The following is a 568,359-nucleotide window of genomic DNA, read 5'->3' as shown; positions in this document are numbered from 1 at the left end:
ATACTTAAAAAAAAAAAAAAAGTCAATTGAGTGTATGAATGTAAGTCTATTTCTGGGCTCTCTCTTCTGTTCCATTGATCTACTTGTCTGTCTCGATGCCAATACCACACTATGTTGATTATTAATATCAGGCAGTGTAAGTCTTCTAGTTTTGTTGTTCTTTTTCAAGACTGGTTTTTCTAGGTCCTATGCATTTCCATATAAATTTCCACGTCAGTTTATCAACTTATATTAAAAAGTCTGCTGAGATTAAGATTGCAATGGTGTTGAATCTATCGATTAAGGTATTGACATTCTAACAATATTGAGTCTTTCAATCTATGAACATGGTACATCTCTATTAAGTTCTTTAATTTTTCTCATCAATTTTGTAGTTGTCAGAGTTGAGGTTTTTTTCACATCTTTTGTTATATTTATTCCTAAGTATTATTATTATATGTTATTATAAATGGAAGTGCATTTTTAAAAAATTTCATCTTCCAATTGTTTGATGCTAGTATATAGAAATAAAATAGATTTTTAAAAAGAGAATCACACTCATACACTCAATTGACTTCTGACAAAGGCACCAATACAATTCAGTATGTATAGGGTGGGGGGAGTCTTTTCAACAAATGTTGCTGGAACCACTAAATATTTATATGGAAAAATAATGAACCTTGACCTCTACCTCATACCATACAACAAAAATTAACTGAAGATACAGCACAGATCTAAATATAAAAGCCTAAGCTAACAGGAAGACACAGGAGAACATCTTTGTCACTTTGGGGTAGGCAAGGATTTCTTAGACATATCACAGAAAGCAATAACCAAAAGAAAATCAATGAACTAGATTGCATCAAAATCTGAAACTTCTGCTCATCAAAAGACACAATTAAGAAAATGAATAGGCAAGCCACAGACTGGGAGAAAATATCCACAAAACATTGATCTGACAAAGAATCTGTATCCAGAATAGCTAAATAATTTTTACTACTTAATCCTAAAAAGACAAACTAATTTTAAAAATGAGCAAGCCCAATTTTTAAAAATAGGCAAATAGTTGAACAGATATGCACAAAGGAAAATGTATGAATGGTCAATTATCACAAGAAAAAGTGCTCAACATCATGTCTTCAGGGAAACATTAATTAAAATCACAATGAATCACTACTGACTAGAATGGCTAAAATTAAAGACTTACACCATCAAATGTTGACAAGACTGTAGTTTGACAGTTTATTTTACAGCAGTACGCTTACCTTTTGACCCAGCAAATCCACTCCTAAATAAACCCCAAAAACTCCTTGCCATCAAGTCAATTCTGACTCATAGTGACCCTATAGGACAGAGTAGAAATGCCCCATAAGGCTTCCAAGGCTGTAATCTTTAAGGAAGCAGACTGCTGAATCTTTTTTCTGTGCTGCTGGGTTGGAAATAGCCGACCTTTTGGCTAGTAGCTGAGTGCTTAATCACTGTGCCACCAGGGCTCCTTCACTCCTAAATACTCATCTAAAAAAAAAATTGTACACGAATGTTCATAGCAGCTTTATTCACAATAGCCAAAAAACAAAAAACAGGAAATAACTCAAATGTTTATTAGTGGGAGAACAGATTTAAAAAAAAAAATTCTATTTTCATATAATAAAATACTACTTGGCAACAAAATGAAATTTATATAGGCAACAACACAGATGCATCTCACAGACATGCTGAGTGAAAGAAACCTTGCACAGAACTTATACTATATAATTTTACAATATATGGAGTTTTAGAACAGGCAAAACTAATTTATGATGAAAAAATTATGTGGGGAATTGACTAGGAAGGGACACAAGGGAACTTTCTGAGATGGTACTTGCTCTATATATAGAAGTGTTGTTTAAGCGGGTGTAACCATTTGTTAAAATTCTAGCTAAGATATGTGTATTTCAACATACATAACTTTTATCAAAAAACTGTAAAAAATAAATGCAACCATGTTTTAGAAAATTAAGCATTTCTGTTCAATGAATAACACTACAGACAGCATTGATAGACAGGTGGTAGATAAGATGGTATCTGCAGTGTCAAATTTGAATAAGAATGTCTATTGTAATGATAAAGCAGATAAGGGATTATGTTAATGTGAGTAGAAATTAAGGTTTTCAGCATACAAAAAAAGATTCAAGTAAAATTTTTTTTAAATAAGACTGTACAATTTTAAATTTAGACTGGAAATATCCATGAGTACTCATAAATTTTTTCCCTCTTTCTAAAAATATTCATTTCCTGATTCTGACCATTGAAAAGGCCTAGAAGCTATGCCAATCAAATAGCAATAAGCACTCCTAGCCCCCAGATGTAGTCTTTAAATGCCAATACTCACTGGAATGAATGAAAGCTCTTTGGAGAAATGGCTGTTCAAAGGTCTAGGGCAGGAAAGGTACCTGATGAGCCTGGGACATCTTGTGTCTGAAAACAAGAGAAGCACCCAAAGACTGATGGGGTTGTGCCAAAAGGATGTAGAGACCAAGGTCCCTGGGTGACCCAAACATTTTCCACTCAGCTGGTAAGTAAAAGGTTAGTGGTTTGAATGCACCCAGCAGCATTTTTGAAGAAATAAGCCTAGAGATCTGCTTCCATAAAGATTACAGCCAAGAAAACCCTATGGAGCAGTTCTACTCTGTTACAGATGGAGTCTCTCCAAAGTCACAAACCAACAGCAAAAACAAGGTCAACAACGAAAGGATGCAGAAACCAATTTGAAAAAGCTCTGCTTTCCACATCAAAAACAATAATGGATCGGTGGTTACTCACATCAAAAAAAGAGACAATGAAACATGGAGGTGCCTCCTTACGGAAGTACACAAGACCGCATTTGATATATTCTTGCCAAAATACATTGTACCTGAATCTAATCAAGTTTCTAAATCTAACTACCAATTCACAAGAAAACCAGAGGAACAGGTTAAATGCCATCATGAGATGAAATAATCAAAATCTAGACTGTGGCGATTTCTATAGGTCAAATAACTTTTTTTTTAACCAAAAAAATTGCAAGAAAAAAAGGTGGGGTTTGGAGGGAACCTACAGATTAAAGGAGACTGCAAAGCCCTGTCTGTCAACTATTGCAGTGCATGGACCTACATTTGGATCCTGATTCTCGCAACTTTTTAAAAAGTGTATCAGAAAATTGAGAACGTTTGAATGCCAACTATATTTGATTATTTTGAGGTATTATTAATTTTTTAGATGTAATAATGGTAATAAAAAGTCCTTATCTTTTAGAGATGCATACTGAAATATTTACAGATGAATTGGTATGCTACCTGGTTTTGCTGCAAAATTATCTCGGCTGCCGGGGGAGAGTCGCTAAGGAAATAAATAAGCCTAGATTAGTCATAAGTTGATAATTATTGAAACTGAGTGATTAGTACATGGAAAGTCATTATATTATTTTCTCTACTTTTGTATGTTTAAAATTTTTTATAATAGAGAACAAATATCACTGCAAATGATTAAAAGGCATTGAATATATAAAAACTGCAAGTTCATAACAATAATTTAAAAAAGAGAGTAAAACAAAACAAAACCATTGAATACCATTAGAAGTTGCTAGAACACCAACTTACTACTCTGAAAATCATAAATAAGGAGGAGAATTAAGCATTCATCCTGCCATTCTTTATTTCAGGGTAGCCAAAATGGTCCTACAAGATGTGAAAATGTTTTTCTACATAGAATTACATAATAAATGAAGGAATGATAGCATTAGAAAATCACCATTTTGTGATTCCTAATGAAATAACCACTTCAGCAAATGGTCATCAATGGATGGTAAAACAATTTGGTGGAAGGCTGACAGGGAACTTTATGATGCAAGAATCAGGCTGTCACCACAGGAAGGAGCCTGAGACCCAAAGTGGGCAGCAGAGGAGAGCTGGTCAACCAGGAACACACATGCTGGATTGTTGAGTAAGTAAAAATAAATCTTTATTGTGTTAAATCACTGCAATATGGGGGCAACTCATTACAGAAGTTAGCTTACTGTAAAAGTATACCATTTATATTTATTAAAACATGTAAGTACATAAATAAAACCCACAACAATATAGTATATATTTTTTCAAGGATACATACATACCCAAAAACATACCAAACCCATTAGAGTCTACACCCATGTCAGTCAGGGAGAAGAATAAGAATAGGGATCAGAGATCAAAAGAAGAAAATAAAACAAGAAAGATCTAGTAGCAACTGTCAGGAGTTTACCACCCTTTCCAGAAACAGCCTAGGCTAGTTGCTGAGTGTACTCATCTTTGCCTTAGGAGCAGGAGCACAGAATGTTTCTAGAAAGGAGAGAGCATTGAGGACAGAGCCTTTTGGAATCTCCTATCATGGTCACAGAAAGGGCCCAGGCCTGAAGGGGGTCCTAGCAATAACTAAGAATTTCTCCCACATCTGACCTTTACCCTTGGCTCTCCCTGGTGGTTGACAGTGCAAGAAGCACTCACTCATTTACAAGCATGGGGCCTGAACCTGGCCACCTCCCTCTTGGTAGCACCCTTCACTCCAGGCTAAGAGGGGCTGGACAAGCATAGAGGCTCATTCTGGGCCTGAGTGAATCCTCCATCCCTGCCTATAGTAGGCTAAACAATGTCTCCCCTTCCCCAAAGATGTCCATCTCCATAAAAATAAAACCTGTAAATATATTAACTTATATGGCAAAAGGACTGCAGACATGATTAAATTAAGGATCTCAAGATAGGGGGTTATTTTGGATTATCCCAGAGGGTTCAATGTAATCAAAAAAGCCCTTATAAAATAGAGTTAAACAAAGATAGAAGCAGCAGTCAGGAGAGAATTGTTGAGCTGATGAATGTTCTGTTGTGTATATTTTTACTGCAATAGAAAAAGAAAGGAGAGAAGATGCTACACTTCAGGTTGGAAGATAGAGGAAGGGGCTATGAACCAAGAAATGCAAGTGGCTTCTACAAACTGGAAAAGGCAAGGGAATGGATTCCTACCTAGAGCCTCCAAAGAAATGCAGGCCTGCATTTAATTTTAGCCATGAAATTTATTTTGGATTTTTGACCTCCAAACTGTAAGAAAACATATTTGTGCTGTTTTAAGTCACTAAGTTTGTGGTAATTTTTATAGCAGCAATAGGAGATTAATATACTACCTTCGGTGTATGAGTAGGGGCGGGGGTGGGGATACGTAATCAGAAAAGGTTTCCTGTAAGCCTGGGCAGTGAAACTGACCTAGGTTCATATTTCAGATCATTTATTACCTATGTGACCTTGAACAAATTAACCTCTCTGAATCTCAAAAACAATGCATCGTTAACAATTGTTAACACTGTTCATACACTGTCCACAGGGCTGGAGAATTAAATAGGATATTTTAATTTGTAAATGATTCATTTACTTTTTTTTAATGTCACATCTCTTTGTGGGTTTACACACACGCATTCATTCCTTCATTCATTCAACAGGCATCACTGGCACCATGCATACAGTGAGTTTGTACTCCACTACAATCGACCGGCATTTCTTACCTAAACTGCGACTGAGCTCCCAGGTGGTCCAGTGCCCAATCTCACCACCCCCATCCCAAATTCAGGCCCTTACACCTGCCCACTCACATGGTCATTTGTTGTTTTTTTTTTGATGGACCCAGCCTGGGCAGCATCACCCCTTTACCCTCCCCGGTATAGTTTCTGCAGCTGCCATGACGAGTCTCATCTCTGCCTTTAGCCTGAGCCCTGACAAAATCCTCTCCTTGAAAGGGCAAGATGCTCCCTCTGATCATACTTTCAACACAGCCTTTTCATCTCATTCTCTCTGCATCTCTCTCCCTTTTCCTACCTTCTCCTTTTAGCTCTCAAACAGCTCCTCCCTCTAACTCGAGAAAGGCTAAGCCAAGAGGAGAGCTGAGCCCTAGCCAGCCAGTCCAGAAGCAGGTAAGAAGAACCAAGGATTCAGGTTCACTGGGCTTCTCTGATACTGAAATGGAGTCTAAGGGGTTAAGATAGGATACCCAGACCGACCTAGAGTTCCCAGACAGTCCCAGTCACCCCACCTCTCCAGCTCAACACCCTCAGGTGCCTATCCAATTGAACTGTCACCCCTGACCTGTGGAGCTCCCCAACTCCAGTGGACCCATCTGGATTTCCTAATCCCATAGCTCCCAGCCTCCAGTCTAACCTCCAGATCTCCTTGGGAACGGAAATGCTGAGCTCTGCCCCCACCAGGTCTGGGTCTACTAGCCTGCCTCTCCCTTTCCAGGGAAAATGGTTGGTCCGGGGTTGATCTTCCTTGTCGCTGTCTGTGTATCATTTACCCAGTTGAGGCCCAAAGTGCTCTTTCCTCAGAACCTGAAGACTGAACTACCTCTCTAGGGGAGAATGAGAACCTGAACAATTAAGTGAGAAAATTGGTTTGAGTCCCTTTGTGCTGTTTTGGGGGGAAGTCTGGCTAAGTGGATGGAGCCATGGGTGGGCAGGCAGGCAGGCAGGAGATCTGGGTTCTCTAACCTGGGCATTACCACAGATTTATAACAGATAACCCTGAGCAAGTTTCTGGCCTGTCTGGGCACTGCAATCTGCTTCTGTAAAGACTGCAGCCTAGGAAACCCCATAGGGCAGTTCTACTCTGTCCTATAGGGTCGCTGAGTCAGAATCAACTCAATGGCACACACTATCCCTGGCAATGGTGCATAGTGGCCACAAGAGGGCGGGCATCTTCTTCAGCGTAAAGGTTTGTAGACTAAATAAACAACAACAAAAAAGCCCCAAACTCCTAGCCATTGAGTCAAATTCAGGGCTCCAATAAACAAGTGAGCCTCAAAAAGAAACACTGAGGCTTCCAAGTGGACGGGAACACTGCGAATTGGCAACTGAGTAGGGATTGGAACAGGGTATTCAAATTCCCAGCCCAAGGAGAGTTGAGGAGCCCCAGGACCAGGAGGAGTATGGTAAGGAGAGGGCTGGTGGGCAACAGAGACTGAGAATATACTTCGGAAATATTGGACACTTTGAGAAGAGAGGAGTGGGGCAGGGTCTTTAGGGGAGGGCCACAACTGAAAGTATTGCCCCGTAAGTTCTGGGGTAGGGCTTGTAAAACAAGACTTTTGGGGAGGTGAAGATAATCGACCAGGCTTCCTTCCCTTCCCCAGCATAGAATGAAAAGTGGAGAAATTGCAGGAGTTATTACAGGATTTGGGGAAGACTCCTCCTGGGTTGGGTTCCTCCATCTCAGAGCCCCGGAGGCACAGTGAATAACGAAGGACCACCTGGCATCCTTTTCCCTCCTTTTTACCTTCCAGTAATTTAGGTTCAGGGCCTAGGAAAAATAAGAACCACCAAATGGGGCAATTATCTGGACTTCAGAGGGTTAATTCTCAAGAATTCATTCTGACATCAGCCATAGCCCTTGTCCCCTACCCTCCATCTCTGGGCTTGTCCCCTTACTGGGCCCCAAGTTGGCAGCTTCCCTGAATTCCTTCTTTGGTGTAATTCACTAGGGCCTTGGGACCCAAGCCCAGAGCCAGTCCCCTGCTCCCTTCCTCGGGTCCCAGGAGTCTAGGGCTTACTTTCTAAGGGAGGAAAGAGGCCTTTCTCTCACTCCCTCCCCCCTCCCAGGATGTGGGCTCTGGGACCAAAGAACCTCTGTCTTTCCCTGCCACACCCCCATTGTTGCCCAGACAAGGGGATTCCTTGTGTCCCAGCCTCCCAAAGGCATCCTTGTGAAGGAAGAACTGGTGGAAGGCATGGGGTAGGGTGGGGAAAGGAGAATCACAGGGTCAGAGAGGAAAACACCTCTCCCCACCCAAAATTCTAATATACTCCACCAGACCTGAGAGCTCAAGCCTCTTCGTCCCTCTGGCTCCCATCAGCAATGCGGAGAGATGGCTGGGGGCTCATCTGCATATAAAGAGCCTGAAGTCCGAAGAGGACACTGACTGAGAAGGTGTGGCAACCGCAGGCTGAACCTGCTGGCAGGCAGATTTGGAGCCAGAATACAAGAATGGGGGAAATCCAGGGCTTGGGTAAGACAGGGAACTGTGGCAGGGGTGGACCTAACGGACTTTATTTAATAGCAGTAGGTAGAGGCCCCTGCCAAATTCCCTCCCTAAAAGCGCAGGTATAGGCGTACTGGCACCAAAGACAGGGAAGCAGCTACAGAGGGAAGGAAATCGTCTAGGATAAAAGGAGAACACCCTGTTCAAGAAGAACCTTTCTAAAAACAAGCACAAACATCTGACAGAAAGTAAGAAAATTTCCTGCCAGAAGGGCTAATGTGTTCCTACTCACAAAAAGTAATGGTATGGACAATAAATGATACAGTATCACTTAGCAGCAGGGGCTCAGACACCTCTTTACTGACCTATCACCAACCAAGGACTGGTACAGTGGAAGCGTTAATTCCTCCTGGCAGGAAATGACATCACTCAACAGACAGGAAGGGTGGTTCTATTCACTCCAAAGGCTTTTGGGAGAGCCAGTCCATGTAGGTTTGGCCCTGAGTGTCCATGTCTTTCCTCAATTCTCCCCCTTGAGTAGGAATGGGGCCAACGGTCCTAGACGTTGGGTGAGGTAATCTCACCTGTCTCTTTACCAGCGATCCCCTAGGGGTCCTAAATCCCTCAAATCCTTACCTAGTGGGTGGGTGGGGATACCATCACACCAGAAGCCACAGGCCGAGCTTCTAGATTCAGTATCTCTATGGAAGTAATCGTTGGGACTCAATAATTGAGGGGTAAAGGCCAGAGAGACTCTCCAGGAACCAAAGGGATGGTGAGGCCAGGTTTCCATGGTAACCATGGAGTGCTGATTTCAATGCAGCCTCTTACTAGTCTCAGATTGAGAAAGAGTTTTAAGGGAGACCAGGACCTAGAGATAAGAGAAGCCAAAGGAAACATTTACAAGAAGGTCACATCATCCTGGCACTGTCCCCAGTACCAGTGGGCCTCAAAGCCCAGCTTGGCACTCTCATCCTCTGGTGGCTCAGGCAGTCTGCCTTGGAGTCCCTCCCCCGGGAACTTCCACCCAGTTGTCAATCCCTCTAGTCTGGCGGCTGTCAGGTCCATCTCAGTCCTGACCCTCTCCCGACCTGGTATAACCCTTGCCCAGTCCATCTCTGGCCGGGGAGCCCCTGGGGGGGCCTGTTCATCCAGCTCGTTGGGGGCCACAGTGTCCAGGAAGCTGCCAACAGAGACACTGTCCAGGCGGTCAGTGGAGCCATTGTCTGGTAGGCTGTCCCAGCTGCCCCGTCTGGAGCGGCCTGGGCTCCCACCTGTCAGGCTATATTGGCTGCTGGTAAGGCTGCTGCAGTGGCTGGTCAACGTCCCACGCTCCTCCAACAGCCAGCGTACTGCTTCGATGCCCTCATTCAAGGTCACCAGCTGCTGCAGGATCTTCACATCGATGGCTCGCAGGTAAGCCTAGGGGAGTGGGAGAAAGGGTTAGCCTAGGTTCTGGGCCATGGGTTTCCCTAATATTTCCAGATGCCACTACCTTGTGGCCCATCCAGCTATGCTTCACTTCGAAGAAGCATGGAAATAGAATGGTTTGGAGTGTGGGCTTTAGAAGCAGTGACTAGCGTTTAAAATCCCAGCTCTACGTATGACTGCAACTTTTTTAACTTCTTTGAGCCTCACTTTACTAAATCACTCATCTCACAGGGTGGGTATGAGGTTTTGAGATGATGTCTATTAAGTACTCAGCATAGTGCCTGCTAGAGTAAGGTCTCAGTAAACGTTAAGTATTAAACTCTGGTCCCACTGAGCTTTGAACTTCATATTTACAGTACTAACTATTGAATCAGGTGTCCAGATTCACCAGTAAGACAGCCAAAGCATAGCCTGATTTGGGGCCAGGTGTTAATTGGGCAGTAGACTCTGACAAAAGGAGGCAAGAGCTGGGAGGGAGCTGACCTGGGCCCCCAGCCACTTCAGGGTGTTGGTATCAGGTGCTAAGGGAAAAAAGGGCTAGCCAGAACTCAGGAGGGTCAGAATACCACTGGGTGGGGACTCAGGGTTCTCTCTACTACATTTGACAGAAAGTCTCCCTGTCTGTACTGGGAGTAAGTTTTATTTACTGCGTAATCTCTAGGGTCCTGTACAAACTAAGACTCACTGAGTTACCTTCCCCACGCACAAGTCTGAACCTGTCCCTTCCCTGCTTAAGAGGCTTTACCGGCTTTGTACTGCTCTTAGAGAATAAAATCTAAACACTTTAGTAGCTGGCATTTAAAAGCCTGTCATAAATACAGCTCTTGCCCATTTCTCTAGCTTCACCTCTAGTATATTTCCTTGTGAGCCCAAGGTCCTGCCACACATCATTTTTTTAAATTGTTTTAATTTTAATAAAAGTAATAGATGCACCTAGATGAAAGAGGCAAACAGTTCTACAAGGTTTATTATGAAATGTAACCATTCCACCATCGAAGTCCTAAATCCCACTTCCCAGAGACAACTATTTTAATTTTTAGCTGTTTCTTTCAATATTTACATCCTACTCTCTAAATGAAATGTTTATATTGCTACTTCTTGATTTTTCAGCTTTAGAAGTTTTCTATTAACTTCCCACACTACAGAAGGTTAAAGGTGTAACTCTTTTATCCCAAACCCAACTATCTTGCCACACAGATATTCTTCCCGTTTTCCCATACTCTCAATATATCCAATAAAGCTATTCAGTGTTTATTAGTATTGGAGAATGCTATTTACAGCTAAGCCCGATTACTATGATTACTTTTCTTGCTTGTAAGTTTTTGTTTCCCTCAGGGTTTTTTTTTGTTTGTTTGTTTGTTTAGTTTGCTACATACTTATCAGTAACTAACCCCCCCATACTCTCACTCAATTGTCTAAATTTCCCTCTCAATGCTTTAGAAGTCATCCATTCAAAGTCGTCTATTCCATCTTCTTAGAGACATCTCTTTGGTAGCCTTCTGATCTGCTCCCATGTGTCCCTCTGCACAGTTGTCCTCTGGGGACCTCCCTTCATCATCATCTTGGGGATTCACTGTGCCTCTCTCCTAAGCTGGATCCTGTTTCCTGGATCTCATGTCTTTCTCTTTCTTGATTTATTTCTCCAGTAACTTCCTGAGAAAGTCTGTATAGGACATAAATTTGTTAAGTCCTTGCATGTTTTCAAACGTTATTCTATCCTCACACAGTTGATATTTTGGCTGGGTTTGGAATTCTAGGTTGAATATAAATTTTTTTCTCAAAATTTAAGATATCATTCCATTGTCTTTTAATTTCCAGTGTTGTACTTTTTAAAGTTTGACGCCATTCTCATTCCCGAACCTTTGTATGTGATTATTTTTCCTCTCCTTCCGGAAATTTTTAGGTTCTTCTCTTTGTTCCCAGTGTTCTAAAACTTCACAGTAATTTGCCATGGTGTGGGTCTATTTTCGTCCATTTAGTTGGCTACTCGACGGACTCTTTTAATCTGGAAACTCATGCCCTTCAGTTCTGGAAGATTTTCTTTAATTATTTGATGATTATTTTTCCTCCAATGTTTTTCTATTCTTTCTGGAAATCCTATTATTTGAATCAAGGGGCTCCTGGACTGATCCTTTTTTTTTTTTCTCTTCCATCTTTTTCTACATTTGCTCTAGATTCTGCAAGATTTTTTCAACGTGATCAGTCCTTCTACTGAGTTTTTCATTTTTTTTTCATGTTTTTATTTCAAGAGTTATTTCTAGTTCTCTGAATGTTTCCTTTTTTTAATAGCTTCCCGTTTTCATTCAGGGCTACAATATCATCTCTTACCTCTTTAAGGACATGATTAATGATTTTTATAAGTTCTCAGCTCCCTATATTATCTCCATGTCATTCAAGTTGCTTTATTCTGTTTGTTTAGGTCTATATCCTTCACGTTAGAGGCTCTCATCAGATGTCTTATAATCTTTAGCATCTGTTAACACTTCAGAGGGAAAAAAAAATTTTTTTTTTTTTTTTTTTCTCTGAAGTGTTAACAGATGGGCTCTAAAAAGCCGATCGGAAACTGTAAGCTTCACTACAGGGTGATTGGGCTGGGCTGTTTGATTTAAGGCCTGAGGTCAGTATCTTTTGTTTTTTCTCTTGAGCTCATCATATTCCCCAGAGAAGAATCCTGCACCCTCCACTATGGTGGGTATAATATAAGCAAGGCTGCCAATATTCTGAGAGCAAAGTAGGGGAGAAGGCGGGGAGGGGTGTTTTCTATATTTGGTACATTTTTATCTAATCCCCCTTACTCTCAGCTGTGCTTGGTGTCTCCCAATCCAGGAGTTGCTGACACCTGGTTACACAGTTAGGGACGGGAACTGAAGAGATGATTCTTAAACAGACTTTCAACCAACTGCTTTATTTTCAGCCCCACTCTTCCCCCCAGTTCCAGAAATACCTGGTGCTTCCAATTCCTAAAACCTTTGAGGGTTTATGTAGTAAAAAATGGGTTGCTTTTCAACTTTCCCCACTGCTGGTTTGGGATTCAGCTCTTTGTGGATTTACTACGTTAGTTACCACTCTTCCTACTGCTTTTCAGCTTCCAAAATCTTGTTCCTATCATCTTCTCTTTGCTTTGTCATCATGGTGTTACACCTTTTAACATAATCATTTACTTGCTTTTTGGTGAAGTTTTAAGAGAGAATGGAGGTAAATGCATGTGTTCAATCTGATGTCTTGAGATGGAATTCCCATTGACTTTATTCATTCTTCAAGGCCCAGTTCGAATGCCACCTCCTCTAGGAACTCTTCCCTGCCCTTCTTCAAGATAGAATTAATCCATTCAGTCATGAAACAGACATTTATTAAGGGTTTCCTATAGGCCTGGCATCGTTTTAAATGAAGGAAGAAAAGACACCATTTCTAGCCCTCAGAGAGTTCACAGTCTAGTGGGTAAGATAAGACAATGGAGAAGGCACTCAAAATTCAATGTGACAACTGCTAGTGGAAAAAATGGCTGCAGAGACGGCTATGGGTACATATAGGTCCATAACCCAGCCAGACAAAGTCAGATAAGGCTTCCTAGGATAAAGGACATGAGCTGAGACTTGGAGGTTAAGTAAGACTTAGGCAAAGAAGTAACAAGAGATATTTCAACTAGAGCAAACACCATGTGCCCCCCTCCAATTCAAAGTGGACTTTCCAGAGCAAAAACCCAATCATGTCACTCTTTCAGAAGGCCCTCCTTGGGTTCCAATAGCACTTACCATCCTGTACTAGAGTTATTAGTCTGTCTTTCTCACTCTCGAAATCAGACTGGGTAAGTTTCCTGAGGACAAGTCCTGCCCAATTCATTTTTGGTGCTAAGTCTAGGTTTGCACAGGTCAGACACAGGGATTCCTCGACTGTGACAGCATTACTCCCCCAGGATACAAGAAAACAAGGCCTTCTTACCAGAAAAAGAAACATACTCATTCACACCATCTCTTTAGAAACAGAGAAGGGGATAAACAGCTCAAAAGATGTGCAGCCTCAGAGGCCACCCCAACTTGATTCTTTTCCACGGGGGATTCAGGTTTCTTCTCTGAATCACCCTACCCCCTCCCCTCAACATGTACACATTAGACTCTCTACTCAGCCCTGGGATAACGGGGTATGGCTACCTCATTGCTCCATCCAAATCAGACTCTAGGGTAAAAGCCTGGAGATCCCACTCCCAGCATCCTGGTTGTGGACTGAGATTCTCAGATTATTGTTACTAGAAGGGCCTTTAGAGAGTATCTAGTTCCAAAATCCCACCCCCTATTCCCAGAGGCAGAAAACTGAGGCTGGAAGAAGAAAGACAGGGTCCTGCTCAAGACCACAAAAGAATTCAGGAGCAGAGCCAGATCTCAAACCCATGTCTTCACCTTCCTGGCCTAAAAGCTTTTCCTCAAGCTGCTCTGTGGGGGTGGGTTGTCCTGGAAACAGTTCTTTGGGTGGGAGGACCAAGGGGATGTTGCCATTGTTTCTCCTTCCCACATAACCCAGACTTCAGCTGGTTCTCTCAACCCTTGAATAGAGATGGGAGGCATGAGGGAAAAGGCAGAGCTGACCTTGGCCTCAAAGGCAGGCCTGCTCCTCCCTGTAAGGACAGCTGGGAAGGGGTCAGTTGAAGGACAGTCCTTACAGGACTTGGACCAGTCCTGCCACCAGTGGCTCCAAGGGAAATCCCTCTGCCCCACCCCTTGTCCTCCCTGAGCCCAAGCCAGTGGTCACGGCAGAGTGCATGAAGGGATCAATGACACCCTGGCCTGAGGAGGGAGAAAGGATTGGGGTAGGGATTTGTGGGTGTCTATAAGGAGCCTCTCCCTGTTCTGGCCCTCAGAAGACTCCCTCCCTCCAGCCTCTGGCCAGGCAAAGTTAAGAATACAGAGAGACAAATCAAAAGTTAAATGTACCTCCTTTCAAGTTCATGGACAGTAGTCTCCAATACAGGCAGAAAAGAGTGATTAGGCATGGCTCCCCTGCTGACTTCCTGCCTGAGCTCAGGCAAGCTGCTTAATATCTCCAAGAGAGTTTCCATAGCTGTGTGACAGGGAAAATGATGACTACCTTTCTCACTTCAATGACAATGTGTTTAAAGCGTGTGACACAAGGCAGGTCTCAATGTTAAGATGTAAAGTGTAGTCAGACCACCTGGGTTCAAATCTTGGCTCTGTTGTTTACTTTTTGTATGACCTTGGGCAGTTATTTCACCTCTCGGTGCCTCAGATTCTTCATCCATAAAATATCGCTTATGTAATAGGAATGCTGTGGGGATTAAGATAATATCTCGTAAAGTATTGCATGATTCCTGGCACATGCACTCACTGAAAGTTAACTTTTATTTGTAGGATAAGGCAAAGCCAGCCCTCCCCAACCCCCAGCCACCCTGCGCCTCAGGTTAGCACAGTCAACCTTCAAGGCCAAGTGCACCCTTGGCATTCAAGTCCTTCCCCCAGGGAGCCTTTCCTGACTGCTCCGCCCACAAGGCTCTCCTATCCTCTCAGGAGGTAAGAACCCTAACTGGTCTGGGAGCCCTGTGATCTCCTCCCTCCATCCCTCACAGCACAGCCTGGCACACAGTGGGGCTCCAGGAAGACTTTTTAGCTGACACACTCACTGTGGGCTCCTGGTTCTGGGCCAGGGACTGGCCAGCAATTTCTCAGATCCCTAAAACTAGTTGCAAAGTGATGGCAGGTGTAAATCACCACCTGCTCAGGAACCAGGACCCTGGGGAGTCTGTGAGGAGTGGGGGGAAGCGGGTAGCTGCCCTTTTGGCTCTGAATCTAGAGCAGCAGCACCAGGGATGAGGGAGGGTGCCTGTTTCCTCATCTTCTCCCCAGGGAGACACAGATGGGATCCAAGTATCCAGTGTACCTTGGGGTAGGAGACTGAGTCAGAGGTGAGGGAACAGACACTGATGGTGCTCCTACTCTGTGTCTGTCATGGTTCTAGGAACTTTCAAATATTTCAAGCGGGAAAGGGGGAAGTGGGGACATTGGGCAAAGGGAGGGAGAATGTTTTTAGTGCTCCTGGTCCAGGCAGTTTTCAGCAGATATGCCCTCACCCAGATCTCTTCGGTGCTGAATCCTGTCCTCAATACTGGAGCCTCAGATGAACCAAACCCCTTCCCAGTCCTCAAGAAGCTCCCAGTTTGGAGAGGGAGAAAAAAAACTGGATGTCCTATAAAGGGGGCTGGGGTGGAAACAGGTGGTCCCTGTGTGGATTTGTGCTCTCGTAGGTTCTCAGTGGAAACCCTGGTGGGTAGTGGTTAAGTGCTACGGCCGTAAACCAAGAGGTCCGCAGTTCGAATCCACCAGGCGCTCTTTGGAAACTCTATCGGTCAGTTCTACTCTGTCCTAGAGTCACTATGAGTCACTGTGACAGTGGGTTTTTGTTTTTTAGGTTCTCAGTAGCTTCTCAGACTTCATTTTCCCACTCCCATTTATTTGACAGGATAACTTCCTAGAGTCTGTGCCTCCCACCCCAAGTCCTCAGGACCCATTAACACCCCACTTACCCTTGCGGGGGCAATTAATGGAGATCAATCCACCTCTGCCTCAGGGTTTGTGAAAAGACTTGGGTGGGGTCCTGAGGGGTAGGTGAGGGGTTTTAACTCGCTCCTCTCCAGCCCAACTCTGGGGACATCAATCAGTCCTTTCCGGCCCTACACAGGACACTCCGACCCCCTGGCCCGTGGAGCCGACACTCACCAGCTCTATCCTCAGCGCCATGATCTTGTCCCCCAGGCCATGGCCCGTGCTAGCTGCCCCCGGGAGCAGCAGGGCGCCAGGGGTCCCTGGCTCCCATTCGCCTCGCAGCCCGCGTAGCAGCCCTTCAGGGGTCTTCCTGCCCACCTTGCCCTCCACGTCTCGCAGGTCAGGCGTCTGGGACTCCGCGGCCCCCTCCATCCGGACCCAAGCCTGAGCAGTGCTGGAGACCGGACGCCGGGGTCTTGTTCCCAAGGGACCGCCAGTCTCCCGTGCCTATGCGGAGCCGACCGGGTGGGTCCCCGCCCGCGCGGCGCGGGGGGCGGGAGGAAGGTGCCGTAACACTCAGAAAAGCTGCGCAAATCTATGTATATATTCGAGTGCTGCGCACACAACCTCTAGCCCTGGAATGTGTCGAGCTGGCCGATACTGGATTTGTACCTGAAAGGGTACCTAGGAGAACTCCACGTCTTCTCCCTACTCGGGCACTGAATCCAGCCAGGGACACAGCAGGCGCGCAATAAATGCGTGCTGAATCAAGGCTAAGCATTCTCAGTCGGGGATGTGGAAGGTTAAAGGACAGCGGTAGCAGAGGGCTGCAGAGGATTTTGGAAGGCTTCCTGGAGCAGAGGAGCTGGGTCTAAAACTGTCTAGATTTAGCTAGTCACTGGAACACACACTCCAATACTAGCCCCGTGGCTAGAACTCAAGAGAGAAGGAGCAGAAATGAAAGCCCTCCCGGCCAGTGAGGAAGCAAACAGTGCTGAAGCTGGAGAGGTCCACATGGGCCAAATTATGCTGGCTCTTGTAAATCCGTCTTCTTAAATTTGATTGTGCATATGAATCTTCTATGAATCTTGTTCTGTAAGTGGTGAGGCCTGAGATTTTGTATTTCTAACCAGCTCTCAGGTGTTGGCCATGCCACTGGTTCACAGACCACACTTTGAGTAGCAAGGTTATGTTTTATTCTATGGGCAATGAAGAGCCACTAAAAACTTTTTTTTTTTTAATTTGGCTTGGTTTTTTAGTTTAAACCAAGAAATTCCAGTCTATGGTTATAAAAGGATTTACAATGAAAATATTACTCCTGCTTTCCTTTCCCACCTCTAGTCCAATACCCCATAGGCAACCACTTTCAGTTGTTGTTGTTTTTCTTTTCCTGGTGTTTAACCCATAATTCTAAACAGTAGGCTTATACTATTACTATTTGATTTTAAACATTGTCTACTGACTTCCTATTATAAATATGGATATAACTTATACTCTCTATTTCCCTTCCTCCAATGGTCCTATATACTTCTATCACTATTTTTAGTTCATCTAATGGTTACCTTTGTGATTTTAAGTAACACTGTTCTTTAGACAGTGTCTCTTCATCCATGGAAGGGCTTTAAGTCAAAGATTGACAAAAAACATTTGTAGTTTTGAAAGCTTACTCTGGATTTCATAAGGAAAAAGGATTGAAGGGGTAAAAATCTGGTGTCCAGGAGGCCAGTTAAAAGATGAGAAACTGAAACGGCCTGGACTAGCAGACTGGTTGTGAGATTGGAAAGAATCAGACCAGAACGGGGCTCTTTAGGATGTAAGATTGACAGGACTTGGTGACTGGTTACATTCATTTATTTACGGTGGCATTCAATAAATATTAGTTATGTAGGAGAGGTCAGCACAACTAGACTAAACCAAAAGCAAAGAGGTTTCCTGAATATAACTGAACACTTCAAAAGGGCAGAGTAGCAGGGACAGGGCCCTGGGGACCATGTTTTCGGGGGACATCTAGGTTAATTGGCATAATAAAATGTATCAAGAAAATGTTCTGCATCCCACTTTGGTAAGGGGCCTCTAGGGCGTTAAACGCTAGCAAGCGGCCATCTAAGATGCACCAATTGGTCTCAACCTACCTGGAGCAAAGGAGAATGAAGAACACTGAAGACACAAGGTAAAAATAAGCCAAAGAGACGGAAAGGGCCACATAAACCAGAGACTACATCAGCCTGAGACCAGAAGAATTAAATGGTACCCAGCTACAACCAATGACTGCCCTGACAGGGAACACAACAGGGAATCCCTGGGGGAGCAGGAGAACAGTGGATGCTGACCTCAAATTCTTGTAAAAAGACCAGACTTAACGGTCTGGCTGAAATTAAAGGGACCCCAGAGGTCATGGTCCCCAGACCTTCTGTGTGCCCCAAACTGGAACCATTCCCAAAGCCAACTCTTCAGACAGGGATAAACCAAAACCCAGTGCCGTCGAGTCAATTCTGACTCATAGCGACCCTATAGGACAGAGTAGAACTGCCCCATAGAGCTTCCAAGGAGCATCTGGCGGATTAGAACTGCCGACCCTTTGGTTAGCAGCCATAGCACTTAACCACTATGCCACCAGGGTTTCCTCAGACAGGGATAGGACTGGACCATAAGACAGAAAATGATACTGGTGAGGAATGAGCTTCTTGGCTCAAGTAGACACATGAGACTATGTGGGCAGCTTCTGTCTGCAGGGAAGAAAAGAAGGCAGAGGGGGACAGGATCAGGTTGAATGGACACAGGAAATACAGGGTGGAGAGGAGGAGTGTGGTGTCTCATTAGGGGGAGAGCAGTTGGGAGTATATAGCAAGGTGGTTTACAAGTTTTTGTATGAGAGACTGACTTGATTTGTAAACTTTCACTTAAAGCAAAATAAAAAAAAATTAATTAAATAAATATTTGTTAAAAGAACAAATAAGTTATTTCAACAAATATTATGGAGAACCTACAATGTGCTAAGAGGCCTGGTGGTGCAACAGTTAAATGCTTGGCTGCTAACCAAAAGGTTGGCAGCTCCAACCCACCTAATGGCTCCTCAGGAAAAAGGCCTGGCAGATCTGCTCCTGGAAAAATTTTTGTGTGCCAAGAAAAGTGGGATACAGACCTCAAATTCTAGTAAAAAGACCAGACATAATGGTCTGACTGAGACTGGAGGGACCCCAGAGGTCATGGATACCAGACTCTCTGTTAGCCCAAAACTAAAACCATTCCCGTAGCCAACTCTTCAGACAAAGATTAGACTGGACTATTTTTTTTTTTTTTTTATAAGACATAAAATGACACTGGTAGGGATTGTGCTTCTTAGCTCAAGTAGACACATGAGACTATGTGGGCAGTTCCTGTCTTGAGGCGAGATGAGAAGGCGGGGGGACATGACTGGGTTGGATGAACATGGGAAATACAGGGTGGAGAGAAGGAGTGTGCTGTCGTATTGTAGGGAGAGCAAGTAGGGTCATATAACAACGTGTGTATAAGTTTTTGTATGAGAAACTGACTTGGATTATAAACTTTCACTTAAAATGCAATTAAAAAAAATTATTGTATGCCATGCAGTCAATCCTGACTCACAGTGGCCTTATAGGACTGAGCAGAACTGCCCCATAGGGTTTCCCAGGCTATAAATCTTAGTGGGAGCAAATCGCCAGGTCTTTTCTCCTGTGGAGTCTTTGGTGGGTTCAAACTGCTGACATTTCAGTTGGCAGCCAAGCACTTAACCACCGTGCCACCAGGGTTCCTTCCGTAAAGACACAGCTTAGAAAATCCTATGGGGCAGTTCTGCTCTGTCACATGGGGTCACTATGAGTCCAAAATCGACTCGATGGCACCTAACAACATATTCTCTACACTATACCCTGCAACAACACTATGTGCTAACCATTGTGTGTAGTGTAGAGAATATGTTATTGTGTGCTGCTCAGTTGATTTTCACTCAGAGCGACTCTGGGACAGAGTAGAGCTGCCCCCATAGGGTTTCCTAGGCTGTGAATATTTATCGGAGCAGATGGCCAGGTATTTTCTCTGAGCTGTTGTTGGGTTTGAACCGCTGACCTTTTGGTTAGAGCTGAGCACTTTAACCATTGTGCCACCAGAGCCCCCTGTGAAGAATATAGTGGTGAGCAAACAGACCTGGCCTGGGGACTGGACAGAGAAGGAGGAACCAAGGCTAACGCCCAGCTGTTTGGCCTGATATGATTCAACAAGGAAGGAAACCTAAGAAGAGGTCTGGGAGTGGGAGGAGATGATTTCAGCCAGAGTCATGAATTGGAGGGGCCTGTGGAAATGTCCTTGGGAGCTCTGGTGGTGTAATGGTTAAGAGCTACAGCTGTTAACTGAAAGGTCAGCAGTTAGAATCCACCAGCCGCTCCTTGTAAACCATATGGGGCAGTTCTACTCTGACCTATAGGGTCGTTATGAGTCAGAATCGACTAAATGGCAACGGATTTGGTTTTTTTTTTTTTGGTGGGGATGCCTGGAGTCCCTGGGTGGTACAGTTGGCTAAGTGCCCCACTCTGAAAGGCTGGTGGTTTGAACCCACCTGGAGGATCTCAGAAGAAAAGCCTGGTGATCTGCTTTTGAAAGGTTGCAGCCTTTAAAACCCTACAGAGCAGTTCTCTGCACACATGGGGTTGCCATAAATTGAATTCAACTCAACGTAACTGTTTTTTTTTTTTTTTTTGTCCAAGATGTCCAGCAGTTAGTTGACACGTGGGTTGGCCTGGAGCTCAGGAGAGAGGTTAGGGCTGCAGTTATGAGTTTACAAGTCTAGGTGGTAATAGAGGTCATGAAAGTGGGTGAGATCGTCCATGGAGAATTTGTGAAAAGAGGGTTAGGTAGAAACCCAAAGACATCTTTTAAATATGTTAGTAAAAAGTGTTGGGTTTTCTTCTGCTCTAATATACGCTTATTAGAAAAAATCCACCGAATGCCTCAATTCCTAAAATAAGTTAACATTTTGCGGGATACCATCCCACCATTTAAGAAGCCAGTAGAATATGAAGAACTTAAAAATATTATCACTGGTCTTCTGGCTTCCTCTAATGTCTCCTTTCAATCCATTAAAATAAAAATCAGGTTATATCACTCCCCTGCTTACAATTGTTCCGTGACCACCCATTAACTTCAAATAAAAACTTGTAAGAAATGCAAACTCCCACCCTAGCCTAGACTATTGAATCAAAACTTCTAAGGATTAAGCCCAGGAATCTATTTTAACAAGCTCCCCAGGTGATTCTGCTGCAAGTTAAAGTTTGAGAACCGCTGTACTAGTCTAAGTGCTTTGCATGTGTTTTCTCCTTTAACCTTAGCAACAACTCTCTAAGTATTACTATTGCCGGTATTGTGCTCTAGTTAAGAGTAGAATCTGGAGCTAGGCCGCCTGGGTTGAGTCCTAGCTCTTCCAACTTTGTGACATTGGGCTTAATTTTCTTTACCTATAAGATTTTTTTTTTTATATAAGATTGGGAATAATAACCAAAAAACCAAACCCGTTGCCGTCCAGTCGATTCCAATTCATAGTGACCCTATAGGGCAGTATAGAATTGCCCCGTAGGGTTTCCAAGGAGTGGCTGGTGGATTCGAAATGCCAACCTTTTGGTTAGCAGATGTAGCTCTTAGCCACTGCCCTACCTGGGTTCTAACGGGCTGTCGTGGGATTAAACGAATTACCCTAAGTAAAGCGTTTATACCAGTGATTGGGATATAGTAAGCGACATATAGGTGGAGCCCTGGTATGGCAGTGGTTAAGAGCTATGGCTGCTAACCAAGAGGTCCGCAGTTCGAATCTACCAGTTGCTCCTTGGAAACCTTAGGGGGTAGTTCTACTCTGTCCTATAGGCTTACTATGAGTCGGAACTGACACGTCGGCGAGGTTTTTTTTTTTTTTTTTAAGCATCATATAAGTGTGTCCCCGTTTAACAGAGAAGGGAACCTAGCCTGAGAGGTGAAGTGACTTGTCCAGGGTCAAGGTGTGTGATGGGAACCAGGTTTTTAACCCAGGCCCCTTCACCTCCAAAGGCTATGCATACCCTAGGCTACGGTGCAGCTTTCCGTAGGGCAGGCCCGCCGGGGTGAAGAGCTAGCTCCGAGGCCTGGAGCCCCTCTGAGCCTCCCCTGTGGTCTGGCGCGAGGCGCTAGGATTCTGCCTTGAACTGGGTTTGCCATCCGGCGGGTCTGGGGGCGCAGGTTGCCCTCCTCCAGGAGCCCACCCGCCAAGGGCGGTGCTGGCACAAAGCTGCTGACTGTCTGACTAGGACTGGCTGATCGGAGACCACCCACCGCCGCCTCCGGCTCCCTAAGCACCGCCCACCGCCCTCTCACCCCGCGGCGGCGGCGGCGGCGGCGGAAGCGGAGGGCCGGGCCGGGCCGGGACGGGGCCGCGAGCGGCATGGAGGAGGCGGAGGTCGCGTCGCGCCGGGCCGAGCGGTGCGGGCCCCAGTGGGTCCCGCGCGGGGCTCGGGCCCCTTGAGCCGTGAGTGCCTCCGGGCAGATCTCGGGGAGGGGCGGCGCGGACGCGGCAGGTCTCGAATCCTGGGCGGAGAAGAGGAGGCCATATACGAGGGGACGAGGGCGGAGGGGGTGAAGGATTGGGGTAGGCGCTGCCCTTTGCCCACCTCAGGACTGGGAAGGCATGGGGGCTTGGAACTTTTCAGGCCTGATGAACCTTGAGAGCCTATTATTTGGCCTCCACCTCTAGCACCCTGGGCACCCCTGACTCAGATAGTTCTCTCAGCCTCAGTGGAGTTTCCAGGTGCTCTGACCCCTCCTAAGATTTTTCTGCTAGGCCCAGAAAAGTTGAGCCGCTTTCCCCAGGTCACACAGCACGGATGCCTGCTGGGAAGAGTTCCTGGGAGGCCCTCTCTCATCAGTCCAGAAGGCATTAGGCTTTGGGAGCAGCACCTTACCCCATGTGATACTCTGGTCCCCAGGTTCCTGAAGGCATGGGCTGGCCAGGACAGCGGTGACCCCCCTAACCCAGCATGGACGACTGGAAGTCCAGTCCCCTCATCAAGCCCTTTGGGGCTCGGAAGAAGCGGAGCTGGTATCTTACCTGGAAGTATAAACTGACCAACCAGCGGGCCCTTCGGAGGTTCTGTCAGGTATAGGGATGTCCCAGGACCTCTCGGGGGCTCCCGTCCAGCTTTTCCCCAGCCTAGATTATGGGCACTGGGACCCACTTTGGCTGCCCCCAGGCTGGAAAGGGGAAACCTGTATGTGTCAAGTCCGCATCAGGTAGTGATTTAGGCCCAGAATTCAGCTTTGGAATCAGAACCCAAGTCTAAACTCTTAGGCTTCTGATAGAAGTCCGAAATCTGATCAGGCAAGTTTTGCCCAGAGACATACACCTGTGAGACAGTTCGGGCTGGGATCCAGGTGTTCCCATCCTCAGCTTGATTCTCTTGAAACTGGTGCCATCTCTTGGAACTAACTGTGGAGGGGACCAAGGAAACGAAGGCTTCAAACAGAAGGGAAGAGTGCAGGAGCTCTGAGCAGTGAGGGCCCTGGTGGAGGGGGAAAGGTTAGGGGAGGTTACCATGAAACTGGGCCGCAGTCTGGGGAGGAGAGCTGTGTAGACAGAGGGAAGAGAGACAGGCTCCAGGTTCTCTGTGTGTCCTCAGTGCAGCCAGGGCCCTCCTTTCAGGAAGACCCTCTATTATCTGGAGGGGGTGCCCCTCTTTAGTCGTTCCTACCCCTCCCCTCAGACAGGAGCGGTGCTGTTCCTGCTGGTGACTGTTATTGTCAACATTAAATTGATCCTGGACACTCGTCGAGCAATCAACGAGGCCAATGAAGACCCAGAGCCGGAGCAAGACTATGGTGGGGCCAGGCTGAGGGTGGGATGGGGGTGGGGAGTCCCCTGGAATCTCACAACTGGAGTGGCAGGCAGATCCCAAGAGGGGTGATTCTACTGTGGGGACTATCTCCATGACCTGTTGTACCCCCACAGATGATGCCCTGGGCCGCCTGGAGCCACCACGGCGCAGAGGTAGTGGCCCCCAGCGGGTCCTCGATGTGGAGGTGTACTCGAGCCGCAGCAAAGTGTATGTGGCAGTGGATGGTACCACGGTGAGTGGGCCAGGGTCTGGTGTCCCGTCACTCCTGCTCAGGCCATGGCACGTTGACTCTGGAGTCCACTGCCTAAGTGGGAACTGCAACTCTGCCATCTTCTAGCTGTGTGACTTTGGAGGCCTCAGTTCTTCATCAGTAGACTGAGACTAATGATTTTCACTTGCCAGAATTAAATGAAAAGTATGTACAGTATCTTATATGTAGTGGTATCTCAAAAGTGATAATTAGTAGATTTTTAATTCATTGATTTACTTCATAATCATTCCCTGGTTGGTTATAACCACTGCCTTTTTTGGACTCATACGTGTACTGGGCACTGGGGACCTGGAGGTAATGGAACCTGGCCCTACTTCAAAGTCTGATAGGGGAATGTGATAACTCCAGGATGAGGCATAGACAGCCTAGGGCCCTAAGAGCCGTGGAAGTTCTGGAGGGGAAGGTTGTTGAAAGATGGGATCTCTTCTGATGGGAGTACTGTGGAGGTTTCCTGGAAGATTGGAGGCCTCCTGGAAGAAGTGGCCTTCAAGCTGGGTTGGGAGAGAACTGTATGAGCAGAAGTAGAGGTAGGAGGGAAAGTTTCATGCAGCTGAAGATTTAAGTGCCCAAAAGACAGAGACCATCAATGCTAGAGTGAAGAGTTGGGTTTCTTCTCTGTCACCCTGCAGGTGCTGGAGGATGAAGCCCGGGAACAGGGCCGGGGCATCCATGTCATCGTCCTCAACCAGGCCACGGTGAGATTCTAGGATGGGGAACTCTTGCTCTTCTTGCCGGTGACACCAGCTCACAAGACTTATGTCCCCTGTCAGGGCCACGTGATGGCAAAGCGTGTGTTTGACACGTACTCTCCTCATGAGGATGAAGCCATGGTACTGTTCCTCAACATGGTGGCACCCGGTCGAGTGCTCATCTGCACTGTCAAGGTCAGTGACTCTGTCCTGGCATTGCCCCCATTGCCCCCATCTCCAGCCCTGCTCAAGGCCTTGGTTTCTGTGCCCCTGATATAGCATAGGAGCCCTGGTGGTGCAGTGGTTAAGAGCTCAGCTGCCAACCAAAAGGTCGGCAGTTCAGATCCTCTAGCCACTCCTTGGAAACCCTATTGGGAAGTTCTACCCTGTCCTATAGTGTCACTATGATTCGGAATCAACTTGATGGCAACAGGTTTTATATGGCATAGTGAGAGAAAGGTGTGGCAGTCTGCTTTTTTAAAGATTACAGCCTTGAAAGCCCCACAGGGCAGTTCTGCTCTGTTCAGTAGAGTTGCTATGAGTCAGCATCGACTGGATGGCAGTGGGTTTGATTTTTGGGTTTAATGGCATAGTGGAAAGATCCTTTGGAGGATGGTGACTCAGGTTCCAATCTTAACCTTGTCATTTTTATTAATTCTACTAAGAGTTATGGAGTACTTATGTGCCAGACACTTTTGGGTGCTAAGGATGTAAATGGCAAACAAGACAGAGTCTCTGCCTTCATGGAGCTTACATTCCAGCACAGGGAGATAGACAAAAAAGCAACCAAATAAAAGTATAATGTCAGGAAATGCTAACTTATATGAGGAAGAAAATAATAAAGGAAGGGGGAGACAAGCAAGAAAGATGCTGATTTAGAAAGGGTAGTCCTCTGTAAGGGCACATGAACAGAAAGCTAGAGGAAGGAAGATGATGGGAAGAACATTCTAGATAGAAAGAATGGCAAGTACGAAGACTGTGTAAGAAGTTGCTTGGCGTGCTTGCAGAACAACAAGGGTTTCAGTGGAGCTGGAGCAGAATAAGGGAGGGAAAGAGAAGAGTGGTAGGAAAAGAGAGCAGAGATACAGCAGGGGACAGAAGTGCAGATCCTGTGGGATCATAGTAAGGATTTATTAACTGGGCGACCTTGGTTGACTCTTTGAGTCCAAGCTTTTAGTTTTCTCATCTATGAAATGATAGTAACCACAGAGGGTTGTTAAGATAATTCAATGAGTTAATTTAGGTAGAGGGTTTTACAGTGTCCGAAGCACATTTGGTGCTCTGTGAGGCCACGTCTCCTGGAACCATGCCACCTGGGCTGACCATCTTCTCTGGTCCCCCAGGATGAAGGCTCCTTTCACCTCAAGGACACAGCCAAGGCTCTGCTGAGGAGTCTGGGCAGCCAGGCTGGCCCTGCCCTGGGTTGGAGGGACACCTGGGCCTTCGTGGGACGAAAAGGAGGTGCCAACACCACAAACCATCCATCCTGTAGTATCAAGAGCCTGAGAGGAACAGGACTTCAGGAAATGGGATGGGGTGGTGGGCAAGTAGGAGGCAGTGCTGGGAGGAATGAACATGGGCAGGGAGATGGGCAGAAGCCCCTACACTGGAGCTTGAGCCCTCATTGCCCCTCATTCCTGCCTCCTGCCAGGTCCTGTCCTCGGGGAGAAACATTCTAAGTCGCCTGCCCTTTCATCCTGGGGGGACCCAGTCCTCCTGAAGACAGATGTACCGCTAAGCTCAGCCGAAGGTGGGGTTAGTGGGGAACAGGCTGTGGGGCAGTACCTGGGCTGGTGGTTGGCACATAGGCAAAAACTTGCTTTGACTTTCTGGGAGGCCTTGGCCAGGTCTTGTCCTCTTTATGGGACTTCATTTCCTTGACTGTGTGCCCTGGGTCTTCCAAAACCGCTTTGTCCCCATCCTGTTGTCCACATTCCTTCCTCAGAGGCAGAGTGCCACTGGGCAGACACGGAGCTGAACCGTCGCCGCAGGCACTTCTGCAGCAAAGTTGAGGGCTATGGGAGTGTGTGTAGCTGCAAGGACCCCACACCCATTGAGTTCAGCCCTGACCCGGTAAGCAAGGCCTTAGACAGCAAGGCTTGGACTTCTTCCCAGCTTGGCAAGGGGCCCGAGGAAAGATCCAGGTTCAGCTTTCTCTACCCTGGCCTGGGAGGGAACCAGGATGAGGGGATTTGTGTTGAGCCCTGGAAGACAAAAGGAGCATCCTGGTTGAGGGTGGGGGGTGGTGAAGGGTTAGATGTGTGAACAAAAGTTCAGGGTTTGGTGCTGGGCTGAGTGTGTAGAGAGGCTAGGCCAGGTAAGACCCTCCACTCCTTCCCTATCTACCCTGGAGTTTAGGGACAGAAACACCTCTAATTGCCCCCCTTCAGAGAACTATTCCCTAGGTGGGGTTCCCAGTTTGGGAAAGAATGAGTCAAGAGCTGAAAGCTATTTCTCCCTCAGCTCCCAAACAACAAGGTCCTCAATGTACCTGTGGCTGTCATTGCAGGAAACCGGCCCAATTACCTATACAGGTGAGCCTGGGGGTGGACTGTTCCCCCCACTGAATAGGAAAGTGTTTAACAGGTGGGAACTCCGGGCTCATCTACCTACAGGAGAAGCTCTTGGGGTGGATGGAAAGGTATCACATGCTAGGTTCATTTACCTATGTGGGTTAACATGGGGGAGTTTGGGCCCATCTGTATGTTCGGGGAGCCCTGAGTAGGTGGAACAGGGAGGCCCTAACCTGTTCTTGGGCTCCCTAGAATGCTGCGTTCTCTGCTTTCGGCCCAGGGAGTATCTCCCCAGATGATAACAGTTTTCATCGATGGTTACTATGAGGTGAGCTGGGGCTTGTGGGGGCCCAGACCTACAGGGCTGGGGGTGCTAAGCAGCAGTTAACCTCTGAGAACTGGCAAGGGAGACAGCCCAGGCAGTGGCTCTGAGATGTGAAAGGCTTGCATGTCGGAGCCGGCAGAGGGGAGGGTAGCCTCATGTGGTGACCTATGACCATGCCCCCCAGGAACCGATGGATGTGGTGGCACTGTTTGGTCTGAGGGGCATCCAGCATACTCCCATCAGCATCAAGAATGCCCGTGTGTCTCAGGTACTGCTAGGCAAGGATGGGAGGGGCAGATGCCTGGCCCCGCCCTCCACCCCAAAGCTCATGTGCTCTATTTCTGCTCCCTACCCAGCACTACAAGGCCAGTCTCACTGCTACTTTCAATCTGTTTCCGGTGAGTCATAAGGACAGAACTCTTGAGCCTGGGGAGGGCAGATGTGGGTACAAGATCTGGTCCTACTATGTAGCAAACTCTTCCTCTCTCTGGACCTCATCTCCTGATCAGGAAAACAAGGGCAATGCTGCCTGAGAAGTGGGATAGGATGGAGGAGACCAGGGCCTGGGAGAGGGGCCTTTGGGATGACGTTGTCCACCCCCCACCCCCCACAGGAGGCCAAGTTTGCTGTGGTTCTGGAAGAGGACCTGGACATCGCTGTGGATTTTTTCAGGTAAGGGAGATGCCCCTTCACTATGGCTCCTGTAAGCTGCATAGGACCTTTGGCTTGGCTGGGTCTCCAGGGAAGAAAACAGAGAGGTGTTTTGGAGAGCTTTCTGGTGGAAGTGAGCACAAAAGTGGTGGGAAAGCCCGGGCAAAGGGGCAGAGGTAGGATGGCAAGTGTTAGGACTGGAGCAGAGGGTGAAGGGAGACAATGGGGATTTGGGGGAAGGAGGCATGACTCCTGAGTCCCAGCTTTAGCTCTCCTGGCATCACTGTGTAACTTGGTTAGCCTTGCCTCTCTCAGCTTCTTGAGCCAATCTATCCATCTTCTGGAGGAGGATGATAGCCTGTACTGCATCTCAGCCTGGAATGACCAGGTAGGCTGGGTGGCCAGTGGTCAGCTGGGGAGTTTGTAGATGCCCCGAGCTAATACCTCCCACCATGGCCTCCTGTCCCCAGGGGTATGAACACACGGCTGAAGACCCAGCACTACTGTACCGCGTGGAGACCATGCCTGGACTTGGCTGGGTTCTCAGAAAGTCCTTGTACAAGGAGGAGCTGGAGCCCAAGTGGCCCACGCCAGAAAAGGTACCATGGCAGGGTAGGGTGAGTGGGCCGGGTGGCCTCCCAGCCTTAAACCTTTTAACCGTCGTAGTCTTCTATGCCTTCCAGCTCTGGGACTGGGACATGTGGATGCGAATGCCTGAACAACGCCGGGGCCGAGAGTGCATCATCCCTGACATTTCCCGATCCTACCACTTTGGCATTGTCGGCCTCAACATGAACGGCTACTTCCATGTGAGCTGGAGGCAGGGCTGTTGGGGAGGGGAGCTCAGTATGGTATTGTGGTCAAAAGCATAGACTCTGGAGCAATCCCAGCTCTGCCACTTAGTAGCCATGTAACCGTGGAGAAATTACTTATTCTCTTTTTTGCCTAAGTTTCTGTATCTGTAAAATGAAGATGAAAATAGTACCTACCTCATAAGGTTGTGAAGTTGTGAGGATTGAATAAGTGAATTGGAAGCATTATATAAGGGTTAGCTGGTATTATTTTTCTTATTACTATTCTTAGCACTGGACGGTGGGTGTGGGGGGGGTATTTCTGCTGCCAAGCACTCCTCCATCCCTGAAAGCTCTGCCCTCTCACTGCCTGTCCTTGTAAGTGCTGGGTCCTAAGCCTCAGCTTGAGATGAACAGGGAGACTCCCATGCCCCCGTGCCCCACTCGGCTGTGTCCAGAGGGCCAGCTCCCCAGTTTTAGCAATGGAGACCTGGAAACCACCTAACCCAAAGGAATGGACAGCATCCAGCTTGGAATCTCCTAGAAACCAAAAGAGTCTTCAGAGGCCAGCTAATGCAAGACCCCTACTCATCTTCCAGAGAGAGAGACATTTGCCTGAGACCATCTCACTGAGTCACAGCAGTTTCCTCTCTTACAGCCCACCCTGTCCCTTTGCCCACCGTCCCCTGCAGGGCCTTTTACTGGCTTCTGCGGCTATAGCAGCAGGCTCAGGGAGGACCACTGGAGCAGGACTAGCTCAGAGGTCAGTACGAGCTGCATATGTGGGCATGAGCTCTCTGGCAATGGTGGAACTCAAATCAAGGCTGGTAAGAGTCTGCCGAATATGCTGCAAAGAGGATGAGGAAAACAGGAATTAGAGGGACCTTTACAGGTCCAGGAGTTGGTCTGCTGGCCTTGTGGACATGCGGTGAGTGATTGGGTAGGTGTAGGCTGGATGGTGCGAAGCTCTAATTTTCACTCTTATGTCCACTCTAGGAAGCATACTTCAAGAAGCACAGGTTCAACACGGTTCCAGGTGTCCAGCTTAGAAATGTGGACAGGTGGGGCCTGGGGGTAGGGTAAGGGGAAAGACATCTCTGAGCCCTAATGGATCAGTCCCTGACAGTCCTTTCCAGCCCTGGGGCCTGCCCAATTCCCATGTGGCCCTTTGCCCTGCCCACTACTGCCCCTGGGATTGTAGTAAGGGGCTGTCCCCTCCCCTGACCCACTTCCACTTCCCTTTCAGTCTGAAGAAAGAAGCTTATGAAGTGGAAATTCATAGGCTGCTCAGGTATGGCCTAGGGCAGTTGGGGTGTTTGGCAGGGAATGGGGAAGAGATATTGGGGGTTTTAGCCCCATAATTTTTAGGGCCCAGTACAAAATGAAAATGCAGGCTCTCTTGAATTTCAAGATGGCAGCAGCCAAGCATTAAACCAAGCACAGGGTCCATCTGAGCATGGGGCCCTGTACGGCATGCCCATGAAGCGGGCCTTGTCTTGACCTAACTCCCCTACCCTGTCCCCCCGTCCACTGCAGTGGGGCCAAGATCCTGGACCACAGCAAGAATCCTTGTGAAGACTCTTTTCTGCCAGACACAGAGGGCCACACCTATGTGGCCTTTATCCAAATGGAGAGAGACGATGACTTCACCACCTGGACCCAGCTTGCCAAGGTGCCCCAACACAGCCCACCCAGGAACACCCCTCTCCCCCTACACACACTGCCCCAAGATACAGGGAGCCTTTGTTCTGGAATCTTCTACCTCAGACCTTCTTTTCATACCCTCAGAACCCCCTTCCAACTCTCTTGTGTAAATCCCTATTCCAGAAGATGCTATCTCTTACAAATTGAGGAGGCTCCTGAGGAGGGGTAGGTAGGGGCTGGGCCAAAGAGTCTTCAGTGCTCCCTCCCCACAGCCCTCTGACCTGTACCTTCTTTCACCCCTAGTGCCTCCGTATCTGGGACCTGGACGTGCGTGGCAACCACCGGGGCCTATGGAGGTTGTTTCGGAAGAAGAACCACTTTCTGGTGGTGGGAGTCCCAGCCTCCCCCTACTCGTGAGTGACTCTTCCCTGCCCTGTGGAATAGGGACTTAGTGGGGACATAGCTAATGACCTTTTCCCTAATACATTCTCATATTATTTTCCCAGGGTGAAGAAGCCACCATCAGTCACCCCAATTTTCCTGGAGCCACCCCCAAAGGAGGAGGGGGCCCCAGGAGCTGCAGAGCAGACATGAGACCTCCTCCAAGACCCTGCAGGGCTGGGTACTGTGTACCCCCAGGCAGGCTAGCCCTTCACCCCATCCTGTAGGATTCTGTAGGTGCTGGCAGGGGCTGGGGCTGGTTTGTTTTTAACATGTGACTTAATTACTAACTCCAAGGGGAAAGTTTCCCTGCTCCAATATCTCTCTTCCTGAGTTGAAGGTCTATTTATTTACTTCCTTATTGGGGAAGGGCAGAATGGTACCTGGGAATCATTAGGATCCCTGGGCAGCTGATCTGCCTCCTCCCAGGCCTGGCTCAGAATTTAACCTATTTATTGAGTCCCACAGAAGCTGAGGGCCTTGGAAACAGGCCAAAGCCTGGGGGGGCCTTGATTTCTTTCTGGGCTGGGGTGCTGCCCTGAGGGTGGGGCTGGCTCTTACTCAGGAAACTGCTGTGCCCACCCCATGGACAAGCCCAGCTGGGGCCCACATCTGACAAAGACTTACTTGGAGACCCTCAGACACTGGACCAGGCCTCTTCTTGGCCTCCTTTTGTCCAGGTTTCCAAAGCTGAATAATGTGGTCATTGATTAAAAAAGGAGAAAACCTCTGGGGATGTGTCTTGTGAGTGTGTGTGTGTGTGTGTGTGTGTGTGTGTGTGTGTTTAAGAGAGAGAAAGAAAATAGCCACGATAGATGGTGAGTTTTCCTTACTTCCACAGGGTTTGTCTTCCATTTGAGGCCATTTGACCACCAGGGGATGCCCAAGCTGCGCCCTAGGACAGCCTGGACCTAGCCCTGCCCCATTTGGGGCTGAGCTTGGAGCAGCCATCCCATGCCCTTTCCCCAGTCTTTAACCCCCTAGGCTGGCTCCCGCCTAACTTGGCCAGGCACCTGCCCCCAGGATGGAGCAGGAGAGAGTAAAAAGGGATACTTGGTGGTCGAGGGAGAGGATGGGACAGCAGGTGAGGATATTGGGGGTGAGAAGGAAGTAGGTGAGACAAGGGCGGGGCTATTGGTGGGGACATAAGAGCTTAGAAAGATGTCTGTGGCCCTTAAAAACCAGTTGCTATCGAGTCAATTCTGACTCATAGTGACCCTTTAGGACAGAGTAGAATTGTCCCAGAGGGTTTCAAAGGCTGTGATCTTTACGGAGCTAACTGTTACGTATTTCTCCCATGGAGTGGCTGGTGGGTTCGAACCACTGACCTTTCAGTTAGCAGCCTAGTACTTCAACCACTGTGCCACCAAGGCCCCTTTCTGTGGCCCATAAAAGGCACTTTAAATGCAGAATTCCACGTCTGGGTATTTTTCTGGAGATAAGGGTGATAAGTTGTCATCAGATTCTCACCAGGCCAGTGACCCAGAGAAGTTAGGAAGATCTGAGTTAGATAGTAACAAAAGTACCAGAAAATGGATGAGATTGTCCACAGGGAGTGGGTGAGGTAGCCTAAGGCAAGGGGGGGATGACATTTTAAGGACCTGTGAAGGACTTAGGATGGGGAGGGAGAGTATAGACCACCTCTTAAGAAGGGGTCTGCTGAGCCCTGGCGGCTGGACCTGCTGAGCTTACATAGAGCCATGGCTAAGGAGGCACGAACTGACTGGAACTCCCCTTTTGCCTGCTTTCCATTCCCACCAGTGCCTGGAGCCCAGCTCAGCAGTGGCACTGGTGGTGTATGGCCTGGGCGTTTTTCGCCACCCTGACGCCTTCAGTGTTTACTGGAGCTAGAGACAGGGCTTGAGGTGGCACAACAGCCAGGTTGAGGAGCAGTTAGCCCGTGATGAGGTGGAAGCCTGCCCTGGATAAACAAATCCCCTGCAGCCTCCACACAGGCACCTGGGGGAGGAGCAATGTGGTGGTGAGGGTGAGGTGGGCTGATTCCTCTCCCTGCCCAGCGCCTTAGTGGGCTCCTGGTCTGGACCTCCCAGGCTAACTCTCAGGTACAGCGTGGCTCTGGCCAAGCCTCTCCTTTTTGGGGCTCCACAAGGGGGTGATAGTTCTGGGCTGCCCTTGGAAAGCCTGGGAAGAGTAATCAAGGGAAAGAGTGACTGGTTGGTAGCAAACAACATGTCCTCCAGCCACAGCTTCCTTCCTTAGTGTTGTCACTCCTTCAGCAGTGATCCGGTTTCATATTTGGGATATTCAGACCAGGTGCCCCTTCAAGTGGAGCTGTCACCATGCCAGCCAGAACCACACCAGACTGAGTCAAACAGCCTGAGCCCAAATCTAAGCTCAGCTCTTCACTGAAGGTTATGCAACTGAGGCAAGTCACTTGGCCTTTCTCAGCCCCAGTGTCATCTGGAGCATGGGATTTTAAACAAGAAATCAGGTCTGTAAAGCAGCAGGCAGGCCAAGACCAAAAATAAATGAAGTTCTTTCTGAGATTCCCAAAGCAGGGATAGGTTTGGAGCTTCGCTTGAGTGAGGGTGCTAACCGGACCCTCTGATGGGGGCTCTGGAAGGGCTTCCCAGAGCCTAAGCAGTGACCTTCTCCATTGCCCTGGTGATACTTCTGGTCTTTCCTCCTCTGCTTGGGTACAAACTTGTTACTTCCATAGCTTACCAGTCCAGTGCCCCCACCCAAGAGGGCATAGATTCAGCCAAAGTCCTCCCACATTATAAGAAGGCAGACTGGCCCAGCCCTCACCTCTTTAATGCCCTCTTGGCTATTCCCCTTATGCTCTTTCCCAAGCCTGGAACCCAAATGAAGGGGAGAGAGAGTTACCCATCCCCACCCCACTTCCCTTCTGTTGCCTTTCCAAGGGTCTTCTGAGTCACTAGCCCTACAGGGATCTGAGGCCAATTCAGGCAAGATGGGCCCCTCTCCCCAAGGATACATGAAAAGAGTCCAAATAGAAACATTTTAATTGGTTTATAAATTTGAAGTACTTTCCACACATCCTCCCACTGGCTCACCTAATTTCACATATGCCCAGGTTATAGGGCACCCTTCTCATCCCCCAGTAGAGTACTGGGATCACTAAAGCTCCCCTGCTTGCCTGAGGGGGTGTCAAGGGTTTAAGGAACAGACTGGGGGGATGGGCAGGAGCAGGGGTGGACTAACCAGTAAGCACAGTATACACCAGCTTACAGTAAACCAGGTATGCACAGGCTTAACTGTGTGTACTTACTAATTGTGTACCTTGCTTATTGGGTAATCTGTCCCTGGGCAGGAGAACTGGCTACCTTAGAGGCTCCGGGAGAGGTAAGCTCCAACCCCACCAATGGAAAAGTCTGGGACAGCCTGAAAGTGGTGGTCCTTATTTAACCCCAAGTCCAGAGCGGCAAGATTGAGTCCACCCTGGCCGAGGTAACAGTGTTAGATCCGGTCCCACCCTTGGCAGTGCCAGGGTGCCTCTTTACAGTCCCCATGTGGCAGCAGTGGTGGCAGAGGCAGAAGCTGACTTATTTCAGATTGCAGTACAGATACAGGGACACAATCATGGCAGCCAGCTGGTGGGGGAAGAACAGGAAGAGATGAGGGGACATGATCAGGCGGCTGGGTCCTGAAGCTTTAGACTTCTGCTCCCCAGAGACCCCTCTTATATGAAGCTCTGTCAGAAGTCTGTTTTCTCCAGAGAGGCCTCAGAGATGGGTCAAACCACTTACAGCCCAGGGCCCAGTGGGAGTATCCCAGCCCCAGCCTCCTCATCCCCTTACCTCCAGGACCGCAATTCCGGCTGCCACACCACCCACAGTGACTGCATGGGTTCTGATTTCATAAAGAAGCTGCTTGAAGCAACCCTTGAGGGGAGAGAATAGAGCATCTGTAGTCAGCAACTGCTCCCCAACCCCATTTAGCACTCCAAGGCCAGCAAAGAAGCCTTCCACCCCTTCCATGCCAGCTCCACACCTGCACAGAATCTTTCTCAGCCACTGTCACTTTACAGGGCTCATTGCTGGTGCTGTTCTTGCAACAGTATGGTGGCAAGGTATTTCCTGCCGTGTAGAAGGGAGAGTCCACAAAATCTGTGTAATTGTTGAAGCCACAACAGTTGAGCTGGAGACAAGAAGGGAAAGGAATCAGTGGGGCCTTGCTTCCTTCTCCCTATCCTGAAAATCTCCCCCAGCCCACCTTACCCCTTTCATGGTGATGTTCCACACTTGAGAGAAGTCGTCCTGGCTACCATAGTCTTTCTTGATGGCGGGCACTACTAGCAACGTCAGGAAGTTCTCAGCCTGGGTGGGGCAGGCCAGTGTTTAGAGGCTGATAGGGAAGGTGGCCATTTACAGGTCATGGCCACTTTCAGGGCTTTGCCTAATCTGCCTCCCTTGCCCCATCCCAGTCCTCACCATTGTGGTGTATACCAAGGCGACCACAGCAGCTGCAACCTCAGCAATGAAGATGATGAGGAGGATGGAGAAGAACTGAGTGGGGAACAGGGGTCTAAGTTTTAGGGAGACAATCCGTTGTACCCTCCTTGCCCTAGCCCACCCCCTGTTAAAAGGAGGGAGAAGCCCCCTTCGTTGAGGCTTCTGGAGTCTAGAGCAGGGTTTGGAGATCCCCAGGGTCTGGTGTCAAGGGTGAGGGGACCCGGGGCCTTGGTCATTGGCCTATGCAGCCAGGTCTAACACACCATCGTGAGGGCGCACTTGCTCTCTCTGTGAGCACCGTAGCAACCCAGGAAACCAAGAACAAGGAGCACAGCGCCAGCTGCGATGAGGAAGTAGCCCACGTTGACAAACTGCATGGCAGTGGACGACGTCGACCCGAAGATCTTCAGGAAGGATGGCCCATCAACCGATACCCAGATGCCAACAGCCAGCAGGGCCACACCACACAGCTGGGGACAGAGAGGTCAGGCAGGCCTTGAAATAACATTGGCAACCAGCTGCCTACCCCACAGCTGAGACAGGGAGATGGGAACCTAGAAATTTCCCCCTTTATAGGCTAACAAGTCTAGAAACTCATCCTTCAGGGAGGGGAACATCCTCTAGAACCAGAAAGATGGGAGCTGGGACACCCATGGTCAGCACTATGTTGCATACCCGGGCAGATATAAATGGCATTGGGGGTTCTAGAAATGTCTACAATGGTAGAGGGAGGGGCAGAGCTCTTTCTCACTACTGCTAGGTTCCTGCTACAGAGCTAGGAATGGAAATAGGCAGGTGAGGACCCAGCCCATTTCCTTTTCGTGCTATGGGTGCCAGGTACACCTTTGTCCTCTGATAGGCAGAAACGGGTGGTAGCATTGAGCAGGCTCAACAGTCACCATACCAACAAAGGTGGGGCAGAGGTTTACACCTGCTCCAAACCTTGGGGAGTGTGGCAGTTGAGAACAAGGGACATCTATCCTGAGGCCCCACTTGGCTCCCCACCAGAATCTGACCCCAGGCCTGCCCCTCATCCAACCTAGACCTCTCCTTGCCTCACAAGGAGAAATTGAGGTACCAGATGGGGAGTATAGCCAGAGCTGCTCTTAGAGGCTACCCTGCTAAATCCCAAACCTGAGGGGATCTGTGACCCAGATGGTGAGGTCACTGCCCAGCTCCCACAGCTCTCAGAAGAAAGCCTTGCTGACCCAGAGTTTTGTCAGATGAATCAGCCTCACCCTACCTTGGTGCCCAGACCCCATTTTCCAGCTACAGAAACGGAGGCTGAAACCAAGTGTGAGGCGGCAGATTGTGGCTGGATTCCAGGCATGTTTGCCTAAGAACAGAAAGCTGGGCTTCCAGCCCACAGGGTCAGATTTCAAGGAGTCTGAGGCCTGCCCTACCCCGCCAGGGCCTAGGAATAGGGGCCAGAATCAAACCGGATTTGCCTTTAACCCCCTCTGGCAGGAGCCCCTGCTCTCCAGCTCCCCAGGATCCTGTTGCCTCCTCCAGATTCATGGATAAAAGCTAGCTCCTTGAAGCCCAAGGCACAGACCACATCACAGTCAGAGAGTCTACCTACCCCAGCCTGATTTCTCCAAACTGTCCACATGCCAGTGTCTCCACTGCCTCATCACTTACTATAATGTGGCTCTGAGGTCTGCTGACACACTGTGCTAAATCCAGTGGACACATCAGAACCTTATCTTCCTTGACCTCTCCCATATCTTTTTCTCCTTCCTCCTCTCCCACTGCTCCTTTCTCATCTCCTTCATGGTAACTATTCCTCTGCTCAGCTCTATGTTGGGGTTTCCCAGAGTTCACTCTCACCCATACCCATGGTTTCAGTGACCATCTATGTGCACATAACTTTCAAACATCCATGTCCAGCTCCGACCTGAGCTGCAACCCTGCTGTTTACACAAGTACCTTTGAGAAATCCCCCAGATGCTCATGCCAGAGCATCACCTCAAAGACCCTTGTCTCCCTTGCCCCTTCTTCCATTCCTCAGCTACCATCTGAGAGCTTTGTCATTTGTCCACTTTTCCCCAACACCAAGGTTCACGCCTCATTGCTCAGCTTCCTCAAACATGCCCTATGCAATCTGTTCCTGGTTTTCAGAGCACTGTCTGGTTTTATTATCTCTGGGCTTATTAATGCATGTTTTACAGCCCCCTCCACCTACCTACCTAGTGCAAATTCCTAGCCTCAGCTATTTCCTCCAGGAAGCCTTCCCTGACCAGGTTGGGTTCAAGCCCCGATTATGGGCTTCCAGAGTTCCTGTGCTAAGCCCAGACATACTGTGTGCCCTGCTGGACCTGAGACACTCAAGGGCAGAGAAAAGCCTTGCTCACCTGTGACCCCAGCACTCAGCACTGAGTCTTAGGCAATACATGTTTGTGGAATGAATAAGGGCTGCCTGCAGTAGATCCTCTGCTCTATTGCTGTGCTCTTTGACATCCCTGGGCCCTCTCCCCTTTCAGCTCCCCAGCATAAAGAAGCCACTGAATTCCCTTCCACACTAAGTAACATTAGGCAAACCCCTTCCCCTCTCTACCTATATATTCCCCTCCCCAATACCTATAAAAAGGGGAGAATCAGCCAGCCTGCTCTGTCCTACCCTGCCCTAATCCTGGGCTGAAGCTTCCTGGAAGGGAGAGGACTCCCCTAAGTATCTCCACCCCACCCATATGCAGCAACCTGGCTGCTACCAGGATTAGGACTCAGCATTTGGGGGACCTCTACACCCTACTCATAAAGGGAAACTTTCAGGACAGAGTCTGTGCATAGCAGTCCCCCATTCCCTAGCTTGGACTCTGCTGTGGTTGTGACCCGCTCTTGTAGGGAGCCCCACAGAGCCCACAGCCCCCATACTTACAAAGATGAGCAAATTGAAGAGGAACATCATGGTCTTAAGGAAGCTGAAGCACTGCATGGTGGCTCCTAGGAGGCAGATGTGTGTGAGTCGGGGCCTTGCTTCCCACTTTCCACAGCCTTGGCTGTTCCTGGCATACGTATCCTAACATGCCAGACTCCAGCATCCTGTACCCATATCTCACCAAGCTTCCTACACCTGGACTCTGACACCTCAGGACTTCCCCCAACACCCTCATCATGACACCCGTACCCCTCTATACTAGCCAGGTCCTCTGCCAGCACCTGATACTCTGAGATCCTAAGATCCCAGGTTCCTTCACAGGCACCCCAAGCCTGACCCCAAGTCTGTTTATGTCCCTCCCTGGTACCTGTATACCCTGGGCCCCTCTCCAGACCAACCCCAGACCCTTCTAGAACTCTCCCTGTGGCCCTTCCAGCTCCCCAAATCTATTTGCAGGTTGATTTCTCTTCATAAGATAATCCCTATCCTAGGCCATCACCTGTTCAGGGATCTTGGGAGCTCAAGTTCCGGAGGAGGGATCAGCTGAGGTTCCAGAGGGGACAAACAGCTCCAATGAGCTACCACCGAGAGAGCAGAGAGGGATGGGGCTGGCTCTCACACACCACTGCTCACCTGCAGGCGGGGCAGGCGCTTTAAAGGCCTCCCTTTACCCGCCCACCTGCCCCACCCGAAGCCAGGGTCCGCCTCCTCTTGCCCCTGCTGCCCCCTGCTGCCTGGAGATTTGTCCCCATAGCACTGCAGCAGCTGGTCTCCGCCTGGCAACACCAACCATGGGTCTTTGGAATGGGGGAGGTCTGGGGATGGCACAAGTGTCCCCAGAGCTTCTGTGTGCCCTCCATGCTTCTTACCCTACATCTGCTAATACATTCATACATATTCCGTGTGCTCACAGGCACACATCTGCCCAAGCTGCCATCCATATATTCACATATCAAACACAAAGATACATACTTACACACCTACTAGTGCTCGTGAACCACCTCAATGGCACCTAACAACAGCAGTGCTCGTGAGCATACAAACACACACACACACACTGAACTCTTTGAGGACTGACTCCCAGCCACAAAGAAACAACAGAACAAGTTTCTCACTCTTTCTCACACACGCACACACATATATACTCACTCTCAAGGAAAAACGAAGGTTTGGCAGCCTCTGCTCCCTCTCCTGAGTAGCAAACACCTCTCAGACCTTATCCCTCCACAAAACCCCAAGTTCCCCATCTTTAACCTCCCTTCATCTTTCCTCCTCTCCCTTCTCCCTCCCCACCCTTCTCTCTTTTTCCCTCTCTCCAGTCTATTACCTCTGTCTCTGTCCGTGTTCCAGGTTGCTGTCCTGAATTTGAACCCCTGCCTGCCTCTGTGTGATTGCACCTCACAGCCCCTCAGTTTCCTGATGTATAAAGTAGGGGCGATGATAGGCCCTCCTTGTAGGATTGTTGTGCAATTAAATGTTGTCAAGTGCTCAGTACTGACAGCAGGTGGCACCATGGCCCAACAAAGGAGTCATCCCCCCGGTTCTAGGGCTGTAACCCCATCTTCATTCATCCTTCCCTGCCTCCTGTCCCACTTCTACTCCAGCATTCTTGATGTAGAGGTACTGGTAAAATTCTGGCTTCAGAGGCATTCAGATCAAGTGCTCAAATCCTGGTTCTGTCATTTATTACCTGTGTGACCCTTGGGACATTTCTTAAATTTGGTTTCAAGTCTGTTTCTTGGTCTGTGTAATGGAATAGTTACAGAGTTTTAAATGAGACTTCCTCCTCACTCTAGGATATTAATAAAGAATGACCACAGACTGAGGGTCAGAGAGGAGAGAGTCACAGCTAGAGGAAGTCTGGGGTGGAGGAAGTGGGGTTTGGTTTTGTTTGTATAATGGAAGGAGGCAGCTGAAGAGACAGGAGAGATGGGCTAATAACCCTAAAATTTGTGTAGATCATGTTTTAAATGCGTTACATATATTCGGTCCTTTTTTTCCTTCACAACAATTCTATGAGATAGGTTCCCTTTTTATCTTCATTTTAAACATGGGGAAATGAAAACACATGCAGATTAAGTAACTTGCCATGATCACACAACTTGTGAAAGAGCCAGGATTCAACCCAAGTCCAGAGTCTTAACCACCAAGCTGACTGTCTACACTGATGGAGTCTCTAAGGAAGCAGGAGGGGCTAGCTTCCAAAACGGGCTGGGGAGGAAGCCTTGGTCAGGGACCTGAGGAAGCAGAAGGGCAGGGGCTTATAAGTATGGTGGCTAGAGTCAATGGCAACAAGGTCATTTTCTAATACCGGGGGTGGCAGGAGTAGAAGCTAGAGGGGAGGGGAGGAGGTGTGTGTGGCCTGTCAGGGTGGTGCTAAGGGACCCACGGTCTCCCAGCAATTTCCTGCAAGAACAGAGAGAAGGTACAGGCTGGGAAAACAAAACAAAACAAAAACCAAACCTGTTGCCATTCAAGTTGATTCCAACTCAAAGTAACCCTATAGAACAGAGTCGAATGGTCCCACAGCGTTTCCAAGGAGCAGCTGGTGGACTTGAACTGGTGACCTTTTGGTTAGCTGCCAAAGCTTGCTGTACCTCTTAACCACTGTGCCAAGTGAAGTGAGAGGGAAAGGGAGAGGGGACTGAGGTGTGGATGAGAAAGGGGCAAGTCCAAAAGTTCACAACAACTTAGTGCAAAGCTAGGCAGAGCCACTGACTCTCCTGCCAAGAAAGGGGGTGAACCCAAGATTGGCACCTATTGCATCCCCAGGGGATCTAAGTGTGCCCCCATCTGCCTTGATTGTCTACGTGGCTTTGTCTTCCATCTTAGGAAGAACTGGGGCCAGGTCACATTCATCTGTGTCCCTGATGTCCAGCACAGATGAAATTGTCAGTGAACATTTTCTAAATGAGTGAATGATTAAGTGCAGAATAAAATCCATTGCCGCCGAGTCGATTCCGACTCATAGGACAGAGTAGAACTGCCCCATAGAGTTTCCAAGGAGCGGCTGGTGGATTGGAACCGCTAACCTTTTGGTTAGCAGCCAAGCTCTTAACCACTGAGCCACCAAGACTTCAAACACAGAATAGCAAGAGTTAAATGCTCCAGGTGGCTGTCCTAAATTTGAACCCATCTGCCTCTGTGTGATTTCACCTCACGCTACCTTAGTTTCTTTATATATAAATAGGGGTAATGATAGGACCTCCTCGTAGGGCTGTCGTGAAATTAAATGTTGTAAAGTGTTCGGTACAGTGTCTGGCACATAGTTGATGCTTAATAAACATTGTTAATATTGTTCATGTGAATGAGTGAGAAAGTGAGGGAGTCATTTTTCTTCTACTCAGAGCTCCTTTTCCTAAGGGGCCAAGCTGAACTGGTCTGACCCTTAGAGTAGTTCTTGGGCTGGCTCCAGGGAAAGGACTGTGAGGGAGCCTGACCCATGGGGAGGGGCTGGGGGCCCAGACCTGTGAAAAAGGCTACCACCCTTATACAGACTCCCTATGTCATAGAGGTCTCAGCTGCCTGGCCAGCAGCACCCCTCAGGCACACTGCAGCAGTTACCTGTGCCCATGGGGCCCTCCCATCTTGTCCGTAGCTCTCGGCCCCGGGGCCTGTGTTCCCCCTACCACAGGCCAGGTATGGGCCGGCACCGGCCCCGGTCCCCTAGGATGTTCAAGTGCAGTCACAGAAGGTACCGACAAAGCCCCCAAAACCTAGCTACCACCATTGCAGCCACCAGTCTTGCCACCATGGCTGCTGATATCAACTCCAACACCCACACTGCCACTGCCAGTATGTGGATCTTCCCACCGCAAGGTTAGTCGGGGGCTCTGGGCCAGGTGAGGCACTGGAAAAACAGAGCTGCTGAAGACCCTGCCTAGGCCCTCCAGAGAACAAATTCTGTGAAATACTACCCAAATGGTTGGGTCTTGATGGCAGGCATCTCAAAGGCCAAGAGCCTTAAGGAGGGTGGAAAGGCTGGATGAGGAGGGTTTGTGGAGGGGGTGAATCCAAGGGGCAGTAGAACTTCCAGAGTTTTTGCCTTCCTCACACCCTTCCCTCATATTCCTCTTCTCAGTTCTCAGGCACCTCTGTCAACCTGGGAGCTTTCTGATCCTCTAGAAATGCCAGAAGCTTAGCTTGCTCCAGACCTGCCTCTCTCAGGGGCCATGGATGATGAACAATGAACAAATACAGGCATTTCTGCTCCAACTGCCTTACTCTACTCCAAGGTGTTTTCAGCTGGCTATGCAGGGTGTTCAGGGTGTTCTGACTCAGAGTGACCCCCATAGCATTTCCAAAGAGCGGGTGGTTATTTGAACTGCCAACCTTTTGGTCCGCAGCCAAGCTCTTGACCACTGAGCTACCAGAGCTAAGTGTGCCTCTGTAATCAAATGTGCCTCTGGGGCTGGCTGTGAGTGTCAAGGTGTGTTTGTGATGGGGCACTGATCCTGATAAGAGGCATGAAGGTCAGGAGGGGGATGGGAAACAACCTGAAGGAGAGGGTGGGGAAAGGCTTGCCTGTGAGGAGGGTGTACCACCTTCTGTCCCTCAGACCCTTTCCAAGGTCACTGTTTTTCAAAACTGGCAGCTGAGCTGGGGTTCTTGGGGGAAGGGCAAGACTGAGGCTGAGCCCCAAAAGGGGGGGAGGGTGCTAAACTGTCTGGCCTGGGGATTTTCCATTTGGATTTCTGAGTGAGCACCTGTGTATCATTGGGAGTAACTGGGTTTCTATGGGGTGTGTCTTCATGAAGCTGGGTCTTGGTGGCTGGGAACATTGTGTGGAACTGTCTCTAACGTATGGCTTTGTACATGGGTTAGTGTATGTTCCAATGCCTCAAGATCTGACTCTGATTCCAGGGCTTCCTCCCCTGAGGGTTGGGGGTGGGAATAAACCCTGAGAACTTTGGCCTGGCCCCCTGGGGTTCATGAAGCCTGGTTAATGTCCTTTGCTGCCTGTGAGGGAAAAAATGAATTGTGTCCGTGTCCATTACTCCAAGGCTTGCCAGATACTGGGACCCTGAGGGAAAGAAGGGGGGAGGGTAGAGAATTCACTGACACTTCATACCCAGTCAGTTCTGGGTGGGAGCTGTGGCTCCTCAGGGTATTGGGGGAGGGCCGAACCTCAGTGACAGTTGGAAGGTGGCTGGGCTGGTGCTCAAGGCGCACAAGAAGTCCCACACATATAAAAACACATGACAGTCCACAAACACATACAGACCGACATGTAAGCACAAGTGGACTCCCAGACACACAACGCAACAAATACACACATGCATGCAGGTATGCACATAGACCCCCACATGACACATCTAACACCACCATACACATACCCACAAACATAGACACATACAAACATGCATGTACCCAGACACAAGCATATAGATGCAGACACATGCAATCACACTCATGCAAACCCGGCACACACAGACACACACTCACCAGACTTCCCTGCCCCCTTGGCCCCGGGACCCAGAAGCTTTCCTCCCCTATATGAGTACATGTGCATACCCATGCTTGTGTCTGTATGTATCTGTGCCTGTGAGTGTGTGTGTCTGTGTGTATGTGAAGGGGTGCTGAGCTGTGGGAACCCGATGACATCACCTCTTCTGGGTATTTTTAGATCCATCTGCAATGAAGGTTTCTCCACTGCCCCTCCCCCTCCGGATTTCCAATCCTCCTCCCCCTCCAGACTCCCAGAGGCTGCTGCTGCCAGAGGGCACCCACCACCTCAGTCTAGGTGACTCCTGGGTGACTGGGTACAGTTCATTCTCCCACAGCCTGGAAGCTGAGAACACCAGGGTTGCAGGCCAGAGGAGGGGTCTTGGGCAGCGCTGGGGCCTGGGTTAGGTGAGCAAAACTGGCTGGTCTTCAGCTCTGTGGTGTCTTGGCTTCTGCTTTTCAATTCGAAGCTCTGTCTCAGTCTCCACTTATTCATTCATTCATTTATTCCAAAAATATTGATTCCACAAATGAGCCAGGGGATGTGCTAAATTCTGGAGATACAGCAGTGAACAAGACAGTGGGAGCCCTTGGGAAGTTATGGGAGACAGACATTAAACAGATAAATCATACAGGCACTTCATTACATTGCGGCCAGGACTCCAAAAACTCGTAACTGGGGGCTTAAGTCTGGGATGATGTTCTCAGTCTCTTTCTCTCTCAGTTCTTCCTTCTCCCACTAGGTAGGATATAAGCTGAGAAACCAGAAGGGGGCACACCCCCTATCTTTGGACTCTTCACCCCAACAACCACATCTCCCAGAATTCTAGGGAGCAGTGCTTCCTTTTCACACTCTAGGCTGTGTTCCTAACACACACTAATCCATGCACAAAGCCACACATTAGAGACAGAGTTCCACACAATGTTCCCAGCCACCAAGACACAGCTGGGACTCAGCCAGCTGACATTCAAGTCTCCTGGGAGGCATGCCATTGTGCCCCACCCATAGATGAGATAACTGAGTGCTAACCCACGCCTCAAGGTGCCCAGGGAGCAACCCAGGGAGCGATGGCAAGGGGAGCGGAGGATGAAGTGGTGGCGGCACTGGGACTGGTGACACAGATGCAGCAGGGGCAGCAGGAGCAGGTCGGGGGGGTGGGGGAGCAGGAGGCAGAGGGGAGGATAGTGGCCCGAGGGGGCCATGCCTGGAGGACGGCTTCCAGCTCCAGCCAGCCTCGAGTAGCCACCAGAAAATCGGGTTTGGCAGCTTCAGCAGGTCGCTGTGGGGCTGAGGGACAGCTCCCGGAAGGCAGCCTGGGGTAGGCCCATCCTCCAGTTTAGAGTCTGGCCCAACTTCCGGGCTGGTGAAACATAATACTGGGACCCTTTGGAGTATGGGTGAACAACTCTGGGCTGGAGGCTGGAGCCTAGAGGTCGAGTCCCTGCTCCGCCCCAGTATCCATTGTGATCCTCGAAAAGCCCTGGCTCCCTTCTTGGTCTCAGTGGCCCCTCCAGGGAAGGGACTCTGTGAGATGAGAGTCAATACTCCAACTCCTGCCCTCCAGGTTTTCCTGAGCGTCTGACTCAGACACAGGAACACGCAACCAGTGGGTAGGGGCCTGACCAGACAGCATGTCCCCAGTCACCAATGGGTCAATGGACGGAAGCCTACATACAGCCCCACAGTGCAATACCACCAGTCACTCCACCCTTACCAGTGGCCCCACCCACACCCCACTTCTGGCCTCTGTTCCTTAACTCACCTTACTGGAAGGCTGAAGGGCCCTTTAGGGAACTTCCTGTATCTCTTTCTTTGGCTCCTTGCCCTGATATTATCCCCCTCCTGCCCCTCCCTGCCCAGGCCCTGCAGGTGCCCCAATAAACTTTCCCTGGGCCCTGGGGCAGGCTAGGGAGGAAAAGGAAGCTGATGGAAGGGCTGAGAAGGAGCCTGCTTTTCCTGCTACCCTCTGATATTGGCGTCCAAATGAGGTGTTTAGGAGAAGGTAGACTGGGCCTGGAACTGGGCCACCCTGGGCACTATTGCACCCTCTGCAGCCCCAGGGCAGATGGGAATGCTACCCTTCTATTCAGCCCTGTCCTTCCTCTGCCTTCAGAGAACCCAGAGAAGAGAGCCCAGAGCGGAAACTTGCAGCCTCTGGAAAACAAACAAAAACCCAGGCCAAATGAATCCTAGGTGTTGTCACTATGTCAACAACAAACTGCATTAAAAATAATAAAAAAAATTGTGAAATTCTAGATTTATAAGAGTCCACAGTCATGAAATCTTAGCATCAGAGAATTCTAGAACAGTGAAATCTGAATTGCAGAATCTTAGAAATTCAGAATTCTAGAATTCCAGAACCACAAGGTTAGAGTATCCTTGAATTGGAAGCCTTGAGAAGTCAATTAGTGAAGCCCCTACCTTCAGGTGGGTGTTTAAACCACAGGATTCCCCACTGGGAATGGGCAATGAGTTCATACGTAAACTCTGAGAAGGAGGAGAAGGAGGCAGACAGCTTGGGTCATATAAGCTCAGGGCGAGGTAAGATGCTTCAATAAACTTGACAGAAGACAGATCTCATCCATGAGGACATATTCCTGGCTCCCAAGGTTGAGGGGAGTGGGGTGGCAGGTGGGAAGAGGAAGAGGGAGAGAGGAACTATATAAATTATGAAAACATAGAGAAAGAATTATCAAGTAGCAGCCCCAACTTCTCTAGCTCCCCCATGATTTCGGTTAACATTAGCCCAGGACATTTCCAAAAGTAAGTAAGCCTATCACACTGGAACGGGAACCCATGTCTGGCTATCTTTTTTTGGAAGAAAGGTCCCAAACAGAGCATACTCCGTATTGGATGCTCTTCTTGGGGCTGCTCAGAGGAGTAGGCTCTCTATAAAGAAGATACAGAGCCCAGTGCAAGATGGTGCACACCAAAGCTCCCCATGTGGTGGGGTTCAGAGCCCTCAGCAAGGCCCTAGCAGGAGAACTTGTGGAGGGCACTTGTCTGGGGGAACTGGGCATCTCTACAGAAGGAGCCAGCCTCGGGCAGCACTTGGAGTGGGGACCAAACTGTGGGGCTTGTTATTCAGCAAACAGCAGGATGTTTATTTAGTATTTCTGGGAAATTACCGCAAACTCAGGAACCCAGAAGGAACAGCTCCAGAGAGAGGCAAATGCCGGGTCCTATTGCGTGTGGGAAATGGGACAATGTCAGCTGGAGGTCCTCTTGCTTGGTTGCTTGTCCTTGGATTCAGCTCAACACCTAAGCCCCAACCTCTGTCCACACCTCCATTTGCCTCCCTCTCCCTGCTTCCCTGCTGTTGTACCTACCCACCTACACCTGTGGTGTGACCTTTGACAAGCCTTGTTCCCTCTTTGGGCCTCAAACTTCCTTTGTTTGTTTTTAGGTGTCTTAGTCATCTAGTGCTGCTACAACACATACCACAGTGGATGGCTTTAACAAAGAGTTTATTCTCTCACAGTCCAGTAGGCTATAAGTCCAAATTCAGGGCGCTGGCTTCAGGGGAAGGCTTTCTCTCTCTGTCGGCTCTGGAGGAAGGTCCTGGTCATTAAGGCTTCCCTTGGTCTGGGAGCATCTCAGCACAGGAACCTCAGGTCCAAAGGACGCACTCTGCTCCCGGAGCTGCTTTCTTGGTGGTACGAGGTCCCCATGTCTCTGCTTGCTTCTGTCTTTTATATATCAAAAGAGATTGGCTTAAGACACTACCTAATCTTGTAGACCTCATCACTATAACTGCTACTAATCCATCTTATTACATCATAGTGATAGCTTTTACAACATACACGAAAATCACGTAAAATTGTAGACAATCACATAAAATGGTGGACAATCATACAACCATACAAGGAAACCATGACCTAGCCAAGTTGACAGATATTTTGGGGGTACACAATTCAATCCATGACAGTAGGTACAACAGCAGGCAAGCAGGCAGAGGGAGGCAAATGGAGGTGTGGGCAGAGATTGGGGCTTAGGTGTTGAGCTGATTCCAAGGACAAGCAGCCAAGCAAGATATACTGTGGGATCCTAAGGAGCACTGGTGGTGCAGTGGTTAAAAAACTTAGTTGCTAACTGAAAGGTTGGCAGTTCAAACCCACCAGCTACTCCACAAGAGAAAGATGTGGCAGTCTTTCCAAGGTTGTAAAGGCCTTGGAAATCCTATGGGGCAGTCCTACCCTGTCCTACAGGTCACTATGAGTCAGAATCAACTTGACAGCAATGGGTTTTATGGGGTTCTAAGTGCAGTATTTTATAGCCATGGTTTTGTCCAGATCAGTTCTAGCTTCAGATCTCTCCATTTCCACCTTCCAGAGAAAGTGTCAGGCAGTGTCAGAGGAGAATGCAATGAATAGTGAATAGAAACAATGTTCACACTTGACAAACTATGTGTCAGTGCCTATGATGGGTGCTTTCTTAAATCTTACATAATGCCCACAACTACCCTGTGCATACACTTCATTGTTCCCATTTTATAGATGAAGGAACTGAGGCTCATGAAAGGCAAATAACATGCCTAAACTCATCCGCTAGGGAGTAACAGGACTGTAATCTGAAAATTGGAAGTTGCCGAAATGAAAGGGAACACATAAACATGGATATCCTAGGCACGCTGAAATGGACTGGTATTGGCCATTGTGAATCAGACAATCAATCATATGGTCTACTATGCCAAGAATAACAAATAGAAGAGAAATGGTGTCCCATTCATTGTCACAAAGAATGTTTCAAGATCTATGCTGAAGAACAACACTATCAGTGATAGGATAATATCCATATGCCTATAAGAAAGACCATTTGATACTACTGTCATGGATTGATTATGTCCCTCCAAAATATGTGTCAATTTGGTTAGGCCATGATTCCAAGTATTGTGTGGTTGTCCTCCATTTTGTGATTGATGTAATTTCCTAATCTCTGCCTGAGGTTAACGAGGCAAGATTAGATTATGTTAAAGAGGATTAGGGTGGCATGTGACACCCTTACCCTGGTCACATTCCTGATCCTATGTACAGGGAGTTTCCCTGGGGTGTAGCCTACACCACCTTTTTCTTACAAGAGATAAAAGGAAAGGGAAGCAAACAGAGAGTTGGGGACCTCATACCACCAAGAAAGCAGCACCAGGAGCAGAGCGTGTTCTTTGGACCTGGGGTTCCTGCACCTGAGAAGCTCCTAGTCCAGGGAAAGATTGACGAAAAGGACCTTCCTCCAGAGCCAACAGATAAAGGCTTCCCCTAGAGCTGACACCCTGAATTTGGACTTCTAGCCTACTAGACTGTGAGAGAATAAACTTTTGTTTGTCAAAGCCATCCACTTGGGGTATTTCTATTATAGCAGCACTAGATGACTAAGACAACAGCTATTATTCAAATTTATGTACCAACCACTAATGCCAAAGATGAGGAAATTGAAGATTTTTTACCAACTTCTGCAGTCTGAAATTGATCAAATATGTGATCAAGATGTGTAATTGGAATGCAAAATTTGGAAACAAAGAAGGATCTGTAGTTAGAAAATATGGCCTTGGTGACAGAAATAACCGTGGGAGATTGAATGATAGCACTTCGCAAGACCAACCATTAATTCATTGCAAATACCTTTTCTCAACAACATAAATGGCTACTACACATGTGGACCTCACCAGATGGAAAATGCAGCAATCAAATTGACTACATCTGTGGAAAGAGAGAATGGAAAAGCTCAATATTATTAGTTGAAATAAGGCCACAGGCAGACTGTGGAACAGACAATCAATTGCTCATCCAAATTCAAGCTGAACCTGAAGAAAATTAAAGTAAGCCCATGAGACTCAAAGTAAGCCCATAAAACCCAAAGTCCAACCTTGTGTGTATCCCAATTGAATTTACAGACCATCTCAAAAATAGATTTGATGCATTGAACAGTAATGACCAAAGACCAGACGAGTTGTGGGATGAAATCAAGGACATCAAACATGAAGAAAGCAAAAGGTCATTAAAAAGACGGGGAAGAAAGTAAAGACTAAAATAAGATGTCAGATGAGACTCTGAAACTTCCCCTTCAGTGTAGAGTATCTAAAGCAAATTGAAGTTATGATGAAGTAAAAGAGCTGAACTGAAGGCTTCAAAGGGTGGCTTGAGAAGACAAAGTATTATGAAATTTTCAAAGACCTGGAGTTAGAAAACCAAATGGGAACAATATGCTCAGAATTTCTCAGCTAAAAGAGCTGAACAAAAAATTCAAGTCTCAAGTTGCAATACTGAAAGATTCTATGGGCAAAGTATTGAAAAATGCAGAAAGAATCCAAAGATGATGAAGGAATGCACAGTCACTATACCAAAAAAGAATTGCTCAATGTTCAAACATTTCAGGGGGTAGTATATGATCAAGAATAAAAGGTATTGAAGGAAGGAGTCCAAGCTGCACTGAAGCCATTGGCAAAAAACAAGGCTCCAGGAATTGACAGACAGCTAATTGAGACGTTTCAATAAACAGATGCAGCACTGGAGGTGCTCACTTGTCTATGCCAAAAAATTTCAAAGATCGTTACCTGGCAAACAGATATCCATATTTATGCTCATTCCAAGAAAGGTAATTATCAAACAATATCATTAATATCACATGCAAGTAAAATTTTGCTGAAGATAATTGAAAAACGGTTGCAGCAGTACATTGACAGGGAATTGCCAGAAATTCAACCCGGATTCAGAAGAGGACATGGAATGAGGAATATCACTGCTGATGTCAGATGGATCTTGGCCAAAATCAGAGAATAACAGAAAGATGTTTACCTGTGTTTTATGGACTATACAAAGGCATTCAACTGTGTGGGTCATAACAAATTATGGATAACATTGTGAAGAATGGGAGTTCCAGAACACATAATTGTGCTCCTGAAGAATCTGTACTTAGATCAAGAGGCAGTCTTTGAAGAGAACTAGGGGATACTGTGTGATTGAAAATCAGGAAAGCTGTGTCTCAGGGTTGTATCCTTTCACCATACTTATTCAATCTGTATGCTGAGCAAATAATCTGAGAAGCTGGACCATAAGAAGAAGAACTCGGCATCATGATTAGAGGAAGACTCATTAACTACCTGTGATGTGCAGATGACACAACCTTGCTTACTAAAAGTGAAGAGAGCTGGAAGCACTTACTGGTGAAGATCAAAGATTATAGTCTTCAGTATGGATTACACCTCAACGTAAAGAAAACAAAAATCTTCACAACCAGACCAATAAGCACCAACGGGCTGAAACATAGCAACAATTGTGAGGATGGCACAGGACTGGGCAATGTTTCGCTCTGTTGTACATACGGTCACTATTAGTTGGAACCAACCTGAGGGCACCTAACAACAACAGCAACAATCTCAACTGGATCTATCTTAATATGAGGACTGTGGTTTCAGATTAGCTTTATTCATGTGCCTTCAAAAGGTAAAACGAGAGCCCAGGGATGGGAGTCTCAGGGAGGTGACCCAGGTGGTGCAGATTGTCAGCCATGAGAGGTCGCAGTGAGTTCAAGTCAGGGAAGTGTACAGTAGCTGTTGTTGTTAGGTGCTCTCAAGTTCGTTCCAACTCATAGTGACCCTATGTACAACAGAATGAAACACTGCTCTGTCCTGTCCCACCCTCAACAATAATTATTATGCTTAAGCCCCTTGTTGCAGCCCCTGTGTCAACCCATCTCCTCAAGGGTCTCCTCCTTTTTCACTGACCCTCTACCTTACCAAGCATGATGTCCTTCTTTGGGGACTGGTCCCTCCTGGTAACATGTCCAAAGTACGTGAGACAAAGCCTCACCATTCTCACTTTCAAGGAGCACTCTGATTGTACTTCTTCTAAGATAGGCTTGATTGTTCTTCTGGCAGTCCATGTATACTCAATATTCTTAGCCAACACCATAATTCAAATGCTTCAGCCTTCTCAGGCCTTCCTTATTCATTGTTCAGCTTTCTCACGCATATAAGGCGATTCAAAATATCATGGCTTGGGTCAGGCCCACCTTAGTTCTCAAAGTGACATCTTTGCTTTTCAACACTTTAAAGAGGTCTTTTGCAGTAGATTTGCCTGACGCAATCTGTCTTTTGATTTTCTGACTGCTGCTTCATGGGCGTTGATTGTGGATCCAAATAAAACGAAATCCTTGACAATTTCAAAGTTTTCTCCATTTATCATGATGTTGCTTAGTGGTCCAGTTGTGAAGGTTTTTGTTTTCTTTATGTTGAGGTGTAATCCGTACTGAAGACTATAATCTTTGATCTTCACCAGTAAGTGCTTCCAGCTCTCTTCACTTTTAGCAAGCAAGGTTGTGTCATGTGCACATCACAGGTAGTTAATGAGTCTTCCTCTAACCCTGATGCTGAGTTCTTCTTCTTATGGTCCAGCTTCTCAGATTATTTGCTCAGCATACATTGAGTAAGTATGGTGAAAGGATACAACCCTGAGGCACAACGTTCCTGATTTTCAATCACACAGTATCCCCTAGTTCTCTTCAAAGACTGCCTCTTGATCTAAGTACAGATTCTTCAGGAGCACAATTATGTGTTCTGGAACCCCCATTCTTCACAATGTTATCCATAATTTGTTATGACCCACACAGTTGAATGCCTTTGTATAGTCCATAAAACACAGGTAAACATCTTTCTGTTATTCTCTGATTTTGGCCAAGATCCATCTGACATCAACAGTGATAGTTCTCATTCTATGTCCTCTTCTGAATCCGGGTTGAATTTCTGGCAATTCCCTGTCATTGTACTATTGCAACTGTTTTTTAATCGTCTTCAGCAAAATTTTACTTGCATGTGATATTAATGATATTGTCGATAATTTTGCCTTTCTGTTGTATCACCATTCTTTGGAATAGGCCACAAATATGAATCTCTTCCAGTAGGTTAGCCGGGTAGCTGTCTTCCAAATTTCTTAGCATAGACGAATGAGTGCTTCCAGTGCTGCATCTGTTCATTGAAACATCTCAATTGGTATTCAGTCAATTCTTGAAGCCTTGTTTTTTGCCAATGCCTTCAGTGAAGCTTGGACCTCTTCCATCAATACCATTGGTTCTTGATTATATGGTTCCTCCTGAAATGGCTGAATGTTGACCAGTTCTTTTTAGTAATAGTGACTTTGTGTATTCCTTTATCTTTTTTTGATGCTTCCTGTGTTGTTCAATATTTTGCCCACAGAATCCTTCAATGTAGCAACTTCAGGCTTGAATTTTTTCTTCAGTTCTTTCAGCTTGAGAAATGCTGAGCGTGTTCTTCCTTTTTGGTTTTCTAACTCCAGGTCTTTGCACATTTCATTTTAATACTTTACTTTGTTTTCTTGAGCTGCCCTTTGAAACCTGTTCAGCTGTTTTACTTAATCATTTCTTCCATTTGCGTTAGCTACTCTACATTTAAGAGCAAGCTTCAGAGTCTCTTCTGACATTCATTTTGATCTTTTCTTTCTTTCTTTCCTGTCTTTTTAATGACCTTTTGCTTTCTTCATGTATGATATCCTTGATGTTATCCCAGAACTGGTCTGGTGTTTGGTCAGTGTTCAGTGCATCAAATCTATTCTTCAGTTGATCTTCAAATTTAGGTGGGATATACTCAAAGTTGTATTTTGAAGTGTGCAGTAGAAGCTGACAACTTCTTGTGTGCTGAAACAAGGCTCCTTCTATTGGGAACTCTGGTATTCTCACCTCATATTGAAGATAGCTGGGTGAGGTGGGCAGTGGCAGAACTGAAGTGGAGAGTGGGGTGGTCCTGGGCTGGTCAAGGGGTTGGAGAGCTGCTACCCACGTTTCTGGATACAAGGTGTGTGTATGTGTTGGGGAGTGGCTGTAAATGTGGCGTCTTCTGTTCCTGGTATGGGCTGGTTTCCTTCCCCCTTTGGCCAATTAACTGGAAACCCTGGTGGCATAGTGGTTCAGTGCTATGGCTGCTAACCAAGAGGTTGGCAGTTCAAATCCTCCAGGCGCTCCTCAGGAACTCTATGGGGCAGTTGTACTTTGTCCTATAGCGTTGCTATGAGTTGGAATCTACTGGACAGCAGTGGGTTTGGTTTGGTTTGGGTATGCCCAATTAAAGCTGTTCGTCAGGCCTGCAGAGACTAGGGCAGGGGATCTTTCCACTTAGGATAGGATCATGCTGTGTTGACGCTAGACTCACTGCCTTGATACCTCAGCATATTTTAGTTCTCTTAGAGTGACCCAAGCAACCTTGTAAAACTATCTCAGTTACCTGCCCTTAAAGGAGTGGATTTCAGAACTACCCCTGAGAAGCGGGGCCAAGATGGCGGAATAGACAGATGCTTCTGGTGCGCCCTCTTACAACAAAGACCTGAAAAAACAACTGAAACAAGTATATTTATGACAAGCTAGGAGACCTGAACATCAAAGGCAAGGTTAGAAAATGAACTGAGGGACAGGGGAAGGAAGAGACGGCTCAGAAGTGGAAAGGAATTACTGGACCTGAATCGCCGGGAGCCCTCAGGGACCATTCCCAGGAGCGGCAGCAGCGGGCTGGTACTAGCGTTCAGTCACCGTTTCCTCAGGGAGAAGCAGCCAGCCACACAGCCTACTCACACGTCCAGAACCAGAGAAGAATGGTGCTCTCGCTGTCCGCAAAAGCTAAGTACTTGCGTATATTTTACCGCGTCTTCCACCCCCAACCCAGCTTCAGCGGTTATTGATTTCCCTGGGCTTCAGATAGGCCCTGCTGAGCACCTAGGGCCATCCTCCAGGCCCTGGAGAATGAATAAATTCGCAATTGGGAGAAAAGATAATTTGCCAGCTCCACTACCCAGGGGAGCTCAGGACAGAAGTGGCTCCTGTCCAGGCATAAATGGTCTGTGGACTTGGAGTAGCTTTCCCCTCTGCATGGACCTGCATGGGCCTGTTTCAGGAGACTAGGCTCTTGTAGGCAGACTACAACTGTTTCAGCTGTGCGGTGGAGAGGTGGGTGTTTGATGTTTGACACCGCTTTGCCTATTAAACAGAGTCCTCACCTACTGACATCAGGGGCCTAAGGACTGGTGGCTCCACTCAAGTCACCCAGCCACCCGCGACAGGGATCCAAGGAAAACTGGTACCTCCCAGTCCTCATAACCAAAAACATTGGGTGCCCATGGTCCATCTGGAGAACCCACCCACCTACATGCTGTAGGGAATGGGGACACGCTCTCCTCAGTGATACTTGGGGGATGATTCTCAGCCCCCTGCCTTGTTCAGAGCGTTACCCCCTGTTTCAACCAGATACTGCTACCTACACCAATCACCCCTGCCCCTCTAGGACTGTAGGACAGAGCCTGTACCACACACTTAATGATCAGCTACTTGGACACCTGAGCTAAACTCACACAAGAAAAGTGAATGGACTCCAAGGCTGATATACCTGATAACAGCTCTAGCCATCTGGGGACAGGATGTCAGAGCTCCAAAGGTGAAAATAATCAAGATAGCTCACTCAAGTAACCCACTGGGGCATATCTAAACAAAACAAGTAAAAAGCTACGATACAGTAAGGAAACACAAAATAAACTAATACAATAACTTATAGATGGAACACAGACGACAGTCAATACCAAGTCACATAAAGGCACAGACCATGATGGCCTCAACAAGCTCTCAAAACAAAGAATCAAGGCATCTTCTAGATGAAAGTGCCTTCCTGGAATTACCAGAGGCAGAATACAAAATATTAATATACAGAATTTTTCAAGACATCAGGAAGGAAACGAGGCAATATGCAGAACAAGCCAAGGAACACACAGATAAAGCAGTTGGAGAAATTAAAAAGCTTATTCAGGAACATAATGAAAAATTTAATAAGCTGGAAAAATCCACAGAGAGACAGCCATGAGAAATTCAGAACATTAACAATAAAATTACAGAATTAGACAACTCAATAGAAAGTCAGAGGAGCAGAATTGAGCAAGTGGCAGGCAGACTTTGTGAACTTGAAGATAAAGCACTTTGCACCAATATATTTGAAGAAAAATCAGATAAAAGAATTTAAAAAAATGAAGAAATCTTAAGAATCACGTGGGACTCTATCAAGAGAAATAACCTATGAGTGATTGGCGTTCCAGAACAGGGAGGGATAACAGAAGATACAGAGAGAATTGTTGAAGATTTGTTGGCAGAAAACTTCCCTGATATCATGATAGATGAGAACATATATATCCAAGATGCTCATCGAACGCCACGTAAGGTAGATGTTAAAAGAAAGTTACCAAGACATATTATAATCAAACTTGCCGAAACGAAAGATAAAGAGAGAATTTTAAGAGCAGCGAGGGATAAATGAAAAGTCACCTTACAAAGGACAGTCAATAAAAATAGGCTCGGACTACTTGGCAGAAACCATGGAGGCAAGAGGGCGATGGGATGACTTACACAAAAAATTGAAGGAAAAAAATTGCCAGAGAAGAATCATATATCCAGCAAAACTGTCTCTTAAATATAAAGGTGAAATTAGGGCATTTCCAGATAAACAGAAGTTTAGGGAATTTGTAAATACCAAAGCAAACTACAAAAACTAGAAGGAGTTCTTTGGTTAGAAAATCAAAAATATCAGGTATCAACCCAAGGCTAGAACACTGGATGGAGCAATCAGACGTCAACCAGACAGGGAAATCACAAAAATAAATAAAGATAAAAAAACACTCAAAACAGGGAAACAGTGATGTTGTTATGTAAAAGAAGACATTAAAACAATAGAGGGACTAAAAAAAAAAAAAATTTTTTTTTTTTTTAAGAAACGTAGTCATAGATCTTCCGTATGGAGACGAAGACAAGATGATACAAAGAAATAAAAGTTAGGTTTAAATTTAGAAAAATAGGGGTAAATAATAAGGTAACCACAAAGGAGACAAACTATCCTACACATCAAAATAAAAAACAAGAAAAAAATAAGAGACTCAGCAGAAACAAAATCGACAACAACAAATATGAGGAAAAGACAATATATAACCTACTCAGCACAAAAAATTAAGTGGGAAAAAGAAACTGTCAACAACACACACAAAAAGACATCAAAACGATAGCACTGAATTCATACCTATCCATAATTATGCTGAATGTAAATGGACTAAATGCACCAATAAAGACAGACAGTGGCAGAATGGATTAAAAAAATGAGCCATCTATATGCTGCCTACAAGAGACACAGCTTAGACTTAGAGACACAAACAAACTAAAACTCAAAGGATGGAAAAAAAATATCTACCAAACAACAATCAAAAAAGAGCAAGAGTGGCAATATTAATTTCTGACAAAATAGACTTTAAAGTTAAATCCATCATAAATGATGAGGAAGGACACTAAATAATGATTAAAGAGACAATATACCAGGAGGATATAACAATATTAAATACATATGCACCCAATGACAGGGCTGCAATATACATAAAACAAACTATCAGCATTGAAAAGTGAGATAGACAGCTCCACAATAATAGTAGGAGACTTCAACACACCACTTTCAGTGAAGGTGAGGACATCCAGAAAGAAGCTCAATAAAGACACGAAAGATCTAAATGCCACAATCAACCAGTTTGACCTCACAGACATATACAGAACACTCCACCCAACAGCAACCAAGTATACTTTCTTTTCTAGTGCACATGGAACATTCTCTAGAATAGACCACATATTAGATCATGAAGCAAGCCTTAGCAGAATCCAAAACATTGAAATATTACAAAGCATCTTCTTGGACCAGAAGGCCATAAAAGTGGAAATTAATAACAGGAAAAGCAGGGAAAAGAAATCAAACACTTGGGAACTGAATAATACCCTGCTCAAAAAAGACTGGATTATAGAAGACATTAAGGATGGAATAAAGAAATTCAGAGAATCCAGTGAGAATGAAAACAGTTCCTATCAGAACCTTTGGGACCGCAGCAAAAGCGGTGCTCAGAGGCCAATTTATATCAATAAATGCACACATCCAAAAAGAAGGGCCAAAATTAAAGAATTATTCCTACAACTTGAACAAATAGAAAGAGAGCGACAAAAGAAACCCACAGGCACCAGAAGAAAACAAATAATAAAAATTAGAGCTGAACTAAATGAAATAGAAAACAGAAAAACAATTGGAAGAATTAACAAGACCAAAAGCTGGTTTTTTGAAAAACTCAACAAAATTGATAAACCACTGGCCAAACTGACAAAAGAAAAACAGGAGAGGAAGCAAATAACCCAAATAAGAAATGAGAGGGGCGATATTACAATAGACCCAACTGAAATTAAAAGAATCATGTGAGATTACTATGAAAAACTGTAACAAATTTGAAACCCTAGAAGAAATGGATGAATTCCTAGAAACACACTACCTACCTAAACTAACACAAACAGAAGTAGAACAACTAAATAGACTCATAACAAAAAAAGAGATTGAAAAGGGAATCAAAAAACTTCCAACAAAAAAAAAGCCCTGGCCCGGACAGCTTCATTGCAGAGTTCTACCAAACTTTCAGAGAAGAGTTAACACCACTACTACTAAAGGTATTTCAGAACATAGAAAAGGACGGAATACTACCAACTCATTCTATGAAGCCACCATATCCCTGATACCAAAACCAGGTGAAGACACCACAAAAAAAGAAAATTACAGACCTATATCCCTCATGAACTCGGATGCAAAAATCCTTAACAAAATTCTAGCTAATAGAATTCAACAACGTATCAAAAAAAATAATTCACCATGACCAGGTGGGATTCATATCAGGTATGTAGGGATGGTTCAACATTAGAAACACAATTAATGTAATCCATTATATAAATAAAACAAAAGACAAGAATCACATGATTTTATCAATTGATGCAGAAAAGGCATTTGACAAAGTTCAACACCCATTCATGAAAAAAACTCTCAGCAAAATAGAAACAGGAAAATTCCTCAACATAATAAAGGGCATTTACATACAAAGCCAAAAGCCAACATCACCCTAAATGGAAAGAGGCTGAAAGCATTCCCCTTGAGATCGGGAGCCAGACAAGGATGCCCTTTATCACCACTCTTATTCAACATTGTGCTGGAGGTCCTAGCCAGAGCAATTAGGCTAGACAAAGAAATAAAGGGCATCCAGATTGGCAAGGAAGAAGTAAAAGTATCTCTATTTGCAGATGACATGATCTTATATACAGAAAACCCTATGGAATCCTTAAGAAAACTACTGAAACTAATAGAGAGTTCAGCAGAGTACCAGGATACAAGATAAAAATACAAAAATCAGTTGGATTCCTTTACAGCAACAAAAAGAACATCAAAGAGGAAATCACCAAATCAAAACCATTTACAGTAGCCCCCAAGAAGATAAAATACTTCGGAATAAATCTTACCAGAGATGTAAAAGACTTACACAAAGAAAACTACAAAACAGTTCTGTAAGAAACCAAAAGAGACCTACGTAAGTGGAAAAAGATACCTGGCTCATGGATACGAAGAGTTAACATTATAAAAATGTCTATTCTACAAAAAGCGATCTATAGATTTAATGCAATTCTGATCCAAATTCCAATGACATTTTTTAATGAGATGGAGAAACAAATCACCAACATCATATGGAAGGGAAAGAGGCCCCGGATAAGTAAAGCATTACTGAAAAAGAACAAAGTGAGAAGCCTCACTCTACCTGATTTAAAAAAAAAAAAAGGGTTTAGAACCTATTATATACTACTACAGTAGGCAAAACAGCCTGGTACTGGTACAACAACAGATACATAAACCAATGGAACAGAATTGAGAATCCAGACATAAATCCATCCACATATGAGCAGTTAATATTTGACAAAGGCCCCAAATCAGTTAAATGGGGAAAAGACAGTCTTTTTAACAAATGTTGCTGTCATAACTGGATATCTGCCTGCCAAAAAATATACCAAGAGCCATACCTCACCCCACGCACAAAAATGAACTCAAAATGGATCAAAGACCTAAATATAAAATCTAAAACGATAAAGATCATGGAAGAAAAAATAGGGACAACGTTAGGAGCCCTAATACACGGCATAAACAGAATACAAAACATTACTAACAATGCAGAAGAAAAACTAGATAACTGGGAGCTCCTAAAAATCAAACACCTATGCTCATTCAAAGACTTCACCAAAAGAATAAAAAGATTACCTACAGACTGGGAAACAGTTTTCAGCTGTGACATTTCCGATCAGTGTCTGATCTCTAAAATCTACATGATACTGCAGAAACTCAACTGCAAAAAGACAAAATAACCCAATTAAAAAACGGGCAAAAGATATGAACAGATGCTTCACTGAAGAAGACATTCAGGTAGCTAACAGATACATGAGGAAATGCTCATGATCATTAGCCATTAGAGAAATGCAAATCAAAACTACAATGAGATTCCATCTCACTCCAACGAGGCTGGCATTAATCCAAAAAACACAAAATAATCAATGTTGGAGATGCTGTGGAGAGACTGGAACACTTATATACTGCTGGTGGGAATGTAAAATGGTACAACTACTTGGGAAATCGATTTGGCACTTCCTTAAAAAGCTAGAAATAGAACTACCGTATGATCCAGAAATCTCACTCCTTGGAATATATCCTAGGAAAATAAGAGCCTTTACACGAACAGATATATGCACACCCATGTTCATTGCAGCACCGTTTACAATAGCAAAGCATGGTAGCAACCAAGGTGCCCATCAACGGATGAATGGATAAATTATGGTATATTCACACAATGGAATACTATGCTGTTCGATAAAGAACAGTGATGAATCTGTGAAACATTTCATAACATGGAGGAATCTGGAAGGCATTATGCTGAGTGAAATCAGTCAGTTGCAAAAGGACAAATATTGTATAAGACCACTATTATCAGAACTTGAGAATTAGTTTAAACAGAGAAGAAAATATTCTTTGATGGCTACAAGAGGGGGGAGGAAGGGAGGGAAGAAGAAGGTTATTTACTAATTAGATAGTAGATAAGAACTATTTTAGGTGAAGGGAAAGATAACACAATACAGGCGAGGTCAGCACAACTGGACTAAACTAAAAGCAAAGAATTTTCCTCAAGAAATTGAATGCTTCGAAGGCCAGCATTGCAGGGGCGGGGGTTTGGGGACCATGGTTTCAGGGGACATCTAAGTCAATTGGCATAAGAAAATCTATCAAGAAAACATTCTGCATCCCACTTTGGAGAGCGGTGTCTGGGGTCTTAAAGGCTAGCAAGTGGCCATCTAAGATGCATCAATTGGTCTCAACCCACCTGGATCAAAGGAGAATGACGAACACGAAGGACACAAGGTAATTATGAGCTCAGGAGACAGAAAGGGCCACATAAACCAGAGACTACACCAGCCTGAGACCAGTAGGACTAGATGGTGCCCAGCTACAACAGATGACTTCCCCAACAGGGAACACAACAGAGAACCCCTGAGGGAGCAGGAGAACAGTGGGATGCAGACCCCAAATTCTCATAAAAAGACCAGACTTAATGGTCTGACTAAGACTAGCAGGACCCCAGTGGTCATGGTCCCCAGACCTTCTGTTAGCCCAGGATAGGAACCATTCCCAAAGCCAACTCTTCAGACAGGGACTGGACAGGACAATGGGTTAGAAAAAGATGCTGGTGAAGAATGAGCTTCTTGGGTCAAGTAGACACTTGAGACTATGTTGGCATCTCCTATCTGGAGGGGAGATGAGAGGGTAGAAGGGGTTAGAAGCTGGCGGAATGGACAGGAAAAGAGAAAGTGGAGGGAGGGAGCGGGCTGTCTCATTACGGGGAGAGCAATTTAGTGTATTGCAAGGTGTATATAAATTTTTGTATGAGAGACTGACTTGATTTGTAAACTTTCACTTAAAGCACAATTAAAAAAAAAAAAAAAAGTACCCCTGACTCCAGCCCTACCCATGGTTGAGTCATCATAGAAGCTGGGAGATCCACAAAGTCACTAGCTTACATGGTCAGGCTGGAGGCAACCCTCAGAATCATTTCATCTAAACTCCTCACTGAAAAGGTAGTAGAAAAGTTTGAGGTCCAGAGAGGGAACAGGATTTGCCAAAGGTGGCACAGCAGCCACAGCTGTCCCCACCATGTGCCAGGCACTCCCCTTGGCACTGGGGACATAGAGTTGAACCAGGCCTGGTCCATGTTCTTGAGAGCTTGAAGCCTGATGGAGAAAACAGGCTTGGATACATCAAGACAAGTGCAGGGCTCAAAGAGAGGTTTAGGCTTTGTATAATGGGAGCTCAGAGAGGCAGAGGCACAGGCCCCTACAGGCTTCAGGGAAGATGCACAGCAGAAGTGGATGGGCTTAAACAATGGGTAAAATTTTAACAGATGCAAAGAGGAAAAGGATTTTCCAGGGTGACAAACAGCATGAGTGGAGGCACAGAGGGGGCACTGCTTGCCTGTGTGGGAAGAATGAATTGTCCTGCAAGGCTGGCTCATGTGGCTGGAGTAGAAGTCTGGTGGGCAATTGTATAGCTAGGGCCAGGATATGATGTTTAGACTGTGCTCTCTGGACACGGAGGAGTCACAAAAGGTGCAGGGCCCAGGGATATGGGAGCCCCAGGGAGGAGGAGCAGGAAGACTGAGTAGACTATGGCTGGGAGATTCTTAACAGCAGGGATGGGAACTGCTAGATCCTCACCACCTCCGGATCCACTTCCCTTAATCTACATCACACACATACACACAAAGCCCCAGTCCTCCCTCCCTCCAGGAGGACCCAGGCCCAGCCTGAGGTCTGGCCCAGCTGAAGCGGGGGAGGTTACTCCCCCACCCCGCTAATGGCCCGTTCTTCCCTGGGCTAGTACACACACCTCTTCTTTTCGGAAGTCCCGCACCTCCCTCTCACACCCCTGCCTCCATTGGCTCAGGAAGGGATGGGAGCGTCCTCGGCTTCGGTGGCAGCGAGCTTTCCCAGGGCCGCTGTGATGCATGTCCGCTCCGGATTTACTCGCGGGCGTTCTTTCCGTAAAGCGCGGCGCACCCGGCGCCAGGGCTAGGCTGGAGGTGTTCAGGGCCCGGAGAGGGGGTTGCCTTCCCAGCTAAGGGATCCCGCTGCCGCCGTCTTCTCTCGCTTTGACCCGGGGCTGGGGGTGAAGGTGGGAGTATCCCGACTGGGCAGCTGCGGCCGGCTGGCCGGGGTTGGATTGTAATTAACCCCGAAGCCGAGATCGGGAAGTCCCTTCCAACGAGGGGGAGGGTGGGAGGCCCCAAGAGTCTGACTAAAAGTGGGGGGTGGGAGGCATCTTGGGCAGGTGGGGCCCCGGTCTTAAAGTCCGGACCTGAGGTTTTGGTAGAGAGACGCCAAGGTTTAGGGCTGGTCAGCTGCCCAAAAGCGGGAAGTGGGGGATGCGGGGAATCTCCGGACCTATGAGGTGCTGCCCCATCCCTGAGAGCGGCTGGGTGCCTGGCCTGGTCTCCGTACTGACGTGGTTTCCGCACTGAGAGCGAATTCGGCCGATCCCTGTCATCGAGAGGCTCTTCATCTCGCAGGAAAGCCAAGCAGGCTCACAAGCCATAAGTCTTCAAGGACCTGAGAGCCTGACGCTACAGGGGGCGGGACTGGGGGCCGACCTGCCGAAGTTGGGGCAGGCGGCGCACTCTAAAGGCTCCAGCTTTGCGGAAAGTGCTTGGCTGGTGTGAGCTGTTTATGTAAAATGCCATCTAAATATGTGCATAAACAAAGAGAGATGCCATTTTTTGAGCACCTACTGCAGCTAGACCAAGGATATTCACCAAATTTACAAAAAGAGGAGTGCTTTTTACTTCTTTCTTGATATTTTATAATCAAAAAAAGTCAAGACGGCTCTTGTTTTTTAAAAAAAAAAAAAAGACCTAGGTTTCAGCCCTGCTAAGCCAGTTAATGTTTGGTCTTGGAAAATTTTCTTCATTTCTCCAAGCCTCAGTTTCCTTACCTGTAAAATAATAACAGAAGTACTTAGGCACATGTTTGAAAAAAAAAGGATTAAATGAGCTGAGACATCTAAGGTGCTTGGAACAGTGTTCAGTAAGTGGTAGCAAAGGATTTACTTGTGGGCATAGACTACTTAGCTGAGTTTGGGGGTGTTTGTGGGGGGATGGGGGAGCAAAGAGTCTTTTAGAAGAGTGGACATCTGAGCTAAATCTTAAATATGAGTAGGAGCTAGCCAGTGGATAAAAAGGGGAAGAAGGACAGAGGAATAGCATGAGCAAAAACAGGCAGGCCAGAAACAGGACAGTGAATTTGGGGAAACCACAAGGTGTGAGGCAGGAGTGGAGAGAGGTGAAGCTGGAAAGGTGAATGGGGCCAGGCTGGGGCAAGATGGAGGGCTCAAAGTTACTGAGGTTGGTTTTTTTCATGAGAGCTGTTGAGGGGTTTTTCAGGAGGAGCTAGGCTCCCTGTGGAGTGGTATAGAGGCAGGGAGACCTGTGAGGAGGAGGCTGTGGCAGTGGCCTGAACTACAGCAGCCCTCGGATGGAAAGAAATGGCTGTATTTTAGAAGTGGACCAACAGGACTTGGTGATGAGGTGAATGGAAAATAGAAGTGAGACAGAGGTGTGAGGATGATACCTTGATTTCTGCCTTGGGTCCCTGGGTGGTGAGACAAGGAACAGGAAGACTAACACATTTAGGGGGAAGCTGAGTTCAGTATTGCACATGCCTGTGACCACACCCCCAGACAGACCCTCAATAATTGGGGTCCTGCAGCCCCACCTGGCAATTACTCTGTCCTGAAAATGGTAGGGTTATGATTAGCCACTCTGGGTTGTTTGTTCCCTGGCTGTGGCTGGCTGGAGGTCTGGGTGGGGAGGCTGTTGGTGGGTGGGGAGAGCTGCCACCTCCAGGCTGGGCATGGTGAGCCTCCCTTTATGGTTCTGGTTTCTTTGGACATGATCATGTTAAGGGAGCTCAAGGACTGGGTTGTCAGACTATTTCCAAAGGGAATCCTGGAGAGTGGTCAGTCCTCTGTGCTGCTGAGATTATTGTCATTTTACAGCTGAGGAAACTGAGGCTCAGGAATTGAGTGGTGGAGCAGGAGGTGAACACAGGTCTGTGTAATGTTGTCCTACAATAGCAGCGGCTACGTTATGTGCGATTATGTTTGCTCCAAGGAGGTAGGGAAACTACTAGGACCATGGATGCTTTGAGGAACAATGTATCTGTAGGGGCAGCAGCAATCAGCGAAGGAGGCAGAGAAAGCTTTCTGGAGGCATTGCCATTTGTATAGTCAATAGTAATGAAAGCAAAATCTTGTTTTCTGTCTCCCCAGCCAGCAATCCTGGACAATCAGTTGTTGCCTGCACGGAGGGAGAACTTGTCATCCGACGGGCCTCTAGGCTGAATGTGTCCAGAGTTGTCCTGTAGACAGCTCCCACAGGCCTGAATGGGGACATTTCTACCTCAGTCTCTGGCATCGGTCAGCCTTGGCAACTTTTTTGTGCTGGCACTTCACTGGCAGCTGGAAGCCCAGTGTCTGTTAATTTTAATAGCAGGAATCAGCAAAAGTTTATGTTCTCTTCCCACGTTTTGTTTTACTTTTCAAAAAAAAAATCATCCTGTGATGAAGTGATGAATTCTGTCTGAGGGAGGACTGGCAATTACAAGAAAAATCCACCTTTCTGTAGAAGATTAGGAAAAAGTTGTAAGACACGAAAGTTGCTAACCCTTATCTGTCACTCAGGTGTTTTTCCCTAGGTGTCAAAGTGGCTGAGGCAAACTAATGTGGTAAGGAAAAAGGGGAGGTGGCAAAATTCTTGTGTGCTAAGAAGAGGGTATTAAAAAAAATAATATATGCTTATTGTGGAAAACTTGGAAAATGCAAACAAGTAAAAAGAAAAAAATATATAAAACACCCATTAAGAGAATAAATACTGCTACCATTTTCAACCATTTCAGGAGGTAGCATATGATCAAGAACCAATGGTATTGAAGGAAGAAGTCCAAGCTGCACTGCGTTGGTGAAAAAAAAGGCTCCAGGAATTGATGGAATACCAATTGAGGTGTTTCAAAAATGGATGCAGTGCTGAAGGTGCTCACTTGTCTATGCCAAGAAATTTGGAATACAGCTACTTGGCCAACTGTCCATTCCAAAGAAAGCCGATTATTGGACAATATCATTAATATCACATGCAAGTAAAATTTTGCTGAAGATAATTCAAAAACGGTTTCAGCAGTACATCGACAGTGAACTGCCAGAAATTCAAGTCCGATTCAGAAGAGAATGTAGAATGAGGGATAACGCTGTTGATGTCAGATGGATCCTGGCTGAAAGCAGAGAATGTCAGGAAGATGTTTACCTGTGTTTTATTGATTACACAAAGGCATCTGACTCTGTGGATTCATAACATTGTGAAAAATGGGAATTCCAGAACACTTATTTGTCCTCCTTTGGAACCTGTACATAGACCAAGAAGCTGTCTTTTGAACAGAGCAAGGTGATATTGCGTGGTCTTAAACCAGGAGAGGTGTGCATCAGGGTTGTATCCTTTCACCATACTTATTCAATCTGTATGCTGAGCAAATAATGGAGAAACTGGGTTATATGAAGAAGAAAAGGACAACACGATTGGTGGAAAACTCAACCATCTGTGACATGCAGATGACACAACCTTGCTTGCTGGAAGTGAAGAGGATTTGAAGCACTTACTGATGAAGATCAAAGACCACAGCCTTCAGGATGGATTACACCTCAACATAAAGAAAATAAAAATCCTCACAACTGGATGAATAAGTAACATCATGATAAATGGAGAAAAGATTGAAGTTGTCAAGGATTTCATTTTACTTGGATTCACAATCAATGCCCAGGGAAGAAGCAGTCAAAAAATCAAAAGACACATTGCACTGGGCAAATCTTCTGCAAAAGAGCTTTTTAAAGTGTTGAAAAGCAGAGATGTCACTTTGAGAACTAAGGTAGGCCTGACCCAAGCCATGATATTTTCAATCACCTCATATGTGTGTAAAAGCTGGACAATGAATAAGGAAGATCAAAGAAGAACTGATGCTTTTAAATTAGGGTTGTCATGGATTGAATTGTGTTCTCCCAAAATATGTGCCAACTTGACTAGGCCATGATTCCCAGCATTGTGTGGATGTCCTCCATTTTGTGATCTGATGTAATTTTCCTGTTATAAATCCTAAATCTGTGTCTATGGTTAATGAGGCAAGATTAGGTTATGTTAAAGAGGCTTAGGGTGGGATTCAACACCCAACTCAGGTCACAGCCCTGATCCAGTGTAATGGAAGTTTTCCTGGGGTGAGGCCTGTATCACTTTACAAGACACAAAAGGTGAGAAAAGGGAGCAGAGAGACAGGAACCTCATGCCACCAAGAAAGGAGTGCCGGGAGTGGAGTGTGTCCTTTGGACCCGGGGTACCTGCTCTGAGAAGCTCCTAGATAAGGGGAAGATTGATGACAGAACTTACAGAGAAAGCCAGGGGAGCTGGAGCCCTGAATTTGGACTTCTAGCTTCCTAAACTGTGAGAGAATAAACTGTTTGTGAAAGCCATCCACTTCTGGCATTTCTGATATAGCAGCATTAGATAACTGAGACAATGGTGTTGGCGAAGAATATTGAATGTACCGTGGACTGCCAGAAGAATGAACAAGCCTATCTTGGAAGAAGTACAGCCAGAGTGCTCTTTGGAATACAGAATGGCAAGACTTCGTCTCATGTACTTTGGACATGCTATCACGTGGGACTGGTAAGGTAGAGAGTCAGGGAAAAAGAGGAAGACCTTTGAAGAGATGGATTGACATAGTGGCTGCAACAATATGCTCAAACATGGCAAGGATTGTGAGAATGGCGCAGGACCTGGTAGTGTTAGTTCTGTTGTACCTAGGGTTGCTGTGAGTCAGAATTGACTTGATGGCCCCTAACAACAACAATAACAATTTTTACTTTTTTTTTTTTTGAAATATTGGGGCATATGTTGTTTTGTTTTACATGGTTGATATTATATTGCATAGACAATTTCATATGTTGCTTTTTTGACAAAATTATAAGAACTGTACTATACCATTTAAAGTTCTTAAACAAAATTTTTTTTAACGGCTACATAAATGTCTGCTATATGGAGTTACCATATTTTCTTTTACCAAACTCTTATTCTTGGACATGTAGATTGTTTCTTTTTTTCTTTTCGCTATTATTAAAAAAATGCAGTAATGAAAATCTTTGTACATAAATCTTTGTCAATACTTTGGATTATTTTCTTACAAATTTTTCTGGAAGTGGTATTACTGGGTCAGAGGATAAAAATACTTTTAAGGATCTTGGTATGTATTGCCAGAATGCTTTCCAGATTGTGCCAATTTATTCTTCATCACCCCGGTAAAAATGTGCCTGTCTTGTGGCATAGGACTAAGTATTAACATTTTTTAAATTCTTGCTAATTTGATAAGTGAAAAATGGAATCTCATTTTTTGGTGATGAGTACAGTTTTTCGGAGGCCAGAGTGGTATAGGTCAATGATTTGGTCCACTCTGGTAAATTTCTCTACTGATCAGACTGTTTCCTTTGCTAAATTGGTAGGGTTTGGTCTTTGTCATGGGCATCAGTTGTTCTCACCTGCCTGGAATTCTTTCCTTTTTCTTTTGGCTGTAGTTCCTATCTTGGTCATCTAGTGCTGCTATGACAGAAATACCACAACTGGATGGCTTTAACAAAGAGAAGTTTATTCTCTCGTAGTCCAGTAGGCTAGAAGTCCGAATTCAGGGTGCCGGCTCCAGGGGAAGGCTTTTCGTCGCTATTGGCTCTGGAGGAAGGTACTTGTCATCAGTCTTCCCTTGGTCTGGGAGCATCTCAACACAGAAACCTCAGGTCCAATGGATGTGCTCTGCTCCAGGCACTGCTTTCTTGGTGGCATGAGGTCCCCATGTCTCTCTGCTCCCTTCTGTCTTTTATATCTCAAAAGAGATTGTCTTAAGACACAATCTAATCTTGTAGACCTCATCAATATAATTGACACTAATCATCTCATTACATCATAGTAACAGGATTTATAACACATAGGGAAGTTACATCAGATGGCAAAATGGTACACAATCACACAATACTAACCAAGTTGATACGTATTTTGGGGGGACACAATTCAATCCATGACAGTCCCCAATTTTCCTTCAGGGAGCACATCTCTTCAATTTTGGTCCACATGGTTCAGGTTGACCTGGTCTACCCTTGAATCCCAGGAATGGGCTTGAGACCCTAACCTGGACAATCATCACAGTGATTGCTTTGGTGATGGGCACTTCACCCAAGTGGGTCAATAATAGAATGCCTTTGCTGGGACACCAGGGACAGAGGCCTTCTCTCCTGGCAGGGGGCTGGGAAGAGGGAGAATGAAGCTGAAGAATGTAGGCTTTGAGCCATCTTTGTCATTCAAGCAGACACCCTATCTAAGACTGAAGCCAACATGAGATAAGTGGTGCCAAGAAATGGAAAAGGTATATCTGGAGACTTTGAGCTTCTGGATCCAGCTGCCTGACTTTTCATTTACACAAGGCAACAATGTCCCTTTTTGCTTAAACCAATCTGAACTAGGTTTCTGTAACATGCAATTGAAAAAATCCTATTTACATACCTGGTTTTGCATGATATTCAGAAAAGGCAAATGTCCTCTGAATTGCTATAGAACCATAGGTTCTGAAGGTTGAAATGATCTTCACTATCTTCTTCATCCCCGTTTTATACACAAATCTCCACGTCTTTTAGTCAATTATCAGTCAGCCTCTGTTTGCGTATTTTAAGGACATGGTAGTTACTACCTTTAGAGGTAATCTTTCCCATTATTGGAGAGTCAACTCTGAAAGTTTTTTTTTTTTTTGCTCACAAACTAAAAGAACGAAACTGTCCCCAAACCTGAAACTAAGATAAAGAATGGGATTTACATATGAACCTAATCTGATGGCCCTAAATATTTTGGCCAAATCCTTGGCAATACAAGGGATAGGTTAAGGAGCTGAGTTTCAGGGCAGGAGATAACTAAATGGTTTGAGTAAGATAATGGTTTTGTTTGTTTATTATTGAGAATTTGGGGCCAGGAAGAGAGGACTGGAGAGAAAGGAGGAGGAAGAAAGAAAGAAAAGTCAAATAGCAGGGTGGCAGAAAGGCTTGTAAGAACAAAAATGCCTAATATTAGGGAGGTTTTCTATGGCTGTGCTAAGTCCTCTCTGTCCCATGAATCTTCAGTAAAATTTGGTAACAAAGGCCTTTGGTAAGTGTTTATGTGTGCGTGTGCATGTACAGTAGTTACGGAAAGGGTTGAGGACCAGGACTATGTTGATAAGGTGTAGGACAGGCATAGCATGTGTAGGGTGTGAGACAATTCATAAATTCAGATTGTGGAAGCAGGGACACAGAGCTAGATGTGACCATGACAATGCAATGCCTTGAGGATTTGCAATCATCTTTGGGATCTCTTAGGAATGGGAGTTTGAGTCAGCTTTATCTGGTTCTTAAGAGGCAGAGAGAAGTCCAGCTAATAACTGGATTATAACTCATATTAAGAAAAAATCAGCCTTCATAAAACCACTCCCATGATCAAAGATACTGTCTTTGGGGGCCGTGGAGAGACCAAGTCTATTCTCTTTGCCTCATGTGACAATAACTTTGTCATCTGACTTTGGAGTCAGAACTGCATTTGAATCTGGGCCCTGTACCGGCCAGATGTATAATGATGGAACTTAAGATCTAGTGGAAGGGTACTGACAATAAACACATACATAAAATATACAGTATGATAGATGGAAATAAGTGCTATGGAGAGGTAAAATAGGTAAAGGGGAGACAGAATACCATGGGGGTTATTTGCCATTTTATATAGGGCGGATAGGGGAGGCCTCATGGATAAGGTGACACTTGTACAGAGACCTAAAAGAAGGAAGGAAGCAAATCCTGCAGATACCTTGAAGGAACAATGTTTCAGGCAGAGGCTAGAGGAAGGGCAAAGACTCTGAGGTAGGAATATGCAGGGTGTATTTAAAGACCAACACAAAGAGGCTAGTGGCTGAAACAGAATGAACTTGCTGTCTTGGAGCCTCAGTTTCTTAACTATAAAATGGAGATGATAATAGTATTTACCTCACAGGGTGGATCTGATGAGTAAATGTAATAATGCATAGCACAATGCCTAGACCTTATATAAGCTATTGTTATTAAGATGACAGCTAGATCTTAGACCTTGTTAAGGATCCTTTTTTTTCTTTTTTTTGATGATTTGTGGTTCTTGATTCATCCCAGTTCTCATCCTCTGATTCATTCTCTTGTTAGCCTGTAACCTCACTGCTGCAGTTTGTTCATCCCTCACTAAATGATTACCGAGCACTATTATATGCTACATACTAGATTCCAGGAGTTTCTTAAGAAGCCCACTGCCCCATTGGGAAGAATGGGCTTCTTAAGAAATAAGAAATAATAGCCACTACATAATGCAGAAAGGAGCACTGGTGGCACAGTGGTTAAGTGCTTGGCTGCTAACCAGAATGTCAGTGGTTTGAACCCATCCGGTACCCTGTAGGAGAGAGTTATGGCAATCTGCTTCCATAAAGATTACAGCCTTGGAAGCCCTCTGGGGCAGTTCTCTGTTTTAAAGGGTCGCTATTAGTGGGAATCAACTGGACAGCAATGGGCTTGGGTTTCTGTTTTGTTTTGTTTTTTGGTATATAGTGCAGAGCAAGCCCAAAGAGAATAACTTAGCAAAGTACTCTGAGAGTTCAGAAGGGAGCTCCTGGAAGACTTCCCGGAGGTGGTAGCCTTTAAGCTGGCCTTTGAAAAAATGTTTTTCATGGACGCAGGTGAGGTGGAGAGGGCATTCTAGGAGGAAAGAAAGGATGTGAGCATGGGCACAGAGGCTAGCATGCTCAAGTCCTGACGGGTATAGAAGGGGAAAATGGCTGGTATGATACAAGCATAGTGTGTGGGAAGATGAGAAATGGGAACCAGATTTTGAAGGGATTTGATTATTAAAATTAGGGAGTTTGGACTTAGTCTATAAATTATGGAGAGCTGTCAAACACTTATAGGCAGAGAGTGATATGGTCACAATTGTGTTTTAGAATGATCTCTCTAGTTGCAGTGGAGGAGAGCTTATAGTCAGTAGAGAGAAGGACCCAGTAAGGAGACTAACAGCTGCTGTGGTGAGTACGATGAGCCTTAAGAATGGGGATGGAGAGGAAGGATGAAAGTCTGAGACACAGGGAGAAATGGGATGCTCTAACTGCTCTCTGAGGATTGTCAGAAAACATACAGGAATTGCCCAAATATGGCCACAATGAAATTGTGCTGTTAACTCTTCTGAAATCATGCTTTGGAAGATTGAGGTCAGCTATTTTCAGTCCTACTGCACAGAAATACCTTTCAGAAGGAGGAGATGGACAGGAGTAACATGTGGGTGTCCTGAGCAACTTCCTGTTTGGGCACAAACAAAACAAAACTTCAGCAGCTCGAGGAACTTTAGTCATCACCCCGTCCCTGAGAGATCAACTTTCTGAATAGGGATTTATCATGACTCCCAGAGCGGCTTGAACTGAGAGATGGAGAGCTGAGTTTTGTGTTTGGGAGTATGAGGTTCAAAGCTCTGTAAAGTGGCAGCAAATTATACTGTGATTCCCACGTAATCATTTCAAAAGGCAGTTTTGACTTTCTAAATGGTTCAATTTGGTTGGACGCTCGATCTGCCAAGCTATCAGTCCCTTTAAAACAAGAAAGCCAATCCAGACTCTAGGTTTCAGGATTTATGATTTTAGTTAACTGAATCCATAGCACCAACATCAGGAGGCTAGGGTTTCTGGCTTTGAATATGGGTGGCCACTCAGTCACCTCCTGTGGGGCTTTCCCACCAACAGACAGCAACAGGTCTTGTGGGAAGACTTTGGGTGGAGGGGATCAAAGGGAGGGGGCCCAGCAGATGATTATCATAATAGCCCAGCTGAGCATTTTTCAGCTTCAAGCATTTTTACATTAGCTAATTAACTGACAGTTTGTCCAAGAGGAGATGAGGAATGGTAGGGTACAGCAAGCTCATGCCTGATCACACTTCTAGAGTCTGGAGGGGACTGATAACGTGACTGCAGTACCAGGGCCGGAACGTTTATGTATTTGGACAGGGGCTAACGTACAGGAGCTAATTGATAGGCCCTTGGGCCTGTGTGCATGATGGTCAGCTGGTTTGTTTGAGACAATGTGATAAATGCCTCATTCAGTACAGGGGCATTCACGGCTCAGAGAGAGTCAGACCCCATTACTGATCTGATGACAAGTGCATGGAGTATTAGCTGCTTCACCACAGATGTCTTCTCTGGAGAACTGTCTCTGTGTCCCGGAGACAGAGTGAGATTCTTTACCGTCAGAGATGTCGCGTACAATTTTTCTTTCAAACAGGAAATTTTTACATCAAAACCCAGCCAGCGACGAATTCCTGTTATTCACTATTTAAAAGAATCATGTGCAATATTTTCTATAAGAAAAACCAGAAAGGACACGCACGTTTACAGAAGCAAGTATGTCAGCACAGCTCATGGTAACTCAGTGTTGTTGGTGTTAGGTGCCGTCAAGTTGGTTCTGACTCATAGTGACTCTATGTACAACAGTAACTCATGTAGACATCTATAATTTCACATTTTTAAATTTACTGTGAAAAATTGACCGAAGTAAAATTTATTCCTTTTTGTGTACAATTCTATGAGTTTAGACCAGGAGTCAGCAAATTCTTCTTGTAAAGAGACGAATAGTAAATTATTTTAGATTTTGTGTCTATACAGTGTCACAAATATTCAACTTGGCCTTCGGTGTGCCAGAGCAGCCACAGACAATACATAAACCAATGACTGTGGCTTTATTTATGGAGACAGAAGTTAGAATTTCATATACATTTTTTACTCTGATTTTTTTCTCAATCATTTAAAAAATGTAAAAAAACATGCTTAGACAGTGGGCCAAATATGGCCTGTGGCCTATGATCTACTGACCCCTGATTTAGAGCGGGGTTTCTCAACATCGGCACTATTCACATTTTGGGGGGGGCATAATTCTTCGTTGTCGGTGAAGTGTCCATATGTTTGCTCGTTTTTTATGAGGTGGTTTGCATTCTTATTACTAAGTTCTTTGTCTGTTCTGGATGTAAGTCCTTTTTTGGTATGTAATTTGCAAATATTTTCTTCCAACCTGTGGCTTGTCTTTTATTTCATAACAGTAGCTTTCACAAAACAGAAATTTTTGATTTTTTTGAAGTCCAATTTATTATTATTATTTTCAATGGATTATGCTTTTTTGTTGTGTCTAAGAAATCTTTGCCTAATCTAAGGCCATGAAGATTTTCTCCTATGTTTCCTTCTAGAAGTTTTCTACTTTTAGGTTTATTATCCATTTTGGGTTAATTTTTGTATAAGGTATGAAGTAAGTGTTGCATGTGGACATTCAATTGTTTCAGCACCATTTCTTGAAAAGATAGTCCTTTCTCCATTGGATTGCCTTTGCACTTCTGTAAAAAATCAATTGAGCATATATGTGTGGGACTATTTCTGGGTTCTCTATTCTGTTTTTCTGATCTATGTGTCCATCCTTTTGCTATTACTACTCTGTCCAATCTCACATTCTAAAGTCAGCTCCCAAAGGAGAATTCTTTTGGAACAACTACGCATCTGTAAAGTGCTTTGGCACACTGAATACAACCAAGACTGTAAAATATTTAAAAATTGAAACATGTTTTAGTGAAAATCTTAGATCAAAGTTGGAGGGTAGCACAGTTGATGACTCAGACAGTGTGAAGGTGCTGAAAGAACAATGAAATATCCATAGCCTCTCTTACAGCGATCTAGGCATTGGTTAATCAGAAATGAATAATATAAATCATATACTTGCCTTCATGGAATTGAATTTCTAGCTAGAGAAATAGGTAAGAAGTGAATAGAAAAACAAGTAAATAAAATTATTTCGGATTGTAATAAATTAAAATAGGGTACTGGAAAAAAAGTTGACATGGAGGGAGCTGGTTTGGCTAGCATTGTCAAGGAAGGCCACTTTGAGGAGGTGACATTTGAGCTAAGACCTGAATAAAGAGAAGGAGGCAGTTATAGTGACAATCTGGGGGAAATTGTATTCTAGGTAGAGGGAACAGCAGGTATAAAGGCCCTGAGGCCCATCTGATCCTGAAAGATGAAAGGAGAAAGCTAGCGTTTGGGAAGGGGGACAGGATATGAGACGAAGTAAGAGATAGACTGGGGATTATTACAATCAGGCCTTCACTGATCTGTCCTCCTCATCTCCCACCAGTTTTGCCCCCACACTCTATTTTTTTTTTTTTAGTGTATCAGCTTTTTAAAAATTTTTTATTGTGCTTTAAGTGAAAGTTTACAAACCAAGTCAGTCTCTCATACAAAAATTTATATACACCTTGCACTATACTCCTAGTTGCTCTCCCCCTAATGAGACAGCACATTCCTTCTCTCTACTCTTTTCCTGTCCATTCAGCCAGCTTCTGACCCCCTCTGCCCTCTCATCTCCCCTCCAGGCAGGAGCTGCCCACATAGTCTCATGTGTCTACTTGATCCAAGAAGCTTACTCTTCACCAGTATCATTTTCTGTCCCATAGTCCAGTCCAACCCCTGTCTGAAGAGTTGGCTTTGGGAATGGTTCCTGTCTTGGGCTAACAGGTCTGGGGACCATGACCTCTGGGGTCCTTCCAGTCTCAGTCAGACCATTAAGTCTGGTCTTTTTACGAGCCTCACACTCTATCCTTTTTTTTAAATTAATTTTTATTGTGCTTTAAGTGAAGGTTTACAAATCAAGTCAGTCCCTCATACAAAAACTTAAATACACCTTGCTATACACTCCTAATTGCTCTCCCCCTAATGAGACAGCACACTTCCTCCCTCCACTCTCTCTCATTGTGTCCATTTGGCCAGCTTCTGGCCCCTCTGCCCTCTCATCACCCCTCCAGAAGGAGATGCCAACATAGTCTCATGTGTCTACTTGATCCAAGAAGCTCGTTCTTCACCTGTATCGTTTTCCATTCCATAGTCCAGTCCAATCCCTGTCTGAAGAGTTGGCTTTGGGAATGGTTCCAGTCTTGGGCTAACAGAAAGTCTGGGGACCATGACCTCTGGGGTCCTTCTAGTCTCACTCTGACTGTTAAGTCTGGTCTTTTTACTTGAATTTGGGGTCTACATCCCACTGCTTTCCTGCTTCCTCAGGGGTTCTCTGTTGTGTTTCCTGTTAGGGCAGTCCTCTGTTGTGGCCAAGCGCCATCTAGTTCTTCTGGTCTCAGGCTAATGTAGTCTCTGGTTTATGTGGTCCTTCCTCTTGGGCTCATAATTACCTTGTGTCTTTGGTGTTCTTCATTCTCCTTTTTTCTAGGTGGGTTGAGACCAATTGTTGCATCTTAGATGGCCGCTTGCTAGCTTTTAAGACCCCAGACGCCGCTCTCCAAAGTGGGATGAAGAATGTTTGCTTAATAGATTTTATTATGCCGATTGACTTAGATGTCCCCTGAAACCATGGTCCCCAAACCCCCGCTCCTGCTACGTTGGCCTTCAAAGTGTTCAGTTTATTCAGGAAACTTCTTTGCTTTTGGTTTAGTCCAGTTGTGTTGACCTCTCCTGTATTGTGTGTTGTCTTTCCCTTCACCTAAAATGAAACTTATCTACTGTCTAATTAGTGAATACCTCTCTCCCTCCCTCCCGCACTCCACCCTCTCATAACCATCAAAGAGCATTTTCTTCTCTGTTTAAACTATTTCTTTAGTTCTTATAATAGTGGTCTTATACAATATTTGTCCTTTTGCAGCTGACTAATTTCACTCAGCATGATGCCTTCCAGATTCCTCCATGTTATGAAACGTTTCATGGTTCATCATTTTTCTTTATCTATGCGTAGTATTCCATTGTGTGAATATATCATAATTTATTTATCCATTTATCCATTGATGGGCACCTTGGTTGCTTCCATCTCTTTGCTTTTGTAAACAGCCCTGCAATGAACATGAGTGTGCATATATCTGTTTGTGTAAAGGCTCTTATTTCTCTAGGGTATATTCCAAGGAGTGGGATTACCGGATCATATGGTAGTTCTATTTCTAGCTTTTTTTTTTTTAATTAGTTTTTATTGTGCTTTAAGTGAAAGTTTACAAACCAGGTCACTCTCTCATACAAAAATTTACATACACCTTGCTATACGCTCCTAATTGCTCTCTCTCTGGTGAGATAGCACAGTACTTCCCTCCTCTCTCTCTCCTCGTGTCAATTTGGGTAGCTTCTGACCGCTCTGTCCTCTCATCTCCCCTCCAGACAGGAGATACCAACATAGTCTCATGTGACCACTTCATCCAAGATGGTTGTTCTTCACCAGTCTCATTTTCCATCCCCTATTCCAGTCCAATCCCTGTCTGAAGATTTGGCTTTGGGAATGGTTCCTGTCTTGGGCTAACAGAAGGTCTGGGTCCATGCCCTCCGGGGTTCCTCCAGTCCCAGTTTGACCATTAAGTCTGGTCTTTTCACTTGAATTTGGGGTCTGCATCCCACTGCTATCCTGTTCCCTCAGGGTTTCTCTGTTGAGTTCCCTGTCAGGGCAGTTATCTAGCTCTTCTGGTCTTAAGCTGATGTAGCCTCTGGTTTATGTGGTCCTTTTTGTCTCTTAGGCTCATGATTATTTTGTGTCTTTGGTGTTCTTCATTCTTCCTTGTTCCGGGGTGTTGAGACCAATTGATGCCTCTTACATGGCTGCTTGCTAGCATTTAAAACCCCAGACACCGCTCTCGAAAGTGGGATGCAGAATGTTTTCTTAATAGATTTTGTTATGCCGATTGACTTAGATGTCCCCTGAAGCCATGGTCCTCAAAATCCTGCCCCTGCTACGCTGGCCTTTGAAGTGTTCAGTCTATTAAGGAAACTTCTTTGTTTTTGGTTTAGTCCATTTGTGTTGACCTCTCCTGTATTGTGTATTGTCTTTCCCTTCACCTAAAATGAAACTTACCTACTATTTAATTAGCGAATACCCCTTTCACTTCCTCCCGCACTCCTCCCTCTCGTAACCATCAAAGAATATTTTCTTCTCTCGTTAGGCTGTTTCTCCAGTTCTTATAATAGTGGTCTTATACAATATTTGTCCTTTTGCAACTGACTGATTTCACTCAGCATAATGTCTTCCAGATTTCTCCATGTTATGAAATATTTCATGGATTCAACATTGTCCTTTATCGATGCGTAGTATTCCACTGCGTGAATATACCATAGTTTATTTATCCATTCATCCATTGATGGGCACCTTGGTTGCTTCCATCTTTTTGGTATTGTAAACAGTGCTGCAATGAACATAGGTGTGTATATATCTATTTGTGTAAAGGCTCTTATTTCTCTAGGATATATTCCAAGGAGTGGGATTGCTGGATCATATGGTAGTTCTATTTCTAGCTTTTTAAGGAAGCACCAAATAGATTTCCAAAGTGCTTATACCTTTTTACATTCCCACCAGCAGTGTATAAGTGTTCTAGTCTCTCCACAATCTCTCCAACATTTATTATTTTGTGTGTTTTGGATTAATGCCAGCCTTGTTGGAGGTAAGATGGAATCTCATTGTAGTTTTGATTTGCATTTCTCTAATGGCTAATGATCAAGAGCGATTCCTCATGTCTCTGTTAGCCACCTGAATGTCTTCTTTAGTGAAGTGCCTGTTCATGTCCTTTGCCCATTTTGTAATTGGGTTATTTGTCTTTTTGCAGTTGAGTTTTAGCAGAATCATGTAGATTTTAGAGATCAGGTGCTGGTCAGAAATGTCATAGCTGAAAACTTTTTCCCAGTCTGTAGGCCCACGTCTGGGTAGGTAGTCTTTTTACTCTTTTGGTGAAGTCTTTGGATGAGCATAGGTGTTTGATTTTTAGGAGCTCCCAGTTATCTGGTTTCTCTTCTGCATTGTTAGTAATGTTTTGTATTCTGTTTATGCCATGTATTAGGACTCCTAACGTTGTACCTATTTTTCTTCCATGATCTTTGTCGTTTTAGATTTTATGTTTAGGCCTTTGATCCATTTTGAGTTCATTTTTGTGCATGGAGTGAGGTATGGGTCTTGTTTCATTTTTTTGCAGATGGATATCTGGTTATGCCAGCACCATTTGTTAAAAAGACTATCTTTTCCCCAATTAACTGACACTGGTCCTTTGTCAAATATCAGCTGCTCATATGTGGGTGGATTTATATTCTCAATTCTGTTCCACTGGTCTATGTATCTGTTGTTGTACCAGCTGTTTTGACTACTGTGGCGATATAATAGTTTCTAAAATCAGGTAGAGTGAGGCCTCCCACTTTGTTCTTCTTTTTCAGTAATGCCTTATTTTTCCGGGGCTTCTTTTCCTTCCATATGAAGTTGGTGATTTGTTTCTCCATCTTATTAAAAAATGTCATTGGAATTTGGATCGGAATTGCATGGTATATATAGATGGCTTTTGGTAGAATAGACATTTTTACAATATCAAGTCTTGCAATCCATGAGCAAAGTATGTTTTTCCACTTGTGTAGGTGTCTTTTGGTTTCTTGCAGTAGTACCTTGTAGTTTTCTTTGCATAGGTCTTTTGCATCTCTGGTTAGATTTATTCCTAAGTATTTTATCTTCTTGGGGGCTACTGCTAATGGCATTGATTTGGTCATTTCCTCTTCGATGTTCTTTTTGTTGGTGTAGAGGAATCCAACTGATTTTTTACGTTTATCTTGTAACCTGATACTCTGATGAACTCTTCTACTGGTTTCAGCAGTTTTTTTGAGGATTCTTTAGGGTTTTCTGTCACACTCTATCTTATAGGCATTTTGAACTTTTTTGTTCTCCAAACAAGGCAGTCCTTTTTACACTATGAGTTTTTCAGAGGCTGTTCCCTCAAGGAGCCCTGGTGGCACAGTGGTTAAGAGCTCAGGCTGCTAACCAAAAGGTCAGCAGTTAGAATCTACCACCTGCGCCTTGGAAACCCTATGGGGTAGTTCAGCTCTGTCCTATAGGGTTGCTATCAGTTGGAATAGACTTGAGGGCAATGGGGTTTTTTTTTTCCCCCTCAAGCTAGAATGTGTGGCAGTAATAATTCTCTCCTTTTTTAGTAACAGAATTTCCCTGAGTTTTGGCAGGGCACATGGACAGAGTCTCCTACCCAACCTGGACTACCTGCCTACATTTGAACTGTTACGTGAGAGAAAAATAAAATTCTGTCTTGTTTGATACACTGCATTTTGGGTCTCTTTATTATATCAACTTAGTCTGTATGCTAACTTTTTCTCATCTGCCTAGTGAACTCTTTATTCATTCTTTAAGACCAAACTCTAAATATCATGTTCTTTCTTCTGTTTTGCCCATCCTCTCCAGGGAAAATTGTTGTTATTGTTAGGTGCCGTCGAGTTGGTTCCAACTCATAGCGACCCCATGCACAACAGAATGAAACATTGACCAGTCCTACACCACCTGCACAATCTTTGCTATACTTGAGCCCATTATTGCAGCCACTGTGTCAATCCATATTGTTGAGGGTCTTCCTCCTTTTCGCTGACCCTCTACTTTACCTAGCATGATGTCCTTCTCCAGGGACTGGTCCCTTCTGATAACATGTTCAAAGTACATGAGATGAAGTCTCACCATCCTTGCTTCCAAGGAGCATTCTGGCTGTACTTCTTACAAGACAGATTTGTTTGTTCTTCTAGCAGCCCACGGTATATTCAATATTGTTTGCCAACACCATAATTCAAATGCATCAATTCCTCTTTGATTTTCGTTATTCCTTGTCCAAATTTCACATGCATATGAGGTGATTGAAAATACCATGGCTTGAGTCAGGTGCACCTTAGCCCTCAAAGCAACATCTTGCTTTTCAACACTTTAAGGAGATCTTTTGCAGAAGATTTGCCCAATGCAATAAGCTGTTTGATTTCTTGACTCCTGCTTCCATAGGCATTGATTGTGGATCCTAGTAAAATGAAATCCTTGACAATGTCAATCTTTTCTCCGTTTATCATCGTGTTGCCTTTTGGTCCAACTGTGAGTATTTTTATTTTCTTTATGTTGAGGTGCAATCCATAATGAAGGCTGTAGTCTTTGATCATCATCAGTAAGTGCTCCAAATCCTCTTCAGTTCCAGCAAGTAAGGTTGTGTCATCTGCATATCGTAGGTTAATGAGTCTTCCTCCAATCCTGATTCCATGTTCTTCTTCATATAGTCCAGCTTCCCAGATCATTTGCTCAGCGTACAGATTGAATAAGTACAGTGAAAGGATATATCTCAGAAGAGGACGTGGGACAGAGGATATCATTGCTGATGTTAAATGGATCTTAGCTGAAAGCAGACAGTACCAGAAAGATGTTTACCTGTGTTTTATTGACTACGTAAAGACATTCAACTATGTGGATCATAACAAATTATGGTTAATATTGCAAAGAATGGAAATTCCAGAAGACTTAATTGTGCTCTTGGGGAACCTGTACATAGACCAAGAGTCAGTTGTCCAAACAGAACAAGGGAATACTGCTTGGTTTAAAACCCGGAAAGGTGTGCATCAACGTTATATCCAGGGAAAGTTAGTTAATTGTTTTTTTCTTCTACAGCCTCATAGTACTTTGTATGTACAACTATCATGGTATTTCACTCAGTCAAGAAGCATTGACCAGGAGCCTAATATAAGTCATGCACTGTGGTAAATAAGGAGTTTGTGGCCTAAAAGGAAAGACACATGGGAAGAAATAATTGCAAAGTAGTTATAGAGTTGGAGGGGAGCACAGACCTCATTGACTTTTCCTTCCTCCTCAACTGCAATAAAACTCACTGCCATTGAGTCGACTCCGACTCACAGCTACCCTATAGGACAGGGTAGAACTGCCACATAGAGTTTCCAAGGAGTGCCTGGTGGATTTAAACTGCTGACCTTTTGGTTAGCAGCTGCAGCACTCAACCACTATGCCACCAGCGTTTCCTCAACCCCTATAACCAATTCTAATAAGATGTTAAGAAATAAATAATGCTTTATAGCCCAGAATACGGGTAACTTACAGAATAGGAAGTAAAGAAGGAGAAAGGCAGGTGGCATCAGGGTAGCATTTGTTAAGTTACACCAGCCTTAAGGCGGGAGTATGGGTTCCAGCCCCACCATCAGAGATGGGAGCAGCAGGACAGGCTTTTGGGATTCAAAGGAAGCTGTGTCCCTCCCAGAGGCCATAGTGGGCTGTTGTTGGTGGTTCCTCTTAGAGAGATTGTGCTCCAGAGAGTGGCAAGCTTCTGGGAGTGATCTGCCACAGAAGCTGGAAAAGTAGTATGGTGGCAAGATGACTAGCAGTTGAAGTTCCCCAGGACTTGAGACACCTTGGAGAGACTCTCAGAAATAGTTGAAAGACACATTGAGGTATGGTTAATTCCTACAAATATGTAAGTGGGCGTTCATGCTAGAATAACTGGGGTATAGAAAAGCTATTAAATAGTATAATCTCATTTAGTAGTTACTGGTAAATGAGGCTGGGGACAGGTGGATTATATCGTGGGGATCCCACCTGGAATTTTTATGAATCTTCTTGAAGTTGATATCAGCGCCATGGATGCATCACTACCTCTAGAAATAAAGCCAGTCACTGTTTAGGACAATGACCAAGATAACCATAGAAAACTGGCACATGCAAGTGAATGTAGATTTCTAGAAACCTCCATAAATTGTAAGATATAAAAGAACTGTGACAATCTGAAATTTAAGAAACTGCAAACTTTTATTAGGTCCCTAAGCAGATAAAGAGGGCCAAGTAAAGTATTCAGGAGGAAAGAGAACACAGCTTTACTGACTGGCTAAAAATGTTAACTGGTTTGCAGTCCCTGGGAGATACCAAGAAACAGAGCTGCAATGTTGAATGTCATTAGAAGTTCTCATATACGAAAACAGCCGAATTGCCACCAGAATCATTGACCTAGTTATTGGGACCAACCCAACCCAAACCAAACCAAACCCATTACTGTCGACTCAGATTCATAGCGGCTCTACATGACAGAGTAGAACTGCCTGTAGAGTTTCCAAGGAGTGCCTGATGGATTCTAACCGCCAACCTTTTGGTTAGCACACATAGCTTTTAACCACTATGCCACCAGGGTTTCCACAGGTGAAAGCAAAAGCTGTTCAGTTAATCTTGAGACTTATGAGGATCCGAAAGTTGAGGGTAGTTTTGGGAAAGGCTACCCTTAGTATAGGGGAAGAGTGCTCTTGGCTGGGGGACTCTACTGAGATGCTGCAAGATGTAAAGATATGATGGCAGAACCTCTGAGCCTGGCATAAGCCATTTTCAAGGCAACCAGGCAAGGCCTTAGTGTCAGTTGGCTGGGTGTTAAATGTTCTCACCTAACTAGGAATGGGGAGGGTTTAGAACCACAGAGATTTAAAGATGTTTTTCTTTGTCCTATCAGAGGTTGAGAGAAAATATGTCTACTTCTTCACTGGGGCTGGAGACATTCTTATAGAAGGCAGAGGAAACAGTGCCAAAGATACAAACACATTAATCAAGTCCTGAGGACCAGGGCTATCCTAGGGTAAGGTTTTGGGAAAGTTCCAGTTTCCAGACCCAGGATGGTCTTTTAGATTCTTCTAATTGTTGGAACTAATATGAGAAAAGGAGGCAGGAAGCAGCTCAAGAAACAGAAAGGAAACTTAATGTGATTGTAAATTCTTGAGGTGATTGTAGGTTTACACCAAGGACTCCAATGACTACTATACATGAGGACTTCACTGAACAAATGAAAGCCTTGATGGTGACCATATTGGTTTTTGGGAAAGAGATATGAGGGGGGGCACTTCTGAGATCCTAAAAGGCAGAAAACTGAATAAAATTGGTTGGGGAGGAAGCTCCTGGGAAGCTGAAAACAAAATAAAACAAAAAACCCTGGTATAGTTTTCCTAAGGTTGAAGAGCATCAGCAAAGGGAGAACTTGGCTATCTTAAACTCTCACAAGAGGAGTCTCAGCTAGGTTAAGATCCCAACTTTGTCTCGTGGAGGGAGAAACTCAGGAATAGGGACATCCAGAAAAAAAAAAAGGCCTGAGAAGCACTTGATGGTGGGTTCCCAAGTGGCAAGCACCCAAGCCACCTCCCATCATAACAATGGAATGGTTCATATGTAGTTTGAGTTCCAGTTGTGAGGCTTGAGTTTCTGACAGAACTTGTGGAGATGAGGGAAAAGGTGAAAAATCTGTGGCTTTATGTTGGAATCTGGCAGTATTCAGGAGAGGGTAGGTACATTGGTGAGCACAGAGTCTAGACTCTCTAAAGTGTTTACCCAAAGCATGCAGGAGCAGATCATCTCCATATTCTCATCCTTGTTCCAGGAGTTGAAGCCACAGGAAAATTAAGGCAGGAAGAGCCAAAAATTCCATCTTTCTGCTTCTACTTTGGGTCCTCTATTAAAGCTTTAATTTGGGGACTCCCCGAAATTTGAAGAGTGCTATGAGAAGGTGTCATGGAAGGACCAAACCAGGATTTCTCTAAGAGTGGAATATGACTGGGCTTAGGTAAGCAGTGTAAGTTAGAAGTTGGAGACCTAGAAGTCTGTGTTGCCTGAGAATGATGACTTTTGAGATCACCCTAAAGAGCTACTGATTAACGGCATCATCTTTGGTTTCCATATCCCGTAGATTCCCTTTTGTGATAGTATTAAACAAACAAACAAAAAAGAGCAAGTAAGATCTGGATGTGTGTGCATTTTCTGGCTCTGAATAGCCGAACTCATAGCAACCTTGTAGGACAGAGTAGAACTGTCCCATGCAGTTTCCGAGGCTATAAATCTTGTATGGAACAGATTGCTACATCTTTCTCCTGTGGTAGTTCTGAATAGACATTCCAAAATAGACCAGTACACTGTATTCTGTATACAGGGTGGCTTAGCCACTTCCTACAGATGCAGTGGTTTCCAGCACTGGAAGTCAGAGCAAGTATTAAATTCCTATGGCTGCAGAGTATGTAAACAGTGTAGATTTTATCTGTCTTGTGTAGGTCTACCAATATGAAGAGATAGAGGTTTCAGAAACCCCTGTTACTTTCCAAAAATTGCTGGAGAAAGTGATCAGTTTCATTTGAATTTATCTGGAAGTGTTAATTTATTTATTCATTTATATATTTGCCTAAACTTTGGAAGAGTAGGAGCAAAGGCTTTTCAAGAGTAATGAATATGTTTTTTGTCTGCCCAGATTTTCTTCACAGAGCTGCCCCTCAATGTATGTGGCTTGGATGCAGCTGACCCCACACCCTGCTTCCAAGGGTGGCCACATGACTCAGGCCTGGCAAATTAGAACATTCTACATATGTAACTGGACTCACTGATTGGTTTGGGGATGAGCATGTGGCCCAAGTTAGGCTAATGAGACTCAATCCCCAGAATTTTTCTCCAACTCTAGGGAGAAACTTGTACTCTGCTGGAGTTGCTAAACTTGTGGAATATAGGCCTGGAGCTGTTGGAGGCTTTGTCATTGCCCGGGGAAACATCAGAGAGAAGGAGAACTGAGTCTAGTTCCTACTAACCTTGAACAGCTCTAATCAGCTGTACGTGAAGTGAAACTGGCCCCCTTTTCAGCTTACGGTAGTTATCTGTCTCTTGCAACTGAAAAAAATCATGCTAATACAACAGTGATACTAGGCCATATAGGTATCTGAAGTTGTCCCCTTAAAACTTCAGTAATTCTCGGTAAAAAGTGATGACATGTAACGTTACACAGACCATTGAGAAGATCTCCATTTTTAACAACTGTTCCTACTCCATAGATTATGGAAAATTAGAAACATTCATAATGTTTATGCTTATGAAAAATTCTTCTTTCAGGATTGCAAAATCCTTTAATGTTGTAACATGCCATTGTCGAGGCAAACTCAGGGCACCAATTTTTGAAGAGTCAGCTTAAGGTTCACAAGGAAGTCAAGTCTCTCACTCTCTTGAACCTTTTTGGGGGTTCAAGGCCTTGATAACCTTGGTAAGCTGCTTAGTTCAGGCTTTTGTCCAAGTAATTGCTGACTTACACTGATGTTGATTTTCAGGGCATTGAGGGTAGATAGACACCAGGTTAGAAAAATGGATAAGACGAAGTCTATCGTTTTTATTAGTACAAATCTGCCTGACAGTGAAGTGTGAAACTGTATTAAAAAAAGAGTTTGGGCTTAAAAGTGGGAAATGACAGATAAGTTCTGAGAGAGAGAGGATGTGTCAAGAGCTAGACCATGCTCCACTTACATGTGTGTTTCCCAATGCCAGCCTGTTTTCCTCTGGTAACTGGCCACTGTAGGTATGAGTCCAGCCATCAGCATGCTGATGCTTTGTTTTCACTAGCTATACTCACAGACCCTAAGGCAGGTCTGGCAGGAAGCTCTACCCTACCTTAGATACTTGGTAGCATTTGACCTTACGGTCCATGGCAAGCCATGGTTGGAGAGAGGAGTGATGGGCAGGCCCAAGCCAAGTTGGCGGGAGTTGCAGTGGTGGGGTGGAGTGGAGTGGGAGGTAGGTCACTGAAGAATATTCAAGGCCTCCCAAGGGAGATGATCAGAGCCCCTTCCAAGGGAGATGGCTTCAAGACCTGATTAATGGGGTTGTAGAGAACATTTGACATTTTTGGCTGCCCAGCATCTGAACACCCTTTCCATTTTGGAGGACTCTCAAGTCTCAGATAAGATGGGAGGCAGGGCACATTAAACTCAGATATGATGCCTGAGCAAGGTGTCAGAAGATACAGGAATAAAATGAAGTGCTATTTTAGGATTTGGGGCTGCCCACTAAGCTCAAAACAACTAATTAGAGGTAAAAATATAGTCTGAAAGTGGGAAAGTCAAAATAATTCACCAAAATAATTTACCACTGATAGGGGAACCTAGGAAACCCTGGTGGCGTAGTGGTTAAGTGCTACAACTGCTAAGCAAGAGGTCGGCAGTTCAAATCCGCCAGGCGCTCCTCGGAAACTCTATGGGGCAGTTGTATTCTGTCCTATAGGGTCGCTATGAGTCAGAATCGACTCGACGGCAGTGGGTTTTCGTTTAGGGGAACCTATGAAATAATCTGCCTCCTGTTCCTGGCCCAGTTGGTAGGCATGAGGGCTGATGAGGAAGCCCTCTCCCAGGTACCACTTCAGGCTGTGTAGAGAACAGAGAAGGAGAACTGGACCGTGATTTAGACACTTCTCAGGCCACAATAACAGAATCTAGTTGGAACTTATTTAAATAAGAAAGGAATTTATATAAGCAGCCACATTCAACATGGGAAATAGGTACCCCTGCCCTGGGCCTCACGGCTAGAAGGCCCTGCTTTGGCCCTCCTCTGGACATGTCTCTCCCCACATGGTGAGAAATCCTTGGGGCCAAGGTCTCCCTCTTCTAGATCATGCTCTGAAATCCAAGATCCTGAAATTCCCTGCTCAAATGGCTCCAACCGTTTACAGGACCTGTATGGGCCTCTTCCCTGGATTTCTTTTCCCAAGGACAGATAGCATTGTCTGTATGCACACCTTTAGACCCAAAGAGGTTGGCAAGGGAAACCTGTTTGTAGTGGGGAATAGAAGAAGCTTAGATGTGTATACAACCCCCCACCCTCGACTCTTCCCAGTGCATGATGGAGCCAGGGATGAGAAGAGAAGGGAGTTAGCTCTTCCCATACCACCATGCATTGGCAGAATTCTAAGGGTCAATTAATTCTAAATTTGAACCTAGTTTTAAAGGTTCACGTGAAGGTATATTTATCAAGGTAGGAGAATTGAATACATTTTACTTAATAATTTATTAGTTTGATTTATGACTTTTAAAATATTTAGCCATATGGTATGTGGGTCTTCATTTGCCCCAGGCCCTGCAAATGTTAGGGGCAGGCCTAATTTAAGAACAGGGACAAAGCTGAGCCTCAGGAGACCCTGGACTCAGGGAATAGATTGCTTCTAGTGTTCATTCCATTACTCAAACCTACTCCTTTCAGAGAACTCCCTTCATTCTTCTCTGGATTTCTGAAGACTGGTTTCCTTTGCAACTCAGCCTTCATGGTGGACAGCGGCTACAGCTCCCTCCGGAGATTCCATGTTACATGTCCTAACCCCTGGAAAGACCAGTTCTTGTTTTGGGTCCTATTTCCAAATATTTGTGAAATAAGCTTTAATTGGCTCAGCCTGGGTTCTATGAACTATGGCCAGGAGCAAAGACATGTATAAATTGAGAAGGAGGATGTCTTAGTGAACTGGAAAGAGGCTTTAAAAGGTGTCCTCTACAGTGGGGCAATTGACTCATCAGCCTGAGTCATTGGTCCACTCACACTCTCAGGTCTTAACCCATGACCAGTGTTCTTACGACTGGTCGATCCACCCAGGGAGTTCCTGAAAGTGAGTGAATCACCTGGAGAAGCACGGGAGGAAAATACTGACAATATGGGGAAAGATACTCAACCCAGAAAGGTTGTAACCTCATTTTCCAGTGATCCATTGTTTAGGTGGGGATGTGCTGGTTACCTAATGTATCACCAAGTGTGACCTTTTTACTTACTAGACATCTCTCATATCCACAAAGTCTTTCCATCCTCACCACCCCTACTGTAGTTCCTGTTAAGGTTATCTTTTGCCTACATTGTTGCAACAACCTACTACATCTGTTCTATGTCTTCAGAATTCACCCCTTTAATCTACTCTACAGCCAGTGATGATTCTAAAAAGCAAATCTGATCATACCCATATCAATCACTTTTTTGCTTAAAAATATGTAATGGCCCTCCTATTGCTTTGGTGGCAAAGTACAAATTTCTTATCTTGGTTTATGAGGCTTTTCATGCCTACCCTGTTTGATCTCTCACCGTCCTTTGCCTCCTTCAACTTTAGACCAACTTTTGCACCACTTTTAGTGCCCCAGAAAAGACATATGCTCTCCTCTGGGCGTTTGCACATGCAATTCTTCCTGCCTGGACCATATTTCCATCTGGCTCTGTCACTTAAACTAGAAAAAGAACTAGTTCAGATATGATGATTTGAGGTGTTTGTGGGGCATCCAATACGCGTTTGTAGAGACAGAAAATGGGCTAGGGCTGGTGCTTTAAGAGGTTGCAGAGGTTGCCATCCAGAGGTCAGATTAGGTGATTAGGTTTCAACTGGAGGAAACACAAGGAAGAAAGGGTGGGTATAGGTTTATTGGCTCTGGGGAGATATAAGGAGGAGGTGTAAGTTTGTTGGTCTCTCTAAAAGGCAAGGCCAGTTTACCAACCTGAAAGTGGGAGACAGGCATTTCAGGTGAGTGGAGTAGGTATGGAGTATCAGAAGAAGCAGACCTAGGATGGACAAAAGGAATCGCAAATATGGCTAGGGATCAGCCCAGAGTGGCACTAACCTTTTTTGCCTGCTAACTGAAAGGTCAACGGTTTGAACCCACCAACTGCTCCACAGGAGAAAATGTGGCAGTCTGCTTCTGTTAAGATTTGGAGCCTTGGAAACCCTATGGGGCCATTCTACACTGTCCTATAGCGTCGCTATGAGTTGGAATCGACTCCACTGCAATGTGTTTGGTTTTTGGTTTGGAGCAATTCAGTAGAAACACCAACCACAAGGCCCTATGTCAAGGTAGGATACTGGGATAGATTACTCCATTGTCCTGGGAAAGAAGACTCAAGGGAAGAGTTGAGTTGTGGTTGGGGAATAAAGCCAGAAGTCAATGCTGCAAGAATAGAATCAGTGAGGAGTGTGAGGTTAAGACTCAAGAACCAAGATAAGGAAGAGGCTGAGAAACAGCAAACTGTTGGAGGGGAAGGATGGAGAGAATAAACAAAGGGTGCTATCCTGCCCTGATCTTATGAGCTCAGGGAGAGTTAACCAGTTTAAGAGCATAGCACAGAGCTAAACTATTATTGCTTGTTCATAGGAGTCTCCCTCAAGGGCAGAAATAGTGTCTTATTGAGTGCCTAGAGGAAACCCTGGTGGTGTAGCAGTTAAGTGCTACAGCTGCTAACCAAGAGGTCGGCAGTTTGAATCTGACAGGCGCTCCTTGGAAACTCTTTGGGGCAGTTCTACTCTATCCTATAGGGTCGCTATAAGTCAGAATCAACTCGATGGCAGTGGGTTTGGTTTTTGGTTTTGAGTACCTAGAACAAGATGTGGCCTGTGGGTGGGGCTTAGTTGAATTGAATTGAGCTTGTCATTTTGGACTGTTCTATTCTACCTTTTACAGTTAATAAATCTACTTTTATATGTAAAAATTTAATATGATCTATCTATCTATATATATGTGACATACAGGGTCCCTGTGAGTCTGAATCAACTTGACGGCAAAGGATTTGGTTTTTCTGGTTTATATTAGACATACAGATTATATATTTGATATATGCTATAACCGATTACATTTTTTGTTTTCTGTGTAAAAGTGTATTGCTTTTGAACATATACTCCCAGTGCCTTAGGAGCTTTTACTTAACCCTTGTTGTTGTTGTCAGTTGCGGAGCTGATTCTTCCTTATGTGTGGAGTAGAACTGCTCCATAGGGTTTTTAAGGCTGTGACCTTTCCGAAGCAGATCGCCAGGCCTGTCTTCTGAGGTACCTCTGACTAGGCACAGAATTTCATACATTGGCTCTGAGGATGGAGAAATAGGATTCCGAAAAAAGTGTGGGGACTAATAGTGCCTCCTTTAGGAGCCCTAGTGGAGCAATGGTTAAGTGTTTGGCTGCTAACTGAAAGGTCTGCAGTTCAAACCCACCTGTGGCTCTGCAGGACAAAAGACCTGTTAATCTGCTTTTGAAAAGATTACAGCCTAGGAAATCCTATGGGACAGTTCTACTCTGTCATATAGGGTTGTTATGAGTAGGAATTGACTTGACGGCACATACAACGGTAGTGCCACCTTTGCAAGAAGCGTTAGGATGAGCATAACATAAGGTAGCCTCTACCCTCGAATAAAAAGAAAATCACCATGGATGTGTCATTTTTCAGTCAAATGCTCAGAGCTGCAGACATAAATGACCAGTCCTTTTACATTCCGTGTTTGTACTTTTCTCATGTGAATGGTTAACTGTAAACCCTAGGAGTTGCATAATTTTCCCAGATTTCAAGGATGATGGCCCTGCAGAGGTGGCCGTGGAACCTGCAGGAGGCTGTTTGTTTAAACACATGAATTACATAAAACATTTCTAAGGGATGTTTGCAATTTTATTGTTCAGAGCAAAGAAAAATGCTATTATTTATTTTTTAAGCCAAAAACTGTCTAACAAGGGAACTGGGCTGATTTTACCCTCTAACATAAAAACATATGAAACAGTTTTTAGATTTGAGACCTGTGGAATTACAGGGTGATTATTGTACATTCCAGAAAGAACCATGAACTACAAATTGTTCCAAACTATTGAAATAAAGGCCACAGGAAGTAAGCATACTTTAAAGTGCTATATGGTGTTACATTTCAGAAATGAGTTGGGCTGGAAAATGAAACCAGCTTCTTTTCTTACTGTTGAGTTTTCCTGAATTTCCTACAAGCTGCTTGGAATTCTGCAAACAATTCACAGCTGATAAAATAAAAAGGCAGCAGAACTGAGTATCTGTGGTGAAGACCTTAGAAGCAGCATGCAGAGGGAAGGGTCACTGTCGGCCCCTCTTGGTTCCTGTAACCAAAGAACTGTACAATTTTTTGGTTTTCTTGTTGTCCTTTTAAATAAATGGGAATCAGTTGAGGACCTACAGAAAGGATTACTAGGGTAACCTGAATTTAGACTGCCCCAGGAACCTTTCTTGAGAGTTTACTACTGACTTTTGCTTATTCATTCAAAGAACATTCACTGCCTATCCAATGTATGCCAGGCCCTATGCTAGCTACCGACGATTTAAGGAGGGAGATTTGTGAACACAGTCTGCAGGATTAGATGCTGACAAGTAGGAGTTCACCACTTCATTGTGTTGTGTGGACGAGAAATTTTTTAGTATTCTGAGAACTGCAAGGACTTTAGTATAGTTGGCTCTTAGGGGTAACAGGAAGAACTACGAGAGAAGAGGTAGAGAAGTTGGTGGGAGCTAGACCATTAAGGCCTTGAATGCCAGGCTAAGAGATTTAAACCTAATCCTGAGGACAAAAGGAATCGCTGCAGGGTTTAGGCAAGGGAAAAACATGATCAAATTTTTTATTTAGAGTGGTTACTCCATGTAGTGTATGGACTGGAGGCGGCAAGGCAGGGAGATTTTGAAGAAGCTGTTGTAGTCTGATTAAAGAAAATGAGTGACTAGTGAGCCAATCTTTGGGTCATCTTTCGATGAAAGTTTTTCAGGCTTGGAGCTAATCATATGGATTGGGGAAACTGAGAAGTTAAGAGACCATATGGTTTAAAGCAGGTGCATACATGTCTGAGGTGAACTCTCAAGGTAGGCCAAATGTCACCTCCTTTAGAAAGCCTTCCCTCACCTGCACATGGACAGAGATCAACACTGTCGTTGAGGATCACAGAGCACTTTGTCAATTTCTCTGTTATGGCACTTATCACATGCTCTGTAATTATTCCTTTTTTGGTCTGCTTCTCTATGGACTCTAGAGTCAATATTAGGGACTCTCTCTTATTCTTTTTTGTGTCTGCAGTGCTTGGAAGCATCAATAAACATTTGCTGAATGAAGGGAAGAGGGAGGCTGTGTGGACAGGCAGTTGGGACATGGGGCTCTAATCCTGGCTCTGTTAATAAGTGTCTGGGTGACTTTGAACAAGTCTCCTCACTGCTCTGGGTCTCAATTTCTTCATCTGTAAAATGAGAATAAAAATACAACCCTTCTTCTCAGGGTTATGGAGATTAAATGAGGTAACAGAGCTTACCAGCTGCCTGCCCTGTTTGTGCCCTGCCCTGGAGAAACAGCCTGGACTATTGTTCCTTCATTTGGATCTCATTTAATCTCTCTCTCTCCTGGTGACAGCCAAACTGAAAACTGTGGCCTTGTTGGAGAGGAAATTTGCTGCAGTAGCATACATACCATCCAGGTGGCCCCTAGGTTGCTGGGAGGGCACAGACCAACAGAGGGGTGCATGACAGGCTAGAGAGAGAGAGAGAGAGACCTGCTTCTTTTGTGACCCCTAAAAGCTGAAGGAAGACCCAAAGTAGGGAGAGTGAGGCAGAGCAGATCTATGTCATATGCTGATGGATCTGAGGAAACCCTCAAACAGTGCTCCCTAAACCCTGAATTTAGCAGCATCTGGAGGAACGCCACTTCTATGAAGTCCGCTTATCCATCTAATGTCATAATTTCTCAGTGCCTTGGGCTGATACGATTAACCCTATCATGAGGTTTCAAGTGCTAAGAAAGATGTAGAAGGGAGGGTAAAAATTGCAAATGCCAAATAAAAGGAATGACATTCTGGAAAAAAATAAAGAGAAAAGAATCATGATTTTTGGACACTGCTATCTGAAGAGATGACTAACAATTCCCAGGTGTGGTACCTTTCTGGAAAATCTTCTAGCATTGCTCCTTTTACATTGTAAAGGCAAAGTTTTCCATCAAAACTTAATATTTCCCTGATTTACAAGGCATGTAGCTGGGGAGGTCTTCAAATCTGCCAACTGAAAATTTGTAGAGCTTTTCTAAGAGTCCATTTTATTAAGTGGGTTTATTTAGATGTGTAGATTTGGCCTTATCACAAGACAAATGGTCAAGGGAAGACGATGAGAAAGGGAGAAAAAGAAGGGGATTTAGGCCAGTGAAATTGTTCCCCAAAGGTTTAAGTCAGTCCTGGTGTTAAAGCCCGTGACCTTAAAAATAAATAAATAAAAGTACGTTTCCATTTTGCAAGGCTTTTAAAAAAATATTGTGTGCTCAGATAGCACCTTTAATCACGAAGAATTTTTGGCGGAGTTCCAGGCTGATTCTGCTGGCACAGAGAGCTCTGAGATCATACCCTATATTCAGTGCACAGAAGGAATATTTCATCCATCTCTGAAATAGAGGAAGAAATGGAGCAAATTTGAAGTTTCATAGCAAACCATACTGGGGTGAAAAGTGAAGGATATCCTCTCCATTTAGAGAGTTACAGAAAAAAGGTACTATTAATTCTAACTACTTCAGTGGCATTTTTTTTTTTATTCTCAGAGGGCTTCACAATAAACTAAGCAGCTTGCGTAAATCTGAAGGTAATCTCCTATTTCACAGATATATAAATGAAGGTAGACAGATTTTGTGATTTACCTAAGACTACTTTAAATTAAAAAAAAGAAAAGGGGGAGGTAAAGGAAAAAAAGCAACTCCCCAAAGCGGCAGGTTGTGACCCAGGAGTTAGGGCTCTTAAAGCTGAATTTAATCCTCACCCAGGCCAAATATAATTCTCCAGGATGGAAGTGGTCCAGGACACCAGAGCTAACATTCTCTACCTGTGCCAAAAAGCCTGAGGTGATTTAGTGACAAGCGGTCAGAATCTCCTTTCTGTTTCTCAACTGAAAGAAAGGCCAACATCATGTGACAGGCGCTCCCCACCATAGCAAGGCACTGGTTCAAGCCCATCTGGAGGAAGCATGTTTCCCCTCGACTCATCATCGCCTCTTGAATCACTGTTATTCTTTGGAGGTCTCCAATTCAAAGGTCTATTTAAGCTGGACAGTTGGGTCATACAATCTTAGGTGGCAAGGTTGAATCACAGCTTTACTTCATGTGACTATCTTGAACACTAGTTTATATATTGTGGTTCTTCTTCACTATAACCCCTAAAGTCTTGGGAAAGGCCTGGATGATTGCTCTGTGTATTAAAAATTGAACCCCTACTTCTAAAGAGTGAAAAGTGATCTAGACAAAAGCTGCTATGGAAATCTGAAAGCCATTATCTTTTCCACACTTTCTCTCTTCACAACCTCATTTTGTTTGAGAATACACAGGGACACCCATGAGCAAAAATAAACCAACTTACCCTGGACTGATTATTCTGTCTTTTTAGTTATCAAATGTGAGTACTCTTGCTTCCAGATATGGTGAAGTAAAGACACTTCTGGGAAGCCAGTCACATATTATTGATCTTTCAGCATCTACACCCTAGAGGAATGGTTCTGGAGATTCAAATTAATGTGCCCTGCCCCAGAGTTGGAGTCCTGGTGGTGCAGTTGTTAAGCTTTCCACTGCTAACCAAAAGGTAGGCAGTTAAAACCCACTAGCCCCTCCTTGGAAACCCTGTGGGGGCAGTTCTACTCTGTCCTATAGTAGCCTATCAGTCGGAATCCACAGCAACGGGGGTTTTTTACGGCCCCAAGTTATCTGGCTTCTGAATCATATTTGGATTTCAGAAATGTAAGAAAGCATATTAGAATCCTGGTATGTTTTCTTCGTGCAGCCCTGTCCATCTATATTTACTAGCTTTTTTTTTTTTTTTTTAACCCCTTACTCTATCTTCGATTCATACACATTTCAGCTGCTCCCAGGAACGCTCAACTAAGTCAGAGTACCTTTAAGGAATGCAGAATCACCTTAGGAGGTAGAGGGTGAAACATGGCAACTCTTCCACAGGCACGAATCAATATAGAAAGGCCATTCAGAGTAGGAGGTTTTGCTAGGGCTTAAATCAGGTTGTCAACTCAAACACAATGGCCTTTGTTACTCCTGTGTAAAGAGGAAATGGAGCAGTTTTTGGCTTCCCCAGGCTGTATTGTAGGGTATGCAAGCAGGATGGTAATTCCAGGCACAATCTTCACAAGACCTGAATCTGCTTTTGACTTTTCCGTGTTCCCCAGCAAGTTAATTAGCTGTTTCTGAAATGCATGGAAGTATTCAGCATTTTCACACTTAAGCGTATCTAGTAGAGGGGAGGGACTGAGTGAGCGGGGGAAGGGGTCTTGTCAGGAGGGGATCCTAGCACCTGTGATTTATCTTAGAAACCGCACACGCACTGTGATTTCACCACATTTTTCTGGTTTGAGCGCTGGAGCTGCGGGGGCCTGCTGCGATGCCCCGCTATTTGTTTTGGGTGCAAGCGAGTTCAGAAGCCTTGGCGTGGGAGGCGCGGAGAAACTGCGAAATGTCTCACCAGGAAATGCCTAACTCTGCTTACGGGGAGAAGCAGGGACTGGGCTCCAGTAGCGGCCGAGGGGGTTACAGGGAGCCACGGGCACATCCCCTCGCTGTGCGGTAACTGTGTTGCAAGTGGTTTTGAGGGCCTCAGCTTTGACAACTTATCACGAGAGGGGGGGCTGTCCCAGCATGGTAAAGAGGTCCGTGGGGAGGAACTCTACTCGGGGACCTGCCGAGGGCCAGAAGAGCGCGCACCCCGTCAAGGGACAGCGCAGTCCCTCTCTGTCCGTTCCCCTCCCCCCGCGGCCAGTTTCCGGGCAGAGGCGCCTCGCGCCAGCTTATCCTCCTCCAGCTCCTCTCTCGCCCAGGAGGACCGAGCCTCAGCGGGAGCCCCGCCTGTCTCCGAGCAGCTCGAGCCCCCGAGTGTTAGCATAGCCTGTCAGTAACCGCCGTTTGCGCCTTCCCCATCTCCTTTTTTTTTTTTCTTTCCCCCTTCTGCCTTTGTCCCGCTTAGTAACTGGGCTCCGACCAATCGCCGCTTCACCGGCCGGCGCCGGCTGTCTCCTGATTGGCCCACTTGGGGCGCGCAGCGGTCTCCCGCTCCTTCGCAGGAGCAAGGCAGACAAAAGACGCAGGCTCCCGGCTCCGGCAACCGGGATCAGCCAATCACCACTTACCTTATCCTTCCCCCCCTTCCCCCACCCCTTCCCTCCCCTCCTCCCCGCTCTCTCCCAGCCTCGCTCGCGTGCTCCGGGCACTGACTCCTGGCGTGCGGCCAGCGCCCGGACCGTACCATTCTGATCGACACTGGGGGGGAGAAGTGATGGCTGGTTACAGAGCCGAGGCCTAGAGAGTGGTGGGGAGAGTTGAAAGCCGACATGGAGGACATCTGCGTGAACAGTTTCTCGAACCCATGACCGTATTTCCAGTACACAGAGGCTAGATAGAGTGGAGGGGCAGTAGTGATGCTGGTTTTCCCCCCTGCCCAACGCAGGTGGGTGGTGTCTCAGCGGGAGGGGTAGGGGCGGGGGTGAGTGTCCCCTGCGCGCTGTTAAAATGAAACTCTAGTGGCTGAAGCCCGGGCAGAGCGTGAGGGAAAGCCGGCACTGGCGGGCTTGCTTACAGCCCGGCGGGAGCGCCCAGCCAAGCGGAGCTGACTGGATCCTCCGACTCTCCTGTTCCGAGGCTGCGGCAGCTAGGGTTCTGGGCCCGGCGGGAGCTGAGCCCGAATCCCGGCCCCTTAGGAATACGTCTCCGCAGACTAGTGGGACCCCGAAACTTGAACGCAATCCCCGGTCCCCTTTTTATACCTTCCTTTGTCACTTCCCCACTTTTCTTCTAACGCGTTTTTTTTTTTTTTCTTCATTCTCCCTCCCCCGAAGGACACAAAAGTGGCTTCCGTGGAAATATTTGGAGACGGTGGGAGCTTTTCTCTTTGGAGAGCGACTGTGTAGAAGGGATTTTTGGGAAACCACTTTTCACACTCTGCCCTCCGTCTCCTCCAAGCCTCTATACGGGGGAGAAGCCCGTAGCTCGGAAGTTCGAGGGGGCATTTTACTGGGTGCTGTAGGAGGAGAGGGGGAGGACCCCATCCTCATCCTGGTAGTTGCCTGGACTTGTTACCCGCAGTTGGAAACCCTGAAGTACATTTCCGTGTGGGACTTTTACAGATATATATTTAAAAAATTTTAAAATATCAGATAAAAAATATATGCTCTGTATATATTTCTTGACGACCTGCCCCTGACAGCGAGATGTACAATACGGTGTGGAGTATGGACCGCGATGACGCAGACTGGAGGGAGGTGATGATGCCCTATTCGACAGAACTGATATTTTATATTGAAATGGATCCTCCAGGTACTTGGGAGAAAAAAAAAAAAAATCTTGTGATGGGTCTGATTTGTGTTTAACAAGAAAGACATTGGTAATGTTTTCCGGGCAGAAGTATTCTGGGTGCGCTGAGATTCGGGCTGAGGGGCAGATTTGCATTTCGAGCTGCAGTAAAACTGCTTCTGGTTTAGACGTTTAAAGTTTGCAGTTAGGAGCCTGCTTCTATTGTCCTGCGAGGGTGGGGGTGGGGGTGGAATGGGGGTGGAAGGAGAGACCCATTTCTTTTACTTTTTTGCCTTTGCATGTCGTTCAGGTTTTTGTCGTTCCCTCCAATTTTTTTTTTTTTTTTAAGACTCGTCTACCTGCAAGGGATGCTTTATATCCCACTTCCACTACTTGGGCGCTGGGAAGCCAGTATTTCTTTATGGGGGAATTCTTAAAAGCTTGTCTTTAATGCATTTGTCTAGTTTGGCTCGTTGTGCTTTACCGTTGTTAACTTCTGGAAGTGGGTTGTCTATGTGATGATTCATTTTAAGACTCCCCTTTTCTCTTACAGAAAGCAAATGCCAGTTAGTGGTGATTTTCAGGGATTGGGCGTTCTTGTTCAGTCATGGCCTTAGTCCGAGGTTTTTCTCCTCAGAATATAGTTGCTCAGGGAGCTCTATGGGCAATGTCTTATTACTCTTAGTTAATGATGATTTAATTTATGGGACAGGGTTAATATACTTTTATTCTTAGAGTAAAAAAAAGGAGGAATCTTTTTTGTGTGAATGTATGTGCTATGTGCATGTATGTGATGGTTTGTATACACATAATGTAAAGAATACATACACTTTATTTTTATTTTAGAGCTTTGTCTGAGGCCCTTACAGACATTTTGTGTATCTGGAAGGAAATGAGAAGAAAGGGAAAATGGAAAAGTTGGGTAATTTTTTTGTGTATAAAGTCTACACAAAAAAATTAGCTTATTAGCTGTTAGATTTTCAAACCCTGCTTGCAGTTATAGACAGCACTTTATGCAATGATTTTGAATAAGTAGGGAGCCTTTGTAGCTCCTTATTTTTGCTCAGAATGAATTCGTTACGTCTTTTAAGCCTACAGGATAACTTGTGTGTCATTGAGGAACCTCATTTATTAAAGACTATGTATTTTTGGAAAGGTTTAAAAGGATTTGAGCCCATGCAGTTGTAATGAAGTATAATTCTTACAGGATTGTGTAAAATTGTTTCTTGTGTCCTGTGAATAATCCTGTCTTTGTCTTTTTTTAAATTAAAGTGTTACTGATGCTATATTAAAAACTAATACTGATAATTGAATCAACCTTTTTCACTCTTATGATCGCTTAGGATTTTTTCTCTTCCCTTCATTTTGGAGCCCTTTTTATTTGCTTTTTAATTGTGGTTGCAATCCAGATGCAGCTTTTCAGTGTCTCCCAAAGTTTGTAAGATTTGCCACCCATCTATTGTGTGTATTTCCCCCTTTGTTTCCCCCTAATGGTAAAGCATCACTTCTATTAGATGCATTTGTTATTCATGTGAAAGGAAATAGAGTACATCATTAGTACCTCTCTTCTAAAAAGTAAGCTTAATGATTCTAGATTTCTGTTATAAGAATTATATATATTCAAACTGCCTTAAAATCAGACTGTATCATATTGTATCTTGTCTTACAGACATACAAAAGGGTATTTGTTGGGCGGGGAGGTGAGTGGGGAGGAGGGGAGAAAATCAAAAGGGTTGAAAAATATTGGGCTAGTAGAAAAATATTGGTCTTGATAAATTGAGTTAGAAATGATTTAAAAAAAGTTGATTATGTAGTGACGTGAGTCTTATAAGGCTGTATAGAAAATACTGATCCAAACTTTGTGTGTTCCATAGAAATAAACTTTGAGTTTTAAATACTCCTCCTTGAATGAAATTTTGCATACTGAGATTCTATTTAGAATACTGAAAATATGGATATGCTGCTGTTTATTATTCATTTTGTAGCCTTAATGTAGAACAGTTATTCCTAACATCTTTTAAAAAATGAAGCATACTTGCATGTGCTGAAATATTGCCCATGAAGTGAATTTTTAATGGAGAGAATGTGAATGCCAGCCTTGTTTTGTATGATAAGTTAAGCTTTTGAAATATTTAAAAACCGTAAGTAAATCATTAGTGATATGTTTGCAGCATGTCTTGCATCAGTCTTTTTCCATTCCCCTAGCTTCTGATCAAGCTCATATTTTTTCCTGCCTGGACTGGTTTGATGGCATACTAACTGTTCTCCCTCTGTCTACACTTTCCAATCAAGAGTAATATTAAAGTATCATCTGATGACGATACCACTTTGCTTTAAAAATCTTCCAATGCCTTTCCTTTGCCAACTGAAAAAAAAAGTCCCAGATTGCTGCTCTATTTTATAAGTCCCTCTGTGTTTTGCTTCTAACGTAGTTGTCCAGTATGAGTAGTTCTTGACTTACGATGTATTCAGGTTCCCGTGAACCGCACTTACAGACATCTGGGTTATCATTAGTAATATGTACTGCACACAGCGTTGCAGCACATAGTTTGCTGATGTTATTCTCAGACGTTCACATGCAGATGTTCAAAGATCAAATTTATAAAGATACTGATAATAAAAGGCAATAATAATGAAAAAAAGTCATTTGACTTATGTCAGAACTGATGACAGAGTCTCAGAATGGAACTGGTTGCAAGGGGACTATCTGTATATTCTCTTCCTGGGGTTCCTCACAAACTCTATGGAAGCTACTTTGTACTAGGTGTTCCTTGAATGTATGCTTTTTCCCTTTCTTGGAATGCCTTTCACTTCCAGTGGTCACTTGTTGAAATATTATATATGTTAAGGACCCAATTCAGATGCTTTCTTTGCCAAGATGTGTTCCCTGATCACTTTTGTTAGAAGAAGCCATCCCTCTTTTTTCCTTCGTCTTCTAGCGCTTCTCAGTGGAACTTCTTCCATATACGCTACTGTGTTTATGGAACCATCTTCCCCCTATGGAGCCATCTTTCCATCAGGTTATAAGCTCCTTAGTTGCTCAGGGTCTTGCAAGTAGTAGACAATTTAATAAATACGTGTTGAATTAATAAATAAGTAAGGAGCACCGTTTATGTCAGATTTTAGGTGCTTTTTCTCCTTGAGGTCCTTGGTCACCTCATTCCTTGACTATTGCAATAACTTAGGGTTAAAAGACTTTTGAATTAGACTTTTGTTGACTTAGGGCTCTTAGCTGTAATGGTGCCAGCATTTTATATGGTTTTCATCTTAATTTTAAACCAAACTATAAATATAAAATTACTAATATTATTTTTTCCAGTAGCTTCAAAAGGTATTTTCAGAGGTGTTTTTCTCCTGCCTGTCTTTGCAATAACTACCATTACCATGCATCCTGAAGGTTTCTAATAACTTCATGGATTGCTGTGTCTGCTGTTACTTACTGTCAACATAAGGATTGAATCCAAATGCAAGTTTAATGTCTTTTCTGACAGCAATAAACAACTGCTTAGATGTTAATGTAAAATTTTATTTTGGAAATGTTATGATTGTGATAAAGAGAATTGCCTGTAAGCATCTTTATTAGTCCTGTTGTGAATTGGGATTATTCCATGGCAGAGCAGTTGCTGGATAGGCCTCTCAAAGAACTCTGCCTTTGATATAGGAGCTATTGGAGGATTACTTGTACAAAGCTTATAGATGGTCATCTCTTAACTCGGCACCTTAGTTATGACATTATTTTTTTTTATTTTAGGGAGATTTAAAAGCTATTTCATTTTTAAATTAATGGGATACACTTTTTAAAATTGTAGTTTTTTTTTGCTTTTAGAAAGACAAACTTTTAAAATTAACTTCATGGCTGCAGTGTCTTTGAAGTAGATGATTAGGAAATTAAAAGTTTTCATTTAAGCTTAAAATGTCAATATAGGATGATCTAGAAAAGTGGTTCTCCTTATTTTTTTGTCTCAGTACCTCTTCATTCTCTTAAGAATATTGAGGACCCCAAAAAGCTTTTGTTTATGTAGGTTATATGTATTAATATTTACCACATTAGAATAAAACTGATAATTAAAAAATACTTAATTAGAAACTGATAATAAGGCTATTACATGTTAATTTTTATGAAATACATTAAAAAATTAGTGAGGAGAGCGCCATTGTTTTACATTTTTGCTAATGTCTTTAATGTCTGGTTTAATAGAGGACAGCTAAATTCTCATATCTGCTTCTGTATTCAGCCTGTTGAGATATCACATGTAATAACTCTGGAAAAACCCCCTGTAGAGTTGTGACAGAATGAGAGTGAAAAAGGCAAATAACATCTTCTTAGATGCACTGAAAGGGTTCGATTCCTGAGACTACACTTGGAAAATCACTAGTCTGGAAGTTAGCTGACTATATACTTCGGTGGACAACCTGCTAAAGCATCTTCTGACTTCTTTAAAGCCTGATGAAAAGGCTGTTTCAGGAAACTTACTTGCTTACCATGTCCTAATTTATATTTTCATCCTGGCAAAAATTTGGATTAAGTAACATTCTGGTAGAGAACTGCCGTACAGTTTCAGTGGTTGGGGAAAATATCTGCTGAGACCCACACTGAAGAAGTAGGTCACCTGGCACAGTGTGGTCCTTACTCTTAGCAGGTTGGGCATCCTTATGAGCTCCTTAGTTGCTCAGAGTCTTGCAAGTAGTAGACAAATAAATATGCGTCGAATTAATAAATATGGAGCACTGTTTATTTCTAGCCTTTAGATGCTTTTTCTACTTCAGGTCCTTGGCCACCTCATTCCTTGGCTATTGCAATAGACTTTTAATCCTGAGCGTTTCATATGACTGCCGTTCATCTATATGGTAACGTATTTGTTTTATGAAGGAAGGATCACTTTTTAATAATACTGTAGTGTAGGATAAGTGTTAATATAACCAAATGATGTAAAGGTCATGCCAAAATTTTTTTCCATCATCTCATGGAAGAAGATTAGTCATTGCTTTCATTTAGTATAGCTTATAGTTTATCTAATTTCGTTAGAAGAGTGGTGATTCTCCCATTTGATATACTGTTTAAATTGATACTCATTGTTGTCATATGGAATACCTTTATATTTTTCATAGAACACAGAAAAGACAGGACATGTTTATGGTCACCATATTTAACAAGATATATAAAAATATTTACAAGTGTGTCTATGTGATATGATAGAATTTTTGATTGCTGTTAAAGGGGGAGGCAGCCTGAGTGTAGTAGAAATAACACAGACTTTGGAAACAGATGATATGGGTTCCAAAACCAGCTTTGCCATTTATCCTGCCCAAGTTCATAGGGATAGAAGCCCTAGTAGCAAAATGGTTAAGAGCTTGTCTACTAACCAAAAGGTCAGCAGTTTGAATCTTCCAACTGCTCCTTGGAAACTCTATGGGGCAGATCTCTTTTATCCATAGGGTCTCTATGGGTAGGAATTGACTTAATAGCAACGGGTTTGGTTTTTTTGGTAACCTCTCTGAGCATTCATCTTCTCTTTCATAAAGTCAGACTAATTCCTACCTTGCTGAGTTGTTGTGGGGATTGGATGTATTATATCAAGTATCTAGCACAGTGTCTGGCATGTAGTATGTACCCAATAACCAAGAAAATTAAACCCATTGCCATGAGCCAATTTCAACTCGTAGCGACCCTGTAGGACAGAGTAGAACTGCCCCATAGAGTTTCCAAGGAGCGCCTGGTGGATCCTAACTGTCAACCTTTCTGTTAGCAGCCGCAGCTCTTAACCACTACGCCACCAGGGTTTCCAGTGTGCCCAGTAGATGGAAGTTTATATTTTAAAACTTATTACTGGTAACATAAAATTATCCTGAATCTACCCGTTAAGTGTATGCCAAGTTTAAGAGTATGACCTCTGCTTAAAAGAAGACTCTTGCATTTAAAACCACCTTTTGAGCTGTCTTGACCATTCTTTTCTTCATTCCTGACATTTAAACAGGGACCAGATTTTATCCATTTTATTTTTGGAAGTGTTCTCTAGGGTCTTTTCTAGTTATAAATCTCATGAGTCTACGGAAATGTCACTTCAAGTCATCCTTTATTTTTAGTTTCTGTTGCCCTTGTCCAGTTCTTCTTGATCTCATATTTTGAAATGGTTTGTAATAAAAGTGAAAGGTAATAGTTATGGACATTTGTTGAATAAGTATTGGAAATCAAACATTATGTTAAATACATTTATATGTACTATTTCTTTTGTCTACTCAACAGCACTATTATTCCATGTTACAAACAGGGAAATGAGACTTCGGTGGCAAGCAGCAAAGCAGGCCTGTCTGCCTGACTAAAGCCCGGGCTCTTAAATGGTACCTCCTAACTGGTTGCTCTTTTTCTAATTTCCTTTTCTCTTCCGCTCCATAAGTTTATCCTGAATTCTTCAGCCAGACTTTTCCTGCTGAAATGTTATTTTCATTGCCCTAGTGTCGTACTCAGAAATAGTCAGCGGCTCTTCATTTCTTTTAAGCCGAGGCTCTATTCTTAAATTTGGCATACATGGCCTTTGGCACCAACTTACGTTTCTAACTATTGTTGTTGTTTGCCGTTGAGTCAATTCTGACTCATAGTGACCCTATAGGACAGAGTAGAACTACCCCATAGGATTTCTTAGACTGTAATCTTTACAGGAGCAGATCGCCATGCCTTTTCTCCCGCAAAGCCACTGGTGAGCTTGAACTACCAACCTTTCAGTTAGTGGCTGAGTGCTTACTCATTGTGCCAGCAGACCTCCTTTCTAATTTTATTACTGATCCTCTATTCGTATCTCTTATATATTGCTATATCTCTAACGTACCTTGCTCATTCCATCTCTAAGCTTATGCTACTTCTTATATTAGAATATGCCTGTCCAACCCCCATCTTCAAATCAGATCCTATACAAGTCCTCCTTCCTTCTTAAAATTTTCTAAAAAATTCTAATGCTGAACCCCCTTTTATTTAATAGCATTATAGAATTAATAAAATAATAGAATATTTAGTTTATTATTTTGACATTAAATCACATGCAACATTATATTATGGTATTTAATTGTTTTATGAATTTATCTCGACAAGATAAGGTTCTTGAGGTCAGGCTGTCATGTTTATTTCCTGTCTCTTTTTTTATCTAAACACTCACATGCCCAAATATTTTCTTAAATCTTAGACCCAGCCAGCTTCGTTTTGTGACTTAATTTTAAAATGTTGATGTTACTTGTGATCAACATGCAGTCTTTAAATTATAAAGAGAATTTATTCTAACAGAGGAAATAATTAATAAAAATATGCAATACTTAAATCATAGATGTTGCTATTAGCAAAATTTTATAGTTTGGAATAAAAGTCATTTTTGAAACTCAAGAATTAGAAGCAAGTAGTAAGTTTTTGAAAGTTTGTTAGGCTAGTTCCACACAGAACAGGACCAAATGGAAAATTGTTACCCTATGTGCTATTATAACAATTGACTTTAGTATGTGTAGGGGATGACTTGGGATAACAAGGTAAGGTCAGCCATTAAGCCTTATTAAAGATTACTTTTCAAATTGCATGCTCATACGTGGCATACTTATTGTTCCTTGTATATATTTGTAAATTCATAATTTTTTTTTTTTAAGTTAGAGAGGTAGTAGGTTAGGTCCAGCCTGTCACACCAGACCATTTTGCCTGTTCCTTGTCAATATGAAAACTGTCCTGTGACTAGATACAGATGAACTAACACAAATCTAAAGTCAATACCATGATGTCATACCCTCCACCATTATCTAGCCTTAGGTTTCCTGTCTGATACTCTGTGGGCCAGATTAATTGCCTACTCTTGTCTAAGGATATAGGGCAGCAAATTCAGAGCATTTGTGTTTGTGTGTAAGAATGTGACTGTGTAATCTTCATTGTTACAATTTTAATTTTTAATGTTAAGAAACCTAGATTCAGCCTTGAATGAAAATTAAAAATCTGTATATGAATTGTTTTGAAAAAGGCCTTACTGAAAGGAATTGTGCTAGAAAAATATTGCTTCACAGTCTGTTCCTGCATATGTATTATGCTTTCAACTTTGCAATAAGGCCACTCAGTTTGGTATAAGTCATGTTGAAATTCTAATAAGCATTTATAGAGTTAACCACAGACTTTATTTCTTAAATTAATTGTGGAATATGTCTTATAAAAAGTATTTTGTTAGTATGCTTTCAGCTGCAAGCAGCAGAACCTAATTCAAAATGGCTTAAGAAATAAGGAATTTTATCTTTTCATATAATAGGCTTCAGAGTTGGTTGATTTCAGCGTTTCAACAGTGCAAAAAAAAAAAACAAACCCATTGCCGTCAAGTCAATTCTGACTCATAGCGAATCTATATATAGGACAGAGTGGCACTGCCCCATAGAGTTTGCAAGGAGCGCCTGGTGGATCTGAACTGCCGATGTTTTGGTTAGCAGCCATGGCATTTAACCCCTACACCACCAGGGTTTCCTCAACAATGCCAATAAGAACCTACATTCGTTTCATTGCTCAGTTATGCTGTCCTTGGGATTGTCTTCATCCTAAGGCTAATAGTAAAATGGTTGCAGTGGTTCAGTGCATTATATCCATACACAAAATAAAAAAAGCCAAACCTGTTGCCATTGAGTTGATTCCGACTCGTAGTGACCCTATAGGACAGAGTAGAACTGCCCCATATAGTTGCCAAGGAGCACCTGGTGAATTCTAACTGCCGACCTTCTGGTTAGCAGCCGTAGCTCTTAACCACTATGCTACCAGGGTTTCCTATCCATACATAGCAACTTCAAAAGAATACGAGGAGGATGAAGAGGAGGAGAAGGAAGAAGGGAAAGAGGAAGAGAAGGAAAAAAAAAATTGTTTCCTCCTGTGCCTCTGTTTTTGAAGAGAGAACTTTTCTCCAAAATATCTAGCAGACTTCTTTCACACCTCTTTGGCCAGAATTGGGTCAAGTGTGGGTTCCTGAAGTAACCGCTGGTTATTACCCTTGGACTAATCATATCCATCTTGGCATCTGGAATAGTGGCTTCCCCTGAGGCCAGTAGTTGCATTGGGGAGGAATGCTGTTAGGAGGGAAGAAGGAGGGAATGGATGCTAGGTAGGCAGTCTTCAGTGGCAACTTTGTAAAGTAATTTGGAGAACCATGTTGTTGTTAGGTGCTGTCGAGTTGGTTCCAACTCATAGCAACCCAATGTACAACAGAACGAGACACTGCCTGTACCTGCGCCATCCCCGCAATTGTTATATTTGAGCCCATTTTTGTAGCCACTGTGTCAATTCATCTCATTGAGGGTTTTCCTCTTGCTTTACCAAGCATGATGTCCTCTGCTTTACCAAGCATGACCCTCTGCTTTAGCAAGCGTGATATCCTTCTCCAGGGACTGATCCCTTCTGATAACAAGTCCAAAGTATGTGAGACATAGTCTTGCCATCCTTGCTTCTGAGGAGCATTCTGGTCGTACTTCTTCCAAGACAGATTTGCTTGTTCTTTTGGCAGTCCATGGTATATTCACTGTTCTTCGCCATTACCATAATTCAAAGATGTCATGACTTTTTCTTTGACCTTTCTTATTCTTTGTCCAGCTTTCACATGCATATGAGGTGATTGAAAACACCATGGCTTGGGTCAGGCACACCTTCGTCTTTAAGGTGACATCTTTAGTTTTCAACACTTCAGAGAGGTCTTTTGCAGCAGATTTCCCCAATGCAATGAGTCTTTTGATTTCTTGACTGCTGCTTCTATGGGTGTTGATTGTGGATCCAAGTAAAATGAAGTTCTTGACAACGTCAGTCTTTTCTCTTTTATCATGATGTTGCTTATTGGTCAGTTGTGCGTATTTTGGTTTTCTTTATGTTGAGTTGTAATCCATACTGAAGGCTATGGTCTTTGATCTTCATCAGTAAGTGCTTCAGGTCCTCTTTCAGCAAGCAAGGTTGTGTCATCTGCATAACACAGGTTGTTAATGAGTCTCCCTCCAATCTTGATGCCCCATTCTTCTTCGTAGAGTCCAGCTTCCTGGATTATTTGTTCAGTATACAGACTAAGTATGGTGAAAGCATACAACCCTGACGCACATCTTTCCTGACCTTGAGCCACACGGTATCCCCTTGTTCTGTTCGAATGACTGCCTCTTGATCTATGTACAGGTTCCTCATGAGCACAATTAAGTGTTCCAGAATTCCCATTCTTCACAGTATTATCCATAATTTGTTATGATCCACACAGTTGAATGTCTTTGCATAATCAATAAAACACAGGTAAACATCTTTCTGGTATTCTCTGTTTTCAGCCCGGCTCCATCTGACATCAGCAGTGATATCCTTCCTCTTCAAAATCCGGCTTGTGTTTTGCTGTTCCCTGTCAGTATACTGCTGCAGCTGCTTTGGAATGATCTTCAGCAAAACTTTACTTGTATGTGATATTAATGATATCGTTTGATAATTTCTGCATTTGGTTGGAGCGCTTTTCTTGGGAATAGGCGTAAATATGAATCTCTTCCAGTTGGTTGGCCAGGTAGCTGTCTTCCAAATTTCTTGGCATAGACGAATGAGTACTTCCAGCCCCGCGTCTGTTTGTTGAAACATCTCAATTGATACTCCTTGAAGTCCTGAAACCTTGATTTTCACCAGTGCCTTCAGTGAAGCTTGGATTTTTTCCTTCCTGATCATATGCTACTTCCTGAAATGGTTGAACTTAGACCAATTCTTTTTGATACAGTGACTCTGTGCATTTCTTCCATCTTCTTTTGATGCTTCTTAGAGAACTATAGCTCTTTCAAAGTTCTTGTCTTTGTGTTTGTAAATAAAAATAATTAGCAAGTTAATTTTCTTTTTCAAAACTAAAATCTAGCTGTGGGAAACACATTTTCATTTTCTGAATTTGAATTCACAAGGTAACATAGTATTGGTTTAAATAAAAGATACAAATATTTTTCTGTCTTTCTTGTTAGTTGCTTATTAGAAGATGAGGAAGCTGACCTCTCTGGTTGATAGTTTCCTCATCTGAAGAATTTAGGCTTGGAATAGAGCATATTATTGTAACAAATAAATGTGCAGGAGCATTTTACAAAACTTAAATAATTCAAAAGTTTAGTAAATTAAGTAAGCTTGGGATCTGTGGAATGATTTATGATTTGAATACCCAGCCTTAAAAATTAGGACACTATTTTAAAGCAACCCATAGATCATGTCTTTCAATTAAAATGTGCCATAAACTTAAGTATTGTGTTTTGACTATAATGGAAGCAGGATCTGTTGTACACAGGGTTCCTATGAGTCAGAACTGACTTGCCAGCACCTAACAGCGACAACATCATGATGGAAATCTAGAGGCAGTACAGTGGGATGGTTGAGAGCGTGGGGTTTGGAATCAGACTGCTCAAGTTCAGATTGTGTCTCTAACTTTCTAGTATGTGTCCTTGGGCAATTTACTTATCCTTTCTGTGTTTTGAGGGGCCCTGGTGGCACTTGGCTGCTAACCCAAAGGTCATTCAAAATGGCTGTTCGAACCCACCAGCCACTCCACAGGAGAAAGATTTGGCAGTCTGCTTCCGTAAGGATTTATAGCCTTGGAAACCATATGGGGCAATTGTACTCTGTCCTGTAGGGTTGTTGGGAATCAGAATCAACTTGACGGCAGTGGGTTTGGTTTTGGGTTCTTTGTTTCAGTTTCCCCATCTAAAAAATTGGGATGACAATGATCCCTACTTCAGTAGGGTTATTGCGAAGTTTTAGCAAATCAATAACCGTAAAACAGATCGCATGGTGTGTGTGAGGAAACTCTGGTGGCGTAGTGGTTAAGTGCAATAGCTGCTAACCAAAGGGTTGGCAGTTCATATTTTTCAGGCACTCCTTGGAAACTCTATGGGGCAGTTCTACTCTGTCTTACAGGGCTGTTATCAGTCGGAATTGACTTGACAGCAACAGGTTTGGTTTATGGTATGTGAAACGTTAAATCCAAAACCAAACCATAGTGACCCTATAGGACAGAGTAGAATTGCCCCATAGGGTTTCCAAGGAGTGGTTGGTGGATTAGAGCTACCAACCTTTTAGTTAGCAGCTGAACGCTTAACCACTGTGCCATATTAAATACTCCATAAATGTTTTCTTTCATTCGTGTATTAAGTCAGTAAATATTTGGCTGCCAAGCACTGTTCTAGGTAGAACAGCAAAACTCCCTGTCTTCATGGAGTGTATATTTCTAAGTGGCGCCGGGGGACCAGAGAATAAGCAAATTCATAAGTAAAATACATAGTATGACAGATGGTGACTTGTGCTATAGAGAAAAAGCAGAGAATGGAAATAATTCTGGGTAGGGGAACTACTACTTTGAGTAGGTGGACAGCGAGGACCTGACCTAAAGAACTGGGGGAACAAGCCATGTAGATACATGAGAAGTGTGAGGGCAGTGGAATGTGCCAGATAGAATATCAAGCCATTTATCTTGAGGCAGGAGTATCTCTGACATGTATTCAAGGATCATCTAGAAGACCAGTGTGGCTAGAGTGGAATGAGGGAAAATAGTAGTAAGAAATGATGACACATAATGGTGTGGGTGGTGGGGAAGACCACGTAGGGTATTGTAAGACATTGTAAGAACTTTGATTTTTAAAACTTGAATGAGATGAGAAGTCATCAGAGGGTATTGAATAGTGATGTATTATGACTGGTTTAAAAGAATCATTCTGGCTGCTGGTACAAAGCAGGGAATGGTGGAAGTAGGGAAACTGGTTAGAAGGCTACTACTTTAGTCAAGCCTAGGGATGATGATGGCTTAGACAAAGGTGGAAGCTGTAGAGTGGTGAAAAGTGGTTGGATTTTGGATATTACTATTATCAGTTACATACCTTGCCATTTCCAAACTGACTTAGCCCCTTTTCCCCTAACTTTTTAGGTTTATATTTTTCTATATGCTTTAGTAATGAAAAAATTTAACATTTTTTTAGAATACCATTATCTTGAAGTATCTCTATTTTTTGAAGTGTTACGATTTCTGCTCTCTGGCATCTTGGTATTACGCAGCAGTATATGTGAACTTGGTTATTTGAAAAAGGTTTACTCGTGTTACTTTTATTAACATTACTGCATAAATCTAGACTGTACTATAATTTACTTCTAAAAATAACTTTGAAAAGGAAATTATCCGAAAGTTCTTAGTTTCTCTGGTGGGCTATGAAGGGGAAAACAAATGAAAGAGAAGGAAGATATGCCATACATGTTTAATTTTACTTTATGTGCTAAAGTTGTTGGTATCTTAGAATAATTAAAATAGTTTATGTATTTTTGCTTATTTATATAATGTTTAAGCGCCTCACTGTGGACAGTGCTATAAAATGGGAAAATGTTGCATATGCGTAGTGTTTAAGAGCTCTAGTCTCAGATGGCTTGGGTTTTAATTCCAGCTCTTGCTATTTCTAGTTTGTGACTCTGGACAATTGCCTAAATCTGTACAGTAGGGAGAAAATAATCCCTTAGTAGGGTTATTGTGAGAATTATATCAGTACATGTAAGACACTTGGAGCATTAACTACTCATTTTTATTATTTTCATTATTATTAAGTTGGGATGCTTTGCTGCCTGTCTCTGTAGTGCCCCGTTCAGAGGAAGCACCAGCCTAATATTGAACTTAAATTGAGAAGTAACATATCTTTATTTCCAGCCTCTCAAAAATGTCAAAGGGGATTACCTTCATAGTATACTTCAGAGCTGCTTAAAATCCTATTTCTTCATTTTTTGATCAGTATCTTTGCATGGTTAATCCCAAACTTCCTTCTGTCTTAAAACTTGTCTGCTTCTCTGACAACAACTTGAGCAGTGTCATTCTTCTTGTCTCTTTACCTGCCCTTTTCTATTTTCTCTTCCAGGAGTACTTGTCTCCCTTTAAACCTTCTACTCTGATCTGTACAATAAGGACCAAAAACCAAGGGAACAAAAAAAAAGGAAACTGTGAATTCTCATATAGCAACATTTTTGTTTCTGCCATACTTGGCTGCCATGGAGGGTAACATGTGCTAAGTGTAGATACTCAGTGCCTTTGAAGTTCAAAGAAGGGAATGATTTGGAAGGGTGGACAGGCTTTGAAGAGAATGTAGAACTTGAGCTGGGGCCTTTAAAGACATGGGTAGAGGAAGAGGAAGAAAAAGAATATTTTATCCAGGTCAGGGGACCTACGTGGGTGAGGGTAAGAAATATGAATGGATGTGGCATACTTGAGAGACAAGGAAGAGAAAAGTTGTTCTGTGGCCATGTTTCTCAAACTAGTTAGTACTCCTGGGGCTATGTAGGAGTGTGCCAGGAATTACTGATAAACAACAGTATAAAATCCTTCCTGAATTGTAATTTTATTAAAAAGCACTTCCAAGTGCTTTTTAAAATTAAAACAAACCTTATGAGACAGAATATGTAATTCATAAAAATTTTAGAGACAAACAACCAAACCAAAAAACCCGTTGCCATCGAGTTGATTCCAGCTCATAGCGAACCTATAGGACAGAGTAGACCTGCCCCATATGGTTTCTGGGGAGCACCTGGTGGATTCAAACTGCTGACTTTTTGGTTAGCAACCATAGCTCTTAATGACTACACCACCACAGTTTCCAAAGATAAATAAGACTTCTTAAATTGAGGTGAAATTCATAACATAAAATTAACCATTTTAAAGTGAACCATTTATTGGGGCTTAGTACATTCACAGTGTTGTGCAACCTCCATCTTTATCTAGCTCTAAAACATTTTCATCATTCCCAAATAAAACCCCATACCCATTAAGTAGTTAATTCCCATTTCCCCTTTCCCCAACTTCTGGTAAACACCAGCCTGCTTTCTGTTTTTATAGATTTACCAACTCTGGGTATTACATATAAATGGAATCATACAATATGTGGCCTTTTGTATCAGGCTTTTTTCACTTAGCTTAATGTTTTGAAGGTTCGTCCACATTGTAGCATGTATCAGTACTTCATTTCTTTTTAGGGTGGAATAATATTTCATAGTATGTATATACCACAATGTGTCTATACCTTAATTCGTTGATGGACATTTGGGTTGTTTCTACCTTTTGGCCATTGTGAATATGCTATAAACATTTGTAGAGAAGTATTTGTTTGAATCCCTGTTTTTAAGCTTTCGTTTTTAATTTAACAAGTCTTATGTAGTTGAACAGAGGGATAATGGCGATGTGGACAATGGTGGAAGTTATGAAACTGAAAGTGATTAGATTCTGGGCAGGTACTGTTTTATAAGCACTTTACAAATATTGTCTCATTTGATTCTTGTAACAACCTGTGAGGTAGGTACTATCATTGTCACCATTTTACAGATGATGAAACTGAAACTCACTGAGGCTAAGTAACTTGCCCAAGGCCACACAAGCTAGTACCATAAGTAGTAAAGCTAATTTGAACACAGGTTATCTGATTTTAGTTCATTTGCTTAACCATTATGTCAGGGTACCACCCATTATGTCAGGACACCACCCATTTAGTAGATAATGTAGGTTTCAATGAAATTTAAGGCTAATAGCAAACTTTTTGGGAGTGTCTCTTTTAGGTTTATTCTTTATTGAGAGTAGTATTTCACTGGAAAAGTGTAAGAGCATTAAGCAAAGGTATTGGTGTATAAAGGAAACCCTGGTGGCATAGTGGTTAAGTGCTACGGCTGCTAACCAAGAGGTTGGAGGTTCGAATCTGCCAGGCGCTCCTCGGAAACTCTATTGGGCAGTTCTACTCTGTCCTGTAGGGTTGCTATGAGTCGGAATCGATTCAATGGCAGTGGGTTTGGTTTTTGGTTTTGGATTGGTGTATAAAAAACCTTGACAAGTAGATAGGGACCTACTGAATGCTGGGCTGGGAAATCTGATGTAATCCAGTAGCAGTGAGGAGCAGCAGTGGCATAGACCTACCATTTAGAGGTTCCATTCCTACCTCTACATTTTTGCCTTGGTGTATAAAGCCTCGCAACAAGAGAAGAAATATCTTGGTAAAATTCACTGGAAGGTTACTTGGAGCTATTCTAGACCAGGTTGACTTTGTTGGCTTTTAGAAAGAAATCTGTTTAGTTTTAAAAGGACAATCAGGTGGTTCAGATCTGTTACAGGACATTAGTTCAGGACTTGGAGTTCAGTCTTTAGTAGTCACGAACTATAAGAGCAACTGTCACATCTGTCTGATTGGAACTGACTTGAGCCTCTGATGCGTAGAGCTTATCCATGGGCATTTAGAGTAGGATTGCCAGATAAAATATATGTAATATGTCCCATGCAACATTTAGGACGTGACTTACACTAAAAAATTATTCGTGTTTGTCTGGCATTCCAATTAAACTGAATGTTCTATATATATGTTTTTTTACAGTGCTTTAAGTGAAAGTTTACATATCAAGTCAGTCTCTCACACAAAAACCCATATACACCTTGCTACACACTCCCAATTACTCTCCGCCTAATGAGACAGCCCGCTCTCTCCCTCCATTCTCTCTTTTCATGTCCATTTTGCCAGCTTCTAACTCCCTCCACCCTCTCATCTCCCCTCCAGGCAGGAGATGCCAACACAGTCTCAAGTGTCCACCTGATCCAAGAAGCTCACTCCTCACCAGCAACCCTCTCCAACCCCTTGTCCAGTCCAATCCATGTCTGAAGAGTTGGCTTTGGGAATGGTTCCTGTCTTGGGGCAACAGAAGGTCTGGGGGCCATGACCACCGGGGTTCTTCTAGTCTCAGTCAGACCGTTGAGTCTGGTCTTATGAGAATTTGGGGTCTGTATCCCACTGCTGTCCTGCTCCCTCAGGGGTTCTCAGTTGTGTTACATGTCAGGGCAGTCATCAGTTGTAGCCGGGCACCATCTAGTTCTTCTGGTCTCAGGATGATGTAGTCTCTAGTTCATGTGGCCCTTTCTGTCTCTTGGGCTCGTAATCGCCTTGTGTCCTTGGTGTTCTTCATTCTCCTTTGATCCAGGTGGGTTGAGACCAATTGATGCATCTTAGTTGGCTGCTTGCCAGCGTTTAAGAGCCCAGATGCCACTCTTCAAAGTGGGATGCAGAATGTTTTGTTAATAGATCTTATTATGCCAATTGACTTAGATGTCCCCTGAAACCATGGTCCCCGGTCCCCAGACCCCTGCCCCTGCTACGCTGGCCTTCGAAGCATTCAGTTTATTCAGGAAACTTCTTTGCTTTTGGTTTAGTTCAATTGTGCTGACCACCCCTGTATTGTGTGCTGTCTTTCCCTTCACTTAAAGTCGTTCTTATCTACTATCTAATTAGTGAATACCCCCCCCACTTTCCCTCCCTCCCCCACTCTTAACTACAAAAGAATGTTTTCTTCTCAGTTTAAACTATTTCTCAAGTTCTTGTAATAGTGGTCTTATACAATATTTGTCCTTTTGCAGCTGACTAATTTCACTCAGCATAATGCCTTCCAGGTTCCTCCATGTTTTGAAATGCTTAACAGATTCCTCACTGTTCTTTATTGATGCGTAGTATTCCATTGTGTGAATATTCCATAATTTATTTTATCCATTCATCCGTTGATGGGCACCTTGGTTGCTTCCATGTTTTTGCTATTGTAAACAGTGCTGCAATAAACATGGGTGTGCATATATCTATTCGTGTAAAGGCTCTTATTATTTCTCTAGGATGTCTTCCAAGGAGTGGGATTGCTGGATCGTATGGTAGTTTTAACTTTTTAAGGAAGCGCCAAATCGATTTCCAAAGTGGTTGTACCATTTGACATTCCCACCAGCAGTGTAGAAGTGTACCAGTCTCTCCACAGCCTTTCCAGCATTTATTATTTTGTGTTTTTTGGATTAATGCCAGGCTTGTTGGAGTGAGATGGAATCTCATTGTAGTTTTGATTTGCATTTCTCTAATGGCTAATGATTATGAGCATTTCCTCATGTATCTGTTAGCCACCTGAACGTCTTCTTTAGTGAAGTGTCTATTCATATCTTTTGCCCATTTTTTAATTGGGTTATTTGTCTTTTTCCAGTTGAGTTTTTGCAGTATCATGTAGATTTTAGAGATCAGGTGCTGATCAGAAATGTCATGGCTAAAAACTGTTTCCCAGTCTGTAGGTAGTCTTTTTACTCTTTTGGTGAAGTCTTTGGGATGAGCATAGGTGTTTGATTTTTAGGAGCTCCCAGTTATCTAGTTTTTCTTCTACATTCTTTATAATGTTTTATATACTGTTTATGCCATATATTAGGGCTCCTAACGTTGTCCCTGTTTTTTCTTCCATGGTTTTTATCATTTTAGATTTTATATTTAGGTCCTTGATCCTTTTTGCGTTAGTTTTTGTGCATTGAGTGAGGTATGGGTCTTGTTTCATTTTTTTGCAGATGGATATCCAGTTATGCCAGCACCATTTGTTAAAAAGACTGTCTTTTCCCCATTTAACTCTTTTGGGGCCTTTGTCAAATATCAACTGCTCATATGTGGCTGAATTTATGTCTGGATTCTCAATTTTGTTCCATTGGTCTGTGTATCTGTTGTTGTACTGGTTCCAGGCTGTTTTGACTACTGTGGTGGTATAATAGGTTCTAAAATCAGGTAAAGTAAGGCCTCCCACTTTGTTCTTCTTTTTCAGTAATGCCTTATTTGTCCGGGGCCTCTTTCCTTTCCATATGAAGTTGGTGATTTGTTTCTCCATCTCATTAAAGAATGTCGTTGGGATTTGGATTGGAATTGCATTAAATGTATCGATCGCTTTTGGTAGAATAGACATTTTTATGATGTTAAGTCTTCCTATCCACGAGCAAGGTATGTTCTTCTGCTTATGTCTCTTTTGGTTTCTTGTATACTATAGTTTTCTTTGTATAAGTCTTTTACATCTCCGGTAAGATTTATTCCTATGTATTTTATCTTCTTGGGGGCTACTGTAAATGACATTGATTTGGTGATTTCCTCTTTGATGTTCTTTTTGTTGATGGAGAGGAATCCGATGATTTTTGTATGTTTATCTTGTATCCCAGTACTCTGCTGAACTCTTTTATTAGTTTCAGTAGTTTTCTAGAGGATTCCTTAGGGTTTTGTGTGTATAAGATCATGTCATCTGCAAATAGAGATACTTTGACTTCTTCCTTGCCAGCATGGATGCCGTTTATTTCTTTATCTAGCGTAATTGCTCTGGCTAGGACTTCTAGCACAATGTTGAATAAGAGCGGTGATAAAGGGCATCCTTCTCTGGTTCCCGATCTCAATGGGAGTGTTTTCAAGGCTCTCTCCATTTAGGGTGATGTTGGCTGTTGGCTTTGTATAAATGCCCTGTATTATGTTGAGAAATTTTCCTTCTTTTCCTATTTTGCTGAGAATTTTTATCATGAATGAGTGTTGAACTTTGTCAAATGCCTTTTCTGCATCAATTGATAAAATCATGTGATTCTGTCTTTTATTTATGTGGTGGATTACATTAATTGTTTTTCTAATGTTGAACCATCGCTGCATACGTGGTATGAATCCCACTGGGTCATGGTGAATTGTTTTTTTGATATGTTGTTGAATTCTGTTGGCTAGAATTTTGTTGAGGATTTTTGCATCTACATTCATGACGGATATAGGTCTATAATTTTCTTTTCTTTTGATGTCTTTACCTGGTTTTGGTATCAGGGATATTGTGGCTTCATAGAATGCGTTTGGTTGTATTCCGTCCTTTTCTATGCTCTGAAATACCTTTAGTAGTAGTGGTGTTAACTCTTCTCTGAAAGTTTGGTAGAACTCTGCAGTGAAGCCCTCTGGACCAGGGCTTTTTTTTTGTTGGGAGTTTTTTGATTACCTTTTCAATCTCTTGTTATGGGTCTATTTAGTTGTTCTACCTCTGTGTTAGTTAAGGTAGGTAGTGTGTTTCTAGGAATTTGTCCATTTCTTCTAGATTTTCAAATTTGAGTGTAGTTTTTCATAGTAATCTGATATGATTCTTTTAATTTCAGTTGGGTCTGTTGTAATATCGCTCTTCTCATTTCTTATTTGGGTTATTTGCTTCCTCTCCTGTTTTTCTTTTATCAGTTTGGCCAGTGGTTTACCAGTTTTTTTTATTTTTTCAAAAAACCAGCTTTTGGTCTTGTCAGTTCTTTAAATTGTTTTTCTGTTTTCTATTTCATTGAGTTCAGCTCTAATTTTTATTATTTGTTTTCTTCTGGTGCCCGTGGGTTTCTTTTGTCGCTCTCTTTCTATTTGTTCAAGTTGTAGGAATAATTCTTTAATTTTGGCCCTTTCTTCTTTTTGGATGTGTGCATTTATTGATAAAAATTGGCCTCTGAGCACCGCTTTTGCTGTGATCCCAAAGGTTCTGATAGGAAGTGTTTTCATTCTCACTGGATTCTCTGAATTTCTTTATTCCATCCTTAATGTCTTCTATAATCCAGTCTTTTTTGAGCAGAGTATTGTTCAGTTTCCAAGTGTTTGATTTCTTTTCCCTGCTTTTCCTGTTATTGATTTCTACTTTTATGGCCTTCTGGTCCAAGAAGATGCTTTGTAATATTTCAATGTTTTGGATTCGGCTAAGGCTTGCTTCATGACCTAACATGTGGTCTATTCTAGAGAATGTTCCATGTGCACTAGAAAAGAAAGTATACTTGGTTGCTGTTGGGTGGAGTGTTCTGTATATGTCTGTGAGGTCGAGTTGCTTGATTGTGGCATTTAGATCTTCTGTGTCTTTATTGAGCTTCTTTCTGATGTCCTCTCCTTCACTGAAAGTGGTGTGTTGAAGTCTCCTACTATTATTGTGGAGCTGTCTATCTCACTTTTCAATGCTGACAGAGTTTCTTTTATGTATCTTGCGGTCCTGTCATTGGGTGCATAAATATTTAATATGGTTATATCTTCTTGGTGTATTGTCCCCTTGATCATAGTGTCCTTCTTTATCCTTTCTGATGGATTTAACTTTAAAGTCTATTTTGTCAGAAATTAATATCGCCACTTCTGCTCTTTTTTGATTGTTGTTTTCTTGATATGTTTTTTTTTATTCTTTTTTTTAAATAATATTTTATTGAGTTTTTGTTGAGGATTTACACAGCAGTTTAGGTTCTCATTCAACAAGTTGTTCAGTGACATTGGCTACATTCTTCACAACACATGAACATTCTTATTATTTCTGTTCTGATTGTTCTGTTTCCATTAACCTAGTTTCCCTGCCCTCTTACATTCTCATCTTTATTTTGAAGTAATTGTTAACCGTTTGGTTTCATATAGGTGATTTTTTTTTTTTGAATAATTTTTACTGTGCCTTAAGTGAAAGTTTACAAATTAAGTCAGTCTGTCACATATAAGCTTATATACACCTTACTACATACTCCCATTTACACTCCCCCAATGAGTCAGCCCTTTCCCTTCTTCCCGTCTCTCCTTTCGTGACCGTTTTGCCAGTTTCTAACCCTCTCTACCCTCCCATCTCCAGTTCAGACGGGAGATGGCAACACAGTCTCAAGTGTCCACCTGATACACGTAGCTCACTCTTCATCAGCATCTCTCTCCAACCCATTGTCTAGTTCCTTCCATATCTGATGAGTTGTGTTCGGGAATGGTTCCTGTCCTGGTCCAACAGAAGTTTTGCAGACCATGACCACCGGAATTCTTCTAGTCTAAGTCAGACCATTAAGTCTGGTCTTTTTATGAGAATTTGGGGTCTGCATCCCACTGTTCTCCTGCTCCCTCATTGGTTCTCTGTTGTGCTCCCTGTCAGGGCAGTCATCGGTTGTGGCTGGGCACCATCTAGTTCTTCTGGTCTCAGGATGATTTAAGTCTCTAGTTCATGTGGCCGTTTCTGTCTCTTGGGCTCATAGTTATCATGTGACCCTGGTGTTCTTCATTCTCCTTTGATCCAGGTGGGTTGAGACCAATTGATGCATCTTAGACGGCCGCTTATTAGCGTTTAAGACCCCAGAGGCACACTTCAAAGTGGGATGCAGAATGTTTTCATAGTAGAATTTATTTTGCCAATTGACTTACAAGTCCCCTTAAGCCATAGTCCCCAAACCCCAGCTCTTGCTCCGCTGACCTTCCAAGCATTCAGTTTATCCCGGAAACTTCTTTGCTTTTGGTCCAGTCCAGTTGAGCTGACCTTCCCTGTATTGAGTAGTGTCCTTCCCTTCACTTAAAGTAGTTCTTATCTACTAACTAATCAGTAAATAACCCTCTCCCCCACTCCCTCCCTCCCCACCCCCCGTAACCACAAAAGTATGTGTTCTTCTCAGTTTATACTGTTTCTCAAGATCTTGTAATAGTGGTCTCATATAATATTTGTCCTTTTGCATCTGACTAATTTTACTCAGCATAATGCCTTCCAGGTTCCTCCATGTTATGAAATGTTTCACATATTTGTCAGTGTTCTTTATCGATGTGTAGCATTGCATTGTGTGAATATACCATAATTTATTTAACCATTCATCCATTGATGGACACCGTGGTTGCTTCCAGCTTTTTGCTATTGTAAACAGTGCTGCAATAAACATGGGTGTGCATTTATCTGTTCCTGTAAAGGCTCTTATTTCTCTAGGGTATATTCCGAGGAGTGGGATTTCTGGGTTGTATGGTAGTTCTATTTCTAACTTTTTAAGAAAACGCCAGATAGATTTCCAAAGTGGTTGTACCATTTTACATTCCCACCAACAGCGTATAAAAGTTCCAATCTCTCTGCAGCCTCTCCAACATTTATTATTTTGTGTTTTTTGGATTAATGCCAGCCTTGTTGGAGTGAGATGGAATCTCATCGTAGTTTTAATTTGCATTTCTCTAATGGCTAATGATCGAGAGCATTTTCTCATGTATCTGTTAGCTGCCTGAATATCTTCTTTACTGAAGTGCCTGTTTATATCCTTTGCCCACTTTTTGATTGGGTTGTTTGTCTTTTTTTTGTGGTTGAGTTTTAAGAGAATCATATAGATTTTAGAGATCAGGCGCTGGTCAGAGATGCCATAGCTGAAAATTTTTTTCCAATCTGTAGGTGGTCTTTTTACTCTTTTGGTGAAGTCTTTAGATGAGCATAGGTGTTTGATTTTTAGGAGCTCCCAGTTATCTGGTTTCTCTTCGTCATTTATAGTAATGTTTTGTATTCTGTTTATGCCTTGTATTAGGGCTCCTAACATTGTCCCTGTTTTTTCTTCCATGGGCTTTATCGTTTTAGTCTTTATGTTTAGGTCTTTGATCCACTTGGAGTTAGTTTTTGTGCATGGTGTGAGGTATGAGTCCTGTTTTATTTTTTTTGCAAATGGATATCCAGTTATGCCAGCACCATTTGTTAAAAAGACTATCTTTTCCCCAATGAACTGACAATGGGCCTTTGTCAAATATCAGCTGCTCATATGTGGATGGATTTATATGTGGGTTCTCAATTCTGTTCCATTGGTCTATGTGCCTGTTGTTGTACCAGTACCAGGCTGTTTTGACTACTGTGGCTGTATAATATGTTCTAAAATCAGGTAGAGTGAGGCCTCCCACTTTCTTCTTTTTCAGTAATGTGTTACTTATCCAGGGCTTCTTTCCCTTCTATATGAAGTTGGTGATTTGTTTCTCCATCACATTAAAAAAGGTCGTTAGAATTTGGATCGAAAGTGCATTGTATGTATAGATGGCTTTTGGTAGAATAGACATTTTTACAATGTTAAGTCTTCCTATCCATGAGCAAGGTATGTTTTTCCACTTAAGTAGGTCCCTTTTAGTTTCTTGCACTAGTATTTTGTAGTTTCTTTGTATAGGTCTTTTACATCTTTGGTAAGATTTATTCCTAAGTATTTTATCTTCTTGAGGGTTACTGTGAATGGTATTGATTTGGTGATTTCCTCTTCAATGTTCTTCTTGTTGATATAGAGGAATCCAAGTGACTTTTGTATGTTTATCTTATAACCTGAGACTCTGCCGAGCTCTTCTATTAGCTTCAGTAGTTTTCTGGAGGATTCCTTAGGGTTTTCTGTGTATAAGATCATGTCATCTGCAAATAGAGATAATTTTGCTTCTTACTTGCCAATCCGAATGCCCTTTATTTCTTTGTCTAGCCTAATTGCTCTGGCTAGGACCTCTAGCATAATGTTGAATAAGAATGGTGATAAAGGGCATCCTTGTCTGGTTCCCGTTCTCAAGGGAAATGCTTTCAGTCTCTCTCCATTTAGAATGATGTTGGCTGTTGGCTTTGTATAGATGCCCTTTATTGTGTTGAGAAATTTTCCTTCAATTCCTATTTTGCTGAGAGTTTTTATCATGAATGGGTGTTGTACTTTGTCAAATGCCTTTTCTGCATCAATTGATAAGATCATGTGGTTTTTGTCTTTAGTTTTATTTATGTGGTGGATTACATTAATGGTTTTTCTAATATTAAACCAACCTTGCATACCTGATATAAATCCCACTTGGTCATGGTGGATTATTTTTTTGATGTGTTGTTGAATTCTGTTGGCTAGAATTTTGTTGAGGATTTTTGCATCTATGTTCATGAGGGATATAGATCTGTAATTTTCTTTTTTTGTGGTGTCTTTACCTGGTTTTGGTATCAGGGATATGGTGGCTTCATAGAATCAGTTAGGTAGTATTCCATCATTTTCTATGCTTTGAAATACCTTTAGCAGTAGTGGTGTTAACTCTTCTCTGAAAGTTTGGTAGAACTCTGCAGTGAAGCCGCCCATGCCAGGGCTTTTTTTTGTTTGGAGTTTTTTGATTACCTTGTCAGTCTCTTTTTTTGTTATGGGTCTATTTAATTGTTCTACTTCCGATTGTGTTAGTTTAGGTAGGTAGTGTTTTTCTAGGAATTCATCCATTTCTTCTAGGTTTGCAAATTTGTTAAAATACAATTTTTTGTAATAATCTGATATAATTCTTTTAATTTCAGTTGGGTCTGTTGTGATATGGCCCATCTCATTTCTTATTCGGGTTATTTGTTTCCTCTCATGTATTTCTTCAGTCAGTCTGGCCAATGGTTTATCAATTTTGTTAATTTTTTCAAAGAACCAGCTTTTGGCTTTGTTAATTCTTTCAATTGTTTTTCTGTTCTCTAATTCATGTAGTTCAGCTCTAATTTTTATTATTTGTTTTCTTCTGGTGCCTGATGGATTCTTTTGTTGCTCGCTTTGTATTTGTTCAAGTTGTAGGGACAGTTCTCTGATTTTGGCTCTTTCTTCTTTTAGTATGTGTGCATTTATCGATATAAATTGACCTCTGAGCACTGCTTTTGCTGTGTCCCGAGGTTTTGATAGGAGGTGTTTTCATTCTCGTTGCATTCTATGAATTTCTTTATTCCCTCCTTAATGTCTTCTATAACGCAGTCTTTTTGAGCATGGTATTGTTCAGTTTCCAAGTATTTAATTTCTTTTTTCTGATTTTTCTGTTATTGATTTCCACTTTTATGGCCTTGTGGTCTCAGAAGATGCTTTGTAATATTTTGACGTTTTGGGTTCTGCAAAGGTTTGTTTTATGACCTAATATGTGATCTATTCTAGAGAATGTTCCATGTGCACTAGAAAAAAAAAAGCATATTTTGCAGCTGTTGGGTGGAGTGTTCCGTATAAGTCTATGAGGTCAAGTTGGTTGATTGTAGCAATTAGGTCTTCCGTGTCTCTATTGAGCTTCTTACCGGAAGTCCTGTCCTCTGAAAGTGGTGTGTTGAAGTCTCCTACTATAATTGTGGAGGTGTCTATCACGCTTTTCAGTTCTGTTAACGTTTGTTTTATGTATCTTGCAGCCCTGTCATTGGGTGCATAAATATTTAATATGGTTATATCTTCCTGGTCAATTGTCCCTTTAATCATTATGTAGCGTCCTTCTTTATCCTTTGTGGTGGATTTAACTTCAGAGTCTGTTTAGTCAGAAATTAATATTGTTACTCCTGCTCTTTTTTGATTGTTGTTTTCTGGATATATTTTTTTCCATCCTTTGAGTTTTAGTTTGTTTGTGTTTCTAAGTCTAAGGTGTGTCTCTTGTAGGCAGGAGATAGATGGATCTTGTTTTTTAATCCATTCTGCCACTCTCTGTCTCTTTATTGATGCATTTAGTCCATTTACATTCAGGGTAATTATGGATAGGTATGAATTTAGTGCTATCATTTTGATGTTTTTTTTGTGGGCTGTTGGCAGTTTCTTTTTCCCACTTGATTTTATGTGCTGTGTAGATTTTTTTTATATATTGTCTTTTCTTCACATTTTTTGTTGTTTATTTTGTCTCTGCTGAGTCTGTATTTTTCTCTTGTATTTTATTTTGATGAGTAGGATAGTTTGATAGTTTGTCTCCTTTGTGGTTACCTTATTATTTACGGCTATTTTTCTAAATTTAAAAGTAACTTTTATTTCTTTGTATCGCCGTATCTTCCTCTCCATATGGAAGGTATATGATTACATTTCTTAGTCCCTCTTTGTTATTTTAATGTTGTTTTCTTTTACATAATGACATTGCTGTTAGTTTGTTTTGGGCTTTTTTTTTTTAATTATTATTATAATCTTGCTTTGTTTTTTTGGATTTCCTTGTCTGGGTTGACCTCTGGTTGCCCTGCCCAGTGTTCTAGTGTTGGGTTGATACCTGATATTATTGATTTTCTAACCAAAGAACTCCCTTTAGTATTTCTTGTAGTTTTGGTTTGGCTTTTAGGAATTCCCTCAACTTGTGTTTATCTGGAAATGTCTTAATTTCACCTTCATAGTTAAGAGACAGTTTTGCTGGATATATGATTCTTCTCTGGTAATTTTTTTCCTTCAATTTTTTGTGTAAGTCATCCCATCACCTTCTTGCCTGCGTGGTTTCAGTCGAGTAGTCCAAGCTTATTCTTATTGACTGTCCTTTGTAGGTGACTTTTTGTTTATCCCTTGCTGCTCTTATAATTTTCTCTTTATCTTTGGTTTTGGCAAGCTTGATTATAATGTGCGTTTTTGACTTTCTTTTAACATCTACCTTATGTGGAGTTTGATGACCATCTTGGATAGATGTCTTCTCATCTTTCACGATATCAGGGGAATTTTCTGCCAAGAAATCTTCAACAATTTTCTCTGTATTTTTTGTTATTCCTCCCAGTTCTGGTACTCCAATTACTCATAGGTTATTTCTGTTGAGAGAGTCCCACATGATTCTTAAGGTTTCTTCATTTTTTAAAATTCTTTTATCTGATTTTTCTTCAAATATATTAGTGCCAAGTGATTTATCTTTGAGTTCAGAAATTCTAGCTTCTACTTGCTCAGTTCTGCTCCTCTGACTTTCTTTTGAGTTGTCAACTTCTGTAATTTTGTTAATCTTCTGAATTTCTGATTGCTGTCTGTCTATGGATTTTTCTAGCTTATTAAACTTTTCATTGTGTTCCTGAATAATCTTTCTAATTTCTTCAATTGCTTTATCTATGTGTTCCTTGGCTTGTTCTGTGTATTGCCTCATTTCCGTCCTGATGTCTTGAAGGGTTCTGTATATTAAACTTTTGCATTCTAGCTCTGGTAATTCCAGGAATGCACTTTCACCTAGAAGATCCCTGGATTCTTTGTTTTGAGAGCCTGTTGAGGTGATCATGGTCTGTTTCTTTATGTGACTTGATATTGACTGTTGTCTCCACGCCATTTATAAGTTACTGTTTTAGTTTATGCTTGCTTACTGTGTCGTAGCTGCTTGCTTTGTTTAGTTTTCGTATACCCCTATGGGTTGCTTGAGTGAGCTAGCTTGATTATTTTCACGTTTGGAGCTCTGGTGTGCTGTCCCCAGCTGGCTAGAGAGGTTATCAGGTATATCAGTCTAGGAGTCCATTCAGTTTTCTTGTATGAATTGAGCTTAGGTTTCCAGGTAGCTGATCATCAAGTGTGTGGTACAGGGTCTGTCCTACAGTCTTAGAGGGGCAGGGGTGATTGGCGTATATACTGGTATCTGATTGCAGCAGGGGGTCATGCTCTGATCAAGACAGGGGGCTGAGAACCGACCCCCAAATGTCTCTGAGGAAAACGCGTCTCTGTTCCCTAGAGTGTGCTGGTGGGTGGATTCTGCAGAGAGACCATGGGTACCCAAAATTTTTGGTTGTAAGGACTGGGAGGTACCAGTTATCTTTGGACCCCTGTCATGGGTGGCTGGGTGACCTGAGTGGAGCTACCAGTCCTTAGGTCTCTGATGTGGGTAGGTGAGGGCCTTGTTTAATAGGCAAAGCAATGTCAAACATCAAACACCCACCTGTCCATCGCACAGCTGAAATGGTTGGAGTTTGCCAACAAGGGCCTGTTGTCCCGAAATAGGCCTACACAGGTCTGTGCAGAAGGGAAAGGTGCTCAAGGTCCACGGATGGTTTATGCTTGGACAGGAGCTGCTTCTGTCCTGAGCTCCCCCAGTTAATGGAGCTAGCAAATTATCTTTTCCCCCCAGTCGCAAATTTTTTCCTTCCCCAAGGTGGGGAAAGTGGCTCTAGGTGCTCACCAGGGTCTATCTCAGGCCCAGGAATTCAGCCACTGAAGCTGGCTTGGGGGTGGGAGGGGTGCGGTAGAATATACGCAAGTACTTAGCTTTTGCCGAGGGTGCCGTTCTCAGGTTCCGGAGGTATGAGTGGGCTGTGTGGCTGGCTGCTTCTCCCTGAGGAAACTGGAGCCAATTGCTAGTACCAGCCCGGCACCGCCACCACTCTAGGAATGGTGCCCGAGGGCTCCCTGCGATTCAGGTCTGGTAACTCCTCTCCACTTCTGAACAGTCTCTTCCTCCCCCTGCCCCTCAGTTCATTGTCTAAGCTTGCCTTTGATGCTCAGGGCTCCCAGCTTGTTGCAAATATACTCGTTTCAATTGTTTTTTTTGGTCTTTGATGTAAAGAGGGCTCGTCAGAAGCGTCTGTCTGTTCTGCCATCTTGGCTCCATCTCCTGTGAACGTTCTATATTTTTATGTGCTAAACCTGGCAACCCTAATTTAGAGAGAAGCTGTTGACTAGACAGTATTTGTTAGTACATTACCCCTATGATATTTAGGAATAGGTTTATAACTTGATGTAGCTGATATTAGGATACTTCCAATAACAGAAAAGCCAACTCAAATTGGCTTTAAACAAAGGTTTTATAGGCTCAGGTAATTGAAAGTCTTAACGGGAGTGAAGGTCCCTAGCATGGTTCGATTAGCTATCAGGGCTTTGACCCTCTTTTTCTGCAATCTTGTGGCTCTACCCTTTATCAACTTTTTTATTCTCAGGCTGGCTTTCCTGGTAGTACAGGATGAAGCCTTTTCTTCTGGGACTGCCTGTTTCCTCATTGGGTGGTGGGAGGAGGGGAGAAAAAGAGGATGCTTCACATAAACAACACAGAATTCTGAAATTCACACTAACTGGACCATTCTGCTGTTTCAAAGGTTTACTGTTCTAAAATCTGGGTTCCTTATGCTATTTATTGTAGCTTCCTCTGTCTAGATCAAAAGAAAAAAAAAAATTCCGTTGCCATTGAGTAGATTCCAACTCATAGCAACTCTATAAGGAGAGAGTAGAACTGTCCCATAGGGATTCCAAGGAGTGGCTGGTGGATTTAAACTGCTGAGCTTTTGAGTAGCAGCCAAACGGTTAACCACTGACCCACCAGGGCTGCCTATCTAGACCGTTGGGTCTTAAATGGGCATGCATTCGAACCTCCTGGAGGGCTTGTTAAAACAGATTGTTGGGCTCCACCCTTAAAGTTTCTCATTCTGTAGACCTGTGGGTAGTTTCTAAGGATTTGTAGTTTTAACAAGTTCACAGATGTTGATTTTGCTGGTCCAGAAACCACAGTTTGAGAGCCACTGTTGTGTCAAATCAGGGCTACTCCTGGAGGTGGGGAAGGGATCAGTCCTTTATAAACCTTACCAGTGTGGGGAGAGTACAAGATCCGTTTTGGGGAGACAGCTATAATGTCTAAGGAGAGGTCTGGTATTTTTTGCCTATCCACTTTATCTTCCCTCTTATTTAGGTAACAACTTCCTGATTTTTCCCTTGAAATTATCCCTCGCCCATTTGTAATCCAGGTGACTTGGGTGGGGCTGATTTAATGCATTGGTTTTAAGGGTGGGCACATAACCCAGGCCAGGCCAATAAGCGCACTGCGTTACCCTGACTATAGTGATTAGCTAAGGTGTAAGTCAAAACCAAACCAAATCCAATCCATTGCTGTGGAGTCCATTCTGACTCATAGCAACCCTATAGGACAGAGTAGAACTACCCCACAGAATTTCCAAAGAGTGCCTGGTGGATTCGAACTGCCTGCCTTTCGGTCAGCAGCTGTGGTTCTTACCCACTGTGCCACCGGGGTTTCCAGGGTGTTTGACTGGGCTGTGATTTTTGTCGTATAGTCAACGTATATTACTATTTACTGCCGACCTTTTGGTTAGCAGCCGTAGCTCTTAATCACTAGGCCACCAGGGTTTCTAGAATAAATCCTAGAGACCTAAGACTACCGACAGGACCAGATATAGGCACATCTGTGTTCATTGCAGCTTTATACACAATAGCAAACAATGGAAACAACCAAAGTGCCCATCAACAGATGAATAGATAAGCAAATTGTGGTACATACACACAATGGAATACTATGCAACCATAAGAACAATGAGTCTGTGAAAGATAATGCCAAGTGAAATAAATTAAGCACATAAGGACAAATATTGTACAATCCCTCTTTTATAAGAAGACAAGACCAGATAAATATAGAGAAACCAATGTTCACTGGTGGTTACCAGGGATAAGAGGAAGGAGTACGAACATTTTAAAATTTAGAGACTTCTTACTTTTGGTGATGGGAAATGTGGCTATGAGTGAAAGTAGTGAGTACAGCACAACCATAGTAGAGACGAGTGAGCACAAATAGAAGGGGTATAGACACAATTAAAGAGAATGCTGACAAACTGTGATAAATGTAACTAATGTCAATGAGCAATTTATGTGGAAATTTGTAAAAAAAATTCATTGGGGGGATATACAATTTTGCAACAACATTAATAACAACTAAAAAATATGCATTTGGCAGCACTAGTAAAGGTATTTCAGGGCATAGAAAAAGATGGAATACTCCCAAACTCATTCTATGAAGCCAGCATATCCCCGATACCAAAACCAGGTAAAGATACCACTAAAAAAGAAAATTACAGACTTATATCCCTCATGAACTTAGATGCAAGAATTCCCAGTAAAATTGTAGCCAACAGAATTCAGCAACATATCAAAAAAATAATTCACCATGACCAAGTGGGATTCATACCAGGTATGCAGGGATGGTTCAACGTTAGAAAAACAATTAATGTAACCCATCATATAAATAACACAAAAGACAAGAACCACATGATCTTATCAATGGATGCAAAAAAGGAATTTGACAAAATCCAACACCTATTCATGATAAAAAGTCTCAGCAAAATAGGAATTGAAGGAAAATTCCTCAGCATAATAAAGGGCATTTCTACAAAGTCAGCAGCCAACTACTTCCTAAATGGAGAGAGCCTGAAAGTATTTCCCTTGAGATTGGGAACCAGACAAGGATGCCCTTCATCACCACTCTTATTCAACGTTTTGCTGGAGGTCCTAGCCAAAGCAGTTAGGCTAGATAAAGAAATAAAGGGCATCCAGATTGATAAAGAAGAAGTCAAAGTATCTCTATTTGCAGATGACATGATCTTACACACAGAAAACCCTAAAGAATCCTTAGGAAAACAAGTAATAAAGTTCAGCAGAGTGTCAGGATACAAGATAAACATATAAAAATCAGTTGGATTCCTCTATACCAATGAAGAGAACACAGAAGAGGAAATCACCAAATCAATACCATTGACTGTAGCCCCCAAGAAGATAAGACACTTAGGAGTAAATCTTACCAGAGACGTGAAAGACCTATACAAAGAGAACTACAAGACACTACTGCAAAAAACCAAAAGAGACCTATGTAAGTGGAAAAGCATACTTTGCTTGTGGATAGGAAGACTCAACATTGTAAAAATACCTATTCTACCCAAAGCTATCTGTAGATACAATGCAATTCCGATCCAAATTTCAATGACATTTTTTAATGAGATGGAGAAACAAATCAACTTCATATGGAAGGGAAGGAGGCCCCAGATAAGTAAAGCATTATTGAAAAAGAAGAACAAAGTAGGAGGCCTCACACTATCTGATTTTAGAACCTATTATACTGCCACAGTAGTCAAAACAGCCTGGTACTGGTACAACAACAGATATATAGACCAATGGAACAGAATTGACATAAATCCAGACATAAATCCATCCATATATAAGTAGCTGACATTTGACAAAGGCCCAAAGTCAGTTAAATGGGGGAAAAGACAGTCTGTTTAACAAATGGTGCTGGCATAACTGGATATCCATCTGCCAAAAAATGAAATAAGACCCATACTTCACACCATGCACAAAAACAAACTCAAAATGGATCAAAGATCTAAATATATATAAAATCTAAAATGATAGAAACCATGGAAGAAAAAATAGGGACAATGCTAGGAGCCGTAATACATGGCATGAACAGTGTACAAAACATTAGTAACAATGCACAAACACCAGAAGAGAAACTAGATAACTGGGAGCTCCTAAAAATCAAATACCTATGCTCATCCAAAGACTTTACTGAAAGAATAAAAAGATTACCTACAGACTGGGAAAAAGTTTTTAGCTATGGCATTTCTGATCAGTGTCTGATCTCTAACATCTACATGATACTGCAAAAACTTGACAACAAAATGACAAACAAGCCAATTAAGAAATGGGCAAAGGATATGAACAGGCACTTCACCAAAGGAGACATTCAGGTAGCTAACAGATACATGAGGAAATGCTCATGATCGTTAGCCATTAGAGAAATGCAAATCAAAACTACAGTGAGATTCCATCTCACTCCAACAAGGCTGGCATTAATCCAAAAAACAAAATAATAAATATTGGAGAGGTTGTGGAGAGACTGGAACACTTACACACTGCAGGTGGGAATGTAAAATGGTACAAGCAGTTTGGAAAACAGTTTGGTGCCTCCTTAAAAAGCTAGAAATAGAGGTACCCTACCACCCAGCAATCCCACTCCTTGGAATATATCCTAGAGAAATAAAAGCCTTTACGCAAACAGATATATGCACACCCATGTTCGTTGCAGCACTGTTTACAGTAGTAAAAAGATGGAAGCAACCAACGTGCCCATCAATGGATGAATGGATTAATAAATCATGGTATATTCACACAATGGAACACTACTCATTGGTAAAGAACAGTGATGAATCCATGAAACATTTCATAACATGCAGGAATCAGGAAGGCATTATGCTGAATGAAATTAGTTGCAAAAGGGCAAATATTGTGTGAGACCACTATTACAAGAACTCAAGAAATAGTTGACACAGAAGAAAATATTCTTAGATGGTTACGAGAGTGGGGGGGGAGGGGGTATTCACTAATTAGATGGTAGATGTGAACTATTTTAGGCGAAGGGGAAGACAACATACAATACAGGAGAGGTCAGCACAACTGAACTAAACCAAAAGCAATTTCTTGAAGAAACTGAAGCTTCAAAGGCCAGTGTAGCAGGGGCAGGGGTTTGAGGACCATGGTTTCAGGGAACATCTAGGTCAATTGGCATAATAAAATCTACTAAGAAAATATTCTGCATTCAACTTCGGAGAGTGGCGTCTTGGGCCTTAAATGCTAGCAAGCGACCATCTAATACATCAGTTGGTCTCAACCCACCTGGAACAAATGAGAATGAAGAACAGCAAAGACACAAGGTAATTATGAGCCAAAGAGACAGGGCCACATAAATCAGAGACTACATCAGCCTGAGACCAGAAGAACTAGATGGTGCCTGGCTATAACCAATCACTGCCCTGACAGTGAACACAACAGAGAATCCCTGAAGGAGCAGGACAGCAGTGGGATGCATACCTGAAATTCTCATAAAAAGACCAGACTTAACGGTTTTACTGAGACTAGGAGGACTGCAGAGGTCATGGTCCCCAGACCTTTTGTTAGCCCAAGGCTGGAACCATTCCCAAAGCCAGCTCTTCAGACAGGGATTGGACTGGAATATAAGACATAAAATGATACTGGTGAAGAGTGAGCTTCTTGGCTCAAGTAGACATACGAGACTATGTGTGGGCAACTCCTGTCTGGAGGGAGGATGAGAAAATGGGACAGAAGCTGGCTGAATGGACATGGGGAATACAGGGTGGAGAGAAGGAGTATGCTGCCTCATTATGGGGAGAGCAACTAGGAGTATACAGCAAGGTGTATGTAAATATTTGTATGAGAGACTGACTTGTTTTGTAAACTTTCACTTAAAGCACAATAAAAAAAAAAAAAAGATGTTTGGTTACTTGGATATATGTTGTTGTTAAGTGCTGTTGAGTTGGTTCTGACTTAGCTACCCTATGTAGAACAGAACGAAGCACTGCCCAGTTCTGCGCCATCCTCACGATTGTTATTCTTGAACCCATTGTTGCAGCTGCTGTGTCAGTCCATCTTGCTGAGGGTCTTCCTTGTTTTTGCTGACCTTCTGCTTTACCAACCATGGCGGTGTTCTCCGGGGACTGGCCCCCCCCACCGCCATAACATACCCAAATTATGTGAGACAAAGTCTTACCATCCTTGCTTTGAAGGAGCATTGTGGCTGTAATTCTTCCAAGACAGATTTGTCCTCTCTATTGACAGTCTCTGGTATATTCAGTATTCTTCTCCAGCAACATAATTCTGAGGTGTTAATTCTGCTTTAGTCGTACTTACTCACTGGTCACCTTTCACATGCATATAAGGTGATTGAAAATACTATGGCTATATTCAGTATTCTTCTCCAGCAGCATAATTCTGAGGTGTTAATTCTGCTTTAGTCGTACTTACTCACTGGTCAGCTTTCACATGCATATAAGGTGATTGAAAATTTTATGGCTTGGATCAGGCGCACCTTAGTCCTCAGGGTGACATCTTTGCTTTTTAACACTTTAAAGAGGTCTTTTGCAGCAGATTGCCCAGTGCAATGTGTCTTTTGATTTCTTGACTGCTGCTTCCATGGGTGTTGATTGTGGATTCAAGTAACATGAAATCTTTGACAACTTTAATCTTTTCTTTGTTTATCATGATGTTGCTTATTGGTCCAGTTGTGAGGATTTTTATTTATGTTTCGGTGTAATCCATATTGAAGTCTGTAGTCTTGGATCTTCATCAGTAAGTGCTTCAAGTCCTCTTCACTGTCAGTGAGCAAGGTTGTGTCATTTGCGTATCGACGGTTGTTAATGAGTCTTCCTCCAATCCTGATCCCTCGTTCATCTTCATATGATTTCTCTGATTATTTGCTGTCCATATAGATTGAATAAGTATGATGAAAGGATACAACCCTGACAACAGCTTTCTTGGCTAAACCATGCAGTATCTTCTTGTTCTGATCTGTATAAAGGATTCTCATAAGCGCAATTAAGTGTTCTGGAATTCCCATTCTTGTCAGTGTTATCCGTGGATATATAAGTATGCATAAATATGTACAGGAAGGCATATATGAATAACTGTAGGTGTATGTATATACACATTTATGTGTGCTGCAGGTATTTTCAAGTGTAAAACAAAGCACATGGGGGCATAGTTATAGATACTTCCAGATACAACCAAACACCTCACGGGATTGATCCTACTGGATTTGAGGGTTTAGGACTGTAGTCTCATGGGGCAGTTCAGTCAACTGGCATAATATAGTCCATAAAGACAATGGCCTACATCCTACTTCGGTGAGTGGCCCCTGGGGCCTTAAAGGCTCGTGAGCGGTTATCTAGAATGCAACTATTGGTCTCTACTCATCTGGAGCTAAAGAGAAAGAAGGAAACCAAAGACTCAAAGAAGAAACCAGTCTACAGAACCAGTAGTCTACAGGAATAACAACATCTATCTTGAGACCAGATGGTGCCTGCCTACCACCACTGATTGTTCTGACCAGAGACTCAATAGTTGGTCCTGGATAGAATGGGAGAAAAATGTGAACCAAAACTCAAATTCTAAAAAAAGACCAGACTTGCTGGACCAGTAGAGACTAGATGAACCCCTGAGACTGTTGCCCTGAGTTTATTCTTTAAACATGGAACTCAAACCACTCCCAGAAGTCACCTTTCAGCCAAATGACAAATTGACCCATAAAGTAAATAATACCACCCGTAAGTATTGTGCTCCTCAAAATGCTCATCTAGATAAAACCAAATGGTAGACATTTATCCTAGACCGAAGATGAGAAGGCAAGGGAGGACCGGGTAGCTAGATTAATGGATACAGAACGACCAAAATGGAAATAACGAGAATGCTGATTTATTGTGAAAAATGTAATCAATGTTGCTGAACGATATGTATATAAAAAAAAAAGGTTAAATGAGAACCTAATTCCTTGTGTGAACTTTCACCAAAAACAATAAAATATTAAAAAAAAAAAATTAGAGAAAATCTAATAAGGGAAACCATGTTAATGAACAGGGGGACTCAGTATCATAAACATGACAGTTCATTCCGTATAAATTTGTAAGTTCGGTAGAGTTTTATTTAATATAATGACAGGGTGTTTAATGTAACTTTTGAAAAGCTGCGTCCAGAATTTATATAGGAGAGCAAACTGCCAAGAAAGATTAGAAGGGAGGACTTACTCTATCCAGAGAGTAGGACTCGTAAAGCCATAATAACTAAGAAAATACGATATTGGCATAGGGATAGATCAACCAATGGAAAAGAATAGAGAGCCTGAAAGTGAACTCCTGCATATATGGAAATTTAATTAATATATGACAGCGATAGCTTTGCAGATGAGTGAAGAAAGGATGAATTGACTAAACAATAAATGGACAGTTGATTACCTATATGAAAAATAATTAGATGGGATTACTACCTCATACCATGTATGAAAAATAGTTTCTAAGAAGTTAAAGGTGTAAATATGAAAACCAAACCTTTTAGAAAAAATACAAAAGAATATTTTTATCAGGACAGGGAAAGATTTCTTCAACAAGACTTGGAATTTGAAGTGTTAAGGAAATGACTGATAATATGTCTAGATTAAAATAAAAGAAGTACAGTCATTGAAAGACAACCTGAAATGAAGAGATTAACTTTACCATCTTGGAGAAAATGTTTACAGAACATATAACTAAAAAGGATTAATATTCAGAATATATAAAGAACTTTTTGTAAACTAATAATAGTAATAGAAAAAGACAGTGGGCTGGTAATCACAGAAGAGGAAACAACAAATGACCTGTAGACAACTTCAACCTCCTTAGTTGTTATAGAAATGCAAATTGAAACCTCAGTGAAATAATATTTTACACTCTCTCTGCTGGTGAGGATGTGGAATAATGAGTATTTATTATTATCTCATATACTGTTAGGAGGAGTTGAAGTATTGATTGGAGCCCTACTTTAGAGACAATTTAGCAGTAGAATAAATACTCTAGGGAAACTGTTGAAGGTGGGCACGAGTTTGTATCTGGGACAAGTACAAGAAAGCTCTTAACATTGTAAAAGCAAAAAAGTAGAAACAACTCAGATTTCCATTAATAATACAATGACTATATCGTAGAATATTTATGTAATGGCGCAGTAGAGAGTAATCTGTTGCTGTCGAGTTGATTTAGACTCACAGTGACCCCATGTGTTACAGAGTAGAACTTCTCATTAGGATTTTCTTGTCTGTAATCTCTACAGAAGCAGATCACCAGCCATTTTTTCCATGGTACCGCTGGGTGGGTTTGGACCACCAGTCTTTAGGTTCGCAGTCTATTGCAGACTGCTTGCACAACCCAGGAACCCTTAGAGAGTAGTGAAAATAAAAGAACCATAGCTGCATGTATCAGTATGAATGAATCTTAATATAAAGCAGAATGAAATGCTGTGGACTATTCCTCTTATTTAAGGTCATAAAGAGACAAAATATGTTAGGAGATGGTGCCCTTAGGGAAAAATAATAAGGGAATCTGAGAGGAATGAGAAGCAGTGTGGAGAAAGAAAAGCCTGACGAGGAACCTAAAAAGGAGCAGCAGCCGGAGAGGCTAAGAACCAGGTAGGTTTTCTGTCATATGTAAAATGCTACTGCATTGTATGTATGCCCTGAGTTGAAACACACCATTCTGTCTGTATTTAGTCTTTATATGTATGTATTTTTATATTTTCTTTGTTATGACTTCAAAAGGTCTGATGAAATTCTATTTTAAATTAGGTGGAATTTTAAAAGTAGCTTAGTTTTGCTATTTTTTATTAAGATATAATTCACAAGCCATAATAGTCCCCATTTTAAAGTGTACAATTCATTGGTTTTTAGTATAGTCATGAAGTTGTCAACCATTAACACTATTGTAATCCCAGAACATTTTCATTACCCTAAAAAGAAACACTGTACTCAGTAACAGTCATTCCCTATTCCCCCATACCCCCTGGCAACTATTAATCTGCCTTCTGTCTGTATGGATTCATATATTCTGGGCATTTCATATAAATGGAATTGTGTGATTTATGGCCTCTTATGTCTGTCTTCTTACACTTAGCATAATGTTTTCAAGGTTTGTCCATGTTGTAGCATGTACGAGTACTTCATCTTTTTGAAAGAGTGAATAATACCCGTTGTATGGATATACTATATTTTGTTCATTAGTTGATGGACATTTGGCGGTTTCCATTTTTTGGCTGTTAAGAATAATGTTCCAGTGAACATTTGTGCACAAGTTTTTGTGTGGGTATGTTTTCAATTTTCTTGGGTATATACCTAGGAGTGGAATTGATGGTCACGTAATAACTGTATGTATAGCCTTTTGAGGAACGGCCAAACTGTTTTCCAAATTGGCTACAGCATTTTGCATTCCCACCTGCAGTGTGTGAGGGTTCTAATTTCTCCACATTCTCACCAACACTTGCTATTATTATAGCCATTTTAGTAGATGTTAAGTGGTATCTCATTGTGGTTTTGATTTGCATTTCCTTAATAGTTAATGATGTTGAACATCTTTTCATGTACTTATTGGCCATTGGGGTCCTGGTGGTGCAGCGGTTAAGAACTTGGCTGCTAACCAAAAGGCTGGCAATTCGAATCCACCAGCTCCTTGGAAACTGTTTGGAACAGTTTTACTCTGTCGTATAGAGTCATTATGAGTCAGATTTTATTGGCCATTTGTATATCTTCATGTCTATTCAATATTTTATTCTTTTTGGTGCTATTATAAACAAAATTGTTTTCTTAATTTCATTTTTTGGGTTGTTCATTGCGAGTATGTAGAAATACAATTGTATTTATATAATTATTTTTATATATTGATTTAGTGTCCTGCAATAATAAATTTGTTTTTTAGCTCTAATAGGTTTTTTTTTCGGTTTTCTTAGGATCATGTCATCTGTAAATAGAGATAGTTTTACTTTTGCCTTTTCTATTCGGATGTATTGTATTTTTTTTACTCGCCCAATTGCCCTTGGTAGAACCTCCAGAACAATGTTGAAAAAAAGTGTAACGAGAAGACATATTTGTCTTGTTCTAGATCTTAGGGGAAAGCACCGTTAAGTGTGACGTTAGCTGGGGTTATTTCATAGATGTGCTTTTATCAGGTTAGGAAGTTCTATTCTAGTTTGTTCAGTGTTTTTATCATGAAAGAATGGATTTGGTTAGATGCTTTTTGTACATCTATTGAAATGGTCATACGGTTTTTGTCTTTTTTTCTATTAACATGGTTTATTACATTGATTGATCTTTGTTTGTTGAACCACCCTTGCATTTTTGGAATAAACCCACTTGGTCATGGTGAGTAATCCTTTTTTACATGTTACTGGAGTCAGTTTGCTAGTGTTTTGTTAAGGATTTTTGTGTCTGTGTTGATAAGGGATACTGGTGTTTATTTCTTTTTTGTGACGTCTTTGTTTGGTTTTGGTATCAGGGTAATACTGTCCTCTTAGAATGAGTTGAGAAATGTTCCCTCCTCTGTTTTCCTCTCATAATTTCTAATCCTAATTTCCTTCAGTTCTGCTATTGACTTTAAAAAATATATATTAATGCTGTTTTTTGGACACACAGAAATACGTTATGATTTTCATAACTGAATTTAGCTCACTGGTTGAGAACATGACTCTTGATAGCCAGCAAAGTACTAATGGGATTTCTGGTATTCCAGTGAAATCTGCCCAGAACACTGTCTCTCTTGGATGGCTTCTGTCTGAAAAGTAAAAAATAATAATAATAATAAAAGGCCCATAAAATTGAGAGGTGGGAGGGACTGTGGAGATGTAATCAAGCCTTTTATATGTAAGTAGACAAGAGAATTTAAGAGGATTATCCAAAGCTGCATTACTAGGTTATGGTGAGTCAAGATGTTTTACTTTAGACCATTCATCAACAATAAGTAATCTTTGTAAAGGATAGACTTTTTTGTTTTTTAGTTGTTTCAGTTCAATCTGTGTGGTTGTGAGCAATGCTAAGAAACTATTCTATTTATTTGAATGGACTATGTTTAAAATCTGTGCCTTAATCTTCCTGTATTCTGATTGGAAGAAACCTTGAAAATGAATTCATTGCTGTCAGGTGGGAATTATTACTAGCATTTTTGGAGTCTTCAAAGCAGTTAACTTTAAGTGAAGAAACAGCTGTTTACCCAAAGTATGTTATGTGAGTGGTCAAAAAAGTCAGTGTCGAATGACTTGAAATCTGAAGAAGGAACTATCTGTAGCTTTGGTGGAGTGAGGGTGGTACCCTTGAGGAAATCACATGAATATTTCAACCTAAATAGTTTAAATTTTAATTAATATAATATTATTTATCCTAATTGTCGAGATCATTGTTCATTTGGATTGTGAGGTGTTCTTTTAGAAAAACATTTTCAAAGAAAAAAATTAGCAATAATAATTTTAAGAAAATATTGTATATGTCTCCATTTTGCTGAGCTGGGATCAACTAAAACTGCCTGCTTGAAATTGCTTATTTTTCTGTCTAAATGTCAGTAACATGTGGTCCAAATTCTGTGTTGTGATTGGCTGATGTGATGTTTTCATTTAGAAATAGTTTTCCCCGCAACATCTGATTTGGGATTGGGGTTTAGCAGGTTGATTGTTGGGGCGTAAGAAGGGGTTAGTGTTACTAATGAGCATGCTATCGGGAAATCATTCCAACAGGGAAAAAATAGCATCTGTTCATGCATGAGCAAAAATTACTTGTAATTCAGTGCTTCATGCCAAATAATGAAGTCTGGATTTGAATGTGGCAGTTCACCGATGGGGGAAGTTTAGATTCGCCATTATCCTTTAAAAAGAAGTCGGTTAGAACTATCGGTTTTTTCCCTTTTAGGAAGATCAAATGTTTTTTATTTCTTTCTCTTTTCTCGTTTCTATAATTTTATTTTTGGGCTTTCAAAAAGCTGAAAATTTAATTAAAATAATTTTCCCCTCTGAATATATATTTATATGTATATGTATTTTTCTCCCCTTCCTGGATACCCTGATCAACTAGTCACTTTTTCTAAGCATTTTTTTACATTTAAGATTATGTTGTAATGTCCAGGCTAGTACTAATCCTTTTCATTTTTATTTCTCTAAAATGAGATGAATTTGTGATTTAAAAAACTATATTTAACGAGATTATATTGTTTTTTATTTAAAAAACTTTGTATAATACAGTTTCTGATTTTTCACAAGTATGTGTACTGTTCTTGTTCCCTGGTTTCTGTATAAACCTGTTGGCCATTGAGTTGATTCCGACTTGTAGCAACCCTATAGGACAGAGTAGAACTGCCCCATAGGGTTTCCAAGGAATGGCTGGTGGATTTGAATTGCCGACTTTTTGGTTAGCAGCTAGGTTTTTAACCACTGCACCAATCAGGGCTCTGGTTTCTGTGTAGTGGTTAGTAAAAGCTGATTTAATTCCAGAAGTTTAGAATACCTTTTTTTTCTACTGATGTGGTCAGTCACAGTCAGAATACCATGGTTAACACTTCCTATTCAAGTAGTCAGAATTTATCAACTGATGAAATATTTCAGGTCTGTCATGTATCTTAGATAACGTTTGCCTTCGATAACATTTAACAGGGTAATCTTCTTATGCACTTAGTATTTAATCACAATACCCTCAGTACCATTCAGCAAAATTAATTCATATGAATGGAACATTTTTCTTAAACTCAGAATTTTCTTATCAAGGATATTTGTGGAAGATAGGATTTACTATTTGGAAGGTAAATGCTACGATTTTTTCTTTTTTACAAATGTGAGTTGAAGAAAAGGGAGATGTTAATCTTTTCAATTGATTTGATCAAAATGAGGAACTAAATATAGCTTAAATGAGTTAACTACAAAAAGGAAGTAGTAGAAACATGAATTAGTAGTAGCAGTTTCTTTCTTTAATAAAATTGAAAGGCAATTTCTGATCTACTAGTTCACCATCTCTAGTTATACTGAAGTACCAGTAACTAAGCTGACTAAGCCATAAGTGCTGGAAACTTTTTTTCCCCCGGTGTAGAGATGGCTACTTTTATGTTTGTCACTTTGGTTTCTGCGTGTTACTGAGGTCTAGTTAATTGGTTTTGTGATAACTGCAATATCCTATGGATAGCCAGTAAACAAGGATTTTTTTTTTTGGTGCCTACTATGTCATCTTTGGAAACCCTGGTGGTGTAGTGGTTAAGAGCTATGGCTGCTAACCAAAAGGTCGACAGTTTGATTCTACTAGGAGCTCCTTGGAAACCCTATGGGGCAGCTCTTTCTACTCTGTCCTTTGAAGTCGTTCTGAGTCAAAATCCACTTGATGGCAACGTGGTGGGGGGGGGTATTATGTCACCTTTGCTGAGCATGTTTTGTTCCCTAACAAGGCCTTCTGAATAGGTTATAGGATCAGAACCTGAGCTGCTTTCTTTTTCCTATCCCTCTTTTTTGTTTCAAGGTACAATTCAGTCTCTATATAAACCTTTTTTGCGCCTGGACAAATGTCAGTAATGGAAAAAAAGCATTCCTTCTTGAAACAAAGGTCTCACTAGATCAGCAAATCTCAAGTCTTTTGTTTTGGTTCCCTTTACGCTCTTAAACACAGTGAGAAGAGTAGCATGTTCTACATTTTTGCAAATTTCTTTAATCTCTGGTTTAACAAAAGACAGCTGGAATATCATAGCTGCTTCTTTCAATCTGTTGCAGTATGTTGTTTTGGTTGTAGTATATGAGTAAAATCCAGCCTCACACAAATACATCGTTGGAAAAGGGAGGAATGTTTTAATGGACTTTATAGGTAACTGAAATTTTTCTTTGATACTACGTAAAAACTTGACAAGTAATAGTATCTTTCGATTTATTCATTTTTTTTTTATTGTGGTAAAATGTATATAACAAAACAGTTGCCGTTTCAACCATTTGTACGTGTACAATTCAGTGACATTAATTACGTTCCTCGTGTTGTTCTTTTCCAGGTTTTTTTTTTTTTTTTACTATCACCCTTAACAGAAACTCAGTGCCCTTTAAGCAATACCTCCCCAATTTCTCCTCCTACCTGCCCCTGGAAACCATTAATAAACTTTGGTCTCTATTCATCGCCTATTACAGATATCTCATGTTGTTGTTGTTAGGTACTGTTGATTCAGCTCCGACTCACAGCGACCCCATGCACAGCAGAAAGAAACACTGCCTGGTCCTGCGTCATCCTCACAATTGTTGCCATGCTTGAGCCCATTGTTGCAGCCACTGTGTCAGTCCATCTCATTTGGGGTCTTCCTTTTTCACTGACCCTCTACTTTACCAAGCATGATGTCCTTCTCCAGGAACTGATCTCTCCACATTACGTGTCCAAAGTATGTGAGACATAGTCTTGCCATCCTTGCCGCTTCTTTTTTTTTTTAATTGTCCTTTAAGTGAAAGTTTACAGTTCAAGTTAGTTACTATCCCTATAAAGTGACAACACTCTCCCCCTTTCTACCCCAGTTTCCCATGTCCATTCAACCAGCCCCTATCCTTTTCTGTCTTCTTACCTTGTCTCCAGACAGGAGCTGCCCTTTTAGTCTCCTGTATCTACTTGAGCTAAGAAGCACTGTCTTCACGAGCATCATTTTATATCTTATGGTTCAAGTTCAGTCTAATCCTTGTCTGAAGAGTTGGCTTTGGGAGTGGTTTCAGTTCTGGGCTAACAGAGTGTGGGGGCCATGTCTTGCAGGGTCTTTCCGATCTCAGTCAGCCCCTTAAATCTGGTCTTTTTACTAAATTGTGAGTTCTGCACCCCAGTTTTCTCCTGCTCCATCAGGGACTCTGTTGTATTTCCTGTCAGGGCGGTCCTTGGTGGTAGCCGGGCGCCATCTAGTTCTGCTGGTCTTAGGCTGATGGAGTCTCTGGTTTATGTGGTCCTTTCTGTCTCTTGGGCTAATATTTTCCTTGTGTCTTTGGTGTTCTTCAGTCTCCTTTGCTCCAGGTCAGTTAGGACCAATTGATGCATCTTAGATGGCTGCTCTAAATGCCATTCATCAAAATGGGATGCAGAACATTTTCTTAATGAACTTTGTTATGCCAGTTGACCTGGATGTCCCCTGAAACCATGGTCCCCAGATTCCCACCTCTGCTACCCTGTGCCTCAAAGTGTGGTTGTATTCAGGAAACTTCTTAGCTTTTGGTTTAGTCTGGTTGTGCTGACTTCCCCTGTATTGTGTGTTGTCCCCTGCTTCACCTAAAATAATTCTTATCTACTATTAGTCAATACCCCTCTCCCACCCTTGTAACCAATGTTTTCTTCTGTGTTTAAACCTTTTCTTGAGTTCTTATAATAGTGGTCTCATACAATATTTGTCCTTTTGCGACTGATTAATTTCACTCAGCATAATGCCTTCCAGATTCATCCATGTTATGAGATGTTTTGTGGATTCATCGTTGTTCTTTATCATTGCATAGTATTCTATTGTGTGAATATACCATAATTTGTTTATTCACTCATCTGTTCATGGGCACCTAGGTTGTTTCCATCTTTTTGCTGTTGTAAACAGTGCTGCAGTAAATGTGGGTGTGACACACAATTTTGGGGGGAATATAATTCAATCCATAACAGTCTGTGTGCATGTTATTATACCATTCATCTGTTGATGAGTATCTAGGTTATTTCCATCTTTTTACTATTGTGAACAGTGCTGCAGTAAACATGGGTGTGCATATATCTATTTGTGTGATGGCTTCTATTTTTCTAGGATGTATTGCAAGGAGTGGGATTGCTGAGTTGTATGGTACTTCTATTTCTAGCTTTTTAAGGAAGCGCCAAATCAATTTTCCAAGCGGTTATACCATTTTACATTTCCACCAGCAGTGTATAAGTGTTCCAGCCTCTCCACAACCTCTCCAGCATTTACTATTTTGTGTTTTTTGGATTAATGCTAGCCTTATTGGAGTGAGATAGTATCTTATTGTAGTTTTGACTTGCATTTCTCTAATGGCTAGTGATCATGAGCATTTCTGCATGTATCCGATAGCCGCCTGAATGTCTTCTTTGGTGAAGTGCCAGTTCATATCCTTTGCGCATTTTTTAGTTGGGTTGTCTTTTGTTGAGGTTTTGCAGTATCTTGTAGATTTTAGAGATTAGACCCTGATCAGATTTGTCATAGCCAAAAAATTTTTCCCAGTCTGTAGGTTGTCTTTTTACTTTTTCGAGTTGGGTTAGGTTTGGTTTTGGTTTTGATGAGCATAAGTGTTTAATTTTTAGAAGATCCCAGTTATCTAGTTTCTCTTCTGATGTTTGTGCATTGTTAGTAATGTTTTGTATTCTGTTTATGTATTAGGGCTCCTAGCATTGTCCCTGTTTTTCCTTCCATGATCTTCATCATTTTAGATTTTATGTTTAGGTGTTTGATCCACTTTGAGTTAGTTTTTGTGCATGGTGTGAGGTATGGGTCTTGTTTCATTTTTTTGCAGATAAATATCTGCCAGCATCATTTGTTAAAGAGACTGTCTTTTCCACCATCAGTGGACTTTGGGCCTTTGTCAAGTATCAACTACTCATAGGTGAATGAATTTACATCTGGATTCTCAATTCTGTTCCATTGGTCTGTGTATCTGTTGTTGTACCAGTACCAGGCTGTTTTGATTACCATGGTGGTGTAATTGGTTCTAAAATCAAGTAGTATGAGACCTCCCACTTTGTTGTTGTTCTTCAGTAATGCTTTACTTATCTGGGGCCCTCTTTTCTTTCCATATGAAATTGGTGATTTGTTTCTCCATCTCATTAAAAAATGCCATTGGAATTTGGATGGGGGTTGCATTGTATCTGGATTGCTTTGGGCAGATTAGACATTTTCACAATGTTGAGTCTTCCTATTCATGCGCGTGGTATGTTTTTCCACTTATGTAGGTCTCTCTTGGTTTCTTGCAGTAGCGGTTTGTAGTTTTCTTTGTATGGGTCTTTTATGCCTCTGCTTAGATTTATTCCTAAGTATTTTATCTTTGGGGCTATTGTAAATGGTATTGATTTGGTGATTTCCTGTTCAACGTTCTCTTTGTTGTTGTAGAGGAATCCAACTAATTTTTGTATGTTTATCTTGTATTCTGAAACTTTGCTGAAATCTCATATTAGTTCCAGTAGTTTTCTTGTGGATTCTTTGGGGTTTTCAGTGTATCAGAGCATGTCATCTGCAAATAGAGATACTTTTACTTCTTCCTTACCAATTTGGATGCCCTTTATTTCTGGCTAGGATCTCCAGCACAATGTTGAATAAGAATGGTGATAAAGGGCATCCTTGTCAGGTTCCCATTCTCAAGGCTGAGTACTTTCAGACTCTCTGCATTTAGAATGATGTTGGCTGTTGGCTTTGTATAAATGCCCTTTGTTGAGAAATTTCCCTTTTTATTCCTATTTTGCTGAGACTTTTTATCATGAATGCGTGTTGTATTTTGTCAAATGCCTTTTCTGTATCCATTGATAAGATCATGTAGTTCTTGCCTTTTATTTATGTGATGGATTACACTGATTGCTTTTCTGACGTTGAGCCATCCCTGCATACCTGGTATGAATCCCACTTGGTCATGGTGAATTATTTTTTGATATGTTGTTGAATTCTATTCGCTGGAATTTTGTTGAGGATTTTTGCATCTGTGTTCATGAGGGATATAAACCCACTGCTGTCGAGTCGATTCCAACCTATAGCGACCCTGTTTTTATAGGACAGAGTAGAACTGCCCGATAGAGTTTCCAAGGAGTGCCTGGTGGATTCGAACTGCCAACCTCTTGGTTCACAGCCGTAGCACTTAACCACTACGCCACCAGGGTTTTCACATGAGGGATGTAGGTCCGTAATTTTCTTTTTTAGTGGTATCTTTACTTGGTTTTGGTATGAGTTTGGGAGTATTCCATCCTCTTCTATGCTCTGAAATACCTTTAGTAGTAGTAACATTAACTCTTCTCTGAAAGTTTGGTAGAATCCTCCAGTGAAACTGTCAGGAGACCGGAGCTCTTTTTTTGTTTGAGTTTTTAATTACCTTTTCAATCTCTTGTAAGTTCAGATTTTCAACATCATTTTGTGTTAGTTTGGGCAGGTGGTGTGTTTCTAGAAACTTGTTCATTTCCTCTAGGTTTTCAAATTTGTTGGAGTACAGTTTTTCATGGTATTCTGTTATGATTCTTTTAATTTCAGTTGGGAGTGTTGTGATATTGCCCATCTCATTTCTTATTTGAGTTGTTTGCTTCCTCTCCTGTTTTTCTTTTGTCAGTTTGGCTGATGGTTTATTGATTTTGTTGAACTTTTCAGAGAACCAGCTTTTGGTCTTGTTAACTCTTTCAGTTGTTCTTCTGTTTTCTATTTCATTTAATTCTGCTCTGATTTTTATTATTTGCTTTCTTCTGGTGCCTGAGGATTTCTTTTGGGGTTCTCTTTCTATTTGTTCGGGTTTTAGGGTTGTTTTGATTTTGGTCCTTTCTTCTTTTTAGATGTGTGTATTTATTGCTATAAATTGACCTCTGAGCACTGCTTTTGCTGTGTCCCAAAGGTTCTGGTAGGATGTGTTTTCATTCTCATTTGATTCTGTGAATTTCTTTATTCTGTCCTTAATTTCTTCTATAACCCGGTCATTTTTGAGCAAGGTGTTGTTCAGTTTCCATGTGTTTGATTTTTTTTCCTTGCTTTTTCTGTTATTGATTTCTACTTTTATGGCTTTATGGTCAGAAAAGATGCATTGCAGTATTTATTTATTTATTTGAAATGACAGCTTTATTAAGAGAAAATTCGCATATGATAAAATTCACCCTTTTAAAATGTACAATTTGTGGTTTTTAATACATTCACAGAGTTGCACAACCATCACCACAATCAATTTTGAACAAATTTATCATCCTAAAAAGAAACCCGGTACCCATGAGCACTTGCTCTCCATTCCTTCCTGTCCCCCAGCCCTAGGCAAATGCAGATCTACTTTTCTGTCTGTACAGATTTTCACTGTTGAGAAATTTCATATAAATAGAAATGTATAATCTGTGGCCTTTTGTGTCTGGCTTCTTTCTCTTAGCATGATGTTTTACAACGTGGTCCATCCACGTTGTAGCATGTATCAGTACATCATTCCTTTTTATGGCTGAAAAATATTCAATTGTATGGATATACCACTCATCATTTTGTGGACATTTGGGTTGTTTTCACTTTTTGGCTATTATGAATATGCAGCTGTGAACATTTGTATACAGGTTTTGCTTTGCAATATTTCGATGAGCTTTGGATTCTGTTAAGGCTTGCATAATGGCCTAATATGTGGTCTGTTCTGGAGAATGTTCCATGTGTATTGGAAAAGGAAGTATAGTTGGCTACTGTTGGATGGAGTGTTCTGTATATGTCTGTGAGATCAAGTTGGTTGATTGTGGCATTTAGATCTTCAATGTCTTTATTGAGCTTCTTTCTGGATGTTCTGTCCTTCACAGAAAGTGGTGTGTTGAAGTCTCCTATTATTATTGTGGAGCTGTCTGTTCTTTTTTCAATGCTGTTAGAGTTTGTTTTATGTATTTTGGAGCCCCGTTGGTGGGTACGTAAATATTTATTATGGGTGTGTCCTCCTGGGGTATTGACCCTTTTAATCATTATATAGTGTCCTTCTGTATCCTTTGTGGTGGATTTTGCTTTAAAGTCTATTTTTTCAGAGATTAATATTGCCACTCCCGCTTTTTTTTGATCGTTGTTTGCTTGGTATATTTTTTTCCATCCTTTGAGTTTTAGTTTGCTTGTGTCTTTAAGTCTAAGGTGTGTCTCTTGTAGGCAGCATGTAGATGGATCTCGTTTTTCTATCCATTCTGCCACTCCCTGTCTCTTTATTGGTGTATTTAGTCCATTTACGTTCAGTGTAGTTATTGATTGGTATGAATTTAGTGCTGTCATTTTGATGTTTTTGTGTGTGTGTTGTTGACAGTCTCTTTTTTCCATTTAATTTTCTGTGCTGAGTTGTTATATGTTTTTTTCCCCTCTTTTTCATTGTTGTTGCTTTTTGTATTTGCTATATGTTTTTCTTGTTTTTTATTTTGATGTGTAGGAGGATTGTTGGTTTCCTTTATGGTTACCTCAATATTTACCTGTATTTTTCTAAGTTTAAACCAATTTTTTATTTCTTTATATTGCCTTGACTTCTTCTGCATATTAAAGATCTATGACCACATTTTTTAGTCTGTCTTTTTTATTTTAATGTTGTCACCATTTACAGACGTCTCTGTTTCCCTGTTTTCAGCTTTGATTTATTTTTGTGACTTCCTTGTCTGGGTTTATATCTGGTTGGTCTGTCCTGTGTTGTAGTCTTGGGTTGTTATGTGATGCTACTGATTTTCTAACCGGAGGACCCCCTTTTAGTATTTCTTGTAATTTTCGTTTGGTTTTTGCAAATTCCCTAAACTTCTGTTTATCTGGAAATGCCCTAATTTCATCATCATATTTGAGAGACAGTTTTGCAGGATATATAATTCTTGGTTGGCAGTTTTTTTACTTCAGTGCTTTATATATGTCATCCCATTGCCTTTTTGCCTGCATTGTTTCTGCTGAGTATTCCAAGCTTAGTATTGTTGACTCTTCTTTGTAGGTGACTTTTTGTTTATCCCTAGTTGCTCTTAAAATTCTCTCTTTTATCTTTGGTTTTGTCAAGTTTGATTACAAAACGTCTGGGTGACTTTCTTTTGGGATCTACCTTGTGTGGGGTTCGAAGAGCTTCTTGAATAGATACCTTCTCATCTTTCATGATATCAGGCAAGTTTTCTGCCAACAAATCTCCAACAATTCTCTCTGTATTTTCTGTTATCTCCCCCGTTCTGGTACTCCAATCACTCGTAGGTTATTCCTCTTGATAGAGTGCCACATAATTCTTTGGGTTTCTTCATTTTAAAAAATTTTTTTATCAGATTTTTCCTCAAATAAGTTGGTGTCAAGTGCTTTATCTTCAATCTCAGTAAATCTGACTCCCACCTCAGTTCTGCTTCTGTGACTTTGTATTGAGTTGTCTATTTCTGATATTTTATTGTTAATCTTCCGGATTTCTGTTTGCTGTCTCTCTCTGGATTCTTGCAGCCTGTTAAGTTTGTCATCGTGGTCTTTATAATCTTCTTAAGTTCTTCTGTTGCTTTGTGTGTTCTTGGCTTGCTCTGCGTTTTGTCTGATCTCTTTTCCTGATCTTTTGAAGAGTTCTGTATATTAATCTTTTGTATTCTACCTCCAGTAATTTCAAGAAATTATTTTCCTTCAGAAGATTTCTTGATTCTTTGTGGAAGCTTACTGAAGCCATCACGTTCTGCCTGTTTATATGATTTGATATTGACTGTTGTCTTCAAGCCATCAATAAGTTATTATATTTATTTAATGTTTGCTTACCATGTCCTAGCTTCTTGTTTTGGTATGTACAAATAGGCTGCTCATGTGAGCTAGTTTGATTATTGTTCCTTTGAGGCTCTAAAGTCCTGTCACCAGGTGGTTAGATTTGTTACTAGGTTTTTGAGCTCAGGAGTCCATTTACTTTTCTTATATAGATTCATCTCAAGTGTCCAGATAGTCACCAAGTGTGTGGTGCAGGCTCTCAACCTACAGTCCTAGATGGGCAAGGTGATTGGAGTAGGCACGGGAATCTGGCCGCAGTAGGGGGTCACACTCTGAGCAAGTCAGGGGGCTGATGGCTGCCCCTGAGTGTCTGGCAGGAAATCATGTCCCTGTGTCCTAGTGTACATGGGTGGGTGGGTTTTGCATCCGGACTATGGGCACCCAGTGCTGTTGTCTGTAAGGACTGGGAGACACCACTTAGACCCCTCTTGGCAGGCGGCTAGATGGCGTGGGTGGAGCCACTAGTCCTCAGGCCCCTGATTTGGGTAGGTGAGGACCCTGTTTAATGGGCAGAGTGGTGTCAAACATCATGAACCTGCCACTTTACCATATAGCTGATATAGTGAAGTTAGGCTTCAGGTTTATACCCTGTTGTAGTGTGCTAATGAAAACCTACACTGTGGAAATGGGCCCACAAAGGTCTATGCAAGGGTAAACAGGCGTTCAAAGTCCATGGACCCCTTACACCTTTGTCTAGGCAGAGGAGCTGTGCCTGCCCTGAGTTCCTCACTTAGGGGAGCTGGCAGATTATTTTTTCCTGTTTCTTAATTTGTTCCATCTCCAAGGCCAGGAGAATGGGTTAGGGCATGTGACGGGTCATACCTCTGGCCCAGGGGAAGTGGCAGTCATTGAAGCCAGCCTGGGATCTGGTGCAGAGTGGGGGAGGGAACAGGTAAATGGGAGAGAGGTTCTTCCCAAATGGGGTGTCTTTTGATCCATGTGGTAGGTTAGATGCATGTACTTATCTTTCACCAACTGAACGCTGCTTTTCACTTGTTCTGGAGGGTTGAGTAGACTCTGTGCCGCTCGGTTTCTCCTGATGTCGAAAACACATCTGGAGCACCACTGTTTGCCTCACTGCACGTACCAGCCGGTCTGGCCTACAGGGTGCTGGTTCCTTCTGGGTCAGGTCTGGCAGCTCGTTGTTTCTGAACCGTCTTTCCCTCCCCTTGCCGCTCAGTCCGGTTCCTCAACTTTGCCTTTGATGTTCAGGGCTCCTGTTGTTGTTAGATGCTGTCAAGTCAATTGCAACTCATAGGGAAGCTATGCGCAACAGAATGAAACACTGCCCGGTCCTGCGCGATCCTTAAAATCATTGTTATGCTTGAGCTCATTGTTGCAGCCACCATATCAATCCACCTCCTTGAGGTTCTTCCTCTTTTCTGCTGATCCTGTACTTTGCCAAGCATGATGTCCTTCTCCAGGGACCGATCCCTCCTGACAACATGTCCAAAGTATGTAAGATGCGGTCTTGCCACCCTTGCTTCTAAGGAGCATTCTGGTTGCACTTCTTCCAAGACAGATTTGTTCCTTCTTTCGGCAGTCCATGATATATGCAATATTCTTCACCAACACCACAGTTCAAAGGTTTCAATTCTTCTTTGGTCCTCCTTACTCATTGTCCGGCTTTTGCATGCATATGAGGCAATTGAAAACACCATGGCTCGGGTCAGGTGCACCTTAGCCCTCAAGGTGACATCTTTGCTTTTCAACACTTTAAAGCAGTCTTTTGCAGCAGATTTGTCCAGTGTAATGCGTCTTTTGATTTCTTGACTGCTGCTTCCATGGGTGTTGAGTGTGTATCAAAGTAAAATGAAATCCTTGACAACTTCAGTCTTTTCTCTTTTATCGTGATGTTGCTTATTGGTCCAGTTGTAAGGATTTCTGTTTTCTTGATGTTGAGGTGTAATCCATACTGAAGGCTGTGGTCTTTGATCTTCATCAGTAAGTGCTTCAAATCCTTTTCACTTTCAGCAAGCAAGATTGTGTCATCTGCATAACACAGGTTGTTAATGAGTCTTCCTCCAATCCTGATGCCCCATTTTTCTTCATACAGTCCCGCTTCTCGGATTATATTCTCAGCATACAGATTGAATAGCTATAGTAAAAGTATACAACCCTGACACACACCTTTCTAGACTTCATGTAAGTGGGATCATATAATACTTTTCCTTTTTTGTCTGACTTATTTCACACAATATAATGTCTTCAAGGTTTATCCTTGTTGTAGCATGTATTAGAAGTTAATTTCTTTTTGTATTTCTCTCTCTATATATGTATACACCTCATTATATTTATCACTTCGTTTGTTCATGAACACTTGGGTTGTTTCTACCTTTTGCTCTTATAATGCTGCAGTGAACGCTGGTATATAAATATCTGTCGGAGTCCTTGCTTTCAGTTCTTTTAGGTGTATACCTAGAATTGGAATTGCTAGATCACAAGGTAGGTTTATTTTTAATTATTCGAGGAACCATCAAACTGTTTTTCATAGCAGCTGCACCATTTTGTAATCCCACCAGTAATGGGTGAGAGTTTCAGTATCTCCACATGCTTGCCAGCACTTCTTTTTTGTTTTTCTGATAATAGCCAAACTAGTGGGTGAGAAGTGTTAATCTTATTGTGGTTTTGATTTGCATTTCCCTAATTATTAAAATCACCATGAGTGAGACATGACTCCAGGGCAGCTGGTTTGGTTTAATGACTAATGATGTTGTGCATCTTTTTATTGGCCATTTGTGTATCTTCTGTTAATTGAGTTTGTCTTTTTGTTGTTGAGCTGTAGTTCTTTATTCTGGATATTAAACCTTTATCAGATATATAGTTAACAAATATTTTCTCCCATTCTATAGGTTGTCTCTTTGTTGATGAAGTCCTTTGATGCACAAAAGTTTTCATTTTGATAAAATCCAATTTTTCTGTTTTGTCTTTTTTTCTTGTCCTTTTGGTGTCATAGCTAAGAATGCATTTTTGAAGGTTCTGAAGCATTACTCCAATGTTTTATTCTAAGAGTTTTATGGTTTTAGTTATTACATGTAGATCTTTGATCCGTTTTGAGTTAATTTTGATAAATGGTGTTAAGCATGGGCCCAATTTCATTCCTTTTCTTGTGTAGATACAGTTGTCCAGCACCATTTATTGAAGAAAACTATTCTTTCCCCATTGGGTGAATTTAGCACCCTTGTCAAAAATAAGTTGACCGTAGATGTATGGGGTAGGATCCGGACTCCTGATTCTATTCCATTGTTCCGTGTGTTTATTATTTTATCAGTACCAAACTGTTTTGATTACTGTAGCATTATAGAATGCTTTATTCTTCTTTTTTGAGATTGCTTTGGCTATTCAGGACCCCTTGCAGCTCCCTATAAATTTGATTATTGGCTTTTCTGTTTCTGCAAAGAAGGCTGTTGGAAGTTTGATAGAGATTGCATTGAATCTATAGGTTGCGTTGTGTGGTATTGACACCTTAACAATATTACATCTTCCAATCCATGAACACAGAATTTCCTTCCATTTATTTAGGTATTCTTAATTTCCTTGGGCAATATTTTATAGTTTTTGTGTACAAGTCTTTCATCTCCCTGGTCAAATTTATTTCCCTGGTATTTTATTCTTTTAGATGCTCTTGTAAATGCAGTGGGTTTCTTAATTCCATTTTCAGATTGTTTTGTGTTGATCTTGTACCACACAACTTTCCTGAATTCATTTGTTAGGTCTAGTAGCTTTCTTGTGGATTACTTGGGATTTTCCATGTATAGGATCATGTCATCTGTAAATATAGTTTTACTGTGTCCTTTCGAATTTGGATATCCTTATTTCTTTTTCTTGCCTAATTGTTCTGACTAGGGCTTCTGGTACAATATTGAATAGCACTGGTGAAAGTGGGTATCTTCGTCTTGTTCTGGATCTTAGGGGGAAAGCTCTCAACCATTCTCCATTCAGTATGATGCTAACTGTGGATATTTTATAAATGTCCTTTATCATATCGGGGAATTTCCCTTCTATTCTCAGTTTGTTGAGTGTTTTTATCAAAAAAGGGTATTGGATTTTTTTGAATGCCTTTTTTGCTTCAATTGAGATGATCCTGTAGTTCTTTTAATGTGGTGGATTATGTTGATTTATTTTCTAATGTTGAATCACCTTGCATTTCTGGAATAAATCCCACTTGGTCATGGTGTATAATCCCTTTAATATGGTGTTGAATTCAGTTTGCTAGTATTTTGTTGAGGATTTTTAATCCTCTGTCTTTGGTATCAGGGTACTGCTGGCTCCGTAGAATGAGTTAGGAAGTATTCTCCCCTCTTCTGTTTTTGGGAAGAGTTTAGGAAGGAATAGTGTCAGTTTCATAAGTGTTTAATAGAATTCCCCAGTGGAGCCATCTAGTCTAGGGCTTTTTTTGTTGTTGTTGCTAGGAGGTTTTTGATTACGGATTCAGTCTCTTCACTTGTTATGGGTCTATTGAGACTTTCTATTTCTTCTTGAGACAGTTTAGGTGCTTTATGTGTTTCTAGGAATTTGTCCATTTCATCTAGGTTATGTAATTTGTTGGTGTACAATTGTTCATAGTATTCTCATATCCTTTTTATTTCTTTATGTTTGGTTGCACTGTTACAGTGTGCCCACTTTGATTTCTGATTTTAGTTATTTGACTTTCTCTCTCTTTCTGTCTTTGTCAGTCTAGCTAAAAGTTTGTTGATTTTTAAAGAAATAGCTTTTGGTTTTATTGTTTCTCTCTTTAGTTTTTCTATTCTCTCATTTATTTCTGCTGATTTTTGTTATTTTCTTTCTTCTTATAGCTTTGGGCTTAGTGTCCTCTTCTTTTTCTAGTTTCTTAAGTTGTAAAGTTAGGTTATTGATTTGAGATTTTTCTTTTTCAATGTAGGCATTTACCACTATAGATATCCTTCTGCGTACTGCCTTCACGGCATCCCATAAATTTTTGTACATTATGCTTTCATTTTCATTCAACTAAATATTTTCTGATTTCTTCATTGAGCCTTTGATTGTTAAATAGTGTGTTGTCCTTCTGTTACTGATTTCTAGTTTCATTCCATTGTGACTGGAGAAGGTAGTTTGTATGACATCAGTCTTTTAAAATTTATCTATCATTTAAATTTATTGAGACTTGTTTTGTGACCTAGCATGTAGTCTAATTTGGAGAATGATCCATGTGCACTGGAGAAGAATGTATGTTGTGCTGTTAAAGTGTTTCTTATGTGTCTGTTAAGTCTAGTTGGCTTATAATATTAAAATCCTCTATTTCCTTATTGATGTTTTGTGTAGATTGTCTATCCATTACAGAAAGTGATGTACTGAAGCCTCCAGCTATTATGTAGAACTAATTTTTACATATTAGTAAAAATATAATCACTCAGCTCTTTTATTGTTTACTATTTGCATGAAAATTTTTTTTTCATCCTTTCTCTTTTAAACTATTTGTATCTTTGAGTCTAAGATATGTCAGTTGTAGACAGCATGTACATGGATCATCCCCCCCCATTCTTCCAATCTCTGTGTTTTGACTGGAGTGTTTAAGCCATTTACATTTCTTGTATTTTATTTCTATTGTGCTTTAAATGAAAGTTTATAAATCAAGTCAGTCTCTCATAGAAAAATTTATATACACCTTGCTATGTACTCCTAGTTGCTTTCCCCCTAATGAGACAGCACACTCCTTCTCTCCATCCTGTATTCCCCCTCTCCATTCAGCCAGCTTCTGTCCCCCTCTGCCGTCTCATCTCCCCTCCAGACAGGAGCTGCCCACATAGTCTCATGTGTCTACTTGAGCCAAGAAGCTCACGCCTCACCAGTATCATTTTATGTCTTATAGTCCAGTCCAGTCCCTGTCTGAAGAGTTGGCTTTGGGAATGGTTAACAGAAGGTCTGGGGACCATGACCTCCAGGTCCTTCTGGTCTCAGTCAGACCATTAAGTCTGGTCTTTTTACAGAATTTGAGATCTGCATCCCACTGCTCTCCTGCTCCATCAGGGATTCTCTGTTGTGTTCCCTGTCAGGGCAAGTCGTCAGTTGTAGCCTGCACCATCTAGATCTTCCTGTCTTAGGCTGAAGTAGTCTCTGATTTATGTGGCCCTTTCTGTCTTTTTGGCTCATAAATACCTGGTGTCTTTGGTGTTCCTCATTCATTCTCTTTTACTCCAGGTTGGCTGAGACCAATTGATGCATCTTAGATGGCCGCTTGCTGCTGTAAGACCATTTATATTTAAAGTACTTATTGATAATGAAGGACTTCTGCTATTTCGGTATTTTTTTGCATGTGTCCTATACATTTTTAGTCCCTCAGTTTGTCTAACATTGCCTTCTTTTGTGTTTTGATGGTATTTTGTGGTGAACCATTTTGGTTCCCTTCTCCTTTTGTGTATGTTTTTCAGATATTTTCTTGTACTTATTATGGTGATTACATTTAACATCTGAAATTTATAAAAACCTAGTTTAAATTGATACCAGTTTAACTTTAATGACATATAAGAATTCTATTCCTACACTGATCCCCTTCCCCTTTATGTTGTCATCCTAAGTTACATCATTATACATTGCGTGCCCAATAACATAAACATAAATTATTATAATTATTTTTTACGTATTTATTGTCCTAATTGTGTAGGACATGACAGCTATTGTTACAAATCAAAAATACCACAAAACTAGCCCTTAAGTTTGCCCATGAAATTATCTATATTGAAGCTCTTTTTTTCTACATATGGTTTTGAGTTACTGTCTAGTATTCTTTCATTTCAGCCTGAAAGGACTCCCTCTGGTGTTTTTTTTGTAGAGCAGGTCTAATTTAACGTGCTACTTCAACTTTTGTTTATCTGGGAATGTCTTAATTTTGCCCTCATTCTTGAAGGACAGTTTCCTGGATATAGAATTCTTGGTTGACAGTTCTTTTGGCACTTCAAATATATCATTCCACTACCTCCCATTCTCCAAGGTTTTGTGGATAAATTGGCACTTACTCTAATTGAGGATCCCTTGTATGTGACAGCTTGCTTCTCTCGTACTGTTATCAGGATTCTCTCTTTATCTTTGGTCTTTGAGAGTTTGATTATAAGATGTCTTGGTGTGAGTCTCTGTAGGTTTATCCTACTTGGAGTTTGTTGAACTCATTGAATGTGTAGATTCATATTCTTAATCAAATTTGGAAAGTTTTCGATCGTTATTTCTTCACGTATTCTTTATGCTCCTTTCTCTGTCTTGCTTCTGTTTTGAATTTCCATAATGTGTACATTGGTTCGCTTAATGATGTCCCACAGTTCCCTTAAACTCTGTTCACTTTCCTTCACTTTTTTTCTTTTTGCCTGTCAAGCTCAATAATTTCAATTGTCTTATCTTGTTCACCAATTCTTTCTTCTGTCAGCTCAAATCTGCTGTTGAACACTTCCAGTGAATTTTGTTCATTTGTTGTATTTTTCAGCTCCAGTAACTGTTTGGTGTCTTATCTCTTTATTGATATTCTTGTTCTGTTCATGTATTGTTTTCTGATTTTCTTTTGTTCTTTGTCCGTGTTTTTCTTTAGTTCTTTGAGCATATTTAATACTATTATTTTAAGGTTTTCTAGTCTATCCATTACCTGTGCTGCCGTAGAAACAGTTCTTATCACTTCATTTTATTCTTTTGAATAGGCCATCATTTTTATTCCTTTGTATGCCTTGTGATTTCTTTTGTTGACACTGGGAAATTTGAATATTATAATATGTTATCTCTGAAACTCATATTCTTTCCCTTCCCCAGAGTTTGGAAAATTTTTGTTATTGTTGAAGACTGCAGTAGTCTGTCTTCTCAGCAACCCTCCCCAACTATTTTTGCAATGATTGCCATCCTAGATGTGTGCAGACACTGAGCTCTCTGTTTCTCATCGTGTGCCCAGCAGGTGTTTCAAAAGAGATGTCTTTGTGTTATGGATTGAATAGTGTCCCCCCAGAATATGTGTCTACTTGGTTAGGCCATGATTCCCAGCATTGTGTGGTTGCCTACCATTTTGTGATCTGATGGGATTATTCTGTGTGTTGGAAAATCTTAACATCTGTGTTAATGAGGCAGGACTCAATCTGCAGGATTAGGTTGTATCTTGAGTGAATCTCTTTTGAGATATAAAAGAGAGAAGCCAGCAGAGAGGGGAGGGACCTCATACCACCAAGAAAGAGGCGCCAGGAGTGGAGTGCGCCCTTTGTACCCATGGTTCCTGTGCTGAGAAACTCCTAGACCCGAGGTAGATTTGATGACAAGGACTTTTCCCCAGAGCCAAAAGAGAGAGAAAGACTTCCCCTGGAGCTGGTTCCCTGAATTCAGACTTCTAGCCTCCTAAACTGTGAAATAATAAATTTGTTTGTTAAAGTCATCTACTTGTGGTATTTCTGTTACAGCAGCACTAGATAACTAAGACACCCTGTAATACAGGGAGGAAAAAAAACCAAACAAGCCCATCTTTCCCATTTTCGTTATTGTTGTTAGGTGCCATCCAGTCAGTTCCAACTCATAGAGGCCCTATGTACCACAGAATGAAACACTGCCTGGTCCTGCGCCATCCTTACAATCATTGTTATGCTTGAGCCCATTGTTGCAGCCACTGTGTCAATCCATCTCGAGGGTCTTCCTCTTTACCACTGACCCTGTATTTACCAAGCATGATGTCCTTCTCCAGGGACTGATCCCTCCTGACAACATGTCCAAAGTATGTAAGATGCAGTCTTGCCATCCTTGCTTCTAACGAGCATTCTGGTTGTATTTTTCCAAGATAGGTTTGTTCGTTCTCTTGGCAGTCCATGGCATATTCAGTATTCTCCACCAACACCACAATTCAAAGGCGTCAGTTCTTCTTCGGTCTTCCTTATTCATTGTCCAACTTTCGCATGTATATGAAAATACCATGGCTTGGGTCAGGCGCACCTTAGTCTTCAAGGTGACGCCTTTGTTCTTCAATACTTTAAAGAGATCCTCTGCAGCAGATTTGCCCAATGCAATGTGTCTTTTGATTTCTTGACTACTGATTCCATGGCTGTTGATTGTGGATCCAAGTAAAATGAAATCCTTGACAACTTAAAACTTTTCTCCATTTATCATGATGTGGCTTATTGGTCCAATTGTGAGGATTTTTGTTTTCTTGATGTTGAGGTATAATCCATACTGAAGGCCGTGGTCTTTGATCTTCATCAGTAAGTGCTTCAAGTCCTCTTCACTTTCAGTAAGCAAGATTATGTCATCTGCATAACACAGGTTGTTAACGGAGCCTTCCTCCAATCCTGATGCCTTGTTCTTCTTCATATAGTCCAGCTTCTTGGATTATTTGCTCAGCATACGGATTGAATAGGCACAGTGAAAGGATACAACCCTGACGCGTACCTTTCTTGACTTTAAACTGCTCAGTATCCCCTTGTTCTGTCCAGACAATTGCCTCTTGATCTAGTCTTTGCAATTTGGTTCTGTACTAGGGTCCTACTTTAACCCTTAGATTTGCTTGTACTGTGTTTAGAGATCAGCCCAAAGTGAAAGCATAGGGTCTTAGGTATTTTCTTTATCTGCATTTTGTCCTGAGTATCTGTGTTATGAATTGAATCGTGTCCCTAAAAAATATGTGTTGTAAATCCTAACCTCTATGCCTGTGGTTATAATTCCATTTGGGAGTGGATTATCTTTGTTATGTTAATGAGAAAGGGTTAATGTAGGGTATATCTTGAGTCAGTCTCTTTTGAGATATAAAAGAGATTAAACAAGTAAGCAAAAGAAGGAGAGATGGGGGAAGATTGATGCCAAGCCACATGGAGATTACCAGGAAACCAGGGGACAAGTTGAAGAGACAAGGACCTTTCCCCAGAGTCGACAGAGAAAGAAAGCCTTCCCTTAGAATTGGCGCCCTGAATTAAAACTTTGAGCCTCCTAAACTGTGAGAAAATAAATTTCTCCTTGGTAAAGCCTCCCGTTTGTGGTATTTCTGTTATAGCAGCATTAAATAACTAAGAGAATGTGTATGGCCTTCTCACTTCCTCCATATACATGGTGTTTTTGAAAGTGGTGATTTCTGAAAGAAACTCTCATTTCAGCTTCTCTTTCAGCCTTTTTGTGTTAATTGTATGCTCCTATTGCACTGTTGGAAACCCTGGTGGCGTAGTGGTTAAGTGTTACGGCTGCTAACCAAAGGGTCGGCAGTTCGATCTGCCAGGCGCTCCTTGGAAACTCTGTGGGGCAGTTCTGCTCCGTCCTGTAGGGTCGCTATGAGTTGGAATCGACTCGACGGCAGTGGGTTTTTGGTTTTTATTGCACTGTTGAAGGAGCCCTGGTGGTGAACTTGTTAAATGCTCAGCTGCTAACTGAATGATTGGTACTTTGAACCCACCCAGAGGCCCTGTGGGAGAAAGACCTGGCGATCCGCTCCTATGAAGATTACAGCCTAGAAAACCCCATGGGAGCAGTTCTGCTTTGTCACATGGGGTCGCTGTGATTTGGAATTGACTTGGTGGCACCTAAAAACAGTTTCACGGTTTAGCTCAAGATGGGTATGCGAGGTCACAGCCAGGAGGCATTGTTCAATGCCCCTACCCCAAAGCCCCACGTGAGCTCTGAGGCAGGCCAGACTGAGGAGAGTGCCCCGCTTCAGTCGTTCAGGCTACCCCTAGACAGATCAGAGCAGACAAACACCATAATCTGCTAGCAAAGTCTGCTCTTTTCTCTCCCAAGCCAGAGTTTCAGGCTCCTTCTCTAAGAGTATGGTCTGCGGTTTGTTGCTTCTGGGTAAGGGGGTGGAAAGAACACAGGCAGTAGAATTTAAACATTTTCCTACCACTTAGAAGTCGCCTTTTTCTTGATTCGGCGTTTGCTTAGTTGCTGTGACCTTCCAACTGCTTTTCAGAGTTGAGTCTACTGATTTCTGGTTGTTTTCCTTGGTGATCATGTGGAGGGATGGGTATGTAGAACTGCTCAGGCCACCATCTTCCAGGAAATGTCCTCTTTGTTACATTTTAACCACAAATTTATCTTCTCAGAATATCCAGTTCAGTAATAAGTTTGAGTTTTCAGTGTTCCCAGTTGCCACAGTTAATAAGGCTGCTTTAAAGATGAATTTTGTATTATGTAGAAAAGTTGAATAAATTTTAGGTTAAAACTTAACCTAAAAGTTTATGTTGAATATGCATGTACATCTATGATGAAATGAGTTCTTTTATGTGGCCCTTTGCCTTGATTCTTCGGAAAAGCAGCTTGAGAAACTTTTTCCTTAAGCCCTGAGGAGTATCTTTGCCGTAGTTTTCTACCCCAGGGGGTTTGTTACTTTTCTCCAGGTTGATTGATATTTCTTGGGTAAGGTATAAGCAACTTGTAGTTTGATATTTTTTGCCTAGTCCTGGGCTGCAGCCTGCCCTGTAGTTGGTATGCACCTTGCAGGGATTGGTCAGGAGACTATGCAAATGAAGTGCCTGTAGCCTACTGTGCAAATGAACTGTCGGTGGACTAGCAAGAGGAGATCGGTCAATTTGTGACCCTGGTGGAAGCACTGTGCCTTGAAATTTACAAGGAGTTGTGTGTATATGCAGCCAACCCCAGAGAAGTTTTTCAGACAGAAAGAAGCAAGAAGAGAAGCAGCAGGAGGAAGAAAGAAGCAGCAGACAGAAAGGAGGCAAGGAACTCCCTAAAACAGCTGTAACATGGGTCAAGGACTATAACACTGAAGACGGAGACAGGTCTGGAAGGGTACCTGTGGCAGAGTCGGTGGTGATGGCAGGAAGGCTGAAGGCAGAGAGGCCTGTCCTGAGGGGGCAAAGAGAAGGCCTGTCATGAGGGAGCCAAGAGGAAGCCTGACCTGAGGGGGCTGAGAAGAAGTTTGTCCTCAGGGGGCCAAGAGGAAGTCTGTCCTAAGGGGGCTGAAGGGAGATCTGCACGGCTGACAGGGAGTGTGCATGGTAAAGAGAAAGGCTTGGTGGCTTGCGTGTCCAAGAGGAGCTGAGAGAGCTGTTCTGTACTGAAGAAGGGGGGAATGTGCTCTCCTCTTTGGAAAAGCTTTCAGACTTTGTCTGTGTGTTCACTGATCCTGATCCAGAGTTGTAACCTGTTGATCATGACCCTGAGTTATCAGTTCCTTATTGATCCACTTAACTGTGAGCATGGTCTCTGAGTTCTGTGTGGCCGTTGGAACAGATTATAGAACCCAGAAGAGAAGTAAAGAGTGCTGTGGGGGGAGTGGCTGGTGTCAGAATTGGTAAAAAAAAAAAAAAAGAAGTTGGAGAGTGGAGGTATGTCTGACCTCCATCTCATGGTAATCAACTTTACACTGAGCCTGGTCATTACCCTCCCTGAAGTTAGGCAGGTTCTGATGATGCTACTACTCCTCCCACCATTTTACAACAGAATTTCATATAAAAGTTTTTACACCCTATCCATATATTTTAGTTATCTAGTGCTGCTATAACAGAAACACCACAAGTGGGTGTCTTTAACACACAGAAATTTATTCTCTCACAGTTTAAGAGGTTATAAGTCTGAATTCAGGGTACCAGCTGTAGGGGAAGGCTTTCTCTCTTTGTTGGCTGTGAGGGAAACTGGTTCCTTGGTGATCTTCTTGTGGTGTGGCATCTATCTTCCCCCATCTCTGCTGCTCACTTGCTTATTTAATCTTTTTTATATCTCTCTCTACACTAACACTGTCTCATTAATACAACAAAGAAAACTCATTCCCATATGGGATTATAATCACAGGAACAGGGCTAGGATTCACAACACGTATTTTGGGAACACCATTCAATCCAAACACAATATAAGAATTGGTGATGGCATGCTTGCAATATCAACACTTTGTTTTGATATCGTGCTTTAAAATTTCTCTAATTTTGTTATTTTATTTGTTCAGGATGTTGACTTAAGAAGGGTTGACGAACTTCTTTCAAAAATGAGCTCTCAAAGCATATTATAAATTATTGACTTAGAAGGAACCATTCAATCCTCAATGAGTAAGAGGCAGTCTGTGAAGTAGTTAAGAGGATGGACCCTGGAGCAAGACTGGATTCACATCTCAGCTCCAGCCCTTACTAGTTGGGCAACCTTGGGCTAGTTACTTAACCTCTTCATGCTTCTGTTTTCCATATGTAACATGGTTATAATAATATATAAGGTTGTTGTGAGGATTAAATTAGTTAATACATATAAAACATTTAGAATGTATATATGTTGTAAGTAAAACCAAAACAAACAAACAAACAAAAAAAAACCTGTTGCTGTCGATTCTGACTCATAGTGACCCTATAGGACAGAGTTGTTTTTAGTTGCTGTCAGGTGCATTCTGATTTGAGAACCCCATGTGTACAGAGTAGAAGTGCTCTGAGCTTTTGGAAGCAGATTGCCAGGCCTGTCTTCCAGGGTGCCTCTGGGTAGGTTTGAACTGCTGACCTTTTGGTTAGTAGTTGAGCACTTAACTGTTTGTGTCACTCAGGGCTTTTCAAGCACTAGGTAAATTAGTTGTTCTTATACGTCCCCATATATAGGTGGGGAGGAATATAGGTGCTCATCTTTTTACAAATCTCTGTATGGCAGGGTTAGTAATGATAGTTTGTTTTGATAAATTTAGGGTGAATTAGTATATCAGGAAGTTCCATTATTAACAAAATACTTAGGGAACTTCTACCATAAACTAAGCAGTATATTAGGTGCTTAGGTTACAGTGATGACCCCAGTATACACACTACTTGCTGGGAGCTTATAGCCTAGTGGCAGTCACAGATAAGTAAGATATTATTCTGATGGAGACAAATATTACAATAGAGGTAAGCAAGGAGTGCTTATGGTACTACATAGAGGGGTGCTTCCATCTTGCCAGGTAAACAGCATCTTGAGAATGTTCCTTGAAGAAGTCATGAGACATGAATTATGTGAAGGAATTAGCCAACTTGGGGGTTGAGTGGTTAGAGATAAGATATGGGAGCCTACAGCTTGGAAATTAGTCCACAGAAGTGTGCAGAGCATAGTGTTGCAAACGTGCCTGTGTACAGATAACATTAATGAGTGAAATAGGCTGGATTTTTTTTTTTTAATAATTTTTATTGTGCTTTAAGTGAAAGTTTACAAATGAAGTCAGTCTGTCACACATAAGCCTATAAATTCCTTACTACATACTCCCATTTACTCTCCCCTAATGAGTCAGCCCGTTCCCTCCCTCCAGTCTCTCCTTTCGTGACCGTTTTGCCAGTTTCTGTAACCCTCTCTACCCTTCCATCTCCCCTCCAGACAGGAGATGGCAACACAGTCTCAAGTATCCACCTGATACAAGTAGCTCTCTCTTCATCAGCATCTCTTTCCAACGCATTGTTCAGTCCCTTCCGTGTCTGATGAGTTGTCTTCGGCAATGGTTCCTGTCCTGGGCCAACAGAAGGTTTGGGGACTATGACCACCATGGATATTTTTAAAATAGAAAAAAAAAACAAAAAACAAAACTATACCGGCAGAATGAAAATGACAACTAATACTTAGCCTGGGTGTCTGGGAGACCCTAGGAAATACTTGTCTTGTGGCAATATAAGGAGCCCTGGTGGCACAGTGGTTTAGTGTTCAGCTGCTCACCGAAAGATCAATGGTTCAACCTACCAGGAGAAAGATGTGGCAATCTGCTTTTGTAAAGATTACAGAGTTAGAAACTCTATGGGGCAGTGACCCTACTCTGTCCTATAAGGTCACTATGAGTTGGAATCGACTCGGCGGCAGTAGGTTTGGTTTGTGTATGTATGTGGCAATAATGGCTCAGTGTTTCCCGACCTTCCAGCTTTTTGATAGAAACCAGAAATGAAGATTTTGATGGGCGGTTCCCCAATTTTTAATGTTGGCACATAATTAAAAATTATCAACGTTCTGGGTTGGGGGAACAATTCTCATTGTAAGGGCAAAGCAATACATGTCTGCTCACTAACATCAGCCTTATGGTCTGTCTTAGTCATCTAGTGTTGCTATTTTCCCAGAGTCTAGTAGATTTTTTTTTTTTTAATAGATCACAAGTCCAAATTCAGGGCGTCAGCTCCAGGGGAAGGCTTTCTCTCTCTCTGGGCTCTAGAGGAAGGCCTTTGTTCTCAGTCTTCCCCTGGGTGAGGAGTTTCTCAGGCACAGGGACCCCACGTTCAAAGGACGCTCTGTGCTTCTGATGCTGCTTTCTTGACGGAATGGGGTCACCACCCTCTGCTAGCTTCCCTTTCCTTTTATCTCATGGTGCAGGCCACACCCCAGGGAAATTCCCTTTACGTTGGATCTGAGTAAGGGTGGTGTTACAATCCCACCCTAATCCTCTTAACATAAAATTACAATCACAAAATGGAGAGCAACCACACAATACTGGAATCATGGTCTAACCAAGTTAATACACATTTTTTGGGGGACACAATTCAATCCATGACATGCACTGACTACCAGTTTGTGATGTCGTTGGTGTAGAGTGAGGGACTGGAGGGAGACCAAAGATAGATTCTGATGATACCCCAACTAGCTTGGGAAAATAAGCCTGTGGCAGATTTAGAAAAAATGGCCAGAGAGGTAGAAAAACTTATAGAAGAGTGTACCATCTCAGATGCTGAGTAGAGTGGCTTCAAAAAGGAGGGAACGATCAGCAGTATCAAATGCTGCAGATAAGGACTGTAAAGCGTCTGCTGATTTAGCAACAGGGTCATTGACTTGGCAAGAATGATTTCAGTGGAGTTATGGGGTTGGGAGGCAGGACTGCAGTGGATTCAGAAAGGAACTCAAGTGGAGAGAGGTGGTGTACAGCTCTTCCAAAAAACTTGAGTATGAAGGGGAAAAGAGAACAGTAGTGACAGGGTATGGGTTCTTAGATTTATAGATTTATAGATTCCCCCTAGTATTATATTTAAATTTTATGTATATGTACATTTTTCTTAGGAAAGACTTCAGGCTTTCATCTGTTCTTTAAAGGAACTTACAACCCAAAAGAACCACTTCTCTAAGGGTATCTATAGTTGGGAGATTTGGGCATATTTACAAGCTGGTGGGAAAGGAGCCAGTAAAGCAAGAGAGGCTAAAGATCCTAGAGAGTGAGAATAGAGTATTGGAAGACTATAGATCCTCCAGTGTAAAAGGAGATGAGATCCACAACATTGGTAGAGGGACTAATTTAGTTGAGGTGTGATGCACATAAATTTATAGGTGAATGGCAGGAGGCTGAAGTCGCTCTCTTCTCAAGATCTTTATTTTCTGTGTTACGTAGGAGATGAACTGGTTCTACAAAAATGAGTGCGGAGAGGTGAAGATTGATGTTTGAGGAAGGTGGAGAAGGTTTGAAATAACCAGAGTGAAGAATGGGAGAGATGCAACTCTAGGGAAAGATTTCTGGATCACATTGTGGGTTCAGTTATGGTTGGACACCATCACTAGAGAAATCAATTGAAGAAGATGTGACTTCTTCCCCCTCCAGCAGCTTAGGGAGAGTAGCAAAAAAGGAAGGAAAATGGATTGATTCACGTTGGGATTTTGCCAGGCAGGTGCAGTTGGGAGGATAAGAGGGGCAAAAGAAGTGAGGACAGTAGTTGGGATAGAAGAGTTGAGACAAGCATCGAGAAGGAAAGGAGTGAGTTCCAGGAATTGAAGATCTTATTGAGGTGAAAGAACAGGGGGAGTAGTACAGTAAGTGGGAAAGCTGGAGAGAGATAAATCAGAGAGTGCATTTGCAAGGTTAGGGATAAGAAATTAATTTAGTTTTATATCATAATTATCAGTTGTGTTGTTTAAGAAAACATAGATGCCCAGGTCTCATTCTGGATCAACTGAATCAGAATCACCGGGGAGTTGGGCTGAGGCATCTGTGTTGAAAAAGTTCCAAAAGTGATTAAAAAAAAAAATCACTAAAAATTTATATACAATAAAATATACTCTTTGGTGCATAGTTCTGTGACTTTTGACAAATGCAAGGTGATGACTTTCATCTGGATAGGGTAAATAGGAGGAATGGGTTTGATGAGGAGGATAAATTTGGTTTTGAACACCATCTAAGTTGTTTGTTACACTAAAGTTGCAGCCGGCTGAGTCCGGTGGAATAATTATTCCATTGAATTAACATTTCTCCACCCATCCTTTTGTTAAGTCTAGATTAGGGGTGAATACACTTTTTTTGTGAAGAGGCAGATAGTAAATATTTTAGGCTTTGCAGGCCACATTTGGTCTCAGTGTCATATTTATCTGTATGTGTTTACAACCCTTTATAAATGTAAAAACCATTCTTTGTTGTGGGTGTAGTTTGCTTACCCCTGGGAAACAGTCATTAAAACAATAAATCAAGCTCTGATTTGTTAACATCTGCTAATTTTCAAAGTATAAATAAATACTCCTTCCATGGTTGATTTCAAGCTAACCAAAGTGACATACTGAATGCAGAGTTGGGGAGAGATGCTCAGTAGCACTAAGTGTTCTGACTAGATAGATACAATGCATGTAAATAACCTAAAGATCATAGAAGTAAAATATTTAGGAAGTGATGAGTCTTGGGTATTATTATCTTTGTTTTTAATATAATTTAATTGTGAATTTATATGATTTAATTTTTAATAATGTCTGTGTTTAGCAACCAGCTTTTCAAATTCTTGCAAATTTATCAGTCAGCTCCCCCTAGTCTGTATGAGCTGGCTTCAATATACCACTGAACCCAGGGCTCAGAGAAGTAAAATAATTTATCAAATCTAGTTTAAGTTTAAGTGGTAGAACCAGAATAAACTCTAGGTTTTTTAAAAATTTATTTTTTATCAAAGCAGTACAAATTAATTGTTTAAAAAGTCAAAAGGGTACTACAAGATTTATAGTAAACAAACAAACAAAAAACAGCTCTCTGCCCTATTCCCGTCACCTCTAATTTCTAATCCTCAGAGGCAACACTTAGTTCTTGTAGCTTTTTCCTTGGGTTTTTACCTCCTTGTTTCTCTAATGAGCTTAAATTGCTATTTAAAAAAATTCCTCCTTTTGATATTATTTATTCCCTCTAAGGAAGATGGAGATTATGCCAAACACTCTTTCCCTTCGTACATTTTTTCAATATGTTTATATCACAATTATAATTTTTTGCCAAATTATTATTCAATATTTACACTGTTATGACTATGAAAATAGAATTTAGAGCCAAGCCATTAGTATATTGTGATTACATTTTCTTTCATATATATCTTTTTCTTGGAATTAATAATTATCTTAGTTTTTAAACATTTGCCTGTTTTCTTTATGTACATAGGACAGTATTATTCCCATGTGCTATCCTAGAACTGTAACACTCATCTCAGTGTGGTTAAACATGAAATGATCTATTATTTCCATTATTTTTCTTCAACATAACCCCTAAGCTGCCCTTCATTTTCTTGCTTGAATCACAACTATTGTTTTTAGCTGTCATCCTGGTACTCCTGTTCATCATTATATTGCAGATTGCCTTTACTTCTCTCCTGTGTTGGCATCCCCTTTCCTGAATCCTGTGCCATCTTCTTTCCTAGCTTATTTCTTCATTTTGGTGGAACACATCATCCAGGTGCATCCTAAGTAAGGACGGCTGGGAGAGAAATATTTGAGACCTTTTATGTCTGAAAATGTCAATTCTATCCCTATACATAATTGATAATTTGGCAGGGTATATAATTCTAGGTTAAAAATAATTTACCTTCAGAATTTGAGGTTTTGTTTCAGTGTTCCTAGTTTTCCAGTGTTGTTGTTGAGAAATCCAAAGACATTTCAGGTCTTAGTCCTTTGTGACCTGTCTTTTTTTTTCTTCTTTCCCTCTGGTAGATTTAGGGCCCTCTCTTTATACCTGATGTTCTGAAATTCCACAGTCATCTGCTTTGATGTGGATCTTTTTCCTTGACTCTGTGGAGTACTCTTTAGGCACTTTCATTCTGGAAATGTATATCCTTCAGTTCTGAAAGTTTCTTCTTATATTACTTACTTTTAAATGTTCTTCTCTTCTTGTTTTTTGGAACTTGTTAGTTCAGTGTTGTATCTTCTGGATTGATCCTCACCTTCTCTTATTTTTTCTTGCTGTCTTTTTTCTGCTTCTTGGGAGATTTCCTCAACTCTATCCCGCTAGCTTGTCAATCGAGGTTTTTTTTTTTTTTTTTTTAAATTTCTGTAATAATTTTAACATACAAGGACTTCTGTTATTTTGGTATTATAGATCTTGTTTGTGTTTCGTAGGTACAATATTTCTCTTTTTACTTCTGAAGGTGTACTTTTTGTGTGTGTCTGTGAAGTTTTCTTCTTAAATTCTCTGTTTACTCAAAGTTCCCTTTTTTCCCTCTAGCTTAAGTCTTCTTTTATGTTGATGGCTTTCCTCAAATGTCTGGTGGTTTGTTCTTACTTAAGAATGAAATACTAAAAACCTGATTGAAAGCTCTATGAGAGTAAGCAGGACTTGTTAACTGGAGGCTTTCACTGAAGGGTAATAAGATGACGAATACCTTTTTTGTTGGGGAACCCCCAGATACCAGAATTTTTAGGTTTTTTGGTGGGTCCGTCAGCTTCTCCAGAGAAGAATTTCCCTAACTCCTGCCTGGGGTTGGAAAAGCTTGGCTGCTCAGTGTTCAGAGAACTGAGATGGGGAAAGGGCTTGTGGCATCTACCTGTTCGGTATACTTTTCCTTAATTCGCTGTTTTAAATAAGGAGTTCACCCTTATTCTCAGCTGTGCTTGGTGTTGTCTGAGTCCAGAGCCTCTAATTGTTCTCTGGACTGGTGAGTTGACATGCAGGCTTTGTCTAGGGTGAGGGAGGTATAGTTGCTGGTTGATTAGGGATTGGGCAGGGAAGGTGGGGATCTGACTGCTCTTTCTATAGACTTTCAGCCAGTCCTCCTGTTAGGCCCCATTCCTCACTCCTCCTTTTGGAGATGTGTCATGCCTCCAATTCCTGGTCTTCTTAGGGTATAGTTACGAATCAGATTTCTTTTTATTGGGCTGTCTCTCTTTAGGCTTGGGTTTCAGTTTTTGTGCTCTGCTAATTCAGGTTTATCTAGTTGGTTTTCCTATATTAAAGTTCTGTTGTTCTCTATCATTTGCTTTTGTTTTCTCCCCGATCTTTTTGTTATTGTATATTACACTATTAAAAATATATCTTATGCCATTTTGGAGTGACATATAAAAGGACTAAAGAATCACATGTATTTAATCCACTGTATTTTAGCCACCACTGTACTCCATTTACCTGTTCCTTTTTTTAAAATTCCCATAACTTTTCAAAGAGAGACAACCACAACTGTAAGCTCCTTGCTACTCAGAGTTTGGACCAGCAGCATTGGTATCGCCTTGGAGCTTGTTAGAAATGCAGAATCCTAGGCCCTGACCTAGACCTAGCAAATCATATTCTGTACCTTACAAGATCCGTGGGTGTTTTATAAACACGTAAAAGTGTGAGCACTACTCTAGTATGTGCTTGGCACATGTTACATGCTCAATAAATATTTTATTGAATAAATGCCTGTGAGCCTCCTGTTGGTTAGTCAAAAATTTAGAAAAGACTCAGAAGCTAGAAATATTATTTTGGGATCAGGGTATAGATATTATTTGAAGCTATGGGAGTAGATAAAAGTATAGAGTGAAAACATCGCCAAGGAAATACCACTTCTAAAGGGTGGATGAAGGAAAAGAAGGCTTTGTAGAAAAGTGAGATCTAAGAAAGAACAGAGGCCCAGGATAGATGAGGTGTGGGAGAATAAATAACCCTTAAGAGAGATTGCTGAAAGATAGTGGTGTCTTTTAGAGACAGCCAGGTTTCAGAGAAGGCTAGGAGGTGGGAAAAAACGTTCCAGGAAGATACTGAAGTTGTAAAATAGTTTGTTTAATTAGAATGTGGGAAAATGATCAGGGAGGAAGCTCCAGAGGGCATAATGGAATGATCAGCAGTGAAAGGATAGGTCGATGGGAAGACACCTCAGAACAATATTGGGGTAAGGAGGACACAGGCTAGAAGGAGATTGTGTTTAGTTGGGTGATAAGAATCACTCTACTTCCATTATTCCTGCCTCCCACTTTGTGCGTGCAGGGTATTCTGAATATTTTTAAATTCTCTCTTGGATTTTTTTTTTGTACACATGTTGTTCCCCTAGTCTGGAACACCACATATCTCCCCCACAAGTCCTGATTATGCTTGACTGGGTTGAGTACCCTTATTATGTGTGCTCTAAGATACATTATTTTTCTCTTTTTTTAGTTGAGATGTAATTCAAATACCGTAATATTCACCCATTTGAATATACTTTTTCTTTTACTAAACTTGACCACAGTATAGTAATTGTGGGCTTTACTTATTTGAGTTGTCCGTTGGATTGTAAATTCCATGAGGGCAGACACTCTCTGTCTTGTTTTATCTTTAGCATCTAGTCCAGTACCTATAGCTAACAGTTAAAATTTTATTGACTGCTAACTGTATGTCAGATACTGTTTTAAGTTTACACGTATTAACTCATTTAATCCTCTTAGTAGGTAGATACTACTTTAGCTGCATTTTATGAATGGAAGAAACAAAGGCCTACGATAGTAGGTTCTCAGTTAATATTTGTTGAATGAATACGTTTATTGAATGTGTACTGTGTGCCAGGTACTATGCTGTGTGTTTAGGTTACAGAGTTAAAAAGGCTTTGGTCAGGGTTTCAGACAGAATGTTAATTAAAACTTGATGACCCTGAAACGAAGGAAAGACAGATGGCTCCTGCTTTGTGTGGTATCATGCTTGGAATCAAAGGCTTGAAAGCCTTCAGTAAACTGGAGACATACATTCAAATATTGTTTTAGGTTTTTTTTTTTTTCCCCTTCCTGTTATTCACCAGCCTTCAGAAATCAAATCACGGTATGAGATCTGCCATGCTTCCCTGGTTTTAGTAAGTACCTAACTCCGGTTCTTAATATTTAAAAAAGTATTTAACTGTCTTTTTTAGAAATAATTTCAAATGTACAGAAAAATTGCAAAAATACATAGAGTACAAAAAAAACCCATATGACCCTTTACTCAGATTCACTTGTTAATGTTTTACCCCATTTGCTTTATTATTTGTGCTGTTTTCCATTGTATAAAATAATATTACTTGTTTCTGAAAGATTCAAGGGTAAGTTACATTCATCCTGGCCCTTGAATACCCTAGTGTGTATTTCTTTTTTTTAAAATAGTAACTAGTTATTTATTTACTCATTCTAGATCACAGATACGTTAAATATGCCACCATAAATTAGCATAGTGTTGTTACTATTATATAAGACTAAAAAAAAAAATTATTATAATCATGACTCATTTTATATGTTCCTGAATTTATATTATTTACCTAGAGAAAGTTTATATTAGACAGTTAGCGAACAGAACCTCTGATGAAGGCTGGAGAAGGGAGGCGAACTGCTGAAAACTAGTTCTTTAACTCTATTGAGCATGGAAACTAAAAAAAAGCCCACTGCCGTTTAGTCGATTCCAACTCTTAATGACCCTGTAGGACAGAGTAGAACTTCCCCATAGGGTTTCCAAGGCTGTAAATCTTTTTTTAAATTGTGCTTTAGGTGAAAGTGTACCATTCAAGTTAATTTCTCTTTCACATCCATACACATATTGTTTCCTGACATTGGTTGCAATCCCCACAATGTGACAACACACCCACTCTTTCCACTCCAGGTTCCCTGTGTCCATTCGTCCAGTTCATGTCCCTTCCTGCCTTCTTGTACTGCTTTTGGACGAGAACAGCCCATTTGGTCTCATAGATTTGATTGAACTAAGGAGTACATTCCTCACGTGTATTATTTTTTGTTTTATAGGCCGGTCTAATCTTTGTCTGAAAAATGGGCCTTGGGAATGGTTTCAGTTCTGGGTTAGCAGAGCGTCTGGGGACCATAGTTTCAATGGTTCTCCCAGTCTCTGTCAGACCATTAAGTCTGGTCTTTTTTCATGAATTTGAATTCTCTTCTACATTTTTTGCCTACTCTGTCTGGGACTCTCTGTTGTGTTCCCTGTCAGGGTAGTCTTTCATTATAGCCAGGCACCAGCTGGTTCTTCTGGTCTCAGGATGGTGGAATCTCTGGTTCATGTGGTTCTTCAGTCTTTTGGGCCAGTAATTTCTTTGTGTCTTTGATTTTCCTCATTCTCCCTTGCTCTGGTGGAATGGGACCCATAGATGTATCTTAGATGGCTGCTTGCAAGCTTTTATGATCCCACATGTTACTCACCAAAGTGGGATGTAGAACATTTCTTTATAAGCTATGTTATGCCTCTTGACTTAGATGCCTCCTGCAACTATTGTTCCCAGGCCTCAGCCCCAGGTACTAGGTCGCTCAAAGCATTTGGATGTGTCTAGGAAACTTACATACTTTTGTAGTTGTGCTGACTTCCCCTATATTGTGTGTTGTCTGTAAATCTTTACGGAAGCAGACCTCCGTATCTTTCTCCCACGAGGTGGCTGGTAGGTTTGAACTGCTGACCTTTTGGTTGGGTCCTTGCATGGAGACTAGGCAGTGCCAAAACACCAAGGGCCTGGCAAAGTAATCACAATGTCTGTCTGTGGTCTTGTTTGCTGGCTTGTTATATGATTTCTCACAGCCCCTCTCAGTTAGGACTATAAATTGCACATCTAATGAAAACTACTTCCCATGGTACCAGTCCTTTATTTATCCTGATGATTTAATCTTTTCAGGAGTAACAGGGAAGAGGAGTAAAAACAATCAAACCATGTTCTTAGAAGGTTCAAAGTGATATTATCCTGATTTATAACTGTCTAATATAATTTTTTTTATATATATAATTATACCATTTTCTCTTCTAAGAACTATTTCATAATTTACATACTGACATGACTGAGAGAGATATTTAGGAAGATATTTCTAGGAAGAGTTCAATTTAAATCATCCCCCAAATATTGCAGTCTATGATTTTTTTTTGAAGTACTTTATCTGAAAGTACATAAAAATTAATCAATTGCTTTTACCATATGACTGTGAAATATCAACTCTACTGCCTCCCAATAGTCAGTAATTACTTTTATAACATTAAGATATATAAAATCATCAGTAAAAGACAGTATCAAGTGAGACTTCCTTCACACTTAAGACCAATCCAGCATAAACAAATACCAGTCTTAAAAAACAAATTCCAGTATAAGTGCACTTAGACTGAGTACAGACAAAAAAAGTTCAAGGAGCTCACTGGCTGTGGTATACCAGATGGATAAAAAGTAAAATTTACTTTATACTGTAGGTCTACATAAATAAAGAAATGAACCCTGTCATTTCTTTCTGTGTGTATGCTTAGATTTCTTGTTACCAATAACAGAATGCTCCGCTTTGATTGGATAAGCTCCTTAGAAAGAGATTGAAAAGGTTTGACAATCCCACTTCATAAGTTGGGTAAAGCAGCAAAGGAAACTGAAAAGGAGTAGCCAGTAAAGTAGGAGAACCAAGAGTGAGGTGCCCTGAAAGCCAAGTGAAGATAGTGTATTAAGGAGTGAGTGAGCATGTGTCAAATATTGTCTGTTGGCCAGGTGAGTAAGGACTGAGAATTAACCATTGGATTTAGTAAAATTGAGGCCTTTCGTGACCTTTTAGTGGAGCAACGGGAAAAAATTGATTGGAGTAGGTTTAAGAAGAAATGGGAGGAGAAGAATTGGAGATGGCCAATATAGACAATTATTTTGAGAAAAAGAAAATTTCTCTAGGGGATGTTGGCACTTAAAGAGGGCGAGGGTCTTCAGAGCCAAAGATCTTCTGTAAACAACAAAAAAAAAGAAACTGCTCTCCTTTGCTATTCCCCCCATCCCTGTTGTATTTACTATTAACAGTCTGTGTATTCTTATAGATGTTTTTATTTTTATGCACACGCATGCACACACATTTGTTGAAAAATCTCCATGTTAGCTAAAATGGAATTAATATTTCCATATTGCTAATATTTAAAAATTATTGCTTCTGAAAATGGAAAGACAAATATACTTCCTGTTGTCTACTAAACAGAAGTAAAAGTGCTACGCATTGTATAGATTCTTACTTAGGAAGGTTTCTGCTTAGGTGCATTTAACTTGTTATCACTCAGCATCGCAGTGGTCACCCAGTACAAGAACTGCTTTGTCAAGGGGTTGAGAAAATGACTTAGTACTCTAATTAGCTTTTTCCTCTATATATTCTACTGTATTTAAAGTGTATGAGATTTAGAATTCTTTACCTTTATTTATAATATTGTAATCTGGAAAAGACATATAGATACAAATCATCTTATCTCCATACAATTAGGAGGTTATTCAAGGTGAATTTTTATTTACTTCTGTCCAGTAAATTCTATAGTCTACACATGGGGCAGGTGCAACTACCAGAGAAGGTAAAACATTTAGATTGAAGATTCAGGTTAGTTTAGTTGAGCTAAATAAGAGCATACCCATAATTTTAGGAACAATGAATTATCTGGAAATGGAGCCTTTCGGATTCTAAAGTCCGTAAGTATAAGGGCTGTTTCTATCTAGTTCACTGGTATATTCCCAGCTTTTAGCACATAAGAGGTATTCAATAAATATTTGTTTATATATGGAATAATAAGAATGTAGAAATAGGCCAACATTGCATTCAGCTCATATCTTATAGTTCATTATGATTGAGTGTTCTTTTAAGCAACTTTGTGTAGGAAGTTCTGCGTAATCATTAATTCTTATATTTCTTCAGAAGAGAAAAGCAAGATAGGATGAGGCTGTGGGCATCCCTCTGTCATAGATGTGAAACGGTCATTGTGTGTTCACTGGTGGCAGAGCTATGAGTGAACTATCACCCATAAATGGCAGCTTCCTCGTGTAGCCTAGTCAACTCAACTCAATATAAAACTCCTCCAGAGAAGGCATACAGACAACAGCAAGTCTCTGTTACTCTGTTTAGTGGTTAGGGTGTAACCCACCTGTTGTTTCAAGGAGGCAGAATAGTCCATGTTGGACCCTGCTGGTGATGGCACTCAGTTCAGTAAGGACTAGGTTTGAGAAGCTTAGTGTTTGAACTTGAAGTTTCTGCAGGGGGGATGAATTACTTTTTTTGCTAGGTTTCCATTACATTTTGCTTTTACCTTTTTTATAGTGTTTACCTCATTCTGCTGAGTATTGAGGTCACGTGTTTCCATGTGTCATTGCTCTAGATTTGTTCTTTCAGTGTCGGGAAGGCCTTGTCTTTGTACTTTTCATAACCATAGTACGGTGTGTATACCACAAGTTGAAACTGTTAAGCCTTGTGTTAAGTTGGTAAGTGGAAGAATTTTAAATTTTGCACAATCACAGTTCCAACTTTTATAAGCCACATCAAATCCTTTTCAAACAAGGTAGAGTATGAATAAGTAGCTACTTTGAAAAAAAGTATGAATTATAGTAAGCTCTCTTCTCATCTAGTAATTTCAGAAGTCTGCTATTCCCAGAGATTTCTTCTTCCTCTTTTTTTTTAAATAACAGCTTTAATAAGATAAAATTCGTATACCATATAATTCACCAATTTAAAGTGTATATTTCAGTGGTTTTTAATATGTTCACAAAGTTGTTCAACCCTTACCACATTTTTATTACGTTGTACCGATTAGTAGTCACTCCCCATTTCCCCCAACAATCAGCCCTAAAAAAAAAAAAATTGCTGTCGAGCTGATTCCAACTCATAGTGACCCTTCAACCCTAGGCAACCACAAATGTACTTTCTGTGTCTGTAGATTTGCCAGTTCTAGACAGTGGAATCATATAGTATGTGGTCTTTTGTGATTGCCTTCTTTCGCTTAGCAAAATGTTTTCAAGGTTTGTCCAAATTGTAGCATGTATCAGTACTCCATCCTTTTTAATGACTGAATAATATTCCATTGTATGGATATACTACATTTTGTTTATTCATTAGTTAATGGACATTTGGGTTGTTTCCACTTTTTGGCTATTATGAATAATGCTGCTATGAACATTCATATACAAGTTTTTGTGTGGACATGTTTTCATTTCTCTTGGTATATACCTAACATTGGAATTGCTGGTCCATATAGTAACTCGATGTTTAACCTTTTGAGGAACTACCAGATTGTTTTACAAAGCAGCTGCACCATTAGTGTATGAGATTTCCAATTTCTCCACATCTTTGCCAACATTTGTTATTAACTGTCCTTTTGATTATAGTCATCCTAGTGGGTATGAAGAGGTCTCTCATTGTGGTTTTGTTTGCATTTCCCTGATACCTAATGGTGTTGAACATCTTTTCATGTGCTTGATGGCAATTTGTATACTGTATTTTTACACAAATAATGTGTGCCTTCTATGTTTTTCCAACCGTGCCCTCCCTCCTCTGCAAAGTATTTTCGTAAGCTCCTCCTGTGCCAATTTTTTTTTTTTTTTTACATCTGTAGGCTCTGGGAGAAGGTCTTTGTCTCTCTTCAGCTTTTGTTCTTTGGTTCCTTGGTGATTTTCATGTGGAGTGGCATCTGTCTTCCCCATCTGTGCTTGCTTGCTTCTGTGCCTAATCTGCTCTTTTATATTTCAAAAATGATTGGGTTAAAACACAGCCAACACTGAAATGACCTCATTAACATAACAAAGAAAACGCTATTCCCAAATGAGATTACATCCACAGGTATGTTGTTGTTAGGCCCTGTATAGTCAGTTCCAACTCATAGTGACCCTATGTACAACAGAAGGAAACACTATCTGGTCCTGTGCCATCCTCACAGTCATTGCTATGTTTGAACCCATTGTTGCAGCCACTGTGTCAGTCCATCTGTCTTTTTTCGCTGACCCTCCACCTTATCGACTTATTTGTTCTTCTGGTAGTCCATGGTGCATTTGATATTCTTTGCCAACACCATAATTCAAATGCGTCAGTTCTTCTTCGGTCTTCTTATTCATTTTCCAGCTTTCGCGTGCACGCGAGGCAATTGAAAATATCATGGCTTGGGTCAGGCGTACCTTAGACCTCAAAGTGATGTCTTTGTTTTTCAGCACTCTAAAGAGGTCTTTTCCAGCAGATTTGCCCAATGCAATACGTCCTTTGATTTCTTGACTACGGCCTCCATGGGTGTAGTCAAGAAATGAGTAAAATGAGTAAAATTTTACTCCAAGTAAAATGAGATCCTTGTCAACTTCAATATTTTCTCCATTAAAAAAAAAATACGTGTTGGAAATCCTAACCCCTATACCTGCAGAGCCCTGGTGGCACAGTGATTAAGAGCTCAGCTGCTAACGAAAAGTTTGGCAGTTCAAATCCACCATCCGCTCCTTTGAAGCCCTGCGGGGCAGCTCTACTTTGTCCTGTAGGGTTGCTATGAGTTGGAATCGACTCTACGGCAGTGGGATTTTTTTTTTTTTTTTTACACCTGTGGATAACAGAAAATATCCACAGGGATAGGAATTAGGATTTATAACACATATTTTTTTTGGGACACAGTTCAATCCATAATACTCCACCTGCCCCTGTTCTTATCCTCCTCAACGTACTTGAGCTCCAACACCCTGTACTGGAATGCCTACTTCTGAGGACTGCCTCTTCATTGACTTGGTCTCTGACACCCTGTGCCACCCAGCCCCATGCCGCCCGCTACCCTTCTCACTTCACTCAGCTTCAGCACCCTATACCAGGCTTCCACCTGTAAAAAACTCCTTTTTATCCTGCTTGAGCTCTGAGATCCTGTGCCATACTGCTGTCCCCCTATGTGGACACAGTCCTTACCTGCTCAGGCTCTGACACCTCACTCTTTGCCACCACACTCGTACATTGCTCAGCTCTACTGTGTGGCTTTTGGACTGACTTGTTGGAAAGGAGCTTCACTTTGTCTTTTGAGAGACTGAAAAAAATTTTTTTTTCGACATCTGTTTGGAATTAAAAATCAGTACTTTATAAGAAGAGAAAAACCAAGCAGCTTGAAGTTTTCACTTTTCAGGCAATTATTGCTAGATTTGTAAAACTTCTTGGCTAATGTTTAAATTAAGACTTTAATTTGATAATTATTTAAATCTTAATGTGCTTAGTTAATGAACTGCTTCTGACTGAGGAAATTAGAAAAACAAGTAATGTTTTATATTTACAAAATAATATCCATTTCTGTTTTAGCTCTTCCACCAAAGCCACCTAAGCCAGTAACTTCAGCAGTTACAAACGGAATGAAGGAAAGTTCTGCTGCTTCTCTTCAGGATGCAGAATGGTATTGGGGGGATATTTCAAGGTAACTAGAACTATACCATTAAAAAAAAAGTTTTTTTTAATTTTCTCTGAGAATTACAGTTAAGATAAACATTTTTAATGCCCCATTTGTTGTTATTCTTAGCTGTCATGGAGTTGGCCCATGACTCACGATGACCCTGTGCACAATGAAGCATATGCTGCCCACATTGTGATTCATAGGGTTTTCACTGGCAGATTTTCAGAAGTAGATCACCAGGCCTTTCTTCCTAGTTCATCCTAGTCTGGAAGCTCTGCTGAAACTTGTTCAGCATTGTAGTAACATTCATGCTTCTACTGACAGACAGGTGGTAGCTGCACATGAGGTGCATTGGCTGGGAGTCAAACCTGGGTTTCCTGCACAGAAGTCGAGAATTCTACCACAGAACTACCACTGCCTCCAGTGCTCCATTAATTGCCATTTGAAGTTACTGTTTTAAAAGTTTGTATGTGGGAACATTTTAAAAGTGTCTTAATGCTTTTCCTCCCACAAAAAGTTGACAAAATTATTAAGTTATAGGTGTGATTATTACCTTTAATACTGTGTTTAGGACAGATTTCTAAATAAATTTAATTTGCACATTCAGGACTATTTACATGTGTTTTAGAATTAATGATATTAAAAAAAACCTTTTTTTTTTTATAGGTATATTTTTCATTTTTCTTTCTCTGAGGCAGTGGTTGCCAAACCTTTGCTTGCACAAGAATCAGCTGAGGTAGTAGGGTCCAGGAATCTGCATTGTAAAAACCTTCCTCTGTAATTTTGATGCAGGTTATTCACAGACAGCACTGTGAGGAACAGGACTCAAGGGTAGATTTGCTTTTTCAGCAAAATGTGGCTTGGAAAATTTTGACCCTGGAGGGGAACTTAGTATATTTTATATGGTAAAACTTGTGAAAGCCCAAACCTGTGTAAGGAGGAAACCTGTCAGAGAAGGAAAACTCAGATGTGTTCCACTAATAAACAGTGACGGAAAAGTGGTAAGACTGCACCCTGTCAAAGGTGGAAAATTTGCCAGACCCAGAAAAACAAGGCAGCTCCGCTGAGTTCGGCACTCACAGGTTTCACTGTATTAAAATTGATCAGAAAATTTTAATTTTAGTATTGTAGGATTAAAGGATCTATCACATTTAAATGCCATTTAAATTTATATTTTAAGATCACATGGTTCTACTGTAAGTCAAGGATATTTTATGTCCTTCCAGTTTCTTTGAGTGCTCTAGTGTTGTTCCTTGAAGTTGTAAACCAGTTGTTCAGAAGGAATCGGTTAGTATAAGTTCAAATTGGAGAATATCCTATTGAAAGCTTGTGAACTTGGTAATTTTTTTCCTTCTCTGATCGGACATAGCTGCCCTGTTACTCAAATATAACTCTTTCTAAACAGCTGCTGGTTTCTCCTGAAACTCTGCAAGTTCAGACCTGCCTAAAGAACCCTAAAGACTTATTGAAAGCATTATCCCCTATAGACAGTTGAAATCTAGAAGAGTTTAAAAAGCAAATATCCCTTCCTTAGACTGTATAACATGGAAAATCAAAACAGAAAGAGCATATCTAGTGGAACTAAATGGCCTCTGAAGGCCCCCATGATTCTATAACCTTAGACACACCCACCTCCTAACTAGCCTTAGTAATAACAAATGAAGAGAACTTATGCATTTACATTTTCATTTTCCTGTAATTCTGTTCTTCAGGGAGGAAGTAAATGACAAATTACGGGACATGCCAGATGGTACCTTTTTGGTCCGAGATGCTTCAACAAAAATGCAGGGAGATTATACTTTGACTTTGCGGTAAGTACTTTTCAGCCTTTTGACCACTGCCATACTGGCATTATTTTAGTTCTGGGTATGTAGAGATTTCTGTATTTTATTTAAACCTTTATGCATACATACATAGGTGCATAATTTTCAGTTGTTTGGTTAACTTTCCTTAGTCTATACATTGAATATTTACATATATAGAAAACTATTTTTATGTGACAATAAAATAAAAGATTAAAACCACTAAATATAAGGAAGTAGAAAGTATATTATTGACCTTATTAGTGAAGTAGAAATCATGGGCATAGCCTAAGGTTATTAGTAACATGTTAGGAACTCCCCCCAATACCCCTATTATTTTCTGTAATGCAGACTCCAGAAATATAGCTCAACATAATTTTGACTGATGAGGATATGTAAAAGAGCAATTTTCAGCCTGTATCATGCTTCCCATGTGGCCATATTAGAATCTCATAAGTGGTGAATGTATGAATTTTTATGTTTAGAAAGATGGGACATGTTAAAAATATTAAAAAAAATTACATCAGATAGTTCACATTTAATAGTCAAAATAGCCTATTTACAATAAGGTATCGAGATTTTTAAAGAAGGGGCTATCTACCAAAAAGAAAAATGAAAACAATAGCAACAATAACTACTACTAACTCTTTTGTACTAAACACTTTACATGCAATATCTCATTTATTCCTCACAACAACCTTATGAGGTAGGTGTTATTACCATTCCCATTTTATAGATAAAGCAGCTGGGGCTTAACATGGTTGGTTAACTTGCCTAAAGACACATAGCTAATAAGTGACAGAGTAGAGGCTGAAATCCAGATTTTTATGGCTCTTTATTGCCTTCCCAGCCTAGTATTTCTACAAAGAATAATCCCATGTCTTATGCTAGAAATTTGGAGGCACCATATTAGTCTCTGACAAAGACATTAAGAAGTTAATACCTTAGCACTTGAATTGTGCTTAGGAATGTTCTATAATGATTCACTGAACAAAACTTTTTTCTGCTCCAGTCATGCTTCTATCTCCAGTAATCTACAGGGACTGCTAAACCAATGGCTACTTCTCTCTTCTTACCTTACCTGACCTCTTAGCAGCATTAGTCATAGTCTCTTCCTCCTAGAAATAGTTTATTGTCTTTGCTGTTATGACATCACACTCTCCTGATTTTCTTCCTAACTGTAGACCACTCCTTTGCTCAATATGTAAATGTTAAGTGCTCCAGGGTTAGAACTTGGGCCCCCTCCTCTTCTCTATGTTCATTCTCCCAAGGCGAGCTTATCCTGTCCTTTGGCTTTAAGAAACAATTATATAATGATGATTCATAAACCTCATTTCCAGCTCTGACCTCTAGAACTCCAGATGCATATATTCAGCTGCCTATTTGACATTGCCACTTAGATAAGTAAGGAATATACTAACTCTAACATGGTCAAAGCAGAATTCTTGATTTCTAGCCCAACTCCCCCTACCTAAACTGTTTCTCTTCTAGTCTTTCACTTTCTCAGAAATAGCACTACCATCTATTTGTTGTTCAAGCCAAAATTACCTTTTTCACCTCTCTTACCCTTTTTCACCTCTCTTACCCTCACCCCCATATCTAATCCATCAGCAGCAAGACCTGCCAACTCTGCCTCCAAATCTGTCTGTGGAATCTCTTCATGCTTCTCTCTCCACTTCTCTACCATCCAAATATAAGCCATCTTGCTTGATCTTTTGCAGCCACCTCCAAATGGGCCTGTTAGCATCTCCCAATTTCTAATCTTACCCACCACTACTGACCATTTTCTGTACAGCAACCAGAGTGATCATTTTAAGATCTGAGTCTGATTACACCTTTGTTTAAAATCCTTTAAGAGTTTCTTAGTGTACTTAAGGTAAAGAATTAGGATTTCATTCTAATTTACAAAACTCTACTGGACCTGGCCTCTGTCTCCTTCTCACAACTCATCTCTTGCCACTCTCTTATCTTCTACATTCACCTCCACTGGTTCCTCAAACATATGAAGCTTATTCCTGCTTTAGGGCCTTTGTGCTTATTGTTCTATCTGATGGAATGTTCTCTCTGATCTTTGCATGATTCGTTCCTTTTTTATCATTCAGATCTGTATAAATGCCACCTGTTTAAGTCTTCCCTAATCATCACTCAATCCAAAGGATAGCTGTTGCCTCAATTTAATTGTCTGCATAGCACTGCTCACTGTCTATTTTCTGCCACACCTCCTCAACTAGAATTTAAGTTTCCTGAGGGTGGGGATTTTGTTTAGTCATTGCTGTGTCCCCAGCATTTAGATTAGTGCCTGGCATATAATGGATGCCCTGATGGCAGTAGCGGTTAAGAGCTGCGGCTGCTAACCAAAAGGTCAGCACTTCGAGTCCACCAGGCACACCTTGGAAACGCTGTGGGGCAGTTCTACTCTGTCCTATAGGGGTGCTATGAGTCGGAATTGACTCGATGGCAGTGGGTTTGGTTTTGAATAAGTATTTATTAAGTGAGTGAATATTCTTCTTACTCATCTGGAAAATAGTTTTAATCCCACATTAAGGTGGCATTTTACAATGCATATACACCTAATTTTTTTTTTAATTTAAAAAATTTTTTTGTATACCCCTAATTGCTACTCATTAAAAAGAACAATTTTGGTATCTTAGGGATGAGGAAAAGAGCTTGCAAAAGTTATGTAATTTAATTGAAGTTGCAGTGCGACAATACAAATGCTTATTCCAGAGCCCTAGAGCTGGAAGGGATATTAAATGTTAACCTGGTTCAACTGGATATCTCTAGATATAGAAATTTCTTGTATAGCATTTTCCAGAAGGGGCCATTCAGCTTGCATTGGTCTTTCAGGCATAGAGAGCTAGTCTTTTCCTTTTGAACCAGCCTGTTTTATTGTTAGCTGTAAAATATAAGAGGATTATCATTGTACTGTGCTAGGACTGGGAACATGGAAATGAATAAGAGATGTTTATACCCTCAAGGAACTCATAACGCAAGGCCGTAATGGTGGAATTGGAGAGACACATATATACTAACTATACCTTAATTCAGTGTGTTAAGTGTTACTCTTATATTAGAGATTAAAAGACAAGTCTTGGGAGCACAGAGGCTAGACTGTTTTAAAATCTGCATGTATCTAGTACAAGGTCTGGTGTGTAGTAGGAACTCAGTAAATATTTGAATGAATGAAGGAATAAATGAGAGAAAGACAAAGAGAAGGTTTCTCAGACAAAGGACAGTTGAGCTGGGCCTTAAAGCATTTTGCTAGGCAGAATACTGCTGGTCTTAATTAAAAAAGATTTTCTTATTGTGCTTTAGGTGAAAGTTTACAGCTCAAGTTAATTTCTCATACAAAAATTTATATACATATTGTTTTCCGACATTAGTTCCAATCCCCACAATGTGACAGTACACTTCCCCCTTCCACCCTGGGTTCCTGTGTCCATTCCACCAGTTCCTGTCCCTTCCTGCCTTCTCATTCTGCCTCCAAACAGGAGCCGCCCGTTTGGTCTTGCATATCTGATTGAACACATTCCTTGTGTGTATTTTTTGTTTCATAGTCCTGTCTAATCTTTGTCTGAAGAGTGGGCTTTGGAAATAGTTTCAGTTCTGGATTAACAGTGTGTCTGGGAGGCCATAGTTTCAGGAATTCCTCCAATCTCTGTAAGATCATTAAGTCTGGTCTTTTTATGTGAATTTCAGTTCTGCTTCACACTTTCCTCCTGCTCCATCCTGGGATTCTCTGTTGTGTTCCCTGTCAGGGCGGTCGTTGGTGGTAGCTGGGCACCATCTAGTTCTTCTGGTCTCAGGCTGGTGGAGTCTCTGGTTCATGTGGTCCTCTAGTCTCTTGGGCTAATACATTCCTTGTGTCTTTGATTTTCTTCATTCTCTTTTGCTTCAAGTGGGATGGGACCTGTCCATGCATCTTAGATGGCTGCTTGCAAGCTTTTTAAGACCCCAGATGCCACTCACCAAAGTGGGATGCAGAACGTTTTCTTAATAATTTATTACGTTAATTGGCCTATGGTCTTAATTAAATTTAAAAAATACTCCTAGCTTAGTGCTCGTCACTGTAGGGGATCCAGCAGTGAGTTACAGCTTCTGTCTCAGAGAATACAGAGGGTAGTGAGGCAAAGGGAAAAAAACTGCTTTGAATTAAAGTAAAATAACAGGAGAGGTTCAAACAATGTGCTTTGGGACCTGAAGGAAGAAAGTATTTTGTTGAGAGGACTGAGAAAGCTGTCCTTACGTTTGCATTTGAGATGGATCTTGAAAAACAGGATAGGTTCAGACATGTTGAAACTGGGTAGGGGGAAGTGCAGGAGTAGATTACAATAGAAGCAGAGATACAGAGGCAGAAGATTGTAGAATAATGTTCTGTGAAATGCAGTTCCGGTTGGGTAGAGGGTAGAGTTTGTAAAGAGGTGAAAGTGGTAGGGAATAGAAGGTTGGAAAGGAGACATTTTGAAGAGGGCCTTGAATCCTAACATTTGGAGTTTGTAGGCAGGGAGAAAGAACCATTGCATTTTTTCAGCAAGGAAGTTATGTGATCAGACTGTATTTAAGTAGAAATACTAAAAGAGGGTAGATAACTAGAGAAAAGTTTAGAAGGCTATTATGAATTGAGAGATTTATTCATTCCGTCATTTAATGTTTATTGAATGCCCATGATATTTCAGGTACTGTTCTAGGCAAAGGAAATAATGATGAAAAAGATAGACACAGGATCTTTGCCCTATAATGTTTATATTTTGGGGAGTAGGAAAGAGGGAGACAGAATAAACAAAAAAGAAATGAGATTACTTCAGAGTATATGAAATGCTATAAAGGAAATACATAAGATTATATGATGGAGAATATGGGGAAAGGTAAATTTAAGATAGTTTTGAAGGATGGCCTTTCTGAGGAGATGACCTTTTTAGAACTGAGGGATTAGAAGGAACCAACCAGAGAAGTGTTCCAGGAAGGGGGAACAGAAAAAGGAGAAAGACAGAGAGTTGGGAAAGATTTAGTGGGTCCCATGAATATAGAGACCATTGTGGCTGGCTTAAGGTGTGAACCAGGAGGAGAGTGGTGGGAGATAAAGTTGGAGATGGGAAGGATATGTATCCTGGAGAGCTTTGTAAGTCATGGTAAGGAATTTGATTTTATTTCTCAGTGTAGAAAAGTTTTGATAAAAGGTTTTAGGCAGGAAATGACAATCTAATAAACAGTTACCTAGGAGAGCAGCTCTAGGGAAAGAGTGAGGAGTCAAAGTAAGAGGCAGACTGGAGCTGAGACCAAAAGAGATTTGGCAATAGAATAGTTATGGGTTTGAGGGGGATTTAAAGGTACTGTGGTTTGAGCCTGAGCAGCTTAGAAGGAACATGGCGTTTATAGAAATAAAAGCAGGAGCAGATGTTTTAATGGGGAAGAAGGAATAGATGTTGACTTTTTAGCTGTTCCAGAACTTCCACGTAAAAAAAATGTGTCTAGCTAGAAATGTAGGTTTAGAGCTCAGGAAGCGAGTATGTTGTTGTCGGGTGCCGTCAAGTCATTTCTGACTCATGGTGACCCCATGTGACAGAGTAGAACTGCTCCATAGGGTTTTCTTGGCTGTAATCTTTCTGGCAGCAGATTGTTAGGTATTTCTCTTTCACAGCCACTGGGTGGGTTCGAATCTGCCAGCCTTTCAGTTAGCAGTTAGGTGTTTAACTGTTTGCACCACCAAGGGCTCCTTATACCAAACCGAAGCGAACCAAACCAAACCTGTTGCTGTCGAGTCGATTCTGACTCCAGAAAAAAATGCAGGCATGATCTGTAAAATAAATGGAATTTTAAGAAAAGAATATATAGAGGAAAAACGGATAGAAGCTGAAGGCAAAATCTCCTAGGGAGTAACCGTGTTTAGAGGTAGGAAGGAGACAGGAACAGTCTGAGAGATTTAAAGAAAAGAGTAATGTCATAGAAATCATGGGAAGATGAAGTATTAAGAAAGGGAAGGTGCTGAAAATGTTCTAAAATTGACTGTAGTGATGGTTGCCCATATCTGTGAATATGCTAAAACCCATTGAATTTTATACTTTAAATGAGTGAATTTTATGGTATGTGAATTATATCTCAGTAAAGCTGTAAAGTTTTTTTTTTTTTTTTTAAGCTGTGGGAAAAAAAAGAAGGAAGATGAAAAAAAAGAATGAAGGGGGATTAGAAAGAATCTGAGAATCTGGGGTAGAAGGGAGGGGACAGAATCTCGATTTGGTAAAAATCATTGGTGACCCTCAATTGAGAAGAATGAGAGTAAAACCAGACTGCAGGGTGCAAATGGTGAGGAAGTAGAGATTTTTCAGTTCATTAACCATTATTTTTTAAAACAGGGAAATAGTATTCATTGTAGAAAGTCTGGATAGTTAACAAATCTTTAAGAATCTGCTATATACCAGGCATTGGTCTAGATGTCGGGATGCAAGGATGAACATAATTCTTCTATTCATGAATAATTATAATTATAATTATTCATATGATTAAAGGAGCCCTGGTAGCACAGTGGTTAAGTGTTGGGCTTCTAATAACTAAAAGGTTGGCAGTTTGAATCCACCAGCTGCTCCTTGGAAACCCTATGAGACAGTTACCTGCTGTCCTATAGGGTCACTATAAGTCAGAATTGACTCCACGGCAATAGATTTTATTACTCAATTCCTTCATGCCTTCCCTCCTTCTCTGCTTCTACCCCATGATCCATTATTAAAATCACCCTCGTGAATGTATATTCAACAATCCTGTGACTTTTTCCCGCATTGTACTCCCCTAACTATAATGCTGGCTAAATTCATGTCTCCACCTATTCTCTGCTTTTATATGGGCGCCTGAATATGGTGAGAAATACGCACACAAGCGCACCTCAGTTGGAGCCCTGGAGGTGCAGTGGTTAAGAGCTACGGCTGCTAACCAAAAGGTCGCCAGTTTGTATCCACCAGCTGCTGCTTGGAAACCCTATGGGGCAGTTCTACTCTGCCCTGTAGGGTCGCTCTGAGTTGGAACTGACTCCACGGGCCCCTAACAACAAACGACACTTCAAGTGGGCCTTTAATAATACCCAGCTGACTGTTTTCATTTCCACAATCCATTTGCTTTCCTACAGTTCTCCTTCCCCTTTTTAACTCTCCATAAAGAACTTGCCTCCTATTTCACTGAGAAAGTAGAAGCAGTTAGAAGAAAACTTCCTCATGCTTCTGTTGCCACAGGCTGTCAGCATATTGGCACCTGAATGTGAATACTCTCCTTTTCTCCTGTTCCAGTGGATGACTGTTCCTTCCTTGTCCTGGGTCAGCCTCTGTTTGTGGACTGGATCCTACAGCCATCCTCTAATCTATTCAAGGAGATCATTCTAGGAATTATCATGTCCTCTTTTTTATCTCTCTATGGAGCTATTAAGGAGCTCTGGTGGTGCTTGATTAAAGCGCTTGACTGCTAACCAAAGGTAGGCAGTTCGGATCCTCCACAGGAGAAAGATGTGGCAGTCTGCTTCTGTAAAGGTTTACAGCCTTCAAAACCCTATGAAGCAGTTCTACCTTGTCCTGTAAGGTCGCAGTGAGTTGGAATTGGCTAGATGGCTGTGGGTTTGGTTTGGTTCTTAGCCATTTCCATCAGCATACAAATATGCTGTACTATCTTCCGTTTTAAAATAAAAAGAAAATTCCCTAGATAAAAGCTATATGCCATCTAGTTGACTCAGATTTGTGGGAACCCCATTTGTGTCAGAGTAGAACTGTGCCTCATAGGGTTTTTGATGGCTCATTTTTTTGGGGAAGTAGACTGCCAGGCCTGTCTACTAAAGTGCCTCAAGGGTAGACTTGAACCTCCAACCTTTGGTTAGTAGCTGAGCACTTAACCATTTTCACCACAGGAACTCCTCTTTCCAGATACTTTCCTATTTCTCTGCTCCCCTTTATAGTAATATTCCTCAAGGCAGTTATCCATAGGTGTTTCTACTTGCTCTTCATTTTCTCGAATCTATCCCAGTAAGACTTCAGTCCCAACCATTCCAGGAAACCACTTAATCAAGGTCACTTAGTGATATCCACTTTGCCAAGCCCAGTGATCATTTGACCCAGTTGATCATTTCCTCTTTGCTGAAATGCCTTCTTTAATCTGCCCAGAAGCAAAGATGAGAAGGCAGGAAGGGGTAGAAAAACTGGAGGAAAAGTAACAGGAACCCAGGTAGAAATGGAGAGAGTGCTGACACATTGAAGGGACCGTGACCAATGTCTTGGAACATTCTGCCTACAAATTGTTGAATGGGAAACTATTTTGCTCTGTAAACCGTCATCTGATGTACAAAAATAAATAAAAGATATGCTATAATTTGTCACATGCAAAAAAAAAAAGCCTTCTTTATTAGCTTTTAGGATTGTTATTATAAGTTGTTATGAAGTTGATTCTGACCCATGATGATCCCATGTGTACAGAGTAGAACTGCTCCATAGGTTTTTCAAGGCTGTGACCTTTGGGAAACAGATTGCCAGGCCTGTCTTCTGACGTGCCTCTGCGTGGGTTTGAACCACCAACATTTCAGCTAGTAGTTGAGCACTTAACTTTGTGTTACCCCGGGACTCCTGCTCCTAGGAGGCCACTCTCTTAGTCTCCTCTTACTTGGCTCCTTCTCGCTTTCCTTTGCTGTTTCTTCCTCATCTCCCTGACTTTGGCACACTCCAGGGTTTAGATCTCAGACTTCTGTTTTCCAACTATGCCGACCTTTCTAGGTGATCTCTGACTTTAAACATCCATCAGCTGACAACTCCTGAATTTATATCTCTAGCCCAGATCTCTCCCCTAAACTTTAGGCTGTTCAAGTAGACTGATGGATTTACATATCCTCTTGGATGTTGTAGGATAAAAAAGTCACAGGGTTTAGTAAAGCAAAAAGAAAGTTTTATTCGCATATATTCAAAAAGGCAAAAACGGGAAATTGGACAAGCATGCTGCCGGAGCCATGTCTGCCCAAATCCAAGGAATATTACAGAACAGACAAAAGCGGGAAATGGACAAGCATGCTGCTAGAGCCATGTCTACCCAAGTCTAAGGATTACAGAATAAGCGAGAGTAGGAGAATGGACAAGCATGCTGCCACAGCCATGTCTGCCCAAGTACAAGGAAATACTACAGAATAGGCAAGAGTGGGAAGATAAACAAGCATGCTGCTAGAGCCATGTCTGCCTGGGTCCAAGGAAAATTGCAGAATAGGCAGAAGTGGGAAAACGGACAAATATGCTGCCATAGCATTGTCTGTTGGAGGAATGTTACAGAATGATCAGTATATATTAACATTAAGATTGGCTAGAAACGGCAATCCTACATTGAGAATTGTCTTTCTTAACAATCGTTGGTATATGTTTCAGTAATGACAGTCAAGAGGGTCTTCATTGGTCCAACAAATCTTCTATTCACTAAATGCTAATAGAAAAAGATAAGAATGGGAAGTCTTTCTGTTCCGTTTGATTGGCTTATGTGAAAGGTTCCCTAAAATATATTTTCCAAGATTGTCCTAACTATTGTCTTTATACTTCAGGGCCCAGTTGATGTGTCCTTGTGAGTCCTTGTGGGTCCTTGGGAGTCCAGCTCCAGCTGGGTCACATTCTAGGACAAGGAATAATGGCTTCAATATTATCTACTAAATAATTGCCTCCTTTTGATTGGAGATTGGAGATAACACATCGATGATCAATATCTGGACTTAGTTGAGCTCCTAGCTGGCGGCCATGGCAGGCTCTTTAAAATCACAGTGTTGGTTTTCCTTGTGTGAGTCCTTGTGAGTCCAGCTCCAGCACTCTGTATGCTGAAGGACAGGGAGTAATGACTCCAATATTATTTCCTAAATGAGTGTTCAGTAGGCATCTCAAACTTAACACGTCCAAGAAAACCAAAAATTTTCCTCTCCTTTAAGCATGTTGTTTTTATGTAGCCTTCTTCATTCTTCTAATTGCTCAAGACAGAAATATTGAAATCATCTTTATCTTGTGTATTTCTCTCACACCCATATCCAAGCCATCAGCAAGTCCTGTCAACTCACTCTTCAAAAGGGATTCCTATCCCTACCATTTCTCATTACCTCCACTACTACTACCCTGGTCCAAGATATCATCATCTCTTGTCTAGATTCTTGTAATAGTCTCCCAACTGATCTTCCCACTTCTAGCCCTGCCCACTCCCAGTAGACTTTTCTTGAAACAGCAGTCAGGGTGAGTCTTTAAAGCACATGACAAATTATGTCACTCTGCTCAAAATCCTCTTGTGCCTTCCCATCTCACTCAGTAAAAACCAAAGCCCTTACAATGGCCCTAGGCTACTACATGATCTGAACTCTTTTTACATCTCTCACTTTGTCTCCTATGACTCTCCCTCTTGCCCATTCCCAGCATCACTTGTCTCCTTGCTCCTTCTTAAACATGCCAAGCATGCCCCTACCTCAGGGCTTTGGTACTTGATGTTCCCTCTGCTTGGAAAATTTTCCCCAAATATCTGCTGTGCTAGCTCCCTCGCTCCCTTTAGAACGCTGCTTAAATGTCATGTGGCCAGAGGTTTTTCTTGTGCGACATATATAAAATAGTAATCCCTGTTACTCCCAGAACCATCTCTTACCTTTACTTTGCTTTATTTTCCCATAGAACTTATTAGGAAACCCTGGTGGTGTAGTGGTTAAGAACTATGGCTGCTAATCAAAATTTCGGCAGTTTGAATTCACCAGGCGCTCCTTAGAAACCCTATAGGGCAGTTCTGCTCTGTCCTGTAGGGTCGCTCTGAGTCGGTGGCAGTGTTTTTTTTGTTGTTGTTGTTGTTACTACCATTTAACGTATTTAATTGCTTATTTTTATGTTCTATCTCGAATTGAAATTCTTTTTGCTTTTTAGTAAACTGAATGATGGAGATATATTCCTCATGTTGCTAAACTGGAAGCTCCTTGCGAGTGTGCACTCTGCCTGGCTTGTCTATTACCATATCCTCAGTGCCTATTACAGTTCCTGGCACATGGCAAATAGGCAATAAGTTTTTTTTGACTGAATTAATGCCCTTTTAACTTTTTCTGGCAGAGAGACCAGCTTGCATTTATGTGAATGTGTGTGGGTATATATATTCATAGTAACTGCATATGATTAGGTGGTCGTTCTAATGTACGTTTTATAGGAATAGTCCATCATTCATATAAATACTGACCTCTAAGCTCTGTTTAATTTAAATCAATCCATAGGTTCAAACCCATTATATTTGATCTTTCACAAATTCTACTGCCTCATTTATCATGTATAATAGCATGGCTTAAAGAAATGCATAGGCATATCTCTTTTTTTTTTTCATTAAGTTTGTATGCAGGAAGAGTCAAATGGGAATGGTGCAGTATTTTGCTATGATATAAGGAATCAATCTGCTGTGGTTTTAGATTATACCTTTTGGAATTTTAAAAACAGTATAATTTTAAGCTTTGGTTATAAATTATCTTTTAAGGGACCATTTGGATATGACTCAGTAAACAAAGGTGTTCTGAACTATTCAAGTATCAGATTACACACATCTAATATGCATGGCACTTCCAAAGCTATACTTTGTAAAATAGTTGAATGATATTTGAATCATCCACACGTTGTGATGGCCTAAATATGTGTTCATTTCTGAGAATTATAAGCAACCATAAAAGACAAAATAATGTAAGGTGCTAGATCAATTACTCAGTTATAAATCATTCAAGAAGCTTCATTATGTTTGGGCATTAACAATAAAACCTTGAGTGGGTTGGTGATTGTATAACAAATGTCTATCATCCCCCTTCATATAGAGATGGTTTCTGCTTCCCTATAAGGTCGTACTTCCACGTATCTTTAGGCCCTAAAGAAATTGTCTCTATCCTCCCCTGAAAAAATATTGATAGAATTTAAATTAGAAAATTCATCCGACAATAAGGAAAAGATTCAGTTTACTACTGTCTTAGTTATTTTTCTGAAGTGATTATTTATGCTAAATTTGTTGATACTGATTCTGTGAAACCAGGGTATTTTAAGGGCAAAAGAAATAATTTGGAAATAATATAAGACATGTATTTTATGCATATAATTATATATGCCTTTCACCTCAAGTAAAACTTGTTTTTTATGTGACACCAAGCTTTATCATCTCCATATGATACTTTATTAGAATTTTTTGGGAAAATATCTCCAGCTGATGTTTTCTTGTTCACAGGAAGGGAGGCAATAATAAGTTAATAAAGATCTATCATCGGGATGGTAAATATGGCTTTTCTGATCCTCTGACATTTAATTCTGTGGTGGAGCTCATTAACCACTATCATCATGAATCTCTTGCTCAGTACAATCCCAAACTTGATGTGAAGCTGATGTACCCAGTGTCCAGATACCAACAGGTATGATTACAGAAATTCTTGATAGCTACTGAGTAAGCCATTATTTAACATCATTTTAATTATAATTATAATCAAATCATCATTTGATTATAATTTACCAGGCTTTTCCATTTTAAAAAAAAAAAAGAAATCTGGTAGTTTTATGTTTTGTACCCTAACAACTTACAATATTTTTTGGAACTTATGTTGTGGCTACCTTTCCTTAATAGCTTACTGCATGTATTTATTACCCTTATATAAAAATATTTCTGTTAACAACAAAATGACAAATAACCCATTCACAACATGGGCGAAGGACTTGAATAGACATTTCACCAAAGTGGACATTCAGATGACTACCAAACACATGAAAAGATGCTTAACATCACTAGCCATCCAAAACTAAAACCCGCTGCCGTCGAGTTGATTCTGACTCATAGCAACCCTATATAGGACAGAGTAGAATGGCCCCATAGGGTTTCTGAAGCTGTAAATCTTTATAGAAGCAGACTGCCACATCTGGTGGGTTTGAACCATCGAACTTCTGGTTAGCAGCCTAGTATTTTAACTACCGCGCCACCAGGGCTCCTTCACTCGCCATCAGAGAGATGTAAATTGAAACCACAGTGAGATACCATTTCACTCCCACTAGGCTGGCTAAGATAAAAAAACGAAGCTAAACAAAATAGCAAATGTTCCTGAAGACGTAGGGAAATTGGAACCCTTATCCATTGCTGGTGGGAATGCAAAATAGTACAACCATTGTGGAAAACAGTGTAGTGGCTCCTCAAAAAAAAAAAGTAAAAATAGAACTACCATGTGACCCAACAATTTCACTCCTTGAAAGCAGAGACTCAAACAGCGAGTTCATGGTAATACTACTAGCAATAGCCAAAAGGTGGAAACAACCTAAATGCCCATCATAGGATAAATGGATAAACAAAATGTGGTACATACATACAATGGAATACTACTCAGCTAATAGGAGAAATGAAATCTTGATAACCCATATAACTCATTGCCGTTGAGTTGATTCTGACTCATAGTGACCCTATAGGACACAGTAGAACTACTGGATGAGGTTTCCAAGATTGTAAATCTGTAGGAAAACAGACTGCCACATCTTTCTCCTGTGGAGCACCTGGTGGTTTTGAATTGCCAACCTTTCGGTTAGCAGTTGAGTGCTTAACTGGTGCACTACCAGTGCTCCAAAGTCTTGATACATGCTACAATATAGATGGAGCTTGAAGACATTATGCTGAGTGAAGTAAGTCAATCACAAAAGGACAAATATTATATGTCCTCGCTTGTATAAAAGACAACAGGGAAATGTATAGAGACCAACGTTTATAGTGGTTACCAGGGGCCGGGGGGAGAGGTAAATGGGGGTGGTTAATACTGAGTTTCATTTTACAGTGATGGAGAAATCACACTGATGAAGGATAGGGTTGTACACCCAGTTATTGCAATTCCTGTTGATAAGTTGTACACCTATAAAAAGCTGAATTGGCAAAAGCTGTGTGACACGTGTATTTACAAGATCAACAAAAAAAAAAGTAGCTGCTGAGGCTGCTTATGTACAACCAAACACCTCATGGGATTTGGTTCCTTGGTTTGGAGGTTTAGGATCATGGTTTCATGGGACATCGCAGTTAATTGGCGGAATATTGTGTTTAGTGTTTCTGTTCTACCTCCTAGTTCCTTGTGTAGTGCCTGGGGTCTTAAAAGCTTGTAGGCAGTCATCCAAGACACAGAACTGGTCTTTATTTGCCTGGCACAACAGAGGAAGGGGAGTCAGGAATAGGAGTAAAAGGAATGTGTGGCTAATTGCCTCCATGAAGAACTGCCTCTTTTACCATGATACCAGAAGAACTGGATGCTTGTTTACCATTACTGAACATTTGCTCAAAGATTTTATGGACAAAATTCTGATCAAAAGGGGGGAAATGCAGAACAGAATTTCACATTCTGATGGACTCCAGACTTCTTGGAGCCATGGAGGCTATTTGAACTTCGGAAACTTGCTCTGAGATAATCTTTAAACTTTAACCTTAAACCAAAAATATCCCCTGAGGTCTTCTTTTAAACCAAATAATAGCTTAGCTCGACTAGTAAAGAATGTCTGCCTTGAGCACTGTGCTCATTTAAGATTTCTCTATATGGGATCAAATTGACAGCAGCAACTTGAAAGATTAAATAGGAAACTTAGGGGGCAGTGAGTTTATGTTAATGTGGGAGGAACAACTTGGAAAAGGAGGGTGAGAATGGTCGCACAACTTGAAGAATGTAATCAGCGTCGCTGAACCGTACATGTAGAAATTGTTGAATTGGTGTATGTTCTGTGTAATTCTAAACAACAACAAAAACAAAAGTATAAAAAATATATTTCTGTTTGTTTTCCATTTATACTTCATTTTTAATTTTTAAAATGTTGAACTATTTTGATGTGCTCCAAAGACTGATTTTAGGATTAACAAAAGGATTTAGTGCTTTTGCATGCTTGATATCACTACAGTGGCTTAAACTTCTATAGCAGAATTACAAACAATTTTAAAATAAATAGATGTAGAAAAATTCATGTCAGAATTAACATTCTCTACTTTTCTTGTTTATCTGTATAGGATCAGTTGGTAAAAGAAGATAACATTGATGCGGTAGGTAAAAAACTGCAAGAATATCACTCTCAGTATCAGGAAAAAAGTAAAGAGTATGACAGGCTGTATGAGGAATATACTAGGACATCCCAGGTTAGTATATTTTTGTTGTTTGGTCCATAAGTATGCAATGTTACAGTTATGTCATATTTCTGTAATTCACCAGATGATTTTTTAGCTGTCTTAAACCGTTTTTTTAGACTTGGATGCTATAAAATTTTTTGCCATTCAGAAATTGCTTTTTTTTATTGGTTAAAGATATATTTTATATTCGCCCTGGAGAAGGACAACATGCTTGGTAAAGTAGATGGTCATTGAAAAAGAGAAAGACCCTCAACGAGGTGGGTTGACACAGTGGCTACAACAATGGACTCAAGCATAACAGCGGTCATGAGTATGGTGCAGGAGCGGGCAGTGCTTCATTCTGTTGTACATAGACAGGGTCGCTGTGAGTCGGAACTGACTGGATGGCACCTAACAATAACAGCAGTATTAACTAGGATTAGGTTTCACTGCAAGCGACCAAAAATAACAATAACAAAGACTTCAGATGAAATTCATTTTTCTTTCATGCATATATATATATATATAGGCAGGGTTGGGTGTTATGGCAACTCTAGTCATCAAGGCATAGGACTTAATACTTTGCTATCTGTAGAAGTTGGCTACTCCAGCATCAGCCATCACAACCATATTCTAGTAAACAGAAAGAAAGAATGGGAAGGAGAAAGGAGTGTTTGCTGTTTTTAAAGGAGAACATACTGTTTCCACTTTCATCCCGTTGTCTAGAACTTAGTCACATGGTCACAGCTGCAGAGGAGGCTGGGAAATGTAGCCTTTATTTGGTCAGCTGTACCCAACTAATATTTGGAGGTTCTATTACTGAGAAATAAGGAATGAATAGAAATTGTGGGACCACTACTACAGTTCTTTTTAGATCATAAACCCTAATAATCACTGTATTTCTTTTATTGCATTTTTGATATACAGCAAAATTCTGAAGAATAATATGATTCTTTTCCTAGATCTCCATATTTCTATTCCTAATTTTATTCTTTTTAGTTAGACTTGGATTAATTTGCCCTAAGTTGTTACAGGGTATATAAAAGGTGCTGGGAATTTTGATGAAGGTATGTTATCTTCATTTGAAATCTTAGGGTTAGTAGTCACTTAAAAAAATATGTTTAACTGGGTTTCTCATGTAGTCTCTTTTTAAAAAAAATTATCGTACTTTAGGTGGAATTTTACAGTGCAAATTACTTTCTCATTTAAAAATCTATACACAAATTATTTCGTGACATTGGTTGCAATTCCTACAATGTGTCAGCACTCCCCCCCTTTCCGCCCCGGGTTCCCTGTTTCCATTTGTCCAGTGTTCCTGTCCCTTCCTGCCTTCTCATCTTTGGTTTTAGGCAGGTGTTGCCCATTTGGTCTCACAGGCTTGATTGAACAAAGAAGCACGTTCCTCATGTGTGTTATTGTTTGTTTTATAGGCCTGTCTAATCTCCGGCTGAACGGTAGACTTCAGTTCTGAGTTAGCAGGGTGTCTTAGCTCTCTAGTGCTGCTACAATAGAAATACCACAAGTGGATGGCTTTAACAAAGAAAAATTTATTCCCTCACAGTCTAGAAGGCTAGAAGTCTGAATCCAGGGTACCAGCTCCAGGGGAATGCTTTCTGTCTCTGTTGGCTCTGGAGGGAAGGTCCTTGTCATCAATCTTCCACTGTTGAGCAGCATGTCAGCACAGGGACCCCAGGTCAAAGGACACACTCTTCTCCCAGCTCTGTTTCTTGGTGGTATGAGGTCCTCCTGTCTCTCTTCTGGCTTCTCTCTTTTATATCTCAAAAGAGATTGGTTTATTCCCAAATCCAACTCTTCAGACAAGGGTTGGACTGGACTATGGGATAGAAAATGGTACTGGTGAAGAGTGAGCTTCTTGGATCAAGTCGACACACGAGACTATGTGGGCAGCTCCTGTCTGTACGGGAGATGAGAGGGCAGAGGGGGTCAGAAGCTGGCCGAATAGACACGAAAATAGAGAGTAGAGGGAAGGAGCGTGCTGTATTAGAGGGAGAGCAACTAGGAGTATATAGCAAGGTATATATAAGTTTTTGTATGAGAGAGTGACTTGGTTTGTAAACTTTCACTTAAAGCACAATAAAAAAAAATAGATTGGTTTAAGACACGATCTAATCTTGTAGATTGAGTCTTGCCTCATTAACATAACTTCTGATAATCCCACCTCGTTAACATCATAAAAAAAAAAAAACAAAACCAAACCCAGTGCCGTCGAGTCGATTCCGACTCATAGCGACCCTATAGGACAGAGTAGAACTGCCCTCATAGAGTTTCCAAGGAGCGCCTGGCAGATTTGAACTGCCAACCCTTTGGTTAGCAGCTGTGGCGCTTAACCAGTACGCCACCAGGGTTTCCGTTAACATCATAGGAGTAGGATTTACAACACATAGGAAAATCACATCAGATGACAAAATGGTGAACAGTCACACAATACTGGGAATCATATCCTAGCCAAGTTGACAGATATTTTTTGGGGTCACAATTCAATCCATCACACAGGGTGTCTTGAAACACAAGTTATTACTTTGGATATCAAATGATTTATGGAAACCTTAGACCATGTTGATTCTATTAAGTTCCAAGTGATTAAAAGGATAGGTGTCGTAGGTTTGGCATACTGTCACCCCACAGTGGTGCAACAGTAACTTGCTTGAATCCTTTTTAGTAGATAAAGATAGTGGATTTTTTTTATTATTTGTTTTCTATTTTATGGATTTCCGCCCTCATCTCTATGATTTTCTTTCAGTTAATTTGTTCTTCTTTTTCTAGTTTCTTAAGATGAAAACTTTGCTCATTGATTTTTAAGAATTTCTTATTTTCTAATATACACTTTCAGTATCGTTCAGTTTTAAATATTTTCTAATTTTGCTTGTGATTTCTAATTTGACTTATGTGTTCTTTTTTAGAATTACGTTGTTCAGTTTCTAAGTGTTGAGGCTTTTCCAGGTATTTTATTTCTATTTTAATTTTGTTGTAGTCAGAGAACATAATCTTTAAGGTTATAGTCTTTTGAAATTTATTGAGACTTATTTTATGATCAAGCATATATCTATCTTGGTAAATTTCCCATGTGCTTGACTAAGTATTCTGTACTTGTTAGGTACTAAAAAAAAAAAAAACAAACTCATTACCTTCGAGTCAATTCCGATTCATAGTGACTCTATAGGACAGAGCAGAACTGCCCCATAGGGTTTCCAATCCTGTAAATCTTTATGGAAGCAGACTGCCACATTTTTTTTCCCATAGAGCAGCTAGCGGGTTCAGACTGCCGACCTTTTGGTTAGCAGCGGAGCGCTTAACCACTGCGCCACCAGGGCTCAGTTAGGCATACCAAAAAAAATCTAAACCAAACCCAATGCCATCAAGTCAGTTCCTACTCATAGTGACCCTATTGGACAGGCTAGAACTGCCCCACAGGGTTTCCAGGGAGCAGCTGGTGGATTCAAACTGCCGAACTTTTGGTTAGCAGCCATAGCTCTTAACCACTGTACCACCAGGGCGCCCAGTTAGCTATAAAAAAAAAAAAAATAGTGTTCTAAAAATATTAGTTAGGTCAAGGTGGTTGATAATGTCATTCAGATCTTCTGTATCTTTAGTGATTTTTTTTTTTTTTGCTAGTTTTTATTGAGAGGGAGTCTTAAAATTTCCAGTTATGATTATAGATTTGTCTATTTCTCCTTATGGTTTTGTCGGTTTTTGCCTTATGTATGTTGAAATTCTTCTGTGCTTACACATTCCAGGTAAGTTTACCCCTTTATCATGAAATATTCCTCTCTATATATTTGTAATCCTCCTTGTCTTTAAGTCTCCTTTGTCTGATACAGCCACACCAGCATTCATAAGCTTACTATTTGGGTGATATTCCTTTTTCTGTCCTTTTACTTTCGATCTATTTGTGTCTTTATATTTAAAGTGCATCTCTTATGGACAGTATATAGTCTCAGTATATAGTTGGTGTTGCTTTTAATACCCATCTTGACAATCTCTGCCTTTTAATTGGAGTGTGTAATCCATTTGTATTATAATTATTGATATGGTTGGGTTTATGATTACCATTTTGTTATTCGTTTTATCTGTTGTTTCCCTGTAACACTTTCACTGTCTTTTTGGTCTGTCAAGTATTTTTATTACTCCATTTTAATTTCTCATTTGACTTTTTAGCTATACCTCTTTTTTTTTTAAGGTAGTTACTCTAGGGATTACAGTTTGCATTCTTAATTTATCGTAGTTCATAGAGTTTGTATTGTACCACTTCATGTAAATTTAAGAACCTTGCAACTATATCATTCCATTCCCACCTCCTAATTGTTGTCATATATGTTACATCTACATATATTATCAACCCCACAATTCAGTATTAAAGTACATGCCTTAAACAGCCTCTTGTCTTTTTTTCTACATGTCAGTTTAGTGACATTGATTACATTCTTTGAGTTGTGCAGCCATTCTCACCCTCCTTTTCTGAGTTGTTGCTCCCTCATTAACATGAAGTCACTGCCTGCTAAACTTCTTATCTAATGTTTTTTTATTTTTTAATTGTGCGTTAGGTGCAAGTTTACAGCTAGTTAATTTCTCATTCAAAAATTTATACACATACTGTTTTGTGACATGGGTTACAGTCCCTACAACGTGACAACACACTCCCCTTTCCACCCTGGGTTTCCTTTGGCATTCGTCCAGTTCCTGTTTTTCCTGCCTTCTCATCTTAGTTTTGGATAGGCATTGTCTATTTGGTCTTGTATGTTTGGTTGAACTAAAAAGCACTGTCCTCGCGTGTGTTATTATTTGTTTTATAGGCCTGTCTAATCTTTGTCTGGAAAGTAGGCTTTGGAAGTGGTTTCAGTTCTGGGTTAGCAGAACGTCCAGGGGCCATAATCTCAGAGATTCCTCCAGTCTCTGTCTGACTAGTAAGTCTAGTCTTTTTTTGTGAATTTGAATTATGTTTTACATTTTTCTCCCACTCTGTCTGGGCCTCTCTGTTGTGATCCCTGTCAGAGCTTGGAGGTAGTAGTTGGGCACCAGCTAGTTCTTCTGGTCTCAGGCTGGTGGAGGCTGTAGTTCATGTGGCCATTTAGTCCTTGGGGTAATGTTTTCCTTGTGTCTTTGGTTTTCTTCGTTCTCCTTTGATCTGGATGGGATGTGACCAATAGATGTATCTTAGATGGCCACTCGCAAGCTTTTAAGACCCCAGATGCTACTCACCAACGTGGGATGTAGAACATTTTCTTTATGAACTGTGTTAGGCCAGTTGAACTAGATGTCCTCTGAGACTGTGGCTCTCAGCCCCTGGCCCCGCTGCTCAGTCCCTCAAAATGTTTGAATGTGTCTAAGAAGCTTCTTAGACATGTTATCAGGAGGGATCAGTCCCTGGAGAAAGACATCATGCTTGGTAAAGCAGAGGGTCAGTGAAAACATTTCCTTCTATTGTACATAAGGTTGCTGTGAGTCAGAGAAGACTCGATGGCACCTAGCAAAAGGAAACTTCTATGCTTTTGGTTTGGTTAAGTTCTGTTGACCGCCCCTGTATTGTGCACTGTCCTTTCTTTTACTGAAGTTGACACTTGTCTACTATCTAGTTAGTTGATTTCCCTTCCCCTTCCCTCCCAAAGAATGCTTTTTTCTGTGTAAACCTTTTCTTGAGTTCTTATACTAGTGGTCTCATACAATATTTTTCCTTTTGTGATTGACTTATTTCACTCAGCATAATGCCCTCCAGATTTATCCATGTTTGTGAGATGTTTCATGGATTCATCATCTTTCTTTAACGTTACATAGTATTCCATTGTGTGTATGTAATTTGTTTATCCATTCATCTGTTGGTGAGCAGTTAGGTTGTTCCCATCTTTTTGCTGTTGTGATTAATACTGCAGTGAACATGGGTGTGCATATGTCTGTTCCTGTTATAGGTCTAATTTCTCTAGGATATGTTCCTAGGAATGAGATTGCTAGATTTCTATTTCTAGCTTTTTAAGGAAGCTCCATATTGTTTTCCAAAGTGGTTGTACTATTTTACATTCCCTCCAGCAGTACATGTTGTTGTTGTTAGGTGCCATTGAGTTGTGACTCATAGCGACCCTATATACAACAGAATGAAAAACTGCCTAGTCCTGCGCCATCCTCGCAATTGTTACTATGCTTGAACCCATTGTTGCAGCCACTGTGTCAGTCCATCTCGTTGAGAGCCTTTCTCTTTTTCAGTGACCCTCTACTTTACAAGGCGTGATGTCCTTCTCCAGGGACTGATCCCTCCTGATAACATGTCCAAAGTATTTGAGATGTTGCCTTGCTATTCTTGCTTCTAATGAGTGTTCTGGTTGTACTTCTTCCAAGACAGATTTGTTTGTTCTTTTGGCAGTCCATGGTTGTCTTAGTCATCTAGTGCTGTTATAACAGAAATACCACAAGTGGATGGCTTCAACAAAGAGAAATTCATTTTCTCACAGTAAAGTAGGCTAAAACTCCAAATTCAGGGTGTCAGCTCCAGGGGAAGGCTTCTCTCTCTGTCAGCTCTGGAGGAAGGTCCTTGTCCTCAATCTTCCACTGGTCGAGGAGCTTCTCAGGCTTAGGGACCCCGCTTCCAAAGGATGCGCTCTGCTCCTTTCTTGGTTCTGCTTTCTTGGTGGTATGAGGTCCCCAACTCTCTGCTTACCTCCCTTTCCTTTTATCTCTTGAGAGATAAAAGGTGGTGCAGGCCACACCCTCAGGGAAACTCCCTTTGCTTTGGACCAGGGAGGTGACTTGGGTAAGGGTGGTGTTACAATCCCACGCTAATCTTCTTTAATATAAAATTACGATCACAAAGTGGAAGACAACCACAAAATACTGGGAATCATGGCCTAACAATGTTAATACACACATTTTTGGGGGGACATGATTCAATCTATAACAATGGTATATTCTTTATGTTTCTCCAGCACCACAGTTCGAGGGCATCAATTCTTCTTCCGTCTTTTTTATTTATTGTTTAGTTTTCGCATGCGTATGATGCGGTTGAAAACACCACGGCTTGGGTCATGTGCAGCGTAGTCCTTAAGGTGACATCCTTGCTTTTTAACACTTTAAAGAGTCTCTTCCAGCGATTTGCCCAATGCAATGCATCTTTTGCCTTCTTGACTGCTACTTCCATGGGTGTTGGTTGTAGATCCAAGGAAAATGAAATCCTTGACAACCTCAATCTCCTCTCCGTTTATCATGATGTTGCTTATTGGTCCAATTGTAAAGATTTTTGTTTTCTTTATGTTGCGGTGTAATCTATACTGAAGGCTGTGGTCTTTGATCTTCATCAATAAGTGCTTCAAGTCCTCCTCACTTTCAGCAAGAAAGGTGTGTCATCTGCATTACACAGGTTGTTAATGAGCCATCCTCCAATTCTGAGAACCCATTCTTCTTCATATGGTCCAGCTTCTGAGATTATTGGCTCAGCATACAGATTGAATAGGTATGGTGAAAGGATACAACCCTAATGCACACCTTCCTGACTTTAGACCATGCAGTATCCCCGTGTTCTAGAATTCTCATTCTCCACAATGTTATCCGTAATTTGTTATGATCTACACAGTTGAAGCCTGAGCATAGTCAATAAAACACAGGTAAACATCTTTCTGGTATTCTCTCCTTTCACCTGGGATCCATCTGACATCAGCAATGATATCCCTGGTTCCACAACCTCTTCTAAATCCGGCTTGAATTCCTGGCAGTTCCGTGTCAATATACTGCTGCAGCCACTTTTGGATGATCTTCAGCAAAATTTTGCTTGCATGTGTTATTAATGATATTGTTCAATAATTTCCGCATTGGTTGGAACACCTTTCTTGGGAATAGGCATAAATACGGATCTCTTCCAGTCAGTTGGCCAGGTAGCTGTCTTCCAAATTTCTTGGCGTAGATGAGTGAGCACTTCCAGTTTTGCATCCGTTTGTTGAAACATCTCAATTGGTATTCTGTCAGTTCCCGGAGCCTTGTTTTTCGCCAGTGCCTTCAGTGCAGCTTGGACTTCTTCCTTCAGTACCATCAGTTCCTGATCATACGTTACCTCCTAAAATGGTTGAATGTCGACCCATTCTTTTTTGTATATTGACTCTCTGTATTCCTTCCATCTTCTTTTGATGCTTCCTGCATTGTTTAATATTTTCCCTGTAGAATCCTTCACTATTGCAACTTGAGGCTTGAATTTTTTTGTTCAGTTCTTTCAGCTTGAGAAATGCTTAGTGTGTTCTTCCCTTTTGGTTTTCCATCTAGAGGTCTTTGCACATGTCATTATAATACTTTACTTTGTCTTCTCGAGCTATCCTTAGAAATCTTCTATTCACCTCTTTTACTTCCATTTTTTCCTTCTGCTTTAGCTACTCGACATTCAAGAGCAAGTTTCAGAGTCTCTTCTGGCATGCGTTTAAGTCTTTTCTTTCTTTTCTGTCTTTTTAATGACCTCTTGCTTTCTTCATGTAGGATGTCTGTGGTGTCATTCCATAACTCGTCTGGTTTTCTGTTGTTAGTGTTCAGTGTGTCAAATCTGTTCTTCAGATGGTCTCTAAATTCAGGTGGGATATACTCAAGGCTGTACTTTGGCTCTTGAGAACTTGTTCTGATTTTCTTCAGTTTCAGTTTGAACTTGCGTGTGAGTAATTGACGGTCTGATCTGCATTCGGCCCCCTGGCCTTGTTCTGACTGATGATATTGAGCTTTTCCATCATCTCTTTCCACAGATATAGTCAACTTGATTCAGTGTATTCCATCTGGTGAGGTCCATGTATATAGGTGCCGTTTATGTTGGTCAGAAATGGTATTTGCAATGTTGGTGAAAAAAGGTATTTGCAATGAAGAAATTGTTGGTCTTGCAAAATTCAATCACACGACCTCTGGCACCATTTCTGTCACCGAGGCCATATTTTCCAACTACTGATCCTCCTCTTTTGTTTTCAACTTTCGAATTCCTGTCAGCAGTAATTACCAATGCATACTGATTGCATGTTTGATCAATTTCAGATTGCAGAAGTTGATAAAAATCTTCAGTTTCTTCATCTTTGGCCTTAGTGGTTGGTGCGTAAATTTGAGTAATAGTCAGATTAACTGGTCTTCCTTGTAGGCATATGGATATTAGCTTATCAGTGACAGCCTTGTATGATAGATCTTGAAAGGTTCTTTTTGATGACGAATGCAACACCATTCCTTTTCAAGTTGTCATTTACAACATAGTAGGCCTATGATGGAAACCCTGGTGGCTTAGTGGTTAAGTGCCACGGCAGCTAGACAAAAGGTGGGTAGTTTGAATCTGCCAGGCACTCCTTGGAAACTCTATGGGGCAGTTCTACTCTGTCCTATAGGGTCGCTATGAGTCGGAATTGACGCGACGGCAGCGGGGGCGGGGAGGCCTATGATTGTCTGATTCAAAATGACCAATACCAGTCCATTTCAGCTCACTAACGCCTAGGATATTGATTTTTATGCATTCTATTTCATTTTTGATGATTTCTAATTTTCCTAGATTCATAGTTTATACATTCCAAGTTCTGATTATTAATGGATGCTCGCAGCTGTTGCTTCTCATTTTGAATTGTGCCACATTAGAAAAGAAGTGTCCTGAAAGCTTGACTTCATGCATATTATTAAGGTCAACTCTACTTTGAGGAGGCAGCTCTTCCCCAGTTGTATTTTGAGTGACTTCCAACCTGAGGAGCTCATCTTCTGGCAATATATTGGACAGCGTTCTGCTGCTATTCATAAGGTTTTCACTGGCTAATTCTTTTCAGGAGTAGACTGCCAGGTCTTTCTTCCTAGTCTGTCTTAGTCTGGAAGCTCAGCTGAAACCTGTCCACTATGGGTGACCCTGCTGGTATTTCAGTACCAGTGGCATAGCTCCCAGTATCACAGCAACACAGAAGCCCCCACAGTGTGACGCTGTCTGTACAGCAGTACAGAGTTCCAGTCTCCCCATAGCCTCCCCAACATTTGTTATTTTGTGTTTTTTTTGGCTTAGTGCCAGTATTGTCAAGATGAGATGGTATCTCAGTGTAATTTTGATTTGCATTTCTTTAGTGGCTAATGATCACAAGCATTTCCTCATATGTCTGTTAGCTGCCTGAATGTCTTCTTTGGTGAAGTATCTGTTCATATCCTTTGTCCATTTTTTAATTGGATAATTTGTCTTTTGTTGTTGAGGTGTTGTAGTATCTCGTAGATTTTAGAGATTAGACTCTTATCAGATATGTTGTAGCCAGAATTTTCTTCCCAGTCTGTAGGTTCTCTTTTTACTCTTTTGATGAAGTCTTTTGATGACCTGGTGTTTATGCATTGTTGAGTTACGGTTTGTATCCTATTTATGCCGTATATTAGGGTCCCTGGCATTGTCCCTATTTTTTCTTTCATGATCTTTAATGTTTTAGATTTTATATTTAGGTCTTTGATCCATTTTTTTAAAAAAAATTTTCATTGTGCTTTCAGTGAAAGGTTACAGATCAAGTCGGACTCATACAAAAATTTATAAACACCTTGCTATATACTCCTAATTGCTTTCCCCCTAATGAGACAGCACACTCCTTCCCTCCACTCTCTCTTTTCCTGTCCATTTGGCCTGCTTCTGACCCCCTCTACCCTCTCATTTCCCCTTCAGACAAGAGATGCCAAGATAGTCTCAAGTGTCTACTTGGTCCAAGAAGCTCATTCTTCACCACTATCATTTTCTATCCCATAGAAAAGTCCAGTCCAATCCCTGTCTGAAGAGTTGGCTTTGGGAATGGTTCCTGTCTTGGGCTAACAGATCTGGGGACCATGACCTCTGGGGTCCTTCCAGTCTCAGTCAGACCATTAAGTCTGGTCTTTTCATGAGAATTTGGGGTCTGCATCCCACTGCTCTCCTGCTCCCTCAGGGGTTCTCTGTTGTTTTCCCTGTCAGGGCAGTCATCTGTTGTAGCCGGTAACCATCTGGTTCTTCTGGTCTCAGGCTAAGGTAGTCTCTGCTTTATGTGGCTCTTTCTGCCTCTTGGGCTCATAATTACCTTGTGTCTTTAGTACTCTTCATTCTCCTTTGCTCCAGGTGGGTTGATACCAATTGATGCATCTTAGATGGCCTCTTGCTAGCATTTAAGACCCCAGACACCACACTCCAAAGTGGGGTGCAGAATATTTTCGTAATAGATTTTGTTACGCCAATTGACTTAGGTTTCCCCTGAAACCATGGTCCCCAAACCCCCGCCCCCACTACACTGGCCTTCGAAGTGTTCAGTTTATTCAGGAAACTTCTTTGCTTTTGGTTAGTCCAGTTGTGCTGACCTCTCCTGCATCAATTGATAAAATCATGTGGTTCTTTTATTTATATGATAAAAAAATTCCATTAATTGTTTTTCTAATGTTGAACCATCCCTGCATACCTGGTATGAATCCCACTTGGTCATGGTAAATTATTTTCTTGATGTGTTATTGAATTCTATTGGCTAGAATTTTGTTGAGGATTTTTGCATCTAAGTTCATGAGGGATATAGGTCTGTACTTTTCTTTTTTTGTGGTGTCTTTACATAGTTTTCGTATCAGGAATATGCTGGCTTCATAGAATGAGTTTGGGAGTATGCCATCCTTTTCTGTGTTCTCAAATACGTTTAGTAGTAGTGGTGTTAACTCTTCTGTGAAAGTTTGGTAGAACTCTGCAGTGAAGCTGTCCGGACCAGGGCTTTTTTTTTGTTGGGAGTTTTTTGATTACCTTTTCAATCTCTTCTTTTGTTATGGGTCTATTTAGTTGTTCTACCTCTATTTGTGTTAGTTTAGGTAGGTAGTGTGTTTCTAGGAATTCATCCATTTCTTCTAGGTTTTCAAATTTGTTTGAGTGTAGTTTTTCATAGTAATCTGATAGGATTCTTTTAATTTCAGTTGGGTCTGTTGTAATATCGCCCATCTCATTTCTTATTCGGGTTATTTGCTTCCTCTCCTGTTTTCCTTTTGTCAGTTTGGCCAATGGTTTATCAATTTTGTTGAGTTTTTCAAAAAACCAGCTTTTGGTCTTGTTAATTCTTTGAATTGTTTTTCTGTTTTCTATTTCATTTAGTTCAGCTGTTAATTTTTATTATTTGTTTTCTTCTGGTGCCTGATGGATTCTTTTGTTGCTCTCTTTCTGTTTGTTCAAGTTGTAGGGATAGTTCTTTGATTTTGGCCCTTCTTTTTGGATGTGTGCATTTATTGATATAAATTGGCCTCTGAGCACCGCTTTTGCTGTGGTCCTGAGGTTCTGATAGGAAGTGTTTTCATTCTCATTGGATTCTATGAATTTCTTATTCCATCTTTAATGTCTTCTATAATCCAGTCTTTTTTGAGCAGGGTATTATTCAGTTTCCAAGTGTTTGATTTCTTTTCCTGTTATTGATTTCCACTTTATGGTCTTATGGTCAGAGAAGATGCTTTGCGATATTTCAATGTTTTGGATTCTGCTAAGTCTGCTTTATGACCTAATACGTGGTCTATTCTAGAGAATGTTCCATGTGCACTAGAAAAGAAAGTATAGTTGGTTGCTGTTGGGTGGAGTGTTCCGTATATGTCTGTGAGGTCAAGTTGGTTAAATGTGGCATTTAGATATTCCATGTCTTTACTGAGCTTCTTTCTGAATGTCCTCTCCTTCACCGAAAGTGGTGTGTTGAAGTCTCCTACTATAATCGTGGAGGTGTCTGTCTCACATTTCGATGCTGTTAGAGTTTGTTTTATGTATCTTGCAGTCCTGTCATTGGGTGCATAAATATTGAATATGGTTATACCCTCCAGCTGTATCGTCCCTTTAATGATTATATAGTGTCCTTCCTTATCCTTCGTGGTGGATTTAACTTTAAAGTCTATTTTGTCAGAAATTAATATTGCCACTCCTGCTCTTTTCTGGTTGTTGTTTGCTTGATATATTTTTTCCCATCCTCTGAGTTTTTGTTTGTTTGTGTCTCTCGTAGGCAGGATATAGATGGATCATGTTTTTTAATCCATTCTGCCACTCTCTGTCTCTTTATTGGTGCATTTAGTCCATTTTCATTCAGAGTAATTATGGATAGGTATGAGTTTAGTGCTGTGATTTTGATGTCTTTTTTTGTGTGTTGTTGACAGTTTCTTTTTCCCACTTTGTGCTGAGTAGTTTTTATATTGTCTTTTCCTCTTATTTGTTGTTGTTGATTTTATTTCTTCTGAGTCTCTATTTTTTTCTTGTATTTTGGTTAGTAGGATAGTTAGTCTCCTTGGTGGATACCTTAATATTTACCCCTGTATTTCTAAGTTTAAGCCTAACTGTTATTACTTTATATTGCCTTGTCTTCCTCTCCATATGAAAGATCTGTGACTACAATTTTTTAGTCCCTCTTTATTATTTTAATGTTGTTTTCTTTTACATAATGACATCGCTGTTACCCTGTTTTGAGTATTTTTTAATCTTGATTTATTTTTGTGGTTTTCCTGTCTGGGTTAACATCTGATTGCTCTGTCCAGTGTTCTAGTCTTGGGTTGGTACCTGATATTATTGATTTTCTAACCAAAGAACTCCTTTTAGTATTTCTTATAGTTTTGTTTTTGTTTTTACCAATTCCCTAAACTTCTGTTTATCTGGAAATGTCCTAATTTCACCTTCATATTTGAGAGACAGTTTTGCTGGATATATGATTCTTGGTTGGCATGGCCTCTGCCGAGTAGTCCGAGCTTATTCTTATTGACTCTCCTTTGTAGGTGACTTTTCATTTATCCCTAGCTGCTCTTAAAATTCTCTCTTTCTCTTCGGTTTTGGGAAGTTTGATTATAATATGTCTTGGTGACTTTCTTTTAAAATCTCTTATGTGGAGTTCGATGAGCATCTTCGATAGGTATCTTCTCATCTTTCACGATATCAGGGAAGTTTTCTGCCAACAAATCTTTCACAATTCTGTCTGTATTTTCTGTTATTCCTCCCTGCTCTGGTACTGCAATCACTGCAAGGTTATTCCTCTTGATAGAATCCCACATGATTCTTAAGGTTTCTTCATTTTTTTAAATTCTTTTATCTGATTTTTCTTCAAATATATTGGTGCCAAGTGTTTTATCTTCAAGGTCACTAATTCTGCCTTCCACTTGCTCAATTCTGCTTCTCTGACTTTCTATTGAGTTGTCTAATCCTGTAATTTTATTGTTAATCTTCTGAATTTCTGATCGCTGTCTCTCTCTGGATTCTTGCTGTTTTATCTGTGTGTTCCTTGGCTTGTTCTGCATATTGCCTGATCTCCTTTATGATGTCTTGAAGAGTTCTGTATATTAATCTTTGGTATTCTGCATCCGGTGATTCCAGGAAGGCACCTCATCCAGAAGATTCTTTGATTCTCTGTGTTGAGAGCTTGTTGAAGCAATCATGGTCTGTTTCTTTATGTGGTTTGATATTGACTGTTGTCTCTGAGCCATCTATAAGTCATTGTATTAGCTTATTTTATGTTTGCTTAATGTATCCTAGTTTCTTGCTTTGTTTTGTTTTGATTTGCCCAGATAGGTTGCTTGAGTGAGCTACCTTGATTATTTTTGCCTTTGGAGCTCTGACGTCCTGTCACCAGATGGCTAGAGCTGTTATCAGGTATATGAGCTCATGAGTTCATTCACTTTTCTTGTGTGCATTCAGCTCAGGTGTCCAGGTAGCTGATCATCAAGTGTGTGATATAGTCTCTGTCGTATAGTCTTAGAGGGGCAGGGGTATTTGGTGTAGGTACTGGTATTTGATTGCAGCAGGGGGCAATGTTCTAAACAAAAGGCAGGGGCCTGAGACCCATCCCCTGAGTGTCTCTGAGGAAAGCGCGTCCCTGTTCCCAAGAATGTACAGGTGGGTGGGTTCTGCAGATGGACCGTGGGCACCCAGTGCTTTTGGTTGTAAGGGCTGGGAGGTACCACTTATCCTTGGACCCCTATTGCAGGTGGCTGGGTGACCTGAACGGAGCCACCAGTCCTTAGGTACCTGCTGTGGGTAGGTGAGGACCCTATTTGATAGGCAAAGCGGTGTCAAATATCAAACACCCACCTCTCCACTGTACAGCTTAAACAGTTGCAGTCTGCCAGCAAGGGCCTGTTCTGAAATAGGCCCACATAGGTCCATGCAAGGGGGATAGGTATTCAAAGTCCATGGACCACTTACGGCTGGACAGGAGCTGCTTCTGCCCTGAGCTCCCCCAGTTAGTGGAGCTGGCAAATTATCTTTTCCCCCGATGTGAATTTATTCCTTCTCCAAGGCTGGGAGCATGGTTCAGGGCACTCAGATCGGCCTATATGAGGTCCAGGGAAACCAACAGCCGCTGAAGCTGGCTTGGGGACAGGGGGCACTGTAAAATAAACCAAGTACTTAGCTTTTGCTGAGAGTGCCATTCTTCTCTGGTTCTGGTGGTGTGAGTAGGCTGTGCAGCTGGCTGCTTCTCCTGAGGAAACTGCGGCCAAACACTACCACCAGCCTGCCACAGCCACTCCCAGGAATGGTGCCTGAGGGATCCCAGTAATTCAGGTCCGGCAACTCTTCTCCGCTTCTGAACTGCCTCTCTCTCCCCCTGCCACTTGGTCTGTTTTCTAACTTTGCCTTTGATATTCAGGGCTCCTAGGTTGTTATAAATATGATCGTTTCACTTGATTTTTTGGGTCTTTGTTGTAAGAGGGATCACCGGGACATCTGTCTGTTCCACCATCTTGGCCCCGCCTCTTTGATCCATTTTGGGTTTTTTTTTTTTCGTATGGTGTGAGGTATGGATCTTTTAAAAAATTTTTTATTGTGCTTTAAGTGAAAGTTTACAAATCAAGTCGGACTCGCGTACAAAAATTTGTAAACACCTTGTTACATACTCCTGATTGCTCTCTACCTAATAGACAGCACACTCCTTCTCTCCACTCTCTCTTTTCGTGTCCATTTTGCCAGCTTCTGACCCCCTCTACCCTCTCATCTCCACTTCAGACAGGAGATGGCCAGCATAGTCTCATGTTGATCCAAGAAGCTCATTCTTCGCCAGTATTATTTTCTGTCCGATGAGGTATGGATCTTGTTCATTTTTTTACAGATGGATATCCAGTTATGCTAGCACCATTTGTTAAAGAGACTGTCTTCCCTATTTGACCCTTTGTCAAATATCAGCTGTTTGTAAAAAATCTGTTGCAGTCAAGTTGATTCTGACTCGTAGCGACCCTATAGGACAGAATGGAACTGCCCCATCGGGTATCCAAGGGGTGGTTGGTGGATTCAAACTGCTGACCTTTTAGTAGGTGAGCTCTTAACCACTGAGCCGCCATGACCTAGAGATGGATGGTGGATTTACATCTGGGTTCTCACTTCTGTTCCACTGGTCTGTATGTCTGTTGTACCAGTATCAGGCTGTTTCAGCTACAGTGGCCATATAAACCAAAAAATCAAACCCATCACTGTCGAGTCAATTCTGACTCATAGCGACCCTATAAGACAGGGTAGAAGTGCCCCGTAGAGTTTCCAAGGAGCGTCTGGCAGATTTGAACTGCTGACCCTTTGGTTAGCAGCTGTAGCACTTAGCCACTATGTCACCAGGGTTTCCCAGTGGCCATAAGGCCATATAGTAGGTTCTAAAATCAGGTAATGTGAGACCTATCACTTTGTTCTTCTTCTTCATTAATGCTTTATTTATCCAGGACCCCTTCCTTTTCCTTATAAAGTTGGTGATTTGTTTCTCCATCTGGTTAAAGAAAAAGAATGCTGTTGGAATTTGGGATTGTATTGTATCTGTAGATCACTTTGGGTAGAATTGACATTTTCACAATGTTGAGTCCTCCTGTCCACAAACATGATATGCTTTTCCATTTATGTAGGTCTGTTTTGGTTTCTCGTAGCAGTGTTTTATAGTTTCTTTATATATTTTTTATATAGGTCTTTTATGTCCCTGGTTAGACTTATTCCTAAATACTTTATCTTCTTGTGTGCTTTCGTAAATGGTATTGATTTGGTGATTTCCTTTTCAAAGTTCCCTTTGTTGGTATACAGAAATCTAACTGATTTTTGCATGTTAATCTTGCTGAACTCTTCTATTAGTTCCAGTAGCTTTCTTGTGGATTCTTTGGGTTTTTCTGTGTATAAGATCATATAATCTGTGAATAGGGATAGTTTTACCTCTGCCTTACTACTTTGGATGCCCTTTATTTCTTTTTCTTGTGTTATTGCTCTGGTTAGAACTTCCAGCACCGTGTTGAATAAGAATGGTGATAAAGGGCATCCTTGTGTGTTCTCCATTCTCAAAGAGAATGCTTTCAGTCTCTGTTTAGAATGATGTTGGCTGTTAGTTTTGTATAAATGCCCTTTATTATGTCAAGAAATTTCCCTTCTTTTCTAATTTTGTTGTGAGTTTTTATCAGGAATGGGAGTTGGACTTTATCAAATGTCTTTTCTGCATCAATTGATAAGATCTTGTGGTTCTTTTGTTTTATTTATGTGATGATTTATGTTTATTGATTTTCTAATGTTGAACCATTCCTGCATACCTGGTATGAATACTTGGTCATGATGTATTATTTTTTTGATATGCCATTAAATTCTATTGGTTAGAATTTTGTTGAGAATTTTTGCATCTATGTTCATGAGGGATTTTGGTCTGTAGTTTCTTTTTTTTGTGGTGTCTTTGCCTGCATTTGGTATCAGGGTTATGCTGGCTTCATAGAATGTGTTTGGTGGTATTCCTTCCTTTTCTGTGTGCTGAAGTAGCTTGAGTAATATTGGTGTTTGCTCTTCTCTGAAAGTTTGGAAGAATTCTCCAGTGAAGCAGTCTGGGCCAGAGCTTTTTTTTTGGGGGGGGAGGGTTTTTTTTTTAATACCTCTTCAATCTTTTTTTTTTGTTATAGATATGTTTAGTTTTTCTACCTCAGTTTGTGTTAGTTTACATAGGTAGTGTTTCTAGAAATTTTCCATTACCTCTAGGTTTTCAAATTTGTTGGAGTACTTTTTTTCATAGTATTCTGTTATGACCCTTTTTATTTCAGTTGAGTGTGTTGTGATATCACTGTCTCATTTCTTACTCAGTTTATTTCCTTCCCCTCCTGTTTTTCTTTTGTCCGTTTGGTCAGTGGTTTGTTCATTTTGTTGATCTTTTCAAAGAACCAACTTTTAGTGTTGTTAACTCTTTGAGTTGTTTTTTTGTTTTCTATTTCATTTAATTCTGCTCTGGCTTTTATTATTTGCTTTCTTCTGGTGCCTGAGGGTTTCTTTTGGGGCTCTCTTTCTATTTGTTTGAGTTGTAGGGTTAATGTTTTGATTTTGGTCCTTTCTTCTTTTTGGATTGTGCATTTATTGCTATAAATTGACCTCTGAGCACTGCTTTTGCTGTGCCCCAAAGGTTCTGATAGGAAGTATTTTCATTCTCATTTGATTCTGTGATTTTCTTTATTCTGTCTTTAATTTCTTCTATAACCCAGTTTTTGAGCAAGGTGTTCAATTACCATGTGTTCGATTTTTTTCCTTGCTTTTTTAGTTATTGATTTCTACTTTTATGGCTTTATGGTCAGAAAAGGTGCTTTGCAATATTTAGATGCTTTGGATTCTGTTAAGGCTTGCTTTATGACCTAATATGTGGTCTATTCTGGAGAATGTTCCATGTGCTTTGGGAAAGAAAGGATATTTGGCTGCTATTGGGTGGAGTGTTCTGTGTATGTCTATGAGATCAAGTTGGTTGACTGGCATTTAGATCTTCTGTGTCTTTATTGAGCTTCTTTCTGGATGTTTTGTCCTTCACTGAAAGTGGTGAGTTGAAGTCTCCTAGTATTATTGTGGAGCTGTCTCTTTTCAGTGCTGTTATCTCTCTTTTTAATGCTGTTAGACTTTGTTTTGTGTTTTTTGGAGCCCTGTTGGTGGGTACGTTAATATTTATTATGATTATGTCTTCTGGTGTATTGATCGTTTAATCATTATATAGTGTCCCTCCTTACCATTTATGGTGGATTTTCCTTTAAAGCCTATTTTATCGGAGATTAATATTGCCACCCTTGCTGTTTTTTGGTTATTGTTGACATGATATATTTTTTTCCCATCCTTTGAGTTTTAGTTTATGTCTATGTCCCAGATGTGTTTCTTGTAGACAGGATATAGATGGATTGTGTCTTTTAATCCATTCTGCCACTCTGTCTCTTTACTTGTGTACTTAAGCCATTTATATTCAATGTAATTATTGATAGGTGTAAATTTACTGCTGTCATTTTGATTTTTTTGTGTGATGTTGACTGTTTCTTTGTTCTGGTTAGTTGTCTGTGCTGTTCTTTTCTTTGTTTATGTATTTTATTTTCATCCCCTTCATTATTGTTGATTTTGTGTTTGCTGATTCTTTATGTTTTTCTTCTTTTTTACTTTGATGGGTAGGTTTGTTAGCTTCTTTTGTGGTGACCTTGAAATTTCTCTTTATTTTTCTGAGTTTAAACCAGTCTTTTATTTCTTGATTTTGCCTCGACTTCTTCTTCATATGGAACTTCTATGACTACACCATTTATTCCCTCTTTTTTATTTTGGCGTTGTCATTGTTTACATGTTGACATCTCTGGTTCCCTATTTTCAATCTTTTAGCTTTGATTTGTTTTTGTGAATTCCCTGTCTGGGTTGATACTTGGTTTATCTGTTCTGTGTCTTAGTGTTGGATTATTGGCTGATGTTGGTTCTCTAATTGGAGGACTCTCTTTAATATTTCCTATAATTTTGATCTGGTTTTTATAAATTCCCTTAATTTCTCTTTGTCTGGAAATGACCTGATTTCGCCATTGTGTTTGAGACACAATTTTGCTGGATATATAATGCTTGGTTGGCAATTTTTTTCCTTCAAGGCTTTATGTATGTCATCCCATTGCCTTCTTACCTGCCTGGTTTTTGTTGAGTAATCTGAGCTTAGTCTTATTGATTCTCCTTTGTAGGTGACTTTTAGTTTACCCATAGCTGCTCTCAGAATTCTTTGTCTGTCTTTGGTTTTGGTCAGTTTGATTTTGGGGTCTGTGCTGTATGTGGTTCGTTGAGCTTCTTAGATACGTGTCTACTTGTCTTTCATGGTATTAGGGAAGTTTTCTGCCAGCAAATCTGCAACAGTTCTCTTTGTGTTTTCTGTTATCCTCCCCTGTTCTTGTACTTTGATCACTTCTAGGTTTTTCCTCCTCATAGTATCCCATATAATTCTTAGGCTTTCTTCATTTTTTTCATTCTTCTTTTCTGATTTTTCCTCAAGTAAATTGGCATCAAGGAATTTATCTTCAGTCTCACTAATTCTGACTTCCATTGTCTCAATTCTGCTCCTGTGACCTTGTATTGAGTTGTCTAATTCTGAAATTTTATTGTTAATCTTTGGATTTCTAGTTGCTGTTCCTGTACGTTTCTAGCAGCCTGTTTATTCTGTCATTTTGTTGTTTTCCTGAATTCTTCTCATGCTTTTGTCTGTGTGTTTCTTGGTTTGGTCTGTGTTTTGCCTGATTGTCTTCCTGGTCTCTTGGAGAGCTCTGTATATTAGTCTTTTGTATTGTTTTTCAGGTAGTTCCATTGCCTTATTTTCCTCCGGAAGGTTTTCTTCTTTATTTCAGTTGCTTGCTTAAGCCATCTTGTCGTGCTTCTTTATGTGATTTGATATTGACTGTTGTCCTCAAGGCATCAGTAATTTATTTATTTATCGTATTTTTGTTTCGTTTTAATATGTGCAGGTGGGCTGGGCATGTGTGCTGCTCTGATCGTTGGTGTCATTGAAGCTCTTACCTCCTGTCTTTAGTCAGGGAGTCTGTTCATTGTTCTTGTGGGGGTGTGGTTGTTCAAATGTCAGGTGCCTGGGTTGTTGGTCATCATGTGTATAGTGCAGAGACTCTCACCTACAGTCCTAGGTGGGCAGGGCTATGTGGGGATGTTCGGAGCAGGCACAGGTCTCTGGTTGCAGTGGGGGGTGACATGGGGGGCAAGGCAGGGAGCTGTTGGCTGCCCTGGGCTGCCCATGTCTGCTAGCATGCATAGTGGGGAGGGTTAGTGCAGCCAGACCTTGGGCACCTGGTGCTTTTGGCTGGAGGGATTAGGAGGCACCACTAATTCGCAGGCCCCTGTCGTGGGTGGCTAGGTAGAGTGGGTGGTACCGCTGGCCTTCAGGCCCCCCTGTGTGTGTGAGTAAGGCCCCTTCTTAGGGGGCGGGATGGTGTTGAATATCACACATCTGCAGCTCCCACTTGGCTGCTACAGGTGAAAATGGGCTTCAGGTGGATGCCCCCCCTGTTTTGCCCAGTGTTGGATTGGCCTGAAAGGCACCCGGGTGGGGTGAAGGATGGGGGTGAAGGGCGGTGCAAGTCTGTGGACCCCCTATACCAGTGGATGGGTGAAGGAGTGGGTGCTTCTGGACCCAGCTGTGAGTTCCTGGCTTAGAGGGCACGGTGTTATTGAATGCCGCAGGACTGGTGTTGGAGCGGAGAGGGGTGTGGGTGAGAGGAAGAGAGTGCTCCTTTGCTGTGGAGCACTGGTGGGGGAAGGGTTATGGTGCCAGTGTGCATGGTGGATTGGAAGCTTGCACTTAACTTTTGCAGGTCTGGTGGTGTTTCTTTTTGGTTTTGGAGGTGCACGCAGATTCGCTGCTACATGGTTGCAACGGTTGGGGTGGGTTTTGGCTTGGGATGGCGTTGTTTGCCTCAGCTTGTATGCATTGTGCAGATTCAGCTAGCAGAACGCCGATGATCCCACAATCCATAATTCCCCATCTCCTCTGTTTTTAGAATTGTCTCTCCTTCCACCTGCTGCTCGGTCTGATCATTCAACTTTGTCTTTGATGATTAGGGTTCCTGGATTGCCACATATATCGGATTCACTTGTTTTTTCGGGTTGTTTTAAGAGGGATGACATGAAGTGTCTGACTGTTCTGCCATCTTGACCTCCTCCAATCTATTGTCTTTTAAAGAAATTCAGGGAAGAAAAAAAAGAATCTTTTGTATTTGTTCACATGTTTGCCATTTCTGATATTCCTCATTCCTTTCTGTAAATCTAGGCTTTCCTGTGGTTATCATTTCACTTCAGCCTGAAGAACTAAAAAACCCATTCATTGGGTGTATTCTGACTCATGGTGACCCTGTGTGTGTCAGAGTAGAACTGTGCTCCATAGAGTTTTCAGTGGTTGATTTTCCGGAAATAGGCGTTTCTTCTGAGGTGCCTCTGGGTGGACTTGACCTTCCAACCTCTTGGTTAGTAGCTGAGCATGTTAACTGCTTTTACCATCAAAAAACCTGTTGCCGTTGAGTTGATTCCAACTCATAATGACCCTATTGGACAGAGTAGAACTGCCCCATAGGGCTTCCAGGGAACGGGGGGTGGATTCGAACTGCCAACCTTTTGGTTAGCAGCTAAGTTCTTAAGCACTGTGCCACCAGGGCTCCCCCTCTAACTTGGCAGGGCTCAAACTCTAAACTCTGTTTCTGCTGCACTGGGAATCAGTAGAAATCTCTACACATCTCTTTCAACCTTTCAGTTGTTGAATGGAGTTTATACATATATTTTGTGCCTTTTTTCTTTCTGGAATTTCCTTCCTCAATTCCAGCCACTGGAATCCACAAACTTTACTTTTTGACATATCTAGCCAACAAGGTTGTAGATTTCTGTTTGAGTTTGATGCACCTTACTGGTGAGTGCCGTTGAAAACCCATATAAAACTTGATGTCAACCCAGACTGTTTTCTTGCATTCAAGGTCAGATTCTCTCAAGGTTTTGCTTCCTGTTGATTACTGTAACCCAAAACCAAACCCAGTGCTCTCAAGTCAATTCCAACTCATAGCGACCCTGTCGGTTTTCCAAGGCTGTAAATTTCTATGGAAGCAGACTACCACATCTTTCTCCCATGGTGTGGCTGGTGGTTTCTTTCAGCCTTTCAGTTAGCAGTTGATTGCTTTAACCACTGTGCCAGGGCTTTTGATTACTCTAAAATATCTTCTAATTTTTTTTGTATCTTAGTCTACAGTTTATAATTGTCATCTGTGGGAGAGTTAGCTAGTTTCAAGCTATTTCAGTATTACTGGAACTCATGGTGCTTTGTTTTGACCCCAGGCTTTTATGTACTTTGCTTTCCCAGCTCTAAAGGCCATGATCTTATTTCCAAACTAGTGCTAATGTTTGTGGTGGGCAGTCTAAAGGTGGAGATTGCACCAGGAACCTTGGGGCTGGTAGTGCTGGTTAGGGAATGTTATGGATTGAATGTGTCTCCCCAAAATATGTGTCGGAAATCCTACTATACCTGTGGTTATAATCCCATTTGGAAAAAGAATTTTCTTTGTTACATTAATGGGGCAGTATTGGTGTAGGGTGTGTTTTAAGTCAATCTCTTTTGTGATATAAAAGAGCAGATTAAGCAAGCAGCAAAAAGAGCACAGAGGGCAGAAGATAGATGGCACGCCACATGACCTTTCCAAGGAACCAAAAAACAGAAGCTGAGAAGAGACAAGAACCTTCCCCCAGAGCTAACAGAGAGAGAGAGCATTCCCCTAGAACTTGTGCCCTGAATTCAGACTTCTAGCCTCCTAAACTGTGAGAAAATACATTTCTGTTTGTTAAAGCCACCTATTTGTGATATTTCTATTACAGCAGCACTAGATAGCTAAAATTGGGATATTGGCCTGTGAGGATTACAAAGATTAGGAGTGAGATTTAATACCGATTGAAAAAGCTATGGGGTTACAATGTCCGGAAATGTTGTGATGGCCCATTTCCTATGAGGGATATTTGATACCATTTTATATTAAGGTTTTCTTTTATTAGTTATTCAGAATGATTTTAATAACTTCTTTTTTCCTTCTGTCTAATATTTGTGTCTGTGGTATGACTTTGCTTTTTTTTTTCCTTTTTCCACATTGCAAATTTTAGCTTCTCTGTATTCCTTTAGCTCTCCCAGATGAAAGGTCTATCACGGGGCCAGTGTTTGAGGGCAGAATGGGAAAAAAAGTTATTGAGGCTTCTTCAGATTCAATCAACCTGTGGAGCCAATATTAGGAGATGTGGAAATGATTATACATGCAATAGAATGTTTTCATAAATTGTTTTGTATTTCAGAAATTATTTTTAAACTTTTATTTTTTAAAAAAGTATAAGGTAATATAAATATGCATATTAAATTCAGTATAAGTTGTTAAATTCAGTGTGAATTCTAGCATATAAAGTAGAAGTCTCCATTCCAAAGAGGCAGCTGTTCCTATTAAGCACTCTCTAGGAATTCCTGATGACCTAAGAGTTGCTTATGATGTAGTTTTGGGTAAAAGAAACAGCATGTGCAATTGTGTGTACAGTGAGATTTCAGTTATGGAAGTACACACTTAGAAGACTTATGAAAATGTACCAAGATGTCCTGGGTGATGGAATTGCAGCAGTTTGGGAAAACATTACAGTTAAAGGAGAAAGAGAATAATAATATGCATATATCACTTTGGAGCCCCGGTGGCACAGTGGTTAAGAGCTCGGCTGCTAACCAGAAGGTCAGCAGTTTGAATCTACCAGTCGCTACTTAGAAACCCTATGAGGCAGTGCTACTCTGCCTTATATGGTTGCTATGAGTTGGAATCAACTTGATGGCGATGGGTTTGGGTTTTTGCTTTCATATATTACTTTATAACAACAACAACAACGAAAGCTATTTCTTTACAAAATGAAATGAAATTATTGTATGCCATCAAAAATAATGTGGAAGATCTATAAATACTTATTGTGAATGATTTTTAAGATGTATTGAGTAAAAAAAGCAAGGTACAGAGGAATGCATGTTGTAATCTGTTATTTGTGTTTTTTTAAAAAAGAGAAAAAGCATGATGGGTAACGTATGCGTATATTGCTCAGAATATCTCTACTCAGAAACTAATACACCCTCTAGGGAGGATAATTAAGGCTGTACGGTCCAGAAACGGGAAACTTACCCTTCACTATGTATCTTTTTATATTGTTTGATTAATTTTTTTCTATGTGCATGTATTGCCTTCTTTTAAAAAAAAGTACATACATCAACTAAATTGGAATTTAAGAGGCTTATTTTCTAATCTAATTTAAAAAGTGGTTATATCCATTGAGAGATCTCTATATTTCAAGTTCTCCATCTATAAAATAAAGATAACGCAACCCAATATTTGTGAGTGCATGTGTGTTTTTGTGCGTGCATGTGTGTGTGTGTGTGTGTGTGTGAGACAGAGAGGAGAGACAAAGAGGGAGAGAAAGGATGAATATCAGGTAAAAAAAAAAAAAAGTATTACCATTCAAAAACGTTTATTGAAACCTACTCTAGACATGATACCATACTTGACTCTAGGAATCAGAGGGAGAAAAGAGACCCTATTCTTCAAAGGTTTGAAGTACTTTAAACAACATATGTTATACGTGACTTACATTATTCAAAGTGGTATACTTTAATCCGTTCTCTTCACTGAAGAAAACAATGATGGATTAATACGTGTTCGTGCATTTATTTAAAGAGCTGCATACAACAACATGTTTAATCTCACAAAGACGGTATTGTGTAAAAGATGCAAAAGGATGCATTTAACACGAGTCTTAATATGTAAGGTTCAAAACCAGGTAAATGCAAATGTTAACTCTTTTATTTAGGATGGGAACATAAGGTGGTAAAACCATAAAGAACAGCAAGGAAATAATGATCACAAAGGGCAGGATAGTGTTATCACCAAAGTACAGGGAGGCGGGGTAGGAGGAGACAGGGAGGTGTGATCTAGAGCACATACACACAGGGAACTTCTGGGGTGCTAGTAGTGGTTATGTGGATGTTTGTTTTATAATAATTTTGTTAAATACTGTTTGTTTTATGCACTTTACCTATATGTATTTCAAAATAAAAAAAATGTCAAACATTAAGAACACTTGGCTGTATGCAGAAATAACATATCTGTAGCACAGAGGTAGAACTGTTACCCAAAACGGTAATCATAAATCCATATCTGGAAATAGGCAGTAGCAACTGAGGGTTTGACATCCCTCGTAGTTTCTTCTCAGTCTTCTTTGCTGATTTCTTTTGTTTTTGTTCTTTTTTTAATATTCAGGTGAAATTCACATAGCGTACAACTAGCCATATTAAAGTGTATAAAATAGTCAGTAGTATTTAGTGTGTTTACAATGATATGTAGCCACCAGCTCTCTCTAGTTTCAAAACTGTGTTGTTACCGCATAAAAACACCCTATACCCATTAAGTAATTACTCTCAATTCCTCTGTCTTGCCATCCTCTGGTAATCTCAAATCTGCTTTCTATGTCTATGAATTTGCCTTTTTTGGGCATTTCATATAAAAGAAATCATACCACTTGTGAACTTTTGTGTCTGGCTTTCACTCAGCATAATGATTTCAAGGTGTGTCCATGTTGTAGCGTGTATCAGTACCTCATTTTTCTTTAAGGCTGAATAATATTCCATAGTATGTATATACCACATTTTGTTTAATATTCATCTGTTGTTAATGCATTTGGGTTGTTTCCACCTCTTGGCTGTTTAAGAATAACGCTGCTATAAATATTCACTTACAAGTTTCTGTGTGGACATATGTTTTCATTTCTCTTGGGATGAAATTGCTGGATCATGTGGTAATTCTGTATTTAACTTTTAGAAGAACTGCCAAAATCTTCTCTTTTCTCTGACCTTGGTCGTCTTCTCTTTTCTAGTTATACTGTCTTACTCCCTGATGATCTCCAATAGCCTCATAGCTTTAAATACCATGTATATGCCAGTAACTCGCAAATTTTATATCGTTGGTTCAGGCTTCTCTAACTCTAGACTCATATGTCCCATTGAAACGGTTTCACTTCAATATTTAATATCTCAAACTTAACATGTGTCTTAGGCTGGGTTCTCTAGAGAAGCAAAACCAGTGAAGTGTCTATGTGTGTATATATATATGTGTGTGTGTGTGTATATATATATAGAGAGAGAGAGAGATTTATATCAAGGAAATGGCTCGCGGGGTTGTAGAGGAGGCTGGGAAGTCCCAAGTCTGTAGGTCAGGATGGAGATTTGTCCCGACTCACATAGCTGCAGGGACTGGCAAATGCAAGATCTAGACCACAGAGGCTGATGAATCCCAAGATCGGCAGGCAAGCTGCTAACTCAGGTCCTAAGAACCAGAGGTCAGATGAACAGGAGCCAGCTGTAGGATCCAGAGTGAGCATAAGCCCACGAGCCTTGCCAGAAGGTCCACCTATATTGGATGCATGCCACACGCCCCCAAGAAAGCTCCCTTTCATCTGATTGGCTACCCACAGCAGATCCTATCATGAAGGTGATCACGTTATATCAGATCTCATCATGGAGGTGATTACATGATTATACAACTTCCAGACTACATCCTAACTGCCAAACCACTGAGAATCACGGCTCAGCCAAGTTGGCACACAATCTTAATGATCACAGCGTGTCTAAAACTGAACTCTGAAATTCTACCTCAAGCCTGTTCTACCATAAACCTTCCCCATCTCAGTTGAGATGACCACATCCTTTTAGATGCTGAGGCCAAAAGTCATTCTAGACTCTTTGTTTTATAGCTTGCAGCTAGCTAATCCATAAATAAACCTGGCTGTAGTTACCCTCAGAATATACCCAGAATCCAAATATTTCTTGCCTCTTCCACTGCTAATACCCTAGTCAAAGCCACTGTCATTTTTTTGTAGGATTCACCACCTATTGCTTTTATCCATGCTCTTCTACCCCCAAATCTGTTCTCAATGTATCAGCTACAATGATACTTGTAAAACATAGGTCAGGTTTAACACTCCTTTGTTTAAAACTCTGCTCTAGCTCCACATTTTACAGAGAGTAAAATTAAAAGCCACAGTCTTTCTGCAATGCCTATCATGATCTGTGCCCCTCTTCCTTTCTGACCTCATTTCTTTTTTTTTTTTTTATAATTTTTATTGTGCTTTAAGTGAAAGTTTACAAATCAAGTCAGTCTTTCACACAAAAACCCATATACACCTTGGTACACACTCCCAATTACTCTCCCCCTAATGAGACAGCCCGCTCTCTCCCTCTACTCTGTCTTTTCGTGTCCATATTACCAACTTCTAACCCCCTCCACCCTCTCATCTCCCCTCCAGGCAGGAGATGCCAACATAGTCTCAAATGTCCACCTGATCCAAGAAGCTCACTCCTCACCAGCATCCCTCTCCAACCCATTATCCAGTCCAATCCATGTCTGAAGAGTTGGCTTCGGGAATGGTTCCTGTCCTGGGGCAACAGAAGGTCTGGGGGCCATGACCACCGGGGTCCTTCTAGTCTCAGTCAGACCATTAAATCTGGTCTTATGAGAATTTGGGGTCTGCATCCCATTGCTGTCCTGCTCCTTCAGGGGTTTCTCTGTTGTGTTCCATGTCAGGGCAGTCATCAGTTGTAGCCGGGCACCATCTAGTTCTTCTGGTCTCAGGTTGATGTAGTCTCTGGTTCACATGGCCCTTTCTGTCTCTTGGGCTCGTGATTGCCTTGTGTCCTTGGTGTTCTTCATTTTCCTTTGATCCAGGTGGGTTGAGACCAATTGATGCATCTTAGATGGCTGCTTGCTAGCGTTTAAGAACCCAGACGCCACTCTTCAAAGTGGGATACAGTCTGACCTCATTTCTTACAACCATCTTCCTCATTTGCTCTGCTCTAGCCACACCAGCCTCTTTGGTATTCCTTGAATATGCTAGACCTTCTTCCACATTTGGATTCTTTGCACTGGCCGCTTTCTGCACCTGGCACACTTTTTCCCCAGATAGCCATCTGGCTAACTGCCTTACCTCTTTGAAGTTTTTGCTCAGATGTCATCTTCTCATTGAGGCCTAATTGACTACTTTATTTAACATTGCAACGTGCATTCTGGTCCTTCCTTATTCTACTTGTCTTCTTTTCATAATACCTGTCACCTCTAACTAGGTATATAATTTGCGTACCTATTGGGTCTGCTGCTTGTTGTTTGTATAGCCTCCTTAACTGTAAGTTCCAAAGGGGCAGAAATCTTTGTGAAGCTTGTTTATTCATGCATCCCAGTGCCTTGAATAATGCTTGGAATATTGTTAGTGCTTGATTTTTTGTTGAATGAATTTATGCAAGGTAATGAGCCAAAAACAGTCCACCCTTGGCAGGGGCCTGGAGTCAGACTCATTGTGTGAAACTGTGATAGGGAGTGCTAACCCTTCTGTGAACAAAAAGCTAGATAAAATGGCCACTTTTGCACATGGCTTTGGCTTATATAGGGCTGCATTTCTACTTTCTTGCTGAGGCTGGAGAAAACAGAGAAAGCATCACATGCTGGTCATGTGCTCAGTGATATTTGGGATTTAACTGTAGAATAGGAGTCCTGACCAGCCGATATGAGACTGGGTGCTGGTCTTGGCATCCCTTGTTGGAAAATTGAGTAAGGAGGTCAATAGAGGTAAACAAAAAAACATCAGTAGCTAGAAGCTAGTTGTTGTTAGGTGCCATCAAGTCAGTTCTGACTCATAGTGACCCTGTTTGTACAACAGAAGGAAACACTGCCTGGTGCTGCGTCATCCTCACAAACGTTGCTATGTTTGAGCCCATCGTTGCAGCTATTGTGTCAAACGCATCTCACTGAGGGTCTTGCTCTCTTTTGCAGACCCTCTATTTTACCAAGCATGATGTCCTTCTCCAGGGCCTGAAAACATGTCCAAAGTATGTGAGATGAAGTCTTGCCATCTCGTTTCTAAGGAGCATTCTGGCAGTACTTTTTCCAAGACAGATAGAAACTAGAAGAGGCCTAAATTTCTCTATGTGAGAAATAGGAGCAAGACTTGAAATAGGGGATAGAGTGGGGCAGAATACCAGGCTGGGCAGAGAAGAGCCATGGAGGAGGCATAAAGCTTTGGAAGGTGGGGAGGAAGAGAGGTACTTAGTAATTAGCAATACAGGAAATGTGTTGGGGGAATAATTTTTAAAGGGGGTTTAAAGAGGTGATTTCAAGGTATATGTTGTATACCTTCTCTGTTTTTACTGTGAAATCTTACATAAAATCTAGGTTGCTTTGGTACAAGTAAATTCTTTCTAGGGACTGGGAAGAGATGGTATGCCCCAAGTCAGAGTTGGCACAGGGTGAGAAAAGGATATCTGACATCTGAAGTACATATAATCAGAGGGAAAAGCTATAGTACTTAGTGATAGATTGGGGTAAAGGAGAAGGGTTTGGCAATGAGGAGAATCATTGGTGACCTTGAAAAGAGTCTGTGGAATGGTCAGTGCAAAAGCTAGAGTAGAATGAGTTGAACAGCGAATGAGAGACGAGGAAGGAGATACAGCACATACAAACAAACAACTCTTTCAAGAAGCTTAACTGACCAGAAAGGAATTTAGGATTAAGATTTTTTTTTTTCCCCAGAGTGGTATTTCATATGTAGATGAAGAGAAGACAGGGAGAGTCGATGATGTAAGAAAGGCTTGCTGATGTGGTGAAGTACCTGAGAAAGGAAGAGGAGGTGAGATGCAGAGCACATATAGATAAAGGGATTAGGTTGAGTAGAAGGGAGAGGACGTTACAGACATAGGTTTATAGTTTTGGTGGAGGAGCCCTGGTGGCGAAGTGGTTAAGCTCTAGGCTGTCAACCTAAAGGTTAGTGGTTTGAACCCACCAGCTGCTCCGTGGGAGAAAGACGTGGCAGTCTGCTTCTGTAAAGATTACAGCCTTGAAAACCATGTGGGGGCAGTTGTACCCTGTCCCCTAGGGTCACTATGAGCTGGAATTGGCAGCGTGTTTTTTTGGCTTTATAGTTTTGGTGGTAGGTATAGTGGTATTGTTTAAAATAATGGCTGCATGGGGGAGCTGCTGCTTTGGTAGTGACATAAAATACTTTTCCTCTTGCTGCCCTCCTACCAGTGTTAAAACACCTGTTGCCATCAAATCAGTTCCAGTCATAGCTATAGGACAGAATAGAACTGCCCCATAGGGTTCCCAAGGATGGTGGATTTGAACTGCTGATCGTGTGGTTAGCAGCCAAGCTCTTCACAGCGCCACCAGGGCTCCATACCACTGTTACCCATTAAAAAACTCATAGCTGTTGAGTCTATTCCAATTCATAGTGACCCTATTGGACAGAGTCTAACTGCTGCTTAGCATTTCCAAGGAGTGACTGGTGGATTCAAACTGCCGACATTCTGATTAGCAGCCGAGTTCATAACTGCTGTACCATCAGGATTCCATGCCAGTGTTAATAAAGTCAAAATTATTGGTGTTCTCTTTGAAGATCTTGGGCCAGGGCTTTATAGATAATGTTTTAACTTTCCAAGGAAGCCAAGATCCTATATTATAATTTGAGGGTGGTAGAATTTGTAACTAGATATTTAGGTATGGGGGTTCCAATAAGTTTGCAGTACCACCTGGGATATGTATAATATAACCTCAACTATGTGGAACTTCATAAAGTTCTAGCCTCCCTTATATCCTGCTAATCCACTTATGATCAAATCTCACTGAGCAATTGCTATTCTTGAACATCCCCTATTCTTTCATGTATACACCATACCAGGCCTTCTATGTGTGATGTTGTGTTTTCTTCCTCTATCCCGATTTTTTTAAACCTAGCCTTCTCTGTGAATCCTCTGTAAAGCCATGGTTAACTAATTTACGGTTGCCTCTACCATGGCGTGAAAGCAAACCCTATTAAAGTTCCCAACTCTGTTCCACCAGTGTTCTCAGGCCTGGAGAGCATGCCACAGGTTTCACAAATACCTTTATTCACCAGCATGATATCTTCTGTGTAATAGATTCTCAGTAACCATTTGTTGAAATAAATAAATGCTGGATAGCTGAGGAATTACCTTGTAAGCACCAAAACTCTTAAAATTGGAAATATTTGGGATGGCAGTCTTTCTAGACTTTCATATGTATTTCTTGCCTTTAAAAAGTAAACTGAACAAAATTTAGTCCTCTTTTTGGAGATTTTAGGGAAAATCACAGTTCAGATGCTAAAGCCTATTAATGCCCTCAGAACTCACCGAAATATATAGGGCTATTTAACCTTTAACCTTGTGCTAAATAGCCTAGCCTACGAGGCTTTTAGAGTTACTAAATTTGCTTTGAATAATTTGAATAATAGTCATCATATTAACTGGTCTTCCTTGTAGGCATGTGGATGTTATCCTATCACTGACAGCATTGTATTTCAGGACAGATCTTGAAATGTTCTTTTTGACGATGAATGCAACGCCATTCCTCTACAAGTTGTCATTCCCAGCATAGTGGACTATATGATTGTCCGATTCAAATGGCCAGTACCAGTCCATTTGAGCTCACTGATGCCTAGGACATCGATGTTTATGCTTTTCCATTTCATTTTTGACGATTCCCAATTTTCCTAGATTCATACTTCATACATTCCAGGTTCCGATTATTAACAGATGTTTGCAGCTGTTTCTTCTCATTTTGAGTCGTGCCACATCAGCAGGTGAAGGTCCCAAAAGCTTAACTCCATCCACGTCATGAAGGTCAACTCTACTTTCAGGAGGCAGCTCTTCCCCAGTCATCTTTTCAGTGCCTTCCAACCTGAGGGGCTCATCTTCCGGCATTATATCAGACAGTGTTCCGCTGCTGTTCCTCAGGTTTTCATTGGGTAATTCTTTTCAGCGGTAGACTGCTGGGTCCTTCTGCCTAGTCTGTCTTAGTCTGGAAGCTGAGCTGAAACCTGTCCTCCGTGGGTGACCCTGCTGGTATCTGAATACCGGTGGCATAGCTTCTAGCATCACAGCAACATGCAAGTCCCCACAGTACGACAAACTGACAGACATGTGGGGGGATGTTTACCTATGTTTTATTGATCACGCAAAGGCATGTGACTGTGTGGATCATAACAAATTATGGATAACGTTGTGAAGAATGGGAATTCCAGAACACTTAATTGTGCTCATGAGGAACCAGTACGTAGATCAAGAGACAGTTGTTCAGGTAGAGCAAGGGGATACTGAGTGGTTTACAGTCAGGAAAAGTGTTTGTCAGGGTTGTATCCTTTCACCATACCTATTCAATCTGTATGCTGAGCAAATAATCCAAGAAGCTGGACTGTATGAAGAATGGGGCATCAGGATTGGAGGAAGACTCATTAGGAGCCTGCGTTATGCAGATGACACAGTCTTGCTTGCTGAAAGTGAAGAGGACTTGAAGCACTTACTAATGAAGATCAAAGACCACAGCCTTCCGTATGGATTATACCTCAACATCAAGAAAACAAAAATCCTCACAACTGGACCAATAAGTAACGTGATAAACGGAGGAAAGATTGAAATTGTCAAGGATTTCATTGTACTTGGATCCTCAATCAACACCCATGGAAGGAGCAGTCAAGAAATCAAAAGATGCATTGCGTTGGGCAAGTCTGCTGCAAAGGATTTCTTTAAAGTGTTGAAAAGCAAAGATGTCACCTTGAAAACTAAGGTGCATCTTATCAAAGTCATGGTATTTTCAGTCACGTCATATGCATGTGAAAGCTGGACAGTGAATAGGGAAGACCAAAGAAGAATTGACACCTTTGAATTATGGTGTTGGCGAAGAATATTGAATATATCATGGACTGTCAAAGAATGAACAAATCTACCTTGGAAGAAGTACAACCAGAATGCGCCTTAGAAGCAAGGATGGTGAGACTGTGTCTTACATACTTTGGACATGTTGTCAGGAGGCCCTGGAGAAGGACATCATGCTTGGTAAAGTACAGGATCAACAGAAAAGAGAAAGACCCTCAATGAGATGGCTTGACACAGTGGCTGCAACAGTGGGCTCAAGCATAACAATGATTGTAAGGATGGTGCAGGATCAGGCAGTGATTTGTTCTGTTGTGCATAGGGTCGCTATGTCGGAACCGGCTCGGACAGCACCTAACAACAAGAACAACAATTTGCTTTGCGGAGTTTTTTAGCTTTTCATCTTGCTCTTCTTAGTTTATCTACCTTTAGCAGCTATTCTTCCCTTTTTCATTGTATGTTTCTCATCTGCCTTGGGTTTTAAGACCATTCTTGAGAAAAGAAAGTAAGAATTATTAGATTCTACAGGACTCTTCTGGGATTGAGGCTTTGCACTTTGGGGTGTGGACTTCTTGGCTCCATCCCTTCACTTCTTCAGTACCTTTTGGGGATCAGCATTATAATAGTCGATGCAGGCAGAACCTGGACATTGTCTTCAAGGAGTTTAGGACCAGTCTCTTTCGGCAGTTTAGTGGCCTCTCTCTTGGCTATATATCTCAGGCAATGGTTCTTTTTCTTTTTTAAGCTTTTGAATTATGTATTTTGTGTAAAAGTAATAGGGGTGGGGGCTAAATAAAGGGTCTTAATTGGGTCTTACATGGCATCTTAAGTTGTAAGATTTGTTTTAAAACCAAGGTTACAAGAAAAAATAAACAAAGATAATAAAGTATATCTTTTCTTTTTTCTCTCCTGTAGGAAATACAGATGAAGAGGACTGCAGTTGAAGCTTTTAATGAAACAATTAAAATATTTGAAGAACAGTGTCACACACAAGAACAACATAGCAAAGAATATATTGAGCGATTTCGCAGAGAGGGGAATGAAAAGGAGATTGAACGGTAAGTCTACCTAATGCCTCCAAGTGCACCAGTGAGACAAGACTTCTTTTCTTCCCCAGCAATTCCTGTCTTACCTGCTTTTACCTCCTCACACTGCGCAGTCCTGCTGTATATGAACTACCTGTTCCTGCTAATGGCACCATACTGAACTGTCTCTCTGTCCTGTACCCCTTCATTCCCTGAAATTGTTAACTCTTGCTCATCCTCAGCTTAGATATGACTTTTTCCAGAAAATCTTCCCTGATTCCCCAGGACTGATTTAGGAGATTTCTTTCTGTACCCTTGCAGTATCTGGGACTGATCCTAGCATGGCCTTTATAGAATGTCATGTCCACCAAACTGTGAGCTCATTGCAGGAAAACCAGCCTGGCTGTTGCAGGTAGCTGCAGTGATTGTGGCCATCAGGGTAAAAGATGTCAAGGGCCTGAACCAAAGAAGTGGTAGGAAAGGAGGGGAAATGAACAGAAATGCTGAGGACTTGATACCTGATCGGACATGGTAGGAGTAGGAGAAGCTAAAGATTGTTTCTAGATTTCTGGTGTCCATGACTGGGGGTGATGTTACTCCCTAAAATAGGAAGTACATGATGAGAGTTCAGGATTGGATCTGATGAGCCTGAGGTTCCTATGAGAATCCAGATGGACCTGTCTGGGAGGCAGGCAGCTGCTTATGTGGATTTGCAACTCTAAGGATAGAAAAAGGGTTTTGGAGGTATAAATGTTAGATGCTAAGAATGAGATTACACAGAGTAAGCAGCATGAGAAGTAATTATTGAATATGGAAACTAAAATGATATTGGTAGCCTTGATTCAAGCAATTTTAGTGGAGTATTAGAAGACTGAGCTAGATGTTAGTGAGTTGAGAAGTGAAGAGGAATGAAAAGGTAGAGAATAAGTAAAAATAAATCATATGCAATGAAACAGCAAAATTATTTCTAATATTAGCACCATACAGTGTTAGTAAATCTCTCTGTACATAAGTGCAGGGCTAAGTGCTGTGAAGCAATGTAGCTTAATGGTTAAAACCATGTGTTTGAATTCTGTACAGGTCATTTACAAGCTGGTGACCTTAGGCGAGTTACTTAACCTACCTGAGCCTCAGTTTGCTCCTCTATAAACTATGGATGATACCTCATTGGCATGCTGTGAGAATAAATGAAATATATATGTTCTGGAACATGGTAGGCCCTCAATAAATGGTAATTACTATTATTAATAATGAAGAAGTGTAAAAAAGCTTTTAGGTTAGTTGTAGAGGAAGGTAAGTGTGGTGAAGTTTTAATAGTAATATAAAATCTTATATTACTGAGTGACAAATGAACAATGTGGACGGTTATTGCTACACAGAGCAGAGGGAAGCTTTGTGTGCTGGAAAAGCTTATAGCCTATTTGCTTTAGACAAACGTTGAGTACTTACCAAGATGTGCCAAGTACTGTTCTAGTCCCTTTACAAGTATTATCACATTTAATTCACACAACGTCCCAGTGAAGTAGGTACTGTTGTAGGTACTTACTTTAAACACATGAGCAAACGAAGACACAGTGAAGTTAAATGATTTGCTCAAAGCCATGGTAAATAAGAGAAGGTGCAGGAATTCAAACCTAGGGGGGCTGACTCTAGAGCTATTGCTGTGTTACCTCTTGAATATCATACATATAACTTTACTTGTTCAGTCATGACTGGACCCAGGGCCTAAGCAGGGCCATTGGAATTCCCTCTCACACTCTGTCTTTTGGTCTGTTTTTAGCTGTGTTGGCTTTATCCTTCTCTGTGAGGTGGCAGTATGGCTGCCGGGAGTCCCAGAATCACATGTTCACAACTTAGTAACTTCAGTGCAAAAGAGTATCTCTATTTATTTATAATGTTGTTGTTGTATGCCATCGAGTCTAGAATTGACTCTCATCGGGAAAGCTTGGTTCTTATGTCCGTTCCTGAACCAGTCACTGTGGCCTAAGGGTAGGGATGAGAAAGAATGGAATACTCTTACGGACCAGGCTGGGGTATATTGCATCCACCCTTGATCTGAAGTGGTGCAGGAAACCCTGCCTGTAAGGAAAATCATTAAGATACTAGTACCAGAGAGCAGGAATGGTTACTGGGCAGGCAAAAACATCAGATGTCTACCACATCTGATATTAGGACAATGTTCAAACTGTAGGATTATTCTGCTTAGTTGTTGTTTTAGCCTTAATAATGTCAAATCTTTTTGCAGAATTATGATGAATTACGACAAATTGAAATCACGTCTGGGTGAGATACATGATAGCAAAATGCGTCTAGAGCAGGATTTGAAGAAACAAGCTTTGGACAACCGGGAAATAGATAAAAAAATGAATAGTATCAAACCTGACCTGATCCAGCTGCGCAAGATCCGAGATCAGCACCTTGTGTAAGTAGCCTGGGCCAGTGTGGGGAGGGAACTACTAATACAAGATTACTAGTGGCACTAGATGTATCAGAGTTGGAAGAAGATATTTTTAATTGAGAACTGGCCATTGAGATTATAAGAGCTTAGGAAAGCAGCCCTGCTAGTAGTAGGGGGTATCAGAGTTTACCTAAAGTCAATGTGTAGGGCAAGCCAGGATGTAGAGCTCTAACCCATACAAATGCCTTAGAAATCTCAGAGAATGGGTGTAGCATGAGCAAAGTGATACAGCTTAAAAAGTGTGGATTTACGTTTGACTGAAACGTCAGTTCCCCCATGCATCTGTCAGTTTGTTGTACTGTGGGGGCTTGCACGTTGCATGTTGCTGTGATACTGGAAGCTATGCTTCCAGACTAAGACAGACTAGGAAGAAGGACCTGGTGGTCCACTTCTGAAAAAAATTAGCCAGTGAAAACCATATGAATAGCAGCGGAACACTGATACAGTGTCAGAAGATGAATCCCTCAGGTTGGAAGGCATTCAAAGTCCATTGGGGAATAGCTGCCTCCTCAAAGTAGAGTTGACCTTAATGATGTGGATGGAGTCAAGCTTTCAAGACCTTCATTTGCTGATGGGGCACTACTCAAAATAAGAAGAAACAGCTGCAAACATCTATTAATAATTGGAACCTAGAATATATGAAGTATGAATCCAGGAAAATTGGAAATTGTCAGAAATGAAATGGAATGCATAAACATCGATATCCTAGACATTAGTGAGCTGAAATGGACTGATATTGGCCATTTTGAGCCAGACAATCATATGGTCTACTATGCTGAGGATGACTAAAGAGGAATGGTGTCCCATTCGTTGTCAAAAACAACATTTCAAAATCTATCCTGAAGTACAACTCTGTGAGTGGTAGGATAGCATCCACATGCCTACAAGCTTAATACAATTATTATTCATATTTATGCACCAACCACTAAAGCCAAAAATGAAGAAATTGAAGATTTTTACCACCTTCTACAGTCTGAAATTGATTAAACATGCAGTCAAGATGGATTGATAATTACTGGCCATTGGAATACAAAAGTTGGAAACAAAGAAGAAGGAACAGTAGTTGGAAAATATGGCCTTGGTGATAGAAACAATGCCCGAGATCACATGATAGAATTTTGCAAGACCCACGACTGCTTCATTGCAAATACTTTTTTTCAACAGCATGAGTAACAAATATACACGTGGACTTCTAACAGAATAAGAGGATACTGTGTGGTTTAAAGTCAGGAAAGGTATGCATCAGGGTTGTATCCTTTCACCATACCTATTCAATCTGTATACGGAGCAGATAATCCAAGAAGCTGGACTGTATGAGGAAGAACGGGACATCAGGATTGGAGGAAGACTCATTAACAACCTTGCTTGCTGAAAGTGAAGAGGACTTGAAGCACTTACTGATGAAGATGAAAAACCACAGCCTTCCGTATGTGTTACACCTCAACATAAAGAAAACAAAAATCCTCACAACTGGACCGATAAGCAACATCACAATAAACGGGGAAAAGATTGAGGTCAAGGATTTCATTTTACTTGGATCCACAATCAACACCCACGGAAGCAGCAATCAAGAAATCAAATGACGCATTGCACTGAGCAAATCTGCTGCAAAAGACCTCTTTAAAGTGTTGAAAAGCAAAGATGTCACCTTGAAGACTAAGTTGCACCAGACCCAAGCCATGGTGTTTTCAGTCGCCTCCTATGCATGTCTTAGCTGGATGACGAATAAGGAAGACTGAAGAAGAATTGACACCTTTGAATTGTGGTGTTGATGAAGAATATTGACTATACCATGGAGCTCCAAAAGAATGAACAAATCTGTCTTGGAAAAACCAACCAAAATGCTCCTTAGAAGCAAGGATGGCGAGACTGCATCTTACGTACTTTGGACATGTTGTCAGGTGGTAAAGAAGGACAGCAAAAAAGAGGAAGACCCTCAATAAGATGGATTGACGCAGTGGCTGCAGCCGTGGGCTCAAGCATAACAATGATTGTGAGGATGGTGCAGGACTGTGCAGTGTTCCATTGTACATAGGGTCACTATGTCGGAATCCACTCAGTTGCACCTAACAACAACAAAAGGCATAAATGAGTGTGGCAAGTCCGACCTTGAAAGTTCCTTTTTTTTTTTTTAATTTTATGTGCTTTAAGTGAAAGTTTACAGAGCAAATTAGTTTCTCATTCAAAAATTTATGCATTAATTGTTTTGTGACATTGGTTGCAATCCCTGCCATGTGTCAGCACTGTCTCCCTTTCCACCCTGGGTTCCTTGTTTCCGTTTGTCCAATTTTCCTGTTCCTTCCTGCCCTCTCCTTTTTGCTTTTGGGCAAGTGTTGCCCATTTTGTCTTGTGTACTTGATTGATCAAAGAAGCATGTTCCTTATGCATGTTGTTTACTTTATAGCCCTGTCTAATCTTTGACTGAAAGGTGAACTTAGGGAATGGCTTCAGTTCTGAGTTAGAAGGGTGTCTGGGGCCATAGTCTTGGGGTTCCTCCAGTTTCTGTCAGACCAGTAAGTCTGGTCTCTTTTTTTGTGAATTTGAATTTTGTTCTATATTTTTCTCCTGCTCTGTCTGGGGCCCTCTATTGTGATCCCAGTCAGAACTGTTGTTAGTGGTAGCTGGGCACCATCTAGTTCTTCTGGGCTCAGGCTGCTGGAGGTTGTGGTACTTGTGGTCCATTAATTCTTTGAAGTAGTATTTCCCTTGTGTCTTTGGTTTTCTTCATCATCCTTTGCTCTGGATGGGATGGAACCAATAGAGATATCTTAGATGGCTGCTTGCAAGCTTTTAAGACCCCAGACACTACTCACCAAAGTAGGATGTAGAACATTTTCTTTATGAACTATGTTATGCCAATTGACCTAAATGTTCCCTGAGACCATGGTCCCCCACCCTTAGCCCCAGTAACTCAGTCCCTCAAGGTGTTCGGATGTATCTAGGAAGCTTCTATGACTGTGTCCACTTTGTGCTCTATTTATATATGAATATACATGCTGTACTTACAAATATGTATGTGAAAATATCCGCAACCTAACCTATATATGTACATTGGTATTTATTTTTTATACACCTATATATATACCTTCCTTCCCCTATTCAGCATACATATCTGCCTGTGTGTCTGTGGGTAAGTTATCATTTGTTTATTTTACTGTTGTAGGGTTGTGTATGCTGTAGTATTTACTGTGGTTGTCTCTTCTCCCTCCCTCCCTTTGTGTGCCTCTGAGTGTCTTCCTTTGCTTTGGTCAGGTTGTGCTGACTTCCCCTATAGTGTGTATTCTCTTTCCCTTTGGGAAAGTTAACACTTATCTGCTATCTAATGATTTCCCCTCCCCAGCCCTCCCCTTCCTCCTAACCATGAAAGATTGTTTCTTTCTCTGTGTAAAACTTTTCTTGAGGTTTTTATAATAGTGGCCTTATACAGTATTTGTCCTTTTGTGATAGACTTATTTCCCTCAGCATAATGCCCTGCAGATTAATTCATGTTGTGAAATACTTCATGAATTCTTCATTGTTCTTTATTGTTGCATATGTACCATTGTGCGTATGTACCATAATTTGTTTATCCATTTATCAGTTGATGGGCAGTTAGGTTCTTTTGATCTTTTTGCTGTTGTGAGTAATGCTGCCACAATGAACATGGATGTGCGTATGTCTGTTTGTGTGACGGCTCTTATTTCTCTAGGATATATTCCTAGGAGTCGGATTGCTGGATTGTATATTTCTAGCTTTTGAAGAAAGTGCCATATCATTTTCCAAAGTGCTTGTACTATTTTACATTCCTACCAGCAGCATATGAGAGTTCCAGCCTCCCCACAACCTTGCCAGCATTTATTGTTTTCTGTATTTTTGATCAGTGAGATGGTATTTCATCGTGGTTTTGATTTGCATCTCTCATGGCTCATGATCCCAAACATTTTTTCATGTGTTTGTTGACTGCCTGAGTGTCCTCTTTGGTGAAGTGTCTGTTCATGCCCTTTGCCCATCTTGTGATCGGGTTGCTTGTCTTCTTGTTGTTTATTTATTGAAGTTTTCTGTGTGTTTTAGAGATTAAACCTTTATCAGATATGTTGTTGCCAAAGATTTTTCCCAGTCTGTAGATTTTGTTTTTACTGTCTTGGTAAAGTCTTTTGGTGAGTATAAGTATTTAATTTTTAGGAGGTCCCAGTTACCTAATTTATCTTCTGGAGTTTGTACATTTTTAGTTATGTTTGATATTCTATTTATGCCATAAACTAGGGCCCCAAGTATTGTCCCTATGTGTTTTTTCATGACCTTTATAGTTTTAGGTTTTACCTTTAGGACTTTGATCCATTTTGAGTTAGTTTTTGTTTGTGAGGTGAGGTATGTATCCTGTTTAATTTTTCTGCAAATGGATATCAAGTTTTGCCAGCACCGTTTGTTGAAGAGATTATCTCTTCCCCATTTAATGAACTTCAACCCCCTTGTTGAAGATGATGCATCCATGGGTGAATGGATTTATTTCTGGGTTCTCAATTCTGTTCCATTGGTCTCCATGTCTGTTGTACCAGTACCAGGCTGTTTTTTTTTCCCTTCTTCTTCTTTTTTTTTTTTAATAATTTTTATTGTGTTTTAAGTGGAAGCTTACAAATCAAGTCAGTCTCCCACACAAAAACCTATACACACCTTGCTATATACTCCCAATTACTCTCCCCCTAATGAGACAGCCCGCTCCCTCCCTCCACTCTCTCTTTTCGTGTCCATTTTGCCAGCTTCTAACCCCCTCCACCCTCTCATCTCCCCTCCAGGCAGGAGATGCCAACATAGTCTCAAGTGTCCACCTGATCCAAGAAGCTCACTCCTCACCAGCATCCCTCTCTAACCCATTGTCCAGTCCAATCCATGTCTGAAGAGTTGGCTTTGGGAATGGTTCCTGTCCTGGGCAAACAGGAGGTCTGGGGGCCATGACTGCCAGGGTCCTTCTAGTCTCAGTGAGACCATTAAGTCTGGTCTTATGAGAATTTGGGGTCTGCATCCCACTGCTGTCCTGCTCCCTCAGGGGTTCTCTGTTGTGTTCCCTAGTACCAGGCTGTTTTGACTACTGTAGCTGTATAGTAGGTTCTGAGATAGGGTAGTGTGAGGCCTCCTATTTTGTTCTTTTTCATTAATGTTGTACTTATCTGGGAACTTTTTCCTTTCCATATCAAGTTGGTGATTAGTTTTTCCATTTCATTAAAGAATGTTGTTGGAATTTGGATTGGGATTGCATTGTATCTATAGATTGCTTTGGGTAGTATTGACATTTTCACAGTGTTAAGTCTTCCTATACATGAGCCTGGTATGTTTTTCCATTTATGAAGGTCTCTTGGTTTCTTGCAGTAGCATTTTCTGGTTTTCTTTGTATAAGTCTTTTAAATCCCTAGTTAGGTTTATTCCTGTGTATTTTGTCTTTTAAGGGGTATTATAAATGTATTGTTTTCCTGATTTCCTTTTCAGAGTTCTCTTTGTTAGTGTAGAGGAATGTGACTGATTTTTGTATGTTGTTCTTATACCCTGCTACTTTACTGAATCCTTCTATTAGTTCCAGTATCTTTCTTGTGGATTATCTGGAATTTTTTATGTATAGGGTCATACTGTTTGGGAATAAGGATAGTTTCCCACACAGTATGATTCCTTGCCAATTTGGATGCCCTTTGTTACCCTTTCTTATCTTATTGCTCTATCTAGGACTTCTAGTACAATGTTGAATAAGAGTGGTGATAAAGGGCATCCTTGTCTTGTTCCTGTTCTAAGGGGGAATGGGTTCAGTCTCTCTCCATTGGGAATAGTGTTGGCCATTGGTTTTATGTATATGCTGTTAATTATGTTGAGGAATTTCCCTTCTATTCCTGTTTTGGTGAGAGTTTTTGTCAGAAATGGGTGTTGGACTTTATCAGTTGCCTTTTCTGCATTGGTTGAGATGATCACGTGATTCTTTTCCTTTGTTTTATTTATATGGTAAATTATGTTGATTGATTTTTCTAATGTTGAACTATCTTTGCATACCTGGTGTGAATCCTACTTGGTCATGATGTATTATTTTTTTTGATATACTGTTGAAGTCTGTTGGCTGGAATTTTGTTGAGAATGTTTTCATTAATGTTCATGAGGGATATTGGTCTATAATTTCCTTGTTTTGTGTGTGTGGTATTTTTGCCTGGCTTTTTTTTTTTTTTGGTATTAGAGTTGTGCTGGCTTCATAGAATGAATTCAGGAGTATTCTTTCCTTTTCTATATTCTGGAATAGTTTGACTAGTATTAGTGTCAGCTCTTCTCTCAATGTTGGGACAGTTCTCCAGTGAAACCGTCTGGGCCAGGGCTTTCATTGTTTGTAGTTTTTTCCTGACCTCTTTAATTTCTTCTCTTGTTATGGGTCTGTTCAGATTTTCTACCTCAGTTTGTGTTGTTAGTTTGGGTAGGTAGTGTGTTTCTAGGAATTTGTCTGTTTCCTCTGGGTTTTCAAATTTGTTGGAGTATAATTTTTGTAGCATTCTTTTATGATCCTTTTTGTTTTAGATGGTTTTGTTGTGATGTCACCCGTCTCATTTCTTATTTGGATTATTTACATCTGCTTATTTTTTCTTTTGTCAGTTTCGCCAGCGGTTTGTCAATATTACTGAACCTTTCAAAGAACCAACTTCTGGTATTGTTGATTATTTCAATTATTTTTCATTTCATTTATTTTTGCTCTAATCTTTGTTGTTTCCTTTCTTCTAGTGGTTATGGGCTTCTTTTGCTGCTCTTTCTCTATTTGTTCAAGTTGTAGGGTTAAGGTATTGATTTTGGCCCTTCTTTTTGGAAGTGTGCATTTGTAGGTATAAATTGGCCTCTGAGCACTGCTTTTGCTGTGTCTGAAAGGTTTGGGTATGCTGTATTTTCGTTCTTGTTTGATTTTAGGAAATTTTTTTTTTTTTTTCATTTCTTCTGTTACCCAGTGGTTTTTAGGCATGGTGTTGTTCAGTTTCCAAGTATTTGATTTTTTTTTCCCCTTGTTCTTCCTGTTACTGATTTCTAATTTTATAATGTTGTGATCTGAGAAGATGCTTTATACTATTTCAGTATTTTTTAATTTATTGAGGCACGCTTTGTTGTCTGTTGTAGAGAATGGTCCATTTGCGCTGGAGAAGAATGCCTACTACATTGCTGTTGGGTGGAGTGTTCTGTATATGTCTGTGAGGTCAAGTTGGTTGATTGTGTTATTTAGATCTTCTGTATCTTTGTTGAAGTTTATTTCTAGTTGTTCTGTCCATCGTTGAAAGTGGTGTGTGAAAGTCTCCTACTATTATTGTAGAACTGTTTCTTTTTTCATTTCTGTTAGGGTTTGGTTTATGTATTTTGGAGCTCTGTCATTGGTGCTAGATACTTATTATGATTATGTCCCCTTGGTTGGTTGGTCCCGTAATAATTATATAATGTCCTTCTTTTTCTCTTATGATGAAGGTTGATTTAAAGTCTATTTTATCAGAGATTAATCTTGCCACTCCTGCTCTTTTTTCGTTTTGTTTGCTTGATTTTTTTTTTTTTTCCCCATCCTTTGGTTTTTAATCTCTTTGTCTTTGTGCCTATGGTGTGTCTCTTGTAGGCAATGTATTAATGAGTAATTTTTTTTATCCACACTGCCACTGTCTGTCTCTTGACTGGTGCATTTAATCCGTTTACATTCAGTATGATTTATCAACACGTATGAATGTACTGCTGTCATTTTCAGCGAAAAGGAGGAAGACCCTCAACGAGATGAATTGACATAGTGGTTGCAACAATGGGCTTACACATAGCAACAATTGTGAGGATGGTGCAGGACTGGGCAGTGTTTTGTTCTGTTGTACATAGGGCTACTATGAGTTAGAACCAACTCAACACCTAACAACAACATTTTGTTGTGTTTTTTTTTTTTTTTTTTACCCTGTGATGACAGTTTCTTTGTTCAGCTTAATTTTCTGTGCTGAGTTCTTTTTGGTCATGAATTGTCTTTTCATTTCCTTTGTTTTTGTTGATTTTGTGTTTACTGGGTCTTTTTGATATTCTTTATTTTAATGGGTAGGTTTGTTAATTTACTTTGTCGTTTATGTGAGGTTTACCTTCATCATCCTGTGTTTAAAACAGTCTGTAGTTTTTAGATATTACCTTGACTTCCTTTCCATATGGAAGTTCTGTAACTACACCATTTGTTCCCCCTTTTCATTTTAAAGTTGTCATTGATTTCAGATTGACATATCTGAATGTTCCCTGTTTTCAGTTCTTTAGATTTACTTTACTTTTGAGATTTCTCTACCTGGTTTGGCATCTTGGTGATGCCATTGTGTAGCTTACTCTCAGGTTGTTATCTGCTGTCATTGGTTCTCTATCTGAAGGAGTCCCTTTAATATTCCTTGTAAGGATGGTGTGGTTTTTACAAGTTTAATTTGTTTATTTGGGAATGTCCTAATTTCACCATCGTATTTGAGAGACTTTTGCTGGGTATATGATTCTTGGTTGGCAGTTCATTCAGGGTATTGTATGTGTCATCCCATTGCCTTCTTGCTTGCATGGTCTCTGCTGAGAAATCAGAGCTTTGTCTTATTGGAATCCCTTTGTGGGTGATATTTTCTTTTTCCTAAGCTGCTCTCAGAATTCTTAATCTTTGGACTTGGAAAATTTGATTATGATATGTCATAATGACTTTCAAATGTCATAGTGACTTTCTTTTGGGGTCTATCCTGTGTGGGGTTGATTGAGCTTCATGGATGAACATTTTCTCATTTTTCATGATATTGGGAAAGTTTTCTTCCAGCAAATCTTCAAAAATCCTCTCTGTGGTTTTTTTTGTCTCCTCCTGTTCTGGGATTCCCATCACACATAAATGATTCCTCTTCATAGTATCCCACATAACTCTTAAGCTTTCTTAGGTTTTTTTTTTTTTTTTTCTGATTGTTCTTCAAACAAATTGGTATTCAGGGATTTGTCCTCTATTTCACTAATTTTTCTTCTATTGTTCAGTTTTACTTCCATGTCCTTCCATTGAGTTACCTGTTTCTAATATTTTATTGTTAATCTTCTGTATCTAGTTGCTGTTTTTGTATGATTTCTAATTGTCTGTTTAATTTTGTCCTTGTATTGTTTTTCTGAATTCTTCTAGGGTTTTGTCTTTGTTTTCCTTGATCTCTTTGAGGACCCTGTATATAAGCTTTTTGAATTCCTTATCAGGCAGTTCCATTACCATCTCTTCCTCAGGAAGATTTTCTACCTCTTTATTTTGGTCATTTGGTTGAGCCATCTTGTTTCTTTATATGGTTTGATGTTGTCTGTCTCTGAGGCATTAAGGTGTTGTTTTATTTATTTATTTATGATTTGTTTTGATTTGATCAGTGTGGGCCGGACTGGTGTACTTCAGTAGTCGCTCATCTGGCAGCACAGTGGCATTTGCTTCCTGCCCCCAGTCGAACAGGGCAATGGTGGGCGGGGCGAGCCCTTGTTGCTGTTCACTGTACGTGTGAGATGGCCGAGGGCATACTGAGCAGGCACTATCCGGTGGTACAGGAATACTCACAGTCACTCACCAGGTGGGTTGGTGATGGGCAAGGAGCAGGGCGGGCATCTGGGGAGCACTGAGGGAGTTCATCTATTACTCTGTGGTTGTCATGTGCACTATCAGTCAGTTACCACCTCTGGAAAGCCACTCTGTCTCTGGGTCCTGACTCCCTCCTTGCTCTGTGTACATTGGGATCCGTGAAGCTCTTGTTTTCCTTCCTGTGCTTTTCCTCCTTAACTCCAGTTCATGTCCTGCTCACCTTGCTTCACTCCAGGTATGCTGACACAATTTCTCTGTCTGCTATTGGGAGTTCTGTAATATTGTCTTTCTGTGTTCCTCACCCAGGGTCGCTGCTGGCTTTGTCTCAAAATGTCCCCATTCTGCCAGGCTGTCTGGCAGGGCACCTCTGCTTTGTGTCTCTCCTTGTTCACTGTTGTTCAGTTTTTTTTTTTCTAATCAGTGTTTGATCTAATTCTATAGCCTTTTATTTGATGCTCAGGGTTCCAGGGTTGTCATCTGTTTCACCTCATTTCTTTGCTGTAGAGGGACAGCGTGGTGCTTCTGACTAGGCTGCCATCTTGAATCTTTTCCCTTGAAAATTCCTTTAACAGATTATGTAAACCAAATATAAAAGAGATTTTATATATTATCATGGGTGACAAAGCCATGAACTGTTACTAAGGACATCTAGGGGTTTAGGGAAATATAGACAGCTATTACATCTTTTGAAAGAGTTGCTTCAGAGAGGATAGCCTGGTGTCCCATAGTCCCTATTTTGATGTTTCTAACAGAGACAATACTAGGCTTGGTAGGCTTTATGTGTTCCAGTGCTGAAATTTGAGACTGGTTATAAAATGTGTGCAGCAAATGAGTGTTGCTGCATGATACTGAGCATGATCTCTCTTGGTCCTGTTCTGAAGTTGGAATAGGCTGAAATTCTGTACTACGCAGCTGGAGATTGTCATTAGTTCATCAAGCCCCTTTTTGATGTGGACATTACTTTCCCACTGCATGTCCTACAAGGATTTTATAGGAGGTTTTATGGGATTTTCTGCTGAGATACTATTGTACTATTTCTAGGATACTCTTTTTTAAAGTTTTGTTATGCTTTAGGTGAAAGCTTACAGTGCAAATTAGTTGCTCATGAAAAAATTTATACAAAATTGTTTTTGTGGTATTAGTTGCAATCCCTGCAATGTGTCAGCATTCTCCCCGTTTCCCTTTACACCCTGAGTTTCCCATGTCCATTCGTCCAGTTTTCCTGTCCCTTCTTGCCTCATGCATGTTAGTGTGTATTTTATAGAAAAAGTAGGCCTGTCTAATCTTTGGCTGAAAGGTAGACTTCAGGAATGGCCTCACCTCTGAATTAGCAAGGTGTCCGGGCACCATAGTCTCAGGGGTTCCTCCAGTCTCTCTCAGACCAGTAAGTCTGCCCTTTTTTTGAGAATTTCAATTTTGTTCTATGTTTTTCTCCTGCTCTGTCAGGGACCCTGTATTGTGATCCCTGTTAGAGCTATTGGTGGTGATAGCTGGCCATCATCTAGTTCTTCTGGGCTCAGGCTGTGGGTCATGTAGTCCGTTAGACCTTTGGATTAATATTGTTCTTGTGTCTTTGGTTTTCTTAATTCTCCTTTGCTCCGGATAGGATGGAACCACTAAATGTATCTTAGATGGCCACTTAGAAGCTTTTAAGACCCCAGACGCCACTCACCACAGTAGGATGCAGAGCATTTTCTTAATGAACTATGTTATGCGAATTGACCTAGGTGTTCCCTGAGACTATGGTCCCCAGCCCTCAATTCCAGTAACTCAGTCCCTCAAGGTGTTTGGATGTGTCTAGGAAGCTTCTATGACTTTGCCTTGGTCAAGTTGTGCTGACTTCCCCTATATTGTGTGTTGTCTTTCCCTTCACCAAAGTTAACACTTGTCTACTATCTAGTTAGTGATTCTCCATCCTCACCCCACCCTTACCTCATAACCATCAAAGATTGTTTTTTTCTTTGTGTAAACCTTTTCTTGAGTTTTTACAATAGTGGCCTTATACAATAATCACTCAGAATAATGCCTCCCAAATTCATGCATGTTGTGAGATATTTTGCAGATTATTCATTGTTCTTTATTGTTGAGTAGAATTCCATTGTGTGTATGTACCGTAATTTGTTTATCCGTTCATCTTGTGGTGGCCACTTAGGTTGTTTTCATCTTTTTGCTGTTGTGAATAATGCTGTAATGAACATGAGTGTGCATACATCTGTGTGTGTGATGGCTCTTACTTCTCTAGGATATATTCCTAGGAGTGGGATTTCTGGATTGTATGGTATTTCTATTTCCTGGCTTTTTAAGGAGGTACCATATCGTTTTCTATAGTAGTTTTACCATTGTACATTCCCACCAGCAGTACATGAGTTCCAGTCTCTGCCCAACCTCTTTAACATTTGTTATTTTCTGCTTTTTGATCAGTGCCAGTAACTTTGGGGTTAGATGGCATCTTATTGTCATTTTGACTTGGCATTTCTCTAATGGCTAATGATCGCAAGCATTTTCTCATGTGTCTCATAACTGCCTCAGTGTCTTCTTCGGTGAAGTGTTTTAGAATATTCTTGATTTATCAGTGTAATAGCCCTTTCAAAAAAAGGAATTTGATTGGCCATGTGCAACTCTTTTTCATCATGAATTGAGGTTATTTACCTTTCTTAGTAACTAATTTATGGACCGCCTCAAGGATAGGTATGATGCATTGAACACCATTGACTAAAGACCAGATGAGTTGTGGGATGACATCAAGGACGTCATACATGAAGAAAGCAAAAGATCATTAAAAAGACAAGAAAGAAAGAAAAGACCGAAATGGGTGTCAGAAGTGACTCTGAGACTTTCTCTTGAAGCTAGAGTAGCTGAAGCAAATGGAAGAAATGATGAAGTAAAAGAGTTGAACAAAAGATTTCAAAGGGTGGCTTGAGAAGACAAAGTAAAGTATTATTAAACCACAAGAGAAGAACACAGTCAGCATTTCTCAAGCTGAAAGAAATGGAGGGAAAATCCAAGCCTTGAGTTGCAGTGTTGAAGGATTCTGTGGATAAAATACTGAATGACACAGGAAGGATCAAAAGAAGACGGAAGGAAAGCACAGAGTCACTGTAGCAAAAAGAATTGGTCAAATGCTTAAGCATTTCAGGAGGTAGCATAAGATCAAGAACTGATGGTATTGAAAAAAGAAGTCCAAGCTGCACTGAAGGCTTTTTTGCTCTAGGAACTGACAGGATACCAGTTGGAGGGTTTCAGCAAACAGATACAGCACTAGAGATGCTCACTTGTCTATCCCAAGAAATTTGGAAGTCAGCTACCTGGCCAACCAACTGGAAGAGATCTGTGTTTGTACCTATTCCAAAGAAAGGTGATCCAACAGAATGTGAAAATTATTGAACAATATCATTAATATCACACGCAAGCAAAATTTTGCTGAAGATCATTCAAAAATGGCTGCAGCAGTATATCGACAGGGAACTGCCAGACATTCTGGCCAGTTTCAGAAAAGGACGTGGATCCAGGGATATCGTTGCTGATGTCAGATGGATTCTGGCTGAAAGCAGAGAATACCAGAAGGATGTTTACCTGTGTTTTATTGACTATGCAAAGGCATTCGACTGTGTGGATCATAACAAATTATGGATAACGTTGGGAAGAATGGGAATTCCAGAACACTAAATTGTGCTCATGAGGAACCTTTACATAGATCAAGAGGCAGTTGTTCGGACAGAACAAGGGGATGCTGATTGGTTTAAAGTCAGGAAGGGTGTGCGTCAGGGTTGTATCCTTTCACCATACCTGTTCAATCTGTATGCTGAGCAAATAATCCGAGAAGTTGGACTATATGAAGAAGAATGGGGCATCAGGGTTGGAGGAAGACTCATTAACAACCTGCGTTATGCAGATGACACAACCTTGCTTGCTGAAAGTGAAGAGGATTTGAAGCACTTACTAATGAAGATCAAAGACCACAGCCTTCAGTATGGCTTGCACCTCAACATAAAGAAAACAAAAATCCTCACAACTGGACCAAGGAGCAACATCATGATAGAGAAAAGATTGAAATTGTCAAGGATTTCATTTTACTTGGATCCACAATGAACGGCCATGGAAGCAGCAGTCAAGAAATCAAAAGACGCATTGCATTGGGTAAATCTGCTGCTGAGGACCTCTTTAAAGTGTTGAAGAGCAAAGGTGTCACCTTGAAGACTAAGGTGGGCCTGACCCAAGCTATGGTATTTTCAATCACATCATATGCATGTAAAAGCTGGACAATGAAAAAGGAAGACCGAAGAAGAATTGACGGCTTTGAATTGTGGTGTTGGCAAAGAATATTGAATATACCATGGACTGCCAAAAGAACGATAAATGGAGAAAAGATTGAAGTTGTCAAGGATTTCATTTTACTTGGATCCACAATCAATGCCCATGGAAGCAGCAGCCAAGAAATCAAACAAGACATTGCATTGGGCAAATGTGCTGCAAAAGACCTCTTTAAATTGTTGAAAAGCCACGATGTCACTTTGAGGACTAAGGTGCGCCTGACCCATGCCATGGTGTTTTCAGTCGCCTCATATGCGGGCAAAACCTGGACAATGAATAAGACTGAAGAAGAATCGATGCCTTTGAATTATGGTGTTGGCTAAGAATATTGAATATGTCATGGACTGCCAGAAGAATGAACAAATCTGTCTTGGAAGAAGTACAGCCAGAATGTTCCTTAGAAGTGAAGATGGTGAGACTTCCTCTTACATACTTCAGTCATGTTATCAGGAGGGATCAGTCCCTGGAGAAGGACATCATGCTTGGTAAAGTAGAGGGTCAGCAAAAAATAGGAAGACCCTCAATGAGATGGATTGACACAGTGGCTGCAATAATGAGCTCAAACATCGTAAGGATTGTGAGGATGATGCAGGGCCGGGCAGTATTTTGTTCTGTTGTATTTAGGATTGCTGCAAGTGAGAACTGATTTGGTGATGGAACCTAAGAACAACAGCACCTTTTTTTTAGCACTCATAAATTCAAAGTAAAGAATAACTTGCTGTTAAAATACAGGTACATTAATGATGAACTTTGACTAGTATGTGGTTAGGGAGTTTGCGGCCAAAGGGGTCCTTTGGAAGTGGTGTGTTCTATTTGTTTTTGTATTTTTTTTAACAGCTTTATTGAGATATAGTTCGCATAGCATACAAGTCACTCGTTTAAAGTGTACGATGAGTTGGTTTTTAGTATATTCAGAAATGTTTGCAACTATTGCCACAGCCAGTTTTAGAACATCTTCATCACCTCAGAAAAATACCTATACCCTTTAGCTTTCAATCCCCCCATGCCACCTCCCATACCCTCAGCTCTAAAGAAGCAGTAATCTATAAGTTTTCCTGTTGTGAACATTTCATATAAATGGAATCACAAAATATGTGGTTTTTGGTGACTGGCTTCTTTCCCTTAACATAATGTTTTCAAGGGTCATCCATGTGGTGGCATGTATCAGTACTTCATTTCTTTTAATAGGTGAATAATATTCCATTGTATGGAGATACATTCATGAACTAATAGACCTTTGAGTTGTTTCTTCCTTTTGGCTGTTAACGCATAATGCTGTTATGAACATTCATGTACAAGTTTTTGTGTGGATTTGTTTTTATTTTTTGGGGTATATACCTAAAGAGTGGAGTTGCTGAGTCATATGCTAACTCTATATTTAACCATCTGAGGAACTGTCAAGACTGTTTTACAGAGTAGCTGCAACATTTTTTAATCCCAGTGGCAGTGAAGTTCTGAAGTTTAAAATCAGTAAATCACTCCTTAGCTTACCTCTTGTAATGCTAAATTTTTATAAGTGATTTTTCTTTTTAAAGTGTTTTATATATTGCCTAATTTTACCCTTATATAGGAAGTTTGAAGTCCTTCCCACAAAACTTGGTGCAAGACAAGTTGCAATCCTGTTTTTCTTTAAATTAGAATTAATTTATTCCAAGTTGTCATGTGCTTGTTTATCTGAGATGTTTAATCTCAGTTATCATTGGGTCTGTTCCTACCTCCTGTACACACACACACATCCCTGGGTGGTGCAAACATAATGCATCAGGATGCTAACCAAAAGATTAGAGGTTTGAGTCCATCCAGAGGCACCTTGGAAGAAAGGCCTGGCTATCTACTTCTGAGAAATCAACCTTTGAAAGCCCTATCGAACACATTTCTACTCACACATGAGATCACTGTGAGTCAGAGTTGACTGCAGCTGGGTTTGTTACACACACGCACACACACACACACACACAAACATACACACACTTATACACTTGGATTATATAAAAATGTCATTCTGAAGTAGTGCTAGGAAACTAGGAGTGCATAAAGCCCCTTTTCCCTTGTGACTGCTATCAGTGGGTATTCCTTCTGCTCATCATTGAATCCTGTCATCTAGTTAACTCTGCAGTTCCAGAAAATTTAGAGATGCCCTTCACAGTAATCATTTCTTCAGTGGCCAACAGTAGACTTTGCATCTTGAAGCCATATTGTCTCCCATCCAGGATGTCCTATGCATGGGTCACCCTCTTTTGTCATCCCATCTCATACTTTAGCAGAGCTCTAGGGAAGCTTAAACTCTCGTCCAGGCCAGCCGCTGTCCTTCTCTCTCAGGGACTGTCCAGCATAACTGTCTTCTCTTGGACCAAAACATCAGGTCTTTTTGACTTAGAGGGTAGAAGTTGGGTTGTAGGAGTCCTACAAAAAAAACCAAACCAAACCCAATGCCGTCAAGTCGATTCCGACTCATAGTGACCCTATAGGTTTTGCAAATGGTTGACGTGCTTAGCTGCTAACCAAAAGGGTGGTTCAAGTCCACCGAGGGGCATCTTGGAAGAAAGACCTGGTGAAGTACTTCTGAAAAATCAGCCATTGAAAACCCTAAAAAGCATAGTTCTACTCGGACACACATGAGTTGCCATGAGTCTGAATGGACTCAATAACAACTGTTTTTTTTAGTTGGGTTGTAAGGCCAACTGAGACCTTTAGGAAAAAAGGCATCATATATATATTTTTTTCCATTCGCTGGGGTGTGGGCTCGGAAAGGACATTCCAAAACCAGCTATTATTTTGTTTTTCCTCCTTTCTTGCTTAAGATAGCATCAGTGGTAAGCTATAGGGGTAGTATTTTCCCTGTTTTCTGGAAGAGAACACTGAGGCACAAAGACAGGCTGGTCTAAGACCACATAATTAGTAATAGAATTAGAACTGGTTGTCAGATCTTTTGACATGTTGCCTGAGCTTGGTTCCTCTAGAATGTGATGCCTTTACATGTGACCTGGGCATTACTCATTAATAATAAGTTAAATATGAACTAGCATGTTTACTAAAGCCATTTGAGATTTTTCACAATCATTTTGAAAAGCTAATCAGTTCCTGGCATTGTTAATAGATGTTTAAGAACTCAGAGCTATATAGTAGTCTTTCAAATTGACTTTTAGGAGCTTAGAAAATTTCCTGTGTCAGAAGGTAGACGCTATTACAGTAAAACCTGTATAAGGTGGAAACCTGTCAGAGAAGGTGTAAAAACCGACATGGAGGCAGTGTCTGACTTCACAAGGGGAAAGAAGAATTAAGATCAACAGCCCTAAGGCTGATTCCGATGAGGTGGAGGTCATGTGTGCCTCCTCTCTCCGCCATCTTTACCAGTTCTGACACTAGCCATCCCTCCCACGGCGTGCTCTACTCCTTTGCTGGGTTTGATAATTCATTGTAATGGCCACACAGAACTCACAGACCATACTCAACGATTGTGGGACCTACTAGGGAAGTGACAGTTACAGTTCAGCCTTAGGGAACGCTCAGGACACAGTTCCTCCATCAAGACAGCCTCTTCCGAGCTGTGTTCACAGCCACACTTCTCCCTGGCCCTAGGCCTCTGCCCAAAGGCACTCCACTTGCTTTCTCTGTGGTCCAGGAAACCCACCCCATCATCTCCTGCTGCTGGATTTCTACTACTCGGTCTCTGCTGCCACACTGCCTTCAGTGTTACAGTTCTCTGTCTCTTGGTCCCACAAGCATCTCAGTGCAGGAATCCCTGATCCAAGGGACACACTCTCTGCTCCTGGCTGTTCTTCCTTGGTAGTGGTGGGTTCCTCTCTCTTCCGCCTTTGGGGTGGCTCATTTCAAACCCAGCAGGAAGATGGCAAAACTAACCAATCCCTTTGGTGGGCCATCATTACCCTATCTCACAGTCCCACTCAATCACTTGGGTGGGAGTTTCAAGACCATGGCTAGAATGGCCACACAAAAGTGATCCATCATACCACAGAAGGAAAATTAAAACATTTTCCACTAAAACAAGCAATAGAAAAGTGGTAAGACTGCACCCTGTTATATGTGGAAAACTTGCGAGACTAGGAAAAACAGGGCAGCCCTGTCAATTTCCAGCTATCACAAGTTTCACTATATAAGTGGAGGGGAGACCAAAACATTTTTTTCTCTTTCTCCTGGCCTTTTCTTTTTGGGGTGCCCTAACATTCTCTGTAATAGAAAGGGAGATTCAGTTTAAAGAGGTTGATGTTTTAAAAGAAAATGGGGACTTGAGAAAATATGGTGCAGTTTGTTCATTTCAAGTCTTTTACTTACTATGCTTTTCAATAATGGAAGGTTTGGTTTCTTTAAGGATAGAAAACTTTGGGTGATAAAAATATTTAGAGGAGGAAATCTGGATATTTTGCTAAGAGAAATTATGTGTAGGAGGGGTTTTGTTACTAAATGTGCTCTATGAAGGGTCACATGCTAGCTGGCTTCCACCTTCACCAAAAGCAAAATTTGAGATCCAGGTTAATTGAAGGACTGGCTTGTCATAGATTGACTTGTGTCCCCCCAAAATATGTGTCAACTTGGTCTGGCCATGATTCCCAGTATTGTGTGGTTGTCTTTTCCATTTTGTGGTTTTCCAATGTGTTAAACCATAATCTCTGCCTGTAGTTAAAGAGGATTAGGGTGAGATGTAACACCCTTGCTCAGGTCACAGCCCTAATCCAGTGTAAAGGGAGCTTCCCTGGGGTGTGGCCTGCACCATCTTTTATCTCACAAGAGATAAAATGAAAGAGAAGCAAGCGGAGTGGGGAACCTTATACTATCAAGAAAGAAGCACCCGGAGCAGAGCGCATCCTTTGGACCTGGGGTTCCTGCACGGAGAAGGTCCTAGTCCAAGGGAAGATTGATGACAAAAGACCTTCCTCCAGAGCTGACAGAGAGAGAAAGACTTCCCTTGAGCTGATGCCCTGAATCTGGACTTCTAGCCTACTAGACTGTGAGAAAATTAATTTCTCTTTGTTAAAGCCATCCACTTGCAGTATTTCTGTTACAGCAGCACAAGATGACCAAGACAGGGCCTAACCAAGAAAGGCTGTGGGATCTGTTTAAAAGAACTTTAAAATTAGGTGTAATGCCAGGTTATCTAGCATACTTGGGGTCAGAGAGAGATAGAAGATGACCCTGGATACTTCAGAATTGTGAAGATTTTGTTAAAAGCAGCCAACCAGAAAATATTTACTGTCTATTTGGTTTGGTATCTTTATTATATGCTGACATTGTTTGAAGCTTTGGAAATATAGCCATGAACAGAACAGACTCCTTTCTTTAAAATGGCTTACATTTTAATAGGGAAAGACAAATAAGTAAAAATAAAAAATAATTAATTTCAGGCACAGACAAGTGTATGAAAATGATTAAAGTGTGAAGAGTGTTTGGGGGATGGCCTTAGTTGGGACAATCAGGAGAGTCATCCCTGAGGAGACGATGATTGTGATAAGGCCTAAATAAATGATCAGGCGCCTTGGTTTGAGGGTGGTGATGGATGAAAGTGTTTTATATTCCACTCTGATTTCAAACCATTGACCATCTTAAAGGAGCTAAGTGTGATGGTTTATATCATTTTACATCTAAAATGTTAGTAGATTTTAAGATACTATGATTTGTGTGGCAGTGAAGTAAAAGCAACATTAAATACTCGGATTGCCACCCTGAATTTCTTGTGTCTTGCTTGGGTGCAAAAATAGACCTCGAATTTCTGTTTTTGAGTTTTAAACTCAATGCCATAGGCCACACAGGAATAGAGTCTTATAGTTTAACACAGATCACCTATTTGTGGAAAGGCACCATGCTCACCTAATGATTTCAGAAACAAAAGTCCCTGTGTATGAATGCAGGTATGTGTGTTTTTGGTGATACAACCTTCTATAAAAGGAAAATGAAAAGTGAGAGAAGTGCCTAATTTTAAGTAGCTCTCTTTAATCTCCCAGAAGAGATTAATTCAAAATGGTATTAGTTGAAGGAAAACTAGTGGAGAGACTAATTTAGGGAAACCTCTCACCACTCTTTGTGAGATTGGGGAAGAAAAAGGGGTTCCTGGACTCTGGGAGGTTGGTTGGCTAGGGCGTGTCTACTTTGTCCAGGCAGAGTTTGCACAGATACTGACACTGGTGTCTTCCTTCTGGCAGGTGGCTCAATCACAAAGGAGTAAGACAGAAGCGTCTGAATGCCTGGCTGGGAATCAAGAATGAGGATGCCGATGAGTACGTCCTGTCTGTACCTTTCTGTCGGAGGGCTATGGATCTTATTTATATGTGCTAAATGTTAATTCTCATTATCGTCTGAAGACACTGAATCCAGAACTTTGCATTTCTTTTGTGCTGAATTGCCTGAAGAGTACCCTGTAGGCTCTTGACTTCAGAAACCTGTCCAGTCACATAAAATCTGAATGCAGCAGCACTCAGTCATTCATATTTCAGTTTATTGGGTGTGGGACATGTGAATTCAGTGCTTTCCGCGCCATAGCAAGTAATGAAGTTCTTAAAAAAATGAAACAAAACTAATTGCAATTTAACTTTGTCATTTTTCGGTTAAAGATTTAGGAGAGGTTTACTTACGCATTTGCTTTTAGAAATAAGTAAACTGATTGTTAAAATAATATTTTAACATTAATTTTAGGACCTATTTTATGAATGAGGAAGATGAAAACTTGCCCCATTATGATGAGAAAACCTGGTTTGTTGAGGATATCAATCGAGTACAAGCAGAAGACTTGCTTTATGGAAAACCTGATGGTGCATTCTTAATTCGAGAGAGTAGCAAGAAAGGATGCTATGCTTGCTCTGTGGTGTAAGTCTTTTCTTGGGGTGTGGCCTTTTGAAAACTCTGCATTGATTAATTGAAAATCAACCTCTCATAAAATTCAGATTGAATTAGTTAAAATACAGTAATGAGGGCCCATCGCTTGGACCATTAATATTTGTACAAAGAAAAGAGTTGGTTGCTTTAGGAGACATCATGTCTGAAATTATCTGAGGCATTTTAATTTACATAGTAAACAGATGAGGTGTTTCTGTTGTTATTTGTAAAAAGTATTGTGAGATCTAGGGTTGATCTGCATGGTTAACTTGGTCTCCATCGTTAGATTAGGGAAGGCTTGATTAAATAGAAGAAAAGCTCTTATCTAAAATTTTTAATTAAATACTGTTTTGTTGAGGTAGTGATAGAAACTGTGGACGTGTCTTCCCTAAGATGATCTTGTGACTTTGGCAAAATCATTTTAATGGAAAGTAAAATTGTGGGGCAACTAACCATGCCTCATTCAGATTGTTGTTGTTAGATGCCATCAAGTCTGTTCTGACTCATAGTGACCCCACGCACAACAGAACAAAACTGCCTGGTCCTGTAAAAAAAAAAAAAAATTTTTTTTTTTTTGCCATCCTCAAAATTGTTGTTATGCTTAAGCCCATTGTTGTAGCCACTGTGTCAGTCCATCTCATTGAGGCTCCTCCTCTTTTTCACTAACCCTCTACTTCACCAAGCATTCAGATATCAAGATAGAGAACTACTTAAAACATTTTTTTTTCAACCTGGGCTGCTCAAGTTATCTGAGTAGTGATGGCAGGAGAGGATGGCTTTTGCAGGATGTGGAATCTTTTAACACCAATAAAAAAAAAAAAAAAAAGGGAAGGCAGAAAGCCCAGTGCATTGATCCCTCAGGTCTTTGGGTAGCAGCCTATCGGTTAAGGACTTCCTGGTAGAATGTACTTCTCAGCAGCTCAGTCAGTCCCTGGGAAGCCAATGAGTAGCTTGAGTCCTTGAGGCAGTTGAACTCTTATTCTCCTTCCATTAGCTACAGATGACCAAACTCATGTCCACAGCAGTTTGGATTTCCTTTGCCTAGGAAAAAACCAGCTGCAGTTACACATCATATTGGAATAGGTCCAGGAGATTGCTTTGAGGATGGTTGGAAGTAGGAGAGGCTGGCATCAGGAAAACTTCCAGTTGTTTGCCAACCATTCTGGCTACAGGAATCCTGCCTGCAGAGATTTCCCAAAATACTTAGAACATTTGCTGAAGTATGAATAAATTCAGTTTTTAGGAGACACAGTAAAATGAAAATGATCACACAGTAGGAGCTCAGGGCATGGAACTCATTTGTTTTTCCGTTTTAATTTCCATTAATGACATCATAAGGAAGCCTAAGAAGAAGTTGTTAAACTTCAGAGTCTTCTCAGGCCACAGACCTGCAGCTAGCAACGCGTGTGTTCTGCTAGGTTGAGGAGTCAGCTAGTGAGCACCTGTGATACTTACTGGTGTTGCCATTTGGGATAAGTACTTTGATTAGGGATACAACATCTAGACAACGAAATAGAAGACTTGAACAGCACTATAAAACATAAAACAATAGAGGTAACAGACATCTGTAGAACACTGTGCACAACAACAGCAGAATAAACAGTCTTTTCAAGTACACATGAAACATATGGTATAGACCATAGATTAGGCTGTGAAACAAATCTCAATAAGTTTAAAAGAATTGAAATCATACCAGATATGTTCTCCAAACACAGTGGAATGAAATGAGATAAAAATAGCAGAAGGAAATTTGAGAATTCACAAATATGTGGAAATTAAACAATATACTCCTAAATGACCCAAAAAAAGAACAAGGAAAATTAGAAAATACTTTGACTGAAAACAGAAACATAACAAAAAATGTGTGGGATGCAGCTAGAGGGAAATTTATAGCTGTAAACACCTATATTAAAATAAAGAAAGATCTTAAATCACTGACTTAACCTTCCACCTTGAAAAACTAGAAAAAGAAGAGCAAGGTAAATCCAAAGTTAGCAGAAGGAAGGACATAATAAAGATTAGAGTGGAAATAAATGAAATAGAGAATAGAAAAACAATAGAGAAATCAAGAAAACTAGAAGTTGGTTCTTGGAAAATATCAATAAAGTTGACATCTATTAGACTGGCCAAGAAAAAAAGAGAGAAGGCTCAAATTACTAAAATCAAGTTGACAGAAATAAAAAGCATAATAAGGGAATACTATGTATGCCAACAAATTACATAACCTAGATGAAGTAGACAAATATCTTTGAAGACACAGACTACCTAAACCGACTCAAGAAGGAACAGAAAATTTGAATTGAAGGGTAACAAGTAAAGAAATTGAATTATCAAACTTCTCACAAAGAAAAGCCCAGGCCCAGATGGTACTGGTCAGTTCTACCAAATGTTTAAAAAATTAACACCATTCTTTCACAAACTCTTCCAAAAAATAGAAGAGGATGGAACGCTTTCCAGCTCATTCTACAAAGCCAGTATTACCCTGATACCAAAACCAGAAAAAAGACATCATAAGAAAACTACAGACCAATGTCCCTTAGAACATAGATGTAAAAATCTTCAACAAAATGCTAGCAAACCAGCGCTAGCAATATGAAAAGTTATATACACTATGACCAAGGGGATTTATCCTGAGAATGCAGGGTTCAACGATATCAAAATCAGTCAATGTAAAACACCATATTAATAGAATAAAGGACAAAAACCACATGATCATCTCAATAGATGCACAGAAAGCATTTGAGAAAATCCAATATTCTTTCATGATAAAAACACTGAGCAAATTAAGAATAGAAGGGAACTTCCTCTGTCTGATAAAGGGCATTTATGAAAACCCTACAGCTAACATCATAGTTAGTGATGAAAGACTGAATGGTTTCTCCCTAAGACCAGGAGCATGATAGGGATATCTGTTCTCACTACTTCTATTCAGCATTGTACTGGAAGTTATAGCCAGAGCAATAAGGCTAGAAAAAGAAATAAAAAGCATCCAGATGGGAAAAATCATCCATTGAAAACTCTAGCAAGCACAGTTTTACTGTGACACATATGGGGTCACCATGTGTTGGAATCAACTTGATGGCAGCTGGTTTTTTAAATAAATGGAAAGACATCATGTGTTCATGGATTGGAGAAGTAATACTCTTAAGACGGTTGTTGTTAGGAGCTCATGAGTCGATTCTGACTCAAAGCAACCCTGTGTACATCAGAATGAAACACTGCCCAGTCCTGCACCATGCTCACAATTGTTATGCTTGAGCCCATTGTTGCAGCCACTGTGTCAGTCCATCTCGTTGAGGGTCTTCCTCTTTTTTGCTGACCTTCTGCTTTACCAAGCATGATATCCTTCTCCAGGGACTGATCCCTCCTGATAACATGTCCAAAGTATGTGAGACGTAGACTTGCCATCCTTGCTTCTAAGAAGCATTCTGGTCACACTTCTTCCAAGACAGATTTGTTCATTCTTTGGGCAGTCTACGGTATATTCAGTATTCTCTGCCAACACCATCTTCAGTCTTCCTTATTCATTGTCCAGCTTTTGCATGCATATGAGGAGGTTGAAAACGCCATGGCTTGGGTCAGGCTCACTTCAGTCTTCAAGGTGACTTCTTTGCTTTTTAATACTTTAAAGAGGTCTTTTGCAGCACATTCGCCCAGTGCAATGCACTGTTTGATTTGACTGCTGCTTCCATGGGTGTTGATTGAGGATCCAAGTACAATGAAATCCTTGACAACTTCAGTCTTTTCTCCATTTATCATAATATTGCTTATTGGTCCAGTTGTGAGAATTTTTGTTTTCTTTATGTTGAGGTGTAATCCATACTGAAGGCTGTAGCCTTTGATCTTCATCGGCAAGTGCTTCAAGTCCTCTTTACTTTCAGCAAGCAAGGTTGTGTCATCTGCATAATACAGGTTGTTAATGAGTCTTGCTCCAATCCCGATGCCCCATTTTTCTTCAGATCTCTCAGATTATTTGCTCAGCATACAGATGGAATAAGTATGATGAAAGGGTACAGCCCTGACGCACACCTTTCCTGACTATAAACCACACAGTATCCCCTTGTTCTGTTCAGACGACTGCCTCTTGATCTATGTACAGGTTCCTCATGAGCACAATTAAGTGTTCTGGAATTCCCATTCTTCACAATGTTTTCCATAATTTGTTATGATCCACGTAGTTGAATGCCTTAGCATAGTCAATAAAACACAGGTAAACATGTTTCTGGTATTCTCTGCTTCCAGCCAGGACCCATCTGACATCAACAATGATATCCCTGGTTCCACATTATCTTCTGAATCTGGCTTGAATTTCTGGTAGTTCCCCGTTGTAACTGCTTTTGAATGATCTTCAGCAAAATTTTACTTGCATGTAATGTTAATGATATTGTTCAATATTTCCGCCTTTAGTCAGATCATGTTTCTTTGGAATAGGCATAAATATATGGATCTCTTCCATTTGGTTGGCCAGGTACCTGCCTGCCAGATTTCTTGGCATAGACTAGTGAGTGCTTCCAGCGCTGCATCTGTTTGTTGAGACATCTCAATTGGTATTCCATCAATTTCTGGAGCCTTGTGTTTTACCAATGCCTTCAGTGCAGCTTGGACTTACTCCTTCAGTACCATTGGTTCCTGATCACATGCTACCTCCTGAAATGGCTGAATTCTTTTTAGTATAATGACTCTGTGTATTCCTTCCATCTTCTTTTGGTGCCACCTGTGTCGTTTAATATTTTCCTTGTAGAATCCCTCACTGTTGCAACTTGGGGCTTGAATTTTTTCTTCAGTTCTTTCAGCTTAAGAAATGCTGATCATGTTCTTCTCTTTTGGTTTTCTATCTCCAGGTCTTTGCATGTTTCATTATAATACTTCATTTTGTCTTCTGGAGCTGCCCTTCGAAATCTCTTTTAGTTCATCATTTCTTTCATTTTAGCCAGTTTGTCCTACTGTGGGGGCTGTGTGTTGCTGTGATTCTGAAAACTGTGCCACTGGTATTCACATACCAGCAGGGTCAGCCATGGTGGACAGGTTTCAACTTAGCTTCCAGACTAAGACAGACTAGGAAGAAGGATCTGGAGGTCTATTCTGAAAAAATTAGCCAGTGAAAACCTTATGAATAGCAGCAGAACATTGTCTGACATAGTGCTGGAAGATGAACCCCTCAGATTGGAAGGCACTCAAAATACAACCGTGGAAGAGCCGCCTCCTTAAAGTAGAGTCGACCTTAATGACGTGGATGGAGTCAAGCTTTCAGGATCTTTGTTTGCTGATGTGGCATGACTGAAAATGAGATGAAATAGCTGCAAACATCCATCAATAATTGGAACCTGGAAGGTACAATGTATGAATCTAGGAGAATTGGTAATTGTCAAAAATGAAATGGAATGCATAAACATCGATATCCTAGGCATTAGTGAGCTGGAGTGGACTGGTATTGGCCATTTTGAATCAGACAGTCATATGTTGGGAATGACAGCTTGAAGAGGAATGGCATTGCATTCATTGTCAGAAAAAACATTTCAAGATCTACCCAAGTACAACACTGTGAGTGATAGGATAATATCCATATGCCTACAAGGAAGACCAGTTAATAGAACTGTTACTGAAATTTATGCACCAGCCACTAAGGCCAAAGATGAAGAAATAGATTTTTACCAACTTCTGCAGTCTGAAATTGATTGAACATGCAATCAGAATGTGTTGATAATTACTGGTGATTGGAATGTGAAAGTTGGAAAAAAAAAAGGATCGGTAATTGGAAATTATGGCCTTAGTGGTAGAAATGATACTGGAGATCACATGATAGGATTTTGCAAGGCCAACGACTCCTTCATTGCAGGTATACCTTTTTTCAACAGCGTAAATGACTGTACACATGGATGGATCTTGCCAGATGGAATACACAGGAATCAAACTGACTACATCTGTGGAAAGAGATGATGGAAAAGCTCAATATCATCAGTCAGAAAAAGCCAGGGGCTGACTGTGAAACAGACCATTAATTGCTCTCATAAGATGGAAGTTCAAGTTGAAGAAAATGAGCAGGAGTCCATGAGAGCCAAAGTATGACCTTGAGTATATCCCACCTGAATTTAGAGACCATCTCAAGAACAGATTTGACGCATTGAACACTAATGACCGAAGACCAGATGAGTTGTGGAATGACATGAAGGACATCCTACATGAGGAAAGCAAGAGGCCATTAAAAAGACAAGAAAGAAAGACCAAAATGGGTGTCAGAAGAGACTCTGAAACTTACGATGGTAATATTCCCCAAATTGATCTACAGATTCAATGCAAATTTTATCAAAATCCCAGCTGACTTTTTTTTTTTTGCCGAAATAGGCTAGTCCTGAAATTCATATAAAAATGCAAGGGACCCAGAATAGCCAAAACAATCATGAAAAAAAGGGAAAAATTTGGAGGACTGTCACACTTCCCGATCTTAAAACTTATTATGAAGCTTTTGTAATCAAGACTGTGTGGCATTGGCATAAGGATAGACATAGATCAATGAATAGAATTGAAAGTTGATAAATAAGCCCTTACATTGACGGTCAGTTGGTTTTCAACAAGAGTGCGAAAACAATTCAGTGGGAGAAAGAATAGCCTTTTCAACAAATGGTGCTGGGAGAAATGGATATCTACATGCAAAAGAATGAATTTGGACCCCCTTACCTCATACCATATATTTAAAGAAAACGAACTCAGAATTTATCATGAGCCTAGTAAGAGCTAAAATTATAAAACTCTTAGAAGAAGAACATAGGTTTAAATCTTCCTGACCTTGGATTTTGCAGTGGTTTCTTGGATATGGCACTGAAAGTAACAGCAACAAAAGAAAAAACAAAAACAGTTAAATTGGACTTAATCAAAATTAAAAACTTCTGTGCTTCCAAAAATATTGTCAGGGAAGTGAGAAGAGCCCCCAGAATGGGAGAAAGTATTTATAGATCGCACAGTAAAACCTGAGGTGGTCAGAACCTGTGTAAGGCAAAACCTGTCAGAGAAGGAAAACTCAAATATTTTCCACTAAAATGATTACTTCAGCCTAATAAATAGTCTCTGAAAGCCGGAACCTACTAGATATGGATGGAATTAGAAAATTGATGGTATTGCAACCCCAAAAACAGAAAGTACAGCTGTGAAAGCCAGAAATAGTTGCAAGAAGTATAAGAGTCAGAGACGAAGGCTCAGTCTTCCACTTCCTTCTGCATTGTGTGTGTGAGTGTGTACTGTGCATTGTTTCTGTTCTCCAAGTATGTCTATTCTTTACGTTTTTGCCTTTTTTGTTGTTTTGCTTGTTTATTTTTGTCTGTGAATTGTTTCCAGCAAAGAACAAGTTTCATAAGTTTGAAAGAAGGTGAGAGATACTAATACCTTTATTTTCATTAAAATCTAGCAAGGAACAATTTTTTTCCTTGTCTTAAGAGGTTTTACTCTTGTCCTTATCTTTAATTTTTAGTTTTTGCTTTAGCTGTTTGTAATTTTGATACACATTATTACAATTTTCAAAATCTACTTCATTTCCTTCAAATTCTTCCCTTCTGAATTTGTTTTGCCCAAAAATAAGAGAAGCATTTCCCCATTTAACACATTCAGTGTGTACAAAAGCAAAAACATTCTTCTTAGGTGGTTTTTTTTTCTTAAATATTTTATTGAAGCATGCTAACTTTATCATATAATGATATTGGTAATTTTCATTTTTTTTCTTTTTGTTTGAGGTATTCACATTTTCAGGAAGGTAAGATCATAAATTCCTTAAGTTTTATAAGAACTTATTTCCTTTTTTAAAATGCTTATTTAAAAAAAAAAAAAGTTTATTCCTTCCCCACCGTGGACAAGAGAGTGAGAAATTTATCTCCAAGAGAAGTTTTGCATCAAAATAATAACCAAAGCGAAAAAGACCATAATAACCAAAGCGAAAAAGACCATCAAGGAAGCTATAAAAAAAAAAATAGTTAAGTTCAAGTGCTGCAAAATGCAAATTTACTCAATTATGATTTAAAAAAAAAAAAAAACCGGTTAAAGTAAATGAAAAATACATGAGCAGCACCAAAGGTAACAGTCAAAAAAGGAAGGCGGAATGGAAATTATGTGGAAATCAACAGGTCTGTTCTTGAGTGGTTTCTTCAAGCCTCTGCCAAAAATGTTCCCGTTTCGGGACCTGACCTGCAAACAGAGGTGAAAGAAACAGCAAAACTTTTAAGTTGATGGATTCTTAGTGTCTAACGGGTGGCTTCAGAGTTTCAAAAGAAACATGGAATCACTTGCAGTGTAGCTCGCGAGGAGTCAAACAAGGTTGACAAGACATTATTCAAGACTGGTTCAGAATATTAGAGATTATAAGGGATATGATTCTAAAGACATTGCAAACGCCGATGACACTACTCTATTTTACAGAGTAAGGCCTAATAAAACCCATTGCAGTTGATTCCGTCTCATAGTGACCCTATAGGACAGAGTAGAGCTGTCTCATAGGGTTTCCAAGGAACGGCTGGTGGATTCAAACTGCTGACCTTGTGGTTAACAGCTGAGCTCTTAAACACTGTGCCGCGACGCTTCCTATGTCTAATACAAAAAAAAAAAACCAAACCCGTTACCATCAAGTCGATTCTGACTCATAGCGACCCTATAAGACAGAGTAGAACAGTCCCATAGGGCTTCCAAGGAGTGCCAACTGGATTCTAACTGCCAACCTTTTGTTTAGCAGCCGTAGCTCTGAACCACTATGCCACCAGGATCCTGAAAATGAAGGGGGAAAAATGTTCTGGGGTCGGTTTTCAAAAGAGTGGCTTACTGTCCTCTTGACCACATTTATGGATTGGACGTTTGAGAAACCATGGGTAACTGAGTGAGAAACTTGCTTCAAGATGCTTCAAGAATGTCAAAATTAAATCAGCTTTCAATAGAATGGAATTGGAATAAAAAAAATTGGAAGATGGGAGCAATTTACAAAGTTTTTAAATAAACTTAACAATAGCATGAAAAAACAAAATCAAAGCATTCTTTTGTTTATTGACAGTGCTACTTGCCATTGATCACTGCTCCTGTCCAATATTAATTTTTTTCCACCATCCACAATGTGATTCCTATAATCTCTAGATAATGGCATTACCCAAAATAATGAAGTAAACTACAGGAAGGGATTACTTCAAAAAGTGATTGCAACATTGAGATGTGCAAGATGGCACCAAGGAGTTTGGGGAAAATCAGTGTCCTTGATCCAATTTCACTTCTTAACCAGTCAATCAAAATGATTAAGGAAGAAACCATAAGAAAATGCTTTAAGAACTGTGGTTTCTTACTGGGCAGTGGCTGTAGTATACAAAATGAAACAGTTATTGAACATGATAACATCATGCAGGTTCAGGACTCAATAAATGACATTTATAGTGGTGTTTCAGAAAATAGGGTTAGTGCTGCATCTTATATTGATATAGACAAAGAAATTGCCACAGAAATGGACGATATAGACCTGCAAGAAAATGTGGACTCTAAAGATGACAATGATGAAGATGATGAAGACCTAGTATTAGAAATGCCTGAGCCTTTAAGTCAAACACAAGTTTTCAGCTCTATAAAGGCTTTGATGGAATTTGGAAAAGTTAAAAGAGACCAAGGGTTTTTTGATAAGGCTATGGACTTAGAAATTTGTTTCAATAATTTCAACAGAAAACCAAAACTGAACAGTTGATGTTAGATGTTTCTATTAAAAAGTGAATTTTACTCATATCTTTGTTTGACTAGTATATGTACGTCTCATTTGAATAAACCTGTAAATTATAAAAATGGTTTAATTTCTTTTCCAGTTCTATAAAATTAAAAAGAAACACTTTCTGGGTGTTTGTGAGGTAGAACCCTGGTGGTGTGGTTAAGAGCTATGGCTGCTAACCAAAAAGGTTGGTAGTTCAAATCCACCAGGCGCTCCTTGGAAACCCTATGGGGCAGTTCTACTCTGTACTATAGGGTTGGTATGAGTTGGAATCGACTCGATGGCAACAGGTTTGGTTCTTTTGATTGTGGGGTAGAATTCTTAATACAAAACGATAGAAAAGTGATTAGACCTCACCCTGTCAAAGACGGAAAACTTTCGAGACCTGGACGAACAAAGCAGTCCTGTTGAGTTCCAGCTTTTATAGGTTTCACTGTATTTGATAAGGAGCTAGTATGCAGAATATAAAGGAGCCTTAGTAGCACAGTTGCTAAGCGCTTGGTTGCTAACTGAAAAGTCAGCAGTTTGAACTCCACCTGCCGTTCCACGGGAGGAAGACCTTGTGATCTGCTTCCGTAAAGATTACAGTCAAGAAAACCCTATAGGGCAGTTCTCCTGTGTCCTGTATGGTCACTATGAATTGAATCAACTCAACAGCAATGGGTTTTGGTATCCAGAATACAAGGAGCCCTGGTGGTACAGTGTTTTAAGTGCTTGGCTGCCAACCAAAAGGTTGGCGGTTCAAACCCATCCAGTAGCTCTGTGGGAGAAAGACATGGTGATCTTCTGCTGTAAAGATGACAGCTAAGAAAACCCTGTGGGGCGGTTCTACTATGTCACATGGGGCCTCTATGAGTCAAAAATTGACTTGATCACACTCAACAACAACAAATCCAGAATACATAAAGAACTCCTACAGCTCAAGAAGACAGCAGCCTAGTGAAAAACCGGGCAAAGGATGTGAACAGACATTTCTCCAAAGAAGATGTACAAGTGGCCCGTAAACATGAAAACATGCTCAACATTATTAGTTAGGGAAATGCAAACCAAAACCACAACAAGATGGTTTAAATAAAAAAGACACTAACAAGTGTTGGCAAGGATGTGGAGATATTGGAACCCTCATACACTGCTGGTGGGAATGTAAAATGGTGCAGCCACTTTATAAAAAACAGTTTGGCAGTTCCTCAAAAAGTCAAACATAGAATTACCATATGAGTCAGCAATTCAACTTTTAGGTATCTACACAAGGAAAATGAAAACATGTGTCAACACAAAAACTTGTATGTGAATGTTCAGAACATCATTGTTTGTAATAACCCCAAAGAGGAAACAACCCAAATGTGCATTAGTGGATGAATGGATAAACCAAATATGGTATACCTTAGAATGGAGTATTATTCAGCCATAAAAAGAAATGAAGTTCTGATACAAGCTCCCACATGAACAAACCTTGAAAACTGTGTGCTAAATGAAAGAAGCCAGACACAAAGGCCATGTATTGTATGATTCCATTTATATGAAATGTCCAGAACAGGCAAATCCATAAAGACAAAGTATGTTAGTGGTTGCTGGGGGCTGGGGGAGTCAGAAAATGAGGATTGACTGCTGAGGGGTAAGTGGTGTTTTTTTGCGGGGGGGGGGGTGACGAGAATATTCTGGAATTAGTGATGATAGTTGTACGTATCTGTGAATATACTAAAAATCACTGAATTATACACTCAAAAAAAGAAAGAAATTTGATTTGTTCTGCTCCTCTCCAGTGCATTCTTGCCTAATGAGGATCTAGAGCTGAGTGATTAATTGCAGCCATCCATTTTAGCTCTACCAGCTCTTGATGGGAAATAAAGGATATTTCTGTGGCCATGACTGTATCTGGGGGGTTGGGAGCACACACCTGTATGTGATGTATTGCAAGTTTTGTCTGATCTAGAAAACACTTCTCTTCCTTTGTGTAACAGTGCTTTCAGACTTTTGGCCATTATGGAGCCCTAGTGGTGCAAAGTGGGAAACCCTGGTGGTGTAGTGGTTAAGTGCTACAGCTGCTAACCAAAAGGTCAGCAGTTCGAATCCGCCAGGTGCTCCTTGGAAACTATGGGGCAGTTCTACTCTGTCCTATAGGGTCACTATGAGTCGGAATCGACTCGACGGCAGTGGGTGTGTTTTTTTTTTTTTTTGGGTTTAGTGGCGGTGCAATGGTTAAAGCAATAGACTGCTAACCAAAAGGTCAGTGGTTTGAAACCACCAGCAGCTGTGAGAGAGTCTGCTTCCATAGAGATTTACAGCCTTGGAAGCCCTATGGGATCACTACGAGTTGGAATTGACTCAATGGCACTGGGTTTGGTTTTGGTGTTTTATGTTGTTACCTTCCTTAACATTTTCCCCGTGCTGTTTGTGTGTTGTATCTCTGCAGTGCCGATGGGGAAGTGAAGCACTGTGTGATCTACAGCACTGCTCGGGGCTATGGCTTTGCGGAGCCCTACAACCTGTACAGCTCCCTGAAGGAGCTCGTGCTCCATTACCAGCAGACATCCCTTGTTCAGCACAACGACTCCCTCAATGTCAGGCTCGCCTACCCTGTCCACGCACAGATGCCATCGCTCTGCAGATAAAGGGGATGGGAAGAGAGGTGGCTCTCTAGCAGTCTTTTCTACAGTTTTTATTAGACTATGAGGGCATTCTTTCTACGTAGACTGCTTGTTTTGCACAAGAAGTGATTCTGTGAATGTGAAGTGGAGACCGAGCAGCAGCCGGCCAGGGTTGGGGAAGAAGGGGTATGGTTCCCTGGTACTCAGCCGTGCCACTGCACTGACATACTAAGCTGGAAGCAGATGTCGTTTTTTGGAAAGTTTGTTTTATTGGGGTTTTTGTTTTGTTCAGCCAGTCACCCTCAACAGAACACATTAGGCTTGGGTGGGGGTTATTGGAACCCTCTGAAGAATCCATGTCTTCTTTTGGTCTTCGAGAGTGCAGCAGGGGCCTGGCTCGCCAGGAGTTCTGTCCTCATCTGGCAGTCTCTCTTAGGATACATATGAACTCCCCACTCCACCCTACTGCCCCTCAAAAAAAAAAAAAAGAAGGCTCTTTTGGTTCTGTGGTAGCATGGGATTTGGTGAAAAAGGCAACCAAAGGAAAACGGGGAAGCTTGGGATTTCATTTAAGGAGTCTAAACCAAGGGGAGGAAACCTTCAAGTGAAGGTACTTTATTTCTTACCAACATAATTTAGGCTTCAGTAGCCCCTAGCTCCTCCCTCTATAGAAGCATTATGTGTAGGAACCAAATCGATTCCACCAAAACCATGTTTGTTGCTGGTCTAAGGCCTGATGGGAAAGGCAGCCGTAGTATCTGAATGCACACTTCTATACCAAAACTTGAAAATAAAAGGATAACTAGAATGTATGAGTTTTTGCAAACACTAAATTGGTCAGTGCAACTTGTTCTGCCCTGCCCTTGTATTTTGGAGATGAAGAATAGTGTTTTTTTTGTGGAGATGGTGAGCTTTGAATCATAAAATGAAGTTGGTGCTTTTATGGTGTTTCCTTAGTCTAAAGAATGATCTCTTGTTTGAAACCTTTGTAACTTGTTTGTATGAGTAAAGAAAAGGTGCAATCCAGTGCTTTTAGATGACTTGAATATACCAAATAATGATATAGAACAACATTTTTACATGTGCTTCCCCAAGTTTAAAGACCCTGCAGAAACAGTACACATGGTTTAATTTCTCTTTATCTCTTCCTCCTCTGCTGGATGGGGCTTAGAGAACCATAGGTGGCTATGGCTATAGCAGGAAGGGGGGCAGATTGTGGACAGGGACCTCAGTAAATGCAGACTCCGAAGTGCTGGAGTCCAGGGTGAGGGTCTTACCACAGGAGCACATTAATTTCTGAAGCTTTTGCAGAAAGAGGAGAGGATGGCTTAGAGTTCAAACTGTTAATAAGAGCCATCTAGAAGCTTTTCTCTTTGTCTTTTTTTGTGGTCCTGCTATTAAGACAATGTGCACAGTCTGTCCTCATGCTCCATCGACCCTGATTTTAGGCCAGGAATCTTCTGCTCCATGTGGTTTAAGCCTTCTAGCTGAGTGAAGCTAGGCGAATGGAGTAGGGCAGGCATCTACTCCTGTCTGCATTGTGCCCCACCCCCAGTTGTCAACACTCATTTGACAGATAGAGTCCATCTGTCTCTGAGCCAACCCTGGAACCATAATAGGCTCAGAGTGAATCAGCTGTTTGAGCGTAAAGCTGTGCAGTCAGGCATCCTGGCTGATTTAGACGAGCCAGTGTCTGGATCTTGGTGCATAAGGCTTATGGCTAGGGAAGCTCTCGTTTTAGGAGTGGAAGAAGAACAGATATTGCTTTCACTGAGCACTTACCTTGGTGATGAGGCCTAGAATGGACCATAATGTAGAAATAGATGTGGATTAAAATTTTTGGAAAAACCTCCAGTTCTTAGTGATGAGGCTGGGAAGGAAAGCGTTATCTTTGGCTTTTCCTTGGTTAAATTGCAGTTTCAGGGTTGGGTCAGAGACAGGGACAAATGAACCCCTACTCACTGTCACTCTCCTGACTTAAGCTCTTAACTGACAGCCAGCCAGTTGCACACCCTTCCCTTCAAATTGCCAGGTTGAAATTTTTCTGAAAGTTTTACTGGGTGATACCAAGCCAGTTGCTGCTGGGCACACCTGGATGGCCTTGCACCTAGTGTTGAACCTGTTTAAGCAGGTGGGTGCTCAAGATTGGGTACAAAGAATTCTCCTTTCTGGTACTAAAATTTTAGTGTGTGCTGAATGTCTCTTTTAAAATAAACTAAAATGGGAATAAGAATATATGCCTGTAATGTTGGACCTTGTGCCTGCACCTTACCAGGTAGACATTGGGGAGGGCAGCTACAGAGCAAGCACCATCTTATTATCTACCCATTGGCTGGCTTATGGAGAAGGGCTGCTTTTATTTCCTGTCCTACATTCCTTTGTTTTTTTTCTTTCCTGTTTTTCATTTTTTAGTTTATTGCTTTGTGGCATCTAAGACCCAGGGATCCTTTGAGAAGTTGGAAGATATCTTTTCTGACCAGTTGCCACATGATTTGCTTGATACCGAGCCAGTGGAAAATGGCGTAGAGGCCAGCCTAGTAACCACTGAGCCGTGTGTGTGTGTGTAAGGGCGGTATGCAGCTCCTTTGCCCCATGGTCTTGGGAGCAGGTCTGAGTCTACCTCTGTGTCCTGTCCCATGATCTGAGCCCTGCGACTATCCCTTCTGGCATGTTAACCACAGCCCCACCAAGGCAGAAGGTAAGGGGACAGACCAAGACCAGATCCCACTGTAGGGGTAGATCTTGGAGCTGAAGGAGGGGCTCAGTGTTTTCTTGGCTAGGAAGGCCAACCACCAACACGGGAGGACCTCAGGGATAGTCGGGCACAGGTCTTAACAATGCTGTCCTCCACCTTGCCAGAGATGCCAAACCTTGGCCATGGCCCAGGCCTGTGCAGGCTGGCTATATCCTTACCACTCTATGGCAAAGGCCGAGGGCTTCCTAATACACCCACCTCCCCTGAAACCTTTGTGGGACTTCCCACTTGCTCCCTGGGTCTTTGGACCTCATGAGCTTTGAAGAAGCTTTGAGAGCCAATGTGGTGTCTTCCATGGGTCTCCTCTTATTGGTGCAAGAAACCAGCCTCATGGGTCCTCTTGGGACAAGAAGCAGATCTGGGCCATGCTTGGTTTCTAAGGTGGTCTCTGCTGCCAGTTAACATCCCAGAGTAGGCATCTGTGAGGCTTCAGTGGCCTCAGAAGCCAGAGGGTCCAGGTGGAGGCCTAGCTGGGCCCTCTGCTGCCAGCTGCTCAGCCTTGCTTTAGCTCTAGTCACTTGTGACAAACAACGTTGTTTCCTTACAAATTCCAGCATGTGATGTTGGTGCCCTGTTGTTACTTGTGAAAAACCTGTTCTGTTGTCTTTGATGTAGTCAAAAAAATTCATGTAGTTTATGTAAAAATACCTGATTCACAAGGAAGCCAACTGTGTGTCTTGTGTTGGGACAGTTCATAATGTAGTTCCTAGACCACTTTTGCAAATTGTTCTTGTCACCAGTTGTGTTCAGACATTGCTGTGCAGTTGTGGGGAAGGGCGGGGGGAAGGTGAGGGAGATATTTTTTGGTCTTTTTGTTTACCTTCCTCAAGAGGGGACAGTTTGGCCAACTTGCTCTAGTAATGCAATAAAGACATTGCAATAAAACACCTTATTGTCCTCATGTGATGGTGGGATGGGCTGGAGAGTGGGGCAAGAGGGAAGACGACTGGGATGTTGAAAGCCCTTGAATCACCCAAACCTTCTCTCCCAGGAGCACTAAAAGACTGATCCTTACGATGAACTGGGGCCATCGGAGGCTGTCCTCTTCTCCCCTCCAACAAGAAGCTAACCCAACAGGCATGCTGCTGGAGTCCTGTCCATTCAACACAGGACACAGGGAAACTCAGAAACTGACTCTGGGAAAGTTAACTCTGAGAGCCATTTCCTACCCAATCCATCTACTGCCAATTTTTAGAAAGCCCCGTTTGCTGGTTTTCATCACCTCTTTTTGCCTGGAAATCAAGCATCTCCATGTTCTACTCTAGGGGCAGAGGGAATAGACTCAGTCTACTGTTACTGCCCCGGGCCCTTGTTACTCACCTGCCTTGTGCTTTGTTGAGATTCCTGCCTGTTGGGAATATAATGAGCAAATGTGTGAAAACCTCCAGTTGTGAAAACCTCTGGTTGTGCAAACCTCTAGTTGCAAGGGACATTGCAGCTCTCAGCCATGTCTCTCAGGCCCCACCCAGCTGTGTACTCCATTACAAAACAAGATTGGGGACAAGAACAACAGTCTGTGGTTCTAAATGACCTTACCTACGCCCCTTCTCCCCAACACTGTTTAGCTACACAGCACCCCCAAGACCGCTGCTAGGAACTATGGATTATCTCTCCTAATACCAAGAGTTGACAGCTTCCACTTCTATGCTGAGGATGTTCAAATTCCTATCTCCAGCCCAGGAGCTGAATGTCTTCATGCGGGGCCTTGGGTTTCCACAGGCACTTCAAACTTTTTGTTTACTTCACAGAGAAAATGTATGCTTGGCTGTGAATGCCCCTCACCTTCCCACCCCCAAACCTACAAACCTGTCTATATCCATGTACCTCCTCACCCCTGTTAAATTACAAAAGGTAGCCTTCCCCCAACTAAAGCCAGTCCCTCCACATGTATTTTAAATCCTATTTTTTCTTGCCTTCTCAGGAATTTCATATGATCTATCAGTTCTTTCACTATTATTTCCTCTCAACTTGATCATCCCCGTTGACATTTAAACATAGTTGGATGTCTCTTATCCCATTTCCCCAATCCTATCTCAGTCCCATATCCCTTTATCTCTTTTCTCCCCTTCAAAGCCAAATCTTTTAAAAGAGTTGTCTAAATTTGTCTTCATTTCCTCAAGCATTTCAGTACAGGTTCCACCACTACCTGGAACTGCTCTTCCTGTCTGCGATGTCTGCAGTGACTGCGTCCTCCACGAAACACTTGTCCGTTGGGTCTGACAACTCATTCATCTAGTTTTCCTCCTACATCTCTGTTCCTTTTAAGTTTCCTAGACAGGTCCATCCTCTGGCCCTCTTCTCACTTATGCTTTTTTCCCTGGCAGTTTTATCCACACGTAATTATTTGTGTCCCACCTAGATCTCTATTGGAAGGTCCCTCATATTCAGCATGTTGAATGCAGGTCACCCCTAGCCTTTTGGTTCTCTTCTATTTCGGTGAATGGAAATATAATATATCTGGCTATGTAAGTCAGAAATATAGTCGTTACCCATGACATATTTCTCTGCTTCATGTCTGCCTAAAACCCACCACCAGATCCTGTCTTGTGTACCCTCTGAATATCACTGAAACACACCACTTCTCTCCAGCTTCACTGCCTCACTACTATCTCTCTCTTACCTTGATACTTGGAAGGCTTCCCTTCTTCCATTCCTCCCGCCTTCAATCCATTCTTACAGCCTCTGAGTCTTTTCAAAGTAAAAATCTGAACATGCGTAAGACCATTGAAGAACTTTCTATTGCTCTTAGAGTAAATTTTAAAATGGTCTAGTTTCTCTCAACCTCTCTAGCTTCATCTCATACTTTTCGGATCTTAGTTCAAGGGTCATTTCCTTAGGAAAGCCTTTCCTAGTCTAGGTCAGGTTGCCTTGTTAGGTTACTATGTTCTTTTCCCTCTCAACCCTTACCGATCTGTTTATCCATCTGCTTTTCTGACCATAAGATGAATGTCTGTCTTTCCCATTACTTTATGAGAAGGGTTCACATCTCTTTTTGTTCGTCCTTTTATCCTTGGGGCCGAGCACTGAGTAAATTTTTTGCCGAATGATTGAAATATAAGACCCAAACATCCCACTATTTAACCACTTTCCTTGTCCTTCAGATTCACTCCTTCCCAGGATGTACCTCTTATCTATGGCTTTACATTCTTCCCTGTCTAGCCTGGACCAGTGGGCCTCACCGATTCAGTGTCATTAAGACTGCAGTACACGTTTGTCATTTAGGCTGCCCAGCATCTGGCCTAATTTTAGGGATTTCTCCATTGTGTGCCCCTTGGTAGGAAGCAGGACCTCATCTCTCTTTGCTACAGAGTACTGTGGGGGCCCAGACAGCTGGTCAGGGCTTGGCTAAACAGATGTCCTCGCCTACGACTCAGAATTTGAGCAAGCGATGCCAACGGGGAGGGCTGATGAGACTGGGTTCGTGGCAGTGGTGGTTGGTCTGGCAGTGACCAAAAGTGGAGGCCTCCTTGGCCAGAATGTTGCTGCTGCCCGACCCCTCGTTATTACTTAATGCTCCTTTCTGGAGCCTGTTTTTTAGTCTCCTCTCAGTCCCATGAACTACCCCATATCCTCTTACTGATTCCATTTCTGCCTACAAGTTAATCAGATTCAATTTCTGTTGGTTGCAAGAAAGACTATGATGGAGAAGACAGCCTTAGCCGGGAATCACCGCAATTGCTCCTTTTCCAGTTCACATGTCCAGGCTGACAGGCTGGAGAATACACAGATGCCTGAGTTGTGCCAAGACAACTTCGAGACCTCTAATCTCTGAGAGTAGTGGTTAAGATTTTGAGCTCTGGAGTCAGAATGCTTGAGTTGGAATCTGGCTTCATTTTGGGCAAGTTAATGTTTTGTTGCTTCAATTTCCTAATCTGTAAAATGGGGCTGATAATAACTACTTCATAGAGGTATGTGAGGAGTAAATAAATATGTATAAGGAGCTTAGAAGAGTGGAGCATAAGTGCCTGAAAAAGTTGGTTATTGCTGCTCAGTGGTCATTCTAAGTCAGCTCTCTCTCATTTCCATCGTTAGCTATTTCAAACCCTCCCCCCTTTCCTTAAACTTACTATTTCATCATTCTCAAAGATCTCACCCTCTCCTTCATAGAAAATGGATCATCAGACAAGCCCTCCAACTTTCTGCTACCAGAGCTACAGGCCCCATTGCCTCTGTCACACTGGAATTGGGGCTCACGTTTTATCCAGCTCAGTCTCTGGTTCAGGGTATCATCTCCCACTTCAATTCTCTTTTCACTGCCCCACGGCCACCCTACTCCAGCCAGTGATGTTGGGCCTTCTTCCCTTCTCGTTCTACACATTCCCTGTACAATCCACATCTACTCCGAAAGCTTTAATTACCATTTATTCGCTGATGGCTCCCCAATTGAGGTGTCCAGCTCCTCTCACTTTCCCGCCTTCTTTCCAGACTGGTATTACCTCCTCACTGATACTGTCCTCGTTCAGACCACCGTGAACTGTTCACTACATCCCTTTCTCTCTGGTCTGCTGCTCTAGTCTCTACACTACACTGGAGCCAGAGTAATCTTCCTAAACCTCAAATCTGATCATGCCATCTCCTTGCAAGTTACCTTTCAGAAACACCACACTCCCCACGAGGGTAACCCCAGTCCAAGGTTTCTCAAGGGGAACATCGCTGGTGCTTGGGGCAGTTGCTGTATGCGTTGCAGAATGCTTAGCATCTCTGTGCCTGCCCCACCTCCAAATGTGTCATTGTGACAAAAAATAAACACCCACATACCAGACAGTGGCGATGGTTGCACATGAATGTAACTAATGTCACTAAATTGCGTATGTAAAAAATGTTGAAATGGTAAATGTTTTGTTAATTAAAGAAAACAAAAGCAAAACCACACCCTACATTTCTAACCCCCTAAAGGGGGCAGTTCCTTCCTCCCATGAGCTGCTGTCCTTCTCTTTATCTGAGGATGTCACACTTCCAACCAGATCCTGACATTGTGAGACGCTCATTCCCAGTCCTCCCCCTGGAGTCCTCTTGGCAGCAGCCTGTGACCTGCGTTCCCAATACCCAGAATCCGCAGGCCTAGGATCTGCTATCAATGAACGTCTTAAGAGGAAGAAGGAAGTTGAAGAGGGGACTGGAAGCTAAAGGCCCTGTCAGAGTGGGTGGAGCGTGCCCTCTGGTGGCTACAGCCTTCTTGCGCAGAGCGACAAAGAGCAGTGCACGTGTGCATAAGGCACCCAGAGGCATTTTCCTGTCTCCAGGCCCCTTGAAGCTTCTCCTTCAGACTTAGGCACTGGTTTGTGGGACTACTGGTGCAGGAAAGCAGTTTTGCAGGTTCTCCATCACCACGAGGCACTCTTCTTTTAGCCCACCACAGCCCAGCTCCCCACTTGTGTGACTACCTCACTCCCAACATTCTGCAGTTCCATTCACACCTGGCCCCACTGATGTGCTCCTCGTTTCCCTACCATCCACACCACCCACCCTCCCACAAGGGCAATTCTAGCCACTGGACATTGCACACCTCAGCAATGTCCATCTCCTAACAAAGCCTTATTACTAAATTCAGTATGCAGTTTCTGCTCTCACCTCACCTGACCGCAACATTTTAACTATCTCTCTCCGCTTAAAAACTCTTTAGATTTTATGATTCTCTTCTGCTTTTTCTTTTTGTGTGTGCGTGCCTTAAATGTTAGTGTTCATTGATGTGTTACTGTTGATACTTCTGAAATTTCTTGTTTCTAGATTTCCCTCAGTTCCAAACCCATACAAGAGCTGAACTCTTTACCTCTCTCCATTTGTCCTTATTTCTTGGCCAAGAGGCACACCAAGTTAGAAAGAAGTAGCAAGTTCTTGGGTTCTGGAGTCAAAAGGGACCCAGGTTCTAATCCCAGCTCTGTCCAAGCTTGTATGACCTTGGGGGAGTTACTTAACCTCTGAAAAACTGAATTGCCTCATCTATAAAGTAGGAGTGTTATTTGTTACATGGCCTTCTCTAGATCTCTATCACTTCCAGAAAATGTATAAACTCCTGGAAGACCTCTAGGCCCATTTTCACTTTGAATTATTTTTGGTTTCTTGAATATACCACGTGTATGGAATATGCTGTGCTCTTTGCTGGAACATTCTTTCTTAACCCTCACTCTGCTATCCCCAGCAAACTACTACCTATAACCTATCCTTCAGGTTTGAGCTCTGATGTCATAGTCTCTGGGAGCCCAGCCTTGGTTAGGTGTCCCTCTTCTGAGGGTGGAAACTGTCTTATCACAACTATGATCCCAGCAGGAACACAGGATCTAGACTACATGTGTTGAATGGAGAAAGGAAGAAAGCCAAAGACATCAAGATGGTTTCCAAGAGCTTGTATTACACAGGTCTCAGTGCAAGAAAAGTCAGACAACTGTTAAGTTTGCTTTAAAAGCTCATCAGGTGCCAATGCCAAGTCCTGATATTTCTGAGGGCCCCCTGGTTCTTGGCCTCTCGGGAACCGGCTGGGCCGAGGCTCTTGGGTGTGTGGGCAGCCTCTGCATGGAGCATCCTGCTTACTGTCACCTGAGGAATCAGGCACTTTGGTGATGCCAAGGGCTGCCTCCGGCTCCTCTTTCTCTACTTGTAGACATCCAGGCTCCCATAGCCAACTACGGCTGGGAAACTTACAAGGTGAATGGGCCAGTCCAGGAGCACTAGGTAGCTGTGACTTCCCTTCCTGCCTGGAAGACAGGTTCTCAGGGTGGGCTGGAGCTGTGGTTTCCAAATCCTGGGGGCTGGCTGGCCCAACTTCCATCATTGCCTTTCTACTTGGGGATGCCTTCTCTAGGCCCTCAGTAAGAAATTTCCAGGACCATGGGCTTGGCTCCCCAGGGGTGGAGGAAGTGTCAGAGCAACTGATGGGGATGAGTCCTGAAGAGCTGGGGCAAAGTGCTGTTAGTGCCTGGGTGTGGAAGCGCTGGGCCTTCCAGCAGCCTTCCGTGGAGACGGGGTCTGCGGGTCCAGCCCTACCCAGGCTGGGGGCTGGTGAGGAGGTGATGGCAGCCTCCTCAGAAGCTTTCAGGCTCCCAAGCCACCTCTGGGGGGCACTGGGGCCCTCTATTCTGGGAGGCCCCAGAGTGACCCCTGTCAATAGATCTGGGGCCACTGGGCCCTGACTCTTGGGGTCAGTGGGCAAGAAGGCACCCTCTTCCCCACCCTCTGCTCCTCTGAGGGGTAGATTCTGGCCCACTTCTGGGCTAGGTGCCAAGCTCGGCTCCCGTATGCCCTTACTGTTTTCAGGCCCTTCATCGGTGTCATCCTCTGAGGAGTCTACCTCACGGATGGCTTCTTGCTTCTGTAGTGACTCTCTCCGTTCAGCCCGGTCCTGCCGGAGGGTACCCAGAGCCCGTGAGGGAGCAGGCTGCAGCACCCCCTTCCCTGGAAGTGCCCCCTTCCCGGACAGCACACTCCTGGTTCCAACTACCTCCAGAGGGCTGACTTCCCTGGGTGTGAGTTCCTTCTTCAGCTCTGGGTGGGGCAGGTCAAGGCTATGCTTGTGAGAAGTGGCTAGCTTCTTCTCAGAAGCAGCAAGAGCAGCCGCCAGTTTCTCAGCTGACTGTACCCTCTTAAGCAGTGGTGAGCGGGGTGGCTCCACACTCTTGGGTCGCGAGAGTTGCCTGCCTAGGGGTGGCGATGAGTGAAGCTTGGTGGGGAAGGCCTGGGCACCATGGCCGGACAGGGGTGATGGAGAACGCTGGGGTGAAGCTGCTGGTGGTGGTGGAGACGGGGTGTGAGCCAGTGGTGACAGGGGGATGCTGCCTGCTGACTTGCGCCGTGGAGAGCGGTACTGGCGTTGGAGCTTGGGTGCCAGACCGTGCAGGGAGCTGGGCCGTGTGTGCCCAGAGCCAGCTGGGGAACTGGGCACACTGGAGCTGGGGGAGCTGCTCTGTGATGAATTCCCTCCCACTTTGCACAGACAGAGAGAGAAGGATAGAACAGTGTTAGTTGTTAAAAGTGACTGAGGGGCAAGACAGGGCCTAGCCCTGGAATGACCGGCCCTGGAATGACCGGTCAAGGTTACCTCACCAGTGCACCAGAGCCCAGGCTATGGAAACAATGTCAACCACCCCTCCCAAAGATTTTGCTGTTCAGCGGGTGGGGTCTGAGAAAAGCAGAGAGGGGCAGGCACGTTACTACCTCCCAGGGACTGTTTCTGTGACCTGCAAAAACCCTTCATACCTGAATGCACAGCATCAGGGGTCACCCGGTAGCCCTGAGTAGGGGATCGGGGGGAAAGGCTGTGGCTGTGTGTTGGAGAGCCTGGCCCACTCTCCCCTGATGACAAGGAGCGGTTGAGGGAAGAAAGGCTGCGGCTGGTGTGGAGCAGGGATGCCTGCTTGGTGATCTTCCGGAACAGGGAGCTCCTTTTCCTGCTGTAGAGGTTAGGGCAAAGGTGGTCTGACATGCTTACACTGGGCCCAGGACTGGGGAGCCCAGCACACACTGGCTCCAAGGTGGTCTGGTACAGACTCTCTGGGCTAAGGCCGGCTCACCTCTCTTGCCCATCCTTGCCCCGGCTCCGCTTGCTCCTTCGGGCCATCTTGGCCTTGTAGCTGCCCTTCCGGGCTGGTCCCACTTTAATGGACGTGTTCTCCAGAGGTGTTGTTGAAATAGAGACCTTGTTTCCACTCTGGGGAGCAGAGTGTGAGGCATAGGCTGAGACGGTGGCCACGTCCTTACCCCTGCCTTTGCCCCTGGACATGGGAACACTGCAGCTCCAGCTTTAGCCCTGAATCAATGTTTCTGAACCACAGACCTATCTGCCCTTTTGACGGACTATGAAATGGCTCTGGAGCCCCAGAGTGATCCAGGGTGAAGGAAGGTAGAGAAGAGACTCATCTGTCCTGTTCCCCAGTCCTACCCTCAGCTCAGAAGGACCCTGGGCCTTGGTCAGTGAGGGTGCTGTCTTCTGGAGAACACACTGTGCTGTGGCTACACCCAAGTTGTGTGTGTACGTGCAGCTGTTCTCAGTGAGCCCGGCTCTCCTCCCCCCATGGCCAGACCACAGCGCACAGCCATACCCAGCACTAACCTTCAGGATCAGCTCCACCACCTCTGTGTGCACCAGCCCTTGCACAGGCTCCCCGTTGACGTGAGTGATGAGGTCACCCTGACGAAGTCCTGCCTCACTGGCTGGACCTCCATCCTCCACATGCTGCCCCAGGGAGAAAACTGTCCTCAGCCTGGAGCCTGAGCCTGAGCTGTGGGCCTGGTTCTGCTCGCCAAGTGGTGATTCCCTTACCCCCACCCTTGATGCCTTCAGGGTAGTGTGGGCAGGGACGGAAGCAGGGGTAAATAGACCCCACTAAGGGGAAGGTGATGCCGGGACACAGGTCTGGACAGCCAGACGTACCCACACCATATGGTGCACAGTGTAGACATCTGAGTCGCCCATGTAGACACGGATGGCCCTCAGGGTGAAGCCGTATTTCTTTCCAGCTCGGTGGATGATGATGGGGGGCCTCAAGCTGCCCAGGGCCGGCGAGAAGTCCCGGCTTGGAGAAGAGTCCCTGGACGATGGGTTGGACGACTGGGAATGGGGGGACATGGGACTGGCCAATGGCGAGCAGGTGTGATGCTCTGGAGGAGGGAAAGCCAGGACTTAGCAGGTCCGAGTGGCCTGACCTGCCGTGCTCCCAGCGCAGCTGCTGTGGAGTCTGCTGTCCCAGCACCAGCTCCAGTTACAGACAGACCCTGCGTCCAGTCCCATCTTCCCCACAGCACTTGACTGGCAAATCCTGCTCATGTGCCCAGGCCCAAAGAGATCCCTGGGTGGTGGTGGAGGAGTGAGAGGGTTGGCAGCTAGCATTTACTGAGTGCTGACCATGTATTTTTCAGGGACTATATGAGCTGTTCATACACATTTAATGCCACAATTATCCTACGAGGTAGCTATTATTATTATTCGCATTTTTTGCGAGGAGCTTGAAGCCTGGTGGGTTAAGCAACTTGCTCAGGGTCAAGAGTCATTTGAGTGTTACGTCCTCTGCCTTCAGAGCCTAAACTTGTTACACTACCCTGTCCTGCCTCTGGACATGCACAGACAGCCCTGGACACCAATGCATACCTTCGCAGGCCTCTAGTCCATTAATAAAGGGACACGCAGGGACATATGGTCTCCCAGATGCTTGCTCCTCAACACACATACACACACATCTGCTACACGCAGACCCTTGCTGCAGGTCTGCAGAGATTCGAAAGTCCCTCTCTGGAGAGTTTTGCCCTTGTTCCCTAGGGGCTCACCCGCAGGAATGAGGAGGGAGAGAGCTGTGGCTGAGGCAGACTTGATCACTTTGTTGATGGGGCGGGCAGTGCGCTTCTCTATAGAGTCCCCAGAGAGCAGCCGGTGGCGGGCCCTGCGTGCAGCCAGGTCACTGATGGCCTTGGCTGTGGCTCCCTCAGCCAGCTGCGGTGTCGCACATCCTCCTCGGGTCTCCGTGGCTGTGGGCCCAAGTGAGCAATGAGACTCCCAATGCTGCTGAGCCTCCCTCCCTGCAGCTTCCCCCAGCCCTGGCCTTTTCGGCCACCGACTGGGCCATACCTGGACTGGAACCGCTGCTCTGGCCAGCAGACTCCTCATCTAGCTTCAGCGGCTGCTCCACTGGCCGCTCAGGGACAGGCCCAGATACCCCCTCTCCAGATGGGGGTGTCACAAGCCATGTACCCTCCCGCTGCTGCCTCCTAGGGGTGCTGCTAGCCTCCTCAGGGCCCTCAGGGAAGCGGGGCACATCCAGGAGGCCTGAGCAGCGGCGCCGCACTGTCAGTGGAGGGCTTGAGTCACTCTCTGTGTGGGATGACTCGGACACTGAAAGCCGTTTCCGCAATCTGTGAGGCACAAGACCTGGGGTGAGATGGCCCGGACGGTGTCCCCCCTCCCACCAGGCTGCTGCCGTAGTGAATGTCCCCTCACTGCCACTGGCACTCCTCCCATGATTGGTAGCAACTGATGGAGGCTGTGCTGCCCACCCTGGGTGAGCTCTAGGTACTCACATCTCAGGGGAGCCAATCACCCAGCTGCGGGCTCGGCCCTTAAGCCCTCCTAGGCCGTCTGAGCGGTCCTCCTTCTCCTCACTCAGGCTGCGCTTGGTAGGGGGTGGTGTATGGTGCTCCTCGAGCAGAGAGAGCCGCTCCAAGCTACTGTACACCTGGAGGCGGGGGGGGGGGGGCACAGGGGAGGGTCTCCAGCAGACACCCCCCCACCCCGCCTGGTGCAAGGATGAATCCTGGATACTTGAAACCCAGGAATTTGAGCCAGCTCTCCCCTCCCCGCCACCTGCCTTCACCAGCACGCACTAGTTGAACATTTGGGGAAGCTATTCCGCTGGCCTGACCTGGCCTTGCCCTGGTACCTCCTGTGTCAGGGCCTGCAGTGGTTCTAGAAGCACCTGCCATATGCAGCCCCAGCCCTCTGCACCTCTTTTCTAGAGATGGCCCCATCACCACCTCCCCAGCCTGCCCCAGGCCTCTTCTCCCAATCCTCCAGTCTGTTCTGCCCAGCCTGGGCCTGCCCTCAGCCGCACCTTGCTGAACCTTGGAGAGCAGGAAGAGAACTGGCGAATCTCGAGGCAGCCATCCTCACTCACATCCTCCTCGTCCTCTGAATCAATGTGGTGGTATCGCTCTGAGCGGGCTGGGCCAGACACACAGAATAGTTAGTCCCCTTCAGAGTACCCTGGTGGTAGCCTCCTTGTGACCCTATCAGATCTCAGTGGGGTCCTGATGCCAAGGTCAGGGGATGTGTTTCTGAGCCAACTGGTAGGACTCCCACCCCACCCCACCTCACCCTGGAGGCCTTACTGTCAAAGTAGCTGGTATCATCCTCTGACTCTAGCTGAGGGATAAATTCAGCTTTCTGGCGAAGAAGTCCTGTCCAGTCCAGACCCATAAAGAATGGGTGCTGCTTCACCTCAGAGGCGCTGCCTGTGAACAGGGCGGGCATGGGCCATGGGGTGGGATGAGCTGTGTGGAGTCCAGGTCAGCAAGTGAGAACTCAGACCTTGAGAGGCTAGACCTGGAGCTCTTAGCTCAAGCACCTTTCTCTCTGCCTACAGGGAGCAGGGCAGAGTTTCAGGACCCACAGGGCCTATCCCCACCTGAAGGTTCACCTCCAGGCTGCACAGACTCAGCTGCCCTTCCCCCCCTTCCGCAGTAGTGAGAAAGGTCAGTGGGTCTGTCCTACCTGTGCCCAGCCTCTCAAGAGGGTTCTGGTGAAGCAGTTTGGAGGTGAGGTCTTGGGCGTCTGGGGGCAGTGCATCATCACCCTCAGGCCATACAATCTCATCTGAGGAGTCATCAGGGATGAGAGAAAAGTTTGAAGGAGTGGGCGAGAGAAGGGTCTTGGAAGGCAGGCATAGAAGGCCTGGCCCAGAGCCCTTGAAAGCCTTGCTTGGGACACCATTTCCATAAGTTCTATAGGTCTCACCCCTCCTAAGGGATGTCACATGCCCTGGACCATGGCTTGCTCTTTGATCCAAAGTGGTCACTGCAAAGTACTGACTTCCCTTGTCCTGAGGCTCTAGCTTACCCTGCCTTTTTGCTCCATACACTCACACACACACACCCCTCATACTCACAGGTTATTACATATTACACATATATAACGCATGTACACCCATGCACACATGAGGGATACATGAACACAAACACTGGACAAGCCTCAGGAGACACATAGGGATATATACACATACACACACACCCCCCACTAAGATGCAAGCATAAATCATATTTGTAGGTCCAGACTCCCTCCCCAGTGGGCCAGGGTAATGGTACCTACCACTGATCACTTGGCCAAAGAGCTCCTCCGGAGTGTCTCCAAAGAAAGGAACGCAACCCACCAGGAATTCATACAGGATTATGCCCATGGCCCACCAGTCCACTGGCTTCCCATAGCCCTGGCGCAGGATTACCTCAGGTGCAATATATTCGGGAGTTCCGCATACCTGGGCGCAGAGAAACCAGGTTGATACAGCCTCCTGAGGCAGCTCACTGGCATAACGGCTGGAGGGGTGGGGATGTGCCCACTTCGGAAGCAAAGAAGTCTCTGAATGAAGACTCAGCTCACCTTAGTTAATAAACAAGATCAACAGGAGCCCCAGGGAACCAGGGTTGGGACTGTCGATAGCATAAGTTTATGTATTTCTGCAACATTCCATCGTAGCTAGGAACCCACACTCCCTGAGCCCTCAATACTTCCCCTGGCATCTGGTCCCCATGACTGGCCTCCAGTCTCCCTAAGGGACAGACCCTACCAGTCACAGGACTACTACAGGGACTTAAGAATAGTCACAAACAAAAACGTCAAATCAAGGGACATCCAGAGGTCAGTTTGAGGAAGCTGGACCACAGCCTGATGGGGATCTGGAGCTGTGCTCTACAAACAGCAGGCCCTGGGAGAGGCTTGCCCTGGACTCTGGGTGGGAGGCTCGGGGTTGATCTAACAGCAGCCTGTAAATGTCAGTAGTTACAGCCCTGGACTCCGGGTGGGAGGTGCAGGGCCAATCTCACATCACTCTGTGTCAGTGGTTGTAGCACCCATTTTCTCCAAACCCTAAGGAAAAAGATGGCTTTGGATTTTAGATCCATATGATTCTCATGGCCCATCCTGTTCTCCAAATGTGCCCCCTAACTCAGTACCTCCCTAGAATAAAAAGGTGAAAAAGATAGAAGCTCCCAGTCTTTTAAAATCTAGCATAGGGTGAGCACGGGGCTCCAGGTCCTTATTCTGAGGTCTGAAATTCGACTGCTAAGGTGCCAACCATTCTCCCTCACCTGCTTGTCTAGGAACTCCCGAGCATCCTTTTCAATGTGGCCTTCGTATAAATTTGTCGTCAGGCTCATGAGGCCAATTTTAGAGAGTCCAAAGTCAGTGAGCTTGATGTGCCCCATGGATGTAATCAGGAGGCTGGGAGATTGGAGAAACAAAATCATGGAGTTATTTCCTGGCTTTCAAGAGTGCTGATTTAAGCACATGCCAAACTCTCTCACACAGGTTTCTCTGGGGGCCTGTGGGGCATAAATAGGGCAGCTTCAGCAGGGAGACAGGCGTTTCTGAAATGGTAAATAGCTCTGGCTTTGTGAGTACTGCATTCTGCACACGCAACTGACTTGCCTTTCACCCATTTCCCCCAATTCCACTTCTCTTCTTTGTCTTCAATTAAATTCTATACGGGGGCAGGTATCGGCCACGTGAGGAATAGAATTTTTTTACAGAGTGATCAGTCTCATCCTATAGTTGTTGCCCTGGTCACTCCTGGTCCCTTCTCCTCACTTGAGAGGTTCACAAACCCCTTTTTCAGGGAGAGGAGGAAGGGATGCGTAATCCTGCTCCATGTCCATGGCCTGTCTTAGGAGGACTGGTTGGAGAAACTAGTAATAAGCACTCAACAGAGAATTCTCTCTTCTCCCTCCACGTACTCTGCCTGAGCCATTTCATTGTGTGCCAGACTTCACTCCACCACCCTTTTATTGTAATGATTCCAAATTCAGTATCTTTGGCTCTGACCCAACTACCCCAATGTCTTATAGGCTCTGTAAAAGTCGACCTATGCAAAACAAAGCCATGCCTCCCAACCTATAAACTCAACTTCTTCTCAGTGAAAAACAACAATTTGTTACTTACTAAGCTCTGTGAGAAGTGCTTTGGATATATTCTGGCCCCCAAAATATTTTACAGAATTTAACTAACACAACAAAGGTTGGTATTATTATGCCCATTTGAGAGAGGGGGAACATGAGGCCAGGAGAAGTTTAATTAACAGACCCAAACTCACAGAGTTAACAAGAGGAGGAGTGGCCATGTGAACTCAGGTCTGTCTACTGTGAAAGCCACTTTCCACTACAGAGGCTTATCACTGTGCACCAGCCCCAGGCTGGAAATCTGGAAGATATCCCAGACTTCTGCCCTCTTGATTCCTTTTCCATCCTCTACCCCCAACTTTGTATTTTCCTTTCTACTGCCCAACACCATCTCCTCTCTTCACCATCCTGATTCTCTCTGTGCTGGGGCAGGCATTACTGGCTTTGGCCTGGTCTACTGCAGTGGTCTGTCTCTTTCCACTGGCACAGTGATCTTCCTAAACCTAGAACAAAATTTGAGCATGTCATTTTATCACATGGTTGGTTAATAGGCTCTTCAAAGGCTCTCTAGGTCCCTTTAAAATGAAACCTAAACTCCTAACAAAAGGACCCCTGATGATCTAGTCCCTACCTAGCTATTTCTTACTGTTCTCTGACTAGGCACCTAAGCGGCACCCATGCTGCACTAGGTGTAGGTCCTGAGCACATCATGTTTTCTCACCTGTGTGCCTTTGCAGCTTCTCCTTCTCAGCTTTGGAAAGCTCCTCCCACCTTTTTCCATCAGACAAATGTCCTCCTAGAAACAGCCTGTACACATATAGTGTAGTTCTGTGTCCCATACCAGACTTAAGCTTTACAGGCCAGGGACTATATTTATAACTATGTATATTCCCAGGCCACAACATAGTGCTTGGCACAGAGTAGGTGTCAGTAAATGCTGGGGTACTTGTTCAGCCATCTACAAGATATTGCTGCTTGGTTTCTTGAGCAGGGATCCTCAGTGACTCTTTTGTGTCACTGAAGCCTTCTGATGCCCCTCCCAGATCTTTCTAGCAATGGTCTTTGGGGTGGTCGGGGAGCTGGAATAGTAGGCCTAGATGGACCGTTTCCTAGCAGCCATTCTGGAACACATTCAAACATGCCATGTTACTTCTATTTATTTAGAGACCCAAGAGGGAGACCCAGGACAAGGGACTCAGATAGAAAGCATACTTGTCAGGCTTGAGGTCACGGTGCACAATGCCATAGTTGTGCAAGTACTCCAGGGCCAGCACGGTTTCCGCGAAGTACAGACGCACCATGTCCACAGGTAGGGCCCCAATGTTCTTCAGCAGAGTGGCACAGTCTCCCCCTGCAACAAGCCCAGGCCACCATGAGAGGAGGATGCTGCACCCTGCTCTAGATGGGCCCAGGCTTGCAATCTCTGAGGCTCCAGAGGAGACAGCTTCACAGAATACCCTAAGCTACCAGAGAATAGGTTTCTAGCCCCTCTGCTGCTGGCATGATGAGGACACAGTGTGGAGGGGAGTGGAAAGTTAGGTGAATCTACCAATGATCGTCAAGGGGATAATATCCAGGCCAGAGAGGGAAGAAAGCCAGACCTCTCTACCAATAAACTGACTTGTAGGGATACGATTGAAGTATTTTAAGATGGGAATCCTGTATGTTGTAAACATATTTGGCTGAGACTTTAGCATTTATTCATTTATTTCCTTTATGCTGGCATCCCTTTAGTTTCTGAATAAAGTAACACTAGAAACTCTCAGCACGTACCCACGGAATTAAAAGGGGAGTTTTGTTCAGCTTCAACCTTAAGACTTAGGCAAAATATCTTTGGAAGCTATGCACAACAGTAAGGACGGGAATGGGAAGGCCCCTGGCAGGGCTGCTGCCCTCTCTGGAGCTGGGCCTAGATGGACCCCACATGGGTGTTACTCTTCTACTCCATCCTTAGAGTATTTTACATGGTTTCAAGGGGCATCCCCTCCATAGCCATCAGGCAGGGCAATGGCTTTCCTTTCTTCTGAAGGCCCAGATGTAATCCTCCCAGCCCTTCATCCTGGGTTTCTGTGGCTCCACCTCCTCCTATGTTCCTGCTTGGCCCCAGCAGGCTCCAGGGTGGAGGCTTCTAAAGCTGCTGGGCTGCCACATCCTGGCCCGAGTGCCTCTCACAGCATCTGACATGGGCAGCCCTTGTGGTTAGTTACTGCTCCAGAAGCCTCTCCCTGTGAGAGGCAGTGAGACTCGTACCACTATTGCCAAGAGGTCTCTGAGATCCTGAGGCAGAAACTAATGCCAAAGAGGGCTTGGGATGCTGGGCCCTGAAGCTTCACCCCGATACAAAGCTGCTGATCTCAGCTCAGGGCTAAGTCTCAGATCATGCCTTGGCTTTACGCTAGACCACTTTCCCCTGGGACTTCAGTACCTTCGACATACTCCATCACCATGCACAGGTGACGCTTGGTCTCAAAGGAGCAGAACATGCTGACCACAAAGGGGTTCTCGGCAAAAGTCAGTATGTCACGCTCCACGAAGGCCTGCTGGATCTGGTTCCGCAGGATCAGGTTCTGCTTGTTGATCTTCTTCATGGCAAAGCGCTGCCGGGTAGACTTGTGCCGCACCAGGAATACGGCCCTGGGAAACACAGCCCATCCCATCCCCCGTGGACCCTTGGCACCTGAGCTATGATCGCCACTACCCAGAGCTGGGGTGGCCAAGCCACCGCCTCTCACATCTTACAAATGCACCGAACAAGGAGGCAGTGTGTGTGTGTGTGGGGGGGGGGGGTGCTTATCAGTGAGAAGAATCTGGGCCTGTTTGGCCCATAAAGCTCTTAAATTTTCTAACTGATAAGAGACCTGATCTATCAGGTCCTGAGGACGCAGCTCAACTCCTCCCCAGAGCTCAGGGAGGGAAGGAGTGCTACCAAGAGGGGTGGGAGTATTGCCTGGGACAGAAACAACGCTCAGGTGTCAGAGGAAACTGAGCCCGTGCCTCTCCAGGAGGCTTCAAGGAGGGAGAGGGTCCATTGCTGCCCAGAAGACTGGGTGTCATCCACTTCCAGAAGGAGGAGCCTAAGGGCTGATTTAGCTCCAGTCCTGGCCACACCCTGACCCCTGCCTTTACCCATAGGCGCCATTACTGATGAGCTTAATGGTTTCAAAGTCCTCTTCAGAGGGTGTCTTTTTAGATGGTACAGATGCCCCACGGCCCTGAAAGACAAGAGAAAAGACTTGGGGGAAGCTTTGGCCACAGCATCAGCTCAGCTTTTAGCTCTGTTGCAGCCTCCTGTCTAGTCCTGCTCAGAAGGTAACCCACCCCTCCTTTACATGCCCTGGGGAAGAGTTGAGCCGTGTCCTCAGGACGTGCTATATCAGACGCTCTCTTAAGCAGGGCCCAGTCTTTTGCTTCACAGTGCCCATGCTCCAGGATTATGGCAGGAGTTCAGGGTCTTTACCTCAACTGAATCATCTGTCTCTGGAGTGTCAGGACTGTCATAGCTGCTCAACTGGACCATTTCTAGAGACAAAGCAAAGACACAAGAGAAAGTGCGTGGCAATGTCAGGCATTTCAGCAGTCCCCTCAGACCACACAACAAGTACATGCAGGTTAGGCGTTAATGCTTTCTGCATTAGCCTTGGATGCAAATCTAGCCCTGTGGCTCTATCCTCAGTGTTGTCACAGCTTTGGGATCAGGAAACAAGCCAAATAATATTGCCACCTCTCTTTCCAGGAGTCCAGTGCCATTCACAGGGCTTGGTATATTCTATAAAACTTCTCTTGGGACTTGGGACATTTACTGGAAAGCAGGGCCCAAGGCTGAGCTACCAGTCCCCATCCTGCTGGCCAAGACTCTACTCTGAAGCAGGGAAGGCAGGAGGAGGGCAACTATATACCAGGGACTTGGAAGCCCATGGTTTGTACAGGGAACTATTCTGAAGTCCAGAAGAATGGAGATAGCCTCTGATGCCCTGTGTAGTCCCAAACTACCCCAAAGACACGAGAAGACTCGTAAAGTGGCCAGCAGGAGACGCAATCATGCAGAGGAGGTGACCATTTTTGAAAATGTGATTGTGGTCCTTTTATGTTGACTTCTTTTGACCTTGGGCTCCAATTCCAACCCAGCTGGACCCAAGGCGGTCAAGGTTGGAGTGTATCAGGCAGATGCAAACAGCAATTCCAAAGGAAAGGTTGTTTAATGGCAAAGAACGTAGGGTGCCTCCTATAGTCCTGAGGCTCCCGATGCTGTGCTGTGTCCACATCCAAGCTAAGGCTCTTCTACAAGTTGCTTTCCTGCTGTTCAAGTCTGTGGGCTATGGGGCTGGCCACCAGGCAGCATGCTCACCCTCTAGGGGATCACGTGTAAGGCCCAGCTGGCTAACGATGTAGCGGGGAATGTCACATTTAATCCCTTGTCCCTCTTTGGCGTGGCCCTCAGCTGCTTCTAACAGGTGGTAGAACTCCTCAGGGTCAAACTCCTGTATCAGGCGAGAAAGGTAGTCAGTGCTGAGAGCTACAAGTGAAGGCTGTTGGCCTTTCTGGTTTTACAGCATATACCCAAAGTGGGATGAACAAGACTTTTTTTTTTTTTTATGATGGACCACCCCTACTCCTGAATACACAAAAACAACATGATCATGAGAATGGGGAGAGGCGGACTCAGAGATCACCTCCAGGTTAAACATCTAAGTATATGCTGCAAAAAGGATCAGAGCTTTTGGGTTCAAGATTGCTCAGCTTATTCACCCAGTCTCAAGCCTTCCCCCAAACAGATGGCATCGTCCAGCGTGTTCACATGGCCAGTCTAGATAGCAGTCTTGGCACACACTCAGTTATGGGTCACAAGAGCTTTGGCTCCCAGCCCTGGGCTGTGCAGGCGTACATGTCCTCAAACACTTCCTGCATGCCTTCCGTGTGCTAGGGGCTGGAGATCCGATGTGGAACAGAGCACAGCCCTTGTCTGCGTACATAATAATGAGGAACCCATTTACTGAGTGCTATTAAGTGCCATACTCTGGGCTAAGCCCTTAGAACAACTCTATGACCCTGCAGGCGAAATCAAGGCCCACAGTGATGCACTGACTTTCTATGGTCACAGAGGTAGGAAGAATAGAAAGCCAGCATCGAAATCCAGGCCTGTGCTTAATCATGGACTTCATGTTCTGGAGGGAGAGGCCCTCTGGTCCAGCCTCCATTTTGAACTTGGCTATTTTTCCTCTCTATTCTCACCATTTTGAAGAATTATACTACTACCTATCTGGATATACTCTAAGCCAGACCTAGAAGTCCTTTTAACTCCTTTTGCTTCCTCAGCCCCTATCTGGTCAGAGTATCTATTTCTCTAATTCACCTCTTCCTCTCTGTTCTCCTACCATTGTCCTAATTCAGGCCACCCTATCTTTTACATGAATTACTTTAAGTGCCTCCATACTGATTATCCTGCTCCTCCTGCCCTCTCTTCTAATTCACTATCCAAGTTGCAGCCAGAGTAACCTTTTAAAAAAGTAAACCTGATAAAATATTACTCAAATGGATATGAATGAATTACTGATGCATGTAAAAACATGTATGAATCTCACCAAAAAAATTATGCTGACCAAAAGAAGTCAGAACATACTATATGATTTCGTTTATATGAAATTGTGAAAAAAAGAAACTTGCCCACAGGGAAAGAAAGCAGAGGTTTCTTTAAAGAAAGAAAAGTTGCCTGGGAGTAGGGTGGGGAATGACTGCAAAAGGGCACAAGGGAACTTTCTGAAGTGACAGAAATGTTCTCTATGGCAGTGATTATACAGGTATATATATTTGTTGAAACTCATTGAACAGTATCACTCAAAAGGGACATATTTTATGTACATTATACCTCAATAAAGTTGGTTTAAAAAAAAAAAAAGAAAATCCAACCACGTCACGTTCTTGCCTAAACTTTCTGATGGTTCCAAGTGGCATTAAGGATAAAATGCAAGCTCCTGAGCTAAAGACCCAACACCCCCCATGATTTCTTATGACGTACTTTCCAGGCTTATCGCTCACCACTTCTTCAAACACACCCTGTACTCTGTCTACATGTTCCGTTCCCTAAATATACCATGCTTGTTCTCCTGGCAAATTCCTTATAGCATGTAAGGCCGTTTCCCAGGCCCTTTAGCTGGCAAGCTCACACTCATCCTTCAGGTTCCTGAATAAGCATCATATCCCCCCCAGGAGCTTTCACTGAGTTTAAAGGAGTTTAATGTTCTTCCTTCACTATATTCTCATTGCACCTTAAACTTACCTCAGTTGCAAGACTTCTTGCATCATTATGATTATTATTTACATGTCCACAGGTCTTATACTCCCTAACTCCACTGCAGAGTAAGCATCTTGAGTTTAGGGACTCTGCTTTATTCATGTCTGTACCTCCAGCGTCTAGTGTAAAGTAGGTACTCAGTATTGCTGAATGATGAATGACTCAATTTGTGCAAATTAAAATGGCCCGTGTTCTTTGATGCTCCCTTTCCCCATGGTGGCTGGAACACTGCGGTCTGGGGCCTGCTCAGTGTGGGGGTGGGCCAGACTAGTACTTCCCCCTGCCATGGCCCTCAGGACCATCCCCTTTTCCTCATGAGAGCCCTATTGGTCCCCCAATGCTCGCATAGCATCTTTAAATAAGGACTTCAGCAGCAGAAATGGCAGTGGGTGCCACTACAGTTTTGTTGTTGGCAGGATGCTTTCTCTACTGCCCCCTGCTCCCACCCTACCCCACTAACCCTCCCGGAGCCCACTCACCAGGCATTCCAGGAGACGAGCTGGGCGGGCAATAACAATCATCAGCTTTTTCACCAGCTGTATCACAAAAGCCACCTCTGAGCTCTCTGAGCGTTCATGGGCCTGCAAAGAAGACCAAGGTCACTTAAGCAATCCACTGGCCCAGTGTGTTTGGGCTGAGCAGGACTGGGCTGGGCAGAGCTGAGTACAGGGGATACAATTTGATGGTACAGAGAGCTCTGCAAAGCAAAGGACTCAGAGAAGGCCAGGTAGGCTGTGAGGGGGTGAACCGTTTGTGCTTTAGAACACTACATGCCACCCAGGAGCATCACAAAGATACACAACTTTCCCTGCTCTGCCATCCAACAAGCTTCACTTATCCCCCCAAGCCCCAGCGCAAGAGGCAACTCTCAAGGAACCTTCACTGATGTGATGTTCACTTTCTACCCCAGACTGTCAGGCATAGAAAGACCTCACAGCAGGGGCATGATGTGACTGGGTGGGTATCTGAGAAAGGTCACTCTGGCTACAGTACGGAGGGTGCACTAAAGGCGGCAAGGCCAAAAGCAGGAACCCAACAATAGGCTGTTGCAATAATTCAGATGAAAAAGGCGTAAGTCAAGGCACTAAGAATGGAGAGAAATGGACAGACTTGGGCCATTTCAGAGGCAGATGACTAAGCAGACCGGAGGGGTGCAAGAAGCAGGAATTGAAGGTAACTCCAACATCAATTTTAGGGAAACAGTGAAGCCATCACTGTTTAGGTGAGGATATGCAAAGAACATATTACATTTGGTTTTAAAGAGTAGATGGAGGGAAAAGATACATTCTGTAGAGTGTGGACTTGTGGAATGTGAGGTACCTATAGGGTATTTTCTTGAGTATTTGTTCAGCCCAAGAGGCCTTCTCTTTTCCCTGACACCTGCTCTGGCTTCCAGGAGCCACATTTTTATTATGTGGCTGTAGCCTTCCCTTTCATTCCCAATAGCTGAATGGTGTGGGTCAAAATTGGGTTTATCAGATTCTCCTTCCTAGAAGTTAAAAATGGGTGGGAAGACAACTGTTAATATCAGAGTGGCTAGAATTTTATCGCCTACTCTTGGATAAAATGAGATGGCCATATCTACCACAAAAGTAGAGAAAAAGAAGCCCAGAGAAAATGAGAGATAAGAGGAAGGAATACTTTCTGGGCTTCCCACAGGTTTGGCTTATAGTTCTGGACCTTTCTTATAGGCCTAGTTATATTCATTTCTTTAGTTCTCATCATTAGTTTCCCTTTATTGCTTAACAGAAACCCTGGTAGTGTAGTGGTTAAGAGCTATGGCTGATTACCAAAAGGTCAGCAGTTCAAATTCACCAGGGGCTCCTTGGAAACTGTATGGGGCAGTTCTACTCTGTCCTATCGGGTCGCTATGAGTTGGAATTGACTCCACTGCAACTGGTTTGATTTTTTGTTTTTTTACTGCTTAACTACTCCAAGGTAGATTTCTACTACTTGCATCCAAAGAATATTAACAACGTGGGAAGTCAAAGTGGAGGAGTGCAGTAAGCAGCTGGGTGCACTGATCTGGAGGCAGCCAGATGTGGGCGTCCTCTGCATACACAGGGTAACTGAAGGCATGCAGCAGAGGAAGCTGCCCAGGGAGACAGGGGGAAAGGAGATCAGCCACTCAGGATGGTGCCAAGCATTTAAGACACAGGCAGCAAGACACGAGAGAACAGTGTCATAACAAAAAGGGAAAAAAAATTCAGGAGGAGGTAATAATCATGTAAAGTTCCATAGAGAGGTAAAGAAAGGTGAGGACTGAAAGAGGCCATATGATTTGGCAACTGGCCAGTGAGTTCCTTGGTGACTTTCGCTTGGATGGTTTTGAGTGGAATGATGAAAAGAAAAACTACAAGGCAGGAGACTGAGTAGTGAATAGGTTATAAGGGAAAAAAATAGCAAATGAGGACCCTTAAAAAAATTGGTTATGAAATAAAGAGAAAGGCTGGGGAGCTAGTGAAATCTTACTTATTAAGACTTAGCTCAAATGTCACCAACTCTGTAAAGCCTCATCTAAGTCCCCTGCTCCTAATAAACACACACACAAAGTATTTACTTCATTTTCTATGTTTCCTCACACCACTGGTACTATCATGTTATTTTATAATTAGTTTCCTGTTTCTACAGCCCACAGTAGGGCCTTGTGAGAAGACAGGCTATATCTCTCCTCTTTTTTATTTCCCTCACATGGTAAGCCTAACATAGTGCTTCTTACATAGCAGTTGTCAGTCAGTGTTGACAAAGTATTTGAAAATGTATGACCTTAGGCCCTGGAACAAACACACCTAGGTTTGGGTTCTAGCTCTGCTACCTAAGAGATGAGTCGCTTGGGTTAGTTACTTAGATTCTTGAAGCTTTAGTTTCCTCATCTGTAAGTTTTGGGAATAATAATTGTAGCTTCCTTACAGGATTTTTGCGAAGATTAAATTAGATGAATTAAATGAGATACTACAGTGTCTAGCATGTATTGTTTATGACATGTTAGTGATTATTATTTTAAATGCAAATCTGATCATGCCATTTTCCAACTTAAAAGCACTCAATGATTCCCCACTGCCTTCATGATAAAATCTAAGCTCCTTACAAGGTCCTTCATGATGCATGACTTGACTCCCGGTCTAACCCTTCAAATCTATCTACCAACTTTCTCCTGCAGGCATCCTTCACTCTAGTCATGCCAAACTATTTCATCTACAATTCCTGGCATGTATCAAGTTCCTCTACACCTCTGAGAGGTGAACTCCTACCCACTCCTTAAGACTCAACCTTCCCTCAACTCCCTATGCAACATTAGCACGGCCTCCTGTGCCCAGGATCTACCTCTGTTTAGTGCTCATCAGTCACCCTGTACTGTAATAAATGAAGCAAGATAATTCAGATAAAGCATTCAGTATTGCGTCTGACACACAGTACACTTCAATGACGGAAAGCTGCTATTTTTATTATGTGTGGATGGGTCTGTGACACAAGTCAATGGCATATTCGTTTAGACAGAGCTTTTGATGTAGTATTTTTTTCTGCATTCTCAGAGCCTAGTGCCTTAGGGAACAGATGCACAGACTGGCTCCAAATTGGCGCCCTTCCTACCACACCAAACATTTACTTCAGGGTTTTGAGCAAGGCTCTGATTTCAGCATCGTAGAAGAAAATTAATCTTAGGTGTAAAGGAACCTTGGAAGCCACTCCACATTTATCTTATTAATCTTTTACCTGATGTGGCAATCCTGGTTCCTAAATGTTTTGGGGGCATTCTGATCCATTGTGGGAAAACTGTTAGAAAGTTATTCTTGAATAACTGCCAGTAATTATCACCAACTTTGGCTTTCTAAATCATATTTCTACAACGTTTGAATTTAAGTATTGCTTTTTAAGTCAGAAAAAAAATTTTTTTTGTACAAGGAATTTTTTTTAACCTTTTTTTTTTCCCACCTATTAAATAAAATTCCTTCTCCCTCTAACTTCTGCCCACTGGGTAGTTATGCCTTTTAGGGCTCCAAAGAACAATCTGCCACCATTATTTGACAGCAATAATCATGACCATCTTTAGTCATCCTTTCTCTAGGTTCAACTTTTTCCTAAAATTATTTTTAATTCCTCGATCATCCCAATTTCTTGACTAACATATTGAAGTCCTGTTTGATCATGAGCCCTGGGTTCTCAGCTCAGCTGGTATTACTTTAGAGAGAGGTCGTGGGTCTGGAGATAACAAGGGATTCTAGACCAGGAAACACCCTGGTGACAGGGAGAGCTGAGGTGAGGTAGACAAGTTCCCCCCACACTGCCCCCCTGAACTATTCTAATGGTGTAAAATAGGGCAACTGTGATCTAAGTGGGAAGGTACTTGATCACCTTATTGGAGTGGCTGACAACGAAGTGAGCACCAGGGCATGAGGAGTGGTTAAGAACTCAATATATGTTTTGGTCTTAGCCATCTCTGGATTACCTTTGGCCTCCCAGAGTCTTTTCACGCTGGGGGGGATCAGGCCTCTAAACACATAAGTACCCCCCCCCGCCCCGCACAAGAGAACTTCTCACCATGCAAATGGAATGTCAGCAAACAGATAACCCATAGTATAAGCCTCAGGTCTACTTTTCCTTGGCTGAAAAGAAAGCCTAAAAGCTCAGCTTAAATCAATATTTCTACTAGGAGAGAGCCCACCACAGCTAATGGGGCCATTTTTTGCCTTTAGGTTACAAATCTCCTAGTTAAATACTTACGAATACTAACAATGTTAGAGCTGCAGGCAGGGTAATAAAAGCCTGGATTAGGAAAGAAAGGATCCACAGAGTTGATGTCCTTTGGTATCAACCAAGGTGGGACACAGGCTGAGGAGGAATCTATGTCCATCACATTTGAGAGTGGGCCCTGCATACCAGCAAGGAAATCTGCAGGGAGTTTAGGGCCTGGCAGAGCCACCCTAGTGGTGGGAAACAGAGTAGGAAGGCTGGGAACCCTGCTAATGCCTTGATCTCAGTTTGGGACTAGTAATCCTTTACCACGTGGAGATTTCATCAGAGCAACGGGTACGGGACACTCACATCTTGCAGAAGTTTCTCTAAATTCTCTTGAAGTTCATAGAAGTAGTGTGATGTAATGAGGCCACTCCGAGATTTATCCAGGCAGTCTCGAGCCATCTCAATCACCTGATGATGAATAAAGCTCAAGGCTCCATCTGCCAAGGGCAACACACTGTCTGGAGTGTTGGAGGAAATAAATTCTGCTAGACGTTCTTCCATTTGTGCTGTGGCCTGAGAATAAAAGCAAGAAAAGTGACACTTCCCTTCTAGTCCTAGCTTAATTGGAGCTAAGCCTGAAGGACCTGGTAACAGCATAAGGATGGGCTCCATGTGACCTGGCTTCCTGATGCTGCACTTGGGGAAGCTAATGACTGAAGAGAGAAAAAGATCACCTTCAAATCAAATTAAAATGCCTTAGCATATATTCAAGGCCCTCCATCAGGCCGTGTCCATCTCCCTTCACTTCCTGCAGGGCATGTTCTCTTGCCCTCATGACACTGAAGTATTTCCTGTTCGCCCCCTGTACTATGCTGTTTCATGCCTCTTTCTTTCTGCTGTTCCCTGTGTGTAGCTTGTACTCTGCCAAGCCTGCCTGGCAAACTCCTACTCCTCCTAATTTCAGTTCAACCATCATCTCTCTTCTGGGAAGACTTTGATTCTTCTGGGCAAACTAGGCTTTCCTTTCCTCTGAGCTCTCACTCGACCTTTCAACAGTACTTAATGTAGGGACATTGCTTGTTTCTCAGCCGTTCTCTTGAGGGCAACTTCTTCAAGCCAGAGAGTTTTATTTATCTAGGATTCTCTTAATCCTAGGACTCAACTGAACTAAGCAGATGCTCCTATTTACTAAAGGTGCAAACCTGCCTGGCCATGGACCTCGAGTTGAGATGGCGTTGTGGATAGGAATATGTCACTGGCCTGGATCCCTAGCAGAGCTGAATGGAGGTTCTGGCTCAGAGCCTACTGAGGACGTAACTTTGTAAAACCCTGTGAAAATGACAAATATGTATCAGTGAACATTTTTCTGGCTGCACACCTAGGACTCATACCTTTGCCACCAGTTAGCAATTTCTGATTTCCAGGGTATATTTAGGAGAATGTATACATATATATGGTGTAATGTGTGTATAGGGGGAGGGAAGGGTGGAAAGGAGAGGGGAAGGGATCTTAAGGCATCTTCTCTGACAATTCACTTTACGTGAATAACTGGAAACATGTGCATAAAACACAAACCTACAATGCCAGAATGATAATACAGTACCTACACACAACAAAGAGGAAGAAATATGTGAGATACATTTCTAAACACCACACACTCCTGAGAGGAGCCCCGGTGGTACAACAGTTAAGCACTTGGCTATTAAACAAAAGGTTGGCAGTTTGAACTCACCCAGCGGCTCCTCAGGAGAAAGACTTGGCAATCTGCTTCCTTGAAGATTACAGCCTAAACTCTATGGTGCAGTCCTACTCTGTCACGTGGGGTTGCTAAAAACAACAACAAAAAAACTAAACCTGCTGCTGTCGAGCCGATTCTGACTCATACCGACCCTACAGGACAGAGTAGAACTGCCCCATAGAGTTTCCAAGGAGTGCCTGGTGCATCTGAACTGCTGACCTTTTGGTTAGCAGCCATAGCACTTCGCCACCACGCCACCAGGGTTGCTATAAGTTAAAAAAGTCAACTCGACAACACACATCAACAACACACCTCTGAACTTCTCTGTAAAAGGCCAAGTACAACAAGATTATTACAAGCTGTTTGTTCTATTCCCCTTTCTCACTTTTACTCTTTAGTGTTTACTACAAGGCTAGAAAGTACAGCCCACAGGGCACAGGGTCGGCAGAGAAATAACAGCTAACACTTACTGAGTGTTTACTATGTGCTGGGCACAGCAAGAAATGCTTAACGCTCATTAATCTTCGCAAACTCCCTATAATACAGACACTGTTATCATTCCCGTTTAGAGAGGAGGCAAATGAAGTTCAGAGAAATTAAATAATCTGTCCAGGGTCATAGAGCTAATAAATAGTAGAAGTGGATTTGAGCCCAGTCTGGCTCCAGAATATGTGCTCTCTCTTATTACTATGCTTCACGGTGTAGGTCCAGAAGGAAAAGCACAAGGGCTTCACCCTCTTTTCCTAGGCTATCCATGTGTGTAAGGGCAGTTCAGGAAGGCCAGGTCACAGTGTATAGGTATCGGATGCTAAAAAGAAATGCCAATGGGAAACAAGGTCCTAGTTTCATAGATCAGTTGCCATTGAGTTGATTCTGACTCGTGGCAAACCTCATGTGTTACAGACTAGAACTGCTCCATGGGGTTTTCTTGGCTATAATCGTTATGGAATCAGATCACCAGGCCTTTCTTCTGTGGGATTGCTGGGTCGGTCTGAACTGCCAACCTTTAGGTTAGTAGTTGAGTGCAAACCATTTGTGCCACCCAGGGACCCTGGTTTCACATGTTGTTGTTAGCTACCGTTGAGTTGATTCTGCCTCATGGCAACCCCAAATGTGCAGAATAGACCTGCTCCATAGGGTTTTCAAATCTTGTCTTCTGAGGCACCGCTGGATAGGTTCAAACCATTAACCTTTTGGTGAGTGCTTAACCATTTCTGCCACCCAGTGGTGGGCTTTGTCCCTGCTTCCTGGGAGGCAGTCTCTAAATCCTTGGAATTTCCCCTAATCATTAAGAGTATCTGTGTAATACATATTTGGTCCCTTAGACAACATCTGAGAGCTTGTTTTTTAATTTTATTTTGTTGTTGAGAATAGATACAGCAAAACATATACCGGTTCAATAGTTTGTACAGGTACAATTCAGTGACACTGATCACATTCTTTGACTTGTACAACCATTGTCATCCTTTTCCGAGTTGTTCCTCCCCCATTAACATAAACTTACTGCCCCCTAAGGTTCCTAGCTAATCATTTGAGTTGCTGTTGTCACTCCGATCCCATATAGATAGTTCTTAAAAGAGCATAATGCTCAAGGCAGATATTTTATTAGTTAAGCTCAACTATTATTTGGTTTTAAGAACAAAGTATCAGGGATATTTTTGGTTTAAGGTTTAAAGATTATCTCAGGGCAATAGTTTCAGGGGTTCATCCAGCCCTCTTGATCCAGAAATCTGGAGTCCATGAAAATTTGAAATTCTGTTCTGCATTTTCCGCTTTTGATCAGCATTCTTCTATAGGCTGTTTGATCAAAACGTTTAGTAATGTAGGCAGGCACCATCCAGTTCTGGTTCATAGCAAAAGAGGCAGTTGTTCATGGAGGCAATTAGCCACACATTTCATATCCTCCTCCTATTCCTGACTCTCCTTCCTCTGTTGCTCCGGATGAACACAGACCAACTGTTGTGCCTTGGATGGCCGCTTGCAATTTTTTAAGACCTCAGGCGCTCCGCAACGAACTAGGAGGGAGAACAGAAGCACTAATCGTATTATTAGGCCAATTAACTGCGATGTCCCATGAAACCATGACCCTAAACCTCCAAAGTGAGGAACCAAATCCCATGAGGCTTTTGGTTCTAAGCTGCCTTAAAAAAAAAAAAATTTTTTTTTTTTTAATTTTTGGTTGTGGTTGTAGATGTATCTAGTATACAACTTTTGCCAGTTCAACTCTTTACAGATGTTCAACTTATTGATAGCAATTAAAATAATCTGCTGTGCAATACTACCCTTAAATCAACGTAATTTTTCCATCACCATTAACCCCCTCCCCATCCCACTCCCTCTTGCCTCTGGTAACAACTAATAAACTCTGGTCTCTATACAACCGCTTTTTCTTATCTTTTTATATAAGTGAGGTCATACAATATTTGTCCTTTTGTGATTAACTTATTTCACTCAGTATACATCTTCAAGATCCATCCATATGGTAGCCTGTACCAGGACTTCATTTCTCCTACTGGCTGAGTAGTATTCCATTGCATATATGTACCACATTTTGTATATCCATTTCAACTGGTGATGGGCACTTAGGTTTCTTCCAACTTTTGACTGTTGTGAATGGTGCTGCAATGAACAAGTGTACAAGTCTGTTTGAGCCTCTGCTTTGAAGTATTTTGGGTCATATGGTAGTTCTATTTTTAGTTTTTTGAGGAACTGCCATGCTGTTTTTAACAGCTATACCATTCTGCATTCCCACCAGCAACGGATAAGGGTTCCAGTTTCCCCACATCCTTGCCAACATTTGTTATTTTCTGTGTTTTTTAATCTTAGCCATCAGGGTGGGAGCAAAATGGTATCTCAATGTCATTTTGATTTGCATCTCTCTGATGGCTAATGACGCTGAGCATCTTTTCATGTGTTTGGTGGCCATTTGAATGTCTTCTTTGGTGAAATGTCTATTCAAGTCTTTTGCCCGTTTTATGACTGGGTTGTCTTTTTGTTGTTAAGTTGTCAGAGTTTTAGATATATTTTGATTATTTAATTCTTACCAGATACATAGTTTCTGAAGATATTCCCCCACTTAGTAGTCTGTATATTCACTTTTTTGGTAAAGTCTTTTGATGAACCAAAGTTTTTAATTTTTATGAGGCCCCATTTATTCATTTTGTCTTTTGCTGTTTGTGTTTATTATTAGATAATCCACTGTTAAAAGCTAGGCCCAACAACGTTGCCCCTGCATTTTCTTCTAAGAATTTTATGGTTTTCTAATGGTTTATTTTAATTAGATCACTCAGGATAGGGGTTAGCCATACCAGAAAGGCTAACCACATGAATTCAGGATTGGAGCTTTGAGCCATGTGATACTGCATCAAAGTTTACATATTGTCTGAGGTAGCTTTCCTAGTACAAGAGCAGAGCTGGGAGGGGAAGGGGCTGGAGATTGAGTTCAATCATGTGACCAATGATTCAATCAATCATGCCTACATACTGAAGTCTCAATAAAAATTCTGGATGCTAAGGCTTGGTGAGCTTCCCTAACAGTATTCTCACATACCAATGTGCCAGGAGGGGGACACGTTCTGATTCCACTGGCGGAGGTTAATGGAAGCTTCTCAGCTGGGACCCTCCCAGGCCTTACCCAATGCACCTTCCTCTTTGGCTGATTCTGATTTGTATCTTTTTGCTGTGATAAAGCTATAATTTTAAGTATAACACTTTCAGTGAGTTCTGAGTCATTCTGGTAAATTATTGAATTGGAGGGGGGAGTGGGAACTCCAAAATTTGTAGCCAGTTGGTCAGAAGTAAGGGTGGTCTGGGAACACCCAAACTTGTGGTTGAGCAGACTTGGAAGTCCAGAGGGCTGTGCCTTTATCCTGTGACGTTCAGCCTAACACCTGGTAGTTGGTGTCAGAAGTCACTTGCAATAGCCAATCCACAGAGTTGTGAAGGCTATTTCTCAGCTATCTCAGGATAGCAATCTACCTTCTTCCCTCTGCATTTTCTAGCTTGAAAACACAAATCTAAATGTTAGTAAGCAACTCTGAGGTCTTGGTCCGGTAATGAGGTGTTATTTAAGAACTCTGTATCAAATGAAGGTGCTATCAGAGGGTCAATCTTGCTCTGGAGGACCCTGACTCAGGGATCCTGATGTGCAGTTAGAAACAAGGTTTCTTTCCCTTTCATACATGATGGGACACCTATTTAACATTTCTCTCTAGACACCCTTTTCTCCAGGGAGTGGAAAAACAGAGGCTCTGTAAGCACAATCCCCAAACTTACAGCCCTCTTCTGCCTTCCTCTTCTTAGGCAGAGCCTGGAAGCCCTGTGCTTGTACCTTCCTCCTCTGGGTACCTTTCTACTCTTCTGCTTGATTAGCTCTGCAGGCAGCACTTTATCGCCTCACCCCCAGCATCCTCCCATTGGGGTTGGTTGCAGTCAGCCATCCTCAGAAGAGACACTGGTCTTTTAAACAGGTCCTTACCTTGGGGAATCTTTCTTTGTACACATGATTCATCATTATTATTTCACTGTCAAAAGAAACTGGGGACCGTCCAGGACTAAATAAGAAAGAAATAATTGTGTTACTTTTGTGCTACAGAACCATCAAGTAGAAACATGACCATCCCCAGAGACCCTCCCTCCCGCTGCCTTCAGTACCCCATATACTTCCAACTTAATGAGTGCTGAGTTCCAGAGCCTTGCCAGGGTACCTTGTTCAGTTCAAAATGGTACCATGTGGAGCTAGGTTACTTTCTCTCTCCTGCAAGAAGCTTGGCTTTCACAAAGACCTCTGCCAGAGACTGCAAAGGCCTAGAAAGGAGGAAACCTATTCCCGAGCCCATGGGTGGCTTTCCTAGGATAACCTCCCTAGGACAGGACTCTGTTCTCGTAGCTTTTGCCAGTGGGGCTGGGTATAACCCAACATGTTCTATGAATCAAATTAAACCACCACCAAAGCAACCAAAGCAAAACTCTATACACCTGTATCTTTCTACAGACAAACTGCAGCCAGTGGGGCTCTGACCTAGGGGATAAATGAGTCCAATTCAGCCTCGTGTGAATTATAAGCCTGAGTTATCTATAGAAGTACATGGTATGTTTTTTAGCCTTAATTTATTATTTTCCCTCAAAATCTAAATTTCCCCTCTGGCCCATGTGTGGTTATATTCCATTAAAGAATTTCAAAGCTTGAGCAACACATTCGAATGGCTGTTTGGGTTCTGCTTAGTTTGGTGCTCCTGACGTGATTCCAGCTGGGCTGGATTCAGAACTGTTCCTCCCTGCCTTTCCTCTCTGGAACAATGCATCACCAAGTACCTAAGAGGAATGCAGCAGGGATTTCCCTGAACGCCAGTGTAGTCTTCTCAATCTCAAATGGCCTAAAAGGTAACCTTTACTCTGTGTGGGTTGCTGAGGCCACCAGGATTCAGGTGTTCCTCTATAGGAGGGAAAGACAAGGCACTGGGGATGCACGGCCACTCATCTGTATTCTTGATCCTTTATACTGAACTCCCAGTCATCTTCATTAAGCTCTGAACTTGAACCGGTCTTTGTGGTCTGGCCCAGCTCACTCCCTGACACTACAGTGCCATCATCACCTGAGGGGATTCTTTCTGGGAGGCCTGCTCCTCTGGGAACTCACCCTGCACATGTTAGCCCATTCATTACTTTCCAGGGACGCTGGAAAGCTGAGCTCAGTCATTAAAGCCATGATCATTTGAATCTCTGTCCCCTTTCTTAACCTTGGATTTTGGCATAGATTAACCAGCAAATGCCAAAGAAAATAACCAATTAATACAAGAAATTCACAGATAAATTAGCTGTTTGGGTTTGTTTGCTTTGATGAAGGTGAGCCCAGGCGATTCAGGGAAATGAGCTAGATTCCAATGGGGATTTAATTTTGAAATGGTCTTCCCTGAGTCAGCCTCTTGTGTCTTCAGCAGCCAACTTTTTTGGCTGGCTTGGCTCATACACCCTGGGCCTATAGGCCAGGTTCTGCAGCTCAGGTAACCATCAGGGTTGATGTTATTACTATTTTCCTTTTACTGAATGGAGTCTAAAGAATATCTCTACTATTAACTACTTTTAAAAGGAAAAAGAGAGGAACTGCTTGACCACATCCTCAGAGACCTCTTGGAGTAGTGAGTTGAGCTGTATCCAAAGCCAGAAAGGCCTTGAGCTTCACTGGACTTGGCTCACTTGAACTGTGCCAATGTATTATGCCAGGGGTTGGCCAACTATGGGCTACGGGCCAAATCTAGTCTGTTGCCTATTTTTGTAAATGTGGTTGTTGTGTGCCGATAAGTCAATTCTGACTCACAGCAACTCTCCAGGACAGAGTAGAACTACCCTATAAGGTTTCCTAGGCTTAATCCTTATGGGAGCAGATCATCAGGTTTTTTCTCCTGTGGAGCTGCTGGTGGATTTGAACCACCGACTTTTTTGGTTAGCAGCCGAGTGCTTAACCACTGCGTCAAAGTTTACATGTTGTCTAAGATTGCTCTTATACTATAAGAGCAGGGTTGAATAGCTGTGACAGAGCCTGTATGGCCTGCAAAGTATAAAAAACTTACTAGGTGGCCCTTTACAGAGCCAGTTTGCTGACTCCTGTGCTATGCAAACAAGCTGAGATCCACAGGGACTGGGAGACTGGGCAGAAGGCACTCCTCACCTGAGGCTGCGGGAGCGGGGCCGCATGGCTGGGGACTGCCGTCCCTCCTCATCTGGTACACTCTCTGTGCTGAAATGCTTCGTCAAAAAGTGCAGCTCATCGGCTGTAGGCTGAAAGGGTAACTGGTGTAGCTTCTCCTGTGAGGAGCATGAAGACTATGGAGGAAAACATTAACAAACAGCATTAAAGGCCTGCCTAAGAACAGTTCGTGAAAAGAGAAGAATTGCGAATGGTGAGGGGTTTCCTAATCAGTGTTCAAAAATAAACCCAAAGGACAGTCTTCTTTCCCTTGCTCTCTTTTGCCTTGACTGTTTATCTGTAGCCCTTCGGAAGCCTCTGATCTGAGGAAGTCAAAGCATTTGAGTTCTTCAGGAGCCTTACAGGGAGTTGGGCCCAGATCTTTATGAGGTATGAGGAATTGATACTACCTAGGAGCCTCTTTAGGTGGCAAAACGCATTTTTGTCTACATAGATCCTTTGCCCTCAATGAAGCTTTTGGCTAGTTGGAATGGTGAGTAATTAATAAATCATGTTTTCCAGCTCAGGAAATGTTCTAGGTATTTTCAGCCTGCAAATGATATCTCCCCTTAAGTTTTCCCTTCCACAAACCTTGGAAGAGCCATCCCAGTGTTGGCTCAGCAATGTTCTCTTTTGGTTGCTATCCAGAGAAGAACTGGTTTTGCTGAGGCTCTGATGGCTGTGCCCAGACTCTGGGGATACCAGTAGGCCAGGAAACCGAACAGGGAAGAAAATTTCTTTTAAATCTGGATTCTAAAGATTATGCTTGACCTGAAAACAATTATGAATTCTAAACAGGGCCCAATGATAAGATTCCTGGCAATAGCCCACTACCAATCACAGTAGAACAGGGTAGTGGTAGCTTGTGGTACTACAGGCGTCCCACAGATGCAGCTATCTCTGTGGCCCCATTTGGCTCCGGAGTCAGAAGATTGCCCTTCACTTGACACCCTGGCTGAGAGAGTGGGCAAGTCTAACACCATCAGCCCACTTCCCATTCACCAACTGATCAAGCATCTGGGATTTCATGTCAAAATTCATTTAGAGTCAAGGCTGCAGCACACCATGAGAACTCTGATGTAAGCCTGAATACCATGTGAGAAGCTAGCATTTCTCTGGCTAAGAGTGCAAGCTTTTCTCATAGAAAACTATAATATATGAAGCTGTAAAGGGCTGGAGGGAGGTCTCCACGGGGTTCTGTCTGGGACGCATTTCATAAATGATTTGAATGAACCTACAGAAAGGATCTTTACCCAACTGCAGCTAACATGAAGCTGGAGGCCAGTGTAAATCATGGTGGGCAATAAGCTGCAGCAATGAATTAAGTCTCTTAAAATTAGGCTGAACAGGAATAACTCTAAGACTCTTCCTGTGGAACCAAAAACAAAACAAAACAAAAAAACACCTGTTTGAATAAAGGGTTATGGGAAGAGGAAAAGATCAAGGGAAAGACCTGAAGCTTAACAGTTGCCAAAAGACCAGTGAGATCTTTGGATTAATTTAGGAGTCATGTCTAGGTCAAGGGAGGAAGGCATACTCCTTTCCCTGCCTGGGGTTCATGAATATGGACAAAGTGGAAGAAGTGGGGAAGGGGTCATCCGGGCCGTAGCCTGTGTTCTTGCACAGCTGCAAAGCCTAAAACATTTGCTATTTGGTTTACTATCTGGCCTTTTACAGGAAAAGTTAGCCAACCCTGTCATCCTGGCTTCAATAAAATGTTGCTCAATGAGGAAGACTCATTTTAGGTTAAGTGAGCACAGTAACAATTTGGACATCCACTGTGCTTTAGGCTAAAACTCTCCCTAAAAGAAACATACCTAGGAGTTTTAGAAACAGGCCTAGCCTTTTTGCTGATTCACACCAAACTAGAATTTCAAGTAATAATCACTCTTTCCTTTTTTCAAAGAAATAAGCGGCAGAACTGGGGGGTGGGGGGAAAGAATCTACCAGGACTTTGGGGCATGGACAGGCCACCTTGTCTTGGATGCAGTTCTGGAAATACGATTGGGGGAAGTAAGAAAACCACACTTAAAGCCCCCATATCTGGGCTTCATTGGCAAAAAGCAAAAGTCCCCCTTCAATCTTGTCTCTCACTCCACTAGGTATAACTGACTCCCAGAGAAAGTGCTGGTTATCTTTTCCAAAAGCATTTAATGGGTCTGGCTATGGCTGCTAAGGGTCACAGCACTCTGCCCCACTCAGTCTTGTCTCCAACCAATCTCTTTGAGTCTGGCTCTTAGGAGGAAATGTTGAGAACCACTTTGCAACACTGTAAGGGTAGGGATCAAAAACCCACACTAAAGTACTTCCTCTGGGTGAAGGGGTGTGGCTACAGATTTAGCTACTTACTGAGACCGTGGAGCTAGGAGTGTTGGTTCCATACCCTGAAGAAGGTAAAGATGCCAAAGACCAGCGCCGTCCATCAGTCCTTTGTAAGAAAAGAATATCAGACAGTTTCTACAGGATCCCATCCTGGGCCCAGAACCTCTTTCCTTCATCATTTTTTGGCAGTTGGTTAACTGGTAGGCTTCTCCTTCTATCAAAATAGTACTGCTGCATCTACTGTATGCTCTCACATCTCTTTCCTACATGGGGGCCACTGTTGTGTGCCTTCCACTGCAAGGACAGGCATTTCTGACTATAAAGGGGTCCACGACTTTGAGTAAGAACATCTATGTACAATTCTGTGGTTCTGGAATAATTGCTTTTATACTCTCCATCACTTTCAGAGAAGCAATAGCAGAGGACTCCAATTAAAGGCATCGTTACAAGAAGGGAATTGCCACTGAAATGCAACTATTCCCTTTTTAAAAGACTCCATGTGAAGGACGCTTTGGCCCTTCCCAGGCCACTGGGCTGACAACCAGGAAGAAGTGGACCACCAACTGGGTCTGCACTGAGCGTGAATTCATTGATGGCAAGTAGTTAAAGGTTGACTAGGATCCATTTAAAAAAAGAAAAAAAAAAAAAAAACAACCAGTCGCCACCAAGGCAATTCCAAATCATGGTGACCCCATGTGTGCAGAGTAGAACTGCTCCATAGGGTTTTCAAGGCTGTGATCTTTCAGAAGTACATTGCCAGGCCTTTCTTCCAAGGCACCTCTGGGTGGCTCTGAACTGCCAACCTTTCAGTTAGTAGTTGAGTGCTTAACCATTTGCATCACCCAGAAAACCATCTTTGAGAATGTTTTCCAAAGAGTGACAGTAACCTTACAAAAGAGGAGGATGTGGTATGTGGGGCCTTAGGGGTGGCCCGCTGCTGCTCTTGAGAGGATGTTCCCCAAAGCTCAACAAAGAACCACAGCCACTGGCTTTGTTGTAGAGGAGAAAGATCAAGTAGGTATCTGAATGGTTTGAAGCTTTTATAATACAAACACGTAATTTCTTGCCTGGACTGTGAGATGTGGTGCAACAAAAAAATTTCTCATGGAGCTTGGGGGTATATCCTGCTCTAGTTAAAGTTGGAGAAAAATGCCCGTGCTGCTTGTCACAGAACCTTAAAACATCAGCAGTGGAGGACCTTTAGAATTAAGTTTCAATACGCTCAATTTACATAAGACACTGAGACCCAGAGATTTAGGTGATTTGTTCAACGCTTCACAGCTATGTGTGTGTGGGGTGAGGGGGATGGGAGAGGAGGAAGAAAAAGGAGGAATAATCTTGCTAAGGGCTTCTCCTTTTGAAGCACTCCTTTTCACCTCCACCAACACCCAGCACCCTTCCCTCCTATTTTCTATAAGGGGAGAGCCCAGGGTTCCATGCTGCATGCATTTGACTCAAACTTCATGCTACCCAGGCAGCCAGCACATGTCAATTATAGCTCTAGCTCTGCTGGAACCCAGTCTCTGAGGCAAAACACCCCGGAGGGTGCTCAAACATAATGCTCTCTCTGAACTCTTTGCGGGGTCCTGGGAGCTCTACACAAGAAAGTATGCCAATACCAGGAAAACAGAGCTCAGCTGGGATGGAATCAGTTTAATTTGGGGATGGATTTCCCAAACACTTGTCGAATGACTTTTTCACAGGCAAGTTTTCCTTCCTTTAGATAGAAATGGAAACCAATTGCATGGCAGACATTTCTCCGTATACTGACAAGCAGAGGGCCACTGAGGAAGAAATGCTACCATATGATGCTTTTACTTCCTCTGCCTGGTCACCTCACTAGGTAACTTTTTCTTAAGCCAGAAGCTGGGAAACTATTCAGCAGTTGGAACTATTAAGCAATTCCTGCTTCCAAGGATGTAAGCTCTGAGCCTCAGTTCCAGCAGGCAGTGGGTGACCCTTTAGGATCTCTGTTAGATATGGAAGGCCCATCGTTCATACCCACAGTCAGAGAATCAACACAACCAGCTCTCACCAAGCACAAAATCACAAACCCTATTGTCTGGCCATGCATAGCAGTTTCTCAGCCCCTATCCCCATCACACCCCCTATTACCTGTCTGCTCTGTGGCCATGGCTGTAGCGAAAAGATGTACAATATAGTGAGAACCAAAGGAAACCAGAGAGAGTGATCTGTTTGATCACTGACATTAGCCTAGCTTGGTGAAGGTAAACCTTCAGTTTAGAAATGTGTGGAAGTCTGAAGTGAATTTTTAGGATGGATGGGTCTATTCTTAGTGTTTTATTTTATCCGTCTTTTGTATGATATTCCAAACTAATGTGATTCGCTAAGGCTCAAGCCTGAGGCCACTAACCTAGGGACGAACAGTTCCTGAGTACCCTGGGAGCCACAGATCAGTTTGGGTCCCAGTGGTAATACCAGTCCCAAAGCCCCCCTAGTTGGTTCTATTCCTGAAGCCTAGGGAATGAAGCAGACCCAAGAGCATCCCATGAAATATGCTATCCCCTTTGGCTGGAACGCTCTGTACACCAGTTCTCCCACTCCCAACTAGGCAGGCTCCTTCTCAACTTTCAGGCCTCAGCTTAAAAGTCAATCTTTCAGAAAGGCCTTATATGACCATCCTGTATGGATTCTCCATCCCCACTCCCTTCCTATTCTTTCATGCAGCATTATGTTCTTTCCCTTCACGGTGCTTATCAGAGTTTATAACTACATATTTGTTTGTTTACTTGCTCATTTATTTCTATCTCCCCTACCACTCATTCAATTAACAAACACTGATTGAGTGCTTATTATATACAAGAAGACACAGCTTTCAACAGATGAAGGGTATCTCTACTAAAGGTGTTTTGATTCTGGTTGGAGGAAGACAGAAAACAAGCAAATATGAAAATACCAAGTGACACTTTGAAATAAAATAGATGACTTGATAGAAAATGACTAAGGGCTCCTTTAGAATGTGCACTAAGGGAAGGCCTCTCAGAGAAGTTGACATTTAAGATGAGACATGAATACAAGAATGAGTTAACTAAGTGAAGATTTGAGGGGACAGCAATCCTTACAGAGGGAACAATAAACACACAGACTCTACCAGACTATAAGCTTCAAGAAAGTAGGGACTATGTCTACTTTGTTACAACTATAAAATTAAATACCCAGCATAGTGGATACTCAATAAATATTTATTGGATGAATGGGAAATGACTCAATGCCACTTAAAGGGATCTAGGAACAGATCCTGTTGTCCCAGCTCAGTCCTCATCTGAGGTTAAAATTCATAGCCCAGGCTGGAAGTCTGGGATAAGTAAGCTTTTCCATCTGGGCTGGAAAAATAAAAGCATCACTCCAGCGTATTTTTATCCTATATATGATTCTATCTGGATCCTTGGTTAACTAATGGAAGTTATACTGGTTAGGAGAGATGAGTCCACAGAACAAGTCTAGATGAAATTTGTTTTCAATAAAGCAGTTGGGTCAGGTAGCAGCACCCAAGTCAGGCACCAAACATCTCCCAGCCTGTCCGTGTCCTTTTCACCTACACAGAATCCTACACAGAAGATGGATTTCTTCTAGGTTGTCATTTGAATAATGAGCTAATGATTTTTCCAGGAGTCTTTTCTTTTTCTGTTATGTATTTAGCAGAACAATCTTTTAAAAAAAAATTAGTCTAAGTATAGAAATTGCTCTGGCCTCATGCTGTATTACATTTCCTATCATTTAAAGGTTCTAAATCTTGAGCCATGATCTTTCTAGATGTTTCAATACCACAGATTGACTCTAACCAAAAAAACTTAAAAAATAAAATCAAAGGACCTAAACTCAGCCAACAAAGAATCTTCTCAAATGTTCTGAAAAGTAAACCATTTGTGTTTGGGTGTTGGTATGTAGTTTCCATCTCAGCTTAGCGCCTGTCCAGAGGTGAGGTGATACCCTGGCAATGGGCTGAGCTATCAGGAGTGCTACCATGTGCCAGAGATGGGTTTGTGTCATTTTTGGGGAGGGGAGAAATGGAAAGAGACAAGCATGGCTCTGTATGTACCAAATTGTTCTATATTCACAGAAGACCCTGTAGTCCACTGATGCCCAGACACGGGCCATCTCAGTTCCTGACAGACTAATCTGCAGAGCCAAGAAAAGGAGCATCTAAGGTCCCTTTAGCCCCATAGAAATAGATGAGTAAGAGGATCAATAGTATAATTTTGGGTCCTCCTGGGAGCAGAAACCATTTTTTCACTGATCACCCCATTAAGAGTATAATGTTTTGAAACACACCCTGAGGGTACCAGGAACTTGTGCTGAGGATTATAAAAGTAAATCTACCTCTAATATCCACTCTCCTATGACTCAAACACAAATACCTATAGCATCTAGAAAGCAGACTTCAACAAGATGATTATGGCTTCGGAAAGGAAAGCAAGGAAGGTATTTTGATGGCTAGTAGCCCAAGGTTAACACACCTGGAGGAGCAGTGACTCAAAAGAAGAAGATGACATTCATACAAGCGTCGCACATGTTAATCACAAAGGAGGTTTTCTATCAACTTACCTACGGGCAGGAACAAAGGAAAAGTGAGCGGGTGCATTTGGAGAGAAATTCCGGGGGCTGTCTGAAGGACTGTTACCTGTGTATGGGAAAAGCAACAGAAACTCTCAGTGAGGTTTGCTTCTGAGAACTATGAGCACCTTTAGGCAAGAAATCTTCCCCTAGCACTGGCACTTAGCATATGTGGCTGTTTTTTCCAGGGCCACCTTCTGTTTAAACATATTCTCTCTGCAAATGTTTGGCGGCCCAGAAATTTTCTCCCTTGTTCCCAAGTTGCTTGTAACAACCCATGCCTTTCAAAAAATCCATTCTAGGTCCAGCAGCAGCTTGTCTATTTCGTGCCCTTCTAGGAATATTTTAGACTCCAATCTGCCTAAACAAGTTAATCCGACTTTCCAAGGGCATGAAGAACTCATTCAGTGCAGATGGCTTTAGGAAAGGCACAGACAAGTGCACAAACATTTCTCAAAGGGCAATGGGATTCCTGGTCCAAAAGCCTCTTGCACATTTACCTCTGCACACTGCATCCAAGAAGCTAAACAAGAAATATATGTGCTTTAAGGAGAAACAGGCTCTCAGGTGAGGACTCAGAATATAGTGTCCCTTAAAATAGTCCATACTTAGGCCCCCAAGTCTGCAAAGTACACCCAACCGTCTCACAGTAGAGGAATGACCTCTATCTCTTTATTTGCTTCATGAGCCCCTATAGCTTGCTTACTTAAAGCTCAGAAGCTTTGAACAAAACTGTGTGCTTATCACTGCACTAGTCACAACAGTTGTTGAACCCAGGTCTGCCATACTTCTCTCTCATCTATCTTCCAGCTGGGGGCTTGTACTGGGGAGTCCTTAGTTCACATAAGCTATCAATGTCTCTCTACTCAAAAGGTCATGTCAAGTAAGCATCATACGCCATGATGTACTGACCCCATCCCCTCCTGTGCTCACCTCTGTGAACTAACACTGGCTAGGAAGGGTTGCAGCTACCCAGGGGCCTGGTAGTTTAGTTTGTACGGTTTTCTCTTGGATTTTTTTTTCCCCGAAGAGGGTATGGATGCTCCAAAGTGCCATGAAGTTACCCTTTTGTTTCTCATCATCTCTAACTTAAAGGGACTAGACAGCATTTAATGTCTTCTGTACTGATCTAGGAAAAACCAGCCTCTCAGTCAGTGCCCCCACTACCCTATGCAGTGCTCTGTACCAACTACATAAAGGTATTCTCTTTGAGTGAATGAATGTTTATATCCTATAAACTCTAAAGCAACCACCAAATAACAGAGTTATAGTTTATAAGCAAATAAGAAACATAAAACGGAATAATAAAAAATACTCAATTTGGGAATAGATAGTGGTGACGGTTGTACAACATGATGAACATAATGAATGCTACTGAAATGTACATGTAAAAAATGCTGGAAGTGGCAGATGCTTTGGTGTATATATATATATTTTTACCACAATTAAAAAAATTCTTAAATACTCAACATAAAAGAAAACAGAAAAAAGGAAAGGGAAAAAAATCCAATGAGACAATAAGAAAACAAATAAGATGGTAGATTTAAACCAAACCATATCAACAACCATATTAAATATAAATGATCTAAATGCCCCAGTTAAAAGCAGAGATTGTCAGGTTGGTAAAAAAGACTTGCAAGAAAGGAAAAAAAAAAAAAAAAAAAAAGACCCTACAACCAATAATGAATAATTTTCTGAAAAAGAAAGCATCAGGTGCATGGATGGTTTCACTGATGAATTCTACCAAACACTTAAAGAAGAATTGATACCAATTCTTTACAATCTCCTCCTGGTGAATCCCAGGGAAAAAAGCAGTCTGAGATAAGAATATTATGAACATATGACACAACCACACTGAAGGGGGTGGGGGGGAAGTGCTGACCTACGTAACTTTGAAAATGAATGAAATCTGTAAGATTAAAGGGAAAAGGAACTGCTCTTAAGTACTGAACTCAAGCTGATAATGTTGTTTCCCGTGGGGGTATGAGTTAACAATTCTGATTGAACACTTAAGTACATACACAGTGGATGATGGGAACTGGGTTTCTTACCACTGGAGTGGAAACTTACAGACCAGCAAGAGGAGGAGGCTAGAATGATCCATGTGTTAATGGATTAGAGTTGGAGACATCAGTATGAACTCATGTTTAATTTAATATACATACAGTTACATGTAGAAATAACTATACCAAACCAAGCGGTACAACCAGAATGCTCCTTAGAAGCAAGGATGGCAAGACTACATCTCATATACTTTGGACATGTTATCAGGAGGGATGAGTCCCTGGAGAAGGACATCATGCTTGCTAAAGTAGAGGGTCAGCGGAAAAGAAGAAGATCCTCAACAAGATGGACTGACACAGTGGCCGCAACAATGGGCTCAAGCACAGCAATGATTGTGATGATGGCAAAGGACCGGGCAGTATTTCATTCTGTTGTGCATGGGGTTGCTATGAATCGGAACCAACTTACGGGCACCTATCAACTCACAGCAACATAACAAACCAAAACCAAACCCATTGCTGTCAAGTCGATTCCGACCCATAGCGACCCTACAGAACAGAGCAGAACCATCCCATTGAGTTTCCAAGGAGTGCCTGGTAGATTCAAACTGCAGACCTTTTGGTTAGCAGCCGTAGCACTTAAGCACTATGCCACCAGGGTAGATGTGTGTATATACACTGGTTAGCACATACACTAGTACTGTATTTCTTTGCTCTGTTAGATAAGAGAGCCTAAATGAAACAATACCCCAATAGCAACAAGCACACCTAACACCCAGATATTGGTTTCTAATACCATTCTCCAAGATAATACAATGAATCAGGGCTCCTTAGAGAAATGGCTCGTTCTAGGACTAGGGCAGTAAACATATAAGATGGGCCTGGGGCATCTTGCAGTGCCAGAAAGTAAGGAAGTGCTCAAAGAATAAATAAATAAATAAAACAACAATAACAACAAAAAATTGAGGGGGTATTTCAAAAGGATACCAAATTGTTTTAGTGAGCCAACTGAAAGATGTCTCAATGGCCAAATCTGCGACAGCTGGAGGAAAAAAAAGAGTATTATTGGATGTTATGGATTGAACTGTATCCCCCCAAAATATGTAGTGTAAATCCTAACCCCTATAGTTGTAGATGCAACCCATTTGGGCATAGGGCTTTCTTTGTTATGATGAGGCCCTAACAATGTAGAGTGTGTCTTAAACCATTCACTTTTGAGATATAAGAAGAGAAGATTAGGCTAAGAAGCGAACCAGTGCAAAGGGAGGGGAAGATACATGCCACATAAAGGAATCCAGGAACAGAAGCTGAAAAGGGACAAAGACCTCCTGCCAAAGCTGACAGAAAATGCCTTCCCCTAAAGTCAGTGCCCTGAATTCAGGCCTTCAGCTTCCTAAACTATGAGAAAATAAATTTCTGTTCATTAAAACCACCCATTTGTGGTATTTTTGTTATAGCAGCAATAATAAAAAACTAAGACACTGGATGTCTTGGTTCAATATTCGAGATATTTTGAAATAGTTTTGCTGAAGTTCAAGGTATTTTGCTGATGATCATTCAAAAGCGGTTCCAGCAGTATTTCAACAGGGAACGGCCAGAAGTTCAGGCCAGATTCAGAAGAGGATGTGGAACTAGGGATACCACTGCTGATGTCAGATGGATTCTGGCTGAAAGCAGGGGATACCAGAAGGGTGTTTACCTGTGTTTTATTGGCTATGCAAAGGCATTCTACTGTGTGGATCATAACAAATTATGGATAACATTGTGAAGAATGGGAATTCCCGAACACTTAATTGTGCTCATGAGGAAACTGTACATAAATCAAGAGGCAGATGTTCAGACAGAACAAGGGGATACTGAGTGGTTTAAACTCAGGAAAGGTGTGCATCAGGGTTGTATCCTTTCACCATGCCTATTCAATCTGTATGTTGAGCAAATAATCCAAGAAGCTGGAGAATATGAACAAGAATGGGGCATTAAGATTGGAGGAAGACTCATTAACAACCTGCATTATGCAGATGACACAACCTTGATTGCTGAAAGTGAAGAGGACTTGAATCACTTACTGATGAAGATCAGAGACCACAGCCTTCAGGATGGATTACACCTCAACATAAAGAAAACAAAAATCCTCACGACTGGACCAATAGGCAACATCATGATAAACAGAGAAAGACTGAAGTTGTCAAGGATTTCATTTTACTTGGATCCATGATCAACACCCACGGAAGCAGCAATCAAGAAATCAAAAGGTGCGTTGCACTGGGTAAATCTGCTGCAAAGGACCTCTTTAAAGTGTTGAAAAGCAAAGATGTCACCTTGAAGACTAAGGTGCGCCTGACCCAAGCCATGGTATTTTCAATCGCATGTTATGCATGTGAAAGCTGTACAATGAATAAGGAAGACTGAAGAAGAACTGACACCTTTGAATTGTGGTGTTGGTGAAGAATATTGAATATACCATGGACTCCAAAAAAATGAACAAATCTGTCTTGGAAGAAGTACAACCAGAATGTTCCTTAGAAGCAAGGATGGTGAGATTGTGTCTTACGTACTTTGGACATGTTGTCAGGAGGGATCAGTTCCAGGAAAAGGACATCATGTTTGGTGAAGTACAGGGTCAGTGGAAAAGACAAAGACCCTCAACGAGATGGACTGACACAGTGGCTGCAACAATGGGCTCAAGCATAACAACGATTGTGAGCATGGTGCAAGACCGGGCAGTGTTTCATTCTGGGGTACACAGGGTCACTATAAGTTAGAACCGACTAAATGACACGGAACAACAAGACACTGGATTATAACCCAAAGAATAAAATAAATATTCATGAGTCCATAATGATATAAAGAAATGACTAGATTAATGAGTGGGAAAGAAAAGACAAATCTCCCATGCAGGAAAATTCCAAATAAATTATGTAGATAGCCCAATGCAATCCATCTTTTGATTTCTTGACTGCTCCTTCCATGGGTGTTGATTGTGGATCCAAGTAAAATGAAATCCTTGACAACTTCAATCTTTTCTCGGTTTATCATGATGTTGCTTATTGGTTCAGTTGTGAGGATTTTTATATTCATTATGTTGAGGCATAATCCATACTGAAGGCTGTGGTCTCTGATCTTCAACAGTAAGTGCTTCAAGCAGTCTTCACCTTCAGCAAGAAAGGTTGTGTCATCTGCATAATGCAGGTTGTTAATGAGTCTTCCTCCAATCCTGATGTCTCGTTCTTCTTCATATAGTCCATCTTCTCGGATTATCTGCTCAACATACAGACTATGTTAGGTACCGTGAAAGGATACAATCCTGACACACATCTTTCCTGACTTTAAACCACTCGGTATCCCTTTGTTCGGTCCGAACAACTGCCTCTTGATCTATGAACAGGTTCCTCAAGAGCACAATTAAGTGTTCTGGAATTCCCATTCTTCACAATATTTTCCATAATTTGTTATGATCCACACAGTTGAATGCCTTTCTATAGACAACAAAACACAGGTAAACACCCTTCTGGTATTCTCTCCTTTCAGCCAGGATCTATCTGACATCAGCAATGATATCCCTGGTTCCACGTCCTCTTCTGAATCTGGCCCGAATTTCTGGCAGTTCCCTGTCAAAATACTGCTGGAGCCGCTTTTCAATGATCTTCAGCAAAATTCTGCTTGTGTGTGATATTGATACTGCTCGATAATTTCCACATTTGGTTGGATCACCTTTCTTGGGAATAGGCATAAATATGGATCTCTTCCAGTCGGTTGGCCAGGTAGTTGTCTTCCATATTTCTTGGCATAGACGAGTGAACACCTCCAGCACTGCAACTGTTTGTTGAAACATCTCAATTGATGTTCTGCCAATTCCTGGGGCCTTGTTCTTCGCCAATGCCTTCAGTGCTGCTTAGACATCCTCCCCCAGCACCATCAGTTCCTGATCATGTGCTACCTCTTGAAATGGTTGAATGTCAACTAATTCTTTTTGTACAGTGACCCTGTGTATTCCTTCCATCTTCCTTTGATGCTTCCTGCATCATTTAATATTATCTCCGTAGAATCCTCCACTATCGCAACTTGAAGCTTGAATTTTTTCTTCAGTTCTTTCAGCTTGAGAAAAGCCAAGCATGTTCTTCCCTTTTGGTTTTCTATCTCCAGCTCTTTGCATATGTCATTATAATACTTTACTTTGTCTTCTCGAGCCGCCATTTGAAATCTTCTGTTCAGTTCTTTTGCTTCCATCATTTCTTCCTTTTGCTTTAAGCTGCTTGACGTTTGAGAGCAAGTTTCAGAGTCTCCTCTGACATCCATCTTGGTCTTTTCTTTCTTTTCAATGACCTCTTGCTTTCTTCACGTATGATGTCCTTGATATCATTCCACAACTCATCTGCCCTTCAGTCATTAGTGTTCAATGCATCAAATCTATTTGAGATGGTCTCTAAATTCAGGTGGGATATATTCAAGGTCGTATTTTGGCTCTGGTGGACTTGGTCTGATTTTCTTCAGTTTCAGCTTGAACTTGCATATGAGCAATTGATGGTCTGTTCCACAGTTGGCCCCTAAGCCTTGTTTTGACTGACGATATTGAACTTTTCCGTAGCCTCTTTCCACAGATGTAGTTGATTTGATTCCTGTGTATTCCATCTGGTGAGGTCTATGTGTACAGTCGCCGTTTATGTTGGTGAAAAAGGTATTTGCAATGAAGAAGTCACTGGTCTTGCAAAATCCTATTATTTGATCTCTGGCATTGTTTCTATCACCAAGGCCGTATTTTCCAACTACTGATCCTTCTCCATTTCCAACTTTTGCATTACAATCACCAGTAATTATCATTGCATCCTGATTGCATGTTTGATCAATTTCAGAGTGCAGCAGCCGATAAAAACCTTCCATTTCTTCATCTTTGGCCTTAGTGGTTGGTGCGTAAATTTGAATAATAGTTGTATAAACTGGTCTTCCTTGTAGGCATACGGATATTATCCTATCACCAACAACACTATACTTCAGGATAGATATTGAAATGTTCTTTTGACAATGAATGCAACACCATTCCTCTTTAAGTTGTCATTACCAGCATTGTCCAATTCAAAATGGCCAGTTCATTTCAGCTCACTAATGCCTAGAATATCAATGTTTATGTGTTCCATTTCATTTTTGACAATTTCCAATTTTCCTAGATTCATACTTCATACATTCCAGGTTCCGATTATTAACAGATGCTTGCAGCTATTTCTTCTCATTTTGAGTCGTGCCACATCAGCGAATGAAGGTCCCGAAAGTTTGACTCCATCCATGTCATTAAGGTCAACTGTACTTTGAGAAGGCAGCTCTTCCCCAGTTGTCTTTTGAGTGCCTTCCAACCTCGGGGACTCATCTTCCGGCACTGTATCAGACAATGTTCTGCTGTTATTCATAAGGTTTTCACTGGCAAATTCTTTTCAGCAGTAGACTGCTGGGTCTTTCTGCCTAGTCTGTCTTAGTTTGGAAGCTCAGCTGAAACCTGTCCTTCATGGGTGACCCTGCTGGTATCTGAATACTGGTGACATAGTTTTCGGCATCACAGCAACACGCAAGCCCCCACAGTATGACAAACTGACAGACACATGGCGGTTCCTAAAAATAAACTCTATTAATTATATATTTAAAAGACCCAACTATATGCTGTTTTCAAGAAAACCGCTTTAAATATAAACACACACATAGGTTAAAGGTAGAATGCGCCATAATAACACCAATTAGAAAACAGCTGAAGTAGCTATATTAACACACAAAATACATTTCAGAACAAAGAATATTACCAGAGGATAAGAGTCATTTCATAAAGAGTACATAACAATCTTAAAAATGCATGCATCTGATAACAGAGCTTACAAATACATGACGAAAAAACTGATCGAAATGCAAGGAGAAATAGACAAATCCACAATTACAGTAAACAGGCCTCTCTCAATAACTGGTAGAATAAGTAGAGAAAATCTGTAAGGATACAGGACACTTAAACAACACTATCAACCAACTTGGCTTAATTACCCTTATAGAACACTCTACCCAGCAACAGTATACATTTTTTTCAAATGAACATGGAACACTTACTAAGATCATATTGGGGGCCATGAAACAAGACACTGTAAATTAATTAGAAATCCATAACAGAAAGACCTCTGGAAAATGCCCAAATATTTGACAACTAAATAACATACTTCTGAATAATTTGTGGGTCAATGAAGAAATCAAATGGGAAATTAGAAAAGCATTTTGAATTAAACAGAACACGTCAGAACATGGGATGATGTTAAGGCAGTTGTTACAGGGAAAATTACAACACTAAACACCTGTATTAGAAAAGAAAGAATTCAATTAAAAAAACCTCAGCTTCTACTTTAAGAAACTAGAAAGAGCAAATGAAACCCAGAAGGAAATCATAAATATCAGAGCCGAAATCAGTGGAAACACATACACACAAAGAGTAAAGAAAATTAACAAAACCATATGCAGGTTTTCTAGAAGATCAATAAAATTATAGTCAGACTGATCAGGAGAAAAAGAGAAATGACACAAATTACCAACATCAGCAATGAGAGAGGTAATATTTTTACAGATTCTTGACATATTAAAAGAACAATAAGGCAATATATTAACAACTTTATGCCAATTAATTTGACAAATGAGAGGAGACTGAAAAATTCCTTGAAAGACAGAAACTACCAAAGGCCACTCGGGAAGAAACAGATAACCTAAATAGCTTTATTATCTACTGAAGAAATGAAATTTATAATTAAAAATTTTTCCACAAAGAAAGCTCCTGGCTCAGATGGTTTGACTGATATTTCAGGAAAAAATATCAATTCTACACAAATTCTTCCAGAAAATTCAAGGGGAGGAAATGCTTTTTATGAGGTTAGCATTACCCTGACATCAGAACCAGACGCAGACCCCAAATTCCTGTAGAAAGACCAGACTTAATGGTCTGAGACTAGAAGGACCCCCGAGGTCACTGTCCCCAGACCTTCTGTTAGCCCAAGACAGGAACCATTCCCAAAGCCAACTCTTCAGTCAGGGATTGGACTCGACTATGGGACAGAAAATGATACTGGTGAAGAGTGAGCTTATTGGGTCAATCAGACACATGAGACTATGTGGGCAGCTCTTGTCTGGAGAGGAGATCAGAAGGCAGATGGCATCAGAAGCTGGCCAAATGGACACAAAAATAGAGAGTAGAGGGAAGGAGTGTGCTCTCTCATTAGAGGGAGAGCAATTAGGTGTATATAGCAAGGTGTACATAAGTTTTTGTAGGAGAGACTGACTTGGTTTGTAAACTTTCACTTAAAGCACAATAAAAAAAAAAAGTATCAAGATTGGAAAAAAAGTAAAATTATCTCTATTCGTGAATGATATGACCCGATATAGAGAAAATCCCAAAGGGTTCGCAAGAAAACTTCTAGAGCTAATAAAGGAGTTTAGCAAAGTTGCAGGGTACAAGCTCAACAAACAAAAATCAGTTGGATTTCTACGTACCAGCAACGAGAAATCTGAAAGGGAAATTAGGGAAACAATTCCATTTACAATTGCATCTAAGAGAATAAAATATCTGGGAATAAATTTAACCAGGGACATGAAGGACTTAGACAATAAAAATTATAAAACACTGCTGAAAGAATTAAAGAAGACTTAAATAAATGGAAAGATGTTCCATGATCATGGATTGGAAGACGTCTTATTGTTAAGATGTCAGTACTAACCAAAGTGATCTATAGATTCAACACTATTCCAACAGCCTTCTTTACAGAAAATGGAAAAACCAATCCTCAACTTTATATGGCATGGCAAAAGGTCCCGAATAGCTAAAGCTATGTTGAAAGAGAAGAACAAAGAAGGAGGACTCGCGCTTCCTGATTTTAAAACATACTGAATAGCTACAGAAATCAAAATAGTCTGGAACTGGTATAACAACAGACACACAGACCAATGGAATAAAACTGAAAGTACAGATATAAACCCACATGTCTGTATGGTCAATTGATTTTTGACTAGGGTGCTAAGTCAATTCGATGGGGAAAGAAGAGTCTCTTCAATAAATGGTGTTGGGAAAATTGGATTTCCACATTCAGAAAAATCAAACAGGATCCATGTCTCACACCATATGCAAAAAAAAAAAAATGAAAATGGATTACGGCCCTAAATGTGCAACATAAAACCATAAAATTCTTAGAAGAAAATGCAGGAGCAATGCTGTTTGGCCTAGTTTTTAACAATGGATTAGCTAATATAATAAAAGCATAAACAGGAAAAGACAAAATAAATAAATGGGACCTCATAAAAATTAAAAACTTTGGTTCATCAAAAAACTATACCAAAAAAGTGAAAAGACAAGCTACTAACTGGGAAAATATCTTTGGAAACCATATATCCAATAATCCAATCATAAAATGGGCAAAGGACTTGAATAGAAATTTCACCAAAGAGGACATTCAAATGGCCACCAAACACATGAAAAGATGATCAATATCATTAGCCACCAGACAGATATAAATCAAAACCACAATGAGATACCATTTCACTCCCACTAGGATGACTAAAATAGGGGGGAAAAAATCCCAGAAAATAACAAATGTTGGCAAGGATGTGTGGAAATTGGAACCCTTATCCATTGCTGGTGGGAATTCAGAATGGTACAGCCATTGTGGAAAATGGTGTGGCAGTTCTTCAAAAAACTGAAAAAAGAACTACGATATGATCCAGCAATTTCACTTCTAGGTACATACCCAAAAGATTTGAAAGCAGAGACTCGAACAGAGACTTGTATACACCAATGTTCAATGCAGCACTATTCATGATAGTCAAAAGGTGGAAGCAACAGTCAAAAGGTGAAAACAACAGATGAATGGATAAACAAAATGGGGTACATACACACAATGGAGCATTGCTCAGCCATCAGGGGAAATGAAATCTTGATATATGCTACAATATGGATGCAGCTTGAGGACATCATGCTGAGTGAAATAAGTCAATCACAAAAGGACAAATATTGTATGACTTCACTTACATAAAAAGACAAGAAAACGCAAATATATATAGACCAAAGTTTATTAGTGTTTACCAGGGGTGGGAGGGAGGGGGAAGAGAGGAGGATAAGTGTCCATGGAATACTGAGTTTCGGTTTACAGTAATGGACAAATCACATTGATTAAGGGTGGGATTACACAGCCAACTATTCTAAGTGCTGTGAATAAGTTGTACACCTATAAAAAGTTGAAGTAGCAAAAGCTGTGTGACAGACTTATCTACAACAATGACAAAAAAAAAAAAAAACCTGCAGAGTCTGCTTATGTACAACCAAAAACCTCATGGGGTTTGGTTCCTTGGTTTGGAGGTTTACAGTCATAGTTTCATGGGACAACCCAGTTAATTTGTCTAAAAATGTGTTTGGTGCTTCTGTTCTACCTCCTAGTTCATTGTGTAGTGCCTGGGGTCTTAAAAGCTTGCAAGTGGCCATCCAAGGCACAACAACTGGAGCAACAGAGGAAGAAGGAGAGTCAGGAATAGGAGGAGGAAATGGAATGTGTGCCTAATTGCCTCCATGAACAACTGCCTCCTTTGCCATGAAACCAAAAGAGCTAGATGGTGCATAGCTACCATTACCGAACATTTTTTCAAAGATTCTATAAAAGAATCCTGATCAAAAGGGGGGAAAAGCAGAAAGAATTTCAAATTTTTACGGACTCCTGACTTTCTGGAGCCATGGAGGGTGGCTGAATCCCTGAAACTATTGCTCTGAGATAATCTTTAAACCTTGAACCAAAAATATCCCCTGAAGTCTTCTGAAAACCAAACAACTGTTTAGCTTAACTAGCAATAAATGTCTGCTTTGAGCAAGATGGTCTTTTAAGAACTATCTGTATAGAATCAAATGGAAAAAAGAAACACAAAAGATTAGACAGGAACCTTTGGAGGTAGTGAATTTACCTTAGTGAGGGAGGAACAACTCAGAAAAAGAGGGTGAGAATGGTTATACAGCTTGGAGAGTGTAATCAGTGTCACTGAATTGTACCTGTAGAAACTGTTGTATTGGTGTATGTTTTGCTGTGTATATTTGCAACAACAGCTACAAGAAAATAAAATTTGAAAAACAAAAGGATTACAAGAAAATTACAGACTAACATCTCTTATGAATATAAATGCAAACATTTTAAACAAAATTTTAGCAAATCAAATTCGGATAATATATAAAAAGGATAATACATCATAACCAAGTAGGGTTTATTCCAGGAAAACAAGGTTGGATTAAGATCTAAAGATGAATCAATATAACTCACCACATTAAAGGACTACTAAAGAAAAATCATATGATCATCGCATTAGACATACACACAAAGAAAGTCAACATCCTTTTTGAGAAAAAAGTCCCAGCAATCTAGGAATAGAAGGAAACATTCCCAAGTTGATAAAGGACATCTATAACAAATATATTTAATGATAAAGGCTCAATGCTCTAACATTAGGAACAAGATAAGGGTATCTGTGTTCAACCACTTCTATTCAAAATTGTACGAGAAGATCCAGTCAGGGCCATAAGGCAACAAAAAGAAATAAAAACCTTGGCAGGGTAGTGGTTAAGTGCTATGGCTGCTAACCAAAGGGTCTGCAGTTTGAATCCACCAGGCACTCCTTGGAAACTCTATGGGGCAGCTCTACTCTACCCTATAGGGTCACTAGGAGCTGGAATCGGCCCAACAGCAACGGGTTTTTAGATGAGAAAGGAAGAAATAAAATTTTCTTTATTTGGAGACAACATGATCGTCTATGTTGAAAATCTGACGGAATCTACAAAAAAGCTAAAAAGCAAACTTAGCAAGGTTGCACGATACAAGATTAATACACAGAAATCAATTATATCTCAATATATTTGCAACACTGTCAGAATTGACTCAGTGGCAAAGGGTTTGGTTTGGAGCCCCAGTGGTCCAGTGGTGCAGTGGTTAAGAGCTCAGTTGCTAATTAAAACGATGGCAGGTTGATTCCACCAGCTGCTCCTTGGAAACCCTATGGGGCAGTTCTACCCTGTCCGATAGGGTCTCTATGAGTCGGAATCCACTTGATGGCAACAGGTTTGTTTGTTTTTGGAGCAACAATTACACCTCATTTTATTCTATTCTTCCCTTTGCCCACTCTACTTCAGCCACAATGGCCTCCTTGCTGTACCCTGAACATGGCAGGTACACTCCCACCTCTGTACCTGCAATCCCCTTTTGCCCTGTCTGCTCTTCTCCAAGTAGCATCTAGCTCACTCCCTCTCTTCTATGATGTCTTTACTCAAATGTTATCCTCTCAGTAAGGACTTCCCTGGTCACCCCCCAACTTCATATCACTTTTCTCTTTTTAAAGATGGGAGAAATCATTTAGCAGCAAGCAAAAAAAAAAAAAAATCCAGTGGAAAGAAAAACTGCTGGAGTAAAAACTGTCCTTTGAGTGAGTGAGAAATGATGGGATCTAGTGCACTAGTGAGGGGACTGGTTTTACAAAGAGATGGATAGTTCATGTACACAGATGGGACGGCGGAGTCTATGGGTACAGATGCTGAGAGGTGAATAGGTGTAAAAGGTATAAGCTTTTGTTTTGTATTCTGTTCATGCCTTGTATTAGGGCTCCTAACGTTGTCCCTATTTTTTCTTCCATGATCTTTATTGTTTTAGTCTTTATGTTTAGGTCTTTGATCCACTTGGAGTTAGTTTTTGTGCATGGTGTGAGGTATGGGTCCTGTTTCATTTTTTTGCAAATGGATATCCAGTTATGCCAGCACCATTTGTTAAAAGGCTGTCTTTTCCCCGATGAACTGACACTGGGCCTTTGTCAAACATCAGCTGCTCATATGTGGATGGACTTATATCTGGGTTCTCAATTCTGTTCCATTGGTCTATGTGCCCGTTGTTGTACCAGTACCAGGCTATTTTGACTACTGTGGCTGTATAATATGTTCTAAAATCAGGTAGAGTGAGGCCTCCCACTTTCTTCTTCTTTTTCAGTAATACTTTGCTTATCCGGGGCTTCTTTCCCTTCCGTATGAAGTTGGTGATTTGTTTCTGCATCACATTAAAAAATGTCATTAGAATTTGGATCGGAAGTGCCTTGTTTGTATAGATGGCTTTTGATAGAATAGACATTTTTACTATGTTAAGTCTTCCGATCCACGAGCAAGGTATATTTTCCCACTTACGTAGGCCCCTTTTAGTTTCTTGCATTAGTACTTTGTAGTTTTCTTTGTACAGATGTTTTACATCTTTGGTAAGATTTATTCCTAAGTATTTTATCTTCTTGGGGGCTACTGTGAATGGTATTCATTTGGTGATTTCCTCTTCGATGTTCTTTTTGTTGATGTAGAGGAATCCAAGTGATTTTTGTATGTTTATCTTGTAACCTGAGACTCTGCCAAACTCTTCTATTAGTTTCAGCAGTTTTCTGGAGGATTCCTTAGGGTTTTCTGTGTATAAGATCATGTCATCTGCAAATAGAGGCAATTTTAATTCTTCCTTGCCAATCTGGATGCCCTTTATTTCTTTGTCTAGCCTAATTGCTCTGGCTAGGACCTCTAGCACAATGTTGAATAAGAGCGGTGATAAAGGGCATCCTTGTCTGGTTCCCGTTCTCAAGGGAAATGCTTTCAGGCTCTCTCCATTTAGAATGATGTTGGCTGTTGGCTTTGTATAGATGCCCTTTATTGTGTTGAGGAATTTTCCTTCAATTCCTATTTTGCTGAGAGTTTTTATCATGAATGCATGTTGGACTTTGTCGAATGCCTTTTCTGCATCAATTGATAAGATCGTGTAGTTTTTGTCTTTTGTTTTATTTATATGGTGGATTACGTTAATGGTTTTTCTAATATCAAACCAACCTTGCACACCTGGTATAAATCCCACTTGGTTGTGGTGGATTATTTTTTTGATGTGTTGTTGAATTCTATTGGCTAGAATTTTGTTGAGGATTTTTGCATCTATGTTCATGAGGGATATAAGTCTGTAATTTTCTTTTTTGTGGTGTCTTTACCTGGTTTTGGTCTCAGGGATATGCTGACTTCATAGAATGAATTAGGTAGTATTCCATCATTTTCTGTGCTTTGAAATACCTTTAGTAGCAGTGGAGTTAACTCTTCTCTGAAAGTTTGGTAGAACTCTGCAGTGAAGCTGTCCGGGCCAGGGCTTTTTTTTGTTGGGAGTTTTTTGATTACCTTATCAATCTCTTTTTTTGTTATGGGTCTATTTAGTTGTTCTACTTCTGATTGTGTTAGTTTAGGTACGTAGTGTTTTTCCAGGAATTCATCCATTTCTTGTGGGTTTGCAAATTTGTTACAGTACAATTTTTCGTAATAATCTGATATGATTCTTCTAATTTCAGTTGGGTCTGTTGTGATATGGCCCATCTCGTCTCTTATTCGGGTTATTTGTTTCCTTTCCTGTATTTCTTTAGTCAGTCTGTCCAATGCTTTATCAATTTTGTTAATTTTTTCAAAGAACCGGTTTTTGGCTTTGTTAATTCTTTCAATTGTTTTTCTGTTCTCTATTTCATTTAGTTCAGCTCTAATTTTTGTTTGTTTTCTTCTGGTGCCTGATGGATTCTTTTGTTGCTCGCTTTGTATTTCTTCAAGTTGTAGGGACAGTTCTCTGATTTTGGCTCTTTCTTCTTTTAGTATGTGTGCATTTATCGATATAAATTGACCTCTGAGCATTGCTTTTACTGTGTCCCGGAGGTTTTGATAGGAAGTGTTTTCATTCTCATTGCATTCTATGAATTTCTTTATTCCCTCCTTTATGTCTTCTATAACCCAGTCTTTTTTGAGCAGAGTATTGTTCAGTTTCCAAGTATTTGATTTCTTTTCCCTGATTTTTCTGTTATTGATTTCCACTTTTATGGCCTTGTGGTCTGAGAAGATGCTTTGTAATATTTCGACGTTTTGGATTCTGCAAAGGTTTGTTTCATGACCTAATATGTGATCTATTCTAGAGAATGTTCCACGTGCACTAGAAAAAAAAGTATATTTTGCAGCTGTTGGGTGGAGTGTTCTGTATAGGTCTATGAGGTCCAGTTGGTTGATTGTAGCAATTAGGTCTTCCGTGTCTCTACTGAGCTTCTTACTGGAAGTCCTGTCCTTCTCCGAAAGTGGCGTGTTGAAGTCTCCTACTATAATTGTGTGGGTGTCCATCTCACTTTTCAGTTCTGTTAAAGTTTGTTTTATGTATCTTGCAGCCCTGTCATTGGGTGCATAAATATTTAATATGGTTATATCTTCCTGGTGAATTGTCCCTTTAATCATTATGTAGTGTCCTTCTTCATCCTTTGTGGTGGATTTAACTTTGAAGTCTATTTTGTCAGAATTAATATTGCTACTCTTGTTCTTTTTTGATTGTTGTTTGCTTGATATATTTTTTTCCATCCTTTGAGTTTTAGTTTGTTTGTGTCTCTAAGTCTAAGGTGTGTCTCTTGTAGGCAGCATACAGATGGATCGTGTTTCTTTATCCATTCTGAGACTCTCTGTCTCTTTATTGGTGCATTTAGTCCATTTACATTCAGCGTAATTATAGATAAGAATGTGTTTAGTGCTGTCATTTTGATGCCTTTTTGTGTGTATTGTTGACAATTTCATTTTTCCACTTACTTTTTTGTGCTGAGATGTTTTTCCTTGTAAATTGTGTGTTCCTCATTTTCATAGTATTCCAAATTATGTTTGCTGAGTCATTATGTTTTTCTTGGTTTTTATTTTGAGTTATGGAATTGTTAGACCTCTTTGTGGTTACCTTAATATTTGCCCCTATTTTTCTAAGTAAAAACCTATCTTGTATCGTCCTATATCGCCTTGTTTTCCTCTCCATATGGCAGTTCTATGCCTCCTGTATTTAGTCCCTCTTTTTGATTATTGTAATCTTTTACATAATGACTTCAATGATTCCCTGTTTTGAGCACTTTTTTCTTTTTAAAATTAATCTTAATTTGTTTTTGTGATTTCCCTATTTGAGTTGATACCAGGATGTTCTGTTCTGTGACCTTGTATTGTGTTGTTATCTGATGTTATTGATTTTCTGACCAAAGAATTTCCTTTAGTATTTCTTGTAGCTTTGGTTTGGTTTTTGCAAATTCTCTAAGCTTGTGTTTATCTGTAAATGTTTTAATTTCACCTTCATATTTTAGAGAGAGTTTTGCTGGATAAATGATCCTTGGCTGGCAGTTTTTCTCCTTCAGTCCTCTATATATGTCATCCCATTGCCTTCTTGACTGCATGGTTTCTGCTGAGTAGTCTGAACTTATTCTTATTGATTCTCCTTTGTAGGAGAGCTTTCTTTTATCCCTGGCTGCTTTTAAAATTTTCTCTTTATCTTTGGTTTTGGCAAGTTTGATGATAATATGTCTTGGTGATTTTCTTTTTGGATCAATCTTATATGGGGTTTGATGAGCCTCTTGGATAGCTATCCTTTTGTCTTTCATGATGTCAGGGAAGTTTTCTGCGAACAGATCTTCAGCTATTCTCTCTGTATTTTCTGTTATCCCTCCTTGTTCTGGAACACCAATCACACACAAGTTATTCTTCTTGATAGAGTCCCACATGATTCTTAGGGTTTCTTCATTTTTTTAAATTCTTTTATCTGATTTTTCTTCAGCTATATTGGTGTCAATTACTTTGTCCTCCAATTGCTCCACTCTGCATTCCAATTCCTCGATTCTGCTCCTCTGACTTTCTACTGAGTTGTCTAATTCTGTAATTTTACTGTTAATCTTTTGGATTTCTGAATGCTGTCTCTCTATGGATTCTTGCAGCTTATTAATTTTTCCACTATGTTCTTGAATAATCTTTTTGATTTCTTCAACTGCTTTATCAGTGTGTTCCCTGGCTTTTTCTGTAGATTGCCTTATTTAATTTCTGAGGTCATCCCTGATGTCTTGAAGCATTCTGTAAATTAGTTTTTTATATTCTGCATCTGGCAAGTCCAGGATTGTATCTTCATTTGGGAAAGATTTTGATTCTTTAATTTGGGGAGTTGTAGAAGCAATCATGGTCTACTTCTTTACGTGGTTTGATATCGACTGTTGTCTCCGAGCCATCTATAAGATACTGTAATGGTTTATTTTATATTTGCTCACTGAGACTTATCTTGTTTTGTTTTCTTTCAATGTACGTAGATGGGCTACTAGATTACGCTGTCTTGATTGTTGTAGGCTTTGAATCACTTATGTCCTCTTACCAGCTGGTTTGGGCCGTTACCAGAAATACAAGCCTAAGAGTCCATTCACTATTCTTGAGTAGAATCTGATTTTGGGTCACCAAGTGTGTGGGGTAGACTGTCACCTATTCGCTTAGAGGAGTAGTGGTGATAGTTGTGTGTACTAGATTCTCGTAGCAGCAGGGGGTCCCATTCTGGGGGGGCAGGATGCTGACAGGCTTCCCCCAAGTGCCAGTGAGGTAGGTGTGCCTCTATTCCTAAAGCACTTTGGTGGGTGAGCTCTGCACATGTACCTTAGGCACCCAATGCATGTACCTCTACAGATTGGTAGATGTCACTATCCTCAGACCCCTATGGCAGGAGGTTAGGTGGTTTGGGTGGAGTTTCAGCCCTCAGTTCCCCATTGTGGGTCAGTGAGGGCTCAGTTTCACAGGTAGAGTTATCAGACCTGGTAAACTTGTCTTTCCAGTAATCCGCTAAAACAATTACAGTCAGATCCCTATCAGAATTGCCTTTGCATTACAATAGCCACCTTGTTCCCTATAGGGATGAAAGCCCAAGACTGTGGATCTCAAATGCTTGGCTGGAGCTGGTTCTGTATTTTTAGTCCAATTTTGGGAAGTCAGGGAAGGATTCTTGGTCTCTGGGTTTTTTGTAGCTGCTTCTCTCAAGCCAGGAGAATGGATTAGGAAAAGACAAAACAAACAAACAAAGAAAAAAAACTGCAGAGCACTTCACTCTCTGGCCCAGGAAATTCCAATGTTAATGAAGCCACCTGGGAAGGGGAGGGGAGGGATCAGATAGATAGGAGAGAATAGCACCCTGGAGTATAGACAAAGTTACTTATCTTGCTTGGGGTGACTGTTTTATCTGAGATTCCCGAGGGGCACGTTGACTGTGTGCCCTGGCTGGGTAGAGATTGCCGCCGAGGGTCAGGCCCGCGTCCCGTGCTTGCGCTGTCTCAGAAGCCATGGTTAGTTTCTCCGCTCCCAGTCCGAAGCCCAGCACCAAGTTTCCCCGGCTGGGACGCCGCACTCCAGGCTCCAAAACCAGTCACTGCCTCCCGGTGACTTCTCTTCCTGTCAGCCACGTCGCTGCGCTGCCTGAGTGCACTGGCTGGGCTTCCCCGGAGGTCACTTCTGGGGGCTAGGGCTGTGTCCCGTGTTTGCGCCGTCTCAGGATGCCATGCTCAGCTCCCCTGCGCCCAGTCCAAAGCCCAGCGCCAAGGTTTTCTGACTGTGACGCTGGCTCCAGGCTCCAAAAACAGTTGCTGCTTCCCCGTGGTTGTTCGTTCTCTTGTTAGCCCCGTCAGTATGCAGCCTGTTTGCGCTGACTGAGTCTCTACGGAGGTTACCCCAGGGGGCTAGGGGTTGGGGCTGTGTCCCGTGCCTGCCCCACCTCAGCAAGCCGCAATCAGCCCTGCCACTTGGCACCAGGGAACCGCCAGGGCTCAAGGCTGTGGGGTGGGTTGCGGGTTCCAGACGCGGTCGCTGGTTCAGGACGCAGCTTTTCGCTCAGCTGTCACTCAGGTCAACTCTTTAGATCTGTGTTTGATGGTCAGGGTTCATAGATTGTCATGTATGTGATCGATTCACTTGTTTTTCCGAGTCTTTGTTGCAAGAGGGATCCAAGGTAGCCTCTGCCTAGTCAGCCATCTTGGCCCCCTCCTTATAGTCTGGTATAAGCTTTTGGAAGTTGTCATTAGATTGCCTCCATTTTCTCAGTAAAATAGGAAGCAAGGCCAACAGTTAAGTCTGGATGGTTACGATGTATGTGGGGAGGGGGGAGGGTGTGAGATAATCTTCTAGAAGAGTGAGAGTCAATGGATTAAGGACAATCAATATGACTATTTGGTAGCGTTAAGGGACAACTTCAGTTTGTGATAATGAATTTATAGTAAGATTAGTTGGCATGGCTATTTTTTCTTTAGTGACAGTAAATGACACTGGGTCATACAAGGTAGGATGGAAGAGTTGGATTTGACCAAGGTTGTGGTTCTAATAACTGGATACTTGAACTGAGACAGGGCAAGGGAGAAAAGGGTGTATGCAAGGAAATTGTTATATTTGACTACAAAATTCAAGTTGGTTATCAGGCAACAAGGGATGATTTTAAAAGCATTAGAATGGAGTCCTGAGTTACAAATCATTGTTTTAGGGGGTAGGGTTGGGGTTCCTAGATGGCACTTACTAGGAAGATTAGTGGTAGTTCTTACGGAACAGGAAGAATGAGGCTGAAATTATGGAAACAAGGTCTATGGTATGACTATGGGCACACATGACTGAGGTAGAGGGAAGAGAAGCTTACTGGAAGAAAGTAGTTCAAAGAACTGGAAAGATCAACTATTTAACTATCTTTGGTATACTGAATGATCTTTCTACATCAAGAAAGAATAAGACAGCTGCAGAAATGAAGAGAGTAAGAATGAATCAAAAGCTAAATTTTTTACAGCTGCAACGTGTGGAGATTTTTGGCAGTTCAAATCCACCAGCTGCTCCTTGGAAACCCTACGGGGGGAGTTCTACTCTGTCCTAAACGGAAACAGGTTTTTAAAATTTTTTTTATGATGGGTAGTAGGTGATATAATTTAATGATGTAAGATTCCAAGCTTACGGGATTAGGAAGAAGGATGAAGAATAATAAGAAAACGAGGACACCTACTCTCACTTCAGGCTCAATGGTATGAGAGATAAGAGTCAACACGAGAGAACTGCAAGAGAATTAGTGTTCTAAGTAAGGGGAGAACCAGGATTCCATGAGAGAAGGAATAGATTCCTCAGAGACGAGATTGAGGATACAGGAGAATCTGCTGATAATGAACTATGAATTCCAGAAGATACAATATAAGAGTTTCAGGAGCTGAGGCGGCATGACAGAGACAGAACAGGGAATGTTCAGAGGTTTATAGGAATCATAGTGAAGGAGGTCGGGGAGGGGTTCTTGTGGTGACAGACATAAACAGGAATAAAGGATAATGAAATTAGTTCTAGTGAATCCAAAGTAGACAGAGACGGGAAGGCTGCAATTGTTATAAAGAGGGAAGATCACTGGGGTTTACTCTTGACTCTGAACAATAGGGACTGAGGCATAAGGCAGGCATGGTTTTACTCCCAATACACTAATTTAAAATCAGTTAGACGATAAACAACAAACGTCATTAAAATATGCACACTCTTTGACCTATTAAGCCTATTCCTAAAAATTTATACAGTAGATCTCAAGACTCAGCAATTTCATGCCTATATATAAATCCTAGAAAAAAAACTTCGTGCGTGTATAAAAAAGAACATGAGGAAGGATGTTTGTTGCAGCACTGAGTATAAGAGTGAGAAATAAAACAATGTAAATTCCTGTGCCATTTATCAATTTAATGCCTCTCAGCTCCAAATTCAGTCTTCAATACCTGCTCAACTATACTGGAGAAAATTCCTTGTAGTATTTCTCCTACATAGAAAGCACGAGGTTGAACTTTCTCAATAGAGGGCGCTGGAGGCACACTGCAGGAGGAAGGGGCTCCGCTTGCTAGTTGGAGCAGCTGTTCCATCAGTGGTGTGGGTGTGAAGACAAGCAGTGATGCTCTGCTCCAGCCACATGCCAACAACCTTACAACCCTGGTCCGACCTGGGGAACGCTTTCTACAGTCCTCCCTACAGGAACAGTGTGTTCCAGGTCTCCTGCTGGCACTAGTGCCCTGATTCCCTCTCACGCCTCATTTATCCCCTGCCCCCAGGTTTTCTCCCATGGCCTTCCTGAGGGCTATCATGTGCTCTGGTTCTCCTGCCCACTCCCTCTGCATAGCTGCCCACTGGTTGCAATTTGCATGTGCACCAAAGGGTTGCTTCCTGATTGTCCAGAGACAGTGGATCAGCTTTGGCTTGGGCAAATCAGCAAACATCTCTGCCATCCCGTGGGCTGCAACTACACTACACCTTCTCTAAGGAAATCCGAATCTAGCCTAGGGGAGGGGCCCTCCATCCAAATTTGTTCTTCTTTGGATACACTATCTCAGCATCCCTAGTATCCTACAGAGTTCCCTTACATCTTAAAGTTACTCTTTTGTCATAGTTTAATAATTCTTTATATTTAACTTCACCTGTTTAAATCACTATGGGGTTTCTGTCTCCTGAGTGGACCCAGACTGATACAATGTTCACCAATAAGAAAATGAACAAGTAAATTGTGGTACAGTTGTACAATGGATAATGCTACAGGTAATAAAAATAAATGAATTAGGAAGGTTCCATTTCCAGGATGGCTGACTAAGCTACTACTGAACTGACCTCACCGTAGTTGTTACCTATTTATATATAAACCTGTTGTCTTCGAGTTGATTCTGACTCTAGTGCCCCTATAGGACAGAGTAGAACTGCCCCATAGGGTTTCCAAGGAACAGCTGGTAGATTCAAACAGCTGACCTTTTGATTAGCAGCCAAGCTCTTAACCACTGTACCACCAGGGCTCCTATTTTTATATAGTAGATAGTTAATATTGAACTGAGCTGTCTGGAATATATGAACCTATTTTCAAATCAACAGGCCTCATATTATTCAACAGATTCCAGAGTAAAATGTGAAGTTAAAGGGTCTTAGCATTCTGTGGACCCAACGTGAAGGACATATATAATCTGATGTTAAGTTTGATTGTATGAAACAAGTAGTGCTGTGTCTCTTAGCATTTGCCTGTGTTAGGTTTTTAGGTCAATTCTTCCCACCCAGATTTTCTGCATTGATTTGGGGAGAGATGATGATGATAGTTAACATCTGTAGAGTACTAAGTATGTTATATATTAACTCAAAGCTAGAGAGTACAGACCTATGCAGGCTGAAAAGGGCAGATGGTATTCTTATCCCAAAGTCACTTGAGTAGGAAAGAATTAGTCCTCAACTCTAATTGCCAAGAATCTAAGTACAAAGGAGCATAATCATCTCAGAGAGGAGCAGCCAGTAGTGATTACTGCCTAGTACATTACAAGGAGCACTGGTCACACAGTGGTTAAAGCGATTTACTACTAACCGAAAGGTCGGCGGTTCGAAAGCACCAGTGACTCTGTACGAGAAAGATGTGGCATCTGCTTCCACAGAGATTTACAGCCTTGAAAACCCTATGAAGCAGTTCTACTGTGTCCTACAGGGTCACTGTGAGTCAGAATCAACTCCACGGAAGCGGGTTTCCCTGGTGGCATAGTGGTTAAGAGCTATGGCTGCTAAATAAAAGGTGGGAAGTTTGAATCCACCAGGAACTCCTTGGAAACCCTATGGGGCAGTTCTACTCTGTCCTACAGGGTCTCTATAAGTTGGAATTGACTCGATGACAATAAGTTTTTTTTTTTAAACTCACATTATAGTTGTGAGACTATATACAAGGTTTGGACACGTTAAAGTTATTTCTGTGTGATATAAAAGCCAGATCAGATGTATGCTAAGTTTTTACAAAGTTTCAGGGTAGGATGTGCTATTTAAGCTAATCTAGAACCCAGCCAATTTCCAGGGAGAAAAAGTACCTAAACACAAGGAGAGTTTTGCTTTAAATGCCAATTCCTGGGTCCCCTTGTGCTCTTGGTGGTATCCTGTAATGTGACAACTAGTGCATAAGATGTTTACTGAGTCTGGAAAAGGGCCAGGGACACTGAATTATCTGGCCTCTAGGCTCAGGAAATTTGAGCCCAGAAAGGTGAGAACCTTCTTCTAGGGACAAAGATCTGTCTCAGAATTGCCAGACTCCGGGCCCTCAGAAAGCTACTCCACATACACCCTTGCTTTCTTCCTCCAAACATTCTGTAAATTGTGAGCAAGGAGACAAACCCAAAGGGAACAGTTCTGTCTGATCTGATCTGCTTTGATAAGCAGGCCTTTGGCATTGCTTTGGTACTCTTTTATTGACCAAGGGTAGCAAGTTCAGGCTTAGAACAACAGTTCCCATGGCGTACCAAACCCAGGCAGCAAGCTCTGAACAGCTTCCTAGGGTTCCGAGTCTGCTCTTTTTCCATTAACTCTAGGTCTAGAACTTCCACTGTAAATACTGTAGCAATGAACAGCGTAGCAGTACAGCAGCCCCTTCAGCAAAGACAGGTCCCCTGGTTTGGCTCCCGTGGGGTACAAAAATACACGTCTATTCCAAAATACAGAGCTAACTCAAATGAGGTCTTTCTGTCTTTCCTCTGGGAGGCAGAGTGTGTTTGAATCAATGCAAGCCCCATAATTGCCACATATTTCTCAATCAGAGGCAAGTATATCAGCCCTAACAATGTCTGGAGGAGCCCATATTTGACAGAGCAGGGTCTTAATGTATGAGGTCGTTTGCTTAATTCCAATACGTGAAATTGAGGTCAACATGAAACAAATATTCCTCTTGCTTTTGTTGTCTCCTGGTCTGTCAGGGAGAATGCTAACAGGAGTCCTATGAGGCAGAAAATTCTGAGTCCCAGCCCTCGGGCATGGTAGGACAAGATGTTAATGGACCCCTCATCACACAGCCCAAAATGATTGGAGCCATAACATACACTCAACACTCTAGAACAAAGGCCGTGGAACCAGGGTAGATACCTGACCTCCAAGACATGTATAAGACCAAAAGGAATGTTGAGAGGACAAGGTAAGAAACAACTAAGAACTAAAAGCAGACAGAACACATTCTCCTACAGAAAGCATGCCCATGAGGTTCTGTATGCTTCCGTCAGCCAAGTGAAGTGACAATATAATATACTGAACTATAAAAAGTGAAAAACAGGGAAGAACAAATACTAGCACCTACACAGAAGCAACTGGACACCTTGGGCATTTTCCACCTTTCTTAACCTTCAAACACTTACCTGTGTGGCCATGGAGTGGTGAGTGTGGCCGTGGAAGTGTGGGTGATGTGCTAGAGGTCACAATCAAGCTCTTGCGGTTACTTGTCCGACAACTGCAATGAAAACACAAATGTTAGTTATAACAGGACAATACCATGGGCCTAGAGGCCTTGAGTGGCTATCCAGGAACAAAGGAATGATGCCATTTTATGGGCTGAGTAGTATATTACTTCAAATTCTGAACTGGGTTGGCAATTACTGTTTGCATCAGCTAGGTTTCACAATTGCTGTGCTCTATCCTGGAATAATATTGTTTTGATTTTATCTTGTATTGTCATTGCACTTTGCCAATGTTTAAGTTTTGCTTCCCAAAGGGACATGAGAATTTCCCTAAGGGCAGCAAACATGTTTAAATGGTATCCAGTGAAGAATGACAAAATCTGATTCAGACAACTAAAAACACAAGCCATATTTGCACATCTCATAAAAATTAATGTTCTTGTCATAAAAAGAAAACTGTTAATTTAATCTAAGACACTTATTTTTTAAAACCACTTTTATCTTAATGAATTAAGCAACACTCTCATTTCCCTATAAATTTCCAGAACAAGTACTCTCTATAAAGCTGGCTTTCCATTACATGGCAATGACTGAGGCCTTTTTTTTGTGGTTGGAGAAAACCAGATCATGATGAAAAGCCGTTTCATGCAATACTTGGTACTGAAGTTTGTATACATTTATTTGAAAGCCAGGCCATCCTTTAAAGGCTTAGGCAAGCTTGTCATTTATACTCATTCAAAGATTTATTGGTCTACTATGCACCAGGCACTGTTCTAGGTGCTAGGAAAACAGTAGGGAACAAAAGAAAGTCTCTGTCCTCCATTAATTGGAGTAAAAATTACCATGAAAAAAAAGAAAGAAAGAAAACAGGGTAAGGAAATAAAGGAGACTGGCGTGGAGGTGGACATGATAGTGGTCAGGGCAGGTCCGACTAGTGACGTGACATTTGATCAAAAATCATCTGACACTGTTGTAACTCCCTCCTTTTTCGAATATTACATAAAATGCACAGGTCTTAAATGTTCAGTGCAATGAGGCTTGACTGCTGTATACATCCATGTAGCTATATCCAAAACAAGAGACAGAAAATTTCTATTACCCCAGAAAGTTCCCCTGTGCCTTTTTCCAGTCAACCAGCCGCTGTCTCTCAACCACCTTCTGATTTCTATTACAATATATTAATTTTGTTTGTCGACTGATTTCTTATAAATGGAATTACACAGTGTTATGAACTGAATTGTGAACCCCCACTAAAATATGTGTTGGAATTCTAATTCCTATACATGTGGAGGTAATCTTGCTTGGAAACAGGGTTTTCTTTCTTACGTTTATGAGACCATACCAGTGTAAGGTGTATCCTAATCACTTCTGATTTATATAAAGACCAGCATAACACAGAGACATATGGACAAATGGAAGAGGACAGACACCATGTGAGGGCTGTCTACAAGCCAAGGAACCAAGGAAAACCCAGGGCTACCAAGAAGGGTCAACATGACCAAGACCCTGATTTGGACATTTAGCCTCCAGAACTGTGAGAAAATAAGTATCTGTTCTTCAAAGCCACCCATTTGTGTGCTACCTGTGTTATAGCAGCACTAGGTAACTAAGACATACAGTATGTGTTTTTTGGTGTCTGGCTTCCTTTGCTCACCATAACGTCTGTGTAACTCTTCTTAGTTTCTAGGACATGATGCTTTCCTGGTTTTCCCCTTATCTCACCAGCTGCTGATTTCAGTCTCCTTTACTGGTTCCTTCTCTTCCTGACTTCTAAATGATTCAATGCTCTGGGGTTCTGACCTGAAATGTTTCCTTCTATACTTACACTCACTCCCTAAATAAATTATTTCAATTTCATAGCTTTAAATGCCATCTAGATGATGATGACACATAGCTCTTTATTTAAGTTCTATGCTCTCTCTCTGAGTGAGACTCACATATACAAATTCTACTTGACATCTCTACACTGAGATGTCTAAAAGGCATCTCAAAATTGACATTTCCAAAATAGACCTCTTGAATTTTCCTCTAAAACCTACTCCTCCCTAAGTTACATCGATCTTGTTACAAAATACCAGCATTCATCCAGTTGCTCAGGCAAAAAGCTAGAAATTATTGTTGATTCTTCTCTTTTTCCTCACATCTATATCCAAAACAACCAGCAAGTTCTGTGGATTATACCTTCAAAGTACATCCTGTGTTCAAAGAGTTCTCACTACCTCCATCACTATTACTACTCCAGCTCATGTCACCATTGTACAAAAAATTCCTAATGACCTTCCTCTTTCCACTTCGGTTCTTCTTATCCAGTCCATACTCCTAACAGTCTACTCTCCACCCACCAGCCAGAGTCATATCCTAAAAGCCATAAATCAGATCATGTAACTTCTTTCTTAAAACCCCAATGACCTCCCACCACACTTTGAATATAGTTCATACTCCATACTGTCACCATTCAAATTCACCATTTGTAAAGAATCTACTTTTTCTTAGTAAAGGTCTTTAGATAAATAAACTTTTATCTTTTGGGTTTTTTTTAAATAGAGAAACATAGCTATATTTATTCAGTCCCCTGTTTTGGTGGCAAATAACATAAATATTCTCAAAAAAAAAAAAAGCTCTAGACACCTCAATTTTGAACATGAGAAACTTAAGAGAATGTATATATTAAAACACATTGGCTGTTAAAGGGCTTACCCAGACCAAAGGGATCCTGAGTAGTACGATACCTCCAAAGATTTCCTCTGCTCTTTGGCTAACACTACTTCCCTCAATAGGTATACCCTTTCTCCTTGACTTACCCAATTCCATCCATGCTTCGTGAACTATTAGCTAAACATAGTCTATAAAATGTGAATTCTCTATTATTTTCTCAGAGATATTGCATCAGTAGTAAAGAAAAATTAGCCCCAAATGCTGCCTTGGTCCCACCTAACAAAGCTTAAAAACAATTCTCGATAGGATCAAACTACTTCCAAGTAAATTAATTATGTTTCTGAACAAAGTTCAAAAATATTTAAAGACATACAAACATATCTAGCATACAACAAGGCGAAATTCATAGTGTTTGTTATGCAATAAAAAATTACTAGGCATGGAACAGAGCATGAAAAGGTGACCCAAAATGAGAGTGATAAAATAATTGATAGACCCAGAAAGGACACAAATGATAGGATTAGTAGAAGTGAATATTAAAATTGTTATAATAATTATATTCTATATTTTTAAAAAGGTATAGGAAAGCATGAGCATATTAAGGAGAAATTATGAAAGAAATGAAAAAGCCCAAATCAAACTTCTAGAGATTAAAAAAAAAAAAAAATCTGAGATGAAAAATAAACTGGACAGCTGTAACAGTAGTTTAGATACCACAGAAGAAAAAGTTAGTGAGCCTGAAGACATAGCAAGAAAAAGTTTCTAAAATGAAACACATAGAGAAAAAGGATTTTTTTTTTTTTTTTAATGGAAAGGGCATCAGTGAGCTGTGGGACAATTTCAAGCAGACTAACGTGTAAGTAGAGTCCTTGAAAGGGACAGTGGGCTAAACACACACAAAAAAATTGAATAAATAGTTGCTGAAAAATTTTGGAATTTGATGAAAACTATAAACCTACAGATTCAAGAGGCTCAATGTACCCCAAGCACAAGAAACATGAAGAAAAGTACACTGAAGCACATAATAATTAAATTACTTAAAGCAATGATAAAAAGAAAATCTTAAAAGCCAGAAAGAAAAGATGCTTAACACACAGAACAAAGATAACAATGACAGCAGACTGGTCAACAGAAAAAAATACAAACCAGAAGACAGTAAAGAAACATCTTAAAGTACTGAATCTAGAATTCAATATTGAGAGAAAAAAGGTAGGCAAATAAGGACTTTTTCCAGGCATACAAAAGCAGAATGAAAATGATACCAGATGAAAATCTGAATCTACTCAAAAGAAAAGTGCAAGAAATGGTAAATATGTGGGTAATAGAAATCACTTGATTTTTTAAATCTCTTTAAAGGATAATTGACTGTTTAAAGATTTACAATAATAATGTACCGTGGGGTTTATGACATACGAAGACGTAAAATGTAGGACACTAATAGCACCAAGGCTGCAAGAGAAGAAATGTAAGTATATCATTGTAAGACTCTGAATTAAGTATTACGTGAAGGTAAACTGTGACATATTAAAGATATTTATTTTTTATTACAAATACTAAAGCAACTGCTAAAAAAAAAAAAGAAAAAGTATAGCTAATATGCCAACCAAAAAAAAAAAAACAGAGGAGATAAAATGGAATCATTAAGAAATACGCAATCCAGAAGTAGGCAAAAAAAGAGGAAAGGAGGAACAAGTACAGATGGGCCACACAGAGAACAAACAGCCAGTGAGATTTAAACCCAATTACACCAATAATCACACTAAATTCAAATGTCCTAAACACATACCAAGTTAAGGCACAGATTTTCAGAGTGGATATTTTTGCAAGACCCAACCATATGTTACTCATTATTTGTGATACCCAAAAACTGGACACCACCTCAAATATTCACTGACAGATGAATGGGTAAACAAATCATGATATTTCCACAAAATGGAATACTACTCAGCAATAAAACAGAATTAACTATTGACTCAAACACAACACGGAAGAATCTCAAAATAATTACACTGAAAGCAAGAAGCCAGACAGAAAAAGTACACACTATACAATTCCATTTGTATAACGTGAAAATTTTAACTGATCTGTGGTGAGAAAAAGCAGACCAGTGGTTGCCTAACTGCAGGCAGGGGATGGATTACAAAAAGGCTCCAGAAAATGTTTGGGCATGATAAATATATTCCTTATTTTGACCATGATAACAGTTTTACAGATTTATGTTGTTGTAAGGTTCTGTCGAGTTGGTTCCAACTTACAAGGACCCTATGTACAACAGAAGGAAACACTGCCTAGTCCTGTGCTATCTTTACAATTGTTGCTGTGTTTGAGCCCACTATTGTAGCCATTGTGTTAACCCATCTCATTAAGGGTCTTGCTCTTTTTTGCTGACCCTCTACTTTACCAAGCATGATGTCCTTCTCCAGGGATTGGTCCCTCCAGATAACATGTCCAAAGTAGGCGAGATGAAGTCTTGCCGTCCTTGCTTCTAAGGAGCATTCTGGCTGTATTTCTTTGAAGACAGATTTGTTCGTTCTTCTGACGGTCCACAGTATATTCAATATTCTTCATCAATACCATAATTCAAACGCATCAATTCTGCTTCAGTTTTCTTTATTCACTCTCCCGCTTTCGCATGCATATGAGGTGACTAAAACATGATGGCTTTGGTCAGGCACACCTTAGTCCTTAAGGTGACATCTTAGGTTTTTAACACTTAAAGAGGTCTCTTGCAGTAGATTTGGGGAATGCAACACATCCTTTGATTTCCTGACTGCTGCTTCCACGGGTGTTGATTGTGGATCCAAGTAAAATGAAATCCTTGACAACTTCAATCTTTTCTCCATCTATCATGATACTGCTTATTGGACCAGTTGTGAGGATTTTTGTCTTCATTATGTTGAGGTGTGATCCATACTGAAGGCTGTGGTCTTTGATCTTCATCAGTAGGTGCTTCAAGACCTCTTCACTTGCAGCAAGTAAGGTTGTGTCATCTGCATATCACAGGTTGTTAATGAGATCCAATCCTGATGCCACGTTTTTCTTCATATACACAAGCTTCTCTGATTATTTGCTCAGCATAAAGAACGAATAAGTATGGTAAAAGGATACGACCCTGACACACACCTTTCCTGACGTTAAACCATGCAGTATCCCCTTGATCTGTTCAAATGCTGCCTCTTGGTCTATGTACAGGTTCTGCATGGGCAAAACTAAGTGTTCTGGAATTCCCATTCTTTGTAATGTTATCCATAATTTGTTAAGATCCACATAGTTGAATGCCTTTGCATAGTCAATAAAACACAGGAAAACACTTTTCTGGTATTCTCTGCTTTTAGCCAAGATCCATGTGACATCAGCAATGATATCCTTGGTTCCATGTCCTCTTCTGAATCCAGCTTGAATTTCTGGCAGTTCCCTGTTGATGTACTGCTGTAACCACTTTTGAATGATCTTTAGCAAAAATTTACTTGCTTGTAATATTAAAGATATTGTTTGATAAATTCCGCATTCTGTTAGATCACCTTTCTTTGGAATGGGCACAAATATGGATCTCCTCCAGTTGGTTGGCTGGGTAGCTATCTTCAAAATTTCTTGGTACAGAAGAACGAACACTTTCAGTGCGGCATCCATTTGTGGAAATATCTCAATTGGTATTCTGTCAATTCCTGGGGCCTTGTTTTTTTGCCAATGTCTTAGATGCAGCTTGGACTTCTTCCTTCAGTACTATTGGCTCTTGATCATATACCACTTCCTGAAGTGGCTGAATGTCAACCAATTCTTTCTGATACAGTGACTGTGTATTCCTTCCATTTTCTTTGATGCTTCCTGCATCCTTTAAAATCTTCCCCATAGAATCCTTCAATATTGCAACTCAAGGCTTGAGTTTTCTCTTCAGTTCTTTCAGATTGAGAAATGCCGAGCACGTTCTTCCCTTTTGGTTTTCTAACTCTGTGCACATGTCATCACAATACTTTACTTTGTCTTCTTGAGCTGCCCTTTGAAATCTGTTCAGCTCTTTAACTTCATCTTTTCTTCCTTTCGCTTTAGCTACTCTACATTCAAGAGCAACTTTCAGAGGACTCTTTTGACATCCATTTTGGTCTTTCTTTCTTTCTTGTCTTTTTAGTGACCTCTTGCTTGTCTTCATGTATGATATTCTTGATGTCATTCCACAACTCGTCTGGTCTTCAGTCATCAGTGTTTAATGAGTCAAATCTATTCTTGAAATGGTCTCTAAATTCAGGTGGAATATACTCAAGGTCATACTTGGGCTCTCGTGGACTTGTTCTAATTTTCTTCAGCTTCAATTTGACTTGCATCTTATGCACAATTGACGGTCTGTTCCACAGAAGGCCCCTGACCTTGTTCTGACTGATGATACTGAGCTTTTCCATTGTCTATTTCCACAGATGTAGTCAATTTGATTCCTGTGCATTCCGTCTGGTGAGGTCCACATGTATAAAAAAAACAAAAACCAAACCCATTGCCATTAAGTCTATTCTGACTCATATCGCCGTTTATGTTGGTGAAAAAAGGTATCGGCAATGAAGAAGTCATTGGTCTTGCGAAATTCTATCAAGCAATCTCTGGCGTCATTTCTATCACCAAGGCCCTTTTTTCCAACTACCGTTCTTGTTTCCAACTTTTGCATTCCAATCACCAGTAATTATCAATGCATCCTGATTACGTTTGATCAATTTCAGACTGCAGAAGTTGCTAAAAATCTTCAATTTCTTCATCTTTGGCGTTAGCAGTTGGTGCATAAATATGCATAATAGTTGTATTAACTGATCTTCCTTGTAGGCATATGGATATTGTCCTATTGCTGACAGTGTTGTATTTCAGGACAGATCTTGAAATGTTCTTTTTGATGATGCATGCAATGCCACCCCTCTTCAGGCTGTCATTCTTGGCATAATAGACCATATGATTGTCCGATTCAAAATGGCCAATACCAGTCCATTTCAGCTCACTAATGCCTAAGATATCGATCTTTATGCATTACATTTCATTTTTAATGACTTCCAATTTTTCTAGATTCATACTTTGTGCATTCCTCATTCTGGATGTTTGCAGCTGCTTCTTCTCATCAGCAAATGAAGGTCCCAAAAGCTTGACTCCATCCACGTCGTTAAGGTCTCTACTCTGAGGATCAGCTCTTCCCCAGTCGTACTCTGAGTGCCTGCTGGCCTGATGGGCTCATTTTCTGGCACTATATCAGACAATGTTCTGATGCAACTCATAAGGTTTTCACTAGCTAATTCTCTTCAGAAGTAGACCGTGAGGCCCTTTTTCCTAGTTTTTCTTAGTATGGAAGCTCAGCTGAAACCTGTTCAGCATGGGTGACCCTGCTGGTATTTGATATACCATTGGAATAAGCTTTCAGCATCATGGCAACACGCAAGCCATCATAGTACAACAAACTGACAGACATGTGATTTATACCTATACTGAAACTCTCCAAATTGTACGTTTTAAACACATAGTCTATTATACTGTATAAAGGTGTAAAAAATTTTTTAGTGTAAGTAATATCATATCTCTCTTCTGCTTAAAATTCTCCCTACTTAAGATTAAAATTCAAAGTTCTTACAAGGGCCTACAAGGTCTTACATTATCTGGGTTCCATTACTTCTCTCTTTTGCTTACTTTACTCCACTCGCACTTTTCTCAGGGTCTTTACAACTGGAGTTTCCTTGGTCTATAATGCTCTTTCCCTAGGCAGCCTCAGGCTTGTTCCCTCATCCCCCTCAAGTCTTTGTTCAAATATAATCTCCGTGAATTTTTCCTTGATCATCCTATTTAAAACTGTAATACCCCCTAAACGACCTCCCTTTCCTGATTTATTTTTCTCCATAACACTTACCGGGGCCCTAGTGGTGAAGTGGTTAATAGTTTAGGCTGCTAACCAAAAGGTCGGCCATTCAAATCCACCAGCTGCTCCTTGGAAACCCTATGGAGCAATTTACTATGTCCTACAGGGTTGCTATGAGTCAGAATGGCAACTGGACAGGGTAACACTTACCACCACATAACTTACTATATATTTTACACATCCATTTTGTTTGTTGCCTCCCTTCCCCTTAGAATACAAGCTCCACGAGGGCAGGAAGTTTTGTATGTTTTGTTCTCTGCTGTAGTTCTCAATGCCTACAACACCGCCTGGCACATGGCAGGCTCTCAATAAACATTCATTAAATGAATAAGTGGAGGGATGAATATGATTTGTTACAAGAATTAAAAGAGGAAGCATACACATCTGGTACACGTAAAGTATATCCAACTATTATGTCTAAACTTCCTGTGTATGAAAATGAAAATCTCTTACAACTGTAGGGACAGATAATGGATTCTAACTTCATTTGCCATCTTATTTAAAATTTAATACAAAATCCAAAACACTAAAGATAATATTTCCAGACCACACGCCTTTGTATGAAGGTACACATAAGCTCACTTGGCAAGTCTGCAACAGCTGCCAGGGGAAAAAAAGGTCAGGCACCCTGCTACAGATGCCATGACTCAGCTGAGATCCAAGACGAGGAACCGGCTAATTTTTCCATATCAACAGGCTCTGGCCATTTCCCCAGTATCCTGAAAGATAAAGGGCAGGCCTTAATTCTTTCATCTCAGTAAGACAGAAGTACTGGATGTTCACAAAGTCAGGCACAGTAACTCCAAGCTGATGGGAGGTAATTTAGAAGTCCACTGAGTTGATGCTCTGCTGCTTACTGCAAAGACTTGAGTTAAACTAGACTGCTGCTCAATACCACCCCAGTCACCTGGTCACTTACAGTAAAGCCTGACATTTCATCTTCCTACATGCTTCACCATGCTCATCTCAAAGAATAATGGTAACAGGTTAAAATACACTGTGCAACCTCTGTGACAATGTTGAACTGTGGCCATATTTACAAAGTAGCTGGTCCTCAGCCTTCAAATCTCTTCTGCCTGTAGCTGGCAGGCACTCAGAAAATCTGACCCACTGTGGTAGCTGCCCTAGATTTAGTTAGGAAGCCTGCTCCCCTGACTGAAGCAATACAGGATGGAGTACAAAACCAAGCCCATTGCCGTTGAGTCCAACTCATAGCGACCCTACAGGACAGAGTAGAACTTGCCCCATAGAGCTTCCAAGGAGCACCTGGTGGATGTGAACTGCTGACCTTTTGGTTAGCAGCCATAGCACTTAACCACAACACCACCAGGGTTTCCCAGTAGGAAGCGTAAAAATCCTTTACAACCTTCAAGACTACTTAAATGTCACCTTCCCAATTTTCCTATTTAATACTGTGACCTGCTCTCCCCTAACCCTCTTACTCTAGTTTTCACATCTCTAGTAGCACTTCTTATCACCTTCTAATGTACTATGCAAGTCGATTTATTTATTATGTTTACTGTCTGTTTTTTTTTCCCTTTATAATAAGCTCCATGATGCTTCCCAATCACCTACAAATAGTGCCTGGAGACAGGAGGTGCTCAATTATTTGCTGAACAAATGAATGCATTTCAGGAGAAGCAGGCACCAAGAATCAGAGTAACTAGGAAAAAAGCCTACGCTCTAAACCAAAATCTTTTTCTAAGGTGGGGCAGCAGCTCTCCTTAGATTGATCAGTGCTACAAAAAACCAGTTGCCCTTGAGTAGATTCCAACTAATGGCAACCCCATGTGTGTCAGAGTAGAACTGCGCTCCCAGGGTTTTACATGGCTGATTTTTCGGGAGTAAAAACCTTCTGAGGCACCGCTACCCGTTGCAGTTGATTCTGGTTCAAAGCGGCCCTACAGGACAGAGTAGAACTGCCCCAAAGAGTTTCCAAGGAGCACCTGGTGGATTCGAACTGCCGACCGTTTGGTTAGCAGCCGTAGCTCTGATTTAACCTTTTGGTTATCAGCCTAGCACATCAATCCTTCGCAACACTCAGGGACTCCACTGCAAAAAAAATGTAGTTGGGATTTGCTAGCAATTACATTAAATCTGTAGATCAATTTGGGAAGCTCTGTCATCTAACTATATTGAGTCTTCTGATCCACGAACACTGGCTGTCTTTCCATTTAATTAGGTCTTCTTTAATTTCTTTCAACAATGTTTTGTAGTATGTAAGTTTTCACTTCTTTGGTTACATTTATTTCTAGGTTTTTGAAATTTTTGATGCTGTTTTAAATGGAATTGTTTTCTTAATTTCGTTTTCAGATTGTTCATTGCTAGTGTAGAGAAATATAACTGACATTTGTATACTGGTCTTGTAACCCTGCTGAACTTATGCATCAGCTCTAATAGTTTTTTATGGATTGTTTAAGGTTCTAAGTTACTTTTAAGACCCTCTATTTTTAGGGTTCTGTATTTTATTACAATGTATCTAGATGGGGATTTATTTTTATTTGTGATGATAGGGATTTGTCATGATTCATGATCTTTTCCCTGAATCAATTCTGGAAGGTTTCAGTCATTATCCCTTTGAATTTTGTCCCTTTCTCATTTCTCTACATTCTGCTGGGCTTTCTTACTCTATTTTCTATATTTTTTAGTTCTCCATATTTTACATCTTCCTATGTCTGTGCTGCATTCCAGATAAAAATTTATTAATTTTGTCCACAGCTCTATCTACTATTTAACCTAACCCCTGGTTTTCAATTTCAATGATATGACATACTTCATTCCTTGAACTAACATTTTTTCCAAATATGCCTGGTCTTTTTTATTAAATAGGTGTCTTTTTTTTCTCTCATTGTCGTTTTCTTCCCTTATGTTCTTAATCAATTTAAATATACTTATTTTATAGTCTATCTATGACATTACTTTGTGACATTCTTAAAAAAACAAAACAAAACCCGTTGCCAACGAGTTGATTCCAACTCATAGCAACCCTATAGGACAGAGTAGAACTGCCCCATAAAATGCCTAGTGGATTTGAACTGCCGATCTTTTGGTTAGCAGCTGTAGCACTTAACCACTATGCCACCAGGGTTTCCTGTGATGTTCGTAGGGGTCTATTATTATTGTTTCTTCTGTCTATTGATTTTCACGTATGGTGGAGTTACCTTGTATGGGTTATAATTTTGTATTGTGAGTTCACCTTCAGCATAGCTTTATTTATTGAGACTCCTGTGTTGCCTGAGTCGAAAGAAAGTATGTTATCTAAAAGAAGTTTTGAGTTTGCTTCTGACAGATGTGCTAGGGTTATTACCAGACTAGGAACAGCTCCTAGACCACAAAGATAATATAAACCTCAGCCCCCAAATTAAGATGAATGAAGGTCTATGGTTAAAAATTCTCAGGGGAGACTTATAATTATTAACAGCCCTATTTAAAACTCAGATGAGACTACAGAGCTTCTTTACCAATGGGTAAAATTTTCCAAGGATAAAGTCCTTTGAGGGCCTTAGTTTTATGTAGCGGTCTCAATTCCAACACCCTACCCTAAACAAGCTTAAAGCCTCATTTTCTTTTCCTTCAAAGTTATTGAGACTTGTAAAACTGCTTCTCTACCCCCTTTTCGTGGAAGCTCCAACACTGGCTCACACTGTTCCAGATGTTGCTTTATCTCTTTAATTTAGGACCCTTGAGATTTTCCTCACTTTCTAATGAATTTAGCTATGCATTTAAAACAATGATAATGGCTAACATTCATTAAGTGCTAATTATGTACTAATTATGTACTGTTTAAAGCACTACTTGTAATATTCACACCTTATAAAGAAGGTACTATTATTCTCTCCAAGGAGCCCTGGTGGTGTAATGGTTAAACACTCAGCTGATAACTGAAAGAACCCACCAGCAGCTCCATGGAGAAAAGACCTGACGATATGCTCCTGTAAAGATTACAACCTAGGAAACCGTATGAGGTAGTTCTACTCTGTCCTACAGGGTCATACAATAAGTTGGTATCAGCTCAACAGCACACATTATTTCCTCCTTTATATGGACAAAGTGCCCTGGTGGCCCAGTGGTTAAGAGTGAGACTGCTAACCAAAAGGTCAGCAGTTTGAATACACCAGCCACTCCTTGGAAACGTGGGGGCAGTTCTACTCTGTCTTATAGGGCGGCTATGAACAGAATTGACATGACAGCAATGGTTTTTTGCTTTCTTATGGACAAGAAACCTGAAGCACAAAGAGGATAATTAACTTGCCCAAAGTCACAATAAATTACCAAGATTTCTTTGAAAGCCTAATAAAACCTGAAAAAAGTTACTATCAAGTTGATTCCAACTCATAGTGAAAGGTCAGTGGTTCAAATCCACAGCTGCTTGACAGGAAAAAGATGAGGCAATCTGTTTCCATAAAGAAACCACGTGTGGCAGTCTACTCTGTCCTGTAGGGTCTTGCTGTGAGTTCGAATCATCCTGACAAGTTTTGCTTGGAAAGCAACCTACATTCTTTTTACTCTAGGACTTTCTCAATGTAAAACTCTAACCTAAGAGCTCCATCCTAAAGACGATTCAAAAGGCAAGTATTCAGAAAAATAAGAGTATTTTGTATAGCTTGAATAATTTAAGGGGGAGCAAAAGTATGGGTAGATAGGATAAGACAAGACAGGATAAGAACTACCTTAGGGATTGGAGGAGACTTTGACATAACCACAAATACTGGGGAGCAGATCTATGGCAGAGGCTCAGCCAACACTATGCTCTCACTAAATTCTTAAGTCATGTCCACCTTGACTACCACCACCACCACCAATTCTAAATCAGGGACAGGCAAAGAGTCTGCTATCTCGATCCTGACAAAAAAATAAAGAGGTACAGGTTATCTCTACAATGGTCAATCCTGGATCCTTTCACTATGTCATAGTAGAAAAGACTGTTGACAATGCAAAGGAAGCATGATTTGACTCCTAGCAGATTATAATACCAACCAAACCTAAAAATCTCAGCTAACCCAATTAAAAAATGGGAAAAGGATATGAACAGACACTTCACCAAAAAAGACATTCAGGCTGCTAACAGATACATGAGGAAATACTCACGATCATTAGCCATTAGGGAAATGCAAATCAAAACTACAATGACATTCCACCTCACTCCAACATGGCTGGAATTAATCCAAAAAACACAAAATAATAAATGTTGGAGAGGCTGTGGAGAGACTGGAACACTTATACACTGCTGGTGGGAATGTAAAATGGTACAACCACTTTGGAAATCGATTTGGCACCTCCTTAAAAATCTTGAAATAGAATTACCATACGATCCAGCAATCCCAGTCCTTGGAATATATCCTAGAAAAATAAGAGCCTTCACATGAACAGATATATGCACACTCATGTTCACTGCAGCACTGTTTACAATAGCAAAACGATGGAAGCAGCCAAGATGCCCATCAACAAATGAATGGACAAATTATGGTATATTCACACAGTGGAATACTATGCATCGATAAAGAACAAAGATGAATCTGTGAAACATTTCATAACACGGAGGAATGTGGAAGGCATTATGCTGAAAGAAATTAGTCAGTTGCCAAAGGACAAATATTGTATAAGACCACTATTATAAGAACTCGAGAAATAGCTTAAACAGAGAAGAAAATATTCTTTGATAGTTACGAGAGGGGGGAGGAAGGGAGGGAGGGAGGGAAGGAGGGAAAGGGGTTTTTGCTAATTAGATAGTAGATAAGAATTATTTTAGGTGAAGGGAAAGACAACACACAATACAGGCGAGGTCAGCACAATTGGACTAAACTAAAAGCAAAGAAGTTTCCTGAATAAACTGAACGCTTCAAAGGCCAGCATAGAAGGGGCGGGGGTTTGGAGACCATGGTTTCAGGGGACATCTAAGTCAATTGGCATAATAAAATCTATTAAGAAAACATTCTGCATCCCCCTTTGGAGAGTAGCATCTGCGGTCTTAAACACTAGCAAGGAGCCACCTAAACTGCATCAACTGGTCTCAACCCACCTGGATCAAAGGAAAGTAAACAACACCGAAGATACAAGGTAATTATGAGCCCAAGAGACTGTCTGTCTATGGACCACATAAACCAGAGACTACATCAGCCTGAGACCAGAAGAACTAGATGGTGCCCAGCTACAACAATGACTGCTCTGACAGGGAACATAACAAGACAGCAGTGGGATGCAGACCTCAAATTCTCGTAAAAAGACCAGACTTAATGGTCTGAGACTAGAAGGACCCCAGAGGTCATGGTCCCCAGACCTTCTGTTATCCCAAGACAGGAACCATTCCCAAAGCCAACTCTTCAGACAGGGATTGGACTGGACTATGGGATAGAAAATGATACTGGTAAGGAGTGAGCTTCTTGGATCAAGTAGACACATGAGACTATGTTGGCATCTCCTGTCTGGAGGGGAGATGAGAGGGCAGAGGGGGTCAGAAGCTGGCTGAATGGACATGAAAATAGAGAGTGGAGGGAAGGAGTGTGTTGTCTCATTAGGGGGAGAGCAATTAGGATTATATAGCAAGGCGTATATAAATTTTTGTATGAGAGACTGACCTGATTTGTAAACTTTCACTTAAAGCATAATAATAAAAAAAAAAATCTCAGCTATATAGTCCTGCAACAGTCCCAACCTACTGTTCAAGCTACCACTATGGATTTAACAGACTCAGAACCCTTGGAATGAACTAGTAGTTTTAAAGTAAAGAATAAGGTGGTGGGGGGGGGAATTGGACAAATGTAAACCACTGCAACCTCCTCAGCTACAGTCATTTGGCATAGTGCCAGTGGCAACTCATCACCATTCCCTATCTCCAAATGGAGGAAGACTTGCCCACCATACTTCGGTATACCAGGGTTTCTTAGCCACACTAATTGAATTATTAACCCTCTTCTTCTCAAGGCCTACTGGGGGAAGAAGTATGCTCTGCAGTATCATTATACATCAAATCATTCAAGCCAGAAACCCAGACTCCTTCCTCATTTGTATGATTCCACATATAATATGACACTCAATTGATTCTACCCCTTTTACTGTCCTTGACTAATCTCTCCTCACACTGCCCTCTACTATTCATCATTTCTCCCTTAATTCTCCAACAGCTTCCTAACAGTCTTCTTATATATTGTCTCCCTCCGATTAGGCTTCCAATTTGCTCTCAGAACAATAAAGAGTTTTATCTCAGGGGAAAAGCTGTGTCTATCCTTTGCATCAAACACATCAATGACTTCCCTTCACCTATAGCACAGATTCTCAACTAAGGATGGAGGTGATGGAAGGTGAGCAGTAATGAGAAGTCACTGGTAAAAGTGTTCCATAACTGAATGGTCCAAAGGCAGAAAGAATATTGATACTTTCTGAACAACAGAACAGTTTGAACTGCTTAGCATGACTTATCTGCCCTCCACGACCTAGCTTCTGCTGCCCAGCACCAACTCACACTTTCCTCCCCCATAACACATACATGTTCCAACCTCCAGCTGTACTGCTCTATATGTAGTACACTGAATCTGCTCCAATACCTGCCATTTAATAGCCCCTGTCTCTTTGCATTTGTTATTTTCTCTATCTGGAAAACTCTTCCTACCTTTTCCCTCTGATGAACTCCTGTTGGGTCTCTAAGATCTAGCTCTTATCTTCTGTGAAACATTACCTAAACATAACCCTCTGCCTAGGAGTCCCTGAATGGGGCAAATGGTTAAGCACTCCACTACTAGTCAAAGGTTGTCAGTTTGAACCCACCCAGACGCACCTCGGAAGTCAGGCCTGGTGATCTGCTTTAGAAACGTCGCAGTCTTGAAAACCCTATGGAGCAGTTCTACTCTGCACACTTGGGGTCGCTGTAAGTAAGAATCAACTTGACGGCAACTAACAACAACAACTCTCTGCCCACCCCACTGTTATTCAACATAGAGTTAGATGATAATGTCTTCCTTTGAGTCAATTCTTGGAGTTCATATTGATTCTGAGCAGTCTGTGATAAAAGCTTATTACTATCTTGGTATTAGCCTAAGCAGGACAGAAACGGGAAACATAGCAGACTCCATGTCTGACAAACCTCATTAGAAGCAGCAATGAACCTCCCTGAACATGAGCATTTAATATGGTAGGAGAAATATTCTCCTTTATGGAAATTTGCCAACTACCAAGAATTACTATTAAACAATGCAGGAGGCATCAAAAGAAGATGGAAGGAATACAGAAAGTCACTATACCTAAAAAGAATTAGTCGACATTCAACCATTTCAGGAGGCAGCATATGATCAGGAACTGAAGGAAGAAGTCCAATGTGCACTGAAGGTGTTGGCAAAAACAAGGCTCCAGGAATTGATGAAATACCAATTGAGATGCTTTAACAAACAGATGCAGCACTGGAAGTGTTCACTTATCTGTGCCAAGAAATTTGGAAGACAGCTACCTGGCCAACCAACTGGAAGAGATCCATATTTATGCCTATTTCAAAGAAAGGTGATACAACCATATGTGGAAATTCTCTAACAATATTATTAATATCACGCACAAGTAAAATTTTGCAGAATATTATTCAAAAGCAGATGTAGCACTACATCAACAGGGAACTACCAGAAATTCAAGCTGGATTCAGAAGAGGACGTGGAACCAGGGATATCACTGCTGATGTCAAATGAATCATGGCTAAAAGCAGAGAATACCAGAAAGATTTTAACCTGTGTTTTATTGACTATGAAAAGGCATTTGACTGTGTGGATCATAACAAATTATCGGTAATTTTGTGAAGAATGGGAATCCCAGAACACTTAATTGTGCTCATGAGGAACCTACACAGATCAATAAGCAGTAGTTCAAACAGAACAAGGGGATACTGCGTGGTTTAAAGTCAGGAAAGCTATGCATCAGAGTTGCATCCTTTCACCATACTTATTCAATCTGTATGCTGAGCAAATAATCCGAGAAGCTGAACTATATGAAGCACAGGGCATTAGGATTGGAGGAAGACTCATTAACAACCTGCGTTATGCACATGACCTTCTGTGCTAAAAGTGAAGAGAACTCGAAGCACTTACTGATGAAGATCAAAGACTAGAGCCTTCAATATGGATTACACCTCAACATAAAGAAAAAAATCCTCACAACTGGACCAGTAAGCAGCATCATGATAAAAGAAGAAAAGATTGAAGTTGTCAAGGATTTCATTTTACTTGGATCCACAGTCAACACCCATGTAAGCAGCAGTCAGGAAATCAGAGGACGAATTGCATTCGGCAAACCTGCTGCAAAAGACCTCTTTAAAGCATTAAAACGCAAAGACGTAACCTTGAAGACTAAGGTGTGCCTGACACAAGCCATGGTGTTTTCAATTGCCTCAAATGCATGCGAAAGCTGGGCAATGAATAAGGAAGACTGAAAAAGAATTGATGCCTTTGAATTGTGGTGCTGGTGAAGAATATTGCATATACTATGGGCTGCCAAAAGAACAAACAAATCTGTCTTGGAGGAAGTACAGTCAGAATGCTCCTTAGAAGCAAGGATTGGGAGACTACGTCTCATATACTTTGGCCATGTTATCAGGAGGGACCAGTCCCTGAGAAGGACATCATGTTTGGTAAAGTAGAGGGTCAGCAAAAAAAAAGGATGATCCTCAACGAGATGGATCCACACAGTGGCTGCAACAATGAGCTCAAGCACAACAACGATTGTGAGGATGATGCAGGACCGAGCAGTGTTTCGTTCTGATGTCGCTATGAGTTAGAGTTGATTCCATGACACCTAACAACAACAACAACAAGAAGTAATAATGTCACTGGTTGCTGCAGTTGATGTTCACCTTCCCAGAATTATAACTGGATAAACCTGTTGGAAGAGGTGAGAGAACCTGGGTATTCTAAGTATGCCTATATTTTTAGAGCTCAGAACAGTGCCTGATACATAGTAAATATCACTGGAGAATTAACAAACTAGAGATAACGTCCAATAGTGCATTCTCAAAGCCATTTATCTCTTGCTAACTGTTATGAATTTAACTGTGTTCTCCCCTTCCCCCCAACATGAGTTGTAAATTCTAACCCCTTTAAGTATGGATGTAATCCCATTCAGGACTAGGGCTTTGTTGTATTAATGAGGCCATACAGTGTAGGATGTGTCTTAAACCTATTCACTTTTGAGATTTAAAAGGAGCAGATTAGGTGCTGTAAAGTAAGCACAAATAGAGGGGAAGATACATGCCAGGTAGATATCTCAAAGGAAAGATAAGAACGCTAGAGAAGCTGAGACAAGGATTTTTCCCCAGAGGACGGAGAGAGACTTCCCCTAGAGCTAAAACCAAACCCATTGTTGTCCAGTGGATTCTGACTCATAGAGACTCTACAGGACAGAGTAGAACTGCCCCATAAGGTTTCCAAGGAGTGGCTGGTGGATTTGAATTGCTGACCTTTTGGTTAGCAGCCTGAACTCTTAACCACTGCACCACCAGGGCTTCCCTCCACAGCTAGTACCCTGAATTTAAACTTCTAGCCTCCGACTGTGAGAAAATAAATTTGTTTGATAAAGCTACCCATCTGCAGTATTTCTGTTATATAGCAGCACCAAGACAGTAATAAAGGGAAATTGGCCAATGAGATTAGAGATTTTTCTTTGAATGGAGTACACTTTCACTATATAAACCTGCCACAAATATGACCTTGATAAAAGGGGATACTACAAGCTGCTCCTGATATGGTGTCTGGGAACCTGGCGTACATTTGGTTTGTTTTAGCTAGTTCCCATGGTTTCCAGATTTATTTTGAGGTTCCTTATTATAAACCCCACTCCCAGGTTACATTTCCAGACCAACTTCTTTGAGAGCTAGTGGTTAAAGGGAAATGCAAAATGTCCTGTAATCATTCAGTATTTTGGCCTAATGCCCACATAAAGAAGCCCTGATGGCGCAATGGTTAAGAGTTTGGCTACTAACCAAAAGGTCAGCAGTTCGAATCCACCAGCCACTCCTTGGAAGCCCAGTGGGGCAGTTTACTCTGTTCTATGGGGTTGCTACGAGTTGGAGTCGCCTGGATAGCAACGGGTTTTTTTTTTTTTTTTTTTTTTTGGTGCACATTAAACCTTGCATTAGTAACAACCCTTCTTCTTTGCCACCTCTGTCAACAGATAGCTGTCTGGCCTGTGCCCAAATTTCCATAATAAAGAAGATCAGTACACACCAGTTTTTATGAGGCAGCCATAGCTACAGAGGCTACTTTAAGGACCAGGCCTCCATTTTCAGAAGCCCAGCAGTAAATCCACTATCAGAGGTGTTTTTATTGGCAGCTAAGTATAAGTTTCTATGCCAGGCACTTAAAGGACTAAAAAATGTGCAAAAATTTCATATCCTTGGGCTTCAGAGCCTTAGAGCTGAAGAGATTCAGATACGTGAGGGAAGAGATCTCACATTTACTGACACAGGTATTCAGTGGCACAGGCGGCTGTTAAAAGTGGGTGTCCACACTCCAGTGAAATGAAGGATTAAACCAAGAGGAAGGAGTGAACTCAAACACACACAGTGGACAGATTTTGGGAATACCATGACAACAACTATGCAAAAGGATTATAGAATAATCAATCTAGATTACAGCAGAAGATGAGAAAGCTCGAGGAGGGATGTCTGAAGGGATGAAGAGGGAGGAATGATTAGATCATCCAGTGCTGTGACTTACTCAGAAGCACTTTGAAGTTCTGATGGAAAATTTTGGGATGAAAAAATAATTGCTATTTTTTTTTTTATATAGTATATAAAGGAAATAAAAAAAGAGGTAATTATTACTCTCAGGAAAACAAATAGTTGTAAAAGAAAATAGCCATAGTATACAAATAACTCAGTTAACAACCTCATTAACAACCTGCAATATGCAGATGACTCAACCTTGCTTGCTGAAAGTGAAGAGGACTTGAAGCACTTACTGACGAAGACAAAGACTACAGCCTTCAGTATGGATTACACCTCAACATAAAGAAAACAAAAATCCTCACAACTGGACCAATAAGCAACTTCATATAAATGCAGAAAAGACTGAAGTTTTCAAGGATTTCATTTTACTTGGATCCACAATCATGACCCATGGAAGCAGCAGTCAAGAAATCATACAGTGTACTGCATTGGGCAAATCTGCTGAAAAAGATCTTTTTAAAGTGTTAAAAAGCAATGATGTCCTTTTGACGGCTAAGGTTTGCTTGACCTAAGCTACGGTATTTTCAATGGCCTTGTATGCATGTGAAAGCTGGACAGTGGATATGGAAGATCGAAGAAGAATTGATGCCTTTGAATTATGGTGTTGGTGAAGAACATTGAATATACTATGGGCTGCCAAAAGAACGAACAAATCCATCTCAAAGAAGTATAGCCAGAAGGCTCCTTAGCAGCAAGGATAGCAAGACTTTGTCTTATGTACTTTGGACACATTATCAGAAGAGACCAGTCCCTGTAGAAGGACATCATGCTTGGTAAAGTAGAAGGTCAGTGAAAAAGATAAAGACTCTCAATGAAATGGACTGACACAGTGGCTGGAACAATGGGCTCAAACATAGCAATGATTATGAGGATGGCGCAGGACCAGCAGTGTTTCGTTCTATTGTACATGGGGCCACTGTGAGTTGGAAGGGACTTGACAGCACCTGACAACAACAATGCACAAATTACTCAATTATGAATTACATTTATGAAGTCATAATAATTTGACACTGAAATAGGTAAAAGAACTTAAAATGGTAGCTTCTGAGAAGTAGAAATCAAGGATTGTATGGGTAGGGTAAGAGAATTTCTGTTTTTGTTTATAAGCCTTAAAAAACTGGTTGACTTTTGAAATTATGTACATATATTACTTTGACAAAATAAAAATTAAATTTAAAACATGCATGGCTTACTGATATGTAAAGTGAACAGGAAAGGAATATTCAGGGTAGAACTTTTGCCCAGGTAGAAGAAGAAATTTATAGCAAGCAGTAATGTGACAGCAGTAATTACTCTCACTTTAATTGATGTTAAGCATGGTTCAAATCTAAGCTCTAGTAGTATGTTTAAAGAAAACTGTCAAATGATCACATCAATCTCCTGCTCAAAATCTTCTGACAACTGTCATCACCAAATAAATACCTAAATCTGCTATTACAATGACATTCAAGACCCTTCATAATATAGCTACCCGCTGATTTGTCCTACAAGTTTGTCATCCCTCTGCAAATCCACCTTCCACGCCCTTTACACTCTGTACACCCCAACACTAAACAAGGTCATCACATTATGCCTTCACTCCCTTGCACATGCTATTGCTTCTGCTTAAATATCTTGTCCCAGGGTCTACCCCACAAATTTGTTTTAATTCTTCAATTTTCGGCGTAAGAATTTCTTTCTCTCTGAATCCTGCCCCATGCTCTCCAGGGCAGAATTAAGGATTTGTTTCCATATGGTGACACAGAATCTTGTATATCCTTCCATTAAACCCTGTTGCCGTTGAGTCAGTTCCGACTCATAGCGACCCTATACAGAATTTAATATGCAACTACATATCACTCCCTCTGCACCCCTGGCCACAAGTCACCTAAAGTAATTTTTGTCTTATAAAGTTAACCCAAAAACTAAACCAAACCAAACCCATTGCTGTTCAGTCAATTCTGACTCATTGTGATCCTATAGGACAGAGTAGAACTGTCCCCATAGGGTTTCTAAGGAGCAGTTGGTGTATTCAAATTGCTAACCTTTTGGTTAGCAGTCAAGCTCTTAACCACTATGCCACCAGGGCTCCCTTATAAAGTTAGTGTGCTGGAAAATAGAATAAGAGGAAAGCTAAGTTATTTTGTGACATTAACTTTGATTCAAAGCCAGATAACAACAGCCTAAGAATTTTATAGGCTCATTTTTTAAATAAACATACAGGTTGAAATTTTCGAAAGTAATCTATATGATCAAGTTGGACAGTGATTCTTAAAGAGCAGTCCATAAATGTTTCCCTGGAGGTCCTTGAGGCCCTTTCAGGAGGACTGTAAAATCAAAGCTATTTTCACATGAATATTGAGACATTATTTGCCGTTTTCACTGGATTGACATTTGCACTGATGGTGCAAAAGTAACAGTGAGTAAAACTTCGGTTCAAGTTGAACCAAACTGTTCTAACAGCCATTGTAGTCTTCATAGCCACTCATTCAGTTAAAAACAAAACAAAAATAAACTCAGTTTCATGTTAAGAATATACTTGATGAAGCAGTAAAAATGAATAATTTTTATTAAATGTCAACCCTTTTAATATTAACAGCCTTTAAGATTCTGTGACAAAATTGGACGTATGCATAAAGCACTTTTTTGGCATAGCAAAGTACAATGATTGTCTTGAAGAAAAACAACTGTGTGATTAAGTTGCGAATTGAAGTAGCCAGCTTCTTCATGGAAACCATTTTATGGTTATTCAGACTTAAGTATTCGCAAGCATTTTCTTGAAAAAGAACGAAGTAAGCCTATCACTCCAAGGAAAATAACTGACAGTATTTGTTGTCAATGATAAAATTCATTCAAGCAAAAATCACAATGGTGATATTAGCAAATCTGGTTTTTTCCATGTTGTATAATAAAATGTACAAACGTTTGGAAGAGAAAAGATAGACAAAAAGCATTTGATACAGTAACAGGATTTTTAAAAACTCTCAAGAAAATAGAAAAAAAAAAAACAGAAGAAATTTTCTTAACTTTTAAAAGCCTCTTTACTCAAAACTGAAAGGAAGTATTATATTCAATGGAGAAACTTTGGGTACATTCCCTTGAAGTTCAAGAAAAAGACAAAGGTGACTGCTCTCATTGCTACCACTGGAAGTTCTGGTCAATGGAATAAGAAAATAAACTTTTACAGATAGAATGAAAAGATATAAAGCTATCAATACTGGCATATGCAATGGTCATCTTCCTAAAAAAATCCAGTAGAGCCACAAGACAAAACTACTGGAATTAATAAGAATCCAGCAAGGTTAGGAAAAACAAGTTCAATTTAACAAAATCAACAATGCTATTCAACATCAGCAATAATTACACAGAAACTTAGCTGTCATTCACAACAGTAAACCAAAACACTCGCAGAAATCTAGTGCTAAGAAAGTCAGCCAGGAAAAAACAAACAAAAAACAACGGGAAGATGAATTTCCTTGACTTGAAATTCAACTAACAGAAATCTGAAAAAGACTTGTAAATATATAGTGTTAAGGAATCACCAAAAGAAAGAAATGAATTGATGATCATGTGAGCTTATTCCTTGGGCCCTATTCGGTAGCATGCTGTAGAGACGTGAGGGCAGACTTACAACTAGGGAGAAGTAACTATGTCATAAGGAGCTTAACTGTGAATCACAGATACTTCCTGTCTGGTCCACTGTCCTGGCCCTTTTTCTACATAAACCCCTGCAAAAATTTAGACTAGGAAAGACATACCTTTTTCAAGGATAATTAGCAACCCAAAAACAACCGACACAGGATTTATGTTGTTGTTAGGTGCTGTTGAGTTGGTTCCGACTCATAGTGACCCTATGAATAAAGAATGAAACACTGCTGTATCCTGTGCCAAGCTCACAAAAGTAAATATGTTTCAGCTCATTGTTGCATCCATAGTATCAATCCATCTCTTTGAGGGTCTTCTTCTTTTTCGCTGACCCTCTACCAAGCATGATTTCCTTCTCCAGGAATTGGTCTCACAGGATTTACAGAAAGATATTATAAGAAAAAAAGAAGGAAAGTAAGAGAAAAAGTAAAGGATTTATATACTATGGGATCTAGCCCACGTAAGATTGTGTTTAAAATCAATTAATATGATATACCTATTCCTCATTTATAGACTATCTCATCTGACATTTTCCGTTTATGACAACACTAAAAAATCTACTATCCAACTATTTTGGGCATAATGATTTAAGTCTGGCAGTAAGGAACGCTGAGGTGCGAGATGAGAGTAATGATGGCTGTGATGATGGTTAAGGTTACATGTTAACTCGGCTGGGCCATGATTTCCAGTGGTTTACCAGTTATATAATGATGTAATTTGGCAGTTATGTAATGATGTATCATCCTCCATTTTGTGATTTCATGTAGTCACCCTCCATTTTTGCATAAAGCTGATTTTCGGAAAACGACCTGGTCTTTGGAAACTAACCATGTTGATAAGTGAGCAGTGAGTGTATACCATATTAACAAAATAAAAGATAAAGGTTATATAATAGGCATAAGAAGTCAGCAAGATGGTAGATCTGGCAGCTCCAAGCTCCAGTGTACCTACATAAACATAAAAAAAACAAACAAGAACTGTCAGAACCAACTTTGTCAGAACTCGGAAAAACATTCAAAGGTTTCAACAACCAAGGGAATACTGAGTCAGTAGGAAATACTCAACATCACATATCTTTGGGGAATTGCAAATCAAAACAAGATACCACTACACACCTGTCAGAATGGTCAAAAATCCAAAACAATGACAACACTAAAAGCAGCAAAGATATGAAGTAACAGCAACTCTCACTCATTGCTGTGTGAATGCAAAATGATACATTCACTTTGGGAGACAGTCTAGCAGTTTCTTGCAAAGCTAAACAAAGGCTTACCATTTAATTCAGCAATTGTGCTCCTAGGTATTTACTCAAATAAGATGAAAACGTATGTCCATATAAAACCTGCACATGAATGTGTGTACAGCAGCTTTATTTATAATTGCCAAAAATTGGAAAAAACCAATATGTCCTTCAATAGATGAACGGTAGATGAATGGATAATAAAATTGTGGTGCATCCACACAATGAAGTACTATTCAGCGATCAAAGGAAATGAGCTACTGAGCCATGAAAAGACATGGAGGAACCTTAAATACATACTGCTAAATGAAAGAAGCCAGTTTGGAAAAGCTGCAAAGTTTTTTATGACTCCAACTATGGGATATTCTGGAAAAGGCAAACTATATAAAGAGACTATGAAAAGATCAGCAGTTGCCAGAGGTTCAGAGGGAATGGGGAGGGATGAATAGGTGGAACACAGAGCATTTTTAGGGCAGTGAAATTATACTGCATGATACCATAATGGTGGACGCATGAGATTAAGCATTTGTCAAAATACACAGAACTGTACTACACAAAGAGTGAACCCCAATGTAAACTATGGACCTTAAAAAAAAATTTTTTTTTATTAACTAATGGACCTTAGTTAATAATAATACATCAGTATTGGTTCATCAATTGTAACAAATGTTATCACAGGAATGCAGGGTGTTTGTAAAGAAACAATGTGCAGGGGGGAGGGGACATAATTGGAACTTGGCTCTACTTTCTGCACAATTTTTCTGTAAACTTAAAGAAAAAAAAAAAACCCTGCAGGAAAGCTCTGTGGCTTTTGACTTGCTGGTGCCCTGCACCCTGACTCAGAAGCAGTCCTGAAGACAGCAGTCAACGATCCTGGTGTGGGAAACCGTTCCTGGTTCTGGTAGGAGCAGAGCAGACCTTATTAATTAATTATTGTGTTTGTCTGTTCTAACGTGTCTGGGGCTACCTAAAGGACTGATGCAAGGCACTCCTATCTGTTTCTCCTAAGAACTCACTCAGGGTTGAAAAGCAATGGGTACTGCTCAAAAATACTGCAAGGCAAATGAGCAACCTATAGCTGCCTGGGACAGTGGAATATGGTTGAGACATACAATAGACCACTGAAGGCCTGGGAGGAAAAGCTGAGAAGAGAGCTTCTTTGGAAAATAAGGGCATTCAAAAGCACCCACGTATTTGAGGGAATTTAGAAGGTTACAACATACCCAGAGCAAAACATGTGCTCAGAAAAGCATAAGAAAATCCTAAAAGCTCACTTCAGGCTGATTTCTAGGCTCAGTGTAAGATTAGCTAAGTGCTGAAGGAGTTTCAGAGGAGCTCTGGTGGCATAGTGGTTAAAGCACTCAGCTGCTAATCAAAAGGTCAACGGCTCAAACCTACCAGCCGCTCTGTAGAAGAAAGATGTGGCAGTCTGCTTCTGTAAAAATTTACAGCCCCAGAAAGCCTATGGGGCAGTTTTGCTCTATCCTATAGGGCTGCTATGAGTTGGAATCAACTTGAGGGCAGTGGGTGTGGTTTTAGATAGAGTATCCCAGCACAGAGCCAATATACAAAGACTAGGAGAGATGTCTTGTTTTATTTTTTGTTTGTTTTGTTGCTCCTGGCATTGAAGGAAATCTCTGTCAAAACACTGCAATCAAATTGTGAAAAGACCAAGATAAAGTGAGGATCCTGAACACAGCAAAAGTGAAGTGACTTTTCACACACAAGAGATCCTCAATAAGATAAACAGCCAATTTCTCATAAGAAATCATGGAGGCCAGAAGGCAGTGGGATAACATAAAGTGCTGAAACAAACAAACAAAAACCTCTTAACCAAGAATTCTGTGTCTGGCAAAACTATCCTTCAAAAATGAAGGAGAAATAACAACATTTCCAGATAATCAAAAGGTGAGGGAGTTTTTACCCTAGTAAACCTGTCCTCCGAGACATGCTAAAGGAAGTTCTTCTGTCTGAAATTAAAGGACACCAGACAGTCACTTAAAAGGTCCCTGCATGGTACAGTTTGGGCTCAACTACTAACTGAAGATTGGTGGTTCGAGCCCACTCAACGGTGCTACAGAAGAAAGGCCTGGCAATCTACTTCCATAATGAGTACTGCCAAGAAAACCCTAGGGAGTTCGGTTCTACTCTGTAACACAAGGAGTCACCATGAGTCAGAATCAACTCAATGGTAACAGGTGCTGGTTTTTTGGGTTTACACAGTAACTTCAGTCATATGCAGAAATAAAGATCTCTGGTAAAGGTTAACTATACAGGTAAATATAAAAACGAGTATTATTGGTTTGTAATGCCACTGTTTACTTCCTACATGACATAAAAGGAAAATGCATAAAAATAATTACAAATCAGTTATTGGACATATAATGTATAAAGATGTAACTTGTGACAATAATAACTTAAGGGTGATGGACAGTCTGTATAGGAGCTGTTTTTGTATGCTACTGAAGTTAAGCTGATATTAACTCAAGTGAGATTGTTATAAATTTAGGAGGTCAACTGTAATACAGTAACTATTAACAAAATATCTAAAAACATGCACAAAAGGAAAGGAGAACAGAATAAAAACAGAACACTAGAAAAATCAACTAAACAAAAAAGAAGGCAATAATGGAGGAAATGTAGGACAAAAAGGTATAAGACATACAGGAAAAAAATAGCAAAATGTCAGAAGTCTTTCCTTATCAGTGATTACTTTAAATGTAAATGGTTTAAACTCCCCAATCAAAAAAAAAAGAGACTGGCAGAATGGATTAAAGACACACGAGCCAATTATATGTTGTCTACAAGAGAATGACTTTAGATTCAAAGACACAAATAGGTTGAAAATAAAAGGATGAAAAATATATTTCATGCAAATAGCAACCAAAAGAGCTGGGGTGGCTATATCAACACCAAACAACAACTGTCATGAGGAACAAAGAAGGACATTATATATTGAAGAAAGGGTCAGTTCATCAAGAAGGTATACCCAGAACCCAGTGCCATCGAGTCGATTCCGACTCATAGCGACCCTATAGGACAGAGTAGAACAATTATAAACATATGTGCACCAAACAGCAGGGCCCCAAATAAATGAAGCAAACATTGACAGATTTGAAGGGAAAAATAGACAGTTCTACAATAATTGCTGGAGACTTCAATAGCCACTTTCAATAATGGATAGAAGATCTAAGCAAAAGGTCATTAAGAAAATAAAGAACTTGAACAATAGTATAAACCAACTAGATTTAAAAGACATATATATAGAAACACTCTACACAACAACAGCAGGATACACATTCTTTCCAAGTGCACACAGAACATTCTCCAGGATAGATCATATGTTAGGTCACAAAGCAAGTCTCAATAAATTTTAGAAGACTGAAATCATACAAAGTATCTTCTCTGACCACAACAGAATGAAGATAGAAATCAGTAACAGACAGAAAACTGGAAAATTCACAAATATGTGGAAATTGAACAACACACTCTCAAATAATCAACAGACCAAAGAAATCACAAGAGAAGTTAGAAAATACTTAGAGATGAATGAAAACAAAAATATAACATACCAAAATTTATGAGATGCAGCAAAGGCAGTGCTAATGGAAACTGATAGATATAAATGCTTAAAAGAGAAAGAAAGATCTCAAATCAGTAATCTAACTTCACACCTTAATGAACTAGAGAAAGAAGAGTACACTAAGCCCAAAGTTAGCAAAAGGAAGGAAATAATAAGGATTAGAGTGGAGATAAGCAAAACAGAGAACAGTAAAACAATAAAGTGAATAGGCAAAACCAAAAGCTGGTTCTGTGAGAAAAAAATCAACAAAATGAACAAACCTTTAGCTAGACTCACAAAGAATAAAAGAGCCGACTCAAATTACTAAAATCAGAAATTAGAGTGGGGACATTATTACCAACCTTACAGAAATAAAAAGGATAAGAGAATACTATGAACAACTATATGCCAACAAATTAGGCAGCTAGGAGGAAATGGAAAAAGTCCTAGAAACCCATGGACTACATCAGCTGACTCTAGAAGAGATAGTAAATCTCAATAAACCTACAGCAAGTAAAGAGATTGAATCAGTATTAAAACATCTCCCAACAAAGAAAAGACCAAAACCACTGAAGCGAAGGAACACTTCCTAACTCATTCTATAAGGCCAGCATTACCTTGATACCAAAACCTGATAAAGATGCAAGAAAGCTACAAACCAATGTCTCTTATGAATATACATGCAAAAACTGTCAATGAAATGCTAGAAACCATATTCAGCAGCATATTAAAATGATTCTATACCATGACCAAGTAGGATTTATCCCAGGAATATAGGGGTACTTCAACATAAGGAAGATCAACCTAATAAACCACATGAATAAAACAAAGGGGAAAAAAGGTGATCCTCTCAATTGATTCAGACATATTTGACAAAATTTAACACTCCTTCAAAATAAAGACACTCAAAAACTAGGAATAGAAGGGAATTCTCTCAACATGATAAAAGGCATTTATGAAAAGTACACAACTAACATTATACCCAGTGGTGAAAGACTGAAACATTCTGGTCCTCCCGTAATGTATATGTTGGCTTAAGGTCAGGAAGAAGACATGGATGTCTGCTTTCACCACTGCTGTTCATAACTGTACTGGAAATTCTAGCTACAGCAATTACACAAAGAAAAGAACTAAGAGGCATCCAAATTGGAAAGCGAAACTATCTCTATTCACAGACGACATAATCCTATATATAAAAAATCCCAAAGAGTCCACAAGAAAGGTGTAAGAGCTAAATAAATGGAAAGATATCCCATGTTCGTGGATTCAAAGACTTAGTATTGGTAAGATGAAATACTACCCAAAGCAATCTACAGATTCAATCTCATGGTGTTTTTTTGCAGCAATTAAAAAAAAAAATTACCCTAAAATTCGTAATTTCAAGGGATCCTCAATAGCCAAATCAATCTTGAAAAGGAAGAACAAAGTTGGAGGACTCGTATTTTTCCCGATTTCAAAACTTACTACAAAGCTACAGTAATCAAAACATTGTGGTACTGGCATAATGACACACATACAGACCAAAAGAATAGAAGAGAGAGCCCAGAAATAAACCCTCACATAAATCATCATCAACTGATTTTCGACAACGGTGCCAAGACCATTCAATAGGGAAAAACAGTCTTCTCAACAAGTGGTGCTGGGAAAGCTGGATATCCATATGCAAAAGAACGAAGTTAAACTCTTACACCACATAAAAAGTTAGCTAATTTGGATAAAAGACCTAAATTTAAAAGTTAAAACTATGGAACTCTTAAAAGAAAACATAGAAGTAACTCTTCACTACTTTGGATATAGCAATGTTTTCTTAGATATAACACCAAAAGCATGAGCAACAACAGAAAAATAAAGTGAACTTCATTAAAATTAAAAACCTCTGTTCACCAATGGATACTACCAATATAGTGAAAAGAAATCCACAGAATGGGAGAAAATATCTGCAATTATATATCTGATAATGAATCCATATTCAGAATATATGAACTCTTGCAACTCAACAGCAAAAAGATAACTCAATTGAAAAGTGGTCAAAGGACCTCAGTAGACATATCACCAAGGAAAATACACAAATTGCCAACAAACACCTAAAAAGATGTTCAGCATCATTAGTTATTAAAGAAATGCAAATCAAAACCACAATGAGATATCACTTCATACCCACTAGTGGAGCTATAATAAAAAAGATGGAAAATACAAGTGTTGGCAAGGATGTGGAGAAACTGGAACCAACACACATAGCTGGTGGGAATGCAAAATGGTTCAGCCACTGTAGAAAACAATTTAGCAGATTTTTAAAAAGTTAAACATATAAGTACCATAAAAACAAAAACCAAACCCATTGCCATCGAGTCAATTAGGACTCATAGTGATCCCATATGGCAGAGTAAAACTGCCCCAGCAGGGTTTCCAAGAAGTGGCTGGTAGATTTAAACCACCAAACTTTTGGTTAGCAGTCAAAGCTCTTAACCACTGCAAAGTACCATATGATGCAGCAATTCTACCACTAGTTTTACACCCAAAGGAATTGAAAACAGGTATTCAAACAAGTATATGTATATGCATGTTCACAGCAGCCCTATTCACAATAGCCAAAAGGTAAAAACAACCCAAATGTCTACCAAGAGATCAACGGATAAACAAAATGTGTTAATACATACAACGCAGTATTATTCAACCACAAAAAAGAATAAACTACTGACACATGCTACAACATGGATGAACCTTGAAAACATTACACTAAGTGAAATAAGTCAGACACAAAAGAAATATTGCATGACTCCACTTAAATGAGGTATCTAGAATAAGCAAATTCATAGAGACTGAAAGTAAAACAGAAGTTACCAGGGGTTGAAGGGAGATAGGAACGGGGAGCTATTGTTTAAATGGTACAGAATTTCTGTTTGGGATCAAGAAAAGTTCTGGAAGTAGACAGTGGTGATGGTTATACAACATGGTCAATGTACTTAATGCCACTAAATTGTACACTTGTTGTTAGGTGCTGTCGAGTTAGTTCCGGCTCATAGCGACCTCATGCACAACAGAACAAAACACTGCCCAGTCCTGTGCCATTCTTAGAATCATTGCTATGCCTGAGCCCATTGTTGCAGCCACTGTGTCAGTCCATCTGGTTGAAGGTCTTCCTCTGTTCCCCTGATCCTGTACTTTACCAAGCATGATGTCCTTCTCCAGGGACTGTTCCCTCTAGATAGCATGTCCAAAGTATGTAAGACGCAGTCTTGCCATCCTTGCTTCTAAGGAAATTCTGGCTGTACTTCTTCCAAGACAGATTTGTTCATTCTTTTGGCAGTCCGTGGTACATTCAATATTCTTCGCTAACACCACAATTCAAAGGAGTCAATTCTTCTTTAGTCTTCCTTATTCACTGGCCAGCTTAAACATGCATATGATGCGACCGAAAATACCATGGCTTGGGTCAGGCACACCTTAGTCTTCAAGGTGACATCTTTGCTTTTCAACACTTTAAAGAGGTCCTTTGCAGCAGATTGGCCCAATAAAATTTTATACTTAAGCATGGTTTAATTTCATGTGTTATGTAAAGATAAATTTTACGTTGTGTATATTTTATAACAATTTAAAAGAATTGTAAAAAAGGGAGGAATAAGGGGGAAGAGAGACTTGAAAGTAGAGTTACCAGACCTCCCAATTTGTCCATGACAATCTATGTCTGCTGTCCCAGTATACTTATTAATAGACTCTCCCTTCATTATCAAAAATTTCCTAGTTTAGATAACAAATTATATGGTCACCCTACTTTAGAGACATAGTGACCAAACACACTGTGCTGGCATAGTGTGGATACAGATTCAAAAGTAAACAAAACCAACTGTAAAGACCATTTCAACACTGACTAGATATTTGATATTAATAAATTTTTATTGTTTTAGGTGTGATAATGGTATATGTGGTTATGTTTCTTAAAAATTTCCATCTTTAGAGATATAAACTGAAGCATTTATAGATGAAATGACACGTCTGGGATTTGCTTCAAAATAATTGGGAGACGGGAGAAATCAGTGGGGATGTAAATGAGATAATATCGATCATGAGTAGATGCCAGGGATGTAGTATTACTCTTTCTATTTTTGAATATTTTTGAGATTTTCTGTAACACAAAGTTTAAAAAAGAGAGTAAGTTTTTCAGTAATTGAAAATTTCCTAGTTCCAGAAACAGAAATATCCTAGGAACCTCAGCTTCCTGCGATTAAGCTAAGAAGAAAACCTTTATCATCTTGTTAGAGTCACCTGATGGCCTACGGGATATTCTCTGCCATACAACATTTCCTGAGGTTTAATCACAAGTAGTTATTTTTTGTTATTTTACCTTTTCATTAAGAAAAACACTTTCCCTTCCTTAACAGGAGATCACATTTCCTGAAGATTTTCTCAGGTTGCTCCTTTCCTTATACAAGCAGGAGAGAAGAAATGAAACACGTTAAAGCTGTCTTGATGGACTTTTCTTACTGCCAAAAAATGGCCATCTTAAAAGAATGTAATTCAGTGTTCCCTCATTTTAGACCATGTCCCTGGTGAAGCCCAACAGGCCAGTTTACAGGCGTAACAGTTAGTGAGACTGCATGAGAGAGCAGGAGTGCATCCGGTGGCCACTGTCTTATCTTAGCTAGTAACAAAGCTTCCATGGGCAAGACAAAATAATTAAATAATACTTAGAGTTGTCCATGGAAAAATAAAATTAGTGGAAGCAAAAGGAAAACTAATGAGAGCAAAACAGGGTGCTGAGGCTCAGAAATAAGTAAATTTTCCAAGAATAAGAAACCAAACCAGTCGCCATCAAGTAGATTCTGATTCCTATGGACAGAGTAGAGCTGTCTCATAGGGTTTCCAAGGCTATAAATCCTTACTGAAGTAGACACCATATCTTTCTCCCACAGAGCGACCAGTGGATTCAAATGCTAGCCTTTCAGTTAGTAGCTGAGCTCTCTGACCACTGTGCCACCAGGGCTCCTTTTTCCAACAGTGGCATTAGCCAAATAGTTATTATAGCAGCTAACCAATCTACTGAGTACTTTTAGTATGCCTGGTAGTAGTCCAGGCAATTTTATATGTATTGATTCATTTATTCATTACAGCAATGCTTGAAGTCCTATTGTCCCCATTTTGATGTAGAAAACCGAGTCAGTAAGAAGTCAAGCAGCTTTCCTACAAATTGCATGCAGCAGTGCCAGGATAAGAACAAGTTCTGGAGAATTTCCTGTTTAGGAATACTTTGAAAAGCAGTTGTTTAAAAAAAAAGACAAGAAAAGCAGGTGCTGGTAAAATGAAAATAGTGCTTTCTCCTTGGCAGGAGATAATCTTGACACTACCATAAAGGGTTTTCAAAGGCTACTTAGTTTTGGAGAAAGACCAAAGGAACACCTGTCCTTTTGCCATATAAAAGTCTAAAGAAAGCCTCTCACTCATGTGAGACAGGAGGGGCCAGAGGGCTGAATCAGTACCAATGGCTACAAGCTTCAGCAGTGAACTTCTTGTTACTAAAGATGTCCAAGCAAAAGCTGCATACTTTTTTGCTAGAAATTGTATGGGAGAAACTCCTCTACAGTAGGAAGTGAGCTACAGCCAGAACCCTTCCAAAATAAAGATCACTCTAAGAAGGATTTCTTGCTGCAATGAAAACTATGGTCACTCAAAACTGATGTTATACGTAAGCCATTTTATGTTCTTGAAAGTTGCCAACATCAAACTTTTATCCCCAGCAGGCCTAAAGCTGAGACTGTGCATAGTCCCTTCTCTCTTCGGGGGCACCAGACTCCGCCACTCCTTCAAACAGGGTTATGCCAATAGTGCACTACTCTTGCCTGAGTGGCAACTAATAGTCTGGGATCCTATTCTTAGAAAATATGCAAGGTGACTAAAGGTTAGAGGTTAATTAATTTGACCCATCACAATCATGTTCATTATTCCTCTTAAGGCTGATCATACCTATAGGAGACACAGAGCATGCCCTTAGCATCAAGGCCTGTCTATAATAGACTTATTCCTTCTCTTCAAGAAATAAACAGAAATTATTATACAGTTAGAACAGGTATCATTTCAAAACTGTGTCTTGGTTGTCCTTAAAATTATTGTGGGTAAACAATTTGTAAGGTACTAAGAGCATCAACAAGATGCAAACAATAAAAAGGTTTGGGAGGGTCAGCTTTCACCACTACGCAAAGGGACACATTATTTTCTAGCCCTTCAGGGAAATGCAGCCAAAAGCCTAAATAGCTGTACTCCAAAGCGGATAAGAAACTCTCAGTACAGGCTCTGGGAGGTGGCAGTGTGTGGATCCTAGTTCCCTCTCTCCTGGGTCATCTATTTTCAAACAGAGGTCAAACTCACTGCCAGTAACTCTGAATTTTCAGTTCTTTACTCATTCACACTGTTTACCAGAACCATTTTTCTCTTCTTTCCACTGGTATATGTTCCTTTGCTTAATAACACTAATGTTCAACAGGTACATGTACACGGTAAGGACTTTGTAGAATGACGGTTCATCATTGCGTTCATGAAGCACTGATTCTGTCCTTGACTCTGAATGTGAATACAGAGAACAAAACTAAGTTAGTGGATGACAGCTATGAACAGTGGTAAAAGATAACAAAATAGAATGACATAAGCCTAAAAAGAAGAGCAACTTTTTTCAAGAAGATATGAAGGTAATGGCATGGAAATGACAGTGGGCTACAAGAATGCCAATTCCACTTCCAATACAGGGAGTTTATTAAAGAATATTTTGAGTATGTTACTGTCTTAATTATCTAGTGCTGCTATAACAGGAATACCACAAGTGAATGGCTTTAACAAACAAATCTATTTTCTCAGTTTAGGAAGCTAGAAGTCTGAATTCAGGGTGCTGGCTCTAGGGGAAAGCTTTCTCTGTCAACTTTGGGGGAAGGTCCTTGCCTTCTTCGGCTCCTGGGTGATCTTGTTGTGGTTTAACACGTCTCTTCCTTCATCTCTGCTCTGCTCCCTTGTTTATGGTAATTGCTTTTATATCTCAAAAGAGACTGAGTCAAGATACAACCTACGCTTATCCTGCCTCATTAACTTAATGTAACAACCAAAACCAAAACCAAACCCAGTGCCGTCGAGTCGATTCCGACTCATAGCGACCCTATAGGACAGGGTAGAACTGCCCCATAGAGTTTCCAAGGAGCGCCTGGCGGATTCCAACTGCCGACCCTTTGGTTAGCAGCCGTAGCATTTAACCACTACGCCACCAGGGTTTCCTAACGTAACAAAGACAATCCATTCCCAAGTGGGATTATAACCACAGGCATAGAGGTTAGAATTTACAACACATATTTTTGGGGGACATAATTCAATCCATAACATTTACCTTGGGAAAAGAGAAGACCTGGGGCTGCAAAAATTACTTAGGTTCAGAATATACTATATTACATAAACAAAGTATCTTAGATGGAGAGTCAGAACAATGTAGTTGTTAAGAATATGCTCTCTGGAGCCAGACTGCCTGGGTTTTCATCTCGGTTCTGTGGTTTACCAACTGTGTTATCTTGAGCAATTTATGCAATCCCTCTTTGGCTTAGTTTTCTCATCTGTAAAATGAGCATAATAATTCTTCTCTCACAGAATTGGTGCGAAGACTGAATGACCTACAAATTTTCAAGTGCTTAGAACAGTGCCTGGAAGCTATTAAACACTTGATCAGAGTTTGTTAAATTAATTAAATAAATACTCAACAGCAGATGTTTCATCAGAAACATTACAGCAGAAGGGTTACAGACTACAGACAATGGAGTCAGATTCCATAAGGCTGAATGCCAGCTCTACCGCTTTTTAATAACTTCCTTCTCTGTGCCCGTGTCTTCATCTATAAAATAAATTTACTTGGATTATCCATCTCATCAATACAATGAACTTATTTGTAATATCCACTTCATTACGGTATTTTGAGGATTAAATAAATTCAACACATATAAACCATTTAGAAAAATACCTGTCGTTGTGTGCCATTGAATTGATTATGACTCAAAGCAACCCTATAAGACAGAGTAGAACTGTCCCATAGGGTTTCCTAGGCTGTAATCTTTACAGGAGCAGATCCCCAGGTCTTTGTCCTGCAGAGCCACTGAGTGGGTTCAGACCACCAACCATTCAGTTAGCAGCTGAGCACTTAACCATTGTGCCATTGGGCTCCAGAAAAACGCCTAATACACGGTAAATGCATGGCAAATGTTAACCTATTTTTATTCTTTTGTTGTTTCATTTCTCAACTTTTCTTGACTAAGCAAGTTAAAGCAATTAAAACGTCTGTCCTACTTTAATCGGTTTATCTCACATGTGAATTGGTCAGCCAATCATCTCATGAAGCAACCTTCACTTCTGATAACAGAAGCATGGGATCAAAACATTAGGAAAACTGTGATTTGCATACCTTGCTTACTGGTTCATCCACCCCTGCCTGGATGGAGAACATGTTCAAGAAGCAACACAGGAAGGGGGCTACCCAAACAGAGCTGAGCAGTCTCCCTCAGTTGAGGAGCCAATATGAAAATTTGGGGAGGCTAAAGTGGCTTGAATTTGCAAGTCAGATAGAGTACCGGGGAGGAGGGAGCTATACAGAGAAAAAAAAAAAAAAAAAGGGCCCTAGAAATCTGCAAAAAATTCCTCTCAAGTTTTTGGCTAAGTACAGATCAATGCATATGGGGAAGAAAAACTATCCAAGAAAAGAGACAGGTAGGACACTCCCTGGAGTTCACAAAGGGACAGGAATGTTCATGTTCCCACCATGCAGAATGAAAAAAAAAAAAACTCATAATACCATATTTTTACCCAAATAATGTATACCTTCTACATTTGTTTAACAAACACGCCCTTTCCCCCATGAGGTATTTTCCTAAGCTTGCTATGCTAACTTTTTTTTACAGCAACATATTTTTTAAAAATTGGTATAGCGGCACTTATGAAAATACCTTGGAGGGGGAAGGGTATGGTTGGCAAATAAATAAAGAAGGAGCATGTTATTTGTGTAAAATACGGTACATCACCATCAAGTATAGTACTCAGAAGGTACTAATCTCAGTAGCAAGACAAAATTAGCCTCGAATGCTGCTCTGGTCCCACCTAACAAAGCTTGAAAGTGATCCTTGAAAAGATCAAACTATTTCCAAGTAATTTAACTAACTGCATCCCAGCACAAAGCTTGAGAACATGTAAAGGAACACAAAAATATCCATCAAAGAACAAGGTAAAATCATCTTGCCTCATCACTCAACTAGTACTATGCATGGGACAGATGCAAAAGACGAATGAAATAAAGCACTAATACAGTGATAAGACATGTGCACAAATTAAGGGGGAAAAATCCATGAAATTTAACAAGTTTTTATGCCCAAAGTGGTAAGACATTGCTCCCAGTTGTGTGTCTTAGACCACAGAGATACTACCTTCAGCCATGTACCAAGACTGGGCACACCTTCAGCTGTAAGCATTATACAACTTTCTCAGTCTCATACGCCAAGGACTTGTACTTCTGGGATAGGGATTTCAGGGAGGAATTGGCCTCTGACACTATGTCAGTCCAACACTGCCCCAGATTATCTGTGGAGACTGTCTCACTTACTTTGGACATGTTAACAGGAGGAACCAGTCCCTGGAAAAGTACATCATCTTTGGTAAAGTAGAGGGTAAGCAAAAAAAAAAAAAAAAAAAGGAAAGACCCTCAACAAGATGGACTGACACAGTAGCTGTAACAATGCGCTCAAACACAGCAACGACTGTGAGGATGACACAGGACCGGCAGCGTTTCACTCTGTTGTATTCATTTGCCATGAGTCGGAACTGACTCGATGGCACCTAACAACATATCAAGTAATACCACTGAAGTCTGTATAATAAATTATTCCTTTCCTTAAGTTTTATTTTTTCAGGTTACTTTTTTCTAATAAAAGTTTGAAAAATGCCCACTAATTAATCACACCTTCCTTTTTTGAGGTCCCCTCCACCCCCAATTGGGTTCTAAGATATCACTCTCTTGTTCTCCTTGCAGAACAGCTGCTCCTTTTCAGGCTTTCCTTTGCTAGTTCCTCATTGTCTCCCAACCTCCAAAAGTCAGAGAGCCCCAGGGCTCAGTCCTTTGACATCTCTTCTTTATCAACAGTCACTCACTGAATAATCTCATAAATCAAATGGCTTTACATTATCACCTATATGTTGCCAATTTCTAATTATTTATCTCTAGAGAATGTCTAAATGTCTATCTCTTGTAGCTTCCCAGTATCTGTTAATGGTAACTCCAATTTTCTAGCTGTTCAGCCCAAAATCTTAAGTCACCTATAACTGATCTTTTTCTCAAACCCTGCATCTAATCCACCAACAAATCCTATCAATTCTACCTTCAAAAAGTATCCCCAAATCTTACTACTTCTTACCACCTGCGCCATCATGGGTTCAAACAACCACCGTTTATTACCTAGATTATTCCAGTAGCCTTCTAACTGTATATCCAGAATGACCCTTTCAATCTAGGTCAGATGAGGCCATTCTCCCACTTTAAATCCTCCAGTGGCTTCTGATCTCCTACTCAACATTAAAGCAAAAGTCCTTATAATGGCCTTTAAAGTTCTACTTAATGTGGTTTCCCACATCTCAGACCTCATCCCCCACCGCTCACCACCTAACTTATTCCTCATCAGCCTTAGTGGCCTCTTTGCTGCACTAAGAACACACAAGGCAAGCTCACAGAGCCCTTGGCACTTACTATACCTTGGCCTGGGGTTCTCTTCCTCCAGATATTTCCATTCTGTCTCTGTGATTTCCTTCAAGTCTTTGCTCATTTATCAGCTCATCCTTGAGGACCTGCTTGACCACCTTATACAAATGGCAACCCTTGGCTCCACATTACCTACTCTACTATCCTAATTTTTCTTAGTAGCACTTATGGCCATCTGTTATATATATACTCCTTAACCTGTTTGTCTGTCTCCCTCCACTAGAATCTAAGCTCCCTGAGGGCAGAGACTTCTTTCTTTCTTTTTTTTTTTTTTAAACAAAAACAGTTTTTTAATCCAATGAAATGAAATACAAAATGAAATGGATAGTTTATTTTGGGGTGAAATTTTTAAAAATTTCATTTAATAATGAAAAAAAATTTTTTATTGTGCTTTAAGTGAAAGTTTACAAATCAAGTCAGTCTCTCACATAAAAACTTATATATATACCTTGATACATACTCCCAATTACTCTCCCCCTAACGAGACAGCCCTCTCTCTCCTTCCACTCTCTCTTTTTGTGTCCATTTCACCAGCTTCTAACCCCCTCTACCCTCTCATCTCTCCTCCAGGCAGGAGATGCCAACATAGTCTCAAGTGTCCACCTGGGCAGAGACTTTTTATCTGTGTTCACTGCTATGTTTTCCATGTGTACAACAGTGCCTACCACATAGTATGTACTTAAATAATGTTAAATATATGAAAAGGAAGGCAGGAAGAAACAGGGGCAGGGCTATTTTCATCAACCTGAACAAATCATTTAACCTGTTTTGGAATCATATTTTCTAAAATATTATTATCTAAATGTGGAATTTGGACTATTTAACCTCTAAAGAGCTCTAGCATCCTGTCATGCATGCTATGCTTCTTCCTCTGGGTGGTCGTAGGGCTGTCCAACAATCAGGATGGGCACACAACTATCTAAGTACTGATATCTACTCTACCTTCTCCTGAAATTTTGAACATGGCAAAGATCTGTGACATTCCTTTTATTCTTCTCTGTGTAAGGCCATGGCTCTTAACTTAGTTTCTCCCCATTTTTAAGAAATGAGGTATGGGGTTTACTTATCAGGACTATTAGGTCAGAAGTGATCACCAAGGCCCACATTCACATCACTGCAGATTTCCTTACCTCCACTGCAGCGGGCGGCTGGAGCAGGGGCTGCCAGGACTGCTGTGAGCTTGTGGGTTCAGGAAAAAGACAAGAGGAGAAGTAGCCAAAGCACAATCAGCACTAAGTGGGACTTTAGTGAGGGATAGGGCTGGAGCCAATGTGGGCGAAAACATGTGCTGGTTTACTTCAGATCCTCGGCAAAGAGTAGAGATTCTGACACCGTGGTAGAAAAAAACAGGGTCAGTAACAATTTCTCAACCAAAACCAAACACATTTAAAGTAGAATATTTTAGGCAAGAGGCTCAAAAAAAGTGCTAAAAAATCATTCTCAAGTACTATACCTCAGTCTCAGTGCTGGAACAGAATGATGAAACAGAAACTAAAACTTAATCCACAGAATTAAAACCAAAAATTTAAGCTCTGGCTATTCGAAGTATTTAAAACTGGCTTCTGGGTAAACCAAACATTGCAAATATACTACAACTCATCGACTAGCAAGCAATAGGTCATATATCATGTTCAATAACTAAAAACTTTCCAGAGAAATATGTATATGGCCATAAACGTAAAACATTCTCAACTGTTTATAAATTGTTAGATTATTTCTATAATGCTGCTTTGTGTCTAATGAGTATATCAAGCAGTGTCATTTAAATATATGTCACAAACTGTGTTTTACTCAAATTTTAGTCTTCTACATTACTCTCCCCCCCACTTCAAAACAATCTAACCTGTTTGATGTGTTAAGACCTAGTAAAGACCATTAAATAAGTAAAATCATTAAACTGAAAAGACCAGGTGGTAAACTTTGAGTTCTAATTTGTTAATCACTGGTAGATATGGTATAGATGATGAACCACAATAGAAAGGCTGACAGCATTAATTTGCTATAGTATTGGCATGGTTTTCTATACAAATATAACATTTAGCTATAATATTTTATTTCCAAGTTAAAAAAAAATTACTTAAATATCACGTAAGCACCTGAATTATTGTTTCAAAATTATGCTAGTTTCATATATTGTTAATGCTGATTTTTTGGAATATGGATTTGGCAATATTCTACTTGTGCTTAACTGCATATATTCAGAAGAAATCTTCACCTTTCGACTCATTCTCCCTCTAGCTGGCTTCAGCGTATTTCTCAGATAGGTAAGCAATATGGGGATACAATAGGATAGGAGAAGGGAGGGCGGATAAGTATTTAAAATTACAGGTATGCCCAATTTCCACAAATTCAACATATTAAAAAAAAAAAATCACAAAAGGTAAAAACATTAATTTGGACTAATATCTTCCTTTTAAAAATAATTTCCACTCTTCTAAAGAACTATTTCCAAAATACATTCCCTAGTATACATAAGGAAACCCTGGTGGTGTAGTGGCTAAGACTGCAGCTGCTAACCAAAAGGCTGGCAGTTCAAATCCACCAGACACTCCCTGGAAACCTATGGGGCAGTTCTACTCTGTCCTACAGGGCGGTCTGAGTTGGAATCAACTGGATGGCTAGGGTTTTTTTTTTTTTTTTTTTGTAGTATAAATAAAAAATAAATAAATAAGCCAGGGTTAATTACAACACAGAATAAGACATTTAGTACTTGTTATTTTGAACAATAATGTTTATACAAAATAGTGTAGTCTTAGATCTTATCACATAAAATGAAATTTAGCCATTTGATAAATAATTAGGATTGTAAAAATCTATAAAGCCAAATTTCTGTTTTTGTTTCTAATTATCACTCTGCAAATAAGTTACCTTTACTTTAAGAGACATTTTAGTAGATGAACCTTCTTTTTTATGGTCTTTATAATCTCAGGATGGGGATAAAAAGTCTTTTTTTTAAGTATGCAATTCCACAATTATATACTTCAAATAAGTCCTGTTTTCCTAGATCTGGTAGAATCATTAATTCAATTAATGACCATTCATAAACACTGAAGGCCAATCAAAGGCCAAGAACCCAAGTAGAACCCCCTGAAGAAAGCTGTCTATTTGAACAAGCATTATCTCTGGGTAAGTACAACACTCGGGGGGAAAAAAATCTGAAGTACACTCCCTCCATCCTGTGAGTTAAACAAAGGCAGTTCAATGCAGATAACTGAGGTGGAATGGGTGCTAGGACCTTTCTTTCTCTGGCTCCCTAACTTGCTGATCAATTCACTCAGCTAATAAAGTACATTTCTTTATTGGCTAACATAGAAACAAAATTCAATCAAACCCTGAAGGACCCAGGCTTGGATCTGTAGGGGGAGATCTGAGGTCCTAAGCCAGGTTCAGGAATACAAATCTCTAGTCAAAGGAGGAGATACTTTTCATTTCTATTTGTTTATCACATTATGGGGCTTATATCTGCTGCTTTGACAAAGCATTTAAATAAGCATTGCTTTCAAGGCAAGAAATAAACTACCCTAATTATTAACTCAGTTCCCCAAGTACCTAGGAATCCCTAAAATGGAATCCCAACTTAATTTTCAGAATTAGAAGCCCCATGTGCCCCTTTAGGGACCACTTTTTTGACCTTGAATTAATGAAGCCAACTCAACTCTCTTCCTGATATGCATCTAGAAAGCAGTCTTTATCCAAGCAAATGAAGCTGTGTTAGTTGGCATTTATTCTCTTTCTGACATCTGCCAGTTTCCAATCAAAGACCTCAGCCTCCTTACTGAATCCGCAGGCATGGTGCTCCCAGTCTCTCTCTCCTCCGTTTCATCATTTTCCTGGCTACTCAAGTTTTTGCTCTTTCACACTGGCGTCTTTGCAGGAAGTTCTCTCACACAAGGGGTATGCAGTCTGTCAGCCAGAGGAAAATTACAAAGGCTTCTCAAACTTAAAAGAAAAATTAAAGGACTTTTCTCCAAAAACATGACATTCAGGACTCCCCCCAAAAAGGCCTAAGAGCCCAGGAGGCACCAGTGAGACAGAATGAGGCCTCAGATCCCAAATGAATCAGCTGTCCCCTGATCTGCCTGACATCATTCACACTCAGCCTTCAACAAATAGAGTTGCAGAGAGCACCTTGTTCCGTCCACAGTGACAAGTACTCAACTCCCTCCTCCACAAATCAGTTGCAACTTCCAACCCTGAGACCTGGCAGCAGGGAAGACTCTGGCAGAAAGTGTACATACCAACTGGAAAACTCAGACTGTGACAGAAATACTATCAACCCAGGAGATGTAGGCCAGGCTACAACAGCTGCTGCAGTGGGTAGGGGATAGGAAGAAAGCATAGTAAGGATCCCAAATCAGTAAATTAATGAGCTAAGGCTATGTGAGCATTTCTGCAACATTATTCATCATCAAACCCAGGCCTGGTGGAAGATGACAGGACCTTAATGTTAGGGCTCAAAGCACAGTCATTATTTAAATTCTGGATCTGGCCAATTAAGTAAATGCTATATTCCTTCAGACAAAGTTTAGCACCATTTTTATTCAATTTCGATTTCTTCCTAATCATCTTTTGAAAAAAAGCCATAATGAAAGTAAAAAGTTCAGAAACTATTTAGTTTAATTTCATCCAATAACTATTAATAAAATCACTTATAAGGCAAACACTAAGGTAAGCTACAAAAGAACTCTATTGAAGAGTAAGCTACTTAACTTCTATATGTTTCACTTTCCTCACCCGTAAAATGGAGATAATTACAGTATTTAATACCTAAGTTGTGGTGAGTATTAAGGTATGTAAAACAGAACAATGCTGGGCATGGAGGAAGCACTACAGATGTGCTAGCTATTATTACAGGTCTTGCCCTCCAGGAGCTAGCTCCCACTCTAAAGGAGGAAACAAGCCTAAACACACAAGAAATCATCTGAGGAAAACAGCCTGGCCTCAAGAAAGCCAAGTGATAAAGTAAACTGTGGAGCTAAATACTGGCAGCTAGGTAGCCAAGAGGTAGGTAGTAAAGGTCTTGGCTCTCTGCCAACTCTGATGGACTCCTCTCATTCATCCAGATAACAAAGTATGTCAAACCATTTCTAGGGCAGTGTTCAAAATGAGCAGAGAGAGAGGGACTTCCTACCACCAAGAAAGAAAAGTCAGAGCAGAGTATGTCCTTTGGACCTGGGGTCCCTGCACTGAGAAATTCTTAGACCCAAGCGATGACTGATGACAAGGACATTCCTCTAGAGCCGCCAAGAGAAGGCCTTCCCCTGGAGCTGGCACCCCGAATTTGGACTTCTGGCCTCCTGAACTGTGAGAGAATAAATTTCTGTTTGTTAAAACCACCCACTTGTGGTATTTTTGTTGTAGTAGGACTAGATGACTAAGACAGTCACAACTGCAAGTCACAACTCCTCAGTAAGTCATAAGATCTATTTAGGAAGACAGGAACAATACTTTCTTTTTTTTCCCTAAAGCAAAACAGGATAAGACCAGCCTAAAGCAAAACAGAATAGATAAGAACAGAGTGCTTCGCACATACTAAGAGTAAGAACTGTTTTGCGATATTTGTGTATGTTACATCTACTACTGAAATACATATAAATACATAAGTGCATATATGTGATGGGTCGCAATGGAAAATTTATTTGTTCTTAAGGGTCACAGACTAAAAAGTTTGAAAGCCACTGCTCTAAATACCCAAACGAACTCACCCCACCCAATAGCTACACTCATTTTTATAATTCGTGCACTAGTCCAATTACTCAGCTCTCACAGCTCATATTTTAGAATACCTTGTTCTCTACAACTCCCAATGGTAACTGGGCTGCACTCTCTGAAATCTAGCTCTTGTCCACAAGTACTGGGTCCCACCTTGAGACAGCCTTGCAATGATGCCAGGGTTAGTCACAAAAGCCCATATTCCCACAGCTAAGAGACCAGCCATGGTCCACCGCTGTCCCAAGCTGAGGCCAGAAAATATGGCCTCAAGTTTCTACTCAGGATTCCCCAAGTCTCTAATACCCAGGCCCAGGGTATTGAATAATAATAATAATAACAGTAACATCAACAACATTTATGCTTACTATTTACTAGTGTCTTAACCACTATGCCACCTGGGTTTCCATTTACTAGTGTCTTCTATTTACTACACGTCTGTCAGTTTGTCATACTGTGGGGGCTTGCGTGTTGCTGTGATGCCAGGAGCTATGCCACCAGTATTAAAAAACCAGCAGAGTCACCCATTGACAGGTTTCAGCTGAGCTTCCAGACTAAGACAGACTAGGAAGAAGGACCCAGTGATCTACTTCTGAAAAGAATTAGCTAGTGAAAACCTTATGAATAGCAGCAGAACTCTGCCTGATATAGTGCTGGAAGATGAGCCCCACAGGTTGGAAGGCACTCAAAATACAACTGGGGAAGAGCTGCCTCCTCAAAGCAGAGTTGGTGTTAATGACTTGGATGGAGTTAACCTTTCGGAATCTTCATTTGCTCATGTGGCACGACTCAAAATGAGAAGAAACAGCTGCAAACATCCATTAATAATTGGAACCTGGAATGTAAGCAGTATGAATCTAGGAAAATTGGAAATCATCAAAAATGAAACAGAACGTATAAACATCGATATCCTAGGCATTACTGAGCTGAAATGCACTGGTACTGGCCATTCTGAATGGGACAATCATATGATCTGCTATGCCGGGAATGACAACTTGAAGAGGAATGGCATTGTATTTATTGTCGAAAAGAACATTTCAAGATCTATCCTGAAATACAAAGCTGTCAGTGATAGGATTATATCCACATGCCTACAAGGAAGATCAGTTAATACAAAATTGAATTAATGATTTTACTTGGATTCACAATGGACACCCATGGAAGCAGCAGTCAAGAAATCAAAAGACGCATTGCACTGGGCAAATCTGCTGCAAAAGACCTCTTTGAAGTGTCAAAAAGCAAAGACATCACCTTGAAAATGAAGGTGCACTTGACCCAAGCCATGGTGTTTTCAATCGTCTCATATGCATGCGAAAGCTGGACAAGGAATAAGGAAGACCAAAGAAGAATTGACACTCTTGAATTGTGGTGCTGGCAAAGAATACTGAATATATCATGGAAATTAAAAAAAATGAACAAATCTGTCTTGGAAGAAGTACAGCCAGAATGCTCCTTAGAAGCAAGGATGGCGATACTACGTCTCACATACTTTGGCATGTTATCAGGAGGGATCAGTCCCTGCAGAAGGACATCGTGCTTGGTAGTGGGTCAGTGAAAAAGAGGAAGACTCTCAACAAGATGGATTGACATGGTAGCTATAACAATGGGCTCAAGCATAATGACTGTGAGGATGCTACAGTACTGGGCAGTGTTTCACTATGTTGTACATAGGGTCACTGTGATAGGAACTGACTCCATAGCACCTAACAACAACAACAATTTACTAGTGTCTTAACCGCGATGCCGCCAGGGTTTCCAATTACTAGTGTCTCAGTTATCTAGTGGAAACCCTGGTGGCGTGGTGGTAAGTGCTACGGCTGCTAACCAAAAGGTCAGCAGTTCGAACCCACCAGGTCCTCCTTGGAAACCCTATGGTGCAGCTCTACTCTGTCGTATAGGGTTGCTATGAGTTGGAATTGATTCAACAACAATGGGTTTGGTTTGGTTTTGGTTAGTTATCTAGTGCTGCTATAACAGAAATACCACAAATGGGTTGCTTTTACAAACAAAAATTTATTTTCTCACAGTTAAGAGGCTATTAGTCCGAGTTCAGGGTGCCAGCTCTAGGGGGAGACCTTCTCTCTGTCGGTTCTGGAGGAAGGTCCTTGTCTCTTTTGAGCTTCTGCTCCTGTGCGATCTTCATATGGCTTAGCGTCCCTCTTCCCCCATCTCAGCTTGCTCTTTAGCTTTTTAATCTCTTTTATGTCTCAAGAGAGATTGAAGACACACCACCCTGTCTCATTAACGTAACAAAGAAAACCCATTCCCAAATGAGATTACGACCACAGGCAAGTTGTTGTTGTTGTATGCCATCGGTCAATTCCAAATCATAGTAGCCCTATAGGACCGAGTATAACTGAAACATATGGTTTAACAGGCTATGAGTCAGAACCAGCTCTGTGGCACCTAACAACAACAACAACAATCTTTATGGGAGAAGACTACTAGGTCTTTTCTCCCAAGGAGCTGCTGGTAGATTTGAATCACCCACCTTTCAAAGAGCAGCCAAGCACTTAACTACTGCACCATCAGGGCTCCTAAACATAAGTATACCCAGACCCAGTGCCGTCGAGTCGATTATATAGTGGGTAGGATTTACAACACATATTTTGAGGAGAGACACAATTCAGTCCATAACAACTAGGTTCTATTCTAAGCACCTTATAGGTACCCAGTATAGGTAATACCCATATAATCCTCATCATGGTCCCATGATAAATGTGCCATTATTATTCCCAATATTAAAAAAAAAAAAAAAGACTCCAGGAGGTTAAGATCACCCCAGTAGCAAATGGTAAAGTACCCTTTCCTCAATATGTTTGCACCTAGTTACCCAGCCAGCATATGAATTATACTAGCAGAAGTATTCCTGACTTCCATTAAATTGGTGAAATGAAGCAGTCTATCTCTAGAATCAATGTTACCAACCACTGTGCCACAATACCTTTCAGCAGAAGGTTCTGACACCAATAGCAAATGATTTCTCCTAGCCTGCTCTGCAATATAAATAGAGGGAGAGGGAGAGCATGGAGCTCCTTAAATAATGCTGAAGTCAGAAAATATTCATTTAGTTTTTAGAGAATGAGAGTCATTCCGATCTTAGGTCCTTTGTCTGACCCAAATAAGATTATCACTTTTACCCCCAGGGTTTAATAATGTATCCCCACAGACAGCACTTTCTTTAAACTTACTGGCAATAGAATTCATTTATATCAATATTCCTGGGGATCTGACAGCACTAGGAGGCCTAAGGAAACCCTGGTGGTGTAGTGGGTAAGAGCTACAGCTGCTAATCAAAAGGCTGGCAGTTCAAATACACTAGGCACTCCTTGGAAACCCTATGGGGCAGTTCTACAGTGTCCTACAGGGTTGCTATGAGTTGGAATAGACTTGATGGCAACAGGTTTGGTCTGGTTTTTGGTTTAGAAAACCTAACACTTCCCTAGGGCTGGTGACAGCACTCAACAATTTGCAGTATGGCAAATGAAACGCGCTCCACTTTTCTTAATCATTCATACAACAACTGTTTACAGACTGCATTATCACCCTTAGAACCAAGCAAGAAAGGCCACTGCCACAGGCTTCTCATTTTAGAGGTCCCACAAAATTGTACAAACACAATAAATTCATTGAAGAAATGGGGTTGCCTCTGTCACTTGGGATCTGGCAAAATCAACGACAAAGTGGAACACTAAAAATCCACTCTTGTGACCAACATGGTTCCAACCCCAGGAAAACACTTGTCCACATCGTTTTTCTTATGTCTTAAAAAAAAAAAAAAAAAAAAAAACAGGCAACCGAGTCAGAATGCTGGGATGGTTTATGGGCTGTGCCACTGCAAGCTTCAGAGGGAACACTGTCTCAGACTATAGAATATTACAGACATCCTTCCTCTTTGGTTCTAAGGGTGATAATGCAGTAACTAAATAGTTGTTGTATACAGAATAAGAAAAACTACTGAGTACTGTGTCACTGGTCCCAGGGAAATGCTAGCAGCACAGGTCTTACCAAACAAAATTCAAATCGATTGCCGTCGAGTCGATACCGACTCATAACGGCCCTAACGGACAGAGTAGAACTGCCCCATAGGGTTTCCAAGGAACTCCTGGTCAATTCGAACTGCCAACCTTTTGGTTAGCATTCATGTCTCTTAACCACTACACCACCAGGGTTTCCAGCGCAGGTCTTGGGTAAGCAAAAAGACAAATTAGTTAACCTGCCAAATCCTTCCTCTCATAAAGCATGAATGTAATAGATTTCTTTTCTAAAAAAAAGTATTGTTTCCTAGTGGTACCAAACATCCATTTACTTGATTTCTTTCTGTTCTAACTGATGGTTGTGAAGGTACTTAAAATTTACCACAGTATTCATAACACCAGCACATGGCAGTTGAGAAACATTTTGCAGAATTAAAGAATTCATATTACTAGTAAGTGTATTTATGTGCAGTTCTAGACATAACACTTGAAAGGCATGGAGCCATTTTTCACACTGGTAATTAGTTGAACAATGACAGAATTACAATTTATTTTTATAAAATGATGTACTTAGATGTATTTACAATCTTGAAATTTAAAAATCTGGCTTATTTAAACAATTCTGAATATTTAAAAAGAAAACTAACTTTCTGAAAATTTAAAATTTTGTATTTAATTTGTATTTTTGATAAAAATATATTCAAATTTGTTACAATCTGAAGACAATTACATTTTATTTTTAAATCCCATAGAGCATTCAAATGAGTACAAGTAGTGATTGAGACAGACAGAAAAACCAAAAATTCAGCTCAGAAAACGAAAGAAGCTGAAAAGAAATAAAAATCTACAAAAAAGGTAGTTTGCTTAAATTTGAAAACAAAAGGTTAACAATAAAAGTGGATAGGCTTCACTTGCACACAAAAAGCACACATATAATAATTAGCACTAAAAACAACAATGAATAAACAGAAAACAAGCCATAGTATTAAAAAAAAAAAAAAAAAAGGCAACTAAATGCCAATATAGACTGCTGGTGCAACTGTTCTCAAAAGACTAACATTATCTACCTACGAGTTGGAATCGACTCTACGGCCCATAACAACGGCAACATCCAATATTTAACCAAATACACACAAAAAAATTTCACCATGGTTGAACAGCAAAATAATCACCAAAGGGATTGACTTAAGACACAACCTAATTTTGTAGACTGAGTCCTGCCTCAGTCTGTAACATTCCACCCATTGGCCCCCCAAAACTCATGTCCTTGCCACGTGTAAAACATACTCATCCCATAATATCACAGCAAAATCTTAAATTAACTCCAACTCCAAAATCCAAAAATTCCTCTTCATCTGTGAAATCTAGAATACAAATTATCTGCTTCCAAAGTACAATGGTGGAACAGGTACAATGTAGACATTTCCAGTACAAATGAGAGAAACTGGAAAGAAAGAAAGATGGGATAACAGGCACCAAGCAAGTCACTAGAACATATTACATTAGCCCTCAAGGCTTAAAAATAATCCTCTGTTCTTTGAGACCATTTAAACAATACCCATGCCCTCCAGCTCTAGGTACTGGCCACAGTCTCCAGATTCTGGATGGAGACCCCTCTGCCCTGGGCTTCAGCTCCACCTTCCAGGCCCACTGCAGTGGCAACTCTGCTTCCTTGGATTTGGACAGCTCCATTCTCCTAGTCCATCTGAGTGGCACCTTCACCCTTAGAAACTCCAGAGGTAATGGACCCACCCTTTGAGCCCCCGGAAGTTGTGGCCCTAACCTTTGAGACTGAGGCAGCTCTGCTTCCTGTGTTCCTTATTTCTTCAACTTCTGCTTCCAGGTTCCTTGGCCTCCTGGCCCCTCAGGCCTCCCCAGGTACATGTGCGTTGCTTAGGCAAGTGTTCCAAAGCTCTGGAGGCACCCCACTCCACCAGGAAGCCTCCTATGCAAAGGCACTCAGCTCTCGCTCCAGTACTATATCATGGTGGTCTCCTGATTCAGCTGCTGCCATTTTTCTCCTGCTGCTTCTCACCATCTGTGCCATCTCCAGTGTTAACAGTTATCCTCACTTCCTTCTGACTCCTCACACCAGGCTTGTCTTTAATGTCCATAATTCTACCAATAGTGTCTTCAAGGAAATCTAGGCTTTTAGTATTAAAAACAAAACAAAACAAAAAAACACTCACTGCCATCTAGTCGATTCTGACTCATAGCAACCCTATAGGACAGGGCAGAACTGCCCCACAGGGTTTCCAAGAAGCACCTGGGGGATTCAAACTACCAACCTTTGGTTAGCAGCCACAGCTCTTAACCACTAAGTCACCAGGGTTTCCAGCTTTTACTACTAGGCACTTCAAAACTCTTCCAGCCTCTACACATTCACAGTTTCAAAATCACTTCCACATTTTACTTATCTGTCCCAGCAGCACCCACTCTCCCGGTACCAAATTCTGTCTTAGTTATCTAGTGCTGATATAACAGAAATACCACCAGTGAATGGCTTCAACAAACAGTTTATTCTCTCACAGTCTAGAACCAAATTTAAAGTAGCAGCTCCAGGGGAAGGCTTTCTCTCTCTGTCGGCTCTGGAGGAAGATGCTTGTCATCAATCCTCCCCTGGACAAAGGTTTCTGAGTGTAGGGACCCCCTGTCCAAAGGACTCACTTTTCTCCTGGTACTACTTTCTTGATGGTATCAGGTCCCACTGTCTCTCTGCTGGCTTCTCTCTTTTGTATCTCAAAAGAGACTGACTTAAAACATAACCTAAACTTAAAGATTGAGTTCTGCCTCATTAACATAACTGCTGCTAATCTCACCTCATTAACATTATACAGGTAGGATCTACAACACATAGGAAAGTCACATCAGATGACAAAATGGTGGACAATCACATAATACTGGGAATCATGGCCTGACCAAGTTGATACACGTTTTAGGGGAACACAATTCAATCCGTAACACTTACTACTTGACCTGGAAAACAAAACAAACAAAAAATCTAAGTTTGGCAGATTTACTTTTTAAAAGATTACAAATATTTTTACAATTCTGTAAGCCAAAACAAATTTCATGTACCAAATACAACAAAAGTGACACAGTCGGCCCCTGGCCTTGTTCTGACTGATGATTTTGAGCTTTTCCATCGTCTCTTTCCACAGATGTAGTCAATTTGATTTCTGTGTGCTCCATCTGGCGAGGTACATATGTACAGTCACCGTTTATGCTGGTGAAAGAAGGTATTTGCAATGAAGAAGTCATTGGTCTTGCAAAATTCTATCATTCAATCTTCAGCATTGTTTCTATCACCAAGACCATATTTTCCAACTACTGATCCTTCTTCTTTGTTTCCACCTTTCACATTCCAATCACCAGTAATTATCAATGAATCTTGATTGCATGTTCGATCAATTTCAGACTGCAGCAGCTGATAGAAATCTTCTATTTCTTCATCTTTGGCTCTAGTGGTTGGTGCATAAATTTGAATAATAGTTGTATTAACTGGTCTTTCTTGTAGGCATATGGATATTATCCTATCACTGACAGTGCTGTACTTCGGGGTAGATCTTGAAACGTTCTTTTTGACAATGAATGCAATACCATTCCTCTTCGAGTTGTCATTCCCAGCATAGTAGACTACATGATTGTCCGATATCAAAATGGCCAATACCAGTCCATTTCAGCTCACTAATGCCTAGGATTGAGGACAAGGATCGTCCTCCAGAGCCAACAGAGACAGAATGCCTTCCCCTGGAGGTAACACCCTGAATTTGGACTTGTAACCTACTAGACTGTGAGAGAATAAATTTCTCTTTGTTAAAGGCATCCCCTTGTGGTATTTCTGTTATAGCAGTACCAGATAACTAAGATATCTTCCAAGACAGATTTGTTCTTCCTTTTGGCAGGTCGTGGCATATTCAATATTCTTCACCACCACCACAATTCAAAGGCATTAATTCTTCGCAATGTTCTCCATAATGTTATCATACAGAGTCGAATACCTTTGCATAGTCAACAAAACACAGGTTAAACATCTTCCTGGTATTCTCTGCTTTCAGCCAAGATCCATCTGACCTCGGCAATGACATCCCTTGTTCCATGACCTCTTCTGAATCTGGCTTGAATTTCTGGAAGTTCCCTGTCGACACACTGCTGCAACCATTTATGAATTATCTTCAGCAAAATGTTACTTATGTTAGATATTGTTCGACAATTTCTTCATTCGGTTGGATCACCGTTCTTTGGAATGGGCACAAATATGGATCTCTTCCAGTTGGTTGGCTAGGTATCTCTCTTCTAAATTTCTTGGCACAGAAGAGTGAGTGCTTCCAGAGTTGTATCCACTTGCTAAAACATCTCAACTAGTGTCTTAGTTATCTAGTGCTGCTATAACAGAAATACCACAAGTGGATGGCTTTAACAGAGAGAAATTTATTTTATCACAGTCTAGTACGCTACAAGTCCAAATTCAGGGTGTCAGCTCCAGGGGAAGGCTTTCTCTCTGTGTTGGCTCTGGAGGAAGATAATTCTCATCAATCTTCCCCTGGACTAGGAGCTTCTCCTCATAGGAACCCTGGGCCCATAGGACATGCTCTGTTCCAGGTGCTGCTTTCTTGGTGATATGAGGTCCTCCTGTCTCTCCGCTGGCTTCTCTCTTTTATATTCCAAAATAAACTAGCTCAAGACACAGCACAATCCAATCCTGTAGATGAGTCCTGCCTCATCAACACAACTGCTGCCCATCCCCCTTCATTAATATCATCACAGAGGCAGGATTTACAACACATAGGAAAATCACATCAGGTGACAAAATGGTAGACATCACACAATACTGGGAATCATGGCTTAGCCAAATTGATAAATACATTTATGGAGGACAGAATCCAATATATGACTACTGGTATTCTGTCAATTCCTAGAGCCTTGTTTGTCACCAATGACTTCAGTGCAGCTTGGACTTCTTCCTTCAATACCATCAGTTCTTGACCATATGCTACCTCCTGAAATGGTTGAAAGTCAACCAATTCTTTTTGGTACAGTGACTCTGTGTATTCCTCCCAACTTCTTTGATGCTTCCTGTGTTGTTCAATATTTTGTCCACAGAGCCTATCAATATTGCAAGTTGAGGCTTGAATTTTTTTCTTCAGTTCTTTCAGCTTGAGAAATACTGAGCGCCTTCTTCCCCTTTGGTTTTCTAACTCCTTTGCACATTTCATCATACTTTGGTTTGTTTTCTGGAGCTGCCCTTTGAAATTTTCTAGTTACCTCTTTTATAGCGTTTGCCATATTCTGTTGATTGGAAGCAAGTCACAAGTCCTGCCCACACTCAAGGCAAGAGGGTTTACACAAAGCACGAACACCAGGAGGATAAGACCATGGGAGCCACTTTACGGTGTGTCTGCCAGACATGACTATGAAGAAGATTCATGCACAAGTAATTCCCAAACTGATTTCTATAGATTAACTTTAGGGTCACCACAGATCAAGGTTTAGTCCAAACATATACATGTTTCTGGTATCTAAACTCTGAAAACATAAAGAAGATTTTAAGAAGTGAACTTTGCTTTAAAAAATGGTGAAAACTGCGGTACAATAGTAGTTTATAAGATGGTATTAAAATATTGTGTAATATTTTGCAATGATTTATCACAAGACCCCATAACAACATTTGATGTGTAAATTTCATGGTTCATTTCTAAATCTAAGTATTCCTTTATTTTTTTGTGTGTGAATTCCAATTTCTACTGCCACAGCAGAGTAAAATTCTCCAAAAAGAATGGTTTTTAAAAATCTAAAAAATAACTCAGATTTCCAATATTATTGTCAAAATAATACAATTTATAAGAAAATCTTGATCACAACATGGTGATTTTGCTAAAATAAAGCCAAAAAGAGCATAATTGTGAAAATAATGTGCAAACTATGAAAAAAGCACAAATTATGAAAACAATGATTACCAAAGTGATTTTGCTGAATTAAAGCCAAGAAAAAACATGCAAATTATAATTATGAATAATTTATTTTTACTTTATTGCTCAAACAGACGAACACTGAGATGTGTGTAGTATTAATTAAATTGTCATCTTTGATATTTTGCCAACTTTCAATAATATAAAAACTGATTTAAAAAACTGGTTGTTCAAAGAAGACATTCAGGCGGCTAACAGATACATGAGGAAATGCTCATGATCATTAAAAAAAAAAAAAAGCCATTAGAGAAATGCAAATCAAAACTATAATGAGATACCATCTCACCCCAACAAGGCTGGCATTAATCCAAAAAACACAAAACAATAAATGTTAGAGAGGTTGTGGAGAGACTGGGAATGTAAAATGGTACAACCACTTTGAAAATCAACTTGGCGCTTCCTTAAAAAGCTAGAAATAGAACTACCACATAAACCAGAGACTATATCAGCCTGAGACTGGAAGAACTAGATGGTGCCCGGCTATCACCAATGAGTGCCCTGACAGGGAACACAACAGAGACTCCCTGATGGAGCAGGAGAAGAGTAGAATGCAGACCTCAAATTCTGATAAAAAGACTAGACTGACTGGTCTTACTGAGACTAGCGGAACCCCAGAGATCATGGTCCCCGGACCCTTTGTTAGCCCAAGACTGGAACCATTCCCAAAGCCAACTCTTCAGACAGGGATTGGACTGGACTATAAGACAGAAAAAGATACTGGTAAGGAGTGAGCTTCTTGGCTCAAGTAGACACATGAGACTATGTGGGCAGTTCCTGTCTGAAAGCAAGAATAGAAGGCAGAGGGGGACAGGGGGTGGTTGAACGGACAGGGAGAATACAGGATGGAGAGGAGGAGTATGTTGTCTCATTAGGGGGAGAGCAGCTAGGAGTACATAGCAAGGTGTGTGTAAGTTTTTGTATGAGAGACTGACTTGATTTGTAAACTTTCACTTAAAGCACAATAAAAAACAAAACAAAACCTGGTTGTAACATTTGCGTGATGCTTTCATTCATGATTTTTTTTTTTTTAAATCTTTGTTTTCATTTTACATCCAGATGGGAGCCGTGAATCTTACTTTTTCGAAAAATTATCCATTAAACAATTTTGGAAGTCTTCCACTGAGATGCCCTATAGATTCACCTGAGAAAACAACATACACTTCATCATCAGAGATATGAACCTCATATGGGCTGCTTAAGTCCAGCCACTGGCTCTCAGAGGTGAATCTGAAGTGGCAATAAAGCTTTACTAACTCTCTGCTTTTCTTATTTAATTTTCTTCTGTATAACTGAACTTTACAAGGCAATTGAAAGTATCATGGTTTGGGTCAGGTACACCTTAGTCCTCAAAGTGACATCTTTTCTTTTCAACACTTTAAAGAGGTCTTTTGCAGCAGATTTGCCTAATGAAAAATGTCATTTGATTTCTTGACTGCTGTTTCCATGGGTGTTGATTATGGATCTAAGTAAAATGAAATCCTTGACAATTTCGGTCTTTTCTCCATTAATCATGATGTTGTTCATTGGTCCAGTTGTGAGGATTTTTGTTTTCTTGATGTTGAGTTGTAATCCATACTCAAGGCTGTGGTCTTTGATCTTCATCTGTAAGTGCTTCAAATCTTTGCTTTTAGCAAGCAAGGTTGTGTCATCTGCATACCACAGTTGTTAATGAGACTCCCTCTGATCCCGATGCTGCGTTCTTCATATGTACCAGCTTTTTGAATTATTTGCTCAGCATATAGACTGAATAAGTATGGTGAAAGGATAAAACCCTAATGCACACCTTCCCTGAATTTTAAACCACACAGCATCCCCCCATTCTGTTCGAACAACTGCTTCTTGGTCTACGTACACGTTCCATATGAGCACAATTAAGTGCTCTGGAATTCCCATTCTTCGCAATGTTATCCATAATTTGTTATGATCCACACAGTCGAATGTCGTTGCATAGTCAATAAAACACAGGTAAACATCTTTCTGGTATTCTCTGCTTTCAGCCATGATCCATTTGACATCAGCTTGAATTTCTGGCAGTTCCCTGTCAATGTACTGCTGCAACCTTTTTTTTTGAATTATCTTCAATAAAATGTTATTTGTATGTGATATTAATGATATTGTTAGATAATTTCTGCATTCTGTTGGATCACCTTTGGAATGGGCACAAATAAGAATCTCTTCCAGTCGGTTGGCCAGGTAGCTGTCTTCCAAATTTCTTGGCATAGATGAATGAGCACCTCTAGCACTGCATTCATTTGCTAAAACATCTCAACTGGTATTCCATCAATTCCTGGAACCTTGTTTGTCGCCAAAGCTTTCAGCGCAGCTTGGACTTCTTTCCTCCAAAAACCAAACCCATTGCCATTTGGTCAATTCCAACTCACAGGATTTCCAAGGAGCTGTTGGTGGATTCAATCTGTCTACCTTTTTCGTTAGCAACTGTAGTAGCATACTAGCTTTTAACCGCTGCACCACCAGGGTTCCATCTTGCCTATAGAATCATTCAATATTATATCTCAAGGCCGGAATCTTTTCTTCAGTTCTTACAGCTTAAGAGATGCCAACTGTGTTCTTCCCTTTCGGTTTTCTAATTCCAGGTCTTTGCACATTTCATTGTAATATGTTACTTTGTCTTCTCGAGCTGCTCTCTGAAATCTTCTGTTCAGCTCTTTTACTTAATGTTTTAGCTACTCCATTCAAAAGCAAGTTTCAGAGTCCCTTCTGACATTCATTTTGGTCTTTTCTTTCCTTCCTGTCTTTTTAATCACCTTTTGCTTTCTTCACATATGATTTCCTTGGTGTCATCCCACAACCTGTCTGGTCTTTGGTCATTAGTGTGCTGTGCATCAAATCTATTCTTGAGAGATGGTCTCCAAATTTAGGTGGGATATACTCAAGGTCTTATTTTGGCTCTCACAGACTTGTTTTAATCTTCTTCAGCTTTAACTTGAACTTGCATGTTAGGTTCGATATATTAATATTGATGAATTTCATGGGAAGATCTGTCAAATCAGAAGAGATGCTCAGAAATTCTCTATCTAAAATTTGTACAGGTAAAATACTATTAATATAAATATTTCAGAAACTGCATGATTCATGGGAAGTTCCCAGTGATTTGTCAATGCCCTTGTTGTCTATAATATTTTTCTGTTTATGAGTCCTGATGGTGTTGTCAGATATCAGGCAGTGTTAATACAGTGTTATCAGTCACAATTTCAGTTATTATTTAAAATGCTTATTTGATAACAACCTTACTTTTAAAATTTTATTGTAGTATCTTCCAGGCCAATGGAGTTTCACAAGAACACAGATATCTAGTACTTACTCCAGACTCACCGAATCTCATTACTAGATATCCTTATTATATTCTTGGTATGCTTTTAGTGTACCTAACTTGTTCCGTCGAAGTCAGTTCCAGCTCAAAGGGGCTACATAGGACAGAGCAGAGCTACCCCCATAGGGTTTCCAAGGCTGTAAATCTTTACAGAAGCAGACTACCACATCTTTCTGCCACATCTTTCTCTTGAGGAGCCACTGGTGGGTTCAAATCGCTGACCTTCTGGTTAGCAGCTGAGCACTTAACCACTGCGCCACCAGGGCTCTTGCTCTTAGTACAATACGCGTGTTAAGTCAAGATTATTGTATATTAAGATTTTTTCCTCTGTAAAAATTATATTCATACATGTTTTATAAATCAGATGTAGCATTCACTGTCTTCTTTGAAAAGAACTACCCTTAGAGTCATTCTGTCTAAAAAAACAGTTTTGGATCGGCTTCATTATTCTTCCTTTGCATGCCACAGAAACAACCCAATTCCTTCATTAGTTACATTGTTCTTGTTTTAAATTCTCATCCCACCTTTCACATTTAAAATTTTTCAGTAGTAAGTTAACCACAATTATTTAAGTCTCTGTCACCTATAGGGAGATTTTGTTTAATGCTGCTGCTGACCTGAAGGCACTGCAATCAACTAAAGGCCAGATTTTGTGTCATGAATACCAGGATCATCTTTGGAAAAGGACTGTAGTAGATATTTCAAACTACTGAAACTTCAAGAATAGACTCTTGGGTACATGCTTCTAATGACATTACTTGGACAGCTGGACAACTTCCAGACCATTCCAGTGGACTGAGTCAGAATTTCCAGAACTCTTTTTAGTAGAGAAGCACTCCACTAAATAAACTGAGATCCAGTTAAATGAGAATGAATTACACAGGACTGAATGAACTGATAAGGGATGACTATAGATATTTATTTAAAATATTGTTGTAATGCCTGTTTTCTGGATATACCATGAAAAGTCTTTTCTCTAATTTCTTAAACTATCTATAACCCACAATAATCTAGTAGCCTTTGTTTTTGTAAAATGAAGCATTCCTAAATCATATCTGATTCTCACTTGTCCTACGGAATTGAGAAAATTTTACTCAGTCTACTTCCTTTTCTTAACAGTACAGTAAATCAAACAGGTTCAGTGTGAATCTGTTTTCCTTTTTACTGAAATAAAAATTTCCAGCAAAGCAAACTTACCAATACCAGTTGCCTTTGAATTGATACATGGCCACCCCATGTGTGACAGAGTAGAAGTATGCGCCACAGAGTTTTCAATGGCTTATTTTTCAGAAGTATTTTGCCAGGTCTTTCTTCCAAGGTGTCTCTGGGTAGACTGGAACCGCTAACCTTTAGCAGCAAAGCACATTAACCATTTGCATCACACCTATCTACTCCAAAGTAAGCTGAAGAAGGACTATATGATAAATTAACATTCTTGCTACACCTGTGTAAGTAATCAGGCCAAGCCTAATGAAAACAGGCTTGTTTTGTGATCAAGAATAATACCTGAGATTATTTTAGATTAAAAGGTGGGAGACTGCAAGAAATTTGGAATAAGCAAAAGAAAAAAAAAATTCATGGTGTTTCCAATGAAAAACTATGTACTATACAGAGCATGCTCTTCCAGTTTATCTGAATCTAGCCTTTTATTTTCTTGGAGTTAACATTACAACTCTGTAAACTGTAGATAACTGGTAGCAATGCAAAATAATTCTTATCTACAGATATGCACAGAAGAATTGATACCTTTGAATTATGGTGCTGGTGAAGAATATTGTACCACAGATTACCAGAAGAACAAACAAATCTGCCTTGGAAGAAGTACAGCCAGAATGTTCCTTTGAAGCAAAGATGGTGAAATTTCATCTTGTGTACTTTGGACATGTTATCAGGAGGAACCAGCGGCGAAAAAGAGGAAGACAAGATGGGTTGATACACTAGCTATAACAATGGGCTCAAACACAGCAACGACTGTGAGGATGGTGTAAGACCAGGCATGGTTTTATTCTGTTGTACACAGGGTTGCTAAGAGTTGGAACCAACTCAATAGCACCTAAAAATAACAATAACATAGATATGCAACTAAATTCTGTATGGTGAAAGTTCAACCAACTCTCCTCCTCCCAAGTGAAAAAATCCAGTTTTTCAACCATTTATAATTTCAACATTCCTTTGCTCCATATAAATTTGAACCTGTTACTTCTCCTTTGAGTGATCTGCGTGGCTCCCTTATTAATAATGAGTTAAATAAAATACTTAATCCACATTCATTTTTTTAAAGATCACTTTATATTTTTTATTTTATTATTATGAAACTGTATTTCTCATGGTATAAGAACAGAACCTATTTATTTTACAGTTTGCTAGCTTGATTTAAAATTCCTTTAATATCTTCATTTTCATTCTTGTGTCAGTGCACACAAATGTTAGGAACAGGCCTAAATGATTGCATGCTACATGTTAAACTCTATACTAGACTCTGGAAACAGAGTCTTACACCACACAGCACGATCCTGATCTCATGGATCTTATCATCCAGTGGGAGAAGACAGATGAATAATTCTTTATTAATAATTGCCATAAGAGCTATGAGGGGAAATACAGAGTTAAATAAAAGTACATTTTGGGAGACTCAATCTAGTCTAGCTACAGCAAAGTATGGGTGAGGTCAGAAAAGTCTTTCATAAGAAAGTGAGATATAAGCAGAGACTCGAAAGATAAAAAGACGCTAGCCAGATATTACTGTTGTTGTTAGTTGCCATCAGGTAAGCTCTGACTCAGGGTGACCCTATGTACAACAGAATGAAACACTGCCTAGTCATGCGCCATGTTCACAGTTGTTGGTATGCTCAAGTCTATTGTTGCAGCCACTGTGTATTTTGAGTGCCTTCCAAACTAGGAGGCTCATCTTTCAGCACTATATTGAACAATATGGTTTTCATCAGCTAATTCTCAGAAGTAGATCTTTGGGCCTTTCTTTCTACTCTATCTTAGTCTGGAAGTCCCACTGAAACCTCCCTACCATGGGTGATCCTGCTGGTATTTGAAATACTGATGGCACAGCTGCCAGCATCATAGCAACATGTAAGCCACCACAGTACAACAAACTGAAAGACAGGTGGTAGAAACAGGTATAAGTAGGAAAGAACATTCCAGGCACAGGGAATATAATGTGCAAAATATGGAGACAAAGACAGAAACCTGATTATGCAGACAGCTTTATGGATGATGTTAAGACTTTCAGGTATGAGCCAAAGAGCAATAAAATATTCATTAAAGGATTTAAATATAAGTCTAATAATCAAATTTGTACTTTAAAAACATTTCTCTGGTTACTGTACGATGGATGGGTAGACTGGGAGTGGGCAATGTTGGACAAAAAAAGACCCGTTAGGAGGTTATGACAGTAGCAGAGGCAAGGGATAACAACAGTCTAAACTATATGGACACAGTAAACAAACAAAAAAAGGTAGCTGAAATTAAGAGACATTTGACCAGTATAACAGAAGAGACTGGTGGTTGATTAGTCATGGATGTGTGGAAGAAGAAGGTAGCAAGAAGGAAGGGGTACCATTTAGTAGTAAAGTAGGGAATTGAGAGAGAAGGAGCAGGTTTTTGAGAAAGATGATGACTTCAGTTTTATAAATGCTGACGTTGAGAGTTCTCTGAGACATCCACGCAGATTATACGAATTGGCAGTTTTAGGTCTAGAGATATAAATGTAGGGGTTGTTAAAACAATAGCCATTCTCAATATAATAGTAACAAAAATGGGCTCTCAAGGATTTTCAGGTTCTGTATACACACACTTATAACTCATGACAACCACATCCATTTTTTAACAGCAAAATGGTTCCTGTGAAGACATTAGTGATGACTACTGCTTCATCCCTGCTGAACCCTGCCTATGTGAGATCACCTCCTATAAAAGCTCAATAAAAAGGACAGGCTCTTAAATTTAACACAAAGCTATGACTTTGACCTTTACAGTTCTGTGCTGTTGTTGTTAGCTGCCATCCAGTCAGCCTCCAATTCATGGTAACCCCGCGTACAGTGGAACAAAATGCTTCCTGTCACTGCATCATCCCCACCATCAGCTGCAGATCAAACAGCTGTGATTCATAGGATTTTCAGAAACAGATTGCCAGGCCTTTCTTCCTAGACCATCAGAGCCTGAAGTTCCGCTGAAATCTGTTCAGCATCACACTCCTTACCAAAAAAACCAAACCCATTGTTGTTGAGTCGATTCCGACTCCTGACGATCCCATGTTTTATGGAGTACAACTGCTCCATAGGGCACTTTTGGCTATACTCTTTATAAAAGAAGATTACCAGGCCTTTTTCTGTGGCACTGCTGGGTGGGTATGAATCTCCAACCTCTAGGTCAGTAATCGAGCACAATCGAACTCCCTAATTTTCAAAGACCCACAAACTGAAGTCCTATATCAGGCACCACTGATACCACACAAAAAGTTTATTTACTGTGTGTAGCAGGTGATATCTATTTTAAGCACATTCTCCAGAAGCATTTATCCAGGCAAATACCATCAAGTTGCATGAGAATAGAAAAGTACATGACACTGTGTCAGTTTCGCAAGGCCAATATTTGACACATCACATCCTTGAGCCCCAGGAACTTCTCCCTGTCCTCTGCCTATCATTTAGACACCTGGCATTTACTTTCATCCAATATCTGGTGTACGAGTTCACTGTCCAAATGAGTAAGTTGGTAGTGCAAAAGAATAACTACGTATCCCTGAGGGCTTTATGAATAAAGGCCAGCAATATCGATAGATATATACGTATATAAAAAAATATATACATACACATATATAGACAAGGATGATGTTCATTCTCATTCCACATATTGGAATTTCGCTCTCTTCCATAAGGTGACCACCAAAGCTGACTTCAGGAACATCCTGTGGCTTTTCTAAGGCACATTATTGTTAATTTAACATGGTTTGGAATCTTGCAGATCTGTTTTTATAAAAAATTTATACCTTCTAATAGGTAATTTTACACATAAAATAGAAATAAAACTACCTGTTAGAAGGGAGATCTTGGCTGAAAGCAGAGAATACCGGAAATATATTTACCTGTGTTTTATCTACTACATGAAGGCATTCGACTATTAGGGATAACATCACGAAGAAAAGGAACTGTAGAACACTTAACTGTGCTCATGTGGAGCCTGCACGGATCAAGAGGCAACTGTTAGAATAGAACAAGGGCATACTGAGTGGCTTCACACTGGAAAACGTGTGGCAGGGTTGTATTGTTTCATCTTATGTATTAAATCTGTATGCTGAACAGGGTTGGATTATTCAATAGGCAACTATAGACAGGGTTTACCATGCTTACCAGATATCTGTATTGAAGAATTTCACATTTTTTCACCACATAAAACATTCTGCTTCTCGTTATGGCTGATATCTGTCTCTCTTCCAACCCCACAGCACCTTCCTACAGAATAAACGCCTCTTTAAATTTACAATCCCTGTCAGGAATGGATGACCCAATAAGCAAGGTAAGCATGGGCTTACTCGAACAATTTCACTACAGATGATCTACTAAGCACTGTGCTTACCTTGTCTATTGATAATCCGACCCTGATGCTGAATAAATAATCTGGGAAGCCAGACTATATGAAGAAAAATGAGGCATCAGGATTGAAGGAAGATTCACTAACAACCTGAGATATGCAGGTGACACAACCTTGCTTGCCAAAAATGAAGACAACTTTAAGCATTTACTGATGAAGATCGAAGAATACAGCCTTTAGTATGGATTACACCTGAACATGAAGAAAACAAAACTCCTCACAACTGCACCAATAAATAACATTATGATATATGGAGAAAAAATTGAAGTTGTCAACGATTTCATTCTACTTTCATCAACAATGTCCATGGAAGCAGCAGTCAAGAAAATCAAACAACATACTGCATTGGGCCAATCTGCAGCAAAAGACCTCTTTAAAGTTTCAAAAAGAAAAGATGTCACTTTGATGACTAAGATGGTCCTGGCCCAAGACACAATCTTTTCAATCACCTCACAATGAAAAAGGAAGACAGAAGAAGAACAGACGCATTCAAATTGTGGTGTTGGCAAAGAACAATGAGTATACCTTGGACTGCCAGAAGAACAAACAAACCAGTCTTGGAGGGAGTACAGACAGAATGCTCCTTAGAAGCGAAGATAGTGAGACTCTGTCTTGCTTATTTTGGGTATGTCATCAGGAAAGACAAATCACTAGAAAGGACATCACGTTTGGTAGAGGGTCAGCAAAAACGATGGCAGTCACCAATAAGATAGATGGCCACAACAATCAGCTCAAACATACCAACGATCATGAAGATGGCACAGAACCAGGCAACATTTTGTTCTGTTATACATAAGGTCACCATGAGTCGGAGTCAACTAGATGCCAGGTAAGAACAACAAAACAGGTCATTATGGCTTGCTAATAATAAAAACAACAATAAACAACTACCAGTTATTGGAAGCTTACTGAAAATAAGATTTCCCTAAATTTTGTAACAATAATAAATTGCTGAGTGCCTAACTGTAGGCACTATGCCATATGCTTTACATACATAATTTTTACAGATAAAATGAGATAAATGAAGCTATTGTGAATAAACTGTCAAATTTCCTAAGGCCAATACCTCCACATATGCCTCAATCTCCATTTTAGCCTAGTCAGGAACATTTCAGCAACTGTTTTCTCCCCTCATGCATCAACTTTTCCTTCTCTACTGAATTATTCCATTGGCATACAAACATGATGCAATATTTGAAAAAAAAAAAAAAAACCTCCACAGCCCTTTTCAGTTACCACCCATTTTATGGTTCTCTTTCCAGCAAAACTCTTTGAAAAAATAGCATTTAATCACTACTCCCCGAACTTCAGAAAAGGAGCAATAATAAGTGAAATCATGTGTACCCTTCACTAAGATTCCCTAACTGGTAACATTTTACCGTATTTACTTTCTATCTCTCCCTTCTCATCCTTCTCTCAATCCTCATCCCCATGATACACACAGATCTACTTTTTTTGTTAATCAGCTGGACTATCTGAAAGTCAGTTGTAGATATTAGGACATCCCCTGCCCCCAATACTTCTACAACTAACAGCCTTGGTCTAAGAACAACAGAAAACGCCTATATAATCACATATAATTATCACACATTAAGGAAGCTGTGTCAATTCATCTTGTTGAGACACTTCGCCTTTTATGCTGACCCTTTATTTTATCAAGCATGATGCTCTTCTCCAGGGACTGGTCCCTTCTGATAACATGCCCAAAGTACGTGAGACAACATCTCACAATCCTCGCTTCTATGAAGCATTCTGGTTGCACTTCTTCCAAGGCATAGTTGTTCGTTCTTCTGGCAGTCCATAGTATTTTCAATATTCTTCACAAACACCATAATTTAAATGCATCAATTCTTCTTCGGCTTTTCTTATTCATTGTCCAGTTTTCACATGTATATGAGGCAATGAAAACACCATGGCTTTGGCCAAGCGCACCTTAGTCCTCAAAGTGACATCTTTGCTTTTTAACACTTGAAAGAGATCTCTTGCAGCAGATTTGCCCAACACAATATGTCATTTGATTTCCTGACTGCTGCTTCCATGGCCATTGATTGTGCATCCAAGTAAAATGAAATCCTTGACAACATCAATATTTTCTGTTTATTCTAATGCTGTTCATTGATTCAATTGTGAGGATTTTTGTTTTCTTTATGTTGAGGTGTAATCCATACCGAAGGCTGTGTGTGCTTCTTCAAGTCCTCTTCACTCTCAGCAAGTAAGGTTATGTCATCTGCACAAGGCGGGTTGTTAATGAGTCTGCCTCCAGTCCTGATGCTGGGTTCTTCTTCATACAGTCCAGCATCTTGCATTATTTGTTCAGAATATAGACTGAACAAGTACAGTAAGGATACAAGCCTAACACACACCTTTCCTGATTTTAAACCACACAGTATCTCCTTGTTCTATCTGAACAAGTGCCTCTTGGTCTGAGTACAGGTTCCACATGAGCAAAATTAAGTGTTCTGGAATCTCATTCTTCACAATGTTATCCATAATTTGTTATGATCCACACAGTCAAATGCCTTTGCATAGTCAATAAAACACAGGTAAACATTTTCCTGGTATTCTCTGCTTTTAGCCAAGATCCATGTGACGTCAGCAATGACATCCCTGGCTCCACATCCTCTTCTCAATCTGGCTTGAACTTCTGGCAGTTCCCTATTGATGTACTCCTACAACTTGTTTTTGAATTCAGCAAAATTTTACTTGCATGTGATATTAATGATATTACTCAATAATTTCTGCATTTTGTTGGATCACCTTTCTTTGGAATGCACTCAAATATGGATCTCTTCCAGTTGGTTGGCCAGGTAGCTGTCTTTCAAATTTCATGGCATAGATGAGTGAGCACTTCCAGTGTTAACCCGTTTTACCAAAATATCTCAGTTGGTATTCTCTCAATTCCTGGAGCCCTGTTTTTCACCAATGTCTTTAGTGCAGTTTGAGCTTTTTCCTTTAATACCATCGTCTCTTGATCATATGCTACCTCCTGAAATGGCTGAACGTCAACCAATTCTTTTTGGTACAGTGGCTCTGTGTATTCCTTCCATCTTCCTTTGATGGTTCCTGCATTGTTCAATATTTTGCCCACAGAATCCTTCAATATTATAACTCGAGGCCTGAACTGTTTCTTCAGTGCTTTCAGCTTCAGAAACGACAAGCGTGTTCTTCCCTTTTGGTTTTCTAACTCCAGGTCTTTGTACATTTCATTATAATACTCTACACTTATTCCTCACTTATTGACTATCTCATTATCCAACATTTTGCATTCACGAAAATAGTAAAAAATATACTATCCCAACTATTTTGTGCATTAACAATGTATATCTGGCGAGAGTAACTCTGGCTTGTGATGGTTAAGGTTATGTGTTAACTTGGCTGGGCCACAATTCTCAGTGGTTTGGCATTTACGTAATGACATAAATTGGCAGTTATGAAATGATGCCAATTTTCCCATAACAACCTGGTCTTTGGAACCTTACCATGTCGATAAGTGAGAAGTGGGTGTACTTTGTCTTCTCCAGGTGCCCTTTGAAGTCTTCTGTTCAGCTCTTTTACTTCATCATTTCTTCCATTTGCTTTAGCTATTCTATGCTCAACACCAAGAGTCCCTTCTGACATCCATTTTATTCTTTTCTTTCTTTCCTGTCTTTTTAATGCTCTTTTGTTTTCTTCATATATGATATCCTTCAAATCATCCCACAACTCATCTGGTCTCCAGCAATTAGTGTTCAATTCATTAAATCTGTTCTTAATATGGTCTCTAAATTCAGGTGGGATATACAAAAGGTTGTAGTTTGGCTCTCGTGGACTTGTTCTAATTTTCTTCAGCTTCAACTTGAACTGGCATAGGAGTCATTGGTGGCCTGTTCTGCAGTCAGCCCTGGCCTTGTTCTGACTGATGATACTGAGCTTCTCCACTGTCTCTTTCCACAGATGTAATCGATTTGATTCCTGTGTATTCCATCCAGCAAGGTCCACATGTATAGTCACCATTTATGCTGGTGAAAAAATGTGTTTGCAATAAAGAAGTTGTTGGTCTTGCAAAATTCTATCATGTGATCTCTGCCATCATTTCTATCACCAAGGCCATGTTTCCCAACTACTATTATTCTTCTTTGATTCCAACTTTCACATTCCAATCACCAGTAATTATCAATGCATCTTGATTGCATGTTTGATCAATTTCAGACTGCAGTAGTTGGTAAAAATTTTCAATTTCTTCATCTTCAGCATTAGCAGTTGATGCTTAGATTTGAATAATAGTTGAATCAACTGGTCTTCCTTGCAGGTGTATAGATATTATCCTATCACTGACAGCACTGTACTTCAGGATAGGTCTTGAAATGTTCTTTTTGACAATGAAGGCGACACCATTCCTCTTCAATATAATTCACGGTATAGTAGACCATATGATTGTGCAATCTGAAAAGGCCGATACCAGTCCATTTTAGTTCACCTATGCCTAGAGGATATCAATAACAACTGAGGGTCTCCAAAGTTACCAAATTTCATTTATTTTGTGTTGTTCTTATAAATTCAATGTTTACAAAAACTCTAAAAATAATACATTATAGAATAAAAGTACAACTAATGAAGCACTATAACATATATTAAGTGACCTTTCCATTGGCTATATGAAGAAGGAAAAACGGGTATCACGATCTTCGTTTTATAGACAAGGCAATTGAAGTTTAGGGAGATGAGTGATTTGCCTAAGTTTACGAAGCTAGTTAGGTGACATAGCCAAGACTGCATCCTAGGAGTTTTCTGACTCATAGCTCAAGTCTTTTTATACCAAACCACAATGAGCTTTCATAAACCAGCCAAAAAGTTTACAAATCTTAGAGGGCAACTTAATCTAGAGCATGTTTACAAATCAAAATCCTAAAACAACAGTAACAGAAAGAACTACCATGTGTTTCATACATTAAAAAATCCACACACACATATACACACACAACGTAAAGTATATTGAATAAAACGAACACCTGTGGACATTTAAGAAATAGATACTGTTGTGTGCCCCTCCCTAGTTACATCTCTTAAGGAAATGTCTTCAAAGCCATTGTCTTATCATTGCCCTATTTCCTTAATGTTTCCCAAATTTGGCTTCTTAGGCAAATCATGGTGGGTGTGGGTGCATATGTGTAAAATACAGGTTCTTGGGCCCGAACACGAGATTCTAATTCATTAAGTTTAGACTTTACATTTTAACAACATTCCAGACAGTTCTCATTAGCCATATTTGCAATACCATCCCAACAGAACTCTTGGAGAAAAAGCAGGCAGAAAAAACAAAACAGACTAAAATCCATGAACAAGAATTATGCATCAAGCTCCCCCAGCCCTTGAACAAACAGGTGAAAGAAAATTCTACTTCAACCTCGTCCCCAGACATAGCTGCCCTTGCCCCAACTTGTCAGAAAAGTTGGCCTCTCCCTAGTACCATGTTATGGAATAGATGTAGATGCCAAGAGTCTCAATTTCAACATGTTCAAAATGCTTAAGTCTAGTAAACCCCCAAATATAAGACTATGCATATGTAAGTAGAAGCATTCCCAAAACGCTAGGCAGAAATCAAGACGAGGAAGGGTCTGACTTAGCAAAAGTCAGTAGGCCCATGGGCTTCCCTGGCCCAGACATGAGTCTGGAAAAAAAAAAAAAAAACCACTCTTGGACGAATTTCCTCCAAGTGAGGCTGACAGTAGTCCCCAAGATGGGATAATAATTATAATCACACTCATAATGATAATAGTCATCTACTTACAAACTGCCTCTTCTTGGAAGGCTCAACTCCTTCTGGAAAAAAAAAACAAAAACGCAATTTAGACAGAAATAAAGACCCATCTGAGTCCTAAAAGTCTATACTAAATAACCAGAGTTATGCTGTTGCTATAGCATTACCTTAAGAATGGTGAACACTAAATATTTCTAAATGATAATCTTCTCCTTTGTCTCTTAAATTTTAGTAAAATAAAGAGCAGTCAGGTTAACTACTACCTTTTATTCTGCCTGCCCAAAAGAAACATCTCATAGAATACTAGCAACATTTTTTCCGCTAGATGAAACCATTTCCCCAGTTTAGATTCCAAGCATGGTAGGGCTAATCATTACGTGCTAAAGAATGGTAAAGAATTCGTATCATTAGGGTCAGGGATATGAAAGGAATGAGATATGATTTTTTTTTTGTAATTATAAATAATTTTATATAAAGAAATACAGAAAATAATATGGAAAAGAGATGAATACACACACCATTGGCATAAGAAAAAAGCCTTATAATAACATTTGGGGCCTCTGTGATTTGCTCTCTAAAATGTATCAAGTCCCACCCCCCACCCCCATCAATCTCCACTTAACAACTACTTTGAATTTGTTGTTTATCTTCCCCATATGTCTTTAATCTTATTACATATATATTCATAAATAATTGCTAGTACTGTTTTACATGGTTTTGTATTATATATATTCATTTGTGACTGGCTTTTTCAGACAATGCTATAATTGGGAGATTCACCCGTGTAGATATGTATCACTTTAGTTCATTAATCTTCAGTACAATAGTGTCCAGTATAAATATATTAATACTTATTTATCCATTCTGCAGTTATTGGAAATTTCATTTGCTTTTCAGGTTTTTTTTTTCCACCATTAAAACAATGCTCCTATAAACATTCTTGTACTTGTTTCCTCATATATGTGTATAAAAAGTTTTTTGGAACATATACTTAGATATGGAACTGCTGAGTCATGAAGTGTTAGGTGTCCCAAATTGCTCCCCAAAATGGCTGTACCAATTTATCCTTTCTTTCCAACACTTCGTAAGAAAAGCTCTCCTTCCCAGATCTGTCTCCCAAACTCCCAACACTTATAACCAACTGCCCTTAGAGACACTGCCATATCCCTTAGTCCACGCCACCATCATCCTATAACAATCTCCTAATTGGTCTCGTTTCAAATTAGTTTTGTTTCCCTTAATTATTGTCCTATCAATGTAAATATCATATAATTAGTGTCCATTTTCTGGTTGATACCTTATGAGCTTAACAAAACAAACACTGCAGTCAAAAAGATCTTTTTAAAATGCAGACCAGATTGGGTCATGTTTGTACTTAAAACTCCTCAATGGATAAAGTCTAAAAACCTTCCGTAGCCCACGGGGCACTACCTGGCTGGTACTGCCCACCTCTTCAGCATCATTTGCACAATTCTGCAGTCTTACTGGTGTTTCAGTCTCTTAAACATGCCATGCTCTTTCTCATCAACAGGTCTTCACACAATCTGTTTCCTCTGCCTGGGTTTTTATACATGATTTGGCCTCAACTTAAACCTCATTTCGTCTGAGAAGTTTTCCCTAAACTTAGATTTCCTAGCCTCTCTCCATATATTTTCAAATATTTCTTTAATTCCTTGATCATATACACTTCACTCTTTGTTATAATTATTTGTTTAATTAACTGTTTTCTCTGACTTCTAGCTCTGGAGAAGCACGGACCAGCCTTGCTCACAACGACATTCCTACCACCTAATACAACACCTGGCCTGGTAGGCACCAAATGAATAGTTGATAAATAAATCAATGAATCAATCAAGTAAGTAAACAGTACTTACTATAATCATTATCAGCATTATAAGGCTCACAACCAGCTCCTTTCTCCCCATTTGGAATTGAACTGATGACAACTGCCCATTACAGTTAGGTCAGCTAAACAGACTTTACTGGGTAAAGACTATACTGTATCGCACAGTAGTTATTGACAGAGCCTTCTGGCTAGTAGGTACCCCATGAAGAGTCAGAAAAAATGCTGTCAAGAGAGAAAAACACTACCTAGGAGGAAATCTACTCTAATATCATTTACTAACTGGCCTTAAAGGGGCCATTATCCCCAAATACAATCATTTCCACAGGTATGGCAGCAAATATATCTGCTGGGATGCACAAAGGTGCCTTTCTCATATAACAAACCATTACTACTGCTCTGGGCATTATGGTGTTTTAGCTCCACTTAATTCACATTTTAGTGTGTGTCTATCTTGAGGTCAGGAGACAAGAGGGAAACCAGTGCATACGCAACTATTGTACTCCTATGAAATTCTAACAAAACTCTTCTTGATCATTTGCTTGTTCTATTAAATTCACATGGTGTCACCCCAAAAACATGATAAAGGATTTACATTATACAATAGTATCAGGGCATGTAGGAAAGAGCACAAAATTTGAAGTTCAGAGAACTAGGTTCATGCCATGGCTTAATAACATGTAACAACGTGACTGGGGATTCACCTATCTCTAAGGCTTGGATATAGTGGCTATAAAGATCATATAAGAGGGGTGGAGCCAAGATGGTGAACTAGACGATTCCGGTGAGCCCTCTTTACAACAAAGACCAAAAAAAACAAGTGAAATGAGTATATTTAAAACAAATTACGAGCCCTGAACATCAAAGGCAAGCTTTAGGAAACGAACTGAGGGGCAGGGGGAGGAAGAGATGGTTCAGAAGCACAGAGGAGTTACCAGACCTGAATCGCGGAGAGCCCTCAGGCACCATTCCTGGGAGCTGCGGTGGCGGGCTGGTACTAGCGTTCAGACGCAGTTTCCTCAGGGAGAAGCAGCCAACCACACAGCCTAATCACATCTATGGAACCAGAGAAGAATGGCGCTCTCTGCAAAAGCTAACTACTTGCATATATCTTACCGCACACACTCGCTCCCAAGGCGCCTTCAGTGGCTGACTTCCCTGGGCCTGAAATAGGCACTGTTGAGCACCTAGAGATATCCTCCTGGCCTTGGAGAAGGAAAAAACTTGCAACTGGGGGAAAAGATAATTTGCCAGCTCCACTCACCAGGGTAGCTCAGGACAGAAGCAGCTCCTGTCCAAGCATAAACAGTCCGGGGACACTGAGTAACTTTCACCTCTGCATGGATCTGTGTGGGCCTATTTCAGGAGAACAGACGCTTGTTGGCAGACTCCAACCATTTCAGCTGTGCAACGGAGAGGTGGGTGTTTGATGTTTCACGTTCCTTTGCCTATTAAACACAATCCTCACCTACCCACATCAGGGGCCTAAGGACTGGTAGCTCCACTAAGGTCACCCAGCCACCTGCAACAGGGGTCCAACAATAACTGGTACCTCCCAGTTCTTACAACCAAAAACACTGGGTGCCCATGGCCTGTCTGCAGAATCCACCCACCTATACTCTCCAGGGAACAGGGACACCCTTTCCTCAGAGACACATTGGGGATGACTCTCAGCCCCCTACCTTGTTCAGGGTGTGACCCCCTGACTGCAACCACATACCAGGACCTACATCAATCACCCCTGCCACTCTAAGACTGTAGGACAGTCCCTGTACCACGCACTTCATGATCAGCTACCTGGACACCTGAGCTGAATTCACACAAGAAAAGTGAATGGACTCTTAGACTGATATACCTGATAACAGCTCTAGCCATCTCGGAACAGGACATCAGATTTCCAAAGGCAAAAATAATCAAGCTAGCATGCTCGAGAAACCCATTTGAACATATCAAAGAAAACAAAGCAAGAAGTTATCACACAGTAAGCAAGCATAAAATAAATGAATACAATAACTTATAGATGGCTCGGAGACAACAGTCAATATAAAGTCCATAAAGAAACAGACCACGATCGCCTCAACAAGCTCTCAAAACAAAGAATCAAGGGATCTTCCAGAAGAAAGTCCCCTCCTGGGATTATCAGAGGCAGAATACAGAAGATTAGTATACAGAACCCTTTAAGACACCAGGAAGGAAATGAGGCAATATGAAGAAAACCCAAGGAACACACAGATAAAGCAGTTGAAGAAATCCAAAAGATTATTCAGGAACATAATGAAAAATTTAATAAGCTGGAAAAATCCATACACAGACAGCAATCAGAAATTCAGAAGATTAACAACGAAATTATAGAAGTAGACAACTCAACAGAAAGTCAAAGAAGCAGATTTGAGCAAGTGGAAGACAAAGCACTTGACACTAATATATTTGAAGAAAAATCAGATGAAAGAATTTAAAAAAATGAAGAAACCTTAAGAATCATGTGGGACTCTATCAAGAGGAATAACCTATGAGTGACTGGAGCACCAGAATAGGGAGGGATAACAGAAAATACAGACAGAACTGTTGAAGATTTGTTAGCAGAAAACTTACTTGATACCATGAAAGATGAGAAGATATCTATCCAAGATGCTCATCAAACTCCACATAAGGTACATGTTAAAAGAACGTCACCAAGATATATGACAATCACACTTGTCAAAACCAAAGATAGAGAATTTTAACAGCAGGTAGGGAGAAACGAAAAGTCACCTACAAAAGAGAGCCAGTAACAATAAGCTCAGACTAGTCGGAATCAACTCAACGGCCCTGGGTTTTTTTTTTCCTCGGCAGAAACCATGCAGGCAAGAAGGCAATGGGATTTGTATATAAAAAAAAAATGAACAAAAAAAATTGCCAGCCAAGAATCTTATACCCAGCAAAACTGTCTATTACGAAGGTGAAATGAGGACATTTCCAGATAAACAGAGGTTAAGGGAATTCGTAAAAACCAAACCAAAACTACAAGAGATACTAAAGGGAGTTCTTTGATTAGAAAATCAATAATATCAGGTATCAACCCAAGACTAGAACACTGGGCAGGGCAATCAGAAGTCAATCCAGACAGGGAAATACAAAAAATAAACCAAGATTTTAAAAAGGGCTCAAAACAGGGTAATGGTGATGTTATTACATAAAAGAAGACAACATTAAAATAATAAAGAGGGACTAAGAAATGTAATCATACACCTTCCATATGGAGAGGAAGATACGGCAATACAAAGAAATAAAAGTTAGGTTTAAATTTCGAAAATAGGGGTAAATAATAAGGTAACCACAAAGGAGACAAACTATCCTACTCATCAAAAAAAAAAAAAAATACAAGAAAAAAATAGAGACTCAGCAGAAACAAAATCAACAACAACAAATATGAGGAAATATACAATATATAATCTAATTCGCACATAAAATTAAGTGGGAAAATGAAACTGTTACGACAAAAAAAGACATCAAAATGATAGCACTAAAATTCATGCCTATCCAAAATTACGCTGAATATAAATGGACTAAATGCACCCATAAAGAGACACAGAGTGGCACAATGGATTAAAAAACACGATTCATCTATATGCTGCCTACACGAGAAACACCTTAGACTTAGAGACACAAACTAAAACTCAAAGGATGGAAAAAAATACATCAAGTAAACAACAATCAAAAATGAGCAAGAGTGGCAATATTAATTTCTGACAAAATAGACTTTAAAGTTAAATCCATCAGAAAGGATAAGGAAAGACACTATACAATGACTAAAGGGACAACATACCAGGAGGATATAACCATATTAAATATTTATGTACCCAATGACAGGGCTCCAAGATACATAAAACAAACTCTATCAGCACTGAAAAGTGAGATAGACAGCTCCACAGTAATAGTAGGAGACTACAATACGCCACTTTCAGTGAAGGACAGGACATCCAGAAAGAAGCTCAATAAAGACACGGAAAATCTAAATGCCACAATACACCAACTTGACCTCATAGACATATACAGAACACACCACCCAACAGCACCCAAGTACACTTTCTTTTCTAGTGCACATGGAACATTCTCTAGAAGAGATCACATATTAGGGCATAAAGCAAGCCTTAGCAGAATCCAAAACATCGAAATATTACAAACCATCTTCTCTGACCATAAGGCCATAAAAGTAAAAACCAATAACAGAAAAAGCAGGGAAAAGAAATGAAACACTTGGAAGCTGAACAATAACCTGCTCAAAAAGATTGGATTATAGAAGACATTATGGATGGAATAAAAAAATTCATAGAATCAGATGAGAATGAAAACACTTCCCATTAGAACCTTTGCGATACAGCGAAAGCAGTGCTCAGAGGTCAATTTATATCAATAAAGGCACAAATACAAAAAGAAGAAAAGGCCAAAATCAAAGAATTTTCCCTTAACAACTTGAACAAATAGAAAGAAAACAATAAAAGAAACCCTCAGGCACTAGAGGAAAACAAGTAATAAAAATTAGAGCAGAACTAAATGAAATAGAAAACAGAAAAACAACTAAAAGAATTAACAAGACCAAAAGCTGGTTTTTTGAAAACATCAGTAAAATGGATAAATCACTGGCCAAACTGACAAAAGAAAAACAGGAGAGGAAGCAAATAACCTGAATAAGAAATGAGATGGGTGATATTACAACAGACTCAGCTGAAATTATAGACTCATATCAGATTACCATGAAAAATTGCACTCAAATTTGAAAACTTAGAAAAAAATGGATGAATTCCTAGAAACACACTACCTACCTAAGCTAACATACAGGTAGAACAACTAAATAAACCCATTACAACAGAAGAGATTGAAAAGGTAATCAAAAAACTCCCTATGGAAAAAAACGCCCTTATAGAAGACATCCATAATGTCTTCTATAATCCAGTCTTTTTGAGCAGGTTATTTTTCAGCTTCCAAGTGTTTCATTTCTTTTCCCTGCTTTTTCTGTTATTGGTTTTTACTTTTATGGCCTTATGGTCAGAGAAGATGGTTTGTAATATTTCGATGTTTTGGATTCTGCTAAGGCTTCACTGCAGAGTTCTACCACAGATTCAGAAAGGAGTTAACACCACTACTACTAAAGGTTATTTCAGAGCATAGAAAAGGACGGAATACTACCAAACTTATTCTACGAAGCCACCATATCTGATACAAAAACCAGGTAAAGACACAGCAAAAAAAAGAAAATTACAAAAATATATCCCTCATGAACACAGATGCAAAAATCCTCAACAAAATCCTTGCCAATAGAATTCAACAACATATTAAGAAAATAATCCACCACAACCAAGTGGGATTCATACCAGGTATGTAGGGATGGTTCAACATTAGAAAAACAATTAATGTAATCCATCATATAAATAAAACAAAAGACAAGAATCACACGATTTTATCAATTGAAGCAGAAAAGGCATTTGGCAAACTTCAATACCCATTCATGATAAAAACTCTCAGCAAAATAGGAATAGAAGGAAAATTCCTCAACATAATAAAGGGCATTTATACAAAGCCAACAGCGACATCATCCTAAATGGAGAGAGCCTGAAAGCATTCCCACTGAGAACGGGACCCAGACGAGGATGCCCTTTATCACTGCTCTTATTCAACATTGTGTTGGAGGTCCTAGCCAGAGCAATTAGGATTGATAAAGAAATAAAGGGCATGCAGATTGCAAGGAAAAAGTAAAATTAACTCTATTTGCAGATGACATGATCTAATAAACAGAAAACCCTAAGGAATCCTTCAGAAAACTACTGAAACTAGTAGAAGATTTCAGCAGAGTAACAGGTTACAAAATAAACGTACAAAAATCAGTTGGATTCCTCTACACCAACAAAAAGAACACTGGAGAGGAAAACACCAAATCAATACCATTTACAGTAGCCCCCAAGAAGATAAAATACTTTGGAATAAATCTTACCAGACATGCAAAAGACTTATACAAAGAAAACTACAAAACACTTCTGCAAGAAACCAGAAGAGACCTACATAAGTGGAAGAACATACCTTGCTCATGGATAGGAAGACTTAACGTTATAAAAATGTCTATTCTAGAGGCGGGGCCAAGATGGCCAACTAGGTAGAAGCTACCTCAGACCCCTCTCGTAACAAAGACTCAGAAAAACAAGTGAATCGATCACATACATGACAATCTACAAACCCTGACCATCAAACATAGATCTAAAGAGTTGACGTGAGAGACAGGTTAGCGAAAAGCTGCGTCGTGAAGCAGCAACTGCCACTGAAGCCAGCAACTGGCACCACAGCCTTGAGCCCTAGCGGTTCCCAGGTGCTGAGTGGTGGGGCTGATTGAGGCTTGATGAGGTGGGGCAGGCACGGGACACAACCCTAACCCCTACAACCCTGGGGTAACCTCCGTAGAGACTCAGCCAGTGCAAACAGGCTGCACATTGATGCGGCTAAAGAGAGAACGAGCAACCACGGGGAAGCAATGACTGTTTTCGGAGCCTGAAGCCAGTGTCCCAGTCAGAAAACCTTGGCGCCGGGTTTGGACTAGGCACAGGGGAGCTGAGCACGGCATCCTGAGATGGCGCAAACATGGGACGAAGCCCTAGCCCCCTGAACTGACCTCAGGGGAAGCCCAGCCAGTGCATGCAGGCAGCTCAGCGACACGGCTGACAGGAGGAGAAGTCACCAGGAGGCAGCGACTGGTTTTGGAGCCTGGAGTATGGCGTCTTGGTGCTGGGCTTTGGACTGGGAGTGGAGGAACTGACCACAGCTTCTGAGACAGCACAAGCACAGGACACCAGCCTGACTCTCGGGGGCAATCGCGACCCAGCCAGCGCACACAGGCTACACGCGCCTCAGGAATCTCAGATAAAACAGTCCTCACCAAGCAAGATAAGTAACTTTGTCCATATTCCTGGGTGCTACTCTCTTCCTATCTATCTGATCCCTGCCCTCCGCTTCCCAGGCGGCTTCATTAACATTGGAATTTCCTGGGCCAGAGGGTGAAGTGCCCTGTGGTTTGTTTTTGTTTTTGTCTTTTCCTAACCCATTCTCCTGGCCTGAGAGAAGCAGCTACAAAAACCCAGGGACCAAAAATCCTTCCCTGACTTCCGGAAATTAGAATAAAAATACAGAACCAGCTCCAGCCAAGCATAAGAGATCCAAAGTCTTGGGCTTTCATCCCTACAGGGAACAAGGTGGCTATTAGAATGCAAAGGCAATTCTGATAGTGATCTGACTGTAATTGATTACTGGAAAGACAAGTTCTCCAGGTCTGATTCCTCTACCTATTAAACGGAGTTCTCTCTGACCCACAAGGGGAACTGAGGGTTGAAGCTCCACCCAAACCACCCAGTCTCCTGCCACAGGGGTCTGAGGATAGTGACACCTACCAATCTGTAGAGGTAAATGCATTGGGTGCCTAAGGTACAGCTGCAGAGCCCACCCACCAAAGTGCTTTAGGAATAGAGACACACCTACTTCACTGGCACTTGGGGGAAGCCTGTCAGCATCCTGCCCCCCCGCCCGGAGTGTGAAACCCTGCTGCTACTAGAATCTGGTGCACACAACTATCACCACTACTCCTCTAAGTGAATAAGTGACAGTCTACACCACACACTTGGTGATCCAAAATCAGATTCTACTCAAGAATAGTGAATGGACTCTTAGGCTTATATATCTGGTAACAGCCCAAACCAGCTGGTAATAGGACATAAGTGATTCAAAGGCTACAACAATCAAGACAGCACAATCTAGTAGCCCATCTATGTATATTGAAAGAAAACAAAACAAGATAAGACATAGTGAGTAAACATAAAATAAATCATTACAATATCTTATAGATGGCTGAGAGACAGCAGTCGATATCAAACGACATAAAGAGGCAGACCATGATTGCTTCTACAACTCCCCAAATTAAAGAATCAAAATCTTTCCCAAATGAAGATACAATCCTGGAATTGCCAGATGCAGAATATAAAAAACTAATTTACAGAATGCTTCAAGACATCAGGGATGACCTCAGAAACAAATTAAGGCAATCTACAGAAAAAGCCAGGGAACACGCTGATAAAGCAGTTGAAGAAATCAAAAAGATTATTCAAGAACATACTAGAAAAATTAATAAACTGCAAGAATCCATAGAGAGACAGCATTCAGAAATCCAAAAGATTAACAGTAAAATTACAGAATTAGACAACTCAGTAGGAAGTCAGAAGAGCAGAATCGAACAACTGGAATGCAGACTGGGGGAGGTGGAGGATAAGGCAACTGACACCAATATAGTTGGAGAAAAATCAGAAAAAAGAATTCAAAAAATTGAAGAAACTCTAAGAACCATGTGGGACTCTATCAAGAAGAATAACTTGCTTGTGACTGGAGTTCCAGAACAGGGAGGGATAACAGAAAATACAAAGAGAATAGCTGAAGATCTGTTCGCAGAAAACTTCCCTGACATCATGAAAGACAAAAGGATAGCTATCCAAAATGCTTATCGAACCCCATATAAGATTGATCCAAAAAGAAAATCACCGAGACATATTATCATCAAACTTGCCAAAACCAAAGATAAAGAGAAAATTTTAAAAGCAGCCAGGGATAAAAGAAAGCTCTCCTACAAAGGAGAATCAATAAGAATAAGTTCAGACTACTCAGCAGAAACCATGCAGTCAAGAAGGCAATGGGATGACATATGTAGAGCACTGAAAGAGACAAATTGCTAGCCAAGGATCATATAGCAAAACTCTCTCTAAAATATGAAGGTGAAATTAAAACATTTACAGATAAACACAAGCTTAGAGAATTTGCAAAAACCAAACCGAAGCTACAAGAAATACTAAAGGAAATTGTATGGTCAGAAAATCAGTAATATCAGATACCAACACAACACAAGGTCACAGAACATCCTGATATCAACTCAAATAGGGAAATCACAAAAACAAATTAAGATTAATTTTAAAAACAAAAAAAATGCTCCAAACAGGGAATCATTATAGTCATTATGTAAAAGATCACAATAATCAAAAAGAGGGACTAAATACAGGAGGCATAGAACTGCCATATGGAGAGGAAAACAAGGCAATATATGACGATACGAGTTACGTTTTTACTTAGAAAAATAGGGTTAAATATTAAGGTAACCACAAAACGGTCTAACCATTCCATAACTCAAAATAAAAACCAGGAAAAACATAACAACTCAGCAAACATAAATTCAACTACTATGAAAATGAGAAACATAATTTACAAAGAAAAATATCTCAGCACAAAAAAGTAAGTGGAAAAATGAAATTGTCAACAACACACACAAAAAGACATCAAAATGACAGCACTAAACACATACTTATCTATAATTACACTGAATGGAAATGGACTAAATGCACCAATAAAGAGCCAAAGAATCTCAGACTGGATAAAGAAACACGATCCGTCTATATACTGCCTACAAGAGAAACACCTTAGACTTAGAGACACAAACTAAAACTCAAAGGATGGAAAAAAATATATCAAGCAAACAACAATCAAAAAAGAGCTGTAGTAGCAATATTAATTTCTGACAAAATAGACTTTAAAGTTAAATCCACCACAAAGGATAAAGAAGGACACTACATAATAATTAAAGGGGCAATTGACCAGGAAAATATAACCATATTAAATATTTATTCACCCAAAGACAGGGCTGCAAGATACATAAAACAAACATTAACAGAACTGAAAAGTGAGATAGACACCTCCACAATTATAGTAGGAGACTTCAACACACCACTTTCGGAGGATAGGACTTCCAGTAAGAAGCTCAATAGAAACATGGAAGACCTAATTGCTACAATCAACCAACTGGACCTCATAGACTTATACAAAACACTCCACCCAACAGCTGCAAAGGATACGTCTTTTTCTAGTGCACATGGAACATTCTCTAGAATAGATCACATATTAGGTCATAAAACAAACCTTTGCAGAATCCAAAACACTGAAATATTACAAAGCATCTTCTCAGACCACAAGGCCATAAAAGTGGAAATCAGTAACAGAAAAATCAGGGAAAAGAAATCAAATACTTGGAAACTGAACAATACTCTGCCGAAAAAAGACTGGGTTATAGAAGACATTAAGCAGGGAATAAAGAAATTCATAGAATACAATGAGAATGAAAACAATTCCTATCAAAACCTCTGGGACACAGTAAAAGCAGTGCTCAGAGGTCAATTTATATCGATAAATGCACACATACATAAAGAAGAAAGAGCCAAAATCAGAGAATTGTCCCTACAACTTGAAGAAATACAAAGCGAGCAACAAAAGAATCCATCAGGCACGAGAAGAAAACAAACAAAAATTAGAGCTGAACTAAATGAAATAGAGAACAGAAAAACAATTGAAAGAATTAACAAAGCCAAAAGCTGGTTCTTTGAAAACATTAACAAAATTGATAAACCATTGGCTAGACTGACTAAAGAAATATAGGAAAGGAAACAAATAACCCGAATAAGAAATGAAATGGGCCATATCACAACAGACCCAACTGAAATTAAAACAATCATATCAGATTATTACAAAAAATTGTACTCTAACGAATTTGAAAATCTAGAAGAAATGGATGAATTCCTAGAAAAACACTACCTACCTAAACTAACACATTCAGAAGTAGAACAATTAAAAAGACCCATAACAAAAAAAGACTGACAAGGTAATCAAAAAACTCCTAACGAAAAAAAGCCCTGGCCTGGACGGCTTCACTGCAGAGTTCTACCAAACTTTCAGAGAAGAGTTAACCCCACTGCTACTAAAGGTATTTCAAAGCATAGAAAATGATGGAATACTACCTAACTCATTCTATGAAGCCAGCATATCCCTGATACCAAAACCAGGTAAAGACACCACAAAAAAGAAAATTATAGACCTATATCCCTCATGAACATAGATGCAAAAATCCTCAGCAAAATTCTAGCCAATAGAATTCAACAACACATCAAAAAAATAATCCACCACAACCAAGTGGGATTTATACCAGGTATGCAAGGTTGGTTTAATATTAGAAAAAACATTAATGTAATCCACCATATAAATAAAACAAAAGACAAAAACTACACGATCTTATCAATTGATGCAGAAAAGGCATTTGACAAAGTCCAAACCCTATTCATGATAAAAACTTTCAGCAAAATAGGAATTGAAGGAAAATTCCTCAACATAATAAAGGGCATCTATACAAGGCCAACAGCCAACATCATTCTATACGGGGAGAGCCTGAAAGCATTTCCCTTGAGAACGGGAACCAGACAAGGATGCCCTTTATCACCACCCTTATTCAACATTGTGTTGGCGGTCCAAGGCTAGACAAAGAAATAAAGGGCATCCGGATTGGCAAGGAAGAAGTAAAAGTATCTATATTTGCAGATGACATGATCTTATACACAGAAAACCCTAAGGAATCCTCCAGAAAACTGCTGAAACTAATAGAAGAGTTTGGCAGAGTCTCAGGTTACAAGATAAACATACAAAAATCACTTGGATTCCTCTACATCAACAAAAAGAACATTGAAGAGGAAATCACCAAATGAATACCATTCACAGTAGCCCCCAAGAAGATAAAATACTTAGGAATAAATCTTACCAAAGATGTAAAACATCTGTACAAAGAAAACTACAAAGTACTAATGCAAGAAACTAAAAGGGGCCTACATAAGTGGAAAAACATACCTTGCTCACGGATAGGAAGACTTAACATAGTAAAAATGTCTATTCTACCAAAAGCCATCTATACAAACAAGGCACTTCCGATCCAAATTCTAACGACATTTTTTAATGTGATGCAGAAACAAATCACCAACTTCATATGGTAGGGAAAGTAGCCCCAGATAAGCAAGGTATTACTGAAAAAGAAGAAGAAAGTGGGAGGCCTCACTCTACCTGATTTTAGAACATATTATACAGCCACAGTAGTCAAAACAGCCCGGTACTGGTACAACAACAGGCACATAGACCAATGGAACAGAACTGAGAACCCAGATATAAATCCATCCACATATGAGCAGCTGATATTTGACAAAGGCTCAGTATCAGTTCATCGGGGAAAAGACAGTCTTTTTAACAAATGGTGCTGGCGTAACTGGATATCCATTTGTAAAAAACTGAAACAGTACCCATACCTCACACCACACAGAAAAACTAACTCCAAGTGGATCAAAGACCTAAACATAAAGACTAAAACAATAAAGATCATGGAAGAAAAAATAGGGACAACGTTAGAAGCCCTAATACAAGACATAAACAGAATACAAAACATTACTAAAAATGATGAAGAGAAACCAGATAACTGGGAGTTCCTAAAAATCAAACACCTATGCTCATCTAAAGACTTTACCAAAAGAGTAAAAAGACCACCTACAGACTGGGAAAGAATTTTCAGCTATGACATCTCCAACCAGCGCCTGATCTCTAAAATCTACATGATTCTGTCAAAACTCAACCACAAAAAGACAGACAACCCAATCAAGAAGTGGGCAAAGGATATGAACACACACTTCACTAAAGAAGATATTCAGGCAGCTAACAGATACATGAGAAAATGCTCTCGATCATTAGCCATTAGAGAAATGCAAATTAAAACTACGATGAGATTCCATCTCACTCCAACAAGGCTGGCATTAATCCAAAAAACACAAAATAATAAATGTTGGAGAGGCTGCGGAGAGATTGGAACTCTTATACACTGCTGGTGGGAATGTAAAATGGTACAACCACTTTGGAAATCTATCTGGCGTTTTCTTAAAAAGCTAGAAATAGAATTACTATACAACCCAGAAATCCCACTCCTTGGAATATACCCTAGAGAAATAAGAGCCTTTACAGGAAGAGATATATGCACACCCATGTTCATTGCAGCTCTGTTTACAATAGCAAAAAGCTGGACGCAACCAAGGTGTCCATCAACAGAGGAATGGTTAAATAAATTATGGTATATTCACACAATGGAATACTACGCATCGATAAAGAACAGTGACGAATCTGTGAAATATTTCATAACATGGATGAACCTGGAAGGCATTATGCTGAGTGAAATTAGTCAGATGCAAAAGGACAAATATTGTGTAAGACCACTAGTATAAGATCTTGAGAAACAGTACAAACTGAGAAGAACACATTCTTTTGTGGTTACAAGAGGGGGAGCGAGGGGGGGTGGGAGAGGGTTATTTACTGATTAGTTAGTAGATAAGAACTACTTCAGGTGAAGGGAAGGACAATACTCAATACAGGGAAGGTCAGCTCAACTGGACTGGAACAAAAGCAAAGAAGTTTCTGGGATAAACTGAATGCTTCGAAGGTCAGCAGACCAAGGGCGGGGGTTTGGGGACTATGGCTTAAGGGGACTTCTAAGTCAATTGGCAAAATAAATTTCTATTAAGAAAACATTCTGCATCCCACTTTGAAGTGTGGTGTCTGGGGTCTTAAATGCTAACAAGTGGCCATCTAAGATGCATCAATTGGTCTCAATCCCCTTGGATCAAAGGAGAATGAAGAACACCAAGGTCACACGATAACTATGAGCCCAACAGACAGAAAGGGCCACATGAACTAGAGACTTACATCATCCTGAGACCAAAAGAACTAGAGCATCGGCCACAACCAATGACAGCCCTGACAGGGAGCACAACAGAGAACCCCTGAAGGAGCAGGAGAACAGTGGGATAAAAAAAAAAAAAAATGCAGACCCCAAATTCTCTTAAAAAGGCCAGACTTAATGGTCTGACTGAGACTAGAAGAATCCCAGCGGTTATGGTCCCCAAACCTTCTGTTGCCCCAGGACAGGAACCATTCCCGAAGACAACTCATCAGACATGGAAGGGACTGGACAATGGGTTGGAGAGAGATGCTGATGAAGAGTAAGCTACTTGTATCTGGTGGACACTTGAGACTGTGTTGGCATCTCCTGTCTGGAAGGGAGATGGGAGGGTAGAGACGGTTAGAAACTGGCAAAACGGTCACGAGATACTGGAAGGAGGGAGCAGGCTGACTCACTAGGGGGAGAGTAAATGGGAGCATGTAGTAAGGTGTATTATATAAGTTTATATGTGACAGACTGACTTGATTTGTAAAATTTCACTTACAGCACAATAAAAATTATTTAAAAAAAAAAAGTCTATTCTACCAAAAGCGATTTATAGATTTAATGCAATTCTGATCCAAATTCCAATGACATTTTTTAATGAGATGGAGAAACAAATCACCAACGTCATATGTAAAGGCAGTAGGCCCCGGATAAGTAAACCATTAGTGAAAAAGAACAACAAAGTGGGAGGCCTTACTCTACCTGATTGTAGAACCTATTATACTGCCACAGCAGTCAAATAACTTGGTAGTGGTATGACAACAGATACGTAGACCAATGGAACAGAATTGAGTATCCAGACATAAATCCATCCACATACGAGCAGCTAATATTTGACAAAGGCCCCAAAGCAGTTAAATGGGGAAAAGACAGTTTTTGTAAGAAATGGTGCTGGCATAACTGGATATCCACCTGCAAAAAAAAACGAAACAAGACCCATACCGCACTGCATGCACAAAAACGAACTCGAAATGGATCAAAGACCTAAATATAAAATCTAAAATGATAAAGATCATGGAAGAAAAAATAGGGACAATGTTAGGAGCCCTAACACATGGCATAAACAGTATACAAAACATTACTAACGATGCAGAAAAAAACTAGCTAACTGGGAGCTCCTAAAAATCAAACACGTATGCTCATGCAAAGACTTCACCAAAAGGGTAAAAAGATGACCTACAGACTGGGAAAAAGTTTTTAGCTATGACATTTCCGATCAGCGCCTGATCTCTAAAATCTAGATGATACTGCCAAAACTCAACGACAAAAAGACAAATAACCCAATTGCAAAGTGGGCAAAAGATATGAACAGACACTTCACTAAAGAAGACATTCAAGTAGCTAAAAGATATATGAGGAAATGCTCGCGATCATTAGCCATTAGAGAAATCCAAATCAAAACTACAATGAGATTTCATCTCACTCCAACAAGGCTGGCATTAATCCAAAAAACACAAAATAATAAATGTTGGAGAGGCTGTGGAGAGACTGGAATACTTATACATTGCTGGTGGCAATGTACTATGGTATAACCACTTTGGAAATCGATTTGGTGCTTCCTTAAAAAGCTAGAAATAGAACAACCATACGATCCAGCAATCCCACTCCTTGGAATATATCCTAGAGAAATTAGAGCCTTTACACGAACAGATATATGTACACCCATGTTCACTGCAGCCCTGTTTACAAAAGCAAAAAGATGGAAGCAACGAAGGTACCCGTCAACGGATGAATGGATAAAGAAATTATAGAATATTCACACAATGGAATACTATGCATTGATAAAGAACACTAATGAATCTGTGAAACATTTCATAACGTGGAGGAATCTGGAAGGCATTATGCTGAGCGAAATTAGTTGCAAAAGGACAAATATTGTATAAGACCATATAATAACTGAAGAAATAGTTTAAACAGAGAAGAAAATATTCTTTGGTGGTTACGATAGGGGGGAGGGAGGGGAGGTGGACAGGGGTATTCACTAATTAGACAGTACATAAGAACTGCTTTAGGTGACAGGAAAGACAACACACGATACAGGCTAGGTCAGCACAACTGGACTAAACCAAAAGCAAAGCAGTTTCCTGAATAAACTGAATGCTTTGAAAGCCACCATAGCAGGCGCAGGGGTTTGGAGATCATGGTTTCAGGGTACATCTAAGTCAATTGGCATAATAAAATCTATTAAGAAAACATTCTACATCCCACTTTGGAAAGTGGTGTCTGAGGTCTTAAACGCTAGCAAGTGGCCACCTAAGGTACATCAATTGGTCTCAAACCACCTGGATCAAAGGAGCATGAAGAACACCAAGGACACAAGGTAATTATGAGCCCAAGAGAAAGAAAGGGCCACATAAACCAGAGACTATATCAGCCTGAGACCACAAAAACTAGATGGTGCCCAGCTACAACCGATGACTGTCCTGATAGGGAACACAACAGAGAACCCCTGAAGCAGCAGCAGAGCAGTGGGATGCAGACCTCAAATTCTCGTAAGAAAACCCAGACTTAAGAGTGTGACTGAGACTAGAAGGACCCCAGTGGTCACGGCCCCCAGACCTTCTGTTGGCCCAGGACAGGAACCATTCCCAAAGCCAACTCTTCAGACAGGGATTGGGCTGGACAATGGATTGGAGAGGGATGCTGGTGAGGAGTGAGCTTCTTGGATCAGGTGGACACGTGAGACTGTGTCGGCATCTCCTGCCTGGGAGATGAGAGGGTAGAGGGGGTTAGAAGCTGGCAAAATGGACACGAAGAGAGAGTGGAGGGAGGGAACAGGCTGTCTCATTAGGGGGAGAGCAATTGGGAGTATGTCCCACCCAGTACCGTCGAGTCAATTCCGACTCATAGCAACACTATAGGACAGAGTAGAATTGCCCATTAGAGTTTCCAAGGAGTATGTAGCAAGGTGTATATAAGTTTTTGTGTGAGAGATTGACTTGATTTGTAAACTTTCACGTAAAGCGCAATAAAAATAAAAAAAAAAAAGATCATATAAAATAATGCATGTGACAGTACTTTATAAAATATGATACAAATGGTAGATGTATTGTCCTCATATGTGTTTGAGGGAACAGTAAAGACAGCTTGATATTAATGGGGCATCTCTGCATGGTATAAAAAACCCAGGACTCACATGAAAAGATGATCGATGCCATTAGCCATTAGGGAAATACAAATCAAAACCACAACTGAGATACCATTTCATACCCACTAGGATAGCTATTATCAGAAAAACAAAAAATAACAGGTGTTGAAGAGGATGTGGAGAAATTGGAACCCTCGACCATTTGTGGTTTGACTGTCAAATAGTGCAGTCAGTTTGGAAAACGTTGGCAGTTCCTTAAAATGTTAAACACAGAATTACCATATGACCAAGCAATTCCACTCTTGGGTTATTCTCAAAAGGATTGTAAGCAGGGACTTAAAACAAATACGTGTACACAAATGTTCTTTGCAGCATTATTCACAATAGACAAAAGGTGAAAATAATCCACATGCCCATCAACAAATGAATAAACAAAATGTGGTATACCTATACAACGGAATATTATTCAGCAATAAGGGGAAATAAAGTTCTAATACATGCTATAATATGAATGAACCTTAAAAACATTATGCTAAGTGAAATAAGCCAGACATGAAAGGACAAATATTATATGATTCTACTTATACGAAATATCTAGAATAAGCAAATGCATAGAGACCAAAGTTTATTAGTGTTTACCAAGGTGGGTGGGAGAGGGAAACTGAGTTATTGTTTATAGGGCAATGAGTTTGTTAAGGGTGATGAAAAAAATTTGTAAATGGGTAGTGGTGATGGTCGTACAACATGATGAATGCAATTAATGCAACTGAATTGTACGTGTAAGAGTCTCTAAGATTCTATTATTATGTTTCGAATCCCTCAAACTGACACATTGCTAAAGAAGATATTTCCTAAAGAGCTTAAAGTAACGCTTGAATATATTTGAACAGAGAAAAAGATCTTGAAGTATATTCTCAAATTGCAAAGAAAGCTGTACATACTGAATCCAAAAGAAATAATCTCAGTTCCTTCTCTTTTCCACATAGCAATCTTCTAAAGGTATTACATAAAAAATGAAATGCTACCATTCACATGGACCCATGGGGAGTCACTTCCTATATGTATTACTCATTATTCAAAATGACTAACCCCACAAAATATTTCCAAAGAAAAGACAAAGGCCATGTGTCCAAAGGCAGCAACCACTTCCCCCACAAGTAAATATGCAAGCCAAGAGTCACAAGACTGGTATTTGTCCTTTATATCAACAGTCACCAGCATGGAAGAGATGACTGTGGGTCAAAACTATCTCTGCCTGAGGCAACTCCCTCCCTGAGTCTCCCTCGCACTTTCTACTGAATTTTTACTCCACCTTCAGATCTTCAGTAACCCACTCAGCCAACTGTAGTGAGATATTATAGTTTATATATATATTTGTGTGTGTATACATACACACATTCCTTTCCCACTCCAGCAGCAGCCCTCTTCCCAGAGAAGGAAATAGTCTCCAAGAAACATAACCTTCTACTCCACTAGAGGTAGACATAGGGTTGGGTTTTGGAGACAAATAACTTCTCTACTAACTTTTCAAACCAAGGAGGGGAAAAAGGGCATTCTTCACCACTGAAAGACTAAATGTCTCTTATCTAACTCACAATTAAAAACCTCATGGTGTGACTAAGAAATAGCACTGCTTGGGGTGAGGGTAGGAAGGAAGAACAATATTCTAGGGCCTGCTCAGAATCCACTGCTAATGACATCACATCACATCCAGTTTTCACAGGATGAAAAAGGAAAAGGAGTATTTTTAAACTAATTATTGAAGTACAGTATAAATGCGGAAAAGTGCACACAAGTGTGCAACTTGCATTTTCACAAACTGAAAACACTTGTGTTAAACAACAGCCAAATCAGAAAACCTAACATTACCATCACCCCAGAAGCCTCCTCAGGCGCCCCCCTTCAAGTTACTACAGCTACCTCTCCAGGGAAACCACTGTACTGATTTCTAACATCAGAGATCAGTTTTGCTGTTTTGGCATTTTGAATGGAATATTCAGTACATACTCTTGTATCTCACACTTGTGCTCAACATAGGTCTACTTCGAATCCCAGAAGGCAAAAAGTAAATTGGGAAGTTAAAATATTTTAAGAGATAGCAGCTAGGAAATTTCCAAAACTACTAGTAATAGAAATGAATAAACATGTATATGAAGCACAAGGAGTCCCTGGATGACAAAATTGGTCTAGTGCTCAACTGTTAGCCAAAAGGTTGATGGTTCAAACCCACCCAGAGGCACCTTGGAAGACAGGCCTGGTGATCTGTTTCCGAAAGGTCACAGGCGTGAAAACCCTATGGAGCAATTCTTCCGTATTTTTGCAAATAATGCACCCACAAATATGCTGCACCTAGGAAAATAATGCACGAGGGGGTTGCGCGGTTGGCAAAAATGCATACTGCGCCATTATTTGAGTAAAACACAGTACTCTGCACACACGGGGTCCCCATGAGTCAGAATCGACTTGACAGCAACTAACAACAAGGAACTTGATGGACAGAGGTGGATAATGACACTTGTGAATGGGAAAATGCTAGAGGAAATGAATAAGTATGGGAAAATCATACACAAAAATGCAATAGACTGGTGTAGCTGCAACAGAGAATAGGACTATATGGGACAGGGAGAAGAAGAGGAGGGACAAAAATGAAACATATCACTTCAATTACTCTCTTGATGAACTATTTTACTGTTATTAAAAACTGGTGGGTACAAATCTATATTTTTCTTTACTTTTATCACACTTCCCACAGAAAAGAACAAGGAAACATGGACTACCTGAAAAAAATAATTAGGTTACATTTTTGTTCATATGTCATCATCTTTTTTAAAATGAAATAAGTTGCAAGAAAGATTGAAACGTTTGTAATCTACGTGGTTCTTGGCAATTTTATTTGCCAAGAATAAAATCCAAACTGAATCATATCTTGCAGAATGATTATAATCCATTATGATATTAATAATTTTCGAAATAGAAAACTATCTCAAGAAATGTTTGTCAAGAATAATGCTTCTCAAACAGAATAACCAAAATGGACACACTGAGGCTGTTCACACATTGTGAAGAATGTAACCTATGTTCCTGAACAACTTGTGGAGAAATTGTTGAATGGGAACCTACACTGCTATGTAAACTTTCACCAAAAACAATATTATTAAAAAAAAAAAAAGTCTGACTAGAATAGTTACAAAATACACATTAACAATGACAAAGAATCCTGACAGATTGGAAATTAGGAAGACAGGGCCTTCGTGGGTTACAGAGTAGCTGAAGGGTGTTAGGATTAGATGTGTGGGGTTAGCTGCCAAAGATCCAAAATGAAATAGAATATCCCAACTGCCATAAGTTTAGTAAACTCTGACTTAAAATTTAACCCTGCCTCATTGGAGATAAAGATTATAACAGGACATATAAGAAATGGCTGTCAGAATAGTCAGCGTGTCTTAAAAAAAAAAATAAGGGACCTTGTTCACTCCAGGAAAGAACATTTTAAGACATTAAATAAGGTCATTAAACTGAGGGAGTGAAGGAAACTGATTCATTAAGTTGCTTTTATTTGATGGACTTGTCACCTCTGCTAGATAAATAAAAATCATGTTAAGAATGATTCTCAATGTGCATTACACTGTCATCTGTCCTTCAAAATAAGTAAGTACTCCTGAATGATGACACTTTATATACTTTCTTTTTTGAACAACAAAGGCAGAAAAGGGGGTGCTGGGAATGGTATTGTACAACTTTTTGCCACAGGACAATAATCTTATCAGCACAACAAATATCCTCAATTCAGAAACTGGGAAATTGGTCTCTCTATGCAATAATGGCTCTAAGAGAGTTGTTGGTAAAAATTTGTTTTCTGTCACAACAGAGAACCCCTGAGGGAGCAGGAGATCAGTGGGATGCAGACCCCAAATTCTCATAAAAAGACCAGACTTAATGGTCTGACTGAGACTAGAAGAATCCCAGTGGTCATGGTCCCCAAAACTTCTGTGGGCACGGGACAGGAACCATTCCCGAAGACAACTCATCAGACATGGAAGGGACTGGACAATGGGTTGGAGAGAGATGCTGATGAAGAGTGAGCTACTTGTATCAGGTGGACACTTGAGACTGTGTTGGCATCTCCTGTCTGGAAGGGAGATAGGAGGGTAGAGAGGGTTAGAAACTGGCAAAATTGTCACAAAAGGAGAGACTGGAAGGGCTGACTCATTAGAGGGAGAGTAAGTGGGAGTATGGAGTGAGGTGTATATAAGCTTATATGTGACAGACTGACTTGATTTGTAAACGTTCACTTAAAGCTCAATAAAAATTATTAAAAAAAATTTGTTTTATGGTGGCTATTCAGTTGACCTTTCGAGGTTAAAATCACCTCCTATAAAGTTGATTTGAAAAGAGGACAAATGTAACGCAACTTCTTACATTCACAAGAAACATCGACTTCAAATATCTCGCACTGCAGATGTGCCAAAAGTAGCTGTAGGATGAGAGTCAATTTATATCATAAGGAAGACCACACCTGAACTACTTCTCAAGTAAAACAATGTCAACCCATACAACAGATTGAGGGTCCTCTAGTTTAAAGGGAAGATGCCAACACATAATTTCCCAGAAGTCCTTTTGCCATTAAGATCTAGAGATGTTGAGTTGGGTGACCGTGCAGTCTGAAACCACTACAGCTCTTTTTCTAACATGCAGAAAGCAGCTTGAGAATGAAGCCAATACACAGAGGAAGACACAAGTGCAGCAAAGCCAAAGAAGAGACACTAGAGGAACCAACTCTGAAATCCATCCAACCTCTGGACTTCCTCTGTGAGCTAATATATTTCTCTAATATTTAAACCACTCAGAGTTTTCTGTTACTTACACCTTAGCGTATCCTAACCCATATTTCTAGCTTTGCCATTTATACAAAAAAAAAAAAAAAAGTTGCCTGTGCTCGAGGAAGTTACTGAGTTTCATAGATTTGTAGAAAAGGCAAATCAGAAAACCCTCCACCATCTTACTACTATTACTCCCATCCAATCCGTTATTGCCTTAGTTTCATAATACTGCAGTCTTTGTCCTCTATAGTCTATTCTCAACATACAAGCAAAGTACAGAAACGGAAGCACTGAGAGTTTTTAAAATTTTACCATAGTTCTACAGCCAGAAAATGGTAGAATTATAAATTGAACCAATTTTCTGCTTTCTTTCAAATAATCTGCACCTGAACATGCAGATAATACCTACCTGCCATCAATATCATGATGACTGAATGAAATAATATATAGCTGAACAGTATAGAACACAAAGCAAAAAAAAAAAAAAAATTTTTTTTTTTTTTAAAATAGAACACAAAGCAGGCCCATAATAAATACTGATTCTTTCCTTGCGCTATTACTTTAACCTGAGTCAAGCAGAGTTGGAATTGACTGGTCAGTAACTAACAACATACTTAGAAGTAGTTCAACAGGATAACATTTAGCCACATTTCCAGTTACTGCAGTAAAGTTTCATGGTACACTTGAGATGTGGCAAACATAAGAAAGCTCTTATTTTCTTACATAAGGGGGAGAATATTCTTTTTTTTTTTTAATTTACCTATAACTGAGGTCACTGTATTAAAGTCTAATTTTTCCCTCCAAGTGGTTATGCAACCACCCCAATAATTCTATAATTGTTATTGACTAATTCTTCCGCCTCCATTAATGTGTCTTCTTTAGCAAATATTAAATTATGAAACATACTAGAGTCTATTTCTACACTGTAGTTGTTGTTAGACTCATGGTGATCCCATACACAATGAAATGAAATGCTGCCTGGGTCTCACACCATCCCCTTGTTTGGCTGTAGATCGGGCCATTGTGATCCATAGGGTTTTCACTGACTTTTTGAAGCAGATTGCCAGGCCCTTCTTCCTAGTTCATCTTAACCATTGAAACCTGTTCAGCACTGTAGAACATGAAAGTCTCCACTGACAGCTAGCTGTGCATGAAGTGCACTGGCCGGAAATCAAACGTAGGTGTCCCTCATGGAAAATGAATGTTCCCTGACCCCATTTCTACCCTACTATTTACTATATTTCTACGTTTATTTTGCTTCATATCTACATATGCTACATATATTATTTTTGCTTCAAATCAGGTTCAGATTAGCCTAGCCTTTTAAGTTGTCCTGGATATCCTGTCAGAACTTCAGAATCATTTTGTCTATTTTTTAGAATTATTCCCACTAAGTCTATAAACTTAAATCTTTACAATGTTATCTTTACCATGATTGTCTCCCTATTCCACATGATATGCCTTTCCTTCGATAGCTCTCAAAATATTTCATAGTTTTCTTCATATTGGACAGGCATTCTTAAGAAAGCTATTTTTGGTATTTTGGGAATTTTGTTGCTAATAGGAGTGGAATCTTTTTCTACTCTATTTTCTGATTGGTTGTTGCTGGTGTGTTAGAATGTTATGAGTTTTCTAATCTTCCACCTGGCCATTTTTCTGAAATCTTTTGATTCTAATAGACTTTTAGTTGATTCCTTTAACGTTTCTAGAAAAATAGTTATCTCAATATCATCTACAAATATTTATTCTTATCCAGTAGTCTTGTGTTTTTTTTTTTTAATTTTTTTATTTATTACACTACCCAGAACTTTAAAAACTTTATAAAGTGATAGATAATGGTGAGAACAGATATCTCTTTTTTTTTTTTTTTTCTACTAATTCATTCAATGGAGTATTTGGTTTATACTTGACTTTGTTCTAGCCACTGGAGAGAGAATGGCTAACAAAACAGACGAAGTCCTTGCTCTTCTGGAACTGATAAATACACTAGTAGTAGCAATGCCACCTCCAAAAAAACCTGGCAAAGTAAGTTCAAGGATCAAAGTTGGTTGTATCTTGGCTGATTTTCTAGGAAACTTTTAGGAAGTCTAACTTATTCACCAAAAAGCAATGAGAGGCTAAAACATTCATTTGGATTTTCAGTTTCCGATGTGAGGTTCCCCAGTAGATCACTTGTACCACCGGACACACTTAAGCTTTTGTATGTTCATGTATGATGACTAATGAGATAATGTATAGCCTAACAGTACAGAACACAAAGCATGCACACAATAAATACTAGTTCTTTCTTTGCACTATTACTTTAATCTGTGTCAAGCAGAGTTGGAATCGACTGAATGGCAACCAACAACAATAACAACATACTTAGAAGCAATGCAATAGGATAAAACTTATTTTTTTTTAAGTTTCATATTATAATTTACCTATTTAAAACAAATACTCTAAACTACTTTGAAGCGCTGTTTCTATTTCAGAACGTTCCAATGCAGTCTTCTGGAGAATAAAGTTTAAAGTAATAAAAATTACAAAAAAAAAAAAAAAAGGTAAAGCTACAGGGAAATACCCTCCAATATATGTAATCTGGCTGTTCCGAATTCCTGCTAGATAGAAACAATGACTCAAAAGGAAGGGCATTAGCAAACAGGGTAGCAGATATTGGAGATTGACTCAGTCACGTGGGAGAAGTTGATGATTTTAAACAAAAAAACAGGCACAATAATTGAAAAATACTCCCCATTCAACAAATGAATTCCCTTTCTGAATCCTGCTATAATAATACAAGGCAATGAAAGAGAATTAAAGGTATAAATGGGTAATGCAATTAAACGTGCTTTTAGAAAAAAAGCGTTAGCAGCTACCTGAACATAAACCACTATTTATGATAGGTCTTCTGAGTATAAATACTTCTGAAAATGCCCCCAAGAGATCAGGTAACAAATCTTATCCAACCAACTGTACTAACAGGAAAAATTAAAGTAAGATGCTTGGAAATGCTGATGGTGTAGTGGTGAAGAGTTCGGCAGCTAACCAAAAGGTTGGCAGTTTGAATCCACCAGGCACTCCTTGGAAACCCTATGGGGCAGTTCTACCCCGTCCTATAGGGTCGTTATGAGTCTGAATCGACTTGACAGAAACGGTGTTTTTTTTTTTTTTTTTTTTTTTTGGTTTACTGGGGTTTTCTGTTATTGGCTTTAAAGCCTGAGTCATAGTAAAGAACTGTTGAAGATTTAGTGGGTGCTCCTAGTGGGCTGTAAATGTTTATAACACCATTAATAAGAAGTATATTAATGTATGCTGCAATTTAAAAATACACTGCATACCTGAGAACTACAAATATTTGTTGAAATTCTGCCAATTGTACAAATTTCCTCTCTGAGGATTTTTAAGAAGCTCAACTCTTGTTAATTCATTATAACTAAAAAGACCACAGGTACTTTGTACAAATAAAGTGCTTTACAAATGTCAAGCAAATAAAACGAAAACAAGAAATAGCTACATTTCATGACAAGACCCTCATAGAACAATTTGATTAGCTCACTGTTTCATACTGGAATCTTCACTATGTCAATTTTTAAGAATATTCAGCGATGAACTAAAGTCAGTTTGTTCTAACAGTAAGAGTATTCCAGGATAATCTACTTTATAAAGCATGAAAAAATTAATAATCAAACTTAAAACAAGTAAAAATAAATTTTTAAAAAATCAAATGAAGCATGGCATGTATCCTTTTAGTGCTGAGGGCATTCATTAAAATTTAGTTAAATACTGTCTGTCGGTGTCTCTATCTCCTCCTCATTGTTCTACCTTACCTCTTCATGTGCCAAATTATCCAAAGACCTAAGGAAGGTAAGGCTTCCAAAATAGCTGCCAGAGATAGACATAAAGATACAATAGACAGGTAAGCGAGCTGATGATTTCGAATAGTTCTTAAAACTATGTGTAGAGTCAAACATACATTACATATACATGTAACTTAATTAAGGGAGTGGGGAGCAAGCAAAATGTGGTCAGGAAGACTATGTTTACTGTAAACAAACTGTCAGCAATGATGTCTGATATCCAAAAATAGGCTTATATCCTACATAGGTCTGATTTAATTACTCCACTCACTTAATATAATGTAAGTAAGCCCAGGTAGCATTTTCCACAGAAGTAAAATGTCTTAGACAAATTCTCTAACTATACATGAGGGATTAAGAGAAACTCAGTGGTACTCCACCCTGCCTCCTGCCTCAAGTGAATTAAATAAAATTGAAGCAATCTGTTGAGAACATTTTCAAAAGACACTGAGAGGAAATAATAAAAAAGGCTTTCTTTTACTCACCTGTAGCCCTCTCCTTCGCAGAATATTGGAATCATCCATAACAGATACCAGACAAAAAAAGCCACTCCCCAGACAGTCAACTACTAGTGTCTACTACTGCTTGCTTACTGCAGGATAATGAGGCAAACAATCAAGCCAGCAGACCATGCTGTGCCCACTAACCCACTCTCTCAGTCCAGCATAAGTACACAATCACTGCCATGTCTTTCTTCACACAGGGGGCAGATATGTCTCATCTGAATCACTGCCAAAATAAGAAAAAATATTTCATATTTCTTTTCCATACATATCCCTTTGGTTGAAATTATCTGAAGTACCAAGAAAAAAACGAAGGTCCCAGAAAAAAAAAAGAATTCCAATCTTTGTTTGATACACTGACTTCACTGCTTATTAAAAAGGTTTGGCAAACAAAACAAGACAGTCTCCACCTACAGCTGCTAAGCTTATAAAATCCATGTCACGTTTTCCTTTCCAAAAACAAAACCATTCCACATACATTTATAAAAAGGTAATAATTCTTCAGAAATACAAAGAAAAATATATTATTCTGATGCCTGTATCTTAGGCTCAGACTGGTATAATACCAGTTATTGTTTTGACTAAGTCGGCAAAATTCCTTTCATCCTTTGTATAGACAAAGCAAATGTCAGATTCTTTCGTTACTGTCACAGGCTCTTTTGTTTCTTTATCTCTAGATGCGCTGGGTCTTCACTTCTTGGACAGTCACGAAAGCCTCTTTCTTCAGGAGCTTAGATCATTGCTAAGGTCGGTTTTCCTGCTCTTTTATGTCCTGGAGGGGGCTAGTACATGTACACGTGTTGTGAGTTCTGAGCATGGACGAATTCATTCATCTATTCATTGCTGATAGTACTGTCACAGGAAACGCTCCCCATTCCAACAGATTTCTAAAGGGGCACAGCATGAAAAAGTCTAGTTTTACCAGGCTTTAATAATCTCAGAATTGTTTCCTTGGTCACTGGCTGCCATTTTCAAAGAAGGACTTCAGCCAAGTTTAAAGAAGCCTCTGTCTCTTAATTTATGGTTCAATATACATCTATACATACATTTTAATTTCAAGAGTGAAACGTTATTTCTCATAATTTTGTCACCTTAACATTTCACCAGCAATTCTTTAAACTTTCCAATTTTATAGTAATTAGCAAAATCCCAGTAAATACTGGGAAAAAGTCAGGCAAGGTGGTGATTTTTCTAACAAGTAACAAAGGAATTGTTAGGGAAGGTAGCACTGTATTTTTAGGAAGAAAATTCAATATATTATCTTCCAATTCAAAAACACTGCTCTTCAAACTATAGGACATGCTACAAAAAATAATCACTCTCCAAAGAATTTCAGGAGACATTAATCTAAATTTCCTAATTTGCCAAATAAAAGTATGTGCAGGGCACTCAGAATCAGAATGTTACACTCCCTAAGGAGTAACTATGGAATAACCATAGGGTAGATTTAGTCTGTACCCAACAAGGTGGAAAAGCTGTTCCTCCGAAAATTATGACAGCTGCAACCAACAGTCAGGGGCTTGAAGGAAGGTCTATTTACAAGATCTTTTTTGATCTTTTTACAACTGACTCTAGTCACAAGAGCTAGCCATACTGCTGAAAATAGCACGGAAAATAGGATCTATCTCCCTTACATTCAGCAGAAATTTTCTAATCCTTAGCACAACCAGTGTGGTCTTTCATTGTGAGAGCTAATAAATCCACATTTCCATGGACTCCTTCCATCTGCTGCATTAAACAACTAACGGCTGGATTATGTCTATGGGGAAAACAAACACAAGACCTGAGCAGAGAGCTGGTTTGCATAGGGTGTACTAGCAGTATACACTATATGAATGTCAAGCCACACAGGTTTTTAAAGCTATAGGACCTCTCTATAAAAATAGGTTTTATTAACTAAATTATATACATGTATCAGCAGAGAGGAAGTAGGAACAAGCCTCTAATCCATTCAACCCTGTAATTGGTACAAACATAAAGCATCAGCTAGACAGATGACAGAATCAAAATTAAAACTCTTCATTCATTTACTAATTCAGGAATCACTTACTATTCTAAGCACTGAGATGGACATGGGGAAAGATTACCCATAAACTAATAATTCTATTCTAAAACAAAAACTCCACCGCCATTGAGTTGATTCCAACTCATAGCGACCCTAAAAGACAGACTAGAACTATCCCATAGGGTTTATAAGAAGCGGCTGGTCGATGTGAATTGCTGACCTTTTGGTTAACAGCTGAGCCCTTACCTACTGCACCACCAGGGATTCAATTCTATTCCTGAAGAGCTCAAACCTAATGGGGAAGGCAAATACAAATAAGAAATTATGAAACAACGTGAGAAATTCTACAACAGAGTTTTGGCAAAGGGCTATAAAAGTGTCAAACAGGGCTCAATTCTTTACATTGGGAAATCTACAAAAAGGCTTCCAATGGAAGTGCCATTCCATCATTGAAAGTAATGCTATAGGATTATCAACCCTTGGACAAGACAGTTCCCCTTTCAACAGCTTACAAATGTTCAACCAGTCCTCACTATCTACAAAATTAAATACAAACTTCTGCCCTTGGCATTCAAGGCACCTCATAACAGAGAAACAATCTCCTTTATCTCCAGCACTGCCTTACGCTAACCTTACCCTTCCTATCCAAAAGAACAGTGTACTGCTTCCTGGACACATCTCCTTACCTTACCTGTAGTTAAACAGGAATGTAACCATATAACTCATAAGGTTGTTGAAAGGAATAAATTAAACAATATACGTCAGTGATTCTTAACCTTGTCCAGTATCTCTAATGACAGATTTTAAAAAATAAAACCCACTGCCGTCAAGTTGATTCCGACTCATGGCGACCCTATAGGACAGAGTAGAACTGCCCCATAGAGTTGTCGAGGAGTGCCTGGTGCGTTCGAACTGCCAATGTTTTGGGCTGACAGCCGTAGCACTTAACCACTACGCCACCAGGGTTTCCAATGATTAGAGCGCCCCAAATCTCCTCCTACAAATTACTTTCTTTAAAGCCTCGTATTGTGTTCTTAAACTTCATACAAATTTTACATTCTTCTCACTAATAGATCTTTATTTGTTAAATACTAAAATAATATTTGTAATTACTGATTCAATTGCAGGAGACTGAAGTATAACCAAAAGGGTAAGAGGAAAGTCAAGACTGAAATATTGTTAAAGAAGCCAAGAAAAGAGTGTTCAGGGACTGCTCAACAATAACAAAGGCTGCCTAGAGGCACATCACTGAAGAATGCCCACTGAATATACTGACTTAGAAATAACTGGTGCCCTTTGTGGAGCCCTGGTGGCAGTGCAGTGGTTAAGAGATACGGCTGCTAACCAAAAGGTCAGTAGTTCAAATCCACCAGCTGCTCCTTGGAAACCCTCTGAGGCAATTCTCCTCTAGCCTGTACGATTGCTATAAGTCAGAATTGACTCGATGATACGCCAGGTTTGGTGCCCTTTGTAAGAAGAGTTTCAAAGGTGGATGGCTAGTAGAAGCAGAAGCCCTACAGTGGGTTGTACAGTGAATTGAAGAATGAGTAGAAGATGAAGAAATAAAGGTCGTGAACCTAGACAACCCTGCCATTTTTTCATTTAACTCTTCCATTTTTTTTTTTTTAATTTTTATTGTGCTTTATGTGAAAGTTTACAAATCAAGTCAATCTCTCACACAAAAACTTATACACACCTTGCTACATACTCCCAATTGCTCTCCCCCTAACGAGACAGAATTTGGGGTCTGCATCCCACTGCTCTCCTGCTCCCTCAGGGGTTCTCTGTTGTTTTCCCTGTCAGGGCAGTCATCGGTTGTAGCTGGGCACCGTCTAGTTCTTCTGGTCTCAGGCCAATGTAGACTCCGGTTCATGTGGCCCTTTCTGTCTCTTGGGCTCATAATTACCTTGCGTCCTTGGTGTTCTTCATTCTCCTGTAATCCAGGTAGGTTGAGACCAACTAATGGATCTCAGATGGCCACTTGCTACCGTTTAAGACCCCAGACACCACTCTCCAAAGTGGATGCAGAATGTTTTCTTAATAGATTTTATTATGCCAATTGACTTAGGTGTCCCCTGAAACCATGGTCCCCAAAACCCTGCACCTGCTACGCTGGCCTTTGAAGCATTCAATTTATTCAGGAAACTTCTTTCCTTTTGGTTTAGTCCAGTTATGCTGACCTCACCTGTGCTGTGTGTTGTCTCTCCTGTCACCTAAAGTAGTTCTTATGTACTGTTTAATTAGTGAATACTCCTCTCCCACCCTCCCTCCCTCCCCCCTGTCGTAACCACCAAAGAATATTTTCTTCTCTGTTTAAACCATTTCCCGAGTTCTTATAATAGTGGTCTTATACAATATTTGTCCTTTTGCAACTGACTAATTTCACTCAGCAATAATGCCTTCCAGATTCCTCCATGTTATGAAATGTCTCACAGATTCATCACTGTTCTTTATCGATGCGTAGTATTCCATTGTGCTCTTCCTTACTCTTCACAACCAAACTTTTCAAACTTACAAGTTATTCTTGAAAAGGGAAAAAGGGATAAGACTCAGAGCATAAACAGAGATAGAAGGAGGAATACTTCTTTCACTCCAAAAGAAAAGGCAGGTACATAAACAAAATATTTGTAAGCTTAGTGGTAAAGAAGCTAAAGAAGTCCCCAGATGTAGCTATTTTCTCTGTGAATTAAGTAGGAAGGTAACCAGCAGAGAACAAGGAGACTGGAGATTTGAGACGAACAAAGAAGGTTTGAAAGCGCTAATATACAGAATGAGAAAACTAGTTAGAGAAACAGTACGACTGCTCCATTGTGTGGCTTTCTTTGGTGGACTATAATAATACAAAAACAAACTTTTAGCCATGAATTTACCTGATGGTTTGACAAAACCTGTAGCAAAGATTTATGACATTAACTAAACAGTTTAAAAATTAATTAATGGACTAAGCTAAAATGGAAGGAAAACAAGATTTAAAAATTGGAGGAAATTTTTGTTGTTGTTAGGTGTTGTCAAGTCAATTCCAACTCATAGGGACTCCACGCACAACAGAACAAAGCACTGCCTGGTCCTGCGCCATCCTCACAATCATTGTTGTGCTTGAGCCAATTGTTGTAGACACTGTGAATCTAGTTCATTGAGGGTCTTCCTCTTTTTTTGCTGACCCTCTACTTTACCAAGCATGATATCCATCTCCTGGGACTGGTCCCTCCTGATAACATGCCCAAAGTATGTGAGAAGTCTCGCCATCCTCACTTTTAATGAGCATTCTTACTGTACTTCTCCCAAGGCAAGTTGTTCATTCTTCTAGCAGTCCATGGTTCATTCAATATTCTTCACCAACACCATAATTCAAAGATGTCAATTCTTCTTTGGTCTTCCTTATTCATTGTCCAGCTTTCACATGCATATGATGCCAGGTGCACCTTAGTCTTCATGATGACATCTTTGCTCTTCAATACTTTAAAGAGGTCCTCTGCAGCAGATTTACCCAATGCAATGTGTGTTTTGATTTCTTGACTGCTGCTTCCATGGCTGTTGATTGTGGATCCAAGTAAAATGAAATCCTTGACAACTTCAATCTTTTCTCCGTTTATCATAATGTTGCTCATTGGTCCAGTTGTGAGGATTTTTGTTTTCTTTATGTGGAGGTGTAATGCATGCTGAAGGCTGTGGTCTTTGATCTTCATTACTAAGTGCTTCAAGTCCTCTTCACTTTCAGCAAGCCAGGTTGTGTCATCTGCATAACGTAGGTTGTTAATGAGTCTTCCTCCAATCCTGATGCCCCATTCTTCATACAGTCCAGCTTCTCAGATTATTTGCTCACTATACAGATTTTAAGTATGGTGAAAGAATACAACCCTTGTGCACACCATTCCTGACTTTAAACCACATGGTAATCCCCTGTCCTGTTCAAACTGCATCTTGGTCTAAGTACAGATTCCTCATGAGCACAATTAAGTGTTCTGGAATTCCCATTCCTCCTAAAATCATTCATAGTTTGTTAGGATCCACACAGTCGAATGCCTTTACGTAGTCAATGAAACACATGTTAATATGTGGTATTCTCTGTTTTCAGCTAAGATTCATCTGACATCAGTGATGATATCCCTGGTTCCCCATCCTCTTCTGAATCTGGCTTGAATTTCTGGCAGTTCCCTGTTGACGTACTGCTGCAAACATTTTTGAATTATCTTTAGCAAAATTTTATTTGTGTGTGATATTAATGATATTGTTCAATAATATCCACATGCTGTTGGATCACCTTTCTTTGGAATGGGCACAAATATGGATCTCTTCCAGTCAGTTGGCCATGTAGCTGTCTTCCAAATTTCTTGGCACAGGCAAGTGAGCACTTTCAGTGCTGCATCCATTTGCTGAAACATCTCAGTTAGTATTCCAACAATTCCTGGAGCCTTGTTTTTCGCCAAAGCTTTCAGTGCAGCTTGGATATCTTGCTTCAGTACCATTGGTTCTTGATCATATGCCACCTTCTGAAATGGCTGAATGTCAACCAATAAACTTGAGGTGCTAATAAGCCTGAAAACTGGTATAATTTAGGAATGATATAATGAGGAGCTGAAAATCTACCAGGTATAGTAAGGAGGTTATCTACAGTTCTGATTTCAAAAGGATGACAAGGCGCAGAATATGGACGTGAGGAAGGTACAAAAGTGGACTATAATTGATGATGAGTTCAAACAACTGTGATGCCAGGATATTAGGAGGATCCACAGAGGCAGCAATACTTATGATGAGAAGACTCTGGCAGTCATTTGAATAGAACAAGGGGATACTGTGCGGTTTAAAGTCAGGAAAGGTATGCATCAGGGTTGTACCTTTTCACTATACTTATTCAATCTGTATGCTGAGCAAATAATTCAAGAAGTTGGACTATATGAAGAACGGGGCATCAGGATTGGAGGAAGACTCATTAACAACTTGTGTTATACAGATGACACAACCTTGCTTGCTGAAAGTGAAGAGGACTTGAAGCACTTACTAAAGAAGATCAAAGACAACAGCCTTCAGCATGCATTACACCTCCACATAAAAAAAACAAAAATCCTCACAACTGGACCAATAAGCAACATCATCAGAAATGGAGAAAAGTTTGAAGTTGTCAAGAACGTCATTTTACTTGGATACATGGAAGCAGGAGTCAAATCAAACAATGTATTGCACTGGGCAAAACTCCTCCAAAAGATCTCTTTAAAGTGCTAAAAAGCAAAGATGTCACCTTGAAGAGTAAGGTACACTTGACAAAAGCCATGGTGTTTTCAATCGCCTTATATGCATATGAAAGCTGGACGATGAATAAGGAAGAATGAAGAATTAATGCCTTTGAATTATCGGGTTGGTGAAGAATATTGAATATACCCTTGACTGCCAAAATAATGAGCAAATCTGTCTTCGAAAATGTACCGCCAAAATGCTCCTTAGAAGCAAGGATGGCAAGACTACGTCTTACATACTTTTGGACATGTTATCAGGAGGGATCAGTTCCTAGAGAAGGACTTTGTAGAGTCAGTGAAAAAAGAAGACGACCCTCAATGAGGTGGATTGACACAGTGGCTGCAAATGGGCTCAACCATAACAACAATTGTGAGGATGGCAGAGGACCGGGCAGTGTTTTGTTCTGTTGTACATAGGGTCACTATGAGTTGGAACCAACTCAACAGCACCAAACAACAAGACTTAAGATGACAAGACTCTGATAACTGAGTCTAACATGAAAGTGGAGGAGTAATTAGAAACTTAGTAGATACAACAGACAGGAAGGGAATGATTTAGACATGAATAAGGTCTGCTAAAAAAAATTACCCTAAATAGTCATACTGAATCCTGCCTCAAATAAATTTGACTGAAAAATACATGAGCTAATTTAAGTGATGATGTTATCCATTAACAAATTACAAACAACATTGCGAAGAATGGGAATTGTGCTCATGAGGACCGGGTACCTTAATTGTGCTCATGAGGAACCTGTACCTAGACCAAGAGGCAGTCATTCGAACAGAACAAGGGGATATTGCATGGTTTAAAATCAGGAAAGGTGTATATCAGGGTTGTATCCTTTCACCACATTTATTCAATCTGCATGCTGAGCAGATAATCTGAGAAGCTGGACTATATGAAGGAGAATGTGGCATCAGGATTAGAGAAAGACTCATTAACAACCTGTAAGAGGCAGATGACACAACCTTGGTTTCTGAAAGCAAAGAGAACTTAAAGCACTTACTGATGAAGATCAAAGACTACAGTTACATCTCAACATAGAGAAAACAAATATCCTCACAACTGGACCAATAAGCAACATCATGATAAACACAGAAAGGATTAAAGTTGTCAAGGATTTCATTTTACTTAGATCCACAATCAATGCCCATGGAAGCAGCAGTCAAGAAATCAAGCAACTTATTGCATTGGGCAAATATGCTGCAAAAGACCTCATTAAATTGTTAAAAAGCAAAGATGTCACTTTAAGGACTAAGGTGCACCTGACCCAAGCCATGGTATTTTCAACTGCCTCATAGCATGCGAAAGCTGGACAGTGAATAAGGAAGACTGATGAATTGACTCCTTTGAATTATGGTACTGGAGAAGAATATTGAATATATTATGGACTACCAGAAGAACAAACAAATCTGTCTTGGAAGAAGTACAGCTGGAATGCTCCTTAAAAGCAAGGATGGCCAAGACTTTGTCTTACATACTTTGGACTTGTTATCAGGAGGGACCAGTGCCTGGAGAAGGACATCATGCTTGGTGCATTAGAGGTCAGTGAAAAAGAGGAAGGCCCTCAACAAGACGGACTAACACAGTGGCTGCAACAATGGGCTCAAACAAAGCAACAATTGTGAGAATGGCGCAGGACTGGGCAGTGTTTCATTCTGTTGTCCGTAGGGTCACTGTGAGTCAGAACCAAGTCGATGGCACCTAACCACAAAAACAACAATTTAAATGAAATCCTTTACTTCACAAATGGATAAATTAGGATCCAAAAAGGAAATGTAATCTGTTCAGAAATAATATAGCTGGAATTAGAACATACAGCTTTAACTAAATACAAGAGATGGAGCAGCATTTCCTATCCTAGGAAGGATAAGTAAAACAACATTTTCATCAGCTTCTCTCACGTACGTTAATCTGGTATTGATGAGATTATTCAGTAACAACTAGGTAAAAATTAGAACATTTGCAGAAATAAATAAAATTAAGTACATAAATTGTTGGAGTAAGTTGCATCTCTGTAGGCTTTCAACATAAGGTATCCTTTTATTTATCAGAAAGTGAATAAAGTTTATGACTAACCACATACAGAAAGCTATAAGGAACTTTACATGGCAAACAAAGCAAAGTGAGCAAAATGAAAAAAGTAACTTCTGTTCCAAAACCTAAGTCCCAGAGGCAGTCTCAAACGAAGAGGGCCTTTCTCACCAGGCCTTGGCGTGATGGTTAAGAGCTACAGATGCTAACCAAAAGGATGACAGTTGGAATTCATCAGGCACTCCTTATGGTGTAGTTCTACTCTGTCCTTTCGGGTCCCTATGAGTTGGAATCCACTCGACGACAATGGGTTTGGTTTTCGGTTTTTTATCACAGTTTAGGCCAGCAGTGCACTCAGCACAGAGCAGGGAACCTGGAATCTCTGTGGTCTGTGGTAGGTTTTCAACAAAGATTCTCTTTTGTTTCTTTCTTGAATGGAAACTTAATGAATCAAATAAAATTCTCTCTAAATAGAAAAGCCCTTTTTCAGAGGAAAAATATGCTCTTGAAGGTAAAAAGTCAGTGATTTTCCTAATACCATGCTAGAACATTATTTTACAATTTACACAGGCTTACAATTAAGATTCCTCACTCCAAATTTACTGTCTTTCGAACGTAATCCCCCTGTGATTCATTTATTCCACAAACTAAGCACCTCCTATGTATTAGGTACTATTTTGGGTTCCAAAGGTAGAACTGTTAATAAAAGAGATAAAAATCTCTGACCTCTTACAGCTTATATCCAAGTAGTATAAACCAGTAAACCTGCTGCTGTTGAGTCAATTCTGACTCATGGCGACCCAAAGTGTATCAGCATAGAACCGTGCACCACAGAGCCTTAATGGGCTGACTTTTTGAAAGCAGATCACCAGGCTTTTTTCCCAAAGCATCTCTGGGTAGACTCGGACCTCCAACCTTTCTGTTGCAGCCAAGCACATTAACTATTTGCACCACCCAGGGACTCAAGTATGTGTAGCAGACATTAGACATTAGAAGATGATAAATGCAATGAGAAAATAAACTAGGGATGGGGACAAAAATTTGGGATGGATTTTTCATTCAAATTCGGTATGTAAGATACTGAATATATTGATGAAAAAGTTATTTTAATATTAAAGTAAAACGAACACTTGAAACAGGTACTAATTCCCTTGCTAAAGTATTGTTTAAAATAAATAATCGAAACATACTCCCCACATACAATGCACATCTTCTCCCCAGCCCAGCCCACCACCCCCGTGACAGTACACTCAGGCATACACATTAAAGCATTACACTCATATAAAGAATCAGGTCTAAAGGTTAAATTCTCCTCACTTAGTTATATAATTATGCTTTGTTCCTCCTCAGTATAACTGCAGATTTATTTCGCTCTGACTTAAAAATTAGGATTCTCCCAAGAGTTATCTCTTCAAAAGACAGAATACACATTTTTTTTAAGCATTCAGAAGCAAAGTAAACCAAACCATATGTAATGCTCAAAGAATAAAGTATCTGGATAATAAAATATAAATCTGAAGAAATGCTAATAAAAGGAGAGAAGAAAATGAACAAAAACACTGATGCCTAACTAACATGTGCAATTCCACTGACCTCACATTTGTCAACCCCACTTGAATTAAGGTGTATCTTGTTGGAAAGGTTTTCTCAAGACTTCTTATATGCGAAATCACATATTGGTTCCATTTATTCATTTATGTATTTCCTCATCAAACATTAATTAGACATTTACTATGTACCAGGCCCTGTATCCTCAGAATTGTCTCCCTCAAGAAGCTCACATTAAAGGAAAAAAAATTAATAATAATTATAATGCACTGTGTCACTTGCTGAGGATACCCAAAAAACCCACTGCCGTCGAGTCGAGGAGAGCTATTCCCACCTTCAGCAGGGGCAAAACATAAGATTATAATAAAAATTAATCCGAGCTGAATTTCTGAAATCCAAGAGAAGCCAAAAATCCAAAACCATAAGAAAAAAGGCATTGCCAGTCCCAAACTAGGCTCATGAAGTCAGCACTACCAAAATAAAAACTCAGTGTTTAAAAATAAATAAGTTCTAGCTGAAGCAATAAGGTAAGAAAAGGATATATAAAAAGCATACAAACTGGAAGGAAAAAAAAAAACTGTCCTATTTGATTGCCTACATGATTGCCTATGCAGGAAACCCCAAGGAATGTACCAAAAAAACTCCTAGAACTAATAAATGAGCTCAGCAAAGTAGCAGGAAACAAAATCAACTCTAAAAACTCACTTATATCTATATACTAGCAATAAACACGTGGAAACCAAAATAAAAATATCATAAGCAATTGCAAAAAAAAAAAAAAACCTAAGTATAAATCTAACAAAACATGCACAGGATATGAGCATTACAAAATGATGAAGGGTGAAATCAAACATATAAATAAATGGAGACACATAGTATGTTCATGGGTTGAAAGACTTAAATAGTAAAAATGCCAAATCTCCCAGGTTGATCTATGGGTTTAATGTAATTTCTATCAAAATCTCAGCAAGATTTTTTACAGCTATAAACAAGCTTATTCTAAAATTTATACAAAAACACAAAAGAACTAAAACAATTTTGAAATAGAAAAAATAAAGTGGAAGGAATCCCTCTACTCAATGTTCACACTTGCTACATACACTGCTGTAAGCCATCGTGCTGACCCCCAACTCACAGTGACCTCATGCACAATGGAACTAGATGCTGCCTGATCCTGCAACATTCCCATAATTGGCTACAAATCAGACCACTGTTATCCATAGAGTTTCACTGACTGATTTCCTAAAGTAGGTCATCAGTCCTTTCTTCCTACTCCATCTTAGTTTGGAAGCTCCACTGAAACTTGTTCAGCATCATAGCAACACACAAGCCTCCAGTCACAGACAGATGGGTGCTACATTTGAGGTGCACCGTCTGGTAATCAAACCTGGGTCTCTTGCATGGAAGGCAAGAATTCTACCACTGAACCACCACTGCCCCCAACACTTACTATATAGCTACAGTAATCAAGAGAGTGTGGTGCTGGCAGAAGAATAGACACACAGAAAGAGATGGGGCAGAAAGAGATTCACACAAACATCCCCAACTGATTTTTAACAAAGGTTGAGAAGTAATTCAATGGAGGAAGGATGGATCTTTCAACATATTGTGCTGGAGCAAATGGACATCCATAGGCCAAAAAATAAAATAAAACATCTCAACCAGAACTTCACATCAAATGCAAAAACCAGTTCAAAATGGATCATGGATTTAAATACAAAGCTATAAAATTTTAATAAGAAAACATAACCAAAAGCATTCGGGACCTAGGACTAGGAAAAGAGCTCTTAGACATAACACCAAGAGCAAAATCCATAAGAAAAAAATTGACAAACTGGACTGTAACAAAACTCACTTGCTTTGCAAAAGACCATGTTAAGAGAATGAAAAGACAAGGTACAGACTGGGAGACGATATCTGCAAACCACATATCTGGCAAAGGATTTATATCTAGAAATATCAAGAACTCGCAAAACTCAATAGTTAAAACAAACAAAAAAAACTGTAATCCATCAACAGGTCAATGGTAAATGGTGGTATAGTCATTGTGATGGGTAAGGCTGTGTGTCAAATTGGCTGGGCCATGATTCTCTGTGGTTTGGCAATTATGATATAGTTTAGCAGTAGTATAATGATGTGATCACTTCCATGATGGGATGTGATATAATGTGATCACCTCCATGATGGGATCTGCTGTGAGTAGCCAGCCAGTTGAAAGGAATTTTCCTTAGGAGTGTGGCCTGCATCCAATATAAGTGGACTTTCTGGCAAGGCTCGTGGGCTTTTGCTCGCATTGGATCCTGCAGCTGGCTCCTGTTTGACTGACCTCTGGTTCTTGGGACCTGAGCTAGCAGCTTATCTGCCTGTGGTCTCGCCTGCCAATCTTTGGACTCGTCAGTCTTTGCAGCCTGTGAGCCAGGGTCCTACCGTCTGACATGCCGATCTTGGGTTCACCCACCCGTGTGACTACATGAATCAGGGGAAGCCTCCAGCATGACCCATATTCCAGACTCTAAAACCATGTGAGCCATTTCCTTGATATAAATCTCTCTATGCATATATTTGGAGCCCTGGTGGCATAGTGGTTAAGAGCTACAGCTGCAAACCAAAAGGTCAGCAGTTCAAATCCACCAGCCGCTCCTTAGGAACCACATGGGGCAGTTCTATTCTGTCCTATATGGTCCCTATGAGTCAGAATCGACTCGATAGCAATGGGTTTGGTTTTTGGTTTTGGTTATATATATATTTATATATTTTGCTGGTGTTGGTTCTCTAGGGAATCTAGCCTAAGACAGCTATACAATGGAATATTGCTCAGTAAAAAAAAAAGAATAAATTATTGATGCATGCAACAATTTGGATGAATCTCAAAAGCATCATACTTAGTGAAAAAAGCCAATCAAAAAAGGTCACTTACTGTACGATTCCATTTATTTAATATTCTCAAAATGACAACTTTAAAATCAAACTCATAGCCGTCGAATCGATTCTAGCTCATAGTGGACCTGCCCTATCAGGTTTCCAAGGCTGTAATCTTTACGGAAGCAGAATGCCACATCTCCCTCCAGAGGAGTGGCTGGTAGGTTGGAACTGCTGAACTTTCAGTTAGCAGCCAAGTGCTTAACCAACGCAACACCGAGGCTCCTTGACAACACTATACAGAAGGAGAAAAGATCACTGGTTGCTAGGTGATATTAACAGTGATGGGGGTGAAGCTATAAATGTATAGCACAAGTGAGTTCTTTTGTAATCACGGAATAGTTCTGTACTTTGTGGTAGTGGTGATTACACAAATCTACACATCGGATCATGTTGCACAGAACTGCATACACACACCATTAAGTCTCCGCAAAAACTGAATAGGTCTGTAGTCCAGTTAACAATACTTATACTAATGTCAATTTCCTGGTTTTGATATTGTACTAGAGTAATATAAGACTGTCACCATTGGAAGACGCTGGGTAAAGTGTTCAAAGGATTCTTTATAGACTATTTTTGAAACATCCTTTGAGTCTATAATTATATTAAAAAGCTAAATAAAGAAACAAGCCTAAACTAAATGCTTAACTCCTACATTTTCAATTTACTGTATCCCTAAAAATGCTATTCTTTATTCCCAAGACACCTATAAATATGAGGGAACCTCTTTCCACTTAGAGTTTTATATTTCCTTTGTCAGATCAGATGTCCCACTTTAGAATTTGAAAATAAGGCCAAATAGCTTTGAGAGATGCAAAGGAAAACAAAGACAGTCCATTTATTCACTTTGCCAGGAGCAATCTTAGTCCCTTCAGCTCAGGTAGTTCATTTCAAGTGGGGCTGAAAATTAAGAGGTCAAATGGAAAAAGAATAAGTGAGGTGAAACTGCAAAAATTACTACCATTTTTTAAAATCTAGGTAAAAGTTTTAAGCGCTCATAGAATGGAAAATCAATTAATAGCACGTTACATCTTTTGTTTACAGTGTAAATTTTACACTATCAAGACAGAAAAATTCCCAACACCTTTCAGAAGCAGAAAATCACGTCAGTATCCCTTTGTATTTTGCTTATAGAATAGGTTTTGTTCTTCCAGTTATATTCTAACAACTATGCCCAACAAGACAAAGGAGTTCTTTCAATCCAAAATTGACATATAATTCAAGACTTTAAAGGAACTGGAAATCATATAATTAAATTCTGACTCCTAGTGTATCTCCCTTGTCTTAAAGGCCTGGATGACTTAAAATTACAATGAGCTTCATTGTAATAACTATTCAAAAGTGTTACTAAAAAATCATAGATTTAAAAAATGAAAACATAACAGGGCACACGTATTTACCTCCAATCTCTCCTGAGACTCCAAAAACCTCTTTAACAACTTATAAGATAAACAGAAAATCATTAAGGGTTTACGCACACACAAAAAAAACCTAACACCACCATCAGCCAACTTGCGCTAATTGACATTTGTAGAACACATGACACAATAGCAGAATATGCATTCTTTTCAAATACATATGAAACATTTACCAAGATACACCGTGTTATGGGCCATAACACAAGAATCAGTAAATTAAAAAATTTAAGTCACACATGTGACTGACCACAATGGAAATAAGTTAGAAATAAACAAGAGATATAAAAAATTATCTAATATTTTAAAGCTAAATAATACACTTACAACTCATGAATCAAAGAAATTAAAATAATTTCGAACCGAATGAAAACAATCAAAATTTGTGGGATCAAAAGAAATGTATAGCACTAATCACCTATATTAGAAAAGATTCAATCCAATGACCTCACCTTCCAATTTAAGAAATTACCAAGAGCAAATGAAACCCAGTGTAAACAGAGGAAAGGAAATAAAAAAGATAACAGCAGAAATCAATGAAATAGAAAGCTTAAATATATACACAAATAAATAATGAAACCAAAAGCTGGATTTTTTAAAAGATAAATAAAATTGTTAAGCCTCCGGCCACACTGATTAGGAAAGCAAAGAAGAAACAAATTACCACTATCAGGAATGAGAGATAACAACTTTAAGCCAATAAATTTCACAAATTAGATGAAATGGGTAAGTCCTTAGAAAGACGTAATCTACCAAACCTGCCTCAAAAAGAAAATGTAAAAATCCTAAATCTATAAGAGAAATTAAATTTGTAGTTTAAAAACATTTCCACTAAGAAAACTACAGGTCTAGGTGGCTTCACTAATAAGTTCTACCAAGCATTTAAAATAGAAAAACACCAATTATACCAAAACTCTTCCCAAATATTGAAGAAGAGGGAATACTTCCCAAGACATTTGATGAGGTCATCATTACCCTGACTCCAAAACCAGATAAAAACATTACAAGAAAACTGCACATTAATATCCCTCATGAAACAAACCAAAACTACAAGAAATACTAAAGGGAGTTAAAGGGAGTTCTTTGGTTAGAAAATCAATAGTATCAAGTATCAACCCATGACTAGAACACTGGGCAGAGCAACCAGAATTCAAACCAGACAGGGAAACCCCAAAAAACAAAGCAAGAGTATATTTTTAAAAAAGCTCAAAACATGGCAACAGCAATGTTGTTATATAAAAAGAAGACAACATTAAAATAATAAAGAGGGACTAAGAAATGTAATCATACACCTTTCATATGGAGAGGAAGATACAGTGATACAAAGAAATAAAAGTTAGGTTTAAATTTAGAAAAATAGGGGTAAATAACAAGGTAACCACAAAGGAGAAAAACTATCCCACTCATCAAAATAAAATACAAGGGAAAAATACAGACTCACCAGAAACAAAATCAACAAAAACAAATATGAGGAAAGCACAATACATAAAGGTAATCTACTCAGCACATAAAATTAAGTGGGAAAAAGAAAATGTCAACAACATACACACACACAAAAAAAATGATAGCACTGAATTCATACCTATCCATAATTACCCTGAATGTAAATGGACCAATAAAGAGACACAGTGGCACAATGGATTAAAAAAAAAAGATCCATCTATATGCTGCCTACAAGAGAAACACCTTAGACTCAGAGACACAAACAAACTAAAACTCAAAGGATGGAAAAAAATACATCAAGCAAACAACAATCAAAAAGAGCAGGAGTGGCAATATTACTTTCTGACAAAATAGACTTTAAAGTTAAATCCATCAGAAAGGATAAGGAAGGATACTATACAATGATTAAACGGACAATACACCAAGAAGATATAACCATATTAATATTTATGTACCCAGTGACAGGGCTGCAAGTTACTTAAAAAAAAACTCTATCAGCATTGAAAAGTGAGATAGACAGCTCCACAATCATAGTAGGAGACTTCAACACACCACTTTCAGTTAAGGACAGGACATCTAGAAAGAAGCTCAATAAAGACATGGAAGATCTAAATGCCACAATCAACCACCTTGATCTCATAGATATATACAGAACACTCCATCCGACAGCAAGCAAGTATACTTTCTTTTCTAGTACACATGGAATATTCTCTAGAATAGACCACATATTCGGTCAAAAAGCAAGCCTTAGCAGAATCCAAAACATTGAAATATTACAAAGCATATTCTCCGACCAGAAGGCCATAAAAGTGGAAATCAATAACAGGAAAGGCAGGGAATAGAAATCAAACACTTGGAAGCTAAACAATACCCTGCTCAAAAAAGACTAGATTATAGAAGACATTAACAATGGAATAAAGAAATTCATAGAAACCAATAAGAATGAAAACACTTCCTATCACAACCTTTGGGACACAGCAAGAGCGGGGCTCAGAGGCCAACTTTTACCAATAAATGCACACATACAAAAAGAAGAAAGGGCCAAAATCAAAGAATTATCCCTACAACTTGAACAAATAGAAAGAGAGCAACAAAAGAAACCCACAGGCACCAGGAGAAAACAAATAATAAAAATTAGAGCTGAACTAAACGAAATAGAAAACAGAAAAACAATTAAAGAATTAACTAGACCAAAAACTGATTTTTTGAAAAAAATCAACAAAATTGACAAACCACTGGCCAAACTGACAAAAGAAAAACAGGACAGGAAGCAAATAACCCAAATAAGAAATGAAACGGGTGATACTACAACATACATGACTGAAATTAAAAGAATCATATCAGATTACCATGAAAAATTGTACTCAAATTTGAAAACCTAAAAGAAATGAATGACTTCCTAGAAACATACTACCTACCTAAACTAACACAAACAGAGGTAGAACAACTAAATAGACCCATAACAAAAGAGGAGATTGAAAAGGCAATCAAAAAACTCCCAACAAAAAAAAAGCCCTGGTCTGGAAGGCTTCACTGCAGACTTCTACCAAACTTTCAAAGAAGAGTTAACACCACTATTAGTAAAGGTATTTCAGAGCATAGAATAGGATGGAATACTACCAAACTCATTCTATGAAGCCACCATATCCCTGATACCAAAACCAGGTAAAGACACCACAAGAAAAGAAAATTATAGACCTATATCCCTCATGAACGGAGATGCAAAAATCCTCAACAAAATTCTAGCCAATAAAATTCAACAACATATCAAAAAAATAATTCACCATGACCAAGTGGGATTCATACCAGGTATGCAGGGATGGTTCAACATTAGAAAAACAACTAATATAATCCACCACATAAATAAAACAAAACACAAGAATCACATGATTTTATCAATTGGTGCAGAAAAGGTATTTGACAGAGTTCAACACTCATTCATGATAAAAACTCTCAGCAAAATAGCAACAGAAGGAAAATTCCTCAACATAATAAAGGGCATTTATACAAAGCCAACAGCCAACATCACCCTAAATGGAGAGAGCCTGAAAACATTCCCATTGAGATCGGGAACCAGACAAGGATGCCCTTTATCACCATTCTTATTCAACATTGTGCTGGAGGTCCTAGCCAGAGCAATTAGGCTAGATAAAGAAATAAAGGGCATCCAGATTGGCAAGGAAGAGTAAAATTAACTCTATTTGCAGATGACATGATCTTATACACAGAAAACCCTAAGGAATCCTCAAGAAAACTACTGAAACTTATAGAAGAGTTTGGGAGAGTATTGGGATACAAGATAAACACACAAAAATCAGTTGGATTCCTCTACACCAACAAAAAGAACATGAAAGAGGAAATCACCAAATCAATGCCATTTACAGTAGCCCCCAAGATGATAAAATACTTAGGAATAAATCTTACCAGAGATGCAAAAGACTTATACAAAGAAAACTACAGTACACTTCTGCAAGAAACCAAGAGAGGCTTACGTAAGTGGAAAAACATACCTTGCTCATGCATAGAAAGACTTAACATTACAAAAATCTCTATTCTACCAAAAGCAATCTATACATTTAATGCAATTCTGATCCAAATCCCAACGACATTCTTTAATGAGATGGAGAAACAAATCACCAACTTCATACAGAAGGGAACGAGGCCCCGGATAAATAAGGCATTACTGAAAAAGAAGAACAAAATGGGAGGCCTTACTTTACCTGATTTTAGAAACTATTATACTGCCATGGTAGTCCAAACAGCCTGGTACTGGTACAACAACAGATACATAGACCAATGGAACAGAATTGAGAATCCAGGCATAAATCTATCCCCATATGAGCAGTTGATATTTGACAAAGGCCCCAAAAGAGTTAAATGGGGAAAAAGATAGTCTTTTTAACAAATGGTGCCGGCATAACTAGATATCTATCAGCAAAAAAATGATACAAGACCCATACCTCACTCCATGCACAAAAACGAGCTCAAAATGGATCGAAGACCTAAACATAAAACCTAAAACAATAAAGACCATGGAAGAAAGAATAGGGATGTTAGAAGCCCTAATACATGGCATAAACAGTATATAAAACATTATGAAGAATGCAGAAGAAAAACTAGATAACTGGGAGCTCCTAAAAATCAAACACCTATGCTCATCCAAAGACTTCACCAAAAGAGGAAAAAGACTACCTACAGACTGGGAAAAAGTTTTTACCTATGATACTTCTGATCAGCACCTGATCTCTAAAATCTACATGATACTGTAAAAACTCAACTACAAAAAGACAAATAACCCAATTAAAAAATGGGCGAAAGATAAGAACAGACACTTCACTAAAGAAGACATTCAAGTAGCTAACAGATACATGAGGAAATGTTCATGATGATTAGCCATTAGAGAAATGCAAATCAAAACTACAATGAGATTTCATCTCACTCCAACAAGGCTGGCATTAATCCAAAAAACACAAAATAATAAATGTTGGAGAGGCTGTGGAGAGATTGGATCACTTATACACTGCTGGTGGGAATGTGAAATGGTACAACCACTTTAGAAATTGATTTGGCGCTTCTTTAAAAAACTAGAAATAGAACTACCATACAATCTAGCGATCCCACTCCTCGGAATATATCCTAGAGAAATAAGAGCCTTTACATGAACAGATATATGCACACCCATGTTTACTGCAGCACTGTTTACAATAGCAAAAAGATGGAAGCAACCAAGGTGCCCATCAACAGAGGAATGGATAAATTATGGTATATTCACACAATGAAATACTACTTATTGATAAAGAACAGTGAGGAATCTGTGAAACATTTCATAACATGGAGGAACCTGGAAGGCATTATGCTGAGTGAAATTAGTCAGTTAGTTGCAAAAGGACAAATATTGGATAAGACCACTATTACAAGAACCTGAGAAATAGTTTAAACTGAGAAGAAAAACATTCTTTTGTGGTTACAAGACGGGGGAGGGAGGGTGGGAGAGTGTTATTCACTAAGTAGATAGCAGATAAGAACTACTTTAGGTGAAGGGAAAGACAACACACAATACAGGGGAGGTCAGCACAACTGGACTAAACCAAAAAGAAAGAAGTTTCCTGAATAAACTGAATGCTTCGAAGGCCAGTGTAACAGGGGCAGGGGTTTGGGGACCATGGTTTCAGGGGACATCTAAGTCAACTGGCATAATAAAATCTATTAAGAAAACATTCTGCATCCTACTTTGAAGAGTGGTGTCTGGGGTCTTAAACGCTAGCATGCAGCTATCTAAGATGCATCAATTGGTCTCAACCCACCGGGATCAGAGGAGAATGAAGAACGCCAAGGACACAAGGCAATTACAAGCCCAAGAGACAGAAAGGGCCACATAAACCAGAGGCTACATCAGCCTGAGACCAGAAGAACTAGATGGTGCCCGGCTACAGCTAATGACTGCCCTGATAGGGAACACAACACAGAACCCCTGAGGGAGCAGGAGAGCAGTGGGATGCAGAGCCCAAAGTCTCATAAAAAGACCAGATTTAATGGTCTGACTGAGACTAGAAGGACCCCGGTGGTCATGGCCCCCAGACCTTCTGTTGTTCCAGGATAAAAACCATTCCCAAAGCCAACTCTTCAGACATGGATTGGACTGGACAATGTGTTGGGGAGGGATTCTGGTGAGGAGTGAGCTTCTTGGATCATGTGGACACTTGAGACTATGTTGGCATCTCCTGCCTGGAAAGGAGATGAGAGGGTGGAGGGGGTTAGAAGCTGGCGAAATGGACACGAAAAGAGAGAGTGGAGGGAGAGAGTGGGCTGACTCATTAGGGGGAGAGTCATTGGGAGTATGTAGCAAGGTTTATGTGAGTTTTTGTGTGGGACTGACTTGATTTGTAAACTTTCACTTAAAGCACAATAAAAATTATAAAAATTTAAAAAACTTGGTCAGTAAAAACATTACGAATAGCAGTGAAACACTGTCTGATTTAGTGCCAGAAGATGAGCGCCCCAGGTTGGAAAGTGCTCAAAATATGACTGGGAAAGAGCTGCCTCCTCGAAGCAGCGCAGACCTTAATGACGTGGCTGGAGTCAAGCTTTAGGGACCACCATTTGCCGATGTGGCATGACTCAAAATGAGAAGAAACAGCTGCAAACATTAATATAGAAAAATGGAATGAGCAAAGTATGAAACTAGGAAAACTGGAAGTTGTCAAAATGAAATGGAACACATAAACATCAATATCCTAGGCTCTGGTGAGCTGAAATGAACTGGTATTGGCCATTTTGATTCAGACAATCATATGGTCTACTATGCCAAGAATGACAAATTGTAGAGGAATGGCATGTCATTCATCATCAAAAACAGCATTTCAAGATCTATCCTGAAGTACATTGCTGTCAGTGATAGGATAATATCTATACACCTACAAGAAAAAAAAAAAAAAAGACCATTTAATACGACTATTATTCAAATTTAAGCAGCAACCACTAAGGCCAAAGATGAGGAAATTGAAGATTTTTACCAACTTATGCAGTCTAAAATTGATCAAACACGCAATCAAGATGCATTGATAATTACTGATGACTAGAACATGAAAATTGGAAACAAAAGAAGGGCTGGTAGTTGAAAAATATGGCCTTGATGATAGAAATGATGCTGGAGATGGCATGATAGCATTTTGCAAGACCAATGACTTCTTCATTGCACATACCTTTTTCAACAACTTAAACTGCGACTATACATGTGGACCAGACTGGATGAAATACACAAGAATCAAATCAACTATATCTGCAGAAAGAGATGATGCAGTCAGAACAAGGCCACGGGCCAAGCGCAGAAGAGATCATCAATTCCTCCTATGCAAGTTCAAGCTGAAGCTGAAGAAAATTTTTAAAAGGCCACGAGAGCTAAAGCAGACCTTGAGTATACCCCACCTGAATTTAGAGACCATCTCAAGAATAGATCTGACAAGCTGAACACTAATGACCAAAGACCAGACAAGTTGTGGAATGACATCAAGGACATCATACATGAAGAAAACAAAAGGTGACTAAAAAGTCAGGAAAGAAATAAAAGACCAAGATGGATGTTGGAGAAGACTTTGAGACTCGCTCTCAAATGTAGAGCAAAAAAGCAAATGGAAGAAAAGATGAGGTAAAAGAGCTGAACAGAAGACTTCAAAGGGTGGCTCAAGAAGACAAAGTAAAGTATTATAATGACATGTGCAAAGACCTGAAGTTAGAAAACCAAAAGAGAAGAACATACTCAGCATTCCTTAAGCTGAAATAACTGAAGGAAAAAATTCAAGCCTCAAGTTGCAATACAGAAGGACTCTATGGGCAAAATATTGAATGATGCAGGAAGCATCAAAAGAAAATGGAACAAATACATAGTTAGTCACTGTGCCAAAAAGAATTGGTCGATGTTCAACCATTTCAGGAGGTAGCCTATGATCGAGATCTGAAGATACTGAAGGAAGAAGTCCAGCCTGCACTGAAGGCATTGGCAAAAAACAAGACACCAGGAACTGACGGAATACCAATTTAGATACTTCAACAAATGGATGCAATGCTGGAAGCTCACTCTCGACTATGCCAAGAAATTTGGAAGACATCTACCTGGCCAACCAACTAGAAGAGATCCATATTTGTGCCCGTTCCAAAAACAAGGTGAGCCAAGAGAATGTGAAAACTATCGAACAGTATCATTAATACCAGGCACAAGTAAAATTTTGCTGAGGATAATGCAAAAATGGTTGTGGCAGTACATTGACAGGGAACTGCCAGAAATTCAAGCTGGATTCGAAAGAGGACGTGGAAAAAGGAGTATCATTCCTGATGTCAGATGGATCTTGGCTGAGAGCAAAGACTTACCAGAAAGATGTTTAACTGTGTTCTACTGACTATGCAAAGACATTCGACTATGTGAATCCTAACACACTGTGGATAACACTGTGAAGAATGGGAATTCCAGAACACTTAATTGTGCTTGTGAGGAACCTGTATATAGGCCAAGAGGCAGTCATTTGAACAGAACAAGGGGATACTGTTCCCTTTGGTGGTTTAAAATCAGGAAAGATGTATGTCATGGTTATATTCTTTCACCATATTCAGTCTGCGTGCTGAGCAAATAATCCGAGAAGCTGAACTATATGAAGAAGAACACAGCATTAAGATTACGGGAAAACTCGTTACAACCTGCCATAAGCAGATGACACAACCTTGCATGCTGAAAGTGAAGAAGACCTGAAGTACTTACTGATGAAGATCCAAGACCATAGCATTCAGTGCAGATTACTCCTCAACATAAAAAAAAAAAAAAAAAAAAAATTTTTTTTTTTTTGGGAAACAAAAGTCCTTACAACTAGACCAATAAGCAACATCATGATAGCTGGAGAAAATACTGAAGTTGTCGAGGATTTCATTTTACTTGGATCCACAATCGACACCCATGCAAGCAGTCAAGAAATCAAATGACATATTGCACTGGGCAAATCTGCTGCAAAAGAACTCTCTAAAGTGTTAAAAAGCAAAGCTGTCACTTTGAGGACAGAGGTGCATGTCATAGTCATCTAGTAATGCTGTAACAGAAATACCACAAGTGGATGACTTTAACAAACAGAAGTTTATTTTCTCACAGTCTAGTAGGCTAAAAGTCCAAATTCAAGGCATTAGATTCCGGGAAAGGCTTTCTCTGTCAGCTCTGGAGGAAGGTCTTTGTCATCCATTTTCCCCTGGACTAGAAGCTTCTCTGTACAGGAACCCTGGATCCAAAGGATGTGCTCTACTCCCAGCACTGCTTTCTTCGTATATGAGGTCACCATCTCTCTCCTCACTTCTCTCTTTTGTATCTCAAAAGAGATAGGCTCAAGACACAATCCAATCTTGTAGATTGAGTCCTGCCTTATTAATATAAACTGCTGCCTATCCCTGGAAACCCTGGTGGCATAGTGGTTAAGTGCTACAGCTGCTAACCAAAGGGTCAGCAGTTCGAATCTGCCAGGCGCTCCCTGGAAACTCTATGGGGCAGTTCTACTCTGTCCTATAGGGTTGCTTTAAATTGGAATCGACTCCACGCCACTGGGTTTGGTTTGGTTTTGGCTGCCTATCCCACCTCTTAGCATTATAGAGGAAGGATTTACAATACATAGGAAAATCACATCAGATGACAAAATGGTAGACAATCCCACAATACTGGGAATTATGGCCTAGCCAAATTGATACACATATTTTTTGGGGGACACAATTTAATCCATGACAGTGCACCTAACCCAAGCCATGCTGTTTTCAGTTACCTCATACATCTGTGAAAGCTGGACGATAAATAAGGAAGACTAAAGAACTGAAGCCTTTGAATTATGGTATTGGTGAAGAATACTGAATATACCATGGACTTCCAAAAGAATGAACAAATATGTCTTGGAAGAAGTACAACCAGAATACTCCCTAGAAGCAAGGATGACAAGACTTCATTTCACGTACTTTGGACATGTTATCAGGAGGAGTAAGTGCCTGGAGATAGACATCATGCTTGACAAAGTATAGGGTCAGGAAGAAAAGAGGAAGACCCTCAATGAAATGGATTGACACAGTAGTTGCAACAATGGGCTCAAGCATAACAATGATCATGAGGATGGCACAGGACCAGGCAGTGTCTTTGTTCTGTCGTACACAGGGTCACTATGAGTAGGAAGTGACTTAACCGTACCTAATAAGAACAACAAATGCTGTTTTAAAAACAGTGGATGTTTGTATTTTTAAAACACGAAAATGCCCCCAAAAGTTTTTTTTTCTGCTCAACCCTAACCCCTAAGGTGGAGCCCTGGTGGTGAAGTGGTTAAGAGTTCAGGCTGCTAATCAAAAGGTTAGCAGTTCAAATCCACCAGGTGCTCCTTGGAAACCCTATGGGGCAGTTCTACAGTGTCCTATAGTGTCGTTATGAATCGGAATCAATGGCACCGCAACAGCTTTAATCCCAAAGTCTTATATCTGGGTCCAAACCCACCATGAGCTACTGAAGAATTACTACCCTTTCAATTTCCATTTGGAATTTAGCACGTAGTAGTTTTTTATTTTTCAAATTTTACATAATTAAGTTTGTCTTTTTTTTTAAAGGTATCATTTAAAAGTCAACAAAATCTTTTGCCCTTGAGTCAATTCTGATTCATGGCAACCCTATGTGTTACAGAGTAGAACTTTCGAGTTCCATAGCTGGCTGTAATCTTTATGGACTGTCTAACATGGTGCTGCTGGATGGATTAAAACCATCAACTTTTTGGTTAACACTCAATTACAAACCATTTCCACCATCCAGGGGCCTTTAGGTATTTACTTACGATAAAATTCACCAAACTTCAGTGTGTATTATCTTTAACTTCCCATTCTCTCCTCCACCCCATCTACTAGTAAGCACTAATCTTTTACTTTGATGTAGTTACCTATCCTAGATATTTCATACAAGGAGGATCAAACTACATTTGTCTTTTTGTGCCCAGCTTATTCCATGTAAAATATTATTCTCAAGGTTTGTCCACGTGGTGGTGTATATCAGAATTTCATTCCTCTTTACAGTTAAAGAATATTTCATTGTATTTACATAGCACATTCAGTTTATTTATTCCTATGTTGACAGAGCTTTGGTTATTTCCATCTTTGGGCTACAGTCAATAATGCTGCAATGAATATTGGTGTATGTCTTAGGTTGGCTTCTCTAGAGAGCCAAAACCAGCAAAGCATATAAATATATATAGAGATTTATATCAAGGAAATCGTTCACATAGTTGTAGAGGCTAGAACGTCCCAAGTCCGTAGGTCAGGATAGAGGCTTCCCTTGAATCACATAGCTGCATGGGCTGGCAAACCCAAGATCAAGAGGTCAGACAGCAGGGCTCTTGCTCACAAGCTGCAAAGATCAACGAATCCCAAGATTGGCAGGCAAGACAGAAGGTAAGCTGCCAGCTCAAGTACCAAGAACCAGAGGTCTGACAAACAGGAGCCAGCTGCAGGATCCAGAGCGAGCAAAAGCCCACAACCCCTGCCAGAAAGTTCCCTTAACACTGGATGCAGGCCACACCCCCAAGGAAAATCCCTTTCAACTGACTGGCTACTCATAGCAGATCCCATCATGGAGGTGATCACATTATACTAAATCTCATCATGGAAGTGATCACATCATCGTACAACTGCTAAACTATATCATAGCTGCTGAGAACCATGGCCCAGCCAAATTGACACACAACCTTAACAATCACGGTGTATATGTATCTGTTTTGGGTGTCTGTTTTCAATTCTTTTGGTAATATACCTAGGAATGAAACTGCAAGGTCGTATGGTATTTCTACATTTAACTTTTTGAGGAACCACCAAACTGTTTTCCACATGAGTTGTACCCATTTTATATTCCCACCAGCAACATATAAACGTCCTGATTTCTCCTCTCCTCATCCTCTCCAACACTTGTTGTTTCCCATTTTTCCCATATGTGCCATCCTACTGAGTATGAAGTGGTATATCATTGTGGTTTTGATCTGCATTTCTCTGATGACTAATGATGCCTTTTCATGTGCTTGTCAGCCATTTGTATATCTTCTCTGGAGAAATGTCTATTCGAGTACTTTGTCCATTTTTTAACTGAATTATTGATCTTTTGTTGGTGAGTTTTAAGAGCTCTTTATACATTCTGGATATTAAACCCTTATTAGGTATGTTTTCAAAATATTTTCTCCTGTTCTGTAGGCTGTCTTTTTACTTTCTTGAAAATATCCCCTGACGCACTAAAGTTTTTAAATTTGCCAATTTTTCTATTTTTTTTTTTCTTGTTGCTCATGTTTTTGGTGTTACATCTAAAAATGTATTGCCTGAAAGAATATCCTAAGCTTTACTTCTATGCTTTCTTCTAAGAGTTTTATGGTATACCTCTATACACCTACCCCTCACTTATCAATTGTCACATTATCTGACGTTTCACGTTGATGACAATAGTAAAATCTACCCTCCAGCTATTTTGTGCATTAATGACATACATTTGGCAGTAATGAACGCTGAGGTGCGAGGCGACAGTAACACTGGCTGATGGTTAAGGTTATGTGTCACCTTAACTGGGCCATGATTCTCAGTGGTTTGGCAGTTGATGTAGTTGTCCTCCATTTTTGTGATCTGATGTGGTCATCCTCCATTTTCGCATAATGCCAATTTTCACATAGTGACCTGTTGATAACGAAGAGTGGGTGTATTTAGGTCACTGATCTATTTTCCATTAATTCTGGCCTATGGTGTGAAGTCTAGGTCCAGCTTCATTCTTTTGCATGTGGAAATCCAGTTGTCTCAGCACCACTTATTGAAGTTGCCTTTCCCCATTAACGGACTTGGCACCTTTATCGAAAATCACTTGGCCATAAATGCATGGGTTTACTTCTAGGTTCTCACATCTACTTTATTGGTCTATATGTCAATCTTTATATAAGTACTACACTGTTTTTATTACTATAGCTCTGTAGTGCAATCTGAAATCTGAAAATGTGTAAGTCATTCTACTTGTTTTTGTTGTTGTTTTTTCAAGATTGTTTTGGTTATTTGAGATCCCTTGTATTTCCACATAAATTCAAGGATCCATTTTTCTATTTCTGCAAAAAAAAAGGCTGTTGGACTTTAATAGAAATTGTGTTCCATCTGTATTGCTTGGAATAGGACTAACATTTTAATTAACAATATTAAGTCTACCAATTCACAAACACAGGATGTTTTTCCATTTAATTAGGTCTTTTTAAATTTTCTTTTAGCAATGTTTTGTAGTTTTCAGTGTACTAATTCTTTCCCCTCTTTGGTTAAACTTATTCCTAAGTATTTTATTCTTATTGATGCTACTGTAAATGATTTTTTTAAATTTCCTTTTCAGATTTTTTTATGGCAAGAATGTAAAAATACAGCTAATTTCATGCAATCTTACTGAATTTTTTAATAAGTTCTAACAAATTTTGTGGATTCTTTCAAGTTTTCTATATATAAAACCATGCCATCTGAACAGTGATAATTTTACTTCTTTCTAATTTGAATGACTTTTATTGCTTTTTCTTGCCTAATTGCACTGAAAGAATTTCTAGTACTATTATGACTAAAAGTGGCAAAAGTAGGCACACCTTGCCTTGTTCCTGATCTTAAGGGAAAAAGTTTTAGTGTTTCACCACCAAGTATGATATTAAACCAACAAACAAACAAATCCATTGCCGTCAAGTCAATTCCAACTCACAGCAATCCTGTAAGGCAGAGCAGAACTGCCCCACAGGGTTTCAAAGGCTGTAATTTTGACAGAAGCAGACTGCCACATCTCTCTTCCACGGAGCACCTGGTTGATTCAAATCGCTGACCTTTTGGTTAGCAGCCGAGTGCTTAATCACTGCACCACCAGGGCTCCTGAGTATGATATTAGCTATGGGATTTACATGTATGTCCTTTATCATGATAATGCATTGAATTTTGTCAAATGCTTTTTCTGCATCAACTGAGATGATCATGTGGGATTTTTTCCCCCTTTATTCTATTAATGTGGTGTATTACATTGATTGATTTTCATATATCGAACATCCTTTCATCCCAAGAATAAATCCCACTTGGTTATGGTGTACAATCCTTGAAATACACTGCTGAATTTGGTTAGCTAATATTTTGTTGAGAACTTCTGCATCTACATTCATAAGGGATATTGGTCTGTAGTCTTCTTTCCTTGTAGTACCTTTGTCCAGTTTTGGTGTCAAGATTACACTGGCGTCACAGAACAAGTTAGAAAGTGTTCCCCCCCCATTTTTTAGAAGAGTTTGAGAAGGACTGGCGTTAAATCTTCTTTAAATGCCCAGTAGAATTAATCGGTGAAGCCATCTATTACTGACCTTTTTCTTTGCTGAGAAGTTTGTAAGTACTGATTCAATCTCCTTAGCTAAAGGTCAGTTCAGACTTCCTATTTCTTCTTGAATCAGTTTTGGTAGATTGTGTGTCCATAGGAATTTGTCCATTTCATCTAGGTCAACCAATTTACTAGATAAACTATGCATAGAATTCTCTTATAACCCTTTTTTATTTCTGTAAGGTCAGTAGTAACATCCCCACTTTCATTTCTGATTTTAATAATTTGAGTCTACTGTCTTTTACTCGTAGTCAATCTAGCTAAAGGTCTTTCAATTTTGTTGATCTTTTCAAAGAACTAACTTTTGGTTTCATTGATTTTCTCTACTGTTTTTCTATTCTCCATTTCATTTATCTCCACTCTAATCTTTATTATATGCTTACTTCTGCTACCTTTGAGTTTAGTTTGCTCTTCTCTTTCTAGTTCCTTAAGGTGCACAGATGTTCCTATAGGGTCGCAGTTATGATAATGATTTGAGGTTATCTTTTTTTAATGTATATACTTACATTACATCCTGTAAGTACACATACATTAAAAAAAATAATGCTTAAGCTGCATCCTGTAAGTTTTGGTATATTGTGTTTTTGTTTTCATTCATCTCAGAGTATTTTCTAATTTCCCTTGTGATTTATTCTATAACCCACTGATGGTTTAAGAGTGTGCTGTTTAATTTCCACGTATTTGTGAATTTTTCGGTTTTCCTTTTGTTACTGATTTCTAGTTTCATTCAACTGTGATTAAAAAAGATACATGATATTATTTTAATCTTTTAAAATTCATTAAGACTTGTTTTGTGGCTTAGCATGTGGTTTATTCTGAAGAATGTTCCACCTGCTTTTAAGAAGTGTTGTTTAAGTCCTCTATTTCCTTATTGATCTCCCATCTAGAAATTCTATCCATTATTGAAAATTCTATCCATCTTGAAGTCTCTAGCTATTGCTGTAGGACTATTTGTCCCTTCAATTCTGCCACTTTTTGCTTCATGCATTTTAGGGCTCCATTAATATATGCATATATGTTTATAGCTGTTAAACCTTCTTGCTGTATTGGTCTTATATCAATATATAATGTCCTCCTTTTGTCTCTTATAATCTTTTTTGATTCAAAGACTATTTTGTCTGACAATAATATAGCCACTTCAGCTCTGTTTTTGTTACTGTTTTTTATGGGGTATCATTTTCCATCATTTTACTTCCAACTTCTTTGCGTCTTTCTATCTAAAGTCAGTCTCCTGTAGGCAGCATATAGATAGATTCTGTTTTTGTATCCAATGTGTCAATCTCTGCCTTTTAATAGGAGAGCTAATCCACTGACACATAATGTGATTACAGATAAAGGACTACTTCTGCCATTTACTATTTATTTTCTGTATGTCTCATGTGTATTTCATTCCTCAATTCATCCATTACTGCCCAGCCCCACACTTTTTTTTATATTTACCTGATTTTGTTGTTGTTGTCTTAGGTCCATCAAGTCAGCTCCAACTTATAGCGACCCTATGTACAAAAGAACATAACACTGCCCAGGTCTGCACCATTCTCACAATTGTTGCTATATTTGAGACCACTGTTGCAGCCACTATGTCAGTCCAACTTGTTGAGGGTCTTCCTCTTTATCTTTTGGTTTCCTTCTTCTTTCCTTTTCTATATATGTACTTTTAGTTATTTTCTTAGTGGTTATCATGTGGATTATGTTTGACATCGTATACTTATAACAACCTAGTCTGAATAATACAAACTTGGTTTCCGTTGTATATAACCACTCTGTCTCTATACATCTCCATCTCTTACCCTTTTAAATGAATGATTTATTTTATAAGAATCGGCACAAAGCTGGTTCCTATGAGGCAGAGGTTAAAGATGTCCCAAATCTCCAACTTTTCCAAACTCCTGTACCACTCACACCTCTAACATCAACTATTCCCCCTCTCCTCAGTACTCTTCCTTCAGTCTTTGGGTTTGCTAACTTGCTGCAATGTCTCACAGAACTCACAAACTGTACTTACAGTTAAGTGGTTTATTAGGGAAGTAACAGGATACAATTTCAGAACAGGAATGCCTCCGAAGGAACAGGAACAACTCAGGATAGAGTTCTTGACCAGGACAGCTTCTTCTTGCCCTCTGCCATTGGGCCCTGCTTGGGGCCTTCTACCACCAGGCCCTCCTAAAGGCCTTTTCAGGCAAGTGTTACAACTCTTAGCTCTGTGGGCCGGCAAATCTCACTGCAGCCATCTTGCGCCAGTCTCCTGGTTCCTGCTGTCTTGCACCACTATTGCTGCATGGCCATCTCTTACTGTCTTCTGTGTTACAGCTCGTTCTTCTCTCTCTTTGTGTCTCCCTTTAAGTCTAGTGGGATGGCAAAACTGACCATTTCCCGCGTTAGGGTTCCACACACCTTATTTGCATGGTCCCATTCCCAAACAATTCCACCCACTTTATTTGTATTATTAACAATACTGTCCAATCCCCTTGGTGGACCACAAGCACCTTATTTGCAGAGTCTCGCTTAATTATTTTGTAGGAGTCACAAAACCATGCATGGCTAGTAGGGCCATACTGAGAGGGGACTGGTCAGTTTGTGGCCCCCACTGGGAGGGGCCGTGCCTTGAAACTGACAAGGAGTTATGTATATATATGGAGCCAGCCTCACAGAGGTGTTCCAGGCAGGAAGAAAAACAGCCAGGAAGAAGGAAGAAAGAAGAAGCAGAGAGAGAGGGGAAGCAAAAATCTCCTAAAAGAACTGTAACATTGGTTAACAGCTGTAACGTTGAAGACAGCAAGAGGCCTGGAAGTGGCCCAGTGGCAGAGACAGTGGCAACAGGCTGTAGGGCCAAGAAGAGAGCACATCCTCAGGAGGTGTAGAGGTGCCTGTCCCCAGTGAGCGGAAAGCAGCCTGTCCTCAGGGGGCTGAGAAGAGGTCTGCATGGCAAATAGGAGCTGAGAGAGCTGTCCTGCACTGAAGAAGGGAGACTTTGACAACATACATCCTGGTCCTGATCCTGAGTTGCAACCTGTTGATCCACATCCTGAGATGTACCCTGTTTCTTAATAAACCACTTAACTGTAAATGCAGTTTGTGCGTACCATGAGACTATGCAGCGAATTGCTAAACCCAAACGGTGGAGGGAAGAGGGTTGAGGGGAGGGAGAGTAGCTACTATCAGAGATGGAGCAGTACAGCAACTTGGAGAATGTGGAAATCTGGGCTATATTTGACCTCTGCCTCTTAGGAGGAATTGGCTTCATGCAGATTCTCATATTTAAACTTATTCATATAGTACCACTGAAGGAATATAGTAAGAAAGGGGCTTGTTATACAAGATGAGTTCAGAGAAGTAGGCAGGGATAAGACAATATGCTGCCTGGTAGGTCACTGTTACAGATTGAATTGTGTCCCCCAACAATATGTGCATCCACTTGGCTAGGCCATGATTCCCTGTATTATGTGACTGTCCACCATTCTGTCATCTGATGTGATTTTCCTGTGTGTTGTAAATCCTACCTCTATGATGGTACTGAGGTGGGATACAGGGAAGTTATAATAATGAGGCAGGACACAATTTACAAGATTGGATTGTGTCTTGAGCTAATCTCTTTTGAGATATAAAAGAGAGAAGCGAGCAGAGACAGGGCAACCTCATATCACCAAGAAAGCAGTGCTGGGAACACAGCACGTCCTTTGGACCTGGGGCTCCTGTGCGGAAAAGCTCCTATCCCAGTCCAGGGAAGATTGATGACAAGGACCCTCTTCCAGAGCTGACAGAGAAAGCCTTCCGCTGGAGCTAACGCCCTGAATTTGGACTTCTAGCCTACTAAGCTGTGAGAGAATAAATTTCTGTTTGTTAAAGCCATCCACTTGTAGTATTTCTGTTATAGCAGCACTTGATAACCAAGGCAACTATGATAAAGAGCTTGGCTTTTATTGTTTGTGTAATGGGAAGCCACTGGATACTTTCAAGGAAGACAACAGCATTTATAAAAACAAAACCGACTACTTTGTGGTTTGTATGGTTTGTAACCCCCCCATGCATCTATCAATTTGTTGTACTCTGGGGGCTTCCATGTTGCTGTGATGCTGGAAGCTATGCCATCCGCATTCCAACACCAGTAGGGTCACCCATGGTGGACAGGTTTCAGATGAACTTCCAGATTAAGACAGACTAGGAAGAATGGCCTTGCGGTCTACTTCTGAAAAGAATTAGCCAGTGAAAATCTTATGAATAGCAATAAAATATTATCTGATACAGCACTGAAAGATGAGCGCCTCAGATTGGAAGGCTCTCAAAAGACAACTGGGGAAGAGCTGCTTCTTCAAAGTAAAGTCCACCTTAAAGACCTGGATGGAGTCAAGCTTTCAGGACCTTCATTTACTGATTTGGCCCAACTCAAAATGAGAAGAAACAGCTGCAAACATCCATTAATAATTGGAATATGGAATGTAAGAAATATGAATCTAGGGAAATTGGAAATCATCAAAAATGAAATGGGACGCATAAACATCAATATCCTAGGCATTAGTGAGCTGAAATGGACTGCTATTAGCCATTCTGAATGGGACAATCATACAGTCTACTATGCTAAAATTGACAACCTGAAGGAGAATGGTGCTGTATTCATCATCAAAAAGAACATTTCAAGATCTATTCTGAAATATAACACTGTCAGTGATAGGATAATATCCATACGTCTACAAGGAAGACCAGTAAATACGACTATTCTTCAAATACCCACACCAACTACTAATGCCAAAGATGAAGAAATTGAAGATTTTTACAAACTTCTGCGGTCTGAAATTGATTGAACACGCAATCAGGATGCACTGATAATTACTGGTGACTGGAATGTGCAAGTTGGAAACGAAGGATCAGAGCTGGAAAATATGGCCTTGGTAAAAGAAATGATGCCAGAGATTGTATGACAGAATTTTGCCAGACCAATGACTTCTTCATTCCAAATACCTTTTTTCACCAACATAAACGGCGACTATACACAAGGACATTGCCAGATGGAATACACAGGAATCAAATCGACATCTGTGGAAAGAGACCATGGAAAAGCTAGTATCATCAGTCAGAACAAGGCCAAGGGCCAACTGTGGAACAGACCATGAACTGCTCATACGCAAGTTCAAGCTGAAACTAAAAAAATTCAGAGCAAGTCCACGACAGCCAAAATATGACCTTGAGTACATCCCACCTGAATTTAGAGACCATGTGAAGAACAGATTTGATGCACTGAACACTGGTGACCGAAGACCAGACGAGTTGTGAAATGACATCAAGGATATAATACAGGAAGAAAGCAAGACGTCATTGAAAAGACAGGAAAGAAAGAAAGGACCATGATGGATGTCAGAGAAGACTCTGAAACTTGCTCACAAACGTTGAGCAGCTAAAGCGAAAGGAAGAATTGATGAAGTAAAAGACCTGAACAGAAGATTTCAAAGGGTGGCTCAAGAAGACAAAGTAGTAATAATGACATGTGCAAAGAGCTAGAGATGGAAAACCAAAAGGGAATAACAAGCTCAGTATTTCTCAAGCTGAAAGAACTGAAGAAAAAATTCAAGCCTCGAGTTGCAATAGTGAAGGATTCTATGGGGAAATTATTAAACAACTCAGAAAGCATCAAAAGAAGATGGAAGGAATACGGAGAGTCATTATACCTAAAAGAATACGTCGATGTTTAACCATTTCAAGAGGTGGCATGTGATCAGGAACTGATGGAACTGAAGGAAGAAGTCCAAGCTGCTCTGAAGCCCCTGGTGAAAAACAAGGCTCCAGGAATTGATGGAATATCAACTGAAATATTCCAACAAACAGATGCAGCGCTGGAGGTGCTCACTCATCTATGTCAAGAAATATGGAAGACAGCTTCCTGGCCAACTGACTGGAAGAGATCCATATTTATGCCTACTCCCAAGAAAGGTGATCCAATCAGATATGAAAATTATAGACCAATATCATTAATATCACATGCAAGTAAAATTTTGCTGAAGATCATTCAAAAACGGCTGTAGCAGTATATCAACAGGGAACTGCCAGAAATTCAGGCTGGTTTCAGAAGAGGATGTGGAACCCTGGATATCACTGCTGATGTCAGATGGATCCTAGCTGAAAGCAGGGAATACCAGAAGGATGTTTACCTGTACTTTATTGACTATGCAAAGGCATTTGACTGTGTGGAACATAACGAATTATGGACAACATTGTGAAGAATGGGAATTCCGGAACACTTAATTGTGCTCATGAGGAACCTTTACATAGATCAAGAGGCAGTTGTTCGGACAGAACAAGGGGATACTGATTGGTTTAAAGTCAGGAAAGGTGTGCATATCAGGGTTATATTCTTTCACCATACCTATTCAATCTGTATGCTGGGCAAATAATCCGAGAAGCTGGACTATATGAAGAACAGGGCATCAGGATTGGAGGAAGACTCATTAACAACCTGCGTTATGCACATGATACAACCTTGCTTGCTGAAAGTGAAGAGGACTTAAAGCACTTAGTAATGAAGATCAAAGACCACAGCCTTCAGCATGCATTACACCTCCACATAAAGAAAACAAAAATCCTCACAACTGGACCAATGAGCAACATCATGATAAACAGAGAAAAGATTGAAGTTGTCAAGGATTTCATTTTACTTGGATCCACAATCAACAGCCATGGAAGCAGCAGTCAAGAAATCAAAACACGAATTGCATTGGGTAAATCTGCTGCAAAGGACCTCTTCAAATTGTTGAAGAGCAAAGACGTCACCGTGAAGACTAAGGTGTGCCTGACCCAAGCCATGGTATTTTCAACTGCATCATATGCATGTGAAAGCTGGACAATGAATAACGAAGACTGACAAAGAACTGACGCCTTTGAATTGTGGTGTTGGCAAAGAATATTGAATATACCGTGGACTGCTAAAAGAGCAAAAAAATCTATCTTAGAAGAGGTACAACCAAAATGCTCCTTAGAAGCAGGGATGGCGAAACTGTGTCTAACATACTTTGGACGTGTTGTCAGGAGGGATCAGTCCCTGGAGAAGGACATCATGCTTGGCAGAGTACAGGGTCATCAGAAAAGAGGAAGACTCTCAAGGAGGTGGATTGACACAGTGGCTGCAGCAATAAGCTCAAGCATAACAACGATTGTGAGGATGGCTCAGGACTGGGCAGTATTTCGTTCTGTTGTGCGTAGGGTCGCTGTGAGTCGGAATCGGCTCAACAGCACCTAACAACAACAACAACATCATTAATATCACACCTGAATAAAATTTTGCTGAAGATCATTGAAAAGTGGCTGCACTAGTGTACCAACAGAGAACTGCCAGAAATTCAAGCCAGATTCAAAGATGACGTGGAACCAGGGATATCAATGCTAATGTCAGATGGATCCTGGCCAAAAGTAGAGAATACCAGAAAGAATTTTTTTTTTTTTTATTGACTATGCAAAGCCATTCAACTGTGTGGATCATAACAAATTATGGATAACATTGCAAGAAATGGGAATTCCAGAACACGTAATTGTGCTCACGATGAACCTGTACATAGGGCAAGAGGAAGTCATTCGAACAAGAAAAGGGGATACTACATGGTTTAACATCAGGAAAGGTGTGCGTCAGGGTTGTATCCTTTCACCATACCTATGCAATCTGTATGCTGAGCAAATAATCTGAGAAGCTGGACTATATGAAGAAGAACAGGGCATCAGAATTGGAGGAAGACTCATTAGCAAACTGTGTCATGCAGATACACAACTTTGCTTGATTAAAGTGAAGAGGGCTTGAAGCATTTACTGATGGAGATCAAAGACCACAGCTTCAGTATGGATTGCACCTCAACATAAAGAAGACAAAAATCCTTACAACTGGACCAATAAGCAACATCATGATAAATGGAGAAAAGATTTAAGTTGCCAAGGATTTCATTTTACTTGGATCCACAATCAACATCCATGGAAGCAGCAGTCAAGAAATCAAAAGACGCGTTGAATTGGGAAAATCTGCTGCAAAAGACCTCTCTGAAGTGTTGAAAAGCAAAGATGTCACCTTGTAAGTCTAAGGTGCACCTGACCCACGCCATGGTGTTTTCAATCACCTCATATGTATGTGAAAGTTGGATAGTGAATAAGGAAGACTGAAGAAGAATTGATGCCTTTGAACCATTGTGTTGCAGAAGAATACTGAATATACCACGGACTGCCAAAAGAACGAACAAATCTGTCCCGCAAGAAGTATGATCAGAATGTTCCTTAGAAGCAAGGATGGCGAGACTACATCTCACATATTTGGGCATGTTGTCAGGAGGGACTAGTCCTTGGAGAAAGACATCATGCTTGATAAAACAGAGAGTCAGCGAAAAAGAGGAAGACCCTCATGAGTGGCTGTAACAATGGGCTTATGCATAACAATGATTGCAAGGATGACACAGGACCAGGCAGTGTTTTCTTCTGTTGTACAAAGGGTAGGTATGAGCCGGAACGGACTCGATGGCACCTAACAACAGAAACGACATGGTTTCTAAGGATGTAAAGAGATGCAGAGAGATGAAATAAGAGGCCGCTAGAACAGTTTAGGCTAGGGAAATGGGGACTTAAGTACTAAGGTTCTAGCAGAAAGCCTGGGGTAGGGGGTGGGGCGAGTATACACGGGTTCACGGTATATTCTGTAAAGACAGCCAAGTAGACAAGCTCTTGAACTGAAAAAAAGAAAGCAGAGTAGGGCAAATAGAAGAATCAAAGAGAGCACCTTGAGTCACTGGGTGGATTGCAGTATCACTTACCAAGATGAGGAACGCTATAGAAGGAACAAATCTATCATTTTGGACATGGAAAGGTTTCATTCTGCTATTTGCTTTTAGAAAGGAGCACAGTGGTTAAGTGTTCAGCTGCTAACTGAAAGGTCGGCAGTTCGAACCCACCAGCCACTCTACTACGAGAGAAAGATGTGGCAATATTTCCAAAGAGATTACACTCTTGGAAGTCCTGTGAGGCAATTTTACTCTGTCCTGTAGGGTCACTATGAGTCGAAATCACTTGATGGCAACAGATTTGCCTCTAAAGAGTTACAAATGATTTCTTACATTCTATATTCAGTCCCTATAGGACAGCGTAGAAATGCCCCATAGGGTTTCCAAGGAGTGGCTGGTGGATTTGAACTACCAACCTGTTGGTTAGCAGCCACAGCTCTTAAACACTCACTGCACCACCAGGGCTCCATACTCAATATTAGCAACCTTCAAATGGTGGACCTCCACCACCCTTTCTTCGTAAGAGTATTACTTTTCTACTCTTCCGTATGTAAGACCATATAGTCTGGAGAGCCTACAAAGTCAGTGTTAGGGGCATCTGACTGATGAAAAGTGGGAAATAATGCTTTGTGAGCCTCCTAAGCCTCAGCACCAAGCCCAGCAGAGCACAAAAGCTCTGAAATCTGCTTAGCAAAAATATTAAGAAACTCTATTCCAGCACAGTGAGGTCTAATGATATAAACTGCACAGTCTTTTTCATTACTAAGTAAAATTACCTTCCTTCCTGCTTTCGAAGAATCAAATCTACAGTAGGAACAAAAAAGTATGCATAAATTGAATTTTACAAAATATTCAGAACCTGTTTGTACTTACTGCGACTGTCATTTGGAATCTTTACCCCATGAAATCTGACTTTGGAAAAAACCTACTTTTTTACATTTTCTATAATAGCCTGACTCCTACCTAGATTCATTTCCTAATTTCTGAATGCTACCGCCAGTGAATAGAAACATCTTCATTAAGACAGAAGAAGAAATGGATACATAGCTAGATAGACATGACAAGAGGTGTGGGAGGGCATAAGAGCACACCTGTCTACAGATATAGGTCTGGTGGTGGATATCTCTACACACATAACTGTAGGTGATGCTTATATATCAATACAGACAATAGACCACACAAGGGCCATTATCAGGGCAACTTCTTAGACATAATCAAATACCCCGCAGGATGATGCACCTAGGTTTCAAGGCAAAGGGCCATAGACTTGGGGGACATCTACATCAGTAGGCACAACACAGTTCATAAAGACAAAGTTCTGCATTCTACTTTGATGAGCAGAGTTTGGGGTTTTAAAAGCTTGCAAGTGGCCATCTAAAACTATCAGTCTCTTACCATCTGAAGCAAAAGAGAATTAAGAAAAACAAAGACCCAAAGTAGCAATTAGTACAAAGGATTAATGGACCACATGAACCATGGTCTACACAACCCTGAGACCAGAAGAACTAGATGGTACCTGGCTACTACTAGCAACAGGTCTGAGTGGGATCACAACAGAGGGTCCCAGGTAAAGTGGGAGAAAAATTGCAGAACAAAAAACCAAATTCACAGAAAGACCAGACCTACTGGTATGACAGGCATTAGAGGAACCTCCAAAACTATGACCCTAAGATATTCTTCTGAGCTAGAACTGAAGCTATTGCCAAAGACTACCCATCACAGGCCCATAAAATAACAACACCCGAGATGAATGTATTTCTTAGAAGAACCTATTATGTGAGATGATAAGGACAACATTTGCCCAAAAGCAAAGATGAAAAGTCAGGAACGGGTAGCAATTCAGGATGAAAGGAAATGGGGAACCTAGGATGGAAATGGGGAGAGGGCAGGCACATTGTGGGGAATGGAACAAATGTCATGAAACACTTTGTGTATAAACTATCAAATGGGAAACTAATTTCCTGTGTAAGCTCTCATCTAATGTACAATTAATTTTTTAAATAAATAAATAAAGCTGTATGAGGCTGGGGGGGGGGGAACACACAGAAGAAGGTGCCTATACAGAGGTAAACTAGTTAGAAAATTGCAGCAAATAGCCAATGCCGATTATCACCACAATCACATAGCCGGGCCCAGCTGATGCCAAGCAATTTCCTGAGAATTTCTTAAAATAATGGGTGGAGTAGGGAAAAGTACACTCTGTTCAGGCACTTGTGATATAATAAAGTATTATACAGATACTTGCGATATAATAGAGGAATCAAAAACAAAAGAATCCCAATTCCACTACTCATTAGCAACATTACTTTGGGTATACATTCATACTATGTCAGTTTCCTCACTTACAAAACACAGTTTAATTCAATATGTGCTTCAGCATATTTGAAGAATAAATAAGAAAGTCTATGTGAAACCATTTTTTAACTGTGAAATACATTTAAAATAATACCACGTAAATGAATATCATTTACTGGTCATCTAAGTGCCTCATACTGTGGAAGGTACTTTACAAATACCATGTCCATTTTATAAATAAGTAACATGAGGGGGAACAGGAAGAAAAAAAAAACAAAGTGAAGGGAGGAGAGGGAAAGAAATGTGATGCGATTGAAAGGAAGGAAAACAAGAAATAGAAAAAAGGACGGAAAGAAAGGTCTTGCGCGCTTAGGTTTACATAATTACTACATGAAAAATCAGGGGTCAAAACTAAGTTTACCTTTACTACAAAGCTACAGTAAACAAAACAGTGTGGTACTGGTATAAGGATAGACATACAGACCAATGGAATAGAAGAGAGAGCCCAGAAATAAATTCTTATACTCTGATTTAGTAATCACATCTATTTCGGAGGGTTGGTATAAGGATCATAAATGAATGTATGTCAAATGCTCTGTACAGTCACTAGCAAATAACATCACTTATCAAATGCTATTATTTTTAATCATACAGTAAAAGGCCCTTTCAAAACTGGCCACGCTACAAGAAATATTAATTGATGCGATAATACTAGTTAATTTCTCAATAAATTACTTTCAGGAGAAGATATAACTATTCTTAACTAATCTCTATTTATAGAACAAAACCTGCAAAAGCTGGAACGTGTACAAGGCAGAAACCTGTCAGAAAAAAGGAAAACTCACATTTTCCACTAATACATGCTGTGATAGCAAAGTGGTGAGGCTGTGCCCTGTCAAAGGCGGAAAACTTGCGAGAACCAGAAAAACAAACAGTTTTGTTGAGTTCTGGGCTCTCAGAGGTGTCACTACACAAGCAGCCAAATACCAAGTAGAACAGCACCAAGCGTGAATCTAAATGAATTTTTAAAAAATACAGCGCCTTAAGCACAAAGAGGATTTTGTATTCTATGTTCAATGCATATACAGCATTATTCTTTTCTCTGTGAAACTGGTATTCTAAATTGCCGATGGGTCATGCTACTCATTTACGTGAACAACTATGCTGCTGAGGAGAAAAGGCCAAGGCCCTTTAACTCACTGCAGCTAACAAACTGTCATCATAAGCTGATAACGAGAACTAGGTTAGTTCATAGTGACAAGGCTAGATTAGATACTCATCAATTTCTTTAATATGCACAATATAGCAATTTATTTTTACATTCACAGTCAGAAACTTAAACTGACTATAGAATACACAATAAAAAGTTTCATTAAAAAAAACCTGCCGACCCAATCAAGAAGTGGGCAAAGGATATGAACACACACTTCACTAAAGAAGATATTCAGGCAGTTAACAGATACATGAGAAAATGCTCTCGATCATTAGCCATTAGAGAAATGCAAATTAAAACTACGACGAGATCCCATCTCACTCCAACAAGGCTGGCATTAATCCAAAAAACACAAAATAATAAATGTTGGAGAGGCTGCGGAGAGATTGCAACTCTTATACACTGCTGGTGGGAATGTAAAGTGGTACAACCACTTTGGAAATCTATCTGGCGTTATCTTAAACAGTTAGAAATAGAACTACCATACAACCCAGAAATCCCACTCCTCGCAATATACCCTAGAGAAATAAGAGCCTTCACACAAACAAATATATGCACACCCATGTTTATTGCAGCTCTGTTTACAATAGCAAAAAGCTGGAAGCAACCAAGGTGTCCATCAACAGAGGAATGGTTAAATAAATTGTGGTATATTCACACAATGGAATACTATGCATCGATAAAGAACAGTGACGAATCTGTGAAACATTTCATAACATGGAGGAACCTGGAAGGCATTATGCTGAGCGAAATTAGTCAGAGGCAAAAGGACAAATATTGTATAAGACCACTATTATAAGATCTTGAGAAATAGTTCAAACTGAGAAGAACACACGCTTTTGTGGTGACGAGGAGGGGAGGGAGGGAGGGTGGGAGAGGGTTTTTTACTGATTAATTAGTAGATAAGAACTGCTTTTTTTTTAAGGTGAAGGGAAGGACAATACTCAATACAGGGAAGGTCAGCTCAACTGGACTGGACTGGACCAAAAGCAAAGAAGTTTCCGGGATAAAATGAATGCTTCAAAGGTCAGCGGAGCAAGGGCAGGGGTTTGGGGACCATGGTTTAAGGGGACTTCTAAGTCAATTGGCAAAATAATTCTATTATGAAAACATTCTGCATCCCACTTTGAAATGTGGCGTCTGGGGTCTTAAATGCTAACAAGCGGCCATCTAAGATGCATCAATTGGTCTCAACCCACCTGGATCAAAGGAGAATGAAGAACACCAAGGTCACACGATAACTAAGAGCCCAAGAGACCTACATCATCCTGAGACCAGAAGAACTAGTTGGTGCCCGGCCACAATCGATGACTGCCCTGACAGGGAGCACAACAGAGAACCCCTGAGGGAGCAGGAGATCAGTGGGATGCAGACCCCAAATTCTCATAAAAAGACCATACTTAATGATCTGACTGTGACTAGAGGAATCCCGGCAGTCATGGTCCCCAAACCTTCTGTTGGCACAGGACAGGAACCATCCCCGAAGACAACTCATCAGACATGAAAGGGACTGGACAGTGGGTAGGAGAGAGATGCAGATGAAGAGTGAGCTAATTATATCAGGTGGACGCTTGAGACGGTGTTGGCATCTCCTGTCTGGAGGGGGGATGGGAGGATAGAGAGAGTTGGAAGCTGGCAAAATTGCCACAAAAGGAGAGACTGGAATGGCTGACTCATTAGGGGGAGAGCAAGTGGGAGTACGGAGTAAGGTGTATATAAACTTATATGTGACAGTCTGACTTGATTTGTAAATGTTCACTTGAAGCGCTCAATAAAAGTTAATAATAAAAAAAAAAAAAACCTGCCATCAGACAAAAAGACATCCTAATCCCAGCATTCTGAAATGCAGATCAAAAGTGACTCTACAGATGATAAGGACCACAATTCTGTACAGGAATGCCAGGTTAACAAAACACCCAGATTCATCTCATCTGTAATAAAATGCATTTTAAACACTATGGTTCTTTGGTAGTGTTCACATACTTTAATTTCTTATTGCTATTTACACTATATAGTTATACCAATACTGATCTTTTAATTATACACAAATTTGTTAATATTTGTCTCCCCCATGAGGCTTTAAGTTCCACGAAGACAAGAAACATGCCTATTTTTTCGCACCTGTATATTCAGCATCTCTTTTATAAACTGGTAAAAAAACCAAACCCGTTGCGATCGAGTTGATTCTAACTCACAGAGACCCCATCTGTATCAGAGTAGAACTGTGCTCCACAGGGTTTTAAATGGCTGATTTTTCAGAAATAGATCTCCAAGCCTTTCTTGCAAGGTGTCTCCAGGTGGGTACCTCCAACTTTTCGGTCAGCAGTCAACCACATTAATCACTTACACCTTCCAGGGACTCTTATGTTGTTGTTGTTAGCTGCCATCGAGTGGGTTCCAACTCATAGCAACCCTAAGCACAACAGAACGAAATACTGCCCGGTCCTCAGCCATCCTCTCAATCGTTGTTATTCTCAACCCCATTGTTGCAGCCACCGTGTCAATCCACCTCGTTGAGGGTCTTCCTCGTTTCCGCTGACCCTGTACTTTGCCAAGCATGATGTCCTTCTCCAGAGACTGATCCCTTCTGACAACATGTCCAAAGTATGTAAAGATGCAGTCTCGCCATCCTTGCTTCTAAAGGGCATTCTGGTTGTACTTCTTCTGAGACAGATTTTTTTATTCTTCTGGCAGTCCACAGTATATTCAATATTCTTCGCCAACACCATAATTCAAAGGCATCAATTCTTCTTCAGTCTTCCTTATTCATTGTTCAGCTTTCATATGCATATGATGCAATTGAAAATACCATGGCTTGGGTCAGGCATACCTTACTCTTCAAGGTGACATCTTTACTCTTCAACACTTTAAAAAGATCCTTTGCAGCAAATTTACCCAATGCAACGCGTCTTTTGATTTCTTGACTGCTGCTTCCATGGCTGTTGATTGTGGATCCAAGTAAAATGAAATCCTTGACAACTTCAATCTTTTCTCCGATTATCACAATGGTACTCATTGGTCCAGTTGTGAGAATTTTTGTTTTCTTTATGTTGAGGTGCAATCCATAATGAAGGCTGTGGTATTTGATCTTCATTAGTAAGTGCTTCAAGTCTTCTTCACTTTCAGCAAGCAAGGTTGTGTCATCTGCATAACGCAGGTGGTTAATGAGTCTATCTCCAATCCTTACGCCCCGTTCTTCTTCATATAGTCCAGCTTCTCAGATTATTTGCTCAACATACAGATTGAATAGGTATGGTGAAAGAATACAACCCTGAAGCTCACCACTTCTGACTTTAAACCACTCAGTATTTCCTTGTTCTGTCCGAACTGCCTCTTGATCTATGTAAAGGTTCCTCATGAGCACAATTCAGTGTTCCCGAATTCCCATTCTTCACAACGTTACCCATAATTTGTCATGATCCACACAGTCGAATGCCTTTGCATAGTCAATAAAACACAGGTATACATCCTTCTGGTGTCTGTCAGTTTGTCATACTGTGGGGGCTTGCGTGTTGCTGTAATGCTGGACGCTATGCCACCAGTGTTCAGATACCAGCAGGGTCACCAATGGAGGACAGATTTCAGCTGAGCTTCCAGACTAAGATAGACTAGGAAGAAGGATAGGGCAGTCTACTTCTGAAAAGTATTTGCCAGTGAAAACCTTATGAACAGCAGCAGGACGTTGTCTGATATAGTGCTGGAAGATGAGCCCCCCAGGTTGGAAGGCACTCAAAAGATGACTGGGGAAGAGATACCTCCTCAAAGTAGAGTCGACCTTAATGACGTGGATGGAGTAAAGCTTTCTGGACCTTGATTTGCTGATGTGGCACAACTCAAAATGAGAAGAAACAGCTGCAAACATCCATTAATAATCGGAACCTGGAATGTACGAAGTATGAATCTAGGAAAATTGGAAATCGTCAAAAATGAAATGGAACAAATAAACATTGATATCCTGGGCATTACTGAGCAGAAATGGACTGGTACTGGCCATTTTGAATCAGACAATCATATAGTCTACTATGCTGGGAATGACAATTTGAAGAAGAATCGTGTTGCATTCATCATCAAAAAGAACATTTCAAGATCTATCCTGAAGTACAACGCTGTCAGTGATAGGATAACATCCATACGCCTACAAGGAAGACCAGTTAACATGACTATTATTCAAATATGTGCACCAACCACTAGGGCCAAAGCTGAAGGAATAGAAGATTTTTATCAGCTGCTGCAGTCTGAAATTGATCAAACATGCAATCAAGATGCATTGATAATTACTGGTGATTTTAATGAGAAAGATAGAAACAAAGAAGGATCGGTAGTGGGAAAACATGGCCTTGGTGATAGAAACAATGCCGGAGATCGACTGTTAGAAATTTGCAAGACCAACGACTTCTTCATTGCAAATACCTTCTTTCACCAACATAAACGGCGACTATACACACGGACCTCACCAGATGGAACACACAGAAATCAAATTGACTACATCTTTGGAAAGAGATGATGGAAAAGCTCAATATCATCAGTCAGAGCAAGGCCAGGGGCTGACTGTGGAATAGACCATCAATTGCTCATATGCAAGTTCAAGCTGAAACTGAAGAAAATCAGAGCAAGTCCACGACAGCCAAAATATGACCTTGAGTATATCTCACCTGAATTCAGGGACCATCTGAGGAACAGATTTGACGCATCGAACACTGGTGACCGAAGACCAGATGAGTTGTGGAATGACATCAAGGACATCATCCATGAAGAAAGCAAGAGGTCACTGAAAAGACAGGAAAGAAAGAAAAGACCAAGATGGATGTCGGAGGAGACTCTGAAATTTGCTCTCGAACTTCAAGCAGCTAAAGCAAAATGAAGAATTGATGAAGTAAAAGAATTGAACAGAAGATTTTAAAGGGCAGCTGGAAAAGACAAAGTAAAGTATTATAATGACATGTGCAAAGAGCTGGAAATGGAAAACCAAAAGAGAAGAACACGCTTGATGTTTCTCAAGCTGAAAGAACTGAAGAAAAAATTCAAGCCTCGAGTTGCAATAGTGAAGGATTCTATGGGGAAAATATTAAATGATGCAGGAAGCATCAAAAGATGGAAGAGAGGCCGAACGAAGATGGGCAGAAAAGACAGATGCTTCTGTTGAGCCCTCTTTATAGTAAGCACCCAAAAAACAAGCGAAAGGAGTGTATTTGTGACAAGCTGGGAGCCCTGAGCATCAAAGGCAAGCTTAGACAACGAATTGAGGGGCAGAGGGAGGAAGAGGCCATTCAGAAGTGGAGAGGAGTTACTGGACCTGAATCCCAAGGAGCCCTCAGGCACCATTCCTGGAGCAGCGGCAGTGGCAGAGGCGGGCACTAATAGCGGTAATAGTGTTCAGCCGCAGTTTTGTCAGGGAGAAGCAGCCAGCCACACAGCCCACTCGCACCTCTGGAACCTGAGGAGAACTGCGCGCTCTCGGCAAAAGCTAAGTACTTGTGCATATTTCTCAGTGCCCCCCCGCCCAAGACAACTTCAGCAGCTGAATCCCTGGGCCTGAGGTAGACCCTTGCGATCACCTACAGTCATCCTCCCAGGTGTGGGGAAGGAAAAAATTCGCAACTGAGGGGAAAAGATAATTTGTTAGCTCCATTAATCAGCGGAGCTCAGGAAGAAGTGGCTCCTGTCCAGGCATAAATGGTCCATGCACCTTGAGCACTCTTCCCTTCTGCATGGACCTGTGTGGGTCTATTTCGGGGGAATAGGCACTTGTTGGCAAACTCCAACCATCTCAGCTGTGCGGTGGAGAGATGGGTGTTTGACATTTGACATTGCTTTGCCTATTAAACAAAGTCTTCACCTACCCACATCAGGAACCTAAGGACTGGTGGCTCCACTCAGGTAACCCAGCCACCCGTGACAGGGGTCCAAAGATAACTGGTACCTCCTAGTCCTTACAACCAAAAACTTTGGGTGCCCATGGTCCCTCTGCAGAAGCCACCCACCAGCATGCTCTAGATGCGTTTTCCTCAGAGACACTCAGGGGCCGGTTCTCAGCCCCCTGCCTTGTTCAGAGCATGACCCCCTGTTGCAATCAGATACCAGTATATACGCCAATCACCCCTGCCACTCTAAGACTGTAGGACAGAACCTGTACCACACACTTGATCAAGAGCTACCTGGACACCTGAGCTGAATTCACACAAGAAAACTGAATGGACTCCTAGACTGATATATGTGAAAACAGCTCTAGCCAGCTGGGGACAGGACGCCAGAGCTCCAAAGGTGAAAATAATCAAGCTAGCTCACTCAAGCAACCCATAGAGGTATACTAAAACAAAACAAAGCAAGCAGCTACGACACAGTAAGTCAGCATAAACTAATACAATAACTTCTAGATGGCTCGGAGACAACATTCAATATCAAGTCACATAAAGAAACAGATCATGATCACCTCAACAGGCTCTCAAAAGAAAAGAATCCAAAGATCTTCTAGATAAAAGTGCATTCTTGGAAATAACAGATGCAGAATACAAAAGTTTAATATATGTTTCCTTCAAGACATCAGGAAGGAAATGAGGCAATACGCAGAACAAGCCAAGGAATCCATAGATAAAGCAACTAAAGAAATTAGAAAGAATATTCAGAAATATAATGAAAAGTTTAATAACCTGGAAAAATCCATAAACAGACAGCAATCAAAATTCGGAAAATTAACAATAAAATTACACAATTAGATAACTCAAAAGAAAGTCAGAGGAGCAGAATTGAGCAAGTAGAAGCTAGAATTTCTGAACTTGAATATAAATCACCTGACACTAATGTATTTGAAGAAAAATCAGATAAATGAATTTAAAAAAACAAAAAAATATTAAGAATCATGTGGGACTCTATCAACAGAAATAACCTACGAGTGATTGGAGTACCAGAACAGGGAGGGATAACAAAAAATACAGACAAAATTGTTGAAGATTTGTTGGCACAAAACTTCCCTGATGTTGTGAAAGATGAGACGAAATCTATCCAAGATGCTCATCGAACTCACATAAGGTAGATCTTAAAAGAAAGCCACCAAGACACATTATAATCAAGCTTGCCAAAACCAAAGATAAAGAGACAATTATAAGAGCAGGGAGGGATAAACGAAAAGTCACCTACCAAGGACAGCCAATAAGAATAAGCTCAGACTACTCGGCAGAAACCATGCAGGCAAGAAGGCAATGGGATGACATATTTAAAAAACTGAAGGAAAAAAATTGCCTGCTAAGAATCATATATCCAGCAAAACTGTCTCTTAAATATGAAGGTGAAATTAAGACATTTCCAGATGAACACAACTTTAGGGAATTCGTAAAAACGAAACCAAAACTACAAGAAATACTAAAGGGAGTTCTTTGGTTAAAATATCAATAATATCAGTTACCAACCCGGGGCTACAACACCAGGCAGAGCAACCAAAAGTCAATCTAGACAGGGAAATCCAAAAAAACAAATCAAGATTAAAAAAAAAAAAAAAAGCCTAACACAGGGTAACGGCAATGTTATTATATAAAAGAAGACAACATTAAAATAATAAAGAGGGACTAAGAAATGTAATCATACACCTTCCATATGGACAGGAAGATACCGCAATACAAAGAAATAAAAGTTAGGTTTAAATTTAGAAAAACAGGGGTAAATAATAAGGTAACCACAAAGGAGACAAACTATCCTACTCATCAAAATAAAATACAAGGGAAAAATACAGACTCAGCAGAAGCAAAAACAACAACAACAAATATGAGGAAAGGACAATATACAAAGAAAATCTACTCAGCACATAAAATCAAGTGGGAAAAAGAAACTGTCAACAACACACAAAAAAAGACATCAAAATGAAATCACTACATTCATAGCTATCCATAATTACACTGAATGTCAATGGACTAAATGCACCAAAAAAGACACAGACACTGGCAGAATGGATTAAAAAACAAGATCCATCTATATACTGCCTACAAGAGACATACCTTAGACTTAGAGACACAAACAAATTAACACATAAAGGATGGAAAAAAATATACCAAGCAAGCAACAATCAAAAAAGAGCAGGAGTGGCAGTATTAATTTCTGACAAAATAGACTTTACAGATAAATCCATTAGAAAGGATAAGGAAGGACACTTAATGATGAAAGGGACAATACACCAAGAGGATAGGACCATATTAAATATTTATGCACCCAATGACAGAGCTGCAAGATACATAAAACAAACTCTATCAGCATTGAAAAGTGAGATAGACAGCTCCACAATAATAGTAGGAGACTTCAACACAACACTTTCAGTGAAGGACAGGACATCCAGAAAGAACCTCAATAAAGACACGGAAGATCTAAAAGCCACAACCAACCAACTTGACCTCGTAGACATTTACAGAACACTCTACCCAACAGCAACCAACTGTACTTTCTTTTCTAGTGCACATGAAACAATCTCCAGAATAGACCACATATTAGATCATGAAGCAAGCCTTAGCAGAATCCAAAACACTGAAATATTACAAAGCATCTTCTTGGACCAGAAGGCCATAAAAGTGGAAATCAATAACAGGAAAAGAAATCAAACACTTGGAAACTGAACAATACCCTGCTCAAAAAAGACTGGATTATAGAAGACATTAAGGATAGGATAAAGAAATTCAGAGAATTCAATGAGCATGAAAACACTTCCTATCACAACCTTTGGGACACAGCAAAAGCGGGGCTCAGAGGCCAATTTATATCAATAAATGCACACATCCAAAAAGAAGGGCCAAAATCAAAGAATTATCCCTACAACTTGAACAAATAGAAAGAGAGTGGCAAAAGAAACCCACAGGCACCAGAAGAAAACAAATAATAAAAATTATAGCTGAACTAAATGAAACAGAAAACAGAAAAACAACTGAAAGAATTAATAAGACCAAAAGCTGGTTTTTTGAAAAATTCAACAAAATTGATAAACCACTGGCCAAACTGACAAAAGAAAAACAGGACAGGAAGCAAATAACCCGAATAAGAAATGAGATGGGCGATATTACAACAGACCTAACTGAAATTAAAAGAATCATATCAGATTACTATGAAAAACTATACTCAAACAAATTTGAAAACCTAGAAGATATGGCTGTCTTCCTAGAAACACACTACCTGCCTAAACTAACACAAATAGAGGTAGAACAACTAAATAGACCCATAACAAAGAGGAGATTGAAAAGGTAATCAAAAAGCTCCCAACAAAAAAAAGCCCTGGTCCAGACGACTTCACTGCAGAGTTCTACCAAACTTTCAGAGAACAGCTAACACCACTATTAGTAAAGGTATTTCAGAGCATAGAAAAGGAAGGAATACTACCTAACTCATTCTATGAAGCCACCATATCCCTGATACCAAAACCAGGTAAAGACACCACAAGAAAAGAAAATTATAGACCTATATCCCTCATGAACGGAGATGCAAAAATCCTCAACAAAATTCTAGCCAGTAGAATTCAACAACATATCAAAAAAATAATCCACCATGACCAAGTGGGATTCATACCAGGTATGCAAGGCTGGATCGACATTAGAAAGACAATGAATGTAATACACCACATAAATAAAACAAAAGACAACAATCATATGATTTTATCAGTTGATGCAAAAAAGGCATTTGACAAAGTTCAACACTCATTCATGATAAAAACTCTCAGCAAAATAGGAATAGAAGGAAAACTTCTCAACATAATAAAGGCCATCTATACAAGGACATATATAAGGAATTGACTTGACGGCATTAGGTTGTTTTTGGGCTATACAAGGCCAAGAGCCAACATCACCCTAAATGGGGAAAGCCTGAAAACATTCCCATTGAGATCGGGAACCAGACAAGAATGCCCTTTATAACCACTCTTATTCAACATCATGCTGGAAGTCCTAGCCAGAGCAATTAGGCTAGATAAATAAAGAGCAGCCAGTCTGGCAAGGAAGAAGTCAAAGTATCTCTATTTGCAGATGACATGATCTTATATACAGAAAACCCTAAGGAATCCTCAAGAAAACTACTGAAACTAGTAGAAGAGTTCAGCAGAGTATCAGGTTACAAAATAAACATACGAAAATCAGTTGCATTCCTCTACACCAACAAAAAGAACATCGAAGAGGAAATCATCAAATCAATGCCATTTACAGTAGCCCCCAAGAAGATAAAATACATAGGAATAATCTTATCAGAGATGTAAAAGACTTATACAAAGAAAACTACTGTACACTTCTGCAAGAAACCGAAAGAGACTTACATGAGTGGAAAAACATACCTTGCTTGTGGATAGGAAGACTTAACATTATCAAAATGTCTATTCTACCAAAAGCAATCAATACATTTAATGCAATTCCGATCAAAATCCCAACGACATTCTTTAAGCAGATGGAGAAACAAATCAACAATTTCATATGGAAGGGAAAGAGGCCCTGGATAAAGAAGGCATTACTGAAAGAAGAAGAACAAAGTGGGAGGCCTTACTTTACCTCATTTTAGAGCCTATTATACTGCCACAGTAGTCAAAACAGCATGGTACTGGTAGAGCAATAGATACATGGACCAATGGAACAGAACTGAGAATCCAGACATAAATCCATCCACATATGAGCAGCTGATATTTGACAAAGGTCCCAAAACAGTTCAACGGGGAAAAGACAGTCTTTTTAACAAATGCTGCTGGCATAACTGGATATCCATCTGCAAAAAAATGAAACAAGACCCATACCTCACTCCATGCACAAAAACTAACTGAAAATCGATCAAAGACCTAAATATAAAATCTGAAACGATAAAGATCATGGAAGAAAAAATAGGGACAACGTTAGGTGCCCTAATACATAGCATAAACAGTATACAAAACATTGTAAAGAATGTAAAAGAAAAACTAGATAACTAGGAGCTCTGGCAAACAACTATGCTCATCCAAAGACTTCACCAAAAGAGGAAAAAGATTACCTACAGACTGGGAAAATGTTTTTACCTATGACATTTCTGATCAGTGCCTGATCTCTAAAATCTACATGATACTGCAAAAACTCAACTGCAAAAAGACAAATAACCCAATTAAAAAATGGGCAAAAGATATGAATAGACACTTCACTAAAGAAGACATTCAGGCAGATATCAGATATATGAGAAAATGTTCATGATCATTAGCCATCCGAGAAATGCAGATCAAAACTACAATGAGATTTCATCTCACTCCAACGAGGCTGGCATTAATCCAAAAATCACAAAATAATAAGTGTTGGAGAGGCTGTGGAGAGACTGGTACACTTCTACACTGCTGGTGGGAATGTCAAATGGTACAACCACTTTGGAAATCGATTTGGCAATTCCTTAAAAAGCTAGAAATAGAACTACCATACAATGCAGGAATCCCACTCCTTAGAATACATTCTGAAGAAATAAGAGCCTTTACACAAACAGATATATGCACTCCCATGTTTATTGCAGCACTGTTTACAATAGCAAAAACATGGAAGCAACCATAGTGCCCACCAATAGAGGAATGGATAAATAAATTATGGTATATTCACACAATGGAACACTATGCATCCATAAAGAACAGTGAGGAGTCTGTGAAACATTTCATAACATGGAGGAACCTGGAAGGCATTATGCTGAGTGAAATTAGTCAGTTAGTTGCAAAAGGACAAATATTATATAAGACCACTATTATAAGAACTTGAGAAATAGTTTAAACAGAGAAAAAAACATTCTTTTGTGGTTACGAGAGGGGGTGGGAGGGAGGGTAGGAGAGGGACATTCACTAATTAGTAGATAAAAACTACTTTAGGTGAAGGGAAAGACAGCACACAATACAGGGGAGGTGAGCACAACGGGACTGAACCAAAAGTAAAGAAGTTTCCTGAATAAACTGAATGCTTCGAAGGCCAGCATAGCAGGGGCAGGGGTCTGGAGACCATGGTTTCAGGGGACATCTAAGTCAACTGGCATAATAAAATTTATTAAGAAAACATTCTGCATCCCACTTTGAAGAGTGGCATCTGCCATCTTAAATGCTAGCAAGCACCCATCTAAGATGCATCAATTGGTCTCAACCCACCTAGATCAAAGGAAAATGAAGGACACCAAGGACACAATGTGATTACAAGCCCAAGAGACAGAAAGGGCCACATGAACCAGAGTCTACATCATCCTGAGACCAGACAAACTAGGTGGTGCCTGGCTACAACCAATGACTGCCCTGACAGGGAACACAACAGAGAACCCTTGAGGGAGCAGGACAGCAGTGGGATGAAGACCCCAAATTCTCATAAGACCAGACTTAATGGTCTGACTGAGACTAGAAGGACCCCGGTGGTCATGCCCCCCAGACCTTCTGTTGGCCCAGGACAGGAGCCATTCCCGAAGCCAACTCTTCAGACATGGATTGGACTAGACAATGGGTTGGAGAGGGATGCTGGTGAGGTGTGAGCTTCTTGGATCAGGTGGACACTTGAGACTATGTTGGCATCTCCTGCCTGGAGGGGAGATGAGAGGGTGGAGGGGGTTAGAAGGTGGCAAAATGGACACGAAAAGAGAGAGGGGAAGGAGAGAGTGGGCTGTCTCATTAGGGGGAGAGTAGTTGGGAGTGTGTAGTAAGGTGTATATGGGTTTTTGTGTGAGAGACTGACTTGATTTGTAAACTTTCACTTAAAGCACAATAAAAATTATTTAAAAAAAAAAAAAAGAAGAAGAAGATGGAAGGAATACACAGAGTCATTACACCAAAAAGAATTGGTCGATGTTCAACCATTTCAAGAGGTAGCATATGATCAGGAACCGATGGTACTGAAGGAAGAAGTCCAAGCTGCTCTGAAGCCATTGGCGAAAAACAAGGCTGCAGGAATTGATGGAATATCAATGGAGATGTTTCAACAAAGGGATGCAGCACTGGAGGTGCTCACTCGTCTATGCCAAGAAATATGGAAGACAGATTCCTGGCCAACTGACTGGAAGAGATCCATATTTATGCCTATTTCCAAGAAAGGTGATCCAGCCAAATGTGGAAATTATAGAACAATATCATTAATATCACACACAAACAAAATTTTGCTGAAGATCATTCAAAACCAGCTGCAGCAGTGTATCGACAGGGAACTGCCAGACGTCCAGGCTGGTTTCAGAAGAGAACGTAGAACCAGAGATATCACTGCTGATGTCAGATGGATCCTGGCGGAAAGCAAAAAATACTAGAAGGGACTCCTGTATAACCTCATAAACTCAAAAAGCCCACTGTCGTTGAGTCAATTCTGACTCATAACCACCCTACAGGACCAGGTAGAACTGCCCCACAGGATTTCCAAGGCTGTAAATCTTTATGGAAGCAGACTGCCACATCTTTCTCCCGCCAAGCACATGGTGGATTCGAAGTGCCAACCTTTTGGTCAGCTGCCAAGCACTTTAACTACTGTACCACCAGGGCTCTTTATATAACCTGATAAGAGGTACTAAATATTTGCTAAATGTTACCCAAAAATTGAGAAAAAAATCAATTCTCATCACCCACTGAGTACAATTATGTGATCTGATTCAATATAAATCTTCCTACTCATAATTAATTCTCCAGGCATTATCATTTAGTACATGATGACAAGCATCTTTTTTCCCATTTAATAATACTAGTCTATAGACAAATTATAATCAATGTAAATATACATAAAGAAGCTAATTTGTTGAAAGGACTAGTTGGTTTCTTCTTTAAACACAGTGATATAATATATTCCACAAATCAATTACATTATTTAAGAGCAAAAACCTAACTTCCTAAGAATCATATTGAGTAACACTATAATGGGACAGCTACGTAAGACACAAGGCTCAAGAGCACTTTTGTCCCTCCCCAATAATCACCTTTTGCTTTGCAGTGTTTATTACACATCTCTCTCAGCCTGAAAAACTTGACAATCTATGTCGGGGTCCCCAAGGCCACCCCCTAGGTTTAATGATTCACTAGAAGGACTCAGCATATACTTATACTCAGCTAAGATTTATTAGAGCAAAAGGATACAAAGCAAAATTTGCAAAAGGAAAAGGCACATAGGGCAAAAACCAGAGGAAACCGGGTACAAGCTTCTAAGAGTTCTCTCCCAGTTGGCTGACACAGGAAGCTCTTAACTCCTCCAGGAATAAGTTGTGATGACACATGTGAAACACTGTCTACTGAGTTCAGAGACTCAACGTTCAAGGCTTTTATTGCAGCTGAACACATAGGCACCTTCTACCTAGCATGCAGCAAAATTCCAGACTCACAGAAGGAAAGCTGGTATTCAGTATAAACCACACTATTTGTACAGTCTAGTTAGGCATAGTGAGTCACTCTTACCATTTAGGGAAAGTTTTATATCAGTGTAGGGAACTGTTTACCATTCAAGTTCCCAGACACTAGCCAAGGGAGCCTTGTATGCAGGCCTTTGTAAACTCTTGTACACACTACCCTTTCTTAACATTCTCCCTTTTAAGGCTACCAGTCTATACACCCTTGAACCAGGCTCGCACTCTAGACACTCTATAGATAAGAGGAGATACCTTGCAAAAATGGAAAGTGACAACTCACTTAAAAGCTTTAAAAAAAAAGGAAGACCAGGGTGATATACCACTGGCACATGATTCTTAGAAAAACTTATTTTCATACAATCTTCATTTACTCAACCACTGCATATAAATAGAGAATATTATCTTGGATGTCTGTTGCAGGGGATAGTAAAAAGAGGAAAAAAGTTTGTAAGAAACGAAACCTTGCTATGAAGAAGCTTATAATCTAATGATGGATAGGGCCATCTACCAAGAATTACAACAAATGCTAACCCTATGAGAAAAAAGAAATGCAGAGAAGGGCTTCGAAAGCACTCCTCATAACCTTATGAAAGAACAGTTTTTCAGAAATAAAATTTTGCAAATGTTTACAGAGAACCCACTATAGGCCATGCAATGTATTATCCTCTGGAATTCAAGTGTAAAAAGAACAAGTGCCTACCTTCTAGAGGCTCAAAGATTGGCAGAAGAGAGGAGAGAAGAAATGCAAACAAATAATTATAAGCAATATTAAAATCCATTACCGTCAAGCCAATTCTGGCTCATAGTGACCCTAGAGGACCAAGCAGAACTGCCCCATAGGGCTTCCAAGGAGCAACTGGTGGGTTCGAACTGCCGACCTTTTTGGTTAGCAGCTGAGCTCTTAACCACTGTGCCACCAGGGCTCCATGAGCAATATTGGTATAATAACAATAAATATCATTTAATACTTACTAAGGTTTACTATGTACCAGGCACTAAGAGCTTTACATATATAAATTCATTTAATTCGTAAAACAGAAATAAAATAACTTATTTAGACACTTTTATTCTCATTTTACAAAGAAGGGAAAAAGTTACAGAGAGGTTAAGTAACATGCCCTAAGGTAATTTACCTGCTAATGGTGGCAATTGGTTTAAGCACTCATTCTTAATCTTCATACATGCTCTTAGAGTTCACTGCCTTTATACAGTAACAAAGGTTTGTATAAGGTTTAACTGTGGTGCAAATAGTGTGAAACAATTCCGTTCTGGATGGAGAGTCACAGAAGGCTTCACAAAGAAAGAAATCATTGAGCTGGACTTTAAAAGATACATAGAAGTTGACCAGGACAATCAAAGCAAAAGAAACAATGCAATTCCATATAAAACCCTAGATAAGACATTTCACAGTAGCCAAAAAGTGGAAACAACCAAAAGGTCCATCAACTGATGAATGAATAAACAAAACGTGGTATATACATACAATGGAACAGTTGTTGTTGTTAGTTGCCCTCTAGTTGATTTTGACTCATAGTGACCCCATGTCAGCCATAAAAAGAAATGAAGTCCTGATGCATGCGACTACACAGATAAGCCGTGAAAACATCACGCTGAGCAAAATAAGATAGGGGCAAAAGGACAAGTACTGTATGACGTCGCTTATATGAAATAAGCAAATATATAGAAACCAAAGATTATTAGTGGTTACCAGGAATGGAAGGGAAGGGGAAAGGGGAAGCTTTTGCTTGGGGGCATTGAGTTTATATTAACGGTGGTGAAATAATTTGGAAAAGGACAGTAATAATGGTTGCATAACATGAAGAATATAATCAATGTCACTGCAATATACGTGTAGAAATTGTTGAATAGGCAAATGTTTTGTTGTATATATTTTCAACACAATTTAAAAAAAAAAAAACAAGAATGTGGGAGGGAAGAAGATGCTGAGTGAGACCCATATCAAGCACTTGGATTTCCCACTCGAAAACAGAATTTTTAAGTCTATGGAATAATTGCTATTTGCTACTATACCTTATTTAAAAAACAGCACTTTAACTTATGTTTTATATACACAAATTTAAAATGAAGGTACAGTAATATGCTATATTTACATGTATTTTGATGAGTCAGGAAACTGTGGACTATTCTACATCCCAGCTCAAACTTCCCTAATAAAATTCTACTTTGTTTACATAACAGAATGTACCAATAGCATTGTTTTTCGATCTTTGCTCAGCACTTATAAACACGCTTGTGCACAGCAACACATGGCAATACACGCCCAATAAAAGATTAGTACAAGATTTAAAAAAAGAAAATCCGTAACCGTAACTTTAAACTGTTTAAAATACTGGTTTAACACCACTCTCTTTGACATCCATGACACTTCATGAAAAATTTTCATAAACAGCCTCTCAATGAATTCAAAAATATCTTTCTATAACTTCAATCTACCAATTAAAAAAAAAAATTATACATGCTTTTTAAAAATAGTAAGGCCACTTACTTTTAAGTTGTATACCTCAAATTCTTTACAAGGAGAGATAATAAAAATACATTTAACAATCCAAGATGAAATGCAGTTCGAAATCTGTTCAGGCAAAATCATTACACCCTTCTTTTGCCTCTCTGTTAAGGATGCTCTTGATAGTAAGCAGCTAGGCTGCTAATCGAAAGGTTAACAGTTCAAACCCATAAGCCACTTTGCACAAGAAAAGGCCTGGCTCCCATAAAGACTACAGTCTAGGAAACCCTGTGGAGCAGTTCTATTCTGTCCTATAGAGTCACTATGAGTCAGAATTGACTCAACAGCACACAACAACAACAACAAAAAGGCTGCTAACAGCCTGTTCAATCTCATGAAATCTCCTAATTTTTATTTAAAAACCTCGTATAAAACACTACCTTTGAAAAAACACTAGGTGGCATTAGAAACATGTTCCTCTTACAGAAAGAAGAACTAGGAGTGGAAAATACAATAATTTTTAAGTTAATAGGCAGTGAATATACCTTATCAAATGCCTATAGTTGTTACTCAGTTTGATACTTCACCATCTTATACTATTTGCCCCTTCATGTGTAAATTTTTCATGCTCCGCCACATTTCTTTTCTTTCTCTGTATTCTCTTGCTTGGTGATACAGCTTCCAAATCCAAATCTATATAGCCCTAAACTTCTCTCCTTAACTCTGGACCTCTATATATAACTCTTTAGAAGGTATCTACAGAAGAACAACGATGAAACTGTGAAACATTTCATAAAATGGAGGAATCTGGAATGCATTATGCTGAGTAAAATTAGTCAGCTGCAAAAGGAAAAATACTGTATGAGACCACTATTATAAGAATTCAAGAAAAAGTTTAAACAGAGAAGAAAATATTCTTTGATAGTTACAAGAGTAGGGAGGGAGGGAAGGAGAAAGGGAGGGAGGGAGAGGGGATTCACTAATTAGATAGTAGACAAGAACTAATTTAGATGAAGGGAAAGACAACACATAATACAGGAGAGGTCAGCACAAACAGACTAAACCAAAACCAAACAAGTTTCCTGAATAAACCACCATCCAGGTCAATTGGCATAATAAAATCTATTAAGAAAACATTCTGCATCCCACTTTGAAGAGTGGTGTCTGCTGTCTTAAATGCTAGCAAGCAGCCATCTAAGATGCATCAATTGGTCTCAACTCACCTGGATCAAAGGAGAATGAACAACACCAAGGACACAAGGTGATTACGAGCCCAAGAGACAGACAGGGCCACATGAACTAGAGACTACATCATCCTGAGACCAGACAAACTAGGTGGTGCCCAGCTACAACCAATGACTGCCCTGACAGGGAACACAACAGAGAACCCTTGAGGGAGCAGGACAGCAGTGGGATGCAGACCCCAAATTCTCATAAGACCAGACTTAATGGTCTGACTGAGACTAGGAGGACCCCGGTGGTCATGGCCCCCAGATCTTCTGTTGGCCCAGGACAGGAACCATTCCTGAAGCCAACTCTTCAGACATGGTTTGGACTGGACAATGGGTTGGAGAGGGATGCTGGTGAGGTGTGAGCTTCTCGGATCAGGTGGACAATTGAGACTATGTTGGCATCTCCTGCCTGGAGGGGAGATGAGACGGTGGAGGGGGTTAGAAGCTGGCGAAATGGACACGAAAAGAGAGAGTGGAGGGAGAGAGCAGGCTGTCTCATTAGGGGGAGAGTAATTGGGAGTGTGTAGCAAGGTGTATATGGGTTTATGTGTGAGAGACTGACTTGATTTGTAAACTTTCACTTAAAGCACAACAAAAATTATAAAAAAAAATGGGCAAAGGATATGAACAGACATTTCAGAAAAGATGATATTCAGGTAGCTAACAGATACATGAGGAAATGCTCACAATCATTAGCCATTAAGGAAATGCAAATCCAAACTACAATGAGATTCCATCTCACTCCAACAAGGCTGGCATTAATCCAAAAAACACAAAGCAATTAACGTTGGAGAGGTTGTGGAGAAGCTGAACACTTGTACACTGCTGGTGGGAATATAAAATGGTACAACCATTTTGGAAATCAATTTGGCGCTTTTTTAAAAAGCTAGAAATAGAACTATCATATGATCCAGCAATCCCACTCCTTGGAATATATCCTAGAGTAATAAGAGCCTTTACACTAACAGATATACGCACACCTATGTTCACTGCAGCACTGTTTACAATATCAAAAAGATGGAAGCAACCAAGGTGCCCATCAAAGGAAGAATGGATAAATAAATTACAGTATATTCATACAATGAATACTACACATCGACAAAAAATGATGAATCTGTGAAACATTTCATAACATGGAGGAATCTCAAAGGCATTGTGCTGAGTGAAATTAGTTGCAAAAGAACAAATATTTTACAAAACCACTATTATAAGAACTCGAGAAATAGTTTAAACAGAAAAGAAAATATTCTTTGACGGTTACGAGTGTGGGGAGGGAAGAAGGGAGGGAGGAGATATTCACTAATTAGATAGTAGAAAAGACCTATTTTAGGTGAAGGGAAAGACAACACACAATACAGGACAGGTGAGCACAACTGGACTAAACCAAAAGCAAAGAAGTTTCCTGAATAAACTGAACACTTCAAAGGCCAGTGTAGCAGGGGTGGGGGTTTGGGGACCATGATTTCAGGGAACATCTAGGTCAACTGGCATAATAAAATCTATTGAGAAAACATTCTGCATCCCACTGTGAAGGGTGGTGTCTGGGGTCTTAAACACTAACACGTGGCCATCTAAGATGCATCAATTGGTCTCAACCCACCTGGATCAAAGGAGAATGAAGAACACAAAAGATACAATGTAATTATGAGCCCAAGAGACAGAAAGGGCCACATAAACCAGAGACTACATCAGCCTGAGACCAGAAGAACTAGATGGTGCCCAGCTACAACTGATGACTGCCATGACAGGGAATGCAACAGTGAACCCCTGAGGGCACAGGTGAGCAGTGGGATGCAAACCTCAAATTCTCATAGAAACCCCAGACTTAATGGTCTGATTGAGACTAGAAGGACCCCGGAGATCATGGTTCCCAGACCTTCTGTTAGCCCAAGACAGTAACCATTCCCAAAGCCAACTCTTCGGACAGGGATTGGACTGGACTATAGGATAGAAAATGATACTGGTGAGGAGGGAGCTTCTTTGATCAAGTAGACACATCAGACTACGTGGGCAGCTCCTGTCTGGAAGGGAGATGAGAAGGCAGAGGGAGACGGGGTGGCTGAATGGACACGAAAATAGAGAGTGGAAAGAACGGGTGTGCTGTCTCATTAGGGGGAGAGCAACTAGGAGTATATAGCAAGGTATATATAAACAATTTTTGTATGAGAGACTGACTTAATTTGTAAACTTTCACTTAAAGCACAATGTAAATTAAAAAAAAAGAAAAGAAAATGACATACCATAATCAACATGAGATCTCATGATAAAGTGTTAGATTAAATTATCATATCCCTTGTTCTGGACTTGATAAAAATATTCCTAATTCAGTCTTAGGTTACAACAGTTTACGTTAGCTTTTGTTAGAATTCTGAGTTTAGAAGTCAATTAAAACCTTTCGAGTTTTTTACCCTCAAGTGACTTAAAGCCATTGTTCAATCCAGTTTTGGGCATTTGGTTTTTCAAAGTTTACTTTTCCCTCTGCTAAATCTCAGTTAGCTGGTTCTTTCTGTACTATTTCTGTTTGTGACACTCTGAGTGAATTTATTATTCAACATGAGAAACACCGTACCATCAGCACATGTGATAAGCATTCTTTCTATGCCTTTATACATGAAGCTGATAAAAATGATGACTGAGACAAGGCCAAAAATAGAGGTCTGTATGACATCATCTTAGGCCAGTACTAATACATTAAAATCAACTTTGTGCGTTCACGGGTACACAAGTTTTCTGCATATTGTACTTCAAACAGTATTAATCCAACCAGCTATATAATTTAGTAAATGTTTTTTCAGAAAGTTCCCTATTCCTTTAATAAGTAATTATACATTGGTTACTGTCTACCAGATACAATGCTGCATGTAGGCTAAGATCATGATAATGGAATGGCTCATTGCCTGCAATGTCTGCCAACAAAGTAGAGTTCCAAAAGTATATTTGGATAATTTGTCAAACCCTACCAATTAAAAAGATTCTTGGGGTTTACAACCTCTCTTACTAAAATGTCAATATTTAAAGTACATTTCACCAAATAGGCCAACCTCAATACGAAGTACGTGAATTCAACAGTCCAGTCTCAAAGAAAAAGCATTCCTTTTCCTCTCTGCTTTACTTTTCCACTTGTGGCCCGTCTCTAGTTCTTCATTCCCCACTTTCAATCTCAATGAAAAAATTCATTCATTCAACAACTATTACTGTACTTTATAATAATCAGTATAGGAAGCTATGGAGAGATTTTACTCCAGTGAATGCTCAAACACTGGTGCTGGATAAATATCAACCAAATGAAAACACTAGAAGAAAGAACTAAAGTAAGACATAAGAATACACATGATTGAATTTGTATTTTTGAAACAACAGACTTTAGTGTAAAGAATAGCCCAGAAAGGAAGAAGACTGACTAAAGAGTAAACAGTCATGAGGCCACTACAATGATCTAACTAAGGGATTGCAAATGGGCTTAGACTTGGTGAGGACTGTGGTGAAGAAAAGAAACAGACCATCTAGAGATATTAGGAGTTAAGGTTCAATGGCTGATTGCACGAGGAGGGGGCAAAGCGCAGATGAGAAGTCAAAGAAAACTTCCAGGTCTCTGGCTTTGGGCCACCAGGTCAAGTGGGTGATGGAGCTATTTAACAAGACAGGGAAAAACAAGGAAGAACTGGTTTAGGATGGTGAGACTTCAACTCATTTACCTTGGACACATCATCAGGAAAGACCAATCACTAGAAAAGGACATCAAGTTTGGTAGAGTCCCAACAAAAACAAGGAAAGGCCTCTGTGAGATGGAGTGACAAACTAGCTGCAACAATGGACTCAATCATAACTAAAGAAGATGGCCCAGTACCAGGAAAATGTTTTGTTCTGTTATATATATGGCTGCATGAGTTAGAGCCAAATCAATGGCAACTAACAAGTAACAACGTAACACCAAACAAAGCCCAGATGAAGAAAGGGCTCCTTCTTTCATCCAGTACGTATTTGAGTGTAAACTATGTGCCAAACATGTTCCTTATCCTTGCCTACTAAATCTGTATAATCCAGAGCTATACACAAAAGCAACACAACTTTACAAGATTTAGAATCATTTCCATAAAAAGAAATTTCTTTCCCAGGAAATTTATTCATAAAATTTACAACCATATTGAATCATTTTCTTGACTTCACTGTATAATCAGTACCAGGCACAACAGGAGAGAGCAACTGGTATATATTTAATCAAATTCCATTTTTGTTCTATACTTCACTTTAAGAAATTAAGTTATCCAAATCATAAAAAGGAAGATAATAGGTATGTCAATGGCAAATGAGAATCAAGGATGTGTTCATAGAGCACATAGAGCAAGCCACCATCTTTACTAACACTTACCAAGCCAGCAGTAAGGGAAGGCGCAGACTGTCCAAGGGACTGGTTTCTCATTCGAACCAGGTTTGATGCTTCTCCTGAAGGCTGCCATGTCACCTGTCCCACACTGCTATGTACACTGCTGGACAATGGGAGCAGCTGCTTACCTTCAAACAGAAAAGTTCAGAAAACACACTTGTAATTATTTATCGATAATGAATGAAAAACTATAAATACAGTCCTATCAAATAAACATAATCAAATAACTCAAAACAGAGTCAAGTTTCTCCATACATGCAACCTACATCCCTTTAAAAATTCCAACTGTCTTGGTGGTGAAAATTGCAAGTGGAATGCTACACTAAATTGACTATTTTAAATTCTTCTGTAACATCCAGCACCATGCTAACCCCTTACCCTGACAGGCTAGGAGCTTTCCAGCCCCTTCTGACTTAACATAATATGAATGGTGCTGATAGCTTCTCTTAGGCAAGTTTGGTCCTTAAGTTTCCAGGCAGCAAACACTAAATCTGCATTGCTCTTGTTAGACTCCACGTGTTCAGTCCAGGTTAACTGACAGATTTAATCCTGCTGAAAGACTACAAGAGAGTTATTTATAAAGACTGAGCATTTAGAATTGCAAAGACCTCCTGACTGAGGTGCAAGCCCTTTTTCTTCCCCTCCAAGCCATTCTTTACACCGATGCTAGTGATCTAACCAGAACAAATCTGGCTATGTTATTCCTTTGCTTAAAAATTGATGGTTCTCCAATGTTTAAACAATTAAGCCACATCCTTTAGCATACTAAAAAGGTTCTCCATGAAGCTAGATTATCTTCCTGGCCTTATCTCCCTCTACTATTTTCCACATCCATTCACTCATTCAATTTCAGCACCATGCCCTGCACTTTCACCTGCTTTATATTTGATTACCCAATTGACTTGAAACCTCTTCCTCTTCCTGGCAAAATCCTATTTGACGTGGAATTACGCACTATTGTAAAAATGTGTTTTTGTTTTTGCTGCAACATACCCTTTTGCAATAAACAAAATGACGAAAAACGTATATGGAGGGCAACTTTAGCAAAACTTACTGAAATTTTAATTTACATATATTTGGACCCAACATTCCACTTGTAGAAATGTAGTATAAAGAAAAAAAAAAAAAGATGCATCAATTGCTCTAAACCCACCTGGAGCAAAGGAGAATGAAGAACACCAAAGACACAAGATAATTATGACCCCAAGAGACAGAAAGGGCCACATAAATCAGAGACTCCATCAGCCTGAGACCAGAAGAACTAGATGTTGCCCAGCTACAACCGATGACTGCCCTGACAGGGAACAAAACAGAGAATCCCTGATGGAGCAGGAGAACAGTGGAATGCAGACCTCATATACTCGTTAAAAAAAACAGACTTAATGGTCTAACTTAGACTAGAAGGACCCCAGAGGTCATGGTCTTCAAACCTTCTGTTATTTGAAGACTGGAACCATTCCCAAAGCCAACTCTTCAGATACGGACTGGACCAGACTATAAGATAGAAAATGATACTGGTGAGGAGTGACCTTGGCTTAAGCAGATGCATGAGACAATCCGGGCAGCTCCTGTCTGGATAGGAGATGAGAAGGTAGAGGGGGACAGAAGCTGGCTGAACAGACACAGGGAATACAGGGTGGAGACAAGGAGTGTGCTTTTTCATTAGGGAGAGAGCAAGTAGGAGTACGCCAAACCAAAAAAACCAAACCTGCTGCTGTCAAGTCGATTCTGATTCATAGCTACCCTATAGGGCAGAGTAGAACTGCCCCATAGAGTTTCGAGGAGCGCCTGGCGGATTCAAACTGCTGACCTTTTGGTTAGCAACCGTAGCACTTAACCACTACGCCACCAGGGTTTCCTAGGAATACACAGCAAGGTATATATAAATTTTTATATGAGAGACTGACTTGATTTGTAAACTTTCACTTAAAGCACAATAAAAATTAAAAAAAAAATAAAAAACAGTAGACAAAATGTATACATTAGCAACACTCACCATACTAAAAACTAGATGAATATTCATTACAAGTTTAAAAAATTACAATATCACCACGTGATGAAATACACAAGCCACCAAAAATAATGAGGCAGATCAACTTGTAGCTAAGAGAACAAGTTTCAAGATGTGTCAATGAGTGAAAAAAGCATAAAGTATATATCATACCTCAAGATACAATTAAGAGAAAAATTCTCGGCATTTCTTGTCACATGAAAAAAAGCATAATGGATGTATCTATTATATTATCTAATTTTTTATTTTTAAAATAAAAAAGGTTTACTATATTTATGTACACAAATAGTGTGTGTATTTAAATATATTGAAGTATATACAAATGGCTTCAAGGAGGGAAGACACAGAAGAAAGTAAAGATTAAGAATGACTTAACATGATGCTTTTTTTTGTACTCAAATTTTTTATAACTGGCATGCTGCACTTTTTTTAATCAGAAAAATAAATACAATTTTTAAAAATTCTAATTACTTTCCAAGTCTCCTCTATAATGTATCATTTACCAGGAAACCTTTCCATAATACCCTTCACCAAAAAAAAAAAAAATTTTTTTTTAATGGTTCTCTACTTAAAACTTCCATAAGCCTTAAGAGCCTACCTTCCTTTGCCTTTCCTTCCTACCTTCAGCAAATGTTCTTCAGATGATCTACCTACTCCTCATCTATGTATTCTAACAGAAAACTAGCTTGTTAACTCATCCTATCCACATATATAAAGACTAGTATCAAACACTTTTTAAAATAACAACCTGTTGGGGAAACAGACCTACAAAACTACAGATAAACCCATTTGGACTATATATGCCAGTCAAGGCTTAAAGCATATATTTCTACAATCAAAGATTACCAAGAATTTGATGGCAAAAAAACAACAAAACAGAAGAAACAATAAGAACAAACTGAACAGCTAGCCCTTTAGGAAACAACTGAAAAAAAGAGAAAACTTCTTAAAAATTCTAGTCACTATCCTCATAGATTCAAAAGGCTATTGCATAAAACATTCCCAATTAAAGACGGCTGACTGACCATGTGTTTTTATCTTTTGCCCACCAGGAAACCCCATTAAAATGAGAATAAAAAAGAAAAAGAAATAAATAAAGCCCATAATCAAGGGGAAAAAAAAAATCCTGTTGCCGTGCAGTTGATTCCAACTCACAACGACCCTATAAAAAGGAGAGAATATGCGATAGGTGGACAAAATTTTTGGAAAATCTAAAGCATACAGGTGAATCATAACCAATAGAATTGGCTAAATAAAGGCATAAGCTACACTAAGCATAGGGTAGGTTCAGTGAACTGGGGAGTCAACGTGCCCTGCAAAATCTTAGATAGGCTCAGGACTCAGAAATGCAAGGTAACTTAGAAAAGAAAGGTAAGACATAAGGCTGAAATCAGTTTAACTGAAAATCTACGAAGAATAAAATGCAATCACATTTACAAATACCACTGAGTAACCAGACAATTACTTCACAGCAAGATAGAAGGGACTTAGCATCTGAGAGCAAAGTACAGCACTCTGGAAGTTAACAGCTCACAAGAAAAGGAGTTGATTGAGGCAACAGAGGAAAACCTTTAAAAAAAAAAATTTTTTTTTTTTTTTAATCAACTCTGCTTGTGGAGAATTAAAAAGATCCACAAAAAAAAAAAAAATTATGAAAAACAAAGACCAAGAAATGGCTCTATGTGATTAGATACATGATTGACAAAAATGAATTTCAAGAGGAGAGTGGGAAGATAGATGAAGTCAGGGGAATAGCGCTGAAAAGGGACAAAAAGAAATTGAAAACTGTTTACTATTTACTGCTAGGTCAAAGAATATGGTATGATTACATTTTATCACTGATTTAATATTTTTAGATGGATTCTTTTTTTTTCATACTCTGTTGCTTTAAATGTGACACATTTTAATTCCTTTCTATTTGGGCCAGGAATTCCTTATATGATTTTCCCCCTGGAATTTTTTGTTGTTGTTAGGTGCCATGGAAAGCAATCTTATGTATAACAGAACAAAATACCGTCAGGTCCCATGCCATCCTCTACAACTGCTGCTATGTTTGAGCCTACTGTTGCAGCCACTACATCAATCAATCTCACTGAGAATCTTCCTCTTTTTTGCTGACCCTCTACCTTACCAAGCATGATGTCCTTCTCCAAGGACTGGTTCCTCCTGACAAACTATCCAAAGTAAATCTCACCATTCTCGCTTCTAAGGAGCATTCTGGCTGCAATTCCAAGACAGATTTCTCCGTTCTTCTGGCAGTCCTTGGTATATTCAATATTCTTTGCCAACACCATAATTCAAAGGCGTAATTCTTCTTCAGTCTTCCTTATTCACTGGCCAGCTTTCACATGTATATGAGGCCACTGAAATACCATAGCTTGGGTCAGGCGCACCTTAGTCCTCAAAGTGGTATCATGGCTTTTTAACACTTTTAAACCCTGGTGGCATAGTGGTTAAGAGCTACGGCTGCCGACAAAAAGGTTGGCACTTTGAATCTACCAGGTGTTCCTTGGAAACCCTATGGGACAGTTCTACTCTGTCCTGCAGGGTTGCTGTGAGTCAGAATTGACTTGACCAATTGGTTTTGGTTTTGCAGCAGATTTGCACAATGCAGTACATTGTCTGATTTCTTGATTGCTGCATCCATGGGTGTTGATTGTGGATCCAAGTAAAATGAAATCCTTGACAACTTCAAACTTTTCTCCGTTCATCATAATGTTGCTTGTTGGTCCATTTGTGAGAATTTTTGTTTTCTTTACGTTGAGGTATAATCCATACTGAAGACTACAGTCTTTGATCTTCATTAGTAAGTGCTTCAAGTCCTCTTCACTTTTAGCAAGGAAGGTTGTGTCATCTGCTTATCGCAGGTTAATGAGCCTTCTTTTAATCTTGGTGTCACATTCTTCATACAGTCCAGCTTCCTGGATAATTTGCTCAGCATACAGATTGAATAAGTATGGTGAAAGGACAGAACTCTGATGCACATCTTCCTGATTTTAAACCATGCAGTCTCCCTTTGTTCTATTTGAACGACTGCCTCTTGTTCTATGCACAGGTTCCTTATGAGCTCAACTAAGTGTTCTGGAATTCCCATTCCTTGAAATGTCATCCATAGTTTGTTATGATCCACATAGTCGAATGCCTTTGCAGAGTCAACAAAATACAGGTAAACACCTTTCTGGTATTCTCTGCTTTCAGCCAGGATCCATCTGACATCAGCAATGATATCCCATATTCCACATCTTCTTCTGAATCCAGCTTGATTTTCTGGTAGTTCCCTGTCAATGTACTACTACAACTGTTTTTGAATGATCTTCAGGGAAATTTTACTTGCATATGATATTGTCTGATAATTTCTGCATTCTGTTGGATCATCTTTCTTTGGAATGGGCACATTTTTGGATCTCCTCCAGTTGGTTAGTCAGGTAGCTGTCTTCCAAATTTCTTGGCATAGACAAGTGAGCATTTCCAGTGCTGTATCCATTTGCTGAAACATCTAAATGGGTATTCCACTGGATTTTTTAAGTGCCTTTTATCTGGAGGAGGTGGTGAGGCACTATGCACTTTAGGCTTTGGGAATGGAGGAAAAAAGAAAAGCAAAGAATGTAAAGTCTCAAAAGTAGGCAGAGAGCAAAAATCAGATTGAAAGAGAATAATCACTGATAGTGGTCAACCAAGAAATATCTAGCAGGTTCAGTACATTAGAATTCAGAGATTCTATGAGGAAGTAATAGGGAGAGGACAATAGCCTTATCTTTAAGTGTTCTACGTAAGGCTACCACCAGAAAAGAAGCAGTCAAAGGCGCCAAGTAAGATGATATATCCTTAAAAACTAACAGCGTAGTCCCACATTTCTTAAAAAACAAAATTAGATATTTACCTGACAGAGAGCTGGCCAGGCTTCCTCTCCGTAACTTACAGTCATCCTGACTAAGCTGTCGTTGGAGCTTAGCTTTTCCAGTGGATGAAAATATGTCAGGATTACTGAGCTTCCTGAAGAGCAGGGGACTAAGTCCAGTTACCACATCCTTCAAAGAGAAAACAGTTAAACACATGTCTTTAATACCATCTCTAAACTACAAGAACTCTATAGTAAAACCTTTCAGGATCCATGGGATATACAGTTGCCCACCTACTTTTTCAGGCTCTCAGGTTTCTTGGAAGTCTACTTTTCCCGCTGAAAGCATTTGCTGCCCTCCAGTGAGAACTTTTGTGTAACAGTGAAAGGCGAGAAAAAATGTTAGTTGAAGCAAAATAGTTGAGTTATCAAGCTTAAATGTGAGTTAGTACATCCAGCAAGTGTGATTGGGTAAAAATTTTGCCTCTTTTGGCTTTTGTACCCCTAGATAAGCCTTGTAAGCATATTTATGGTTTCCTGTGTGACTGGTGGAGACCTAACGGCACATTGGCTAAAAGCTTGGCTGCTAACCAAAACGTCAGCAGCCCAAACTCACCAGCCACTCCTTGGAAATCCTATGGGGCAGTTACACTCTGCCCTATAGGGTCGCTACAAACCAGAATAGACTCGACAGCAACAGGTATGATGTGACAGGGAGCCCTGATGGGTTTTGTGTGTGTGTGTGTCATATTTGGAAAATCAGAGATTCCCCATGTAACCTAATGGAAGGCACCCCACAATACATCCTGCCCCCCATGATCAGTGGGACAGATGGACACCCACCAATCTTGCCCAAGAACCCCCCAAATTTTGTGGTAACCATGTATTCCCATATATTTCTCAAAATCTTCATTACCATCCAAAAATTTAAATACATTCCATGACTCAGTATGCTTCCATTAATGAAAACATACGGTATCAAAAAAAAAATTCAAAGCAGAAAATAATTGGGTCTTGAAAGGGTTAAACGTCTCTATATCATTCTTTACAGTTAAAAAGCAGCAATATTTTATATTTTCTGTTCAACAGCTAAAACTGGGAACATATTTCTTATTAAAAGGTGTTTAGGTATGCAGTGAAGTCCACGGCATATTGATTATAAATTGCCAAAAAAAAAAAAAAGGAGAAAAGGCTCACAATATGACATAAGACATTTTAATAAGCTGTATCATTCATAACGAGTACACTTTTAGTTATGTGTTTACTTTTCTCTTTATATTCACATACACTTTCTATACCCAGTAATGAAAGGCACCGTTTAAAAAAATAAGTCATTATAAAATAGACCTTCCTTTGCCTGTCACAGAAAGTCAGAAAATTTTCTAACATTTAATTATTGCTAAAATAAAGCTTTGCTTTATATCCCTATACTAGGAAAAAGATACATGTTACTAAAGAAAAAGTATAGGACTATGGAGAAAATACAGATGATATGAAACATTGACATTTTCTCCCCTCTACCTTTATTTCAGTGTTACCCATTCCCCACACCCCCAAATGCCTCTTTTTCCTCACTCAGTACGCAGTAGCCAAGAATATCACCAAGATTTAGACATTTTTCACCAACCTGACCAAAATTCAATTAGGGTAAAACCTAAAAAAGCCAGAAATCGTCAGAAAAGGAAAATTCAAGTATTTTCCATCAAAACAAACAATAGAAAAGTGTTAAGGCTGTACCCTGTCAAAGGCAGAAAATTTGCGAGACCCAGAAAAACAAGGCAGTCCTGTCGAGTTCAGACTCTTGCAGGTTTCACTGTAGTTGGCAACATTAAATGGGAAATACTGGGAAAAAATAAGGGCAATGAGGCATATCTTTTAGATTTCAATGAAGGAAGTTATAACAAACACACCTAAGCAGCACATCAAACTGACCTGGACAGGAAAGGCAAAATAAGCATAAGGAGAAGTAACTGGCACCATGACAATCCTACAAGCCACAGGAGAAAAATAGGGAACTGCCCACCCTCCCTGAAAAAAAGGCTTAAAAACACCTCTAAGGTCATATACATTGATTGGTAGATTCATAAATGAAGGAAAATATCCCCTTGGGTTTGCTACCAGTCACTATCCTTCCCCTATTCTCACCCCAGGGTAACCACTATCCAGGCTTTTAACAGCACAGATAATTATGGAAAGGGCAAAACTATACAAATGGAATGAGGCCATATGAACTCTTCTGAGTTTGTCTTCTTTTGCTCAACTAGATTAGACTGTTTAAAGAGCAGAACATTACTGAATTTACCAAAGAAGTCATTAATGGACAAGACAGAGAAGGAAGTTGATAAACAGCAAGAAATATATACGGCCCTAGAAAGAAAGAAACAGGGCATGTGAAGTAGAACTTCCTTACTAACTTCCACACTAACTTACTTCTTATAGTTTCCTAGTTCCCATTTCTAGTCCTTAGGAGATTCAAACAAATTATGGATAATATTGCAAAGAATGGGAATCCCAGAACACTTAATTGTGCTCATGAGAAGCCTATACGTAGATCAAGAGGCAGTCGTTTGAACAGAACAAGGGGATACTGCATGGTTTAAAGTCAGGAAAGGTGTGTGTAAGGGTTGTATTCTTTCACCATACTTATTCAATCTGTATGCTGAGCAAACAATCTGAGAAGCTGGACCATATGAACAAAAACGGGGCATCAAGATTGGAGAAGACTCATTAACAACCTGCATTATGCAGATGACACAACCTTGCTTGCTGAAAGTGAACAGAACTTGAATATCAAAGACTACAGCTTTCAGTATGGGTTATACCTCAACATAAAGAAAACAAAAATCCTCACAACTGGACCAATAAGCAACATCATGATAAATGGGGAAAAGACTGAAGTTGTCAAGAATCTTATTTTATTTGGATTCATAATCAACACCCATGGAAGCAGCAGTCAAGAAATCAAACGATGGATTGCACTGGGCAAATCTGTTGCAAAAGACCTCTTTAAAGTGTTAAAAAGCAAAGATGTCACGTTGAAGACTAAGGTGTGCCTGGTGCCATGGTGTTTTCAACTGCCTCATATGCATGCAAATGAAATAAGGGCAATGAAATAAGGAAGACCGAAGAAGAGATGACACCTTTGAATTATGGTGTTCACGAAGAATACTGAATATACCATGGACTGCCAAAAACGAACAAATCTGTCTTGGAAGAAATACAGCCAGAATGCTCCTTGGAAGCAAGGATAGCGAGACTACGTCTTACATACTTTGGACACATTATCAAAAGGGATCAGTCCCTGGAGAAGAACATCATGCTTAGTAAAGTAGAGGGTCAGCAAAAAAAGAGGAAGACCCTCAACAAGATGGACTGACACAGTGGCTGCAAGAATGGGCTCAAGTGTAACAACAATTGTGAAGATGGTGCAGGATCAGGCAGTGTTTTGTTCTGTTGCACACAGTGTCACTATGAGTCAGAAACGATTCAACAGCACCTAACAACAACAGGAGATACAAAGAGCCCTGGTGGAGTAGTGGGTAAGAGCTCAGCTGCTAACCAACACGTCAGCAGTTCAAATCCACCAGCAGATCCTTGGAAACCCCATTGGTCAGTTCTAATCTGTCCTATAGAGTCACCATGAGTCGGAATCAACTTGACGGCAATGGGTTTTGGTTTTTTGGTTTATAAGACCCAAACAAACTGCATGCAAAAGGATAATGAGCCCTTCTTCTTTGACTAAATAAGATCAAATTGGTTTCTATTACGTGGAGTCACATGGTTCTTAAACAAAATAGGAGTTAAGAAGGGGAAGGTGCCTAGAATGACTTTCAGGTTTCTGGCTTGGGTGGTATGATTAAAAATGCAGAGAAAATAGAAAAAATTTTATAGGTAACACACTGCTATGGCAATACAGGCATACCTTGTTTTACTGCACTTTGCTTTACTGTGCTTCACAGATACTACGTTTTTTACAAACTGAAGGTTTGTGGAAACCCTGCATCGAGCAAGTCCATTGGCACCACTTTTCTAACAGCGTGTGCTCACTTCGTGTCTCTGTGTCACATTTTTGTAATTCTCGCAATATTTCAAACTTTTTCGTCATTGTTATATCTGTTATGGTGATCTGTAAGCAGTGATCTTTGATGTTACTACTTTGTTTCAGAGTGCCACAATCTCACCCATATGAGATGGCGAACTTAACTGATAAATGTGTATGTTCTGACTACTCCACCAATCCGCTGTTTCCCATTTTTCTCCCTCTCCTCGGGCCTCTCTATTCCCTGAGACCAGACAATACTGAAATCAGGCCAATTAATAACCCTACAAAAGCCTCTAAGCGTTTAAGGGAAAGGAAGAATCACAGGTCTCTCACTTTAAATCAAAACCTAGAAATGATTAAGCGAGTGACCAAAGACCAGACGAGTTGTGGAATGACGTCAAGGACATCATACATGGAGAAAGCAAGAGGTCATTGAAAAGACAGGAAAGAAGGGAAAGGCCAAGATGGATGTCAGAGGAGACTCTGAAACTTGCTCTCGAACATCGAGCAGCTAAAGCGAAAGGAAGAATTGATGAAATAAAAGAACTGAACGGAAGATTTCAAAGGGCCTCTCGAGAAGACAAAGTAAAGTATTATAATGACACGTGCAAAGAGCTAGAGATAGAAAACCAAAAGGGAAGAACACGCTTGGCGTTTCTCAAGCTGGAAAAACTGAAGAAAAAATTCAAGCCTCGAGTTGCAGTAGTGAAGGATTCTATGGGGAAATTATTAAACAACTCAGAAAGCATCAAAAGAAGATGGAAGGAATACGCAGAGTCATTATACCTAAAAGAATAAGCCAATGTTTAACCATTTCAAGAGGTGGCATGTGATCAGGAACTGATGGTACTGAAGGAAGAAGTCCGAGCTGCTCTGAAGCCATTGGTGAAAAACAAGGCTGCAGGAATTGATGCAATATCAACTGAGATGTTTCAACAAACATGCAGCGCTGGAGGTGCTAACTCGTCTATGTCAAGAAATATGGAAGACAGCTTCCTGGCCAACTGACTGGAAAAGATCCATATTTATGCCTATTCCCAAGAAAGGTGATCCAACCGAATGTGGAAATTATACAACAATATCATTAATATCACACACAAGCAAAACTTTGCTGAAGATCATTCAAAAACAGCTGCTGTAGTGTATCGACAGGGAACTGCCAGAAATTCAGGCTGGTTTCAGAAGAGGACATGGAACCCTGGATGTCATTGCTGATGTCAGATGGATCCTAGCTGAAAGCAGGGAATACCAGAAGGATGTTTACCTGTGTTTTATTGACTGTGCAAAGGCATTCAACTGTGTGGGTCATAACAAATTATGGATAACATTGCGAAGAATGGGAATTCCAGAACACTTAATCGTGCTCATGAGGAACCTTTACATAGATCAAGAAGCAGTTGTTCGGACAGAACAAGGGGATACTGATTGGTTTAAAGTCAGGAAAGGTGTGCGTCAGGGTTGTATTCTTTCACCATACCTATTCAATCTGTATGCTGAGCAAATAATCTGAGAAGCTGGACTATATGAAGAAGAACGGGGCATCAGGATTGGAGGAAGACTCATTAACCACCTGCATTATGCACATGACACAACCTTCCTTGCTGAAAGTGAAGAGGACTTGAAGCACTTGCTAATGAAGATCAAAGACCACAGCCTTCAGTATGGCTTGCACCCCAACATAAAGAAAACAACTGGACCAATGAGCAACATCATGATAAACGGAGAAAAGACTGAAGTTGTCAAGGATTTCATTTTACTTGGATCCACAATCAACAGCCATGGAAGCAGCAGTCAAGAAATCAAAAGACGCGTTGCATTGGGCAAATCTGCTGCAAAGGACCTCTTCAAAGTGTTGAAGAGCAAAGACGTCACCTTGAAGACTAAGGTGGACCTGACCCAAGCCATGGTATTTTCAGTCGCATCCTATGCATGTGAAAGCTGGACGTTGAATAAGGAAGACCAAAGAAGAATTGACGCCTTTGAATTATGGTGTTGGCGAAGAATATTGAATATACCATGGACTGCCAAAAGAACAAACAAATCTGTCTTGGAAGAAGTGCAGCCAGAATGCTCCTTAGAAGCAAGGATGGCGAAACTGCATCTTACATACTTTGGACATGTTGTCAGGAGGGATCAGTCCCTGGAGAAGGACATCATGCTTGGCAGAGAACAGGGTCAGCGGAAAAGAGGAAGACCCTCAAGGTGGTGGATTGACATGGTGGCTGCCAACAATGAGCTCAAGCATAAGAACGATTGTAAGGATGGCTCCAGACCAGGCAGTGTTTTGTTCTGTTGTGCACAGGGTCGCTGTGAGTCGGAACCGACTCGATGGCACCTAACAACAACATTGAGGAAGTCACGTCGAAAGCTGAGACAGGCTGAAAGCTAGGATTCTCAAGCCAAACAGGTAGCCAAGTTGTGAACGCAAAGGAAAAGTTCTTGAAGGAAATTAAAAGTGCTACTCCAGTGAACACGCAAATGATTAAAAAAAAAAGTGAAACAGCCTTATTGCTACTATGGGGTAAATTTTAGCGGCCTGGATAGACGATGAAACCAGCTACAACATTCCCGTAAGCCAAAGCCTAATGCGGAGCAAGGCCCTAACTCTCTCCAATTCTACGAAGGCTGAGAGAGGTAAGGAAGCTACAGAAGAGAAGTCTGAAGCTAGCAGAGGTTAGTTCCTGAGGTTTAAGGAAAGAAGTCATCTCCATAGCATAAAAGGGCAAGGTGAAGCAGCTCGTGCTGATACTGAAGCTGCAACAAGTTATCCAGGAGATGTACCTAAGATAATTGAAGCTGGCTACACTAAACAGCAGATTTTCAATGTAGACAAAACAGCCTTATATTGGAAGAAGATGCCATCTAGGACTTTCATAGCTAGAGAAGTCAATGCCTGGCTTAAATGCTTCAAAGGACTGGCTGACTTTCTTGTTAGGGGCTAATGCAGCTGGTGACTTTAAGTTGAAGCCAATGATCATTTACCATTGTGAAAATCCTAGGGCCCTTAAGAAATATGCTAAATCTACTCTACCTGTGCTCTATAAATGGAACAACAAAGCCTGGATGACAGCATGTCTGTTTACAACATGGTTTACTGAATACTTTAAGCCCACCATTGAGACCTACTGCTTGAGAAAAAAAGATCCCTTTCAAAATATTACTGTTCGTTGACAATGCACGTGGTCAACCAAGAACTCTGATGGAGAGGTACAAGGAGATTAATGTTGCTTTCACGTCTGTTAACACAACATCCGTTCTGCAGCCCGTGAATCAAGGAGTAATTTCAACTTTCAAGTCTTATTATTTAAGAAATACATTTCATAAGGCTACAGCTGCTACATATAGTGATTCCTCTGATGGATCTGGGCAAAGTAAATTGAAAACCTTTTGGAAAGGATTCACAATTCTAGAAGGAATTAACAACATCCGTGAATCATGGGAGGAGGTCAAAATATCATCATTTACGGGAGTTTGGAAGAAGTTGATTTCAACCCTCATAGATGACTTTGAGGGGCTCAAGACTTCAGTCGAAGAAGTAACTGCAGATCTGGTGGAAACAGAAAGATAACTAAAATATAGAACTGGAGCCTGACCAAATTGACCAAATTGCTGCAATCCCTAACTTTAACGGATGAGGAGTTGCTTCTTATGGATGAACAAAGAAAGTAGTTTCTTGAGATGGAATCTACTCTTTGTGAAGATGCTGTGAACATAGCTAAAATGACAACAAAGAATTTATAATATTTATCAACTTATTGATAAAGCAGCTACAGGGTTTGAGAGGACTGACTCCAATTTTGACAGAAGTTCTACTGTGAGTAAAATGCTATCAAACAGCATTGCATGCTACAGAGAAATCTTTTGCGAAAGGAAGAGTCAATCGATGCAGCAAACTAAACCATTGTCTTATTTTAAGAAATTGCCACAGTCACCCCAAGCTTCAGCAACCACCACCCTGATCAGTCAGCTGCCATCAACATCGAGGCAAGAGCTTCTACCAGCAAAAAGATTATGACTAGCTGAAGGCTCAGATGATTGTTACCGTTTTTTAGCAACAATGTATTTTTAAATTAAGGTATGCACATTATTTTTTCACACACAATGTTATTGCACACTTAATATACCACCAAAACAAACCAAACCTGTTGCCGTCCAGTGGATTCTGACTCATAATGACCCTACAGGACAGAGTAGAACTGCCCAGTAAGGTTTCCAAGGAGTGGCTTGTGGTTTCGAACCGCCGACCTTTTGGTTAGCAGCCAAGCTCTTAACCACTGAGCCACCAGGACTCCTAACAGACTACAGTATAGTGTGAAAATAACTTTTATAAGCACCAGGAAACAAAAAAAATCGTATGACTTGCTTTATTGCAATATTCGCTTCATTGCAGTGGTCTGGAACAGAGCCCACAATAGCTCTGAGGTATGCTTGTGGTAAATACTAGCATAAATACAAATTACGACAGTTTTACAACAACTATTAGGAGAACTAGAAATGCTCAGCCTAAAAGAGAGAAAATTAGACAGCTAGCATTGGTGGTTTGGTGGTAGAATTCTCCTCTTCCCTAAGAAAGACCTGGTTTCAATTTCTGGCAAACGCGCCTCATGCACAGCCATCACCCATCTGTCAGTGGAGGCTTGCATGTTGCTATCACGCAGAACAGGTTTCAACAGAGCTTCCAGACTAAGAGTGACTAGGAAGAAAAGCCTGGCAATCCATTTCCAAAAATCAACCAGTGAAAACCCTACAGATCACAACAGTCTGATCTGCAACCAATTATGGGGATGGCCCAGGACCGGACAGTGTTTCATTCCATTCTGCATGAGATCGCCATGAATCAGGGTCCAACTAGACAGCAGCTATCAACAACAACCACAACAACATCTCCTATATTATGAGAGAGTAAATTTCTTACTACAGAGGTCAAAATTAGAACTACTGAATAAAAATTAAAAGAGAAGTAGGTTCGATTATGAGGAAAAACTATCTAATAACCAGATAGTCCAACAATGAACGGGCCACTTTATTAAGGAATGGATTGTGCCACTATAAATGTCGAAAAAATTAAAGTCACTAAAAAAGACAGAAGACACAAATAACTAAAATCAGAAATCAAAGTGGGGACATAATAACTGAACTTAAAAAAATTAAAAGGATTAGAAGAGAATACTGGAAAATTGTATGCCAACAAAGTAAATAATCTAAATGAAATGGATGAATTCCTAGAAATACACAAATTACCAAAACTGATTCAAGACGATACAGAAAATTTCAACAGACCTATAACAGTTGGAATCGACTCGACGGCACTGGGTTTGGTTGAGTTTTGATTATAACAATAGGCTGAATCAGTAATCAGAAACCTCCCAACAAAGAGAAGTCCAGGACCAGTGGACTTCGAAACATTTAAAGAAGACTTATCACCAATCCTACTCAAATTCTTGCAAAAAATAGAAGGGGAGGGAACACTTCCTAACACATTCTATAAGGCCACCATTACTCTAATTCCATAGGCAGGCAAAGATGATACAAGAAAATTACAGGCCAACATCCCTTACGAATACAGAGGCAAACTCAACAAAATACTAGCAACCAAATCCAACAGCACATTAAAAGGATTAAATGGATTTATCCCAAGATTGGGATTTATCCCAAGGGTGGTTCGACATTAGAAAATCCATCAATATAACACCATACTGATAGAACAAAGGAGAAAAACAACTTCATGATCATCTAAACAGATGCAAAAAAGCATGTGACAAAACCCATTATCTTTTCATGATAAAAACACTCAGAAAACTAGGAATACAAGGCAACTTCCTCAAAATGATAAAAGGTATTACAGAAAAACCCACAGCTAACAACACACGCAGTGGTTAAAGACAAAAAGCTTTCCTCCTGAGATCAGGAACAAGACAAGGATGTCGCTTTCATTAATGCTATTTAATATTGTACTGAAGTTCTAGCCAGAGCAATTAGGCAGAAAAAATAAATAAAAGGCTGAATAAACAAAATGTGGTGTGTATACATACATATATATCTATTTAAAAAAAAAAAACCAACTCACTGCCATCAAGTCGATTCCAACTCACAGCAACCCTATAGAACAGAGTAGAACTGCCCCATAGGGTTTCCAAAGAGTGCCTGGTGGATTCAAACTGCTAACCTTTTGGTTAGCAGCTCTAGCTCTTAACCACTATGCAACCAGGGTTTCCAAAACCCCTATAGGTATTACTTTTTTACTCTATTTTAGCAGTGGTTCTCAAAGTGTGGTTGAGAGGGGACTTGCACAGCCAAGAAAATGGCCCGCTTACACAACCAAGAAGAACTGAGAGAGCTGTCCTGGTTAGAAGTTGTCCTGCACCAAAGAAGGAAGGGATGTGCTCTTCACCTTGGGGGAGCCTTCCAAACCTCACCTATGTACTTCCTGATTCTAATCCCGAGTTGTTCCCATTACTTTCAAGTTGATCCTGATCCCAAGTTTTAGCTCGTTACTTCCCTAATGAACCACATTAACTGTGAGTATGGTCTGTGAGTTCTGTGTGGCCACTGCAAAAAAACCACCAAACCCATCAGAGAAGTAGAGAGTGTCGTCGAGGGAACAGCTGGTATCAGGAATGGCGGTGAAGAAGTTGTAAAGTGGAGGTATGTCTGGCCTCCACCTCATAGGAACCAGCTTTGTGCGGATCTTGATTCTCATCCCTCAGGTATTTAGGTGATTTCCTTGCACTAGAATGCAGGGAGAAAATATTTGGTAACCATATATCTGATAAGGGTTTACTATCAGAATATACAAAGAACTTTTACAATTCAACAACAAAAAGGCAACCCAATTAAAAAATGGGCGAAGAATGTGAATAGACATTTCTCCAATAAGCACCTGGAAAGATACTAAACATCGTTAGTCATTAGGAAAATGCAAATCAAAGCCACATAATGTATGATTCCATTTATACAAAATATCCAGATGCATAGAGACAGAAAACACATCAGGGGTTTTCAAGGTCTGGGGGAGGAGGGAAAAAGGAGTGACTGCTTAATAGATACAGGATTTCCTTTTGGGGTGATGAAAATGTTCCGATGGTTGTGCAACATTATGACTGCAGTAAATGTCACTATTGGTAGTTTTTATATTATGTATATTTTACCACAATTAAAAAGAATAAAATGTTGAAGCACATGTGGAAGTGGGTTCTCCAGGGCTACACTTCCTTCCAAGAGCCTATTAAAATGCGAACAGCTGAACCCCAGTCACCTTTTTCTCTATGGCTCTGCTTTGGCTACCTTTTGACCTTTTTTTCCCTCTTTCACATGGCTGGGATAACTATGTAAGAAAAGCCTGAGGATGGTTCTCACTACCCCTCAAGGCCTAAGCCGGTGTGAGGGTTGCTGAAACTTGCTCTGCTATAGGGAGAAGAAAACAAGCTTTTCCAGATCTCCTGTGTGTGCTCAGAAAAAAAGCCTTTACTTGCATGCAAAATGGTTATGACCCAAAACTCTGTAGGCTTACAAGGAATTACGGGAAACTACTTTTTTTCCACAGTTGTAGGCTGTCTATAACTAAAATAAAAGGATTTCTATGTAGTTATAAGAGCTACAGCTGCTAACCAAAAGGTCGGCAGTTCAAATCCACTAGCCACTCACTGGAAACGCTATGGGGTGGTTCTACTGTGTCTTATACGGTCGCTATGACTCGAAATCAACTCAACAGTAATGAGTTTGTTTTTTAATGTAGTTCTGAGGACACTAGGCTTTGAGGCCTATGGCAGAGACTAGCAAGATGTTGACCAAACGTGGTTCACCTTCCTCCTCGACACAACTCAGATGGCATTTCCCAGCTTCCTAGCAGTTAGGCACGGCCCTGTGATTGAGTTCCGGCAATATAATATGGGTGGAAATGATTAAGCCACTTCTAGGCCTGCCCCACCAAAGCCTCCCACAAGAGCCCCCCTTTCTTCAGGTGACCTTGAAAGCCAGGTGTAGAAAATGGTAGTCTCCATCAGCCTGGGTCCTTTACAGCAGCTACCAAAAACCAAACCCACTGCCATCGAGTCGATTCCAACTCATAGCGACCCTACAGGACAGAGTTGAATTGCCCCATACAGTTTCCAAGGAGCACCTGGTGGATTTGAACTGCCAACCTTTCGGTTAGCAGCCATAGCACTTAACCAGTATGCCACTAGGGTTTACAACAGCACTGGATTTTTTTTTTTTTTTTTTTAGTGTTACTTTAATGAAAGACCAAAGCCTGACCTGGTAATAAAGTATTCACTTTCTCTTAGTAGTCAAAGGCAGGGCTCAGTTGTTCCTGGGTCACCTAAACAAAACCATCTTGGTATCACTCCTTCGAAATAACTTGAGGACTTTTTAAAAATTATCACCAACTATTTCTAAACTCTCTGCTTTTAAAAACACTTTTGAGGGCCTCAAATAGCCATAGTAATTAGAAGGCTTAACAATACTACGTTATCTCTGCTTTGCTGAAATACAGGCAGAGAAACTGTGTGGTCTATATGTCTGTTTTTAATTTATTTATTGTGCTTTAGGTGAAAGTTTACAAATCAAGTCAGTCGCTCATACAAAAAGTTATACACACCTTGCCGTGTACTCCTAGCTGCCCTCCTCTTAGTGAGACAGCACATTCCTCCTCTCTACCCTGTATTCCCTGTGTCCATTCAACCAGCTCCTGGTCCCCTCTTCCTTCTCATCTCGCCGCCAGACAGGAGCTGCCCACATATCCTCAAGTGTCTACTTGAGCCATGAAGCTCACTCCTCACCAGCATCATCGTCTATCTTATAGTCCAGTGTGTGGTTTGTTAGTCTCGAACAAATTAAGAGTTTATATATCTGCTACTTAGGTTTACCCTCAGGAAGTACTGCTACACTGAAGTTGGTATAACTAATATGATATCATAGCATTAAAAAATGTAGTTCCCTTGGGTTGAGTTTGCTCTTAGTTACATTTCAAAACCTAGGGGACTATATTATATTCTAAGATAGTTACTTAATAAAGAAATCCATAAGCGTTTCCCTAAAGGGAAAAACGCATGAATTAAAGCATCCTTTTCAAGCTGAACAAAATAAGAATGCTTCAATAACACCAACAAATGAAAAATGAAGACACATTTTCTTCTATCATATTTGATAATCAGGTTAAGACACTAAAAAAATATGAACCCTATATTCATACATTCTGCGCATATTCCTTGAAAATATAGACATAGTGAAATACTATTGTTTCCTGGTATTAGGCTCTGTAATAAGTGCTTTGTGTGAATTATATTAGTAAATAACCCTATGAGATAGGTAATATAATATTATCTCTATTGTACATATGGAATAATTAAGGCTTACAGAGCTTGAATTGCTTGCCTCAGGTCACAGAGTTGGAATTCAAAGCTGGACAAGTTGACTCTAGTGTCCAAGTTCTTAATCACTATGTATTCACTCGAGAAGTATTCATTGAGTGAATACCTTCTATATACAAGATACAATTCTAGAGCTATTAACAGACCCAAATTCCTGCCCTCATGAAGCATATATTCTAAGAGTGAAAGGATGACAATAAACAACAAATATGTGACAATGTCAGATGATAAAGGACATGAATAAAAAAGTAAGAGAGGAGTGAGAAAAGAGTATTACTTTGAAAAGCTGGTCAAGGATATATACATATCTGCCAAAAGAACATCCAAGGAGAGAATAATAATGCAGAAGGCCTCAGAAAATTTTATTTTTTAAGCCTGCCTGTTATACTTAGGGATCATCAAGGCAGCCTCAGTGAACAAGAGGAAGTGTGGGAGGAAATTAATCTAGAGAAGGCCAAGCAACAGATCACATAGAATCTTACAGGGCAAAGAAAGCACTATGGATTTTAACCTAAATTGTGATGAAAGACACCGTAGGGGTTTGAGAAGGTGGTAATTTAAGCTCTGATTTAAGCTTTTACAGTATGACAATGGTCTTGCTTTATGTGAAGTATCACAAGGGTGAGGAGGAAGCAAGAACAGAATCAGGAGGGGGTAAAAAATAGAATAAGGAAGACCAGTTAGAAGACTTCTACAGTAATCCAGATGAAATACGATGGGGGCTAAGACTAGGGTAGCTAGCAGTGGAGGTGTGAAAAGGTCTCATCCACTGACTAATTTGAATGTAGCACCAATCAGACCCACGGATGGACTAAATGCAGAATGTGAGGTTACTAGAAAAATCAAGGGCAACCTCCAAGTTTTAGTCTAAGTAAATGAGTGAACGGTTGTTTCTGTTGCTGTTGTTAGCTGCTGTCAGGTTGGCCCCACGGCAACCCCATGCTAAAGAAAACAAAACACTGCCCAATCCCGCGCCATCCCACGATCTGTTCTCAATCTGACCATTGTGATCCACGGGGTTTTCACTGACTGGTTTTTCAGAAGTAAATCACCAGGTCTTTCTTCCTAGCCTTAGTCTGGAAGCTCTGAAGAAACCTGGTTAGCATTACAGTAACAAGCAAGTCTTCACTGAAAGACAAGTAATGGTTGCACTTGAGGTGCACTGGCTAGGAATCAAACCCCAGTCTCCCACAGGGAAGGCAAGAATTCTACCACTGAACCACAACTGCCCCGTTTTGTTATACATATTTTACCACAATTAAAAAAAAAAAAAAAGAGTTCAGGTTCGAGCGTTTTAAGTTTGAAATTAGATATTCAAATGAAGATGCTACCTAGACAACTGAACACAGTATTCTAGAGCTCAGGAGAAAGGTCAAATCATCAGCATACAGATGGAATGTAATGGAATAAGATATGATGAGATCACATAAGGGGGGAGAATAGACGTAGACATAAAAACTGACTAAAGACCAAACACTTCGAAACACTTCCAGTGAGCCAGGAAGCAAACCCAAAGAGCATGGTCCCTGAAACCAAATGAGGGAATGATCAGCCATGTCAAAACCAACAAGTAAAGTCAAAGACTGAGAACTGGCTACTGGGTTCAGCCTATGTAGGTCCAATAATCACCTTGACATAAGCTGTTTCAGTAGACCCTATGATGGAGACAAAAGCCTGAATGGAGTGAGAACAAGAAAGAATGTGCGAAGTGGAAATGAAAGCAGTTTTAGTATACACAGGAGCACCCTTCTACGCTTAGACAATTATTTCATACTACTGCTCTTTTTCACCTGTATTACCACAAATTTACAGACAGACCTAAGTGGTCTTTCTGCTTCCACATCCCCATTTAGTGAATTCTCAATTGGAGTAGCCAAACAGATCAGATTAACATGTTAGATCATGTGGCTCCTCTGCTCAAAAGAAAGGCTTCTCATCTCATTTAATGTAAAGGCCAAAATCCTTAGTACAGCCTAAAAGACTGTTCACAAATCTGAAACCTGTCACAATTTAGCCCTCCCTTCCTCCCGCTTTCCTCTCTGAGCTCATCTACTACTCTTACTCTTACTCACTCCACTCTGGCCACACTGGCCTCCTTGTTCCTCACAGATCTTAGAGGTCAGGGTATGCTTCTATCCCAGGGTACATGCTATTCCCTCTACCAAGTAAACTCTGCCCCCAAATAATCTAAATGCCTCTCTCTCATACATCCTTAAGGCCTTTACTCAAATACCCCCTTCTCAGAGATGCCTTTCCTGACAATGCTATTTAAAATCATAATCCCCCAACACTCTCTATCCCTCTTCCCTGCTTTATTTTTCTTAGTATTTATCTCCATATAACATACCTGAGTCCCTCTAAAAGAACAGAAACATCATGAAGGCAGGGGTTGTTGTCTACCATTTTCACTGCTGTAATCCTAACAGTGCTTGGACACAATTTTGTTAAACGTGGGGGGTGTGGCTTAATGAAAGGTTTTTTAAGATGTAAAACATTACAGCATGTTTGCATGTTTATGGAAATTATCAAATAGTAAAGAAAAACTGATGCAGGAATAAGCCAAAAAAAAAAAAAAACCTGCTACCATTAAGTCAATTCCAAATCATGGTGACACCATGTGTTAGAGAGTAGAACTGCTCCTCTTGGCTGTAATCCTTATGGAAGCAGATTGCCAAGCCTTTCTTCCGCAGTGCTGCTGAGTGGGTTCGAACTAACAACCTTTAGGTTAGTAGCAGAGCACACACCATTTGCACCACGCAGAGACCTACTACATAGTACGGAATGTTTGTATGCTGATGAAAATTATTCAATAGAAACAAAAAACTAATGATGCAGTAATAAAATAAAATAGGAAAGGATAATTTCAAGAATGAAACTCTTAATTAGATGTAGAGCTCGGCCTCAGATGGGAACAGGAACAGATTACCCCTAGTAATTTGAGGGCAGAGAATGGTGTACAGATATGGACAGAGTGGCTGATTTGTAACGGGAACTTGCAGAAGTTTTCTTCTGATTTCCTTCCCCTCAAGCCCTGCAGTGAAACAGAAAGTAAGGACAAGGACATCAGCTTAGAGTGAGGAGGACAAAGGGAGTGTTGAAGGTGTGAAGACAGAGAAAGTTAAATGGCAATTTCAGAGTGGAAAGGTAATGGATTATGGAAATGTCATAGGCTTCACTGTCAGTGCTGACAGACTCCTTGAGGTTCATGATCACAAATTTAGGTGTCAGTATTGTTTTTCTCTAGCCACATTTGGCTTCCCAGATACAGGTACAGAATAGGAAGTGAGTTGGTTTAATCAGAGTTGGTTGGAATTTTACCAGGCAGGTACGATAGAGGGAGAAAGAGGCAAGTGAGCTCAAGGTACATGCACAAGAATGATAATGATGATAGGCCGTGAAATATGAATAAGGAGAAAAGTGAAGACATGAGGTAACTGACAATGAAAACATGGCTTAAATAAAAACTCAATGGACTAGAGGTCCCAAAGAGCTGAACAATTTTTGGAAAAGAAATTCTAAGAAGAGTGAGCTGGAGAGATAGGAAATAAAGTAAAGGTCAGAGTGTGGCAAGGTCAAAACAAACGTTTTACAGGTGAAGCAATTATTGGTAAAAATATACGTAATGAACATGCAAGTAGGAGGCTGAGGTTGATGTCAATTATTCCCACCAAATACTTGCTGCGCATCCACTATATACATGGCTCTAGACCAGAGAAGAGGAAAGAGTATTTGGGAGTTAATGAGATACACTGCTAAAACAAAAAGTGGTCAGCTATGTCTCACAAACAATGCATTTTGTATAAACCCTTATTCTCAATAACCTGTAAACCCTGCTCTCCTCCCACCTCATTTCCCTTAAGAACTTTTTCCTCTTCACCCAGGGCTAGCCCTTGATCTAACAACCCCAGTTTTAAAACCCCTTTGGAACCACAACTATGTATACTGATGATGAAAAGCAAAAAATACTCACCAATGAAAAGTAATTAATTATAAAGGCATCATAGAGATTTCACCCAGACAGTACAAAGCTAGGTGGCCAATTTACCAGAGAACCATACGGCAACCAAGAGCAGCACTGAAGGAGACACACTGTCTACAATACTGGGTTGCCTCTGATAGTCTGACCCTAGGTAACCATCAGTAACTAGAGGGTAGAAGGAGCTTCTAGGCTGATCTTTAGGCTAAGGGGCATCCAGCAGAAGAAAAATGGGGAAAACTGTGTAAGCAGATGTGTCCTACCCTCATCAGGGAATACTGGCCAATCTGCTCCAACCATCCCAATCTCTCATTCCCATTCCCTTTCATGAAACCCAATCTTCAAAAGGCCACAGGTTTTCAGCTGCTGGTCCTGACCCACATTACTCCTGCATAAGAGGGGAAGGAAGGCTGATAAACTTTCTGCACTGAAAACTCAGAAAAATTCTCAAATGCTCACGTATCAATCACCATGTCCTCCTGTATTCTACCCTCCACACAGTTGCCAGACTAATCCAGCTAAAACAAAATTAAGACTATATTGCTCCCTTATTTGCCCTTTTATATTGCACTAAAGACTTTCTACAATATAGGTTCCTTTAGTCTCTTAACTCAGGGTGTATGCCTTCAACTTGAAGCTCCAGCAATACCAAAGTGATTATAGTTCCCTGAACACATCATGCTGCTTCCTCTCTCTGTGTTTTTCACCCTATACTTTTGCTAGTGCACTAACACTGTAATACAGACAAAAAGGGAGGTGTGAATTTCCAGGAAAATAACTCTGAAAATTCTTCAATGGTGCCAAGGGTATTCTAGGAATTAAAATTGAATTCACCTTAGCCCGTCCACAAATATGTCTCATTTCCTTCATTTGTCTATTTCTATCACATATTACTTAAATCACTCAAATTCAAAATATTTTAATCATTTTCCATTCATTTATTCATTCAATAATTACTCAGCATCTATCCTGAGCAAAGTCCTCTGCTACGCATTATGGTAGATAAAATGGTGCATAGCTTCTACTCTCTTCGATTTACAACTTTAAAGCAGAAATCAAATAATTCAAAATGAGCCCAGAAAGATACATGTTAAAACACTAATTTATTCATTTGGCAAATATTTATTCAACACTTCCTATATATTTAGCTGAAGGCATTGGCAAAAAACAAGGCTCCAGGAATTGATGGAATATCAATAGAGATGCTTGAACAAACATGCAGTGCTGGAAGCGCTCACTTGTCAATGCAAGAAATTTAGAAGACAGCTACCTGGCCAAATGGCTGGATAAGACCCATATTCTTGCCCATTTCAAAGAAAGACAATCAAACAGAATGTGGAAATTATCAAACAATATCATTAATATCACATGCTAGCAAAATTTTGCTGAAGATAATTCCAAAGTGGCTGCAGCCGTGCAATGACAGGGAACTGCCAGAAGTTCGAACCCAACTCAGAAGAGGACGTGAACAAGTGATATCATTGATGGATGATATTAGATGGATCTTTTTCTTTTTTTATTTTGGGATAACTATAGATTCGCATGCAAATGTTAGAGATTCCGTGTATCCTTTACCTATGTTCCTCCAATGGCAACATCTTGCAAAACAATAGTATAATATCACAATCAGAATACTGACATTGATAAAATCCTCTTGCCCCAGTTTTACTTGTACTCATGTGTGTGCGCATGTATTTGGTTCTACACTATTTTATCACATGTGCAGAGTCATATATTCACCACCACAGTCAAAATATAAAACAGTTCCATCACCATAAGGGTCCCTCGTGTTGCCCTTTAATAGCCACTCTCACCTCCCTTTGGCTCCCCAAATACCCCAGCTCCCAACCACTGGCAACCATTAATGTGTTCGCCATTTCTAAAACTTGTCTTTTTAAGTACGTTCTATAAATAAAATCACAGTATATTACCTTTTGGGATTGGCTTTTTTTTTTTTAACTCAGCATAATTCCCTGGATATTCATCTAAGACATTGCATGTATCAACAGTTCGTTCCTTTTTACTGCTAAGTAGTAATCCATGGCATGCAGGTACCAGTCTGTTTAACCTTTCCCCTACTGGAGGACATCTGGGTTGTTTCCAGTTTCTGCCTATTACTAATAAAGCTGCTATGAACATCCATGCACAGGTTTTCATACAGGCTCACTTGTGTGTGCTCATAAGTTTTCATTTCTCTGGGATAAGTGCCTAATCGCTGGGGCGTATGTTAACTGCATATTTAGTTTTTACAAGAAACTGCCAAACTGCTTTCCCAAGTGGCTGTACCATTTTACATTCCCACCAGCAACGTATGAGTGATACAGCTTCTCTGCATCCTTACCTGCATTAGGTGTTGTCATTACTTTTTATCTTAGTCATTCTTATAGGTATGTAATAATATCTCATTGTGGTTTTAATTTACATTTATTTTTTAATAGCCAATGATGTTGAACATCTTTTTATGTGCTTATCTACCACTTGTATATCATCTTAAATGAAATGTCTCTTCATGTCTTTCACCCATTTTTTAATTGGATTTTTTTTTTTTTTTTTTTTTTTGCTTAGTTTTGTTGTAATAATATTTTATTGAGTTTTTGGTGAAAGTTTACATAGAAAGTTAGGTTCCCATCTAACAATTTCCACACAAACTGTTCACTGACATTAGTTACATTTATCACAAAGTGTCGATACTCTCTCTGTGTCTTGTTTGTTCCCTTTCCAGTACTCTAGTTTCCCTGCCCTGTCAGACGGATCCTGGCTGAAAACAGAGAATACCAGAAAGATGTTTACCTGTGTTTTATTGACTATGCAAAAGCACTCAACTGTGTAGATCACAGCGAATTACAGATAATAATGAGAAGAATAGAATTCCAGAACACTTAATTGTGTTCATGTGGAACCTGTACATGGATCAAGGGGCAGACCTTCAGACATAACAAGAGGGTACTATGTGGTTTAAAGTTACAAAAGGTATGTGGCAGGGTTGTATTCTTTCACCTTACTAATTCAACCTATATGCTGAACAAATAATCTGAGAAGCTAGACTAAATGAAGAAGAACGTGGCATCAGGATTTAAGGAAGACTCATTAACAGCCTGATATATGCAGAGGACACAACCTTACTTGCAAAAAGTAAAGACAACGTGAAGCACTTACTGATGAAGGTAAAACACCACAGTCTTCAGTGTGGGTTATACCTTAACATAAAGAAAATTAAAATCCTTACAACTGGACCAACAAATAGTGTCACGATAAATGGTGAAGAAACTGAAGTAGTTGAGGATTTCATTCTTCTTGGATCAACTATCAATGCCCATGAAAGCAGGAGTCAAGAAATCAAATGACATATTGAGTTGGGCAAATCTGCTGCAAAAGACCTCTTTATAGCATTTGAAGCAAAGACATCACTTTGATTATCCCCACCATGGTCTTTTCAATCACGTCATCTGCATGCGAAAGCTAAACGATAAAAAAGGAAGACCAAAGAAGAACTGACACTTTTGAATTATGGTGTTGGTGAAGGCTACTGAATATACCATGGACTGCCAGAAGAACAAACAAATCTGTCTTGGAAGATGTACAGCCAGAATGCCCCTTAGAAGCGGGAATGGTGAAACTTCGTTTTGCTTACTTTGGACACATCATCAGGAGGAACCAATTGCTGGAGAAAGACATCATGTTTGATAAAGAAGAGGATCAGCAAAAAAGAGAGAGGCCTTCAGTGTGATGGACTGACACAGTGACTGCAATCACGAGCTCAAAAACAGAAATGATTGTGAGGATGGTGCAGGACTGGGCAACGTTTAGTTCTGTTATACTTAAGGTCGCTATGGGCCAGAGCTAACTCGAAGGCACCTAACAACAATATATTACCTATCAATGGATCGAACAATGTGGTGTAGAAACAAAGATAAGAATTAATGTTTATTAAGTACCTACCTACTATGTGCTTTTCAATCATTATTTCAAGAGTTCATTCTCTGGTGACAGACAGACAGGATATTCATTGAGCAAACTTCTCTTCCAAGTACCAATAAATATCTATATTTCTAACAAACATTCAGACAAATACTCTGTTTCAGGCACCATCTGGGCCCTAGGTATACAACACTAAATGAAACTGTCCTGGCCTCAAAGATTATACCAATAAGAGAGTTAAGATAATTTTAATAGTGGTACACTGTAATGGAAAAAAAACAAAAAGTGTGCTAGGGAACCAACGGAAGGAACATCTAATTCAGATTCTTCTAAAAAGTGACAAATGTCAAGTAGAGTTTTAATTCCAAGAACTTCAGGTTTTATTCTATGAGTAATAAGAATGAAGACAGAAAATTTCTGAGAATAGAGAATTGAAATTATCCTTTAATTAACATATACTTACCCAACACTTACCATTAGCCAGGTAGGCAGTGAGTTACAACCTTTTTTTTTTTTTTTAATAGCGAGTGCAGAACATATTAAAAGTAAAAGACTGAAGATGGACTAAATGCAGTTAAAGTACTGCAACAACTAACACTAAAGGTTATAAATGCTAAAATAAGGTAAGCATGGGGATTAAGATTTCAAAGAGTTAATGAAAGTAGGATCAGCAGAACCTAACTAGATAAGGGGCTCAAGGCAGAGGCAGAAATCAAAGACCACCATACAATTTCAAGTTTGATGTCAAGAAAAAGGAAGGATAAAGGTAGAAGCACATTTCAAAGTAGAAATAATGGGTTCTATTTTAACAATACAGTAAGTCACTGACCTTCTGGAGATCTAAGCCCTGAGTCCTGGTCAGGGCCTATTCCCAAATACCAACACAGTATGAAGTATAACAAACATGACTCTGTGTCATGTGAAGTGAAGAACAACAAAGCCATTTCTGAGAGATGAATGTCTGCTGATCAGCTAGGCTCTTATTACCTAAATGAATGGAATCTAACCAGCCTCACGAGTTTGCCTTCGCAAAATCATAAACTATTACAAATTATGGGCCTTCGAGGTCACTTTCAAATAATAAAAATCACAAATGTTAAGATCACAAATGCTGAGAGTCTATGTTAAAAACATAATGAAGGAAAATGGAAATGTAGAACTAAGGAAAGAGGTCAGGCCCTAGAGACACAGATCACTCTACAAGGAAGTTCTGTGACACAATGCCATGAATAAAGAGAACTACAGACCCTTGTTCCACATCCTAAGCACTTGCCACAAGACAGGATGAGCCTGCTAAAGAATAGAGTACAATAAAGGAAAGAGTGGTGGACGATGACATATCCTCAAGGAACATTTAGGGGACAGGAAGAGGAAACAGAAAAAGACACACAAGGAGAAGTCAGAGAAGCAGGAGTAGAACAGATATGACAAAAGAGAGGAAAATATCAAAAAAAAAAAAAACACATGGTCAACAACAACAAATAGTTCACAAAGGTCTGAGAGGATGAGGATTTGGGGGAGATTATCAGATTTGGTGATTTAAAGGCCTCTGGGACTTCCAGATATTTCTCTATATAAATCTTGCAGAATGAAAATCTTTACCAAGTAGCCATGTATTATTTTTAATTTGAGAAGAGAAGTTATTAGTATCCATAAGCAGCAGAATGGATAAGTTGTAGTATAGGCACACAATGGAAAACCCCACAGCAATGAAAAAGAACAAGTTATTGCTATAAGCAACAACCTGGATGAATCTTACAGCTATGATATGAATGAAAGAATCTAGTCACATAAAGAGTACAAACTATGATTTCATTTATTTGAAGTACAAGAAGCAAAACTAATCTGTGGTGGTAGAGGTTGGGAGAGTGGTTACCTTTGGAGTTGGGTAATAATTGGGAGAAAGCACAAGGGAGCATTCTAAAGATACCAGTATGTTCTACATACTGATCTAAATAATGATTACATGTGCATATTCATTCTATAAAAACTCACTAGTCTGACCCTTGGATTTGTACGTTGTATATAAATAGGTCACACTTCAGTAAAAAAAATAAACAAAAAAAGTTATTGGTAGCCTTGAAGAGATCAGTTTTGGTACAGTATACATGTAGAAGCCAAACCGTAATGTTAAGGAATGTATACAAGGTAAGGAAACTGAGACAGTGAATACAAACTCATTTTTCAAGAGTGGTGAAAGCAAAGAAGAAATAACAAAGTAGCTTGGGTTGGTTACACAATTCCGAAGAGCTGTATTTTTTTGTTTTTATTTAAGATATTAGACAAAGAGAGAATAATATACATTTCATGGGCCTACAGCCCCAGTCTGTCAGTGGGGGCTTGCGTATTACTATGATGCTGAACCGATTTCAGTGGAGCTTCCAGACCAAGCCTGGTTAGGAAGAAAGGCGTGGTGATCTACTTCTGAAAATCAGCCAGTGAAAACCCTATCGGACAATGGTCCTATCCAAACCAATCATGAGGGCAGTGCAGGACCAAGGAGAATTTCCTTCCGTTGTGCATGGGGTCGCCATGTGTCAGAGGCAACTCAGTGGCAGCTAACAAGAGCAGCAGCAGATGAGAAGGAATGAAATCAAGGACATTTGGAGGAACTAGGCTCACAGAGGAAAATACTTCCTTGAGCCTGAAGCAAAAGATGAGTAAACACAGAAATTCTGAGAGGGAAAATTCAAGTAACCTTCAACTCTCGATGAAGCATGCAGTAAGGTCAACTGGAACGAGTAAATTGATGCAGAAAAGGACTCTGGGCTTGAAACACATTTTAAAATTTTGGAGCAGGTACTGCAGAGAATGTAAAAGACAAAGATGGAGAGGGACGAGCACAGCAAAAGAGCAAAAAGCTCAGCAGCCTGAGAGGAAGGGGAGAGATGGTGGATGGTACAGTCTCCTCAGGGCTGGGGACTAGTGGATAGTAAAATGTGGAAGAATGAAAAGGGAAAAAAATCCAAGATGCTAACAGGTGCATCACTGAAACTAGACAATAAAGAATGATGTCTAAGTAAAATATTTAAGTGAGGGCAAACAGGCAGGAGACTGATAAAAGGTACTGAAAGGTTCAAGGATGAAGTCACTAAGGTCTGCAGTTAAAAGACCCATAGGGTTTCCAAGGTTGTAAATCTCTACAGAGGCAGACTGACACCTTTCTCCGGCAGAGCTGCTGGTGGTTTCGAACCGCTAACCAATCTTTTGGTTAGCAGTCGATATGGCTTATAACTACTGTGCCACCAGAGCTCCTTTAGGGTCTGGAATAGAGCTGTGCAAAAGAAATGCTGTCACTAAAGTCCGTTACTACAGAACATATTTCAGCAAATCCCATAAGATCAAGAACCACATATCTTTTCACTGTACTTCCTACAGCTGCTAGTGGCTGCTTCTCCTCACTAATAAAATTAACCTTTCTCCCCTACTCCTAAATACACCTACTCTAGACCAATAAATTACATAAACATATTCTGTCCATTCACTAACCTGATGAATGTTTTTACACTGCTTTCTATCTGTGTTTTCCCACCAAAGTGTTTTCAATGGTAACTCCTCGAAGGCAGTCTAGATTCATGAATTCTCGGCTCAAGAGTTGGGTTTGGGATTGCTCACATGCAGATATTTTAAAAAGTGCTTTCTGATGAAGAAGACTGTCACTGAGCAAAACCTTAACAACGATTCCAAACACACTCGTACAAGAATATAATGATGGCCAAATCGGGGGATGCTTAGGAATACATCATCCATTTTCATAACTGTCAAGACAACCTCCGGGAAATAGGATAACATTTACTGTATCAAACTGACTTTCCCACCTTACACTATTTACTCCTCTGGATAAGTCCGCAGAACCCCTCTGCAGCTCGCTCACGCCCAACCCACATTCCAACGTCCTTTCTTGCTATCCAGAACCCCCGACTACAAACGCCCATGAGACCATTTTTCATTCCCCTAGGCCCCCCATTTTCCATTCTACCCCAGGTCAGCACTTCCATTTCTCCACTCCCGTTTTTTCTGCCTCTCTAGACCTCCCTCTCCTCCGAAGCAGCTCAGTCCCCACCCCTCAAACGCCCTAGCCAGGGTCCTCCCGCTAGAGATCCCCTCCCCCACCGCTTCCATTCAGGCTCCCCCTCCTCATCCTTTTAGACCCCGGCCGGCCCTACCTGCTCCCGGCCCTCCGGCCCCGCGGGCCCGGTCCGCTCCTCCAGCCACTGCCTCCCGGGCGGCGCTCGCCGGCGCGGGGGCAGGGGCTGGGGCTGGGGCTGGGGCTGCTGCGCCGCCCGCTGAGCCCCATCCTCACCGCGGGCTGGCGGCGGCGGCGGCGGCTGCGGTCGGTCGCGGCAGCGGCTCCGCTTCATATCCACGGCTGGGCCCCACGGTCGTCAGCGCCGCGACTGCCCCGGCCCCGCACGGCCCCGGCACGCAGCGCTGCCGCGCCAACCACCGCCCGCAGCCACCATAGCCGGGCGGGCGCCCGATCCACCGGCCCCAGCCCGCCGTTCCTCCGCGCTTGCTGGGGCCTCAAGCGCCGCGGCCTCCTCCGCACTCCTTACACAGGCGGCAACATCGCCGCCACTTAGTCGTCTACTACCGGGCACACGCTCTGCCGGCCACCCGCCACAGCCGCCGGCTCCACCGCCAGCCAGCCGCCCGCCCGCCTGCCTCCGACCCCGCCCCGCCCCGCCCCGCCCCGCCCCGCCCCGCCCCCCCGCGCGCGCACACGGGGAGCCCGCCCGCCACCTCTGGTCGCGCGCGGCCTCCCGCGCACGCGCCAGCGAACGGTCGCGAGATACCCGCAGGCGGCCCAGCGGCGCCGTAGGGGCAGCGGAAGGGGGCGGGGCTCCCGGCGCTGTTACTGGCTGCGGAAGCTCATTGATTGTTTCATGCATTCATTCATGAAAGTGTGTGCCAACCAGGCTAAGTGCTGGGACCCAAAAATGAGTTAGAACCAATCAGTGTCCTTAAGGAACAAGGTCAGAGGGGGCCGAAAGAAGGCAAAATATACAACTAATGGATAGAGCACTGACGCATGCCTTTTTATTGAAACCTAATGTCAATAAAAAGACATGCGTTAGTGCTCTATCCATTATTTTTTAATGTTCTGGGTTAATCCTCACATCGCACTTGGGAAGTAGGTCTGCTCATTCCCGTATTACGGAAGAGGAAACAGGTAAAGTGACTTACACCAGGTCACCCAGCAAATCAGTGACCAAACTGGACAGGGCTCAAATTGTGGCCTTTCTGCCCCTTCAAACTGTTTCCTTTTGCTTCCAGACCACTAAGACAGGGTGCGGAAAGCCCTAAAAAAAAAAAAAAAAAGTGATGGATTTCTTAGGGGAAGGGAAATGGAAAAGACTTTCGGAATATTTCCCAGGATTCCCCACTGACAATGAAGTCATCTTGTTGTAGCCCAGTCCAGCTATGACCTGGGCAGTCTGGGTTGCTGCCTCCAGTGACTCATCTGCTCAGTAACATGTGCCTGTAGCTCAGCCCTGCCTGGCCTCCTCTTTGGCTTCAGCTGGTTTGCCACAATGTTTTATTTTTCCTCTTTTGACCTGACCCATTTGTCCTGGGCCTCCTCCCTAAACTCTTTTTGAGAAGCAAAATAATAAAAAAAAAGCAATAATAGCTAACATTTATAGAGTGTCTACTGGATACCAGATATGGTGCATTCAGTTCACCCATACAGCAGACACATACACAAACGAGAGGTAAGTTCTATTGTTTCCATTTTATAGTCGAGGATTCTGAGGCTCAAGTTAAGTAGTAACTTACTCAAAATCACAGTTAATAAGTACAAAGCCAGGACTCAAACTGAAGTCAGTCGGACACCAGAGCCTACACACGTAATTAATGTGCTCTACAGCCCATCATCAGCCTGTTCCTGTATTCTGGTCTCCAGTTCCTCAACACCACCCATCTAGTTGCTCCAACCAGAAACCTGAAAGTCACTTATCCTGGACTCCTTCCTCTTCTTCCCTCCCCCACACCCAATTAATGAACAAGTCCTGTTGTTTCTGTAATCTCTGCAATCTGCCTCCTCCTTTCCACTGGCACCACCTGAGCTCAAGTGTTATCTTCTGTCACCTACTTTACTGGAAAGCCTTCTAACTGGTTCAACTACCTTCAGTCCCATTCTCTTCAAACCCATTCTCCATAAAGCAGCCACAAGCATCTTCATATAACATGTTACTTACTTACTTAAAACAGTTAAATCGATCCCTGTGACCCTCAAAACAATGTCTAAACTTACTATGGCCAGCGAGGCCATGCATAATCTGCTCTCTGCCTACCTCTTCTCCTGTTAATCCCCACTGTACAAACTGTTCACAGTTATACCAGTTGTTTATAGTTCTCTGCATGTACGTGGTCTGCCACGTTCATGGTTATAAGCAACAGAAACAAACTCTGACTATCCTAAGCCTAAGGAGAAATTTTTTGGAAGGCTATCTAGAGGGCGTCCAGAACTGAACAGATTCGAGAAGCAAGCTTGCCAAACAGCAGGAAAAAAAGTGGCCTATAGGGACTGACTGCACATCAGGGACAATCTCAGGACACTGCTGGCACTACCACCCCCAGACACTACCACCAGACAATGTGCTGTGCTGCTGCCATACACCCCACAGGGAAATTCTAACCTTCCCTTCATAGTTGCATCACCATTCCAGATTCACAGTCCCTGGCAGGAAAATCCAACCAACTGAACCTTGGTAACTTAGATACCAGAAATTGATTTGTGAAACTCCACAAACATTTATTAAGCAGCTACAACAACATTCTTCCAAGCCAGACCACATATTGTATGATTTCTTTTATATGAAATGTCCTAAATAGGCAAATCAGCAAAGACAGAAAGCAGATTAGTGGGTGCCTAGGGCTAAAAGGGTTACACAACTCTGAATACACTAAAAGTCATTGAATTGTACACTTTGAGTGGGTGAACTATATGGTATGTGAATTATGTCACAATACAATTATTTTTTAAAAAAAAGAAAAAGAGAAGGCTCTCTGACCCTGAGAAAAGCTTGGAACTTTTTAAATTCCCATCACACGTGCTAAGAGAGAGACGTAAACTGAGGGAAACAGGTAGAAAGAGGAAAGAATGGGGAGATGAGAATAGGATAAGAGTTTCAGAACAGCCTTATAGGATTTCAAAAACTCGCTTGACCCTCATAATTGTACATAATATAGACATTAAATTTTGCCTAATTATGAAAAATATTAGAGTTGGTCATCTATTCAATCACCTATTTATTCATTTATTTGCCCATCCATCACTTAGTCATCCTCTCACCCATCACTTAAATATCTAACAAAACCCTGTGATGCTTGTGGGGATACAGGGAAAAACCACACATGGCCTGTTATAGATTACAAGTGTTAGATTGGGGTGAAGGAACACATGAGATCATTGACTTCATAGAAGCCAATGTGTGCTGGCAGGGCCTTCTCTGGAAAGGCCCTTCACCTAAACCACCATAGCCCAGAATCTCTTGATGGCTCAGAGCTAGGCACAGCTGCTCTCAATCCTTCCAGCGATTATCAAACTCTTAGTATCAAAGTCACGCTAATAAAAATTACACAGCTCTTTCACAAATAAGAATAGGAATTCATCTATTATACTTTCTGTATTAGAACCCTATTGCAGCACCTTATCCCAGTGATTGAGGTCGGTCCCTGGATAGCAAAGTTCTCCATGGAGAAGAGACAAGTTTTTTCCCCCAAATTCGAAGCTAGGTAAGGTTAAAGAAGCTTCAGAAGAAGTATTTGTAGAGATTGGAGATACCAACAGGAAGGGGAGATGCGTTTCTCAGTCTCTGGCTGGATAGTTCATGAGCTACAAAGTCCACAGGTCTCTGCTCAGGAGCTATATTAGAGAACAGGAGGTGATAAGGGAGCTCGACCTAGGTTCCTTGAAGAAGGTGGTCGATTTGAACATAGAGGCTTTCTTCTCGTTTTAAGGTCTCTAAAAGTGGGAAAGGAGCCCTGGTGGTGCAGTGGTTAAAGCTGCTAACCAAAAGATTGATGGTTCAAACCCACCAGCTACTCCACAAGAGAAAGATGTGGCAGTCTGCCTCCATAAAGATGTACAGCATTGGAAACCCTATGGGGCAGTTCTGCTCTGTCCTATAGGATCACTATGAGTCAGAATCGACTGGACCGCAGTGGGTTTGGTTTTTGGGGGGTAGAGGTAGGAAGTTTAACTAAATTGCCTATACCAGTAAGATAAGAAAGGGCTATGGTGTAATGATGACGCCTTTGAATTATGGTGTTGGTGAAGAATATTGAATATACCATGAACTGCCAAAAGAACAAACAAATCTGTCTTGGGAGTACAACCAGAATGCTCCTTAGAAGCAAGGATGGCAAGACTAGGTCTCACATACTTTGGACATGTTATCAGGAGGGATCAGTCCCTGGGGAAGGACATCATAGTTGGTAAAGTAGACGGTCAGCGAAAAAGAGGAAGACCCTAAATGAAATGGATTGACACAGTGGCTGCAACAATGTGTTCAAACATAGCAACAATTGTGAGAATGGCGCAGGACCGCCCAGTGTTTTGTCCTGTTGTGCATGGGGTGGCAATGAGTCAGAACTGACTCGAGGGCAGCTAACAACAGCAACATGGTAAAATGTGCCTGAAGGAGATAAAATAAGAGACATGCCCACCCCAGTTTCCACAGCAAAGGGCTCCACTCTTCTTAGGGTTCCAATTGAAGGAATACTGAAAGAGAAAATGCAAAACTGTATGGATGCCTAGGCAACTTAAAGTGAGAAGATGCCCTACCTAGAAATGTGATTCTAGTCCCAGACTGCTGGCAAGGAACAAAAGAAAAGACACAGCTGTCCCTCATTTACCCATTGCTACAGAGTCGATTCCAGCTTATACAGACACTATAGGACAGGGTTTCCGAGGAGCAGGTGATGGATTCAAACTGCCAACTTTTGGTTAGCGGCCAAGCTCTTAACTACTGTACCACTAGGGCCCTGTCCCTCTCTTAAGGTGTCATTAATGACAAAGGGGTCAGAGTGAAACTGAACACTGCACCACCCAAGTGAAGGCTACCATATCAGGGAAGCCACCAAAAGCAGAATAATCATACTAAAATAGAGTAAAACTCACCAGGAGGAGGTCAAATGCATAAAGATTTCTACCCCCAATCTCTCCTCCTTGCTCCCAACCCTTAGAACAGCTAGTTCCAGAAAAAAGTAGTGAAAGAAATGCCCTAGACCGAGACCATGTCTTCCTCCATTCCAAAGTGCGGGAGTGCAAAGAGTAGTAAAAGAGAAGACCTTACACCCCTCGGATACTTTGGGTCATGATTCTGGCCTGAAATTGGGCAGAGAAAGTGTGGCAGACACTATGGGTGGCTGACATTACGATAATTCTCAACCCCCTTCTGCCCTCTCATCTTCTACTATAGAGGCTGGAAAAGTCAGTGTGGCAGACAGACAATAAGAATGACCCTCATGATCCTCTCCCAACTGATGTTTATGCCTTTGTGTAATCCCCTCTCTGTGAGTGTTGGTGGAATCTATGACTTGTTTCTAACCTTTAGAATACAGCAAAGATGATGGGAATATTACTCCCATGGTTACATTAAGTCACATAAGACTGTCTTGCTAGCGGATTCACTCTCACTCTCCTAACGGCCTTGAAGAAGCAAGCTGCCATGTTGCTAAATGTCTATGGACAGTGCCACATGGCGGGAAACTGTAGATGACTTCTAGGAGCTAAGGGCAGCCTCCAGCCCAACAGCCAGCAAAGAATAAAACAAAAGAAAAAAAACATGAAGCTCTCAGTCCTACAATGACAAGGAAATGAATTCTGCCAACTCCTGAATGAGCCTGGGAGCAGATCCTTCTCCAGTTGAGGCTTCAGATGAGCACAGTCTGGTTAATACTAGGCTAATGTCAGCCCAGTAAGATCCTGAAGCAGAGAACCCAGCTAAGCTGTGCCAAGACTCCTAACCACAGAAACTGTGAGGTAATAAATGTGTGTTGTTTTAAAGTTTTAAGTTTGTGATAGTTTCTTGTATGGCAATAAAAAACTCTATAATATAGCCACATACTCACTTTCTTGGCCTCCCATTAGCTAGAGATGGCCTTGTGACACAAATCTGGTTCAAATCTGCTTTTTCTCTAGTCTTCTGCAGCTCAATAAATGGCAAGTTAATATTTTCAGTAGCTTGGGCCAAAAACCTCAGAATGATCCTTCAGTTCTCTCTTTCTCACACAGTTCACATCCATTTCATTAGCAAATCCTATGCAAATTAGCAGAGTATTATAATTATCTTGGAGAGAGGTAATGGTGACCAGTACTAAGATAGTGATGGGGCGGGGGGGGTTGTGGGAAGGATGGAAGAAAGCAGGTGGATGTTAGAGAGACTCAGAAAGTAGAAACAAGAAGACCTGTTCAACTGTATCTGGACAGAGAGGACTCGAGAATGGTTTCCAGGCTTTTGGCTTGGGCAATGAGATAAGAAACAGTGGAGAAAGAGACATTTAAAGGAGATGATGGTTAATTCTATTTTAGCTGTATTTGTTTTGAAATGCCACTGAGATACTGAAGTAAAGATGTCCAGAGAGTTATTGGTTGAATGGGTTTAGAGCTCAGAACTGAAGGCCACCAGAAGTGAGATATATAACTAATATAAACTGTTCCACAATCTGATAGTATAAATGTGATCACATCTTTTTTTTTTTTTTCTAGTTAGCCTCTCAGGTCCCTCACGTCATATTATCAGAAAGTCTAGTACCTCCTCCTTAACTCTCTAAGAACCCCAAGATTATTATATTTTCTAAAAAGTAAGCATGGCACTTATCTATTGTTGTATAATAAACCCGCTGCCATTAATTCCAACTCATGGAAACCCTATAGGACAGAATAGAACTGCCCCATAGGGCTTCTAAGGCTGGAATCTTCACGGATGCAGACAATCACATCTTCCTCCCACAGAGCAGCTGGTGGGTTTGAACTGCCAATCTTTCAGTTAGCAGATGAGCATTTTAACCACTGTGGCACTAGGGCTTCCTGTATAACAAACCAGCACAAATTTTGTGGCTTGAAACAACAACCATTTATTTTTCTGACAATTCTGTGAGTCAAATGGATGGTTCTTGTGGACTGGGCCAGTTCAGCTGATCACGTCAGGCTTGCTCATGCATCTGTAGTCAGCTGGAGAGTTGACTGATGGCTAGATGACCTAGGATGGCCTCTCTCACATGTCTGGCAGTTGGCAGGCTATTGGCCATAGTAATGGGAGCAACTAGAGTACTTATTTCTCATTCTGTAAGCTAACTCAAACTTCTTCACATGGTAGCAGTGGCAGGTGTTGCAAGAGCAGAATGAAGCTTCAATGTGAAAGCACTTTTTGAGGCTCTGTTTGTGTCAGGTTGGCAACTGTGTCATTGCCAAATCAAGTCAAAAGTGACAAAGCAAGTCACTGTGGGTTGGGACTAAAGTTATGTGGCAAGGAGTAGTGAAAATAAGCAAGGGAAGAATGTATGTCTATCTTAGAAATCTACTACAGGAAGATCAATCCAACTTCCAGAGCCAATTCCACCTAGAATTAGATTAGCCCATTATCATCATGGCTTCCTGGGACCACAAAGCATTGCTTTCAATGATAGGTCTTCCCAATCCAGAAGAGGTTTTTTGAGGGAGGATAATCTCATTCTCTCAATACTAAGCTCAGTCAAGGGTGCCCAGGCCAGAGTTCCTACATTTGGAGCTCTTAGTTTTCCACCCACTAAGATTCCGTACATAACAGTCACTTACATGGAAACAATCAGCCCTAGGACAAGTCCCAAGGGAGCCACATCCTAGAGACCCAGAAGTTCTTCCTCTTAATCATTAAAAAAAAAATACCGAGGGTCTACTTATATTCCTTGACTGCCTGCTTATCCCCCTAAGGAAGTGTGATCATTAAGGTTGTGTGTCAACTTGGCTGGGCCATGATTCTCAGTGGTTTGGCAGTTAAAATGTAGTTGCCAGTCATATGATGATGTGATCACTTTCATGATGGGATCTGCTGTGAGTAGTCAATCAGTTGAAAGGGAGTTTCCTTGGGTGTGTGGCCTACATCAAATATAAGTGGACTTTCTGGCAAGGCTGGCAGGCTTTGCTCACTCTGGATCCTGCAGCTGGCTCCTGTTCATCTGACCTCTGGTTCTTGGGACTTGAGCTAGCAGCTTACCTGCCATCTTGCCTGCTGATCTTGGGATTATCAGTCTTCACAGCCTGTGAGCAAGGGCCCTGCTGTGTGACCTGCAGATCTTGGGTTTGCCAGCCCCTGTGGGCTCCACGAATCTGGAGAAGCCTCGAGCCTGAGCCATGAACTGGGGACATTCCAGCCTCTACAGCCACACGAGCTATTCCTTGATATATATATATATATATACTTTACTCGCTTTGCTTCTCTAGAGAATACAGCGTAAGACAGAGCCATTCAAGAAAAATTTTATACATTCTGTCATTGAGTCAGGGTGTGATATATGAGTACGCGTAGACAGCCAGGGGAAGACGTAAGAATTTCTGTGACTAATGGAAGGACGTAAAGGAGGTCTCAGAAATCAGTTTTGCGGAGTGAGGGAATTACCTTGCACAACACTGTGATATGTGCCCAGGTGCAAGAGGAATCTCAGAAGCATCCAGATATTGTCCGGTGTTATGGACTGAACTTTTCCCACAAAATATGCATTGGAATCCTAATCCCTATACCCGTGGACGTAATCCTGTTTGGGAATAAGATTTTCTTGGTTAGGTTAATGAGGTCATATCAGTGTTGGGTGTATACTAAGCCTAATCGCTTCTGAGTTATATAAAGAGCAGCATAAAAACAGTGACAAGTAAACAGACATGTGGGAAGACAAACACTACAGGAAGACAATGGAGCAGATATATCTACAAGCCCAGGAACTCCAATGACTGCAGGCTACTAGAAGCTGAAGTAAGCAGGAAAGAACCTCCCCCTAACACAGTGAATACAGAATTTTAGCCTCCTGAACTGTGAGAAAATAAATTTCTACCCTTTAAAGCCATCCACTGATGGTATTTCTGTTATAGCAGCACGAGATAACTAAGACAGGGAGGTTACTCTCAGTGTTTCCAAGGCACTGGGGAACTCTAACATGCTCTGCTCTTCTAAGACTCCAAAGGTGATTCAGAAAGGCCCACAACTAAGAGTCAGCTTCAATTATTTCTATATTATTATTATGACAAAGACAGATATTTGCCCCCCAATATCCATTTTCCCCTTCTATTGTTGGACACATGGCCACTCAGAATAAAGACAAATTTCCCAACTTCCCTGTGGCTCAGTGTAGCCATGTGACTAAGCCTTGGCCAATGAGATGTTGATACATGGGCATAAGTAATGAGTGCAACTTCTTTAAAAAAGGAAGGAAGCATTCTTTTCCTTTCTTCTTTTCTCCTTCTATCCCATTGCTTGGAAAATGGTCATGGCGGAAATCTAACTTGGACCACAAGGATGAGAACAACATCCTAGGAGTGGCAATCAAACAATGTAGAAGTTCCTGAATAAACTCACAGAGCAAAGATGCCATACAGCCCTCTGTACTATCACATGAGAGATATACTTTTATCTTGTTTAAATAACTGTTATTTGGGGTGTCTGCTACATTAGTCAAACCTCTATCCTAATGATTTAATATCGTGATTTCTTGTACGTCTCTTGCTAGTGAATTGGGCAGATCACAAATTTAATCATGAGCAGGGCATCAGCTACGGTGGTAATTGAAACCATGTTAAATACAATGGGATGCACTTGTCAATAAGGGAAACAAGAATATCAAGGAAATCTAAGAATAAAAATAAAGCTAGGCTTAGGGAACTTGGAACTGGGGGCAACTCTGGGATCCTCACCAGCACAAGTTTAGATATTACTCTGTGTTCTGCCATTACCATGGCTCAGTTTCTCTCTTGGGTTCTACTTCAGTTTGTGTGTCCTTTTGCTTTCCTCCATTTCTTTACCCTCTTTTTGTTATCTTTGCTCTATATCATTACTTCTTCCTACCAATATTTTCTACTCAGCCATAACTTTGTCTCGACCATGGCCTCTTCTCTACCATGTGGCCTCTCTATGAAATTCCTTTTTGTTTGTTTAATCATTTATTTTATTTTTTGTTGTTCTTGAAAATATAGACAGCAGAACATACACCAATTCAACAATTTCTACATGCACAATTCAGTGACATTGATTATGTTCTTCAAGTTGTGCAACCATTCTCACCCTGTTTTTCTGAGTTGTTCCTCCCCCATTAACATAAACTCACTGCCCACTAACTTTCCAATCTAATCTTTGGAGTTTTATTGTCAGTTTGATCCCATACAGATAGTTCTTAAAAGAGCACAATGCTGAAGGGAGACATTGTTTACTAGTTAAACTAAGCTACGGTTTGGTTTTAAACTAGTTAAACTAAGCTTATTTTTGGTTTAAAGTTTAAAGATTATCTCAGGGCAACAGTTTTGGAAGTTCTCTGTGCAATTCTTGCTTCCTGATTGCTTCCCACTTTCTAAATGATTTTTCTAAGGATTAGATGCTAATCGGGCAAGCTTCTCTTGTCAGGCTACCTTAGTGGCTGCTAGATAACCTACACGTTAGTCAGGACCCCAACCTGGTCCAATTAGCAATACCTAGGAGTTGGGAAGATGGTGTCAGGTGATACAGAGCCTGACTGCCTAGGACTGCTCCTCAGTAGGGGTATGGAAGGGATTATTTTTCTTAAAGAGGGATGGTGGTTTTGTCTATAACCATGAGTAATATATCTTGGACAGATATATTGGAGTAGAATAAAAGTGGAGACCAGAAGCCACTTAAAAGTCTGTTACAAAAGGATAAGTAGAAGATGATCAGGTACTTGTCAGAGTTTTATAGTAGTAGGGCTACAGAAAGGCGTTCTGGTGGTGCAATGGTTAAGCATTTGACTGCTAACCAAAAGGTCAGCTCCATGGGAGAAAGATGTGGCAGTCTGCTTTCCTAAGGATTTACAGCCTTGGAAACCCTATTGGGCAGTTCTACCCTATCCTATAGGTTCGCTATGAGTTGGGATCGACTTGATGGCAACAGGTTTTTTTAGGGCTACAGAGTAAAGACAGATTCAAGAAACAGTAAAGGTGTAGAATCTACTTGAATAGCCAGATAGAGGAAATGAGCAAATGGGAAGAGTCTGGGATGATCCTTGGGAATCTAGCTTAGATAACCAGGTGGGTGATGTCTTTCACTGTCTTAGGGAATACTGAAGAAACAGCAAGTTTCGTTATTTCATTCACTCATTTATTTACATACTGAACAAGTATCTGTTTAGTTTTGCATGAAAGAGAAATATTGAACAAATGCACTCACAGAATATTTCAAAGAAGTACTCTTTGGGGGCATGCTGATTTTGCAGTGCCGATGAGATATAGAAGATATGAGTCTAAAGTTCAGAGAAAACTCTCACCTGGACATACATATAAATGAAAATTACCAACAAGCTAATGCTTACAACAGTCTCTCCGCCTCTCCCACCCTCTGAATCTTCCCCTAGCCAAGAGAGTTCTATGGATGCCAGACCACTTTTTTGAATTTTTGAGAAAGCAGGATAAGGAGAATGAGGAATGGGAAAAATAACTAATGGAATAAAAGAAGCAGCAGTTAGTCCAAGAGATGAAGTTGATTTACTTGGGAAAGAGCTAAGAGAGGAGAGGTAGGAGGACAGAAGATAGGAGGTAGGGAAGCAGAGAGAAGAGAGGAAAACTGCATGGTCTGGTGTGGATAGTTGTTTTGTGATGTGTGAGGAAAGTGGGTAGGAGAGAAAGAGAAGCTGTAATGAGTGCTGCTACAAATCCTCTTCTCAGTTCCCATGCAATGCGGGTAAAGGCCTTGTGTCATTTTGAAGTTACTTTTGGATACTGAACTGTGTACTTTTCTAAATATGATCCCATACAGAGACTGAGCCGTGTTGCCCTCTCCCTGTTTATTGTTAGATATAAATTTGGAAGTGTATAGTTACAAATTAATTACCCAAGGTATATGACCAAAGTAAATTGATTAAAGGAGTCTAGGGCAAAGCCCAATACTTAAGGTATGAACAGTGAATGAGAAGTTAGTCAGACAAAAGTAAGGACACCTACCATTTCTAAAAGCTTAAACTTTTCTTAAACTCACAGATACTCCATTTTTGCAGCTTGAGGCAAAAAATAACAGTGGGCACTACAGTTTGAGAGTACAATGTAAATGTTATAATCTGTGGCAATATAATCAAAACCTGCATTTTAACAAAACAACCAGGAGATTGATATGCACATTAAAGTTTGAGAAGCACTGATTTAAATGACTTATTCGATATTACAAAGACAGAAAGTGGGACATGAACATAGGTGTTCACTGACTTGTATTAAGTCTCTCTAATTCAAGGCACTGCACTCGGTTGTCAAATATTTGATGGTAGGCATGGAGTTTGCAGCCCAATATGAGACACAAATATTAAACAATCATATCAAACTATGTATGATTAGAAATTGTGGTAAGTTCAAATTACAAACTGAAGGAAGTTCCATAGGAGTATAACAAGAGAACTTAATTTATCTGCAGAGATTGTGCTCTTTATTTTACTATGTGCTTTCATTAATTCCTGAATTCATTCATTCAACAATTATTCAAAGAGTGCCTACTATGTGTCAGGCCTTATTTGTACTCAGCAAACAGCACAAATGAACATGATGAAAGTGACCCTTGCATCTACTAAATTTACAGTCTTCCAGGGACTTCAACTTTCATAGGGGTTCAAGTCTTTGTCTTGAATTTTTGTTAAGTTCTCCTTTAATTCTTTAGTCAGTAACCCAATACCAGACAGTTTTGACATCTGTTGCCCTACAGAATTTTTCAAGTTACGCAGAGATATCTACCCAAGAGTACTCTCCTACTACAGTCTCTTTCTCTGTGTGTGTGTGTGTCATCTCTTCTTCCTCTTGCTCTTACTCCAACTCTAGCTCTTCTAACATTTTATTAGAGCACTTAGCATTTATTGACAAGTTGACTCCCTTCTTCATGAAAAGCTACCTTCTTCTCTTGACTTTCAGAACGCCACACTCTGGGTTTACCCCCTACTTCTCTGATCACTCCTTCTCAATTGCTTTAAGACACCTCCTTTTCTACCTAACTTTTAACTGTTGGAATTCTTCAGACCTCTGTTCTTTATCTGCTACTCTTCTTATTTATACACTTTTCTTAGATAATCATATACATTCCTATGACAAAATACCATCTATATGCTGCTGACTTTCAAATTAATAACTTCAGCTCAGACTCCTTTCTAAGCTCTTTACTACTTGACATGTTCACTTTGATGTCTCACAGGCATCTTTAATGAAACATATACTTAATGACTTTTCTTCCCTCCTTATTCGGCTTAAATGACACTATCATTCATATTCACTCCCTTGCATATGCCATTGACTCTTTTGTTCCTCTCTCATTTTGGTATACTCACTTAGCAAAACTAAAATCCGGGAGAAATCCAACTCTGCCTCTTCCTCGCATGCACCACTGCAGACAAACAGGGCTGGGAAGAAAGAAAAAAAAAACTATCATGCAGCGAAGTCATGACCACAAAGCTCAAGTGGGCCTTAATTTTGCCTGACAATTACACTATGTCCTAGTCCATTCACTCTCCTCTCCCCTAGATGACTGTATCATACCTTCCTCCCAAAATCCCAGTACATTCTCTTCCATCCTCACTCGCAGCTAATGGTCTTGCTTTCTATATCAGAAAACAACTTCTACAGAATCTGACCACCACATCCTCACCCACATATTCTGCTTTTCTGTTTTTGTAAGTGAATTCCATTCTCTATTTAAAACCATTCCCTCCACTTAATTCAATTTTCTATCATCTACCCAAGATTATCACTCCAGCAGAGCTGTGCCTTCTCTCCTGTATCATATATCCTATGTATTCCTCTCTTTCTGGATCATTCTGTCAGTATACAAACATCCCATTATTTCTTGAACTTAAAATTTCTCTTGCCCTCACTTCTGCCACCACCTACCCCTAATGTTTTTGCTTCTCCGTGTGGCAAAATTTCTAGGAAGATTCATCTATACACACTGTCTCCAATTACTCTCTTCTATCTTATTTTTTTTTAAACCCTCTTATTATGAGACTTTTAAACACACACAAAAGTTGAAAGAATAATATACTGAATCCCTATCTGCCCATTCCTAGGTCCCTGGGTAGCACAAGCACTTTGCACTCAGCTAGTAACCTAAAGGTTGGTGGTTCAAACCCACCCAACAGCACCAGCACCACCACTAAGGCCTAATGATCTAACCTATAACATACAGGGTAGTCATGAATCGGAATTGACTTAACCGCAACAGGTTTGGTTTTGGTTTTTTTACGTTCCCATTCCTACTATTCCACTATTAACATTTGCTACATTTGCTTCGTCTATCCCTTTCTTATTTCTTTTTTTGCTGCAGTACTTTAAAGCAAATCCCTGACAGCATGTCATTTCAACTCTGAATACTTATATGTATTTCTAAAACCAAGAAAATTTTCTTACATACCACAATATCATTACTCTTACAGAATTTATATTAATTCCTTAAAATCAACTGATACCAGATCCACATTTAAATTTTAATTTTTTAAATTATCTCAAAAATGTCTTTGTATAGTTGTTTTATCCATTCTTTCCTAAACACACTGTAATTAAGCTACTCCCACCACCATTCCACCAAAACTTCTCTGATCAAGAGAGTGACAATCACCCTGAGAGTATGGACCCTGGACACCCTCATATCTCAGTGATAAAGTCACTCCTGAAGTTCACCCTTCAGCCAAAGATTAGACAGGCTCATAAAACAAAACAAGACTAAACAGGCACACCAGCCCAGTGGCAAGGACAAGAAAGCAGGAAGGGACAAGAAAGCTGGTAATGGGTAACCCAAGGTTCAGAAGGGGAGAGTGTTGACATGTCGTGGGGTTGGCAACCAATGTCACAAAACAACATGTGTATTAATTGTTCAATGAGAGACTAGTTTTCTCTGTAAACCTTCATATGAAGTATGATAAAAATAAATAACTAAAAGAAAATGTCAATCAGTGTTCACCATGTTGTTAAATTCATTAATCAATTCTCATTTGATCTCTCAGCTACATATTATAGATTTGATCACTCCCTACTTCTTTTATTTTTAAAGAATATTGTATAATGAACCTCTACATACCATCACCTAGCTTGTATAATTATCAACATTTTGCCATTCTTCTTTCAATTATCCCACATACTTCTTTTTTTATTTTTTTGTGGAAATCCTAGACATCATGTAATTTCAATATACATCTACAGAAAGGCTTTTAAAATATAACCATAATACCATTACCATACCTAACAAAATTAATAAAAATTTCTTAATATCATTTAATACGCAGTCTGTGCTCAATTTTCACCTTTTGTCACACACACACACAAAAAAAAAATCCACAAGATGATTTGGTTGATACGTCTCTAAGTCTCCTTTAATTTATAACTGTTTCTCCTTTCCTTTTTTATGCCATTTGTTTGCTGAAAAAAAACAGGTCATTTGTCCTATAGAATTTCCCACATTCTATATTAAGCTAATTGTGTCCGCTGGTGTCATTCAGTGTGTCCCACTATCCCAGTGGTTTCCTGTAAATTGATAGTTGGGCCTGGAGGTTTGATGAGATTCAGGTTCATTTTTTTTGGCAAGAATACTTCATAGGTTGTGCTCTATACTTCTTATTGTATCATAACAGGAGACACATAATAACTGGTAGTTTCACTTTCAGTGATGAAAGATTAATCAGTAAGTCCAAATGCTGTCAGATTGATTTATCCATTATAGATTTTCTCAACAACCATTCACCTAATACTTTTAGCAGACAATGGTAATCATTGCCTAAATCTATTATATCATTTAAAAAAAAAAATTGCCAACCCAAATAAAAAATGAAATGGGGGACATTACAACAGACTCAACTGAAATAAAAAGAATCATAACAGAGTATTATGAAAAACTACACTCCAACAAATTTGAAAACCTAGAGGAATTGGACAGATTTCTAGAGACCCATTACCTACCCAAACTAACACAAAATGACATTGAAAATCTGAACAGACCCATAACAAGAGAAGAGATTGAAAAGGTAATGATTAAAAAAAGAAAAAAAAAAAAAGAACTCACAACAAAAAAAGCCCTGGCCCAGATGGCTTCACTGGAGAATTCTACCAAACATTTAGAGAAGAGCTTACTCCAGTACTACTCAAACTATTTCAGAATATAGATAAGGAAGCAATACTTCCAAATTCATTCTATGAAGCCAGCCTAACCATGATACTAAAACCAGACAAAGACAGCACAAAAAGAAAATTACAGACCAATATCTCTCATGAATATAGATGCAAAAATTCTCAACAAAATTCTAGCCAATAGAATTCAGCATAACATCAAAAAAAAAAAAAAAAAAAAACACGACCAAGTCAGATTCATACCAGATATGCAAGATGGTTCAACATCAGGAAATCAATCAATGTAATCCACCACATAAATAAAAGGAAAGAAAAGAATCACATGATCATTTCAGTTGATGCAGAAAAGGCATTCAACAAAGTCCAACAGCCATTCCTGATAAAACCTGTCAATAAAATAGGTATAGAAGGGAAATTTCTCAACATAATAAAGGGCATATATGCAAAATCAACAGCCAATATCATTTTTAATGGAGAGAGGCTGAAAATATTCTCCTTGAGAACAGGAATAGGACAAGGATGACTTTTATCACCACTCCTATTTAACATTGTGGTGGAAGTACTAGCTAGAGCAATAAGGCAAGAAACAGAAATAAAGGGCATCCAAATTGGTAACAAAGAAGTTAAACTGTCCCTATTTGTGGATGATATGATACTATACATAGAAAACCCAAATGACTGCACAAGAAAACTACTGGAACTAATAGAAAGATTCAGTAGAGTTGCAGGATACAAGACAAACATACAAAAATCAGTTGGATTCCTACACACCAATAAAGAAAATGATAAAAAGGAAATCAGGAAAATAATACCATTTATAGTAGCCTCTAAAAAAATAAAATACTTGGGAATAAATCTAACCAGGGATGTAAAAGACCTATACAAAGAAAACTACATACAAAACACTACTGCAAGAAACCAAGACAGTGCTACATAAATAGAAAAACATACCATGCTCATGGATAGGAACTCAACATTGTGATAATGACAATTCTACCCAAAGCGATTTACAAATACAATGCAATATCAATCCAAATACCAACAACATTCTTCAAAGAAATGGAAAAACTTATCATTAACTTTATATGGAAAGGGAAGAAGCCCTGGAAAAGTAAAGCACTATTGAAGAAGAATAAAGTAATAGGACCCGCGCTATCTGACCTCAGAACCTACTATTCAGCTATAGTAGTGAAAACAGCCTGGTACTGGTACAACAACAGGTACATTGACCAACAGAACAGAATTGAGAACCTAGATATAAATCCATCCACCTATGGTCACCAGATCTTCAGCAAGGGCCCTAAGTCCATCAAATGGGAAAAGACAGTCACTTTAACAAATGGTACTGGCAAAACTGGATGTCTATCAGCAAAAAAATGAAACAGGACCCATACCTCACACCGTATACAAAAACTAACTCAAAATGGATCAAAGACCTAAATATAAAGCCAAAACTATAAAGTTCAGAGAAGAAAAAATATAATCAACACTAGAGGCCCTAATACACGGCACTAACAGAACACAAACCACAACCAACAACACCCAAGCTCCAGAGGATAAGCTACATAACTCGGATCTTCTAAAAATTAAACACTTATGCTCACCAAAAAGACTTCACCGAAAGAGTAAAAAGAGAAACTACAGACTGGGAAAAAAAATTTTGGCTGTTACAAATCAGATAAAGATCTAATCTCTAGAATCTACAAGAAAATCCAACGCCTCTACAACAAAAAGACAAATAATCCAATTAAAAAATGGGCTAGGGAAATGAGCAGACACTTCACCAAAGAAGACATTCAAGTGGCCAACAGACACATGAGGAAATGCTCATGATCCCTAGCCATTAGAGAAATGCAAATCAAAACCACAATGAGATACTATCTCACCCGGCATTACTGGCACGAATCAATAAAACAGGAAATAACAAATGTTGGAGAGGCTGCGGGGAGATCAGAACTCTTATGCACTGCTGGTGGGAATGCAAAATGATACAACCATTTTGGAAAACTATATGGCACTTCTTTAGAAAGCTAGAAATAGAAATACCATATGATCCAGCAATCTCACTCTTAGGAGTATATCCTAGAGAAATAAGAGTCATCACACAAATAGACATATGCACACCCATGTTCATTGCAGCGTTCTTCACAATAGCAAAAAGATGGAAACAACCTAGATGCCCTTCGACAGATGAATGGATAAACAAACTGTGGTACATACACACATGGAGTATTGTGCAACGATAAAGAACAACAATGAATCTGTGACGCATCTCATTAACATGGATGAATCTGGAGGACATTATGCTGAGTGAAATAAGTCAATCGCAAAAGGGCAAATATTGTATGAGACCACTACTGTAAAAACTCATGAAAAGGTTTGCACACACACACACACACACACAAGTCTTTGATGGTTACGAGGGAGGGGAGGGGTAGGGTTGGAAAAACACTTAATAGACAATAGATAAGAGGAAACTTTGGTGAAGGGTAAGACAGTAACACAATATTGGGGAAGCCAGCACAACCTGTACAAGGCAAGGTCATGGTAGCTCCATGGACGCATCCAAACTCCCTGAGGGACAGAATTGCTGGGCTGAGGGCTCTGGGGACCATGGTCTTGGGGAACATCTAGTTCAATTGGCATAACATAGTTCATAAGGAAAATGTTTTATGTTCTACTTTGGTGAGTAGCATCTGGGGTCTTAAAAGCAGCCATCTAGGATACTCAACTGGTCTCACTCCTTTGGGAGCAAAGAAGAATGAAGAAAACTAAAGATACAAGGGAAAGATTAGTCCTAAGGACTAGCGGACCACATCTACCACGGCCTCCACATGACTAAGGCCAGTACTGTTAGATGGTACCCGGCTGCCACCACTGACTGCTCTGATAGGGTTCACAGTAGAAGGTCCCAGACAGAGCTGGAGAAAAATGTAGAACAAAATTTTAACTCAAAAAGAAACACCAGACTTGCTGGCCTGACAGAGACTGGAGAAACCCTGAGAGTACGGCCCCTGAACACCCTTTCAGCTCAGTAATGAGGTCACTCCTGATGTTCACCTTTCTGCCAAAGATTGAACAAACCCATGGAACAAAACAAGACTAAAGGGGGCATACCAGCCCTGGGGCAGGGACTGGAGGCAGGAGGGAACAGGAAAGCTGGTAATAGGGAACCCAGGGTTGAGAGGGAGAGTGTTAACATGTTGTGGGGTTGTTAACCAGTGTTATAGAACAATGTGTGTACTAACTGTTTGATGAGAAACTAGTTTTTCCTGTAAACCTTCATCTAAAATACAATAAAAATTTTTAAAAACCTATTGCCATCAACTCGATTCTGACTCGTGGTAATTGCAATCCCATGTGTCGAACCAAACAAAACCCATTGCCATCCAGTCAATTCTGACTCATAGCAACCCTATAGAACACAGTAGAACTGCCCCAAAGGGTTTCTAAGGAGCAGCTGGTGGATTCAAACTGCCCATCTTTTGTTTAGCAGCCGAGCTCTTAACCACTCTGCCACCAGGGCTCCATTCCCTGCAATGGAGAAAAATGCTGCAAAATGCTGCTTTCTCTAATTCTGTAATTTTGCCTGCATTTCTTAGTTGGAATATTTTATAATATTCTATAAAGAAGAACTTGCCCTCATCAACTATTTGGTTACCATGAAATATAGTTTATATAGAAAACCAAAGTACATACCAGATTCTTTCCCTTTATTTACCAAGTTTCAGAATGATGAGTGTCCTGCCACCTTCAAAAGAGACCGGTGAGTTTTAAAATATAGTTATGATCTCAGGGTTTCAACCCATTTTAGTCATTATTCTTTGACGTTCAAATTGCCCCGTTTTCGACCAGTGAGAGCTCCTTTAGGTTAGCTCCTGCGTCTGTCGATCCTGCCAACTGTCAACCTGGCTTGCTGTACCAAACTCTGGAGCCAAGGTCTGGGGTCACCAACAAAAGCACAACTTACACAGAGGCAGTGTATGGGATGGGGCAATGCTTTACTCACATAGAGGGGAAACAGAGCAAGGTCAGCTTTGATAGTATGTGCCAGTCCCCCATAGCCAGCAGATCTCTCCTCGCAGCAGCTGATGGGAGGGGTGATGTTCTACATAGTACTCTTGTGCTGCAGAAGAGAAGGACCCTGTTCTCTCCTCACCAGATATGTAGAAGTGGGGCTGGCCAGGTGTCATATAACACACACTTAACAAGCAGTTCCTGGGGATGTTGACACATGCTCAGGACAAGATGGAAGGGTTGTGCTGATAGCCTGCCATCTGCTACGGGATGTGTTTTGAGTCAGGGCACCCCAGTAAAAGGGAGTCAGCTCCACACTCTCACCTGTCCAAGACATCAGGCTGACATATCTGGTCTTAAGCACAAGGTTCATTTATAAGTTACAGGAAAAGGTACCAGGCCGCACATGGACTGCTCCTTTCCACAGTCCGCCCTCTGAATTTTCCTGGAACCCCAATAAATAAAGAAGCAAAACTACTAAAATTTTTGGTATTTGCATCGTCCATGACTCTGATGGATGTTACTTCCATACACCATTTGTGGGGCTGAATCGTTGGTGTCCTCCCTTTACAGACTATAATGCATTGGTTGTATACCAAGTCTGGTTAGAGAGGGCAGGTTTCCCCCTAAAGCCTGTCAGGTGGAGTCTTTACAGTTGCGTATGGTCGGACTTAAAAAAAAAAGTCACACGCGCAGGTTGTTAGCCAGAAGCCGGATTCCTCAAATAGAGCCATAATGAAAGTAACCTGGGTTGAGTCATTACATGGACAGCTGACCTTTAGAGTCAGGCTGACTTCATCAAAGTAAGCAAGAAATAAACCTCTGGTGTAAGCCAAGATTTTAGGGTTGCTTTTCTACCACAGCATAGCCTACCCTGGCCTGATAAATGCAATATCCAGTATTACATAATAAAATAACAAAACATGTTTACCCAGATAAGATCATATGGACGGATAAACTAGAGTTAAGAAAGCTACAGCCCAGAACATGCTAGGAAAAGGCTAAAATGGAAGTAGAAATGGAATTCTTGGAGGACACAATTTCTAAATTGGAGTCAGCAGGAGCAAGATCATCTGAGAAGGGAAGCAGATATCAAGATACTTAATTAAAGTACTGTCCATGGAACAGCTGCAATGCTTGGCATCTTTCTCTCTATCCACAGGCAACCACTTATATCTCAGCAGTTATTTCTAAATATACCCTGAGAATAAATGGAAGAATCTGCCTAGGAGAGACATTGTGGTGTCCCACACTAAATTTCTCCTTGCTTTGGTATTTGGGTGGGAGAAGTCTTATTGGTCACTCCTTCCCCATTTTAATTAGATATTGTCCTCAGAAAACAAATTCTGACTAACATCAAATTTCTTATCAGTCATACTTTCAGATATATAATAATTCAAAAAATTTATCTTCATGTATACTCTTCTTGAAAAAAATATATAATTGTATACCAGTGTGTACTCCATCAAAAAAATAAAGAAAGAAATCCAAAAAAGAGGAAGACATAAGAATAAACAATTGAACTGATACAAAATGAAAATAAAAACCAAGATTTAGCTGTGATTGTTTCAAATTAGAATAAGAAGTCAAGAATTAAAAGGGAATAAATTTCCCTCAAATGATAGTATGTTTATGAAATGAAAGCTCCTATTGATATGGTAAAGAAGACCGAAGCTTCTTAACTCGACAAGAAAAAAGGGCTATTAGAATGCCCAGAAAAAGAAAGCTATTTTAATAAAGCCTGGTCCAAAGATAAAGGAAATTAAAATATGGCGTTGGCTGTGCCTTTTCTATGATTTCAGGTCCCACTGGAGTCGTTTCCTCCCTATCTCAGTTCCCACTGGCCAGTCCTTCCATCTGTGGTTTCAGTTCTCATGAGTGGTCCCAGCTCATGACCTCTGTTAACACCACCTCCACTTTTGGTTTGACTTCCTGCTGTCACTAATTTTTGGGTTGTTTCCCCTGTTTGATATCCAACCCATTTATAACTAGTTCCCAATAATAAATTTCCTCTATTAAACTACCTGGCATGAGGTCTGTTTTCCCGATTGGACTCCAAAAGATACATTAACCTAAGTATTGAGTATAAGCCATAAGAATTGACACCACTGGATCATTCATCAAAGGACAGGGAAGAAGAGTACTGAGCAAAAGACTTCCTGGAGCAATGAGTTAAACAAGGGTTTTCCACACAATTTTTTTATAGAGCTCCTAAAGGTGAGCTACCCTTCCTAAAATGATTGATTTTCCCCCAATATTTAATCATGAATTCTACAAATATCTGTGGAACATTTGTTCATGCTGTCTACTGAGGAAGACAAAAAATGGTACTTGTCCTCAAGGATCTTGCTGTTTAGTATAAAAAACAAAACATGTACAAGTGATCAGAAACAGGCAACCCCTATTCTGTGAAGATGTAAAGGAAGAAAGGATCAGTTCAAATTGGAAGTTCAGGAAGAGCTTCAAGAATGAGTTGCCATTTGAGCAGAATCTTGAACTATTTTGATATTGAGGCATCATGGAGGAGCATGAACAAAGGCGTGGACTTGGGGAAATGTAGATGGTTTATAGAGAACAGTAAGTATTTTATTTTGGCTAGCGAAGTATGTTGTGTCATCTGCATAACGCAGGTTGATAATGAGCCTTCCTTCAGTCCTAATGCCCTGTTCTTCTTCATATAGTCCAACTTCTCAGATTATTTGCTCAGCATACATTAATAACCTGCATTATGCAGATGACAAAACCTTGCTTGCTGAAAGTGAAGCGAACTTGAAGCACTTACTGATGAAGATCAAAGACCACAGCCTTTAGTTTGGATTACACTTCAACATAAAGAAAGCAAAAATCCTCACAACTTGACCAACAAGCAATATCATGATAAACGGAGAAAAGATCGAAGTTGTCAAGGATTTCATTTTACTTGGATCCACAATCAACACACACAGAAGCAGCAGTCAAGAAATCAGATGACTAATTGTATTGGGCAAATCTGCTGCAAAATACCTATTTAAAGTGTTACAAAGGAAAGATGTCACCTTGAAGACTAATGTGCACCTGACCCAAGCTATGATGCTTTCAATCACCTCATATGCATGCGAAAACTGGACCATGAATAAGGAAGATTGAAGAATTGATGCCTTTCAATCATGGTGTTAGCAATACTGAATATACCATGGACCACCAGAAGAACAAACAAATCTGTCTTGGAAAAAGTACAGCCAGAATGCTCCCTAGAGGCAAGGATGTTGAGACTACGTCTCACTTACTTTGGACATGTTATCAGGGGGGCTCAGTCCCCGGCGAAGAACAACATGCTTGGTAAAGTCGAGGGTCAACAAAAAAGAAGACCCTCAACCAGACGGATTTACACAGTGGCTGCAGTAATGGGGTCACACATAGCAATGTTGTGAGGATGATGCAGGACTGGGCAGTGTTTCCTTCTGTTGTACACAGGGTCACTGTGAGCCGGAACCAACTTGACAGCACCTAACAACAACAGCATAGTATGTGAATGAAAGTAGTGAAATATATGAATGGAAAGAAGCTGGGGTCAGATCTCAGAAACCCTTTGTTTCCTGTAACAAAGTGCTGCTTTGTACAAGTGGATGGCTTTTTAAAAAACAAAAATTTATTTTCTCACAGTTCAGAAGACCAGAAGTCTGAATTCAGGGCACTGGCTCTAGGGGAAGTCTCTCTCTCTTTTGACTTTGGGGGAAGAATCATGTTTCTTCTAGCATTCCTTGGTTCCTTGGCAATCTTCAAGTGGCATGGCATTTATCTTCCCATGTTTGTGCTTGCTTGTCTCTGTGACTATGCTGCTCCTTAAAACTCAGAAGTGATTAGGTTTACGATACATTCTACACTGATATAACCTTATTAGCTTAATAAACAAAACCCTATTTCCAGGTAAGGTTGCATTCACGTGTATGGGGTTAGGATTTCAACACATATTTGGGGAGAAGGCACAATTCAATCCATAACACTCTTTGAATATCATTCCAGAATATAAACTTCAGGCATTGGGCCATGAGTTGGCAAACTATGCCCCACAGGCCAAATCTGGCCACCTGCCTGTCTTTGTAAGGCCTGTGAGCTAAGAGTGGTTTTTACAGATGAACATTTGCAATCTATTTTTTTTTTTTTTTACAGATGAATATTTGCAATCTGGAGCCCTGGTGACGTAGTGGTTAAGAGCTCGGCTGCTAACCAAAAGGTCAGTAGTTCAAATCCATCAGTCATTCCTTAGAAACCCTATAGGACAGTTCTACCCTGTCCTGCAGGGTCACTATGAGTCAGAATTGACTCGATGGCACCTAACAACAGCAAAAACAATTTGCAATCTATTTGATTGTGAACAGTAACTTTGAACTCCAGTTGAGCAAAATTTTATACCTCCAAGAAAATAATTCCGTTCTTCTCATTAGTAGATCTGTGTTACAAAAAAATACTGAATTATTATTATATTTTGAATTTTGTCAATAAAAACTTCTTAAAAATTTTTTCTATTGTCATGTAAGTATCTAAATAATATTCTTAATTTTGCCTCATGGCTCACAAAACCTTCCCCCTACCTGGCAAGGGGCGGAGAAGATGTGACTGCATATGCACCCCTCTACCACCCACCCTCCCCCTTCAACCAGCAAGAGATGATGAACATGCCCACCACACTCACCACACTGCCTGCTCTACCTGCGAGGAGAGCACCACTCCCCACTCCTGTGCCACTGAACTGAAGACAGATGGAGGCCAAAGCCCAACCAACCCACCCTCAGCAGCCCCGAAAGACCAGTAATCAGAAACCCGAGCTCCCACACCTACCCACTGCCCTCCTCACCTGGAGACAGGTAGAGAGCTCTCCAGAACAGCCAGTCCAGCAACTAGAGCACCACGTCAGCCATGTGTGCCTGGAATCATCAAAACAAAATAAAACTAAGAAACAGGACCCAGCAAATAATTATGCAATTAAAAATAAATACAATAATCCCTTAACATCCTGGAAATAACAGACAATAGCAAACTACCTAAAGAAGCAGAGCAAGATGGCCCTGGCAAGTGACCAAAATAAAAAACCAGAACTCCTCCCTGATGAATATAGGGTAATGGAGTTTCCGGATAAGGAATTCAAAAGATTTATGTATAGGGTCCTCAAAGGAATCAATGAAAATACAGATAACACTATGGAAAACACAGACAAAACCAAGAAAAGCACAGAAAAAATGCTAGAAGAGTTCAGGAAAACAATACAAGAACAAAATGACAAAATAGGTAGACAATTGGAAAAAAACAGCAACTAGAAATCCAGAAACTTAAAAATAGAACGTCAGAAATAGACAACTGAATGGAAAGTCAGAGGAGTAGAATTGAAACAAAGGAAGAAATGATCAGTGGAATAGAATACAAAACTCTTGACAATAATTTGTTCGAGGGACAATAAAAAAAAAGAATGAAGAAAGCATAAATAGGAGTTATGTGGGACACCATCAAGAGGAATAACTTATACGTGATCAGCATCCCAGAAGGGGAGTGTCATGGATTGAATTATGTCCCCAAAAAATGTGTGTATCAACTTGGTTAGGCCATGACTCCCTGTATTGTTTAGTTGTCCTCCATTTTGTGATTGTAATTTTACATTGAGAGAATTAGAGTGGGATTGTAACACCACCTGTGCTCAAGTCACCTCTCTGCTCCAAGGTAAAGGGAGTTTCCCTGAGGTGTGGCCTGTACTACCTTTTATCTTTCAAGAGATAAAAGGAAAGGAAAGCAAGCAGAGAGTTGGGAACCTCATACCACCAAGAAAGCAGCACCAGGAGTAGAACATATCCTTCGGACATGGGATCCCTGCACCTGGGAAGCTCCTTGACCTTGTGAAGATTGAGGACAAGGACCTTCCTTCAGAGCCTTCAGAGACAGAAAGCTTTCCCCTGGAGCTGATGCCTGAGTTTGGACTTGTAACATACTAGACTGTGAGAAAATAAATTTCTCTTTGTTAAAGCCATCCACTTGTGGTATTTCTGTTATAGTGGTACTAGATGACTAAGACAGGGAGGAATCAACAAGAAGCACAGAGAGAACTGCTGAAGATTTGCTGACAGAAAATTCCCCTAATTTTGTGAAAGATGAGAAGATAACCATTCAAGAAGCACGACATATCGTAATCGAATTTTCCAAAACCAAAGACGAGAAAAGAATACTGAAAGCATCTTAGGAAAAATGGAAGATCACCTGCAAAAACCAAACCCATTGCTATCGAGTTGATTCCAACTCATAGTGACCCTATAGGACAGAGTAGAACTGTCCCATAGAGTTTTCAAGGAGCACCTGTTGGTTAGCAGCTGTAGCACTTAACCAATATGCCACCAGCATTTCCATCACCTACAAAGGAGATCAATAAGACTAAGCTCTGATTACTCAGCAGAAACCATACCAGCAAGAAAACAATGGGACAACATGTATAAAACCTTGAAAGAAAAAAACTGCCAACCAAGAATTATGTATCCAGCAAAATTATCCCTCAAATATGATGGTGAAATTAGGACACTCCCAGAGAGGCAGAAATTAAGGGAATTTGTAAAAACCAGACCAACTTTACAATAAATGTTACTGGAGTCCCTTGGCAGAAAACTAACAACGCCAGGCAACAGCCTGAGATTAAAACACATGACAACATCAGGCAACCCAGGTATCAACCCGGACAAAGAACTCTCAAAAATAAAATAAAACTAAAAGATGGAAAACAGGGAGCCAGAAATGCCAATCGGAACTGATAGTCGCTTCGAAGCATAATGGGGGAATAAAGGTATAGATTTAGAACTTCCATATGGAGAGTAAGTCAAGGCGATATCAAGAAATAAATGACTGCTTCAAACTTAGGAAGATAAAGGTAAATTTCAGGGTAACCACAAAGAAAGTTAACAAACCTCAAAATATAAAATAAGAAAATCATAAAGACTCAGCACACACAAAAACCAACAACAATAAAGGAAATTAAAAGACAAGCCACAATAAATTTAAAAAAGCACAGATTATTAAGCAGAATGAAGAACCCATCAATACCACAAAAAAAAAGGCTTAATAAAATGACAACAATAACTTATACTTATCAATAATCACATCCAATGCAAATGGCCTAAATGCACCAGTAAAGAGATGGAAAGTGGCAGAATGGATAAAAAAAACACGACCATCAATATGCTGTCTGCAAGAGACACCTTAGGCACAAAGATATTAATAAACTAAAACTTAAAAGATGGCAAGAAAAACATAAAAAGCAAACAATAACCAAAAAAGAGCAGGAATAGCAATATTAACCCCTGATAAAATAGACTCAAAGGCAAAATCCAACATAAAAGACAAAGAAGGGAATTATATAATTCAAAGGGTCAATCCACCAAGAGGACATAACTTTAATAAATACATAACTACCCAAATGACAAAGCTCCAAAACACAGAAAACAAACTCTAACAGCACTGAAAGGAGAAATAGACACTTCCACAATAAAACTAGAAGAATTTAAAGCACCACTCTCAGTGAAGAGCAGAACAACTAGAAAGAAACATAGCAAAGATACAGAAGATCTAAAAACCACAATAAACCAATTCAACCTCATAGACATATACAGAACATTTCACCCAGCAGTGACAAAGCACACGTGCTTCTCCAATGCTCATGGATCATTCTCAAGAATAGATCATATTTTAGGCCACAAAGCAAGCCTCAACACATTAAAAACCATTGAAATAATAGAAAGCTTCTTCTATGATCACAGTGCTATAAAAGTAGAAACTAATAACAGGAAGAGCAAGGAAAAAATATATAATACATAGAAACTAAATAAAACCCTGCTTAAAATCTACTGAGTAATAAAAGAAATCACAGACGAAATTAAAAAATTCCTAGAATCAAAAGTGAGTGAAAAAAAAACATATAAAACCTTTGAGACACAGCAAAAGCAGTGCTCAGAAGTCAATTTATAGCACTAAACTGATACATCAAAAAAGAAGAAAGGACAAAAGTCAAAACATTAACCCTACAACTCGAACAATTAGAAAGAGAACAGCAAAAGAAGGCCACAGTCACCAGAAGAAACAAAGTAATCAAAATTAGAGGAGAAATAAATAAGAACGGAAAAACAATAGAATCAATAAGACCAAAAGCTGGTTCTTTGAAAGGATCAATAAAATCTAGAAACCACTGGCCAAATTAACAAAAGAAAAACAGGAGACAATGCAAATAACCCAAATAAGAAAAGAGATGGGAAAAGCTGTATTCCAACAAATTTGAAAACCTAGAGGAAATATACAAATTTCTCAAAACACACTACCTACCTAAACTAACACAAACTGAAGTAGAAAATCTAAACACAACCATAAAAAAAAAAGAAAAAAATGAAGGGGCCATAAAAATAAAAAATACTCTCAACAACAACAAAAAAAGCCCTGTCACAGGTGACTTCATTGGAGAATTCAGGGAAGAGTTGACACCAACCCTATTCAAACTATCCCAGAACATAGAAAAGGAAGGAATACTCCTGAATTCATTCTATGAAGCCAGCATAATCCTGATACCAAAACCAGGCAAAGACACCACAGAAAAAGAAAACTACAGACCAACATCCCTCAGATGCAAAAATTCTCAACAAAATCTTAGCCAATAGACTTCAACAGCGTATCAAAAACATAATACATTACTACCAAGTGGGATTCCAGGCACGCAAAGATGATTCAGCATTAGAAAATCAATCAACATAATCCATCACGTAAATACAGCAAAAGAAAAGAATTACATGATCTTATCAATCAATGCACAAAAGATATTTGATAAAGTCCAACACCCATTTCTGATAAAAACTCTCAGCAAAGTAGGAATAGAAGGGTGTTCCTCAAAATAATGAAAGAAATTTATACAAAACCAACAGCCAACATGATCCTCAATGAAGAGAGTCTGAAAGCATTCCTCTGAGAACAGGAACCAGTCAAGGTGACCTTCATCACCACTCTCATTCAGCGTTGTATTGGATGTCCTAGGGAGCACAACAAGGCAAGAAAAGGAAATAAAGGGCATCCAAATCAGTAAGGAAGAAGTAAAACTATCCCTATTTGCAGATGATATGTTCCAATACATGGAAAATCTTAAAGACTACACAAGAGAGCTACTGGAACTAATAAAAGGATTCAGGATACAAGATCAACATACAAAAATCATTTGGATTCCTCTACATTAACAAAGAGAACTTTGAAAAGGAAATCAGGAAAACAATACCATTTACAATAGCCCCCAAAAGATAAAATAATTAAGGATAAATCTAACCTGGGAAATAAAAGACTTATACAAAGAAAACTACAAAACACTACTGCAAGAAACCAAAAGAGACCTACGTAAATCAAAAAATATACCACGCCCTTGGACAGGAAAACTTAACATTGTGAAAATGTCAGTGCTACGAAAAGCTATATATAATAGATATAATGCAATCCTGATCCAAATCCCAACAGCATTCTTCAACGAGATGGAAAACTAATAGCTAGCTTTATATGGAAGAGAAAAAGTCACCAAACAAGTAAAGCTTTTGTCATGGATTGAATTGTGTTCCCCCAAAATATCTGTCAACTTGGCTAGGCCATAATTCCCAGTATTGTGTGATTGTCTACCATTTTGTCATCTGATGTGATTTTCCTATGTGTTGTAAATCCTACCTCTATGATGTTAATGAAGTAGGATTAGCAGCAGTTATGTTAATGAGGCAGGGCTCAATTTACAAGATTAGGTTGTATCTTAAGTCCATCTCTTTTGAGATATAAAAGAGAGAAGCGAGCAGAGAGACATGGGAAACCCATACCACCAAGAAACAAGAGCCAGGAGAATACCATGTCCTTTGGACCCAGGGACCCTGCACTGAGAAGTTCCTCGAGAGGAGAAGATTGATGACAAGGACCTTCCACTAGAGCTGACAGAGAGAGAAACCCTTCTCCTGGAACTGGAACCCTGAATTTGGACTTCTAGCCTTCCAGACTATGCGAAAATAAATTTATTTTTGTTACAGCCATCCTTTGGTGGTATTTCTGTTATAGCAGTACTAAATAACTAAGATGGCTTTATTGAAGAAGAAGAACAAAGTAGGAGGCCTCATACTAACTGATCTCAGAACCTACTCTACAGTCACAGTGGTCAAAACTGCCTGGTACTGGTATATCAACAGACACATAAACCAATGCAATAAAATTGAGAACCCAGGCATGAATCCATCTGTCTATGGACAGCTGATCTTCAACGTAGGACCAGTCTACTAAATGGAGAAGAAACAGCCTCTTCAACAAATGGTGCTGGCAAAATTGGATATCTATCTATAGAAAAATGAAACAGGACCCATACCTCACACCATACACAAACACTAACTCAAAATAGATCAAAGACCTAAATATAAAACCTAAAATTATGAAGATCATGGAGGAAAAAACAGGGACAAAGCTAGGGGCCCTGATATATGGCATAAAATACCAAGCATAACCAAAAATGCACACACAGAAGAAGATTAATTACACAAATGGGACCACTTAAAAATTAAACACTTACACACAACAGAAGACTTCCCCAAAAGAGTAAAAAGAGAACCTACAGATTGGGGGAAAAAAATTTTTTTTTTGGCTATGACATATCTGACAAGGGTCTAATCTCTAAAATTTATAGAAAACTTCAATACCTCAACAACAAAAAGACAAGCAATCCAATTAAAAAAATGGGCAAAGGATATGAACACACACTTCACCAAAGAGGACATTCAGGCTGCTAACAAACCTATGAAGAAATGCTCGAGATCATTACCAATTAAAGAGATGCAAATCAAAACTACTGTGAGATACGATCTCACCCTGACATTACTGGCACCAATCAATCAATCAATCAAACAATAACAAATATTGGCGAGGTTGTGGAGAAATTGGAACTCTTATACACTGCTGGTGGGAATATAAAATGCTACAACTGCTATGAAAAACGGTATGGCACTTCCTCAAAAAGCTAGAAATAGAAATGCCATATGATTCACCAAACCCACTCCTAGGTATACATACCCTAAAGAAATAAGAGCTGTGACACAAACAGACATATGCATACCCATGTTTATTGCAGCATTATTCACAACAGCAAAAAGGTGGAAACAACCTAAGTGTCCAGCAACAGATGAATGAACAAACTGGTACACACACACAATGGAATATTATGCAAAACATCTCACAACATGGATGAATTTGAAGGACATTATGCTGAGTGAAACAAGTCGATCACAAAAGGACAAATATTATATAAAGTAACAACAAAAGGTTTACACAGAGGAAAAAAAATTCTTTGATGACTACCAGGAATAGGAGGAGGAGGAGGGAAAATGACCAAATAGATAGCAGACACATGTAAATATTTGTGAAAGGAAAGGCAGTGCACAATATGGGAGAAGTCAGCACAACATGACCAAGGCAAGAGAGGACACTAAGAGGAACGCAGGAATAAAGGAAACTATGGTAACTAGTTTGCATCGGGCAAATCTGATGCAAAAGACCTCTTTAAAGTGTTGAAACACTTTAAAGATGTCACCTTGAAGACTAAGGTGCACCTGACCCAAGCTATGGTGTTTTCAGTTGCCTTATATACATGAGAAAGCTGAACAATGAATAAGGAAAGACCGAAGAAGAATTGACGCCTTTGAATTGCAGTGTTGGCGAGGAATATTGAATATACCATGGAGTGCCAAAAGAATGAACAAATCTGTCTTGGAAGAAGTACAACCAGAATGCTCCTTAGAAGCAAGGAGGGCAATATTTAGTCTCACATACTTTGGGAATGTTATCAGAAGGGATCAGTCCTTGCAGAAGGACATAATGTTTGGTAGAGTAGAGGATCTACGAAAAAGAGGAAGACCCTCAACAAGATGGATTGACACAGCGGCTGCAACAATGGTCTCATACATAACAATGATTGTTAGAATGGTGCAGGACCAATTGGAGTTTCATTCTGTTGTACATAGGGTTGCTATGAATCAGGATCGACTCCACAGCACCTAACAACAACACAAAACTAGTATAGCATAGACAATCCTCCAACAATAGTATTAACAAACAATTTATGAATGGATACATAGATGAATAGATATGCAAAGAGTTGTGGGAGGGTGTAAGGTAGCATACCCATCGACAGATACAGGTTTGGTGGTGGCTATGTCTAAATACATGGCTGTAGGTCCTCCTCATATATTAATATAGACAGTAGAACACACAAGTGGCACAGTCAGGGAAACCTCTTAGACATAACCATATACCTCACAGGATGAAGTTCCTAGGCTCAAAGGCAAAGGACCATAGACTCGGGGGACATTTATGTCAACTGGCACAACATAGTTCATAACATAATGTTTTACTTCCTATTTTGATGAGTAGAACCTGGGGTCTTAAAAGTTGGCGAGTGGCTATCTAAGACACAACTATTGATCTCTTCCAGTCTGGAGCAAAGGAGAGTGAAAAAGAACCAAAGACTCAAGGGAGCAATTAGTCCAAAGGACTAATGGTTTTCAGGAAGCACAGTCTACAGGATCCCAAAACCAGAAGAACTAGATGATGCTTGGCTACCACTACCGACTGCTTTGACTGGAATCACAACAGAAGGTCCCGGACAGAATGGGAGTAAAATGTAAAACAAAAAAATCAAATTCACAAAAAAGATCAGACTTTCTGGGCTGACAGAGACTGGAGGAGCACCCAATACCATGGCCCTAAGACACCCTTCTGACCTGGAACCGAAGCCATTCATGGACACCACCTTCCAGCCAAACAATAGACAAGCCCACAAAATAAACAATGATACCCGAGAGGAACAATAAATTATACCTAGTTAAGAAGGCAATATTTGTCCAAAAGCAAGATGAGAAAGCAGGAAGGTGTAGAAAATTCTAATGAAAGGAAACAGGAAACGCAGGGTGGAAATGGGGAGAGTGTTGACACATTGTGGGGAATGAAGCCAAGGCCGTGAAACACTTTATGTACGAACCACTTTGCTCTGTAAGCTTTTACCTAACTCGCGCGCGCGCACACGAACTGATGGTTGAATGTAATTGAATTATTACAAGCAGGGACCTGGGTCTGAGCACTGCTGATGCTTTCTGCACGTCGTTCACAAAGTTTAAACCCCAGATTCTAACCTTTGTTCCAGAAAGATTCCATACAAGTCAACATGAGAATCACAGATTCCGTGAATGAAGGAACAGAAGGTAGGTAACAAGTAATTCACAAAGGATGAAATTGAGAGTTAACAAACATGAAAAACATTCTAACTTACTAGTGACCAGAGAAATGCAAATTAAAACAAAGGTGTGTACTATTTTTTTTTAACCTATTAGATTAGCAAATAGGCTGGCTGCTGAGGCAATACCTGGGCACCCGCCTATGCTTCAGATGCTATAGGGAGTAGGCACAGCCCTTAGATTAAGCATCGTGGCCAAAATTATTAATGAACCACAGAAATGTTCCACTCTAATGATTCCAATTTTGAAAACAGATCCTGAGCAAATAATCCAAAATGTGGGGTGAAAAATGGTTCTGTGCATTTAAGATATTTTTCACTTAAGTGAAAATTACTAAAAACCTAATAGTGAGGATTAGTTTAATAAATTATGATATCCTCTTAAAATGCAATATTACACAGCCATTTAAATGATGGTAATTAAAAAGTATACAGCACCATGGAAAATGCTTCTAATATAACCTTAGTTACATTAGTAATACAGATACATGGAAAAAAAAAGTATATGAAGTAAAAAAAATGCAAGTCCACACCAGGGTAACTATTGCTAAAAGTTTTGTGTGGTCATAAACTTTTTTCTATACTCAGAAAATTGTATATCCTGACATTTTTACTTCCTATTATACTTTGAGCAGAGCCCTGGTGGTGCAGTGGTTAAGAGCTCAGCTGCTAGCCAAAATGTCAGCAGTTCGAATCTACCAGCTGCTCCTTAGAAACCCTATGGGCAGTTCTACCCTGTCCTATAGTGTCACTATGAGTTGGAATTGACTCTATGCTGATGAGTTTGGTTTTTTTTTTTTTTTCGGTTTATACTTTGAGCATTTTGCTTGCTATTAAATAGTCGCCTAAAATGTTTGATAATCCATGAATGTATGAATGATGTACAATTATTTATTCAACCAGTCCCTTATTATAGGTAAATCTATGAAAAGCTTTTGGATGCAAGTAATTGAAATCCACCCACATTAGCTTAAGGGGAAAAATAAACTATATATACATATATACACGTATATTTTGCTTATATATATGCTTATGTATAGATAGGTAGGTAGATAATAGATGATAGATAGATAGACGGATGGACGGACGGACAGACAGACAGATAGATACACATAAGCTATTATGGGAGCCCTGGTGGCGCAGGTTAAGAGCTTGGTTGCTAACCAAAAGGCTGTCAGTTCGAATCTACCAGCCGTTCCTTGGAAACCCTATGGGGCCCCTCTACTCTGTCTTATAGGGTTGCTATGGGTCGGAATCAATGCAACAAGTTAAGCTATTTTAAGGATGCTGGAGTGCTTCACAAAATGCAGGGACAGGAATGCAGGAAGCGACTAGAATATGAAATGGAATGGAATGCTTTGGGGAATATTTTGTCTCTGTCTCTTATCTTAGCTTCTGGCCGTATCTCTGCTTCATTCTCCTCTCTCTGCACACTGGCTTTCTCTGCTTTTCAGTCTCTCTGGAGGAGAAAAGCCCTGACACAGTTCCTGAATTCTTACATTCCTTCCAGTCAAGACATCAGCCCAAACTAAACTAGGTGAGAAAGACATTATAACTGACCTGACTGGTCATGTGTCTATCCCTGGTTCAATCAACAATGGTCAATAGATCAGAGCCCCACTTATGAAGCTGGAGTAAGGAGGTTTGTGGCATGAATAGTTCTCATGGTTCTCAGAGAAGGGCGAATCACTGCGAGTTGGGAAGAGACCCCAGAAGATGTCTACTATGGCCTCCATATGTCAGTTTCCCTTCTTAGAACGGTCAGGTAAAAGTGAAATCATTAGGTCAAATGGCATGAGCATTTTAAGGTCAATTGTTTCCCAGAAAGTGACGGGGGAGTTCCTGCCTGTCCGTACCCTCCTAACCATGAGGAAATGAAGGCTCTGAAATTTTGCTAATTTGAAAGGGAAAAAGTGGTATCTTATTGTTGTTTTAATTTGCATTTCTTTGATCCATAGTGAGGTTGAGCATTTAGTCATACATTTATGGACTGGCACTTGCTACGGTCAGGGTGAAACCACGTATGGTTGCTTCCCATCTCCTCAATGAAGACTCTGTGACCTCTCCCCTATAGAGGTAAGGATCCAGGATTTCTGACAGGACAGATGGATGAATGGGCCCCCTGGAGCTGATGTGCAGGTGTCTGCATTTCTTCCAGGATGCCCACACTTGCCCTCCAGCCACTGCTGTCTGCTGCCTAATTTCCCTCCCTGTTCTACCACCAGTTCTTCCAGTTCTTCCCTTCTCCCTAGGAACCATAGCTGTATTTGTAGAGAAGTCCTGGTCTATCTAGGCCTCTCAGCCTTGTCTTCTGGAAAGCTGGTATTTGGAGAGAAAGTTCTCCGGTCTCCGTTAGCAGAAGTCAACCCTCCAGCAGTCTATGCTGCAGCACAGAAGCTGGGTATTTACATGTGTTACCAGAACCAGCAGCAGCCTGGAGAGCTTACCTGTGCTGATCCTGTGGGTGAAGTATACAACTATGCAGACCAAAGTTTCATTCCCCAGCCCTCCATTTCTTCACGAGGTTTACCCACCCCACCAATAGCCTCCTGTACACAATTCTGCCACTGCATTTGGCATGTTGTATTGTCATTCTCCGCACTTGTGTCTGTTTACTCCCTAAAGTATCAACTCCTCAAGGACAGAGATTGTGTGTTGATCTGTTCTGTTTATCTCTGTGTCCTCAGTTCTACGAAACCCCTCTGCTAGCCTCTCTCTGCCAACATTTTCTCAGACCCTCTTAGATTTTACCCCTACCTGGGGAGAACAAAAAATAGAACACAGGTAGAGTAGAGGCCTGAGAAGGACCATTTGTGGACCATCACAAGATTTTTGACTCAGGACTGAATATACAAGGATTATGGTAATGGGAGGAGCCCAGTGGTGCAGTGGTTAAGAGCTCAGCTGCTAACCAAAAGGTTGGCAGTTCAAATCCAGCAGCCACTCCTTGGAAGCCCTATGGGACAGTTCTACTCTGTCTAAAGGGTTGCCATGAGTCAGAATAAACTCCATGGCAAAGGGTTTGGTTTCTAGTTTTACTGTAAAGGGAAACTAACACTTTCTAATTATCTACTAAGTTCTAGGAATTTGTATTAATTCTATTTCACTGGTGTGATTTCACTCTCTTCTATAGCTGTCAGTCTCTGCACTTTAAGAAAAATGGTAGCCAGGAGCTCTAGGCTTACATTATCTCAGATAAAAATACGCAACCAAAAAAGCAGAGGGCTTCTCTCTCACAGCCAAGGCAGGACTCTGATTAGCTCTACTGGGGCCATACATCCTAAACAAGGATCAATCACTGTTGCTAGTGAAATGAAATACTATGACAGGCAGTCTCAGTCATCTAGTGCTGCTGTAACAGAAATACCACAGATGGATGGCTTTAACAAAGAGAAGTTTATTCTCTCACAGTCCAGTAGGCTATAAGTCTGAATTTAGGGTGCCAGGCTCCAAGGAAAGGCTTTCTCTCTCTGTCTGCTCTGGAGGAAGGTCCTTGTCATCAGTCTTCCCTTGGTCTGGGAGCACCTCAGTGCAGGAACCTCAGGTCCAAAGCATGTGCTTTGCTTCCAGTGCTGCTTTCTTGGTGATATGAGGTCCCCATATCTCTCTGCTCACTTCCCTCTTTTAAAAGAGACTGGCTTAAGACACTATCTAATTTTGTAGACCTCATCAATATAACTGTCACTAATCTATCTTATTACATCATAGCAATAGGATTTACAACATATAGGGAAATCATATCAGATGATAAAATGGTAGACAATCACACAATCATACAAGGGAATCAATGACCTAGCCAAGTTGAAAGATATTTTGGGGGGACAAGATTCAATCCATGACACAGGCCATGGCTGAGGTATGTATCCAGTGACCAGAGGAGCAGGTTTTGTTACCCAAGAAGGAGGTTGGAAAACCAGCTGGAAAGCCAAAAGCAATAATTACCACAGCTTGAAAGTATAGGAGCCATTATCTTATCTGCCTTACGAGTCTTTGCTCTAACCTTCTTACTTATGTCACGACTTCTTGTGCCTCGAAGAGATGAACTCAAAGATCATAAAAAGTCTTTTCAACTCTCTGGTCAAGAGAAAACATGCTCTGTGAGCCAAGCTTTGATTGAGATAATCCAGAGAACTGGATAGTCAGCACATCTGGGTGGATCTGTTCCCACTGCTAAGTTTTCAAGCTGATATTGAAACAGACAAGAAAATTCAGCCCCAAGCAGACTCCTTATCAGCCTCCAGGCAGCTGGGGTTGTTTTGAGACCAAAACACAGTCATACCCCATTTGTCTGACCTACTTCATGCCCAGTCTTCCTTCACTATGATGACTTGACCCTTCAAACTCACTTCCTCTCTAGCTATTTTCTTCACTTCCTTTTTTTAAAAAAGACTTTCTGATGAAATTCATTCATCCATTCCTTCAAAAATAATTTATTATACAACTTCACACCAACTAGGATGGCTGTTATCAGAAAATCAGGAGATAATAAGTGTTGATGAGAATATAGAGAACTGGAACCCTTGTGTATGCTGGTAGGAATGTAAAATGGCATAACCCTTATAGAAAACTGCTTGGTGATTTCTCAAAAAGTTAAACATAGAATTACCATATGACCCAGCAATTCCACTCCTAGGTATGTATCCAAAAGACTTGAAAGCAGGAACTCAAACAGATACTTGTACATCAACGTTCATTGCAGCATTTATTCACAATAGCCAAAAGATAGAAACAACCCAAGTGTCCATCGATAGACGAATGGATAAACAAAGTATAGCATACACAAACCGTGGAATATTATTCAACCATAAAGAGAAGTGAAGCTCCGATACATGCTTCCTTATGGGTGAGCCTTGAAAACATTACAGTAAGTGAAATAAATCAGACAAAAAAGAACAATATTGTATGATAACTTATATGAATAGGCAAATGCATGGAGACAAAAATTTATTAGTAATTACCAGGGGATAGAGGGATGGGAAATGTGGAGTGTCACTTGGGGGATACTGAGTTTCTGTTTGGAGTGATGAAGTTTTTCGAAATAGATAGTGCTGATGGTTGCACAACATGGTGCATGTAATTAATGTTACCGAATTATGCACTTAAAAAATACTTAAAACGGCAAATTTTGGTTACATATATTTTGTTGTTGTTGTTGTTGGGTGTCGTTGAGTTGATTCTGACTCATAGTGACCTTATGTACAACAGAGCAAAACACTGCCAGGTCCTACACCAACCCCACAATGGTTGCTATGTTTGAGCCCATTGTTGCAGCCACTGTGTCAATCCATCTCATTGAGGGTCTTCCTCTTTTTCGCTGACCCTCTATTTTACCAAGCATGATGTTCTTCTCCAGAGACTAGTCCCTCCTGATAACGTGTTCAAAGTGTGTGAGACGGAGTCTCACCATGCTTGCTTTTAATAAGCATTCTGGCTGAACTTCTTCCAAGGCAGATTTGTTTGTTCCTCTGGCAGCCCGTGGTATACTCAATATTCTTAGCCAACACCATAATTCAAAGGCATCAATTCTTCTGTCTTTCTTATTTATTGTCCAGCTTTCACATGCATATGAGGCAATTGAAAACACCATGGCTTGGGTCAGGCACACCTTAATCCCTAAAGTGACACCTTTGCTTTTTAACACTTTAAAGAGATCTCTTACATCAGATATGCCCAATGCAATGCATCTTTTGATTTCTTGACTGCTGTTTCCATGGGCATTGATTGTGGATCCAAGCAAAATGGAATCCGTGATAACTTCAATCTTTTCTCTGTTTAACCTGATGTTGCTTATTGGTCCAGTTTTCTTTATGTTGACGTGTAATCCGTAGTAAAGGCTAAGGTCTTTGATCTTCATCAGTAAGTGCTTCAAGCTCTCTTCACTTTTAGCAAGGAAGATTGTGTCATCTGCATAACACAGGTTGTTAATGAGTCATCCTCCAATCCTGAAGCCCTGTTCTTCTTCATATAGTCCAGCTTCTCATATTATTTGCTCAGCATACAGATTGTATAAATATGGTGAAAGGATACAAGCCCGATGCACACCTTTCCTAACATTAAACCACGCAGTATCCCCTTGTTCAGTGCAATGACCACCACTTTGTCTAAGTGTGGGTTCCTCGTGAGCACAATTAAGTGTTCCAAAATTCCCATCCTCTTCAATATTATCCATAATTTCTTATGATCTACATAGTCAAATGCCTTTGCATAGTCAATAAAACACAGGTAAACATCTTTCTGGTACTCTCTGCTTTCAGCCATGATCTATCTGAGATCAGCGATGATATCCCTTGTTCCTTGTCCTCTTCTGAATTGGCTTGAATTTCTTGGCAGTTCCTTGTTGATGTACTGTTGTAACTGCTTTTGAATAATCTTCAGCAAAATTTTACTTGTGTGTGATTGTGTTTGATATTGTTCGATAATTTTCACATTCTGTCAGATCTCGTTTCTTTGGAATGGGTACAAATATGGATCTCATCCAGTCAGTTGGCCAGGTAGCTGTCTTCCAAATTTCCTGGCACAGACTAGTGAGCTCTTCCAGCCCTACGTCTGTTTGTTGAAATATCTCACTTGGTATTCCATCGATTCTTGGAGCCTTGTTTTTTGCCAATGCCTTCAGTGCAGCTTGGACCTCTTCCTTTAGTATCATCAGTTCTTGATCATATGCTACCTCCTGAAATGACTGAATGTCGGCCAATTCTTTTTGGTACAGTACATATATTTTACCACAATAAAAAAAATTTTTAATAATAATTTATTAAATACCTGCTACACTATGCTGAAGGGCCCTGGTGGCATAATGGTTAAGTGTATGGCCGCTTACCTAAAGGTTGGCAGTTAAAATCCACCAGCGTCTCCTTGGAAACTCATTGGGGGAGCTCTACTCTGTCTTATAGGGTCGCTATGAGTCAGAATCGACTCAATGGCAATGGGAATACTATGCTGAAGATCAAAGATTACAGCCTTTAGTATGGATTACACCTCAACATAAAGAAAACAAAAATCCTCACAACTGGAACAATAAGTAACATCCTGATAAATGGCGAAAAGATTGATGTTGTAAAGGACTTCATTTTACTTGGTTCCACAATCAACACCCATGGAAGCAGCAGTCAAGAAATCAGATGAGGCATTTCATTGGGCAAATCTGCTGCAAAAAAAAAAGGTCTCTTAAAAGTGTTAAAAAGCAAAGATGTCACCTTGAAGACTAAAGAGAGCCTGATCCAAGCCATGGTGTTTTCAGTCACCTCCTATGCATGTGAAAGCTGGACAATGAATACAGAAGACCGAAGAAGAATTGAAGTCTTTGAATTATGGTGCTGGTGAAGAATATTGAAGATACCATGGATTGATTGCCAAAAGAATGAACAGATCTATCTTGGAAGAAGTACAACCAGTATGCTCCTCAGAAGCAAGGATGGCGACATTACATCTTACATACTTTGGACATGTTATCAGGAGGGATCAGTCCCTGGAGAAGGACATCATGCTTGGTAAAGTCGAGGGTCAGTGAAAAAGAAGAAGACCCTCAACGAGATGGATTGACACAGTGGAGTGACTGCAACAATAGGCTCAAGCATAACAAAAATCATGAGGATGGCACAGGACCTGGCAGTGTTTTGTTCTGTTGTATGTGGAGTCACTATGAGTCGAAACTGATGAGACAGCACCTAACAACAGCATACACTCCTGGGCACCTCGAATACCTTAGGAATACAAGCCCTGCATGGGGTTGAATCTGAAGATGTCAGTCTGATAAGACGAAGCCTGACTGAGTCCTTTTATACCTTCCTGACTCCCAGGTCTGCAGAACACTGAACAAAGCAGGTGTGACTTATTGGGTGTGGCTTCCAGGTGTCCTAGCCCATCCCTTTTCTGACTCAGCCACAAGAAAAATACAGGACACTTTTTTTTTCCCCAATCGAACAAATAAATAAATACACCTATATAAGATGTGGCTGTGTTCTTTCACGGAAGCGGAACTGACTTAACACATATGTGCTCACACGTACACCTTGGCCCAGGGCTAGGTGATTATGACCTCACCCAGCTGTTCATGCAATTGGCAACTTTCTTTCTCTATAACTTAGCAATAGCAGCAATATCATTGTAGGCCCAAGCCCAGTTGGTCAAGGGTATCTCTGAGAACTATGGCTTCTTACTAAAGCTGAAGAAATAGACCCACCTAGACTTTCTCGTCTGTATCCTGTTCTGTTGTCAGAGAAAGTTATAAACTCAATCTCAGACTAGAGAAAGCCACTCCTCAGCCACAATGATACTCTCTGAATAATAACAGCTGATGTGAAGACATCTCGGATGCTTTGAAACAGGGATACATCACTCTGTGGTATAGGCTCTCAAGCCTGTGTGCGACCGGAGTAAAACTGGAACTGGTTGATAAACCATGAAGCCGTGTCTTTGTTATGGATTGAATTGTGTCCCCCCAAAATGTGTACTGAAATCTTAACCCCCGTGCCTATAAACATGACCCTGTTTGGAAACAGGAATTTTCTTTTGTTATGTTAATGAGGTCATACCCCAGTAGGGTGGGACTTAAATTTAATCCCTCAGAAGCATTTTATGAAGAGAGCAGAATAAACACAGACACATATACAGGGGGAAGACAGATGCCATGTAAGGGCCGCCTACAGGCAAAGGGACACCAAGCATTGCCAGCAGTCACCAGAAACTAGGAGAGAGGCCCACAGAAATAATTGAAATGGCTAAGACCCTAATTTGGACTTTTAACCTTCAGAAGTGTGAGGAAATAAATTTCTGTTCTTTAGAGCCACCCACTTGTATTTTTTGTTAAGACAGCACTAGGTAACTAAGATAGTTATCTAGGGTGAAGCCTTCAACCTGTCAAAAACCTTATAAAGGTAGAAAAGATTATTCTGTAATTTTTATGTGTTTCAAGACAAAAGCTTTCTATTTCCCAAAAGTCTTGGAGTAAATGAAAGGCAGAATAGGCAGGAATGCGGCTTTGTTCAGAAAACACAGGCACTGGGTCAGTGATGATGAGAGAAAACCCAGAGAAGCCTGCAGGCGAGACGGGGAACAACCAATGTAGCTTCTTAGATACTCAGGGCCCACTGTGTGCAGAGCCAGCAAAGAGGCTGGATCAAGAAAAGGAAAGCAGGCATGTGACTGAGGCTTAGAAAGAGGTCTCATCTTGTGTTAGGAAGTCTCTTGCTTATGGATGTATTGGGATTATGTGTTATATTGACTCAATAGATATTTTAATAGGGCCTGAAACTTTGTGATCCAGTAGGAAAGTCATAATCA

At 40.7% G+C, this 568,359-nt stretch overlaps 6 protein-coding genes across 15 annotated transcripts; 3 read left to right on the top strand and 3 right to left on the bottom strand.

Annotated features, from left to right (window-relative positions):
* Nucleotides 1-3,811: 3,811 nt before the first annotated feature.
* On the bottom strand, nt 3,812-16,340 carry LURAP1 (leucine rich adaptor protein 1). The gene is made up of 2 exons (XM_003415577.4): nt 16,143-16,340; nt 3,812-9,411 (listed from the first exon to the last, which is right to left on the bottom strand). The coding sequence occupies exons 1-2, from the start codon at nt 16,338-16,340 to the stop codon at nt 8,890-8,892; spliced, it is 720 nt and encodes a 239-aa protein (XP_003415625.1). The 3' UTR covers nt 3,812-8,889.
* A 5,963-nt stretch (nt 16,341-22,303) lies between these two features.
* Nucleotides 22,304-31,831, top strand: POMGNT1 (protein O-linked mannose N-acetylglucosaminyltransferase 1 (beta 1,2-)). 3 transcript variants are annotated; one of them, XM_064281904.1, is made up of 22 exons: nt 22,304-22,413; nt 22,871-23,041; nt 23,645-23,759; nt 23,890-24,008; nt 24,677-24,742; nt 24,818-24,931; nt 26,080-26,197; nt 26,388-26,486; nt 26,682-26,809; nt 27,200-27,270; nt 27,502-27,577; nt 27,759-27,842; nt 27,931-27,972; nt 28,188-28,246; nt 28,541-28,613; nt 28,696-28,824; nt 28,909-29,034; nt 30,013-30,077; nt 30,263-30,307; nt 30,553-30,688; nt 30,964-31,073; nt 31,167-31,831. In XM_064281904.1, the coding sequence occupies exons 2-22, from the start codon at nt 22,922-22,924 to the stop codon at nt 31,252-31,254; spliced, it is 1,983 nt and encodes a 660-aa protein (XP_064137974.1). In that variant the 5' UTR covers nt 22,304-22,413; nt 22,871-22,921; the 3' UTR covers nt 31,255-31,831. The 3 variants fall into 3 exon arrangements, with proteins under 3 accessions (XP_064137974.1, XP_064137973.1, XP_064137975.1); XM_064281903.1 differs by having other exon boundaries at nt 28,526-28,613; XM_064281905.1 differs by lacking the exons at nt 30,013-30,077; nt 30,263-30,307; nt 30,553-30,688; nt 30,964-31,073; nt 31,167-31,831 and adding an exon at nt 29,675-30,006 and having other exon boundaries at nt 28,526-28,613.
* A 2,797-nt stretch (nt 31,832-34,628) lies between these two features.
* Nucleotides 34,629-40,946, bottom strand: TSPAN1 (tetraspanin 1). Its single transcript, XM_064279944.1, has 7 exons — nt 38,416-40,946; nt 35,801-36,007; nt 35,517-35,591; nt 35,304-35,402; nt 35,077-35,223; nt 34,884-34,967; nt 34,629-34,676 (listed from the first exon to the last, which is right to left on the bottom strand). The coding sequence occupies exons 1-7, from the start codon at nt 38,470-38,472 to the stop codon at nt 34,629-34,631; spliced, it is 717 nt and encodes a 238-aa protein (XP_064136014.1). The 5' UTR covers nt 38,473-40,946.
* On the top strand, nt 38,946-44,778 carry P3R3URF (PIK3R3 upstream open reading frame). Its single transcript, XM_064281906.1, has one exon. It carries the CDS (start codon nt 41,988-41,990, stop codon nt 42,237-42,239), a length of 252 nt encoding a protein of 83 aa, XP_064137976.1. The 5' UTR covers nt 38,946-41,987; the 3' UTR covers nt 42,240-44,778.
* Nucleotides 44,779-96,496: 51,718 nt separating this feature from the next.
* On the top strand, nt 96,497-264,619 carry PIK3R3 (phosphoinositide-3-kinase regulatory subunit 3). Its single transcript, XM_023554692.2, has 10 exons — nt 96,497-97,598; nt 177,259-177,370; nt 179,059-179,157; nt 191,350-191,530; nt 194,131-194,256; nt 228,564-228,706; nt 230,919-231,095; nt 251,148-251,222; nt 251,638-251,808; nt 263,943-264,619. Exons 1-10 carry the CDS (start codon nt 97,493-97,495, stop codon nt 264,139-264,141), a joined length of 1,389 nt encoding a protein of 462 aa, XP_023410460.2. The 5' UTR covers nt 96,497-97,492; the 3' UTR covers nt 264,142-264,619.
* Nucleotides 264,620-273,201: 8,582 nt separating this feature from the next.
* Nucleotides 273,202-526,150, bottom strand: MAST2 (microtubule associated serine/threonine kinase 2). 8 transcript variants are annotated; one of them, XM_064281898.1, is made up of 32 exons: nt 525,661-526,150; nt 500,233-500,380; nt 494,327-494,469; nt 402,549-402,580; nt 373,322-373,516; nt 332,746-332,837; nt 307,739-307,814; nt 305,288-305,308; nt 303,200-303,278; nt 300,833-300,987; nt 298,643-298,718; nt 292,791-293,000; nt 288,227-288,328; nt 285,804-285,936; nt 284,916-284,977; nt 284,585-284,670; nt 283,884-284,092; nt 282,671-282,809; nt 280,652-280,784; nt 279,657-279,822; nt 279,063-279,164; nt 278,681-278,803; nt 278,404-278,513; nt 277,874-278,028; nt 277,425-277,708; nt 277,127-277,324; nt 276,237-276,463; nt 275,916-276,038; nt 275,377-275,513; nt 275,063-275,256; nt 274,308-274,789; nt 273,202-274,208 (listed from the first exon to the last, which is right to left on the bottom strand). In XM_064281898.1, exons 1-32 carry the CDS (start codon nt 525,853-525,855, stop codon nt 273,258-273,260), a joined length of 5,538 nt encoding a protein of 1,845 aa, XP_064137968.1. In that variant the 5' UTR covers nt 525,856-526,150; the 3' UTR covers nt 273,202-273,257. The 8 variants fall into 8 exon arrangements, with proteins under 8 accessions (XP_064137968.1, XP_064137965.1, XP_064137966.1 ...); XM_064281895.1 differs by having other exon boundaries at nt 273,202-274,789; XM_064281896.1 differs by having other exon boundaries at nt 273,202-274,789; nt 402,549-402,577.
* Between the last annotated feature and the right edge of the window lie 42,209 nt (nt 526,151-568,359).

This window comes from Loxodonta africana, chromosome 3 (genome assembly GCF_030014295.1).
Source record: "Loxodonta africana isolate mLoxAfr1 chromosome 3, mLoxAfr1.hap2, whole genome shotgun sequence".
Classification (NCBI taxonomy): domain Eukaryota; kingdom Metazoa; phylum Chordata; class Mammalia; order Proboscidea; family Elephantidae; genus Loxodonta; species Loxodonta africana.
The sequence above is the reverse complement of the archived record's forward strand: the minus strand, read 5'-3'. Positions and strand labels throughout refer to the sequence as shown.

What these genes read in the sequence shown, in the direction of transcription:
- P3R3URF (XM_064281906.1), top strand. Translation starts at nt 41,988, where the DNA reads ATGGGGCCCTCCCATCTTGTCCGTAGCTCTCGGCCCCGGGGCCTGTGT.
- TSPAN1 (XM_064279944.1), bottom strand. Translation starts at nt 38,472, where the DNA reads ATGCAGTGCTTCAGCTTCCTTAAGACCATGATGTTCCTCTTCAATTTG. An exon ending in CCTTGGTATACACCACAATG is followed by an intron (nt 35,403 to 35,516) that starts GTGAGGACTGGG and finishes TGCCCCACCCAG; the next exon opens with GCTGAGAACTTCCTGACGTT. An exon ending in GGAACATCACCATGAAAGGG is followed by an intron (nt 35,224 to 35,303) that starts GTAAGGTGGGCT and finishes TCTTGTCTCCAG; the next exon opens with CTCAACTGTTGTGGCTTCAA.
- POMGNT1 (XM_064281903.1), top strand. Translation starts at nt 22,922, where the DNA reads ATGGACGACTGGAAGTCCAGTCCCCTCATCAAGCCCTTTGGGGCTCGG. An exon ending in AGAATGCCCGTGTGTCTCAG is followed by an intron (nt 27,843 to 27,930) that starts GTACTGCTAGGC and finishes CTCCCTACCCAG; the next exon opens with CACTACAAGGCCAGTCTCAC. An exon ending in AGTGGCCCACGCCAGAAAAG is followed by an intron (nt 28,825 to 28,908) that starts GTACCATGGCAG and finishes TATGCCTTCCAG; the next exon opens with CTCTGGGACTGGGACATGTG.
- PIK3R3 (XM_023554692.2), top strand. Translation starts at nt 97,493, where the DNA reads ATGTACAATACGGTGTGGAGTATGGACCGCGATGACGCAGACTGGAGG. An exon ending in TATTGAAATGGATCCTCCAG is followed by an intron (nt 97,599 to 177,258) that starts GTACTTGGGAGA and finishes TTTCTGTTTTAG; the next exon opens with CTCTTCCACCAAAGCCACCT. An exon ending in AATGAAAAGGAGATTGAACG is followed by an intron (nt 228,707 to 230,918) that starts GTAAGTCTACCT and finishes ATCTTTTTGCAG; the next exon opens with AATTATGATGAATTACGACA.
- MAST2 (XM_064281895.1), bottom strand. Translation starts at nt 525,855, where the DNA reads ATGAAGCGGAGCCGCTGCCGCGACCGACCGCAGCCGCCGCCGCCGCCG. An exon ending in AGCCGCCCGCTGCAGTGGAG is followed by an intron (nt 332,838 to 373,321) that starts GTAAGGAAATCT and finishes TTTTCATTGCAG; the next exon opens with TTGTCGGACAAGTAACCGCA. An exon ending in ACCACTCCATGGCCACACAG is followed by an intron (nt 307,815 to 332,745) that starts GTAAGTGTTTGA and finishes TCCCATACACAG; the next exon opens with GTAACAGTCCTTCAGACAGC.
- LURAP1 (XM_003415577.4), bottom strand. Translation starts at nt 16,340, where the DNA reads ATGGAGGGGGCCGCGGAGTCCCAGACGCCTGACCTGCGAGACGTGGAG. An exon ending in TGGCGCTGAGGATAGAGCTG is followed by an intron (nt 9,412 to 16,142) that starts GTGAGTGTCGGC and finishes CCACTCCCCTAG; the next exon opens with GCTTACCTGCGAGCCATCGA.